The 492,440-nt window shown below is 34.2% G+C and overlaps 15 protein-coding genes, 1 long non-coding RNA gene and 1 other non-coding gene across 39 annotated transcripts; 12 read left to right on the top strand and 5 right to left on the bottom strand.

Annotated features, from left to right (window-relative positions):
• Positions 1-4,531: 4,531 nt before the first annotated feature.
• dnajc21 (DnaJ heat shock protein family (Hsp40) member C21) lies at positions 4,532-26,175 on the bottom strand. The gene is made up of 12 exons (XM_056447010.1): positions 25,806-26,175; positions 25,587-25,680; positions 20,081-20,204; positions 18,996-19,124; positions 16,626-16,930; positions 14,546-14,712; positions 12,631-12,724; positions 10,399-10,566; positions 9,799-9,847; positions 8,900-9,063; positions 8,737-8,821; positions 4,532-5,063 (listed from the first exon to the last, which is right to left on the bottom strand). Exons 1-12 carry the CDS (start codon positions 25,900-25,902, stop codon positions 4,905-4,907), a joined length of 1,635 nt encoding a protein of 544 aa, XP_056302985.1. The 5' UTR covers positions 25,903-26,175; the 3' UTR covers positions 4,532-4,904.
• Positions 26,176-28,389: 2,214 nt separating this feature from the next.
• On the top strand, positions 28,390-59,126 carry LOC130214903 (trichohyalin). The gene is made up of 12 exons (XM_056446757.1): positions 28,390-28,576; positions 39,557-39,612; positions 39,687-39,790; positions 39,870-39,944; positions 40,127-40,270; positions 40,415-40,492; positions 44,103-44,254; positions 44,336-44,390; positions 46,498-46,569; positions 46,667-46,775; positions 49,468-53,952; positions 57,181-59,126. The coding sequence occupies exons 1-12, from the start codon at positions 28,482-28,484 to the stop codon at positions 57,207-57,209; spliced, it is 5,454 nt and encodes a 1,817-aa protein (XP_056302732.1). The 5' UTR covers positions 28,390-28,481; the 3' UTR covers positions 57,210-59,126.
• On the bottom strand, positions 28,957-29,028 carry trnam-cau (transfer RNA methionine (anticodon CAU)). The gene has a single exon. It is a non-coding gene; the product is annotated as a tRNA-Met (tRNA).
• Positions 59,127-76,948: 17,822 nt separating the features above from the next.
• On the top strand, positions 76,949-85,677 carry arid6 (AT-rich interaction domain 6). The gene is made up of 6 exons (XM_056446119.1): positions 76,949-77,103; positions 81,010-81,160; positions 81,362-81,414; positions 82,812-82,909; positions 83,208-83,376; positions 83,462-85,677. Exons 2-6 carry the CDS (start codon positions 81,016-81,018, stop codon positions 84,812-84,814), a joined length of 1,818 nt encoding a protein of 605 aa, XP_056302094.1. The 5' UTR covers positions 76,949-77,103; positions 81,010-81,015; the 3' UTR covers positions 84,815-85,677.
• Positions 85,678-107,252: 21,575 nt separating this feature from the next.
• On the bottom strand, positions 107,253-164,475 carry rtknb (rhotekin b). The gene is made up of 12 exons (XM_056447065.1): positions 164,181-164,475; positions 148,147-148,346; positions 147,896-147,957; positions 147,772-147,825; positions 147,572-147,689; positions 145,078-145,302; positions 142,546-142,640; positions 142,343-142,449; positions 135,719-135,847; positions 135,324-135,486; positions 116,327-116,431; positions 107,253-107,374 (listed from the first exon to the last, which is right to left on the bottom strand). Exons 1-12 carry the CDS (start codon positions 164,289-164,291, stop codon positions 107,253-107,255), a joined length of 1,491 nt encoding a protein of 496 aa, XP_056303040.1. The 5' UTR covers positions 164,292-164,475.
• Positions 164,476-166,502: 2,027 nt separating this feature from the next.
• Positions 166,503-198,145, bottom strand: zgc:162472 (uncharacterized protein LOC553495 homolog). Of its 6 annotated transcripts, none has more exons than XM_056446416.1 (28): positions 198,066-198,145; positions 195,972-196,237; positions 193,871-194,528; positions 192,070-192,182; positions 191,870-191,932; positions 190,398-190,568; positions 187,806-187,939; positions 187,637-187,731; positions 186,504-186,558; positions 185,233-185,361; positions 184,710-184,883; positions 184,039-184,096; positions 182,730-182,901; positions 182,520-182,644; positions 180,929-181,304; positions 180,094-180,225; positions 179,874-179,910; positions 177,508-177,600; positions 176,783-177,407; positions 175,620-175,777; positions 173,662-173,771; positions 173,297-173,571; positions 172,936-173,083; positions 172,821-172,854; positions 169,240-169,326; positions 167,999-168,332; positions 167,341-167,527; positions 166,503-167,248 (listed from the first exon to the last, which is right to left on the bottom strand). In XM_056446416.1, the coding sequence occupies exons 2-28, from the start codon at positions 196,226-196,228 to the stop codon at positions 167,159-167,161; spliced, it is 4,890 nt and encodes a 1,629-aa protein (XP_056302391.1). In that variant the 5' UTR covers positions 196,229-196,237; positions 198,066-198,145; the 3' UTR covers positions 166,503-167,158. The 6 variants fall into 6 exon arrangements, with proteins under 6 accessions (XP_056302391.1, XP_056302395.1, XP_056302396.1 ...); XM_056446420.1 differs by having other exon boundaries at positions 166,503-167,245; XM_056446421.1 differs by having other exon boundaries at positions 184,039-184,093.
• A 56-nt stretch (positions 198,146-198,201) lies between these two features.
• On the top strand, positions 198,202-211,806 carry gtf3c5 (general transcription factor IIIC, polypeptide 5). The gene is made up of 11 exons (XM_056447009.1): positions 198,202-198,521; positions 199,809-200,007; positions 201,742-201,940; positions 202,063-202,261; positions 204,003-204,107; positions 206,819-206,933; positions 207,048-207,128; positions 208,564-208,646; positions 208,740-208,822; positions 211,340-211,482; positions 211,559-211,806. Exons 1-11 carry the CDS (start codon positions 198,294-198,296, stop codon positions 211,702-211,704), a joined length of 1,581 nt encoding a protein of 526 aa, XP_056302984.1. The 5' UTR covers positions 198,202-198,293; the 3' UTR covers positions 211,705-211,806.
• A 1,622-nt stretch (positions 211,807-213,428) lies between these two features.
• Positions 213,429-225,832, top strand: LOC130214223 (bile salt-activated lipase-like). Its single transcript, XM_056445802.1, has 11 exons — positions 213,429-213,538; positions 215,430-215,577; positions 215,678-215,797; positions 216,373-216,570; positions 218,663-218,793; positions 218,958-219,065; positions 219,230-219,344; positions 220,845-221,031; positions 222,992-223,195; positions 223,270-223,467; positions 225,556-225,832. The coding sequence occupies exons 1-11, from the start codon at positions 213,473-213,475 to the stop codon at positions 225,734-225,736; spliced, it is 1,656 nt and encodes a 551-aa protein (XP_056301777.1). The 5' UTR covers positions 213,429-213,472; the 3' UTR covers positions 225,737-225,832.
• Positions 225,833-233,538: 7,706 nt separating this feature from the next.
• On the top strand, positions 233,539-242,650 carry LOC130214222 (bile salt-activated lipase-like). The gene is made up of 11 exons (XM_056445800.1): positions 233,539-233,645; positions 235,321-235,468; positions 235,577-235,696; positions 235,941-236,138; positions 237,054-237,184; positions 237,640-237,747; positions 238,035-238,149; positions 239,514-239,700; positions 240,868-241,071; positions 241,159-241,356; positions 242,361-242,650. The coding sequence occupies exons 1-11, from the start codon at positions 233,577-233,579 to the stop codon at positions 242,539-242,541; spliced, it is 1,659 nt and encodes a 552-aa protein (XP_056301775.1). The 5' UTR covers positions 233,539-233,576; the 3' UTR covers positions 242,542-242,650.
• A 2,204-nt stretch (positions 242,651-244,854) lies between these two features.
• Positions 244,855-266,712, top strand: zgc:92275 (cholesterol 7-desaturase nvd). The gene is made up of 7 exons (XM_056445684.1): positions 244,855-245,465; positions 258,214-258,402; positions 258,634-258,812; positions 261,156-261,281; positions 262,730-262,849; positions 265,916-266,092; positions 266,355-266,712. Exons 1-7 carry the CDS (start codon positions 245,036-245,038, stop codon positions 266,514-266,516), a joined length of 1,383 nt encoding a protein of 460 aa, XP_056301659.1. The 5' UTR covers positions 244,855-245,035; the 3' UTR covers positions 266,517-266,712.
• A 22,972-nt stretch (positions 266,713-289,684) lies between these two features.
• On the top strand, positions 289,685-326,263 carry grin1a (glutamate receptor, ionotropic, N-methyl D-aspartate 1a). 7 transcript variants are annotated; one of them, XM_056445917.1, is made up of 23 exons: positions 289,685-290,310; positions 296,028-296,162; positions 299,419-299,595; positions 309,035-309,097; positions 309,869-309,966; positions 311,759-311,880; positions 312,918-313,092; positions 313,342-313,486; positions 313,741-313,827; positions 313,934-314,069; positions 314,873-315,000; positions 315,093-315,257; positions 315,401-315,519; positions 315,922-316,034; positions 316,119-316,267; positions 316,341-316,498; positions 316,952-317,113; positions 317,374-317,483; positions 317,813-317,958; positions 318,216-318,272; positions 320,310-320,336; positions 320,771-320,881; positions 324,401-326,263. In XM_056445917.1, exons 1-23 carry the CDS (start codon positions 290,062-290,064, stop codon positions 324,467-324,469), a joined length of 2,901 nt encoding a protein of 966 aa, XP_056301892.1. In that variant the 5' UTR covers positions 289,685-290,061; the 3' UTR covers positions 324,470-326,263. The 7 variants fall into 7 exon arrangements, with proteins under 7 accessions (XP_056301892.1, XP_056301894.1, XP_056301893.1 ...); XM_056445919.1 differs by lacking the exon at positions 309,035-309,097; XM_056445918.1 differs by lacking the exon at positions 318,216-318,272.
• A 232-nt stretch (positions 326,264-326,495) lies between these two features.
• Positions 326,496-328,937, top strand: LOC130214604 (uncharacterized). The gene is made up of 2 exons (XR_008835623.1): positions 326,496-326,681; positions 328,033-328,937. It is a non-coding gene; the product is annotated as an uncharacterized LOC130214604 (long non-coding RNA).
• A 3,021-nt stretch (positions 328,938-331,958) lies between these two features.
• Positions 331,959-341,480, top strand: entpd2b (ectonucleoside triphosphate diphosphohydrolase 2b). The gene is given in 11 exon segments (XM_056445685.1): positions 331,959-332,083; positions 334,369-334,486; positions 335,194-335,344; positions 336,543-336,702; positions 336,910-337,073; positions 337,075-337,135; positions 339,843-340,023; positions 340,026-340,111; positions 340,183-340,302; positions 340,904-341,038; positions 341,192-341,480. Coding segments are annotated over 11 exon segments (1,503 nt in total). The 5' UTR covers positions 331,959-331,966; the 3' UTR covers positions 341,402-341,480.
• Positions 341,481-343,017: 1,537 nt separating this feature from the next.
• Positions 343,018-352,445, top strand: zmat1 (zinc finger matrin-type 1). The gene is given in 8 exon segments (XM_056447101.1): positions 343,018-343,215; positions 344,680-344,786; positions 344,905-344,991; positions 346,727-346,859; positions 346,934-347,203; positions 347,369-347,459; positions 350,998-351,602; positions 351,605-352,445. Coding segments are annotated over 8 exon segments (1,749 nt in total). The 5' UTR covers positions 343,018-343,088; the 3' UTR covers positions 351,934-352,445.
• A 6,531-nt stretch (positions 352,446-358,976) lies between these two features.
• cd8b (cd8 beta) lies at positions 358,977-369,257 on the top strand. The gene is made up of 6 exons (XM_056446680.1): positions 358,977-359,069; positions 362,495-362,845; positions 365,648-365,731; positions 367,315-367,401; positions 368,425-368,458; positions 368,806-369,257. The coding sequence occupies exons 1-6, from the start codon at positions 359,024-359,026 to the stop codon at positions 368,822-368,824; spliced, it is 621 nt and encodes a 206-aa protein (XP_056302655.1). The 5' UTR covers positions 358,977-359,023; the 3' UTR covers positions 368,825-369,257.
• A 15,014-nt stretch (positions 369,258-384,271) lies between these two features.
• On the top strand, positions 384,272-387,119 carry cd8a (CD8a molecule). Its single transcript, XM_056446645.1, has 6 exons — positions 384,272-384,364; positions 384,795-385,106; positions 385,874-385,963; positions 386,084-386,209; positions 386,758-386,797; positions 386,897-387,119. Exons 1-6 carry the CDS (start codon positions 384,292-384,294, stop codon positions 386,946-386,948), a joined length of 693 nt encoding a protein of 230 aa, XP_056302620.1. The 5' UTR covers positions 384,272-384,291; the 3' UTR covers positions 386,949-387,119.
• A 3,572-nt stretch (positions 387,120-390,691) lies between these two features.
• On the bottom strand, positions 390,692-459,927 carry cast (calpastatin). Of its 12 annotated transcripts, none has more exons than XM_056446982.1 (31): positions 459,865-459,927; positions 456,957-457,013; positions 430,186-430,248; positions 421,030-421,128; positions 420,427-420,555; positions 420,034-420,138; positions 418,724-418,768; positions 418,543-418,635; positions 416,284-416,364; positions 413,027-413,071; positions 411,154-411,237; positions 409,604-409,681; positions 409,414-409,524; positions 408,136-408,243; positions 407,846-407,962; positions 405,745-405,843; positions 405,396-405,446; positions 405,115-405,171; positions 403,564-403,620; positions 403,319-403,405; positions 403,092-403,211; positions 401,823-401,924; positions 401,023-401,124; positions 400,838-400,942; positions 398,166-398,258; positions 398,030-398,071; positions 395,766-395,891; positions 395,609-395,692; positions 393,415-393,447; positions 393,003-393,108; positions 390,692-391,027 (listed from the first exon to the last, which is right to left on the bottom strand). In XM_056446982.1, exons 1-30 carry the CDS (start codon positions 459,910-459,912, stop codon positions 393,010-393,012), a joined length of 2,520 nt encoding a protein of 839 aa, XP_056302957.1. In that variant the 5' UTR covers positions 459,913-459,927; the 3' UTR covers positions 390,692-391,027; positions 393,003-393,009. The 12 variants fall into 12 exon arrangements, with proteins under 12 accessions (XP_056302957.1, XP_056302958.1, XP_056302956.1 ...); XM_056446983.1 differs by lacking the exon at positions 459,865-459,927 and adding an exon at positions 457,620-457,727; XM_056446981.1 differs by lacking the exons at positions 456,957-457,013; positions 459,865-459,927 and adding an exon at positions 451,775-451,943.
• Between the last annotated feature and the right edge of the window lie 32,513 nt (positions 459,928-492,440).

Genomic DNA, 492,440 nt, shown 5'->3' with positions numbered 1-492,440 from the left:
TTATTAACTTCACTTCATCCACTGTTCAGATTTTTGTGCTAGAAATGAATGCAAATCAGCACATATTTAATGAAAATGCATCTTTACATATACTTTCTGACAAAACGAGATGGCCAAAATAGTTTCTATAATGCAAACATCATGCAAAGAGAAATTTTCACTTCATTTTGAACCACTTCATCCAGCGTTCAAATTGTTGTGCAAATTAGCACATAATTACTGAAAATGCATCATTTAAATATTTAAACAACATCTTAAAACAAAAATGTCTCCTTTTTTTACGTAATAGATATCAATCAGTTATAGGGACAAACCTGTATATTAATAAATATTTGATTGTTTTTTCCCCATATTTACCTGCAGTGTCTTGCCTTAAGTAGAAATAGTGCTGGTAGTGTGAAAATTAAGAAGGGCGCTTTGAATACCTGTATGATGCCCTTATTTAATGGGGGGAAAAGTGTGAAATTAAGGGGTCATTTAGGGGTACACCGCGAATACTGTAAGTGCATCATTTGGGACACATTTCAGATCTTTCAGAAACTCAGTTTTACTCTCAAATCATTTAACACACTGACTTATTAAAACACATAGAAAGACTTGAATAACCACTTACCTTTGTGTAAGAAAGTATGTGTACCTAATACAGTAAATAACAGAAATGACTCAAAGGTTATCTTCTAATGTTACACTATGGTATGCTTGTTTGTTGTTTCATCGATATTTTCAGCTGTCAAATGTCCAATTGATTTTATACCTTCAAAATAGAACTTGATAAGATTCCTTAAAGGAAGGAAATGATTAATAAATAATGTTTTCTGGTTCAAAATAACTTCTGGGTATTTGTGCATTTCTCCACACAGGGAAATTGAAATAACTGAGAAATCTTTAAGGACAGAAACTGTTGTGAGTTCTGTTAAACCAATCTGTTCATATTAATCCAACGTATTATTAAAACAATCATGTTTAAATGGAGAATTTGTGCAAAATAAGCTTACCCATGATGCTATGCAGAAAAGTATCCAGTCATGGGTAAAGTCTAGAAGATATACATCTGCGGGTACATTAATACAGCATATTTTTTGTGACGCTGTACAACAACATTTTACATTACTGTGAGGGGTACGTTTAGGGCTACACATTAATAAAATACAATTTAATGGGTTATTTTAGAAATAATAGGAATAATTCTTGTTATAATTACTGTTTTTATATGACTGTGAGGGGTAAGTTAAGGGCTGGGGTTGAGGTACATGTTAATAACATACAATTAAAGGGTAATTTAATAAACAATATAAATCATTTCCATTAACTTCCAACCGCAGCTGTATCCCTTCCAACAACAACCGTAAGAGTTGCAGCAAACATAGCATGAGCTAAAAGAGAAATGTTTAGCTCCGCCAACTCCTATTAAGCACTGAGACAGTCCATATGATGGCGAAATATTTGTATGTACATTTGATGTCAGAATTATTAGCTCTCCTTTAAAATTTAAATTCTTTAATATATTTTTCCCCAAATTCTGTTTAACAAAGAGAAGATTTTTTTCCAACATATTTCTATACATAACAGTTTAAATAACTAATTTATGTTATCTTTGCCATGATATTTTACTAGATATTTTTTAAGATGCTAGTATTCAGCTTAAAGTGACATTTGAAGGCTTAACTAGGTTACAGAGCATGCGGAAAGTATTCATAACGCTTCATTTTTTCAAATTTTTTGTTTTTGCAAACTTATTAAAAATAAAAAACCAGAATAATCACATGTACAGAAGTATTCACAGCCTTCGCTCAATACTTTGTTGATGCACCTTCGGCAGCATTTACAACCTCAAGTCTTTTTGAATAGTTTTGCCCATTCCTCTTTGCAGTACCTCTCAAACTCTATCAGGTTGGATGGGAAGCGACGGTGTACAGCCATTTTCAGATCTCTCCAGAGATGTTCAATAAGATTTAGATCTGGGCTCTGGGTGGGCCACTCAAGAACATTCACCAAGTTGTTGTGAAGCCAGTCCATTGATCTTTTGGCGGTGTGCTTTGGGTCATAGTCCTGCTGGAAGATGAACCGTCACCCCAGTCTGAGGCCAAGAGCAGGTCAAGCAGGTTTTCATTCTGGATGTCTCTGTACATTGCAGCATTCAACTTTCCCTCTATCCTGATGAGTCTTCCAGTTCCTGCTGCTGAAAAACATCCCCACAGCATGTTGCTGCCACGACCATGCTTCACTGTAGCCTGTATTAGCCTGGTGATGAGCAGTGCCTGGTTTTCTCCAAACGTAACGCCTGGCATTCACTCCAAAGAGTTCAATTTTAGTCTCATCAGACCAGAAAATTTTTGTTTCTTATGGTCTGAGAGTCCTTCAGATGCCTTTTCGCAAATTCCAGGCGGGAATTGGCTTCCGTCTGGCCACTCTACCATACAGGCCTGATTGATGGATTGCTGCACAGATGGTTGTCCTTCTGTAAGGTTCTCCTCTCTCCACAGAAGAACGCTGGAGCTCAGACAGAGTGACCATTGGGTTTTTGATCACCTCCCAGAGTAAGGCCCTTCTCCCCCGATCACTAAGCTTAGATGGCCGGCCAACTCTAGGTAGAGTCCTGGTGCTTCCAAACATTTTCCACTTATGAATACATTCTGGATGCACTGTAGTTAAGTAAATTTGGCAAGTCAGGGTAATTAAGCAGGTTATCGTATAACAGTAGTTTGTTCTTTTGACCATTGAAATAAACAATATTGCTTAAGAGGGCTAATAATACTGACCTTAAAATGGTTTAAAAAAAATTTAAAACTGCTTTTATTCTAGCCAAAAAAAAACCAATAAGACTTTCTCCAGAAGAAAAAATATTATAGCAAATACTGTAAAAAAAAATGTCTTGCTCGGTTAAACGTCGTTAGGAAAATATTAATAAAAAATGTAATGAATAAAAATAATAATAATTAAAAAAAAAAAATAATAAAAAAAAAAAAAATAAAAAAAAAAATCACACGAGGGCTAATTAACTGTTTATGCGTGTAATTCAATAAACTTGAAAGACTTGTTTTTAAAAGATACAACCAACAACTTTAAGGCCGCGCTCACGCTATGCTTTCCGAACCGTGCCCAGGCACGTTTCTCGGTTCATTTGAGAAGTGTGAGTGCTCTGAATCGGGATCAGGCGCGGTTTAGTTGGCCAGCCCTGGCCCCATTGAAAGAGGTGTGCCAGAGCGCGGTTCACTTGGGCTTTGGTACGGTACGCTTGTAGTGTGAGTGCAAAGCGTGCCTAAGCCTGAAGACGTGACTTTTAAGGGACTGCTTCATATGGATTTACGGATTTAAGTGTGCTTCGGCTCAAGGCAACTGTACATAGTGTGAGTATGCCCTAAATCGACAGTTTTACATTTGATGCTTTGAATCGGATCGTGTCATTCGCAATGCCTCATGGGATTGTAGTGCTTTTATTCATTAATAAAAAGTTTGCCTTTTTATCAACATAATTATCCGTCTTCAAAAACCAAAGTTTGGTTGGTTGATTTATTTAGAACACTATCCACTTCTTAAGCCATGACGTCCAAGCAGCTACTCATTTGAATTGAGAAAATATTCGTTTATGACCACTTTTTAGTCATATCACACATTAAAGTTTTTTTATATTTTTATTTATTTATTTTTTTTATATATAATCATGCTTTGCTGCATCACAGACATCAACATTTTAAGAATTAATAAAAAAATGTATCACTTTCTGCCCATCTAATATTAGGCATGGATATATATATAAAACGTTGTGATTTTCGAAAGTACTACATCACTTGATAAACGTTTAACACCACCGTTTTTCGAGTCTCCCCATACAGTTTGATTGAGCGCTTGGACCCGGAAGCCACTTTATGTGACGTCACACTTACCAAAATAACGATTTATATTTGTTTAAAGGTCTATGGGAAAAATAATTCAAATACCATAAATATGAAAGTAAGTGTGCACTATTGAATTCTACTCTTTTTAGTCCTGAAATTAGTGATGATTTCTAAACACAGACTAAAACATCCATCTTTTTAAATATACTGTACACTAACAGCAGGGCTGCATCTAAACACATCCTATAAAAGTGCTTTGCTGGGATTAAATGCATCACTGACCCACTTAAAGTGACAATCGCAGCCTATAGGATTAAAACAAGCAAAGTCATAAATCTGTTGTCTCTTAAAACATCATGTGAATCTGTCAGGTTATTTTTGCCCTTCAGCGAATGCGACTGTATATTAAATAAGCATCTAATGTATTTCGAACTCCTTCTGAGATCCTTTCCAGGAAATCCCTTGGGTTTGTTTTGCATAACACTAAGCTTTTTCTTTTAATATATATACACCACAGTTGACTTGTTAAACAAACATATTTGTATGTTTAGTTTGAACGATCATAAACCAAATGATGTTATCACTAATAATAGCACTGCAGCAAAATCATGCCGATAATAGCGCACTTCTCGAAAAATCAGTCTCAAAACATTTACAACCAAGAAAACATTCTACGAAATATTTTCAGAAGCAGCTTCAAAACATCCAGTAGAGTTTTAATCCTCACTTTGCATTTGACAGGTTGAAATGGTGACTGTGTAAATGTGACATAACGCATGCCATCTTTTGCTTTACTCGACCACTTAAAAGCAAAAAAAAAACATATTAAGGGTTTACTCCAAAAATATCTCCAAAAGTCTCATTCGCACCAGATTACACGTCAATTACGATGGCTATAAATGGGCGTTTAGGGAAATATTTGAGTTACAAAAGAGAGACTTATTCTCTTAGGGGCAGAAACGCACAGAGGGGTCCTTAAAAGGGTTTTCTGATTGTTGCATTTCATCAAACAAGTGGTTTAAAAGCAGTTTGTTTGGGGAAATGTGGAGTCTTTAATTGTGTTTCTGGTTATCTGTTTTTCCTGGAGTCCTTCTTTTTCTTGCTGGTTTGGCCGGCGTTACTGAAGGAGAGTGCGGTGGCGTGACCTGTGCTTTTTAGGTGATCGAAAAGCTTGTTTCTGGTGGTGAATTCATACTGGCAGGTCACACAGCGCAGGTTCACTTCCTTCTGTGAGGAGCAGACAAAAATAAACAAATAAATTTGAATTGCAAATTTATGTAATTTTAAATGATGACAGACGTTATTTAAGAAAGTGACAATTGTCTTTAAAGTATGGTCACATGATTTTAGGAGAAAAAAAATGGAAATGTGATTTAAACGTGATTAAAAAAAACAATACAAGCCTGCTGTGCTGTGTTTGCTTTTAGGGAAGGGCAATTGGGCAAACATTTTGTGACTTCATTCAACATTTTTATATCCATTTCATTAGATTTTTATATATATAAAAACATTAAAATAATATAATAATACATTTTAGAATGAACAATTATGTTTAAAACGGCTATAAAATAATATATTAAATGTATTTGAGACATATAATCAGTAAAAATGTAATAAATATAAAGTAAATAACTAGTTAAAATATTACAGAATTAAATTATGAAATTAACAATCCAAAACAATTACAGTAAAATACTTTAGAAATGTAAAATGACAATATAATATTTATGAAATTTACCACACATTTGTAATTATATAGTAAAGCACCATAGTATTTCTTTTTCCTCAATGCAGGTTAATGGTTAGCGGTTTCCAACATGCTTCAAAATATCTTCTTTTGTGTTCAATAGAAGAAAGAAACTCAAAGTGGTTTTGAACAAGAAGTAAAATTACAATACAAAATTTATGAAATTTAGTGCATATTATGAAATTACATTTTAGAGATGCATTGATACCATTTTTTTGGAACCGATCCGATCTCGATACCAAAATTCTGAGTATCGACCAATACAGATCCGATCCCGATACTTTAGCAAAGCCTGATATTTTCCTGCAGGTTTGAAGCAGACTGAACTAAACTGAGTTTTACTTAATAATCCCTCGTTAAATCTCGCAGTGAGTGAGACTGAGAAAGTTCAAAAAAAGGTTCGCTTATATGCTTCAGTGCCAAAAAACAAACTGGTCTGTTAAATAAAATTACAGTGAAATATTCACAGTTTCAGTGTAGCCTGTATTAGGCTAAATAATTTTCTGATGATGACAATCCATATTGCCCTGTCAGTTTCACTTTTATTAATTTAATCAACTTTGACCACAATGAGCCAGGCTTTACAAACTATTCGCAGCACTTAAGTATTCACCTTGGATGAATAAACTCGGTTAGAAGGATGAGAGAACAGAAACTTCTTGTGAGAATGAATCTTACGCAGCAACGCACATCGCGTCTACGCAGCCAGATGCGTGAATGAAGTACTTGATGCATTACTGAGACATTGCACAGCCCTCCGATATCTGTGGACACTTTCAAAACTGAGCGGTACAAATGGAAGAAATCAGTGCGTCGAGGATCTGTCCAATAAGCTTTTTCTAATTTGTAATTTCAAGTAGGCCTACTTTGTGTGTGAAGAGCAGGTAATAACCCTTTCTACTTCAGTGTTGCGAATGTGATCTGCTGATATAACAAACACAGCGCGACATGATTTAGAAACAGCAATGAACTCTCTGTTGCAGGTCAAAATCAGGGTATATGCAGGAATCCTAAAGATAATTTCAATACCTTTTTAAGACTTTTTAAAGACCTTCTCAGAATATTTTAAGACCTCATTGTCACTTCAAGTTCTAATCAGTATAAAACCTTTAACTTAATAAACAGCTGTTAATAAACAGTCTTGGTTAAATAAATTAATGGAGCACAACCATGCAAGAGAACTCAGATAAGCTCAGAAAAAAACAAAGCTTGAAAGGATAAATTACGCCGTTGTTTTCAGTGACAGGGCTTCAGCCACTGTTTAAACTTGTCTTGCTCCAACATTTTCCCATTTTGCCATCTGTTTCTCTCTATGGTTTCGCTACACGTGGAGAGCATCACATCACCTTCCCTGCATTTGTCGCAAATTACGTGATACCACCCTGATGAAGGAGCTAGGTTGGATGAGCCCCGGCCCGAACCAATCGAGCACGCCATTGTTAATATTAGGAAGAAAATTAATATAATTACGCTTTTTGGAGTCAAACACTTTGGACAATGATTGAACAAAATGTAAGCTCCTGTAAAAAGCATGATTAAGACTTTTTAATAACTTTTAAGGGCCTTAATTTTCTCATAATTGATTTATCAACTTTTAATACTTTTTAAGACCCCGCAGACACCTTGAAAATGAACTTATTTAATGCTAAATGAAATGTATTTCTCCAACAAATAGTCAGGAACAAATAGTCTTGGAGAAAGTTTTTCGTGTTGTCATGAATGCGACACGCAGCTTGAATTGTGAATAAATGAAGAATGCACAGCGGAGGGAAGCGCTGAAGTGAACATGATTTTAACCACGCGAATATTCATACTTCACATTAAACAGTAGAATGGCTTCAGAACATTTGGGATATAGTAGGCATACATTAGGGCAGCACGATTAATCGTATTATTATCACGACAACAATATTTGTGGCCGACGATCAATTATTAAATATCGCCGCGATTTTACAGTATAAAGACAAAGCCTTATTTTAATGGGTGGAGTTTACAGATTGTACCGCATCACAAGCATGAGGTGATTGTGTCAAGATTGCAGGTTCGTTTTTATCAATCTGATGCATTTTTTTTATTCGTAAGAATATGTAACAAAGTTTCAAAATCAATTAACTCACTTTATAAAAAGACTAGCCTTTTTTATCCATTAAACAACGAAATAGATAACTAATGTCCTTTATTTCCAGTTAGACCATGCACTTTATTCTGTTTTACAGTTTTAATATGTATATATGCTTTTTAAATAACATTCATTTAACAAATATTTTAGCACATCGAAAGTAATTAAATCACCTGTCTTTTGATTAAAACCTTTTAGCAAAGGATCAGGAATTGATTGATTGCCATGTTTTCGAGGATACATTTGTGTCTGTGAATGCTGCTTTGAACAGAATAAAATTATTAAAAAAGCACATTAAAACTATACACATAAAATAAAACATTCACAAAGGTGTATCTTATGGAAAAACACCAATTTAAGAGCACTGCTATCGTTTTTAAAAGAATCAAGCAGATAAAAAAAAAATAATCTAATTTGCAGAAGAAAAATGACAGGAACTTTGCAAAAGGAAAAGATTAAACATATCGGGACTGTTGAAAGAACATTCTACTTTATATATTCTTTTGACTCCAATACAAAAGCCAAGATTATGAATGACGAAGTGTAAAGCCATCTCTCCTGCGTGCTTCAGCAGCGCAACCCGCTGTTTATGAATGAGGAGGCGGAGAGAATGCGCTGTTTAGTTTCGAATAATTATCATTATTAATCATGATTAACATTTTGAGCAAAATAATCGTATTTGTAATTTTTTCTGTTATCGTGCAGCCCTAGCATACATGACAACTTTCTAGTGCCTTCATGGCTTAAACACACAATATAGACTCGATTTGGATCAGTACCAGCTGGCCGATACCTGATCCAGCAAAAATATCCAGTATCGAACTGATATCTGATCCAAGAATTGGGATCCGTGCATCCCTATTATGTTTGCTGTAGGAAATCATTTTTATTATTATTATAATTGTTATTATTATAAGTCAAATAATATTTATGACAATTGTGATGATTATAAAATATTACAACATGACAATGATATAACAATGCCTATGACATCATGCGATGATGCACACACTCACTAACATTAGAGTACAAACCTCTGGTGCAGCTTCCACACCTCCATGTGCTTTGGTGCTCTTTTTAGAGTCTTTTCCACCTTTCTTCCCTTTCATCTTCGCAGAGCTATTAAAAAAAGTGTCATTAAGAGTTAATCCCAGTTCATAACAAAAAAACTTTACCCACAAAGACTATGAGAGACACCTTTTTTGGTTTGTGTTTTCCTGTCCGTCTGGCTTTACACTGTGATCTGGGTCCTCAGAGGGGACAGGGGCATCCTTAGTGTTGCCCGAATCAGGCGCAGGTGAAGGATGCTCTTCTGTGGACTGTGGGACTGGACTGACCGTTTCCGGCGCTTCTGGAGGAGTCTACAGAACAACAGCATGATAAATAACTGGATAAAAACCTAAATCTAGTCTTTTTGAATACTTAAAGGGACAGTTCACCCCAAAAAACCTCATTTACTCACCCTCAAGTGGTTACAAGTTTCCTACCTCTGCTGAAAATAAAAGATATTTTCAAGAATGTTGATAAAGTGGTAACCCTTGAAATCCACAGTAGGAAAAAAATCCACTATGGAAGTCAACGGTTGTGTGTGTGTGTGCATGTTTTTATATCATAGTGGGGACTTGAAATCGAATGCACACAGCCTCATGGGGACATTTGTACTTGTGAACACTTCTTTCTTCTGTTGACCACAAAATAAGTTATTTTGAAAAATGTTGGAAACCTGCAACCATTGACTACCATAGTATTTGTTTTTCCTCAATGTAACTCAAGGGTTACTGGTTTGCAACATTCTTCAAAGTATCTTCTTTTGCATTTAAAGGATGAAAAAAACTGGTTGAAAGTGGCTATGAACAAGTAAAAAGTGATTAAATAGTGACAGAATTTTCATTTTTGTATAAACTATCCCTTACTGTAGTCTTCTGGCCTACAGTATATGACATCTAGTAAATACCATTTTATTAAATCTAGTTTAAAAAGGGATTAAAAATCTGTTTGTAAATTTGAGATAGACTTTTGGTGATGTAAATGGTGATGAAATGATCACAATTTTCAGTTTTTGCGAACTGTCCCTTTAAACAGTTCGATGTACTTACATTTACAGGTTTCTGCTGACGCTTCTTTTTCTTCTGCCTTTTAGAGAGCCTAAAAGTCAAACAAACCAGTCAGAAGAAAACATTAAATACAGAATGCTTATGGCTGTTTCACACTTCAACTACTTTTTAAAAGGGACAGTTCACCCAAAAATGAAAATTCTGTCATCAATGACTTACTCTCCACTTATTCAAACATATTCCAATTTCTTCTATTTCAACAAAAAAGAAGATATTTTGAAGAATGTTGTAAACCGGTAGCCATTGATTTGTAGTTTGGAAATTTAATTGCTACTGGTTTACAACATTCTTTGAAACTTCTTAACCTGGCCCTCTGGATTTTGAACATCTTTGCATGTTTATGGAGGATGATGGCGCTCTCGGATTTCCCCTAAAATATCTTCATTTGTGTCCTGAAGATGAACAAAGGGGATTGAAACAACACGAGGGTGTGTAATTAATAAAGAATTTTCATTTTTGAGTGAACAGCCCCTTTAATGTTTCATCGTGGATGTTTAGAAATCAGGCATATGTTGTGAATAACTGATAAATGCAGCACAACCTAAATTACACCAAAAGAGCTCATGTATGGGTATGGATTACTTTTGTTTGGATGTGTCATTTTGTTCATCATCATCTTCGTCATCATCATCATCATCCTCTTCTCTCTCAGCACAGTTTTGACTCAGAGACTCATCTTCCTCCTCCAGCTGTTGTCTCAGCAGTGCCACCATCTCTCGGTGCTTCTTCGACTTCGCATGGTTTTTCATGCTGATATGAGAAAGAGAGTGTTGCGTTTATTGCCATATCAGCTTGTCTGGCTATGCCATGGCCAAAACAGATGCAATTTACACTTCAATTTAAAGGTTTATAACAATAAAGAGACATCAACAGTGTGACGACCCTGTGCTGGTGTTTTGGTGCTTGGTGGTTCCGCCTAACTATTTGCCTTGATTGACAGAATACCTAAAGCTGTTGCTTGTCTGCAACACTCCTTTAAAAAGATGCTGTTGGCATTGCTAGTTTGGGGGACTTGAGTTTGGATTGTTGTTTTGCTTTGCTTTTGAATTTGGTTTGTTCAACATTTATATTAACACCACAAACATTACAATTGCAAATACTCTGCATTACACACGGATGAGGCTGACTTTACTTCACCTTGAGCCAGGGGTCATATCAGCAGTAATAAATTATACATAAAATATGACAAAAATCTAAAAGTTTTAAGACTTACTTTTGATAACAATTCTACCATTTTTTAAGGAATACTATTTCCTTTAAAGTCTCTCCAGATAAAAATGTCTGTCTGATAACATTAAAATCAGGGAATTCCAAAAGTACGTTTAATAGTTTGGTTGCCATTGCAATATTGCCATTTTGGAGGAACTTCTCCTTTGAGATGATGTTCATGAGTGAGTCTTGTGTGTCCAATATGGCATCTCGAGTAAACTACCTCTTCAGCTCTTCAGTTAAAAAGTTAAGTTTTTAAGTCTTCAGTTTTCTTCCTACTAAGGGCTGGATTTTGAAGTTTGTTTTTGCATTGTGCTAGATATTAGTTTAGAATTTAGCTTTTTATTAGTGGCTTTAAGTCTGAAGGTAGGATATTTCAGGCCTTAATTTTTCCCGCAAGGGCAACTTTATGTGAAAGAGAATAAAAATAATACAGAAGCATATTTACTATTAAATAAAAATGTAAACAATGTTAGCAACTCAGATCAATAGTTATTACTAAAATATAAAAAAAATTATTAAATTATTAAAAAATTATTTATAATTCATTCTTTTCTTTTCGGCTTAGTCCCTTTTTTAATCTGGGGTTGCAAAAGGCGGAATGAACCGCCAACTTATCCAGCCTACGTTTTACGCAGTAGATGCCCTTCCAGCTGCAACCAATCACTGGGAAACATCCATATATACTCTCATTCACATACATACACTACGGACAATTTTAGATTTCCCAATTCACCTGTACAGCATGTCTTTAGACTTGTGGCGGAAACCGGAGCACCTGGAGGAAACCCATGTGAACGTGTGAAAATTTTCTATTTAATAAAAACAAATTACAAAAAAAATTCTATTTAACAAAAATGAGGTTTGTTTTAATTTACATTCATTAATGAATATGAACTAAATCACATCACAGTTTCTTCAATATGACGCTGGTTTAAGATGTTGTCTCGATGTTGGATTTTGGTCACTTTCTTGTTCATAGCCACTTTCAACCAGTTTCTTTCATCCTTTAAATGCAAACAACCTAAAATCAATCAAATATTAACCTCATTTGACGTCATTATTGGACATCAAAGTAACGTTGTTCTTAGAACCTGGCTAGATGTTAAATTTTGGTCACCTGACATCACAACCTAAATCTAACCTAATATTAACGTCTTATGACGTTGCATGGTGGGCGATAACTAAATGCACTACAGAATGTTCCGTTTACACACATCCACATATTACATGTAAAGGCATCAGTTTTTACAGCGTCATACTCGCTACTCTTGAGTACTTTAAAAAGGGCTTCTTTTTACTCATACTTTGAGTAATATTTACAACAGATACTTTTACTCCACGTGCACTACATTTCTTTGGCAAGTAATGGTACTTTTACTTGAGTATGATTTTTCAGTACTCTTTCCACCACTGATTGTAAAGTGTGACCATTTCAACTATACATTTACAACAACTATGAATCTGAACTCTACCATTATATAATACTATGACAACTCAATGTAAAAACAACAGAAGAGGCAATCTAAAAACTGAAATATAATCTTCCTCCAGCGTGTGGAGCGGTGGAGAGTGCAGTGTGTGTTGGTGATTGGTTTCACTCACGCTTTATCGGATTTGAAAGATTTGTCACAGGCCGGACAGTAGAGGTCATCATAATAGTCGTCCATTTCAGCAGCACCATCTGCTATCACAGCATCTGACAAATGTCAAGCACTGGTTAACATACAGTACACGCCATTTATTACTCAATGTTTTACAGTATGAATGAGGTGATTTTTCACCACTGTGACAAATTTGTAAAGCCCAGATGAATGCTCTGACTGGTCTAGGTTATTTATAAACTCAAGTCAACAAGTGTTTGACTTAGTCATATTTAAATATTACTTAAAATATTAAGAGACTTTTTGTTATATGTCTTTCTACATAAACGTTTTTTTTCTTTCGTTAGATGTTACAGGGCTGTTTTTAGTACGTATATGACTGTTCCAGATTTTCTTTTTTACTTAAAAGTATGCGAGAAATCAAAATTTACAATGTTTATTTTGTTATCTCACATTGTTATTCTTAAAGTGAACACATAATATGTGCAAGTAAATAGACTGATTTGTTTCAGTGTTTGGTGTGACGGTTGATCAGTTGACGTCAAATTAAGGGCTCCAATTGCAACCGCATATTAATATTCTTAACCACACCCTTTTACCGTTAGTTTGCTATAAGGGAATGATGCGCAAAAGAAAGCCCCGCCCCATACTTACTACTCCATTTCAGTTGGAAGCACATCAACATACTGAAGATACATTCATACAACATACATTCATCTTTTTAAAGGACTTATACTTTATATAAATAATTCAATAACTTGCATTATCCTAAAAAAAATATTATTTTATTTGAAAAAATATATATATACATTTTAAATTATTTTGTTTGTTTTGGTAATCTTCAATCAAAGTTTGATCATTTGCTTCTGTGTTTGGTGTGGCGGTCCATCTGTTGACATCAAATTAAGGGTTTCCATAGCAACGGCATATCAATATTCTTAACCACGCCCCTTTTACCGTTAGTTTGGTATGAAAGAATGATGTGCAAAAAGCCACCATTAAGTAATAAGCAACTTAATATTCGGTTTCGGTTAAAAGCAAATCAACATGCATTCATACAACATACATTCATCTTTTTAAAGGACTAAAAAAGATATTTTTGCTATTTTTATAAATTTTATTGAATATTTTTCCCTAACATTTAAATTTAGGATACTAATTTTTGAACCATTGCTGCAAGTTATTTTGTTGGTTTAGTTTCAGATTTGGCTTCAGTACTGACTAATGTATATGCACAAATATGACATAGTAAAGCTGCCTATAAAAATATTCATTTAAATGAGAGATTCGTGAGGGGTGTACTTATATATGCTGACCACTGTACATTCATCTTTTTAAAAGACTTATACGTTATATAAATATTACAATAACTTGCACTATCCTGAAAACATTTTATCTAAAAAAGAAAACGCCAATTTATATTTTAAATTCGTTTGTTTTGGTAATCTTCGATCGAAGTTTGACCATTTGCTTGATTTCCAAGATTTTTCCAACTTTTTCAACAATTTTTCATTTTTTTAAAAGACTTTTATGTTATATAAATAATTCAGCAACTTTTATTATCCCTAAAATGTAAATAAGAAAATCTGAAAAAAAAAAAACTAATTTATACTTTAAATTCTTATTTTTTCATTAGTAATCTTTAATCAAAGTCTGACAATTTGCTTCAGTGTTTGGTGTGGCGGCCCTTCTGTTGACATCAACTTTAGCTCTTCCATAGCAACAGCTTATCAATATTATAACCACGCGCCTCTTACCGTTAGTTTGCTATGAAGGAATGATCCGCAAAAGAAAGCCATACCCACTACTCAATATTCCATTTTTGTCAGAAGCCCATTAACATACTGAACTTCCGGTTTATGCGGACTCGAAGCAGAATGCATTACTGCATGTGTATTGATGAGATCAGAGCTCACCAACGCCATCCACGTTTGCCGTGTCCTGGCTCTCCAGCTCCTCCTCGTCTTCCTCGCTGTCGGAGGCGTCTCCAAACTCCTGTCCGTATTCAGCCTCCATCTGCTGCAGCTCCTTCTCCAGCTCAGACATCGCAGTCCAGCTCTGCTCCTGATAATTTTCAGCAAGCCTAACATAATGATCAATAAACAAAGCATACATACAATATAGATATTAAACTTTTATACATGGAAATGTTTCAGGTTATCTTGTTTAATTTCTGTGCATTCAATCAATCAATCAATCAATCAATCTATCTATCTATCTATCTATCTATCTATCTATCTATCTATCTATCTATCTATCTATCTATCTATCTATCTATCTATCTATCTATCTATCTATCTATCTATCTATCTATCTATCTATCTATCTATCTATCTATCTATCTATCTATCTATCTATCTATCTATCTATCTATCTATCTATCTATCTATCTATCTATCTATCCACAGTTAATTATAGATAAAAATCATGGAAATTCAGTTTATTATTATTAGATAGATGGATAGATGGATAGATAGATAGATAGATAGATAGATAGATAGATAGATAGATAGATAGATAGATAGATAGATAGATAGATAGATAGATAGATAGATAGATAGATAGATAGATAGATGAACAGAATTTTCATAATTACTGTGACCTTTTATGTAAAGCTGCTTTGACACAATCTACATTGTATAAGCGCTATACAAATAAAGGTGAATTGAATTGAATTGAATAATTAAACTTTTTCACCTTTATTTTTTTCATATTTAAGGACTTTTAAATAGTTTAAATAATTAAATAACTTTATCTTGCAAATTTAATATTGTAACTGCAAAAGAAAAGACTAATTTATATTTTAAATTCATTTTTTTAACAGTAGTTTGAGTTGTGTATATATGCATATGAAGAGTTTAGATGCAAAAACCTCTAAGTGCCGTCTAAAATTTATATGGAAAATTTGCATTTTTCTCAGCCTTATATGTTTATGAAGAGTTATTTCACTTTAAAAACCATAAAAAAGAACTTATTTTTGCCATAAAAAATACCATTTCTAAAGCCTAAACACAGGAGTCTAGTAAAAAAAAAAATATTTCATTTTCGTAGAAAATTTCTGACATTTATAGGTTTTTGCATCTGAACTCTATAACTATATAGACTATAATATTTACACTCAAAGTATGTGTGTGTAATTTAAGAAATGTATATTACCTATATATAATATTTATCCTTAAAATTCTAATGATTAGTTTAACTTGCAGGTTTATGCATGTATTATGGTTCCCACGATTTCATAAACAGTACATACAATGACTTTCAAGGACCTTTAAAAGCACCATTCATTCATTCATTCATTTTCTTTTCGGCTTAGTCCCTTTTATTAATCGGGGGTCGCCACAGCGGATGTATCTCATTTCATATTTTTCCTATGCTAGGTCTCGACTGACCTGTCTTCCCTTAAAATGTATGATGTTTGTGTATGGTCAAAAGGGTCCAATTTCGCTCCATGTAACAGTGTTGTGACAAATAACGGCTCATTGTCATCATAATCAAGATTTAAATTTGAGATGTTTAATTTGTCATTTTGATAATTGAGTCCAGTTGTTGAAATAAAACTATAAACAAATTTAATTTCAAATTCAATTCAAGCACCTCTGTTTGTTTTTAAGTACTCTCAAGCAGCGTGGGAACCCTGATGTTCACATTTAAGAATAACTAGATTTTAAAATGGTTATAGGCACTTATAAGAATTCATTTTAACTGGTTTAGCTTATATAAATAACCCAAAAATATGGATAGTTTTAAATATAAATATATATATATATGTATTTATATATATATATATGTATATATATATATATATATATATATATATATATGTATATATATATATATATATATATATGTATATATATATATGTATATATATATATATATATATATATATATATATATATATATATATATATATATATATATATATAAACAAACAAACAAACAAACAAACAATCTTATGCAACAAATGTGTCAAACCAATGTAATCTCACACACTTGGCCTGGCTTAGCTTCTGTTTTCTCCTCAGTTCTTCCACTTTCTTGGCCTTCTCTGCGTTCTGCTCCTCCACCAGCTTCTTATGGGCCTGCACACGCTTGTCTCGCTTGCGGACGAAGGCCACTAGTTGCCGCACCAGCTCGCTGTGCTCCTTCCTGGCCTTGTCTCGGGTTTTCTTGTTCTCTTTCTCCATAGCTCTCTTCTCCCAGCGGTTGGAGGCCTGTCGCGTGTCGTATTCCTCCTTCCATGCAAAGTTCTTCCGTGTACAGAAGCTCTGCCAGTAGCCATAAAATAAATGCACCACCTGAAGGACAAAAAAAAAAAAAAGAAATCATAAATTAAAAACACAAAACCAGAGATGGATAAATGCATGTAAAACCAGACTTTCAGCACAGACTTCTCAGATGATCACTCATTTAACAAAAAGACGAAGAGTTTTTAGGAGGATTGTACACTTGTGCTGAGTTTATCTGCTTCTTGCGGGCCTCCGCTGATGACAAACACTCCAAAACATCCATTAGGAAAAGAGCAGATACAAAACAACCCGGAAAGGGAAATGGTAAAAAGCCTTAAGGGCTAATTCAAGTGGGATGACACTCATTGTTCAGGCCCTGAAGAAAATGGTCTCTGCGTCTAAAAGAGATGCTGAACCCCTTGAACCAAATCTGAACCGATTGGGCAAGATTTTCCCCTTTACTTTTAACTAATGGCCTGAACCATTTTCAGATATAAAAGAGAATCCTCCTGTACTAGCTTATTACCACAAGTGTTTATAGATGGGAATGTTTTTGTGTTGCATTTATCCAACTTAATAATCCGCAGTCTCATTTGGCTGCAAGGTCTAAAATGCACTAGACCTTCTGGAGAACTTGGGTATGATTAAAGCACTCAAGAATTTCAGCATCTTAATGGTACAATCTATACATGTACTCTCCTACTGACTTCTGTAAATGACTCATAACAAATGACTCCCATCTGGCAAACATGTATATAACTCATCTCCAGATTTCTGATTCTTGTTCTTGGGACAAAATGGATTATGAAATGTCATTGAAAACCTGCTATGAGCTCAGCTATGCAAGCGCTTCTGGAGTAGAAACTATTGTATAATTAGGTTATAGATGTATAAACATGCTTTTTTTTGGAAAGATGATTATTGTTTTGTTTAAATTAATTGAGGGCAAAATTATTAGCCCTTGAATGTTTTTGGGAGGGGCTATATTATAGTTTTATGTCCTTTCAAATTATCCATATTATGATTTTGTCCACTGGGTCCTCCGGATTCCCCCACAGTTCAAACATATGCGGTATAGGAGAATTGGGTAAGCTAAATTGTCCGTAGGGTATGTGTGTGAATGAGTGTATGGGTGTTTCCCAGTGATGGGTTGCAGCTAGAAGGGCATCCGCTGCGTAAAACATGTGTTGGATAAGTTGGTGGTTCATTCCGCTGTGGCGGCCCCAGATTAATAAAGGGACTAAGCTGAAAAAAAAATGAATGAATGAACGAATGATTTTGTCCATTCGTTAGTCTTCCTTCATTTTGTTAGCAATGATTATTTTTCAATAATCTAATTGGATCCCAAAGGACGAAATCATGCACCAGCCTGATTTTTTTTTTTCATTTAAGAATCATTTCAATTGGATGCACATCACAATATGGGAAAATAGGACCATCTTAACTTCAGACTTTCATAACCCAATAAAGATTTTCATAAAAGCAAACCAAAAAGCTGAAGCTCTGCAGAATTTGCTACACTCTTTATCACTCATTTCATGCAATGATCCCAAACTTTGTTATCACAATGCATCTTCAATTTCTTACACATTTAAAATGACAAAAAAAGTAGTTTTCTGAGTGTGATCTGGCTTTTATGACCGAGGAATAAGTAAAAGTAGTGGTGTAACGAATCACAAATCTTACAGATCAGTTTAAACTACAGTTTTTGAGTCACGGATCGGACCATTTTCGGATCAGCAAAAGGGGAGGAGACCAATAAAATTTGCTTACCATTTATTACATAAAACAGTAGCCTACTGCAAGAAACTTGGTTTTAACAAAAATAAGAAAACCTGTAAATTTAATTAAAATATTTTAAAATCAGGAAATAAATCAGCTAAATAAAAAAAAAAGAAAAATTATCTTGTTGATAATACTAAATGTACACATTTAACATTCTTATAATCTTAGAATTCATATATAATCTTGTACAACAACAGATTATTTTTATTTTTTTGTCTCATTTTCAATTAATGACTGAACTCACTCAAAAAAAAACGTTGTTTCATTGCTAGATCTTTTTCCGTGACACATTTTGGATGGCTGTGATCAGTTACACCCTTAAGTAAAAGTAGTGTTAGTTTGTACGTACAGTGTCATAGTCACTCTCAGATTCACCAAATGAGGGAAACTCATCCTCCTCGTCTTCCTCATCTTTACTGTGCTCCTTCTCCTCCTTCACGATTGACTCAAACACATTCCTGTAGACCGCATAAAAGCCCTACACACACACACACACACACACACACACACACATACACAACAAAGAGTTTGCTCTATTAAAACACACGTCAGCTTCAGAGAAAAATAGTCTGAATCAGTTCAAACTTAAAGGAATAGTTCATCCAAAACTTTTAATTCTGCCATAATTTAATCATCCTTCATTTATTTAAATCAAACCTTTAGTTTTTCTGTTGAATACAAACTTATGAAGATTGTTGGAAAACAGTAGCCATTCTTACTATAAGAGTCAATGACTACTGGTTTGCAACATTCTTCAAAATATTTTCTTTTGAGTTTAACAGCACTAAAAATGTCAAAAAAATTTAGTAAATAATTGTGTTCAAGGCTTTAAATTGATAGTTGACCCAAAAATTTGTTCTGTCATCATTTACTCACCCTTTACATGTTTATGAGTATCTTTCATCTGTTAAATACAAAAGAAGATATTTTGAAGAATGCTGGAAACCTGTAACCATTGAGTTCCATAGTATTTGTTTTTCCTTCTAGGGAGATCAAAAGTTAGAGTTTTTTTTAGTTCAATTAAATTAATTCTCTGAAAAAAATATTCATGCAACAATTTACTTTTTTGTTTTTCCTTCCTTAGAGAAAGCAATGGTTACAGATTTATTTATTTTCTTTTGCACTAAACATAAGAAAGGAACTCATAAAGGTCTGAAAGCACTTAAGGGTGAGTAAATTTCTGGATAAACTATTCCTTTAAAGCAAGACTTGTGTTGCAGTTCAAGTGCATATTCGGCATGAACTTCTACTGCCCTCCAGTGGTACAGGATGGTGTCCACTTGGAAAAATAACTGATTAAGCTTTAATTTTGGACTTTTAAATGATTGACATGAATTTAAAAAAGCATATATTAAGAGAACAGCACTAGTGAGAAAGCAAGAAAATATCATCTTAATGTAGGGAACAATTAAGTGACTTAATGAATTAATTCACCTTCTCATCATCTCCATAACCGGAGTAACAGGTGACCGTGAAAAACTGCACAAGATCAATGCTGTCATCCTGATACTCTCCACTGACGCCCCCTTTCAGCAGTGCTTCTCGGTGGTTATCATACCTTAAAACGAACATAACAGGCATATTAACTTAATTAAATATCAATGATGCTATACTGAAGAATGCAACACACACACATACACAGTTGAAATCAGAATTATTAGCCCCCCTGAATTATCAGCCCCTTGTTTATTTTTCCCCTATATTCATTTCACTTGAGAGATTTTTTGTCAACACATTTCTAAACATAATAGTTTTAATAACTCATTTCTAATAACTGATTTATTTTATCTTTGCCATGATGACAGTAAATTATATTTTACTATATATTTATCAAGACACTTCTATACAGCTTAAAGTGACATTTAAATGCTAGGTTAATTAGGTTAACTAGGCAGATTAAGGTAATTAGGCAAGTTATTGTATAATGTTGGTTTGTTCTGTAGACTATCAAAAAAATATATAGCTTAAAGGGGATAATAATTTTGACCTTAAAATGGCTTTTAAAAAATTTAAAACTGCTTTTATTCTAGCTGAAATAAAACAAATAAGTCTTTCTCCAGAAGAAAAAATATTATCAGACATACTGTGAACATTTCCTTGCTTTGTTAAACATCATTTGGGAAATATTTAAAAAGAAAAATAAATTCAAACGGGGGCTAATATGTCTGATATATATATAACTTCCTGTTTTAATTTAGAGAGAGCAAGTGGCATATGCATTCTGGATGTCACGCATGGATTAATCTTGCTTTTGTCACACAGAGATTAATCTAACATTTTCCCACTGACAACTTTAAATCGACCTCTTAATTCTTAATTTTCACACTGCAATATTTACTGTAGATCTCATAATTCTGACATCATCTCTGAACTGACTTGAGTTTACATTTTAATTCTCAGAGGGAAAAAAATCCATGCAAAAATAGATTTTTTTTGTAAATTATTAGCATGAAATTATAATACATTTTATTATGTAATACATTTATTAATATAATTTAACTTAATATTGCATAAAAAATAATTATACAATAACTCATTTATAATAATGTTTGTAATTTGTATGGATATGATCATTTATTATGTTAAAAGCAATCGCAAATGTTTCTCAGTAACGTTTTTCAAAAATAGATCTTTATTTGTATAAAAATATTGCTTGAAATAAAAATATATTAGCATGTAATTATAATATAATTTCTAATGCAATATATTTATTAATATAATTTAACTTAATATGGCATAACAAATAATTCTAGAATAACTCATTTATAATAATGTTTGGAATTCGTATGGATATGATCATTTATTAAGTTAAAAATCGGAAGCAATTGCAAATGTTTCTCAGTAACATTTTTCAAAAATATATATTTGTATAAAAATATTGCTTGAAATAAAAATATATTAGCATGTAATTATATTATAATTTATAATGCAATATATTTATTAATATAATTTAACTTAATATGGCATAACAAATAATTCTATAATAATTTACGTATAATAATGACTGGAATTAAGATATGATCATTTACTATGTTAACTTGAGAGCAATCACCTAGGCTTCACAGTAATGTTTGTTTTTTTTTTGTATAAAAATATACTTACTATTAGGATCTCTGATTTGTTTACAATTTTCAACTCATTCATTATGCATGAAATGCTAACAAACAAATACAAAAAAGCTAGACTGTGTAGATAAGCAGAATTTGCAACAATAACATTCAACATGTTTCTTTGTCATTTCATGGCCACATGCTGTTATTTTTTCCACTGAACACAAAGGGGGAATTCTGAAGAAGTTCTTTTGTATATATATCGGTCATGCTCTAAAAATCACCACAAACATACACCATAGGGAAAATGGCAAAATGTACCTTTTCCTCTGCTTAACAGAAACAATAACAGCACAGCGGTTTGGAATGGTACGAGTTTGAGAAAGAGCTAGAATTGCTCCTTAGAACCAGCACCAAAATTACACCTGCAATTCTGCTGATTTCACAGGATCAGTTTAAGAGAAACTCAAATACTAAAAAGTGTCTTTTTTGTAACTTACAAAATACATAAAACATCAATACTAAAATTTTAAATAAAGAGGTAACACTTTACAATACGATTGCATTATTTAGTGCAAGTTAATGCATTTACTAACATGAACAAACAATGAACAATACATTTATTACAGTATTTGTTCATGTTAGTTAAAACTAGTTAATGAAAATAAAGTTGTTCATTGTTTCGTTCATGTTAACTGGTGGTGCATTAATTATTTTGAATGTTAATGCATTAGTAAATGTTAAACAATGATTAAAAAATGCTGTATAAGTATAGTTCATAATTAGTTCATGTTAGTAAATATATTAACTAATAAAACCTTGTTGTAAACTGGGACCCATAAACATTATATGAAATACAGAAAAAATATTTCACCAAGTTCTGTTTTAAGGATGATTCTCACAAACTGTACATCTGCAAGGTTTTTGGTAAATATTTTCAAAGAGGACAATTGGAAACTCCAAAAAGAACTAGGCACAACAAAACACAACAGAAAAAGTTTAGAAAATCCTTTTCCAATATTTCACTAAATACAGAGGCAGTCATTTTGATCGTATTTTAAATTTTTTCAATGTAATATCTTTGTTAAAATAAAGCCCATATAGCTATAGTTCCCTGACTTTTCCTAAATGTGTGAATATTTCATTCTAACTTTATTATTATAACTGTTATTTTATAAAAAATTACAAAAAAAACAAGAGTTCTGAGCATTTCTTCCTTTAATGACCGGTCAAATTGACCGCAGGCATTTCAGCATCCTCTACTTTTCATGTCTCTTTGAATAAGCATACCTCTGTTACCTAGCAACCTTCTGCTGGGTAAAATAAATCTATAAAAATATAAGCAAAAAAATATTACTTCAGACATGTCTTTCAAAACAACATTTTCACTGCGGTAGAAAAAAAACTCTCTCGACCAACTGACAACAATTATAGCAAGATTACAACAAAAGATTTTATTTTTAGGCTAATGACTTTATTAAATATAATCACAGACATTCGCAGCGTATCCAATATAATTTTCAAATGTAATCCATATGAGCAATTCCAGCGTTTTGGATGTGACATTTGAAAAATTCAAAACATAAATTCACAGACAGTATACGTTAACATTATATTTTCCAAAACAACTAACCACAGAGTTATGAGATCAGAAAAATATCAATCTGTAAACATATTTTAGATTTTAAATGAGGAAAATAAACATCCGTTATGGATGTGATGTAAAAAGTTAGCTAGTTTACAGTACACAACATATTTTGTAGAAATTCTGTGAATTAAACTGCATAAGCCAAAATAACTAATGTTAATCAAATGCATAAGAGTCGGTTCTCTATAGAACAAAATTGTTCTTCCGTATGGATGTGACAGATGTGAAATTGGCACTTGTGTGACTTTGGTAAAAAAATAAAAATACTAGCTTATGTTAAACGGTTTCGCTATTTTGGTGAAAACTTTTTTATGACAAGGTTGACATTTGCATAGAATTGCTCATATATAATCATCCATATATACAGCAAGAATAGAATGTTACCAAAAAAAATGTAGAAATGAAGAAAAATGGAGAAAGTATCGCATACAGGTTAATGATAGAAAAAGACAATCACAAAATAGAAGAGTTAAACACAATGAAATGAATAATTCACTGAAAACTGGACATTCCTTAATTAAGAATTAGTTTGATCTTAGATTGATCTAAATGTGTTTAGGTGTATTTTTATATTCTGGGTAAGGCATAAGACTAAAAATGTTCAACCAATTAAATATTGTCGGGCCGACATCTCCCATAATTCCGCTAAGTAGCATAAACTGTCTGTCAACAAATGTAGATTTGTCCATCTGCGCATCTCTGTTCACGCAGATGCCACGCGTTTATGTGCACATGAGATCACAGCAGTAAAATCAAAAGCAGAATCAAAACTTTTTAAAATCCTGAATCAATATTAGAGTTACTTTTGCACGCTGAAGGAAAGATGTCACCAGGGATGAAGGATTTCTTTTAGACAGGTAAAGTTACGTTTTAAAACTATTTTAGTTAGGCAAAGCTTGATTGTTATGAACGGGTTACCAATTTGCAAAAGCATAGAACTGTCATATATAAACACACACAAAACATTTAAAATGATACAGAGATCTTTTCTGCTGTATATACACAGAGGTAAAATTGGTTTTATATTCGTACATTCAGATTTTCTCCTTAACAATATAACTTCAGAAAAGTATTGTTTGCCAATTCTAAATAGGGAAATCATATTAGCAGCCAATGACCATCTAAGTACAACAATTTTCACAGTCAATTAAATAGTGCTAATGTTGTTTTGAAGTCAAACTTTCATGCAATTTCAGATCAAATATTCATAGTACCGTGGTTAACAATATAAGGACATACATATATGTATGTGAGTGTTTCCTCTAGGATTTTTTCAGCTGTGGCAGCAGACTCTGTTGGGCCTTTTACACAGATTTACCAACTACCTGTGGCATTATTACAATGACAAAAGCTGTGAGCGCAGTATTACAAGTTGAGATCGCATTTATCTAATATGCGCATGCAAATCTTTTGCTTGGCACCAATTTCCTCTGTTCGTCCACAAAACTTCTTGCGCGCCCTGAAATAAACGCTGCTTGAGTGAAGATTTTCATGTTTTTTTTACCTAAAACATAACAATTTAGGCCAAATCATTTAATTCCATTATAATCTTTCACAAACTGAGAAATGCCCAACACCCAATAAATCAAATACTAAGCCAATAGTTTTTTCAAAAACAATCATAATATACAGTATAAAATAAATGAACAAAAATAAACCAACCAAGAACTAAGTAAAGGGTTATATAAAACCACGGTGATTTGTTAAACAAATCAAACAATTCTTCAGCCTTCTCACCTTTCAGAATTTTTAAAACCTCTGTATAGGTGGCAAACTCACAATAACAATAAAACTCCCTTCATTTGAGGTGCTATTTTCAAAATTTTGCATTTACTAATAAAGACTTTAGATAAAATACATAAACAATCTTCATTCTAGTTGTCCAAATGTACTCCAAATTTCTATGTGCCCCCCCAAAATAGATGGAAACATAGAAATGTTTTTTTTTTGTTGTTGTTATATTTGAATACTGGGCTGAAATCACATGCAAGTATGACATCAAAACGCACTATTTATTTGACTGAGAACAATGTTGTTCTTTGATAATCATTGGCTGCAAATATGATTAACCTATTCAGAATTTGCAAACAATACATTTCTGAAATTATACTATTAAGGAGAAAGTCTGAATGTGCAAATATAAAACCAGCTTTACCCCAATGTCTAAATTTCAACATGTCCCTACAAATAGATGGAAAGATATAAATGTCTCGTTTTATCCAGCTATTGTTAGAGGTCTTACCAGGCTCTCTCCTGTGGATCACTCAGAACATCATATGCAGCCTGGATCAGCTTAAACTGCTCTGCAGCGTCCTCTGCGTTATCCAGGTTCTTATCTAGAATCAGAGTAAAAAAAAAAAAAAAGCATTATACATTACAAGAGTATATTGACAGATCATAGCTGAGAAACATAAACTACAACGTCTCATAATTACCGAACAGATAAGGTGCAATGAAATACCTGGGTGCCATTTCAAGGCTAATTTCCTATACGCCTTTTTCAGGTCGTCGTCGGAGGCGTCTCTTTTAACGCCCAGCACTTCATAGTGACACTTCATGCTGGTCTGGATTTGAGGAAGATCCTAAACAAACTATAAAAGCGACGTATTGGTAACCGCTGTCAATAACTGAAGCACACGCGAAATGTCATCAATAAGCCCACGTGGATCACAAAACAAAAACTATAACAACGCTAACCTAATAACTACTTCCATATAATACAAATAAAAGGATAACGAAGCCTTTGAGCGCGCTTAATCGACTATTTCTTGAACGGTTTACATATTCCGTGTCCACAGGAGAACAGCACGAAGCCGGTGTCGTGTGTGAATTAGAGGCGCATGGAAATGACGTCACAGACGAGGCTCGCTGCTATTGGCTGGAAGTTGATGCTTGGAAATATGTAGTTTTTAATGTATGAAGTTTGAAATAGTTCGCTAAATCGTAATACTTCGTTTATTTTCCAGGTTTTATTTGTGCATACATTGCCAAACACATAAAACATTAATTAAGCTTAATTGTTTTATGTTCAATCCACTTACATTTGTAAAAACGATTGATTCATGTTGGGACAAAATGATTGTGTGGAACCCAGCATTTCTGCACTGTAAAAAAAATGCTGGGTTCGACACAATCATTTTGTGTTGGCACAACATAATCGAATTAAGTTAACTTATTATTGTTTTTTTATTTAAGTGGATTGAACACAAAATAATTAAGTTACCCCAACAAAATCTCAAGAATTGTGTTGTTTTAATTCATTTTAAATAAGTAGTTTGAACAAGCAACAAAAATTTTGTTTTGAGTGTGTATAATTCTAGCTTAAATGTGTATTTAATAATTTATTTTAAACGCCATGGACCCCAAATATTTTTATTCATCTATTTATTTTTATTGAACATTGACAACGCATTCAATACAAAATTATAACAAACAACCTATTTTAAATTCTAGGGGGAGATCCAGATTATTTTACAGAAATACTTTCAAGAATGTACAAATTTAAGCTGCTTTACTTTGAGGGCAATACACTCTCAGAAATAAAGGTACACGCGCTGTCACTAAGATGGTACCTTTTCAAAAGGTACACATTTGTACCTAAAAGGTCAATATTAATACCTCAAGGGTACATATTAGCACTGTAAAAGTACAAAAATGTTCCTCTTAAATTTTTTTAGGTGTATATATACATACCAATATGTACCCTTTAAGTAGTGACAGTGACAGCTCGCGTACCTTTATTTTTAAAAAAGTGTATGGATTCATGGCAACGCAGTGGTTCAGTAGGTAGTGCTGTTGCTTCACAGCAAGAAGGTTGCTCGGTTCCTCGGCTGGGTCAGTTGGCGTTTCTGTGTGGAGTTTGTATGTTCTCTCTGCATTCGCATGGGTTTCCTCTGGGTGCTCCAGTTTCCCCCACAGTCCAAAGCATAAAACAAATGCTGAATAAGTTGGTGGTTCATTCCGCTGTGGTGACCCCAGATTAATAAAGGTACTAAGCCGAAAAAAAAAATGAATGAATGAATGATGTATGGATGCAATATAATGGACCCCCAGAAATGATCATCCTATTTATTAGTTTGAATATTATATAAATTATAATAGAATTATATAATATTTATAGATTAATTTACTTTTCATTTTTTATCTGATTTGTTTTATATTACAGTAATCAATTTTTGTTTTTAATTTAAATTGTTTAATTTGTATGTGTTTATTTTAGTATTATGTATTATTTATTTCTCAACTTATTTAAAGATTTGAGTAATTATATATTTTTTATCTTTTATATTTTAATTGTTTCCCAGTACTAGGTTGCAGCTGGGTAAGTGATAATGCGAGAGTGTATGCATGTTTCCCAATGATGTGTTGTGGTTGGAAGGGCATCTGCTGTGTAAAACATATGCTGGATAAGTTGGCGGTTCATTCCACAGTGGTGAACCCTGAAGAATGAAGGGACTAAGACAAAAAGAAAATGAATTAATGAATACATTTAAATTGTTTCCCAGTACTGCGCTGCAGCTGGATAAGTTATAATGTTTGTATGGATGTTTCCTAGTAATGGGTTGCGGCTGGAAGAGCATCTGCTGTGTAAAACATATGCTAGATAAGTTGGCGGTTCATTCTGCTGTGGTGACCCCAGATTAATGAAGGGACTAAGTCGAAAAGAAAATGAATGAATGAATGAATGAATGACATTATTCTCCAAATATTTTCCCCGACTCCATAGCACCTCCTTGTGGCACATCGAGGTCCCTGAGGTTTGACTGTTATAATGTTATAAAATAATTTAATAATTATAATTATAATATAATAAATGTTTATAATAAACGCTTACAATATCATAAATGTATTATTCATTCAAAACAGAATAATAATGAACTCAATATTGTTCCATTAATTTCAATTGAATGGGTGGGATTTGGTTAACCTTTGAAACAATGCCAACCGCTATATTTATTCCCTGCAGGAGTGGCTTAGGGTTTTTGTTTTTCTCTAAGCTTCCTAAGAGTTTGCATACAATTGACAAATGCTGGCTATTTTAATCTTTCAGCGGGACATATTGCGAGATCTTCTATATGGTGCTTAGCCATTCCTGCATTTTAAGATTGGATAAAATAGCCTTTTAATAACCAACATCATGACATCAATGAGGGAAGTTAATCTGGATACATACAGTTTGTCTTTACTTACGGCAAAAGAAGATATCCTGAATCCACGCTCGTCAACAAACTGGTATGATGACGATTACTGCTTATTTGCTTATTTCTGAAATCCATAGAAGAGCATAAAACTTGACAAAAATGTAAACATTGTAATACATGCAAATGTAACACATAGCTATTTATGTATTTTACAATAAATTTAGGAATGATTTATTTACCTTTTTTCTTATCGGAACTAACAATGATACAGTGCATTAAACTTAACACAAAACTTTTTAATTGACGTATAACTATATATAGTGCATGGGGATATTATAGAATTCTTAATAATAACAACGAATACATTTAAGTTAATTTAAAATAAAACTATACTGCATTGAAAATATTGTATATAACATTACATTTTTTCTATTACTGTTATTATTAAAAACACACGAAAATAAAAATGTTTAGCAGAGGATGGTTTCGATCCATCGACCTCTGGGTTATGGGCCCAGCACGCTTCCGCTGCGCCACTCTGCTAGTCGGACATGTCTTGGCACATATTTGATTCTTCAACACTACTTACGCCGCTCTTACGTTTTGATTATCCATAAACGCCGACAACTACATAAAACATAGCGCTCATGGTGAAATTCAGTGGAAAGAAAAATAAATTATGCTAAGCTATACAACAAAGATGGTTCTGTAATAGCTAACGTTAACGTTTACCGTAATGTGTGCCATATTCTGTGTTCGTCGATGAAGGTAAGTTAACGTTAACAGTTTTTGAGTCGCTAACTCATCATCTCGTATTTATTTTAAGGAATTACTGATCAAATTGTGCATATTTCTGTCCCCTCACGCCAACACGGGGAGAACATGCAAACTCCACACAGAAATGCCAACTGAAACCAGCGACCTTCTGGCTGTGAGACGACAGTGCTAACCACTGAGCCAATACTTTATTCATATCGTTTTACTAATGTTTAATTAGCTTACATGTAGGCTACAAGTTTACTTAAGTCAGATTTGGCGCTTAAAACAGAAGCCAAATCCTCTTCGATAGGAATTTACTTAAAATCTGCTTAGTTAGCTAAAATTATCAAGGAGAATATAACCATGAATGCCTAACTTTGAACATAGTAGTATTACTGTAGTATTAGTAGATAACTGCAAAAAAAAAAAAAAAAGAGTATATGGCAAACAAGATTTAAGTTCACTTAAAGAAAACTTCCAGTATAAAAACTACAGTACTAAGAATATAATTTACTTTCATAAATTAATTAACGGTGACACAATGGCTCAGTGGTTACCACTGTCACCTCACAGCAAAAAGGTCGCTGGTTAGTTTGCATGTGTTGGCGTGGGCTTCCTCCGGGTGCTCCGGTTTCCCCCACAGTCCAAAGACATGCTCTAAAGGTGAGTTGAATAAATAAAATTGGCCGTAGTGTATGAGTGTGTATGGGAGATTCCCAGTTCTGGGTTGCAGCTGAAATGGCATTCACTGTGTAAAACAAATGCTGGATAAGTTGGTATACTATGCTAAGTATACTATAACTGGTATACTATGCTAAGGAGTTCACTTGGAGTATAGTTGGAATATAAACAATAAAACATGTTGTACACTAGTTGCGTACTCAAAGTTTGTTACAGCATCACTTAAAGTGCACTTAAAATATTATTTTATCATCTTTAAAGGCCAGTTTAGTCCCAGCAATACTGAAATAGTACATTTATAATTATAAGTACTATTAGTAGCCTACACTGATATGTAGTAAACATTTTGTGGATTAAAACCATTCAAAGGTAGTCCAGAAAAATGTATTCATTCTTGTTTTAAAACAACTTTGATAAACTTTTTTTTTTCTCAAAGGAGCTTTTATTGAACACGTTGAAATATGAAATATGCAGTACAAAAAGCTTTTTACTTTTTCTTTTGGACAACAAACAAACAAAACCTGTCGCACACATATACATTTAGGTTCTATAAAAATAAATAAATAATATTAAAATAAAATACAAATAAATAATAATGTTAAGTAAAAAATATTTTACTTTTATATGTATAAAAGACAAGAAAACAAAAGCAAAGACAAGAAAATATTTTGAAAATACTAAAAAAAATTTAAAGAAAAAGTTCTACCCTTCTAAAATAACTGAAGAGTCCATCGTCTTTATAACTTTGATTAACTTTTTCGATCCACTTACAATTTGGACTACCTACAACAAAGTATGCTTAAAATATGTTTAACCTTTAGTAACCCGAAGTACCCGTATTTCTTTAAAGGATGGCCCTGTTTAATTCAATAAAACTCTTCATCCTATAATTTATTTAAAAGAATTAGGGCAATTTCCACATGAATGCGCAGTTTGTGACCCATGATAACTTACTTATGCATTGTGATTTGACGCAACCTAGCTAGTCCAGCATATCTTGGCTATGTTGTGGCATTTTGATCAGCTAAAATGATATTCCAGAATGTCTGTCTTATCTTAATGACCAAAACAACCCCCTCCCAGACCAATTTCCTCCCTAAATACCCCTTTCTTATCTTAATTAGCATGTTTATCAGTATGACAAACTCTCCTACAATCTGAGATAAGAACCTAAAGCAGGAGGATGTGTGTGTGTGTGGGGGTCAAGCATCTGTTGAATATTAAATTTTCGACACACTGTAAAAAATATCTGTTAATTAGTGGTTTCTGCATTTTGTGATTTACAAGTGTATTATTTACTGATGTGAATTGCATTATGGAAGATTAATCTCTGCTCTGTTGTCTTTTGATGTTGAAAATTCAACTCTACAGTTTAACAAAGTAACTTTTATTGACATTTTGGTAGTTTAAAATAATATAATGTACATATGAGAAATAATATAGAGCGTAATAAGTCTGTAAAATAACAGAAAATGTACTGGCTGTTTATTACAAGGTTTTTGTACCATAACATACAACACCAACCCAGACAATATATCACTTTTAACAATTAAAAATTTTAATAAAAGTCACTTTTTTTTGCATGTAAAGAATGCAGGTAGAGATTACACAAGAAAACTGGACAGATATATGCTCAGAAGCCCAAAGAGTCACAAACTCAAATGTATGGAGAGAATTGAAGTGGAAAATCATTACAAGATATTTCCGCACTCCACAAATTGTAGCAAAGATAAGAATAGGCTCATCTAACAGACGCTAGAGGGAATGTGGTGATCATTTAGGGCAATGGTCCCCAACCTTTTTTGCCTGAGACCACCTTTTCCCCCTGAAAATATTGTAAGGCCCCCATCTACATTTAATGATATTATCGCTCATATAAGTTTGCAGTAGGTATGACAAAAAATTCGAGTGGTTCGAGTGGTTCGAAAAACCTACACCCTTCTGACAAAGTCTAGAATTTGGCCCCCATATGAGCTCATTTGTCCCATTTTTGACAGTATCCTATTATAAATTGTGAAAATAACCAATAGAAGAAAGCTTTAAGAAGAATAACCAATAAAATAACCAATAAAAGAAGGCTTTTATTATTTTAATGGACAATTTCTGACTGAGGAAATGAGCTGGCCAGTTTGTTATTTGCTTATAGGCTACAGTTTGTAATTTAAAACAAGTTTTAACAGATTTCCATTTTTTTGTAGTTGTTTATTTGTTTTAAGATTTAATAAATTAGCATTTGAAAATAAGTATTTGCTCATATTTGTAAAATTCTAATCTCATTATGTTCTAAATGAAACTGTAATAACTTACAGTTTAAATGCATATTTGTAAATAAACATACATTTTTGTAAAAAAAATTGTATGATAAGCACTTTGCCAAAACTGAAGTATTTCTGTTGCATCAAAAAGTGGGGTAATAATAACTATCCGACAAGCTAATCCAGCACAAATTAGTGCTTAAAATGTGACTAAACGTGGTATTTGAACCTGGAATAACTGCAAATAGATCCACTTTTTGAGAAAAAAGAACCATGTCTTTTAAAATACTGGCTATGGGTCTAAATTCTAAGAATTACACATAACTTTAAACATAAAACATAGATTTAATAAATAGTTACATACACGGTACGTAAATGAGACATCTCCCAAAGCCCCCCTTTGAGGGGTCACTTTTTTTTTCAACTTTTCAAGGTTAAAAGTTGTTAGAAGTAAGAGCAAGGTCTTATAATACAATTCAAAAGCATAACTAAATAGGGAAAAAAAATAATAATGACAAAATGCAAAAAAACTGCAAATCTACAGATATTTTTTGAGTGTTTTTGAACACGCTGGAGGCCAAAAGGCAGTCACATCCATAGGGCAGAACAGCTCCTATTGTTTTGGCTACTGTTGTCTCAGGAAACGTTTTAAAAAGGGAGAAATGCCACTGCTGGAGGGACTTTTCAAAAGAATGTTGCTTCATTTGAGAGCTAAAAATAAGTCTGTATAGTGTTTACTGTGAAGCTTTATTCAGTGATAAGAGAAACCTTTTGGATTTTTTTCCTGACATTCAAAAAAGCAGATTTGATTTGACGTTAAGCTGTTTTTAAACCAAGGCCTCATTAAATTATTCAAACCATGCCCTAATTTGATCATGTGCACTTCAGATCTGTATTACATTATTTAGCTCATCGGATATTTGGATTTAATGTCAATAATGGATTCAAGCAAACGGAGATAGAAAGTGCCAGGTGCTAGACTAAATACGGAAGTCTGAAAAAGCAGGCCTCCGTCCGCATCTTCACGACCTTCCTGTCTCTTTCATTTCCTCCCTTTTTGAAAGAATACAAGTGCATCCAGGGTCTAAAATTAACAAGCAGCAAATGTGTTTGCAAGTGTATATAACAGAGTGGCTGGTAACTTTATTATTTCAGCAGAACAATGACTGAGACGTGATATCATTAATTACAATTATTAAATTTAAAAACCACATCGTGCTGTCTTTTTCAGAGTATCCTCTTAAGGCCCAATGTGTTTTTTTACATGCATTTTTTATTTCTCTTTGCTATTTGGGCTTATTAGAACCTATTTAGAACAATACGATGTACTTTTAGAGAAAAATGATGTCCATATATGTGGACTCTTGATCCAAATTTACATAAAACACTTTTTTCCTGAAATTTTTAATGTTTAAATGTTTTTTTGAACATGTTTTGACTATCAGAGAGTAAAAACTATTTTTTCCTATTTTAGACAGTTAAAAATGGTGTTTGGGACATTTCATATGCTGAAAAACAGTTGCAGGATGACACTGTATGCCTGTAACAAAATATAAAACATTCAAAGTATTTTAAATAGCAACTTAAGAGCTCAAATGTGCTGTCCATGTATGTGGACACTCAAGCCCTAGGAGGGTATAGTGTCTTGATTCACAGAAATAAAGTGCTTTCTGCAAGAGCTGTTAGTCTGAATTGCTTATGGGTCTCTGAACATGCAAAAGAAATCAATTTAAAAGGGACCTATTATGCAAATTAGAGTGTGTATGTAAAATTTCAGCTCAAAATACCACACAAATAATGTTTCATAACACTTTGAAACTGCTTCTTCTTAGACTTTGGTCAAAATTGTGGCATTTTGCGACTGTCTCTTTAAATTCAAATGAGATTGTGCTCTTTTCTAAAGTGGGCGGAGCTACAAACGCCTGTGCCTTAGCATAGTGGCAGATTCAAAACAGGACTAACGTTATCTCTGTTGAACATTGAAAACGTCAAGAAGTGTCTCAGAAGAAGGTAGTCGAGACTACAGTGTTCATTTGTGCATCCTGAAGGCTGATTTATACATCTGCGTAGAGTGATCGGCGTGACCCATAGCGCCTGCCTTGCACATAGTTTTGCATTTACAGTTCTGAGTGCTGTTTGTGTTGCTCTGCAATAACACTTCCGAAACGCTAGCTGGCAATAGGTTTTTATGATCCTCTGTGTTGAGTTTCTTCATGGTTGTTTTGTTTTTTCTGAATGCTACAAGTAGTTAAAACTCGCTCATTCAGAGGCGGGAACCGGCGGATGTGCAACAACTTTAATCATAAGATTAAACAAAAAATTTCCATCTGGAGCTCCTTAACGGGACACCACACTTGTAAACTCTCACTTCATCGGATTTGTGGCTCTCAGGACCGCCCGCGCTCATCACCAGTACCAAGCCGACCAATCACAGATTTTGCGCTATGCGTCATTGCGACATGTACTTACATTTTTTGAGAGGTGCGTGTCAGCGTCTGCGTCAGCCATGGCGAGGGATATGCGACCGCGTGTGCACTTGACGCAGATGCCTTAAAATTACATTTATAATGACAGTTAGGGCGTACTCACACTATGGACAGTTGCCTTGAACCGGGCCGAAGCACGATTGTCCCCCCTCCCATCTCCCCCGACGGCCCGCACTTACATTACATTCTGCCTGAGCACGCTCACTTCATCGATGTTCAGTAAGCGCTTTCGCTCAGCACCGTGGAGATTTCTTTAGTTATATTGTTTTAGTCGTTTGGGACGCAGTGACACACAGTCAAATATTTGAGCTCAAGTGAACCGCGCTCTGGCACACCTCTTCCAACCAGGCCAGGGCCGGCCAACTGAACTGTGCCTGAACCCGATTCAGAGCACACTTCTCAAACGATCCGGGAAACGGGCCTGGGCATGATTCGGATAGCATAGTGTGAGTACGCCCTTAGACGCAGACATTATCTTTGTCAGGTATGTCGTGAAAACTCTTAATGGCAATGGCTGCTTCTCAGTCAAGGCTGTTTTTTGCTAATGAGGGAGAGATTGTCGCTAATGGGCGGAGCTTTCCCCCTCTAAAGATATGTACGAAGAGAGAATGTCAATCAAAGTGTTCCTGCATACTGTTTTTATCAAGTTTGAATATAGAAAAATATACAGTAATTAATTACGTTTTACCATTAGAAACTGACTATATTCATACACTGTTGCCACACAACTGTGTTTTAACACCTTATAAAAATTATTATTATATAATAGGTCCCCTTTAAAATGAAATTAAAATTATTTCAGGTTAAAATATTAGTGTTGAAAAGACAGATGAATCTATCAGTTTATTTATGTATTTAAACTGCATTAAGTGAACTTTTACTGTTGAAAAGATTGAAAATGTTGCTTTTTTTGACATAAAAAATAGCTCAAAGTGATACATTGTCTGCATTGGTGCTGTAAATTACACTATAAAAGCCTGGTAATAAACTGACAGTACTTTTCTGTTATTTTATGGACTTATTTCTCTCTATATTATCTATTATTTCATAACTACTAAAAGAAATGTCAATAAATGTCACATTGTTAAAACGAATAACAAAATCCAGAAACTATTGATTAACATGTATTTTTTTACAGTTTACAAAGTAAAATAATAATAATAATAATAATAATAATAATAATAAAATAAACAGTTTAATATTTGTTAAAACGTCCAGCTTAAAAAAATATTTTTTACTGTCTTGCCTTATTGAAAAAATGCATCACTACTGTATAATAACACCATAACAGCACCCAAATCAGCTAAATTGTGTGTCTTACGCAAGTCAGATGTAAAATGCTTGACAGCGTCTAGTATATGTGGTCAAGAGTTTCAGCTCAAGTCATTTATAAACCGTTTCTTTGAACACAGCTCAGAGTATTCACCTAGATGCTGAAAAAATGTGTGGATTACCCGTCGATGTGATTATGCTTTCCAGAAGGGCTATGGTATATTTAACCTATGGCGATTTCCAAGAAAGTCTGTAAATAGCCACATTCATATATGTTTTGTCACATTTTTTAAACGTGGTGCACATTTTTGTGCTAGTTAAGCTTCCTGCTGTTATTTGTAGGCTGTATGTATTGTATGTTCTGACATTGTTGTGATGAGAATGTGGAGAAAACGAGCCTTTTGTTTTTTTGAGTGTGAGAAGATTATTGAAGACTCTGGGGATCTGAGAAGGGTCCTGCTGCTGTATACAGGCACAAATTCACAGGAAATGTTACTATTTGTGCCTGAAGTTTGTTTTTACTTTATTTTCCTGTTTAATTTACAGTACTGACTTTTCAGAACTTTCCCACCTCAGTTCTAATGGGACCATCAATCTTCAGACATAATGTACAGTGTATTGGCAGCATAAATGAGTACAGGTCTTATCTCTCTTTTAAATTTATACTTTCTGTAGGAAAATAAACTTTTGTATGTTAGATTGAATTAAAACTGGAACTGGTGACACGGTGGCACAGTGGTTAGTACAGTCACCTCACAGCAAGAAGGTCGCTGGTTCGAGCCTCGGCTGGGTCAGTTGGCATTTCTGTGTGGAGTTTGCATGTTCTCCCCATATTGGCGTGGGTTTCCTCCGGGTGCTCCGGTTTCCCTCACAGTCTAAAGGCTAAAGGCTATGGGTGAATTGAATAAGCTAAATTGGCTGTAGTGTATGTCTTTGAATGTAAGAGTGTTTGGGTGTTTCCCAGTACTGCGTTGCAGCTGGAAGAGCATTCGCTTTATAAAACATATGCTAGATGTGGCAACCCCTGATAAATAAAGGGACAAAGCCGAAGGAAATGAACTTAAGATAATAGTGCAAAATGTGTACATACCAATGAATATGCTAGGGGAAAAATCTGAAATAAACTGTTAAAAGATCAAAAAAAAAATCATAGAGAACCATTAAAAGAAAACAAGTAGATATTCTGTAAAAAAAAATAAAGAAATATGTATTATCTTTCTATTCCTAAAGATGTTAGGTGACCACACACTTATTTTGATGAACATAACAGTCAAACAATATTTATAAAAGCACCAAAATGTTTTGTCTACTCTACTTTGATTGAAAAATTGATAAAAATATTCATATTCAAAGGGGCTGTACTCATTTATGCTGTGCACTGTGAATATATAGACACATATTTAATCTTTAAAACATCAATATTGCACTACAGCACTTTAATTCCCACCACCACCCGTACATTTGAATGTTTCCTATCTTATTGGTATTAAAGTAAACATTTAGTAAAAATGAATCATATTGAAAGACTATATTTACAGATCTCGGTGTGACCAAAAAAATACAAATTAATTGTCATTTTAAATCTTTATACTTTGCCAATATCCTTTACTATATTTTATCCATTTATCACAAGGTCATCTCTTTGTCCTTCATTTGGACAAACTGCTGTTAAAGGATTTTTTTATAGGCTCACCATATTGAAAGTTTTGAAAACTGAAAAGGCTGCCAGCTAAAAAGGGTTTAAGATAAATTACAAAAATGTTATGCTTTTAAATAAAGTCATAATTATAAAGTTACCATTTATTAGAGTAAAAAATAGAGTAAATATAGCAATATTGTGGAATATATTTGAAAAAATCAGAATGTGCTTTTAATAACATTAATTTCTAAATGTCACGTTATCCCGGACGAGCCCCCATTAAATGATACAATTTAATAAGGTAAAAACGCAAAAAGCGTTATTATTGCTGGGTAAAATGAATGTGTATAAATGAACAAGGCGATAGTAAATTACATCCAATTTGTTTATTCCAAAAGGGTATACGCAGAAGGCCACCTAAATCGCTTCGGTATGCCATTACAAAATCAATTTGTAAGGTCTGTTTTCTTTAAAAATTAATGATCTTTACTGACTGATTGATATACGATATAAAGTGGGTCTCAAAATGGATAAGAAGCACTGCATTGAATTCCATTTTTTCAAGCCATGTTTTTAAAATATGAACATTTAATTTAATTCAAGTATTTTCAATGCAGTTTCTGTGCTAGCCTGCTGATTCTGATGGCACATGTGTGTAAATGGCTTTTCTTTTTTTACATATTATGTTATTGAATAAAGTCATATTTGTAAAGGTAACATTTATTAGCATTATTAGCATTTATTAACATTAAATGATACAATTCAATAAGGTGTCTAGGGAAAATGCAACATGTTATTGCTGGGTAAAATGAATGTGTATAAATGAACAAAGAGATGGTAAAATACTTTCAATCTGTTTAATCCAATAGGGTATACGCAGAAGGACTTTTAATTTCAGTATTCCAGTTAAAGCACTTCCAGTAAACTGGATGCTGTTACAAAATCTCTGCATTTAAGGTCTGTTTTCTTTAAAAATCAATGATCTTCACTGACTGATTGATATATGATATAAAGTGGGTCTCAGAATGTAAAAGAACCACTGCATTAAATTCTATTTTTCCACCCCATGTCTTTAAAATATGAACATTTAATTTAATCCAGTTTTTCAATGCAATTTCTGTGCTGTTGATCCTGATGAGCATGCGTGTAAATAGCTTTTCATCTCATTTTACACTTGAACAACTGAATGAATGATTAAGTCTGTTTAACTGATTGTATTTTAATTACATTACAACATCGATGCTGTAAAAGGAACCATATAAAATTGAAAGAAGTCACATTAACCATTCACCCGAAGTTTATCGGTAGGGGAACAAAACACTAGCTGTGCATATAGCCTATAATATTCCAGTAAATGATATGCAAGTGTGAGCTATTAACAATGTAGCAAATGAAGAAAACAACAATTACAAGTTAACTAAAGAGAGAAAAGGGAACCAGAGTTGCACCAAAGCAAAGAAATAAACAAAACCAAAAACCACATAATCTAGAACCCAGGAACAAGCTTGCTAACGAAAGGGCCTTAGGAACTCACATATACATATCAACACAACAAGACAAAAGGACCTTTAATGGAAAATAAAGTAAACAATAAAAATGACAAATTATTTGATAAAGATATGATATACAGGTGTATTTGTCTACATTGTGCATTAAGTGCATTTTTGACTGTTTTAACTTACCAATTAAATTAACATCTTTCTAAATTAAAATATTTGAAGTATAACTTATCACTGTAATGCCAAAGCTTAATTTTCTGAATTGTCATCATCACATGATCCTTCAGAAATCATTCTAATAACATACACACAACCAAACACTCAAACATCAGTACAAAACCATTCCTGTGAATGTTACTAAAAGAGAACTTGCATGCATTTAAAACACATTTGTCTTTGTTCCGAAATCGAGTTATCCATCCTAATGCAATAACACGAGCCTTTAATATTCTCTGTGACCATTTCTTTCTCTGTGAACAGGGCTTTATTCACCTATGATGGGATAATGAACAGACTCAGACTGGCTGATTCTGGAGGTAAGAGCACGCCGAATGTCTTTGAAATAACGTCTTATATTTGTGGCCCTGTTTTCATGCTGTGTGTTTAATAGTGGGCGGATTGAAAGAGTTGTCAACAAAACTCAACCCTAGACTGCCACTGTATGGGATGTGCAGGGTAGGCAAAGCTCAACCGCGCTTCGTCATGATATTATGGGTCAGTTCATCCACAGTTCACTGTTTAATGTAAAACACTCTTGATTATTCCTTTTCAAACAGTGTTTGTGGTTTCTCAGGTGGGAAAGGATGTGGAGGAGTATCGCAGAGCTGAGTGTCAAAGTCATATACCAGCCATCAGAGCCTTCTTTAAGGTAAAAAAGAAAGTTGGATTATTGGTAAATACTGGCGATAAAGAAGCATAGACTGAAGAAAAAAAAATCCCTTGTTCCTATACAGAAGTTTTATGGTAGTTTTATCGTATTAGATTTTATTTTTAAAATGAAAAGGTAACAATATAAAAACAAGTCAAACATCTGTGTTTTTGATGCCTCAGGAAGTGCACATCTTTCTTCCGGCCCACACTTTGGATGAAATCACAGAGGAGCGGATCTGTGCTCTGGCCTGTAAATCTGCAGGAGTGCCCCAGGGGTCGAGAGCGAGACCCGGACGCCGGACCGAAGACAGACACGCCACTGTGGTATGAGACTGTTACCAAAACAGGGCAGATTTTATTAATTCTAAATGATGAAGTTGATTGACTAGCATAGCCAATCAGGCAAATTAATGCTTTTAAAATCAGGAAAATGGCAAACAAATAAAAGCATCTCCACAACATTTCCAGGGCACCAATTACAAGCGGACAATCGCAGCTGCAGAGATTCAGAGGATCCAGAGAGATTCCTTCTGGGCACAAATGGAGGTATGAGTTTTGTTTTGTTTAATATTTGTTTAATGATTGTTATCAAGTATGTATGTTATGGTACATACTTAACAAACACTGTTGTCAATACATAACCATATAATAATAATTAAAACTAAACAAATTTTTAAGCTATTAAACTTTAAAACATAATTATTTAAAAAAATGAAAAACATAATTGATTTATAATTATTATACTTTTATCATTTATAAACAACTATTTATAGAAAAGTACACAAAGTAACATTTATTCAGTAATATATCAAAACACTGCCATATCATATACAATAAAATATCGAAAATAAAATATTATATTATAAAATAAAATAAAATAAAACAATGGCCTTGATATCCAATTAGTTTTATTATTATTTTATTATATTATTATATAAATAATAATAATAATAATAATAATAATAATAATCAATATTATTAGCCCCAATATTATTATGTTTTTGATTGGCTACTGTTGTCCAATTACTGCCTGATTACCCTTATTAACCTAGTTAAACCTTTAAAATGCACTTTAAGCTGAATACTAGTATCTTGCAAAATTACTAGAAAAATATGATGTACTTTATAATGTTATATTTAGAATATTTAAAGTATATTTTATTTATTTTAAAATTTAAATGAACCTTTATCTTTCTGATATAAAATTAAAAGCAACAAATTTACAAATAAAAAAATAAGTTCACAAACTATGTACAGCAGGAGTGTCCAAACTCAGTCCTGGAGGGCTGGTGTCCTGCAGATTTTAGCTCCAACTTGTCTCGACACACCAGCACAGATGTTGAAAGCCTATAAGAGCTTGATTAGCTAGCTCAGGTGTGTCTGATTGGGGTTGGAACTAACCTACAGGACTGAGTTTGGGCACCCCGATGTACAGTTTATTGGCCATTGTTGTGATTAGGTTTTAATAGTAATAATAATAATAAAAATAAAAAAACTGTAACATTTAAACTAATTGAATTCACAATCCATCAAACTAATCTTTTCACCATTTTTTAATATGAGCTGAATAATTGCGTTTTTTTGAGTCAGCGGCCGTTTCACTGGGAAATGTTATGTAAGCAGGCCCACTCTTAACAAGCTCACAGCGCTCATCATCTGCATTATCATCAACAGCTGTTTCGGTCAGACAGCAGGATCGCAGAGGAAGCTGTCGTATTTCTACTTTTTTCCCCAAATATTCTTAAAAATCTCACTCTTGAACACTCCTGCCTCTTCTCTGATCGCTGGCAGACTGGTGTCACTGAAATCTCTGTGATTGTGAACAAATGCAGGAAAATAATAAATGGTCCATTTAATGGTCCATCCTCTACTGCACGCAATATGATAGATCTATAAAAAAAATATTTGACTGTTTTTCTTTTCTTAAAATGGCTTAACTTGAAGTGCTGTAAAAAATTGGAAAAAAATCTTTTTTAAGGTACTTAATGATATAAAGACGTCCAACAGTGGATCTAAGCTAGAAATTTCAAATTTAGAATTTTCCTTATAATTAATAATTTTGTTGTTTGAAATTATTTAATTGGTGTTTCAGTATTATTAGCTTTAACACAGAACTTATAAAGACACCTTATACATACTTTCCAACAACTCATATTCCAACAGCTTTCATTTATTCCATTATTTTTTGCTGGATATTATTAAAAACAAACCTAATATTGTATTATCATGTATACAACACACAGTAAATATAAATATTTTCTCCAGTAAATAATATAACAAATACATACCAAGTCTAAAATATCCAGATGTATGAGAATAATGTACAGTAGCTACTAACTAACAATGTTTTTACTGTATATTATACTATACTACACCTGTCTTATCTGCCTCTGAGCTAACTTACTTGAACTGTCTGCATCACTGCTCTTATCAAATGTCCAGTCTACATCATTCTCATAGTCACTAAAACCCATCTCATCCTCATTTTCATCTGCAGGAAGAGCCAGTTCTGTCCTTTTCTGACTTCACTTACCATAGAACATGGTGGTGCTCGCTAATACACTGTTCCCTGTATTCATATCTATTCAAAAGTAGTATTGCCATTAAAACTAGATTGTATCCTTAATTAACATTAACACATGACTAGGCTAGGCAAGTTTATTTATATAGCACATTTCATACACAGCGGCAATTCAAAGTGCTTTACATAAACAGGAATAAAAGAAACAAGTATAAGAGAAATAAAAACAAATAATAAAAATGGCAAAAAAAAAACAAAAAACAGATACAATGTGTTATAAAAGAATGAAAAAGAAGAGAAAAACATAATAGTGTGATCTGTTGGACGTAGCACAGTGCTCATTCAGTAAAGGCACAGCTAAACAGATGTGTTTTTCTTGATTTGGATGTGCCTACTGTTAGAGCACATCTGATCATTTCTGGAAGCTGATTCCAGCAGCAGACTAATCAACATTATATTACTACTGAAGCTTTCATGTTGTTATTGTTACAACTTCAAAGTTCACAGCTGACCTTGCTAGCTAGCTAACCCATTGCAATATTGCATGTTCCACTAGTGCACAGTGTTGTCATTTGTCAACGCATACATTTGATTGGTTTACATAAAAATAATTTGATAAAAACTTTTTTGAGTTGTAAGTATGTCATCATAACTTACTGGAGGTGATGTTTGAGATTTTTTTGTGGATCTGACATACTTTGATCCTTTGTTTTTATTGACGTTTACATTTGCATTCAGCAACTACTAACAATAAACGCCAGTCTGTCAGAAATCACGCTACAGGAAAACACAACATGTCATTTGAACCAAAGCACATTGGCTAAACTAAGGTCTTCTCTTTCCCACAAAAATTTTTTATGTTGGTCTTAAAAAAAAAGTGGCAGGGAAATGAACATAAGTATCATGTTGCCATATGGTTACACCATGCAGTAGAGGGTTAAATGATTACATTTAAAACAGAGGAGAAGCAGATCGGTTTGATTGTACCAGGGAAATACAGAAGCACTTCTGGTGCTAAAACATTTGCCGTCGGCATGCAGAGGAATGATCTGCTCTCAATGCTGCAGGTGTGAGGGATGGCTGTGTGGCACTGTGCCGCCTTTGAGTGCTCTCAGGCGGGGGAGAGGCGGACGGCATCACCCGCAGCTCGTTGCGAAGAGAAACGTTAGGAATGGTACAGCACAGACACAAGACTCTCTAAAAAAGTCTAATAACACCTAAAAACACTCGCTAGTCACTTTTTTGAAAATTTGGCACTATGGAGGTCTGAAAAGTTGCTAAGTTGGCAACACTGGCTAGCAGTTTCTTTGATTAGTTCCATTATTCATGGGGACTCAGTTTTTAAAAGATTTAAAATCGTAACAGTTCTTGACAGATTTTACAACATATGATTGAAAATGTATAAAGGAGCTATATGATCAATATTGGCATTGGTTGGGGGCCCCTATTTCCCTGGGGCCCTGAGTGGCTGCTTACCTCGCTTATTGGTTAAGTCCGACCCTGCGCAAAGTCAAAATAAAATAGTTATTAATTAGTTATTAAAACTATTATGTTAAAATATTCTTTTTTTTCCGTTAAACAGCCCTTGGTAAATATTTGAAAAAGAAAGTAAGTTGTTTCTGACCATTTTTCCAGAGAGAAGAGGAGGAAAGGAAAAAGGAGGAACAGCGGAGGGCAGCAGAGGACAGAAGACAGAGAGAGAGAGAACGAATGATCCAGGAGAAGAGAGAAGCCACGGAGAGAGAGAGGAGGATGCAGCAACAAGAAGAGAAAATAAAGGAGCAGAGGTCAGTCAAACCTTTCCAAACATTTCTCACTAAATTACAGAAAAAAAAAAACTTGTAAACTTGTAAACTCTTTTTAAATAGGAGAATACAGGCCCAGCTGGAGGCAGAAGCTCACAAACAGGAGAAAATCAAATGGGTATGAGTGTGTTTCTGTATGTGTGTTTGCATGCATAAAGTCATGGAAAATACTAATTAAAGGGATAGTTCACCCAAAAATAATTGTTTACTCATTCTCAACTTCTCAAACCTGTTTGGGTTTCTTTCTTCTGTTGAACACAAAAGAAGAAATTTTGAAGAATGTTGGAAATTAGCAGCCATTGACTTCCATAGTATTTTTGTTGCTACTATGGATGTCAATGGCTGCTGTTTTGCAACATTTTTCAAAATATCTTCTTTTGTGTTCAACAATCACTAAAAGAAAGAAAGAAAGAAAGAAATTTTAGTTTTTTTTTTTACTATTATTATGTTTGTGTGAACTTTCCTTTTAAGAGAGATTATTCAGTAATGTCATGAACGTAATGGATAAATAAGGTATGCATGTAAAATATTAACATTTATCACAAATATCTTTTTGTTATATCTCTAAATAATAATAATAAAAACCTTACCTAAACTTTAATTGAAAAAAAATCTGAAAATAAAAACAATCCATATATTTGAATTCATAAGAACTATTATAGAAAACTACAAATGTTATTAATTCATTTTCCTTCAGCTTAATCTCTGATTTATCAGGGGTCACCACTGCGAAATGAAAAATCAACTATTCCAGCATATGTTTGCCCTTCCAGCTGCAACCCAGTACAGGGAAACACCCATACACTCTCACATTCACACACACATTCACTACGGCCAATTTAGTTTATTCAATTCACCTATAGCGCATGTCTGTAGTTGGAAACCGGAGCACCCGGAGGAAACCTACGCCAACACGGGGAGAACATGGAAACTCCACACAGAAATGCCAACTGGCCCAGCCAGGGACTCGAACCAGTGACCTTGTTGCTGTGAGGTGACAGTGCTAACCACTGAGCCACCATGCCGCCCTAAATGTTACTCAATAATATAAAAAACCATGCCATAACATATCTAATTTAACTTAATTGAATTTAGTTTCTCTTAATTTAATGGACATATAAGGTATGTGTATAAAATATGTATATTTGTTTTATTCTATAAAGATCTTATAGCATTTTGAGCAAATTTCAAATAAAATTATTGCCATTTAGAATAAAAAAAATTTCCCAGAAAATTCATAAGAACTATGAATATAAAACTACAAATGTTAATCAATTATATATATAAAAAAACACTGTCATAACATATCTATAAAATGTAATTTATTTATTTAGTTTCTCTGAATTTAATGGACATACAGTTGGTCAGAATTATTAGCCCCCCTAAATTAATAGCCCCCTGTTTATTTTTTTGTTTCTGTTTAATGGAGAGATTTTTTTCAACACATTTCTTAACATAATAGTTTTAATAACTGATCTCTAATAACTGATTTATTTTATCTTTGCCATGAGGACAGTCAATAATATTTTACTAGATGTTTTTCAAGACACTTCTATAGAGCTTGAAGGCTTAACTAGGTTAATTAGATTAACTAGGCAGGTTAGAGTAATTAGGCAAGTTATTGTATAACGATGGTTTGTTCTGTAGACTATAGAAAAAATATATAACCTAAAGGGACTAATAATTTTGTCCTTAAAATGGTGTTTAAAAAAATTAAAAACAGTTTTTATTCTAGCCGAAATAAAGCAAATAAGACTTTCTCCAGAAGTAAAAAATATTATCAGACACACTGTGAAAATTTTCTTGCTCTGTTAAACATCATTTAGGAAATATTTAAAAAAGAAAAAAAAATTCAAAGGGGGGCTAATAATTCTGACTTTAACTGTGTGTGTAAAATATTAACATTTGCTTCATTCTATAAAGGCTTGGTTCTACAAATTTCACATGAAATTATTGTCAGAAAATCATGTTTACTTTTGTTGTGGTTAAAAATCAGGGTTATTTCACCAAACGTTGGTGTTGTTTTGTCTAAAAACATGGTACTTTTTTAGATTTCATGTAACAAAAAAATGCACTAAATTATATTTTAATTAAAAATTTGGAAGAAATGTCTACAATACTTTATAGAAAAAAAATAAAAATGTCAAATGACCACAAAAGAACGTAAATCCAGAATCAAGTGATCATTTTTTAATAGCTGCATATTTATCTCTCTTACATAACAGGAGCACCAGAAAAGGGAGCGCGAAGATGAAGAAGTGAGATCTTCACGCTCTGAATCGGAAGAAAAAGCTGCGGTGAGTTCTGTCAATCAAACCTGAACCCTCCCCACCCCCAAGTATGAAGCCAGTGAACGTTATGATATAAATCTGTAATACTCTGTATGTCCAGCAGGAGGCAGCAGCTCTGGTGTCTCAGCGACCTGTAAACCCCAGAGAGTTTTTCAGACAACTGTCCTCCTCCAGCATCCAAACGGGCTCCCGTCCCAACTCGCCACGTCCAGGTACAGTGCAGCATCGACATAAAAATTAGCATTGACTGAAATATTAACTGCACATCTGAGAACTTCTCTTAGAAAAGCCAAGTTCATTTATAGACCATTTCAATGTGGTCATGTCATTGACCCATAACATTTCCTGCTTGCTATCAAACTATTTCTTAACTGTAACAAGAGGCAATTCAATCATATCTTAATTTAAAACAGCTGTCATCACTTTTTTTTTATCAATAAGTGGACCTTTTTGGATTCTCAGAAGCTATGGAAATTGAAAATGTAATGCAGGAAATACATTAGGACTGTTGCTATTGTTTACATCCCTCAAAATGGTCTATATTTGCATTTTCAAATTCAAAACAACAGATGAATAATGATTCATTAACGTGTTTGTTTCATATTTCATAATGTTATTTGTTACACAATGTTTTAATATTGTTACATTCATGTTCAAAATGTTTGGGGTCTATGATTTTTAGAAAAGCTTTATTCAGCAATGATGCATTAAACTGACAAAATTGCCTTTTACATTAAAACAAAATATTTATATTTCAAATATATGGTTTTTGAATGTTTTGTATCTGAAAAAAAATGATTTGTATGATACTGGAGTGAAAATTCAGCTTCAAATCAATGAAATAAAAAGCACCTGGAAGAAACCCACACCAATACGGGGAGAACATGCAAACTCCACACAGAAATTCTAACTGGTCCAGCCGGGACTCGAACCAGCAACCTTCTTGCTGTGAGGTGACAGTGCTAACTGCTGAGCCAACGCGTCGCCCTAATCTAGATTTATGCTGTACAAATGTTATTTATTTATTTATTTTCTTAATTTATTGACAAACTTAAACATGATTAGACATTGGAGGATAACCAGTTTCAAAGTATACCGCGGTTTGGAAAAGTCAGCGGTTTTAAAACCGCAAAAAATTCTGTTATACCGTTCGTAAGGTATACGTAAGTTTTTTTGTGTGTTTTTTACGTTTTGTAAAGAAATCTGTGTTTTTGAAACTAATCAAGATAGCAGATGTCATTTATTTATTTTAATTATTTAGCCTGACATGTTTACTGTTACAAAATATTCTAAATGTTTCCTAAAATAAAATATATTGTGTTCAATGGTGGAAAAAAGTAGTTTTTTACCCAGACATTTGAAAAGAACTTAATTTAGAGCAGTAAACACAATACCTTAATACCATGAAACTATATTTTTATCCAACGTTATCAGAAACTTACACCGGCCCATGCCTAAACGTGATTCTCAAACTTAAAAGTGTAACCAGCATATAAGCATATACTGAATGAAACGAATATCTGAACTGTACATAAAACGTCTTCATATCAGAATTGACAAAAGATTTTTATTTCAAATAAATTAGTTGAATCATGAATAAAATGGATCGTGTCACACTAAAGGCTGGAGTAATTATGCTTAAAATTTGGCTTCACATCGAAGGAATAAATTACATTTTAAAATATATCACAACAGAAAAACTGTTTATGTAATTTGTATTAACTTTTCAAAATTTAGCTTTAACAAATAAATGTATGGGGGCAACACGGTGGCGCAGTGGGTAGCATGATCACCTCACAGTAAGAAGGTCACTGGTTCGAGCCCCGGCTGGGTCAGTTGGCATTTCCGTGTGGAGTTTGCATGTTCTCCTCATGTTCACATGGGTTTCCTCTGGGTTCTCCAAAGACATGCACTATACTGTAGGTGAATTGAATAAACTAAATTGGTCGTAGTGTATGACTGTGAATATAGGAGTGTATGGGTGTTTCCCGGTGTTGGATTGCGGCTGGAAAGGGAATCCGCTGCTTAAAACATATGCTGGATAAGTGGGCAGTTCATTCTGCTGTGTTTCTATTTCATAATGCGTTAACCAATCAAATATTATTAAATATACCCAGTTTCTGGTTTCCCCCACAGTCCAAAGACATGCGCTATAGGTGAAATAGGTAAACAAAATTGGCCGTAGAGTATGAGTGTGTGTTTGAATGAGAATGTGTATGGGTGTTTCCCTGTACTGGGTTGCAGCTGGAAGGGCATCCGCTGCATAAAACAAATGCTGGAAAAGTTGGCGGTTTATTTCACTGTGGCAACCCCTGATAAATAGGGGACTAAGCGGAAGGAAAATGAAAAAATTAATGTATTTCATCGCCAAAAATAAAAATGCATTCATTATTTACTCAACCTCAAGTGGTTCCAAATATTTATGAGTGTCTCATTTCTGTTCAACACAAAAGAAGATATTTTGAAGAATGCTGAAAACCATTGACTTTAACAGTAGGAAAGAACAAAAGTCAATAGTTACAGGTTTCCAACATTTTTCAGAATATCTTCTTTTGTGCTCATCAGTAGAAAGAAACTCAAACCGGTTTGGAACACGTGACTGATGAGTAAATGATGACAGAATTGTCAGTTTTGGGTGAACTATCCCTTTAAGTACTACCAGCTATTTAAGCATATAATGTATGAAAATATATAGCAATAGATTTTCACATCGAACCATTAATTATTTATTTCTTCATATCAGATGTGACTTACAAAGACCAAAAAAATCGGCAAGACACAAAATGGGGTTTTCAGCAAGTCAACCTGCGTCACTTTACAGCCATCTGATGTGCATGCAGACAGATTTGTTGATTATAATGACAGTGATCTACTTGTTTTGCAACTGTTTTTGTTGTTGTGCAGACAGGAGTCCCTTTAAAAGACTTCATCGCAGTCAGACAGACAGTATCTTCAGCTTCAATGAACCACCATCGTCATCATCATCTCGAATATCTTCTCAATTTCCAACTCCAACTTCCCAAAGCCCAACTATATTCACTAAAACTACACTTCCTAATGGCACAATGGTATCTGCCAAAAGCAAAATCCAAATATCTTCCCCCAAGCTGATGGTGTCATTCGCTGTATCCACCATTGCACCACAACTCCAATCTCCACCAATACCTCCAACTAAACTTCAACTTAAAAGCCCAATCAGTGAAATACTAGATAGTCTGGTCTTTTACCCACCTCCACCAATTCCCGAGCAGCTCCATTTGAATGAACAACCAGAAACAGTGACTGAGTTTCCTCCACCTCCACCTGGTTTTGAAGATTCTCCAGAAGATCAGCTTGCAGAAACGTCTGTTCCTTCATCATGTGTTTTGGTTCCTGAGCCGCCATCAAGACCTCTTCCTGCGCTGCCGGTTGCTCCACGAATGCTGACTGATCTGGAAATTGAGAGAGATTTTACTGCTCGGGCTTCGGTTATCTCTACGGTTGAAGAGGAAGAGGAGAACGAGGAAAGAGATGTGAAGGATTGTGAGGAATATGAAGGGACGATTCAGGAAAAACAAGAAGCTATAAGTGAGAAAGGTGAAATGGGAGAAGAACAGGATGAGAAAATGATGGACGAATGTCAGAGTGATGATGAAAAAAATGGACATATTGTGGATGCAAGTGAAGGTGAAGGAGAACTGGTTTGGACAAATGTGGAAGACTTTGAAAATGGAAAAGAAGATGGGGAAATGTTGGGAGAACATCAAGAGAGTGAAGAAAAACTGGATGAAAATATTATTGAAGGACATGAGAGAGAAAGTGAGGAAGCTCTGGAGGAATTTAAAGACGGAAATGAACTAGATGGGGAAATTCTGGAGGAACAAGAGAGTGAAGGAAGTAAACTAAAGAAAAAAGTGGAAGAGTTTGAGAGTCAAAGAAAACAAGACGAGAAAATGTTGGAAGAAATTGAGAGTGAAGAAAAGCTGGATGGAAATATTATGGAAGGACATGAGAGGGAAATTGAGCAAACTCTAGAGGAACTTAAAGATGGAAATGAACTAGATGGTAAAAATATAGAGGAACAAGAGAGTGAAGGAAATAAAATTAAGAAAAATGTGGAGGAATTTGAGAGTCAAAGAGAAAAAGTTGAGGAAATAGAAGAATTTGAGAGTGAAGAAATTCTGGATCCAAATATTATGGAAGGACTTGAGAGTGAAACTGTGGAGGAATTTAAAGATGTAAAAAAACAAGATGGGAACATTTTGGGGGAGCAAGAGAGCCAAAGAAATAATGTAGAAGAAGTTGAGAGTAAAGAAAAACCAGATGAAATTATGGGAGAACAAGAGAGTGAAGGAAATAAAGGGAACATAAATAAGGAAGAATTTGAAAGTGGAAAAATTAAGGATGGGAAAATGTTGGAAGAAGTTGAGAGTGAAGAAAAACTGAAGGAACATATTATGGAAAGACTTGAGAGTGCATTTGTGGAGGAATTTATAGATGAAAAAAAACAAGATGGGAATTTTTTGGAGGAACAAGAGAGTGAAGAAAATAAAGTCCCGAAAAATGTGAAAGAATTTGAGAGTGAAATATGTCAAGATGAAAAAAAGTTGGAAGAGGTTGAGAGTGAAGGAAAACAGGATGGAATTATTATGAAAGGGCATGAGAGAGAAGAAGATGATGTTAGCAAAAATGTGGAACAATTTAAAGATAGAAATGAACAAGATGTTAAATGTTTCGGGGAACAAGAGAGTGAAGAAATACAACATGCCAAATGGATAAATGAAGAGCAAGAGAAAGAAATTACAAGGAAAAAGGAGGAAGATGGAAAAGGTTTAGGAAAATATACAGAAGAACAGACAGATGATAAAACTGTGGCTATATTTGAAAGCAAAAAAGAAGAAGATGAGAAAAGCATGGAAATATTGGGGATGGAACGAATAAATAATGAGAGAATTATGGAAGAATGTGTGAGAGATGATGGAAAAGAGCTAGAAAAATGTGAAGAAAAATGTGGCACTGTCAAGGAAGCAGATGGGAAAATTGTGGAAGAACTCGAGGCTGACAAAATGCAAGATAAACGGATCATGGAAGAGCAAAAGAGTGAAGAATTACAACATTGGAAATGTACAGAAGATTATGAGAGTGAAAAAATACAAATTTTAGAATATATGAGTGAAGATGAGAAGACTATGATAAAATCTGAGGAAGAAAATGAGCAAGATGGTAATATTGTAGAAAAATGTGAGGAAGAAAATGTGAATAAACTCAAGATTGAAAAGATACAACATGGAAGCAACAAGGAGGAAATTTACAGTCAAAAAGTGCAAGGTTCAGGAATTGGGCAGGAATTTGGCTGTGAGAAGGAACATGATGAAGAATCTGTGATGGAAAACATACAACATGTAAGAAATATGGAAGATCGTGAGCAAGGCAATGAAATGGTGTTGGAAAAATCTGAAGAAAATGAAAGAGAAAAGGAACAAGGTGGAAAAATTACAGAAAACTCTGAAAAACAAGATGGTAAAAGTTTAGAAAAGCATGAGAAACAACACGGTGGGGAAATGCTTGAACGTGGAAATGAAGAAAAACAAGATGGAAAAACAGTGCAAGCATTTGGCAATGAAAAAGACGACTACAGGACAAGCATGGAAGGATCTGAGACTGAAAAAATACAAGACGAATTCGGACAAGAAAATGAGCCAGATGGGAAAATTGAAGAAACAAGTCCAGAAGTAGAGGACTTAGAAAATGCACAGGATTTGAAAATGACAGATTGTATGAACGAAAAAATACAATATGGAGACTTTATAAAAGAACAAGTACAAGAAGAAGAGAAAATCAGGGAAGCATCCAAAACTGAAAAAATACAAGGTTTAAATATTATTACAGACGGTGGGGAAGGAAATATGGAAGAACACGAGAGTGAAAAAGATCAAGGTCAGAAAATGAAAGATGGGACAACTGCAGAGGAACTGGAGGGGAAAAAAGAGCGGGAACTGAACATGACAGATTGTTTGAACGAAAAAATACAATATGGAGACTTCATAAAAGAATATATAGATGAACAAGAAGATGAGAAAATCAGGGAAGCATCCGAGACTGAAAAAATACAGTGTGTGAATATTATTACAGACTGTGGGGAAGGAAATATGGAAGAAAACGAGAGTGAAAAAGATCAAGGTCAGAAAATAAAAGATGGGAAAACTGCAGAGGAACTGGAGGGAGAAAAAGAGCGGGAACTGAAAATGACAGATTGTATGAACGAAAAAATACAACATGGAGACTTCATAAAAGAAGAACAAGTACAAGAAGATGAGAAAATCAGGGAAGCATCCGAGACTGAAAAAATACAGTGTGTGAATATTATCACAGACTATGAGGAGCGAAATATGGAAGAACTGGAGAGGGAAAAAGAACTAGCTGAGAAAATGAAAGATGGGAAAACTGCAGAGGAACTGGAGGGAGAAAAAGAGTGGGAACTGAACATGACAGAAGACTGTGAGAGTGAAAACATACAATATGGAGATTATGAAGAGGAAAAAGCACAAGATGAGAAAACAATAGAAAAAATACAACATGGAAATACTTTGGAAGAATGCTTACGGAATTATGAGCATGATGGTGAAGATGGCAGAATAATGAAAGAACATGTGAAAATACAAAATGCAAATATTATGTCAAAACACTTGAGAGAAAATGATTGTAAAATTGATAAAAGATATGATCAGGATTGGAAACTAGTAGATGGAGAGGGTGAAAAAACACAATATGGCAACATCATCGAGAAACATGAAAACGAAGGAGATCAAGATGACATGATGAAAGCAGTGAACGTGTGTGTGCTCAGGAAAGAGGAATCCTTTACAGAGATTATAAAGAGACATGAGAAAGCAGATGCTGAGGAGATGAAATCATATAAACCAATTAAGAAAGACGAATGCAGTGCCGAAATGTTTTTCTCCCAGCATGCACCACCCTTCCCAGAATCTCATGTTATTAAGCCATGTCAACACATCGACACAAATATTCCTAAAAGCATTACTGCTTCACAGACGACCTCCACTGACACCTCACACCAAATAAACCTACCAAACATTCAGGCTGAGCCAGATCTTTCCAACCTGAGAGATCCAGATGACATGAAAGAGACTATGTGTGACTCCAAAAACAGTGCAGACACCATGCCACCAGGACAAGGACCTAACAAAGACATGTGTGTTATTGTTGAGGATGTACAGATAGCAGGAATGATTAATGACGTTAAAACTCTGGACAGCAGTAGTGAATTTGATGATGAGATCAATACTGAGAGCAAGGCATCTTCACCTGTATCTGAGAATCAAGAGCGGATTGGACAGTCAGATGAGGGGGAGGAGCTTGTAGCTGTCAGTCATTTCCTCGAAGAACCAGGTAATGATAATGGTGTCATTTATAACATGGACTGGATGAGAAATATACAGTTAAGGTCAGCATTATTAGCCCCTCTTTAAATTTTTTTCTATTTTTTAAATATTTCTCAAATGATGTTTAACAGAGCAAGGACATTTTCACAGCATGTCTGATAATATTTTTTCTTCTGGAGAAAGTCTTATTTGTTTTATTTTGGCTAGAATAAAAGCAGTTTTTTTTTATTTTTAAAACCCATGTTATATTTTTTTTCTGTAGTCTACAGAACAAACCATGGTTATACAATAACCTGCCTAGTTAACCTAATTAACCTAGTTAAGCCTTTAAATGTCACTTTAAGCTGTGTAGAAGTGTCTTGAAAAATATGTAGTAAAATATTATTTACTGTCATCATGGCAAAGATTAAATAAATCAGTTATTAGAAATGAGTTATTAAAACTATTATGTTTAGAAATGTGTTCTCTCCGTTAAACAGAAATTGAGGAAAAAAACAAACAGGGGGCTAATAAATCAGGGGGGCTAATAATTCTGACTTCAACTGTATATAAAAAAGGAATTACTAGAGGAAAAGGAATTTACTAGGAATGAGTAAATTGTTAATATTTCAAATTTTTAATTTTGTTTAGTTTTTTCCCAGTAAATGACAATTTATCAGGAGAACAAGTGTTTTCATCAGAGTTATTCCTTAAAGTAGGGTTATTCCAACAAAGACTGATTTCTTAACTCTTCTGACATAATAATAATAATAAGAAGAAGAAATGTATTTTTATATACTGTAGCACCTTTAAAACTTAATTCTCAGAACGCTTTACATTTTAAAGTTACAAAGGTAACAGAAAGTACAATTTTTCCAGGCACCCTGATGTCAAAACGACATCAAATTGACACTGACATTGACATCAAAAAACATGTTAAATCATTTGGTCAAAATATTGACGTACATTTGACATCCATTTGATGCCCTTTTGACATCAAACATGTCGATTTTTGACATTTTTTGACACCAATGTTAGATGTCAATTGGATGCTGTCTTTACACCAAGGTAGTCAGTTAATTAATTTGCATTTTTTATGTGTTTTTGGATGTTGATCTAACATTGGAATGAAAAAAAAAACATAAAAAATTGATTACAAAAAAACTGTAATTGATTTTTGGTGTGTTGTTTATTGCCAATTTGATGTTGTTTTGACATCAAGGTTGTCAATTTACATCAAATTGATGTGTCATTTTTTGACCTGTTTTTTAATGTTGATCTAACATTGGCGCCAAAAATAATGCCATAAATCAACTAAATGAAAGTCTTCAAAGCGATTTTTGACTTTTTTTAATGGCAATGTTGACCAAATGTGACCAAATGTCAATTTAATGTTGGTTTGACATCAAGGTAGTCAATTGACATCAAAAGCATTTTTGATGTGTTGTTTGATGTTGATGTGTTGTTTGATGTCGATCTAACATTGTCGTCAAAAAAATAGGATTTGTCCTGTAATCAATTTTTGACATGTTTTTTATGCCAATGTTAGATGTCCATTTGATATCGTTTTGACATCAATGTAGTCAATTCATCGATTTAGATTTTTGACATTTTTTTTTTATGTTGTTCTAACATTGGTGTCCAAAAACACATAAAAAATTGATTACAGGAATGGACATGGACATGTTTTTTATGTTAATAGATGTCAATTTTTAGTCAATAGGTAGTCAGTTAATATCAATAATGATATTAATATTGATTTGCATTTTTGGCGTGTTTTTTTTATGTCGATCTAACATTGTTGTCAAAAATCAATGGGGGTTAGGACGATTCTAAAGGCCCATGCCATTTTAGGGCTGTTTTAGAGTTACTATTAGGGGCAAAATCAAACCCCCCGCATTTGACGTGTTTTTTGATGCCAATGTTAGATGTTAATTTGATGTTGTTTTGACATCAAAGTAGTCGATTTACATCAAATTGATTTCCATTTGTATTCATGTTTTTTTGTTGTTAATCTAACATTGGCATCAAAAATCAATTACAGTAAATTCCTGTAATCAATTTTGAACTATTTTTTTCTGGTTTCAATATTTTTATTATTAGAAATTTTCGCAGACATTTACTTGAAAATACACTTTTGTTTTTAAACATAAACATAAGACTTGCATTCAAACAATTAGACATTTGAAAAAAATAAAAATAATAAAAAAACAACAACAACAAACAACAGTCATAAAAATAATAATTAAACAAACAAAAAAAATAAATAATGCATTCCCCCAACCAACCCCCCACCAGCGTATCCAACATTAAACGTAGGTACTAAAGGCATAGTAAACATATTAATCACAAGTTTGTAAAAAGGAAATAAAAGAGGACCACATTTTTTCAAATAACAAAACCTTGTCTATTAGGGTATATCAGATTTTTTCCAGATGTAATGTACCGGTTAACTCTGTCAGCCATAATTTAAGAGTTGGAACTTCTTTTTTCTTCCAAAACAAAAGAATAGTTTTTTTTTGGCAGAGATAAATCCATATGAAACAACTGTTGTTTTACCTGTGTAAGTCTCAAAAATTCTTTGGAGACAAATATAATTAATATAGGATATGGTTTAATGGGAATGTCTAATGTTACTGAAAAAACTTGAAATATTTTGTTTCAGAAACTTTGTAATTTGGGACACATAACATAGGAATGAGACAGGTTGGAATCTAAAAACTGACATTTGTCACACACAGGGGACACTTCTGGAAATATTTTATTCAATTTACACTTGGAATAATGAAGCCTATGAAGCACTTTAAACTGAACGAGACAATGTCTTGCATTAATGGAACATTTTTATGCCAATGTTTTTTATGTTGATCTAACATTGGCATTAAAAAACACACCAAAAATTGATTACAGTAAATTCCTGTAATCAATTTTTATCTTGTTTTTTATCCCAATGTTTTTTACGTAGATCTAACATTGGCATTAAAAAAATGCAGCGAACTTGATTACAGGAGTGTTCTGTAATTGTTTTTTGACATGTTTTTTAAAGGCAATGTTAGATGTCAGTTTTTAGTCAATTTATATCAAATTAATTTGCATCTTTTATGTGTTCTTTAAATGTTGATGCCTGATGGGTTACAACGAGGAAACAAAAATATTGTTTTTGAAGAAGTATTGATGGCCTTCGCTTTATATTCATAGTACAGAATCAAATCTCATACTTTATTATTTCTGAGTGACCTTTTTTTTAACTTCCCAGATACTGCAATGGACATAATAATTGTATAATTCATCATCTGAATCTGACCGATCGCACAAGCGATGTTGAAGGACAGGAGGCTTCATCACATGACACAGAAACACAGCAGATATCAAAATGCGATTGTGACCCTCACCAAGTGAACGAAGACACAAAACACGAATTTCAGCAGAACTACAAGGCCGTCACAGGTACACCCTGTGACATGTTGAATGATAAGACAGCTGATGAAAACTGAACTGTAGATGAGATTTGGAAATAATTGGTAGGTGTGACTGTAAACTTATCTCAGAACAGATCATTCCACCAAAGAATGTAATGGTTCTGGTTTTGATTGGCATTAATTATTCAAAACGCAAGGAGTGGAAGGGTAATTCAGGGCTAATCGCAGATTTGCTGTCCTTTTCACCCCAGGTAGGTTGCTTTTTTGTTTTTGAAAGTCCCCAATGGTGAAATTCTACAATGCGATATAAAACAGTGCTACATAATTACCCTAATTTAGAGATTTAGAGAAAAATCCAATTATGACAATTATATTAGTAAATCTCAAAAGTGCTTTTGCTTGAAGGAAATACTACAATGGCACTTTTCTGCCAAAACCAACTTAGTATAAATGGTCATAATTTACAATAACGCTCCATTAGTTAATGTTATTTAATGTACCCTATTTACTACTATTACCTAAGAATATCTGACAGCATTTATTAATCATAGTTGTTTGTTAACATTAGTTAATGCACTGAGAATGAACAACTTTATTTTCATTACCTAGCACTAACAAAGAAGAATAAATAAGATAGTAAGGTTTTACTTGGTATTTTATTTGCTAACATGAACAAATAATGAATAATGAATGTATTAGCATAATTATTCATCTTTGTTAAAGTTAGTTAATGAAAATAAAGTCATTTAGTTTGTTCAAATTAACTCACAGTGCAATAACTGTTGTTAACAGATGAGTTATGATTTTAATCATGTAATTTAATAACTAACTATTTAATTAACACTGTACTGTTCATTCTTCATGTTAGTAAATACATTGAATACTTCTTGTTAAGTGTGATCATAAATGCTGTAATAAATCTAGTAGTGGTGTAATGGATCACGGTTGACCTGTGATTCGTATGGACCACACAACCCACGGTTCGGAACACACAGAATTAATACAATTTTTTAACTTTTAGATTAATCCTAAATTTGTATTGATCGCAAGGAGATCGCCTCTCGCATCATTCAGATCACATGTATGAAAGCATTTAGTCTTTCCTGTAAAATATAATGATGACGGAAGAAGTTGTGGTAGGTTATTCGGGAAGTGCTGGGTTTCTTAGGTTATTAAAGGTGTTTTCTGTCACTACTTGTTTAGTCTGCATTAATGCATTCAGAATAAGCGGCCTTTTTAATCATTAAAAGATCAGGATCTTAACATCCACGCAACATAAATTATTAATGATGGTGATTTACATGTTTATTAATCCTTCGAATCGCTGCATTCAAATCTGAAAATGCAAAAATCAAGAAAGAGATTCAGTCTTTTGAGTTAGTTATAAACGGTTATAGTGAGTTATAAATTAGTTATTAAAAGTTACAAACAGTCAAATAACACAAAAGTACTGGGATAACAGTTTATAGTTTAGATAAATTCACTGACGTTTATGGCAAAGATTAAAATCACCATCATGTGCATTTAACCTGACGCTCAAAAATGAAAGTTGTAGGCAGCAATTACATTACTTAACCAATAGGTGGTGACAACCAGCCATCGAAAAAAATGCCACTGAATAATTCTTCAAAAATGATACATCTAGCAATGAAACATGAGGTTTTATGAGTGAATAACTGAATCATTTATTGAAAATGAAACTAAAAATAAATATGGGTTGTATAAATTAAAATGTTAGATTTATACATTTAGCATTATCAGCAACAGGGTTTTCACAATAAGAATATTTTACAATTTATTTTTATTCAGCTGATTATTTCTTCATTTTATTTTTTTATAAAATTACGGGTTCTCTGTTTTTGTAATAAATGGACAGCAAATTACGTTTGTCTCCTCCCTTTTTGGCTGATCCGACAAAATGGTCCGATCCGTGACTCAGAAACCATAATGTGATCCGAACCGTGAGATTTGTGATTTGACCACTAAACTCTAGTGTTCATTGTTCATGCTAGTTTGTACATTAACTAATTGAATCTTACAGCAAAATATCACCCTATAAACACTTTAACCTGAAACCCTTAAGCAGAAAAAAGTCTGTTGATGAGCCGTCAGTCAAACAGACAACAGACGTTTATAAGGTGAACAGGTGCAAATTCCTCAACTATAACAGCAGCACTTATCACTCTTCACACTGTGCATTCTTTTGGCAGAAATATTAGATAAACAGACCAGTTTTCTGTCACGTAGTGCTGTATAAAGAGCTAGAAAAAAGTGCCCTATAATGCTTTTTTCAGATAATATCTTTTATGTTGTGTGAAATGTAGATGTTTGTGAATGTAAAAAAGTCTTCAAAGCTTTAAAGACCAAAATGCATGATAAATGGGTTTATTGTCTTTATTGATTCTGAACTGCCTGAAACGAGTCATCAGTAACAAACTTAAATGTTTGTAGTCAATTAATTGATTTGCATTTTTTGACGAGTCAAAAACACGTCATAAAATCGATTACAAGTCCTGCAATTGTTTTCTGACATGGTTTTTGATGCCAATGTTAGATGTTAATTTGATGTTACTTTGACATCAAGGCAGTCAATTTACATCAAATTGATTTGTATTTTTGATGTCTACTTAACATTGGCATCAAAAAACATGTCAAAAGTGATTACAGGACTTTCCTGTGGTTGATTTTTGAGATGTCGATCTAACCTTGGCGTCGAAGTACATCAAAAAGCATGTCAAAATGCAAAAGACAATATTAGGTGTCAATTTTGATGTTGTAGGTAGTCAATTGACAACGTCAAATCAATTGGCATTTTTGATGTGTTTTTAACCTCTTGATCTAACATTGGAGTCAAAAAAACCATCATAAATCGATAACAGGAAAGTCCTGTAATTAACGTATCTGTCTTTTCTTCATTGGCTGCCTATGAACAGTGTCAACTTTTATCCTAAAATGCTGTAGCTGTCATTGAGTTGTGGAAGATTTTAACTCATATAGTTGACATAGAGGTGTAAATGCACTTTGCATGTACTTCCAAACTATAAGGACTCTGTAAAACTGACATCAGTATCCAGGTTTCCGTACCAATGTGAAGTGAATCCTTTTCAAATTTCGCAAAAAAAAGTGAATTAGCATTTCCCTCAACTTGTTAGAGTGGGTGACTGTATTGGTAACCTAGTAACCAGCAGAAATCAAGGCAAGCATAATTGAGCCTCACAGGTGTAACAATGCTGTTGACTCTGGGTTTAAAACAGAGTTTTTGATTAACTCTTGGCCGCATGCACCTGAAAGTGTGACACATGCAGCAAACTTAAATCTAAACTGGTTAGCTGGTTTTAGCTGGTCGACCAGCCTGGTTTTAGAGGAGTTTTGCCCATTTTCAGGCTGGTTTCAGCCATTTCCAGCCTGGTTTAAGCTGGACATAGCTGGCTTAGGCTGGGCTCCCATGCAGCTTGGCTAGGCTGGTCAAGCTGGTTTTAGCTGGTCATCTCCCAGCATGACCAGCTAAGACCAGGCTGGAATTGGCCAAAACCCCTCTAAAACCAGGCTGGTTGACCAGCTATAACCAGCTAACCAGCTTAGGCTGATTTAAGCAGTTTTTTCAGTAGGGAATAAATAATAATTATAATTCATATAATATGAATAGTGGTGACACTGTGGCACAGTGGGTAGCACGTTTAGCACAAGAAGGTTGCTGGTTTGAGTCTCGGCTGGGTCTTCAAAACAAAGATGCCTGTTATATGGAACTTAGAGTATTTATAGTTGCTTAGGATTTGTCTGATTGGTGAATCATAAATTGAATAATGCGGGACCAAAAGCAAAAGCACTGCGCACCAGAACAGCCCGACACAGAAACAGTTTCTTCCCTCAGGCAATCCATCTCATGAACACTTGATGATAATAATTGCGAAACCAACATCACTACTTGCTATACACTTTTATACACATATATACTTATTTAACAACACACTTTACATGCCAATTTGCACATAACAGCTGCACATATAACATTGTATATAGTAATAAACATGTACATACACTTGTCAATCTGTATATTTGCACTCACTACTTACTTCTATTTTTTTTAAAAATATATTTATAATCTGTTTTTTGTCCTGTCTCTGTAATCCTGTTGCACTGTAGAAGCTCTGTCACGAAAACAAATTCCTAGTATGTGTGAACATACCTGGCAATAAAGCTCTTTCTGATTCTGATTCTGAAAACCAAAAGCAATCAAAAGCACCTGATCCTCTCGAAATTAGTTTCTAAATAAACTTCACTTATTTGCATTAGCCCTTTTTCACACAAATCCAAAATTACCTCAAGTGAGCCTAAATACTTTTTTTGTGATTAACATATTTTTATTCAAAATTTGGTGTTTCCATCACTTAAATGAAAGGAATCCTTAAAATAGCATATTACAATCACTACTAAAAGGGAGTACACTGTAAAACAAATGCTGGGTTCCACAAAATTACTTCACAGTGTCCTAACATAAACTGATTAATTTAATAATTTTTAGAAATTTAAGTGAACTGAACATTAAGTTGTCACAAAGAATTGTGTTGTTTCAACTCATTTTAAATAAGTAATTTGAAGTCGTAAAAGCCATAAATCAAAATTTTTGTGTGTAGATTATTGTTGAGTGTAGTGTAGTTATTTATGACATTCTCATTCCAGTGAGCCTTTGAAAATATATTGGTATAGAGTAGTTGCAGGATGAGTCATTTGCATTTTCAGCATTATTTTTCCTGGAAGAGACAATGAATTCTGAAAGCAAATATTTGCTGAAAGTTTATTTGTCAGCAGTTAAAAGCAAAAGGCCCATGCACAGACCCATACAGGGGCAGGTGCTCAACGCAATCGCAAAGTGAAGGGGGCGAGGGGGTGCTGGGGGCGGTGGCGATTGAGCAAGAGGGGCACCTCAGTCAATGAGGGCAAAGGGGCAATGGCTCTAGCCACCAGGCCACCCCCTTGTGCATGGCCCTGGCAAGCAATGTAGATTGGTTAAAAGATAACACACTTAGTGAGAGATTAATTAAATAACTTTAATTCCATTGAGGTGTTGATGGAGCAATCTACTGACAATGAGCCAATGAAATGCACAGCAGCTAATTTTAAATATGTCCAACGCAGCTCATAAACTATTGCAAATTAGGTCCCACTGAAGTCTCGTTGCACAAAACAAATTGAACAAATTTGAGTTTTAGAGTACACTACCTGACAAAAGTCTTGTCGTCGATCCCAGTTGTAAGAGAAGCAAATAATAACTTGACTTCTAGTTGATCATTAGGAAAAGTGGCAGAAGGTCGCCACTTTCTGATGAATCATCTGTTGAACTGCATCCCAATCATCACAAATACTGCAGAAGACCTATTGGAACCTGCATGGATCCAAGATTCTCACAGAAATCAGACAAGTTTGGTGAAGGAAAAATGTTGGTTTGGGGTTACATTCAGTATAGTGGTGTGCGAGAGATCTGCAGAGTGGATGGCAACATCAACAGCCTGAGGTATCTGCCCATTACATTACAAACCACAGGAGAGGGCAAATTCTTCAGCAGGATAGCGCTCCATCTCATACTTCAGCCTTCACATCAAAGTTCCTGAAAGCAAAGAAGCTCAAGGTGCTCCAGAATTGTCCAGCCAAGTCACCAGACATGAAGATTATTGAGCATGTCTGGGGTAAGATGGAGGAGGCATTGCAGATGAATCCAAAGAATCTTGATAAACTCTTGGAGTCCTGCAAGAACACTTTCTTTGCCATTCCAGATGACTTTATTAATAAGTTATTTGAGTCATTGCAGAGATTTATGGATGCAGTCCTCCAAGCTCATGGGAGTCATACACAATGTTAATTCTTTTTTCAATGCACCATGACTTTATATTCTATACTGGACATTATTACTGTTAAGTGACGAGACTTTTGTCTAAGTCAGACCTTACTGTCATAATAATATTTTATTTTGGTAAAATAAGGCAATCTAGAGGCCTTTGCCTTTCATATAAGCCACTTCTGACACCAAATGATCAACTAGAAGTCAAGTTATTATTTGTTGTTCATAAAACTTGGATTGCCGACAAGACTTTCAGGTAGTGTAAGTTTCAGGTTGACAAAACCAAACAAATCCAATCTGGTTAGGATCAGAATAACAAGACTGTTGACTCTGAGTTTAACCCAAAGTTTTTGATTAACTCTAGACCGCATGCACCTAAAAGTGTGTGACACATGCAGCAAACAGCCAAGCATTAAATATTCAGTGCTTAAATTAATTGATATTTATATTATAATATATATTTATATTTTAATATACCAATAAAAATTGTAATGGGGTACAGTATATTCACAGACTTTAATTTCAGCCAGCCTCAACACTTTCAGTGTCTTTCCATTATAAAATTTAAGGTCACATTTAAGGTCTGATTTCATTAAATTCAGTGATCTTCACTGCCTGATAGATATACATTATGAAGTAGGTCTCAGACCGGACAAGAAGCACTGTGGAAAATTCCATTCCATATCTTTAAAGTATGACAGTTTATTTTACAGCGCTTACAGTCTTTTATCTTGTTTTACATTTGAACAAATAAATAAATACTTAAGTCTATGTAACTAAATGTATTGTAATTACATTACAACATTGATGCTGTAAAAAGAACCTTATGAAATTGAAAATAGTCACAATAATATTCACTGGAAATTTATCATTGGCTGAAAAACACTAGTTGTGCATATAGCCCGTTCATAAAATACAAATACATTTTCAGCAACAAGATTGCAAGGTCCATTTTGGGTTCGCAGTTTCTATCCCAGAAGAAAACCTGCTATAGACCAGGTTAGCCATGTAATGTCTATGGCAACAAAACCTGATCAAAACCAACCCACTTATTTGAACCCATAAAGTATTATGTGTTCAAACTAAACTTGAACTTGCCTGGATAAAATTCCTAACCAGCTTTACATGAGTAAATATGTATTTTTAGTCGGATTTTAATAATGCTTGCAAAAAAAATAAATAAAGAGTAATCTGACTACTGCAGATTTTAGATCGTGTAGCGTTATTCATTTAATTGCTCTCTTTCCATAAATGAACTAACTGGGAATTAACTGAAATAATGCAGCATAGTGATATACAGTGCAACTTTATTGTGGTCAAAACCTGCATGGAACTATTTTAGTTATGCATTCACCTTAGAATCAGCCAATCAGAATCAAGTATTAAACAGCCCTGTAGCATTATATGCTTTAGGGCAAACTAGATTTAGTTGCCAGACATACAAGTAATTTCTGCATATGTACATACTTTAAGTATTGACTAAGGCTATCAAACGTGTATATAATTATTGTCCTAAAAAAATAAAAGCAGTTCAGTAAACAGATGTTGAGCAATAGTCATGCATGTTGTCATAAAGCAACCTGCATTTAAATAGCACATTGTTGACTTTTCAGCAACAATTAGATAAACAAACTTAATCATAGTCAAAAGTTAACACACTGGTTTAGCTTACAAAATTCACAATTAATAAATCTGCATCAATTTTACGTCATTTTAAATACAAGTGACAACATGCCCAACATAAATGTACAAATTAGCTGACCTGGCATGATAAGACAAATAATATTATATATTAAATTAAATTCACATATTCATGGGCTTTACAATAAACATAAAATTAATTCAATTTAAAATATGTTTTAACTAAGCAGAATTATGCCACAACCTAAAATGCTATGTATGTATGTATGTATGTATGTATATATATATATATATATATATATATATATATATATATATATATATATATATATATATATATATGTATGTATGTATGTATGTATGTATGTATGTATGTATGTATATATATATATATATATATATATATATATATATATGTATATACAGTACATATACACACACACACACACACACAGTTGAAGTCAGATATTTTCACAGTATATCTGATAATATTGTTTCTTCTGAAGAAAGTCTTATTTGTTTTATTTCGACAAGAATAAAAGCAGTTTTAAATAATAAAAATAAATTTTAAGGTCAAAATTATTAGCCCTTATAAGCATTTTTTTAAATTGGGTAAAAAATAAATAGAGGGACTAATAATAATAATAATAATAATTCAGGGGGGCTAATAATAAAAAATATATATTTTTAAAAATGTTAAATTCAATTTAATTCATCATTATTTCTATAGCGCTTTTACAATGTAGATTGTGTCAAAGCACTTTAACATAGAAGATTATAGTAAACTGAAACAGTGTCAGTTCAGTTTTCAGTGTTGAAGTTCAGTTTAGTTCAGTTCATTGTGGTTTAATTTTCACTGCTGAGAGTTCAAACACTGAAGAGCAAATCCATTAATGCGTAGCTCCACGGGTCCCGAACCAAGCAAGCCAGTGGCAACAGCGGCGAGTTAAACAAAATACCAAAGTTATAACATAATTGATACTAAACTAGCACAGATCCGAACAAAACAAACAGAATAAATATGCTAAATTTAATTAAATTAAAAAGTCTAATATGTTCCTTTAAAAGATCTCACATTTGTAAACAGGTATATCTACAAGTTTTTAGTTTTGTTTTTTTCCAAAATGCCTCTCATAACAATGAGGATTATTCACAGTGTGTTTATCTGCGGTATTAGTGATGTGAGATGTTGGCATGTTTGAAGGACACACCTTTACCTGAGACCTGGAAAACATCCATCTGTGTTTAATGACAGACGAGATTCTTCCAACAGAGCGATACTGCTGCTAAATCTCCAAAGGTTCTGCAACCCAGAATTATCATTATATCACAATCAAGCTATAAAAAAACATGTCAAACAAAAATAACGACAACAAAATCAAGCACTATTAACTAACAACGAGCAATTTATTTGACAAAGTATTTATTAAGATTTGCTATCGTTATTAAATAAATAAACAATACATCTGCTCAGTGTTAGCTCTACTAAATACATTAATGAATGTATTATTACAATAAAATGTTGCATTTAGTTAAAATTAGCTTTAGCTAAAATTAATAAATGCTTAAATGCAATTGCCAAGTGAGGCTGTCACGGTGGCACAGTGGGTAGCACAATCACCTCGCAGCAAGAAGATCGCTGGTTTGAGCCCCGGCTGGGTCAGTTGGCATTTCTGTGTGGTTTACATGTTCTCCCCATGTTTGTGTGGGTTTCCTCTGGGTGCTCCAGTCCAAAGATATGCGGTATACAGGGTAGGTGAATTGGGTAGGCTAAATTGTCTGTAGTGTATGTGTGTGAATGAGAGTGTGTATATATATATAATTTATATATTTACAATTTTATCTTGCTGCAGAGCTTTTCTACTTGACTCAATTTAAAAATTGAGTCAAGTGCAATACTTGGGTTAAAAGTTAAATCAACTCAAAAAAGCCGTACAGGAAGTTACTAAACAATATTAAGTTGAGTCAACTTATTTTTTTACAGTGTAGAAAATCAAATGGCATTCATATTTCCTGTTATAATTATACTTTGTTGACATGAAGCAATACATAAGCCTTTTAAACATTCAGTAATATTAATGAAAATGTATTTATTCAGCAAGAATGCATTCAATTGTTCATTATTTACACCAGACCTGTATAAAAGTATAGTTTCAAAATGTAGTTCATTCAGCTAATGATGAAATTATGAGTGTTTTCAGCAATCAGCATTTTGACAGTTATTTTCAAGTGTGTATATGTATAGATCTTCAATGGGAGTGGGGACATTAACATATACAGTATGTTTGTTTTGAATAAAATAGCATGACATTTTTGTTTTGTTGTAGCTGAATAAGATGAAGTTATGGCAGTTTCTGCCATAAATCACAGATTTACAGTAACAAATACCCACAGTAATGCTTGCTTCTCACTATAGGTCTGAACTGGAAATGCAGCATTCCTCAAATGTCAGTAACTGCAAAGTCAATGTTACTTGCATAAAAGAAATGGTGTCAGTCCTTTAACTTAATTCAAGGAAATTAAATCATAATATTTTTACTTTTTAAAATTTTTTTTACCAGAAACTGCTTATATTAAGACAGATCTATTCAGTAACACTTTTACAGTAACAGGTTACACTTATTTTAATGAATAAAATGGCTTAATGAAATTGTTTTGTTTAAATGCACCAGAATATATTGAGACATGGATATTGAATGGACTTTCAAAAGGGGATATACACAGTATATGTGTGTGTGTATATCTATCTATCTATCTATATATATATATATATATATATATATATATATATATATATATATATATATATATATCTATCTATCTATCTATCTATCTATCTATCTATCTATCTATCTATCTATCTATCTATCTATCTATCTATCTATCTATCTATCTATCTATCTATCTATATATATATATATATATATATATCTATCTATCTATCTATCTATCTATCTATCTATCTATCTATCTATCTATCTATCTATCTATCTATCTATCTATCTATCTATATATATATATATATATATATATATATATATATATATATACACACACATACACACATACACACATACATATATATATATATACACTGCTTGCACTCACTTGACACTTGACATGCTTTCCATTAAAAATTTCCCTGCAGCAAATATTTCTCATAACAAAGCAACTAGATACAGTTGAAGGCGAAGATTGTGTGAAATTAATCAGTTTTGCTAAGTCATTGTGTCATCTTTCCAGGCAACTGATTCAATCACATTGATTAACAGACCATTACCAGAGCAGTAAGTCAGTGAAAATAACATAAGACCTAAATGATCTTTGATTTTAATAATCAAGTAGAGGAAAAATAAGAAAAGCTTTCCTGCAAGTAACGCTGCATCCAATGTAAACACAGCACTGGCATTCAAAGCCTCGTTGGTATGTGTGCTTTAAAAACCGAGATCCATGTTGCAATTCTGTTCATCTTATCATGCCAACGATGAGAGTCTGCATATTTCAGATGCTTCCGACACGTCATTTTCTCAGAACCACCGTGCAGTTATTTGAATCTTGTGGTCTTGCAAGATTTTAATAATATTATTTGATAATATTAAAGAAGCTTTTAAGTCCTGGTGAGGGACAACACGCATGACCTCATGAGTAGTCATTCAGTTATTCAAAGAAATCTTAAATTGTTTACAGTGAAGACTGACAAATAAATAATGTTGAGATTAGAAATGTTCAAATCCAGCAATTTCAGCATAAATGTCAGGCCCGTATCGATCCTGGTGAAGGTGGTGGTTCTTTTTTCTTAAAAATTTGACCTTTTAGCAGTTATTCACCTGATTTTCTATTTAATTATGAGGTTTAAATAGGTTGTATTTTAGTGATATTTTAAGCACGATTCTTTGCTGGATTTTGCTTCTTGGATGGTCGTCATAATCACACTTTTTGATGTACCAAAACCATTTCCTAAAGATTTACAGCAATTATTATTTACATCACATACATCAAATTTACATAATAAATCATTAGAAAACAAAAAATAGAAATCAGTTTTAAATTAAAAACTGTAGCCTATTGTCATTTAACTATGATTCAAGAGTTTTCACTTAGATATTGCTTGATGCTATTAGCAGGTTTGGCGTGCTGTCCCGATAGAGAATCCTGAGCTCGGAGATAATTGATCCCAGGGCTCCCACCTGGTCAATGAGCATGTGAGGGGGTACGAGATCAGGTTGTTCTCGAGAGCTCCCCTGGTAATGGAGTAAAGGTGGAGATAGGGTGGATGGGGGGATTTTTCAAAAAATGAAGATGAGGGGGTATCCGTTTGGCTTACTAAGGATTACAGATGATAGACCAGCTGCGATCAATCATATCACGTGCTCCTTTCGAAATTAGTTTGTGAAACTTTGGATTAACCAATGGGCCTTATGGGCACAGGCAGGGGCCCGTGCGCACTTGGGGCCCCTGCGAGAGGAGAAAAAAAAAGCCAATTTCGGAGTGTCTTTTTAGGGTAAGTGCAAATGGTTTCCGCGCATCAATGTCTGATTGACAGAGACAAGATAATTAAAGTACACGGCAACATCTTTTGACGCGATCGATCATTAACTGGGTTCGAATCCACCGTCTGCTGAACTCATGCTACTTTTTCTCTCCCCATTGCATATCAGATTGGAAATATATTTATTTTTGATCGGTAGGAAACATTATATAGAGTCACAATTGCTTCGTGGGTTTTTAATAATGTTTAGCCTATTTCATATGTGTATAATATTCTATAAACAGTTATTTTCCACCTGGTGTTAAATGTTAGCAACATCTTAATAGAATTGATTTGTATCTACAAAGTTAGTCCCCTTTTCCGAACTCTGTTCATCATCAATGAGGGTACAGAAGAAGACATTATGGTAACGTTAGACGAGTAAGCTAACCAGGAGGCTAACGGCAGCGCAGCGCAGACAGGATTAATCGTGTCAGAGACAGACAGAAAACGGAGAGGGAGGGGAAGAGAGACAGGAGAGAAGTGTGTGTATGTGTGTGATTTTGAATACTTTTATGTTTATAATCAAGCTGATCTATGCTGTTTGCCTGCTCGTCATCATGAGGAGAGTAGAGAAAATAGAGGAAGAGGAGGAGAGAGACAGGAAGTCATTAATAAGTGTGTATTATGAAAGACTCAGATTCATAGAACTGGATTGAAATGTGTTATATGCCATGCCAATAATATGCTTTATAAGTTTGTAGAAGTTAAAATTAAAAATTAAAATACTCTTTAAAAAATTATATATATATATATATATATATATATATATATATATATATATATATATATATATATATATATATATATATATATATATATATATATACACACTAGTTTTATTAGTATTTTTTCAATGCTTTAAAAAATAAGTTAAATCTTTGTAGACTATAAGACTATAAATATATGTACTATATATCATTTATTTAAATTATACAAATTATAGATTCATTCTATTAAAAAGTATTATATTGTTCTTATTATTTAATTCAACTATAGGGATGCGGCCAGGTAGGGGGCCTTACAAGACAATGTGCCCAGGTGCCCCTGAATTCTTAATCAGGGCCTGGGCATAGCAGTCAAAATACGACAAATGAGATCATGTATGAAACAAATTCTGGACCTTTGTCAGTCTGAACCATCTGAACCCCCCTGGCTACGGGCCTGAATGTACATAAAGTATCAGGGAATGCTAACTCAGTGGCCACTTTATTGAACTACCAATTAACGGAAATATAATCAGCCAATCACATGGCAGCATGCAGACAGTACTAGCACCTAATAAAGTGGCCACTAAATATACTGTAAATCATACATAGATATATTTTTTATACATGGTCATACACTGTATGAGTGTAATATTGGGGAAAGTTCCTTTTAAATCTAATCAATTGCATTACTTCTGTTCCTTATTTAAAAAGTAACTACGTGTGGTTACACTGTAAAAAATGTAATGGCAAAAAGTCAAGAAAACAAATATTTTTATGTTGCTTTAACAAGTTAATCACACTCATAACATTTTTGCTGCTTGTTCAAACTACTTAATTATAATGAGCTCCTTGCCACTGTCACCACTGGCTTGCTTGGTTGGGACTTGTGGAGCTGTGCATTGATGGATTTGCTCTTCAGTGTTTGGACGTTCAGCAGTGAAAAATAAACCACACTGAACTGAACTAAACTGAACTTCAACTCAAAAAACCAGACTAACACTGTTTCAATTTACTAGAACTGCTATGTTAAGCTGCTTTGACACAATCTACATTGTAAAAGCGCTATAGAAATAATGATGAATTAAAACAACACAATTATTCCTTTTTTGGCACAACTTAATTGTTTAATGTTTAATCAACTTAAATTGATAAAAACAATTAAGTTAACTTAATTGATTTATATTTGGACAACATAAAGGAACGGTGTGGAACCCTGCATTTATTACCCTGCAACTTTTACAAAGTTGAACTTAATTTTTTTAGCCAGTTTAATTGATGTAAGTTGAGATGACTAGAAAAGTTCATTTGATTTAACTAAAAATGTTAATGCCGCAATAATTTTTAAGGAAAGTAATTGTGTCAAGTTACTTTTGCATTTCTTTAGATTAGTCAGGGCTTGTTTGTTTTGAAATAATAATAATAATCAGTAATTACTATTATTGTTATTATCAATTTCAGCAGTGCATTTTTTTAAAGAAAAAATGCAAGAAAAAAGTGAGGGAAAAACTCAGCAATGAATATTCTGAGTTTGCATTCAACTGTTTTACTTCTTTTTAAGAGATACTGATTTTGTTTTGTGTGAGATGATTAAAGCATGTAAGTTTGCCACCCAGTGGTTTAACTAAGTATTGCATTCCTAGTTTAGAACACAGGCAGGCGCAGGTTGCCAGATTGACAACATAAACAGAAGGGTGCCTGACTATCAGGCCTAAATTCTGATTTAAGGCTGATTTAAATCATGTTCTAAACAAAAGCAAAAGCAGCAACAGAAGGAATATTTTCCATATTAAAAGGAGTTTTTGTTCTAACTGATAAAACTAACCCCTGAAATTTATATATTAGAAACGGCTTCTATTTCTGCACCTGAACAACAGAAAACTGACAATGTTCACCTCAGGTACACCTCATGTGCTTTATTCAGTGTTAAATGATAATAATATAAGTTTGAATGCCATTTTACATCACATTTATTGCCATACTACTGAAAGCAGCAGCAGATAGTTCACCTCAGATCTTGACAGTAAGCCATTTGAAATTGAACTTTAGAACTGTGACTCAGTGCAAACCAACACAGTGATTCACATTTAATAATCTTAAAGAGGTTTAATATGTATTAATTAGATTATAAACCTGACCATTTCGTTGGAATGCAGCAACTGCACTATTCTGTGCTTCTGAATGGCTCTATTTAAAATTTCTGTCGTTTTTTATCTGGAGCAAACAGCCAAATTGCTTATCACTGCAAATTTCATCACGTAGCGTGTTGTTAGGACACAGGGTTACAATGTAACCTGCTTACCTAATGCTTACATTTGTGATATTTATATTATTTTCTAATTAATAACCACCTCATGTGGAACTCTGAATCTGCGTCTCATTTCGGAGTCTGCTACTGTCCACCAGAGGTCGCATTTCAGTCACAGATGAATACTTTGAGAGCCTTCATGACTGAATGAATGAAATATGTGGTTTTCCAACAAGGCAACCCACGGTGCTGAAATATGGGTAAGCTGGCATTGGGTGTGTTAAAACAACCAAAACAAAGACAATGCAGAATATCTGACTTCTGCATTGTTTTTCAGATAAACAAGAATGTTCACTTAGCATGTTTCTTACATATCTGCAAGCATATTATGGGATTTTTAATGCTTTAGTAGAGTCAAAAACTTACATACAGCACCTTTAAATACACATTTAGGTTGAAAAAAACTGAAGAATTATGTCATTTCAACTCATTTTAAATGAGTAGCCTGAACAAAAGTAATTTTTTGAGTGCATTTAAGCTAGAACTACAGTAAATATAATGTTTACACATTGTACACCACACATCCTTATTTCTCCTGACAACATGAGAGCTGACAGTCTATTAGTATTGGCATTACTTAAATAAAGTAACTAAAAAAGTAATGTGTTACTTTTGTTACTTGGACAAAGTAATCTGATTACATAACTTGGGTTACGTGAAATGCGTCACCCCAACACTAAGTGTATTTTTCTTCTGTGCAGGTTTCACTAGAACAGATCACCCATAGAGCTGTGATAAATACACTGAGTGTCAAAGGATTGTGTCAAAACAATACAAAACACGCACACACTACATTCATGCATTGTCCTGCATTCAAACTACTTCATGCGGCCTTGGGGACAAAACAGACCACTGCAAGAATAATATCTATGTATACTCATTTATATAGAGTATATAAATAGTGAACAATGACTTGACAGTTGTGGAATGAACAAGAAAAATGTACAAGAATGTGTTTTGAAAAATTATGCTTCCAGGAAACGGGTTTATGATTTACTGTCATTCTGTCGTCTTACTTCTAGTTGCTCATCAGGATCTGCCAGACAAACTAAACTGCCAGGAAATGATGCTCGACAAATTTCTTTCCATGTCCTTATATTTTCTTCAATGTAAATATGTTATGCCGTATTCATTTGGAATGTAATCTTAGATCAGTTTATTAAACAAAATATTTTACGTTTCACTTATATTCTCTCTTTCTCTTTCCCTTTCTGGTAACACTTTAGAATAATGGTCCATTAGTTAATGTATTTACTAACCTTAACTAACTATCAATAATCTGGTAAAGCTTTTTTTAATCAAAGTTCAACATTAACTAATGTATTATTAAAATCCAAAGTTGTGCTTGTTAACGTTAGTTAATGAGCCATGAACTAACATGAACTAATGTTATTTAAATTAAGTAACATTAACTAATATTAAGAAAGATGAATAAATACTATAATAAATGTATTACTAATATTTAGTTCATGTTAGTAAATACATTAACATTAACTAATGGACCATTCTTTTAAAGAGTTATCAATTTTTTAAAAGAATTAATAAAGCTGCACTTTAAATGCGTGATTAAACATATTTCTATATATTAAAAGACTGTGTAATCAAATAAATTTCAATTATAACTATAAAGTTGTTCAAAGCAGGGTTATTATAGTAAATTAAACCTATTATAGTAAATTAAAGCTAAAAGAAATCATTTAAAATATTAGAATGTCTGTTTTTTGTTAGTTGAATAAGAAATATTTCTCAAATTAATTACATTTAATTTAATTTAACATTGAGCATAAAAATACAATAAAAATGTTTAATCAACAAATCAAAATATTGAACCAAATGTCACTGGCCAGTCAAGGATATTTTAGTAAACTAAAAATAAAACCATTAAAAATAACATAATAAAAAAAATTTATTTAGATTAACGTGCAAAAGAAAATAAGAAAATAAATCAAATTAAATTACAAGTCAAATAAAATAAAATAATTAAAATAAAAAATAAATTAATTAATAAATTAAATGATCCAAACTGTGGTATTTATGGAGAATGAAACCTGCAAAAACAATAAATAAATACGCAAATTTATAAATAGATTATTAAATAAATCCATAAATTCCTGCATACAAATAAACAACAACAAAAAATATATATGTATATATATGTATACACATATACATATATACATGTATACACATATACATATATACATATATATCTACAAACTTCTGCATAAATAAATATATAAATAATTAATTACATGAATGTTGGGAGAATAAGAAAATGCCAAACTGAGTTTCTTTTTTTCCTGCCTTTCGAACATTTATTCACTCTTAAATGTAGTTTCGGATTTACTTTTCCTTAGGTCAACATGCTAATGAGAGGGGGTCTGTCAATCACCAGAAGCCAGGCATAAAAATCCAATGCAAAATTTTTCTAACCATCAACCATTAAAGGCATAAAGGCCGCCTTCTTATGACTGATGAATAAAATAAAATAAAATAAAGAAACCACCATCAAAAAATTTATACCATTAAAAAAATAAAAAACTAATACCATCCAAACTGCGGTATTATAGAAAACTAAGACATATTTTTTCCCTGCTAATTGCAAAGGAAATAGTTTAACACTGGATTTAACTTAGATGCTTAAACTAATCTTTTGTCTAAATAACTTGTCTAACGTATAATAAAAAAAAATAATAATAAATAAAAAGAATAAATGACTCAAACTTTAACCAATGAAAAAATATAAAATATACACTAATTTAAGTTAATAATAATAAAAATATTCATATATATTTATATTCTTATTCATAAGCCTATAAAAGCTAAACACCAACAAACACGTCAACACCATCACACTTCAGAGTCTGTCAGGTGTCCACAAATCAGTGTGTAAACATGACGGATGGACTTAACATTTCTACAGCTACTCAACACTCACGACTTTACATAATTTCATTCCTGTTGTTGTTTGTATAGTGGCATATTTTGCACTCAGGTTATTATTGCGGAGGGAAATGGGAGAACTTGTTCTATTTGTGGTTCTTTTTTCCTCATTGTTAGTGAATGACTAAAGCAAAACCTGCAGGATTAGATCATTTTATGCCTGTATAAACCACAATCCGCCAAACAAAACTGGGAGAGGGAGAAACACATTTGTTGTTACTTTGAGACTGCAATGGGATTAAACAGAGATGGAAAAGTTTGATGCTTTGATGACAGTTTGTTTCTGCAATAAATAGCTCTGGACCCCATTGACTTTCATTGTTTCGTCAGGGGTGGACAATAAAAAGAGGTTTCAAGCATCATAACATTAATAATCTCAACAGATAATTATTGTTTAATTATCTTTTTTTTTCCTGCTGCAAAACAATGATTATTGTGCATTTTTCTTATGATTTACAGGAGACGCCCATTACAATGTCAATCAGTGCAGCAGTAGTTTGTATAACCGAATTTCAAGCATTTTATTTGTAATTTGGAATAAATATTATTAGAACTTTACGGAGAAAAAAAGGGCGATGCAGTGGCGCAGTAGGTAGTGCTGTCGCCTCACAGCAAGAAAGTCGCTGGTTTGAGCCTCAGCTGGGTCAGTTGGCGTTTCTGTGTGGAGTTTGCATGTTCTCCCTGTGTTTGCGTGGGTTTCCTTCGGGTGCTCTGGTTTCCCCCACAGTCCAAAGACATGCGATGCAGGTGAATTGGGTAAGCTAAATTGTCTGTAGTGTATGAGTGTGAATGAGTGTGTGTGTGGATGTTTCCCAGAGATGGGTTGCGGCTGGAAGGGCGTCCACTGCATAAAAACGTGCTGGATAAGTTGGCGGTTCATTCCGCTGTGGCGACCCCAGATTAATATGGGACTAAGTCGAAAAGAAAATGAATGAATGAATATTTGTTATATTTGTTTAAAAAATAAAAATAAATTATATTTTTTTAAAAATGCTCTACATGACGATGTTTATTTGTAATTTGGATGAAATATTATCCGAAAATTTACAGAGAAAAATAAATATTCATATTTTACACAAATACATAATAAATCCAGATAATGAACCGCAGAGAATCCATCTCTTAATATGCGAGGCAACATTTATTTATTTTGTTATTTAGTTTAACTTAAAAATAACATTTAATAAAGAATAAAATATAAATCACAAACATTACTTATGTAACAAAAAAAAAATAATAACAAAAATATGAATTGAAAAGTGACCCTAAAATAACACAAATGGTGAAATCAAAGTCAATTCACTCTACTAATACGCTGATTATAAACAGCGCTTCATTTCATCTCTATAACCTGCACATTATCATAAAGCGTGATGTCATTCAGACTTAATAATGTCAGGGTGGGGAAATCACTTCATGCGCTGTTAAAAGAGAAAAGAGAATTAACAAGGCGCATAATAGCCAGGTCTTCCTGGGAAGAACAAACGCTGATGACTAAATATTAATGTAATAATCTCAGGGTAATTATCAGTGATATTTATACTCTGAGGTTTTTGGCATCTGTCAAGAGAACAGGAAGAACCAGTCCAACGCCACATTCCTGACAGGAAGACGGTTGAATAGACATTGCAGTGCTCAGAGGGCCTGATTTCACTCCGCTGTAGAGACGGATTGAGGACGTCGCTTTAACTAACCGCTTCATCTTCACTTCTACACTTTGACTCTTTCTGGATTACATTCATCTCCATTGAGGAGCCAATAACACCAGCCAACACACAGAAATCAGTGAGGATACTGGTAAGATGATGATGATGATGCTAACTTGGTGGTCACTTGATTTATTTTATTTGACTTATTCTGTAAACTAATTTATTTATTCACTATACTAATATACTATACTGCAAACCTGTGTGATCTTCTGTGGAAAACATAAAAAACACACTGCGGTCAAAACAAAACTGGACTATACTGTAATTTTCCCAAAGTATTACATCCTGAGGATCCAAGTCTTGCTTTGCTTTATTGTATCAGACAAAAAAAGATGATATTTCATCTAGATTTTGTTTTTGCCCATACAATTAAAAGTACTTTAGGATTCTATTGACTTTCGCTATATATAGATGAGTTGTAAGTGGATTTGTGCAGTTTTCCAAAATATTACACCCTGAGGATTCAAATCTTGCTTTCTTTATTGTGTCAGACACAGATGATGATATTTTATTCAGATTTTTTTTGTTCATACAATTATAAGTAATTTTTAGGATTCTGTCGACTTTGGTTATATGGGCGAGTTGTAAAGTGGATTTGTGCGAGTTGTGTTGTTGTAAAACTGTACTGTTTTGTTAATGAACTAATTTGGCTGATCTCAGTTAGTCACTGACAGTCATCATAAGTGGTGGATTAGTAGTTATCAATGAGACAAACTAATTGCTTGATTGTTTGAGTCAAGTAATCACTTCCACAGCTTATCTATACAGTGCTGGTTGATGTTTATAAATCAGTGTTCATGAAGACACACAAAAAAAGTGCTTCCCAGTGAGCAAATCAACCACAAAATCACCATGTAAATCGATTTGATGTCAAAACCTTATTTTTAACTACCAAAATAATGACACAAGAAGTATTATAAGAGGCGTTTTATTCGCTGAAAGCTTCAATTCCACACTTGCGTTGGAAGTTTCATCTTTACAATGCATTTAAAGTAGTTTGGGGTCAGAAAGCGATGTCCTGTAATTGATTTTTGACACCAATGTTACTGTAGATGTCAGTTTGATGTTGGTTTGATTGACATCAAATCGATTAGCATTGTTGATGTATTTATTTACAGTAGGTGGCAATCATAGCACCTATATCTTTAAAGATATAAGCTCCACTACACTGTAAAATACAACAGTCAACTTTATCCAATGAAATGAGTGTAGTTAACTCAAAATTGACTGAAAGTTAATTCTACTCATTTGAAAGGAGTTTTGAACTCAGTGTTGAAGGTAATGAGTTAATTAAATACCTTATTACTTCAACTTAAATGAAGTAAGTTTCCAGTACTCATATAGATTAGTTTTTTTTAACTCAAATGGATTGTAGCAATCGGTTTTCTCAAATGGTTTGAGTTCCCTTAACTTATTGGGTTTTACAGTAGCTAATCAGTTGGTTTGAGTTCTCTTCATTTATTGTGTTTTACTGTGCTCAAATTGCTTCATTTACTCAAATGGTTTAAATTCACAGTACTCATTAGAATTAGTTTTTGAACTGAAATGGTTTGTTACAATCGGTATGATTAGGAGTTTGAGAACCACTAAGTGGTACTAAATACTATTTTATTTTCTATGTGTGCAATTTAAAGGCCTAAAATGCTTAGGGTTCATGATTTATAAGTGGATGCAGAAATAATAAGTCTTAAAAATTTAGGTCTTCACAACTATTTTGGGCTCTCATAATAACCTTTCGGTGAATACTGAACACAGTGAACACAGTGAACTTCTTTTTAAAAGAACACGTATAAAATCAAAGTTTTTTTCTTTATTTATTTATTTTTATTTATTATAGTTTGTTATTGTTCACAAAAAATGACATTCTATAAAAGTCTTTAAAAAGTCTTTAAATTATTAAAAGTTTTTTTTACTCTGATATACAAATAGTTCTTTTAAAAAGTGTTTTAAATGGTTATTTTTCAGGAATCAAGAATTGATCTTCATTTGCACTGCAGTTGCGAAAACCTTTTTTTCTTACCTCTATATTTAAACATTAGTTCACCCAAAAATGAAAAAATAATCATCATTTACTCACTGGTCACTTATTTCAGACCTGTATGAGTTAATTTTGTTGAACACATAAGAAGTTATTTTGAAAAATGTTGGAAAGCTGTAACCATTGACTTCCATAGAAAATATTTGCTTTTCCTACAATCGAAGTCAATAGTTACAGGTTTACAGCGTTCTTCAAAACACCGTCGTTTGTGTTTTGGAAAAAAGAAACTCATAAAGGTTCCCAGCAAGCATTTTTTGTTTTTTAAAAGATGACTAATAGATGTCTAATAGATGTCTGAACATAGTCGTCTTGGCTAAAACAAGGCAAAATTTGGGCTGTCAGTGAATATCTAATAGAAGTTTAAGAATAGGCCAAAACTAGACTAGTCATCAAATAAACAGAAATAAATGACTACACATATAAATCAGTCTAGTCTGTCTATTTGACAGCTAGTCTAGTTTTGGGCTATTCTTAGATGTCTATTAGATTTTCACTGACAGCCCAAGTTTAGCCTTAATTAAGCTGTCTACATGTAAATGTCTATTAGACGTCTATTAAACACAAAATTGTTTGCTGGAGTTTGGAATCACTTGAGACTGAATAAATTGAGTAAATTTTCATATTTTGGGTGAATTGTACTTTTAAAAATGAACTTGTTTGTGTGTGTGAATGTAAAATAACTTTTGGATGGAAAAGTTCCTTCATTAAATTATAAATACCTCTTTAGAAGCTCTTTTTTCAAACGTTTGTTGAGGTTTGGTAGTGCTTTTCAGACATACCTCAGGAAATCCAGCAACATGCACCTGTTAAAAACAAGAAATATGAGAGCAGGTGTCATGAGCCGTTAACAATAAGAGATTTAATATTGCCGTCAAGCCGCCTTTTCTACTCGTGTGCGGATAAGAATCGTGTGCGTCAGACACGTTTAGATTAATAACTTTTACCCGAAAGTCATGGTACACGGAGTGCTTCTGATAGTCAAGTCATGTGTTTCAGATGTTCTTGATTATTCGTGATTAAGATATTCCTCTTTACACAAACATGGACACACGCATCATTCAAATCACAGTAACAATATTAGATTGGCGATCGCATAAAAAGTGTAAGCTAATTAAGATGATAATAAAAGAAATGTCATGTTAATAAGATAAATTATAATAAATGGACATTTTATACACATATAAGGCATTCTAAAATAACCGAAACAAATATTACCCATTAAACTTTGTCTCTAATGAAATGAAATGCCACGATCTAATTAGTTGCGAAGGTAAATGTAAAATATGTCTACTTATGTTAAGTTTTTTTGTTAAACAGTTACTATTATTAATTTAATTATTAGTCAGTTGTATTACTTAATGATTTAATTGTATTGTATTACTTAATAATGGCTGTTTAAAATGTATTGGTTAAAATAAATGTATTAAGATTTAATATTTTTTAAATATAAAAATTATTTGCAAATAATTCCAGCGTGATCATCATTTAGATTTGATAATTTTATTATTATCATTATTATGGTACAGTAAATGGGTCAAAACGAAAAGGTTTTTCAGCATCAAAATAAATAAATCGTGCGAAACAACTTTTTTCCCTCTGTAAATTACAGTGTGTCCTGTTAATTTACTTTCCAGGCAAAAATAATGATTATCATATCATATCATATTTACCATTTACAAGAAACATCACTAAAATGTCATTGTTTTTTTTTTTTTGTTTGTTTGTTTTGGCCATTTTACCTTTACAAACCTTATTTGAAGCATTAATCATGCATTTAAAATCACTTTTGTTCATTGAATTTGATGCAGACACCGAAATGGGACGTCCCATCTATAACACTAATTAACAAAAACTAACTTTGTAGATATATTTGAAAAGTAGTCTATAATACTAATTATAAAATGTCACCTTTGATATAAAAAGTGGAGTGCTGAAATGCTGATACTGTATTTCCAGGTCAGCATGATGGAGAAGGACGTCCCGCAGGAGAGGAGCACGGATCTGGGGGATGAGATGTCGGAAGAGAGATTTCTCAAAGACCTCTACCTCTTTATGAAAGACAGAGGAACTCCTATTGAGAGAATACCTCATCTAGGCTTCAAGCAGAGTGAGTGAGAGACATAGGTGAAACTCCAGGGGAAAAAAGCCACTGTGCTGCAGAGTTTGCCTTAGAAAATGAGAGATAAGCCTCTAGTTAAGCTGAATTCTGCAAAATATTGGCTTTTTGGAAACAGGATTGAACACTCTTGATCTAAAAAGTAAACATATATCAGAGGATTAACATGTATACTTTATTTTTCCTTTACAGTCGATATGTTCCTAATGTACAAAACAGTGAAGGAGCTGGGAGGCTATCAGCAGGTAAAAAATGAAAATTACACAGAACACAATGTTAATTAAACTGAGTGTATTCAAAATGAATTTTCGTAAAGATTATTAAAAGGGCTAGTTCACCCAAAAATGAAAATTCATTCTTGTTTCAAATCTTTATCGGTTTCTTTATTCAGTCCCAGTTTATTTTAAGTGACCTTAAATAATATGTACTTACATCAAAATATAAATACAGAGAACTTAATTTGTTCAAAATGTATTTAAGAACACTTTTAGTGCTTTTGAGATGGAATACAGGTAGGGTTAGAGACAGGTTTGGTAGTGTATGTAGGTTTAAGGGTAGGTTAATAAATGTAATTATAGAAATTAATTACACGTGATTACATGCATGTATTTAACCTTTTAACTGCCGCACCACAAAAAAAAAAAAAATTGGATTGCATTTCTTAACTCCTAATGTCGCTAGTTAACACCCTCAATGCATTGTTTTCAACATATCCCATAATTTAAAAAAAATTCTAAGGTTGATATGTCGGTTTATGGTTAAAGTACCATAATTAATATGAAAAATCAGGAAATATGAAGAGCAAGACCAATTTATTAAAAAAAATAATCGAAATAAAACTAAATCATCTTTATTTTTTTTTAAGTATGCCATAAAATATTTCAGATTCTCATTTAATAAGTTTTCTTGTTGATGTTGTTGTTTTTTACAATAAAATCAAAATCAAGTGTATTAGTGCAACATGATTATGTTTGTTTGATTTTTTTTTGTAAACCAACAATGCTGTGTGTGTAAACCATTATTTAAAACAGTCATTCTTTAAATGACTTTAACAGTCATTATTTAAAACAGTCAAAATATGGTCAACAATTTGGTAGAGCAGGCAGTTAAAGAGTTAATGAAGCATACATGTAAAACATGTAATTTACACAATAATTACATTGTATTGAATTATTAATTTCAATGTGAGTACATATTAGTTAAGGCCACTTAATATAAATTGGGACGCTGTATTCTCTGGAACACAAAAATATTTTGAAAAAAGTTGGAATCTTGTAACTATTCACTTACATAGTTCATATTACTATGGAAGTCAGTGGATACAGGTTTCCAGCTTTCTTCAGTATATCTTCTTTAGTGTTCAACAGAAAGAAAAGTCAAACAGGTTTGGAACAAGCAGAGGATGAGTAAATGATGACAGAATTGTCAGTTTTGGGTGAATTATCACTTTAAAATCTATTCCAGCTAAAGCATAACACCATAAATGCATGTTTTTGTATTCTGTCAAGTGTCATCGTGATTAATAATAACCGAATTGCTGCTTAGGAAAAATCTTTTGTTGACTTTCATGTGCCAAACTAAACTAAACTAAACTAAACTAAACCAAGCCTAAATCTTAACCTGTTCTGCTTGTGATTTCCAGGTTACTACACAGCAGTTATGGAAAAAAGTTTACAACATACTTGGAGGAAACCCACGCAGCACCAGTGCAGCCACATGCACTCGCAGACACTATGAAAAGTATGTTTAATTCTAACTTTAAAGGGGTCATTGAGCTTGAGATATACATATATGAGGTTTCTGTACTAGTTTCCGCATGAGAGCACCCTCTAGCCTTAAAAGGAGAATTATTACTGATCACACTGTGCTTCCCTGACAAGATGTGCATGACAATCACAGCTTTGCTTAATCGCATTTGCAATGAATCACCCACCTGAAGTAAAATAAAAAAATAGACCCCAAAGAAAAAGGAAATTTATGTTACATACATATATTTCACGAATACATTTTAGTTACAAACCTCTCTTTGTCCAACCAGGCTTCTTCTACCTTATGAGTGTCACCAAACTGGATACAGGGATGATTTAGTCTTCAGGAGCCCTCGACCACAAAAGCGCTTCCATCCGGGCAGTTACCATGACTTTGAGCAGGAGTACCCCAGGAATGACAAACGGACAGATTTCCGACATCTCCCGGTATTCCCTCAGGTATGACATCTCACAGTGACATTCTAGGAATGAAAACTACCAGGCACCAAACTAATTAAATCTCTTGTCTGTTTTTTCTCTCAAGACCTCTCCGAGTATGTTCACGGAGCATCAGAGACCGATTTTTAGCATGCCTCCTCCATTCTTTCCACATGGAAGCACACCTCTGTCCAATTACATCGCTCTTCGGGAATCCACCCTGCCCCATTTGAGCCTCAACCCTTCTCAGGATCTTCCCAGAATGCCTGCTTCATATATGAGTATACCATCTGTGGATGTTCAGATTTGCAAACGGTCCATAAAAACGCTACGTGACCTAGCTAACGAGTACAGGTCAACAGCTGGTTTGGAGGAACCTCTCAACCTTAGCCAGACGAAAAACAGACTTGAAACATTGAGCGACACACCATCATCTTTCAGCCCTTGTTCCAAAAAGCCCAAGTTCCTCAATGAAGCTTCTTCTCTTTACCCTCAAAGGAGTTTGAGTACAGAAGAAGGTGCAGAGCAAGAAGAACCAGCTGACGGGACATCAACTGGAGAAGGGTCTGTAAGATCGGGACAGAGTCCACCGAAGCCTGATGTCATTGACCTCACCTCATCTTCCAATGCAAATCCAGTCCCAAGGAGACCAAGTCCTCCCTCGGTCAATCTCTTCAACCGTAGACCACACTACTCAGAAGCAGTCGCTATGAAATCCCGGGAACGAGACCTACATAAAGACTGGGTGAAGGAAGAGTCTTCTGGTGCACCTGCACCCAAGTTGGTGCACCGAAGCAATCCCCTTGGACTACCAATCCCGGAATCCAACAGCAACATGGAGATACAGATTCCTCTAAAGCTTCTTCATGAGCTCATAAGGAGAGGAATGATTTCCAACCCGGGATTGACAGCAAATGGGTCTGCGTTTCAAGACCCAACCAAAGCCGAAGCACAACACGAGCACAAGTTCCAAGTGCGATCACGTTCAGAGAGCTCTGAGAGTTCATCCACAGGTGAGGAGCCAGCCAATTTGAGTCTGAAGAGTTCTTTTAGAAACCCGACAGATCCCATCTCTCAGGATAATGCCATGAAGAAGCTCAGACTCTTTGGTGGCAATGGGGTTCCAGCAGATTCAAAGCCCCAGATGTTCAGTTCTTATCAAGTAAACCACTCGCTTAAGGTCACGTTAGAAAGGGATGCACCTAGACCCTCTCAACCCAAACTGGTGCAAGTTCCTGTGATAAAGAACCAAGAAAGCATGAATCCCAGACTCCACAGTTACAGTGAAGAATCTCCACTCTCTTTGACCATGAAGCTTGGAAGAAACCCAGAGAAGGCGATGGCAACATCTAACACTGAGGCGAAGGAAATACCATCTTCCCCACTTCTGCTACCAGACCACCTCAAATTCCTTCTGGCTAACCTGCCCTATAGACTGGAAAGAGGGCAGACGTTTTGAGATCGTACACATGTGATAATCGATCGATGTCATAATCTTGCCAAATAACTCAATCCAAATCAGCGAATAAGCTGAAAAGAGAAATGCTGAGGATACACATGATGGACGCATGTCAATGAATGGAACATTTGTTTGTAATGTACATATCCATCGAAAGGGTCAGCTCAGGGAAGAAGTGGAACTTTGCTTGTCAAGTCATCTTTATTTTTACAATGTAGATTGCATCAATGCAGCTTTACACAGATGAAGAAAAAAAGAATAAAATGCCTTAACACTATTGCAGATTGTGGAACATATTCAGCAAATCAGGCAGGCAGAAGTAGTGGCAGTATGCTGGTGTAGTTCTAGATAAAACAATTAAGAATATGAATGTCACTCTTGAAGGACACTACTAATGAAGTTCAGCTCCACTGACCCAAACCAAAGCCAGAGGCCACAGTGCCAAAGAACCAAAACTTCACCAATCTGTGTGGAAAACTAACTAGGCTCAGTCGTGGGACCACTTCTCCTATGGCTAAACAGAAAAGAGGCAGAGCTGCAGTTTAAAATACATTGGAGAGACAGTGATCAATGACCATACGTCATGTCGAAGGTCCAAGTAGGTCACCTGGCAGATGTTCAGACTAGCCGAAGTTTGTTTGCATATTTGTCTGTTGTGAGACTGTTCATAAGCTGTGGTACAATTTTGTTTACTCTGTAGCACGACTTGTAGCTTTATGAAGAAGCACTGATATTTTGGCAGCCGTTTTTTATTTTGTGATTTTTATTATTATTAAAATGTAAACAAAAAAGGATATATAAGTTTGATAGTTTGTATCATTTGTCCTATTTCTATGACAAAATGTTAAAATAAATGTTTTTTTTTATCATTTCAATTGTTCTTCTTTCACATTGCAAATATCACACCTGCTTTCTTACTGCCAGCTAGCTCTCTGCAACTCTCACATGGTCGCTCAATGAAGCCAAACAGGGCTGCGCCTGCTCAGTACCTGGGTGGGAGACCACATGGGAAAGCTAGGTTGCTGCCGGAAGTGGTGTTAGTGAGACCACCAGGGGGGCGCTCAATATGTGGTCTGTGTGGGTCCTAACGCCCCAGTATATTGATGGGGACTCTATATTGCTCAGTGAGTGCCGTCTTTCGGATGAGAAGTTAAACCCTCTGTGGTCGTTAAAAATCCCAGGATGTCCTTCAAAAAGAGTAGGGGCTTAACTCCGCCATCCTGGCCAAAATTTCCCACTGTCCATCATGGCCTCCTAACCATCCCCATATTATAATTGGCTTCATCACTCTGTTTCCTCTTCACCATTCTGCTGGTGTGTGGTCTAGTTATGTTTCTTTTTAACCAGATAAAAACCCATTGAGATCAAGATCTCATTTACAAGGGTGATCTGTCCATGAGGTCCGCAACCCACAACTTATGAAAAAAAAATTATTATTTTAATAATAAATACAAAATTAAGATAATATAAAAATGCAGTTTAGTGTTGAGCTATATCACATTACAGTATGTTAAACACACATACATTGAGAAATGGACTGTTGTTGATTGTTAAAAAGGGTAGAGCAAAAAGATTTGATTGGGATGAGCTCAGACATTTTTAGTTCAGACTGAAGAGTATTCCAGGATGAGGGGGCGGCATGACTTAAGGTTAGCTTCTCTTTTTCAGTTTGAACCCGGGGAACAGTCAAATGATAAGATTCACTTGAACATGGGGCATACTGACTTTTGACTTATGAAGAAGGGTATGAAGGCACCAGTCCCAGAAGAGCCTTGTAGACCAGAGTCATCCAGTGGGTGTACCTTACATTCAGAGAAGGCCACTCAGCTTTGGCATACAGTTCACAATGGCGAGTTAGTAGTTAATGGCGAGAAGCATTCATATATATAAAACATCACCATAGTCAAGCAATGGTAAAAAATGCCCACTGACGCAATATGGCTGCCGTTGCTTCATCCAGGTGGATGCTGCACACTGGTGGTGAATAAGACCCCCCCCACCCCATAAAAGTGTGTAAAGTGCTTTGAGTGTCCAGAAAAGCGCTATATAGATGTAAGGAATTATTATTATTCTTTGCTCTCTTTTGTACTGAATACAAAACTCCTAATTTACAGTACCTTAGAAAGTCTAAGGTCAGGTTTAGTATACAAGTTGTTTTACTGGTTGCACAGGAATCAACTGCAATATCTTAAGATCTACTCTTGCATATAACATCCCCTTCAAGACATTACACTTTGGCTTATATTTGGAGCACGAAATGCTGTGATTTATGCATTCATGCAAACACACACCCACAAACAGAAAATGGCGGGGATTTCCACTCATTAATTTTATTATATAACACAACTTAAGTACATAATTGTCATATAAAAAAGAAACAACAGAGTTAAATTTATTTTTCACTATAGTCTGTTTCAGGAAACAAATCTCCAAGACTTCATGGATACAATGGTGGAAAGTGTCCTACAACTTTTTGTTTACCAGATATGATGATTTTACAAATGCATAATTCATTTTACATAATAAAAGTCAATATTTGCTAATATAAAGAGCCGTCATTTCTCAATCACTTATTTTAATAGTTGAAAAATACATAAAAACTCTACATTTCATCTGTCATTAAGACACAATCACTGCGCAATTCGATATTCAAGAGACTGTTCTCATACAGTAAATGCAAATGAGGACATATTTGATCAATGCATTCCTATTCTCTTAACACAATTACACCAAGTCAAAAACCAGTAAGGCCGACCTTACCGGTTATCGATGACAACGTGTTATTAATCTTGGCAGATGCAAACTGTAAAGAGGTGAGATAGGGGTATTGATTTGAAATGTTTGTGGCTAATTGGTTTGACAAAATGGAAGTAAAATTTGTACACCTGATGAAGATCTTTTGCATTTGAACCCATTTGAAATAAAAAAACTTGACTGAAGTTTGTTTGCTCAGTTTTCCAGAATGGCCTTGGGTGATTAAATTGAAGAAAAAAAGAGCATTAGTCTGTCAAACTCTTGTCAAGCAGGATTTTTAACTGTCGCTTGTAGCAAGTCAAAATGTTCCAGTTCATTTTACAAGTGATTTTAATCCAGCTACACATATAATAGCAGTCTTGATTAAGCAGAGGATTAGGTTACACAGCTGTAGAATCAAATATATACAACCAGACCCAGACTGAGCATTAATACAAGAAACTTGTACTACATAAAAAGAGAGAAAGACCATTAAAATACTACTATATGTGCTGCACTGATGAGCTGATGCAATTTTTGAATATATCTCATATATGTTTTTCACTCTTTAACAATTGTGATTTGAGAAATGACTAAGTTAGAAGACATGTCTTTTACAATAGAATCATTCATCAAGAGAACGCTTTAGGATTGCTTGTTTCTGATTGGTCATTCTCGACATTCTTATTTTTGCATTATGACGTTTTTGTTTAGTCTTCAACAACTAAATTGAGAAACAAGGAAGAACAAACTTTTATAATAGACTCATATTTTCAGTAATTATACAGCGCTATGGAATGCTTGCTTCTGATTGGTCAATCTCAACATTCTTATTTTTGTTATGTTTATTTTTAGTCGTCAACAACTACAAATTGACAAATGACTAAGTTAGCAGACATGACTTTCATAATAAAATCATTCATAATAGAATCATTCAGCAACGGAGAACGCTTTGGAATGCTTGCTTCTGATTGGTCATTCTTAATTTTATTTTGGCATAATGATGTTTCGTTTAGTCTTCAGCAATTACAAATGGAGAAATTACTAAATAAAAAGAAAATTCTTTCATAACAGGAGCATATTTTGAATGGTTATACAGCGTTTTGGACTGCTTTCTTGGTCAATCTCTACATTCTTATTTTTGCATGATTTTTTTTAGTCTTCAACAATTACAAATTGAGAAATTACGAAATAAGGAAGAAAAATCTTTCATAATAGAATCCTATTTTGAAAGATTATACAGTGCACAGGAATGCTTTCTTCTGATTGGTCAATCTCAACATTATTATTTTTGCATGATGATTGAAATGACTAAATGACTAAAGAGAAAGAAAAATATGTAATAATAGAATCATTTTTTGAATGATTATGTAGCACTTTGGAATGCTTGCTTCTGATTGGTCAACCTCAACATACTTATTTTGCTAAATTATTTTTAGTCTTTAACAATTGCGAATTGAGAAATTACAAAAAAAGAAGAAGAAGAATCCTTCATAATATAATCATATTTTAAATAATTATATAGCACAATGGAATGTTGGCTTCTGATTGGTTAATCTCAACATTATTATTTTTGCATGATATTTTGCAATTTTTTTTGTCTTCAACAATTGCAAATGGAGACATTACTAAGTAAGATGAAACATATTTCATAATAGAATAATTCATCAACAGAACACTTTGGAATGCTTGTTTCTGATTGGTCAATCTCAACATTCTTATTTTTGAATAATTACTTTTTTTTTAGTCTTCAACAATTGCAAACTGAGAAATTATTAAATAAGGAAGAAAAATATTTTATAATAGAATCATATTTTGAATGATTATACAGCACTTTGGAATGCTTGCTTCTGATCAATCTCAATTTTTCCACGATGTTTTTTTTAGTCTTCAAAAATTGCAAATGGAGACATTACTAAGTTAGATGAAACATTTTTCATAAAATATTAATTCATAATCGCATCATTTATAACAGAATCATTCATCAACAGAACATTTTGGAATGCTGGCTTCTGATTGGTCAATCTCAACATTCTTATTTTTGCATAATGACATTTTTTAGTCTTCAAAAATTGTAAATTAAGAAATTACTAAATAAGGAAGAAAAATCTTTTATAATAGGATCATATTTTCAATGATTACATAGTGCTTTGGAATTCTCGCTTCTGATTGGTCAATCTCAACATTCTTATTTTTGCACAATGACGTTTAAGTCTTCAACAATTGTAAATTAAGAAATTACTAAACAAGGAAGAAAAATCTTTCACAATACAATCATTCATCAACAGAGAATGCTTTGGAATGCTTGTTTCTGATTGGTCAATCTCAACATTCTTATTTTTGCATGATGTTTTTTTTAGTCTTCAACAATTGAAAATTGAGAAATTACTAAATAAGGAAGAAAAATCTTTCATTATAGAATCCTATTTTGAATGATTATCCAGAGCTCTAGAATGCTTATTTCTGATTGGTCAATCGCAACATTCTTATTTTTTTGCAAAGTTATGTTTATTTTCAGTCTTCAACAATTATAATTTGAGAAATGACTAAGTTAGAAGACACATCTTTCATAATAGAATCATTCATCAACAGAGAACGCTTTGGAATGCTTGTTTCTGATTGGTCAATCTCAACATTCTTATTTTTGCATAATGTTTTTTAGTCTTCAAGCATTGCAAATGGAGAAATTATTGAACAAGGAAGAAAAATCTTTCATAGAATCATATTTTAAATGATTATACAGCCCTTTGGAGTGCTTGCTTCTAATTGGTCAATCTCAACATTCTTATTTTTGCATAATGTCATTTCTTTTTTAGTCTTCAACAATTGTGAATTGAAAAATGACCAAATAGGAAGAAAAATTTCTAATAATAGAATCATATTTTGAATGACTGTACAGCACGTTGGAATGCTTGCTTCTGATTGGTCAATCGCAACATTCTTATTATAGCATAATGATGCTATACAATAACTACCTAATGCCACTGGCAACAAATTTCCAAGCTAGTCTATTGTGTCTTCTAATGCTTAAACTTGACATCATTTCAAACTGAATATGAAAGTGTATTTATTCGTTTATTTGGCATCATAACAATTGGTTAATAACGTACATCACTCTAACATTAGGGTTAAGTCTGAAATAATAAACCACTGAGGTTATTTGGTTATGCACTTTGGAAAAATTTAAAAATACAAATAAAAAACAAACCAAGATAAAGCTGCACACCAAATCTTGCGATGGGGTGTGTTGAGCAGTGCGCAAAACAGGTTTTTTTCTTTAGCCTCTTTCCATCCTTCAGTAACTGCAACAAAGAAGCACAGGGAGAGGAGTGTGAACAAACAAATTAATTATATAGAAAAAAATCCTGTTTTGATTCTTTTGTGGTGTGGCAAACATTTATGCTGTGTATTCTGGGAAGTCAAAACTGGAAATGTGACTTTGTGAGATTGCGGAACTGCGGCCACAAATCATATTTAACAATCCATGCAATCTATGGCATCTCCATGTGTTCCTGCCTCCAAATGCTACAAATACATTAGCCGAGTAAATAACTTCAAATAAAACATGACATTTTTAAGTGTGTTTTGGTAAGAACATGAATCCCAAAAACAATTCAAAATGTAAGACAAAGTGAATGAATCACATACTGCATACACATTACGACACAATTTATTCAATGAATGCAATCGGCCTCAAGCCAGATTCCTCAGAGCTATTATCACGGTTCAGTTGAAGATAATATATGTTTGTTAACAAAAATATACACTAGACAATTATCAATTGGGTTGGCCGATGCTTTTTGACACTGCACTGCAAATATTTTGGGTGCAGTCCTGTTGTTACTGTACTATAAGTAGCTATGTTTCCATCCACCTATATTTATTTTGGAACATCACATAAGAAAAATTCCTAATGGAAACGCCAAGACGTGCATAGATTTTAAAAAGGCACATAAAAAGCATGTGCACAACTGAGTAAAATCAACTTTTTAAAAGTGCTGGACAAAATCTAAATCACGATTAATCGCATGCAAAATAAAAGTTTGTTTTGATGCAATTTAAATGTATTGTGTATATTTATTATGTATCTATAAATACACACATGCATGCATATATTTGATAAAATGGCTATTTATATTTAAATATAACATATCAATGTATATGATACAAATTATCTATAAATTTAAATATCTATGTTACAAAATAGTTTAGTATAATTTTGTTTCTTTATACATGTTTGCAGTGTTGGGCAAGCTACTTAAAAAATGCAGTGAGCTAAGCTATTAGCTACTCTACTTAAAATGTAAAGCAAAGATCAAAAACCACGGAAGAACAAGGCAAGGAAAACACTTAGAAATTTTACAGGGAAACAAGACTCAGCCCAGAGTGTGTGTGAATGAGGTATCTTTATAGCCCTAGTAATCAGTCAATCATGAGCTTCCAGCTGTGTTTGTATAACCAGGGGAATCAAAAACTGGTGTGTGCGGTGCATGATGGGAATTGTAATTCAATAAAGAGGTGGACGTGCAGTTCTCCAGTGATCTACAAATGCTTGATCACTGGTTATCGTGACAAATACACACACATATATTATGTCAAAACAAACTTTTATTTTGGATGCGAATAATCTCAATTAATCTTTGCCCAGCACTAATTTTTATCTGATAAGAACAAATATGTGCATAAACTACAATGGAAACACATTTATCGAAAAATTTCATTAAAGAGCATTAAACCTGTAGACCAGCCACAATTATATGTTGTTTTTGTCATTCTAAAATAAATTAGCTAAGGGTTTTTGTCTAGGGGTGTCACCCACAGCCCACGGTTCGGCATGCATGTGACTAGTGCATTAATAACTTGTAGATTAATCCTACATTTGTACTGACCACAGATAAATCGCCTCATACGTCATTAGATTAATCCTAAATTTGTACTGGTCACAGATAGATCGCCTCCTGCGTCATTCAAATGACATGAAAGCATTTTTGCTTCCTTGTAAAAACTAATGATAATAAGAGATTTTGGTGGCACCTAAACACTTTCTAAGCTTATTAAAGGTGTTTTCGATCACTACTTGTTTAGACTGCATCAATGCATTCAGTGTAGAGCTGCACAATTAATCATTAAAAGATCAGGATCTCAATTCAAACATCGCATGCCATTGCTTCTAGTTTGAGCATGATTTAAATCAGCCTTAAATCAGCCATTAGGCTTGATAGTCAGGTACACTCCTGTTGATGTTCTTAATCTGGCAACCTGCGCTTGCGTTAAGTCATCAGAGGAGGAGCCGAGTTAAAATGTGTTTTGAACCAGGAGTGCAATACCTAGTTCAACCACTGGGTGTCAATCTTACATAATGGACCTTTAAAATCACTTTTAAATGCAGCAAAAAAATCAGTCTAAGGCGTTTAAAAAACTGTGGAAAAAATTTAAAATCTTTATTGACATGGCTATTCCTTAAAACTGCACCAACGCGATTCGGCAAACTCTTGCCTTCATCAGGGTAACAGTGATTGTATTGGGATTATTGGGTCACTGTTTAATGCAATTTGAAACATGCATTGTTTAACCATAGGTGGCGACAACCAGCCATCAAAAATATGTTGCTGAATAATTCTTACAAAATAATCCAATTGGTAATGAAGCATGAAGTTTTTATAGGTGAGTTACTGAATCATTAATCGAAAATGAGACTATACAATAAATGTGATTTCAGAAATTTGAATTCAGCTGGATATTTCCAGATTTTTCTTTTTATTAAAATTACTGAGTTAATTCAGTTCTAAATTACGTTTGTTAAAAGCAAAAGTTTTTTGCAAAAGTTTTTCTACTTTTATAATGAATGCAAATCAAATTATTTTTGTTTTGCTGTTCTGAAAAATGGTCTGATCCGAAATGTGATCTGAACCGTGAGATTTGTGATCTGTTACACCACTTGTTTAGTATTTGTCCTCTGAGAAGCAAGCAATTTATTACATAAGAAAAAAGGCTTCTCCTAATGAAGCAAACTGCATTTTTCTTGTTGATATTTTTATCACCAGTTTAATAGGAAGTGATGATTTTGTTCTTTTTGACTCATTGGATGGAAATGCTGCTTTATTTGCAAACGTTTTGCAATAGTCCACTTCTTTGAAGTTTAATTAACATCTTTGGATGTAAACATACTGTAGCTAAACATTTCACTGGATCATTTTAGTCATGTAGTGTAAATTACCATGGAACAAAACCTAATTAAATCCAACCCACATTTTTTGAGCCTGAAAATCAGATTTAAACTCAAATTAAATAAATTACCTGGGTAAAAACACAAACCAGGTAACACTTTATTTTGATGGTCCATTTGAGTATTAGTAGACTATCTGCCTATTATCTGTTAATACTGCTCCTTCAACAGACATTTAACTGACTATAAGAAACAAGTCAACTTATACTAACCCTAACCCCAACCTAAAAGTCTACTTCTAATCTAATGACAATTAGTTGCAATGTAACTTAAACTTAACAAAAGGACCATCAAAATAAAGTGTGACCCAAACCAGTTTTGTGTACTTTTTATGTTATGAAAAGTTCACTTTTCATAAGCCAATCAATTTAATCAATCAAAAGTCCCAGTCTACATTCTTCTTGTTGAATATCCTGTTTCATATCCAATTACGGAAATGTAAAATGAATCGCATCTTTGAGTCCAGGTGATTTGAACCATTATGCAGGCCACATTACGAATTTGGTAAACACTTCAAGCAGATGTGCAACAATTGCAGGCCTAGTTACAGTTGCAGATTCACAAACCAAGTATTTTTGAATATTAAATATAAATATATAGTGTGCGGTATTCACTTCAGATGATACTGTAATTAAAAGCTTAATTCTGTAAACGCCTGAGAGTATAAATGTCTTTACTGAGTGATGAAGCTTATTAGAATGCAGTTTGAAGTGGTGAAAACTAAAAATATCCCTGTATGGGTTTCATTTTATAGTGACGTGGTATTAAACAAGGAAATTATTTAATGAATTTTTGATGTCATATTTATTTTTCCATAACAGGTCTAAACCAGCCAACACACTTGAAACATTGTTTTATTATTATTTAAAACATTTTTGTCAATATCTCACACCAGTAATTAAAATGAGTTGATTTTGAAATGAAAATGATGCTGTAATTGTAAATAAAATGAAAGATATTAACATTTTATATTGATTTTAGAAGTTATTGTCTAATAAATGTGAAAAATCGACTTGTTGCTGGCTACATGTTCTTCCATTTAAAGTTTAAAGTCTGTATGATTTTTAAACAATTGATAAAAGATTGATATTGACATTTTTGACAGAAGTATTATGCATCCCATGCTCCCTTATTTATACAACAAAAAATACAATAAAAATATATATTTTTTAATATAATTATTATTATTATATTACTATTGTAATATACTTTACAATTTCATTTATTCCTGTAATATAAGGCTGAATTTGCAGCATTTTATTTTGATGTTGCGTGTTATGTCATAACAGAAAACTTTCCAGCTTAATAATGTTGTGAAATTTTATACTATTGACCTCAGCTTACTTTGATAATTGACAACAAATGCACAAACTGAAATATTACTAAATTAAACAGAAAATCTATAGCAATATACTTTAAAATATCCCTTATTCCTGCGATTTAAAGCTGAATTTGCAGCATGTTAAATATCAAATCATCCTGCAGAGATCAGTATAATATGTAGCTATGGTGCTTAAGACTCTGGACTGCTTTGCTCATTCTGCCTCTGGGCTGCTTTGCTCATTATGGTTGCTTAGTCCTTTAATTGCTGCTTGCAGTTATATGGTTTATTATTATTATGTTACGTTATAATCTTATTTTAAAAGATAACGTTATGTCAAAAACTTTCCAGCTTAATAATCTTGTGAAATGTGATACTATTGACCTTATTGGCTTACTTTGATAATTGACAATCGTTTCATCATAACATTAGTAGGTTTTACATTTTCATAAATAACACGCTTTCACTGTTATTGCGTGTAATTTCACTAAGTTATTAATTTAGCTGCTTGTTCAAACTACTTATTTATAATGAGCTGAAACATCACAATTATTGAGGTTTTTTTTCTGACAACTCAATTGTTTTATGCTTGATCCACTTAAATTTGTAAAAACTAATAAGTCAACTTGATTCCTTCATGTTGCCGCAACTAAAAATCAATAGTGTGGAACTGAATTTTTTTGCTCAATAAAAAGATTCTTATTATCATTATGTTACATTATAATCTTATTTTGAATAATGACATTCCCTTTTCACACATACAGACCTTTCCGGAAAACTGCTGGTAATTTTCTGGAAAGGTCTGTATGTGTGAACAGGCCCTTTTTAAAAAAACAAAACAAAATACTGTAAATTCGTTCCGGCAATTTTTCGGAAAGAGAAATTGTAACATTACTGGTAATTTGCCCAAATGCTACGCTGTGTGAACGCAGAAGGAAGTTTGCCGGAAACGGAGACTACTTTAGCCAATCAGAACACTCAGACGTATTCACATCCGCACGGTTTATGAAAATAAATACTGAATATTTTTCCAGACACATTAAGGTGCTACATATTAGTCAGATAACGTTTCTATATTCTTTCTTAATGCCTACTCTGTAAATAATTATCGACAAAATGCTAACGATAAATTACTGGTTGCACGTGAAGCAGCCGGTGAGCGCCAGCACACACACATATTATGAACATCTCGCCATGTGAAAGTGCTCCTCCATATGTTTTCATATAAGTTATCCACAATATTTATCCATCATAATTTTTTAAGTAGTCAAGTGTGTAAACATTTAGCTGCGGTTCGGGTTCCTGCCTTTAAATGTCTCACAAAGCAGCTGCATAAATGATAAAGCTTTAAATAAAAGTGAAAACGCCGGACCCCTTCTATGTTTACAAATACAAGCGCAGCCATTTAAAGGTCATTTCTGGTTAATGATGTAGGTCTTTTGGAAAGGATGTGTGAACGGTCTTTTCCGGAAAAATTCCGAAACGTCGTTGCCTGTGTGAACAGCGCTTTTTTGAATTTACCGGTAAAGTCGTTCCGGTTATTTTCAAAATATTTACTGGTATCACTGTGATAAAGAGGCTAACGTTATGTCAAAAGATAAAAAAAGTTTGTGCAGCTTAATAATATTATGAAAATTGATTGATACTTAAATTGATACTATTGACCTCAGCTTACTTTGATAATTGACAAATTTTTTCAAAACATCATAAACATTGAACATTATTTCAATTACGTTTGCTGAATAAAATTATTTTAAAAGAGCAAGTAAAGCTCTCAAATAAATGCACAAACTGACAAATAAGTGCATTTCCGCATAGAACAAACTATTTCTGTTCAGTAATCAGTAAATCAGTTTAAAAAATAAATAAATAAAAAAACTCAGGCTTCCTCGTATGCAAATCCAGAATGACAGACACTCTATCAAGCGCAGGTGTTCAGGCTGAATCAAACACATGTGTAGACATGTGTAAAAAACTCACAGCCATACAACCACAGACACCCACACAATGCTCACAGTAATTAAGCTGGGAATGTGATCTGTCTGCACCAGCGCATTCAGACAATACAGCGGTGAACTTGACTGAGATTTCACATTCCCCAATTCCACTGCATCTTGCTCTGCCCTCAAGGGGGAATGGCTGGAAATAGCAGCACTAGAGTTAATGAGCACAAAGAATGAAGAAACTCGAAACTTTATTTGTGTGTCACATGGGGGAAACTACAGGAAACAAACTTTTGCATGATGAATCAGTTTTTCCCCATTTTTTTTCCCCAATTTAATGTTTTTTCTTCCGCTAATTCAGTATTTCGTAACATACGATGTGATGTTAATTTCATGTCAATTTTATTTGCTTTTTGTATTTATTTGGATTGTTATGGTTTAATGTGAATTTGTCTTTTTATTTGGTTTTGATACTTATTTTAATTGTTATGATTCAATGTAAATTTGTTTTTTGTTGCGGCTTTTGTTTCTAGTGTTATGGTTTAATGTAAATTGGGTGTTTGTTTTGGTATTTAGTGTTATGGTTTAATGTAAATTTGTCGTTTATTTGATGATATTTATTTTAATTGTTATGGTTTAATGTAAATTAGTTGTTTGTTGTGGTATTTGTTTCTAGTGTTATGGTTTAATGTAAATTGGGTGTTTGTTTTGGTATTTAGTGTTATAGTTTAATGTAAATTAGTCTTTTATTTGATGATATTTATTTTAATTGTTATGGTTTAATATAAATTGGGTGTTTGTTGTGGTATTTGTTTCTAGTGTTATGGTTTAATGTAAATTGGGTGTTTGTTGTGGTATTTGTTTCTAGTGTGATGGTTTAATGTAAATTGGGTGTTTGTTTTGGTATTTAGTGTTATAGTTTAATGTAAATTTGTCGTTTATTTGATTATATTTATTTTAATTGTTATGGTTTAATGTAAATTAGTTGTTTGTTGTGGTATTTGTTTCTAGTGTTATGGTTTAATGTAAATTGGGTGTTTGTTTTGGTATTTAGTGTTATAGTTTAATGTAAATTAGTCTTTTATTTGATGATATTTATTTTAATTGTTATGGTTTAATGTAAATTGGGTGTTTGTTGTGGTATTTGTTTCTAGTGTTATGGTTTAATGTAAATTGGTTGTTTGTTTTGGTATTTAGTGTAATAGTTTAATGTAAATTAGTCTTTTATTTGATATTTATTTTAATTGTTATGGTTTAATGAAAATTAGTTGTTTGTTGTGGTATTTGTTTCTAGTGTGATGGTTTAATGTAAATTGGGTGTTTGTTTTGGTATTTAGTGTTATGGTTTAATGTAAATTTGTCGTTTATTTGATGATATTTATTTTAATTGTTATGGTTTAATGTAAATTAGTTGTTTGTTGTGGTATTTGTTTCTAGTGTGATGGTTTAATGTAAATTAGTTGTTTGTTGTGGTATTTGTTTCTAGTGTGATGGTTTAATGTAAATTGGGTGTTTGTTTTGGTATTTAGTGTTATGGTTTAATGTAAATTGGGTGTTTGTTTTGGTATTTAGTGTTATGGTTTAATGTAAATTAGTCTTTTATTTGATGATATTTATTTTAATTGTTATGGTTTAATGTAAATTGGGTGTTTGTTGTGGTATTTGTTTCTAGTGTTATGGTTTAATGTAAATTGGGTGTTTGTTTTGGTATTTAGTGTTATAGTTTAATGTAAATTAGTCTTTTATTTGATGATATTTATTTTAATTGTTATGGTTTAATGAAAATTAGTTGTTTGTTGTGGTATTTGTTTCTAGTGTGATGGTTTAATGTAAATTGGGTGTTTGTTTTGGTATTTAGTGTTATGGTTTAATGTAAATTGGGTGTTTGTTTTGGTATTTAGTGTTATGGTTTAATGTAAATTTGTCGTTTATTTGATGATTTTTATTTTAATTGTTATGGTTTAATGTAAATTAGTTGTTTGTTGTGGTATTTGTTTCTAGTGTGATGGTTTAATGTAAATTGGGTGTTTGTTTTGGTATTTAGTGTTATGGTTTAATGTAAATTTGTCGTTTATTTGATGATATTTATTTTAACTGTTATGGTTTAATGTAAATTAGTTGTTTGTTGTGGTATTTGTTTCTAGTGTGATGGTTTAATGTAAATTAGCTGTTTGTTTTGGTTTTAGTGTAATGGTTACAAGTAAATTTGTTTTTGTTGTGGTATTTGCTTCTAGTGTTATGGTTTAATGTAAATTTGCTTTTAATTTTGTTTTTGTTTCTAGTATGATGGTTTAATGTTAACTTGTCTATTTATTTGATTTTGATATTTATTTTGTATAGTGTTATGGTTTAATGTAAATTTATTTTTTGTTTTTGTTTGTAGTGTTATGGTTTAGTGTCAGTTTGTCTTTCTATTTGCTTTTTGTATTTATTTTAATTGTTATGGTTTAATCTAATCTGGGTTTTTTTTTGTATTTGTTTGGGTTAATTGTAAAAAAAAATTTGTTTTTGTTTGTAGTCTAAGGGTTTAATAATAATAATGGTAATTCCTTACATTTATATAGCGCTTTTCTGAACACATCTGGATTTCCTTTACACGTTTTTGGGGGGAATCTCCTCATCCACCACCAGTGTGCAGAATCCACATGGATGATGCGACGACAGCCATATTGCACCAGACCGCACATCACACACCAGCTGACTGGTGGACAGAGGGAAATTTGGCCAGGATGTCGGGGTTAAACCTCTACTCTTTCTCAAAGAACATCCAGAGAGTCGGGACCTCGGTTTAACGCCTCACTAAGCTGTATAGGAGACTCAATATATGGAGGAATCAATATATGGAGGCCTTAGGACCCTTATGGAGCGCCTCCTGCTGGTCTCACTAACACCACTTCCAGGAGCAACCTAGCTTTCCCGTGTGGTCTCCCATCCAGGTACTGACCAGGCACAGCCCTGCTTAGCTTCAGTGGGTGACCATGTGAGTTGCAGAGAGCTAGCTGCCGTCTAATGTTTCACGTAAATTTTTTTATTTATTTGGTTTGGGTATTTATTTTGATTGTTAATGGGTAAATGCACATTTTTGTATGCTTTGGTATTTTTGTTTTTAGTGTGATGGTGCAATATTAACGCATTTTTATTTGGTTTTGGTGTTTGCTTTGATTGTTATGTTTGTCTATTTATTTGGTTATGATACTGGTTTTGGTTGATTAACGTAAATTTGTTTTTGTTCTATTATTTGGTTTTCTTATTGGTCTTTTAAATAGAGGAAAAATATACAATACTATGCTAATGGGCTAATATGTATGTATAAAAAAAAAAAAAAAAAAAAAAAAAAAAAAATATATATATATATATATATATATATATATATATATATATATACAGTATATATATATATATATATATATATATATATATATATACTGTATATATATATATATATATATATATATATATATATATATATATATATATATATATATATATATATACAGTATATATATATATATACAGTATATATATATATATATATATACAGTATATATATATATATATATATATATATATATATATATATATATATATATATATACAGTATATATATATATATATATATATATATATATATATATATATATATATATATATATACAGTATATATATATATATATATATATATATATATATATATATATATATATATATATATATATATATATATATATATATACACAGTATATATATATATATATATATATATATATATATATATATATATATATATATATATATATATATATATATATATACACACATATACTTTCAAAAGCGCTGATAGCTGTTAACTTGCATCTAATGACTCACCAAGTACTTGAATGTCCGGAGGGTAAATTGGCTAATTTTCAGTTTTGGGCGCACTATTCTTTTATTGAGAACATGAATTTGTAGATGTTGTTTGGGAAGTATTATTACCCTTTTGATTTATGTCAGCAGCATTGAGTGACATAAACACAGGTTCATGTAAAAACCTGACGATCATGTTATTCAGCGTGATTAGAGAACCAGTGTCACGGACTCAATCTGTCATGTTCAGTGTCACAAACTTGATTATATGATTGGTGACCTTGAAATTACATAAAAACGACAACGACAACTTTTTCAGATTCGTGCTCCAGTGTTCCAATGTTCAAAAATTTACTTCAAAATTTAAAGGTCCCATGAATTTTTTAGATGTTAGTATCAGTATTGTAAGTTTTTAAGATATCTATAAGCTAGTGTTCTCCAAAACAGTGCCAAAATTCACGTTTAGAAGATATAAAACTGATATAAACATGTAAAGCTTGCAGTCCACCTAAACGGATCAACGGTTTTATTCACATCACTTCACACTACAGTTTCTCATCAAATCATAACCAATCAAAAGCTCTAAAGTATCTGACATGCCCCGCCCCTTCAAGACACTTCTCATTTGCTTTTCATTTGATGCACTTGAGCTCAACCACTCTCACTGGCAGATCTGTGAAAAAACACAACACTATTGGCTGATTCTTTTTTAAATGGGAGGAGCTACTATATATCCCACCCACTCATCATGTTTCGGTTAAGATTATGCCAAACATCGAATAAAAAAAGGGACACTTAAAAGCACTTCTTGGGACCTTAAAAATATTATTTTAAATCCAAACAGAAGTTAAACACCACTGTATGTCTTGCCATAAAATGAGTAAATAAAATACATATACAAAAATAGGACGCTGCAAAATTAACAAAATAAACCACAAATTACCTTAAAAAGCAAAGCATTTGTTTGTAAAAATGATATAAACAAGTGATTAATTAATAACATGTATATTTTAAATATCTAACGTGGCCAAAAAACTTAAATAAAAGCAAATCACATATTTCTCAGAAGCAAACTGGGTGTAGTTTACTATGCGAGTGATTTTGCCTAATTATTATTTTATAAATTATATTAATTGAGCGCAAAAAAATGTATAATAATAATTTTCAAAGTAGCAGTTTACGTAAAGACTGTAAAAAAAGAAGGATGGCGTGACAGCCCCTTTTTCCATTGAACGCTTCGAATGCAAAACGCCTCAAGACAGGCACAAATTCTCGCAAAGAACTACTGAAATTGAAGCTTGGGAATGCGCAGAAGGGACTACCAGATGGAGTCAGAGACAGAGCCGCGGAATTAAACTTCCGACTAAACGTTTGTACATCAAATCAACCATGCCCCGAACTTCTCATATGACCGCCCGTAACAGACGCTCGCTAAATAAAGCACTTGAAAACATTTAAAAACACAAAATAATATATGATTTATTAAAAAACTGTGTGTTTGTAATGTATGTGTTTATTAAAAAATGGTGTGTTTGTGATGTAAGCTGTTTTTAATAACTTAACAATATATGTTGGACTTCAAAATAAATAATCTTTCATAAAGTTTAGCCTAAATTAGACTATGCTATGAGCACAAAAAATATTTCTCTTATAATGAGTTGTTGGCATTTCTTATCATCATAGGGGTAATGTGGCCAAGGAACTTAAATAATAGAATCAAACGACATATTTCTCTGAAGCAAACTGGGTGTAGTTCACTGGGTGAGTGATTTCAGATTTTGCATAATTATTTTATAATTATATTGATTGAACACAAAAATATGATAAATGTAGGTTTTAACGCATGCAGTCAGTGTTATGTCATTTATTAATGTCTTATAAACACCACTCCCATATTATAAACTGATTTTAAAATGATTAATAAGCAAATAAAAATAAAACTAACATTTTTAATAAAGTAAAATACAAATAAAAACATTAAATAAAATAATAACAAAAGAATAAAATAAAATGAATGTCAATGTTTTTAAATTAAATCTTTAAAAACAAACTGCATAATAAGCATCTGTTGTTTTCTTCTACTGAATACAAGCCTGTAATTACTCATAGTTTAGCGCTAAAACACAATCCATCAATCACACGCATGTTCTACTAGATTTAAAATATCATTTTAAATCCAAACAGAAGGTAAACGTCACGTTATGTCTCATAAAATGAATAAATAAAATGAACATACAAAAATAAGACACTGCAAAAATAACTGGGACTATATTTACTAACCAAAAACTGCCTTAAAAAGAAAGCAAAGCATTAGTTAAATCTGTGGCAAAGGATTAAAAAAAACAACAATATAAAGAAATATTAATTTAATAACATTTAGATTTTGTTATTTCTAACATGGACAAGGAAATAAAATAAAGGAAAGAAATCACATATTTCTTAGAAGAAAACTGGGTGTAGTTTCCTTTCAGATTTTGCATAATTATTTTATAATTATATTAATTGAACACCAAAAAATTATAATAATAATTTCCAAAGTAGCAGTTAACACACTCTGAGTCAGTGTTATGGCATTTATTAATGTCTTATAAACACCGCTCCCATATTATAAACTGATTTAAAAATGATTTAAAAAATAAATAAATAGAAATAAAAAATTTTTATTAAATAAAAGGACCAATAAAAGAATGAAATGAATATAAATGTGTTTAAATTAAATCTGTTTTTTTTATAACTGCATGTTAAACATCCGTGTTTTTTCTTCTGATGCTAAATACAGGCCTGTTATTACACATAATGTAGCAGTAAAACAATCCATCAATGTACTCTATAAGTCAGACTTGTTTGTTTACAACCATACATGAAGTATGAGGATCTACTCATAAAACATTTGTGTTTCATCACTCCAGTATACAGACAAGCCAGAATCAGTTTGCTGACAGATGTGTGCCAGTGTCTGACAGAGCCACCACACCTACAACACAACCGTCTCCATATTACTCTGAAAGTCCTCTGAAGTGCTTGAATACTTTACTTAGCTCAACGTGAAGCAATTTCAACTGAAACAAAAACACAGTGTGGAACATGTCAAGTAGCTCCTCCCCTTTTAAAAAAGCAGCCAATAGCGTTTTGTTTATATCACAGAGGTAAAGTACATATGACTCACGAAAGCCACAGTGTATAATAACAATGAACAGTCTGTCTGACATAGCATTCAGCATTCAAATCGCTGCCATTATATTTGGCTTATCAAGACTTGAGCATATTGATCTGCTTTGTGTTGTCGTGGTGTGTGTGAGTGTGTGTTTACATCGTGTGAGTTTGTGACTTTAAAGCAAAACCAGACTTCACATGCATCATAAAGGAATCATATTTAGACTTTAAGGGCTCTATTTTAACGATCTAGGCAAAAAGTCTAAAGCTCATGGTGCAATAGCATTAAGGTCACGTCCAAATCCACTTTGGCTATTTTAAGGACGGAAAAATATAACATGCGTCATGGCGCATGGTCTAACAGGGTTGTGCTTATTCTCTTAATGACTTATGGGTGTTTTTTGAGCATAACATGCATTAAACCAGATTCTCATCTCACATGTCCTTTAAAAGTCAGTTGGGTCGCGCCATGATGCATTCGCTATTTACATGGCAGATTTTGTAAGTGTAAAAACTGAATGCTACACTGTAGCAAGAAAACAGTTAAACAGACCATCTGCGCGAGGATAAAGAATGAGCCTCCTCCATTAGGCCTCTTTACTTACTCTTTACTTTACTCCTTTACTTCCATGAATAAGGAAACGGTGTTGTACACTCTCCACTGAAGACATTCATTAGCCTACATATTTAATTTAGTTTGTTAAGTACAAATATTTGTTTAAAAACGATTTATAAATTCAGTTCTAATTTCCAGCAAACAAATAACAACAGTTTATTTAAATACTTAGCTAATATATAGCTTAGATTTACATTAGAAAAATACTATTTTTAATTTATTTTTATTTATTTATGCATTGTTCTGTCATTTATTTTCAGTAAAAGTAAAATTATTAAAAGGAACTAAACCAATGTAACATTGACATGTGGCAATGAGAAACAATAAATTACGTTTACTGCTTGTTCAAATTACTTGATTAAAATTTGTTTAAACAACAAAATTCTGAATTGTTTTAAGGATAACTTAATTGTTTTTTGTTCAATCCACTTAAATTTGTAAAAATGATGAAGTTAACTTAAATGTTTTATGTTCATGAAGGAATTGTGTGGAACTGTGTTTTTTACAGTGTATTATAATATATTACGGCATGCAATTGCTTCAAACCATGGCATAAAGCTATTTTTAAAAATCAATAGACGTACACTGTGATAATCATTCATTCATTCATTTTCTTTTTGGCTTAGTCCCTTTAATAGTCAGGGGTCGCCACAGCAGAATGAACCGCCAACTTATCCAGCATATGTTTTACGCAGCGGATGCCCTTCCAGCCGCAACCCATCACTGGGAATCACCCATACACACACATACACTATGGACAATTTAGCCTACACAATTCACCTATACCACATGTCTTTAGACTTGTGGGGGAAACCAGAGCACGCGGAGGAAACCCATGCGAACACGGGGAGAGCATGCAAACTCCACACAGAAATGCAAACTGACCCAGCCGAGGCTCGAACCAGCAACCTTCTTGCTGGGAGGTGAAAGTGCTACCCACTATAGACAATGATAATTTTTGACATAATCCTGTGGACCTAACTGAAGCTTAAATCCAAACGTCTCAATGATTCTGCAAATAGGTATTTTTTAGGTTAACTTAATTGTTTTATGTTCAATCCACTTAAATTTGTTAAAAAAAAAACAATGAAGTTAACTTAATCGAATTATGCTGGCACAACATAAAGGAATTGTGTGGAACCCAGCATTTTTTACAGTGTATTATAATATATTACGGCATGCAATTGCTTCAAAACATGGTATAAAGCTATTTAAAACATCAATAAATGTACATTGTGATAATTGCAACTAATAATCACAATTATAATTTGGTAACACTTTATTTTGATGGTCCATCTAAGTGTTAATAGACTGTCTGCTTAATATCTGTTGATCATCTGTTGATGCTAAACAGACATTTAACTGACTATGAAACTTTGTAAGTACATGTCAACTTACACTAACCCCAACCTAACAGTCTACTTATAATCTAATGAGAATTAGTTGGCATGTAGATGCAATGTAACCTAAATTCAACAATCAGACCAAACTAAAGATTGACCTATGATTTAATGGAATAATCAACAATTATGATTTTTGTCATAATATTGTGGCCCTAACTGAAACTGAAATCCAAACTTCCCAATGATTCAGCAAACACTGCTTTGCCAAATCAACTGAGACTACAACCACTAATGTAAAGGTTCATCAAAATGCTTTAAAAGGGAGATAATGCATTTATAGCATCTACCATTGAAATGATTCGCCTTCCTGTGATTTATTTCTTTTTTAAATATTTCCCAAATGATGTTTAACAGAGCAAAGAATTTTTCACAGTATTTTCTGGAATATTTTTTCTTCTGGAGAAAGTCTTATTTGTTTTATTTCGGCCATAATAAAAGCAGTTTTTAATTTTTAAAATACAATTTTAAGATCAAAATTATTAGCCCACTTAAGCAATATTTTTTGCTTTGACTGTCTACAAAACAAACCACTAGTATACAATGCCTAGTTAACCTAGTTAAGCCTTTAAAATGCACTTTAAGCTGAATACTAGCATCTTAAAATATTGTCTTCTGTCATCATGGCAAATATAAAATAAATCAGTTATTAGAAATGAGTTATTAAAACTATTATGTTTATAAATTTGTTGAAAAAAAAACTCTTTTTGTAAAACAGAAATTGTGGAAAATATACAGGTGGGCTAATAATTCAGAAAGCCTCTGACTGTAACTGTATAGCAAAACATTTTCGCAAAGAAAATAATCAAACAAATAAAATGCATATACTATTTCATTTTGGTTATGTCTAACTACACAAAACAACTCAAACAAAAAGAACCAAACCCTCATATTTCACTTAAGACCAATATATGGATTCCAATATCCCACCATCAAGAAAATTGGGAGGGTTGACGAAGTTTCCTACACAAACATTTTGAATGTCAGTGATTTTGCATGCAGCAAGGCCACTTCAATGCACTACAATTAACTAGGATGCCTAAAAGTCATTCAGGTGTCACTGGAACATTGCGTACAATGCATGATCATCTGATCTGAGGGGATCTGGTGCAAGTACTAGAAGATGCTGTTTTACAACATGCATGCCTTCAGTGCATATAAGGGCACGAGACACGAGTTTGCGTGTGTGCGTGCTTATCTTCACCTGTCATTATAATAGGTGGACAGCAGACTCTGGATTTCGGAAGAAACTGGTCTGTTCAGGGGCAGCAGAGGGTTTCTGGACTGGGAGGATGACGATGATGATGATGATGATGGTGAAACTAGAAGCAAATAGAGAACATATTTTACAAACAGCGTAATTGGAGAGCTTGTAAATGTGTCAAGGTTTTTGTTGTTGTTGTTTTAGGAATTTTACAGCTGTAAGATAAAAGATGGTACGGCGGATACATTTTTACTTTAAAAAAACCTAATTAAATATGGTGACTGTGGGTCTGTTGTTTTAAACAAATGCACATTGGTTTCTATTTAAGAAATGAATACTTTTTTATACATACATTTTGACAGATTAAAATAAAAAGGGACAGAAAGTGAAAGTTTGTAGTAATTCACAGATTTTTTACAGATATTTGTGAAATAAGAATAGTCAAATAAATAAATACAAAGACATGCATTAAAATACACAAATTATAAAATATAAAAACTTCTCTTATATTTAAATGTTTTATACAAATTGAATAAATTATGCACATTTTAAATTATCATAATAATACATTTTATTTTAAAGGTCTGTTAGATGAAGCCATTATGAATATTTTAAAATGTATTACTGTAAAACACCATATATTAATTTTACATTTAAAAGATTCATTCGTTTTCCTTCGGCTTGGTCCCTTATTTATCAGGGATAACCACAGCAGAATGAACCACCAACTAGGCCTGTCACGATATCTATTTTTTGTTGCACGATATATTGCACCAAAATATAATTGCGATAAACAATGTTATTGTCATTTTAAGACCATTTTATACCACTCATTATGTAATGCCAGAATGACAATATATCATTATACACTTCCAAATGAAACATAATATTTAATTCTTAAGCAAATAGAGAACATATTTTACAAACCGCGTAGTTGGAGAGCTTGTAAATGTGTCAAGTTGTTTGTTGTTGTTGTTTTAGGAATTTTACAGCTGTTAGATAAAAGATGGTATGGCGGATACATTTTTACTTAAAAAAATATAATAAAATAAGGTGGATGTGGGTCTGTTGTTTTAAACAAATGCAGATCAGTTTCATAATAAGAAGTTAATTACATTAATACATACATTTAAACCGATTAACTAAAGTGATTAAAAATGTTTTCTTAAATTTGGAAGTTTGTAGTCATTTACACATTTTTACATTGTTTGCAAATAGAGGTTGCTCATTCTGCATAAGAATAGTCAAACGTAAATATGTTTATTCATTGTTAGAAAGTAAATAAATATTGTTTAATATTAAAAATAAATAAATAAATACAAAAGACATGAATTAAAATCCACAAATGACAAAATATTAAAACTTCTCTTATATTTAAATGTTTTATGCAAATTGTATAAATTATGCACATTTTAAATGACCATTATAATTAATTTTATTTTAAAAGGTCTGTTAGATGAAGCCATTATGAATATTTAAAAATGTATTACTGTAAAACATCATATATTAACTTTACATTTAAAATATTCAGTCATTTTCCTTCAGCTTACTCCCTTATTTATCAGCAGTCTCCACAGCAAAATGAACCACCAACTACTGTAGGCCTGTCACAATATCTATTTTTTGTTGCACGATATATATCACCAAAATAAACTGCGATAAACGATGTTATTGTCATTTTAAGACCATTTTATGCCACTCATTAAATAATGGCAGAATGACAATATATAATAGCATCATAATGCAAGAACACTCTTCTAATGAACACACTGTATATTATTCTTAAGCAAATAGAGAACATATTTCACAAACCGCGTAATTGGAGAGCTTGTGAATTTGTCGTCAAGGTTTTTTTGTTGCTGTTGTTCTAGGAATTCTACAGCTGTTAGATAAAAGATGGTATGGCAGATACATTTTTACTTGGAAAAAAAATAATATATGGTGGCTGTGGGTCTCTTGTTTTATAAACAAATGTCTGTTAGTTTCATTTTAATATTTTTCTTTTTTTAATACATACATTTGAACAGATTAACAAAAGTGACCAAAAATGTTTTCTTAAATTTGAAATTTCGTAGGTTGAAAATATTGTTTGCAAAAAAAAAATTGAATGATTATCACTTGTAAGAAAGTAAATAAATACGGTTTAATATTGTAAATAAATGTAATTACAAAAGACATGAATTTAAAAACTCAAATTACAAAATATAAAATATGTTTTGAGCAAAATATATAAATTACATTTTAAATTACCATTATATCATTTTAAATACCATTATAAATCACATTTTAAATTACCATTATAGTTCTAATTCATTTTAAATGTCTGTTAGATAAAGGCATTATGAACATTTAACTAAATATTACTGTAAAACACCATATATTCACATTACATTTCAAAGATAAACATTTAAAAATAAATTATACAACCATATTCACCTATTATATTCACCTATTATTATTTAAAAATGTAATTGAAAAACAAGTTGATTGCTGATAGAATTATACCATTATACCAATAGAATTGAAAGGCAGAAGGTGACACATTTGTTTTTAATTGAGCATCATTATTGCAATTTAATAAATATTTGGAAGCATCATTCCAAATATATTAAGAACATTTATTTTTATTAAAAACCTATAACAATCAGAAAAAAAAATGACCAATCATTTTTAGAGTTCTGTTTGTACAGAGATACATTATGATAATTCTGCACAAAAGGTCAAGCACATTTACAACTGAATATTGTTTCTTAATGTAAAACAAATAAATCTAAATATAAAAACATTAATTGAAAAATCAGAATATTTTAAACAACTTAAATCACCTAAAACCTGAATGAAAATGACTTCTAAAATACATCTATGAAGATGTGTTTTCAAAATATTGGCTTTAAAAAAACATTTCATAAATCACGCATATTTGCTTTGACAGCCCTCATTATCATGTCCATATCATTTAAATAGGGCTATTGTACATGTTGCATGTTTAACATACTGTGTCAATTAACGATACAGAGATTGACACCTAAAAAATGACTCTGTCACGCCATTCCAAACCTGTAAGACTTTCATTCGTCTGAGAGACAAACAAAGATTTTTTTTTTAGTTTTTGTTTTGCCAAGAATACCACTGGGGTCTGAGGAATTTATTCTGTTTAAAATATTATTCAAAGATATCCGGTTATTTGTTTCCCTGAAGGAAAGATACATCATACAATTGTGAAACAATTGTGTACTTTTTTTCATAAAGGTCAAGCAGTTTTGTTTTCAAGTGAGTTATGCAATATGAAGTAAAGAAACGACAGTCAGCAAACACATGATTCACTTTTTCATAATAGTTTCTCTTTTTGTTTGTTTGTTTTTTTGTTTTTAGGTCTGCAGGAAAATTACTTAGTAGTGAAATTTAATAGTAGTATTTTTTTTGTAATCTAATGTAAAGGGTATAAGAATGTTTTTTCTGTTAAACTTTATCAGTTTGTGTCTGTAGATTTCAATTACAATATATATATATATTTTAAAGACAGTTTTCTCAAAGTGAGTCGAATCACCCTATTTTAACAAGTACAAACAACAAACTTCACAGTTTTAGTCATTTCTGTATTCTTAAGGTTTTTACAGAAGGATTTGATCATACAGAATCTGTTTATTCACAACATTTTATTTGACAGAAACTGTTTAAATTGTGAAGTGACAAAAATACATTCCCAAAATCCAATTTTGAAAAACAAACAGACTACTGAAACAAGAATTTTGACCTTGACTTCCAATAATATTCAGATTATTGCACTAGAAATATATGGAAATGTAGTGCTTTATTTGCATATTTAAATTTATGGATGGATTTGTTTATGCATAGTTTGATTATTTGCCTGATTATATACAACATTTTATTATCCAAAAACTGTGAAATCTTTTTAATATTCTGACAATTTACAGTATTTTCAAAATCTAGGAGTGATAAAAAGATTCCCAAATATCTAATTTGAATAAATAAATAAATAAATTGATTATTTATTTATTTATTTATTTATTCAGATGAATTTGTTAATGCATAAACTGCATTGTTAATGCATAATATTTTAATCTACAAAAAACTGTGAAATATTATTATTTAGTTTTTGACTGTTTGAACTATTTTCTAAATTAATCAGAACAAATTAAAAAAAAAAAAAATAAAAGAAAAAAATAAAAAAAAATAAATAAATGAATAATTTTTTTTAAACTTCATCCAATTTTATTCAGATTATTGCACTACAAATGTATGCAAATGTAATGCTTCATTTGCATATTTAAATTTACGGATGGATTTGTTTATGCATAACTTGCCTGAATATTTACAAAATTTAATTATAGAAAAAAATATTTGAATTTTATTTATTTTCTGACAGTTCACAGTATTTTCTAAATTATAGAGTGATAAAAAAGACTCCCAAATGTCTCATTTGAATAAATATTATTATTATTATTATTATTATTAATAATAATAATAATAATAATAATAATAATAATAATAATAATAATAATAATTATGATGATAATAATAATAATAATAATAATGAAGAAGAGGAAGAAGAAGAATGTAATGCTTCATTTGCATATTTAAAGTTCAAAGTTAATCAGAGATCAATTTTGAAAAGAATTAAATAAATGAAACATGACTTTTTAAACTTCATCCAATAATATTAAGATTACTGTGCTAGAAATGTAAAGCTTCATGACAAAAAAAACCTGTCTGCTTATTGATGACATTTTACTGGGAAAACAGTGAAATGTTATTTATTTTCTTACCAATTAAACAATAATGTTTAACTTTGACTTCATCCAATTAATGTTCAGATGACTGTGCTAGAAATGTGATACTTCATTTGCATATTTATATTTACAAATGACAAAAACGACCTGCTTATTTATAACAGTTTCCAGTGAAAACAAAGAAATATTATTTATTTTCTTAGGAAAAACACAATAATTTTTAACTTGACTTCATCCAATTAATGTCCAGATTACTGTGGTAGAAATGTAATGCTACATTTGCATATTTAAATTTACAAATGGGTTTGTTCATACATAACCTGCCTACTTATTTATGACATTTAACAATGAAAACAGTGAAATGTTATTTATATTAGAACTTTACCTAACCCAATTAATGTTCACATTACTGTTCTGTATGCAAATGTAATGCTTCATTTGCATATTTAAATGTAAAACTTTTAAAAAGTACTCAACTGGAGAACTTGTTTTACCCTGTTCACCTGCACTGCCACAATCTACATTAGTCTGGGGTCTTTGTTTGGATCTGTGAAGAGCGGCAGTCTAAAGACAAGATTCCTCTTGGTTCAACGCCTCGATAAGCCTCATGAGAAATGAATAGCCTGACGGCACGTCTGCATCGACTCTTGCTTCACCTGTCTGTCAACTAACACAACTAACCTCACCTACAGGGTGGGGACGCTCAAATTAACACCACAACATGCCTGATACAGTCACAGGTGAAACAGGTGGATTTTTCTCTCAGTAGGCGTAGTAATGTACGATATGCTAGATTAAATCGAAATGTCAAGAAATATCTAGAATATAAACAAAAAATATCTTTTGTTTATTTAAAGACGCGTGCAAAAGGTAGCAGGGTTTAGGATGAAACAAGGTTAGAAGTTCAAAATCATTAAATGAAAGGTATTAAATGGGAAAGAATGCATTATGTTATTTCGCAAAGGTGACAATTAAATTTAATGACAATACATGACACTGTGTGTGCTATGCGGTGTTATTTTTATAGCATCCCTGAGAGAATGTTGTAGTTTATTTTAATAGTTTAGTTTACAAGGCATAAATCACTTTAGATTAGCTCACAAAACAAATCAAGTTGACTTAATAAAGGATTTATTAACATACAAAATAATTCTTACTATATTCCTGAATAATAAGATATTGAAATGGTGACGCAGTGGCGCAGTAGGTAGTGCTGTCACCTCACGGCAAGAAGGTCGCTGGTTCAAGCCTCGGCTGGGTTAGTTGGCGTTTTTCTGTGTGAAGTTTGCATGTTCTCCCTGCGTTTGCGTGGGTTTCCTCCGGGTGCTCCGGTTTCCCCCACAGTCCAAAGACATGTGGTACAGGTGAATTGGGTGAGCTAAATTGTCCATAGTGTATGTATATGTGTGAATGAGTGTGTATGGGTTTCCCAGTGATGGGTTGTGGCTGGAAGAGCATCTGCTGCGTAAAACTTATGTTGGATAAGTTGGTGGTTCTGCTGTGGCGACCCCAGGTTAATAAAGGGACTAAGCCGAAAAGAAAATGAATGAATGAATGAATGAATAAGATATTCATTCATTCATTCATTCATTCATTCATTCATTTTCCTTCGTCTTAAGGCCGGATTACACTGTGCAATTTTTTTATAATCCTGATTGTAGCTTGTCAGACTGCAGGAACATGGCTCTCATGTCACACTGTAAGATCTCAGCTGTCATAAAGTCAGACTGAACGCCCCAAACATGAAAGACGGCCCCCGGAGTTTGACGTCATCCACTCGTGACACTTTCTCTATCCCGCGTTCTGAAATGATTCCTCACAGCAAACTTAAACAATCTGTGGCGGTAATTTTGCACACAGCGAGTCTCAATAATAAAACCAGAAAGAAAAAAAACTGTTTTGACATTTCCCCGCCGTCATTTGAACTGGCACATGGATCACGTCATCAAATTCTGAGCTCTTATTGGTTCTTGGATTGACGCTCATCGCAGCTGTTGTCACACTGCAGGAAAGTGTCTGAAATCTTCTGAATCTCACAGCAAGAAGGTTGCTGGTTCGAGTCCCGACTAGGTCAGCTGGCATTTCTGTGTGAAGTTTGCATGTTCTCCTCGTGTTTACAGTCTAAAGACATGCGCTATAGGTGAATTCAATAAACTAAATTGGGCGTAGTGTATGAGTGTGAATGAGTGTGTATGGGTGTTTCCCAGTACTGGGTTGCTGCTGGAAGGACCAACTGTGTAAAACATATACTGGATGAGTTGGCGGTTCATTCCGCTGTGGCGACCTCTGATGAATAAAGGGTCTAAGCTGAAGGAAAATGAATGAATGAACTTTGTATTTTAAATATTATTTTACTAAATATAATATATATATTACTAAATACTACATATGAAATACATTATTTTATGCCAGCCAAGAATCATTTGAGGTATTTTTAGCAGGTTATAGTTTCAGTTCTAGTAGATTTGAATAATTAATAATCATCAGCCAGCAGTCTCACACATATCAGATACATGTTTATGTAAATTACAATCCATTATAATCGACTGCAAAGATGATCTAGATCAGGGGTGACCAACCCTGTTCCTGGAGATCTACCTTCCTGCAGATTTCAGTTGCAACCCATATCAAACACACCTGCCTGTAATTATCAAGTGCTGTTCAGCTCTAAATTAAAGGGTTCAGGTGTGTTTGTTCAAGGTTGGAGCTGAAATCTGTAGGAAGGTAGATCTCCAGGAACAGGGTTGAGCGTCCCTGATCTAGATATCCATAATCTATAAAATCTATAAAACACTAACTACATGAAATAATCTGCAGTTGCACCTAATAAATTAATGAGTTAAAGACAACTTTCACAAATCTTTATTCACTTCAACTCAACTAATCTAGTTAATTTGATCAATTCTTAAGCTCAATGGAAATATGCGTAAATACCGAATGCTGTAGAAAAAAAATGACATGAATGATGCTGGTGCAATGTAAACAGCACTGACTGCTAGAGATAAGAATCAGGTTTAGCACAAAAGGATATCATAACCAAATGGTAAATAGCATAAATAGATCATATCATCCTGGTTCAGTAGTTCACTTACTGTGTGTTGCAACATTGTAGCGTTTTTACTGCATGTCAACAAATAAACAAATAAATTTTTATATAATTTATTATTAGACTTACAATTATTAGACTTACAATCTACAATTATAGTATGTATAGTATGTATAACTTGATCCTTGAGGGCCGGTGTCCCTGCAGAGTTTTGCTCCAACACTAATCAAACACACCAGAACAAACTAATCAGTGTCTTCAAGATCACTACAAAGCTACAGACAGAAGCTGCGGTCACACTGCAATTTTCTTTACATAGATTTCCATTCATACGCACGCGAATGCGTCAGACCGGAAATGCAAGTTCATGCGTCAAGTTTAGCAGTTCACTGCTTTGCAAAGTTCAAGCTTGGTGAACTCTGACCTGCGAAATCGCATCACTTGACTGCGTAAGACCAATCGAGGATCAAAGCATGACCTCTCTGGACAGAAATTTAAAAGATGGAGCAATCTAAATGTCTAATCAACTTGTTTAATCTCTCCCCTTTTCGCAGCGCCTTATGACAGAATTTCGCAAGCTCAAACTGTAGTGTGACCGCAGCTAGAGTTTGATTATGGCTGGAGCAAAACTATGCAGGACAATAGCCCTCAAGGATCGAGTTTGCCCACCCCTGATGTATATAATTCCTGTTCTTTTAAGGAATTAAGGACTTTAAGCACTTACCAGTCATAAAAGGCCTCTAATATTTTACTTAACAGCTACAGTACTTTCAAAATTTTCAGATTAATACATTTTTGACCTTTTTGAGCAGTTGTGGTTAATTAAATCCATTCAAGTCAATTGAGTAGAAGTTGCTAATAATTAAATACCACACAATTTCTCTAATATTGATAAAAATGTATCGTTTGTTGTATCAATTTTTTTGTTAGTTTAAAAAGATCTTACAAGTTTGAAGGAATTCAACATTTTTTAGACAAATTTGTTAAATCACTGCCTCACACAGTGATTAGAATGCTCACTGGGTCGCAATCAGACATTATTTCAGACACTCACTGTTGCAATTTGAGCTGAAACTAGTCTAAAATACGTTAAATACTGATAATAGCTGGTATCCTGACATACCAACATGGGGAAGGTGCAGCGGTGATGTCCATCTCCAGACGTGGCTAAAATTCAAGTACTTTCAAGAAGCATGGGAAGCCAGTTTTAATGTAATAAAGGGTCATTCTCAAAAAAAAACAAAAAAACAAACAAAAAACATTATGCACTTACCCATTTCATGAAACAGAGAGCCTTGTTTTAACGTCACTGACACTGTTTTTCTTGCCGACGGTTCCTCAATCTTCATGAGTTCCTCACAGCACTGCTTCCACTGACCTACAGTCACAACAATTAAAGAACACATTATTCCACAACTCATTTTTCCACACATAATGTCATCTTCATTATTCAAAAATAATTTTTTTGTAGCTTTACACTGTAATAAAATGCTGTGTTCCACACAATCCCTTCATGTTGAGAAACTTATACTTACAGATATTTTTTACAGTGCATGCTAGTAAAATAGAAAGCAAAGTACTGAAAAATAAACTTTATATCAAACACAATTTTAGTGATCTATAATTAGACAACAGCAAGGATTGTAGAACATATAAAGATTACACAGAAAATAAATCACTAGTGTTTTACAAAAATCACTAGTTTCTCACAGAACATCACTAGTTTCTCACTGGACATCACTAGAATCTCACTGAAATCCCTAGTTTCTCAAAGAAATCACTAGTTTCTCACTGGACATCACTAGAATCTCACTGGACATCACTAGTATCTCACTGAAATCCCTAGTTTCTCAAAGAAATCACTAGTTTCTCACTGGACATCACTAGTACCTCGCTGAAATCACTAGTTTCTCAAAGAAATCACTAGTTTCTCACAGGACATCACTAGAATCTCACTGGACATCACTAGTTTCTCACTGGACATCACTAGTACCTCACTGAAATCACTAGTTTCTCAAAGAAATCACTAGTTTCTCACAGGACATCACTAGTTTCACTCTGGACATCACTAGTTTCTCACTGGACATCACTAGTACCTCACTGAAATCACTAGTTTCTCAAAGAAATCACTAGTTTCTCACAGGACATCACTAGTTTCACTCTGGACATCACTAGTTTCTCACTGGACATCACTAGTACCTCACTGAAATCACTAGTTTCTCAAAGAACTCACTAGTTTCTCACAGGACAATATAGTATCTCACTGAAATCCCTAGTTTCTCAAAGAAATCACTAGTTTCTCACTGGACATCAATAGAATCTCACTGGACATCACTAGTACAGTACCTCACTGAAATCACTAGTTTCTCAAAGAAATCACTAGTTTCTCACAGGACATCACTATTTTCTCACAGAAATCACTAGTTTCTCAAAGAAGTCACTTGTTTCTCACAGAAATCACAAGTTTCTTAAAGAAATCACTAGTTTTTCAGAGAACACCACTAGCTTTTCACTGGACATCACTAGTTTATCACAGGACATCACTAGTTTCTAACAGAAATCACTAGTTTCTAACAGAAATCACTAGTTTCTCACTGAAAACACTAGTTTCTCACTGGACATCACTAGTGTCTCACTGAAATCACTAGTTTCTCAAAGAACTTACTAGTTTCTCACAGGACATTACTAGTAACTCACTGAAATCACTAGTTTCTCAGAGAACATCACTAGTTTTTTCATTGGACATCACTAGTTTATCAAAGAAATCCCTAGTTTCTCACAGAAAATAACTAGTTTTTCATAGGTCATCACTAGTTTCTCACAGGAAATGACTAGTTTCTCACAAGAAATCATTAGTTTCTCACTGAACGTCACTGGTTTCTCACTGGACATCACTGGTTTCTCACAGAACATCACTAGTTTCCCACTAGACATCACTGGTTTCTAACTGGATTTCACTTGTTTTCCACTTCAGATCTTGACCCTGTTCATATCTACATCTCTTCATCTTCCAATGTCAGTAAAAACTGGAAACTGGGTCTAGAATTTAAACAGAGTTAACAGACAACTATGGATTAGACCACCAGTTCCAGATTAACACAAACAGTTCTAAGGATCTTAAAGTGTCTTTATTTTTAATGTTTTTATAGTATACTTCACTATGAAATATGCTTAAAACTGCTGTCAGGATTATTCTTGTTACAGTATATAGCAGTGACCTGGAAATTTTGCAAATGATAGGTTTCTCTCTAATTTTGGCTTAAGAACAGAAGTCGTTTTCTTAAATATAAGTTTCAAGATAACTGTGAAAAACAGAAATGACATTTTGAGGATGCAGACCATAAAAACATCAATCTTGCACGCCATGTAATAAATACCTAACCTTCAAAGACCTGCAATCTTCCTGAAGCATGCGTTCTTTCTGGAAACACAATACTAGCCGGTGTCTACATATTTGAGTAAGCTATGCATTGAATTTCAAGCTTTCAGGAAAACCACGACCTAAACTTCTAAGAACAGCCTTTCGGTTTAATTTACAGTGACTTTGCAGCAAACAAACAGCATGCTTTCCAACTTATGACACAAAAGCCACCAGACAAGGATTTAAAACAAATAAAAAGCACAGACTAATAATCTCCTGACTTCACTGGGGAGAAACCAAAGCTGACGGGACAGAAACCAGACGGATCAACTGTCTCAACTGTATACATCCGTGGCGATTGCACAACGTCATTGCAAGCTAAGATAAAGGTACTCTATGCCCAAACAAACATAAAATCATATATAGTTTTGTGACTAAGCGCAAAAGAATCTTTTCTCGGAGAAGAAGTCTTTTAAACATGGAGGCGAGGATGTTATGAAATAGATCTTTTGCATTCAATAAGGTGGTTATTCTTCGGCAGGTGTGAAAAAGTAGCCGTCAAATAAACCGTATAGGTGTGCAAATGATTACAAAAAGATAAAGCAAAAACTGGAAAATGTTAACCCTTGGGTGCTGTTGGGGATGTTTTCATCCACACTGGGGGATTTTGAGTCTAAATGTTGTCACAACTTTCTTTGTGATTCAGCAAATGGAATGATTTTTGATGACAAACCTTATTTGCATGCATATTTTCGAAAAATTCTTTGAAAGCTTTCAAAAACTACTCATTTGTTATGTTTGGGTCTGTTTTTGTCCCATTGACTTCCATTATAACAACATTTTTGTGAAGGCATGACACCATAGATAGTAATCATGCATTCTTGATTGTTGCTGGTTTTCCTTGTTGGGAAGAGGTCAGATTTGTAATTTTTACTGTTGCTCATCAGTTGCAGTGCAAAAAAAGCGTAGTTTCTAACTTTTATATGGAGTATAGTGTGTGTATGTGTGTGAGAGAGACCTTTGAGGGCATACATTGTCTGAGAACATCAAAATAAGCAAGCTCTCAGAACATAGTAAACATTGTACTGTAAGTGTATTTATGCGCACGCACGTACGCACGCATGCACACACACACTGTGTAATCTGCTGCTTTGCTTTATAGAACTCCATATAAAAGCCAGTAACTTTTTTGCACAGGCCTATCTAAAGGGATTTAATACCAACTGATGATCAACAGTAAAAATGACAAAATTTTATCTCTTGCCAACAGGGAAAACCACCAACACACAAAAATGCATGAATATTTGGTGTCATGGCTTTGCAATTAAAAAATTTGGTTATAATGGAAGTCAATGGGGCAAAAACAGCCCCAAACACTAAAATAAACACACAAGGGTTAACCTTAAAAATATTTTGTCTTGAAACCTAGTATTTTTTCTAAAATAATCAATATGTCTCTGTTTTTCAAATCAATTACTACACAATAATATAGACAAACTTTCATTGCTGAGAAACTAGATGAAATATGAAAGTAGATGTGTTCTGTATTTTTGGCTATGGGTAAAGAATTCCTCTAGTATTCATTTAGTTGATGTTAACAAACTCCTTCTTTGCTGTCAAACCTGAACAAAGGAAGTGTTGTGCTCTGTGGGACGATTTTTGCTCATACAATGTATGTATTGAGTTTTTGAAATACGGGTCAAACCGAGGTGACGCCAAAGGTCAGATATAACACATCAGATAAGTAGTGCAACCATTTGTAAAGAATGTCAAAATGACACCTTCAAAAAATCTGGTAAGTTACTTTAGATAGAGAATAAAATATATGTATAATATACAAAAATATTGCACATTTTCTTCTATTAAAATTACTTCATTACAATTTAATTCAAATTATTAGATATAATCAATTAGAATTTATCAGATCATTTGAATTGATCCTTTTTTCAGTTTTCTAACATTAAAATCTAAATTTTTTTTTAATTTGATGTACAAAATAACAATTTTTATTTATAAAATATACACCATTAAGAATACATAAAAAATGACAAAACATTAAACAAAATAACCAAAACACACATCAAAATACACTATATTATACACTACACTCTAAACACTGTAAAGATCTGGCTTTTAGGAAGCAAATCAATGTTCAATTAAGCTTTTAATCAAGATTATTATACATTATATAAGCAGAAATTAAGCTAAAATCTATTTTGTTGCACACAGAACCAATAACTGAAATAAAAAACTCTGATGTATAGGGAAAATAAATGTAAAACAATTAAAACTGCAATAGTATCTCAGTGATGTTAAATACAAAGCAAATAAAACCAGATTGAATATATTGACTACAATGAAACGGTTTTGTCTGACTTTGTTTTTGGTAAGATCAGTGAGGAGTCCATTACAGCAACCCACCCTACTGGTGATAAAAGAATAAACAAATTTCTCTAAGTCCTTACTGCAAACAAAGCATCTAATTCTTGCAATGTTTTTGAGATGATACATGCTGATTTAGTTACTGCTTTGACATGACTACTGAAACTCAGATCTGACTCCAGAATCACACCAAGATAAAAACAACTATGAAAACGATTGAAAGTATATGAAAAAAAGTGTTTGTATGTACAGTATACTTCGTATAGTAAGTTATATTAATAAATACATGTAAAATAACAGTACAAATAACATTTTACTGTCAATTTCTACCAACAACAGCATTTTTGGCCATTTTGTGCAATGTCATCTTACTATGGTTATATACAGAGGGTGACACTTCAAAAGGACCATGACCACCATGTGTGGCGCCGCCGTGACACTAAGGGATTATGAAAATGTTTTTAGGTGTAACAGTAGTTTGCGACTGTGCTGCCAAGGGGCACAAAGGGAAGAGATGCAAATGGACAGAAATATACAGTAGCTCTAAATACCCTGCTACTTGTAAATGAAGATGAAATAACGAAACAAAACATTATAATTCCTTGATTAATTAACAAAGCTTGTTAACAAGCTTTATTATCATTGTAAACTTGTTAAGTGCAATGAGGATTTATTTTGGGAAGTAAAATTAAAGAAATAATAGACAACTAAAATGAAAGGACAAACATACATGTTTACTTACACAAATAAATAAATAAATACAAACCAAACCAGTGTTTTAGTCTAAATATATAGAGATGTACTGTGTTTGTTGTTTTTAAAGTGATAGGACTAAGACAGTCAAAAAATAAGGGTTTTCATTTAGTTTTCATTTACATTTTCTTTGTTGATTATATTTTACTGTACAGTATATAATTCTTCAAACAGTGTTGAGGCACATTAAAAAGTGTAATATTTTGTGCCAAATATTTCATTGATGCATTTAACAACAGGTAACACAATTGTTTTACAATTATACAACATTTTATTTATAGTTCAATGTAACACTTTCTGGGGGGAAGTAGTTGTTTCCTTATTGAAAACTCCTTTTTCCGCATCCAAAGACAAAAGATGACTTCTTTTAACACCTCCACCCACATTATGTCTTTCTTTGTCTTTGGACCGGAATGTCAATAAATCAGAGATGCCAAAAAAAAAAAAAAAAGGGTCTGTCCACGCCTTAATGACTGCAAATACTTTTATATATTTCAAAGTGAAGCAATAATGAAATCATATTCAGTGGGCTAAATGCCATACGGAATCAAAGGGAAAGTTCAAAAGTAGGTGTACACTTAAACTGGTTTTCACTAAATACAACAGCAATTAATCTTACTGAATATTTGAATGGGGTTTTGTAAGTTTGAATATAAAATAAGTTAGTGAACAAAAATAAATAAATTTTCAAAGTTTTTGTTACATGGACTGAAACTTGATGGCCTTTGCACTTTGGAAATACACTTGTTTTTTGTGTTTACAAATGATTTTGATATATTCAATGCAACTTGAAGAAAGCAGTTGCAAAGTGAAAGTAAAATCATGTCATTTTTATTGCAATGATCAGATTACTTAATTAAAAATATTATACACTACATACATATTCAACTCTTTATTTTAATAGTGCTTTTTACAATGCAGATTGAGTCAAATCAGCTTAAGATAGATAAGGTTGAAGTTCAGCTGACATCACCTTTTCAAAAATTACATTACATTACATTACTTACTACATCAGGGGTGCCCAAAGTTTTTCGTATGACGGGCCAAAAATTAAATATCATTGATAGCTGTGGGCCAAAGATAAATATACCAAACTATTTTGGATTAAATTTGCCATGGGTAATTTCCTAATTAATTTCATTATATAAACAAAATAAATAGAAAACATGACTTTGAATTGTATTAACTAATGTAGTATAACTTTCTTAAATTATAACTTCTTATAACTTATTGCAATAAAAACATAAACAGTGACATTTATAACACAGTGAAGTTTAATGCGGAATACAGTGGTCAAGCAGAAACTGCCTTTGCCTTAATTCGCTCACCGAAGTCCATTGTATGTACATTTTAAACTAAATCTGATTAATTTACACCATTTAAATTGAAGCATTTAATTTCAGATATCTTGTTTATAGCTTAACAATAAAACAAACAAATACAATTTTACATTTAATTTGAAATGATAGTCAATACATAACCCATTCTCAGATGGGGTGTTGGGCCAAATCAAAACTTACCATGGGCCAACTTTGGCCCCCGTGTTCTAGTTTGGGCATCTCTGTACTACATTATATACTGTACATGTTCTATTAACTATACGCTTTATAGCTAGTGTCACACTCAAAACCATAACCATTTTTGCTTTAGATTTTTTTGTTACTGTAATTTTAATGCAATATCTTGCACCTTTTGTAAAGCTGCTTTGGAACAAGAACTATTGTAAAAAAAAATGCTATGAATTTGCAGCCATCTGCAATTTTTCAGCCAAGGATTGGGCCAAGAATTAAGGAAAGAGGTGACAAAAGCTTCTAAGCACTAAGAGGCAACCTTAATAAAGGTACAGCATTTAGATGTTAAATAATTCTCCATATAAATAGGTTTAGAGACAATATGATTTTTTCTATTAGCTTCTTGTCCTCAGAATCACACAAATGCATATTTCCATAAATTAGCAGTTTTCTGCATTTAATGATTTATATTTTTATTTTTTCCCTGTATATTTATGCTTTTGAATTGCATTATTGGATCTGGATCTTTCGTCCAATGACATTGAACCCTGAAATGTTACAAAAAATGACTTTTATTGACATTTGTAATAGTTTAACAGGATAAATTGTCTGGGTTAGTGTTGTGTATTCCAGTATAAAAATCCTGTAATAAACTGCCAGTACATTCTTTGTCATTTTACAGACTGATTTCTCTCTATATTAATTCAAACTACTTAAATGCCAATAAAAGTCATTGTTAAAATGTAGAGTTGAATTTTACACATCAAAATCAACAGAACAGAGATCAAAGTCCCATAATGCAATTCACAATCGTTAACAGTACCAATGCACCATATATGTGCACTACACAAGGTGCGCATGGCCCTGCAAGTTACGAAAAGACGCCTACAGATCACCAGAAACTGATTTAAGGACTGAAATTAAATTTAGCTGCTTTATTTTAGAGGTTTGGTGGTTCATTTTTGACCTGAAGGATAAAGGTGTATACAGAATTGTAGGACAGAATAAGGATTAAAGTATTTTTTTAAATGTGTAGCTTTTCTGCACAAATGGGCTATATATGCACACAGACCTTTATTTTTCAGCCAGACAGCCAAAGGGCTTCCAGGCTTCTTTCCATTCCAAAATTGTCACGTTTAAGATCTGATTTCTTTAAAAAACAGCAATCTTCACTGCCTGTTAGATATACAATATGAAGTGGGTCTCAGATCGGACAAGAAGCACTGCATTAAATTCCATTTCCCCCCGTCATGTCTTTAAAATATGGCAGTTTATTTTACTTCAGTATTTTCAAAGAAATTTCTGCGCTTGCCTGATGCTACTGATGGCTCTCTTTCATCTCGGTTTACGCTTGAACAACTAAATGAACGGTTTATGTAACTGAACGTTTTGTAATTACATTACAACATCGATGCTGTAAAAACAAACTTGTGAAATTGAAAATAGTCACATTAAGCTTTCACCGGAAGTTTATCATTGGCTTTAAAACTCTAGCTGTGCATAGAGCCCATACTGCTTCTGGTTGAAGTTGTTGAAGACTTTTATTTCAGTTTGATGATGAATTTCTGAAATGTCAATAAATCTTGAGTAAGGGGCGGGGTTTTGTTTTCGCGCTCCTCCTTTTACCTTTCACTTAGAGCAAACTAGTGGTTGGAGGGGCTGTGGCAAAGCATATTTCACCCAAATTGACATCATCAGTGAAAGACTGACATTCTAGAGTGGAAACGAACAGTGAGATTTTGATCAAAGTTTACCAAAAACAAGTTCATTTTTCAGAGGCTTAACCTTCATGGATTGATTGTTCACCTTAAGTCTGACAGTGCGCACTAGTAAAATAAAAATAGTACATTGGGATCTCATGTGGACTTCAATTTACTCACTTTAAAATAAAAGTTATACGATGATATTACCACATTTTGGGAATCTGTGGTGACCCCTGATAAAGAGACTAAGCTGAAAATAAAATGAATGAATGAATGAATGAATGAACACATTTAAAAAAAAAAACATGTTGAAATAATGTCAACTGATTTAAAAACCTCAAAGCTAACAATATCCCTGATATTAATAACCTGTCATTTTCCCTGGAGAAATGGAATTTACTTTTGGAATTAGACATTAAACTCTGTTGCAAAATCAATTTCGAAGAAGCTATTTAATTTACTAACAACCTTTATATAATACAACCTCACTGATATAGTAATGCCAAAGTAACACTCCCATTCCTGATGATTCATTGTTGTTTGTATTGCACCCTTTGTTGTATTTCAAGTGGCCTATATCTTCAGGAATGTAGGCAATGCCGCACCAAACAAGTGTGTCTTTGTTCTTTGTTTAGCCTATGATACTTCTTTACGAAAGATTTCTAATAAGCGAAGTTAGCAAAAATGTGCTTTCATATCACACTGACAAATAACGATTCATGAATAGTGAATAAACTGGTTTTCTATGGATCAAATGGGTTGTTTAGGTTTCTACCTGCAACAATTCAGCATTAAGGAATGGATCAGGGCTTTTTTGAGGGAATTTTTGAGATTTGAATACGAAGCCTTGCTAAATGATATACGACGGTTTTAAACATGAAGAGGGAAATGAAGCATAATTACTCACTCTATCATTATATATGATCATGTGATAATTTAAATGAAAAAATACAAGGAAAACAAATGCAATACATACACAGCCAAAAAAAATAATAAATGAAACACTATGAGCTGGAACATTCAGTTACATTGATATCACCTAGAGCAATAACAACAGAGGTTATAAATCAGCCATTGTTGAAATATTTTGAAAACAGTATGTGACCATTTTTAAAGAGAATGTCAAAATCCGCATAGATGACTGACAGCTGATTTTAGTAGCTACTAGGACACTAATATTTTCAACATTCAGTAACATTCCTTCAACGCTACTTTGACAAAGGGAAAATATCTTCACATTCTTCTGAAGCTTAACGATTGACAAGAAGATATCAGCAGAGCACATGCTGTACGTGACAAAATAGACTTCTAGATTTTCTTTCAGATCATGCTTATGAAGGACATCTTGCATCTATAATGCAAAAAAAAAAACAAAAAAAAAAAAACATACAAAATAAAACAACAAAACAATTCAAACTAATTGCTGTAGGGATAGTTCAGTCAATACTAAATTCTGAAATGATTTGTTCATTATACACTGCCTGACAAAAGTGTTGACGCCTATCAAAGTTTTAGCAACAACAAAAAAACTTCTAGTTGATCATTTGGTATCAGAAGTGGCTTATATTAAAGGCAAAGGCCTCTAGATTACACTTGTTTTACCAAAATAAAATATGATTATGCCTTGATTTTTAATTATTTAATTATGACAGTAAGGTCTGACTTTGCTTAGACAAAAGTCTTAACAGAAATAATGTACAGTATAAAATATAAAGTCATGGTGCAGTGAAAAAAAGAGTTAATATTATGCATGACTCCCATGAGCTTGGAGGACTGCATCCACACATCTCTGCAATGACTCAAATAACTTATTAATAAAGTCATCTGGAATAGCAAAGAAAGTGTTCATGCAGGACTCCCAGAGTTTATCAAGATTCTTTGGATTCATAGTCAATGCCTCCTCCTCCATATTACTCCAGACATGCTCAATAATGTTCATTGTCTGGTGACTGGGCTGGCCAGTCCTGGAGCACCTTGAGCTTCTTTGCTTTCAGGAACTTTGATGTGGAGGCTGAAGTATAAGGAGCACTATCCTGCTGAAGAGTTTGCCCTCTCCTGTGGTTTGTAATGTAATGGGCAGCACAAATGTCTTGATTCCCCAGGCTGTTGATGTTGACATCCACTCTGCAGATCTCTCGCATGCCCCCATAGTGAATGTAACCTCAAACCATGATTTTTCCTTCACCAAACTTGACTGATTTCTATGAGAATCTTAGGTCCATGCGGGTTCCAATAGGTCTTCTGCAGTATTTGTGATGATTGGGATGCAGTTCAACAGATGATTCATCAGAAAAATCGACCTTCTGCCACTTTTCCAAATGATCAACTAGAACTTGTTATTATTTATTAAGAATAAGTTATTATTAGAATTATAACTATTAGAATTAAGTTATTACTTGTTGCTTTTACAACTGAGATCGATGACTAGACTTTTGTCAGGCAGTGTGTTGCTGATGTTGTTACACTAATTCAATCTGAGTTATAAAAAGTGGATTCAATGATAATTCAAAGTTTACTATATTTGTTCAGCTCAAAACATCATGAACTATAGATGTATGGACACAAATTGAGTGAAGATTAGTAAAAAAATATCCAATCTTTTGTGTCACGGAGTTGAAACAAACCCCATAGTAATGACAACAACCTTAATTTGGTTTCCTCATATGCTATGTACATTCATTCGTTTATTTTCTTTTCAGCTTAGTCCATTTATTAATCAGGGGTCGCCACAGTGGAATAAACCTCCAACTTATCCTGCATATGTTTTATGCAGCAGTTACCCTTCCAGTTGCAACCCATCACAGGGAAACACCAATGCACTCTCATTCACACACCTCTCTCCATCGATGTGTGATTCACCAGAATTAGGAAAATATTTAATTATACAATTTCTACTACTACTGATAATAATAATACACTCCAAAAAATGTAAAAGCACATTAATTTACTTATAACAAACATAGCAGCATCGGCTCTTTCTCACAGTCTCTGAAATTGCTCATTAACCCACTTACATCGTCTCTCAAAACCCCTCCTCTCCGAAAGTCTGCTCTGATTGGTCAAATCATGGCATAGTATGTCACGGTTACGAATGGTCGAACACATCAATTTAAGCAAAACATTTAAAGAATTTTTTTTTACTGTAGAGAAAAGATTGGAATATGCAAATTTATAACAGCTTTAAGCAGGTTTGTGCAGTACAGGAATTATCAATGACTCATTTTAGGAAGTTCAGAATCACTTCAATTTTTTTAATATAATAACACAATTATGCACTTTTATCCCTGACATTTCACATTCACAATCCCAAATCTTGGTGTGATTCTGGAGTCAGATCTGAGTTTCAGTAGTCATGTCAAAGCAGTAACTAAATCAGCATGTATCATCTCAAAAAGATTGCAAGAATTATATGCTTTGTTTTCAAGTGAGGACTTGTGGATTACTGAAATGGACTCATCACTGACCTTCCCAAAAACATAATAAGACAGTTGCAGCTAATCCAGAACACTGCTGCCAGGATTCTGACCAGAACCAGGAATTCAGAGCACATCACACCTGCCCTCAGGTCTTTACACTGGCTCCCAGTTACACTCAAAATAGATTTTATAGTGTTATTACTTGTCTATAAACAACTATATGGCCTAGGAATTTAATACATTACAGATATGCTGACTGAATACAAACCTAACAGATCACTCAGATCATTAGGATCAAGTAAATTAGAAATTCCAAGTGTTCAGTCAAAGCAGGGTGAACCCTCAGTAACTACTGTTGGAATCAGGTTCCAGGAATGATCAGACGTGCGCCAACATTAGGTACATTCAAATCTTAAAAAAAGCACATCTGTTTTGCTGTGCCATTACAGAATGAGCAGTGTGCTACGTCCAACAAATCACACTATTGTCTTTCTTTTCTTTTTAATTTCTTTAAAACCTGTTTTAACACATTTTAATCTGTTTTAATAATTGTTATTCTTTGTTGTTTTTATTTTCTTATAGCTGTTTCTTGTTTATGTAAAGCACTTTGAATTCCCATTGCATATGAAATGTGCTAAATAAATAAACTTGCCTTGCCTACTAATAATAATACATCTATAAAATTCAAAAACACTTTAATTTCCTCATAACAAACATTGCAGCATCGGCTCTTTCTCACGGAGTCTGAAATTGCTCATTAACCCAGTTACATAGTCTCTCAAAAACCCTCCTTTCCGAAAGCCTGCTCTGCTCTGATTGGTCAAATCATTGTGTAGTCTGTTACGAATGGCTGACCAGGCCAATTTAAACAAAACCTTAAAAGAATTTTCCTTCACGACACAAACTCTTCCAGGCCTTCAAGACTGGCATTATGCAAATTTATAACAACTTTATGCAGGTTTGAGCAATATAGGAGTTATCAATGACTCATTCTAGGAAGCCCAGAATCACTTATATTTTTAATATAATTACCCATTTATCATGCATTTTTTTAGCAGTCACTTAATCAGATTACTATCATCTCAAAAAACATTGAACAATAATTAGATGCTTTGTTTCCATTGAGGAATTAGAGAAACTTGTTCATGCTTTTATCACCACCGGGGTGGATTACTGCAATGGACTCTTCATATAATGGACTGGCCTTCCCAAAAAGACAGTCAGACAGTTGAACTGGGAAATCAGAGCACATCACACCTGTCCTCAGGTCTTTACACTGGCTCCCAGGTACATTCAGAATAGATTTTGAAGCATTATTATGTGTCTATAAAGCACTAAATGGCCTAGCAACTCAATACATTACAGATATGCTCACTGAATACAAACCTAACAGGTCACTCAGATCATTAGGGAGTAAATTAAAAATTCCAAGAGTTTAGTCAGTATAAAAATAAACTTGCCTTGCCTACTAAAAATAATACATCTATAAAATTCAAAAACACTTTAATTTCCTCATAACAAACATTGCAACATCGGCTCTTTCTCACGGAGTCTGAAATTGCTCATTAACCCAGTTACATAGTCTCTCAAAAACCCTCCTTTCCGAAAGCCTGCTCTGCTCTGATTGGTCATATAATGGTGTAGTCTGTTATGAATGGCTGACCAGGCCAATTTAAACAAAAACTTAAAAGAATTTTCCTTCACAACACAAACTCTTCCGGACCTTCAAGACTGGCATTATGCAAATTTATAACAACTTTATGCAGGTTTGAGCAATACAGGAGTTATCAATGACTCATTCTAGGAAGCCCAGAATCACTTATATTTTTTATATAATAACCTATTTATCATGCATTTTTTAGCAGTCACTTAATCAGATTACTATCATCTCAAAAAAAACATTGAACAATATTTAGATGCTTTGTTTCCATTGAGGAATTAGAGAAACTTGTTCATGCTTTTATTACCACCGGGGTGGATTACTGTAACGGACTCCTCATGTAATGGACTGGCCTTCCCAAAAAGACAGTCAGACAGTTGAACTGGGAAATCAGAGCACATCACACCTGTCCTCAGGTCTTTACACTGGCTCCCAGGTACATTCAGAATAGATTTTGAAGCATTATTATGTGTCTATAAATCACTAAATGGCCTAGCAACTCAATACATTACAGATATGCTCACTGAATACAAACCAAACAGGTCACTCAGATCATTAGGAAGCAAATAAAAAATTCCAAGAGTTCAGTCAGTATAAAAATAAACTTGCCTTGCCTACTAATAATAATGCATCTATAAAATTCAAAAACACTTTAATTTCATCATAACAAACATTGCAACATCGGCTCTTTCTCACGGAGTCTGAAATAATTATTAAAGAATACACAGTCTCTCAAAAGACTCTCTCTCCCTCCTTTCCGAAAGCCTGCTCTGCTCTGATTGGTCAAATCATGGCATAGTCTGTTGCGAATGGTTGACCACATCAATTTAAGCAAAAGCTTTTACGGCACAAAAACCCACGTCATACAAACCACAATCATGTAGGCTTTATAGCTACAACTTCACTAAGTGGCCAAGCACACTGGCATTTTGCAAATTTATAACAACTTCATGCAGGTTTGTGCAGTATGACAGGAATTATCAATGACTCATTTTTAGGAAGATCAGAATCACTTAGATTAATATAATGACACATTAATCATGCACTTTGATCCCTGACACTTGCCAGCCATTTTACATCACCCAAAAAAGCAAAATAGAGTGACTTTAAATCTAATGAACTTTGCTATGAGTGCATGCCAGTAAACATTTAAGCAATCAACTTATTTTAACTGCAAATAATTCAAAGTTTTGTCTCTTTCTAGCCTACTTGAGCCCATAATTTACATTTTTTTTTTATACAAAAAAAACAAAAACTGAGATTCTCGCATTCTTCTCCTTCATCAGTTCAACAGCGATCAAGTTTGATAGGTTTGTTATGCCAGTAATGATAACACCGTCTTTCAAGCGTGCAGTTCCTCATACTCGGTGAGGGGGAAAAAGTGGTTATACACATGTGATTGTGCACGTTTGCATTCAGGCAATTATCTTGTTTACCATATCAACAGATCACAAAAGTACCTGTCCTATGTTTTAAATCTGTTATCACTTTCTGCCGAAAAAACGAACTAAAAAGAATGTTGGAAAAAAAATCTTACTGCATTTAACTGTTGCTGTTATAAAACTGAAGGTGTGTCATATTCAAAAGGCTTTTTGCATACCTTAGATATAATTTTTTCTGAGTCACTTTGGTACATTTTTCAGATCAGAATTGTAATTTTTTAAACTCCCCGTTCAATCTTCACATCGTGTTTCTTTTTTCTTTGAACAAGTTGCAAATACTTTAGTATGTCCATGCAAATGATTATGTACAACGCTCAGGCCCGTAGCCAGCCATCTGAAAGGGGTGGTTCTTTTTTTCTCAAAAAGCTGACCTTTTTGCAGTTATTCACCTCATTTTCTATTTAATTATGAGCTTTAGAGGGCACCTATGGTGAAAAATCTACTTTTCAAGCTGTTTAGACAGACATATATGTAGGTATAGTGTATAGACCTTCATATTGGGGTGAAATAAACACACCCAGTCCTTTTTTTCAATTTAACAACATAAAAACGGTGGGCCAATTGGAGCGGTTAAACACACGTTGTGTGGGACTCATCGATGCAACTGCACAACAAATACTCATTGGTAAAGTTCTTACTGTAGTATTTCTCACAAACGCTATGTGAGATCTGCTTCCTTTATGTCTGTCTGTTGTCTGACGCACTCGAGGGAGGAGATTAAGGCACGCAGAAAGGCACGTAGAAACAGTGGGCGGGGAGGACTAGCCTTAAAGACGCAGTACGACAAGACAGCCCCCTAGTGCAAAAATGTATAAAACAGAATCTTTTAAAAGGTATAATGAAAAATCTGATGGGTGTTTTGAGCTGAAACTTTACAGACACGTTCTGGAGACGCAAAACACTTATATTAAATCTGAAAAAAGGGCTAACCTAGGTGCCCTTTAATAATTGCAGTTTAATGACATTTTAAGCAACTATTCTCAGTTAGAATTTGTCAAATTGAGTAAACAAGTAAACAAACAAATAAACAATAATAATGTAGAGCTTCAAGATTTTTATAGATCTTTCTCTTGTAAAATTTTTATTGAAAATTCATGGATAAAAATAGCCTGATTAGTATTAAAATTAACTTTATTACGGGTTAATAACTTTGGTGTTTCACATTTTTTTTTTCACGAATAAGGTCAAAGATATAGAATAAAAGTTAATTGCAAAATGTTTTCTCTATTTAACAACAATACAGGAGATCAGTAGTGAAAGATGACTTTACTTTCATCAGATTGTATGTTTTCTTGCACAGATGTTGGACTTCTGAAAAATAATTGTTTGCATTGGCCAAAACTAATTAGCTAAAGTCACGACAGCCAACAGTGCATTCCGCTTTGTCTTAAATCCTTCTTCGATGGGTTATTTTAACAATTTATGATAGAATGGCAGTCAAAATAGCAAAAATGAGCACAAGTATGGGACAATTCTGGACTTACTCAATAAAAAAAGAATTGTTCAAAGAATTATAGAGGTTTACATTTACTGTAAAAAAGGCGGTACTAAATATATCAAATAGAAAATAAGAATATTTGATGAAAAAAAATTGCTAACCACACATCTAACTTAGATATGTTTATCACAAAAATTAAAGATGATATGAGATTTTTTTGTAGGCTCTATACTAAAAATAGGCACCTATTTTTCAAACCACCCGAACCTTGTCTGGCTACGGGCCTGACTCTTTGATATATCCTATGATCAATTGCTTAAGTCATGTTGACCAAAATGTATTATAATGGGTCTCTGTTGAATAATCTCAACCCTACAACATTTAGGCAGTCGTTCTTTACATGCAAAATGCTTGAATAAGTTATCATGTCAAGCATATTTCTCTGCATTTCCATTAGACTTTTTTACTTCTTAAATGGATCTTAAGATTGTCCTGTTCACATTTTCTGTCTTTTCCTCTCTGTAATGGCATTACTAAATTACAGTACAAACAGTAAAAGTATAAATGTGAATCAAGCTCCAATATACAGTAAGCTGTACCCTAATTGTCAAAAACTAGCCTTATTTTACATCAGAACTTCCCTCCAGAGTACACTGTCATATTGACAACATAAATAATCAATTTGACTGTCTTATCCCTGCACAATGGCACAAGGACTTGACATTCTGATGACTCTATTGACACAGATATTAATTTTTGAGAGATAGATAGCAGAAAAGACTGGTAAAAGAGACTTTTCTAATTGTATGAGTTATTTTGAGAATTGCAAATTTCAAGAACGATTCGAGAAATGTACCAAAGCGACTGATAAAAGCTATGAAGAACTTCAATAAGCAGTTATGCAAAAAGTAAATAAATCAAGTGTGAGCCTTCACCTTTCCAGATATCAATGCAGATTTCACAATAGAAAAAGCAAATAAGTCAAACTGGTCTCAAAACCTGTCGCCAAAGCGTCGCTCAATCAGACTGTGCAGCAACAAGCTGGATTCTTCTTGAACGTCACATGTAAAAATTCTTGCATGTGCAATGCTTAAAACGTTCACTACCTGCATCCAAAGACTGTGGCTTTCTAGCAGTTTGCTTTAAAATGAGCCAGTCCAAGACATGAGTTGAACATTTCTTGACTGGTACACCAAACTTCTAAAACTGTAAACCTTATATTCAAACTCTCTTAATTTAATTCACCATCAATACAAAATTTTCCATTTGGCAAATACATTAGCACGGGTTAAAATTAAAGGGATAGTTCCCCCAATACTGAAAACTGAGTTTATTTTGTTTCTATTGAAGTTCTATTGAAGTCAACGGTTACCGGTTTCTAGCATTCTCCAAAATATCTTCTTTAGTGTTGAACAGAATAAAGAAACTCCTAAAAGGTTTTGAACCACTTGAAGGAGAGTAAAATGGTGGGCAACTTTTCATTTTTGGGTGAACTATCCCTTTAAGTAGGCAACAATTAAAGGCTACAAAATTTGTTACATTTGTTAAATCATGATTAAAACTGAATAGACTATATCAAGTAGAAATTCATATTTCCTTCAAGATAGCGCAGACACCCACGCTGTTTAAGGCAAATCACAGATTTACAGTAAGTGTGGGCAACAGTTTTCATCCAACCAGGCATGACATTGCATTTCTGTTATTACAGTCGAAAAACAACTTGTGTCTTTAAGATTAAGGTTATCTATGACTGCCACTGCATCAAACAGAGTATATCAGAAAAAAAGTGCAATGCACAGTGAAAAACGTGTTAGATAAACACCTGGCATTTTGTTACGACAAGGAAATCATCAAAACGATTAAGGACCAGATTTTATTTAAGGATACTTTTTTTTTGAAAATACCACCGTTTGCACGGTGCCAAAAGAATGCGGAATATGTTTTTGACAGTGTATTAAGGTGTACAATTAAGACATCAAAACCAACACGAAAATTATTAAAATGAAATATACATGAATAAACATGAAATTCTACATTAAACACAAATATAGAGTGATATGATGACAGAACAATGGAAAGATAGAATGACAGGACAACAGAAGAATAGAATGACAGAAGAACAGAAAGACTGAAAGGTAGAATGATAGGATGACATATAGACAGACAGACAGACAGACAGAAAGACTACTACTAACTACTATAGCTGTGGATGGATGGATGGATGGATGGATGGATGGATGGATGGATGGATGGATGGATGGATGGATGGATGGATGGGTGATAACTACTATAGCTGTTAAAATGACAGACAGACAGACAGACAGATAGATAACTACTATAGCAGATAGATAGATAGATAGATAGATAGATAGATAGATAGATAGATAGATAGATAGATAGATAGATAGATAGATAGATAGATAGATAGATAGATAGATAGATAGATAGATAGATAGATAGATAGATAGATAGATAGAATATCCACTGTAAGGCGATCAGACAGACAGTCAGACAGACATTGATACTGAACTACTGTGATACTACAGGCGTGCTCTTCGCATTGATATCATGCTCATTATTGGAAATCTCTGGGGCTCGACTTACTCATGTCGTAAAAATGCTGCCAGAAGGCTTCCATCCAGTTATGCGTGTCTTCAGATGTGGCTGTGAGAATAGTGTATGTGGTTTCACCATCGCACTGGCTGGTTATGGAAATACTCTGAGCATGCAGAGCCGGGTCTCTCTCAGTGGCACGCACACGGGTTTCCTACCAGTCATAAATAACAACAATGCATTTAATGGTAAACAGTAAGTGGTTTGGTAAACAACTTACAAAACTATGCTTTTGAACACAAGCCTGAAAGACACGTGCAGCTTGTTTCACATGTTTTGTGCTGGAATACACATACAGTACTGTAGAACATAAACAAATCAGAGGCATCTGTTGGTGACTAGATGCAACTACAACTCCTGTGCTATTACAAATGCATAATCCTCACCTTATTAATGGGAATAGTAAACACAGGCGTCTCTAAAGAGTCTGTATCTTCTTGCTGCTGGTAACACTTTAAAAATGACCCACTCAGGACACCGTAGACATCTCTCCAGTCATCAGGATTGCTTTCTGACTTGGGTACAAAAAGCAGTTGAATGATGAATGAATGCAGTCTCTGATTTTAAGTGCATTTTGATGATCCTGGAACAACCTTCGAAATCAACCAATCACATTTAAGGGTTTACAGATTCTCTTAAATGGGACTTATTATGCGTAAATCACTTTTATAAGGTGTTTAAACACAACTGTGTGGCAACAGTGTGTGAATATTGCCAGCCTCTAACAGCAAAAATTCATTAATTCTATTTTTTAATAATCGCACTTCAAAAAAACAATCTGCAGAAACACTTTGATTGACATTCTCCCTTTGTACATGTTATCATAGGAGATAAGCCCCGCCCGTTAATGATGACCACTCCCTCATTAGCATAGACAGCCCTGTGTGGAAAAAAAGCCACTGTTGCCACTATGCACATAGGCGTTTGAAGCTCCGCCTTCTTTTGAAAAGAGGGAGTGGGAGCACAATCTCATTAGAACTAAAAGCGACAATTTGGATCAAAGCCTAAAGGGGGCAGATTTAAAGAGTTCATTCATTTATTCATTTTCTTTTCGGCTTAGTCCCTTTATTAATCCGGGGTCGCCACAGCGGAATGAACCGCCAACTTATCCAGCACAATTTACGCAGCGGATGCCCTTCCAGTCGCAACCCATCTCTGGGAAATATCCACACACACTCATTCACACACATACACTACGGACAATTTAGCCTACCCAATTCACCTGTACCACATGTCTTTGGACTGTGGGGGAAATCGGAGCACCCGGAGGACACCCTCGCGAACGCAGGGAGAACATGCAAACTCCACACAGAAATGCCAACTGACCTAGCCGAGGCTCGAACCAGGGACCTTCTTGCTGTGAGGCGACAGCACTATCTACTGCGCCACTCCGTCGTCTCAAATGCAGAACTAAATTGGATATTTATAAATTATACAATAAAACAAAAGGAGAACAAAAACAACCCTGAGGGGGGAAACATTAACAAAACAAATAAACAAATAATTTGGGCTGGCAGGGAAAAGCAGGGATGGACAGAGCTGGACAAGACAGAACAAGGTGACATACAACGACGAACTGGCACAGAATAGCAGACAATAGGAGACTATAAAGAGAAAGAATTAACAAACAAACAGGTGAACTGAATAAACATGACACAAAAAAAAACACAAGCAATGTGCTCACATAAAATGGGACTAGAACACACAGCCAATGAGAGCACTCATTAACCGCGTGTTCACATGAAACAAAACGCTACAACACGCAGCGCATGTAAACATAAACCACGTGCTAAACACAACACCAACACGAGTACATGATAAATAAAAACACTCAACGTGCACTCACAAATGCAACGTGCATGTTTCATCCCAGCGCCAACTGAAATTAAAACCAACTAGACTGAGACTCTGAGAATGATACAGCATGCTGTAGACAGAACAAACACAAACACCAGGACGAGAGCTCTGAGAAAACTGGAGCCGAGCACAACATACAAGACAGGACAGGACTAGTGTCTTGACTCTGCCACCAAAAAAAGAATTGACAAGACCGAAGTGGCAAAATCCTGACACTAGGGACATCAGAGACTTATTTTACACTTTTGTAAAAAGTGTCATAATAGGTCCCCTTTAAGTTTAAGCATGAAATCAGAGATGCTTCATCGCTGTTATTAATCATCATTTCCCTCTAATTTCAAAAATTAGGGATTAGAGCAGGGATTAAGGCTGAATTTAAATATCATTACAGGATCAACAAAAAACGATGACTCAGGATCATATATAACTCTACAAGATCAAAACATGAATGAATGAAGAAGGAATTGACCTATTGGTAAGCCCCTCCGCTCAAACACAGATGAGCCAATGGAAAGCTGAGATTCAGTTGCATGATGACTAGAACTCTGCTGTGTTTAAGTTTCACTGCAATGAAGTAACATTGAAAACTTTGGATTGACATCTTTTCTAAGGGCTGGGCGATTTGGCCTAAAATCAAAATCTCAATTAATTGAACATTTTGACTCAATGACAATTAATGAACGATTATGTTATTTATTTAGCGGTTATTTTGCCCTCATAGTTCACTGACAAGTTTTGTCCAGTAAATCTGCTCACATATTACAAGTGAGAGATTTCTGAATGAAGGGTGCATTACTTGATTTTAAAATAATTGAAGGAAACACACACTACCTACTATCTATGAATATTTATTGAACATCAACGTTGAATGACTGAAATTAAAACACACATTGCCTAAAACTTAATATATAAATTCTTTTGGAAACAAAAATATATATTTTTTTAAATATAAAAATAATTTTCAATGTTTTTTATATTAAAAGTAGAAAATAAGCAGCATCATTTCTAAATAAAATAACACTTGTATATCCTGGAAATAATTTTAATACAATGGAAAACATGCCAGCTTCCAATCATCATCAATGTAAAGCAAAGTAAGGCTCAAGAATAGGCCCATCGTCCTACTTAACCAGATATCAGATGTGGCTGCTAAGTGGCCGCAGAAATATAAATCTGCCTCAGCCTTTAACAGTGCGAGGTCACATGACTCCACATGCAGTAGGGAAAGTTATTGAAAAAAATAGTCCTGGAAAAATAAGGTCGATTATAGGTTCTGAATGTCGATTTCAATTAACCGCCCAGCCCTATTTTATGATACAAAATCATAGTGATGTGCCTGGAGTATTTATAACACTGATTCCAGGTATCCTGAGATAATCGGCAATTAAATGTATTTTATTCTCTTCTCTAAACTAAGACTAAGCAAAGCCTATAGAATACACAAGACATGTCACTCGCATAGTTTTAAATGGTGAAAAGTGTAAAATTCAAAATGACAAATGAAGCCCCGCCTTCTAGTACAGGAGCCAATCATTAATTGCTATAGACTGACGATTCTCCGGGGGAGGGGCTTGGACTAGACGTGAGTTTCTGCAGAGTTTGTCTGATTCAAACGTTTAGAAATAAAACTAAAGAGACAGTTGTTGTTTACTTTTATGGGTGATTCCAATTCTGAAATTTAATCCTAAGCTTTTTGGAGAATCTGATGTTTCCCCATTTAAACAGAATGCTCAAGCATACTGCCTGAGAGGCGTTTCAAATATGGCCGCAAAGTAAAATGACTTGCCTTAAAGGGATTTGGACTAAGTTTATTTCCAGAAGATTAACAAGGATTTGTTCTAAGGTACAGTAAGGCAAACAACAGTGCTTTTAACAATGCTAATGTCAACACAGCCTCTGCCTCAGGTAAATTATATATCACTAATGTTAGCTAGTTCATTCCAGTGTTAGCTAAAGTTAACTGTCACTAGAAAAAATGTAAATGCATTAAAAACAGTGTTGATTATGGATGTTTTCATCTGCATATGTGACGAAGGTAACAATCAATCCTTAAAGATGTTTAAAAGACATCAAACAGATGTCCAAACGTAGATGTCTTTTCTAAAACAAAGCTAAACTTGGCCTGTCAGTGAAAAATATAATAGATGTCTAACAATAGTACAAAAAATAGACTAGTTATCAGATCCCCAGTTTTAACAGACTTCACACGTGCAGTCATTTATTCCTCTGTATCTGATGACTAGTCTATTTTTGGACTATTTCTATAGATTTTAGCCACATTTAGCCTCGTTTATATTTTTATAAAGACATCTATATTTTTATGTCCATTAGACATCTTTTAAATACGCACAAAAAATGCTTGGGATGAGGCTTCTACAAAAAAAAAATAAAAAATATATATATATATATATATATATATATATATATATATATATATATATATATATATATATATATATATATATATATATATATATATATATATATATATATATATATATATATATATATATATATATATATATATATACACAGGCGATCAAAATTAGAGAACAATTTATAAATAATTGAACAATTCTGAAATAACGTCATCTTCACTGCTCAACAGTTGAAGGAGTTTTTGTCCCGTCTATACCATGCTACCAGAACACCTTTTCCACAAAAAAACTAAGGCATTTCAACAAAAAACATTATTTTGCAGAAAACACACTGATCAAAATTAGAGAACAACAATGACTGTTGCATGGAAAAAGATTACAGCAAATTTTTCTGAAGGTTACAACAATCAGCAATTAGTAGGAAGTGTACAGGCCTCTGCTCTGAATGACTTCAGCACATCTGCGGCCACAGAACAGCACTAGTCTCTCACACTGCTCTGGTGTGATTTTGGTCCACTCTTCTTCCAGTCTCCTCCACAGTTCAGTGACTGTAGTGGGTTTCTTGGCCATAACTTTGTCGCCAAGGATTTTCCAGAGGTTTTCTATTGGGTTGAGTTCAGGACTCTGGGCAGGCCATGTCATTATTTCAATGTTTTCAGTTTCAAGGAACTGCTTTACCCGTTTTGCTGTGTTACATGGAGCATTGTCCTGCATGAATACTGCGGGCTGATTGGGTGATGAACGCAGGGAAGGAACCATATGTTGTTGAAGAAGGTTCTGATAAACATTTGCATTCACTCTGCCATGTAGCTGTATAAGAGGCCCAACTCCTGCTGCAGAAAACATACCCCAAACCATGACACTTCCTCCTCCACTTTTTACTGACTTCTTTACACACTTTGGGTTCAGTCTTTCTCCAGTTTTTCGCCAAACATAATGTTTCCCATCGGACCCAAATAAATTAAACTTGCTTTCATCACTGAAGTGAACTTTGGACCAGTTCTCCTCTGTCCACACAACATGCTCCTCAGCAAAGCTTAGTCTAGCCTTTTGATTCTTCCTGCTAATGAGAGGTTTGGTCACTGCAGAGCGGGCTTTCAGTCCAAATGCTCTTAAACGTCGAGACACTGTATGACGAGATAGATCTTTACCCTGTTCAGCGCTGAACTGGTGAGCAATTCCAGCTGCAGTGTGGAAACGATTGGCCATTGAGATCCTCTGCAGTATCCTGTCCTCTCTTGTATTTGTCTTCCGTGGACGACCAGCCTTCTTGGGGGACTTGAATGAGTTTGTGATGATGTAAAGATTCAATATTCTTGAAATAACAGATTTGGAACGACCAGCTTGTCTTGCTATGGCTGATAGGGTCATCCCTTTGGCTTTCATCTGGACAACCTGCTGCCGGAGGCTTTCAGTCACTATAGAATGGTCCACCATCTTGCAGAGTCAGTGAAACTGAAAGTTAGGCTGCCAGTTAAACAGGGGTTGACAGATAAACGGGGAAATTAGCACCAGGTGCCAGATTAACACCAATAACTGGGAGGTATCTGAAAGTGTTCTCTAATTTTGATCAGTGTGTTTTCTGCAAAATAATGTTTTTTGTTGAAATGCCTTAGTTATTTTGTGGAAAAGGTGTTCTGGTAGCATGGTATAGACGGGACAAAAACTCCTTCAACTGTTGAGCAGTGAAGATGACGTTATTTCAGAATTGTTCAATTATTTATAAATTGTTCTCTAATTTTGATCGCCAGTGTATATATATACACAATGACTGCTGCTTGTTCAAACTACCTGTTAAAAATGACTTGAAACAACAGAATTCTTGTAATTTCTATAGCCAAATGACTTGTTTTATATTTAGTCCACCTAAATTTGTAAACCATTAAGTTAACTTAAGTGTGTTGTGTTGGGACAACATGAAGGAATTGTGTTGGTCCAACTACAGATAAGGGGATTTGTAGTTCCCAGCATGCTGTGCGTGGGATTAAATTAAGACGGGAAAAAGTTGACAATAAAAGTAATCTTAGGTGTTTAAAATTAATTGAAAGACTTGTTAAGAGTTTAATCTTCACTTCAGTTTAAAGATTTATAAGATTTTCATATAATGATTTGAGTTTTGAGACTACCACCTTGCAGAAGCCCTCTGCTTTGGGTGTTGGCAGCTTAATTAGCAAAAATGCAGTTTATTGCTAAGCACAGTGAGCAATACTGTAACTGTCCTACAATTAGTCCAATTTGGTCTCAATTAACTGTATACTCATAACGTCTGCTTAAAATGGCTCTTTTAGTTTATTTAAGATAACTTTAAATAAATCTAAGAGACTTTGAAATGTACGACACATAATAGACATACAAAATATTATCAGACCTTTGAGTTTAAGTTAAATACAATATAAATATAAAATCAAGTTGGACCAACTCAATTGTATTTAATTGTGTAATTTTTTTTTTGTTGGTGCTAAACAAATCTATTGAATGGAAATTTTTTGAGTGTATCTATTGCACTGTGAGCTGTTCAACTTCCAAACTAATCTTGTCATCCACATTTTTTGTTTAGCAATATTTTAGAAACTGCATCCCTCCATAGCCTCTTTGACGAATGCAACAACATGTATGAAACTTATCTTGGGACTTTTCACACTCACTGTCACTTTAAGACAGTAAGCAAAAAAACATTTTTTTAGAGTTACTAACATAACCAAGGGCTCAAGGCTTACCAATATGTCAACTGGAAAAATGGTATAAAAATGCCGCAATAAATCATGATTTACAAACCCGAATTCTGAGCTTTCCGCACATGACATTTTGAGTCATACAGAGAGGCTGAGCAACCAGACGACAGCACATATTACCATAGAGCGGCAACCAGAATGAAGACTCCTCTAAAATACAGAAGAAAAAGAGTTTTTTAATTATAGTTTGAAACACTGAATACTTTCTAAGACCATTAAGAAGTGCTAAATCTGTGGTTTTCTCACCAGTGTCTGCTATTGTCAGGTCATGTGTTCTAAAAGAGCTCTGCACGTGGCTCAGGCTCAGACTCGTGTGGGCCAGAAGGTGATATTTTGGACCCCTTAAGACAAGAGATGACATTAAAGATGTTTGACGTAATCTTAACTGTAACATGAAAAGAAGGTGGTACATATAGTAGCTCCTCCCCTTTATTTAAAAAGCAGCCAATAGTGTTTTGTTTTTATCACAGCTCCGCCAGTGAGCTGAAGTGCATGAAATGAAAAGCAAATAAGAAACATCTTGAAGGGGGCGGAGCATGTCACATACACTAGAGAGCCTTTGATTGGTCAAGATTTGATGAGAAACTGAAATAGGAGATGATGTGACATAAAATCGTTGATTCATTTAGGAGAAAGTGACAAACTGCATGTTTATATGTTTATATCAGGTTTATATATTCGAAATGTGAACTTTATCACTATTTTGGAGCGCACCAACTTATAGATATCCTTAAAAAGAACATAGTTATATCTAAAAAGTGTATTTTAATTTTACAGGACCTTTAAGGCTCTCTGCGTGCAGGTACATTGAAAAAAATTGGTGTTTTTAAGGAGTTTTAGAACTGTTTTCCGGACTTGAGATGATTTATTGTTATTACAATTAGCATAAAAAGCAGTAAAAGAAGTACAATTGTAATAAAGCACAAACTGATTATACTTTATTCTAAGAGTTTCTTTTTCTTCACTTGAAAATATTAATATATAACGAAAAAAAACGTGCTTTCTTTTTTCCTGATAACTAAACAACAACATAAATTTTTCATATTCTCAAACATATTTCAATATGAAAAATGACACAGACAGTATAGCAGTGCGATATTCTGCAAAAATACAGCACTCGTACAGCCTCTTCACCCTTATGTATTACTCCATTACTCCGCCGACATAGAGTGACAGCAGATCAATAAACTCAATACAGTTTGACAAACATTGCTGCTGCTGGGCAACATAATATACTTTTGAGGATTTTTTTTAGGCGAGAATGTACTTGTTTAGATCGCAATTATGCAGTTTATTTATAAGGATAGTGCCTATTTTAAAATATTTATAATCTTGGAGATACAGCGCATCGGCGTCCATCAGCTTGTCACACTAAACAGAGCAAAAACGGTTGACGTTTCCCCACAAGATGGTGACAGAGACTGCAAACTGAGCCCTTAGGGGAGAAAAATTCATAAATTTTGTGTAATTTCAAACTAAAGCTGATCAAATCATACAGAACAGGTAAGTGACATTTTAAGTCGGTTTTTGCTTTTGTATGTTGTAGTGCTGTATTTATGTAATCTGCTAGTGTTTGCTTTGTTTTTTTTTTGAGGGTGGGGGGTAATTATTGTGATCTCCCAATTGCAACAAAGAAATACTGTGAAATCTCTGTAGACTGATGCCATTCCATGTCGTTCAGCGTTATAATTCTAAAATGTGAGCAAAAATGACCTGTTTTGTCATCACTTCAGACATTACGCTAGAGAATCTTTCAAACACTAGCTCTAAAGTGACGTTGATGAAGTAGCAACAGTTTCTGCTGTTCTGACGTCAGCTGCAGGCGGAAAAACATAGTTCTTCATACAAAAGGGTTTTTAAGACTCTCCGTGTTTGATTTTCTCTTTTATGTAGATGACTATGCCATCTAATTGTTGTATAAACAAAATATCACACTCGTAGTAGTGTGATGTGGCTGTATTTCTTTCCTGGTGGGACACTAAGGTACTCGGCCTGCGACCTCGAGCCAATGCACGCCTCCCATCTGTGCCAATATACAGCCATATCGCACTGCTACTTGTATGATATTGCTCATATATTATATTATATTATATTATATTATATTATATTATATTATATTATATTATATTATATTATATTATATTATATTATATTATATTATATTATATATCAATTATAAAGCTTTTTATTTTATTCTTATTCTTATTTTTTAGTCAGACAACAGCTAACTAAATCAACCCCTAGATATGACTGAATGAATGACATTATTATGAGCTAAGTCTAAATTTCAAACAATTGTTTTTACAAAGATGTGCAATAAACACCATTTTACAAAAGTGTAAATATTTTACATTTAAAAATCAATGAACATGAAGCAAAAACTGCTTTATTCTCCTGACAATTAGCAAAATATACATGTTATAGATAAAAAAAAAAGACAAATAAAATATAATAGATAATTTTTTAATACGGAAACCCCCCTCAGTCAAATGATTCAACTCCAACCATTTAACTAGTTTCAATATTCACCCTAGGCTCTGCTTTTCTTGGCCCTGCTCTCAGACAGAGCGAGCGCTGTGAAAATAAACATCTGAAGGTGTGTCGGTCTGCACTGACACCGAATTCTCATGCGTTTGTCTCATGTTTGTCAACTGGTTTCGAGTGGTAGACAATGTTCAACACTTTTCCAGTATTGTGTATCTGTGTTTGCATAGATACGGTGTGCTGTATGAGACATGTATGTAATGACATGTATACAGTACATAGTTTTTTGCTTACCGCAGAGAGAGCGCAGGCGGCAGAACCGGAGATTCTCCTCCAGGTGAACTGCTGCCTCCTGCTGATCCAGATGTGCTGCTGGAAGCTGAAGAGAGCCTCTTAGTGGAGGAGCTTGAGCTTCCCAACCGGCTGAGCCTTCGAGAGGAGAAACCCACATTGAAGTCTTCCTCCACACAGCAGCTGTAGAGCTCCACCCGCAGGCTGAAGACTGGAGGTGCATCAGAGCTGAAACACCCAACAAATCACTGAAAACTGCTTTATTGTATTAAATATGAAGGTTAATAAAATGTCATTATTAGAATGTCTTTTAATTTAAAAATGAAATTAAAAACAATTACAATTAAATTCTGTCATTTACTTTTCATTCACTTTTTCTGTTGAACCCAAAAAAAGAAGATATTTTGAAAAATGTTAGATACCATTCACTTGTGTAGTGTTTGTTTTTCATATTATGGATGTCAATTGATACCAAAATTCTTTTATAATTTGTTCTTTTGTGTTTAAGAGAAAATAAGAAATTAAAAAGGCATTTGGAACCTCCCTGGGGGCGAGACAAATGGTTAATACATTTGTATTTCGGGGTGTTTTTTTATCCACTTTAATATGTGGATAAAATTCTAATATTATTCCAGAAGAGACCTTTTTAAAAATATATATTCATGAATTTATTTTTGAGTGTAATAATATTTTATATTAAAGTAATGAGAATGGAAAAGATAAATTTATTCCTATAAAAATAATTATTTAATCATATATATTCACACAAATCAAATATATTCAATATTTTAAATATGTAACTTCATTAAATTGTGAATAATTAAATGACTTGAAGACAAATTAATATATTCATATTTCTATCTAAAATTGGCATTTTTCAAGATGTTCTGTGTAGGTTCAGGAAATTTCCACTTATGACAATGAATAGGTTACTTTCATTGCCTTTTAAGTGAAATAACTGAACTACTGTAAGTAGACTAAGGAAAAATGGTGGGTTTTACCCCCTTAATCCTTCATGGCATAGATTCAACAAGGTACTGGAAACATTTCTCTGAGATTTTGGTCCATATTGACATGATAGCGTCACGCAGTTGCTGCAGATTTGTCGGCTGCACATCCATGATGCGAATCTCCCGTTCCACCCCACTAAAGGTGCTCTATTGGATTGAGGTCTGGTGACTGTGGAGGCCATTTGAGTACAGTGAACCCATTGTCATGTTCAAGAAACCAGTCTGAGATGATTCGCGCTTTATGACATGGAGCGTTATCCTGCTGGAAGTAGCAATCAGAAGATGGGTACACTGTGGTCAAAATGGGATGGACATGGTCAGCAACAATACTCAGGAAGATTGTGGCATTGACACAATGCTTAGTTGGTACTAATGGGCCCAAAGTGTGCAAAGTAAATATTACACAACCACCACCAGTCTGAACCATTGACACAAGGCAGGATGGATCCATGCTTTCATGTTGTTGACGGCAAATTCTGACCCTACCATCCGAATGTCACAGCAGAAATCGTGACTCATCTGACCAGGCAACGTTTTTCAATCTTCTATTGTCCAATTTTGATGAGCCTGTGCGAATAGTAGCCTCAGTTTCCTGTTCTTAGTTGACAGGAGTGGCACCCGGTGTGGTCTTTTGCTGCTGTAGCCCATCTGCCTCAAGGTTCAATGTGTTGTGCATTCAGAGATGCTCTTCTGAATACCTCGGTTGTCATGAGTGGTTATTTGAGTTACTGTGGCCTTTCTATCACTTCAAACCACTCTGGGCGTTCTCCTCTGACCTCTGGCATCAACACGGCATTTGTGCCCACAGAATTGCTGCTCACTGGATATTTTATCTTTTTTGAAACATTCTCTGTAAACCATAGAGATGGTTGTGCGTGAAAATACCAGTAGATCAGCTCTCTGAAATACTCAGACCAGCCCGTCTTGCACCAACAACCATTTTTGAAAATGTTCAAAGTCACTTAAATTACCTTTCTTCTCCATTCTGATGCTCAGTTTGAACTGCAGCAGATCATCCTAACCATGTCTACATGCATTAAGTTGCTGCCATGTGATTGGCCGATTAGAAATTTGCATTACTGAGGAGTTAGACAGATGTACCTAATAAAGTGACTGGTGAGTGTGTGTGTGTCTGTCTATGTTTATATTAGATTGAAGAAAATGTTTAAAAGAAAACTACTTTTTTTATCTTCTGTTTTGCAGTTCTTGGTAAGACAACATTTAAAAATATACACACACACGCACGCACGCACGCACGCACACTATATATATATATATATATATATATATATATAAATAATAATACTCTATGAATATAAATAATATCTGACATGATGAAGAATTAACTAAACTTAATTGAAATATTTGACTTCAGAAAAGAAAAAAGGGGGAAATCAGGATTGTTCATTGTTTTTTGCTTTTTTGTTTTCTCGTTTTCTCTTTTTTTTTTTGAGAAATAATAGGAAGTAAATTGAGGAGTTTCTCACAATATGACTGGTTCTTCAAAACAGACATCTGTGAGTGTCCGGTCCACTATTACAAGCTCTGTATCATAAATCTCAGTCCCGACCTGCAGCAGACAGAACACAGCACAACGGTGCAGCTCTGAACAGAGAAGGGGTTAGAAAAATCTGTGAATAAAACAACAACAAAATGACTTGAGGCCGTATGTTCTCAAACAACTCACCTCCTTTATTTTTGAAATATTCAGAGTCTTTCCACATGAGAGGAATCCGAATATCTGAGGATAATCAAAGTCAGATGTATTAAAATACAGAATCAGTAAGACCAAATCAGATGTTTTTCCTCACCTGAAATGGCCAATTTTGCAGTACAAGGTAATCGCTCATCAACACAGCCTCCATCAGATGACCTGAAAGCATTTAAAAACACAACAAGGCATCAGGTTTGGACATAATTAGGAAATATTCCACAACGAAACTTCTAATATACACATCATAATTATGTTATACTCTCCTTTATTATTCATATCTATAAGCTCAGTGAAAAACTTAATTATTTAATGCTGCTGTGGCAAGTGTGTTGGGGCTGTATGCAGTACCTGCGTCCGGCTCTCAGCATGGCCTGCTCCTCCTTCATGCGCTGCAGTCTCGTCATGAGGGCCAGAATGCGGCTGTTGGACGTCAGGAGAGTCTTGGAAGCTTCCAGAGCCTGATCTCTCTGAGAACATGCAGCCAACAGCTTACAGGCCCCTTCCCGGATCCGCACCTCCCTTTCGATCCGCTGTTGAACCTCACTGTCCTGCAGAGAGACAGAAAAACAGCAGTCCATATATTCAGGAACGATTCACAAAGTGTCACTTTATACTTTTATTAATTTTTGAATGTAGATCATTTTGAATCAGAAGATCATTTATGCCATCATTGGTTGATCGTTAAAAAATATTTGCATCTGATTTTTTTGACCAGCTTCTGGTGATTGAATGACACCTTTTCATTACTATGTTGAGATGAAAAAAAAAAAACTACCTTTGAAAATGAATAAACATTTTTGAACATGGACAGGGAGAGGCACCGTTCAGTGTAGCATTTCTTTATTCCCCCAACATTTGTGTAATTTATGTAATTATTTATCTGAACGCACTATTAATTATTGATATATTTATTTATGCAGGAATTTGTCGATTTTTAAATATAATTATTTGTGTATTTGTTTATTTATTTATCATTGTTTTATTTATTTATGCAGAAATTTGTGAATATATTTACTTTTTTGCATTTTTATTTATTTATTTTTTGTTTTTGCAGGTTTCATCCTTCATAGTCAATGGTCAACATTCTTCACAATATCTTCTTTTGTTTTCAACAGAAATAAAAGAAATTCATAAAAGTTAAACCGCTTGCGTGTGCGCAAATGGTGAGGATTTTTTATATTTAGGTGAACTAACTCTTAAATTTCACTAGGCAAAACTAAATGAAATCAAACAATTTTAACATTAAAACAAAGATACCGCAAGGGAACATCTAGATTTTAAATATTTAAATATTGCAAAGTACACATGGCAAATTTGCCAAACAAATGAGAAAACATTTTGTTTTATTAATTTCAAACAACATTAAAGTTTATCATTCATTTATTCATTTTCTTTTCGACTTAGTCCCTTATTTATCAGGGGTTGCCACAGTGGAATGAACCACCAATTTATCCAGCATATGTTTTACACAGCGAATACTGTTCCAGCCGCAACCCAACTCTAGGAAACTCCCACACACACTTGCATTTACATACATACATTACAGCCAATTTAGTTTATTCAATTCACCTATAGCGCATGTCTTTGGACTGTGGCGGAAACCGGAGCACTGGGAGGAAACCTATGCGAACATGGGGAGAACATGCAAACTCCACACAGAAATGACAACTGACCCAGTCGGGGTTCGAACCAGTGACATTCTTGCTGTGAGGCGATCGCTGAAAGTGTATTATATGATGCTATTTTTATTATGAATTTCATTAAAATATTATTATTTTTTGCCTTTAGCAAAACAAAACAACAGAACAATAACCAGATTACAACTAACAAATTTCTTAACATCACAGCATCATCACAGAACATAATGACAATCAAAAAGACAACTAATAATAATAATTAACAATAATAAAAGAATATATAAACTGACCAACGTTTATGGTGATCTAAGGTTTTGCAAAAAGGTACTTAAAATTATAGGACCTACATACTCAAGGAAAGAAGTTAAGATCTGATAAAAATAAGTATACATTTTTCCCCTTGACCAGTGGGTAAGATATTCCATTGACATAAGATCAAATATTACTTTATGCCATTCTCATACTGTCGGTAGTTTATTAAAAAAATATTATCACAATTTCAGGTAAAAACATTAAAAATAATCAACAGTAGGTTAAGACTGAAGGTGACGTGAATAGAAATACATTCAAACCATAATCGCAATCATCAGCACAAAATGAATTATCCTGAAAGGCCAAGCATGCAATATTTAATGACAATTTTTCTCATTTACTCACTCTCGACGGGGTTCTAAACTCGAATAAATTTCTTGCTTCCGTTGAACAGAAAATTAGATATTTTGAAGAATGTTAGCCATCCATAGTAGGAACAAAAAATACTATCCAAGCCAATGGCTGTTTTTTCCCAACATCCTTCAGTATATCATACCAATTGTGTTGAACAGAAGAAACTCAAACAACAAGTAGAAGATGGATACATTGTGACAGAATTGTCATTTTTGGTGAACTATCCCTTTAAATGTTAAATATACAATAAATTAGAATGCAATAAAATAAAAATTATGCCAATTGATGTTTAAGACTGACTTCTTGAACCAGAACATCTTTCATTGGGTTTCAGCTTGTTCTTGACCCTCATCGCATGATACTGCCATCAAAATCTCATAAGCCATGAAGGCCAGAAACACGTCTATTATGTTTGTATTTAAGTTCACTTGAGGTCAGTTATCTTTAGCATATTTAGATTTAGCTCCAGAAACTTTATTCAGTGTTGCGGTTTAGTCCTAGGTATGTTAAGCCGTTTGTATAGATTATCATAAGACCTCTTCTTACATTGGGTTAATTTTGTCACATGACCAGCTGACTTGAATTACCACACTTGTGGATTTGTGCAAAAACAAATGAAGGGTGCGTCTCAATCAGCTGCTTTATTCAGTAGTTAGGGCACTGAACAAGGAGTCTCAATCAGTGCACTGAAAATGTTTGCTCCCTCAAAGGTCCCACAATGCACTGTGAAAATCAAGGATCATCAATGCTCACTTTGTTCCCTTAACGGGACAGCTCACCCCAAAATGAAAATTCTCTCACCATTTACTCACACTCAACTGGTTCTAAAACATTCATGAATTTATTTATTTTGTTGAACACAAAAGAGTTACACTAAAGAAAAAAAACATTCTGCAGTGTAACTATGCTTTAAAGGAAGTTATAAAGTTCGGAACATGAATTATGCGAAGCAACTTTTGTTTTTAAAAGAAATGTTATTTATTTACACTCACCGGCCAATTTATTAGGTACACCTGTCCAACTGCTCGTTAATGCAAATTTCTAATCAGCTAATCACATGGCAGCAACTCAATGCATTTAGGCATGTAGACATGGTCAAGACGATCTGCCGCAGTTCAAACTGAGCATCAGAATGAGGAAGAAAGGTGATTTTAGTGACTTTGAACGTGGCATGGTTGTTGGTGCCCGATGGGCTGGTCTGAGTATTTCAGAAACTGATGATCTACTGGAATTTTCATGCACAATCATCTCTAGGGTTTACAGAGAATGGTGCTAAAAAGAGAAAATATCCAGTGAGTGGCAGTTCTGTGGGTGCAAATGCCTTGTTGATGCCAGTGGTCAGAGTAAAATGGCCAGACTGATTGGAGCTAACAGAAAGGCAACAGTAACTCAAATAACCACTCGCTACAACCGAGGTATGCAGAAGAGCATCTCTGAATGCACAACACATTGAACCTTGAGGCAGATGGACTACAGCAGCAAAAGACCACACTGGGTGCCACTCCTGTCAGCTAAAAACAGGAAACTGAATCTACAATTCACACAGGCTCAGCAAAATTGGACAAAAGAAGATTGGAAAAACGTTGCCAGGTCTCGATTTCTGCTGTGATGTTCAGACTACTGTAATTCCCTTCTGTTTAGCCTCCCTAATAAAACCCTTCATAAATTACATCTGGTACAAAACTGGTTGCAGCCCGTATTATCACACAAAAAAAACCTTTATCTGTCACATCACACCCATTCTACAACAGATTCACTGGCCCCCCATCTTTTTCAGAATTATAGATAAAATATTTCTCACTGTTAAATTATCACCACACCTTCTCATACACTCAGGTCTTCTTCCATTCACCTCACTGTTACCCCTGTCCACTTTGTCACCATGGGTAACAGAGCCTTCAGCCACTCTGCTCCTCAACTTTAGAATTCATTTCCTCCTGATCTCTGTAATTTAAACTCTTTTACAAAACCCATTTGAACAGCCTACGCTCTTTAACTCAACTGCACTTTAAAAAAAAAAATTTATTGTATTACATGGACTTTTATTGTGTTTTTATTTGAATTGACTGTTCTTGTTGTCCTGTACGGTGACCTTGAGTGCCAAGAAAGGCGCCTTTAAATAAAATGCATTATTATTATTATTATTATTATTATTATTATTATTATTATTATTATTATTAACAACGTGCCATGTCATAAAGCGCAAATCATCTCAGACTGGTTTCTTGAACATGACAATGAGTTCACTGTACACAAATGGCCTCCACAGTCACCAGACCTCAATCCAATAGAGCACCTTTGAGATGTGGTGGAATGGAGATTCGCATCATGAATGTGCAGCCGACAAATCTGCAGCAACTGCGTGATGCTATCATGTCAATATGGACCAAAATTTCTGAGGAATATTTCCAGTACCTTGTTGAATCTATACCACGAAGGATTAAGGCAGTTCTGAAGACAAAAGGGCTCCAAACCGGTAATAGTAAGGTGTACCTAAAAAAGTGGCCGGTGAGTGTAGACGGTATTACATACTATGGGACTTTTGAAAGACTGACGAGACATCCTACAGGAAACTCAGAGTCTAATAGAGCACATAACATATGAAGGTGTCTTTGTTGTTTCCCTGTTTTCTATAAAACTGAACTGAAGATATATAGTGTGTGACGCCATTAGCATTAGCACTTAAAATTACTTATTTCTCTGGGTTTGATCATTCTATGAGGCATAAATGTAAGTACAAAAGTCAGCAAAATATACACTATTCTAGCATTTTTAGTTATATTTGAATGAAAAATCATACATATTGTTCCTTTAACAGCTGTAATTTTATCTTTTGAGATTCATACCGATGTCTAACAAAACAGGCATTCAGATCAACCACAGCCTCCTGTCTGGTCACACACACAAACACACACTCTGCACATATGCAAAACCAGAGGAGCCACTGACAACATTCAGCCAGCAATAAACACAAAGAGCAGAACAAAACCCTCTGTTTGTTTTTCTATTTCTGAACACATTCTGTTTATGGCCGGTGTATAGTGAGCCGGTAGAAAACCTCTTAAATCTTTTCACATCCTCTCAACTGTGACGTAAAGAGCCCCAGTTACGTAAGAGCTGATAGAAGTTTTGAGCTTTAAGATCAACACAAATAACCGCACGTTGAGGTTAATAAATGAAGAATATTGAGGGCTTTGGCAATGAGATACGAGTTAGTGTGCATCAACTATAATGCATTTAATTCTCAATTTGCACTGACTTTGAGATGTAACTGATTAGACAAACATTAGATATTGTGGACAGTTTAAGGGCTTAATTGGCTGTAAACTGATAACATTTGTGTGTCGCTTTCACAAATGCAAGGTAAAAAGTTTGAAATAAGCTTATGTCAACATAATGACACTGAATTGCAGAGCATTTGCAAACCTACAGTGCATTCGAAAAGTATTCATAGCGCTTCACTTTTTCCACATTTTTGTTACAGCCTTATTCCAAAAATGGGTTAAATTCATTTATTTCCTCAAAATTCTGTACACAATACCCCATAATGGCAATGTGAAAAAAAGCAAATTTATTCAAAATAAAAAACCTGAAAAATCACATGTACAGAAGTATTCACAGCCTTGTGTGAAACTCTAAGTTCTTGCGATGTTTCAGCAGCTTAATTGGAGTTTACCTGCGGTAAATTCAGTTGATTGGACATGATTTGAAAAAGGCATACACCTGTCTATATAAGGTCCCAGGGTTGACAGTGCATGTCAAAGCACAAACCAAGCATGAACACAAAGGAATTGTCTGTAGACCTCCGAGACAGGATTGTCTCGAGGCACAAGGCTGGGGTAGGTTACAGAAAAATTTCTGTTGCTCTGAAAGTTCCAAGGAGCACAGTGGGAATCACCAGGACTCTGGACACTGACTGGCCACAGGACACTGGCCGGCCATCTAAGCTAAGTGATCGAGTAAGCCACTGAGACTGCAGCTCTGCACAAGACGTTTGGCCAGCGGAGAAATTAAAATGGTCGTGCCCAACTGAGCCTGGTTTCTCTCAAGGTTTTTTTTCTTCACTTCCGCCTTTAGTGAAGTTTTTTTTCCCTCTCCGCTGTCGCCACTGGCTTGCATGGTTCAGGATCTGTAGAGCCGCGCATCGTTGGATTTGCTCTTCAGTGTTTGGACTCTCAGTAGTGATTATTAAACCACACTGAACTGAGCTAAACTGAACTGAACTTAAACACTACAAACTGAACTACACTGTTCCTATTTACTGTGACCTTTTATGTGAAGCTGCTTTGACACAATCTACATTGTATAAGCGCTATACAAATAAAGGTGAATTGAATTGAATTGAATTGAATCGAGGGAAAAGGGCCTTAGTCAGGAAGGCGATGGTCACTCTGTCTGAGCTCCAGCGTTCTTCTGTGGAGAGAGGAGAATCTTACAGAAGGAAAACCATCTGTGCAGCAATCCACCAATCTGGCCTGTATGGTAGAGTGGCCAGACGGAAGCCACTTCCGCCTGGAATTTGCCAAAAGGCATCTGAAGGACTCTCAGACCATAAGAAACAAAATTCTCTGGTCTGATGAGACTAAAATTGAACTCTTTGGAGTGAATGCCAGGCGTTACGTTTGGAGAAAACCAGGCACCACTCATCACCAGGCTAATACCATCTCTACAGTGAAGCACGGTGGTGGCAGCATCATGCTGTGGGGATGTTTTTTAGCAGCAGGAACTGGAAGACTCATCAGGATAGAGGAAAGATAAATGCAGCAATGTACAGAGACATCCTGAATGAAAACCTGCTTCAAAGCACACCGCCAAAATATCAATGGAGTGGCTTTACAACAACTCAGTGAATGTTCTTGAGCAGTTCAACCAGATCTCAGACCAAAATCCTATTGAACATCGCTGGAACGATCTGAAAATGGCTGTACATCGTTGCCTCCCATCCAACCTGATAGAGCTTGAGAGGTACTGCAAAGAGGAATGGACAAAAATTCCCAACGACAGATGTGACAAGCTTGTGGCATCATATTCAAAAAGACTTGAGGCTGTAATTGCTGCTAAAGGTGCATCAACAAAGTATTGAGCAAAGGATGTGAGCGCTTATGTATTTTTTATTTTGAATAAATTTCAAAAACTCTTTTTTCACATTGTCATTATGGGGTATTTTGAGTAGAATTTTGAAGAAATAAATTAATTTAATCCATTTTGGAATAAGGCTGTAACATAATAAAATGTGGAAAAAATTAAGCGCTATGAATACTTTCCAGACGCACTGTAGAGGCTTTTTCAATTATCAGATTATTTCCTTTGTGCTGTTTTCTGTCATTTTGCTAAAGTGTTTCTTTACTTTTTGTGTTTTATAATGAAAGGTCTGTAATTTTATGCTGGTAAAAACAAACTGTGCATCACAGAACAAAAGCTGATTGTTTGAACAAATTAAGATGTCATATGTGATCAATATAGTTTAGCATTTTTCTTCTAATGCTATAGTTGAAGTAATTTTAACAACGTTGTGCTTATTTTGATCATTTACAGCTCTTCATGCATCAAATATGATGCAGTAGTTTATAGGGTTAAGATAATAATAACCTATATTTAACCGGGTAAGTCAATTGAGAACCAGTTCTCATTTACAATGACGACCTGGCCAAGAGGCAGCATAAAAAGCAGATACAGTACAAAGCAGCAGGGAAACAATACAATACCAATTTCAAAAATGCAGATACAAACATATAAAACTAAGGAAAAACTAAAAACAAGCACAGCGATCTTGTACTATTAACTAGAATGAATTGTTAAATGATGATGGTGGAATGAAAGTGTTGAGCTTTAAGGTCTGCTGCAGATGAGTCCAAGCATCAGCAGCAGAAAGATGAAAAGAGTAGCAACCAAATGAAGTGGAAACTTTAGGTATGCAAAGGTTAATGAAACTACTAGAGGGAAGATTTCTACATGTTTTATGGATGTTAAGAAGTGACTGTAAATATAGTGGAGTTTTCCCACTTGTGTGTGAATAAGAGTTTTGTAAATGAACAGAAACCAATAATTTTGTCTACGTGATTGAAGAGAAGGCCAATTCAATAAAGAATACAGTTGATAGTGATGAGTATTAAATGGCGCACCATTAACAAAACGAATTGCTGCATGGTACATAATATCTAGTTTATGAAGGAAAGTTTTTGAAGCTGATCTGTAAATTAAATCCCCATAATCCACATTTAGTAATACTGTTAATTGGACCAAATGCTGCTTTGAAGAGTGTGTAAAGGAAGATTTGCTTCTGTAAAGAAAACCAATCCGGGCTTTAACCTTTTTGAGCAATTCATTTATGTGAGTTTCAAATGACAGTTTACCATCTAACCAGATTTCAAGACATTTATACACTGAAAAAGTTCTGGCTGCCTTAAATTTTATGCTGAATCAAATTAACCTTATGAGTTCATTAAACTTATATTATGTTAAACTGACTTAAAACAGCTTGCATAACTTATAAAATTAAGTTAGAACATGATTAACTTGAATAAGTTACAATGACTTAAAAACCTATGCTGTCAGGACTAATTGATCATATAATTTTTACAGTGTATCAATCAACATAATCAACATGCCATTAAGATGTCAACATTCAAAGTAAAAAAGTAATGAAGGTCAGCGCCAATAGCCTAGTGGTTAAGTGCGTCAATATATAGCACGATGTTGCTTGGGCGACCCAAGTTCAATTCCTGGCTCGAGGTCCTTTGCTGACCCTTCCCCCTCTCTGCTCCCAATAATTTCCTCTCTGTAACCTCCACTATCCTATCCCAAATAAAGGTAAAAACCCCTAAAAATAATTATTTAAAAAAAAGAAGAATTTAAGATTCGTAAAAATTAAGAAAGTATATTTTTACAGAAACTAGGGCTGAGTGATTAAAAAAAAAATCTCATATCACGATATACTGCAAGTCATCTTATATCCTGATAATAGGCATGGGCCGGTATAAGATTCTGAAGGTATGATAACCTTGGATAGAAAATCAGGGTTTCACAGTGTTGTGATAACTGCTCCAAAATATAGTCTTTTTAAATGTCTGGGTAAAACAACTACTTTTTTCCCCATTGAACACAATATATTTTATTTTGAGAAACATTTAATATATTTTGGAGCAGTAAACATGTCAGGCTAAATAATGAAAATAAATCATTGACTTCTGCTGTCTTCATTTGTTTCAAAAACAATGATTTCCTTACTATTTAAAACAGCATCTTTGGATATCTTTTCTGCTGGAGATACTGTTAAAAACCTAAATAAAAAAGCTTACATATACCATAGGAACGGTATAGCAGAACATTTTGGCAGTTTTAAAACCTTGACTTCCAAACCGTGGTATACCTTGAAAACCGTTATTGTCCAATGCCTACCTGATAACAATATATATCACAATATAGTAACATTCTTGTAAAATCAATCAATTAATAGTTTGTACACAATGATATGTAAAGGACTATTTCTTTTTCTTTTAAGATATATTTCTCAATTTATTTAGAAATATAAATCAAATGTTTGATAAAGATCTAGAAATACAAAATAAATATTAATACAATAAAAGACACATTTCAAAAACTAAATATTACAGGTCCAATGTAAAACAAAGCAAAATAAAATTAAAAATAGAAATATTGTACTTTCAAATCACGAGATGTTTCTGTCTGCATCCCATTAATGGCGTGAAATATTGCACTCATATAAATCATGAAAAAGTATTACCGTAAATAATGTCTTTTTGTGACACCACAATATAAATGATAGGGCAAAAGATGAAACAGTAGATTTTTTTTGTCTATAAAAAAAATTATACACACATACACACCCCAAAATATCAGTGTTTTGGAAGTGGTTCTTATTTAAGTGGTCCTGTTTGGAATAGTTTTGTCATGATACTGATAAAAACTATACCCTTAAAAATATTAATATTCAATACGATTTTCAATACCATGGGGAGCAAATTAGCTAACATTAAAAATATGCATATGATGTACCCTGGAAAAAATAACTAAATCACATAATGCCTATACCAGGTACGTCAGCAGTCCTTAAAGAGCCCATATTATGCATTAAAAAGGGTCATATTTTTGGTTTTGGGGGTCTCCAACAACAGTCTGATTTGCATGCAAGGTCATAAAACACTTTCATGGTCTTATAATATGCATTTACCTAATTATCCCAATGACTCCCATATGATTCGTTTGTTCCCAAATCCTTCCTTAGCACGATGCTAATCTGGTCCGATGACCCAGCCTGTTGTGATTGGTTGACTGCGTTCAGCGTGAGATAGAGAGAAATACCCACCATGGCTATGAAGTAGCAGAGAGTATGTGAGAGCCCAATGCAGGAATGCAGTAAAGCAATGCAGTTAAACACCAGCATATACTCTTAACTCTAACCCAAATAATAACATTGTTATTAATACTGAATAAACGGCAAACGGCAGAGGATTGCGAGCTCACAAACGCATTTAAATCCATAAACAAAGCGGCGTCGCATTTTCAACGTGGATTTAGACACAATATGAGAATATAAAGAGTTACCAGATACAGTACTAGCGGTTACAAGTAACAAAACACAATGAAATATATAATTTGCAAGCTAGAGAAAACAAGGAGGCAACCATTTTAATAACAATAATAACACTAACTTTTCCTCACACTTCAGAGCACAGCATCTTCACGGCATGATTCAACCGGGATCTGCTTCAATGTCAGTCTTCCTCTTTTTCTTTCTAAAGTGTTTGTGGGCAGGGCAGGGGGTTTCAATTTTCCTGGGTCTGGCAAGGCTAAAGACTTGTTACGGCAGCAATTCCTTCGAATCACTATGAGTCGACTCTTTTACAGATGAATCAATAGTTTTTAACACGGTGCACTTTCAGATTTAAGCCTTAGCTGGATATTTCACTTCACTTACACACCACATTGAAGGTTATTATAAAAAACTCATAATATGGGCTCTTTAAGTCCAAGAGGCAATAAATTACAAAAAAAAATAATAATAAATTAGTGCAATCTCATCTTATTTTCTGATTCAAACAAAAGTGCTAAAATCTTAATATTATTAATTCTTTATCTCCCTGCTGATGAAAAGAGAGAGTCCGAGATTGCATCACTTTAAATATTTCAGTATCAATATTTATCAATATTTTTGACAGGGTGCACACTAGAGTATGTATCACAATAGATTTATAGTATGCATCACAATAGAGTTCACTTTAATTGAACCAGTCCTGTCAAACGTGAACCCTCCATAATGACTGATGTTATGTGTTTAGTGGCCATTTTGTGTATTCCACTATCATGAAATTGTCCAGAATCTTCCTCTGAAATTCTCTTGTACAGAGGACACTGTGGTGTGAGGATGAGTGCACAAAAGCACTCATTGAAGATTGATCTCGGCACACTTCCACTGAAGAGCAAAAATGTGTTCGATCTTAAACTATTTGTCCCTGACTAATGATGCTGCCCCTTGCTAAATTCCCATCGCTCATTGAAAGCATTGTTCAGTGACTTGAAACTCCCTCAGGGTCATGTCTGCGGCCGAGATCCATTTAAACAGCTTTTTGTCTGTTGTTAACATACATGAAAACAGCAAATGGGCTAATTTCATAACTCTAAACTCCTGGCCAGAGGAACAGCAGTAATAAAACTGTCAGTGCGTCATTGTTTAGTTGTAAAGTATATGGCCATGATGTTAGAAGAGTTTTATTGCTCAAAGTGCTCAGTTATTTTGGATAATTTGTGTTACCGTCTACAGTTGCTTTAGATAAATAAAAACAAACATGAATATTGCTATAAAGTACGGCTGCACGATATTTATTTTATTTTATATAGTTTATATCAATATCGCAATGTGTCAATCTGCAATAGTCATATTGCAGAATCTCAAGCTATTTCAAGTGAATTTGAAGTATTTGGACAAGAAATTATAAAGTTTGGTACTTTGTGCTAAAACAAACAAACAAACAAACAAACACATATATATATATACACATATATACATATATATACATATATATATATATATATATATATATATATATATATATATATATATATATATATATATATATATATATATATATATATATATATATATATATATATATACTCCCCTAAAAAATCATCTGAAGAAATGTAAAATTATGAATTCACTCAATTCATGAATCCAAATAGAGTCATCTTGTGAAATTTTATTCATATCGCAACATATATAGCAAAAAAAAAAAAGAAAAAAGAAAACTTTGCAATGGCAGTTTTTTCCAACCCTATATGCACAGGGACTTTCATTTTAAATAAGCCAGCTCAAGCTTCCAGTGAGCTGTCAGGCTATTATAAAATCGCCACTGTTAATATCTGGTTTCTTTAAAATCAATGATATTCACTGCGTCTTAGATTGGACAAGAAGCACTGCATTAAAATCCATTGATCTGTGCAATGTCTTATAAAAAATAAAAATAGAGCTTCTGCTCTCGCCTGCTGCTCCTGTCGGTGCTTGCCTTACGTTTAAACATTCTTTCATCTTGTTTTACATTTGAACAATTACATGAATGCTTAAGCCTATTTATCTGATTATATATATTAAGTAAACTACATTATCGATGCTGTACAAGGAACCTTATGAAATTGAAAATAGTCACTTTAACCTTTCACCGTAGCTTATTGGTGGGTTAAAAACACTTGCTGTGCATATAGCCCATTACATTGGAGGAAAAAAAACTGACAATGAAACTGCTTTAAAAGTAGAAAAAAAGCGTTGCTTGCATCTCAGAAGAATATAATCAGAAATATTTTAGATTGAAATGACATCCATCTGAAACTCTGTTAACAGATTGTTGAACTTCAGATGACAGATTGGTAAAAACTTGTAGTATGAAGTGTAAAAAAATGTGTAAAAATGTTGACATTCTTGGTCTAAACATGTCTAACAAGATCATTATGTAAACTATTGTTATACTGAAAGTCAAATTCAAATTTAACAATAGCCAAATCTGTGCTTAAAGTTCACCCATCAATGCAAATTCTCTCACCATTTACTCTCTCTTCACTTTAAGTTTCTTTCTTTAGTAACATCTATAGTAGGGGGCTGCACGGTGGCGCAGTGGGTAGCACGATCGCCTCACAGCAAGAAGGTCGCTGGTTCGAGCCTTGGCTGGGTCAGTTGGCATTTCTGAGTGGAGTTTATATGTTCATGTGGGTTTCCTCCGGGTGCTCCGGTTTCCCCTACAATTCCAAAGAGGTGAAATGAATAAATGGCCGTAAATAAAGTAACTTACCAGTAGTGTATGTGTGTGAATGAATGTGTATGGATGTTTTCCAGTGATGGGTTGCAGCTGGAAGGGTAATACATATCGGTTGCGTAAAACATATGCTGGATAAGTTGGCGGTTCATTCCGCTGTAGCGACCCCAGATAAATAAAGGGACTAAGCCGAAAAGAAAATGAATGAATGAATCTATAGTAGGAATGAAAATACCTGTAAAGTAAATGGTGACAGGTCACCGGCATTCTTCAGAATATCTCATAACTCATAAAAGGTTTAACCCCTTGAAGGTGAGTAAATGTTCATTTTGGATGAACTATCCCTTTAAATCCCATCAATGAGATGAAACAGAGCTCATATTCATGTTTTTCTTTTAGAATTCTTGAAGAAAATTCTTCTAGAGCATTTTTTAAGAAACATCTGAGGTAATTACAATATATATTTATAAACCATAACCAGTGGTGAAAAGAGTACTGAAAAATCATAAGTAAAAGTACCATTACTTGCCTAAAAATGTAGTTCAAGTAGAGTAAAAGTATGTGTCGTAAATATTACTCAAAGTATGAGTAAAAATCTTTTAAAAGACCTTTTAAAAGTACTCAAGAGTAGCGAGTATTACGCTGTAAAAAGCTGATGCATTTACATGTAATTTGTTGATGTGTGTAAACGTAATATTCTGTAGTACATTTAGTTATTATTGCCCAGCCAGGCTAATCTTACAAGAAACATAAGTATTTTAAGTTTTGTCGGTTTAGTGGCTAATTCGTAGGAATTCATAAGAGTTCAGTCGTATGAAATTATAGGATTTTAAAAAGGAGGCATGGCACCTAACCCCATCCCTAAACCCAACTGTCATTGGGTGATGAGCAAATTGTACTAAATTGTATGAATTAGCCACTACATCAAAAAGTTACAAATTGCTGTGAGATTGCGTTGGCCCAGCAGGTACGCAACATCTAGGGTACCCCCGGGATCCTCCAAATGAAATTCAAGGCTTTTTAAGACCTTTTTAATAACATTTCAAATGAAATTTAACGCCAACTTTGTACCAATTCCAACAGAAGAATAAGGGGAAAATGTCAAATCTGTATAAATTTTGAACTCTAGAAAATAATTATGTATAAGTGGGCTACTTAAATTAAATAAAACATTTTATTTCAATTATTAGTTATATTTAATCGTCGTCCACCCAGTAGCGAATACGAAGGTCCAACTGCTTACTTTTCGTCATCTTATTATCTTTTAATTAGCCTACATTAGTAACAATTTTGTGAGAACTTAGTCCTAGCAAAGGCAAAAATAAATGAATAAAATAAGACCTTTTTAATGAAATTCAGGACTTTGTATACCAAATTTAAGGCTATTAAGGCCTTAAATTGAGATTATCAAATTTAAAACTTTTTCAATGCTTTTAAGAAGTCGCGGGTGCTCTTAACATCATAAAATGCTATTATTATGTTAGATTTAGGTAATAATGTCAGGTGACCAAAATTCAATGTCTAGCCAGCGTCTATAGACAGATATTTTGATGTCCAATAACGACGTCAAATTACATTGATATTTGGTTGATTTTAGGTTGTGTTAGAAAGTGACCAACATTCATCGTCGTGCAAGCATCTTAAACCAACGTCATATTGAGTTATTCGGCAACTAAAATCCAACATCTGATAGATGTCATAGTGGTAACGTCCACACAACGTCAAGCTGTAACATCATTAGACGTTGATATTTGGTTGATTTTAGGTTGGACGTTGGACATTGAGGTCGGCCTTACATTGGGTTCTGACCTCAACCCAATTTTCATTTCCAAAAACAAAATGCAACATCCCCACGACATTAGGGTACAACATCAATCTGACATCATGACGCAATTTCAGTCATCATACAGTAAACATTCGTCATTTTCTCATCAGTGGCATGCATCTAAACAGCCTCTGGGTCAATGCATGTGACGATTTTGGACATCCTCTTGGATACTTTTAATGCTTCCAAACAGTTTGCTGCAATTATAAAATCCCCCATGTCTTGAGGTAGTTCATTATGATGCACATTACCTTCTGTGTGCGATTTGATTGGGCAGGAATCACAGGACTGATTTTTTCTAATCCCCATAGACAAGAAAAAATAAAGTAGTGACTGCAGATTGAAGGAAAGTAGCGGAGTAAAAAGAATACATCACTCAAAATGTACTCAAGGGAAAGTAAAAGTACACATTGTTAAAACTACTTAGTAAAATACAATTCCTGATAAAAACTACTCAATTACAGTAGTTTGAGTATTTGTAATTTGTTACTTTACACCACTGACCATAACTAGGATCTTACTCCATAAAGTCTCCTGGGATATGAATGAGACACATTTGAGCAATAAAATACATACATATTTAGTATTGCTGTGATGAAAAGGTTACCGGTTTCCAGTTCTTTAAAATATCTTCTTGTAAACGTTCAACAGAAGAAACTCATAAAGGTTTAACCACTTGAAGTCGAGTGAATGTTCACTTTGGGTGAACTATCCCTTTAAATCCCATCAATGAGATAAAACAGAGCTCATGTTCACGTTTTTCTCCCATTATATGTAAACAATGGTCTCATTGTTAGTTTTATTCTCCTAGAGCCTTTTTCGAGAAACTTCTGAGGCAATTACAATATATTTACAAACCATAACAAGGATCTAACTCCATGAAGTCTCTTGGGATATGAACGAGACACATTTGAGAAAAATAAATATATATATTTAGTAGTGCTGTGATGCGTTAGTGATGTTTGTGCGCCTGCGCGTAAAGCCGCTCACCTGTGCCGAATCCTCCAACACGCTGAGCCGGAATCGACCTCTCTTCACCTCCATCTCCATCGCGGATCCGCGGGCCACTGTGGCTCTGGAGCTTTGGTTTCTGCAGAACATTATTACTGTATGTGGAAAATCCAGCTCAAGCGACCAACCGAAGCGGTCGAGTGTTCACCAAGTTTAACTATTGCATTAAAACACAGGTAAATCCCGTTTTAAATGCCTTAAAATAAATGTCTTAAAGGCGTCATTTGTATAAAATCCTACTGGACATGTTGCAACAGCTGTGGATAAACGGGGAGTGTTTTCCCCAGTTTGTGGGATGGGTGGTGCTTGGAGTTTTGTAGACTCGTTTAAAACAGCGCCACCATTGTCGTGATTTAGACAATAATATAACTTTGAGATGCACCTACAGTCTTGTCCATCAGAGGGCGATTGCTAACTTGCGTTAAAATTTTAGGACATTTCTTTTGGCGTTTATACATATCTACACGCTAAATTAAATCGTAATTTAAATCTGTTAATTCCGAGTAATAACTCCTGACGTAGACAAATCGAACAAAGTCTATAAAATCACTTCAAATATCCTTACGTGGTAAATGCAAACTGGCACGATTGGTTCAACCTGATGTGCGTTGAGAAAAGTAACAGGTAACACGTGACAAATGGGGCACGGCAATAACTGTACATTAAATACATGAACGTCATATTTTGAGTATTAAAATGCATATACACACATATACATATGTATATGGTTTGGTTTAATTGATCAGTTTTACGACAGAATGATAATAAGCTTATTTTTGTTCATAAAATCTATTTTATCAGGGTTTTTTGCAGGAAAAAAAGGCTAGGGCCAAGGAAACGATAGCAAACTAAAAAGAACAGACGTCAGTATGTGGGACATTCTACCAGAAACGTACATTTCTGCCCCTGAAATATAAATATTGTGAATAAAACGTATTTCATCCCAAAAATTTCTAAAATGGACTGATGACCGGTTGATTTTGGTGAGATTTCTATTTTGTTCCTTATTAAAGAATTTTACAAATGTAGCTACAAACCCTGTCATTGTCCTTGTCCTCAGACCAATTGAACAACAGATTTAATAGTTTTGTTATGACAAAAACTGTTATTTAGAAGAAAAAAAAAATTAAGAAATAGCAAATTTAGGTTGTTATCATTAACATCAATTGATTAAAAACATGAAATTATAAATAAATTCTACAAATAAATACTATTTTACAATTGTCCCCATGTTTCTGTCAGTCCTGTCACATTTGCATTAAATGAAACAAAATGTGTGCATACACCTTAAGGCTATGGGGAACTGACATTTGATGGAGGAGAAACTGACAGTGATCAAGGATGCTTTCTATCATTGAATTGTATGATTATACGGTTGTTTTTGGACTTTTTTGAAGTGGCCAAGCTTAAAGGTCAGGCCCTGTCACATTTTTATAAGTAAAAATGTACATTTCAGGTAAAATGTTTCCCATTTCGGTTAATGAATGCATATTAAAAAAGCATATTCCAGCTAAATTTGAAAAAAGTTAAACCAAATACAGTGAAAATACCACATAATACCATAAAACACTATATTAAAATGTCTTATGACAATCAAGGGCACACACCCATCATGGCCTTCCAATCATCCCCATCCACCGAATTGGCTCGACCACTGTCTCTCCACTCCACCAATAGCTGGTGTGTGGTGAGGCACTGGTGCCTTTGTCCTGTGGCTGCCGTCGCATTTTCCAAGTGGATGCTGCACAGTGGTGGTGTGGAGAGACCCTCCTCGTGATTGTGAAGCGCTATGTGTGTATGACCATGATAAATGCGCTATATAAATACACATTACACTACATTTGATATGATTAGGCCACCAGTCCTACAATGACCGCTAAAAAAATATTTTGCCACTCAGTTTTCATTCATTCATTCATTTTCCCTCAGTTAGTTCCTTTATTCATTAGGGGTTGCCACAGCTGAATGAAGCGCCAACTTATCCAGCATATGTTTTACACAGCAGATGCTCTTCCAGCCATGACCCAGTACTGAGAAACACCCATACACTCTCTTAATCACACACATACACTACAGACAATTTAACTTACCCAATTCACCTATAGCGCATGTCTTTGGATTGTGGGGGAAACCGGAGCACCTGGAGGAAACCTACGACAACACAGGGAGAACATACAAACTCACACAGAAATGCCAACTGACCCATCCGAGGCTCGAACCAGCAACGAACCAGCCACCATGCCACCCCACTACTCTATTTTGAAACCCAATAATAAAATTGACATTTTTTTTAAACCAACATAACAGTCATTTTTATTAATATATTTACAAAACACATTGTAAAAACATTTGAATTCAAATACAATATGCACATCATAAAACTGAGCAAAGATCTGGCTTTGTGACTAAATGCTGAAAATGCTACAACAACTGTGTAAAACTGCTAAAATTCCAACATACACAGGCAGCATGGAGCTCAAAACACACAGACAGTGCTTTCTTTTAAATGGAGGTTTGATTTAAAACTGTTCTTTGAATAAAATAAATTAAAAACAGCAAGCTATTCCAAAAACAAATCATGCAAAAAAGGTTTCCTTAATAATAAAATGAAGTGAAAAGAGAAATTAAATAAAATGGGAATAAAATTCACAGCTTCAGGTTAAAATCAGACACTGTACTGCCATTTTACATAATGAGAAAAGCACCAATGTATCAAAAACATATCTACATTAATTATTATAATAGAAATTAACACTCACTTTTAAAACAATCTATATTCCTTACAAAAATAAAACAAGATGAAAGATACAACCTTTTAAATTGAGTTATGTTTTCACTGCATCATTTAGTTTTTCCAAGATAACACTGTACTTATTAACAAATGTACATATTTACATGTTTATTCAGCCAATTGCTATTTGCGTGTTGGGCCTGCTTCATCATTCCAACCGTTTGCTTCAATCCATGTCCTCTAGTTCATCAACTTCAGTAAAGATGTCGCTGAAAAAGTACTTTGACACACTGGTGGGCTCATCTTCTGAGCGCTGCTGATCAGAGGGAGGAATGAAATCCAATGTATATTTAGAAATACACAAAGCGGTTGTAAAAGCATGCAGTGAAATAGGAGACTGTGTGATACCTCAGTGGTGGAAGCAGGAGTTGGTAATGCTTGCTTTCTTCCAGGGTTTGTTGATGCAGCCGCTACCTGTTTTCTGTCAGGACGGGCAGTGTTGACCGCTGGTTTGGACCCTCGATGACGTGTTGGGGGTCCTTGTGTAATTTTGGGAGAAATGAAGGACAGGAAGCCTTTGGGTCTTCTACCAGGCCTGAAGACGACATAAAATTTTGCCCAAAAATATAAAGTTTTTTTTTTATATATATTTCAAACTCAGTTATTTTTCCTTCGGCTCAATCCCTTATTTATCAGGTGTTGCCACAGTGGAATGAACTGCCAACTATTCCAGCATATGTTTTGCGCAGCGGATGCCCTTCCAGCCACAACACAGTACTTTAAAACACCCATACACTCTCACATCCACACACACTACGGCCAATTTAGTCCAATTCACTTATAGTGCATGTATTTGGACTGTGGGGGAAACTGGAGGAAACCCACGCCAACACAGGGAGAACATGCAAACTTCACACAGAAATGCCAACTGGTCCAGCCGGGACTCAAACCAGCAACCTTTTTGCTGTGAGGCGACAGGGCTAACCACTGAGCTACCGCGCCACCCATATTTCAAACAGCTAATCAAATTAGGTACTATTACCATAATATATTTGGAGACACTTACCTTGTAAGTGGCCCACTTGTGGCTGCGGGCGTGATTTGAGTGGCAGCTTGTGGTTCTGATCCACTAGCCAACTCATCTGTCTCTTTTACTGGGAGATCCACGTGTCCCATAATGTCTTGAGAGGAATCTGCCTGGACAGACTCTCCAGAGGAAGGAATATTATCACTGGTTGCTGATGCAGAAATGACAGTGGGGTCAGTTTGCTCTGGTCTCGTCTCTGGTGTTGAAATTGGTAATGACGAGGTAGTTTCTTTTAAAGTAAGAGCTGTTGTGTCCTCTTTGGTGCCTTGAGTGTTTCTTCTCATAACAGGGATGGGTTTAACCTGCAGCTTTGCTGAACAAAGAAGAGAGAGTTCACCTGTGTGATATTTAACATCTACAATAATGTAATAATTGTTGTTGTATTGAAGTGCGAGCCACTTTAATGTCACTCAGTTTGCAAAAAAATTAAATTTAGATTTAAAAACTTAATTTAAGTAGTATCACACAAATAAGAGTGATTATCAGCTCATGAGCACAATCGGAAATGTGCTACTGATATTATTCAAAGAATCAGAGTTTGCTTCTATGTTAATCAGCAGTTTCAAATGAATGGTTTGCATCAATGGATCATTAATCATTAAGACTGTAATAATAAATAAATCCTAATTGACTAGTAAAATCTTTTATTTTACATTAACTATTACATTACAAAATAAATTTCTTTAAAATGTAATTTAACAAAAGATTGTAAATTAATATATTCAAATATTTTTAAATAAATGTTTTCTCTTGAACTTCTATTAATTAAAAAAAGAAACAGAAATGTGATGTGACATGGTTTCTAAAATATGATTATGCAGCACATCTGTTCTCGATGGTGGAAATGTTTCTTAACCATCAAAATTGGACATAAATGTCTGCAGAGATTTCTTTACCATGACAGAATTAAATTATGATTTCAAATATATATTTAATCTAAAAGTGAACTTTCATAATGTCTCTAAATAAAGATGTTTTTTCCTGGAGGGCATAAAAGACTTCTCTTAAGATGTGTCCACTGAAGCATTTTTTGGTCTTTTTTTGTAAGGCTTTAAGTGAGCTTTAGTGATCCACCAAGTGTGCATTTTAGATGAAGCACTGAGCACTCTGCACTTTTTTAAATACTTGGGGAAGTCCTCACAGCTAAGCGTTTTTAGAAGAAATGAAAAAAACCACCCATATTGACCCCAAACTGTTGAATAACAGAAATAATGTCATACCTCTCCTTGTTCTCTCGGGTGGTTGTCTTTTTTTTTCCAGATGTTGATCGGTCTCTTCTGCCACAAGGCTTTCTGAAACTTCCCCTACTAATATAAACAATAATAGGGTAAATAAAACAGCAACATGATATAGAATGACAATGTGTTTATACTTTGTTAGGGCTGAGCAATATGACAAAAAGCTCATATCCTGATAACATTATATATTATTTATAGTACCATTTCTGTAAATTCAATTAATGAGTAGTTTATATATACAGTTGAAGTCAGAATTATGAGTTTTATTTTTTAAATATTTCCCAAATGATGTTTAACAGTGCAAGAGAATTTTCACAGTATGTCTGATAATATTTTTTCTTCTGGAGCCCCTTTAAGCTATTTTTTTTCTCGATAGTCTACAGAACAAACCATTGTTATACAATGACTTTCCTAATTAACCCTACCTGCCTAGTTAAGCTAATTAACCTAGTTAAGTCTTTAAATGTCACTTTAAGCTGTATAGAAGTGTCTTGAAAAATATCTAGTCAAATATTATTTACTGTCATCATGACAAAGATAAAATAAATCAGTTATTAAAAATGAGTTATTAAAACTATTATGTTTAGAAATGTGTTGAAAAAATCTGCTCTCTGTTAAACAGAAATTGGGGAGAAAAATAAACGGGGCTTCAACTGTATATATACAGTATTTTGACCACATAAAGTATAAAGTACTATTACTTTTTTACATATTAAAATATATACTCAGAAATGTACTCATTCATACGTGATCATATTTCTCACTTTATTTAGAACGTCAAGGCAAATGTTTGTTTAAAAATGTAGAAACATTAAATAATAGTAAAATATAAAACACTTTTCAAAAATGAATAATTACAAGCCCAAAAATATTGCTAAATAAAATGCAAAATGTAAACATTGCACTTTCAAGATTTTAACTTTCTCACTATGCTGTGGTTGTAGCCATTTTTTGAAAGTGCATTTTATTTAGTTTAAACATTAATTTCTGTTTTTCAATTTAATTGTGAACGTCATAAAGGCGTGGAAAACGGAACGGCGGTAAGCCAGAAGAACGGAAGTGTGTCGGACACAATTTTTTGGCCACTTCATGTACTGTTTGGTGATAGATTATTGTCTTATAACACATTTACTTTGATATAAGTAATATCCTGATTTTGATGCACTTGTTTTTGGTATTTTAGCTTTTTAATAAACAAGAGAAATAAAATGGAGTGAAGTGCGTTCGAAAACGAAGCCCGCAACCACACTTCCGCAACCTCAAGCAAGCAAAAGGCCAGAACAGCTATTATTCATGTTTCTGTCAGCATTCACGTAATGGTGTGTAATATTGCGCTCCTCAGCCGAGGACAAAAAAGGAAGACGAGAGACGGCGGTTAGTTCTCTTGTGTCCAAGGGATATAATTTTCCCTGTAATTTAGTACACTTCATTCCAACTTGGTGAATAAACTACAAGTCAGTCAACAATTCGAACTGTAAAAATATTAAGTCCAGGTGAACAAAGCAGCCTAATATACTTTAACATACCACCCTGAAAAACAGGCTATAATACGTTGCTAATAAGAGTTTATCACTTTCCCTTTCCTTCAGCGTAGTCCTTGCTTTTTCTAAGGATTATTGGAGATATATCCAGCTGCAGACCCGCAAAACCACATGTTTCAGGCACACACAATCTAGCACACATGAACTAGGAAAACCATATATGGTAACTAACTCCTTAGGAGCATTATCACCACCTATTGAATTTCACAAATATACTTTCCCATTTCAGCCATTATATCATTATTATATCGTAATGACCATTTTAACATCTCTGCAGTTTCTGAACTCAAATTACGTAAATAAAAATAATTGGTTAAACACTTATGACTTTATTCATGTGTCACATTCACAAAGAAAACATAATAGACCGTCTAATTGTAGGATTAAGTGTAATAAACTAATTCAGGATTCAGGATCTTAATATTATCATACTTGGTTAAAATCGCTTTGTTGTAAAATATAAAAAGCAAACAATAATGTGTCACATTAAAATCAATTACAATAGTTAATCATTTAAACAATATATAATATAGTTTATATATTATTTTATCTTAACTGAACTGATTATCTGATTATAAACTATGTTTTACTAAACTGTAGCAACTGTTAGTAATATATATACATATTATTTTTAATTAATTATTAACAGTCAAAAAACTATAATTACAACAAATTACCAGTACTTTATGGTTTAAAAACAATATATTGCTTACTATAAATTACTACAGTATTTAATGTGGGAAATCATAAATAAAAAAGTTATTAGAAAATTAAGCAAATAAATACTATTAAATTGCTTGAGTAAAATATTAATATAGTGTATTAAATTTACAGTTACATTTATTACATGTAAAAAGATTTTTATTACATGTAAAGATGTATTCTTGCCTATACTAACTTACTATTATTTGCTTCAAGATAAATGAATCCATTAAATAAATGAAACCTGTCCAATTTAGATCGTTCACCAAGGCCAGCAAATGAGTATCTGCGATATTCGTCTCTGTCAGATAATAATGACTGATCATCTATGATGACTGATAGAAAAAAGTTCAGTCTATTATATTGAATAGCGATCGGAAACAGCACTCCCCATTCGCCCGTCTCGATCACAATATTTGTGAAATAGTAATTGTTTATTGTGTACAATATTTATTAACAATATATATAAAATTATATTGCTGATGATGTCCAAGACGGTAATAACATTAACATCCGTCGTAACCATATATGGTTTGCCTAGATGGTGTGTGCTGGATTGTGTGTGCCGGAAACATGTGTGGTTCTGCGGGCCTGCAGATGGATATTATTGGGTTTTAATTATAAAATATATTGTTATAAATTGGTATTATCATCTAAACAATTTCATGACAATATCAGTTATTACATTCCAGGTGCTAGGCTGAAGCACTGAATAAAAGACATCAGGACAGATGATTTGCAGGGGATAATAACAAAAGTGCGTCCTGGCTTTATTTATAATGTACATAGAGTGCACCTGGTCGTTACATGCAAATGTGAGGGCGGAAAAAGGGCACAGCCGCGCACGCATTCAAAGTGATTTCATAATCTTGCATATTGTCAGCGGCTTTGTCATACGCGCACATTAAAGGACTACACAATATCATTATACCTGAATGATGTCCGAAATTAAGCAGTTAATTCTTGTGCACAATGATGAAAAATGAAGGTGCAAACCATCAAATAGATCTTCAGCCTTGATGACGAGAGACGTCACCGAGACCCCCCTGCCCCACCCCCCCCCCCCCCACACTTCAGATTTACGCTAATTACAGGGGTCGCCCCATTGAGCAAAAAAAATACAGAAATGCGTTTTTATCACATCCCTGGCTCATATAAATTCTGAAAAACATTACTGCAAACGATGTATTTTGTAACAGCATGAAATAAATGATAAGCATAATATTAAACAGTAGACTTCTGATTTCGTCCATACAACATATATCGTCATATTGCACAGCCCTAATTTCACTTATATTTGATGTTTAAAAATGGTCTCACCACAATGTTCTGCTTGACTCTCACTTTTGGTACTCTACGACAAAAATGACCTCATTATTAATCACATATTAGCTTATTATAAAGCATCTATAGTGCTAAAGGATACATGTTTTACCTCCTGAGATGTCGAGGATGGTGTCTTGCGTTTCAATTGTCCTCTCCTGGATTTGTCTTCTTCTTCTCTTTCCCTCTCCTCTTCTTCGGACACAGGAACTAAAGCATCCATGAGCAGAATGTGAGACACCTCCTTGCTCTCTTTCACACTGGAATAAAGAGGAATAGGAGAAAAAATTAAAACTAAACACAAGAGGAAGGACATGAAGGCAATGTAGTTTAGACTGAAAAAGGCAACTTGAATCTGTATTCATTTTATCAACCGAAGAATTGAGCTTTCTTAAATCCTCCTGTTTATATTTTTATGATTATGTTGATTGTTCATTTTATGACATGAGATAATAGTTTAAAGCAAACGTTACCTTTGACCATGAGAATGCGACTCGGGCTCCGTTGTCGGTGGGAGGGGCTCTGCCCTAGGACATGCCCCCAGTTGTAAAGTGGGTGGGATTTCTGTGAGAGACAGTATAAACGCGGGTTCCTCAGGTGCATCTTTAGATTCACATCTTGAAGGTTTCACACTACTCTCTCCAAAAGCTTCATCAGGAGCAGTTCTGTTCTGTTCTTCATCTAACATGACCACAGTATTCGGTCTGGAGTCGTCTTCAGAAACAACTGGAGAGGTATCTTTGCCTGCCTATGGAAAAAAGACATACTAATCATAATCATGTTCCTGTTTTAATGAATCTGCTTCTTAAATAATTTTTAAAACGACAAATTATTTTACCTGTGTGGATTCAAGGCTCAATGTAACCTCTTGTTGTGCTGCTCTTTGAGAAACATCAGGTTCTGTGGTAATAACTGCACCCTCTTCTGGACTTTTAGAGAAAGTTATTCCTGCACGGAAACAACCACAAACATAGTTATTTGCATTTAAAATTGTTCCAGTTTGTTTGCTTCCATTTTAAAATGATTGTGTTTAGTATTTTTTCTTTTCAGGTGAATCTCGCAAATTTATAAATCAAAACATAAAATATCTTAAGAAATAAAAAGAAGTTTTTCACTTTATGAATGATAAATGAGACTTTCTGAAATAATTATATATAATAATGTTGGCTTGGTGGTCCATTTGAGTATTAGTAGACTGTCTGCTTATTATCTGTTGATATGCTCCTTCAACAGACATTTAACTGACTATAAGAAACTTTGCAAGTGCATGTCAACTTACACTAACCCCAACCTAACAGTCTACTTATAATCAGGGCTTGACATTAACTTTTTTGATCACCAGCGACTGTGGCTAGTAGTTTTCCAAGATTACTAGCCACTCGCCATTTTCACTAACCACAATTTTACTGTTGGGAAAATATATTTTATATGCATAAATATGACTTTGACACAGTAAAATTACTTGATTTAGATTTTGCGTTATCTCCACACGCCTCCTCGTTCATTTCACTTTTTATGTGTCGTGTATGAGCTTGCTCAATAATCATCAGCAAATGGGTCATGGTTTCATAGTATTACAAATAGTTTTTATTTCACATAATTTCAGAGCTCAAAATGAAGGATTTACCAAATTTATCTCTGACCACACCAAACATAAACAATTAATTATTTCTTAGCCACAAATTTTAAAATGTGTCAAAACAAGCAAAATATAGCTGTTTACTATACTTTTTATTTAACAAAACATACGCACAGTAATCTGTCCTGGCTAAAGGTCCCAGATCACCAGTTAACTACACATAAATGGGGAGTTAATCTCTTATTAAAGGAATGTTATTGTAAAAAATGATAATTAAACCATATTAACGCAAAGAAAGCAGGTAAAAAAAACATACCGTGTGATAATGAAAGGATGATCACACACATACGGTTAACATTAGACTCATAAATAATCTGTTCAAAGAATGATTAAAGCGAAAGGAACCGGTGCTGCTTACAAAAAGACAAATCTGGAACTCTTGAAAGCAGCAAGAATGTGGGTGCATGTTCATCACTTTTTGTCTAGTCTATTTGAAAGAGAACCGATCACACATCAGTTGTGTTTCTAGACATAGTTGCTTCACGCAAGGAAACGGGAGCGCGCAGGTGTTTTAAACAGTCGTGCGCATCACCTCAGCTGTTAGTGCGAGTGATTATCCTCTCATTCGGTATTTATCTTTCTACTGCTCAAGCGAACACAATTATTTTAGTCAGTCGTGTTGCTTCTCAATTCTAAGATCGCCTTTGCATTCATATTGGACCATCCTTACTGTCGAACCATGATTTTAAGAATTATTATCCGGGAAAATTATTTTCAACCAGCCAAAGTGGCTAGTGGGAGTGTCTGTCTTACCCGCCACCGCTGAAATCTACCCGCACTTGGCAGGTTAGCGGGTGTTAATGTCAAGCCCTGCTTATAATCTAATGAGAAAAAGTTGGCATGTAGATGCAATGTAACTTAAATTCAACAAACGGACCATCAAATAAAAGTGTGACCGAAGAATGTATAAAAGCTTGAATTTTGAAGGTTTTCAGTTTTTCTGCTAGCATAATTTTGCTAACGTGCCTATTATGCTTTCACAAGTAGTAAACTTAAAACATGAAAAAAAAATGCATATATGTATATGTATATATATATATATATATATATATATATATATATATATATATATATATATATATATATGAGATACTTGTTTCGAGTTATTTCATGCTTTAGATAACAGAGTGTGTGTGTGTGTGTCTGAATTGTCATACCTGTTGTGACTGACGTGTTGTGCCTGTTGTGAGTGTCGAGTTGTGTTTGTGTGTGTTTTTTTCTGGATGGCTGAGTCAGGTTTGGTTTAGGCTTGGGTCCCCTGTTCCTCCTGACAGGTTTAGGAGCCTCGTCTAGTGTGCTCTGAGACTCATTCTCACTGAAACACACAGCATACAGACAATGTTTACATGCACAATACTAACATTTCAGATGCATACATAAATATCAGTCTCACAAAATGGAATCTGAACCACTGCTATTGAAAGCATAATTGTGTGTTAATTGCATCTGAACACATTCAGATTCAATTCGACCCAAGTGATGCATACAATTTAGAGATGTGGCAAAAAATCATTCAAGAGTTTGATTCTGTGTTTTTCAAAATGCGTCTCAATTCTCTCTTGAATTGATTCTGAGCAGTTTTAATTGGCAGATGGTGCTCTAGGCTCGTTTTTAACACCAGATGGCCCTGTATGCTTTACAAACAGCCATACTCTGCTTGCACCCAATTTCTTACAAATACCACTTGACCCTAAATTAATTATTAATAAAGTTAGAAACTATTTAAGGCAATTTCATCAGTGAAAATAAGGACAAAAAATGTTTGTTACCTAAAACTTGACGCAAAGAGAATTTTGACAGTTTCTCTGTGTTAGTAATGTGACTGACAACTTCAACTGCACATGCTCAGATCAACTCATCTAATGAATGAACAGTGCATTATTGTTGATGAAAAAAGATGTGATTAAAATGCAGTCAAATAGATAAAAACTAACCAACATGAAAAACATTTTTTGTAATCCACTACATTTTGCTGTTTGTTAGTTAGATAAGCGATTCAAAGCACGCGCATTAAGTCACATTACTGATGCAGCAGACCTTCAAGCCATTTACACTGACAGGATTAACACTGATTGAGGCTAATTACAAGAGTTCTTAGTTTGCGGTGTTTAAGTTAATCTCATGAAATAATAGACAACTTGCAATGACTCTTCCTCTAAGCATTTGGGTGTATGGTTAAAAAAGCTAGCATAGAGCACTATCTGCTGTTAAAAAGCTCAGAATTAATTCAAGAGAAAATAGCCTTACATTTTAAAAATCTCAGAATCAATCCAGATATATATAAAACAAAACGAAAAGATTTCAAAAAGATTTTTAATACCTATTAATAAGCACTGGATGTGATTTTGCATCTTCATCTTTTATCTTTTCCTCTGTGATCTTGTCTTCATCATTTCTCTTCAATGAGACAACAGATCCACCATCCTCTTCAGTCAGTCTCTCAGGAGCATCTTCATTTCTACCAGATGCTGAATCGGGCTGCTGGACCTCAGGATGGATGTTTGAGGAGTCTGACAGTTCATCTGAAACTTCTTGCGTGGATAGAGTTTCATTTTTATCCTGTTCTGTTGAAGACAGACCCCCCTTTAAGTTCTCCACAGAATCTGCAGAAAGTTCTGAACTGAACTGCTGCTGAGGAGCTCGTCTGCTTTTCAGACCTATATTGGGTTTGGGTTTGGCGAAACGGCCTCTTGTTGGAGGAGGAACAAAAGTAGATGCCAGATCATGCGAGTCTTGCTGAACGGGATCAGGATGAGACTCTGAATTCTGTGATTTGATTGGTTCCTCTATTGAAATGGGAGGTTCTGGGATTTGAGTTTCACAGTTTGAAAGTTCAACATCACTTCTCATCTCTGAATGGCAGCTTATAGAAGGATCGGACATGATGGCTGTTTCTGTGATGACTTCCTCATGAGCGATTTCTTCATGCATAATGTCATGTCCACCTGAGAAAGATTATTTTTATTAATCAGTGTTCTAATTTGATAATAAGGAAAGGGATGATTTGGATTCAAGAAGTGGGGTTGAACTGTGATGTTTTCTTACTCAAGCAGGGGATTTCTGAGGTCTGGATCATCTGAGCAGAGTTGCCGATGGTCAGAAGAGTCTGAGCTGCTTCATTGTTGATCTCTTTACATACTGAAAGACGAATCAGAATTTTGATTTTGAGTAAAATATTTACTTTACATGCAGGAGTGGGTGCTAAAAATATTGTGAATAAAGTTTTAATAATAAGTGTTTTTTATCTTCAGAGAATAAATAAAATTTTAGAGTTTATTGTAGGATCATTACACATTTATAGATTTAGAACCACTTTATTATATAGAGTCTTTGATATATATTACACTATTACTTATTACAGTGCAGAAAAAACTGCTCCCACTTTATATTAACTACTATTTACTTACTTCAATATATAAACACAATGTACTTAATATGTTCATTATGTATTTAAGAACATGATATTAATTTCAGATACGGGTCGGGTTAGGAACAGGTTTGGTGGTATAGGTAGGTTTAAGAGTGGGTTAAAGTTTAGGAAATTGTCAACAGTGTAATTATAAATATAATTACAGATGTAATTACAAGCAGGTAATTAATAGAGCATAAATACAATGTAAAAACATGTATTTACACAATAAGTATGAATTATTTTTTTTAGTACATATTAGTTAAGGACACTTAAGATAAAGTGAGACCAAAAAAGTAAACCAAACCCTTATCCAACCGTAAAGTATGCACACAATCTTCATTTATTAGTCCCTTCAGGATTTTGCAGAGACATTTGTTTTATTGACCTTATTCTGCAAATTCTCACTCTGGATTAACTATAGCTGAGACACTTAGCAGCTGCGGGCTGTTCACATATTGCATCTTTTACGCATGCAAGTTCATTATTTCCAATGGAGGCATATAAGGAAGGCTCGCGTCTTTCAGGTGAACCCAGTTAAAAACATCTCACACTGTAGCGGCTTCCAGTGCAATGTAAACAAAAGATGCGTTAGACGAATTATTGCAAATTATTAAAATGATTATGTATGTATAAACACAGATGATAACAACAGTTAAATACTTAGCTAATATACAGCTTAGATTTACATTAGACAAATACTATTTTTTTATTTATTCTTATTATTATTTATTTATTTATTGTTCTGTCGTTTATTTTCAGAGTAAAATTATTACTTGTTTAAAATCAAAAACCTTTTTTTAGGTCCAAAGAGAGAAATGGACTATTGTTTGTTTTTTATTATTAATTAGTAAACAGTAATAATTAGTAGATGGGAGCATTGGACCACTACAAATTGCATACTTTTTTTCACTTTCGCTTTTGGTCCTAGATTTAGAAATTACAAGCTCGCTAATAAAAATTTAATGACATATGTTGCCAATGTGAAGTTTCCCACTTTATTTGCACTGACATAATTTTTGCAGTTAAGCCCGGTAAAATCTGGTACAGCATTTCTGCAGGTTACACCAAGTCAAATTTAAGACATTTTAAGACCTTTTTAAGAAAATTATGAATAAAATTTCAGACTTTGATTCCAGATTAGTTTCTAAGGGCCAGTGGAAAACATTTTTACTTGTTGAATTAAAATAAATTGAAATTATTTCTGAGCCATAAACTTTAAAAAAACAAGCAAACTCTGGTTGTATACATGCATTTTTTCAACATAACATATCTTTAAAATATAAAAAACACTGTCCAGGTCAGTGTTCTCCCCAGGTATCTAAAAATACATGGTATTTAAAAAACAAATATCATCGTAAGGAAGATAATTAAATCATATTGGTAAACAGAGATAATAAATGTAACTTTTGTTAATCGTTTTAATGAGATGGACTGTTCACAATTGGATGAATGTTTGCCAAATTTAAAATGATTTAAGCTACAACTTACAACACAAAATTTCAGTGAATTCAAAACTTTTAAAGCCTAAAATTTGAGTTTTAAATTTAAGACCTTAAGACTTTTTACGACCCCCCCCCCCCCAGACACCCAGTGGTATTCATATATCTACATGTAATACAATTGTTTGCATGCATAATAAGTATTACAGTTTAACCCACTGTTTCTCAACCATGTTGCTGGAGGACCACCAACGCTGCATGTTTTGGATGTCTCTTTTGTCTGCCACACCCATTACAGGTCTTTTAGTCTCTGTTAACAAGCTGATGATCGGAATCAGATGTGTTTGGTTATGGAGACATGGAAAATGTGCAGAACTGGTGGTCCTTCAAGAACGTGGTTGAGAAACACCGGTTTAACTTATTCATATAACATTTTATTGAATACCAGAAATGACTATATGACATTATATGATCGCTGGATATAAACATATTAGACACTCAAATTCATTCGTTTCTGAAGTTTCTGCAAGTTAAAAGAAAGCCTGAGAGTTTCTCCTCACCTTCCATGTGTTCTGGGTCAAGAAACTCAATGACATCCTACAAAACGAGACACAAATTAGTTCCATCTCATCAAATACAACTAGATTTATGTTCACTGCAGCTGACATCAAGTGCAAATAAAGAAATTAAAAAGAAATTAAGTGATAAGTCAGTGTTTATGGACAGTGAAGAGGTAGCGTCAGATGTGAAAAAGCCACAACCGATGATGGGGAGACTTACAACGAGAAGGTCCAACTGATGTTCATATGGGACAGCACCAGCAGGAAATACGGCCTGCTCACATGCAGACTCGGGGCACAAAGCATTGTGGGACGCGCTCAAGATATCAGGCACATTCACTGAAATGTCCAGCTGGGAGCCAATGGGAACGAGTAACAGAAAAAGGAAGGGCAATGAATGCTTGGACATGACATGCAGAAATGAATTTGGATGGAAAATTATGAAGCAAGACTGAACATCGCTTTGCTCAGAAACATGGATAGCAAATTTAGTACATGGATGTAGGCCACTCAGTACCATTTAAGCATACAGCGGGGAGATAAGTATTTAACACATTTTTCTAAGACAACATTTTTCTAAAGGTGCTGTTGACCAGATGTTGGTGACAACCAAAGAAATCCATATATGCAATGAAAACAAATCTAATTCGTTTACAAATTAAGCTATGCGAAATAAAATGAAATGATGCAGGGAAAAACATATGTATATATGTATATATATATATATATATATATATATATATATATATATATATATATATATATATATATATATATATATATATATATATATGTATATTTGAATTATATTTCAGCCAAACGGAAAAAAACCAAAGGAAATACTGTAAAAATTCTGTTGCTCTGTTAAACGTCACGTTGCTCTGTTAAACGTCACTTATACAAATACAATTTCAGAGGAGGGTTAACCATTTTTAACTGTATGAATAAGTGAATACATTGGGAGTCTTCACGGTAATAATATGTGATGAAGGAAACCCTGATGACTTCTTAATATGATGTAATAAATAAATAAATAAATAAACAAATAAACACACCTCTTCCATGGTTTCTACCACTTCTGAATGAAAATGTGCTTGAGGTCGTAGACTCATTGGCACAAATGCCTGGTTTTCCTCTTCAAGGTTTGAAGGAAAGTCCTCCTGGCTCAGGATGCAACCCTCTGCTTCCTCTCTCTCATCATCATCATCATCTTCAGCCCCAGAGGCCAGTAAAGTCACCAGTCTAGATTTCCCTCTCCTCTGCATGCCCTGTTTTAGTCTGGGGCCTGGTTTTATTTTAGCCCTACGGCCCGGTGCTTGAACACAAACTTTGGAAGAGGTAGGGTGATCAGAGAGCTCTTCCTCATCTTCCTCCTCCTCCTCTGCCGCTGCCTGTATCACATGCTGAGAGAGCTTGGGGATCCTTCCTGACCTAAATTAAAGATGGATACTAATTAGTATGACAAGTAAAACTGAAAACCAGACCACAGAATAACTGGTAATAAATAATAATGATAATCTATAATAAAATTAAATTAAAATTATAAAAATAAAAAAAATAAAAATACAAAATCAGCATTAGAAAAAAAAAATCAATTACAAAAAGTACAATTACAAAAAGCATCGGCACAGTATAGTTGTTACTGTTAGCTAATATTATCAAAAACTAATTTCAGAACCCAAATAAACCTGAAACATGTATTTTATCTCCCAAAACATGCTGCAACTTATATTCCAATGTGATTTACATGATGCAGAATGCACACAGGGACATGTGAGTATTCATGTAGTACCTTTCTCACACACTGAGAATTTTAATCTTACATTAAATAAATGTTTTCAGGCTTGACATGTTTAATTTCACTGCTAAATGTATAGTAATTGATGCAGAGTTTTATGTTTGTAAATGCTTCATTTTATTTAGGACTACTGTTTTTTTCATTCATTCATTAATTTCGGCTTAGTCCTTTTATTAATCAGGGGTCGCCACAGCGGAATGAACCGCCAACTTATCCAGTATATGTTTTACACAGTGGATGCCATTCCAGCTGTAACCCAGTACTGGGAAACATCCTTACACTCATTCACAAGCATACACTATGGCCAATTTAGTTTATTCAATCCACCTATAGCGCATGTCTTTGGACTGTGGGGGAAATGAGAGCACCTGGAGAAAACCCACGCCAACACGAGGAGACCATGCAAACTCCACACAGAAATGCCAACTTGCTGTGAGGCGATGGTGTTAATCACTGCGCCACTGTGACACCTAGGATATTTTTCCTTTTTCTAAATAAATTGATAAATGGGGGCTTATACTCCAATGCATACACCAAGAACGTACAGTATGTGTTTTGTTTTTCTCTCAACAATGTGGTTTCGACTCAGTGTGACTCAATTTCCGGAAAATAAGATAAATAAAAATCCTAATCAAATTCACTGGAAGAGCATCCACTGCGTAAAAAACATATGCTGGATAAGTTTGCGGTTCAGTCCGCTGTGGCGACACCAGATTAATAAAGAGATTAAGCCGTAAAGAAAATGAATGAATGAATACTAAACCAAAAACATTTCACATTATCAAACAATCCTATAGCACTATATAAACAAAGCAAAAACATGTATAACTGAAGATTCCTATGCTTACCTGGTTGGTTTATTGAATATCTGTTCTTGCACAGCACTCAGGTCCGGTTCTTCGTCTAAATCAATCAGATCAATGATAGCTAAAGGCTGTTTCTTCTCTTTCTCTTCTTTTGAGGCGGAAGGCACCTATAAAAATTGATTATAGTGGATTAAACAGAATCTTCTGTCCCTTGCTGCTGTAGATCTTGTATCAAACAGTTGAAAACATTACCTTGAGAGGATCTTCAGCTGAAGTTTTGTCTTCCTGGATGTTGTTTTTGGGCCGTCGATCGCCCCATCTGCGGCTGATGTTCGGGATCATTTTCTGAGGTCGACCCTTCAGCTGAGCAGGTTTAATTGAAGGACTCTTGTTTATGTTCTCTGATGAGTCTGAGTCCTTTAACCTGCCAGAAAATCTTTCATTTTGAGCCCACAAAAGGTCATGTAGTATAATAAACTGTCTATGCTGTGCAGAAATAAAACGTACGTTTAATGTTAATAAGATTTAATACTTTTCATGTATGCAAAATAATTAATTTGATAACTTGAGCGACAGTAAAGACTTTTAGATTGTTAATTAAATTAAACAACAATGTAAAATGTAATCAATTCAATTAAATACTGATCTTTTTAACTTTCTAATAATCAAATAATCCTGAAAAAAGCATAAAGCCATTTACATTGTTAGTTAAATTATATAACAATGTGAATTGTAATAAATTAAATGATTTTCCTTTTATCTTTATATTAATCAAATAATGATAAAAAAGTAGAATAACTTTTACAATGTTTATTAAATTAAATATCCATGTAAAATGTAATCAATTCAATTAAATGCTGATCTTTTTAGCTTTCTAATAAATCGAATAATCCTGAAAAAATATATAAAGTCTTTTACATTGTTAATAAATTTAAATTAAATAACAATGTAAAATGTAATCAATATAATTAAATGTTTTTCCTTTTCTATTAATCAAATAAACCTGAAAAAAGTATAAAGACTTTTACATTGTTAATCAAATTAAATTAAATAATTATGTAAAATGTAACCAATTAAATTAAATGCTGTTCATTTACACTTTCTATTAATCAAATAAACCTGAAAAAAGTATAAAGACTTTTACATTGTTAATCAAAATTAAATTAAATAATTATGTCAAATGTAACCAATTGAATTAAATGCTGTTCATTTACACTTTCTATTAATCAAATAACCTTGAAAAGGTATTCTTTTTTTTTTTTTTTTTTACTTAAAATACTAAAGCGGCACTTTTTAACTATTTGAACATTTATAATTTATATTAATTAAATGTTTCAGCAGCAAATCAGCATATTGAGAATGATAGAATGATGATTATGGTATTAATAATTTTACTGTATTTCTGAGCACAAAAAATATTATTTGGTGAAAACAAAAGACTTAACCCAAAACATCTGAATTATAGTTTTCATCACTTGTAATATGAAAACAATAATAAACGCACATGAGTGAGATATCTTTAAATTTCTAATGATATATATATATATATAAAATTTCTTACCTGTCATCCGGTGACTGAGTGTCTGAAGTAACATTTTCACAGTCCTCAGGGTTATCTACTGAATAATTGAAATTAGCAATCAATAATATAAAATACTTACAATTATATTACAAAATACAAACAGCATGCAAGATATAAAACAAAAATTGGTGATCTATTCAGCAAAAATCACAAGGGCTTTAAACAGTTGTTTGGCAACAGTCTGTGAATATAACCAGCTTGTAATGGTAAAAATATATTCATTTTATTTTTCTATAATTACACTTGATAAAAACAATCTGCAGAAACACTTAGATTGACATTCTCCCTTTGTACGTGTCATCAGAGGGGAAAAGTCCCACCCATTAATGACAATCTCTCCCACATTAGCATAGGACATAAGTCTTGTTTTTGTATCTGCCACTATGCTGACACACAGGCATTTGTAACTCCGCCCTCTTTTGAAAAGAGCACAATCTCGTTTGAATTTAAAGCGACAGTCACCAAAATAGCAACAATTAGGATCAAAGCCTAAAAGGGTCAGTTTCAAAGAGTTCTAAAACATTATTTGTGGAGTACTTTGAGCTAAAACTTCACATACACACTAAAGGGACATGACAGACTTATGTTACATCTTGTAAAAACAAGCATAATAGGTCCCCTTAAAATGAAAAAATACATTAAAAGCATACCCTCTCCATATGTCCTCTTTATACCCCTGTCTGTATTTTTCACAGCTCGTCCCCTGCGTCTCTTTGGAGTGACAACACCTCCGCCATCATTTGAAAGATCTTCATTCTCCTTTTCTCCTGCCACCACATCGCTATCTGAATCCTCTGAAGAGTCCATTTCCTTTCTTTTAACCACTGGATCAGAAAACAGTTTTATTATTATTTGATTATATATATATATATATATATATATATATATATATATATATATATATATATATATATATATATATATATATATATATATATTATTATTATTATTATTATTATTATTATTATTATTATTTATATACATTTTCCCTTTCTCCTATTGAATCAAGTTAATAATAATGTGTCTGTTGTACTTTTCTCTTTGAATGTGTCTCATAAGATGTCATTTTTGTTTATCTCTGAAAACAATAAAAGGTTGATCACAAAAAAAGCCGTTTAAGTGTTTGTAACAGCTTGTCAAAGAAACTCAACGAACAACAAGAAAAAAACTGACCTCTCGCTTTCCTTTGTGCTTTTGCCAACTTGAAAAGTGCTTTGCTTTTGTTCTTTTTCTCTTCCTCGTCGTTTTGGATCTGTTCCATTAACTTTTTGAAGAAATCTAGATCCAAACGTCGCTTCTCCTCTGAAAACACACTTAGATTTACTAAGTGAAAAGCATCTTAATGCTTGGCATGTGTGATAGATAATACTGTAATTGTTATTTTAACAATATGTGAGCTGAAATTGTGAAGTATGACAAAAACAAACAAAAAAGTGTCTTGAGAATCCAAAAACATTCAATATATTTATCCATTACAGGCCTAAACCAGCCAGTGCACCTAAACAAAAGCACACCTCCGCTCACAACAAAATATTGTTACTGCTTGTAATAGACTAATATAAATAATGAAAATAAATTAATGGATCGACATCACACACATCTATTTAGTTATGTACATTTTCTATTCCACTGCCCTTTTTAAAAACTTTTTCAAATATTTCTCTAGTAACGTTTAACAGAACAACTCATTTCTTTTAGTTTGGCTGGAATACATTTGTTTTAGGGTAAATATTAGCTCCCTTAACAACTTTTTTTATACAGAAAAACCCCTGTTGTCAATTCAGTCTTTAATATGCACTTTTTTTAGGGGTTTTTACCTTTATTGACAGGACAGGGGAGCAGAGATACAGGAAGGATCGGCAAAGGACCTCGAGCCGGGAATCGAACTCAGGTCACTGCGAGCACCTGGGTGCTATGTGTCGACACATTAACCACTAGGCTATTGGCGCCGACTTCAAATTGCACTTTTGAGGTATGACAAACTACTACCATAAACTAGGGCTGCTTGAAAATAGGACAAATTATAAACATAATTATTTTAGCCATAATTGTAAATCAAACCACACTAAACTTTACTTCAACACTGAAAACTTGACTGACACTGTTTCAATTAACTATAATCTTCTATGTGAAGCTGCTTTGACACAATCTACATTGTAAAACCACTATAGAAATAAAAATGAATTGAATTGAACTTAAAGTTAAATACTAGTATCTTGCAAAATAACTAGTAATATATTATGTACTGTCATTACGACTAAGACAAAAGAAATTAGGTATAGAAATTAGTTATTAAAACTGTTTTTAAAAATGTGTTGAACAGAGATCTCTCTGTTAAACAGCACTTGGGAAATATTGAAAAGTTCATCAAAATTTCACAGGAGAGCTAGTCATTTTATCTTCAACTGTATATTGGTTGCACATTGCTAAAAACATTGACTTACTGAAAGCTTTATCTATTCTCCATGCATTATTTTTCTCCTCTTTCTTGAACTTGTTCTGGGGAAATAAGAGAACAGAATAACATGGATTAAGACATCTGAAAATAAGCTTGTGTTGTATTTTATGCACAAATGATTTATTTACAGAGATTTAAGACAATAATCAGCAATGTTCACTTGTAACCAACATAAAGTAACCAGTGACAATGAGCAATTACAAAAAAGGTTGCAAGCAGCACAACCGTTTTTACATCAATATTAATAAGAAAACTTTCTAAGAGTTATTAATAAACAATTTATTAGTACCATACACTGGAGTAACAGCTGCTTAAAAAATAGCTTTCATTTTTTATAATATGCTAACATGTTTAAAATAAGTCTTATGCTGCGGTCACACTAGAGTTTGAGCATGCAAGATTCATCGTACGGCGCTGTGAAAAGGTGTGGGATTAAACAAGTTGATTAGACATTAAAAAAAGCGAGTGATTGATTGGTGATTGATATTGGTGATTTACATTTGTTTTGATCTTCCATTGGTCTCAAGCAGTCACGTGATGCGATTTCACAGGTCAAAGTTCACAAAGCTTGAACTTTGCAATGCAGCGAACAGCAAAAGTTGCCGCACGAGCTTGCATTTCCGGTCTGTCGTATTCGAGTGCATGTGAATGGAAGTCTATGGGGCGAAAAGTGCAAGTGTGACCACGGCTTCATGTTGCATGAGTAATTTCTTAGCAATACCCCAAAATATATTGGTTGGGTCAAAATTATTTACTTATATTTTATGCCAAAAATCATTAGGGTATAGAAAGAAGATCATATTTCATGAAGAAATGTGTCAATTTCCTACTGTAAATATATAAAACTCTAATTTTATTTAGTAATATGCATTTCTAAGAACTGAATTGGGACAACTTTAAAGTGATTTTCTCACTATTTCGATTTTTCTAATTAAACTTACTGGTTTTGTGGTCCATGGTCACAGATATGATTTTTTATTATTAAATGAACCTTGGTGAGCACTTACGGCTTTTCCTTAATCTCCACATTTTTTCAACAACAGTGTAGATGGCAAAAATCCTCTACTCTATCAAGCCATCCAGTGTTTAGAGCAGGAAACACAATGATACAATGATCACCTTGATCTCCAATCGAGCTCGGTGTGGAAAGAGTTGGCCGATCATGGAGAAATCAGTCCCAACCATGCTGATGGCCAGGAAAAACATCTCAGTTTCTGAAACACAGACAAAATAAATGAAACATACGACTCACTATGGATTAAGAGGTGTTTTGTGTTTGACTTCTGACCTCCGTTGGACCAGGGTTTGGTGTAGGTGCCTTTCCTAAAGCTGGAGTAGGTGGTGGTGGAGCCGCGTTCAAATATGGGATCTCTGTCTTCTGCTGGATTGGGCCCATTAGCTCTCAATACCTGCACTGTTAAACTACACAACAGAATTCAAGAAGAATTTTGTATTATAAGTTCTGAGCAAAATAACAAAAATCTCATATCGTGATATTACTCATCTCACACCCTGATAACAATATACATGTACAGCTGAAGTTAGAATTATTAGCCCTGCTGTATTATTAGCCCCGTGTTTATTTTTCTTTAATTTCTGTTTAACGGAAAGCTGATTTTTTAACACATTTCTAAATGTAGTAGTTTTAATAACTCATTTCTAATCACTGATTTCTTATATATTTGCCATTGTGACTACACAATATTTTACCAGATATTTTTAAGATACTAGTATTCAGCTTGAAGGAAAATTTAATGGCTTAAACAGCTTAATTAGGTAACAGTGCTTCCCACACATATGCTGCGTCCCAATTCGCATACTATCCGTCCTAAATAGTATTTGAAAGTTAAATTAGTATGTCCCAAACTGTAGTATGTTGAAAAGAGTATGCCAAAGTTTCCTGTATGTTTTACTATTTCTGGTAAAAACTCGAAGTGTAGAAGCGTCCATACTCTAACCGCTGATGTTGCCCACAATTTAGAACTACAAACGCGGGTGAAAAGTGTAAACAAACTACAAACATGATGGATGCGCGAGACCAAACGTCAAGTAGAGAGGCTTCGGTAAAGATGTTTGTATGACTGTTAATTAATATCTAGCCAACTGGAACATGTTTTAATCGCGTTATCTGTCTCATATTTCATCTGCAACAACAATAATAAACTTATATAAAGACGTGTTTGGACATTAACGTCTGAATGCAGAATTATCCAAACACCTGAGGAGATTTCTCTGCATGAAAGACTCGTGAATGGGAGATTAACCTGCTGCTGCTGCTTCTCCAATAAGGTAGGGAATTAAATATGAAAGAAATGTGGATGATGTGTGGATGATTGACATGGCTCGTAACTAAGCAACACAACGATCTGTTAACGAGGAAGTACCATGTCCCAAAAGCTTGCATACACTCAAAAGTATGTACTTGCATACTCTTGCATAGACTCAAAAGTATGTACTTGCATACTCTTGCATACACTCAAAAGTATGTACTTGCATACTCTTGCATACACTCAAAAGTGTGTTTTACTTTTACTTTTCAAAGTACATACTTTTAGGGTGTAGTATAAGTATGTGAATTGGGACGCAGCAATAGACTTTACTTGGGCGGGCCACCCAGGTATATTAACGGCCGTCCAAGTATATTTTATGTCATATTTTTTTTACTGTTGTTATCATCCTTTTACACTTTTTTGAATCTGCCAAATATAAACAAACATCTTGAGCGATTAAGCAGTGGAAAATCTTCTCTCCTTTACCCGTTTCATACTGCTCATTCTGTCTGTGCAAGAACTGTCAACACTCAAGTGCTCGGCAGACACACAAAGACGTTTTTGCATCCAGCCGGCATTTCTAAATGTACTAAAATGTCCAGGATTTGGTTTTGCTTTCGTTTTCTAAGCTGCCATTAATTTTATGCGCACAGCCGCGAGAGAGACATTCAATATTTAATTCTTTAATCTAAATGACTCCGAAAACCTTTACTAAATACTCGGAGTGTACGAAATGACATCTAAATTGGCTGCAGAATATTTGTACACCATCAGTAATGGGTTATTAACTCATTTGTCTTATTTAAATACATTTTATTCTTGTAATTAATATAATTTTAAGAGATATTATCTGTTTTTATTCCTTTGTCCTGTCATTTTATTTTTCATTTGCTGTACATTTTATTAATTTGATGTCGATATATCACATATTTTATACATCTAAAAGCTTTGGCAATACTGTACAAAATGGCATGCCAATAAAGCAACCTGAACTTGAATGAGAGAAAGAGAGAGGCAATTTTACTTGTCAGTGGGTGCACATGGCTACTGTATAGCATAAAAGAGAAACAGTGGATTTGTTTTTCTTATTTTAACGCATTGAAAAAAAAGTATAAAACAGATAATAATAAAAATGGTGTTAAAAATGGAACTATGTTTTGTTTGTTGCATACAATTTACTATTTATGTGCTGTGGGTAAAAGGTGTGTTTCAATCCAACCACCACCGCAAGTATACTTTTAACCTGTGGGAAGCACTGGGCAAGTAAGGGTAATTAGGAAAGTCATTGTATAACAGTGGTTTGTTCAGTAGGCAATCAAAAATAAATATTGTTTCAGAGGGCTGATAATACTGACCTTAAATGGTTTTTAAAAAATTAAATATTGCTTCTATTCTAGCCGAAATATTTAGTTTTCTCCAGAAAAAAAAAAATATTATAAGAAACACTGTGAAAAATGCTATGCTCTGTTAAACATCATTTGGGAAAGTTTTAAAAAAGTATCACATGAGGGCTAATAATGATGCCTTTAACTGTATATCCTCATATTGGACATCCATATTCTGCACTCCACTTCTGAGCATCAAATCAGGATAAACAAAGCACTACTGACCTCTCCTCGTCAATAATCAGAGATCCATCCTCCGCCACCTTCACTCTGGGCACCAGCAGAGGCTCTTTATCCTCCGCCTGAGCTTCTTCTGTTCTCTCTTCGTCTTCCTCGGGATCAGCATCTTCTGCCACCGGCTCCTCAACGGCTGGAGGATCTGGAGTATTAGAAGAACTGAAGAGAAACAAGAGGTTTAACACAGGACTTTCTTGTTGCTTTTTGTGATAGATGAAAACCTGTGCATTAAATAGAACTTCTCTTGATGATACATTAAGGTCTTATGCAGGAAATCAGCCTCTGGGAGAAACCGAGGATCATTTATAAATAATATTTAGTTTTTTGCAGAGCCTGATTTATTAGACCTCCTCAGCGTATCATCTGGAGCCAAGGGTATTAAATTCACCGGTGTTTTAAGGTTGCCTATATATGTTTTTTGAATCTTAAAGAAGCCTATTGGTTACTTTGGTTAATGGTTAACTTTAAAAAATGTAATTTTGTTGTGTATTTTGTTATTGCTAGTTAACAAGGAAATAATTTAACATTTCTCATTTTCATTTGGGTAAAAAAAAATATATATATTATATATTATATATTTATATTTATTTATTATTATTATTTTTTTTTTTTATTTACTCATTCATTGGTAACCTAGCTTCAGTTTTTTTTTATTTTGATGTGCTTGTTTTTAAGTAATAAAAGCAATTTTATTTTATTTTGAGGAGATAGTGGGAAAATATGAAAACTAAGACAGTTTGCAATTTTCTTATTCTGTATAATTTTGTACTGCGTATGGTATTGTTAAAACAAAACAAAAAAAGCATTAAAATTATTAAAAACTATAGACATTTAAATCAGTAAACAGCACACAAGATAATTAAACTTAATTAATCAACAATGAAAACCCCAGTGGTATTAAAAATAACTTTATATAAACATTCAGAGTCATCTAATACTGGTTGCTTTGCTTTATAAGACCTCAATGTATCATCAAGACCCACAGGTAATAATTTCTCATTACCCGCATCTGATTTTTTTTACTCAAAGTAGACATTCGCTTAAATTCTAATGAATCACCAAGTTAAAAAATCTTCTAATAAAATAAAACAATCAAATATTATCCCTTTAACTAAATTCAAAACCAATAATCTAAAAGAATTTTGTTCACAAAAATTTAAGCTGATAGAAAAAAATAAGCATTTAAAAACTTATAATACATAAATAAAAATTATGTGTTAAAACTATTCTGAAAAAACTAGTTAACCAGGAAATATTTCTCATTTGGTTTTTAAAACTTTAAACGAATACTACTAAAACCAATACAAAAAATTATTAAAAACTATAGACATTTCAATAAATAAATGGAACACAAGAAGACTACAAAAGTCGAATGAGGATAGAAAAGATCAAAATAAAATCAAACTATTAATCAACAACGGATGACATTAAAATAACTTTATATAAATATTCAAGCTTACATTGGTGTAGGAGAGTCATCTAATACTGTCTCAGATGCTTTCTGCTCCTCTTCTGTAAAAGACCTGTACAAAAACAAGACAGTGTCCAATATAATCCATAGGAAACTACCAAAAAAGTCAATAAAGTTGGACATCACCAATCCAATATTAATATCACAAGCACTTGTACAACAAACAGAGGAGTCAAGAAAGGCCCATACTTCATTGGGTTGGAGACGGGTAGGTAATAGATCAGGTCTCTCATGGTCATTTTGGTGTGATCTTTAGGTGCTTTGCGTTCTTTAAGTCCCATCTTGGGCTTCTTCTTGTCTTCCTAGATAAGGGTAGTAGAGGATAAGTTTAGCGAATTAAAATCATTCAGAAAGAAGCCGAGCACAAAACTTCATGTAAGTAGGCAACAAAGTACGATTGGAATTTTATGGGAGTTTAAATTTACATATATTAAAATAACCATTACAATTTAAAAGTTTGGGGTTTATTTTCTTAAATTAAATTACAAATAAATTAATACATTAATAAATCCCAATTTAAACACTCAAGCACTCCACAAAAACATTAAACATTAGTAAAAAACTGTTTTAAACATTAATAATAAATGTTATGCACTAAATCAGTAAATTAGGGTTTCTGAAAAAGCATGCAACAATGAAGACTGGAGTAAGCTAAAAATACAGAGGTGCATAAATAAATACACAATTAAATATATTAAAATTAAAAACAACTTTTAAATAGTGATAATATTTCACAGTTGTTTTTTAAATCAAACAAATGCAGCCTCACAGTCAAACTAAAAAAACTTATAGATGTTATATATTAATCCATATTATTAATAATTCTTTGGCAAATTTTAGTTAGCATTAATCATTTTAAAACTAGATGGCAGTGTTTGGACTAAAATGATGTAGGTTTTATAGTGAAAAATATAGAGCACACCTTAAATGCTGAGAACTATAAAAAAAAAACACTTGGAAATTCTCTGGAACTAATATTTATAGTTACATGACATGTTTCAGTAAAACTCCATTTTTATTTGTTTGTAAACTACTGATGACAGTTATAATATATTCATTATTAGGCATCACAATACCAATGTTTTAAAGAGTGGTTTTTATGCTCATTTTTCCCAATCTCATATTAATCTTGCACACCTACAGTTTATTACTGCATCTATATTTTCTCAAAACATTCTTCAGTTTTTGGAATACATATAAGAGAAAGACACAGCTTTGTGATTTTCTCTGGTAAAAGCCAAACACAGAGTCAAATGCTTGAGGTCTGTGATATTCAACCAAAAATACAGTTCTTTGAAGCCATTCTCCAGCAAGTCCCGTGCAGGCCTGTAGTGACCTCCTCATCTGGGAATTACTGCGTTAATGGACAAGCTCTTGTGCTTGCTATTATGTGCTCTACCATTAGAGGCGGCCATATAAGGAGTTCAAGCTTTAATGTTGTCAACCAGAATGATGTTTGAAAAAAAAAACTTTCCGAAACTAGCACCGAACCAGAAGTATAATTCTTTTGACAAAGAAATAAATCTAATTGTTTAGATGTTTTTTAACACTTACAGTAGTCTATGATCTGCAAGAGAATCCATATTTTATCACTTCAGTAGGGTTAAATGAATAGTTCACCCAAAAATGAATATTATCTCACCATTTACTCACAATCAAGTGGTTCTAAACCTTTATGAATTAGTTTTTTTCACAAAACAAGATATTCTGAAGAATGTTCAAGCAGCCATAGTAAACACCAAAAATACTATGGAAGTCAATGGCTATTTTTCCCCCCCAACATTCGTTAAAATATCTTCCTTTGGGTTCAACAGAAGAAGAAAAAAAAACTTAAAACTGCTTTGAAACAGTAAGTGTTGGGTGACTAAATAATGACATAATTTTAATCTTTGGGTGTACCATCCCTTTAAGAAAGCAATATTTGGTGAAAAACATCAAAGCAAGAGTTTTTAAAAAATAAAAATCAAGCTAAAGCAAAACTCATACACACCTTGTCTTTGACCATTTCTTTTTTCAAAAGCTCCCGAAGTTTCCGAGCCTGCGCTAATCGGATCATGTCTGCCGGGTCGTTCACAGCTGTCAAGGATTTGATGATCTTTGATGGTGACTTCAGTTTTTGAAGCTTCTCTTTCAACAGATCCGTTTGGCTTTGGTCCAGCGGCGCTCCAGGACCACTCTCCTGTTGAACAACTATCTCTTCCACAATAGGAGTCGGACGGCTTTCATTTTCATCCGAAACAGTATCAGGTGGAGAAATCGTCCCAACGCCTTCTTCCTGGACGGTCAATGGCACAACAACTTCTTGTAATGCCCCATGTTTTTGACTCTCTCCGTCATTCTGCAGTGATTCTGGAGAAATGGGTTGACTTTTGGCTGGTCTGCTTCCTCCTGAAGGTCTCCGTCTTGCAGGAACCCTGGGATTGTGGACAGGCGCAGGTATCTCTGCATTGGTGGTTGATTTTTCAGGCTCATTGGGTGTTACTGGTTTTACAGGACATTTTATTGGGGATTTCGGAGTCCTAGCGGAGGCGGAGGCTCGTGGTTTGGCCAGGTTGGGTAAAGCAGTGAAGCGTTTCCTCCTCGGTGGGCCTGATGTCAAAGAAGTGCTTGCTGAATCCTGGGTAGTTGAAATTTTAAATGACGCATCCCTATTGTGAAGCAAAGAATTAGTCATTAGATAGACAAAATGTCTTTTGTAAAGAATAATTTAAATTATAATTAAACAGAAGAAACTGTTTTTGTCTCATTTCTATAACAAATGTCCAAAAATTCTTCAAGCAAGAAGCATTTTCTAGACACGTAAAAAAATATTGATTTGTTTTTAGAAATAATAAGTCAAAATTAAGTGGGTTTTTTCTTAATATAGGCAAAATAATCTGCCAGTCGGAAAAGAAAAATAATCTTATTCCACAGGTAGATTATTTAGCTTGTTAGAGAAATAAGAAAAACAAAACAAAACAGAAACACATACACAGCTACAGATAGACAACCACTGCCTCCCCCATATGCCACGCCTTCGTATGCTTATCAGCCCCGGTGTGGGTAGGCAACCAGCTTTCTAGCTGCAGGACCAGATAGCTGTTACCTACATATCAGTCAAAAGTTTGGGGTCAGTAGGATTTTTAAATGTTTCAAAATAAACTTCTCCTGCTCACAGAGGCTGCATTTATTTCACCAGAAATACAGAACAAATTGTAAAATTGTGGAATGTTGTTGCACTATAAAATAACTGTTCAAAAGTAGTTCGTAATTTAATTTAATCATTTATTACTGTGATTTTAAAGATGAATTTTCAGCTTCATTACTCCAGTCTTCAGAGTCACATGACGCGTCTATTGCGAATTGCAATAATGATGCTAAAACGACATATTGTGCAGCCCTACATGAGACTGAGAAATAATGTATTTTATAAAATAATATAGCAGCCAAACAAAAATAAAAATTTAGGAAGCATGTCAAAATTAAAGCTTAGATTATGTTTAAGTAGCTTTTTTCTTATAATGTGACAAGCTATAACAGAAATAACTTTTATTATGACAGAAATTAAACAATTAACAAATCAATAAAATATGTAAGGGCTGCACTGTGACACAATGGGTCGCACGTTCGCCTCACAGCAAGAACGTCGCCGGTTCAAACTTCGGCTACGTTAGTTGGCGTTTCTGTGTGGAGTTTGCATGTTCTCCCCGTGTTTGCATGGGTTCCCTCCGGGTGCTCCAGTTACCCCCACAAGTCCAAAGACATGCGGTATAGGTGAATTGAATAAACTAAATTGTCCGTAGTGCATGTGTGTGACTGAGTGTGTATGGGTGTTTCCCAGTGATGGGCTGCAGCTGGAAGGGCATCCACTGTGTAAAACATGTGCTGGATAAGTTGGTGGTTCATTCCAGATTAATAAAGGGACTAAGCCAAAAATAAAATGAATGAATTATGTAAATGTTTAAAAGTATATTTTTGGAACCTAACAGAATTCACATTTTACACGCATTTAATTTTAATCCAATAAAATTTCATTTTTACATAAATTAATAAATAAATTTCACAAATCTATTAATTGCAATCTATTATTAGTCTGAAGGTGTGAGACTCACTCTCCACGTTTAGCGTCCTCCAACTGGTCACTAGGGCTGCTGCTCTGAGATGCTTCCTCGTTGGTTTGTTCTGGCGCTGCTATAGACGGGTCAGTATTCAGTTTTTCAGCTGTGACCTCTGAACCCTCAGATGGAGCAGAGTCAGCGGGACTCTGGGAAGCCTGAGCATTCTCCGCAGATGCTTCTCGAGAAGCTGTCGGCGCTCGGCCTGTGGGCTTCACGTTTGGCCGGACACTGATTCTGGACCTGCGCATCATCTTTCCCTGCTAAGAGAAATCTATAAATTACAAATGCAATTTTATATGTGTAGTAAACATTTGAAATGCAAGTAAAATGTCTCCTTTGATGCTTTAAATAATACTGGTGAAAATTAAATATCACAAAAAAAGTTAAATAATGCTCAAAATTCATTCAGTCCAGACTAGATTTCATCAATACAAGGTTTAAAAATAAACATAAATAAATAATGTAATAAAAAATAATAATAGAATAAATGAATATAATAAACAGAGATTACAAAATATCCATTTTCTTGGATGATGAGGTAAAGTTGGTTTTATATTGAGGTAAAGTTTATATTTGCATGTTCAGGCTTTCTCCTTAATAGTTTTACAGGCCTATAGCCGAAGGAGGGGTGGCACCCATCACTGACGAAGGTTCAGAATTTGTCCCATACATTAGCTCATTTGTCCTTTTTGACTGCTATTTTTAACATAATTTTTATTATAATTTGGCCTCATTTATAGGAGCCTCAGGAACTGTGAAAACATACTTTTTCATTTTTCAGAAACTTGGAACACAATTCAGGTCTGAAGGGGTTAATATCACTTCATAATATCATTTTATATCATTATAAAATCATTTTATATCAATATAACAATATAATTTTCAAAAGTATTGTTTGCCAATCTTAAATATAGAAATCATTTTAGCAGCCAATGACTATCAAAATACAACATTGTTCACGCACAGTCAATTAAATAGTGCTAATGTTGTTATGAAGTCATATTTCAGCAATATTTGAAGCACATAATTCTGTGCAAATGTCAACCTTGCCATGAAAAATAAATAAATTTTCACCAAAATATGGAAACCGTTTCAGGGTTTTTTGTGTAAGCTAGTATTTTACAGTACTTTAGAAATACTCAGAAATGCATCTGTCAATGTTTTCAAACTATTCTATTTGATTTACCAAAGTCAATTTCACATCTGTCGCATCCATAACGACACGTCTTCCTAATAAATGTGAAAATATTAAATTAAATAAAACCAACCATTTTTGTTTTCTAGAGAGCCAATTCTTATCCTTTTGAATATTATTGTTTTTTTTTTGGGTTGTGCAGTTTAAGACACAGAATTTCTACAATGTTGTTTACTGTAAACCCGCAGACTTTTTTGTCACATCCATAACTCATGTTTATTTTCATCATATAAGGTACAAAACATGTTTACAGATTGATATTTTTCTGATCCCATAACCCTGCTTCAATGTTAACATATAGTTTCTATGCGAATTTATGTTTTGAGCTTTTACTGCAAATGTCACATCTATAACTCTGGAATTGCTCACTTACAGGATGTTTTAGACTATATTTTAGAATATTCAAAGTAGCTTGGTAAGCAATATAGGACAGTCACAAGTTGTCACTGTCTAAAAATAAACGAATGTCCGAATATAAAACCAACTTTACCTCGACCACATTTGTAATATTATACACAGTAATACGACATTATTTTACAGTGAATAATGCATTAGTGTACTTGGTTCCTTAGACGTATTCTACTGTCAAGCCTATTTGACAGATGAGGTTAGTCAAAGTCTTTTCCCTGTTCGATTAAATGTAATAGCTCACACATTTACGTATACAACATCAACAAACTTAAAAAGTGACCAATACATACAATAATGTTTACAACATGTCTGTAATAACTACATTAAGTTAACTCATTGTAATGTTTTCTCTTCGTGTTGCCATTGAGTGCCCTGTCCAGCAATACCCATTAACCTCACACACCGCTCGTATTTTTACCCACACTTTGCGTTTTATAAGCTCACTATAAGTTTAAATACTTATAGCACAATCACGAACTTACTTTACGTTGAAGTTTATGGTGATTTTATAGTCAACTACTCAGCGGTCCACGTCCTCCATGCTTGATGTTTGTTACTGCGCATGCGCACTGCCATCCCGGAACTAAAGATGTCTCTAAGAACCTTAAGTTCCACCCGGATGATTTTAACAAGAGGACATGTTTGTCTACATGCTGTTTACTTGGACATTCAGTCACAGCAATACACAATTATAAAGATGTTTTTACCTTATGCATAAGCGTCAAACGAAAATGGATCCTGTGAATACAAGCGAGGCGGTCATGTCAGGCACAGAAGTGAGAAATAAAGGAGAAAGCAGAGATGAAGCTGTTGTGTTGGGAAATTCAGCAACATTAGCTCTTTCTGACACGAATCTAGTGTGTGTTGAATATCCAGCGGTGGTCAACAATGTGAACAGAATGCTGGACAGCATTGGAGGAGAACAAGGAGTGTCAAAAGTGAGTCTACTTTCAGTTAAACGAAGACCGAGACAATGCTTTGGCTGTCAAATGTGTCTGATTATGTTACTGTACAGTAATTAGTTGTTGTTAGAATTAGAATAAGCCGTTTAAACGATGGATAATTTGCTTTTATTATATAATATAAACATTATTATAGGTGAGTTTTCTCCATAATAATAATAATGTAAATTAATAATAATATAGTAATATGTTGATATATTTACAGTATGCACAATATCTTCATAGAACTTGATCTTTACTTCATATGATATATAATGATTTGTGGTATAAATGAAAAAATCTGTACGTACGTATCTGTACATATGTATGACCGTACCTTTGTGTATTATATGTATCTCATAATCTCATTTTTTACTTAAGAAACATTTTTATATTAATAAAAATTCCTTGCGTTTATATGGCACATTTCTGGACACTCAAAGCGTTACACGTTTTTGAGGGAATCTCCTCATCCACCACCAGTGTGCAGCATCCACCTGGATGATGCACACCACACACCAGCTGGAGAGGAGACTGATGTCAATTAATGGGAATGCCAATGACGTGGGAATGGTTAGGAGGCCATGATGGACAGAGGCCAGTGAGCAAATTTGGCCAGGATGCCGTGGTTAAACCCCTACTATTTTTCAAAGGACATCATTGGGATTTTTAATAACCACAGAGTCAGAGCCTCAGTTTCACGTCTCATCTGAAAGACAGTTAAAAACTGTTATGCTGTTTATGTTTTTTTTTTTGTTTGATTTATATAAAAGAACTGTATTTATTTGAAAGTTAAGTATTAAGTTATATATAGATATTATATATATTTTTATTAAACGTCTTTGATGTCACTTTAGAGGTATTTAGTACATCCAATGTTTTACTAAAACAAACTGACACAAATCTTTTGAACAGTACTGTAAATGCTTGTGTGCTGAATATGTGTGTGTTGTGAAGCTTTGCGCGGATACCCAATGGAAAAAAAAAAGCTTCAAGATGAAAATGGCATTTTAGACTCAATTCTTTCCTTTATAGTCAGCCTCCTTCAGCGTCACAAGAATTACAATACAAAACATAAAATAAAACAAAAAAATATGTAAAAGTATAGCATTTTAGGGGAAGAGCAGCGCACACACTTCTTTCTCCCTCTCCTCGCATACGCAGACTGACTCCTGCAGCGCACACGCATAATGCGGTGTATATACACATAGTAATGGACGTTACAGTGTGTGTAACCTGAGTGTTATAATGGATTGTATGTTAACCTGGGGTGTTTCTGGACAGACATATGCAGACTCTTCAAAAAGAATTGAGCTTCGCTTTCGGCCAGGGGATCCGTTCTGTCATCCTGCTTACGGCAATCGCTACTCCTCCACCAACCTGCTGCTCAGAGTTCGACGAAGGACCCGCAGAGGGAACAGTTCAGAGACCCAAATCAGCATGGAGATAGTAGGACTTATAGGAACCACCTATAAGTTTCAAGGTTTGAAGTGCACATTTATTTACTAGTATGTTTATTTTAATTAAATATTTTAACTTAATTAATTTTAATGTTAATTTTAATTTAAAAAGATATATTTTGAAATACATTTTAGACATTTCTACCAAAACCAAATCATTTATTGGGTGTTTATTTTAAATGATATGCAAGATTAATGGTTCAAAGGGGAGAAATTTAATTTAATTTAATTTAAAAACATCATTTTAACCATAGAAAGCATATTAAACTTTACTGTTTCAAATGTGAAAGCAAAATGTCAAAATATGGGTGAAATAATGCCCCATAGTCATTCAGGATAATGAAACTACATACTTATGATATGTAAAACGAATAAATTATAATAAATGCAATTATTTATTAAAAACATCTTACTGGCAAATAGGTAAAATCTAGTAGTTTGAAGGATTGTGGCAAAGATTTATGTGGTGCTTAAACAGTACTCGGTTTAATATGTCATTAAAGGAATCTTGTTCTAAATACGTCTGGAAAGATGTTTTGGTATATAAAATATCATTACACTGAGAGGCGTTTAACTTTACATCTGTATACCATGGTGAAAATGTAAGATAATCAATACATTTTATGCAAATACAAAAAAATAAACAGGATGCATAGTAATGTATGATCAAACTAAAGCTGTATTACACATCTATGTTTTGAGGAACTTTTTTTTCTTTTACCTGGATAGTTTGTACTGTTGCTTTTCCAGTTTTGATTTCATGCAGTCTTAAAGGGATAGTTCTCCAAGAATTGTTTTTAACGAACATTAAGGGGATAGTTTACCCAAAAATTTAAATGTACTCACTATTTACCCTCAAGTGGTTCCAAACCTTTATGAGGTATTTGAAGAAAGCTAAAAACCTGTAACCATTGACTTCCATAGTAGAAAAAAATAAATACCATGGATGTCAATGAATACAAGTATCCCAACATTTTTAAAAATATCTTCTTTTGTGTTCAACAGAAGAAAGTATCTTATAAAGGTTTGAAACGAGTGAAGCGAGATTAAATGAGAGCAGAATTTTCATATTTGAGTGAACCGTCCCTTTAAATATAATCACCCCAATGGGAAAGTTATTTTGAAGAGCACATAATTCATAACAATATTAGACCCTATTGACATTCATTGTTTGGACAACTCTACTAAACGCTGAGGGATTTTTCTAAATACCTGCTTTTGTGTCAAAGAAAGCAAATTAATCAAGGATGGACTTTAGTAATCAAATTATTTCCCTTAACCTGAATAAGAAAATAATATATTTAAGATGTAAACATGAGTTGCTTTTTCAATGTCTCTTTCATGATCTCGTTTTTTGCACGTAGATCGATAAATGACACTATCCAATGCTTCCTCTGGAGTTTCATGTAATTTCGGGTGTTTAATTAAATTTTTTTTACTTTAACTGCAGTTTGACAGTTTCGCTTTCATTCAGGAACATTTCATTCATGTCTTTGTGACATGGAAAGAAAAATGCTGGTTACGAATGGAAAGAAAAAAACCTCCTCACTTCAATAATGCAACTTAAATAGGAATACTGCACGTCTTAAGTCCATTTCTGTTTGGGTCAATTATGACTTTAGTTGGATTAAGGTCATCAAAAATTGCTGTTTACATGCTAGACTCTTAATCAGAGTATTGTCTTAATCATATTAAAATTGAAGTATTGGTGTCCATGCAAACGTCAATGATAGATTTTTTACCATTTCTCACTTTAGGAATGGCTGACTTCCAGTATCTGGCAACTCACAGCGATCCAGAAGGCAACCAGGTCTCCCTGTACGACAAGATCATTTTGCGCAAACCAGAGAAGAAGGAATTCTACGACAACCCTGTGCCTCTTTTCATTCCTCCCCCTATTTTCTCTCGTCTGGACATGCCTGTGGATTACTTCTATCGGCCTGATGTAATGCACAAGTAAGCTGGAAAACTACGTGAATTCTCAAATGAGTTCATAGGTTGTAATAGCAAATAATTGTACATGTGCTTTGATGCTTTTGATAGTTGATTACATCATTTGTTGTCTTCCCCATGAACAGCAAGGACACTGCGTTTCAATCCGCTCTCATGAAAGATCATATTATCGCCCCAAATCGGGCTCGCCGGCCAAACAATGCCATTTTTGTCAACTTTGATGACAAGACCATACCATCAGAACCTCTGGAGGCTGCAGTGGCCAGCTGGAAGAAGCTCTGTGTTCATCCTAACGATTTAAAGGCCGAGAAGCAAATCACACAGGTTTGTGAGATGGATTTACATGTTTTAATGTAATAGCAAATGATTATAGTTTATCAGTGCCTCTAGGATTTTGTATGGACATTTTTATTATCATATTTGCAGCCTAAAATTGCTGATTTTGTGATGGTTTTCTCAAAACGTATGCCTTTTTTGCCTCAATTCTAGTGTTTTGCTATGAAAAAAGAAAGAAGAAGTGTTAAATTGACCTTTTTTTGATCTTAGGAACCATCAAGACTTACTATATCCTTCAGGAACTTGTGTATTTATGATATCTATTAGGTAAAATTTGAAAGTGTGGTCAGTAATTTAACAGTAAGGGCATGTTAAATTGATCAGAGGTGTTAATATACACGTACCGGCCACTTTATTAGATACACCTTACTAGTGCCGGGTTGGAACCCCTTTCGCCTTCAGAACTGCCTTGATTCTTCGTGGCATCGATTTAACAAGGTACTGGAAATATTCATCAGAGATTTTGGTCCATATTGACATGATAGCATCATGCAGTTGCTGCAGATTTGTTGGCTGCACATCTATGATGCGAGCTTCCCGTTCCACCACATCCCAATGGTGCTCTATTGACTGAGGAGACCATTTGAGTACAATGAACTCATTGTCATGTTCAAGAGACCAATATGTGGTCATTTGTGCTTTATGATATGGTGCGTTATCCTGCTGGAAGTAGTGATCAGAAGATAGGTACACTGGTCGTAAAAGGATAGACATGGGCAGCAACAATACCCAGGTAGGCCGTGGTGTTGACACGATGCTCAGTTGGTACTAATGGGCCCAAAGTGTGCCAAGAAAATATCCCCCACACCATTACACCATCAGCAACAGCCTGAACTGTTGATACAAGGTAGGATGAATCCATGCTTTCATGTTGTTGATGCCAAATTCTGACCCTAGCATCTGAATGTTGCAGCAGAAATCGAGACTCATCAGACCAGGCAACGTTTTTCCAACCGTTTATCGTCCAATTTTGGTGAGCCTGTGCAAATAGTAGCCTCAGTTTCCTGTTCTTAGCTGACAAGAGTGGTACCCGGTGTGGTCTTCAGACCAGCTTGTCTGGCACCAACAACCATGCCACGATCAAAGCCACTTAAATCACCTTTCTTTCCCCATTCTGATGTTCAGTTTGAACTGCAAATCGTCTTGACCATGTCTACATGCCTAAATGCATTGAGTTGCTGCCTTTTGATTGGCTGATTAGAAATTTGCGTTAATGAGCAGTTGGACAGGTGTACCTAATAAAGTGGCCGGTGAGTGTATTTAGAACATGCTAAAAAAAAAAACTTCAGAATCATGATCTGTTGGATTATGTGACACTAACTGGATTAATAGCTAATAACAATTCAGCTTTGCCATCATAAAAATGAATTGCATTTTACCAGTTTTAAATTATACAACATTTACTTTAAATTGTGATATTTCAAAATAGCTCATATTGTATATTTTTATTAAAAAATAAACACAGTTTTGCTGAGCATATGACAACAACAACATAAAAATAGAACCTCGGACATGATAAAATGTGACCTAAATGGTGGTGTTTATACAGTATTTAGTTGCCGTTTCATTAGAGTGGGCGGTCAACAGGGTAAAGGGTTAAAACTAAAAATGCTCTTTTAAAAAAGCTGTGAAAGTTGTGGTTTAATGTTATGGGAAAAAGTCCTTATCTTATCCCACTACCACCTGTGCTTCATTTGGAAATAATCATTATTTGATTTCGCCTCCGCAGCTTTTCGAGAAAAGACCCATATGGTCTCGCAACGCCGTCAAGGCCAACATCAACATCCACCCTGAGAAAATGAAGCACCTCCTGCCATTTGTGGCATACTACGCGGTGAGTAGATTTAAAAAAAAAAAAAAGTAAACTATAGGCTCAGTAAACATGTCTGTGATAAACATATCTTGATTCTTTTCAGTGTGTTAAATTAGTCTCCTATCCCAGGTTCATGCAGAGAGCGTTAGGTAGTTGTTATGCAGCACTATCACTACGTCTCTATTTGTTTTTAGTGGGTTGTTATAGAAACATTGGTTCAACCTACAATGTAAGATTAAAACTGGAGTTCCTGTTTGTCTGTATGAATAATCAGTGGGCTTTTGTCAATGTGTAACCTGTATTGATTATTCTCTCTTAATTGTGATTTTAGCATTTGTTGTAATGCAATTGTTTTGTTATTGGTTTTTATTATAATTATTTAGGCGGAGGCTTTAAATAACAATAATTCATTCATTCGTTTTCCTTCGGATTAGTCGCTTATTTATCAGGGGTCGCCACAGCGGAATGAACCGCCAACTATTCTAGCATATGTTTTTTTTAATATTTTGGCTAAAAAAAGACCAAAACTCTTAAGTAAGAAAAGTGTTTAGTTTTGTTTAGTTTTTTTTTGGTTGTTGTTTTGCAGCACATATAACTAAATATCGGCATGGGCCGGTATAAGATTCTGACGGTATGATAACCGTGGATAAAAATATCATGATTTCACGGTATTGTGGTTACTGCTGTAAAATCTGCTCTTTTTAAATGTCTGGGTAAAAACAAAAAGTCTTTTCCCGTTTTTTTTTAACAATTACATTTTTAATATTTTGGAGCAGTAAACATGCCAGGCTAAATAATTCTATTGAATCATTAACTTCTGCTGTTTTCATTAGTTTCTAAAACAGATTTCTTTACCATTTAAACCAGCATCTTTGGATTTCCTTTCTGCTGGAGATACTGTTTTCCTAAAAACTAACAAAAAAAGTAATTAAAAAAATCTTACACATACCTTATGAATGGTATAGCAGAAAATGTTGTCAGTTTTAAAACCTTGACTTTTCTAAACTGCATTATACCTTGAAAATGGTTATCGTCCCATGCCTAACATATATATATATATATATATAATTGTTTAATTATTATTATTATTATTTTTTTTTTATTCATATTTGAATTGAATACAAGAAAGATATCAGGAATAAAACATCACTACAATTAAGAGAAAATACAATAACAAAAGCTAGGAAAAAGAGAGGGTGGTCTTTACAAATCCATGAAGTCATTAAATTTTAAGAAACTTATTAATAAGAAAAATAATAAGTCTAAGAAATTCAACAAGTGAAATTTCTGCCAGGAAAATATTCAAATATAGTTATTGTCTTTGAGAACTTATTTTTGTGCATCAAAAATGTACAATGTAATACAAACAAAACTTAACGATAGGATCGAGAGCATGATCACTACCAGAAAAATGCAGTAAAATATCTTTCATAGATGAGTTTAAAGAACACCTATGATGAAAATCGTCTTTTGTGAGCTGTTTGGACAGAACTGTGTGCAGGTATAGTGTGTCCACAGACATATTGGAGTGATATAAAGACAACAAGTCTCTCTTTTTTTTTCTGATGTTAAAATAGGATCCACCAAATTGATTTAAATCCGCATATTAATATGTCTCCGTAGTAACACGTAAAATCATATCCACAAGACAGGATGTGCGCAAAGAACAAAATCTGTTCAGCTTGCTGTGATCATCAATCATCATTAAATGTGATCAAGAATGAGTTTCACAAGTTTAAAATGTTTTTAAAACACTGCATGCTTGTAATGAATTACTTTGTCACCACAGCTGCATGTCAGTACAATTATAAAAGACTCTTCAATCCTAGTTTGTGGACGTTTAATCGGGTTTGTTATGTACATTAACATAACAGATATTCATACAGCAGTGGATATTAACGTGTATCCTGTCACATTTGTTGTGGAAAAACAGTGCAAAGTTAAACGCACGCGCTTTTATGTGTGTGTGTGTGTGTGTGTGTTTGCCTGAACTTTGTAACAACATTTTGTGACTCATCGTCGCAACTTCACTACAAATACATCAAATAATCATTGGGAAAGTTCTTACTGTTGTATTTCTAACAAACGATCTGCTTCCTTCATGTCTGTCACTGTGCTGTTTATCTGACGCAGCCAAGGCGGAGATTGAGGCACACTGACAAGAATGTGTAAACGCTGGGTGGGGACAACTAGCATTAAAGGCACAGGCCACAAAAACAGCTACAATGTGTTCAGAACAGAAAATTCCAATATTCTGAAAGCTATAATAAATAATCTGATGGATGTTTTGAGCTGAAACTTCACAGACAAATTCTGGAGACACAAAAGACTTCTTTTAAATCTTGAAAAAGGGGTAAAATAGGTGCCCTTTAAATCATACTTAAAAATGGAAGATGAATGAGAATTAAGGTTATTCCAAAGAGATTTGACACGAGTGCAGGAACTACATGTACTCAATCATGTAGTGTTTAGGTGGCACGGTGGCTCAGTGGTTAGCACTGTCTTCTCACAGCAAGAAGGTTGCTGATTCGAGTCCCGGCTGGACCATATGGCATTTCTGTGAATATATCAATGTGACCATATGGCATTTATTCAGAGACTAAGCTGAAGGAAAATGAATGAATGGATGTAGTATTTAGTTGTCCAGCATCATGTTCATCACAGAGAGCCGGGGGCCAGGGTTTCCTCATTAGAAATTGTGTCAAATTAAAATCCCTAATATTTGTGTGTAGTTAACAGGGCCATGGAGGAGTTTGTGGGTCAGGTTTGGATATGATCCTCGAAAGATACCAGGAGCTAAAATCTACCAGGTTTTAGACTTCAGAATCCGCTATGGAATGAAGCATGGTGAGCATCCCCATCGACCCAAACACATTCGAAACAACCCCAATTATCATACATTCTGTGACTCCAGATGCGAGTGTAATTGATGCTATATACATGTGTGATTTTTCTGTGTAGGATTTGGTGTCAATGACATGCCAGTGAAATCCAAGAGAAGTGCTTATCATTACAGCCGCCCAACTACTATCAACAGGGCAGGTATGACAACACCAATAGCACACAGTGTTCCCTGAATCATAGAATTTTTATTTAGTTTCTCACAACAACCATTCACCACCCCCTCAGTTCACTTTTAGAATCCAGTACCCTTTTGGCTCTAAATATTACAACATGTTAACATGCACAACATCATTCAAAGCTGGCTACATTTTTTTTATGTTTTTAAATTTGTAATAATAGTTCTGAGCAAAAATAGCGGCTTAAATTTAGTGGATAAGTCATTTAGTGCAAGTGTAAAGATGTGCATTACCTAAGATGTGTAAGATGTCGATCCCAGTTGTAAAACATCTAGTTGATCATTTGGAAAAGTTGCAGAAGGTTGATTTTTCCGATTAATCCTCTGTTGAACTGCATCCCAATCATCACAAATACTGTAGAAGACGTATTGGAACCCGCATGGACACAAGATTTTCACAGAAATCAGACATGTTTGGTAAAGGAAAAATCATGGTTTGGGGTTACATTCAGTATGGGGGTGTGTGAGAGATCTGCAGAGTAGATGGCAATATTACAGCCTGAGGTATCAAGACATTTGTGCTGCCCATTACATTACAAACCACAGGAGAGGCAAATTCTTCTGCAGGATAGCACTCCTTCTCATACTTCAGCCTCCACATCAAAGTTCCTGAAAGCAAAGAAGCTCAAGGTGCTCCAAGATTGGCCTTTATTTGAAGTTATTTGAGTCATTGCAGAGATGTATGGATGCAGTCCTCCAAGCTCATGGGAGTCATGCACAATATTAATTCTTTTTCCACTGCACCATGACTTTATATTCTATACTGTACATTATTTCTGTTAAATGACAAGACTTTTGTCTAAGCAAAGTCAGACCTTATTAAATAATAAAAAATCAATATTTTATTTTGGTAAAATAAGCGTAATCTGGAGGCCTTTGCCTTTCAAGCCACTTCTGATACCAAATGATCAACTAAAAGTAGTTTTTATTTGTTGTTCCTAAAACTTGCATAGGCAACAAGACATTTGTCAGGTAGTGTATACCATAAATTTGCCAGGCATATTTTTAACAAAAATCTTTTGATGACATATTAATGGCTATTTAAAGAACCACAGCACATCTAAAATATTAGTCAGTTAACATTTTTAAATCTTTATGTTACCACTATCCTTCAAACCACTACGTTTTATTGTCAGCAGGATTTTTTACTAATTTAAAATGTAATCGATTTGGTATGATCACTTACTAATTTATATATTTTAGTAAGCACATGTCAGAACACATTTGCTCCATTTGTACATGGACATCTGTCATGATGATGAAACATTTCTGAAATTGTTTGAAATCTTAATAGACACTGCTTGTTTTTAATATGCTCTTAAATGTATAGTCTAGTATATTAAACTGCTTTTTGTTTCTTTTAATGGTGGCGTATTGTTGTTTTGTGCAATTCTATAGTTCCTCTACCTGCTAGTGTGACAGACATCCCCCAGGAAAGCACTTCATCTTCAGGACCTGTCACTGCAAAGTACATGCTTAAGGTATTTTCAGATGTGTGATATTTTCCTTTAAGGGTTTGTTTTTCCTCGATCAGCCACTAATGTTTAAACCCGTTTTGTTTATACTCTTTAAAGGAATCCGTCTACATCTTTCGGGAAGGAATGCTGCCTCCATATCGACAGATGTTCTACCAGTTGTGTGATCTGGATGTAGAAAAGCAAGTACTTTGGGTTACTTTTTATTTTACAGTTTAAATAAAAATAAAAATATTAAATTGTAATATTTTAAATGACATACAGAATTATTAACCCCCCACCCCCCAAGTCAGAATTATTAGCCCCCCTGAATTATTAGCCCCTATTTATTTTTTCCCTAATTTCTGTTTAACGATAAGAATAGTTTTTTCAACACATTTCTAAACATAATAGTTTTAATAACTCATCTCTAATAACTGATTTATTTTATCTTTGCCATGATGACTGTAAATAATATTTGACTAGATATTTTTCAAGACACTTCTATACAGATTAAAGGGACATTTAAAGGCTTAACTAGGTAAATTAGGCAAGTTATTAGCCACTTTCACACAGTGATACTGGTAAATATCCAGAAAATTTCCGGAACGACCTTACCGGTAAATAAAAAAGAAAGCGCTGTTCACACAGACAAGGATGTTACAGAATTTTTCCAGAAAAGACCGTTCACACATCCATGCCAAAATACCAGTAAATTCTGACATCATTAACCATAAATTAGCTCTAAACGGCTGCGCTTGTATTTGTAATCATAGAAGGGGTCAGGCTTTTGTTGATGGTTTCACTTTTATTTAAAGCTTTAGGTGCTTTGCGAGATGTACATAATATGTGTGTGTGCTGGCCCTCACCAGAGCACTCCTGCACTTCACGTGCACATGCGTCAAGAAACCGAAGCAGAGCTTGAAGGTAAACAAACAACGGTTTATCATAAGCATCTTATCAATAATTTTTTACAGAGTTGGCATTCAGAAGGAAGATAGAAACGTTATTTGATTAATATCTAGCAGCTAAATGTGTCTGGAAAAATATTCAACGGCTTTTATTTTCATAAACAGTGCGGATCTAATGCGTCTGAATGGTCTGATAGGCTGGAGTAGACGTCTCACGTCGGCGCAATCTAAGCGTGAAGGCGCTCTTTCCGGCAATTTTCCTTCTGCGTTCACACAGAGCAGCATTCCGGCAAATTTACGGTAATGTTAGAACTTATCTTTCCGGAAAATTGCTGGAATGAATTTACCAGTATTTTCAAAAAGGACCTGTTCACACATACACCCTTACACAAAGGTCTGTATGTGTAAAAGAGGCTATTGTCTAAAGTGTCCAAAGAGGCTATTGTTTAACAATGGTTTGTTCTGTAGAAAATCTGAAAAAAAATATCACTTTAAAGGCTAATAATATTGACCTTAAAATGGTTTTAAAAGAATTAAAAACTGAATTATTCTAGACGAAATAAAACAAATAAGACTTTCTCCGGAAGAAAAATATATTTAAAAATAAATAAACAAATAAATAAATAAATAAACATAGGAAATACTGTGAAAAATTCCTTGCTCTGTTAAACATCATTTGTAAATTACAAATTCACTATTAAGCAAATAGTTTATAAGTAAAAAAAAATGTCCACAAGAGCAACAGCCAGTAAAATTGCTGTATTTTAGACTATATTTGCATATGTGACTCTATGGTACATTGCAAAGCATGTATTTTTCAGAAAGCCTTTTAACTTCATTGTCTTCCATAACTAAACCTAACAAAAAATAATTGTGCTTAACACACACTAAATGCATTCCCAAGTTTATTGATAAATACAGAAATATTAAGATTTGCATTAGAATATTTGAATGTTCATGCACAATTTACTTTCATTACTATAGTACGTGCATGCAACATGTAAAAGGATCTATAAAATAGGGTTTTCCTAAAATGTCTTAAAAAAATCAAAATTTTAGGCCTTAAAAGTCTTACATTTACTCAAATATTGTGTTGTTAAATCTTTTTTAAACAGGACTTAATTTTCCTTTGTTCATGTATTGCTAACCCAATCTGGCCAAAACCTATACAATCACCAACAATGCATCTCAATAAAACTTTAAACTGTTTATTTAAAAAGGTCATTAACTCTATTTATCATTATGGTTTCATTATTTTCCTTACAGTAACATTTGTTTAAAAGTGCTCCATGTATTTACTGCTGAACACTGACCTGGACAGATTGTTGTGCATAGATTTAGTTTATTATCATTTTTAATATTAAAAACAGTTGTTCTTTTATTTATTTTATTTTTAAAAAAGTTTGTGTTGGAAGAAAAGTGTATAGATACAAGTAGAGGTTGCTTGATTTTACACCATATTTAAAATACTTTGCTACGAAATATCTAAAATGTTTTAATTTTTATTATTAATTTATTATTGTATTATTAAACGCATTAAATTATAATAATTTTTTTGATAGGGCAAATAAAAATATTTTACATGTGGGCCAATTGAAAAATTCCTTCGCTTTTAGCCCTTTGAGTCTATAATTTTATTCATAATGGTCTTAAAAATGTCTTTAAAGTCTTACATTTAACTTAGTCAAACCTGCAGAAACCCTGCTGGAGATTGATGGCCGTTTCTTCATTCACTCATTCATTCATCCACTACGAGACTCATCCCACTCCTCCTTACCTTTACAGCTCTTCTCTTTTCCTTCTTTTCAGAATACAGAACATCATCCATAAGAATGATGGGAAAGAGGAAGTGTGTGATGAGAGAGATGGCTGGTGTGTTCCTCACACGGCCGATGAGCTCAGAAACATCATCTCAGGAATGATCCAGCAATACGTCAAAGCCAACCGCCCTGGTAAAAACACACACAAAAGCAGTGCATTGCTGATTATTAAATGGTATAAAAGCAAAATAACGCTTTGTCTTTGCAGGTCCATCCACCCAGAAGCCTGTAAAAAGAAGAGCCAAAGTTGACAGCGGAGAAGAGGATGATGAAGATGATGACGATGATGAAGATTTCAAGCCCTCTGATGGTAGCGACAATGAAATGGAAACTGAGATTGCAGATTACATGTAACTGCCCTTTAGTTTCATCTGTGGAACTAATACTTTTGATATGTAAATGGTAGTGCTGTCAAATGATTAATCGCATACAAAATAAAAGTTCATGTTTTTCAAATATATTTGTGCATACTGTGTATATTTTTGTGTATATAAATATATTCGTGAATATTTTTTTTTTGTCTGAATAACACAGTTGAGAACCGGGTTAGTAACTGTACTATGGAACGGAGCTGGGCAGCTGCTGCAATTGGATACTAAACCAAGTTGGCGACCCGGGAGTGTTACAGACTGTACCAAAATGCTGAGGACCAGGGGCGGGGTGAAATTACAGGAGCTTTCCAGGAGAAATAACAAAATGGGAGGGTGGCGGGAGTTGGGTCTGAAATATGGGAGACTCAGCTATGATTTATATATAATACAAGTTATACAGTTAAAGTCAGAATAATTAGCCCCCTTGTTTATTTTTTTCCTCAATTTCTGGTTAATGGAGAGATTTTTTTCAACACATTTCTAAACATAATACTTTTAATAACACATTTCTAACAACTGATTTATTTTATCTTTGCCATGAGGACAGTAAATAATATTTGACTAGATATTTTTCAAGACACTTCTATACAGCTTAAAGTGACATTTAAAGGCTTAATTAGGTTAACTAGGCAGGTAAGGGTAATCAGGCAAGTTACTGTATAATGATGGTTTGTCCAGGTTATATAGATTTATCCAGGAAGCTATTAATCATGTGACAGAACTAGTAAATTTCAAAGTAAAAAATTACCTTTTACTCTTTTACCATTTGGTTGTTAAATTCTTTTCATCAATGGACTGACTGTGGACAAATTTTTTGAAACAAAAGTACCTTGACACGCAGTTCACCAGCTTTATCAAAATGTCATATGATTACACACACATGCACAGTGGCATCCATTTATGCAATTATTTATCGCCTTTATTTTTTTTTTATTTCATGTTGTAACATAACGTGTTATGCTGCAGAAGTATCTATATCCTTTTCTTTGACGCTTTTGTCCAAAGCGACTTACAATTGAAGAGGCTGACCTCCCCGTCATTTTCCCCCTCTTTTTTCAGATGGCATGGCGGGTTACCATGGGCCAACTTTGGCCTGCCGGTCCTACTTTGGGCATCTCTAATACTTTATAGAGAATAAAGACTGCTCAGAACCTTAGACTGGGCTGAAAGTTCATCTACAACACCCCAAGTGCACAACCAAGACAATGCAGGAGTGAAGGACTCTATAAATGACCTTGAGTGGGCCAGCCAGAGCTCAGATTTAAACCTAATCATACATCAATGCATAATCCACCAATTATAATCTACAGACAATTCTCATCTCAACTGACAGAGCGTAAGAGGATCTAGAAAATGAATGTCAGAAACCCCTCCGAAAGTTTGTCATGATATAACACTTAAAAGCCAAAGGTCCTTGAACCAAGTTCTGAATACTTATACAGAAATCAATGAATTATAGTCATCAATTTGTCAGATTGTGAATTAATGATTCAGTGCTTTGGTTGATGAAATCTTTGTTGCATTACACTGCAAGTTGACACAATTGTTTTTTTTACCATTGATAAATATTCACTAATTTTTCCATGAGAGTTTGACTTAACAGCACACATGTTCTCCAGTTACTCCAGAGACTGTGTACTTTTGGAGTAAGATATGGCTTTGGCACACCTTGAAAGTGAGATATGATCTGACCTGTTTATAAAAGCGGACAGAAATCCTTTCAGTGCCACACTTGCAGCCACCGTCTGCTGATGATGATGATGCTGGGAGTTTTCATCTCTGCCGCCCTCTTCCTAGGGACTGCACATGGAGCTTCTGTAAGTCCTGATTTTTCCCAAGTATAAGTAACAATAATAATGTTTGTGCTATTAAAACATTAAAGTACAATAATATAGACAAACTGAATTAGTGTAAAATGTCAGTCACTTAAAAGTCATTCTCATGTCTGTAAAAATATTACGTTTTAAGGAAAAACTACTTATGATCCAGAACCAAAGCTGGCAAAATATTGAGGTTACAAAAAATTTCAACAGTTATTTTTGCAAATATTCCTTTTTTATATAAAATATTGTGTAATATTTTATAGTATGATGCTTAACAGTTATAGTAAAACAATATCTCACAGAGCAGACCTTTTCTTCCATATTAAGCATTTATGTCTTGCATTGCTAGATATAAGCGTGCAATTATAACTTGTAAAAACACATTTATAACTAAGATACAACCTCGAAATTCTGTCAGAATTATGAAATGTTAGAGTGATAGTTCACCCCAAAATTACAATTTACTCAAAATACCTTCAAGTGGTTCCAAACCTTTATGAGTTTCTTTCTTCTGTGGAACACAAACCAATGTTTTGAAGAAAACTGAAAACCTGTAACCATTTACTTCCATCGTAGAAATAAACAAACACTATAGAAGTCAATGGTTACAGGTTATTGTTTGTTTGTGTTCAACAGAAGAAAGAAACTCAAAGTTTTGAAACACACGAGGAGTCAATAAAAAGTGACAGAATTTTTATTTTCAGGTGAACTATCCCTTTTAATAGCAATTATTGTGAAAGCAGGCTTCCATATATTCTAACCCTGAAACTGCAGTGTTTTGTGTTTTACATAAAGTAAGTGACAAGACAAGTGTCTAAAATGCTACTCTATACATCTGACAATAACCAGGGGGCAGATTTAGTGATTTTGGGGCCCTAAGCAATTCCAGCCAAGGGGCCCCAAGTACTGAAATGCACCTTTTCTACTTTTATAGAATTTTTATTTATATTGCTGTTTTTTTTCGACATTTAAAATTACTGCAATCTCTACATTTTAAATGATTAGTTTTCTTAAAATGAATTTACAACTAAAAATAATGGTAACACTTTACAATAAGGATCATTAGTTAATGCATTTACTAACATGAACGAATCATGAACAACACTCATACAGAATTTATTAATCATAATTGAACATTTACTAATGCAATATTAACATCCAAGTCCATGCTTGTTAACATTAGTTAACGCACAGTGAGTTAACATGAACTAACAATGAACAACTGTATTTTCATTAAGTAACGTTAACTGACATGAACAAATACTGTAATAAATGTATTGTTCATTGTTTGTTCATGTTAGTAAATGCATTAACTAACATTAACTAATGAACCTTATTGTAAAGTGTGACCAAAATAATAAAAAATTCTTTTATCAATTTGACTGCTGGACTGCTCCATGATGGATATTTAATTTTGTAACATTATTATTACATAACATTACATTATTATTATTATTACATAACATTACATTATTATTATTACATAACATTACATTATTATAATAAAATGATATTTTCCCAGTACTGGGTTGCAGCTGGAAGGGCATCGGCTGTGTAAAACAAATGCTGGATAAGTTGGCAGTTCATTCCACTGTGACCTCTGATGAATAAAGGGACTAAGCCGAAGGAAAATACATAAATGAATGAACACAATTATGTTTGATTGTATAGTAAATAATATTTAATTACATTAAAATTGTATTTGTTTAACTCTCACCGTACAAAATATGGTAGAAAACAATGTTATATTTAGTTCATAGGTATAATTTATACTTCTAAATATTTTTGGGGGGCCCCCAGATTTCTTGGGGCCCTAAGCAGCCGCTTACCTCACTTATTGGCGAAATTCGCCCCTGATAATAACTGACCTGTAAATATATTGCAGTTGGGAGCTGTGCTCACTGAAGGAGGGATGGTGCAGGGAAAGAGTCATAGTGTTGGTCTTCTCCGCTACATGGACGTGTTTAAGGGTATCCCCTTTGCCGCTCCACCTGGCAGACTGCAGAAGCCGGTTCCTCACCCTGGCTGGGAAGGTGTGATTTTTTTGGGTGGGGCCTACAAGTTGTGCTTCTACTAGGGAATAAAATAAGTGAGTACTGATATAGTGTGCTCTTGCTAACTTTACCTGCACAGGTGTCCTGAAAGCCACTGACTATAGTAAGAGGTGTATTCAGCTCAATCTCCTTCAAACCGATACCGTGGGCAGTGAAGACTGTCTGTACCTGAACATCTGGGTCCCTCATGGGAAAACTGGTAAGGCAAAACTTTTATTCATTCACAAGACAAAGTAGAATTCAGAACTGCGTTATTAGCAACACCATAAAGTCAACAAAAAAAAAAAAATACAATCGAATTGCATACAATGAAATTCAATAGGGTTCTATTGTGTCATGGAATATGGACAGCATTACAAAACAGTCCAGACAAGGAAAATATTCCTTGTTGTAAATTGAGAATATAGCTCATGCCAATTCATCTATAGACATTTTAAGTCTTTTTTTTAAAGAAAAGCAAAAAGAAAACAAGCAAAGCATTCTACTTACCTTGAAATGTGACATTATTACACATACTGTGTGTACATTTAAAATGAAACTAAATGCATATTGCAAACACAATGCTGGAAGCATACAAATAAATAATTTGAATAATACTATACTAAACTTATCGATGTGTACAGCTCTGGTTTGTTTTAATCCAGCTCTTAGCCATTGATTTAAATAAAGTTATATCATGTACAGCTTCAAGGTAGGTTGGTAAAATATTCCAGTTTTATAATTCAAACGTATCCAAATGACTATGTTTACCCTCTCTGGACTGACACCCTCTAGTTTCCTACAATATGCCTGTTATGGTGTTCATCTATGGTGGTGGCTTCCTGCTTGGCGGTGGTCAGGGAGCAAACTTCTTGGACAACTACCTGTATGATGGAGAGGAGATTGCAGATAGAGGAAATGTCATCGTGGTGACGTTCAACTACCGTGTCGGATCCATGGGATTTCTCAGCACCGGAGATGCTGACGCACCTGGTAAGAAGCTAAATTAGAATTTTGATTTGGAGACATACAAAAATCTAAACGCAGCCCCCTCTAAGAGAACATAATAATGAGGGGACAAATGAGATGGAAGGGAAATTAGTTTTTCTGTGATTTATTTTTTCAATCCCCCTCAATAATTTTGGGTTCACTCACACAACTTTCTGTAAAGACAAATTCGAAGGTCTATTTGTTAACAAAAATAATGTAAACAAATGTAATGCTAAAGGGATAGTTCAGCCAAAAGTGAAAATTCTCTCATCATTTATTCACCCTTCACTTGTCACAAACCTGAACACAAAAGATGATTTTCTGAAAAAATAGCCATTGACTTCCATAGTGTTTTTGTTCCTACTTTGGATGTCAATGGCAGCTTTTGTCCAACATTCCTCAGAATATCTTGTTTTGTGTTTGACAGAAGAAAGAAATGTATAAAAGTTTAGACTATAGAATTTTCATTTTTGGGTTAACTGTCCCTTTAATAATAATAATTTCTTAAAAACACACAAGTGAGAAGCACAAAGTTACTTTTATATATACATTTTTTACCCACCACAGACCAAAAAATGCGGTCTTTCTATGGAATAAATAAAGAGACCATTTGGATATTTCTGCAAAGTTAATGAAGGGCAATTTAAAAGTTATTCAAGAAAACACCAAATCTTTCCAATGCAAGCTCATTTATTCGGTCTCATTTTGCCCCATCATTTACACAACATTTCTTTTAGGGATGAAAAATTTTTGCCAACAATTTTTTTCATATTTCAATTCAATTCACCTTTATTTCTATAGCGCTTTTACAATGTAGATTGTGTCAAAGCAGCTACACATAGAAGATTATAGTAAATTGAAACTGTGTCAGTCCAGTTTTCAGAGTTTAAGTTCAGTTCAGTTTAGCTCAGTTCAGTGTGGTTTATTATTCACTGCTGAGAGTCCAAACACTGAAGAGCAAATCCATCGATGCGTAGCTCTACATGTCCCGAACCATGCAAGCCAGTGGCGACAGCGGCGAGGAAAAAAAAAACTTCACCAATTGGCGAAAGTGAAGAATTAAAAAACCTCGAGAGAAGCCAGGCTAGGTTGGGCATGACCATTTCTCCTCTGGCCAAACGTCTTGTGCAGAGCTGCAGTCTAGGCGCCGGAGGCTGGAGAACGCTGGATGTCAGTGAGACTCGTCTGTCCCTGGAGCGTCACAGGAATCATGCTCTCCACTCCTCCATGACCACCACAGCAGCTGCTCAGGATATGGCCTGGTCCAGGATTATGGGAACCTTTGGATCATTTCGTCGTGGGTCTTGGATCGCATCAGTGGCACTGCATAAACTCTGGGGGCCTCGGGATGAGTATCCCCAGGTGAAAATAGAGAATAAAGAGAATAATTAGCGTAGCTGCTGTTCATGGTTTATATAAACGAGATGCAGAAACCTGCGTGGAGCACATTCATGCATCATACCATTATGTGATGCATTGAGTGTGTGCTTTACTAAAAAGATAGGTCTTTAATCTAGTTTTAAACTGCGAGAGTGTGTCTGAGCCTCGGACATTATCAGGAAGGCTATTCCAGAGTTTAGGAGCCATAAATGAGAAGGCTCCACCCCCTTTACTTGGCTTTGCTTTTCTACGTACTACCAGAAGCCCTGAGTTTTGAGATCTTAAAGAGCGAGTTGGATTGTAGTGAGACAGAAGGTTGGTTAGATAAACAGGAGCTAGATTATTTAAAGCTTTATAGGTAAGAAGCAATATTTTAAAATCAATAAGAAACTTAACAGGCAGCCAGTGTAAGAAGGATAAAATTGGGGTGATATGATCATATTTTCTAGACCCGGTAAGAACTCTGGCAGCTGCATTTTATACTAGCTGAAGTTGGTAATAGATGATGCTGGGCAGCCAGCAAACAGAGCATTACAGTAATCCAGCCTAGAAGTCATAAAAGCATGGAATATACTATATTTCTTCCAATGCACCTTGTTATTTCTGATATCATGTCCCTTTAGTATGGATTAGTGGACCATACTGTATATGTAAGCATGATTGATTGACATGATTGGGTATTTAAATGACAACCTGAGCATGTCCTGGTTTATAGGAAACTATGGTCTGTGGGATCAGCATGCTGCAATCGCCTGGGTTCACAGGAACATCAAGGCTTTCGGTGGAAATCCAGACAACATTACCATCTTTGGGGAGTCAGCCGGGTCTACCAGTGTCAGCCTCCAGGTTCTAAATTTTGTTTATTTTATTTTCTGTTTGCATGCTTATGTAATACATTTTAATGTGAGAGTTTTGCATAAGCCTTGCTATTTGATATGCTTACTCACTTAACTTACTTAACCAAAATCCATAAGAGCTTCTAAGATTTGTGTTCATATCATCCTGCGCAGATTCTTTCTCCTAAAAACAAAGGCCTGATCCGCAGAGCCATCTCTCAGAGTGGCGTTGCTCTCTGTCCCTGGGCCATCAACAGAAATCCAAGAAAATTTGCTGAGGAGGTGAGCTTCACCTTCACCAGTGTGCCTCTTTCAGACCTAAACACTAAGTACAGTGCATTTGATGAGCTTGTTGATTTATTTATGATTTCTAATTTCTTGTGTGTGTGTGTGTGTGTGTGTGCGTGTGTGTGTGTGTGTGTGTGTGTGTGTGTTTGCCATTTTAGATTGCCAAGAAAGTAGGATGTCCCACTGACAGCGGGATGGTGGCCTGTCTGAGAAGGACAGATCCAAAGGTTGTAACTCTTGCTGGGAAAGTGAGGCTTGCTACATCTGCTACTGGTAAACATTCAGTCTCTATTTGTCCATATTTAGACCTTTATAAGATTGTTTAATGCAATCGTTCAAGAACAGTTACAATTCTGTCATTATTTTACTTCCACATTTATGGGAGTTTTTATATATGCAAAATTCAGAAACTCGTGTATTAAAGGCTGAACAAGGTATTGCACCCCTGGTTCAAAACACATTTTCACTCAGGCCCTCCTCTGATGACTTCACGCAAGCACAGGTTGCCAGATTGACGACATCAACAAGAGCATGCCTGACTAATGAGCCTAAAGGCTGATTAAAATCATGTTCTAAATAAAAGCAACGGCACGCAATATAAGGAATATTGTACATATTAAAAGTAGTTTTTTCCTAACCAACACCTGAAATTTATATTTTAGAAATGGCCTCTATTTCTTGCAGCTGAAAAACAGAACTATGATAATGATCACCTCAGGTACACCTCATGTGCTTTATTCAGTGTTAAATGCTAATAATGCGAGTTTAAATGCCATTTCACATAAGATTTATTGTCATACTACATTTCGTTGAAGTGCAGTGAGTGCACTATTCTGTGCTTCTGAATGGCTTTATTTACATTTCTGTCGCGTTAAGTCTGGTGCAAACACTAAAACTGCTTATCACTGCAAATCTCATCACAGTAGCGTGTAGTTGGGACACAGGGTTACAATGTAACCTGCTCACCTAATGTTTACATTTGTAATATTTATACTATTGACTAAATAATAACCACCTCATGTGGAACTCTGAATCCACGTCTCATTTCAGAGTTTGCTATTGTCCACCGGAGGTTGCATTTCAAGCACTTTCAAGAGCTTTTCTGAATGACTGAATAAAATACTCTGTTTTCCACCAAGGCAACCCTGGGTGTTGAAATATAATTGGCTAAATTAGCATTGGGCGAGTTAATGGACCAAAACAAAGACAGATGTTCAAGCACAGAATGCACATTTTCAAAACAGAATAACTGACATTAGCATTGTTTTTCAGATAAACAAAGCATGTTTCTTGAATATCTGCAATCATATTACGGTATTTTTATGCTTTAGAAAAGTAAAAAACTTGCATAGAGCACCTTGCAGCACCGAAGCAAAATTAATGAAGGAATGAATGTATTAGTGAAACCAGTGGCCATTAAGTGAACTGCAGTCAGCAAATTATTGCTTGTGTTCATATAGAAGTAATGTTCATACTGAACCTGATTTAATACCCTATATACACTCACAGTGAACTTCTTTTATCTTCTTTGATTAGAAGTTTAAAAAGTTGAATTAATGAAAAATGAGAAAATAAACAAGACAAACGACAGAAGTTAGAAAAGCGTGTGATCGTACAGCTAAGAATAAAAATTTGAATGAAATATTTTTTACATTAATATTAATAATATATTCACTTTAATGTAACAGATATATTTATAATTTTATGATTACTTAATAACGCTGGCAAAAACAGTAAATACAATGCAAAATCAAGATATTCTATCTTTTTCAGAACCCATTGTGCACAATCTGTATCTGTCCCCCGTCATCGATGGTGAATTAATCCCTGATGAGCCTGAAACTCTTTTCAGGAACGCTGCTGACATCGACTACATCGCTGGAGTCAATGACATGGATGGACACCTCTTTGCCACCCTTGATATTCCCACGATCAACAATGCTCTCGCGACCACAACTGAGTAAGTCTTCAGGAATCATTTTAAAGAGCCCATATTATACATGAAATAGGGTCATATTTTTGTTGTAAGGGTCTCCAACAACAGTCTAATATGCATGCAAGGTCAAAAAACACTTTCATGGTCTTATAATCTGCATTTATTTTTACCTAATTATCCCAGCGACTCTCATATGAATCGTTCAGCGATTCATTTGTTCCCAAACCCCTCCTCAGCGCGAAGCTAATCTGCGCTGATTGGACCAATGACAGCCTGCTGTGATTGGTTGACAGTGACAGGCTTCAGCGCGAGGCAGAGTGAAATGCCCAGCTGCTAATCAACAATATAAAAGTAGTCACAGTGCATACACGCTTTATAGTGTAAGGCTTTTTTCACACACACACACACACACAACCCTCCTCAGAAGAACTGGGGAGATCGACGCGAGTCTCCTAGCCGTCACACACTCTACCTGCTCTTTTTCTCTCTCTCTATCTCTCTCACACACACACACACACACACACACCGCTCCTCAGAAGAACTAGGGAGAGCGACGCGAGTCTCCTGTCTCCTAGCCGTCACACACTCGACCTGCTCTTTTTCTCACACACACAAACACACACACATCACGCTCCTTCTCAGAACTAGGGAGATCGACACGAGTCTCCTGTCTCCTAGCTTACGATGGCCATAGCAACGACAAACGGCAGTGGAACGCGAGCTCACAAAAGCATTTAACGTTAAATCCGTAAACAAAGCGGCACGCGTCGCGTTTTCAACGTGGCTTACATGCGATATGAGAATATAAAGAGTAACCGCGTGTACTGTACCAGGTTAACAAGTAACAAAACACAATAAATACATAATTTGCAAGCTAGAGTAAACGAGGCAACAATTTTAATCGCACTTACTTACACTAGTGAATAAACCTCAACCACTGACTCTTCACAGTTTCATCTTTGGGTAGAGACTGTCAATATTATCCATCTGAGCACAGCGTGACTTCATTCGACCGGCGGCGTCTGTGTGTGTGTGTCTAGTGTTTTTCTGTGTTAGTGGGCGGGGCCGCAGGTTTCAAATCTCCCGGGTTTGTGCGCGTAACTACTGGCGAGGCTTGTGTTTCGTAGCCGCGTCATTGCGAAACACCTAATGACTCGTTATCAAGACGACTCGTTTGAAGCACTATGAGTCGACTCTTTTATAGATGAATCAATAGTTTTAAACACTGTACACTTACAGATTTAAGCCTTAGCTGGATATTTCACTTCACTTAGAGCTGTGTTACACACTACATGGAAGGGCATTTTTAAAAACCCATAATATGGGCTCTTCAAATACTTTATTTTAGTTTTTTTACCAATATGGTAATTTTTTGTATTTTTTAAAAGAGTTTAGAAGTTTTTGTAAGTTTAGAAGATTGAGGTTGGTAAGATTTTCTTTTTTTGAAGAAGAAAAAGCATTTGATTGATTAAACATACAGTAAAACAGTAATACTCTGAAATATTATTACAAAAGAAAATAAGTGTTTTATATAACTTATTCCTGTCTTAGCAAAGTCATTAATTCTTCAGAAATCATCATAATATGCTAATTTGGAGCTCGGGAAGCTTAATATTATCAAGCTTTTGTGGAAACCTTGAATTTTTAAGATTGTTTGACCAATAGAAAGTTCAAAAGAACTCATTTATTTGAGTTCTGTATTAATTTTTAGTATTATAAATGCCTAAAAAAGAATCTTATTGATTCCAAACATTTAAACTTTATTATGCATTTAAAAAAATCTTTTTGGATGGGAATATATACACAATTAAAATGACAAAGCTTCCATTATGGAAAAAACAGTGATGTACACTAAAGGAAATTGGCCTTTTAACAAAGAGATAAGCTCATATCTTCAGCACAGGAAACTACACTTGTCAAATAATGATATAATGATATGAACTAGAAACATGATTTTTTTAAAAATGTTATCGATTTATAACAGAGAGGAGGTCCAGGCTCTCGCTACTGCCCTGTCTAAAGACAGAGGCCAGGATGCTGGTATTGCAACTTTTCAGGAGTACACAGTCAACTGGGGTAGTAAACCTAACAAAGAGGAAATCAAGAAGACAGTTGTGGAAATGGAGACAGACTACATCTTCCTGGTGCCAACGCAAGCAGTCCTGTACCTCCATAGTGACAATGCCAAGTAAGCTGACTTTGTTATTTACTGACATCTCAGTGAATAGTAGAAACCTTAAAACAAGCATTTCTCCTCATTAGATCTGCCCGAACCTACTCGTACCTGTTCAGTGAGAGTTCTCGTATCCCTGTCTACCCTCTGTGGATGGGCGCTGACCACGCTGAAGAACTTCAGTATGTGTTTGGAAAGCCTTTCACCACTCCTTTGGGCTACTTCCCTCGCCATCGGGACGTCTCCAAATACATGATTGCCTACTGGACCAATTTTGCTCAAACAGGGTAAGTAAACATTAAAAATATTTAAAAATAAAACATGAAAGCATCTCATTTTGGAGTCCACATAAAATTTAATTAGCAAAAGTGATGTTATATACATATACACTGTACTTTCGCTAGTCACTACATTAGTCCCCTAATATAGAGAAGGAGTGAACTGGAAGGCATACTGTTTGTGCTTTCCTGGTTGATAAATCCCTCAGACAGATTTGATTTTCTTGGTCAGACGCTGTGATAGTTATTTAACACATATTGAGCTGTGTATTAGTGAAAGCCAAGCGCTTTTGATTTCTGTTATTTATCCAAATGTTACTTTAAATAAAAAATATTTGATTTTGAAACTTACATCAATACGATTCTGCTGTGGACGCCATCAGACACAGAAAATTATTAGGCACACGAACTCTAAAGAAGCCTTTTCACAGCAAACGACAAACCACAAGTCATTAATTTCCAATGGAGAGTAGTCCAGGAGCTGCGTGGGGTTATGATCATCTCCCTATGTGGAAAATTTGGATCCGATTTGAGCAACAAATCCGTTAAAATATTTGAACTTCTGCAACTAGACCATATGTGACCAACCGACAATCGTGTCCGGATGTCATATGCAGTGGAAAGGCGGCTGGAGTTGCACACTTGTTATTGTGGTAATGATTGAGTGCACCTCAGAATGTCCACTATAGTTCCAGACTCCACTACAAATGGCTGCTCTATCAAATAGTGCACAAGTTAAGGGTATAGGAGGCGACTTTGAATACTGCCATGGAATAAAATAAACACAAGTGTCTACCTTTGTGAAAATTAATGTCTAAATATTGCTAAAATAATATTCCGTTGCCATTCAGTCTAATATACACTCTTCTGCCACTTTATTAGCCTTATAAGTATAAGGTTGGACCCTCTTTTACCTTCAGAACTGCCTTAATCCATCGTGGCATCGATTCAATGAGGTATTGGAAAATTCCACAAAGATTTTGATTCATATTGACATGATAGCATCGACATCTGGCAACTGTGGACGCCATTTGAGTACAGTGAACTCATTGTCATGTTCAAGAAACCAGTCTGAGATGATTCACGATTTATGACATGAAGCGTTATCCTGCTGGATGTAGCAACAATACTTAGGTAGGCTGTGGTGTTGACACGATGTTCATTAAGTATTATTGGGCCTAAAGTGTGCCAAGAAAATATCCCCCACACCATTACAGCACCACCACCAGCCGTTGATGGATGGAACAAGGCAGGATGGATCCATGCTTTCATGTTGTTGATGCCAAATTCTGACCCTAGCATCCAAATATCACAGCAGAAATGGAGACTCATCAGACCAGGCAACGTTTTTCCAACCTTCTATTGTCCAATTTTGGTGACCTTGTGTGAATTGTAGCCTCAGATTCCTGCTCTTAGCTGACAGAAGTGGCACCCGGTGTGGTCTTCTGCTGCTGTAGTCCATCCACCTCAAGGTTCGATGTGTTGTGCATTCAGAGATGCTCTTCTGCATACCTTGGTTGTGATGAGTGGTTATTTGAGTTACTGTTGCCTTTGCCAGCTCAAACCAGTCTGGCCATTCTCCTCTAACTTCTGACATCAACAAGGCATTTGCATCCACAGAACTGCTGCTCACTGGATACTTTACCTTTTTCGGACCATTCTCTATAAACCCTAGAGATGGTTGTGCGTGAAAATCCCAGTAGATCAGCAGTTTCTGAAATACTCAGACCAGCCCGTCTGGCCTCAACAACCATGCCATGTTCAAAGTCACTTAAATCACCTTTCTTCCCCATTCTGATGCTCTGTTTGAACTGCAGCAGATCATCTTGACCATGAGTTGCTGCCCTGTGCTTGGCTGATTAGAAATTTACGTTAACAAGCAGTTGGGCAGATGTACCTAATAAAGTGGCCAGTGAGTTTATATTTCTGTAAAAATAAAACATATTATTCTGGCCGCTACTTATTAAAAATATACATGGCAAAAAGTGAATTGTATTATATTTTAAATTATTTAAAACTAAGCCCTGTGTACATCTCCGTTAAGAAATATCAAAATATCAATTCTTACTTCACTCTCCCATTCGCTCTCCTTCACAGGAATCCCAACACAGGCGAGTCCAAGGTTCCCATAACCTGGCCTGAGTTCTCCAACCCTGGCCATCAGTATCTGGAAATCAACAATAAGATGAACAAGAACAGTGTGAAGAAGATGTTGAGAACTCGCTTGGTTTACTACTGGACCACCGTCTTTGCCAGTTACCCTACTGTCAGGAACTGAGCACTGCCAGTCCAACTGTAAAATCATGCAGCCCAGAATTAATCAGCTAATATAGTGTGAAGATTCATACAATAAAATAAATGATGATCAAAACAAGTATTATTTTCTGTATATGTTATTAGGGACCCCAGTGACCATTAAAAGAATTTCTGTCCTTGTCCGCAACTCTTTGCTCATGTTCACAGTATTGAGTGTACATTATTCAGTGATGTAACATATCCACAAGAAAATTGTTTTTGTTCTAAAAAAAAAAAGATTTGGCAACACTTTGCAGTGATATAATGATAAGAAACATCTAAAAGCCATTCATTCCACACTGTTGAGAGGAGTATTTAGATGAATTTGCAAATATGTGCTGTGCTCTTTCCTATAATAAACACACATGTAAAGTGACCCAGCAGAAAACATTTGATCATTTAAATATGTTTGCAAAAGGTCTCCAATTCACCAGTGCCATGTCAACAGATGAGGTCATTAAAATTATACTATTAAGATGCATTTAATATCACATTAAATTATTTAGATGCATTGCATTATTTGAAAAAAAATATTGATTTGATTAAAAATGAAACAGTTTTATGTCTCTGTTGTCAGACCGACAATAACATATTTTGAACCATTGCATCATAATCAATTCTCAAAAGTACAGTATCTAAAACAGACACATTTCTAATTTTGTTTCAAAATGAATAACTAAAGTTGGGAATCAGTTGTATTTGTGAAAGAGAGGTTTAGTACACAAATAGATCACAGAAACATCACTTTTCAAATTAAACTGTAATAAATGGTTAACAATCCATTGAAATGGTTCTGTTAAATGAGATTTTGGTCATTAGAATTTATTTAGTTTATTTTTATCTAAATAAAAACTGTGAATATGCTCATGAAGAGTGGGAGATTTGTACATTCTAATTTCTTGCTAAAATTAGCAAAATTAACTATTTGGAAACCTTTGAAATGGAAAGTCAAAAATCTGCGTCTGTCAATCTGTTCTCTGATTGGCCTTAAAAACTGAGCTTTTTAAAACTATTTCACTATTTAAAGGTAATGATTTTGGAGAGGCTAGCAGTAGCAAGCTAACAGATCTAAAGCTAAAAACCAAAGATCCTGCCCTCCCTGGATAATCACAAAACAGGCTCAAGCAACAAGATGGGAGAGTCAGATAACCTCATAAACCAGTAACATAATAAATCAGCCTATAAAGTGGTAATGTTATGACAAAATATCATGTCTGCACAAATAAGGGCTGCACAAACAAGGCAAAGACATATGTTCACAGGTAGGTAGGACAGCCTATCGGAACTTTCGGATGGAACATTTTGATTTGACAAAGTTTTTGTTGAAATAAAAACACATAAATAAATGTAGACCATTTGCTATCGAAATGTGAAGAGACTTTCAACCTGCATAACAACAATATCACAAACCCTCCCTTTAAAACCTTAAAGGAAGATTTCACGCAATTCAAAGTTATTTTTAAGAACACTGTTGAAAATAGGCTCATTTTAAACATCCTGGAGTTAAACAGTTAAGTGTTGCCATTTTTAAATAATTTCAGGCAAATTCAAGTCTAGCCGGAACACTTTTAACTTAACTTAGCATAGATCATTGAATCGGATTAGACCATTAGCATCTCACTCAAAGAGTTTAAATAATTTTCTTGTGAAAAAAAGAAAAGTTGCTGTTTTCTACATCGATATGGCTAGGAAATATACTCTCATTCATTCATTTTCTTTTCGATTAGTCCCTTTATTATTCTTTGGTCACCACAGCGGAATGAACCACCAACTTATCCAGCGGATGCCCTTCCATCTGCAAACCATCACTGGGACACACCCAAAACATACTCTCATTCCAGCATAATATTCAAGAAACTACTTCAGCAGGAGCAATAATATTACACAGTGCAGAGATTGGCTGAATAGAGTAAAACTCAACTGTCTTTTGCCTATTTTCCAAAAAAGAGGAGTATTCCTTAAAGATTCCAAAACCGGCTTTGTGAGGCCAACATGAAGATTGTTTTCAAACTACTCTAGTTTGTTGTTTTTGTTATGTGACCATAGTTTTTTTTCCTGCTGTTAATCAATAGCCTGCTTGAGTGATAACACCTTGTGGACAAACCAAGTAGTGTAAAAACTATTAAAAGTGTGCATGCATGCTGTGTTTACATTGTGGCTGTCTCTACAGATGCAAAGCTTGTGCCACATACTGGAATATCGGTTGAGATACCTTTATCTCCAGTAATCGATTTTTGAAGACAGCATAGATGTATCCTTATTGATCTATATTCCACAATGTGGAATTTGATTAAGTGAGAGTTCAGCTAAAAAAATAAATATGGCTCGTGAATGATTTGAAGAATTGAGAAATTACTACGATATTATTGGCTATTGAGAAATTTTGCAGTAATTTGTTTAATTATCTTTAACAAAGCTCTCAGTTTTGTTGATCATTAAACCTTTAGCAACTTATGATTGCTTTTGTGTATAAAAAGATCAGTCTGCATTCATAAATTCTGTAAGGAGTGTGACTATAGCCACCCTGTAAAAATATCCATAAATTAGCAATTTTCCATATTTTATGATTCATGTTTTTATTTTTCCCTATTTATTTATGCTTTTGAATTGCATTATGGGTAGGCCCACACGGAATCTGCACGTGCAGAATTCCGCATATTTCTAGCTTATCATTGAGTCTATTTATTTACTTGTGGAAATGTGTGTACATTTATATTTATTGCGTTTTTAAATGAATTTGAGTAATATTATTGACTAATATGAAAATGTTCATTTGATTTATTTACGATATAGTTTGTAAAGTAATGTTTTCTGTCTTTTAGTAGACCTATTATATGAGAGACTTGCTTTGTTTACCAAATCAAGTGGATCTAATTGGATTTTTATTGTAAACATTAAATAAAAGTTAAAAAGGTATTACTTTTTATACAAAAACCTTGTAAACTTGTAAACCTAATAAACTGCCAGTACATTTTCTGTTTATGTACAGACTTATTTCTCTATATATTCTTTTACATTGTATTATTTTAAACTACTACTACAATGTCAATAAAAGTCACTTTGTTACTGTAGAGTTGAATTTTCAACATCAAAGATCAACAGAGCAGAGATCAACCAGTTTTAATGTATTTCTTTAGTTAGTTCTTTACTGCGTCAAGGTGGTAATTTTTACTTATACATTTGCAGGACAAGCATCTTCACACTATCACTCCTCATGAATAAACACGATGTTAGATGTGTATATTCAAATCCCAACATACAATCTTTAAGAGTTCACACTTAGCTGATAATTGATTATAAAGCTTGTTTGGCATGCTTTCCCGGGAGAGAGCCCTGAGCTCATAAGATTCTCGAGCCCGGGGCTCCCTCCCGTTGCAAGGCGAGAGGGGAGTTTAGCTCAGGTAGATCTCGAGAACACCCCTGTCATGGTGGCTGAAGAGGAGATAGTAGTTGCTCTTTAAAGAGATAAGTACTTGGTAGGAGCATGTCTATGGTGTTGATTTGGATTAGTCAATAAACTTAGGTTGCATGTCGCACAGAAACGTCAGCTGGTTTGGTAAAGACTCTAACCAGAGATGTTCTTGCTGTGAGGCAACAGTGCTAGAGGGCCACCCTTCTAGAAAGGAGGAGTCGGGTGGAAAGGGGGATTCTTCAAAATGAAGCTGTGATGCGCAACCTGGGGAATTTATAGTAGCTTAGGAATCATCTGATTGGTGTATTGTATATTGGATAATGCGGGTCCAACCGCAAGCAATCAAAAGCACGTGATCCTCTCAAAATTAATTTATGAATAAACTCCACATAGCATTTGCAAACAAAATATCAACTGCAGCAATTTCAGTAGTTGTTGTGCCTTTTGATGGGTTCATACTGTGCTACCACAATCAAATTTTAATATCAAAGTTTGATTTTTTTTTACTTTCTTGGACTTGTAGGTCATGATAACTTTCCATAATTATGCATGTAATATCAAACACATCTTCCAAAGTATTTCAAAGTATACTTATGGATTTGGAATTTGGTTTATAGTTGTTTCATACTATTATGTGTAATTTACAGTCTAATTTAAAATCTTTTCAGCTTAACCCTATTACTTATATCAAGTCCGTGTAGTGTGTAACCAACAAAATGAAGTGTTAATAAACTTTAGTTCATTAATTCATTTCGAGACTCATCCCACTCCTCCATACCTTTAAACAGCTTTTCTCTTTTCCTTCTTTTCAGAATACAGAACCTTATCCATAAGAATGATGGGAAAGAGGAAGTGTGTGATGAGAGAAATCTCAGAAATAATCCAACAATACCCTGGTAAAACACACAAAAATGGTGCATTACAAATTATGAAATATTATAAACACAAAATAATGCACATGGCATATAGCTCCTTCCACATAAAAGCCTGTAAACTAGAGCCACAGTTGACAATGATGATGAAGATTACAGATGGCAAATGTTATGTACAGTAACTGCATTTTAGTTTCATCTGTGACACTTGCAAATGATATGATCTGTAAATGTCAATGTAAAAAGCAACTGTGCGTACTTTCTATATAAAATAAATAAATAGTTTTGGCAGTGAACTGACTGTGAGCAAATACTTCAATACGCACTTTGACATTCTGTACTGTTCAACAGCAGTATCGAAATAAAGGCAGATAAGTGTTGCATACTTATGTAATACAGCACAGGTGTACATATATACACACTATCACACTGCCATTCAGAATGTTGGAGTCAGTACTTTTTCTCTTTTTAAAGGAATTAATACTTTTATTTATCAAGGAATTTGTAAAAAATGAGAGTAAATGTATTTATAATGTTTTTATTAATTTATTAATGTTTTTATGAATAATTTTATTTCTTTTTTATTTAATTAATTATAGAAAATTATTTTAAAAACTGAAAAAAGTATTAATATTAATCAGTCGAGCCCTTTTCAGCACTGAAAAATTTTAATAGACGTTTCCTGAGCAAATCAGTTAGAATGATTTCTGTCTGAAAATAGTATGACTGAAGACTGATGCTAAAGCAATGATGCTAAAATTCAATTTTGCATCAAAGAAATAAAATACATTTTGAAATAAATTACAATGTAAAGCAGTTATTTTGCATTGTAGTCATATTTTTTGCATTATTACTGTTTTCTACTGTATTTTTGATCAAATATAAATGCAACTTTCAAAAAAGAAATTAATACTTTAAGGAATTTGAGAAAAAATACAGTAAAGGTATTTATAAGGCTAAAAAATGAACTTTTTATAAATTATAGAAAATCTAAAAAAAACCTGAAAATAATTATTAGTTTAAACAAAAATATTAATTTTAATCAGTCAAACCCTTTTCAGCACTGAAACATAATAACAGATGTTCTTTTAGCAACAAATAAGTAAAATTTATTTCAGTCTGAAAAGTAATATCACTCTAAAGACTTGAGTAATGATGCTGAAAATTCATATTTGCACATAAATTACATTTTGAAATACAACCCCAAATCAGAAAAAGTTGGCTCAGTGTAGAAATTTACTTTGACTTTTAATTCATTGCAAATAACATGAACACAAATTATTTCATGTTTTGTCTGGTCAACTTGCATTCTAAAAAGTTAGAGCAGGAGGAATGTAAGGCTAGTTTGGTAGATAGAAAAGATAGAAAAGATCTAGTCCTTTAAACATGGTACAGGAAAATGTGAGTTTTGTGGACAAGAGGAGACAGTTGAATATTGTATATTAAACTGCATGAAGTATGAAGATGAAAGGATGACTATTAGTAAGGATTTAGTAGAGATACAAGTTACATTTAAATTAATATTCATATATTATGTTAATATTATTTATATTTAATATTTTATTAATTTTTTTAATTATATAACTATAAATCTGATTTCTGATTCTGATATATTCATATTAAATTAAGTAATAAAGAAATGCTATACCTTTTTATTGCAGTATTACTTAAAAATACACACTTGTGGGAGAGGAGAAAGGGGAAAAAAAGTGGTGGGGGTAATACATTCTGTTGTTTGTAAACCACCAATATATCTAGAAGAAGAAGAAGAAGAAGAAGAAAAAGAAAAAGAAGAAGGTCTAGTCCTTTAGGAGCAAAGATTGGCAAAGGATCACCAGTTTCCCAACAAATACATGAGAAAATTATTGAAATGTTTAAAAACTAAATGTTCTTCAAAGAAATATAGAAAGACTTTTGGATATTTCACCTTCAACAGTTCATAGCATAATTAAAAGATTCAAGGAATCTAGAGGAATTTCAGTGCCTAAAGGACAAGAGCGCAAGCCTAAGCTGAACAACGTGATCTCCGATCCCTCTGGTGGCACTGCATCAAGAATCGTCATGCATCTATAAGCAAATAACCACATGGGCTCAGGATTACTTTGGCAAACCTTTGTCAAGTACCACAATACATAGTTACATACACAAACGCCAGTTCAAACTGTACAATGCCAAAAGGAAGCCCTATGTTAACAGTGTCCAGAAGCGCCGTCGACTTCTCTAGGCTCAGGGGCATCTGGGATGGACCATCACGTAGTGGATGCCTTGTGTTATGCACTGTGGTCAGATGAATCAGTATTTCAGGTATTTTTTGGGAGAAATGGATGCCATGTGCTCCGGAACAAAAAGGAAAAGGATCATCCTTGTTATGACTGTTACCAGCAACGAGTCTAAAAGCTAGTGTCTGTCATGGTCAAGTGTCCTTTGTAAAGGTAACTTGCACTTCTATGTTGGCACCATTAATGCTGAAAAAGTACATAGAGATTTTGGAGCACAACATGCTGCCTTCTTTCACAGGGATGCCATGCATATTTCAACAAGACAATGCAAAACCACATTCTGCACACTTTACGAAGTCCTGGCTGCGGAGGAAGAGAATACAGGTACTTGAATGGCCTGTCTGCAGTCCTGACCTGTCTCCAATAGAGAATGTGTGGTGCATTTTGCAGCGCAAAATGTGACAACGGAGTCCTCATACTGTTGCCCACATTAAGACTGTTTGCAGGAAGAATGGGACAAAATAACACCTGAAACACTTCATCACTTGGTGTCTTCAGTCCCTAAACATCTTCTAAGTGTTGTGAAAAAACAATGGCAACATTACAAAGTGGTAAATGCTCTACTGTTCCAACTTTTTTGAAATGTGTTGAAAAATCATAAGGAACACATTAAATATTGTGTGTTGTATTGTCTGCAATGAAATATAAGTCAAAGTAAATTTAGAAATCACTACTTTCTATTTTTATTAGTGTTTTCCATACTGTCTCAACTGTTTTTGAGGTTGTATATTACAATGTAAAAGTTATTTTGAATTGTAATTACATTTTACATTACATTTTTTACAGAATGTTTGATCAAATAAATGCAAAACAATTAAAAGTCTCAGCTACCACAAATAATTGTATTTTATTTTAATTTAATTACTAGATGAAAATACTTTAATTTATACAGAAACCTTTTAAATATAAATCAGTAAGTGTGAAATGTTGGCATATGGTGAACTGATTTGATTTCTTTAAAAAGTGCTTTGGCTGGCGAAAGTCTGTGTGGCCTTATCCTGCAAGGTGTCACAAATGTTTTTATCTATCAATAACACTCCTCTGCAATGGAAAAAAGTGTGTCTGTGTCATTGAACTTAAACAACCTTTTTAATGAACCTTACCTAAAGTTACCATGAGAGTTTACCATAACGGCACACATGTTCTCCAGTTACTGTGTATTTTTGGGGTAAGACGCAGCCTTGAAAGTTAGATATGATCTGGCCTGTTTATAAAAGCAGACAGAAATCCCTTTAGCGCTACATTTGCAGCCACTGTCTGATGATGATGGCGATGCTGGGAGTTTTCATCTCTGCCGCCCTGTTTCTGGGCACAGCACATGGAGCTTCTGTAAGTCATTAAGATAATATATTTATTAAAGCCAAACAATTTTTAAAAAAACATTTGAATACTGTATGTTAGTGAAAATAAATTAACAGATTTATCGTCAATAATGTTAGTTTATGCTCATGTTATTTAAACAATCAGAATCATATTTATTAACTATAGGTATTACACTAACTGAATTAATGTAAAATCAGTTTGTATAATTCATCATGTATAATTAAAGAAACAACACCTATATTGATACATAAATTGAGGCAAATTAAATAGAAGACTTTTTAAAATTAGTTTTATTTTTTGTGACAATTGTTTATATATCAAATATAATTTTTGTTTAAACTTTTTTTATTATTAATATAATATTCTGTCATATTTTGTCATTATTATGCTTAACAGTATATTTATGTGTTATATTTATGTTATATATATAGTTTTGTATATTATGTATATAATTTATTTATAGTGTAATTACGAAGTTATTATGAAGCATTATTAAAACACTAATAATCCAGTCCATATATATATATATATATATATATATATATATATATATATATATATATATATATATATATATGTTAACTTTAAATACTGGGCCATTGGGGGGACTCATTGAGGGGATAGTTTTAATGATTTTGTACTCCCCTGTAAACAAAATGTGATTAAATACAGTGATTTTTGGGAGAGAACAAAAAAGCGCTGAAACATTTTCTCCAATCTGATATTTCAATATTATATATTCAATCTTATATTTCATATTCTTAGCAGAAAACACAGCACATAACATTTCAAATCTGCTTCATTGTATAGTAGTCTCTGCAATGATATATATTTAGGTTCAGAGTTATCTAAATCTAAATGAGGTGATTTTTAATAAGCAAATAATACAAATACAATAAATGTAAACATTAGCTGAGCAGCTCACAGCGTAAATCTCGATCGTCAAGCATGCTCACTTCTGTTGGTGTCCTCAATCTGGCAACCTGTGTGTGTCGAGTGGTTGAAGGAGTGGCCGGTTGAAAAAACCCTCTCCAGTATTTTGAATTGGACCACAATACCTCGTTAAACCCCTAGATCAAACATTGAATCTGTTGTTTTACTGAAAGTGTAATGGATATATGTGACCCTACACCACAAAACCAGTCATAAGTGTAATTTTTTATTTTTGTCCTTTTTTTTATTGAGATTTATACCAGGTGAATAAATGATCTTTTAGTTAATGTATGGTTTGTAAGGATAGGAGTTAAGTTAGATTAGGTTAGAGTTTGAATTATTTTAGTTTAATTGTTTAAGACGTGAAAGACAATGTTGAAGACGGGCTGTTTATCCTGGTTTGAGCTGCATTTCTATCAGTAATGTTAGCAATATTGTCTGAATTGATGGAGTTGTGAATGGTAAAAAGTACAGATAGGTTTTGATCCATTATGCCATTCCTTCTGTAAAGGACCTTAGTGGTAATAGTTTTCATTTTCAGGATGATAATGATTCGCTTATTGCAATGAAATCCTATTTGGAGAAAGAAAACAGCTGATGAAACACAGACAGTCATGAAATGGCTTCCACAGGGTCCAGACCTGAATATTATAGAGGCTGTATGACATTACCTAGACAGAAAAAGAAAGATAAGACACTCTAAATCTACTCTGTCAGTCTGACCTCAACTGACCTGTGAATGTTGCAGTTGGGAGCTGTGCTGACTGAAGGAGGGATGGTGCAGGGAAAGAGTCGTAGCGTTGGTCTCTTTCGTTACATGGACACATTTAAAGGAATCCCCTTCGCTGCTCCACCTGGCAGATTTGCGAAGCCAGTTGCTCACCCAGGCTGGGAAGGTACATTATATCTGTCTTTGTCTTGTGAATTTTGTCTGGGTCATTTTAAGCTTAACTTAAAAACAAGTGAGTGTATTGTACTTGGATGACTCTACTGTACCTTCACAGGTGTCCTGAAAACCACTGACTACAGAAAGAGGTGTCTACAGCTCAATCTTCTTGCTACTGATGTTATTGGCAGTGAAGACTGTCTTTATCTGAACATCTGGGTCCCTCAGGGTAGAACCGGTAAAGCAAACTTGTTCTAAATTACAAGACAATAAAACTGTTGAGCATATAGTGCATTTGGCTCATTTTTTACTAATATTTGAGTAAAAAACTCAAAATATTTTAAAATTTTGTTTAAATTTCTTTCTAAAATTTCCATTTTTGAAAGAGATATTTTTGACTGAATTTTTATTTTGTAAGCCCTTTGAGATTAAAATAAAAAAAAAATTTCCACCATGATGATAGTTCACCTTCTCCTCTGCAGTTTCCTCCAACTTGCCTGTTATGGTGTTCATCTATGGTGGTGCTTTCCTGCTTGGCGGTGGTCAGGGAGCAAACTTCTTGGACAACTACCTGTATGATGGAGAGGAGATTGCAGATAGAGGAAATGTCATTGTGGTCACGTTCAACTACCGTGTCGGAGCCATGGGATTCATGAGCACCGGAGATGATGGCATTCCTGGTAAAAAATATGCATAAAGTATTTGTGACCAGATCCAGCAAAATGAGTCACAGTGACCTAAATTTCAATTTGGTTAATTGAATTTACATTTTACCCTCATTTACAATGCTATGAATGGAAAAAGAGGAGACTCTACGAGTTAAAACAAAATTTTAAAGATATGCCCATTTGAATTATGATTGTCTGCCTTCTTTTTTTAATTGAAAACCTGAAATAAATCGTAAAAAAACTTTTTTTGACCGTTTTTTGCTGATATCCTTCAAAATCAATTGCATTAAATGGGATAAGCTATTTATTTTACAGCTTAGTATGCACATTAGCACATATTCAAATGCTTTTAAACCAGGCTAAAGCTCAAATTATATATTTAAGCATTTATTTGAATAAATATTTTAAAAGGCACTTAAATACGGTCACTCAATGATCTGGACTACAAAACTCTATGAGATTATTTTTGAATGTCTGTTCAGAGAAATAAGCAAATTTTGTTGTTTTTTCACATTATCAGCCTGTGTCTTAAAACAGAACGGTGCAACTTCCGACTCAATTTGCAAGATCCGTCACAATTAATTTGAATAAATATCCTGCAATTATCCTCACAATAAGTGAGAAATGTAGTCCTTTAGCAGACAGAGTAATAAGGGGGTGAGATGGGGAAAAAAAATTATATGCAATACTTAAATCCTAAAACATTCTGTCAGCTCAAACTAAAACCCGAAGGTTTTGCAAAGGTAAAATCTAGAAGGTAATAGTGACTTTTTATCCCACAAACCCATTTTTCTTCACATTTTAATGTCTATATTATACAAATTCAGTGTTTTTCAGAGTTTATATCTGATTTTAAACATTTTTTCTCACATTTCTGTGAAAAAAACATTAGAATACCAAATAAAAGTTATTTTTTCTGGCTTATAGGAAACTATGGTTTGTGGGATCAGCATGCTGCAATCTCCTGGGTTCACAGGAACATCAAGGCTTTCGGTGGAAATCCAGACAACATCACACTCTTTGGGGAGTCAGCAGGGGCAGCCAGCGTCAACTTCCAGGTTCTGCATTTAAAAAACAAAATCATGTTTCATTTATTTTCAGCTTGCATGCTTCTATATTAATGGGACAATTCACCCAAAACTCATTCTTTTAACTCATTCACTTGCCACAAACCGGTTTAAGTGTCTTGTGTGTTGAACAGAAAAGAGGATGTTTAGAAAAATGCTTAACAAAAACTGTAACTGTTTTCCATATATTTTTATTTCCTACTATGGAAGTAAATGGTTACAGGTCTTTTGTGTTCAACAGAAGAAATACACTCAAACAGGTTTGAAACAACTTGGGGGCGAGTAGATTTTAATTTTTGGGTGAACTTTCCCTTTAATATTATTTTATGCGAGTACTTGTGTAGCCTTATTTGGCTAAATAATGTTTTCCCATCAAATCAAATGACAACCAAAAAGCATAAGAGGTCCTCAGTTTCTAATATCAGTGTGTGTTTCATCCTGCACAGATGATTTCACCCAAAAACAAGGGCATGATCCGCAGAGCCATCTCTCAGAGTGGTGTTGCTCTCTGTCCCTGGGCCATCAGCAGAAATCCAAGACAATTTGCTGAGGAGGTGAGATTTACCTTAACTAATGTCCCTTATTCAGACTTAATAAATGATGTACAGTGCTGGCATTTCACATACAGAGATCAAATCCTATGGGGTTTGTTTACTCTCATTCTCTATTTTTTTTTTTTACTGTACAGTACACTTGCTAGTGTTTACATAGTAAAGTCACCTGTTCTGCTTCACATTCTGGCCTTGGTCAGTTAATAATTAATATACACCAAAGCCTTGTTTATTTCAATGATTATTAAAATTATTCTTTTAAAACAAAATTCTTTGCTGTGTGTTTTTAGATTGCAACCAAAGTAGGATGTCCCATTGATAGCGGGATGGCAGATTGTCTGAAAAGGGCAGATCCAAAGGATATAACTCTTGCTGGGAAATTGAAGTTAACATCATCTCCTGATGGTAAGAACATTCATTTTAGTCCCACAAGAAAAAAATAATCTGTGAAAAAAAAAAAAAAACACTTAAAGAAATCAAAATAAAAGTTTAGTTATTAGTATGTTAGTTTTAAATGTTAGTTTTAAGGATACGTTTAAGCTAGTGTGCTCCAAAACAGCGACAAAATTTGTATTAAGAAGATAAAAACTTAACCTTAAAGTCCATCACTTCACGGACTCCCTGACTGACCTCAAAACCAGGAGAAAAATTCCAACAAAAAGGAAAGGCTGTCCACCTCCTTACTGTTTCCTGAAGAAAAAGGAAAAGAAAGAAATCAAAGGTTAAACAGTGGTACTGTTCTTAGCCACAGCAAAGCTAAAATACCAGTCTTTAGCAGGTTAGACAATAATCTCAACAATTCAACAATTTAACCATTCAACAGTTCACAACAGCTCTAATTTAAACTGAGACCCAGTTAGTGCTCTCTCTAGGTGTCTCTCTAGCTCCTTACTCCACATTTAAGTGGTTAGCCTCTGTTTTTATCCCCTCTCACTCCTCCATGGTAAGTGAACACAGCTGGAGGAAGCAATCAACAACCTGCTAGAAACTCAGGAGGAGAGTCAATGCAAAAAAAAAGAACAGGGAAAAAGGCATTTCACACAATATAAACATCACAATAACTTTAAAGGATACGTCTCTAAATGTAACACTTCCACCTGAATAAATCAATGATTTATTTGATGTCAGCTCATACTTCTGACCAATCAAATGCTCTCTAGTATCTGACATGTCCCGCCTCCTTCAAGACGCTCATGCTATATTCGTTTGAGCTCAACTATGATAAAAACAAAATGCTATTGGCAGTTTTTTAAAGGGGGAGGGGCTATTCTATGTTCCACCTCATCTTCATCACATATCCAACAAAAATGCCCATTTGAAAGCACTTTAAGGGTTCTTTAAAAACACATCTGATCAAGGCAATGAGAATTAAAGTATTGACTTAAAGCTATCTGAAGTAAAATAAGTCTAGTAGTTGTTTTGAGTTGGCAACCATGATCCGGCAGTTGAGTTTTTGTTTAAGTTATATTAATTGTATATTCTTGTTTTGTATTCATTACATTGCCATTTTTGCACAGTATATTTATACACATGAGGTTTGCATTTAAATTGCATTGTACAATGACAAACAAGAGTTCTATCTAGCTATTTTATCTATATTTTATTTTTATTAATGTTCTTTTTTTTTTTTAATAAAAGCAGTAATACCCTAGTAATGCCATAAATAACAACCCTGCCTCAAAAACCACAGTGAATGCAATGTAAAATAAATGATAAAACTAAATAAGTTAAATGGCAATAAAAATGTCAAATGTGACAATCTTTTCCAGCACCCATTGTGCACAATCTGTATTTGTCCCCCGTCATCGATGGCGATTTCATCCCTGATGAGCCTGAAACTCTTTTCGGGAACGCTGCTGACATTGACTACATCGCTGGAGTCAATGACATGGACGCACACATCTTTGCCACCGTTGACATTCCCTCAATCAACAACGCTCTGACAACCACCCCTGTGTAAGTGTGTTACATCTGGATTCATTTTGTGAATTTTTAAAGACCTATTAAATTAAAAACAGGGTTTGATTGCTTCTATATGCCATTAAGTAGGCTTTTCGGGTAAAAATTATAAAAAGCTCTGCATATGACATGGGGAAAACGTATTTAGAGTAAATAGGTGAACCATGCCCACAAATTGTGCACTACATCATTTAAATTCATCTGTAGACATTTGACTAATTTCAGATAAACTGTTTATTAGTTACATATATTTGCTATTTTTAATTCTATCATTAAGGTTAATCACACACTATCTTGACTTTAGATATAACATTTAATTTGTTACCAAATGTCTTGCCTTATTTAGGTAAACTGTGCGTTATCTGATCTTAGGTAAACTGTGCACTTCTCACTGAGTTGTCACATTATTTAAGATAAATCTTGTACTACCACCTTCTAGTTAAACAATGCACACTTTTTACTAAATTGTTAACTCAGTTTTCATAAACCATATGCTATCATGATTACACATTGTTATATTATTTTAAGTAAATCATTATTTTAAGTTAACCTAGTTTTAGGATAGCTGTGTACATGCCCCTATGAAAAATACTATAATTTATATTAAATAGTGTAGTATAGTATATAAAAACTGTAGTGTTTTTGAACTATAATATAGTAAAGCACTTGAAGGGATTCCAAAGAAGCTATGATAACACCACAGTTATAGAAATATTAACAAATGACCTAATACTGTAGTTTTCTACAACTACATGGCATATTACATTACAATACACCACTGTTATTGTAGTAAAAACTAAAACATACACAATAGTTGTATGTCTATCAGTATGTATGTTAAACAACTACAATAGTTGTTACTGTTCTACAGGTCACTATACTACAGTATGCTGGAGCATTCATGGACAAAGAGTTGTGAATACTATAATATGTACAGCATAATAAACTTTACTGAAGTGTGGTTAAAAACACTGTAGTATTTACTATGAATTACTACAGTATTTACTTTTATATACAATAGTAGGGGGGGGGAGGTTCTAATATCTAATTATTTTTTTAAATAAAATGTATTAACAAAACGTGGCAAGCTGTCCTGTACAGAAGGTCAAGATGTTTTGAGGGTGCCTAATGACTTTTTTTAAAAATGCTATTGATTTATAACAGAGAGGAGGTCCAGGCTCTTGCTACTGCCCTGTCCAGAGACAGAGGACAGGATGCTGGAATTGCAACTTTTCAGGAGTACTCAGTCAACTGGGGAGATAAACCTAATAAAGAGAAAGTCAAGCAGACAGTCGTGGAATTGGAGACAGACTACATGTTCCTGGTGCCAACTCAAGCAGCCCTGTACCTCCATACTGACAATGCCAAGTAAGTTCACTTAAACTTCTTTTCGGTTTCATTTTAGAAGTCAGTAAATTAGAAGAAGCATTAAAAACAAGCATTTCTCCTCATTAGATCTGCCCGAACCTTCTCGTACCTGTTCACTGAGAGTTCTCGTATCCCTGTCTTCCCTCTGTGGATGGGCGCTGATCATGCTGACGAACTTCAGTATGTGTTTGGAAAGCCTTTCGCCACTCCTATTGGCTACTTCCCTCGCCATCGGGACGTCTCCAAATACATGATTGCCTACTGGAGCAACTTTGCTCAAACTGGGTAAGTAAACATTAAAATACTAACAATATTAATGTACTGTAATTCATCCTATTGCATTTTAGATCAAATCTAAAATAATTAGATGTAGTTGATATTAATTTATACTTATTTAATTTGTCCAATTATAGATTTGCATTTTTGATTGAAATGTTGCACATAAAAAATAGAAAGTGTAAAAATAAGTAAAACGTGTCTGTTTCACATGTTTTTTGAGTATGATATATCATACATTTGCTTTTTTTTTGCATATATTCTATGATAAATTGTAGTTTTCAGCTAAAGGCTTTAGTATAGGCCCAAACTTTCAACAAATAAATAATTTAGTAATATTTTAGCAGACTGCTTACACAATGCATATAGATATCATAATAAATGGCTAGTTTTATAATCAAAGCTCTGTCATTGGTATTGTGAGAGGTAAAACACAAAATGCGGTCCCACTTTATATTAAGTGTCCTTAACTACTATGTACTTGCATCATAAAATAAATACAATGTACTTATTGTGTTCATAATGGTTTTGAGAACACCTGTGGTGCTCTTGAGTTGGGGTAGGGTTATGAACAGGTTTGGAGGTATGGGTAGGTTTACGGGTGGTTTAAGGTGTAAGGGATGGTCAACAGTGTATTTACAAATGTAATTACACAATTTAATTACAGATGTAATTACATACAGGAATTTAATCAAGAATAAGTACACAGTAAATACACAATAAGTATTGTAATGAATTATTAATTTCGGTGTAAGTACATAGTAGTTAAGGACACTTAATATAAAGTGGGACTGAAAATGCAATGTAATATAATAATGATTGAGAAATGAAAAATAAACATTCTTCAAATACCTGATCTATCATATTTGGCTCATTTTTTTTAAAAAGTTAACAATCTACATTCGTCCAGCAAATGTTTCAGTTTTAGTTTATTTTTAGCCACCCATTGAGGCACAAAATGATAGTCAAAATATAAAATCTTACTTCACTGTCTCGTTCACTCTCCTTCTCAGGGATCCTAACAAAGGCGAGTCCAAGGTTCCCATAACCTGGCCTGAGTTCTCCAACCCTGGCCATCAGTATCTGGACATCAACAACAAGATGAACAAGAACAGTGTTAAGCAGATGTTGAGAACTCGCTTGGTTTACTACTGGACCACCGTCTTTGCCAGTTACCCTACTGTCAGGAACTGAGCACTGCCAGTCCAACTGTAAAATCATGCAGCCCGGAATGAATGAGTCTCATTAAGCATTTAATATGGTGCTAAGATTCATGCAATAAAATAAATCACGATAAAAACAAGTTTATTTTCTTTATTAAAGAGGCTATATGCAATGCAATGTATATCTGGATGCAGCCTTTATGATGCAAGCTATGATTGCACTCTCTCATGCACTGTCAAACACAATACACTCAATGGAGCTAGTAGCATCACTGTGAGGGTTAGGGGTAATATTATATCAAGTCTGCATCCAGACCCCTCTCGCTATAGACCATTTTGAGGGATGTAAACGATAACAATGGTCTCAACTTACTTTCCGTTTTATGTTTTTAATTTCTATAGCTTACGAGAATCAGAAAAGAACCACATATTGATAAATATGTTATGACTGAATTGCCTCTTGATACAGTTATGAAATAGTTTGATAACCAGCAGGAGATGTTCATGGGCCAATGACATGACCACATTGAAATGGTCTATAATCATAACAGCACATGTTGATGTTTGTGTGAGTCAAGTAAATGTATCTTAAGTGCTAAAATACTTTTGGCCTGCTGGTCAGAATTCTGATTTCACACTCACTGGCGTTTTAGTGCGGTCCTATGCAGGCTTCTCAAATCCTCTTTGTTGTTGTGTAATTTGTCATACATTTAGAGCCCCTAAAAACTGTATTTAAAATGAGCTCACAACCATTTACATGAAGTCCTTTCATTAAGTCACTCTTTGCTGTGTATTGGGTATTGAAATGGTCTGTATGTAGAATTCAGAAACTTTAACAATTAGCGACACCACTGGTCATTAAGAGTATTGCAGTTAGCAACTTATTGCTAAAATGACATTGTTATTGCTAAAGTGACAGTTTGATTATAAAGTATATTTAAGACTATAGGCTAAATTGATCTGGCTATGTGAGAGCAAATTCATTTATTCCCTTATTATTGTATGATATGTTCACATTATATTACAGAACAGCTCTTTCTGCATTATAATGAAAATTATAAGAATTTGTTTCATCATAGAACCAAATATATGCTCTCAGGAGAAAGAATAAACATTGCATTTACAATTTTCAAGAAAAAACACACCTTCACATACAAAATCAGCCTCTCATACACAATCTAGCAGGGAATTGCTCTCTTTTTTTTATATTTATTTACATTTTGACAAACGCTGTTAAATCATTACCTGCATATAAAAATCTATTAATATTAAAATACTAACAGAAACTAATTTTACTTTAAATGGCTAAACTTTGCAAACCTTTATATTTCTTTATATTCTATATAACTTTAAATTGTAAACAGTTGTTTATAGCATGCATATCTAGAACAACAATTCAATGACATATTACAAGATTGTATTTAAGAATCACAGTGCAGCCCAAAATAACACAATTTTAAGTCTTTATACTTATATATTACATTATTTCTATTTAATTAATTCAGGTCAGATTAAGAATCTAAAGAAAAGTTTTTTATTACATAAATTTATCCATTATGTCAGCCGATCATCATGTCACCCATATTTTGAAATTTATTTGGAGATAAAACATTAAATGTTTACTTACATTTAACAGGATTTCAGTGTATAATTTAAAGTGGAGGCAGCGCAGTCGCTTCACAGCAAGAAGGTCACTGGTTCAAGCCCCAGCTGGGTCAGTTGGCATTTCTGTCTGGAGTTTGCATGTTCTCCCCCCACAAGTCCAAAGACATGAAATATGAATTGGGTAAGCTAAACTGTCCGTAGTGTATGTGTGTGAATGAGTGTGTATGGGTGTTTCCCAGTGATGGGTTGCTGCTGGAAGGGCATCCGCTGCATAAAACATATGATGGATAAGTTAGCGGTTCATTCCGCTGTAATGACCCCTGATTGATAAAGGGACTAAGCCGAGAAGAAAATGAATGAATGAATGAATGAATGAATGAATGATACAAAAAATGGGAAACCTTTGGCCCGAAGTTTGGTTAATTATACATTGTTAATATAATTCTATATTTCTGAGAATACTCCACTGTTTGATCATGTTTATGGGTTCATTCTGTGAAAAAAAAAAATATATATATATTTATATTATTCTAAAAAATGAAAGCCTATTAAAAATGACATTTTCAGTATAGTATAGACTCCTCATGAGAATTGGAGGGTATTGAATTGCTTTTGAAACTGATATGCAAATAAAAATTCATCAGTGCACTTTGCTCATAAAATGCAAAGTACAGAGCAATACAGTATACAGTAGACGACAATCTCACCTGCATGTGGGCGTGGTCTCGCGGATGTCATTCATGCGCCGCGTCACGTATCCAGCGCTCTCGAACGTTATCCGGACATGCTGTATGTGTGACCCTAGGAAAAAAGCATGCATAAACAAACATTGCCGCTTTCTGTCTGCATAGAAACCAGAATGCAAAGGCGGGATTGTCGAAAACACTGACCGTCATAGCGTATGTGCCATCGCAGGTGTCATGGAGAATTCACGGGCATCGCTGATGTTCAAGTCGCTCGCGGTGGCAGCGATCGGTCTCTCTGCCACTTTCATCATGCTCGTCCGGGATCCGTCAGATACGCTCTTCGGAGGGGGGTACCCAGAATTGTGGAGGAGAACCGGACTGGCCGGAGCGCCCACGCGGGCAGCAGCCTGCATCTTCGCTGGGGTTTTCCTGCTTGCGATGGGATGGCTGTACAGATTATTATTTGCCCCTCTGGAGCTGCTCCGCGGGGTGGATGAAGTGGGATACATCGCGGAAGATGGGCGCTCCCGTGCCCAGGCTGCCAACGAAGTGCGGCGGCGACGGAAGACCGGAGAATTACCACCGGTGTATCCAAATGGCTGGTACCGGGTTTTAGACTCTCACATGCTGGAGAGAGGAGATGTGAAGAGTGTTACAGTACTGGGTAAGTAAGAAAACGTCAAAAATTGTAAATAAAACTGCGCAGTAATCACCGTCAATGCAAAATAATATATGTTTGCTGTAGTATGAGTTTTATGGTGTCGCTTATTAAACTAGTTATGGCTGTGTGTAAAAATAGCCCTTTAAACTAATTATAATAAATAATATTAATCAAAAATATTAATCAATAGGCTATAAAGAGTGTGACACTACTGGGTAAGTGGACAAAACGTCAAAAATTGTAAATAAAGCTTCGCAGGTGAGGTAAAATCCCCGTCAATTCAAGGCTATTTGTTTTGTTTGCTGTAGTATGAGAATTATGGTGTCACTTATTGATCAAATTGTTATAGCTTTATGTAAAAATACCTGTTTAAACTAAGTATAAAAACTATATTAATCAATATAAACGTGAGAAAGGACATCATAAAACATCACGGGACGCGTAAATGTTGGCCTGCGTACGCATGCGTCAAGAAGAATGCGTCCCTGCGGAGCGCAAAATGACAGAAAGCGTCTCAAAAGTTGAAGCATAAGAAACACTGTTTCTGTGTGAACACATCCTTGTATCCCTTCCTATATAAATGTTTTAAAAGCAAGAGTGCCTCCCTTAGACACTTAACAGTTAAAAAATAATAATAAAGAACAGACAGCCTGTGTTTGTCTAAATGAGACGTGCACATTTTCAGCCATGTGTCTTCGTTAGAGCGCTCAGCGCAGACTCAGATCTGAGACTAAAATAGCTCTCCATTGACAGTTTTGCTAGATGGGTTTTCAGGTCACTTCAAGAACAGAAGCTGTGATTTGCATTCTGTCATTCCGGCTTGAAATCAATAATGCAGCGGTTATGTCATATATGCGTGTATTATTATTACACAGAGAAAGATCGTCTAAAGATGAAGCATTGTTTCAATATTCTTTATTTCTTCTTTTTGTTCTTGCAGCTGAACATGGTTGCTATAGGTGCTATATCTCCAAGGTGCTAATATCTCCAAGTTTTCTTATTAAATAGGCACATAAAGTAATAAAAAAACTGTTTATCTAACATGTACTGTAATTTAATTAGTATAAATGTAAGAAATACTTCATTTGGGGGCAGGGTAACACTTTAGTTTAGGTCACAATTCACGGTATTAACAAACCATTAACTAACACTACTTGCTTAATAAACTACTAATTATCTGTTTATTAATAGTTAATAAGGTATAGTTGGGTGTAGGTTTTAGGTAGGATTAAGAATGCAGAATAAGATCATGCTTTATAACTACCGAAGAACAATTCACATCTTAGTAACAGGCAGGTAATAAGCCAGTATTTAATAGCATAAATTGTTATCTAAACTAAAGCGTTATACCTTTTTTTTTAATAATCTCATAATCAGAGACTAATAACATTTTGTTTAGACTGCAGGTCTACTTAAATTAACTAAGTTTAAATAAGTTTAAAGGGACCGTTCATCCAAAAAAATGCAAATTCAGTCATCATTTAATGATCCTCTACTTGTTTCAAACTTGTTTGAGTTTCTCTCTTCTGTTAAACCTAGAAAAGGATAAAGTGAAGAATCTTGCAAATCCAGTAGTATTCATGTTCTTCAACTATGGATGTCAATGGCTACCAGTTTCCAACATTTTTCAAAATATCTTATTTTGGGTACAATAGAAAAAAAAATGAAAATCAAAAAGGTTTGTAATAACCTGAGGATAAGTAAAGGGTGAGTAAATGGAATTTTTTTGCGTGAACTATTCTTTTAAAAGGTGACCAGCAGAGGACCTAAGATATGCCCCCAGAGTATACACAGGAATCAGAGGGTGAAATTCAATACATTTTAAGACATTTTTTAAGATTCTTTCCATACATTATAAGACCTTATAACCACTTTAAGTTTCAAGCGAAAACACTGGCGAGATTAACTTACAGTATATTTACTAAATATTAATGTAAGAAATTAATCCAAAACTAAAACATTCATATACTGAATAAAAATCTATTAAAACTAGCTAATTCAGCTGGTTGGCGCCAATAGAACTGCAGAAATAATGGTGTTGCCTGTTACTGCAGTAAACAAAGCAGCATGATGTCTAGCAGGATTTCATTGATTTCATAAACTACACAGCATCCTGATATTCACAGATTTAATTCAGTCAAACTTTAGCATACAACCATACATTGCATAATCAAAAAAGATCTATCAACTTTTAATACTTTTTAAGACCCAGCGGACACCCTGGCCCCAAAAATATGACCTTAATAATGTAATCAAAATGTAAAAATATCAGTTAATCGATTCCCTTGATTCTTTTGATGCTGACAATTTAACTGTGTAGTTCAACAGTGACTTTTATTGACATATTTAGTAGATTTAGTCTAGTTGTTTGAAATAATGTGATACATACCAAGCTGTAATTTGATGACAATAAACTACTAAATATATGAATAAAAGCAATAAAAGGTTGTATTATAGCATAATTTAGACCTTAAATATTTGCCTTTAATAATACTTGCTAAAATTTGACAAATAAAACAGACATTAAATTGGATGTTACTGGGACTAGCTTAAACACATTTGTTTGATTCTTCATTTAATTGTGCACTCTGCATGCATTAATATCTTTAATTTCAAATGCAAAATCATTCAAATTACAGAGGAACTTCTAAGTAATGTTTGTGATTCTGGATTAGGGCTGCACAATATTTCATTTCAGCATCGATATCGCAATGTGATCGTTTGCAATAGTCACATGGTGAGTATATGCAATGATGAGTCTGGATTATGATTGATCACTTTGCAAGTGTTTTTTGAGGCCTGTGACTGTATGAGGGTTCTAAAAGCATTTAGGTAGAAGAAATTGTATCATCGATTAATTTTATAGAATTACTGTATACCTGAATACAGTTTGACTCCTCCGAAAACAATAAGATGCTATTTATTTAATTTGCAATTTGTATGCACTCCCTTACAGAATCATGCCAATCAATCTAAAATTCTAAATTCTAAACAGTTATTCAACTCATCTAGTGAAATTGTATTCATATTGCAATATAAATCGCAGAATAAAAAAAAATATTGCAATGTTAGATTTTTCCAATATCGTGCAGCCCTATTCTGAGTAATTAAAATGCACAGTAGGCCCTCAATTATTTTAGACAGGGTTACAGAAAAAGCATCTCTGACAATGTCATTATTCTCTGTCACTGCTATTGTGCATCACTCTGATGTAACCTCACGGGTAATGACCTGGTTAAACTCCTGCGTATGTGCAGTTCTGTCATTGTCTTTTGTTTTTTTAGCTTGACTTTTTGTTATGTTTAAGTGTCTGTCGCTTAGGTAGTTGCTGTGGGATGTTCTATCATGTTGCAAAGACCTTTTGATTTTCTGTGAAAACCCAAACAAAACACCTTTGTAGTTTTGTCTTGGCATACAAAAGAAACACTGTTGTGCTTTTGAAACATAGAGACTGCTCAGCCTGTGATGCCCTTTTTTCTGCCCCTGATGACTTTGCCTAAAAGCTTGGCGAGTGTCACTGCCAGAAATCTAACAGATAGCAGATTTTGAGATATAAATCACATTAAAGACTACAATTTTGGCTAAAGTTCAGTTAAGTAAAGTTTATTTTAACTTTACCATGGGACACTGTGACTGATTTTCTTATAAATTTATTTAAAATCAATTTATTTTTAAATATGCACTTGAAGCTCACTTTAGGTCTCAATTATATATCTATAAAACCTGTAGATTTTGATAATATAATAGTAATGATTTCAAAGACTTCTTGTGTGTACTGTACACAAAAGAGTACACTTTAAACATGAAGGGCTCTATTTTAACAATCTAGGCACAAAGTCTAAAGTGCATGGCGCGAAAGCATTAAGGGCGTGTCTGAATCCACTTTTGCTATTTTAAGAACGGAAAAATACAGTTTGCGCCCTGGCGCACGGTCTAACAGGGTTGTGCTTATTCTCTTAATGACTTATGGGTGTGTTTTGAGCACAACATGCATTACGGTGTTGTACGCACTCCACGGAAGACATCCATTAGCCTACATATTTTATTTAGTTTGTTAAGCGCAAATATTTGTTTCAAAACTATTTCTAAATTCAGCTCTAATTTCCAGCAAACAATAAAATAAACAATAATAACCAAGTGTGGTAAAACAACTGAGTTACCTGTATATCCAAACACACGTCCTATTCTTATGCCCCAAATGGTGATGCATATGTCTCCAAAACCCAACACGTGGACAAATCTAAACTTGTTTTTATTAAAACAAATATAAATATGCATATAATAGATAACACTGCTAATAATAAAAACAAATTTGTCATGAATAAACTGAAACAGCCCCATGGAGGCAATGGTTTTTATATTTATGTAGTAAATAATATATATCTTTTAAATATTTTAATACTTAATATGTAAAGATTACTTTTCATATGTAAAGATATTTGTGTATTGTTGTACATTTACATTTAGTCATTTAGCAGACGCTTTTATCCAAAGCGACTTACAAATGAGGACAAGAAAGCAATTTACACAACTATAAGAGCAACAGTGAATGAGTGCTATAGACAAGTTTCAGGTGTGTAAAGTCTAAGAAGCAAAGCATTAGTAATTTAAGTTTTTTTTTTTTTTTTTTTTTTTTAGAGAGAGTACAGTTAGTGGTATAGCCAGAGAGGCAGTTACAGATTAGGAAGGAAAGTGGAGACTAAATAGTTGAGTTTTTAGTCGTTTCTTGAAGACAACAAGTGACTGCCATTCTGATGCAGTTAGGGAGTTCATTCCACCAACTGGGCAGATTGAATGCGAGAGTTCGGGAAGTGATTTCTTTTTGTACATCCTGTGTGTATTAAGCAATGTGTTAGTGGTTTGGACCTGCATAGGCGCATAACTAACACGCTCTGCTCTGGATTTTAGACCAGCTTTCAGTTGGTCAATGGCGCAGTCTATTTTAGTTCTACAAAATAGCAACTCCCCAACAATGCACCTAAGCACACCTCCTTTATAGACCGGAACACTCATGAGTCCACAAAGTGGCACAAATGGATTGGCTACTTAAACAACGTGATGCAAAACGTGAAAATTAGAGTTGTGATGGACTGAAAATATCAACAAATCGTGCCAAACACATCTTGCGCCGGGTGTATGATAGGGCCCTATGAATCTACTCACTTAAAAGTGTACTGCATTAATTCAACTACAGAACAATAATATATTTTCATTTATTTCTGAATAACATGCAATTATGTGTCTTACGTTATGTGTATCACATTCATCTCACATTCAAGTATAGTCAGCTGGATTTTTCCATAAGCATACATTTTAGAAGTGCGTTAAAGGATAACTTGCTCATTCATTTTAGCAACGTGCTGAAAAATGCCAACAGTGTGTTAAATTATGTCACAAATGTGCTAAAATATGCAAGATAAATGTATTTATGATGTATAAATATTACAGTACAGAACAATACAGTATTAGGATCTACATGTGCCAAAAACACTAAAGCTAAACTAATTTAATTGCATTTAATATTCATTTTAAGTATAATACATTTTAAATTCAACTGTAAATACCTTGCAATTGAGTATTTGGAAACACTACTTTAACTTCACAGTTCACACTTATAGCGGGGAAAATAAGTATTGAACACGTCACCATTTTACTCAGAAAACATATTTCTATAGGTGCCGTGGGTAGGCATGGGCCGGTATAAGACTCTGACGGTATGTTAACCATGGATAAAAATATCAGGGTTTCACAGTATTGTGATTACTGCTCTAAAATATATTCTTTTTAAATGTCTGGGTAAAAAACAACAACTTTTCTCCCCTTTGAACACAATATATTTTATTTTGAGAAATATTTAAAGTATTTTGGAACAGTAAACATGTCAGGCTAAAGAATTCAAATGAATCAATAACTTCTACTATCTTCATTAGTTTGAAAAACAAAGATTTCTTCACAATTTAAAATTGCATCTTTGGATATCTTTTCTGCTGGAGATACTGTTGTCCTAAATAATGTTAATAAAAAATCTTACACATACCTTAGGAACGGTATTACAGAAAATGTTGGCGGTTTTAAAACCTTGACCTTTCTAAACCGCAGTATACCTTGAAAACGGTTATCGTCCCATAGCCGTGGAATTAAATTTTTCCCCGGATGTTGATACCAACCAAAGAAATCCATAGAAGAAAACAAATCTAATTCGTTTACAAATTAAGCTATGCATAATAGATTGAAATGACACAGGGAAAAAGTATTAAACAAATGAAGAAAGGGAGGTGTAGAAAGGCAGTGAAAGCACAGACAGCAGCTGAAATCTCTCAATAGTTCTTCAGCAACCGTCTGCCCTTCCTCATTGTAAATGAATATTATCTGCTTCAGTCCAACATCTACATTATTAACCTTGAAAAACGCACACCTGAGCAATTCATGTAACGTCATTCTCCATATGAGAGGCCATATTGTTTGGGTTTTTACCAAAATCTGGTTCAATACCATGTCAACAGCTCCTTTAGATATTATCTAAATTAAATATTAATTTTAAAATATTAAAAATATTATTTGCCAGTAGATTGTTCCCATAATAATAAGTACTCTGTAAAGAAGTGCACTGTAGCATACTTCAGAAAAATGCTGAAGACTAAAAGGCAGCATCTCTGCAGAGAGACTGTTAAATTGGCTTTCTTTTAGTGATCTCAAAGGCCACAACATTTAATTGCATGCTGTTACCGCTAAAGAGTATTGATGCGGATTTCATAAAACCCTTAGTTAAATGGGCTATCGGCTAGAGATGTCTCCTAGGGATCGTGTCAGATAACAGATATGATAGCTGATCTTAGCTCAAACACTCTCTCTCTGCATAAGTATATAACTTGAAATGTACTGTATATGAGCTCTTCATTTGACTTCTATATCCTGTTGTTTATACTTAACAGCAACTACAGAACAGTATTACAGTATCACACAATTTAGTTATGGCTGCACAATATTGTAAAAATCTAATATTGCATTTTTTTGCAGTAAGTATAGTAATATGAAAACAGTTTCATAAGATGGTTTGAATAGCTCTATTTGACGGTTTTCTGGGGAGCCTAACAGTATTCAGGTACAGAAATTAAATATTCACAAAGCAAAAATGCTTTTCCTACTTTGACTTGTCTCGTTTCTAGTCCAAACATCTAAAGAATAGTTTATCACTACAGAATAAATTAAACAAAATGAAAAATGTTTCCTCAAGACAAGCAAAATGGTCTGCTAAAGGTGTAAGTAAAATAATCTCGTTTTCGATTTAAAATAGGGCTGCACGATTTAAAAAAAAAAAAAAGATCTATCTCTATTCAACCCTATTCACATGATCTTAATTCAGCTTTTCTATGATTCAGTCATATATATTTTCAAGGTCAGGAGAGAAGCTTAAAGGTGGTCGCAAAAGTCTTTACATTGTTTTATATTCATTGCTCCGCAACATGGACACCTCCAAATGGTATTGAAAGAGTCATATCAGTGTTTCCTCTAGGATTTTTTTCAGCTGTCGTGGCAGGCCTTTTACACAGATCTAGGCGTTTTTTCAAGGACAAATGTCGAGAGCGCAGTATTAAAAGTCGAGATCGCATTTGCGTAATATGAGCATGTGAATCTCTTTGCTTGGGTGCCGATTTCCTCTGTTCGTGCACAAAACTTCTTGCACGCCCTCAAATATAAGCTGCTCAAGTGCAGATTTTCTTGTGTGCTCTCAAATAAATGCTGCTGAAGTGCGATTTACTGCGTTTATGTAACAAGTATGTCTCCAACATATGGAAGTATGTCTCCCCGTCATGGAAGAATAAATGTAGAGGAAACCATCCACATACTGTTTCTAAAAGGTATAATTTACCCAAAAATGTCATTTCTGTCTTAATGTAATGATGTATTCGCAGCCACAAAAATCACACGTGAGCTGACGCACTGTTTGTTGACTACCTAGAGGACATGCGCGTGCCCACCAATGTAGTCTACTTTAGTGAACAGAAACTGCAGAAGCTGTGGATAACAGGTATAAAATTGTAAATAACATTCAGATTGTTGCACAGAGTGATCGTTAGGGAGCCGCACGAGAAGTATGATTTGCATGGTATTTTTTTTTATCAAAGTGACGGCAGCCATGACATGAGTGCACTCGGCAATGAAAGTGAAACCAAAAGCGCATACATCATTTAAATGATCATATCACATTTCATGTAAATGAGTCATGATTACGATAAGCATTTGACATGTTTTTTCTTTTATAGTGAACACAAAGTGTTGTGCATGAAAATAAATGTTTATTGGGTCAGTATAACTACTCGAGCCTATATAATGCTGAATACAAAAGTTGAATCTGATGATGACAAATGTCTCATTTTATCGGTGAAAAAAATATTGTTGTCAATGACAAACGACACACATATGTCTCCAACATAATAATTCAACTTTAGAATTATGATTAGTTAATGTGCATTAACAAACAAAACAAATTCAAGTCTGTTCAAGTACACCATTCCAAGTCAAAATTGAGCATTTTAACCAACAGTAGACCTACACATAGGCCTAATATTATTGTTGTTTTACCATATGTTTAATAAATAACAATAATAGCCTACTCATAATAAACATTATTTTACATTCACATAATCGTGAGAAAATTGTGATCTTGAAGACAAAACAAGACTTTTTTTTTTTTTTGCATAAATCCTAAATATTCTGTATAAATAATTAAATACAATAAATTATAGTCACACCTCCAAACATCCTAACTTTTTGTGACAAATGATAAAACTTTATTAGTCACAGGCCTTAAAAACACATGCAAATGATAAACTTCCACTCTAACATGGTTAAACTTAGCAGTGACTCTACAAATCAGATGTGTTCGGTAGCTCCTGGTCAATAATTCAGACTCAACATTGCAGATCTTGCAATGTGATTACTGCAGATGTGCACGTTGATATATCCATGCTGATATTATATATAGTGCAGCCCTATAGTCTGTGTGTGGTAGTTTTTTAGTCGCTCTGCATTGCAGGCAGGTTAAACCCCCCAGGTCAGCATAACAGAAAGAGATTTTTGCTACTGTAGCCATGAGGAGATCGAATGAGTGTGCAAATCAGGACTTTATAGCATTGCTGCACCTAATCCTGGTTATATAAAAATGGCAAGCAATATGGACAATCATTAACTGACACAATTTACTGTTTGCTTTTAATTAATGATTAACTTGACTGTCCAGCTCATGATACAGGAGACGTGAAGACAAAAATCCAGGGCAGATTTCCACATTCATAGCTTATTATTTCCACACTGCTCAAAGCTTATTATTTTATTATATCTCATTTCATGCTATACATATAGTAGTAAATTAGTTTATAGCAATCTAATTGGATTATATTTTATAAAAGGTGTATGGGAACAGCAAACCACTCCCTATGTTTGGGCATAAGAAGCAGGTTGGGCCTTTTCTGAAAGATACATCATTGAGAATAATAGTCTGTGGCAGTTAGAGTTAATTTGGGGGTAATTTTGAGTGTAAGTTTTTTTAAGTATCCTTTAAGTTTGATAAAGTGCCCCTCTTGTGCTATTTTAAAGCTTCAATTTAGTTTTAGAGATCTCCTACAATTGGTTCATCCAATTAAAAAAAATGTAGTCATATTATATTTTGCAGAATCAGCTCTTTTCTCAGTGTTTGAAATAGTTAAAGCAATAGTGCAAGAAACCAGTCTCTCTAAAGCAGTGATGCCCAAACTAGGGCCCGTGGGCCAAAATTGGCCAATGGTAAACTTTGATTTGGCCTACCATCCCATCTGAGAAGAGAGGGAGAATGATGGGGATGGAGATTGTCAATTCATATTATTCACATCCCTTTGTTTGTTTTATTGTTAAAAGCTAATTGAAATTAAATGTTTTAATTAAATGGCATAAATCAGGAGTGCCCAAACTTTTTCGGATGAAGGGCCAAAAACCAAATATCATTGATAGCTATGGGCTGAAGATAAATATATATCAAACTATTTTACATTAAAGTTGCCATGGGTAATTTCCTAATATTAGAAAATAAGTAGAAAACATTACTTTGAATTATATTATCTAATGCAGTATAACTTTTTAAATAACTTATTGCAATTAAAACATAAACAGTGACATTTATAACACAGTGAAGTTCAATGCGGCATGCACTAGTCAAGCCGAATCTGACTTTGCCTTGATTCCCTGCCTCTGCAAGTCTCTGCATTGTCCTCTATTCATTTTGTGACAGTATGTACATGTTAAACTAAATTACAGTGTTTAAATTGAAACATTTAATTTAAGTTAGCCTTTTTTGTAGCTTAACAATAAAACAAATAAGTAACAGGTTACATTCAATTTGAAATTGCAATCTCTATGCAATCCCCATCATTCTCACTCTGATCTCAGATGGGATGACAGGCCAAATCAAATCAGGCCAAATCAACTTTGGCCCGCGGGCACTAGTTTGGGCATCTCTGGCATAAATTAATCAGATTTTATTTAAATGTATATATTTTCACCCGACAGATTGTGAAAATCAAAGGCAGATTCTGCTTGACTAGTGTATTCAGCATTGAACTCCATTGTGTTATAAATGTGATTGTTTTTATTGCATTAAGTTAAATTTTAAAAAGTTATACTGCCTTAGTTAATACTATTCAAAGTAATGTTTTCTATTTAATTTGAAATATTAGGAAATAAATTAGGAAATTACCCATGGCGACTTTAACGAAATAGTTTGGTATGTTTGCCTTCGGCCCACGGCTCTCAAAGATATTTGATTTTTGGCCCTTCATAAGAAAAAAAAGTTTGGGCACCCCTGCCCTAAAGCCTTGTGCCCACCAGGACATTTATTGTTCGCAGTTAGCTCACATTTTTCAAGGTGTTTTTTGACATGTATGCCAAAGTGAATGTCACTGGTTATCACTCCCTGACATTAGATGGGGCTTAATGAAAAACAGAAATACCCCAGTACACAAGGTGGTGCTGCAGAACTTTTTTTGTTTGTTTCCTACTGAAGATTTGCACATTATTAGATTTCTTTTTTGGCTACTAATATATATTATACAGTATATATTTGTGGATCTCCCAACTGTAATACAGGACAAAGAGTTCTCAGATCTTCAGAGAGTTCAATTAAATGGTCATCTTATATAGTCATAAATGTCAACATTGGGATGTGAAAATAAGGCATACTACTTTGATGATGTTATCATCATTGATTATCATGGAAAGTAGGGCTGCACAATATATCATTTCAGCATGAATACTGTAATGCATGCATCCACAATAGTCACATCACAAGATATGCAATGTTGACTTGGGATTATTGTTGACCATAAACCACAGTTCAAAACACATGAGATTTGTGGAGTCACTGCAGAATTTAACCATGATAGAGTGAAAGTTTATCATATGCATGTATTTTAAAGGCCTGTGACTATGTGAGCATTTTAAGAGAGTTTAAAGCATTTAATTAGTGAACAAAGAAGTTTAATAAAGATTAATTTTATTAAATGTTTTATATGATGAAGAGAATGCAATGTTATTTTACATTTGATTATTATATAATTTCTGTAACCAAATACTGTTAGACTCTCCCCAGAAAACCATAAACCACTGTTAAATTTGCTTACATATTTGCTCAAATGTCTTTATTTATGACTTTGTTTGTTATATGTATATAATAAATTACATTAAAATATATTCATATTTCACTTCCCTAAAAAATCATCCCAATCAATCCAAATTAATGAAATCTTTTCTAAATAGAGCTATTTAAGTAATCTTCTGGTGAAATTGTATTTATATCGCAATATATATCGCAGAGAAAATAAATATCGCAATGTCAATATTTTCAATATTGTGCAGCCCTAATAGAAGAATAAAAATATGGGGGAAATATGGGAAAATAATTTAAATGGGTGATAGCAGGATAGAATGGTAAAATATGGGATAATCCTGAGAACTAAGGGAGGGTACACAGGTATGCACACTGTATGTAGTATACAAATAGTTGAAGTGTAAATAGGCATGTAAAACTTTATATCAACCACAGATTCAAATCATTCATTCATTCATTCATTTTCTTTTCTGCTTAGTCCCTTTATTAATCCGGGGTCGCCACAACGGAATGAACCGCCAACTTATCCAGCAAATGTTTTACGCAGCGGATGCCCTTCCAGCTGCAACCCATCTCTGGGAAACATTCATACACACTCATTCACACTCATACACTACGGAGAATTTAGCCTAGCCAATTCACCTGTACCTGACTGTGGGGAAAACGTAGCACCCGGAGGAAACCCACGCGAACGCAGGGAGAACATGCAAACTCCACACAGAATAGCCAAGTGACCCAGCCGAGACTCGAACCAGCGACCTTCTTGCTGTGAGGCGACAGCACTACCTACTGTGCCACTGCGTCGCCTGATTCAAATCATATCACAACATTTGTTTTGAGATATCAATAATTATCATATTATTGGCTTAGAAAATCAATATCTGATCTTATCATTATGAGACGTCCCATTGTAAGTAAGATTACACCGCAAGTAAAACTGGGATTAGAGATAACGCCATTTATCATACACTTTAATTTTTTTTTAACCTTCTACATTCACAGACAACTATATCAGACACTACACAAAAAAGGTGATGTTCAAAAGCATAATAGGGGCACGTAATAGACAACAGCAAAATGAAATGAATATATTTTACTTGTATTTTCCTCCAGGGCAGCAGGTGGCAGTGTTCCGTGGGCAGGATGGCAAAGCCTATGTGGTGGATGCCTACTGTCCTCACTTAGGTGCCAACCTGGCAGTGGGCGGTCGCGTCGTAGGTGGCTGCATTGAATGCCCCTTCCATGGGTGGCAGTTTCGTGGGATAGATGGGAGGTGTGTCAAGATTCCCTACGCAGACAAAGGTGAGGAAAACTGAAGATTTTTAAAATTTATTTATGTGATTCTTATTTATATTTATGAATTTTATGGAAAATTACAGTAAAAGGAACTAAACTAAAAGCAATTATATTTGTAAAATGTATAGATGGTATCAACTTAAGCACGTACAATGAAAAAAAAAAACCATGAGCAAAACTAAGATTGTATTTTAGTTTCTGTTGAACTCAACTAACACATACCTGACGTGTTTTTAGTGCCCGAGTTTGCGAAAGTGCGCTGTTGGCCCAGCTGTGAGATCAACGGGCTGGTTCTGGTGTGGTTTCACTGTGATGGGCTGGAGCCCAGCTGGAGGGTGCCAGAACAGAGCCAGATCACCCGCGGGGAATGGGTGTACCGTGGTCGCACCGAACACTTCATTAATGCACACATTGAGGTGAGACAGACATGTCATCCAGATTGTGTGAGAATGCCGTGTTTGTGTCTAGCCATCATTTTACGACAATGCACCGCAGGCAAAAACACTGTTTTTCATGGACCTGGCAACTTTGAGATTTTAGGCTTTTTGGCTTTTCAGAAAGTGTTTTTTAGTTCAGTGGTAGGGAATCTATGGCTCTTGAGCCACATGTTGCTCTTTGACCAAAAATATGTGGCTCTCCAGCTACCTTCCTTCAATATTACTTTACCGTTTAAAAAATTATGACCATCACTAAAAATCAGTTTCCTATCGAAATACAATTACAATCCCCTTTTTATTGTATTTTATACAACACAATGAATAAGAGTTAACAATAAAAGGACATTTCGATCAATGTGCGTTTGTGGTAGTGTGGATAAACTTGAATTGCAACACCAATAAAGGGCAAACAACTTACATTTCTATAGTAACTCAAACAACATTCATGAGTGGTGATGGTGAAAATAAGAATACTATAATTTATCCTTTTTTCATTCATGGACTTGCTTAACATATATATATGCTGCATTTATTTTTATTTTTTTGAGTTGTGCATGGACATAAATTAAGGTTTTGTTTAAACCTGTATTATTTATAGTAATATTATAAATAATAATAGAGTATTAGTAGTAATACTATAATATTTTTTAGTAATTTATAGTAATAAAGTAGTAAATGCAGATTTAAAGAGGCTTTGTGATATACAGTATATATATATATATATATATATATATATATATATATATATATATATATATAGATATATAGATATATCTATATATATCTATATAGATATATATATATATATAGATATATCTATATAGATATATAGATATATCTATATATATAGATATATCTATATCTATATCTATATATATATATATATATATATATATATATATATATATATATATATATATATATATCTATATATATATATCTATCTATATCTATATCTATATATATCTATATCTATATATATCTATATATATAGATATATATCTATATATATATATATATAGATATATATCTATATATATATATATACAGATATATATCTATATATCTATATATATATATATATATATATATATATATATATATATTTATATATATATATATATATATATATATATATATATATATATATATATACACATCCAAATGGCTCTTTAAAAAAATTCATTTGTTAAAAAAATCAGTAATGGCTCTTTGCTGAAAAAAGGTTGCCGACTCCTGTTTTATTTCTAGCTGTCTGCAATATTTTCTGATTTAATAAGTGATAAAAAGAGAGGGGTCTATTTAAAACCTTTGACTCATTTTTGCAAAAAAAAAAAAAGAAAAAAAAAGATTTTGCGCAAAAAAAATGCAAGAAATAGAAAAATTGCAAATTGCATAGAAAGTTGCAAATTAGTGCATATGTAATGAACTATGCAAACAACATTTTAGAAAACTTGTAATATACTATGGTATAATAATAATATAGTATAATAAAAGTACAATTAGTTATTGTAGCAGTGTTATTTTAGTATTATTCATATACTATGTACAGTGCTCAACATAAATGAGTACCCTCATGAGTACACCATTTTGGTGAATATTTTTATCCATTTCTCAGTGAATATAGGTCATATATTTTGGTGCATTTTTAAACAAAACATTAATTAAACTGATGTATTTATTAAAATAATATTTTAGTCAGTGAACATCTTTAGAAACAGAAAGATAATACATTTAAATGCGTGTGAAATAGTAGAAAAAAACTATTACAAACTACAAAATTTCAACGAAAATTTAATTATATTTAGTTTCTCCTGAATTTTGCTCTTTTTACAAATCTTTTTTCAATATTTTCAGCTAACATACACATTTGGCTGCACTAATTTAGTTATCATAAAGTGTTAGATTAGCTCCAGATTTGGCTTCAGTACTGACTAATCTACTGCATATGCACAAATATAATAATGTAAAGCTTCCTATAGACAATATTCATTGAAATGAGAGATTTGTCAGGGGTATATATTGAGCACTGTATAGTTAATATATTGAATAAAATGTCCATTTACTTTAATTTGAGCTCATATTTGAATTTTTCTATATTTAATTAAATTTTAAAATAGTGTTTTTTACTTTGTACAACTTTATTAGCTAAACAATTGTAATATTTTATGGTGGTCATAGTGAACACTCCCTTAAAACACAAGCTGAGGTGAGACCGTATATGTTATGCAGCTCATATGTGAGTGAAGTTTTCTCAGTGAATATCATGTTTGTACCTGGCAGTCATTTTTAATTCACACTTTTGGCTTCGTCTTTCCTCAGGAGATTCCAGAAAACGCTGCAGATATTGCACACTTGGCTCATCTGCACACTCCAGGTATCGTCAGTGGAGTCGATCTGCGCTACACAAACAGCAAGACCTGGGAGTTTATACGGCACGACTGGAAGGTTTGATTTCACACACACGCACGCACGCACGCACGCACGCACGCACACACAAGACAGCAGGGTTATTTTAGCATCAAGATTTTATTGTATTTATTTATTTCAGTGTTGTTTTAGCATTAAGATTAGTTTTTATTTTTACTTTCATTTTTGCCATATTCAGCACAATTTTTAAAAATTTGTTGTATAATTTAGTTGAAAATCAATCATAATAATTTGGTTAAAAACATTTTTTTATAATTTCTGTTTTACATTGTATATCACATTAGTTTTACAGACATTAAATTTTTAATGTTAATTTTGTAATTTTTAAAAAAAATTTTAGTTTATATTATATTGTTTATACTTTATATTATTCTTATTATAATTTGTTATTATTATGGTTTATCAGGTTTTATTTGAAGAGAAAATTGATTAAATGAGAAATGTTCCTGTATCAACAAACTGAAATAAAATAAAATATATATTATTTTATTGAATGATACATATTTTTTATTTTTCATTGAATAGAAATGGGCTTAGTTTTAATTAACAATAATTAGCCTGGTCAACAGGTTTCATGTCATGGAAAACTAGGATACATGATAGTATTAAATCAGATAATACACCATAAACCCATAAAAATATAGCAATATCTTGTGTATGTTCTGTTCTATTATTAAAAATATGCCACTTCCTTATATAAATCTCTATTTGTGTTCAGGACATACTTAATTAAATGAGCCATATATGTCACTTTTGTAGCATTTTATCTTTACAGTACAACAAACATCAAAGTTCTAATAATATCTGTACTCAGAAGGGGAGGCACGGTGGCTCAGTGGTAAGCACTGTCACCTCACAGCAAGAAGGTCACTGGTTCGAGTCCCGGCTGGGCCAGTTGGCGTTTCTTTGTGGAGTTTGTATGTTCTCCTCATGTTCGTGTGGGTTTCCTTTAGGTGCACCGGTTTCCCCCACAGTCCAAAGACCTGCGCTATAGGTGAATTAAATAAAACTAAATTGGCTGTAGTGTATGAGTGTGTGGGTGTTTCCCAGTATTGGGTTGTAGCTGGAAGGGCATCCACTGCATAAAACATATGCACAAGTTTGCATGTTCTCCCTGTGTTGGCATGGGTTTCCTCCGGGTGCTCCGGTTTCCCCCATAGTCCAAAGACATGCGCTATAGGTGATTAGGATGAACTAAATTGGCCGTAGTGAATGAGTGTGTGTTTGTGTGTGTGTGAATGTGAGAGTGTATGCTTGTTTCCCAGTAGTGGGTTGCAGCTGGAAAGGCATCCACTGCGTAAAACATATGCTGGAATATATGGTTCATTCTGCTGTGGTGACCTCTGATAAATAAGAAACTAAACCGAAGGAGAATAAATGAATAATCCTTATCCATCCATTTAATCTTAATGGGATGATTCACCCAAAAACCAACCTGTATGACTTGACTTGTTTGTATTTTGCAGGTGGAGTGGAAGCCGGAGCCGGAGCCGAACAAGCACTGCTCTCAGATGTTGGTGAAACACGCACTCACTGTTTTCGGCCGCCACTGGCCTCTTCTGGATCTGGATGTCCTGGCCCGACAGGTAATAACTAGGCCCACACGGAATCTGCGGGTGCAGAAATCCACAGATTTTTAGTCCATCATTGAGTCTATTCATTTACCTGTGTAAATGTGTGTAAACTTAAATTTATTCAGTTTTTAAATTAATTTCAGTAATATTATTAACAAATATTAAAATGTTCATATGATTTATGTACAATACAGTTTGTAAAGTAATATTTTCTGTATTTTAGATATATTAGTATTCTGTATTTCAGATATATATATATATATATATATATATATATAGAGGGAGAGAGAGAGAGAGAGAGAGAGAGAGAGAGAGAGAGAGAGAGAGAGAGAGAGAGAGAGATATTATATAAGAGACTTGCTTAGCAATTAAGTGGCTTTAATAGGATTTGCATTGTAAACATTAAATACAACTTAAAAAAGGTATTATTTTTCATTTCATATATTAAGTTTTTAGTAATGATACTTCCAACATCATTCCACATATATCCACAGGCTTTTAACAAAATTCTGCGCAGAAATAGCTAATAATGTCCGCAGATTCCGAAGGAAAATGGATGAATGTGTTCAGAAGATTCTGATTCTGTCTGGCCCTAGTAATAACCAAAGCGTCCCACTTGAGGGCAGGAGTGAGCCGTGCAGACTGGGAAAGTGCCTGGAGACTTGCTCTGATTAACAGAAGGGAAAGAAAGTCATGGTTGATCTAGCAGACAACAGTGTGTTGATCTCTTGTGTTCTGAGGGATGTTCACTGGATCTGAAGCAGGCAGACTAGTGCATACAGAGCATGCTTTTATGTTGATGAATACCCTGTGTGTGTGTGTGTGTGTGTGTGTGTGTGTGTGTGTGTGTGTGTGTGTGTGTGTGTGTGTGCGTGTGTGTGCGTGTGTGATGCTGTAATTTATGGCTGCGGGATGTATGAGATGTACAAATTACATGATTTTGTTGGACAGTGTAGTGTGGTTACAGTTAATGTAGTTTTTTCTTTTTGTATCACATATTATTGATTAAATTCAGACTCCACGCTGCAAAAATGATTGAGCTTTTAGGTCATTTCACAGATGTTTTTTTGTTTGTTTGTTTTGTTTCATTGAATTCACAAAAATGTGATTTACAAATGTACAAATATATATATATATATTAAGTATATTTCAAATGTGAATGTATAAATATAAAAAGTATTTGTTCATTTATATGTACCATTTGTCTAATCAATAATTTTGACCTTTTTTTTAATTAAAAACTGTTTTTATTCTAGCCAAAATAAAACAAATAAGACTTTCTCCAGAAGAAAAAATATTATCAGACATACTGTGACAATTTCCTTGCTCTGTTAAACATTATTTGGGAAATATTTAAAAAAGAAAAAAAATTCAAAGGGGCTAATAATTCTGACTTCAACTGTATATGAGTGTGTGCGTCTGTGTAAAAGTAAAATACTGTATAATATATCAAATATTGTTAAATACATAACATGTAACAAATGTAATAAATATAAAATATTAACTGAAATGCATTACATTAAGCCAATTGTAACAATACTATATACTAATAATAAACAATAATAAAATTATATATATATATATAACATGTTTTTATAACAATATTTAATTTCTTATATTTTATTTGCTATTTTTAATTGAATGCATTAAATAATATTGACTTACAAAATCGTACAGCACAGTAACCTTTTATTTGTTCATGTCTGTGCAGCAGCAAACGTTTCAGTGCCATCATTTTCCTTCATGGTCAGTTGTGCAACATTTTTCTTTTTGTGTTGTCTGAAAAGGAATGGTCTTGTTACCATCGTAACGGAGAATGATCCTGATGGTATGTGTGAACAACAGTTGTAATTCAAGGCTGTGGTGGATCTTCACTTCAAGTTAAGAAGTGTCTGAATGCTTAAGCTTGGAAAGTGCTGAAGATTTTGCCTGAAGTTTTTGCCTGTTAGGATTTATTTAAATGAATTATGTCTCTCAAATTTGGTCTGACTCAGGAGAAAGTTGCATGAATTAGTTTTGATTATATAAATGATATGTCATGTTTATATGATATGGTATGTCCAGGTATTATTAGCTAATGGTGATTATTATAATTTCAAAATATTATATTAAATATAATTTTAATTAAATATGACATTTTTTTGGCTTTTTGGCTTTTTTTGACATGGCTTTTTTTTTTTGTTATGTAGGAGGAGTAATAGTTTAAAATACATTTACAGTACTGTCACCCTACAACCTGTGGAAGCGTTTGCGGTTACATTTTTAAACCATATTATAGTCCAAACATAAAGCAATCATGACAAACTATATATCATTTGAAAGCTTTCTAGTTTCCATATCTTATTTGTGGTAGATATTAGAGAGCAATACTTATTTATTAATTTGCAACAAAGATACTCAGAGTCGTAACGCATTACTTTGCTACAGCAATCCACATGTAAATTTTATTTTGATGATTTCGGATGTATTTTAGAGACTAAACTCAAATCAAATACCACCAAACGTCCCGTACTACGAATTTGATGTCTACTTCATAAATATTGTAAAAAGTATGAACAAATATGGTTCATATTCCTCAAAACATATGGGGCGCCTATTTATGGCCACCAATCGAAACTAGAGGCCTTCCGGTGGTCATGTCTGGTACTGCAGCCAAACAAAATATTACTGAAAGCTAATTTTTAGATATCAACTTCAAATTTGCAATATACTTCGTTCAGATATTTAGCTTCAATTGTCTGTTAATCTTAGTCCAAAGCTGTTTTGAGGAATACATATTTTATGTAATTCAATAAAATTCACATCTACTGTTTTTTATTTTCATAAACATAAAGGTGCATATATAAACTTTTAAAATGTTTTTAGCTACAACCCGAGATGTGTCTCCTTTACAATAACACCAAGCCTAAATCTGTGCACCAAAGCAGTGAAAATTGATATTAAGTTAAACATGTCATTACAATGTTTATCTTCAAAAAGTGAGGGCGCCAGTTAGGGAGTTAATTAAAAGTAATTTACTGTTCTAATATTCTATTATAAATATAAAATGTATGTGACTGATATACATCATGTTTGCAGGTGGGTCCAGGTGTGGTTTTTCTACTCTTTGAACACAGTTTTCTGGGTCGGGGTGTGATCATGCACTGTGTTACCCCAGTGGAGCCGTTACTGCAGTGCGTTTCACACACCATCTTCTACCAGAGCAGCATCCCTCCGCTCGTACCCAAGTTCATCCTTCGGGCTGAGTGCATCCAGGTAACTCAGACTGAGAAGTGCAGATCTGAAACAGGAATTTTGCATTACTTTAGTGCATTATTGTCAACATTTATTTAAGTTATCAAGTTTCTTGTATTTAAAGTGAAATAACTGATGATGAAAATTCCAGATGGCAAGGTTTTTGCATCTGATCTCTAAAATGTTAGGCTTTTTTATTTAGTTACAATACTAGTATATACTAGTTTTATTTAGTTACAGTAGAAATTATGATTATTTTACCTGATGGGTTTGATTTTTATAGTTTGAACGAGACGTTATGATCTGGAACAACAAGACGTACATCTCCAAACCGATGCTTGTGAAGGAGGACTCAGCCATCCAGAAACACAGACGCTGGTTCAGTCAGTTCTACAGTGAGAACAGCCCTCGACTGCGATACCAGCATGACACTCTCGACTTCTGAACACGAACTCTGCTTCCAACACTATGGGTTGCTAAAAAAGGCAGATGCCAATATTTTTTTAACACAAGCTGATATTTTGTTGATATTTAATAAAAAAAAAAATCATTATGCAAAAAAGATTATGCAAAAATAAACAGTGCAGTTGTTTTAATACACAACGTGTGTAAAGCCAACAATAAAGCAAATGCTAAATATAGGTGAGGTTGTATTTGGATTGTTTGATTTTTAAATTTCATATATTATTTATATAAATATCTCAAATATAGAAACAAACAATGACCATGGGAGACCAAGCACAACCTGTTTGAGCAACCTGATGTTAAAAAATGTACATCAAAAACTAATCAAATATGTCAATCAAACAGACAAATCTCGATTTAGTTTTGATGGAAATTTAATGTCAAACATATTGGCCCACATAAAGATTAAACCAGTTTTAAAGTGGGATTAACTTCCCTGTTTTTTTATTAAGGAGTCTAGGAGAAGTTAAAAAAAAAAAGTAGGTTTTAAAACAGCTCAAAAAAAATATTTAATTCATGAAAAAAAAAAAAATCCAAAGTTATATGTTTCGTTCAGCTAGAATATTTATTGAAACTTGGAGATTTGAGGTAAATTTAAATTTTAGGGTCCGATGAGGGTGTGTGTGAATACCCGAGTAAGACAGGAGATTTAGCACCACTGTGACATATTTGGTGTTTCTAGGATTTTTTTTTTTTTGTCTAGCCAGATATTTTTAGGACAGAAAAAGATTCATAAGAAAATCAGAATCACAAAGAGCTCTATGTGTACAAGACCTGCCGTTTCTGCAAAGACAAAGGCAGTCCTGGGCTTGGCTTTTATGAAGCTTAGAGGACTCTCAGACTGTCCAATCTCAATAATAAAGAGCAGAAGAACAAATAAAACAAAACAAAAACAAATGGTGATTATGTGAACTGCAGCCAGAATTGTATTACTCATGCTCACAGTCATGCAAACTTGTATGATGATGAAAATTGAACATTTACCCTCAAGTGGTTCCAAACCTTTCTGAGATTTTTTTTTTTGTTGAACACAAAATAAGATATTTTGAAGAATGTCGCCATAGACATCCGTATGAGAAAAATCTTATGGAAGTCACTAGCTGGGTGTCCACTTCCCTGTGTTAATACGAATTTTGCAGTATCATGTGAGAAATGAGTTATGGAAATGGAAATTTGGTATAAAAATCACTTTTGTACTCTTGCTAGAAAAGCAATCAAGTTTGTACTCTTGCTTGATGAGATTTTGGAATAAAAAGGGTTTATGCGAATAATGGAATGGGATGTAGAAATGCAATTTTTGACGAATGAACTCTGACAGGCGTCACGGTGGCGCAGTGAGTAGCAACTTTTTTGCATTTAGATAATTATGCAAAAATTTGCTGCACTCTTCACTTTTAATAAAACAAACACACAAGAAAAAATATAAGTGGAAGGTCTCGAAAATGAGTTTCATTGCAAGCTGCTCACACATTATTAAAACACAATGCTTGCATTAGCCCGTTTAAATAAGCAGTGTAGCTTATTTTCCATCAGTAGGACCTTTTGTCCTTGTTGAAGTGCGTCAGACAATCATCTGTCAGTAAACAGCAGTATGTTTCTATTTGCCCTGCTGCTGAACGTCCTGATTGCAGAATTACACACTAGAGCTGCTCTCTGTTATTGAGATTGGACAGTCTGAGAGTTCTCTAAGCTTAGAAAAAGCCAAGCCCAGAACTGCCTTTGTCTTTGCAGAAACAGCAGGTCTTGTACACAAAGCTGTTCAGACAAGTCAACTTAAATGCAAAAGAACACAAAGTTCCAGTCGCTGTAAAAATGGTTGCTTCAAATTAATCAAATTAACTTTACAAGTCTCCCCAAGTTGCATCAAATTAATGGATTTAAATCAAGTTGAAATTTCATTAATTAATTAATTGATTTTCTTTATTTCTTTATTCCCTTTATTAATCTGGGGTCGCCACAGTGGAAAGTTGAAATTTCATAGCTTAAAAAATGGTTCAAAACTGATTAACTTACTAACATAAGTTCTAGTAACATAAAAGCCTAGGTTGAGATTATTACATTCGATCATTTAATTAATTAAATAAAATTGTTTAATTTAAGTGAATAAAATTATTTCATAAAATTGTTTACAGTGCACATGAAATCAAAATGTAAAAAGTATTTTGCTAGCTCACATTGTTATTCTTAATGTGAATAATTAATCTTTAAAAATTAATCTACTGTTAACTTCAGTTTCAATTTACTATAATCTTCTATGTGAATCTGCTTTGACACAATCTACATTGTAAAAGCACTATACAAAAAAAGGTGACTTGTATTGAATTGATAAAAAAATGTTTGTTTTGGTAAACTTATGGCGGTTCATTCCGCTGTGGCAACCCCTGATAAATAAGGGACTAAGCTGAAGAAAAATGAATGAATGGATAGTACTCTTAAATTTGCTTCCGCGTTTGAAGTGGTGGTTCTTCTCTGCTGACAGCAGTTTGACGGCTTCAGCCACAATATTCTTAATCACGCCCCTCTTACTGATAGTTTGCTTTGAGGAAATGATGAGTAAAAGAAAGCCCCGCCCCCTACTTAATATCCTTTTTCAGTTGAAAGTCTCAGCAACTTCCGACTTGGGCAGATTTGACTTAATTAAATTGTTTACAGTTTGTACTAATTTATTCATTCATTTTCCTTCAGCTTAGTCCCTTATTCATCAGGGTTTGCCACCGCGGAATTAACGCCAACTATTCCAGTATATGTTTCACACAGCAGATGCCCTCCCAGCCACAACCCAGTACTGGAAAACACCCATACACTTTCGCATTCACAAGCATTCATACTCTACGGCCAATTTTGTTTACCCGACTCACCTGTACTGCATGTCATTGGAATGTAGGGAAAACTAGAGCATCTGGAGCAAACCCACACGAACATGGGGAATACATGCAAACTGGCCCAGCCTAGACTCGAACCAGTGAACTTCTTGCTGTGAGGCAACAGTGCTAACCACTGAGCCAACATGCTGCTCTATACTAATTTAATATGATAAATTTATATTATATTAATTTAATACAAATCAAGCTATTATTATCTATATTTTGAGACTTATAAAAATCATTAATGTATCTGATTCTTTAAAATCTATATATTCGATTTACATACCTGGTATTTTATCAAGCTTTGATTTGCACACTATGTTAGTTTCTTGGCTAAAAGCCCATCTTCAGGTATCAGGTTTCAGCCTAATTAATTGTTTATTCTCTAAGCTCGTTGATGAAGGCGCCTGCCATTATCCAATAGACCAAAACACACTGTGCAAATGAGTGTCCACCAAAGAGCTGCCAAGTAGGTCGTGCAATTACTGGACATGTTGCTATCAATTACAGTCAATGGCAGTGATCTGCTCTAAAGAGCCACTGCAGCACTGCAGCTCTACTGCCTCATAACACTGAGTGGCAGGAATAATACTTTTGTCCCACATAGTCCATACATTTATATAATTGTGTTCCATTTGTTATTTATTTATAAATACATTTTTATTTTGCTTTTATTCTAAAAATAAAACAAATAAGACTTTCTCCAGAAGAAAAAATATTTTAGGAAATACTGTGAAAAAAATCATAAATTCCTTGCTCTGTTAAACATCATTTGGGAAAATTTGAAAAAGAAAAACTCACAGGAGGGCTAATAATTATGTCTTCAACTGTATATATATATATATATATATATATATATATATATATATATATATATATATATATATATATATATATATATATATATATATATATATATAAATAATTGTGTTCCTTTTGTGATTTATTTACATATACATTTTTGTTTTGCATAAATTGTCATTATTCCGTTACTCTGAAAATAAATAATAGTAAATATATATTAATAATTAATAATAATTGTATGTATACATGTGTATGTATATATATATATATATATATATATATATATATATATATATATATATACACATACATACACACACACACACACACTTTATATATTATTTTATATATTATTAATAAATGTTTTATTTTAATTCCCAAGATTTGAATACAATACGCTACAGTTCACTGTCTCATTATTCTTCAGAAATCATTAATAGAATATTTTATATACACTACCAGTCAAATTGAAATCACTACCGGTCATTTTTATAATAAGCTTATTCTGCTCACCAAGGCTGCATTTATTTAATCAAAAATACAGTACAAATTGTAAAATGTTATTGCACTATAAAATAATTGTTGAAAAGTAGTTTATTGTTTAATTTAATCATTTACTCCAGTATTTTTAAAGATCTCCAGTCTTCAGAATCACATGATTCTTTAGAAATCACTCTAATATAAATTGTTGTTGTTATTATTAATGGTAATAGCAATAAAAGCAATAATGACTAGAGTAATAACTTCATTTGAAACTGCATACAATAAAAAAGCAGTTGTATTATAAATTGTTAAAATATTTAACATTTTTTAAACATTTAATATATGTAAGAGAATTTAACTGAATAATTTTCTTTAAAAAAAACATGAAAAAAACTGACCCCAAACAGGTAGTTTATATGTAATTTACATTTTAGAGTAAGGCATACAATTTTAAAATACTTAAAAAAAAAAAATTCCAAATATTTTGAATGTGCTGTTTAACAGAGCAAGGACTCTTTTTTCACAGTAGTTCCTTTTATTCACCATTCTTTCTATTAATTTCTATTTTTTTCCATTCTGGAGAAAGTGTTTTACTTAATTTCCTTTAGCTTGACTGGAATAAAAGCCATTTTAAAGTTTTGACAATTATTACAATTACAATTATATAAGGTCAATATCATTGACACCATTAAGAAATGCAACTTTTTGATTGGCTTCAGTTTCCTCAGCGTGCTCCGATTTCAACCACAGTCAAGATATGCGCTATAGGTGAATTTAATAAGCTACGCTGTGTAAAACATATGCTGGAATAGTTGGTGGTTCATTCTGCTGTGGCGACCCCTGATAAATAAAAGGAACTAAGGGAAAGAAAGATGAATGAATGGCTACAGAACAAACCACTGTTGTCCAATAACTTGCCTAATTAACCTAGTTGAGCCTTTAATGTGCACTTTAAGCTGTATCTTGCAAAATAACTGGCAAAATATCATGTAAAAAAACATTTATTAGAAATGAGTTATTAAAACTATTTAAAAAAATTCACAGGAGGGCTAATAATTTTCCCCTCAATTTTATATATTATATTATTTGATATGATATAATATGATATGATATGATATATGATATTATATAATATTATATTATATTATATTATATTATATTATATTATATTATATTAATAAATGTGTCCACCAAAGAGCTGCCAAGTAGGTCATGCAATCACTGGACATGTTGCTATCAATTACAGTCAATGATGGTGATCTTCTTTATACAGCCACTGTGGCACTGCAGCTCTACCGTCTGCCTCGTTATAACAGTAAGTGGCATGAATGAATACGTCTCACCGTGCTGACAGGACGAGCGTCTGACATGCACCATATGTTCCCTCTCGTCCGGTTAATGCCCTCCTGATCATCATCTACTGAGACGGCACTGGGTGATGCCCTAAACATATGCTGGTATGCAGATGTTTGGCCGTGGTTAATTAAGCCGTGTGAAGAGCTCAGTGTCTTGTGTGTTTAGCGTGCGAGCGTACAGACTGTTCCTCCGCTGAGTTTTTCTCTGCCGCCTGGTGCAAAAACAAAAGGGGAGGAAAATTATGACAGACCTTGTGACAGCCTGAAGGCGCTCAGAGCTACGATTGTGTAATCAGACCTTTAGACGTATATTTGGGTTTGTGTTGGTGCAAATTAAGTCCTGTCTATCCCTTTATTAGGTTACTGTCAATACAGCATGTAATATACAGTTGAAGTCACAATTATTAGATTTTTTTTTAATATATATATTTCCCAAACGATGATTAACAGCAAGGAATTTTTCACAGTATTTCCTATAATATTTATTCTTCTGGAGAAAGTCTTATTTGTTTTATTTTGGCAGTTTGTAAATTTTTTAAAACCATCTTAAGGTCAATATTATTAGCCCCCTTAAGTAATATATTTCCTGACTGTCTACAGAACAAACCATTGTTAATGACTTGTCTAATTATCCTAACTTGCCTAATTATATATAATTGATTAACAGATTTTTTTATTCTGAAATGGTTTGATATTATTTCTATATTATTGTATTTTTACTGAAGGATCATGTGAGGCACAGGTGTCAAATAGAGTTCCTGGAGGGCTACAACTTAATTTTAGCTTTAACTTAATTAAACACACCTGTTCTAACTAATTGAGTCCTTCAGGCTTGTTTGAAACCTGCAGGTAAAGCTGCAGTCACACTTGACTTTTCTTCCCATAGACTTCCATTCATAAGCATGCGAATGCGTCAGACTGGAAACGCAGGGTCATGCGTTAAGTTTCGCAGTTCGCTGCGGTGCAAAGTTCAAGCTTGGTGAACTCTGACCTGCGAAATCGCATCACTTGACTGCGTGAGACCAATCGAGGATCAAAACAGGACCTCTCAGGACAGGAATTTAAAACATGGAGCAGTCGCTCACTTTTTTTAATGTCTAATCATCTTGTTTAATCCCGCCCCTTTTCGCAGCGCCGCACGACAGAATTTCGCACACACAAAGCCCAGTGTGACAACAGCTTAAGTTTGTTGAAGCAGGGTTGCAACTAAACTGTGCAGAACTGCAGTCCTCCAGGAACTGGATTTGACACCTGTAATTTAAGGAATACATTTAGTATTTTAAAAAAGGCAATCAGATATTTTATCTCGCAATAGTATTGCTCAATATTGCAGTTTTATTGTATTTTATACCAAATAATTGTATGAATTTAAATATCCTTGTAAAATCTTGAGAAAACAAGATTATTTTATGTTATTTAATAAATACTAAATTGTTATTTGGTTAAATTTCATTTTGTTTTTAGTTAAAGTTTTATTAATTGTTTTTGTCCATTTTAGTATAGTTTGAGTTTTATTTGTTTTGTTATGTTTCACTTTTATTTTAGTATTAATTATTAAGTTACTTATTTGTAGTTTTATTATTATTATTATTATTTAAAACTGAAGTTAAACTTAATGAAAATGACAAACAATTAGTTATTTTTGTTCCTTTCATATATTTCCCAAATGATGTTAAACAGAGCAAGGAAATTTTCACAGTGTTTTCTATAATATTTTGTTCTTCTAGAGAAAGTCTTATTTGTTTTATTTGGCCAACATAAAAACAGTTTTTAATTTTTTAAAAACCATTTTAAGGGTCAATATTATTAGCCCACTTAAGCTATATATTTTTTTTCGATTGTCTACAGAACAAACTATAGTTATACAATGACTTGTCTAATTACCCTAACTTGCCTAATTAAGCCTTTAAATGTCACTTTAAGCTGAATACTAGTATCTTGAAAAATATCTAGTCAAATACTATTTACTGTCATCATGGCGAAGATGAAAAAATCAGTTATTAGAAATGAGTTATTAAAACTAATATCTTTAGAAATGTGTTGAAAAAAACTTATTTTCGTTAAACAGAAATTGAAGAAAAAAATAAACATGGGGGGGGCTAATAATTCCAGAGGGTTAATAATTCTGACTTCAACTGTAAGTCATATATAATTATAAGTGATTGACTGATTTAACTATGAATTAACAGTGTTTTTTTATTCTAAAACTGTTATATATTACTTATGTATTTTTGTATTTTCTGAAGGATTATGTGACTAAAGAATACACTTACTATTTTAAAAAGGCAACCAGATATTTTATCTCAAATAGTATTGCACAATATAGCAGTTTTATTGTATATTATATCAAATAATTGTATGAATTTTCTAATTATCCTTGAGAAAAGATTATGTCATGTTAATAGCATTGAATAAATATGCCATTTTTATTTAGTTAAATTTCATTTTGTCTTTAGTTAAAGTTTTATTAATTGTTTTTGTCTGTTTTGTCCATTTTAGTAGTAGTTTGAGTTTTATTTGTTTTGTTATGTTTCACTTTTATTTTAGTATTAATTATTAAATTACTTATTTGTAGTTTGTTTAAATTATTTAAATTTGAAGTTAAACTAAATGAAGATGACAAACATTTACTTATTTTTGTTCCTGCTTTTTAAAATATAAGATATAAAATCTTTTTAAAAGTATCAAATAATTTAATAATTAATAAAAAATAAATAAATGAGAAAACTAAGAAAAATTGTATACACAAACTACTACAGACAAAACAATTAACTAAAATCTTAATGAAAGACATATATTAGTGCCGTCAAAGTTTGATTGCGATTGTCAAAATAAAGGTTTGTATACATAGAAACAAACTATACAAAACAATTTTGTTACATAGATATTTAAGTTTATATAAAATTTGTATCATATACACATATAATTTATATCTAAATATAAATTATCATTTTCTCAAATATATGCATCCATGTGTGTTTATTTACATATACATAATAAATACTGTACACACACTTAAATTATGTCAAAATAAAATCAATTTATAAAATCAAGAAGATCATTTCATGTGCATTATCTCACATGGTCAGGCTAATGGAGGATATGAAATGCATATGAAATGATGTTCTTGAATTCCTAATATAAATATGAATAAAATCACAGTTTGTTTTCTCTTTACAGTGGAGAAAGCTCTGGCAGCTGCATCACTTAAACTGATACAGCATTCAGGCCAGACAAATGCAAAATAGACATGATATGTGTTTCTAGAGAACTGATTATGCACATTATTTTCATAATCACATTAGCCACAGATGCAATATTCATAGGATGGTTTTCCACATTTGTAATCTCGTTATTTGTTTCTTTATAGACCACATGAGGACTTCTCAGGTGAATAAGCACTTTTTAACTTTATGCAGTGACGATGCTTTGAATCGCATGCACTTTGGAAGTGGGACAAGTTTTTAGAGCACCTCTGACGTGCTGCTGACCTTGAGTCTGCTGATCAAGCAATACAGAAACTCACAGAAAATCTGCATTAAAGGGATAGTTCACCCAAAAATGAAGATTTACTCACACTCGAGTGGTTCTAAACCTTCATTTCGTTCTTCTGTTGAACACAAAACAAGTTACTGTATTCTTGAGAATGTTGTAAAAGCAGCTATTGACATTAAAAACATGGAAAAAACAATAATTGAAGTCAATGGCTGCTGGTTTCCAACATTTTTCAGAATATCTTCTTTTGCCTTCAACTGAACAAAGAAACTCAAATAAGTTTGGAAAAAGTGGAGGATGAGTAAATCATGACAGAATTCTCCTCTGGAGGTGAACCTTCCCAGCAGACAAACAACATCATGAGACGTTAATATTAGGTGTCTAAGGACAGTGTTATTTTGATGTCCAATAAGGATGTGAAATGACACTGATATTTTGTTGATTTTAGGTTGTGTTTGAAAGCAACCAAAATCCAACGTCGAGCCAACATCTTAAACCAACGTCATATTGACGTCAAATACTGACATTTATTTCTTAGGTATGGCAACCCAAAATCCAATATCTGATAGATGCCATATTGGTGATGTCCAAACAACGTCAAGCTGTAACATCATTAAAATTTTTATTTTCATTTCCAAAAAAAAAGCAACAACCCAAGACGTTAGGGTACAACGTCAATCTGACATTATGTTGATGTCCTGTGCCTGCTGGGTTCAGTTTACACCTTCAGTCTTTACCTTTTTTTTTTTAGTAGCTTCGTAACATTAGGATTGAACCACTGAAAACACAAGGACTGTTTTGAGGATTATTTAGGTATACTTCTGAATGTATCTTGAATCAAAGTAAAATAAAAACATTTTCAGATATTTAAAAATATCTTATTTTGTGTTCTGCAGATGAATGATGTGCATAAAGCGTTAAGAGTGAGTGATTTACGTGTTAAGTCAATGCAAAGACACGACAGACATCCTGTGGAATGATTTGGGCAAAAGGAAGACTAGTCAGGATAGAGGGAAAGATGAATGCAGCAATTTACAGAGACATCCTAAATGAAAACCTGCTTCAGAGTGCTCTTGACCTCAGACTGGAGCGACGGTTCATCTTCCAGCAGGACAATGACCCAAAGCACACCGCCAAAATATCAATGGAGTGACTTCACAACAACTTGGTGAATGTCCTTTAGTGGCCCAGCAAGAGCCCAGACCTAAATCCTATTGAACATCTCTGGAAAGATCTGAAAATGGCTGTAATGGCCCATCCAACCTGATAGAGCTTAAGAGGTACTGCAAGAGGAATGGGCACAAATTCCCAAAGACAGGTGTGCCAAGCTTATGGCATCATATTCAAAAAGACTTGAGGCTGTAAATGCTGCCAAAGGTGCATCAACAAAGTATTGACGAAGGCTTTGAACACTTATGTACATGTAATTATACAGGTTTTTTATTTTTAATAAATTTGCAACAATTTAAAAAAAATCTTTTTTCATCCATTTTGGAATAATGCTGCAACATTAAAATTGTGGAAAAAGTGAAGCGCTATGAATACTTTCCGGATGTACTGTAAATCACCAAGTAACACGGATTCAGCTAAATAACTTTTAAATGTTCTACTGAAGAACAAAAGGAACCTACATCTTGGATGGGTAAGTAAATTAACAGTATTTATTTCATTTTTGGGTGAACTATCCCTTTAATAACAGAATTATCATTTTTGGGTGAACCAACGCTTCAAGATCACCTTCATCAGTCTTCTCACCTTCATGCGCTGACAGATGGTCCTCATGGGGATCCTGAAAAGAACCACAAAATGACTTCGTTACCTCAATATAACCTTCATGATAAAGCAAAAAAAAAAGACTTTCTTCAGAAATAAAAAAGCTTCTGAACACTCTAAAAGAGAGCAGGTGAATAAAGGCGGTGTGTGGTTTCATCATATTTCATCTTCTCTTTATCGAACATTTTAATGAACAGATTCCACAGGGAATTCCGAGAACAGAGCCAGAACCGATGCGGACAGATGGAGCGATCAGCATGACATATAGAGGAACGAGCCAGGAATCTGATAGCTCGAGACCGCCATGTGTGGACAGTATGGCGCGCCTGAGCTCCAAATCCATCGATTGGCCAATTTGCAATGAATCGTACAGCTCCGCGGGTATGGGATTCCTGAACTGTGTCTATAAAGGCTGCCAGCTCGGTTTGATCAGCATGCCGGAGCATCCCGTAGACTCCAATACCACCCATATCGTCAGAAAAGCCCTTTTGTACACTGGGAGACTTATACATGTATAATTCTCATTTGAGACGGTACGGTTGTTTTTGGACTTGCTCGCAGGCTTGTGCGAAGTGACGAATGAGATTTAGCAATGCTAGATAATCCGATTTAACGATGCTGTGCCTCTGTCTTGTTTTTCTTGGCTGTTCTTTCTGTTAGTCCTGTTGTTTGCTCTTGCAAACTTGCCGCAGGCCGAGAACTCCTATGGTGAACTAATTTATTAAACCTGACAACAGATGCCACTAAAAATGGTTTGAAAGTATTGTGAGCGGTGCAAAAGCCACTGCCAAAATGCCAAGGTGTTCCGGTACCAGAAATGAGTTTCTCATTTAATTAATGTCTCAGTTAATTAAATGATATTAATAAGCATAGTATGATATAAAATTAAGCACAAATATAATATAATATAATATAATATAATATAATATAATATAATATAATATAATATAATATAATATAATATAATATAATATAATATAATATATAATATACTGCTGAATAAAGCATTTGTTCATAAATAGGGGCAATTATTCGATATATATCTATTTAAATGTATAGCGAAATGATAATAGATTAATTTGCTATTTATTTATTAATCTATATAATGTATTATTAATCATTTTTTTTTATTTCGAATACAATATGCCACTGTTCACTGTCACATTATTCTCCAGAAATCAGTAATAAAATATTTCCTACATACATACTGTACATACATACATACATAAATAATATACAATTTTAGAGCAAGGTAAAAATAATGAAACAATCACGCATCACCTTGAAGCACAGGAAAATCTTCCCTGCCTCCCTGTCATAAATAATTAATCCACGTCAGCACACAGAACATGGTTTAAAAAAAATAATAAGTCTGAAAATTCACAAAAGGAGCATCTTCTAGCTCCTCAGAGATCTCTTTTGATATGGATTAAAATAGATCAGCTATATATTGTGCCTGGGCTTAAGAACAGACAGTTCTCTTCCTCCTTTTAAACAGCATATTTTTGGGTGCAACATTTGGCTGGACGAAAGTTCTCCAGTTGGTCTGCGTCCTAGTTTTCTGAAGATGAGATTGGACATCATTTATAACCACAGCAAGCCTCTGAGGCTGGTGCAATGCCACGCTACAGTACGTCTGTGCGCAGACTTCAAATTTTTATTATTTTATTCAATCTTTCCTGAAAGACTACAGGTTAGGTGGAGGCGATGGCTTGAACAAGTCATTATAATCGTGTTTTCCATCTTCTCACACTCTATATTTCTGTAGGAGACACATTTAGGATGCACATACAGTTTGCAGTGCTGGAACCAGTTCTCTATTTCTGGTGGGAAGAGAAGGACAGAGATGGAGGGATAAGCCATGAATTATAGATCGACATACCACATACATGAGAAACACATCATGTCTGTGCGGGCATCTAGGACAGTCCTGAACAGCAGAGAAATGTTTCTTCTTAACCCATTACCGGCCTGAAAACAAACACACACACACACACACACACACACACACACACACACACACACACACACACACACACACACACAAATGATAATAATTATTACAATTATTATCACTTTATTAGGTACACCTGTCCAACTGCTCGTTAATGCAAATTTCTAATTAGCTAATAACATGGCAGCAACTTAATGCATTTAGGCATGTAGACATGGTCAAGACGATCTGCTGCAGTTCAAACAGAGCATCAGAATGGTAAAGAAAGGTGATTTAAGTGACTTTGAATGTGGCATGGTTGTTGGTGCCAGACGGGTTGGTCTGAGTATTTCAGAAACTGTTGATCTACTGGGATTTTCACGCACAACTATCTCTAGGGTTTACAGAGAATGGTCAGAAAAATAGAAAATATCCAGTGAGCGGCAGTTCTGTAGGCGCAAATGCCTTGTTGATGCCAGAGGTCAGAGGAAAATGGCCAGACTGGTTCGAGCTGATAGAAAGGCAACAGTAACTCAAATAAGCACTTATTACAACTGAGGTATGCAGAAGAGCATCTCTGAACGTGAACCTTGAGGCAGATGGGCTACAGCAGCAGAAGATCACACTGGGTGCCATTCCTGTCAGCTAAGAACAGGAAGCTGAGGCTACAATTCGAACAGGCTCACCAAAATTGGACAATAGAAGATTGAAAAATTGTTGCTGGTCTGATGATTCTCGATTTCTGCTGTGACATTTGGATGGTAGGGTCAAAATTTTGCATCAACAGCATGAAAGCGTGGATCCATCCTGCCTTGTATTAACGGTTCAGACTGCTGGTGGTGGTGTAATGGTGTGGGGGATATTTTCTTTTCACACTTTAGGCACATTAATACCAATTAAGCATTGTGTCAATGACAGCCTTCCTGAGTATTGTTGCTGACCATGTCCATCCGTTTATGACCACAGTGTACCCATTTTCTGAGGGGTACTTCCAACAGGCTAACGCATCATGTCATAAAGCACAAATCATCTCAAACTGGTTTCTTGAACATGACAATGAGTTCACTGTACTCAAATGGCTTCAACAGCCACCAGGTCTCAATCCAGTAGAGCACCTTTCGGATGTGGTGGAAGGGGAGATTCGCATCTTGGTTGTGCAGCCAACAAATCTGCAGCAACTGTGTGATGCCATCATGTCAATATGGACCAAAACCTTTGAAGAATATTTCCAGTACTTTTTTGAATCTATGCCACGAAGGATTAAGGCAGTTCTGAGGGCAAAAGCGGGTCCAACCTGGTACTAGTAAGGTGTACCTAATAAAGTGGCCGGTGAGTGTATATACACTACATTTACATTAGTATACACATTTCTCTAACCACATCAACACAGAACATTATCTGGATGTATTTTATAACTTCTGTTGGTGAACAACACTATGCACATATTTAAAAAAAAAAAAAAACATATACAGTAAGATATATATATACAGCATATACAGCAATTTCATGCAAATGTCAAAGTTGTCATGAAAAAATTACGCTTTCGCCAAAATAGAAACCGTTTCTGCGTTTTTTGTGTAAGCAAGTATTTAACAGTACTTTAAAAATACACAAAAACGTCTCTGTTAATGTTTTCAAACTATTATATTTGATTTACCAAATGACACAAGTGCCAATTTCACATCTGTCACATCCATAACGCAGAGACGTCACATCCATAACGAAGCTTTTTCCTCATTAATGCAAGAATGTCAAATAAAATAAAATCAATCATGTTTGTTTTATAGTGAGCCAACTCTTACCCTTTTGATTAGCATTATTTCTTTGGGTTGTGCAGTTTAATTCACAGAATTTCTACAAAGTGTGTTGTATACTGTAAACTCGCAGACTTTTTTGGTCACCTCCATAATGCATGTTTATTTTCCTCATTTAAAATCTAAAACATGTTTACAGATTGATATTTTTCTGATCTCATAGCTCTGTGGTTAGTTCTTTTGGAAAATATAAACAGATGTTTCAATATAATATTAACATACTTTCTCTGTGAATTTATGTTTTGAGATTTTACTGCAAATGTCCCATCCATAACACTGGAATTGCTCATAAATAGATTAATAAATAGTTAGATGCTTTGTGATTGGTGTAACGAGAAGTCACTGGAAAACGGAGTTGATGATCCATGTGCAATTTATTAATGAGTAGTAAGGCAGGCAACGGTCAAATAGGTAGCAAACTGGAGCATAAAGGCAATCCAAAATACATAGTCAAAAACAGGCAAATGGTCAGGATAGTCGGCAAAAAATCAAAACGGTAAACAAGACAAGGACCAAAACACGGCAAGACAAAAAAAGGAAAATCACGTAGTAAAGTTAGATTCGTGTATGAGAAAGTGAGAGGTTTAAATAGTTTAGATAATCAATGATCATGAGTTTTAGCTCCTGATGTGTGTGTGTGTGTGTGTGTGTGTGTGTGTGTGTCCGTCTGTCTGTCTGTTTGTCTGTCCAAATGAACGTCAGCTATGGCAGGAGTGATGAGTGCAAAAAGTATTGGGAGTTGTAGTTCGGTAACAATTGGTCTGTAAGTGACATCTTATTATTTTAACTTTTAAATTTGGAAAATAATTAGTTTCAACATATGTACAATTTCAGATTTTTCTACCTATTACATAGTAATGTATTTCTTTAATGAATGTATTTTCTTTCATTTACACATTTATAAACTCTTTTACTAATAACGGATTTATTTTAAACATTTAGCAATTTTTTGTATTCATACTAATGTCATTTGTATTTATTTATTTTAATAAAACATTTGGATCATTTATTTTAATCTTAGAGAAAATAACCTTTTCATTAATTAACTTAGCTTATTATTATATCATGTTTTATTTATTAATTTAAGAATTCATCCATTTTGCATTTATTTGTTCATGTATTTTATTATTGTGCATTTCTATTGCATTTAATTAATTATTCATTTATAAAATTTATTAAATGCATTAATTTGATTAACTTAATTTAATTTATTATTTTATGTATTAATTTATTTAATTCAATTACTTTTAATTCAGTGCATTTCTATTTTATTGCATGTAATTTAATTAATTACTTCATCCAAATATCTTTATTTAATAAAATTCTAATTTAATTAAATATACTAATATAATTAAATAACTTTATTTAATTTCTTTTATTTATTTTCTATATTAATGTATTTGTTTAATTAATTAACTGAATTACACTGTTCCTATTTACTGTGACCTTTTATGTGAAGCTGCTTTGACACAATCTACATTGTATAAGCGCTATACAAATAAAGGTGAATTAAATTGAATTGAATTAATTAATTTATTTAATGTATTTATATATTTAATTTATTAATTTATGTATTCATTTATTTGATTAAATTCTATTTAATTCCGTTTAATTTAATTTCTTGCTTTTCCCAGTTTTAACCCCCTTTGATTTTCTAAACACTTCTAAATATATCCTACAACATTAAAACTGATTCAATTCCCTTAAGACACCAAATAATCAATATTTAAACACATTACATTTTCTGATGGAATGTTTTCAATTTGACAAAATCCCATCATCAAACCACATCTGAAACATTAATCTATAAATCTTTTCCTTTTATCTGTTCTACTTTTCCTAAACACACACACACACAGGCGCGCACACATTGGAGGTGTGTCATCTCTTAATTATTCTTTAGTAAATGGACTACCTCTCTCTGTCTCTGTCTCTCTATGTGTGTGTGTGTGTGTGTGTGTTATATAAGGGCTGCAGTGCAGACTGGCCCAGCTGTATTGATGTGCAGAGATGTGGGAGTCTGGGGGAGGGAACTGAACACGACCAAGAACCATGTCGCTTGGTCAGCCTTTTGTGTGGCTCTCAGCAAGCCAGAGACATCCGAGTATTACAACACTTCAGACGCTCACAGCGAGGCGGCACGCGGCTAAACTCACACACTTTCATCCCATTTCAAAAACCCAAACAGCTGCCTATAAATCAATTCTTGAAATAAATAAGCTTGGTTTAGATATCTATCGATTGCTCTTTGCTATAAAAGATATATAAAATGCATAAAAGTAAATAAAGAGCACTGCTATATAAAGATGTCCCCCCACGAGGCGCGTGATACATTATTTAAAGTCGACAGCATAACTAGATCAATTGTGACCTAATTTGCAAATCCCCTACTCATATCAGACTGTGACATTCACATGTAGAGGGATTATTTCCCACGGATAATGAAATATTAATGGGGTTTCGATTGCAGGTTCTCAAACATGCGGAAATTAAATCAAATGACAATGACAAAAAGCACACACGACCAAATGTGTGCGCGCACAAAAATGTGCATATTATTAAGCCAACAGCATTGGCGATTGAGATGTTCAAAGAAATTGAGCATGATCTTAACACTTGTGAATCCATTCTAAATAGTCAAAAATAATAGACAAAAATAATGTAAAAATCATTAAAGTAGCATATTTTGATATTTTTTCTCACATTCTCTCAGATAAATTTTGTTACCTTAGTACTAGATATACCTAAAATAAAATCTTAAGGATTTTCATGTATGTACACTAACCGGCCACTTTATTAGGTACACCTTACTAGTACAGGGTTGGACCCGCTTTTGCCTTCAGAACTGCCTTAATCCTCCGTGGCATAGATTTAACAAGGTACTGGAAAATTCCTCAGAGATTTTGGTCCATATTGACATGATAGCATCATGCAGTTGCTGCAGATTTGTTGGCTGCACATCCATGATGCTAATCTCCCAGTCCACCACATCCCAAACATGCTCTATTGGATTGAGTTCTGGTGGCTGTGGAGGCCATTTGAGAACAGTAAACTCATTGTCATGTTCAAGAAACCAGTCTGAAAAGATTCACGCTTTATATGACATGGTGCGTTATCCTGCTGGAAGTAGCAATCAGAAAATAAGTAAACTGTGGTCATATAGGGATAGACATGGTCAGCAACAATACTCGGGAAGGCTGTGGTGTTGACACGAAGCTCAATTGTTACTAATGGGCCCAAAGTGTGCCAAGAAAATATCCCCTACACCATTTCACCATCACCACCAACTTTGAACAGTTGATACAAGGCAGGATGGATCCATGCTTTCATATGGTTGATCACAAATTTTGACCCTACCATCTGAATGTTGCAGCAGAAATCGAAACTCAGACAAGGCAACATTTTTCCAATCTTTTATGTGTCCAATTTTGATGAGCCTGTGTGAACAGTAGCCTCAGTTTCCTGTTCCTAGCTGACAGGAGTGGCACCTGGTGTGGTATTCTGCTGCTGTAGCCCATCTGCCCCAAGGTTTGTCATGTTGTGCGTTCAGAGATGCTCTTTTGCATACCTCAGTTGTAACGAGTGGTTATTTTGAGTTACTGTTGCCTTTCTATCAGCTCCAACCAGTCTGGCCACCTCCTCCTGCAGCAGATTGCCTTGACTATGTCTACATGCCTAAATGCATTGCGTTGCTGCCATGTGATTGGCTGACTAGAAATTTGCGTTAACGAGCAGTTGGACAGGTGTACCTAATAAAGTGGCCGGTGAATGTACATTTCTAGTAGCAAATTTATGAAATATATTAATGGAAGATGATTTTTACTTAAAATTCTAATGTTTTTTGCATAAAAGAACACAACTATAATATTGACTTAAAAATGTATTTATGGCTATTGCTAAAAATATACCTGTGCAGCAAAAGACTGGTTTTATGGTCCAGGATCACATTTATTAAAGAAATTGAAGGTGAAATATATATATATATTTTAAAAATACCATTTTTTGCAAAAATATACATGTTGTTTGCATTAACACAGCCCAATTGAATCCCAAAAATGAGATGAAAAAAAATCCAAAATGTCCATAAGAATGCACAAGGGTTAAATCATGCTACTGTCAATTTGTCTCATTAACACTCTGCGTTGCCAGTGCGCACAAAATGCCTACATGTGAATACTTTGAAACTTCACACTTCAGGAGAGAGGCTTGTTTCCCTGGTAACCGTTTTTCCCCTTTTGTCCTTATGTGCCTACCAGTGCATAATGCTGCTCAGCACATGCACCTGCATTCAAAGCATGAGATGCTTTCTTCCTGCAAGCGAGCAGCGTTGGTTTTCAAAGCACTGATCTAGTTTTGAGCTCTAAGACATGCATCTCGGAGAAAATGCACAAATTAGGAGTTTTGCACAGATGTCATTTGAACACAGAGACTGCACTTACAGGCATGGATGCTCATGCAAGCGGGAAGAAGTCTCTCAGCCAAGCCACTTTATGTAATTACTTTTAAAATCTGGGTTTGAAACAAGGGACAAGTGATTGCATGATTGAAAATGTTGAAATATGAATGGAGTGCTTGCATAATTAATCACTGGTCCTCAAAATACAACTCGGAGCATTTGTGGTAACATTTAACTGCCTTGTGTTAGTCTTTATGGGTGGAAGGTAATGGTAGAAAAGGGTTAGATGAAAATAAAGGTTCCAAATAGAGTAAAAAGGGTATGCAGTGACAAGTATAAATGAGTGCACCCATTACAGATCTCGCTTCTACATCAATATTTTCTGGAACTAATTTAACAAAATTAAGGTAATGAAGAAATGTATAAAATTTTATAAGGACAAAAAAAAAACAGAACAGAAGCATGAAAAATATAGTGAAATTAGTTTAAAATTTTGTGGTTTGTCATTTTTTGTAACATTTAATCTGAATTTATTATTTTTATATTCCAAAATATGTGAAGTGACCAAACTCTTGTTTTAATGATTGTAACTGTCTAATAAAACTGTTTTGTAAAAATGCACCCAAACATATAGCCTATATTCACTTAAGAATGGATAAAAAATATTCATTTATAATAGAGGCGTACTCATTTATGCTGTGTACTGTACATATGTAAAATGTACACTCACAAGCCACTTTATTAGATACACCTGTCCAACTGCTTGTTAACGCAAATTTCTACTCAGCCAATCACATGGCAGCAACTCAATGCATTTAGGCATGTAGACATGGTCAAGACGATCTGCTGCAGTTCAAACTGAGCATCAGAATGGGGAAGAAAGGTGATTTAAGTGACTTTGAATGTGGCATGGTTGTTGGTGCTAGACGGGCTGATTTGAGTATTTCAGAAACAGTTGATCTACTGGCATTTTCATGCACAACCATCTCTAGGGTTAAAAGAGAATGTTTTGAAAAAGAGAAAATATCCAGTGAGTGGCAGTTCTGTGGGCGCAAATGCCTTGCTGATGTCAGAGGAGAATGGCCAGACTGGTTTGAGCTGATAGAAAGGCAACAGTAACTCAAATAAGCACTTGTTACAACTGAGGTATGCAGAAGAGCATCTTTGAACGCACAACACGTCCAGCCTTGAGGCAGATGGGCTACAGTAGCAGAAGACAACACCGGGTATCACTCCTCTCAGTTAAAAATAGGAAAACTGAGGCTACAATTCACACAGGCTCACCAAAATTGGACAACAGAAGATTGGAGAAATGTTGCCTGGTCTGATGAGTTTCGATTTCTGCTGCAGAATTCGAATGGTAGGGTCAGAGTTTGGCATCAACATGAAAGCATGGATTCATACTGCCTTGTATCAACGGATTAAGGCTGCTGGTGGGTGGTGTAATGGTGTGTGGAATATTTTTTAAAGCGCAAATTCTTGAACATGACAATGAGTTCACTGTACTCAAATGGCCTCCACAGTCACCAGAACTCAATCCATTAGAGCACCTTTGGGATGTGGTGGAACAGGGGATTCGCATCATGGTTGTGCAGCTGACAAATCTGCAGCAACTGTGTGATGCTATCATGTCAATATGGATCAAAATCTCTGAGGAATATTTCCAGTACCTTGTTGAATCTATGCTACGAAGGATTAAGGCAGTTCTGACGGCAAAAGGGGGTCTAACCAAGTACTTGTAATGTGTACCTAATAAAGTGGCTGGTAAGTGTATGCTTTTTGTATTAGCACAGCCTAAATCAATCACAATAAAAAAAAATAATTTAAAAAGACAAAAATGTTCATAAGGATGCGCAAGGGTTAAATCATGCTATCATGCTATTAAATCATGCAAGTCAGAATTTAACTACCTTCCACCCAAAAACACTGATCTAAGGCAATGATAGAAGATTTTAGATGAATATAAAGGTTCCCAACAGAGTATAAAAAAAAAAAAAAAAAATCACAAGGAGACAAGTGTTATAATATAGCCAATATGCATCTAAACACAGCAATATATATACCATAAGACCATTTCTGATGTTTAGTAATACATTCTATGTGGCCCTATGTAGAATAGGGAACTGTAGCCATCAACTTATTTCAACTTTAACAACAGAATTCAACATAGTTATTTTTGTTCTTTTGCTTAGAAGTCAAAAGATGTTGACAGTACCTTTGCAGCCATATACTCCTGAACATCCAGACACAGCCCACACTGGTAAAATTGACATATGTTAAGTCCTCTGAATGACAAATAAGCATCCTTGTGGTTTTCCTGGCAAGACCTGGGGAAAAAAGTTAATATTTTTGCACATCAAGATTCATTAATTCTAGGAATCATCAATGATACATCCTTTTTTTTTTTTTTTTTTTTTTTTCACATTTTGATCCCAAAATGTATGTTTACTTCTTGGATAAAACAAAAATGTAATCAGGTATTTTATTTATGGTCAGAACTGAAATAGTTGTTTATTTGCACTAATAGAAAGTTGAGAACAATAAAATAACATGGATACTTCAGTAATACATACACTACCTGACAAAAGTCGTCACCTATTCAAGTTTTAGCAACAACAAATAATAACTTGACTTCTAGTTGATCATTTGGCATCAGAAGTGGCTTATATGAAAGGCAAAGGCCTCTATATTATGATTATTTTAATAAAATAAAATATGATTTTAAAATTATTTAATTAGAACAGTAAGGTCTGACTTTGCTCAGACAAAAGTCTTGCACTTAACAGAAATAATGAACAGTATAGAATATAAACTCATGGTGCAGCGAGAAAAGAATTAATACCATGCATGACTCCCATGAGCTTGGAGGACTGCATCCACACATCTCTGCAATGACTCAAATAACTTCTTAATAAAGTCATCTGGAATGGCAAAGAAGTTCATCTTCATCTTTAATGCCTTCTCCTTCATCTTACCCCAGACATGTTTAATAATGTTCATGTCTGGTGACTGGGCTGGCCAATCCTGCAGCACCTTGACCTTCTTTGCTTTCAGGAACTTTGATGTGGAGGCTGAAGTATGAGGAGCGCTATCCTGCTGAAGAATTTGCCCTCTACTGTGGTTTGTAATGTAATGTGCAGCACGAATGTAACCCCAAATCCTGATATTCCTTCACCAAACTTGACTGATTTCTGTAAGAATCTTGGGTCCATGCAGGTTCCAATAGGTCTTCTGCAGTATTCATGATGATTGGGATGCAGTTCAACAAAGGATTCATTGGAAAAATCTGCCACTTTTCCAAATGATCAACTAGAAGTCAAATTATTTTTTGTTGCTCTTACAACTGGAATAAACGACAAGACTTGTGTCAGGTAGTGTAAAAGGATTTATGCTAATTTGTGTTTAAAGTAACAACAGTCTTAAATCATCAAATGTGAATAAACCAGTCAAAAAAGGGCTTCTGGCTTTTCACAAATGCGACATGTTTGTGACAGCAATATGAGATGCCATTTTTAGAGTGCCTTTATGAGAATTTTCACACGTGATTTCATTTTTCAGAGGGGGCAAACAACAACTCTACTCATTAAAATCATTCACGTGAATTGAACACTTCCATTAACAGTAAGCAACAGTGTAAAATACACAGAATACCCTTATTAGGCTTTTCAAACTCTCTCTATATATTTAATGGCTAACACTTTACAACACGAGACACGTAGTTAATGTTATTTTATGTATTTACTAACATGAACAAACCATGACCAATACATTTATGTATACATATTTGTTAATGTCATTTATTGAAAATACAGTTGTTCGTTGTTAGTTCATGTTAAGTCACAGTACATTAATATTAACATGCACAGCGTTGGACTTCAATAATGCATTAGTAAATGTTATACTATGATTAATAAATGCTGTACAAGCATTGTTCATTCTTAGCTTATGTTAGTAAATAGGCTACATTAACTACGTGTCTAGTGTTAACTAAGTGTTACCCGAAAATGCAATCGCTGGGGTTATAGGCACTTGAATAGACACGAAGCCATTAAAACCATATGATTTTGTCAGCCTGTTTGTTTCTAGATAAACACTCAGTTCGTCTTTAGTCTTAAAGAAAAAAACAATTCCAGCTCCTTTTCTTCAATTTTACGCTTGGGTTGTTTGCGACACCGATGCGTTTTAATTCCAGCCGAACGCCGACGCGAAAAAACTGGAGGAGGTGCGGGGGCGCGCGTAAAAGAGCGCGCACAGCTGTCAGCACCAAGGACAGCGCTCCGCCGCAGAACAACAGCCGACGGACGCGCAGAGAGGCGGACGATACGAGACGCATCACTGATTTCTGCTGCAAGGCTTCATCCACTATGCTACTTTCTTGCTCTGCCTGACTTGAGAAAGGGGGGAATTTGGATTTTCTCAGATGCCATCGCTTCAATGGAACCATGAACACATCGCCGCAGTGTGTGTGAATTTCGCACCTGGGATTGTTTTACACTTTCAATTGGCACACTGGACATTGCGTTCATTCTCCTCCGCAAGCGACTAGCTCCAGGGACTAAGAGAGGAGGACAGCGGGGGTCTCCGTGCGCTCTTCTGGCCCTCCACACGATGCGTCTGCTTCTGCTGGCCGCGTTATTCTCCTGCTCCTGCGTGCGGGGCGGCTGCGAGCCCAAGATTGTGAACATCGGGGCCGTCCTGAGCCAGAAGCGGTACGAGCAGGTGTTTAAAGATGCCGTCACCCAGGCGAACCAGGTGTACGGACGGGATAAATTCAAGTTGACAGCCATCTCTGTCACTCACAAAGCCAACGCGATTCAGATGGCGCTGTCTGTCTGCGAGGATCTCATTTCCAGTCAGGTGGGATTTTTTTAGTATCGGTGTTGCGCTTCCATGTGGCCAGATTCAGTCTTGAATTACGCGAGTTGAAAGTTGCTCGAGGGGTAAACATGTTCATGCAATATGCACCATTCAGAATTAATTAATTTATATGGCTTTTATGAGGCAGGGTGAAATTAGTCATTATTTAAATAGCTTTTGTAAAATTAAAAAACAGTTAGATATGTAAATGTGTGCATTAGAAAGATGCACGGGTGACAGTTCATAATTTCTAAGCACCTATTGCGCTTTTAGAAGGTTATAAATGCATGCAGGAACAATGTGTACCTTATTTGACCCTTAATTATGAATTTTGATGGCATAAATTATGCACTCAGTTGAATGAGAAATATTCAATAATTGTCATGCCACACACAAGATAACTAAATCAAATCTCTCCTCATAAATAATTGTTTTATTGTCTGATTGTTATTGTTATTAAACTTTAACACCATAACCAGACTCATATTGAGGGGTGTGCTATGCCATTTAGGAAAATAAAAGGCTAAAGAGTTATTAAATTAGCCATTTCTACATACTGAGAAGTATTTCATGCCATTTTAGAAATATAAAGCTGGAAAGGAAGATGATGGGATGGATGGATGGAAAGACATTAGATAGATAGGATGGATAGAACAGATGGAAAGAATGATGGATGGATGGATAGATTTGGCAAACTTTAAAGGTAATTTTTTCAATATTAAGTTTTTGGAAACTCTTAGATAAATGATTGGAAAGATGGATAGACAGATAGAAAGGATGGCTGTATGGATGGTAATATATATAAATTGATCATCACTCAATGTGAGTGATTTTGCCAGATGTAAAAAAAGAACGCATTAAGCAGAGCAGTAGCAATATCCCAGATGTTGTTAAACTTTAACACCATAACCATATTGAGGGGTGTGCCATGTCAATTTAGAAAATAAAACGCTAAATATTTATTAAATGAGCCATTTCTACATCTTGAGAGGTATTTAATGTAATTTTAGAAAAATAAAGCTGAAAATATGAGTTAAAGATCAATTCAATATATATTTTGATAGAAGTTTTATATCAGTTAATAAATATTTAATACTGAAAATTAAAATTGAGACATTTCTTCATATTACAGTATGTCATATTCTATCTTAAACATGTTGATTCAGATATACATGGAAAAAATGACTTATTGGATTTAATATTTTGGTTTTTAAGGTAAGTGGTTGCAAACAATTAATATGGGCTGGATTTAAACAACTAATTAAATTGAGTAATGTTGAACTTAATTTGTTTATTTAAATTCAGCCCATATAAATACCTTTAAAAATTGTAAATCTAATGAATCATTTCCCTTTTCAGTGTATTTGAACATATTTTTGAAAGAAAAAAAAAAACTAGCTGTTTACACATCTCAAAATACTCATAAAGTGTAGTCTTTGACTTGGGCGCACTTACTTGAGCAGTCGAACTTGTTGGGTTGGATGGTTTCAGTACTAAAGCTGCATAATTTGTTTAGATGTCTATACAGGACAGCCTGTCAGTAGATGATCCATGCAGGTCGATAGACTCGCAGTGGGGGAAAAGGTTAACATACTGTATCCGACCCTACAAAGCTTTGATGTGAGGAGTGAGTGAGATGACGACACTGGCCGAGGGCAGCAGCTGCAAAATAAACTAGGTGACGCATGAAAAATCAATGCTTTTCAATGCAAGCAGTTTCTATTTGCACAGTGTATTACTGTGCTCGGTGCAAATAAAGATGGGGGTGGACGGGTCAGAATGGCATCGGTATTTGCAACGATGTCTAGAGGGAGGATGCCTCAGCTAATGTTCACTATAAATACAAAAGTTCATTATGCAACTAGTGAAAATATCCAATAAAATTTTCATTTTCTGACCCATAAAAATTAACTTTGTTGGTTTAACCTATAAGAATCAGGTCAGTTCTCTCATTCTCCATAATATTTTGGAGATGTAAAACCACTTAATTTAGATGTTTAAAAGCACAATTATTAGAACAGCTCATAAATGGACAGACAAATAGAAAAATAAATAGATGGATGGATGTGTGATGGAAAGACTATAAATAGATATAGATTATAGAATATATGGAATAAAATGTGACTGATAAATATATATGACGGATAACATGGAAAAGAAGACGATGGATGGATGGATGGATGGATGAACAGAACGAGAGAAAGATGTGTATATATATATATATATATATATATATATATATATATATATATATATATATATATATAAACATATAGGAATATATAGGAAAGATAGATAACATATAGGAAAGAAAGATGGTAGATAGATAAATAGATAAAACAGATGGAAAGATAAGATATATAGACAGAAGGATGGTTGGAAGGAAGGAGAGATAGATAAATGAAAGGAAGGAAAGACAAATGGATGGATTGATGAATGGAAAGAAGAAAGGAGAGACAGATGGATTGTTGGATGGAAAGATGAAAGAAGAATGAATGAATGAATGGATGGACGAACAGACAGACGGCTGTATTGATGAGTAGATGGATGGATGGATGGATAGATAAATGGTTGTCATAGATTTTATATATATATATATATATATATATATATATATATATATATATATATATATATATATATATATATATACACATATATACATACACACACATACAGTTGAAGTCAGAATTATTAGCCCCCTTTGAATTTGTATTTGCCAAATGATGTTTAACAGAGCAAGGACATTTTCACAGTATGTCTGATCATATTTTTTCGTCGGTAGAAAGTCTTATTTGTTTTATTTCAGCTAGAATAAAAGCAGTTTATTTTTTTTAAAAACCATTTTAAGGTCAAAATTATTAGCCCCTTTAAGCTTAAATGTCTTCAGAAATATCTAGTAAAATATTATTTACTGTCATCATGGCAAAGATAAAATAAATCAGTTATTAGAAATGAGTTATTAAAACTATTATGTTTAGAAATGTGTTGGAAAAAAACTACTCTCTGTTAAACAAAAATTGGGGAAAAAATAAACGGGTGCTAATAATTCAGGAAGGCTAATAATTCTGACTTCTGACTATATATTATTTGGGCGGCGTGGTGGCGCAGTGGGTAACGCTGTTGCCTCACAGCAAGATAGACGATAAATAGATTCGAGGTTCAAGCCTCAGCTGGGTCAGTTGGCATTTCTGTGTGGAGTTTGCATGTTCTGCCCGTGTTCGTGTGGGTTTCCTCCTGGTGCTCCGGTTTCCCCCACAGTCCAAAGACATGTGCTATAGGTGACCTGGGTAAGATGAATTGTCCATAGTTATTGAGTGTGAATGGGAGTGTATGGGTGTTTCCCAGTACTGGGTTGCAGCTGGAAGGGCATCCGCTGCGTAAAACATATACTGGATAAGTTGGTGGTTCATTCCTTTGTGGCAACCCCAGATTAATAGACTAAGCCAAAAAGAAAATAAATGAATGAATGAATAATTATTTTTACTATTATATATTAGAGATTACAAATTTCATGAGGTTTTCCTGGTAAAATAAAGCTTTTAAAAATGAGATGAATGGATGAATGCACATAAATTTAGATCGATAGATGATTCAGACAGTGTTTTGTTTTTAAAAAAATATGCTGTACTGAAAAGGAGAAAAAACAACAATAAAGAAAAGGTTTGGCAACTCGAAGTGTTTCCAGAGAGACCCTCCGGCACTGACTCCATCTGCCACACAACACAGTCTCCTCTTCAGAGTGGGCAGAAACATCACTGAGCCAAAGGCATTACAGACTGAGTTTCGCATGGAAGAATCTAACATAACCATGCAATTAATTCAGCAATTATCCTGACATTCTGCTAACTAGCTGTGTAACCTTGGAGCCTCAGATTTGTTCGAGGTATGTACATAATTGAGTGCTGGACATCCACTGGCATGACCTGGGAGGATGGTGTCAATATTAGCGAGCGAATGAGCGAGATGGAGAGAACAGGACGGGAGGAGTGATTCATGTTCAGCCCAGTTTTTGTTCAGTGCAGTATCCAGCCTTGGGTTAGACTCCTACCTCAGCACTTTTGTAATGACATCACCGGCCCAGAGAGCACTTAAAGCGGAACCACTTAATGTGATTTTTGTGTGTGCGGGCTTTTAATGAAGCAACGCATCAGGCTAAATTACTCCCACGAGTGTGACAGTTCTTCAGTTGTGAAAAATCTCTTTCATTTACACGTCATCTAGACTTCTCTTTTTACATGTCTGTATATCGTAGCAAAACACTCACAAAAGCTATGATTGAGTGATGGTTATTTAAAGGGCGCTCATGCTAACATATGGTGATGTTATCATGAGAGATGATTAATTAAAGGGCAGATCATTTAAATATTTTCCATCTATTTATCCATCCATCCAATTATTTATCTTTCCAAAAAATTAATTCCTACAATTTTTTCCATCCATCCATCCATCCATCCATCCATCCATCAATCCCTCCGTCTGTCAATTCATTCTTCTATCATTCATTTTTCTATCCAACCATCCATCTGTCTCTTCTTCCCTCCATCAATCTATCGATCTGTCTTTTCTTCCTTCCATCATCCATCTGTCTCTCCTTCGTTCCGTTCATCCAACCATCCATGCATCCAATTTTTCTTTCTTCCATCTGTCCATCTAACCATCCATCTCTCTCTCCTTCCGTCCTTCCATCCATCCATCTATCCTTCCATACACCCTTTCTATCTGTCTATCCTTCCATCCATCCATCCATCCATCCATCCATCCATCCATCTCTCCAATCATTAAGCAATTGGGTTTCAAAAATTAGGGTTATAGATAGATAGATAGATAGATAGATAGATAGATAGATAGATAGATAGATAGATAGATATCACATAAACAGCTCTAGTAGTATTCTATCTATCTATCTATCTATCTATCTATCTATCTATCTATCTATCTATCTATCTATTCATCAATACAGCTGTCTGTCTGTCCTTCAATCAATCTATCCATCCATTCATTCTTCTATCATTCATAGCTCCATCCAACCATTCGTCTCTCCTTCCTTTCAAACTATCAATCTGTCTTTCCTTCCTTCCATTCATCTGTCTCTCCTTCCTTCCGTTCATCCAACCATCCATCCATCCACCTTTCCTTTCTTCCATCCATCTTTCCATCTAACCATCCATCTATTTCTCCTTCCATCCCTCCATCCATCCATCTATCCTTCTATACACACTTTCTACCTGTCTATTCATCTTTCCAATCATTAAGGAGAGGGGTTCCAAAAATTAGGGCTTTAGATAGATAGAGAAAAAGAGATAGATAGATAGATAGATAGATAGATAGATAGATAGATAGATAGATAGATAGATAGATAGATAGATAGATAGATATCACATAAACAGTTCTAGTAGTATTTTATCCATCCATCATTCCATCCATCCATTCAATCTATCCATATATCTATCTATCAATTCCTCCATCCTTTCATATATTTGTCCATTCATGCACTCAACTGTTCATCCATTCATCGCTCCATCCATGATCTATCTGTCCGTTCCTCCATCCGTCCATCAATTAACAACCACACACCCTTCATCATCATCAATCAATCTGTTTGACTGTGAAGTGATTTAGTCAGAGGATGAGCTCAAACGCATGAGTCATACCTGTCACTCCGCTGTGACCCAGCCCTGCTATTTAAAGCAGAGTATTGTGATTATTTTCCACAGGTGTACGCCATCCTGGTGAGCCATCCACCCCAGTCTAATGATCATCTGACACCTACTCCGGTCTCCTACACCGCTGGTTTCTACCGCATCCCCGTTGTGGGGCTCACCACCAGGATGTCCATTTACTCAGACAAGGTGAGCTGTAATGACAGAGAACTATAATTATTATATTTAGCTTAACGTGTCTGCTAAGATAAATTCTGACAAAGTACAGCTTGATTATTCTATGTACTAATTGTTAGGGTTTTAAGTGACTATTTCAGTGAAGAGAAATTACAAAATAAAATGTTGCTTTTTACTCATTCAAAATGTTTATTCAGTAATGAAAACAAGTGACTCAGCAAGTACTGAAATAGATATATTAATTTATAAAAATGTTGTATTTTTATAATGTACGGTAGTTTTATAAATATGAAACATTAAAATATTTAGATATTTAAAGTAGCCAATACTAAAAGCAGCCAAAACTGTTTATAACAAATTTTTAAAAAGCCTAAAACATTTTTACTATCCTAAAAATGTAATGTCTCACACCTTTCGTCTTTTTCTCTCTACCCATCTTCCAGTAGCTAAAATGATGAATTAAATAACAAAAAGTCATTTAAAAATGAAAAAGCCTGTGTATTTATTACACTTTTGTATTATTTGCACTAAAATAAAACACTGCAATCTTTTTTCTCCAAGTCTTTTTTCCTCTCTACCCTTCTTTCATTACTTTTTAAGTTGAATACATAAAAAAGTAAAAATGGCCTGTGAATAAAGAAACACTGCTCTTTTATCTATAATTAAAAGGCTGGCATACTTAAACTTGTCTCTAACCTTTCGTCTTTTTCTCTATCCCATTTCAGTACCCCAAAATATTAATTAAATAATAAAACATAAAATTCCCCAATAGTTTTTATTACACATTTTTATCATCTTACTTAAAAAAAAAAAAAAATGTCATTTTTAAACTCAGTGCCACAAATTTTAAAACATCTCCCACCTTTCTTCTTTTCCTCTATCCCATTCTTGCAGCATCTAAATGATACATTTGTATGCATATATACATTTGTTGTTTCTCTTAAAATCCTCATCTTCCTGCACTTAAAAAGTCAATTTTTTTAATCAAACATTTTTTTACTTAATTTAAAAAAAGACTGTATTTATTCTAATCTCCAACCTTTCTCTGTTCGCTCAACCCGTCATCCGACACCTAAAATGATTAATAAATTAATAAAACCTAAAAATGGCAATAATTGTTATTGTACAATTTTGTTGTTTTGCTAACAAAGACTTTCATTATTCTTTTCATTTATAAGTCTCACAATTTTAAAACATCTCCCACCTTCATTATATTCCTCCATCCCCTTTTTACACCATCTAAAATGTTTAATAATTAATAAAACCTAAAAGACAATAATTTTATTGCATTTTCTGTTGTTTTACTTAATTAACTGGCTGATACTTAAGCTTGTCTCTGACTTTTCTTCTTTTTCTCCTTCTAGTACCCAAAATGATTAATAAAACAATAAAACATAAAAATACACACCTTTCTTCTCTATCTCCTTCTTCTAGCCCCTAAAATGATTATTTTTTTTAAATCTATAAGTTATACTGTATATGAGTTATAAAACATCTCCCCACCTTTCTTTTTTCTCTATCCCATTCTTCCTGCACCTAAAAAGTCAACATTTTTAATTACACATTTTTATTATTTAACTAAAATAGAGCGTTTTTTTCTAATCTGCTACTTTTCTTCTGTTCGCTCAACCCTTTTTCCAACACCTAAAACTATTAATAAATTAATAAAACCTAAATGCCAACTATTTTTATTGTACAATTTTGTTGTTTTACGAACAAAAGACTTTTATTATTTAACTCATCCCACAATTTGAAAACATCTCCCATCTTTCTTCTTTTCCTCTATCCCCTTCTTCCAATACCTAAAATTATTAATAAATTAATGAAACAGCATTCATTTTTATTGCACAATTTTGTAGTTATAACTTAAAAAGACTGTACTATTTTTAACTCAGTCCCACACATTTTAAAACATCTCCCATCTTTTTTCTTGTCCTCTATCCCCTTCTTCCAGCACCTAAAATGATTAATGAATTAATAAATCTTTAAAAAAACAATAATATTTATTACACATTTTTGTTGTTTTAATTAAAAAGACTCTCATTATTTAACTATTAACTATTTTTAGTCAGCCCCACTAACTTTAAAACATATCCCACCTTTCTTCTTTTATTTGTATCCTCTTTTTCCAACACCTAAAATGAATAATTAATAAAACCTTAAATCGCCAACAATGTTTAGTGTACATTTTTGTTGTTTTACTTAAAAGACTCTCATTTTTTTAACTCATCCCACAATTTTAAAACATCTCCCACCTTTCTTCTTTTCCTCTATCCCCTTCTTCCAACACCTAAAATGATTATTGAATTAATAAATCCTAAAAAAGTAAATTTTTGTTGTTTCATTTAAAAAGAGCATTATTTTTTAACTATGTCCAACAATTTGAAAATATGTACCACGTTTATTCTTTTGCTCCATCTCATTCTTCCAACACCAAAAATGATTATTAAATTAATAAAACACCAATAATTTTTACTGCACAATTTTTTAGTTTTAACTTCAGACTGTAATTTTTTTTAACTCAGTCCCACAAATTTTTAAAACAACTCACCTTTCTTCTTTTTCTGTATCCCATTCTTCCTGCACCTGAAACGATTAATAAATTAATAAAACCTTAAAACGCCAACAATTTTCATTGTTAATTTGTGTTGTTTTACTTACAAAAGACTTTCATTTTTTTAACTAAGTCCCACAAAACATCTTCCACCTTTATTCTTAAATTCTCTATCCCCTTCTTCCAACACCTAAAATGAATAATAATTTAATAAAACCTAAAAAAGCCAATCATTTTATTGCACATTTGTATTTTCACTTAAGAATTGTATTTTTTTAACTAGTCCCACAATTTCAAAACATCTCCCATCTTTCTTCTTTTTTCTCTTTCCCCTTCTTCCTGCACCTAAAAAGTCCATGTTTTTAATTACACATTTTTAAAATTTAACTACATAAAAAAAGCAATTTTCTCCCATCTCCCACCTTTCTTCTTTCCTTCTATCCCCTTCTTCCAACACCTAAAATGATTCATAAATTAAATCTAAAAATAGAAAACCTGAAAACTCAACATTTTTAATTACACCTTCTTATTACTTAACTAAAATAAAAAGACTGCAAATTTATCTTAAGTAATAAAAAGGTGTAATTAAAAAATATAGCCTATTTGGGTGCAAGAAAAAGGGGATAGAGGAAAAAAAAAAAAGGTGGAACTAAAATAAAAAGACTGCAATTTTATCTAATCTTCTACCTTCTTTTCTCTCAACCTTTCTTTCAGAGCATTCACCTCTCGTTCCTGCGCACAGTGCCACCATATTCCCACCAGGCACATGTGTGGTTCGACATGATGCGGGAGTTTCGCTGGAATCATATCATCCTAATAGTCAGCGACGACCACGAAGGCAGAGCAGCGCAGAAACGACTAGAAACACTTCTGGAGGAGAGAGAAACCAAGGTAAGAAATTCCCGGTTCCATGTCTCTGTGCTTGTATGCAGGCGTGTGTGTGTGTGTGTGTGTGTGTATCAATCGCAAAGGTCTTCTATGTACGTAACTGTTTTACTTTTTTGTCATGTGATCACATCTATCATGCCATGTTGTAAATGTTTGCTAACATTCTAAAACCAAAGGCGTCAGCCATGTCCGATGTGGTCTGATTCGACCTAATGTGCGTTATTTGCTCATTTCATGTTGCTTTCGACCATAGTCAAAAACTCCTGTGTCTATCCACAACAGGAGCAAAATGAAAACCTTAACCTGGGACATTGCAAAGCATCAAGACTGTTTCAACACACTTACACAGCACATAATCTGGTATTATTTGTAGTTTTGAGCTATACAGTGCCTAAACATCTCTAATATTGCCACAATGGGTAAATATGAGCAGGGAAAGATTAATGATAAATCTTTTGTTCAAGATATTAACATAAATTATCAGTCAGAAAACAATAATTGCAACAAAAATGAATATGTTTGTTAAAATATACACGCCACAATTATTAGGACCCCAGGGTTTTTCTTGGATAGACAATAACAAGGTAGCCACCTCCATAAATTTTGTACCACCTTCCCCTTTTGACAAAAATCAGGCAGGTTGCCATGCCTCTCGACAGACCCCAAGTGTTGCTCAAGCACTGATTATGTATTTAATTGCAATTAATGTTAGGCTTTTTAAGTAAGATAATATTGGTAAGATTACAAGAACATTGCAAAATGTGCTTATTTCAAGAATCACAACATTTTTGAAGAAAATTCCCATTGACATTATATATTTTTGTTAGTACACTCCGGTGACTAGAAACAGGAAATTGTTCAATCATGAGTTTCTGGGTTATAAATATGATGAAACACAAAGGCCAAACACTGTCATCTAAAAATTAAAATAAACTAACCCTCATGTAGTTCCAAACCCTTCGGAGTTTCTTTATTCTGTTGAACACAAAATAAGATATTGTGAAAAAAGCTGAAAACCTGTAACCACTGACAAATGCCATGTGGAAATACAATGTACAAATTTAATGTAAGAAAAACCACCATGGAAGTCAATGGTTACAGTTTTTGAGTATTGTTCAAAATATCTTCTTTTGTGTTTAACAGAAGAAAGAAACTCTGGTTTCTAAAGGTTTTAAACAAGTAAAGGGTGAGTAAACAATGACAGAATTTTTGGGTGAACTATCCCTTTAAGCAGTGCTTAATTTGAGCCGGTGTTTTGCATTACGGCATTTATTTTAATTGATCCGGCATTAACTTGTGCATCGTGAATACCTGTGTGTGTGTGTGTGTGAGAGAATGTGAATGGATGCAAGGGAAGGCTGTGTGGATTGTGTGCGCGTGCACACACATGAAGTTAGTAACCATGCGCAAATAAAGCAAAAGTCACATTTAACTATTGGCCCTCAACAATATTTTCAACCAATCAGCTTTCTTACATTTACAGTCACTCTCATTTGTTGGTGATTGTTTCGTGCACAGTGAGCAGCGAAAATAAATAATGGCAAAGTGGCCTACTTAAACAATATATTTGTATTTTCAAAATGACAACGCGGCAGTCGAGCATATTTAAAAAAAATTTAAAACCACAAGTAAATCTGATAATGAGCCTGATCAAAAGAGATCTTGAGAAAATGGAACTGCATCCCTGGATCAGAATAGCAGGAGACAGAAGCAAATCGAGTCAAGTCTGAAGGGATGTGGGCTCTTCTTAAAGATTAGACAGAGTGAGTTATTTAATAATTTTTTTTTTACTTGGAAGTGAACTGAATGTCAGTGGTGTTACTAAATCGAATAGTGATGTTTCATAAGATTTATGTTTGTAGCTACATGTTTGTTTGTTTTTACCCATGATTGACCCATAATGTTATATGGCACAAAACAATTAAAGACCATTCAGAAATTTGATGCTGTTTTTTGCGCTATCACCATTTAATGATATGTCCCGGGAAAACTGAAATTGTGTGGTGGACGTCGATCACAGTAACTTTTATTTCCTGGTTTTGTTCCAGGAATAATTTTACAAATTAAGCACTGCCTTTAACACAATGCTTAAAGGCCAAAGAAAAGAGCTGTGATTTGCAACAAAAAGATGTTGAGCATGTAAAATGGCTATATTATTATATAAAATTCCAGTCAACCGGAAGTGTTATGAATCAGACTGGAAAAGGATTTGTGTCTATTTTCACCGAACATAATGTTAGGAGGATGATTTCAGTAGCCAAGAAAGCTCTAAGAATCACAGCTAAGAAATGCAGAAGTTAATTGTGTCTTTGAGTCAGAAATACTTCAAAAATTATACTTCACCTACAGTATATCACCACACATTTTTGAAAAAGGGTTTCATGAAAAGCCTCTTCTCTCATCCAAAACCACCTTAAAGTGTTAGTTCACACAAAAATGAAAATTCTGTCATTAATTACTCACCCTCGTGCCATTTCAAACCCCTTCGTTCACCTTTGCAACACAAAATCTAGATATTTTAGGTCAAATTTGAGTGCTCTCTCATCCTCCTTAGACTGCAAGGATTTGACTCATTCAGAAAGTTCAGAAAATACCAAAATACATCCTCAAAACGGGTCATATGACTCTTCAGTGGTTCAGTCGGAATGTTATCAAGTTACGAGAATAGTTGTGTGTGCACATAAAACAAAAATTGCTTCATTTAACAGTTTCTTCTCCTCAGTGTCAGTATATTGCTAGCATTCATCCCCGCAGATGCGCAACCTTTTGTTCAAAACAAAGCACAGGCGCATCTGAGGTAATACATCGATGAGCAAAAAAAACAGTTGGATAAAGTCATTATTTTTGTTTTATTTGCACACAGAATTATTATTGTAGCTTGATGATATTCTGATTAAACCACTGAAGGCATATAGATCTGGTCTGAGGATGATTTTTGGTATTTTCCTGGATGAGTTGGGACCGTTGCTGTCTATGGAGGATGAGGGAGCTCTCCGATTTCACTTAAAATATCATAATTTGTGTTCTGAAGATGGATGAATGTCTTAGGTGGTTGGTTAATTAAAAATATCAGTTTAATTTTTAACTTTAAGCTTCATCTGATCTATTGTTCATATTTTTAGCAGAAGATCAAAAGTTTAAACAACAAAGACAGCTTTCTTTGTTCATATTTACCAAGAGTCCCATTTTAGTGTAAAGCACTGTATATGTAATTCTTGCAATTAGGGAGTCTATTGTCAGTGTCTTGCGAAGTGGTTTAAAGCTGTGATTGTTTCCAATCTACAGTGGTGCATTATGGGAATTATGTTCTTGCTCGGTTTCCTTGGGGATGAAAACTAAATCACCATCCCACATCCCCCCTGCCTGGCACTGTGGTAATTATTGTTGCCCTCATTGCTGCGAGAGATTATTAACAGTGAAACTATTTAGGTAGAGTGCGAATTGAGCTACTTACCCACAGAGACTGTTTCGATGCTGGAAGACTGTTACACAACTGCTGTATTTTAATTTCTTGCTCTTTTTGTATTATTATCAGGGGTTTGATGCATGTTTTTCTCATCGTCATAGCTTAAAAGGTGTCCTACAGGACAAAAAAGAAAACACTAAGCAAAAGTGGTAAACATATCTGACTATATATTCAAATTCCATATACAATTAATTAATGGATCAAAGACAAACAGCAAAAATACGACTATCATACATTTTTATTATGATTTAAAGAATACACAATATTTAAGGATCAAAGTCCAGCTGTAAAATCATTTTAAATCTATATTTTGCCACTATCTTTCAAATCATTTGCCAGCAAGAAATCTTTACTTCAAAAAAAATTGGTATAATCACTTATTATTCAATATATTTGCATGTAAAATGTATTTAATATGCTTTCTGTGTATATGCAGACAGCAAAACAAGACTCGTATATAACCTCATTCTAAAGCAAGTGTAAATAGGCGATTTCTGCCATAGAGTTAAAACAAATACATACTTAGTGTACAAATACACTTTTATTTTATTAGAATTGGAGCTCATTCCCTTTTCAATGCAACTGTCATTACTCACTTTTGTTCTTATATGATTCTATGCTCATGGAAAGCATGATGTTAAATAAATAACATTTCCTCGGCTGCAAAATGTGATGAAAACCTAGGCAAGACAAGTCATTAATGAGAATGAGTCATAGTTATTCTGCATGAAATCATTCTTGTTTACAGCAGTGTGAAATTAAGTGTAATTACGCTTTTGTGAAATTAAAATAATATTTCTTTGAACATTGTGTTATACTAACAGCTTTAGTTTGTTGTGATCATGTGTGTTCTGGTTGAGAGTAGCCATGCAAACTGGAGTGAATCTTAACATTTTTATAAGACCATTAAAACGCCCACCCAGCATTCCCAGGAGAACATTATTTCAGATTTTTAAAGCAATACACACATTTGCACTTTATTACATCTACGCTTTTGAAAGTAAAAAACATCTTTATATGGCCTTTCATGCTTTGCAGCTGAAGTTTTAAATTGCCTCCCAAAACACAGAATGAGAGTTTCTTCAACCCAGCAGTCATTTTGTGTCCTTGTCTTCCAGGCTCTCTATTTTGTTATTTAAAGCGCGACTTCTTTTTATAATTCAGAACCTCAAGCTCCCTACCCTTTCAGAAGAAATTATCTGAAATAACGGTAAAACACTGAGGAAGAGGCACCTTTATCTATAATAGTAATGTGCACCCTTTAAAGCTAGATCAGGTACAAAGGTGTACCTTTGATCTCAGAAACAAGCTAAAAGTACACATTTTCCTCAGAGTATACTTTTATCTTACATCTGGCTTCTGTTTTTTAATTTATGTACAAAATTGTAGCTCCTGCTTATATGATATTTTCGGTAATTTTGTTCCCATTTGTCTTTAAATGACTAGCAAAGTTAATACTTTTTGAAAATGAAAGCAGTACTGAACATATACAGTTGAAGTCATAATTGTTAGCCCTCCTGAATAATTTTTTCTGGATAAATGACATTTCTAAAGATATTAGTTTTGATCATTAATTTCTAATAACTAATTTCTTTTATCTTTGCCATGATGACAGTATATATTATTCTACTAGATATTGTTCAAGATAGCAGTATTCAGCTTAAAGTGACATTTAAAGGCTTAACTAGGTTAATTAGGTTAACTTGTCCAGTTAGGGTAATTAGGTTTGTTCATAAGATTGCTTAAGGATTCTAAAAATATTGAGCTTAAAATGGTTTTAAAAATTAAAAACTGCTTTTATTCTCACCAAAATGAAACAAATAAGACGTTCACCAGAAGAAAACAAATATTATGGTAGTTATAGTGAAAAATTACTTGCTCTGTTAAACATCATTTGTGAAATATTTGAAAATGAAAACAAAATATCAAAGGAGGGCTAATAATTTTATATATTAAATGAAGCATATATGTGACCATAACATATGTGACCACAAAACCAGTAAAATCCATACATTGTATGGGTCAAAGATATTGCTTTTTATGTATCCCAAAAATTATTCGAATTTGAAGAAAAGATAATGTTCTATGAAGATATTTTGTTAAATATCCTAATAGATAAACATACATTTTAAATAGTAATGTGCCATGCTACGTACTTAATTTGGATAACTTTAAAGGTGGTTTTCTCAATGTTCAGACTAAATTTTTAGATTAAGATTTTAGATTTTTGGAACCCTTAGATTCTACATTTACAAATAGTTGTATGTATCTACCAAATATTGTCATATCCTAACAAATCATATCAATGGAAAGCTGATTTATATTTTCAGTTGATGTATAAATTAATTTCAGAAAATAATCTATATGTGCTTTATGGTCACATATACACAGTACTGTAAAACCCAACAGTCAACTTTATCAAATGAAATGAGTGTAGTAAACTCAGAATTTACTGAAAGTTAATTCCACTCATTTGAAAGGAGTTTTGAACTCAGTGTTGAAGGTAATGAGTTCATTAAATACCTCATTACTTCAACTTAAAGGCAGTAAGTTCACAGTACTCATATAGATTTTTTTTTACTCAAATGGTTTGTAGCAATCAGTTTCCTCAAATGGTTTGAGTTCTCTTCATTTATTGGGTTTTACTGTGGTCAAATTGCTTAGTGTACTCAAATGGATTAAGTTCACAGTACTCATTAGAATTAGTTCAAACTTAAATGGTTTGTTGCAATCGGTTTCCTCAAACAGTTTGAGTTACCTAAACTTTTTGGGTTTTAAAGTGGAGTAATATGTGCCCTGAACCACAAAACTAAAGTAAAATGCACGAGTATATATTTTGCAATAGCCAAAATACACTGTATTGGTCAAAATTACAGATTTTTCTTTTATGCCACAAATATAAGATTTTATCCAAGATCATCTTCCATCTAAACATTTTGAATGTTTCCATTAAGTTTTGAAACTTAATTTCTGTCCAGTAATAAGCATTGCTAAGAACATAATAAAAAATATAACCTAACAAATCTTTTCCTATGTAAACTAACATTACATCAATGGAAATTTGTTCAGGCTTCAGATGATGATTGATAAACCTCAATGAAAAAAAACTAATCCTTATGACTGGCTTTGTGGTAGATACTGTATATAAATAAGACCGGAGTGCTTACATTACAATTTATTTTTTGCTTGCTATTATATTCTAATACAGTTCGGAGACGAATTCTATTTTTATGCACTGTGTGCCAAGGATCATTTTCATATAGTCCTTCTACTATCAGTTTACAAGAGTGTTGGTTATAATGAGCTACTTCCAGAGCAGGCACAGCGGGGTACATGACTGCCGCTTGAGTTTGGTTAAAGAGGTGCTCAGGAAAGGCCAGTATGTATTCACCTTCCTAATTTCCTTTGAGGTGGTGCAATGAGCAAATGCCACGACACACATATAGGTCACGCATAATTTCAGAAGCACAAAATGAGAATCGCATGAGAGCGCGTCTTGCCTATTGCAGTATTAGGGCAGTGTTGTGTGTCTGAGTGAGGGAGGTTTATTTATAACACTGCAAAATGGCACCGTTTGAGCCAGGGTTTCCCCCGAGGCCCCTGCCCTCGAAAATACAGTGCAACTCAAGATGGTGCAACAGAAAATGGTTGTTTTTGTGCTCCCGCAAATCACACTCAGCAAAATCTGCATTATTATTGAGCGATTTGTTTACTTGGCAGCCAGTCGCAGTGGTCTGTCATCTTTATTGAATTTGAAGTCATGTAGCATTAATAATTCAGTAGGCGTTCACACACTGCTGCAGGTATACTGGTCTGGATTGACTGAAAAACACCATTTGGTTCCTTATAGGGTTAGTTTACCCCAAAATTTTAATTCGGTCATCATTTTTCAATCCTCATGTTGTTCTTAACTCATACTTTTGTTCATTTTCAGAGCAAAATTCAAGTTATCTGTTCCTCCATTGAAAGTTGATTGGCCCGACAATTTAAAATGTTCATAAAGAGATTAAAAAGTAAATCTGTATGACATGAACTGTTTAGTCCAAGTCTTCTGAACACCTTTTATTTAGGTTTTTAAGTCACGTAAACACTTGTCAGCAAACAATGTTTATGGTTTACAGTTGGAAGCTCAGTCATGCTTGCTTGACGAGTGAGAACCAATCAGGGGTGCGTTTTCCAAACAACGATGTAACTCGCAGCTGAACACAGTACAATGCATCATTTGGGAAAAGAACAATGTAGTGACGAGTGTTTCCCAAAACCCGTAGTTTCTCTGTCGCAGATCCATCGTTTGAACCACATTAGTTATAACGTAAAATGTCTATAATGATGCTCTAAATGGGGTGGAGTAACAACTTATTTAGAGAAGAACCCCATAATTTATTTGTGCAATTTAGGTTGCTTTACAGGCACACACATTTAAAAAAAAAAAAATCAATTTTACTTTTGGTAAAAACATGCACTCATTTTCCATGTTTCCTTTCCAAACATTATTGAGAACATTACATATTCTATTCTAAATCATAAAATCAATTATTATGATTAATATTATTATTATTATGCAGGATATTGTTTATTTATTTTTTGAAAAGTCTACTATTACAGTTTGACACATGCAAACCACTGCAGAAATGTTCTAAACAACAGGCCCATGTCATATACAGTACTTAATAAATAACCTACTATAAATGAAAAGCATTAACGTATGCTATGTTTTTTGTTTTCACAAGCTTTGGAGACGTAACAAATTCCGCTTTTAAATAATAGGTCACCTATAGCTTTCATCATGGCCCACGGCTGCGTTCAAAATGACATCAATGTTTTCAAAGTGCACAATTGGGTGCGCAATTGTAAACATGAAGATCTTGAACTGTAAAAATACTTTGAAAGCAAATTACACCTAAGAGTGAAGACTTTAATGCTTTTTAAAAAAATAATTCCAAGTTTAAATGTTCTAAATGAATAGGGCATATGGGGGATAATTGGGAATAGAACACAGCCAGGAGCTATGTTTCTAACTACAGCTCCAGAAGTGTAGTTGCAAGCGTACAAGTTTGCGACGCAGTTTGTGAATGCTTGTTGGAACGACAGATTTGGGAAATGCCAAATCAACAAACTATGTTTGTAATGACGGAACTTGCAAGCTTAGTTGGCTATCGATGGTTTTCGAAAACGCACCCCAGGTTAGTTTTTGTGTATGATGTGACATGAATTTCCACAAGAACCAATGAGGTTTGTAAGCATGTATGGTTGCACATGTGCTCATGTTTACTAGTCAATGTTTTCATGGGAATAAAAGCCAAAATTGAATACTTAAACCACTTAGTTCATGAATTTTTCACAAACAATTTGAAATACAATTGGGTTGAATTAACTTTCAATGGAGGGACAGAAATCGCTCTCCAACTTCATTAAACATCTTCAATTATGTTTGTAATATGAATCAATGTCTTACGGGTTCAGAATGACATGAGAGTGACAGGATGTTCCCAGATTAAAACTTTTTAATCAAATCTGAAATATTTATGTATCTCCTTCAAAAACCTGTTCACCCAAAACATCTATGAAGTTAATGTGAATTTAGTGGTTCATTCTTGGTATTAAAAGACACCATTGAGCTGATGAGCTCAAGAACCAGTGAGGTTTGCGATCAGGTCTCCTCAAAAGACTTGGATTAATCCATCTAATTTCTTTTTGATCTCTGCATGACTTTCAATGAAGGGACAAAATCTCAGATTTTATTTCTAATAAATTTTAAATTTGGGGATGAACTAAGCCTTTAAACATGTAACGTTAGCATTTTACTAGTCATATATGCTAGATAGTCTTTGATGTTTTTTGCAAGTCCCAGTGTTAGGGCTTCAAATTTGGAGCAGAAAAGTGAAAATTTGTTGGTTGCTTTACTGCCCATCATTTTCAGCTGTTTATAATATTCTTCTGTGTCTGCATATTTTCTCTGTGCACATTACTCATCAGAATAAAAAAAGGAACTATGAAAACCAAGACCAACTGTCCTATGACAACAAGAGAGGACCTAAGGTATATTTGCATGGTCAATGCACGCCGCCCTCCAAAATCTCTAAACGTAGCTACTAGAACCAGCCCAACCAATCACCGGCCAACCCAGAAATGCCCTTCTCTTGGTAGCACGTGTTTCTTTTTACGTTGAGACGTTACTTTTCCCTTTTTTTATGATTTAAGTGAAGAATGGATTTATTTTGAACGATTATTATTTCCGTTTAAAAAAAAAAAAAAAAGTTGAAAACGCTCCGCTTCTTTCATTACCATTTTTTCCTTTTTAATAAAGGATGATGCATGATTCAGATTTAAAAAAAAAAAAAAAAAAAAAAGCAAGCCCATTCCTTTGTGGAGATCCGAAAGTTTGGGACACTCTCTCAGATTCTACTTCCTATTGCAGCATCCCCTCGTTGCTCTTTTTTTCTCGACTCTTTTTTCTTTGGGGAAATGACGTCCTCTCACCTGTCACTCCCCTTTCCACCTATTTTTAATTTCCGGTTGCATCGGTCTCACTCCCCGAAACCGCTAACATGCACGTCCTTCTCTGAAGCCTTGATAACCCTCAGTTTGCATGCGACAATGCCGAATTTTTTTGATTTTCAAGCTTTTTTATTCTTTTATTTTTTCATTTTGAAGCAGTTTCCCTGGAACTCTATAATTTCCCCCCTTTTTTCAGTCCTACAAAAGAAAAAACAAACATCCAAACCAACCAAACCAAGTGCTAAATGAGGCAGCATGGTTCAGTTATGAAAGTTACTAGCATCTTTGACTGATTGTGTACCCCAATCTCAGGCCGAGAAAGTGCTTCAGTTCAACCAGGAGACTAACTTAACTGCCCTGCTCCTGGAGGCCAAAGAGCTGGAGGCCAGAGTGATCATTCTCTCTGCCAGGTAAGAGGTTTACTGCTAGGTTCTTCATATCAGCAGCCTGCCTAAATCTCTGCGGTTCACTCTTCACTCTGTAATTACCTGCAAAAGAGTAATGAATCGAGATGAGTCATGCGCATATTAATTATTCTTTTTACCCTGCTGAATAGACCAGCGTATATTGTGTTTTGGATTTGTGAGCTTCTAAAAGGAATACTCTAGATAATAAAAGCACTTATGGATTGAGTTTGACCGCACAATTTTTGTGCCAAGCATATTATAGTATACCAAAACTATTAAAATCGAATTATTTTTTATAAAAACACTGAAATAAAATAAAACTAATAATTAAACAAATCAAAACAGTCCATATTTTAATGTAAAAAATGGTTCTATTTGTAACAAATAAATAAAATGATTATTTAACATTTTATTAAACGTATTACTGTATTATTTCATTATATATATTTTATTAAACGTATTAATGCTAACTGTATCTACTGTATGAATGAAAACAAATTTTCAAACAAATAAAAACAGTCCAAATATTAAATGTAAAAATAAGGTTCTATTTGTAACAAATAAATAAACTTATTAATTAACAATTATTTAACATGTTATGATGCTTATAATCCATTAGCTAATATTAATGTAACTTGCCTAACATGAGCTAACTGTATCTACTGAAAAATAAAATATTGAAACAAATATTAATGTAAAAATAAGATTCTATTGGTAAAAATTAAAAAAAAAAATCAATAATTAACATTTATTAAACCTATTATGACGCTGATAATCCATTAGCTAATATTATTTAATGCAACTTGGCTAACATGAACTAACTATCTAAAACAAATATTGAAACAAAACAAAATGGTCCATATGTACAAATAGGATTCTATTTCTAACAAATAAATAAACTTAATTAACATTTATTAAACATATTATGATGCTAAGGCATGATCGGCTAACAGCAAGAAGGTCACTGATTCGAGCCTCAGCTGGGTCAGTTGGCGTTTCTGTATGGAGTTTGCATGTTCTCCCCATGTTCGTGTGAGTTTCCCCCGGGTGCCCCAGTTTCCCCCACAAGTCCAAAGACATGCGCTATAGATAAATTGGGTAAGATAAAATTGTTCCTAGTGTATGTGTGTGAATGAATGTGTATGGATGTTTCCCAGTGATGGGTTGCAGCTGGAAGGGCATCCGCTGTGTAAAACATTTGCTGGATAAGTTGGCGGTTCATTCCGCTGTGGCGACCCCAGATTAATAAAGGGACTAAGCCGAAAAGAAAATGAATGAATGATGATGCTAGTAATCCATTAGCTAATATTATTTAATGCAACTTGTCTAACATGAGCTAACTGTATTTACTGTATGAATGAACTGCTGTTTTTTCGTAAACTGATTAATAAACCCCCTTAATGTAACTACATAATCAGGTAATGCATAAGGTTTAATAAATTTAATCTTTTATAAAATCCGGAGCATTACATTTTAATTTATGCAAAACCTTGTCCCCATTTATTGAACTTACAATGCAAGTTCATCACTCCAAGATTTTTTTAGCTAAATTTATACGAACCTATGAAATAACCAACTTACCAATCAAGACTTTTAAAATGTAAAGGTTATTTTTAATAGTTTTGGTAGTACTAGTAATAAACCAGCTGGCCTTTTTTAAGCAGGACAGGCCTTAGACAGCTCTGAAATAAATGACACTAAAAAAAGTCTCAATGGGTTTACAAAACAATTTCATACATCAGTGCATCTTCTCATATTTCTGTCAGCGGTTGTAAACCTGTCTGTCTGCCTTTAGCGAGGAAGATGCAGCCGCCGTGTACAAAACAGCGCGCTTCCTCAACATGACAGGCTCAGGCTATGTTTGGCTGGTCGGGGAGCGTGAGATGTCCGGTAAAGCTTTGAGCGAGGCCCCTGATGGTACGTACGCCTACTTTAGTACAACTGAGACAGAAGCAGAGGAAGAAAAGAAGCCATTTGTCTCAGCTAACTTGAGTAGGGTGGTTTAATGATGAAGCCAATAGTGGATGGTTGCGTGTGTGTTTGGATGTGTGTTTGCGTGTGTGTGTGTACACGAATAAACCGTTTAAACATTTAAGCACTTTATGTGTTTAAAGGTTTTAAACGAGTCACTTTAGATTACACCGTAATGGTTGCATTCTCTGGTTCACTTACAAGATTAATTACAACAGTGAACTCAATGTTGACCTCTTGAGATTTAAATTAAGACATTAACATGAAGTTTTTGGTTGAAAATGTATGTGCGTTAATTCAAAGAGTGTGGTTTTGTTATATTATGTTTATTATATTAATAGTCTGGTTTTCGTGAATTTAAAAAGGGTGTTTTTCAACCCTGCCTTTGACGTGGTATTGGTAAGCTACAAATGGCCTTTTATGTCCTAGGCACTGCACAAAGTTGCACTTTTTGTTTTTCACACTATTGTCGTTGTTGTACCCAACACACTTGCTCACGTTTTATCCTTTTATGTGGAGTCTTCACTGTAAAACTTCTTTAAACCCTGCTCTAACAACAAAAGCTCAGCTGAAGTTGGATTTATGTATGAAGTATACCTGAATTCTGATATATTTCATCAATATGTGTGTGTGTTAGTTGGTGTTTCACCAATTGGAAAAGACTTACCACAGTTTGGGAATAGCTGGCGATTGTGTGCTCAGTTCAGTAAATCCAACCTCAGGGGTCAAAGCCTGCATTTTGGGCAAAATGCATCAAGCTGTATGCCTGTGAAGAACGAAAGCATTTGATTTCTATGCTGACTCTGATTGGCTAAAGCTATCAGTTGGGAAAAATTTGACAAAACATGATCTGACGTCTGATTTGAGAATCACTTACCCATGATGGCTCAAAGGGCGACCCTATGGGTTTTTTTGTGTTGGAAAGGGCTCCTAAATGCCAAGGGTGAACATCTGACTGCTTCATTTCTAACATCAACACCTAGGGCTGATTGGCCTCCAGCTAATCAACGGGAAGAATGAGTCGGCACACATCAGCGATGCTGTTGCTGTTGTAGCCCAATCCATCCAAGAGCTCTTCGAGAAAGAAAACATCACAGAGCCTCCAAGGGGTTGCGTTGGCAATACTAACATCTGGAAGACCGGTCCACTCTTTAAAAGGCCAGTACTAGCAAAGATCATGCATGCAGCTGACCAGTTGCATTTAATTTTGTATGATGTTATCATTTTACTCAGCAGCTTGCTTGAGGGGGCATCCGTCTCATTCTTTGATAGTTTTGACAACCACAGACAGATGTTCACAGTGATCTAAAAGCACTGTCACAACACATGATATTTCATCTATGCAATTTTTGATGCATCACATAGAAAAAAAGTTACTCACAGGTCAATACTGACTATGCTCCACAGAGTATTGATGTCTTCCAAGTACCCAGAGGGCCTAACAGGACGTGTTGAGTTCAATGACGACGGCGACAGAAAGTATGCTCATTACAGCATCCTCAACTACCAGAAGAGCAGACTGATTCAAGTTGGCATTTACAATGGAACACAAGTATGAGTCTTTTCTTTCGCGGTGTTTAATTTATAATTTCACGACATGGGTACTGAATTTTGCATTGCTTCCAGTGAGCCATACAAAAATACATTATATAGAAGAAATAAACTTTCAAGGCGACAAAGGTATTGTTACAATCGAAGCCAACAGTGTAATGGCACTTTTGGAACCTAGGCAAATGTTTTCAGAGTACTGAACAAAGATTTTAGCTATGCCTGTTAATTACCTCCAATAATTATCTGCTTCATCAGGTGGTGATGAACAAACAAAGGAAGATCATTTGGCCTGGAGGTGAAACAGAGAGACCGAGAGGATTCCAGATGTCTACTCGATTAAAGGTGCACTGTTCCTTATTGTTTATCTAAATAATTAGGGTCATGAATCAGTTTAACGAAATTACCCGAACGTCACAAAGCTGAACAAAACCCTTTCCATCTACTGTAGATAGTGACCATTCATCAGGAACCCTTTGTGTATGTGAAGCCAACTACGCTGGAAGGGACCTGCAAGGAAGAGTACACACCCAATGGAGTCTTAATTAAAAAGGTGATCTGCACTGGACCGAATGAGACCATCCCAGGTAACACATCAGGGACGTTTATATTGTCACTGTGCTTTTCTACATCCGCCGTCTGGAGATACATACATACATATATATGCAGCAGGTATTTATATATGTATGAATGTAGCAAGTGACCAGCGTGACTCTGGCTGTGGGCATGTGTGTTGGGTGAAAGTCAATTTTGTGTGTATGTGTGTTGTAAGTGTGTGACTATTTCTGCTTGATTCCATACGTGGATGCATGTGCTGGATGTTTGCAAACTATGTTTGTGTGCGTGTCGCTTGGGCTTCCATCGTAGCATTCTGCTTTGCGTAAAGTGACAGCTGTGGGTGTGCCTTGTGTTGCCGCCTATATAAGCTACAGGTAAAGTGTGAAAGTAAATATGGAAGGATTGTACTTCTTTTAGATGCTAATGCTCCAATCTGGCTGTTGATAACAAGAATTCATAACAGACAAGAAAATGCATCCATTCTGACCACAAGAGTTGTGGCTACAGTACAGTACTTCAATTCGGCAAGTACCATAAATGAATTGAAAATGAATTCCCAAAGCTTTTTAATATTTTATTCAGTTATCATTTGCAAAATAAATAAATAAATAAAGACTAGAGCAAAAGCTAAATTAATTAAAATGGAACTAATGAGACCTCAGTGGTGTCTAGCACTGCCATCTAAAAGAGAAACATACAATCTGTAAACGAGTGAATGATTTTAGTATAGGGTTGAGTGGAGAGAGAGTGATGGGCTTTCCAACTATAGAGTGTTCCACTTGTAATTTTGTCAAGATGGAATGAAATTTCACTTTTTCTGGTTTGGTTACAGGACGCCCAATTGTACCCCAATGTTGCTACGGATTTTGCATTGACCTTCTGATCAAGTTGGCTTTAACTATGAACTTTACCTATGAAGTACACCTGGTGGCAGATGGAAAATTTGGGACGCAGGAAAGAGTAGGTATAATTTTACAGTGTGTGAAGTATAAGCAACATGATTACCATATGAAAAATTCCTAATTACTTTGTATTTTCATTTTGTGATATAGGTAAATAACAGTAACAAGAAGGAATGGAATGGCATGATGGGTGAGCTCCTGGGTGGCCTTGCTGACATGATCGTTGCTCCCTTAACGATCAATAATGAACGAGCCCAGTACATAGAATTTTCCAAGCCTTTTAAATACCAGGGACTCACTATCCTTGTGAAAAAGGTATGATTTCACCACTCAAACTACCACATTCTATCATCACAGCACTGCCAAAAAGATCAGCATTGCTAGTATCTATCAAAGCAGGTGCTGAGGTAATGAATTTAGCTAAATATATACAAGTGACCATGCCATGTGTGTTTCAGGAAATTCCTCGTAGTACACTGGACTCATTCATGCAGCCTTTCCAAAGCACCTTGTGGCTACTGGTGGGTCTGTCGGTACATGTGGTGGCGGTGATGCTTTACCTATTAGACCGGTTCAGGTACAACTTGACGTTGGGTTGAGAGTGATGCTAGCTTTTCTATGTGTGTTCATGGGGTGCCATGTTTGCACATTGTTTGTTCTGTCTATTTAGATTTGTTTCACTCATTGGGATCATACAGTACCTTTCAGGATGTCTCCACAGTACATGAGAGTGTTAAACATGTTACATTGTCAGTGAGCCTGTCCTATTTTCTCTTACTTTTTGTCTTGTCATCCCTGTCTCTTCACTTTGCTTCTATGGCTGTTATCAATTTCTCAGTGCTGTTAGCAATCTAGATGCTATGCTATGTGACTAGAGGAATAGGTTTTTCATTGGGATGCTAAAGCATTTGTTTTAGGACTACTTACTGTAGTGGATGTTTTTTTGATTATTTGCACTTTTTTCATCTGGTTTTCTCAGCCCATTTGGAAGGTTTAAAGTAAACAGCGAAGAAGAAGAAGAAGATGCCCTCACCTTATCTTCAGCTATGTGGTTTTCTTGGGGTGTCTTGTTGAACTCTGGAATTGGAGAAGGTGTTGACAAACTTTGTTTCTGTTGATGTTCAAATTAAATCAGTTGACATTTGACATATGTTTGACTACTTGCATGTTGTCCAGGTGCCCCACGTAGTTTTTCAGCAAGAATATTGGGAATGGTGTGGGCTGGCTTCGCTATGATTATAGTAGCATCCTATACTGCCAACCTGGCTGCCTTCCTAGTGTTGGACCGGCCTGAGGAGCGCATCACCGGCATCAACGACCCAAGGGTATGCTTCCCTTTGCACCTGAACCACCAAAGAAAAGGTTTTCAAGATTTATAAAATGAGTTTGCTTTTTCAGCTGAGGAACCCATCAGACAAATTCATCTATGCCACAGTGAAGCAGAGTTCGGTGGATATTTACTTCCGGCGACAAGTTGAGCTGAGCACCATGTACCGCCACATGGAGAAGCACAACTACGAGAGCGCCGCTGAAGCCATCCAGGCCGTTCGGGACAAGTGAGTCCCTGATGGGTAGACACTGGCAGGTCTGACCTTATGGTCTGTCAATCAGTCACTTGATCACAAGGGTCCTGGGCCCGCAGGTCTCAGGTAAATTAATCAGTGTCAGCACTTACTGCACTAACCTGTGACCCTGGCCCATAGCCCAGCACAGGAGAGGCCCAGCTATGTGCCACACACAACAAATATTAACAATAAGCTAAAGAACACCTTTTTCAGGTTTTCAACAAAAACGTCTTTGAGGGAATCCAATGGGGGACAAAGCTCCACTCGTCCGGCATTGGATTTCATTTGCCTATGAGGTGGCAGTCTAGATTTCTGGTAACACAAGTTGCACAAGTGGGGTGGGTTGGTTTGTGGGTGGATGCCACGAGTGTGTTGTTTCTCACTGTACTGTTGCACCGTAACCCCCCACCCTTCCCGTCCTCCTCCCTTCCCCCTGCCCCACAGCAAGCTGCATGCTTTCATCTGGGACTCTGCGGTGCTGGAGTTTGAAGCCTCGCAGAAGTGCGACCTGGTGACCACGGGAGAGCTGTTTTTCCGTTCGGGCTTTGGCATAGGCATGCGCAAGGACAGCCCCTGGAAACAGAATGTGTCCCTGGCTATTCTCAGGTCTGTCCCAGCCGAAGCAGCATTTTGTACGCTTTCGTATAGTTTCATGTTGTATAAAATCTCACCATTTGGATACTTATTCATCTATCTCTGTGTACTTCCCCTCTCCCATCCCTGCTCTGTTGTCTGTGCTGGAACATATATGTGTTTGTGTGTATGTCCTTGTGGTTGTGGTAACTTTGTGGGATTTATCGGTACTTTCCAACAAAAACAACTTATTAACTTTTTAACTTTTTTCCTGCTCTCCACTACCCTTGCAGTTCCCATGAGAATGGCTTTATGGAGGACCTAGATAAAACCTGGGTGAGATACCAGGAGTGTGACTCAAGGAGCAATGCCCCAGCCACACTCACCTTTGAGAATATGGCAGGTATGGTCCATTTCAGGTACAGAGTAACCTAAAAGAGATTGGACAAAAAAGGTACAGTAGGTAAGGTATCGGGACCTTATTTTGTCCAATGCTTTTAGTTGTTTTTAGTTTAATGCTCACCTGTGTTGGTCTCCATAATTTAAACAAACTCATTAATCTTTAACATCCATCCATTTTGCATGGTTTTCAGCAGGTCTTAAATATATGGGCAATACATGTAGGATTCCATCACACAGAGGCTCCACCCTTTCCAGCTCCTCAATGGGTTGATTCAAATAACATTGTAGTGTACTTCATCTGATGGTCTTATTCATCCCTCTCTTTCACAGGGGTCTTCATGCTAGTTGCTGGAGGCATTGCAGCAGGAATCTTCCTTATCTTCATCGAGATTGCATATAAGCGCCATAAAGACGCCCGCAGGAAGCAGATGCAGCTAGCCTTTGCGGCCGTCAATGTCTGGAGGAAGAACCTACAGGTAAGGTAGTTCTCTTCTACAACACAACAGGTGACAAAAAATGGTGAAGATTAGGGAATGACCTCGAAAATTCTTTTACATAAAAGCGACTTGTTTTTCATACCTTTGCTAAAAAATGGTCCTTGGTTGTGGTGCCCATGGGTGAACGATCTTATTTTCATTGCCTGTTCCTAGGCTTCTTATTGGGCTCAAAAAAGCAGCCTCATTCAGGCTTGTTTTGGTTCAAACAGCCTCCTGTTTCTTGTCTGTCCCAACAGGACAATAAGGAAAGCTCAGGGAGTCAAGCTGTGGGTGCGGCTGGGACTCCATCTTTAGTATGTAAAACAAGCTGATTCATCTTATTGCCAAGTCATCTTTGCTACGCCAATCAATAGATTCAAAATAGCTAAGATGCTAAGATATTCATCAAAATATGAAACTGCTTTCATGGCATGCTTCAAACCACTTAGCATATTAAGTTTAGTTGAAGTATCAATCCGTGAGGATGATGTAAGCTGCTGAATTAATGAAAGTATAATTTTTTTTTAATCAGTTCATGTTGATTAAAATACTGCTAGCATATGTCAAGCTATACTAAATATAACAGGTCGATGAATATATAAACAGGACAGAGCACTAATTAACATTGGCGTCATTAGCATAAAATAGAAGTCCCAGCCTTAAACTTTAAAGAGTCTTTGTTAATACCACTTAAAACAGTAATATGATGTAAAACACTAGAAGCAAATACTTCAAGAAAGCACAAATCCATTCAAAATTTATTCTAAAAACTCTTGCTCAACTCTGTGTCCTCTACTGGGAAGTCCACGGAGGTCTACGCAGTAGGACTGTGATATTTGGTAAAAAGTGGACCAGTGGGGTGGGGGTTGGATAAAATGAGGCAAAGAAAGCCTCAAGCTGCCTCTTTATTCAAAATGACAAAAGGTCAGAACTGCTGCAATAGTATAAACAGCAGTGGCAGTGTAAGGTAAGATCACAGTTGCCTGTCTTTGTGAGCAGGTTAACCTACTGTCAATGTCTGTCATCTGTCTCACACGTATAATTGTCACTTTATGTATATGCATGTAGGCTCTTATGCCGAAAGGTCAAGCAAGCATAAACTATGGAGAACAAATACACTTTAAATTTGGTGTCTAGAAGGTATGATAGATAAAAGTGAACATTGGATTTAAATACAAAGCTATCGCTCTGCATATCAATGTTTTTGTCAGCTTTTCCTTTCTGCATAGGAATTTACACAAGTTTGATGGTAATATCTTTTTGAGCTTGCGTGTAATATTATAAATGTTTTGCGTGTGTACTTCTATATGAATGTTCATATTGAAATACCCCATTTGCACTTGTGTGTACTGCACCTTCATATAGGGAACTGCGTGTAACCCACACATTGCACTTCTGAATAACCTGCCCAATTTGTAGTTTTGTTCATTGGACTGTTCTGTTATCCTCTTAAAAGCAGAGATGTCAAAAACATGCTGCCCGTATTACAGTGGTTAATGGTTGCTTCTTGGAGCAGAGTTTATTCAGACGTGCACTGCCTTCAGGAAAATGAGAAAACAAAGGAGAAACATTAAAAAAGGATGATGCAGAACTAAATGAAGTGTGAATGTGCTCTCGAGAGATACTATGTGGAGGCTTGCAGCCAATTTTGTTTCTCACCATGCCGATGGTCTACGTGGGTCCAGCATGCTAATACACAGACAGTCAATACACATCACAGAAAAATGGAATTTTTTACCTTTGTGAAATGCATATAAATAATACAGGAAATGTTTGATTAGCAAAGTTCTTTATAAACAGCAAAGATGTTGTGGTAAGTCCCAAAATGGTAGATTTATAATTGGTAGCAGGGGTCAAATGATACTGAGAAACTTTTAAAGGACCAAAACAAATGTAAAGATGATCTCAAAGTCTTCCATCAGCCAACTGTATGCTTGTCCACATTTTGTTTACTTTATCCACACCCTTGCTCTTACTGCCCTCTGCATGATTCTACATGAAATTCACACCACACTTAACCCAAGTTACAAAACCCTGATGTGTGGTGTCAATTTCCGTTATACCCTACAAAAAGTATAACGCTCAAAAGGGGTACATGCAAGTATTCATGTATTGAGCAGTAGTATTTCATATCCTGTGCTCTTTTGGCATTTTATTGGTTGCTCTACTACCCTATAAGAGAGTGTTGTTTTGTTTTGTGATTTTACAGATTGCTTGGCTTTGATGTCATTATTTCCTCAGCAAGCTCATTTTGCTGCCTTCTGCTTTTGCTTATAGATCTTAAAGTCATATGATCTTTAAAGCAAGTGGTTAAATATTCATTTATTTTTCTTTTTTCCTCCCCAATGCAGCCCTCTTCCTCTGTAGAGACTCAGGATGTAAGAATACCTTAATTCGACCTTTTCCTACACAAACACACCCAGTCTTGCTATACCTTCGTACCATTTGTAGAGGCCAGAGAGTAGCCGTGTGGGGCACCTTTGGTGAACAGTGGGAGGGAAGGGAGCAAAATAATCCCGAGCTTCTTCTGTGCCTAAAACCACAAAGTGTTAAGATCAAGCACTTGTGAAATAGAAAAAATCAGATGCCAAGGAAGATAATTTGAAAATTTGAAAGTGCTGCCACTTTAGGCAACTGAATCTGTTGCACTCTGCCAATTCCTAGTCAATTTTAGTCAAACTTTCAATCACATTTATAGACCGTTGGGTTTAAGATTAGCCTACAGTATCAACGGGGAACGAGGGGATGTGGTTTTGGCAGTTGAAAACCAGCCTGAGAACATGAATAATTGTTCTACGTATATTTATTTTAGGATAGGAAAAGTGGTAGAGCAGACAGCGACCCAAAAAAGAAACCTTCTTTTAGGTCCATCAGTACCACCCTGGCCTCCAGCATCAAGAGACGTAGGTCCTCCAAAGACACGGTAAGGAGGTTAAGGAATGGCATCTCTTTTTACTCGGCCGGTCTCTTCCTCTTTCTGCGTCTGTCATTCTCTCGTCCTATTCTTCCGCTCTTTTTTTCTGTATCTACTTTCTTCTGTCTTAAATGACATGTCATGTCTGAAACCAAGAGAGCCGCATTTCTCTCTGGTTACTCCTCCATTCCTGGCATCGCGGCCACGGCCACGTGTCTGTCAGTCAGTCAGTCATCGAGTCACCATCCAGAACCCATCTTTAAGTTAGGACTTAAGAGCATAGCCATCCTTAAGAGTTAAGATGAAAGGTTTTAGCATCCAGTGATTTCAGAATCAGAGAAAAGGTTGTAACCAAAAGAGCTGTTCCAAGAGGAGGGGGCGCTGCACAATGCCTGATGTTTCTGGGCTGCTTCTCTCCCTATTGTAACCCTCTGGATGTGGAGTGTGTGTGTGTGTGTTAGTGCAGGTGGACGTGTATGCGTGTCTGCCTTTTTTTGTTGTTGTGCATATTTGTGTATTTCTGGTCTTCAAACCTGCCTGATGTGAACAGACAAATATTGCAATGTTTCGTTTCCCCGACGGCATGCTTTGGTGTTGTGGTGTTTGATCAGAGCAACCGATACCATGCGGACTAACTCTTTTCTTTTTGACAGCAGAAGTTCCCTTTCAGAATTTGGAACCATCAATTAACAATGACTTTTTTGTTCAATTCTTTAGATTGAGGTCCTATCAAAGTTCATTTCAAGGAACGCGAAATGAAAATTCCGTCATTTACTCACCCTCATGTATGATTTTTTTGCTGCTGTGGAATGCAAAAGGGGATGTTTAGCGGAATGTCCAGGCTGCTTTCACCATTCAATAACATCCTATTCTTTAAAAGGAAAAAAAACAACATAACAGTGTCATAAAAGTATTCCTTTATGTGCTATATTCCACAACTTGTGATATAAATAAGCTATAATGTAGAAAAGGAGAATTAAATTTTACATCTATGAAAGTTTTCTATGAATAACGACATAAAATTCAGTCTGATAATCAAAATTGTGTGGCTTTAGAAGATTTGGAATATAGCACTAACAACAAAATTATTATTATTATATATTTAGTCACATCATAAGAATAATATTTGTTTTATAATCATAAATAATTGTTTAATAATCAGATAAATTGACTGTGCTGCAATGGTAAAATTTCTAAATGTGTGTCCATTTACTATACATGGGTATTTATACTAAATTTTTAAAAATTCATTAATATTGATGGTGATTAATGAACATTAATATAATTTCTTATGGGACCATATTTAAATAGGGTCTAAATCTATAAATATATATGTTTGTTTATTTTTAACCCTATCCTCTGCATTGTTTACTGTATAACTATACATTTTGCTAATTGTTTGTTTAGGATTGTAACATTTTTCCCCTTTTAAATGAGTAAGAGAATGGGAAAAGTGGGGTGGGCTGGTGAATGGTGAGCAATCCAGGTGAAAAAGAAAACCAAGTAACCATCCACAGTGTTTAATCATCTTTTTACTTTATGATATCAGTGTCGCCTCTCTTTCTATATAAGTGGATGTATATGGATATATAACTGTCGACGTCCCCTACATGATGTACATGCTACACAGCCTCTCTCTTCCTCTGCAAGCATGCAATATATCTGTCGTAGAAGTAGAGACTGTGTTTTGGATGCCTAAGTAGAAGTAGTTGCATTTTCTTTGTGGTAGTGATGATACACACACCTTTTATCTCTTTTGCTGATTCACTGTCTCTCACCAGGGGGCACTGTGGGCTTGATTTGGAAGTGCCAACAGCAAGCCTTCTAAGTGAACATAACAAGAACTCTCTCATGCTCTCTCAGGCGTGCTAAGGGCATTCTTGATGCAACACAATGAAGACAAAAAAAAAAAGCCTCCCGGTGTCATCAGACGTATTGCTGAATACATCTATTCTGCAATATGACGATGATGATTTTGACAATGAGAACTTTTGCCCTCAGCTTTGGCTTTTAGAGTTGTTGCATCTTACTTTGAAGCTTATTTACTGGCAATGCCATAGCAATTTAAAAAACAGTAAGCTATAAAAGAGGACACATGCTATAATTAGTACAGTCGTTATTAAATGCATAATTAAAATGCATAAGCATTATTATTTCGAGATTAAACATTGAAACATTGCATGTGTCCTTGGTTTTTGCAGAAATATTTTGCTATTCTTCACATTTTGAGCAATCTGAATCTCTTTGCTGCTGCTTTTCCATCAATATATCCATTTTGCTTTTAGAAAATGTATTTAAAAACAAGTGTATACATGTCAGAATGACTTTACATTTAGTCAGTCTTGATTGAGAGGGAAAAAAATCCTATGCGTGTCACTTACAGCTTAACCAAAAAAGCTCTCTGTGCCTCAATCTCACAGTTTGCCACAGCAAGGAAAAGAAAACCTAATAACAAAAAACACTTTGCTTAAATTACACTTTCCTTGCAGTTGCAACATCGCAAGCCTCACTGAGAGACATTTTATAGCTTACGAAAGTAAAAACTGAAAGCAAGAAATGTTTTGTTGTGGTAAATTGCCTTCTGACTGGGCACCTGCATGTCAGTGAGTGTTTTGCCAATCCAGCACTGCAGATGCCCATGTGAGAAAACAGCTTGTTGCCCTTCTAACACGTCTAAGCTTGGGATGAGGAAACAGGAACTGCAACTAAATGATACTTAAATACATAAAGCTATAAATAACATCCCAAAAAAAGTATTTAGGCATTTGAGTCGAATTTAAAAATGTACTCGTGTCATTGCATTAGACACTTCATTTTTAGGTTTTAAATGATAAATAAAATTGCAAAAACAAAGCATCTGGATGTCGAATGTGGTGAACAACATCAGTGTTTACTCTGCTGGAGTGCCAGTGTGAACGTGAGGGGGAACTGATACCACACATCCACTAGAAGCCACACTGTGCCAAGTGGGTAAAAAGCAAATACAAAAATAGCTCGGAAAAGGTCATTGGTTAGCATCACTGAATGCAGACGCCACTTGGTTTAATGTTTCATTATGTAATGCAATGACATTCATATATTTTTAAATGTGTGTCGCAAGCGTCCAAATACATTGTGACTTTTAACCCAATTGATGCTGATATAAATAACATAACACATAGGTTATTAGGTGACCTAAATACCACCTCACAGCAGAGAACCTGCTTCCTCTTCTTCGAATATTATTCTAAACACCTCCTAAGGCAGCAAGATAGCTTAAAGAAGACTAGTTTGGAAATGTTATAAACCTCCTTGGATATAATATTTAAATCTTGTGTTCACATCAATTGGCCTAAAGCCGAAATTCAGAGGAATGCATTACGGTGACGTGTGAAGCATTCAATGATTGACTCCTTGTTTGGGATGCACGCTACGTGCTGCCTTGGGGGTGTAGAAGATGATTGCGTTCATGGCTTTGGGGAAGAAATGTAGCAGTCGCACTAATGCTCTCTATCCTGTGTGTTTTCTACCTTCTTTCTCTTTTTGCAGCAATACCCACCCACAGACATTACGGGCCAGCTCAACTTGTCGGACCCGTCTGTCAGCACGGTGGTGTGAGGGAGATAAAGAAGGAGAGTTTAACATAGAGACATGTTCATTCTTTAGAGAACAACAAGAGGAGAGATGTAGTACCACTTCTCTAGGTTTTGCACAATGGATCCATCATGGACGAGAACTACTGAGCCATTTCACATTTACCAATGGGACCTGATGGAAATTGATTGTGGACTGCAGAGGATGGCATGACACTGCAATGCACTGGAGCGCTGCGAACACACAGACCATATATACACAAACACAGCTTGATGCTAAACTTAGTATACACCATCACATCATTCCATCCATCAGAACATCTTCTGTATAAATTCTTTACGATTATTGTAGAAATATTTCTTACGAGTATTAGTGACTATTCCTATGTTCATTTAGTGGTTTAAGTATTGTACAGTATAATTTAGAATTAACTAACTAATATTCAAAGCCGATTCTACGGCTGATATTTAACTAGATGTAGTATGATTAATTATATTTATTTACAAACATATTTAGACATATTTTACTTCCTTTCTGTTTTTAATTCTTTGTCTATATAATCTATAAAGCAAAATGTCCGCCAATTAAGCACATTATCTGTGCTGTTTTAAATTGTCTTTTATATACTACCATCCCTCTGCATGTAACATGCATGTAAACTTGTCCCTCAAGGATTATGGAGAACAAAAATATATTGTATACCCCTATACACATCACAGAAAAGAAAATTAGAAACGAGATGTGGCTTATTGCACATCGAACTCTCCTTCAAACTCCAGTTCTTCCTCTTTAAGCTTCTCAACTTCAGTCTGAAGGGTGCATCAAGGGGCTGAGTTTTTTCATCCAACTAGCACTTGGTGTCTCGTGCAAAATTATTTCTGTGTGCCATCATCATAGATGACCTCAGAGATCTTTTGCATGAGAAACAAAAACCCAAGTGTGCCCCTTTGTTTTCAATGATGGTGCTGCCCTTTTTGGATACACCCATTGGTTAGATGACAAAACTGGCCCGTTCCCTAGTTCTGGGGTTGAGAACCATCAACAAATCAGTACAAATAAGGACTGCTTACTGTAAATGTCCACTTTAAGCTATTTATGTGACCAATGGAAACTCCCCTATAAGAGAGATCACCTACCTAGCACTTTAATGTGAATCGTTCAGAAGCTATATGCGTATGGAAATTATGCAATTTGCCAAATGTTGATTGTAATACTCGTACTTGATATGAAAATGCACATTTGAGAATGCGAAATGTGTTATATATGTAACTGTCGGCTGTTCGATTTTAGCAAAACACTCCTTTTGTAGTTTTCATATATCAAGGTGTTTAGACAAATTTGTTTCTGATATTCCAGAGTGAAACTGTCAAATTCTTCTAGATATTCTCTGTTTACGACTATCCACTTTAGGTTTTAGCCTTTTCAAACTGACAGGTGTATGTAAGGTATGTTTTCTCATTGCTTGGGTCAATGAATGTGGTTTGTACTCCAGAAGAACAATGTATTATATCCGATTTTAGGGCATGTGAACGTTGAATTGAGTTTTTTGCTGCCTGGACAACTAGATTGCCGTATGATTTTAAGAAATTGTTGATAAAAAGGGAGTGTTTTTATGAGAAACTTTCACAATGTAAATGACACAATCAGATAAACGCATATCCTGAGCAAAAGTCATATTTAAACAAGTGCAACGTGTATGTTTCTGTTCATTTTAGATATTTCCTTAAACGAACACAATGTTTGCATTTTGACAAAAATATCTAGAATTAACATTTCTGTGTGCCAATAAATTTGTGCCATGTCAGTTGCAGACTACAACTATCTGTGTTTATTTTCATTTTGTGTGAGCATTATACTAGTATCAGGTATAGTCAACATTTAAAGTGGATCAGAAAAGGTTTTAAAAACAATAAAGGGTGTTTTTCCACTTTAATGAAAGGTAATGATCCACTTCAATTGTTGACTATACATAGGCTACACATGTATACACACATCACTTTGTCTACCCACTATCCATTTCAGAGTAAGTTTAATATTAGCAACAGAGAGAGGTGGACAAGCATAGATTAATCAGGTGTCTACGTTATGGGGGCAGTGGTCAAAAAGTGACTTGTTTACCTCGCAATATGATTTTGAAAGTATGAGGAAAACGCCTGACAGCCTATTTAAGAGGCGGTCTCATTGGACAGAGAGTGCAGACTGTTCTTCTGCAAAACACTGACGTCTGTGACTGCAGGTGAGTTTACTTCAGTCTCTGCTGCGCATAAACGATAACTCAATATGTCGAACTGTTTTTAAACTGCTAAACTATTTGATACCAGCAGCATAACAGATATTCAGTATACTTGGTAGCGTCATCTTACCAGTTCTTACGCGCTGTTTATTTCACTTAACGAACGCAGGTGCAGCGATATCCTCTTCCAAAAGGGGTTTTCACTCTATATTCTCCAGCGAAAATAAACATATAATTGAGCTATTTGCAGGCGAAATACATTAACATACTTTTTTTATAGCGATGCTACGTTTTACAATAATATTAGTAGTTTGCGCCGAAACATGCTGCCATAGTAACGCGTCTGTCATAAATTTACCAACGCTGTCGCCACTGTCGCAAAACAAGTTAACTAAAACTAATTATTTTTAAAGCGCTGTACACGTTGTTTGAGCGAAATTGCATGTTAACTTATGACTCTACGACATTAAATGTTAAATCAGAGTGCTTTGGTCTGTTTGCAGAAAAAAAAAATCAGAAAACATGACAATATGAAAACATGCGTAACGTTTCGTTATACAGCGTAAAATAACAATAGATGTCTGTTAATTAGCCCATGAAATAATGCAGTTTGGTTAGCTAGGAACGTTTGTTTTACGTAAATAACACGTAGAACATATTCCCCGAACGTTTTTTGTTTGTCTTTTACAATGTATTTATACAATTTAAAAGTTGGCTATGTATAAAAATAAAAGTTAGTGTGCATCATATATATCCCATTTCAGTGTGCAATGTGGTCATGTCACTGGTCCATGAACATTTCCTGCTTGTTATCAAACTATTTCAAAATTGTAACAAGAGTCAATTCAATCATTACTTAATGTTAAATCAGCTATCATAACATTATCAATATGTGGCTCTTTTTGGACTCTCGGAAGCTATAGAAAAGGAAAAAAAAAGGAAATAATGCTGGAACCATTGTTTTTGTTTACATCCCTCAAATTGGTCTGTACATACATACATACATACATATGTATACATACATACATAGGTCTGTACTGCACATACATGCATACATACATACATACATACATACATACATACATAGTTTGATTTTCCGCTTGGTAATAAAACCATTAGTGTTCCATTTTGGGAAGACACTACATTCATATACTATGCTGTTAAGTGTGTAAGTGCATAAGTGTATAGTGTGCTATTTGGGATGCAGCTACATACCTAGCCTACATACACACACAAACACACTGCAGTGTCCACATTTAGATAGCTGTACACATTTTTAATGTAGAAATAGTTTGTTGTTGTTACTTGTAGGCTGTTTAACATGGCCATATCACAACTATGTTTCTTTTTGCAGGCACTGACTGGCAGGTGCTAGTGACAGTTGTTCTGTGCACAAGCAGCTCTTCTGTGACCATGGGGGAGAGAGAAGCGTGCTTATTTTCACCTGTTGCTCCCGCCGGGACCTGGATCAAACATTTGTTGTCCACTCACTTTACACCTAAACGCTCGCTGGAGGAAGGAGCACAAAGTGACCACTGGTCATCTCACCCATTTTGCACCAGAAAAAGACTTGTGGTGGCCCTTCTGCTCCTTTTGGCCTTGGTTGTCATGACGCTGCTTCTGCTGCTGAATTATTATTGTATTATGGTCTGGCACCTGTGTCAACAGGAGGAGCCTTATCCCCCAATATTTGGCACGACACCAAATCTGGAACAGCAGGACTGAGATGCTACATGCTTGATTGTTTGTGTTCTAGTATTCAGTGCTTCCATCTGGGATGCATTTATGCTGCTGTGTTTTTGGTTTGATGAACTGAAATAACACTGAACGTGTTCAGTACATATTTGTGATTTACTAAGGAAATTATTTACACTGTCAAGTTACTCAGTTCCTGAGATTTTAGTTTTGTATTTATTTACTGATTTATTTACTGTAGGTTTGCCATCACGTAGACAATTATGTCTATTTAAGTGTTCTGTATTTGTCCTATTTAACATTGTTAATCTTTATCTAGTGGTGCTAGTTAAATTTAGTTAAACACTGCTCATAAAACAGTTCTTGTTAAAGCTTTGAGAATCTTTAAACCTCTTTTCAGAAATGTTTTCAATATCATCTGCAGGTTTATACAAACATAAACAGATCCATGCTTTTTACAGATCACACTGTATTGTAAATACAAAAAAATGTACAGCTTGATGACTTCACTTTAACCTTTGGCATACTTTTGACTACTTAATAAACAACTTCACCTTTGGCACACTTCTGACGCCTTGTACACATTGTTTTAGTTTGTTTTGGTCATAAAATATGCATTACTGCTCATGCGCAGTCATTCAAAATGCAGATGAGCTCACACATTTCTTTTCCCAAAAATCCTCCCTTTTCAACACCGAACAGGAAATCACACACAGAAAAGTGCTTTGTAGATACAAAGTAGGCCTGCTAATGCAAAGTGCCTCTGCTCTTGGCAGGAATGATCCTATTCAGAGCGAGCAGTCTGTGTCAGCTGATCAGCAGAGGACATGAAATAAAAAGAGACCTGTTAAATAAAACCAGTCTCGATCACATTATAGCCCTTTGCACACGAATGACTCAAGATCCCAGGTTTTAATCAGTTGCACCAGGGGACACACCTGCAGAATCTGCATTTTAAACAAATGATGGAAGAACATTCAGGAATGTTTAGAACACTCCCCCCACACCCTTCTTTAAACAAAATATATAATTACTGCAGGACATGTTGTGCTCTTTACTATGCTAAACAGTTTTTTTAGCTTCATTTAAAGTACTTGTAAAGTGGTTCAAAAATAATGGGTCAGAAAACAAAAAATATATAGTTTTAGGGTATTTTAAAACTATATATTATAAGTAACTGTCTTTATTAAGGTATAATACTGAATAATATTCAGCAAATCCATGTGATTTCTAATTGACAATGTCATCTGTACGCCAATCCATTTTTTGTTTCTTTTTAAAAGAATTTAGTGGGGGGGGGCGACACGGTGGCAACATGGAGTTTCAGCTGAGACAGTTGCCATTTCTGTGTGGAGTATGCATGTTCTCCCCATGTCCATGATTTGGTTTGCATTATAGGTGAATTAGATGAGCTAAATTGTCTGTAGTGTATGAGTGAGTGTGTGTGTGTGTGTGTGTGTGCGTGCGTGCGTGCGTTTGTTTCCTAGTACTGGGTTGCCGCTGGAACGGCATCCGCTGCCTAAAACATATGCTGGAATAGTTAGTTGGTGGTTTATTCCACTGTGGTGACCTCTAAAATAGAGACTAAGGGAAAAGGGAAAAGGAAATAAACTTTTTTGGCATATCATTGTTTTGAATACACACCCAAAAATTAATTTATGATAAAGTAAATCTATGACTACTTCACTGAACATATTCCCATATTCCTGCATGACAAGATACCTAATCAATAATAACCATCGAAACTCTACATATCAAAAATGCATACCACACCCCTCTCCCACTAAACAAAGTCACTCATGCTAGCAGATAAGCAGATGAGTGTGTGCGATAAGATATGGAAATGACAGTCATGTGAGCAATTTCAGTCTCTGTTATTAATTGTGCACCATCAGTTTAGACATTTTATCATTGCTATACTGTGTACAGTTGTCACGATACCATTAATTAATCTTATGATACTATACCAGCTGAAATTTCAAAATACCAAGTAGTATTGCGATACTGCAATTTATAACTCAAATTATACAGAAAATGGTCAGAAATACTATATTCTATGTTTTAATAGGCCAACCTAATTCATAATCCCTTTAATGCCAAAAAGTATTATTTGCACCCCAATTCACCTAAGATGTATTCATTCTTTTTGTACATTAAAAAATACATTACAATAAAGATACAAATTATACCAACTGAAATTTGTTACAAAAGTGCATATTTCCAACAAAATTAGGCTATATGAAGTAGTCAAAAAATTTTCAATGTTTCCTATTTTAGGCTTTTCATCTTTTTTTTTTTTTTTCAGTCTTATTAGGTAACAATCCAAAGTAATTCACTTTGTAAGTCGTTCTTTTAAAAAGATTGTTGTAGCTACTAAATCATTAACAGGAACAGAAATAATTCAATTCAGATGTGCGTTCGAACTGAATAGGCTACCATAAAAGGTGCGAATTCTACAGTTTTGCAACCTTAAAGGGCTCCACAGACTATTCATATAAAATGGTTTACTGTTGCACAAACGTGTGAGTATTCTAGTGACTTTTCCACATGCAACATTATCTATTGTAGATAAACCATTAATGACGAAACTACCGTTTACAAACTACAGTGGCACCACCAGTATTTTGAAGCCATAATATCGCGATACTACCATAGTACCAGTAAACCGTGCAACCCTAATACTGTGAATATTTTTCCGGTGATGGGATGGAATTTAATAACTAAAAAAGTACCAAAAAATACGCATGTCTGGCTTAAATATCTGTATTGTTTGGTAACGGTTTAATAAAAGCAATCGAAGGATACTTAATTCATGTCACGGCCAAACAACATCTTGTGTGTGACATCAGCCAAACTGTAAAATTTCATAGTACAGCATAGTCTCTATTCAGTATTTAATTATATTATATCATTCATTTACTAATTTTCCTTCGACTTAGTCCCTTTATTCATCAGGGGTCACCACAGCTGAATGAACCACCAACTTATCCAGCATATTTTTTACACAGTGGATGCCCTTCCAGCTGCAACCCAGTACTGGGAAACATCTATACACACACATACACTATGGCCAATTTAGTTTATTCAATTCACCTATAGCGCATGTCCTTGGACTGTAGTGGGAAACCGAAGCACCTAAAGGAAACCCATGCAAACAATGGAAGAACATGCAAACTCTACACAGAAATGCCAACTGACCCAGCCAGGACTCGAACCAGCAACCCTCTTGCTATGAGGCGACAGCACTACCCACTCCGCAACCGCACCGCCCATATTATATTTTATTATAATATATTTTATTTTATTTTCAGTTAATATTTCCAGGTATTTCCCATTATTTAACATTATTTATAACAATAAAATATTTGCAACATTAAAAATATAAATCTGTACATGCATTTCAAGGGATTTTTGTTACAATCAGTCGAACTATAAAAAATAAATTGCTCTTTGATGATATGCTGCAGCTACCGTTTTCTATTAGTGGGGTTTTTTTGTACAAGAGAGGTTAATGAATGAAAAAGCGGAGTGGGCGGAAGTTTTCCTTTCTCCTGCGCCATCCGAATTAGAGCAGGCAGACCCCAACTCTACTGATGGATAAACTGTTTGTTAAGTTTGTTGCCTCCGGATCGCTCCTTCTATTCGGAATTGTGTCTATTTTGCTCCTGACTGTATCTGTACATGAAATAAGAGAGCCTGCTCAGTACATGGTAAGTATTACTTTCTTTTTTTCTTTTTGATATGCTCACATTTTAGTCAGTGTATCTTGATTAGTGGAAGGCATAATTGGGCTGTTTTGGTAGAGGAATTGAAATCCTGGAAACAATGTATGATCACAAAATATTTTATAGTAGGCTTAACATTCTGCACGGGTATTTTAATAAACGTAATTTATAATGGTATTTACTGTAACATGTACTGCATATACTTTCATATATATTTTCACATTCACTCATCCCTTAAACTCTTCATATATTTCGCATTTCGAGGTCAATAAACAACAACAGAACTAATAAAAGAATTTGGCAAATTTAGCAAATACAATTTATATTTTGGATAAAAATATATTGGGGAAATTAGCTTTTACAAAATAAAACACAAATAAAGTCCTTTTGTTCCATTTGTGAGCCTTGGTACAAGCTGATCATGAATATGCATGTTTTATTGCAAGGTATTTTAATCCAGTTTAGGGTGCCAACCTAATTTACCTACACATCTTTTGGCAAACATTTTCACTCTGCCTTTATACATGTTTAATATATATTTCTTTAATATTTCAGCAGTAAAATAGAGGTTTTCTTTAAAAATTATTATTTAAAAAGTTATATATAAAAAAAAATTATATTACAAATCAATAAATGAATGAAGGCCACATCTTGAACCACAAGTAAAAATGACCTTTTGTTTTTGCATTATATCCACTAAACTCAAAAAATATTGTTCAAACTACTTCTTCAATTCCAGAGAATTATTTATTTAAATTTTTTTTTTTTTTTTGGTGGGGGGACAACATACTGTAATCACTTTATGTTCAATCCACTTGGATGGGAGATCACATGGGAAAGCTAGGTTGCTGCCGGAAGTGCCATTAGTGAGACCAGCAGGGGGCTCTCAACCTGCGGTCTGTGTGGGTTCTAATGCCCCAGTATTTTGATACTACTCAGTGAGCGCCGTCTTTAGGATGAGACATTAATCTGAGGTCTTGACTCTATGTGGTCATAAATCCCAAGATGTCCTTCAAAAAAAAAAAAAAAAAAGTAGGGGTTTAACCCGCCCTCCTTGCCAAATTTGCCCTCTCTGTCCATCATGGCCTTCTAATCATCCCCATATCATAATTGACTTAATCACGGTCTCCTCGCTACCAACCAGCTGGTGTGTGGTGTGCGGTTTGGTGCAATATGGCTGCCATCGCATCACCCAGGTGGATGATGCTGATGCACACTGATGGTGAATGAGGAGATTCCCCCATAAATGTGTAAAAAGTGTTTTGAGTGTCCAGAAAAGCACTATATAAATGTAAGGAATTGTTATTATTACTTAAATTTGTCATAAGAAATTAACTTAACTTCATGGGCTATGGGCTATGCACGGCAAGTGTATTTACAGCCAATGATAAACTTCTGGTGAAAGCTTAAAATGACTATCTTCAGTTTCATAAGGTTCTTTTTACAGCATTGATGTTGTAATGAAATTAAAACACATTCAGTTAAACAGACTTCAGCATTCATTTAGTTGTGAGATGAAAGACCGTCAGGATCAGCAGGTAAACACATTGGGGTAAAATAAACGGTCATATTTTAAAGATTTGACAGGGGGGAATGGAATTTATTGCAATGCTTCTTGCCTGGTCTGAGACCCACTTTATATTGTATCAGGTAGTGAACATCACTGATTTTTTTAAAGAAAACATGGCAATTTTATAATGGAAAGACAGTTCACCAGAAGAAGTAAGACTGGCTGGCTGAAATTAAATAATCCATCTGCATATACCCCATTGGTTTTCGTTGGGACAACATGAATGAATTGTGTGGAGTCCTGAATTTTTTCAGTGTATATTTGTAGCCATAGAGATGTGAGCCTTCAAAAGGTAAACATGAAGCCATTTTGTTCCTACCATGAAGCCAGAACAAATGTAGGTGCAGACTACTTTGTTATATCAGATTCTTCTGGGAATTTAATCTCCATGAGTGTCATCGAGCAACAGGTACATGCAAACCTCAGGGAGCTGTGGGCAAATAACTGCGCGACACCACACGGAAACACAGCATGTACAGGATCAAAGAAGTTATTGTTCTAGAAATATGTTCATTATCCAAAAAAATGTGATAACACACAGAGGTTTCTGCCAATAAATCCCAGTCAGAACTTTTATGTTTGTTATAATGGGTGTTTTATGATTTTAGCTTTGTTAGAGATATAAAAAAAAAAAAGCATATTATAAAAAAACAAACTGAACATGGAGTTTCACATCTTTTTGTTTTGTCTCTCTTTGCAGTATGGGATTGTGCTGGACGCTGGGTCATCACACACAGCCTTGTACGTCTACAAATGGCCTGCAGACAAGTTAAATGGCACAGGGGTGGTCACCCAACACAGCGAGTGTCATGTAAAAGGTCAGTGGATTTGCTGAATAGCATGAATATTCATGCAGACTAGTGGTAGAGATTTTACAGTAACACTTCACAATTCTGGACAACGTACATGTTTGTTGATGTAACTACTAACAACACATTTCAGTATTTATTCATGTTTGTTAACATAGCTAATGAAAGTACAGTTGTTCATTGTTAGTTCTTGTGTTAAACACAAATAATAATTTGCAAATAATAATGTGCAAGTATTTAACTATGATTAATGAATGCTGTACAAGTATTGTTCATTATTAGATCATGGTGGTAAATACATTAACTAACTTTCAATGCATATCCCGTATTGTAACATGTTACAGTTTTTTCATATAATTAAACAAAATCACAAAATGCAAAATCAAAAAAATACACTAATTTGCATATAAATACTTACTAAAATGTAAAGTTGTTTTTAAAAGGCAGCACTTAAAAAGAAAAGGTATTTTCTTGTATGTGTTTTTAAAGCTAGCTGGACATTTTTGTTTAGCAATTCTTGTTATACAAGTCTCTTCACATTCTATCAGCAAGCAATAATTAAAGGTGTCTAAATATAACTAAATAAATAGTATCATAAACGTGTTTTGTGGACTGCAAATGTTCATCCAATCTTTTGATTTGGTCAGAAAAAAGCATTTGCTTTAAGCATTAATTAAATAAATATGATTATTATTGTTATGTGTTATGTATGATAGGAGGAGGAATATCTGGTTATGCAGGTCAGCGAGGAGCAGCAGGACGCAGCCTGGAGGTGTGCTTGAAGCAGGCCGTGCTGGACATTCCCCCACATAGACATCACCTCACCCCAGTGTACCTCGGAGCTACTGCTGGCATGAGACTTCTGAAGTGAGTGTGTGTGTTCCAATTGTGATATTTGAATGGTTTAAACTACACATTGGGGCAACGCGGTGGCCCAGTAGGTAGTTCTGTGGCTTCACAGTAAGAATGTTACAGGTTCGAACCTCGGCTGGGTCAGTTGGCATTTCTGTGTGGAGTTTGCATGTTCTCCCTGCGTTTGCGTGGGTTTCCTCTGGGTGCTCCAGTTTCCCCCACAAGTCCAAAGACATGTGGTACAGGTGAATTGGGTAAGCTAAATTGTCCGTAGTGTATGTGTGTAAATGAGTGTACAGTATGGGTGTAGGTTGCGGCTGAAAGGGCATTCGCTGCGTAAAACACATATGCTGGATAAGTTCATTCCCCAGACTAATAAAGGGACTAAGCCGAAAAGAAAATGAATGAATGAATAAATAAAACTACACAGCGACCATCATATTGATTTGTGGTAGCCAAAAAATGAATGCTGAAATATTATTCATTTACAGAGAGATTAATATACAGATAAACAAAACCATCTAAAAGCAAAGGTGTCAAAGCCAGCTCCTGGAGGGCCGCAGCTCTGCATATTTTAGTTGCAACCCTAATTAAACACACCTGATCAAACTAATTGAGTCATTCAGGCTTGTTTGAAAGTGTGTTGATTTAGGGTTGGAATTAAGCTGTGCAGTGCTGCAGCCCTCCAGGAACTGGCTTTGACATCTGTAATCTAAAGCGAACATAAAAAAAAGCATTAATTTACATATTATTATTCATTTAGAATATATATATTTTAGGAGTTTTTCACCTTTAATGGGAAAGAACAGTGGAGATTATTGACAGGAAAGTATGAGGAGCAAAGAGAGAGGAAAATGATCAGCAAAGGACTTCGAGACAGGAATCGAACTCTGGTCACTGTAAAGACTGCAGTGTTATGTGTCAATGCACTAACCACTAGGCTATTGGGCCGACTGCATAATATTCTTTAAGATATTTCAGTCCAGTTTTAGATGCAAAGCTTAATTAAGATTTAAAGGGTAAACCTGATTTATTTGCGATATATTTCCGGGCATGTAAAACTCTCACCTTGCATAATTGTTTATTATTGCTTTTAAAATAGTTTGCTAAAATTGCAAATTTTGAAAAATATTTTATTTGGAGTCTCATTTCTGCCAGGATGCCATTTGCCAATGCCCATTGTTTACATTTCTTTGCCTTTTACTTTTTTCAGACTTAGCAATCCTGACAAAGCATCTCAGGTTCTTCAAGAGGTCAACGAAACAATCAAGTCCTTTCCCTTTAGTTTTCGAGGAGCAGTCATTTTAAGTGGTCAAGATGAAGGGGTTTATGGTTGGGTCACTGTGAACTACCTCCTTGAAAACTTTATAAAGGTAGGCTACTTTCAGAATATGTCTGTCTTTTCTTGTAAGTGAAACTGAACAAAGTTATTTATCCTTAAGCATTGTCATTTGTTTTTATCAAAATATTAGGCCAGTGTTTTGATTTGTATTCTCATCAACTGCTAAGTTAAATTTCACAACTCACTGGGCCATCTAGTGGCCATATTCTGTTTCTGTTTGTTCATGTCCACACTGTAGTATGGCTATGTGGGCCGTTGGCTTAACTCCGGGAGAAAAACAGTTGGAGCGCTGGATTTAGGTGGAGCATCCACACAGATCACCTTCGAGACCCCAGAGAGAGTGGAGAGCGAGTTGAACCATATGACCTTACGCCTATATGGACATGAGTATTCCCTCTACACGCAGTTACCTATGTTATGGTAAAGAAGAGGCTCTACGTATGATCCTGGCCTTCTTGATTACAGTATGATATGATCCATCACAAATCAAATGATACCAAAATGTATATACACTCACCAGCCACTTTATTAGGTACACTTAGCTACTATGTCTTTTGCATTCAGAACTGCCCTAATTCTTCTTGATAGACTCTGGACGATTTTGGAAACATTTCTTAGATAGTTTGTTTAATATTAGCATAATAGCATCACTCCGTACATCCATGATGCAAATCTTCACCACATCGCAAAGGTGCTCTGTTGCATTGAGATGTTCAAGAATCCAGTATGAGATTGTTTAAGTGTTTTATTTAGCTGAAATTAGACATCATAAGGTGTGCACAATAGTCAAAGAGATGGACATTTTTAAAGTATGCGTGAAATCAAAATTGACCATGTTTATTTTACTAGTGCACGTTGTTATTTTTTTTTTAGGAGCATAATTAATCTGCGCAAGTTAATCAGCTGAAAAAAAAAGTATGTTTTGGTAATCAATATCTAAACATTCTGCATTTGGATTGGTGGTCCTTCTCTGATGACATTAGTTTGACGTCTTCAGCTACAAAATTATTAACCTTACCCCTCTTATTGTTAGTTTGCTACAAGAGAATGATGTGCAAAAAGCCCTGCCCCTACTCAATATTCTGTTTCAGTTAGAAGTACATCAACATAGTGAAATAAAAGTCTGAGCAACTTTTATTTGACGTGGGCTTTAACAACGCTTCATTGGAACTAGCAGACCCTAAGGCCCAATCCCAATTTTACCCCTTAGACCAGGGGTGTCCAAACTCGGTCCTGGAGGGCCGGTGTCCTGCAGATTTTAGCTCCAACTTGCCTCAACACACCTGCACGGATGTTTCTAGAAAGCCTAGTAAGTGCTTGATTAGCTAGCCCAGGTGTGTCTGATTGGGGTTGGAACTAAACTTTGCAGGACACCGGCCCTCCAGGACCGAGCTTGGACATGCCTGCCTTAGACCTTCCCCTCGTTTTGCGAGTGCATGCCAAGGGGTAGGGTTGTCCCAATTCTCTTTAGCTTGAAGGCGTATGGCTAAAGAGAAGGGGTGAATAGCCCTTCGAACAAAGATTTTTCAGGACCACACTCAAAACCAAGGAGCAAGAAAATTTCCCAGAATACACCTGCCACAACAGCAGGATCTCTGCACCCGGAAGTAAGGAGATGCACAAATGAGTATTTTTGTCATTATTATGATTTTTTTTTTACGATAAACAAACATGTTTTAATATATTCATAACCGCGTTCATGTTTTACCGTCATGCTTTAAAAAAAAAACAAAAAAAAAAAAACAAAAAAAAAAAAAACACCTGTACTCCTGTACAGCAGTTCCACAACATTCTGACATTCGAATACCCTGTCAGAAAAGTCTGGTGGCTGAGAATGAGCTTCTTACAGTGTCTGGTATAATGTTAATGTTGTGTTTGTGTGTTTGCATAGATAAATGTGGCCACTATGTAAATACACAGTACAGTTATGATATTATTGCCACTTTAGATCGTTACGGTAACATAATATATGCCTTCAGTGATTTCCTGAAGATAAATACCAAAAAAATAGCACAACTGTAATAACTACAGCAGTCACGATCATCTGATCTCACATGAAGCAAGAGATCGCGATGACATATGATGACGTGCGCAGGTGCTGTAGTGCTGTCCCAATTCTCAGGGGTCAATTTTGAAGCCCTTCCCCTATACACTCAGCCAAGGGGAAGGGGTAGGGGTACAAAAATAGAATTGGGATTGGGCCTAAGTGTGTCAAAAACTGGTTACACTTTCACCGTCACACTGAAATGTTGATCCATGCTTTCATATATCTGACCCTACCATCTGAACGTCGCAGAAAAAAAATCTAAAAGTATCATGCAGCCCTTTTCTAATCTACTAATGTTCCATTTTGCAGAGACTGCAAAATTTCAGATTTCAGTTCTTAGCTGACAGTGGGATGGATCACCTGTGTCTCTTCTTGTACTGCAGTTCATCTGCTTCAAAATGTGATTTGATGTGCATTCTGCAATGCACTTCTGCAGACTTTGGTTGTGATGAGTGGTGATTTAAGCTACCATTTCCTTTCTATCAGCTTAAACCAATCTGCTTATTCTTGTCAGACCTCTGGCATCAACAAGGCATTTATGCATAACAGAACTGGACATTTAGTCTTTTTCAAACCTTGTTCTGTGAACCCTAAAAACCAGCATTTCTGTAATACTTCTATTAGCTTGTTTGGCACCAACAACCATGCCATGTTCCATCTTTTCTTCTTCTTGCTCAGTTTGATCATACCTACATGCCTAATGCATTGAGTTGCTGGCATGTGGATGGCTTAATGGAAATTTATTAAATGGCATTGTTAAAGGGATAGTCTCCAAAAAATAAAAAATTCTGCCATTTACTCACCCTTCACAATCTATTTGTGTTCGAGTTTTTTTTTTCTATTGAACACAAAAGATGCCCATTGACTTCCATTGTAATGTTTTTTAAACTATGGAAGTCAATGGGTCCCAGCAAATAATATTCTTTAAAATTCCCTCTTTAGTTCAACAAAAGAAACTCGAAGATTTAAAATGACACGAAGGAGAATAAATTATTCAGATATTTTTTTTTTTGTGAACCATCTCTTTAAAAAAAGTGGCTGATGGGTCTTTATAGACTTTTTAAATGTATACATTTTATTTATTATTGGCAAACAACATTTAAGTCTAAAATGTTTCATTTCAGTCACAGGATTATACTGGTAAAATGGACCATCCCTGCTACCCATCTGACTTCATTAATTCCTTCAGACTGAAGGAAGTGTTTGACTCGCCTTGCACAGTGTCATGGAGACCCAAACCTTACAACCCTCATTCTCACATCACAGTGCAAGGCACCGGTGACTACCAAAGCTGCCTTGGCAACACTTCAAAATATTTTCTTTCAAATCCTGCTCTTTTTCTCAGTGTGCCTTTAATGGAGTTTTCCAACCAAACATCAGTGGAGGCTTCATGGTGAGGGGCATACAAATGGCCTTAATGGACTTTAACAGAACACAATTTAACACGATTTCTCTTTCCTTCAGGCCTTCTCTGCATATTTCTTCACTCACAGCTTTCTCCAGCAAAGCACAGGGATGAAGATCAGCACATCTGCACAGCTAGAGGAGGCTACACAAGCTGTGTGTAATATGACCCTAGCAGAGGTTTAATTCATTAATTAATACACTTTCTTATTTATGTTGATTTTATGACATTGGCTTTTGTAATACATCATCTAAAGTCCTGTAAGTTTATACATTCGGTCACACTTTATTTTAACGTATAATTTATGCTATTAATTGGCAACATGGTGACTCAGTGGTTAGCACTGTCATATGTTGGATAAGTTGGCGGTTCATCCCGCTGTAGCAAACCCCATATTAATAATGGGACTAAGCTGGGTTAAGGCTGGAAGGGCATCCACTGTGTAAAACAAATGTCGGAATATATGCCGGTTTATTTCACTGTGACGCCCTCTGAAACTGAGACTAACCCGAAGGAAAATTAATGAATGAATTCATGCTATTATCAAACCATTAAACTTTTACCCCAATAAACTACAAAATTGCTGCTTATTAATATTACATTAGTAATTGGTAGGTATTGGTAGGATTGTGGATGTAGAATAAGATGGTGCAGAATGTGCATTTTAAGTACTGATAAACAGCCTATTCCTTAATAATAAACCTAAGCCACTAGTTAATAGTGAGAATTGGTCCCTATATTAAAGTGTTACTATAAATTTATGTCTTCTGTTTATTACAGATGACCATGAAAGCTCCTGACTTGAAAAAATACTTGAAGGATTATTGTGCAGTTGCGGTGTATATACAAGTACTAATGCTTAGGGGTTATAACTTTGATGAGAATTCTTTCCGAAATATAGCTTTTCAGAAAAAGGTATGTTTTTTCAATATCATCCTCACCACAAAATCCCTTTAACTGCTATGTCATTTTTCCAGTTAAAAAGATAAAATGTAAAACATGTCAATTGTGTTAATTTGCAGAGTGGAAATTAACAAAAACACACTTTCAATCTCTACCATGTGACAGGCAGGTGAGGCGTCTGTTGGCTGGGCTCTGGGTTATATACTCAGTGTGAGCAGTCTTCTTCCAGAAGAATCTGCGGCGATCCGGAAGGGTTTGTGTCCTGCTGCATGGACTGGTTTGATGTTTCTCATATCCATCCTCCTCACTGCCACCTTCTGTTACATGATTCTCCTAGTGATCCAGAGGAGAAAAAGTAAAGGAGACGTCTCATAACACAGTTTCCTAACACATGTCTTATAACATTCCCTATTCAACTTAAGCAATATCTTTTTTTCTTTACATGAATAATCCATTTACATCTCTTATAATATTCTAATTTAACAAATACATTTGTTTTCTGTTTTTGACAAATGGTTATAAACATATGAAATGAAATTTGTGAGAAGAAATGATTAAGTGCTCCAATATCTTAATATGATAATCCTTTGATATGGTTATTCCATGTGATACCATCACAGTATTGTTTTGTGCTAACTTTGTAGTTCATTTTGACAAATTACAGCAAATGTCTTTGTCATCTTGTGTGATACACATATAAACCTTATTCAATGAATTATGCAGGTTTTTTATGAGGATCTCTGATTCACTGTAGTTTTGTGTTTTTTTATTTATTTGCTAGTTTAAATGTGTTCTGTTAATGTAAAATGCATGGCGGATCACCCATTTCTCAGACTGATGGAAAAATATACTGTTACTAATTCACCAACTGAAATGAATTAAAAATCAGGATTACCTATAAACTTATGAACAAAACCAAACATGTGGCATTTTTTTCTTTCTTGTACTTCATTTATTCATCCAATTTCTTTTTGGCTTAGTCTCTTTATTAATCTGGGGTCGCCACAGTGGAATGAACCACCAACTTATCCAGCATGTTTTACGCAACGGATGCCCTTCCAGATGCGACCCATCACCTTGGGAAAGTACTTCATTTAGAAATATTTTATTTGCTGTAAAGGTAGACTAAGGTTTAGCTGCTACTTATGATTCTGACACTGATAGAATCACATTTTACTCCATTGCATTGCTTCATGAGCCAGCAGTTATCTTTGTTAGAAATATGGAGTAAAGCACTAAAACAAATGTGAACTGAACCTTTTCTGTTTTAACTTAGTTTTAATTCTTTTTAATTATATATATTTTTATATATTATATATCACTTTTAATAATTCAGTATTTACATTTGAATGTTTTGATGCTTAGAATCAGTTGTAACGTGCCAAAATATTAGTTTTAGAGTAGTGTTTATCACTAGAGTTTAACATTTGTATTGAAAAAAACAGTGGTCAGATATTAAATATTTAGCGACAACAACCTTACCTCGCTTTTCTCACCGTTTGAAACAAACACGAGCGTAGTCGGTCGTGTACTTTTATACTCTGTACAGCTCCGCCTACTTTGATCCGATTGGTCATCTCATACATGTTGATAATGAGTTATGCTAGAGACTGTCACATGCAGACATAGACTGAGGCAGAACAGCCTACATATCTGAAACGTTGTTATACAGAGCAGCATATCGGTTATTTTGTATTTTATGTGTGTGCCCTAAAAATCTATAGCCCTTACTGCCCTGCTTTGTTAGTAATCATCTTCATTTGTACGTTGTATGCTTTTTTATTTATTGTTTTAATATTTGCGGACTCATTTCATAATACATGGTGAATCATGATCCATTTGGTAAGAAAATATGCTACTTATTTGTTTATTTATTTATGATAATTGCATAACACTACCAGGTGGTGGCAGTAAGCGAGTGCTCAATTCAGTGGGTGGCACGTAAAGAAATGTGACCCTTCTGCGCATGCGCATTTCCCACTATCATATCAGCCATTAATATGTAGAGCTCAGTGGCACATAGACTAATCTGCTTCAATTTGTATTTATATCCAGGTTAAAAATGTCCGAGCTCGAAGCTAGTGTATCGTGTTCTCCGCAGTGTGCGGAAACAGACCATATCAAAAATACAGACGATATAAATCCAGAAATAGTACAAAACACTAACACCAATATTTCTCAGGTTGAAGGTGAGTCTTTCAGTTGAAACCCTTCAAAACTTCAAAATGCAGTCATATGGAGTTTGTTTGCATCGAGTGTTTGTGTCTGAGTTGTTTGAGATGGATTCATGGGTGGTAATAAAGCTTAGCGAGCCAACAAGCTAAGCTAGGCTAAATATTGTTACCCATCGTTCAGCTTAAACAACCACCACAAAAAAATCCCATTTGAAAAGAAACTCTTTCGTTTTTAAGTAGATTTTCATCGCGTATTGAATGAAAAGAACACGATAAGGCACAAAACAAGGGTTTAATGGATCATACAACCGTGTAAATTTATTAACTCGACGCTTAAACTAGTCAGGTAACGTTGGCTAATGTATTTCCAGCCTCGTGATATACTTCGTCGTCATTAATTTGGAAAGTACATCTCCTTTTGTCATTTTATTGCGTTTTAAGTAGTTTATTTGTAATTATTTTTCTATAACTACTCTTATATTAATCATTGGGTTGATATATTTGCTAGTAGTACAAACATACATATAAATTCTAATTTAGTGTTTTTGTTTCACAAAAAATGTGCAATATTTGTGACTGTTGTTTGAAGTGACAGTACAATGACACGTTCATGAACAGCCATACTGAGTGAATTTGATCAGTTTTATGTTTTTGTATATCGTTATATTATGTAAATATATAAAGTTTGACCGATATTTCAATAACCTGACACTATTTTATTTATGAATATCTAATTGTGAACTCTGATTTTATAATCCCCCTCCAAAAAAAGCATGCACAATATCAGAACCATATCATTTTAAATTTTGTATTTTTTTTTTCAAATATCACTTTTAATAATTTGGTATTTACGTTTGAATGTTTTGATGCTTAGAATCAGTTGTAACATGCCAAAATATTAGTTTTAATTTTGTTTTTAATTATATATTTCAAGTTATGTATATCAGTTATATGGCATGGCATTAACAAATAAGTGGATCATTAATTTTATGAAAGATTTTTTAATTGTATTTTAATTCTGACTACCACTAATCGTGCACATCAAAAACCTTACACACTATTATTAGTATGATTTGCCTATACTTTGGCTGTTATGTATTATACACAAGTATAACGAATTTCTTACCAAACTACTTGAAACTACTTTAGTATTGCATTTATTTAGTACTACAATTTATGCACACAAAAAAACAAATCTTTCTGCTTATTCTTAAATTTTTTAATGCACAATTTGGGCAATTATACTTATTTTTCTAATTCATACTGTACAGTAGCTTTCATTTCTCATTATCATCATAACAGTATCATAAATGTCATGCTTCATGAAAATCTGATTTATAAAAAAGTGCTAATGAGATCCCATCCACACAAACCACATCAGTCATTCTACAAATATCCATAATTATGTTAAGACTCTTTCAGGCATAGCTATTTAAATTTGTGTATTTCTTTCACTTTTGCTATTTGATTGTCCTTTAGGGACTCAGATTGATGATGATCTTCTTAAGGGCCTGTTGACAGATAACTTCTGTCATGTGTGTGAAGCATCCCTGATCCACGATTCTCAGAGAGTTTCCCATTACGAGGTTTGTGAATTCGCTTCATGAGTGTTTCAAGATTTTTTTTCATGCAGGCAACAGTCTCAAAAATAATTCCTCAAAAAGGCTACAGTCATATTTAAAACGCTTGTTTCTGTCTATACAGGGGAAAAAGCATGCACAGAGAGTCAGGATGTACCTGAACAAGAAAGATAAAATGAATAAACAGAGACAAGAAAGTGAAGGCCTTTTGGTATGTAATAAATGAATCCTAAATGTACGTTTGAAGCCAAAATGATTAGCCCTCCTGTGAAATTATTGTGTGATTAAATGATATTTAATCGAGAAATTAAATTTTGACAGTATTTTTAGTTTGTTTTCTTCTGGATTTTTTGATTGGGTACAGTCTAGGTAACCTAATTAATCTAGTTAAGCCTTTAAAAATTGAACTTTAGGCTGATTACTAGTATCTTGCAAAATAGCTAGAAAAACATTTTAAACTGTCTTCAAGGCAGAGACAAAAGAAATTAGTTTTATCCTTTAACTCTCCTTTATTCCTCATGCTCTTATTGTTGTATAGATAACTTATAGATATTTTATGTTTTTATTTGAATTTTGTCTGCATATTATTCTTGTATATTAGTTTTTTGTCTGTGTATTATATAATTATATTATATCAAATAGTGGTGTAACGGATCACAAATCTCATGGTTTAGATCACATTACGGTTTTTGAGTCATTCATCGAACCATTTTTCGGATCAGCTAGAAAGGGGAAGAGACAAATGAAATTTGCTTGACACTTTTGGTTTTAACAAACAGAACTTGAACCTGTAATTTTAATGAAAATAAAATGGAGAAATAATCAGATGAATAAAAAAAATAATAAAATATTCTGTACTGTATAAAAATTAATTACTACTACTGTTGCAGATGATGCGAAATATATAAATCTAACATTATAATTTGTGATTATTTTTAGTCTCATTTTCAATAAATGATTCAGTTATTCACTCATAAATCTTCATGTTTCATTGCTAGATGTACCATTTTTGAAGAATTATTCAGTAGCATATTTTTTGATGGCTGGTTGTCACCACCTATTGGTTAAAGAATGCAATTGCTGCCTACAACTTTCATTTTTGAGCGTCGTTAAATACACTTGATGGTGATTTTAATCTTTACCATAAACATCAGTGGTTTTATTTAAACTATACACTGTTATCCCAGTACTTCTGTTTGACTGTTTGTAACTTTATAACTAACTCAAAACACTAAAGACTGAATCTTTTGATATTTGCGTTTTCAGATTTGAATGCAGCGATTTGAAGGATTAATAAACATATACAAATCACCATCATTTATAGTTTATGTTGCGTGGGTGTTGAGATCCCGATCTTTTAATGATTATTCGTGCAGTTACACTGAATGCATTGATTCAGGCTAAACAAGTAGTGAAAGAAAACACCTTTAATAACCTAAAAAAAACACCACATCCCGAATAACCTACCACAACTTCTTCTATTTTACAGGACAGCCTAAATGTTTTCATACATGTGATCTGAATGACGCGAGACAAGATCTCTCTGTGATCGTTACAAATTTAGGATTAATCTACCAGTAAAAAAAAGTGTTAATTTGTGGCCTACGTTTATTCCGAACTGTGGGTTGTGATCTGTACAAATCACGGATCAAGCGTGATCCGTTACACCCCAATATCAAATAGTGCCTTGGAGTGTGTGTGTGTGTTTGATGCATTTTTCTAAGGATATTTAGAAACATCCTGTCTTGTCAAATCTTAAATAAACTAAATTAGTCATTAAAACCATCATGTTAAAAAAACTCCCCTTCATTAAACAATACTTGGTAAATATTTTAAAATATTTTTGAAAAATGTTATATTAATATTATATTCAGAGAGCTAATCATTTTTTATTTCAATTGTATTTGCTACATGTATTTATTGTTTACATATGTTTTTTTTTTCAGATAGGTCTGTCGGCAGAAAAATTCTGTGAGATGTGCAGTATGGTGTTCAGTTCCCCCACTGTGGCAAAGTCACACTATGAGGGCAAAGTTCATGCCAAGAACATGAGAAGAAACAATGTTCCGCCACCTAGAGGTAAGACAGTTCACACTAGAATCTGGTTAAGGACTCTTCACCATTCTTTCATTAACAATCGTTAATATTTTCAGTACTTTCAGCACCTGTCACAGAACCCACAGCTCCTATTGCCATCCCATCTGAGGTTCCTGTGCAGAATCAGGTTACTCAGGAGCAAAAGGACATTTCTGGTTTGGCCGATCAAGGAGTCGACCTTAGTGACCCTAACAAGTACTGTCCACTGTGTAGTGCATCCTTTAACAACCCTTTGGTTGCTCAGCAGCACTACAGTGGCCGAAAGCATCAAAGAAACCAGGCCCGACAGGAGATGCTGGACCAGATGGGGGAGAAGTCAGAACAAGGTAAATGAAGATGCAAAACTACACTGATTTATTTAATTAATTATTATTCATTATATTAAATATTATTCTATGAATTATAGAAAATGTACTGCAGTATTTATTTTTTTATTTAATATTTTAATGTCATTTTTGTACTGCTTTGTTTTTCTGTTTTTTTTTATACAGCGAGCTCTCTGACTTGCCCAATTTGCTGTCTGACACTCAGCTCAATAGAGATGTACCAATCACACATGCAGGGAAACAAACACCTCATTAAGTGAGTGACATCACTGTCTGGTTTTTCATTTAATGGCTTTTTTCATTATTTACATTTTTATTGTAGTGACAACATCTTTACCTGTATAACTGATTTTATGGATGCTTTGGGGGCGGGAGGAAGAGGTTAAATGTTTAAAAAATGTGTAATTTTATGTGCTTTTTTTGCATGGGCTAAGACAGACAAAACCATATTTGATGGCTTTTTGGTTACTGGCGCTAGGATCATTTTTTTGTAATATCTAGGATCTGATTTATTTATGAAATGATCCACTAAGTTGCTGATGTGGCAATAAATAAACAAACATGAATCTCTTTAGATTATAGATAAATATTGTCCGGTAACAAATTTTGCATAAGAATGAGCTTTTTTAAATATTATAAAGTACGAATTAAATTAAGTAAATCTTATTCGTTAAGTCATGAAGTGTCTGGATTTGTTTGGTTTTGTTTGGGGTTTTTTTGGTCAAAATGTAATTGAACCATTTTTGAGTATAGTTCCCAGCAATATTGACCTAGAAAGTCATTTTTCATTTTCCTTATATATAACTATGCTAAGCAAGAAGGTCGCTGGTTCAAGCCTCGGCTGGGTCAGTTGGCATTTCTGTGTGGAGTTTGCATGTTCTCCCTGCGTTCGCATGGGTGTCCTCCGGGTGCTCTGGTTTCCCCCACAGTCCAAAGACATGCGGTGCAGGTGAATTGGGCGGGCTAAACTGTCCGTAGTGTATGAGTGTGAGTGAGTGTGTATGAATGTTTCACAGAGATGGGTTGCAGCTGGAAGGGCATCCGCTGCGTAAAACATGTGCTGGATAAGTTGGTGGTTCATTCCGCTGTGTTATTAAAATGAGCCTTTTTCAAAAATAAAAGGTGGAGTGTTCCTTTAAAGTTAGGCAAAATTATATCTAAGCTAAAACCATTTTAAAATTGGTCAAAGCTCAACAGCAGCTTGTTTTTCTGATGATTGTAGACCTTTTTCTTAGAAAGCTAAATTACCCATTATGCTTTGTGTGTATGCGCAAAGAGGATGCTAAAAACTTCCGGTCGGCAGCTGATGCGTGTAAAGAGTCCCATTCGGACAGCTTTGAAATGATAGTTTTAATCTATTTTACTAGCTTTTAACGGTTTTAAACTAAAACTGTTGTCGATCAGCGCTACCTCCTGGACTGATAATTCAAAAAATGCTATGTAATGGGATGGAAAACAACTGCTGTGAGGCATTTTTCCCATTCTTCTGCCATTTAAATGGATCTTCGTCATCGCTAAAGTCAACATTTTCTCTTTCAAATATATAACCAACCCAAACAAATGTAATTCACCAAAATGTTTGACACACACACACACATGTAGCCTGTGCTGTCCCACTAACATATTAACTAAAAGTGTCACAAAGTGAAAATAAAGTGGCATTTTGAAAAGACAGAAAAACACATATCATGGTAAATACTATACAACACAAACCAAGTAAATGAAACATAACTGCTCTCAATTAGAATCAACACGCAAATCAGCCAGCATATCAGTCACATATTTATATTGGTCATTTTTGGAAATTGCATGGCTTACATACCTGCTAGTTTCATGCTAGTAATATGGTTTGCGCTGTATAATGCAGTGAGGTATTTTTGTGTGTGTGTGTGTGTGTGTGTGTGTGTGTGTGTGTTTGCATTGAAGAGCCGCAGAGTACGTTATAACGGGTCAGGAACACTGATGCTATATTTCAGCATCTGATCAGACGGCAGACACTGAATTCGGAGGGCATTTTTTTCTCACACTTGAATGCATCTGACAGAAGCATAACAGCTTTATCACACGTCTTTCTTTCAAAAAGTTTTGCATCACAAAAACACTCCGTAAGCCACTGAAAACAGTATTGACAACCAGTTGAGAAACACTGCTCTGGCTGATGACAATTCTTAACGGAAGTTCTAAGCACCCTACCGGAAGGCGCTGGTCTATATGGCGCCCTCCATGCAGCAATGAAGTAAAAAGCCTACAGGACAAGGAAATTCAACCTTTTCAGTGAAAGTCAGGGAAAGGTTAAGGAATTTGATATTTGGTTTATAGTGGAAAACCCTGTTAGGCCATATTAAAGAGCCCATATTATGGGTTTTTGAAAATGCCCTTCCATGTAGTGTGTAACACAGCTCTAAGTGAAGTGAAATATCCAGCTAAGGCTTAAATCTGTAAGTGTACAGTGTTTAAAACTATTGATTCATCTATAAAAGAGTCGACTCATAGTGCTTCAAACGAGTCGTCTTCATAACGAGTCATTAGGTGTTTCGCGATGACGCAGCCACGAAACACAAGCCTCGCCAGTAGTTACGCGCGCAAACCAGGCCCACTAACACAGAAAAAACACTAGACACACACACACACACAGACGCCGCCGGTCGAATGAAGTCACGCTGTGCTCAGATGGATAATATTGACAGTCTCTACCCAAAGATGAGTTGTTAACCTGGTACAGTACACGCGGTTACTCTTTATATTCTCTTATCACATGTAAGCCACGTTAAAAACGCGACGCGTGCCGCTTTGTTTACGGATTTAACGTTAAAGGCTTTTGTGAGCTCGCGTTCCACTGCCGTTTGTCGTTGCTATGGCGATCGATCATAAGCTAGGAGACTCGTGTCACTTTCCCTAGTTCTTCTGAGGAGCATTGTGTGTGTGTGTGTGTGTGTGTGTGTGTGTGTGTGTGTGAGAGAGAGAGAGAGAGAGAGAGAGAGAGAGAGACTCGCGTCGCTTTCCCTAGTTCTTCTGAGGAGCGTTGTGTGTGTGTGTGTGTGTGTGTGTGTGAGAGAGAGAGAGAGAGAGAGAGAGAGACTCGCGTCGCTTTCCCTAGTTCTTCTGAGGAGCGTTGTGTGTGTGTGTGTGTGTGAGAGAGAGAGAGAGAGACTCGCGTCGCTTTCCCTAGTTTTTCTGAGGAGCGTTTTGTGTGTGTGTGTGTGTGTGTGTGTGTGTGAGAGAGAGAGAGAGAGAGAGACTCGCGTCGCTTTCCCTAGTTCTTCTGAGGAGCGTTGTGTGTGTGTGTGTGTGAGAGAGGGAGAGGGAGAGAGAGAGACTCGCGTCGATCTCCCCAGTTCTTCTGAGGAGGGTTGTGTGTGTGTGTGAAAAAAGCCTTACACTATGAAGCGTGTGTGCACTGTGACTACTTTTATATAGTTAATTAGCAGCTGGGCATTTCACTCTGTCTCGCGCTGAAGCCTGTCACTGTCGACCAATCGCAGCAGGCTGTCATCGGTCCAATCAGCGCAGATTAGCTTCGCGCTGAGGAGGGGGTTGGGAACAAATGAATCGCTGAACGATTCATATAGGAGTCGTTGGGATAATTAGGTAAAAATAAATGCAGATTATAAGACCATAAAAGTGTTTTATGACCTTGCATGCATATTAGACTGTTGTTGGAGACCCCTACAACCTAAATATGACCCTATTTCATGTATAATATGGGCTCTTTAATATATCACAAGTTTACATGCAATTTTTTTTAAATCAACCACTTAAATAAGTGAAATTCACTCTTTTGTCTTTCCCCTTAGAGAGAAGAAAGTTATTGACCTGTGCAAGTCCCAGAAGAAAGTGTACAACTCCTTCCAGGACGAGCTGGCTGACTACATTCAGGTGCAGAAAGCCCGTGGACTGGATCCCAAAGCAGGACAGGGCCCCGCAGGTCATGCAAGCAAGGCTGAGGAGGATGAGAGTCCAACAGAAGACCCACAGACAGCAGAAGAAAACCCTCATCCTCCTCCTAGTCACATAATACCACGGTTTCCACCCCCAGCTTTCCCTCGACCCCACTGGCGTCCACCATTTCAATCCGAGATCAGTCTGTTTGGCTTTGGGATGAGAGGCCCTGTCCCGAGCTATCCTCCAGGATACATGCTCCCCCATTCTCATCCTCCTCTCATAACAGCTCAGCAGTATAAAAGAGGAAGAAGCCCGGAGTCTTTTAGCTCCTCTTCTTTCTCCGACGACTCATCATATACCAGCAGCAGTAGCGAAAGCAGCAGCAGTTACGACAGCAGAGAGCGAAGGAGACGCAAGAGGAAGACGAGGAAACAAGGGAAGAGCAGGAGAGAGCAGGAGGAAGGAGGAGATAACGAAAGGAAAAAGAGGCGGAAGGAAGACAGGAGGACAGGAAGTGTTGAAAAGAAGATGATGGACATAAGAAATGCAAGGAGGGAAGACGGAGAAGCTCTAGCGAAGACGAGGAAAGCAGAATTAAACGGAGATCGAGGAAGAGGCACACGGATGAACAGCATGAAAAGAGACGGAAAGAGGAGGAAGTAATGGAGAAACAACAGGTGGAAGTGCAAAGCAAAGAAGAAAGGATCGAGGAACATGTTGAGGAGTCCAAAGATGCCAAGCAGAAACACAAAAAAGAGAAGAAGAAGGGAAAGGAGAAGATCAGTCAGGAAGACAACAGGACAGAGGAGGAAAGGCTTTGGGATGAAACCATTCTTGGTGTTTTTTAGACACTACTCGAGTTCTCGATTATGGTCTGACAGTATTGTTGTAATATAACTACACGGGACCTCTGAAAAAGTGCTGAAATTTCATCACGCATCTCACTATTTATGCTTTCTGGAGAATTCTCAAAGCCTTTTCTTTTATATTAAATCACATCTGCTCACAGTTTCTTTTTAAAGGACTTAAAATAGATTTTTTTTATTATTTAAACCCCTAAATTAATTTAAAATCCAAACTTTCTTTTTTTTTCTATGGAGTGCAAACATAGATATTTTGAAGAATGTTCATGCTGTTCCAAAATCAACTAATGTGATAGTATATGAAAAATAATAGTGAAAATAATAGAGATAATAATACTAAAATAATAGAGATATTATGGGAGGTACATATCAAAATTCAAGGTATTCACCGAAAGCCTGTATATGTCAGTTTTTTCTTGACACATGAAACTCATAATGCTACAGTATTTATTTAAAAAAAACACCTCAATGTCATATGACTTCAAAGTACTTTTTATTGCACATATGAACTACAAGGTACTTTTAAGATGCTTGTCATCATTTCACATTGTGGAAAAGAGCAGCCTGAACATTGCACTAAATATCTCCTTTTTCTTTCTTCCATAGAAAGTCAGCCATGTGAATTCGTAATGGTACGAGGGTCAGTAAATATAAACAGTTTCATTCTAGGAGGAGCGACTCCTTTAAGTGCTCAGGACTACAATGTATATATGATGTGTGTCTGTAGAGCTGCTGGAGAAACCAGTAGTAACTTTATACTTTGTGGTTTGATGCAAAAAACACTACATTAGCCATCCGCTCATGTACATGTAGATGTATCCTGCAACTGGCTTTCATGCTTTGTTCAAATAAACTGTTTGTGCCATCATAGATTTAGTATTTATTTATTTTCTTAAAAGCTCTAATGCATGAACGTTTCTGTATCATGGCTTTCTTAAAGAGACAGTTCAGTATAAATGCATCTCCAACCTTTTTTTATCATAATTTATTCATATAACAAAATATGTTTACGCTTGTTCGACACACAGACTGTAGTGTACTTTTTTTAATCCAGTACTAAAAGAAATGATCATAAAATGCGCATGAATTAGGGAAACATAACACAAAAGTCTGATAATGTTCAGAAATGATCTAATACTTAATATTTCCTACTCGTTTAGTGGTGCATATTGTGTAATGTGCGTTGTATATGGATACCATGACTAGCTAAAAGTGATAGTTCACTCAAAACTGAAAATCTGTCATTTACTTGTCCTTGTTTGTGCTTCATTTATCTGTTGAACACAACAGAAGATATTTGAAAGAACACTGGAAACCTGTAACCATTGACTTCCATAGTATTTGTTTTTTCCTATACATGGTTTTTCCTAGCTTTCCTCAAAATATCTTCTGTTGTGTTAAACAGAATTAAAAAAACAAAACAAACCTCAAATGTTTGGAACCACTTAAGAGCAAATAAAGAGTCATTTTTCATTTTTGAAGCTTCTCTTTAATGGAAGCATTTCCACTTTTAGCCTCAAGGTGGAGCTGATTGACAACTACATATGATTCGATCTGCTAGAAACATCTTTCAGGCCTCATTTTTGTTCAAGAAGTAAATCAATAATGCACAACAAGGTTAAAATGAAGAGTTGTTCAATTAGAAATCAGATCAGCATCCTGAATCATTATCATTTTGCCTGTTTCAGAAGAGCTTCAATTATAGACGTCAATTCTTTCATTGTGTTTGTTAAACTGTGATATCAAATCAGCCTCATTTGATGCGGCATATGCAGGAATAGTTTAGTTTGCAGGTCTAACAGGTGCAGGAGTTAAACGAGGACACAAATGCTACTCTGTTGACCTCTTTCTTGCATAGAGCTTCATTTCCTTTTTTTCAGACAGTTAACACACAAAAAAATGCTGCTCAATTAAAACACCCTCAACTCATGTTTTTTTGTTTTGTTTTGTTCTTTGGGGAAAAAAAGAGAACTGTGGGATTGTGGGAAGCTGAATGTGGATGTGTTTCAAAGGAAACGATACTTGAAAATATATTAGCTCGGGGTTTTTCCATCACACCTCAAATGGGATTCGACATGTATTATATTAACAAACACGTGATTTATCTTTAGAGCATTCTGCGTTCCTCCGATTATTCGCATGATGATGTTGTTTTTATTTATAAATAAGTTGGTATTTATATTCAAAATGTGGAATTTTATATCAGTAAAAGTGCATATTTCACTTAACGTTGGGTCGACTATTGACAAACCCAACTGTTGGGTTAAAAATCATAAATAAAGTGTATTAAAATTAACATTATCCCAACAATAATTGTCCATATTTGACTTAACGTTGGTTTGACTATTGACAAACCCAACTGTTGGGTTAAAAATGGTAAATAAATGTATTAAAAATAAAACTATCCCAACAATGGGCTGTCCATACTTGATTTAACGTTGGTTCGACTATTGACAAACCCAACCATTGGGTTAAAAATGGTAAATAAATGTATTGAAATTAAAATTCTCAACAATGAGTTGTCCATATTTGACTTAACGTTGGTTTGGCTATAGACAAACCCAATCGTTGGGTTAAAAATGGTAATTAAAAAGTATTAAAATTAAAATTATCCCAACAATGGCTTGTCCATATTTGACTTAACATTGAGTTTGGCAACCCAGCATTTGTTTTGTGCGTGTTTTAATTCGATGCAGATTAATAAAGAAAGCTTTATTTATCTTTATTTTAATGTAATAGTTATACTTTATTTTACAGTATGTATGACCTCAATAATAACATGCTTATCTTACAATTAAATAATTATTTTTCATGAACATGGCAGAAATTTTATATTTACATTATAACAGTTTAGCATCTTTCATTTTACTCATAAACGTTGTTATAAATTTATTTCTATAAATTCTTACAGTTTTACCTTTAGTTTCTTAAGTAAATAGTCAAATTAACTAAAAAAGGTTAGGTTTTATACGCTTATGCTAATTTTATTTATTGAAAGTAATCAATCATGACACTCGTGACACATTTTGATCACGTTTTGATGCACCCAGGTCACATTTTTAAAATCACAAATGAGAGTAAAAGTCACTGTAATGAATTTAATAATATAATTTCACAATGCTTTTCTGTCTTTTTTAATATTTAATTAATAAATAAATATTAATAATATATCTAAAATACTACTGGTCAAAATAGTATGTTTCCAAAGTAAGTATTTCCTGCTTACCTTCTAAAAATGCTGGGTTGTTGTACCCCTTTTGCATTAAATATGAACAAATTCAACTATTTGATTAAAAGGTGTAATTGAAAATGAATTAAAAAAAATTTACCCAACGTTGGGTTTGTTCATATTTGGCCCAACATTGGATTACAACAACCCAGAGTCTACCAAAGGGTGAATTAATTTAATCAATGACACAGTAAAAACAGGATAATGCTTTTTTTGAAGAGTCATGTCACACTTATTTTAATTGTACTAATATTTCAAAAATATTTCTGTTTTAACAGGATTTTTAATCAAATAAATGTATTAATTGCATACTATAAAATGAAGTTTTGACCGTTAAATGACATGACGGCAAGTAAATGTTCAGTTTTGCGTCAACTCTCCTTTTGAATTGCATGCATGATAAATTCTACAGTATAATTCAGCCACACTTGATCTTCAAGTACGCTTGTATCAAACTTGTTGGATCTAACACCTGTATTTCTCACGTAGTGTTTGTACATCAAAACTATATGAACTTTTTTCCTAAGCAACCACAGAGTTGAAAGCCCTCCGTCGACACTCATCGCTCTCTCTCTCTCTCCTCTCAAGCCCCCCAGAGATCTCCTGTTTTCAAAGAATCGTGTGGTTCGGCTCCCTGTGTGTCGACCTCCGAGGCGCGTGTGTTTTTCCCACATCCTCCCCTCTTCACGACCCTTTCAGCAGCCCATGAGCCCCTGCAGACCTCCAGAGAGAGACGAGGCCCAACGAACAAACTCAAGACTCCTACACAGCAGCTTCAGCTTCCCGAGGCCCACACACTCGGGTTTCATTAGAACGTGCAGTGGAAAACAAGCTTGCTTATTTCGCCTAAATATTGGGTATTGAAAAAATGCGTTGTGATGCAAAAACTGTGAATTTTTTGTGCAGTTTTGTTCTTTTGGTCATTCGTCCTGTAGAAACTGCAATCTATAAAATATGGGTTGTCAACTTAATGTTGGGTCAAATATTGACAACCCCAACCATTGAGTTAAAAATAGTTATTTAAATTGAATTGAAAAACTTGTTCAAACAATGGGTTGACATGCTTGACTTAACATTGGGTCAAACTATTGACAAGCGCAATTGTTGGGTTAAAAATGATCATTAAAATGTATTAAAATTATCCCAACAATGGGTTGTCCATATTTGACTTAACGTTGGGTTGACTATTGACAAACCCAATCGTTGGGTTAAAAATGATAAATAAAATGTAATAAAATTAAAATGATTCTAACAATGGGTTGTCCATATTTGACTTAATGTTGGGTTGACTATTGACAAACCCAACTGTTGGGTTAAAAATGATAATTAAAATGTATTATAATTAATCCAACAATGAGTAGTCCATATTTGACTGAACGTTGGGTCAACTATTGACAAACCCAACTGTTGGGTTAAAATGGTATATAAAATGTAATAAAATTAAAATGATCCTAGCAATGGGTCATCCATATTTGACTTAACGTTGGGTCAACTATTGAAAAACCCACGCTTTGGGTTAAAAATGGTAATTAAAATGTTTTAAAATTACAACGGGTTGTCCATACGGGTTGTCCATACTTGTCCAAACGTTGGGTCGACTATTGACAAATCCAATCATTGTGTTAAAAATGGTAATTAAAATGTATTCAAATTAATCCAACAATGAGTAGTCAATATTTGACTTAACGTTGGGTCGACTACTGACAAACCCAAGCATTGGGTTAAATGGTAATTAAAATGTATTCAAATCAAAATGATCCCAATAATGGGTTGTCCATATTTGACTTAAGGTTGGGTCAACTATTGACAAACCCAACCGTTGGGTTAAAATGGTAATTAATATGTGTTAAAATTAGCCCAACAATAGGTTGTCCATACTTGACTTAACGTTGGGTTGACTATTGACAAATCCAATTGTTGGGTTAAAAATTGTAATTAAAATTTATTAAAATTAAAATTATCCCAACAATGGGTTTTTAATATTTGACTTAACGTTGGGTTGACTATTGACAAACCTAACCGTTGGGTTAAAAATGTTAACTAAAATGCATTAAAATTTTAATTTTCCCAACAATGGGTTGTCCACACTTGACTTAACGATGGATCGATGATTGACAAACCCAACAGTTGGGGTAAAATGGTCATTAAAATTTATTAAAATTATTCCAACAATGGTTTGTCCATTTGACTTAACGTTGGGTTGATTATTGACAAACCCAATTTATTTTCAATATTAAACTTTAGTTTCTTAAGTAAATATTCAAACTGATTAAAAAAGGTTATGTTTATCATGCTTATTCTAATTGTATTAATTATTTTTAAATATGTTTTATAAATAAATATTTTAATGTAGAGATTTAGACAGCAGCATCAAAGTGTAATAAAATACAGGAAATTATTGCGTATAATCTGTATAATTGTACAAAATAAAAATAAAAAATATATACAACTAAATACAGATTTTTATTTTATTTTTTACAAATAATTAACTATAAATATAACTACACAAGATTACACACAGTAGCAGATCCCGTTGTGTATTAAGATACGTTTCCCAATATTTCAAACACAATTCAGCCATCTGTCAGCCAAATCTGTATTTTAATCATTCAGTATGACTCTTGAATAAATCTTAGTGTCGTACACGTTTTACTAGGCATCACAAACCAAAAATATGTTTAAAATATCTGTTATCTATCACCATCAGAAATAAGAGTGCGTAGCATACTTTAGCAACACTTAAAGATTAAAACGTATTGTTAACACTTTATTTAAGGTGCACATATGCTGTGTATTACAGTGTAATTGCAGTTATTAATGCATAATTACTTGTACCTAAACCTAAACACATATTATAAACCTAGAATAAGTACATGTAATCAATTAATATTATTTAGTAATCAGAAAAATGACACACAAGCAACTACACCTTAAAAAAAACTGTAACCAAAGTATTTTGTTCCACACGTTTTTAGCAATAGCGTGATTACTGAGTAAATAATGATGTGATTTGTTAGCTTGTTCATTATCCCTGCACTTGCAGTATGTTGAGTATAATTGTGATTTTTTTCACCGTATCTGATATTTATCAGAAGAGTTTTCATACGTGTGTGTTTCAGATTTGGTGCTGTGCCAGCTGTGGTGCTCTGCGGACAGAAGCAGGTGTTCCTTAGGTCACGCACCTGCGTTTGGGTAAAAGATCATCTTAGGAAATACGTTTAAGCTTTGCATTAAATTTATAATTAAAATAAAACACTTCAGGGACTCCCAAAGTATTGAATGACCAGTAGGTTTTTAATCCTTTAGTAAAATTGTGACATTTTTGCTCAGATATATTTTTTTTAATTATCCTCGGGTGTTTGGAGATATTATGAGTGCCCATGTATTTACATGATGTTTGATTACAACTAAGTCTTTTTAAAGTCCATAACCTTCATATGTTGTCATGTTTTTCGTATTATTCAAACATGGTGATGTCCTTTAAATGTGTTAAAATCACATCATACTTCCAGATTCAATCACTTTTCATGTTCACATTATTAAGCACTTTAACAGAATTCTCCTTTTCAACGTTTTTCCATATTCAAAAGCTGCTATTTACGTGATAACGAAACTAAAAACATGTATTTTTCCGAAAAAGACTCCTGAAAAACTCCTTTTTCACTGATGTTTTGTGTGTTTGTGTGTTTCCTCTGACTCATTCTCTGATAGGCTGTCAGTAATTGGTTCATTGGCTCCACACACACACACATACACACACACCGGCCCTCTTTTCAGTGTGACACATGAAGAACAGAAAGAAAACAACAGACACACAGTTGACAGCTCACACACAGACGCCCAAAGATGACCCTGTATTGTGTGTGCTCTTGTTTGTTCATATTGATGGCAGGTAAGAACTTTATTTGGCATTATATCATTATATATTGCTTTCAATGAGACCTGAAACTGAACGGCTACAGTGATATGAGCTCAGCATAACAAAGACTCAAATGTAAATCAATAACTGGCACTATATTATATAGCTTCTATTTAAATCCTGTCTTTTATTGGTGTGGTATTCTCTATACTGCATTCTGAATTAATATATGTATATATAGTTTATAAATGTATTGCGATGGACTGAGTGTGCGCTGTAGGCCTAAAGGTGTTTTCCATTCTAAGACAAATTCGAGATTTATTGCATTTAAAAACACAGGATATGGAAACTTCACATTTAATAACACTTAAATGTAAATCAAAAGTTAATATTTAATACATTAAGAGCAAGTATTAATGTTTGTTTTTCTCATACTTTGATTTGGTGATATATTGTGATATAAGGTTTTTGGAGTTCGGACTGATTGATTGTTAGCTACACTCTTAAAAATAAAGGTTGTTTATTGGTTCTATGAGGAACGTTTAACATCTGTGGAACATTTGGATTTCCCAAAAGGGTTTTTTTAATAGTGGGAAAAGGTTATTTACGCAAAGACAATGAAAGATTTGTTGTAACATTGCTCAACTGTGGCATCTTTGCAAAAAAAACACTTTATTTTTATTTTATATTGGAATCTTTATTTTTAAGGGTGTACTACAATATTTACGTATCTGATCATATAGAAAAGCATGTTACGAGTTAGAAAATAATATGTTTATGTGGAGTAACAGATTTATTTGCATCTAACAGATTTAATAAATCTAAAAAAATGTATTGTTGTCAAACAAAAAACATATTTTATGTCTGGTTAGTTCTTCTGCTTGGTTTCGATAACGATCCTCCCTTTCAGACTAATAATCGGATTACAATGGTAGTCAAATTCACTCTCATGTTTTCTACTTTGAATACAAACTACTTTGTATTCCACACCGAAATGCAAACTGTGTACTTGCATTGTGATATATACATTTTTTTTCTTCCCATGTAAATCTATACTAATATGCATAAGCGGAACGAAAAATAAATGAATTAAAACTCGCAAAAATCTATGGCTGTATTGTTATCATGTTATTGGTTTATTATATAATTCTACTAACCCTAAATGATGCGGTGCGTATAGCTTTTAATTACTAAAACAACCATGTTCAGAATAAATTTATTCCATCGTCATATTCCAGGATGACAATGCCGAGATTCATTGACCTCAAACTGTGAAAGAATTCTTCGTTTTCACACAAGAGCAGGTGACCCGAATCCCATTGAAAGTCTTTGGGACGTGCTGGGGTAGACTTTACTGCTGGGCTAGAGTGGTTCTCCAAAGAGTCAGATATAGGAGGCTCTCTTATTGTATATACGAGATCACCAACACACACAAAAAAAGGAATGTAATTGTAACAAACTGTGACACTGCATAAGGATGTCGAAAACAATGGCATAATAAATGCACACCACAATCAAAGGTAAAGGACGATGAACAAAATAGACTTTGGACAGATTTGATTTTGCCATTTTTTCCCCCATGCAGGCGCTGTAAGAACTATAATGCCTAATTAATATTCTCACATAAGCCTACAGAACTTCAAAATGTCAAGGCAAAAATTTGTGACATTTTTTCAAGGCACTGATGTTAAAGGAAAGACGAATAGCCAAACTTGTGTAATCGGATTACGACTGAAAGAAAGATTCACTTTCTCAACCTCTTTTGGAATTTAATTCATTCATTCATTTTCTTTTCAGCTCAGTCCCTTTGTTAATCTGGGATCGCCATAGCGGAATGAACCGTCAACTTATCCAGCACGTTTTTATGCAGCGGATGCCCTTCCAGCCGCAACCCATCTCTGGGAAACATCCACACACTCTCATACACTATGGACAATTTAATCTACCCAATTCACCTGTACCGCATGTCTTTGGACTGTGGGGGAAACCGGAGCACCCAGAGGAAACCCACTCGAACGCAGGGAGAACATGCAAACTCCACACAGAAACGCCAACTGACCCAGCCGAGGCTCGAACCAGCGACCTTCTTGCTGTGATGCGACAGCACTACCTACTGCGCCACTGCGTTGCCTCTTTTGGAATTTGAAGCCCAATTTTTATTTTTTATTTTTATTTATTTAAACTATTTGACTTGTGATAAGGGGCGACGTGGTAGGTAGTGCTGTCGCCTCACAGCAAGAAGGTTGCTGGTTCGAGCCTCGGCTGGGTCAGTTGGCGTTTCTGTGTGGAGTTTGCGTGGGTTTCCTCCGGGTGCTCCGGTTTCCCCCACAGTCCAAAAACATGCAGTACAGGTGAATTGGGTAGGCTAAATTGTCCGTAGTGTATGAGTGTAAATGAGTGTGTATGGATGTTTCCCAGAGATGGGTTGCAGCTGGACGAGCATCTGTTGCGTAAAACATGTGCTGGATAAGTTGGCGGTTCATTCCGCTGTGGCGACCCCAGATTAATAAAGGGACTAAGCTGAAAAGAAAATGAATGAATGAATGATGACGTGTGATAAGAACATGTCAAAGTGTCAGGACAAAAAATGTGTGCCATTTCCCCCAGGCACTGATAAGAGAGGAAAGGTGTTTTGCAAGAGGACACAGACAGCATAGATAATCTACAATAGTGTTCTGTCTCTTCAGGTTTCCATTCTTACAAAACAAAAGGAAATCTTTGACTTCTGCATTTTCAGTCCTTTATGGTCTATTGTTGTCAGCTACAGTAGTTCTGTTACTGCTGTTTTTCTTATCACAGCTTGGAATTCTATTTAAAACATACGTTCCTGCGTAGAAAAAAGTAGTGTGAGAGATATTTCTGTTTATATTCTCAGAAATAAAAGTTACTGACATTTAAGGTTTCAAGAAGAACCTTTTACATCACTTTCTATTGCACAAATGTTCAATGACATGACTGTTAAACCCCTAAATGTTCATTTCGAAGAGTTTATACAATCAAAAAAAATTTTTGGTGTTTGCTCAAACTACTTATTTAAAATAAGCTGAAACAACACAATTCTTGAGATTTTTTTTGGGATAACTTAATTGTTTTATGTTCTATCCACTTAAATTTGTAAAATACTAATAAGTTAACTTAAGTCCTTCATGTTGTCCCAACACAAACCGATGTACGTAATCTGATACATCTATACACTGTAAAAAATCTAAAGTCACAACAACGTATGTTTTAATGCTACTTGAACTTATTTTATTAAGTTAGTCAGGTTTAAACTACTTTTTAGCTTAAACATTAACCAGCCAGTTAAATTGGAATTACTTGTAAAGTTAATTTGATTCAGCTTAAAAATGTAATGGAGCAACAAATGTTTTACTGTGTGTACACACCAATTTAATGAATATCTGAAATATTGGTAGACAAAGCTGGACTAATGATTTTTTTCCTTGTTTCTCCTAAAGCATCCATGCTGCCTTCCTTCCAAGCGACGTCAGCTATTCGGTATCCAAAAATCAATGGCTCAGAAAGTCTAAACTGTGATTGTCCAGATCATGCCTGCCAGGAGGTTTTTTGGTACCGATACCTTCAAACGACAAACACTCTTCAGTTCCTAATGTATGTCAACAGTGCCGGCAGAGAGAAGATTGGAGAAAACCTTAACCCGTCTCTCTTCAAGGGCACAGTGTCTAATGGACCGAAGGTGTCCTACAACCTGCGCATCACAGATTTACAGCAAAATGACACTGGCTTCTATTCCTGCATGTTTAAAGCCAAACAGATAATGCCCAGTGGATATCACATAAAGCCTGGAGGTATGCTCTAGTGCCTTACTACCATGCTTTCTTCTTGAGTTACAGCACCTGTTTTTCTCAGGCAGTCTCTCATCAAAGTACTAACCTGCCCGACCCCACTTAGCTTTCTTAATCAGAAGGTATAGGACAGGGTTGTATGGCATAAGATCTTTAATGTATACAATTTTGACGTTCAGGTAGACCTAAATACCATGGTATTACACTATAAAAAGCGATTAGTTACTTACTGCTTTAAATGCGATTAGTTGACTTAAAAAATTAAACCTGCTGCTTTTAATGTGATTGGTTGACTTTATTTTTAAAAAGTGATTAAACCTGCTGCTTTTAATGCGATTGGTTAACTTTACTTTAAAAAAAAAAGAGTAAACCCATTGCTTTTGATGCGATTAGTTGACATAAAATGGAGTAAACCTGTTGCTTTTAATGCGATTGGTTGACTTTACTTTGCAAAAGTGAGTGAAGCCATTGCTTTTAATGCAATTAGTTGACTTAAAAAGTAATTAAACCTGCTGCCCTTTATGCGATTGGTTGACTTTACTTTTAAAAAAGTGAGTAAATCTGCATCTTTTAATGCGATTGGTTGACTTCAAAATGATTAAACCTGCTGCTTTTAATGCGATTGGTTGACTTAACTTCAAAAAAGTGAGTAATCTTGCCACTTTTAATGTGATTTGTTGACCTAAAAAGTGAGTAAATCAGCTGCATTTAATGCAATTGGTTGACTTTACTTTGAAAAAGTGAGTAAAACCATAGCTTTTAATGCAATTAGTTGACTTAAAAATTATTAAACCTGCTGCTTTTAATGCGATTGGTTGGCTTTTAGAAAATGAGTAAATGCTGCTTTTAATGCAATTAGTTGACTTAAAAAGTAATTAAACCTGCTGCCCTTTATGCGATTGGTTGACTTTACTTTTAAAAAAGTGAGTAAATCTGCATCTTTTAATGTGATTGGTTGACTTAAAAATGATTAAACCTGCTGCTTTTAATGCGATTGGTTGACTTAAAAATGATTAAACCTGCTGCTTTTAATGCGATTGGTTGACTTAAAAATGATTAAACCTGCTGCTTTTAATGCGATTGGTTGACTTAAAAATGATTAAACCTGCTGCTTTTAATGCGATTGGTTGACTTAACTTCAAAAAAGTGAGTAAGCTTGCCACTTTTAATGTGATTTGTAGACCTAAAAAGTGAGTAAATCATCTGCTTTTAATGCAGTTGGTTGACTTTACTTAGAAAATGTGAGTAAAACCATAGCTTTTAATGCAATTAATTGACTTAAAAAGGGATTAAACCTGCTGCTTTTAATGCAATTGGTTGACTTTACTTTGAAAAAGTGAGTAAAACCATAGCTTTTAATGCAATTAGTTGACTTAAAAATGATTAAACCTGCTGCTTTTAATGCGATTAGCTGACTTAAAAAGTGAGTAAAACCATAGTTTTTAATGCAATTAGTTGACTTAAAAAGTGATTAAACCTGCTGGTTTTAATGTGATTAGCTGACTTTACTGAAAAAATTGAGTAAATTATTTTAATAAAATTATTATAAAAAAGCATTATTAAAATTACGTCTGCTTCAACAGGTTAACAAATTTTTTTAGGTAAAGTAATTAATCGCTTTTAAGTGTAATCCTGTTGCCAAAAAAGCAACAAGTTGACTTAAAAATAGCGAGTAAATCCATTGTAACTTAGAATGGTTAAGTTGACTTAATTTTTACAATTATGCACCTAATTCATTTGCTTTATATTGTTTAAGCAACAAGTTGTCACTTTTTTAAGAAACTAATTTCATTTTACAGCAGACTTGCTTTGTCCCCTTTTTTCATTAATGAAAAATGTTATTTTTCCACATGAATCACACTAAAGAAACTGATTATATCCTTGTATGAAATTTTTAAGATCTTTAATGGTATTGCTGAATGGAAATGTTTAGGCTGAAGAGACCAAAGCAGTGAAACCGAGACACTGAATGCTGGTTTAAAGAGTCATACTAGTAAAATGACACTAGGATTGAGGTTTCCATCCCTGACAGCATCTTTACCTGTAAGGTGGATGTTTTATAATAACATCTTTTTTAGGGTGCTTTGAGAATATGTCTAGATCATGTAACTTAATATAAATGACTGATGAGTGTAAAATGGAAAAGCTGCTAGTTATTTTTAGTTTTATTACTGAATTGGCTGTTTCACTGTCTCTCCTCTCCACCAATAGCAGGTGTTTGGTGAGCACACTAGAGCCGTTGTCCTGTGGCTGCCGTCGTATCATCCAAGTGGATGCTGCACACTGGTGGTGGTGTGGAGAGAAAAATACACATAAAACAAAATATACAAAATAATCATTTAGCACTCTACATTTTCACTGTTTTTACAGACTCAAAGTGTTTATGGATTCAATGAATTATTCAAATATGGCCTGAGAATCTTTTAATTTGTTTAGTCTAAGCAATCTTAAACTGCCTATAGGATCTTTAGTCTGAAAAATGTACGTTAGTTGACTTGGTTGTAAGGTTTTGGACATTTTGGTGCAAATTTCTTACTTTTTCCAGAAATCTAAAAGCACAGAACTCTGGAGCGCAGGGAAAGAATTTTGTTTATTACTTTTTAATTTGGACTGAACCGTTAATTGTATGAGTCTTATGCATGTAACAGAGTCATTTTTTATTTGAAAACTTAAATCAGGAATTATTGTAAATGTAAATTCTTCATATGACAAATCATGTTTCCTTTCAGAGTTTGAACCGAAGTGTTAACCTGTGGAATCAGCATCCACAGTTCTGTCCTAACGCTCACTTTTCTTTGTGCTCAGAGAATCCTCCAACCCTTCACCCGCCAACAGTTAAGACGGAGAAACCCAATAAACCATCCTGTAAACGTTGCAAACCCACTAAAGGTATGGATTGAGACGTGCTTTTAGATGTTACTGACTTCTTGTTCATTTAACCTGTGCAACACATACAGTTGAAGTCAGAAGTATTAGCCCTGCTGAATTATTAGCCCCCCTGTTTATTTTTTCCTCAATTTCTGTTTAACGGAGAGAAGATTTTTTCAGCACATTTCTAAACATAATACTTTTAATAACTCATTTCTAATAACTGATTTATTTAATCTTTGCCATGATGACAGTAAATAATATTTGACTAGATATTTTTCAGGACACTTCTATACAGCTTAAAGTGACATTTAAAGGCTTAACTAGGTTAATACGGTTAACTAGGTAGGTTAGGGTAATTAGGCAAGTTATTGTATGATGATGGTTTGTTCAGTAGATAGTCGGTAAAAAAGATTTTGCTAAAAGGGGCTAATAATTTTGACCTTAAAATGGTTCATAAAAAATTAAACACTGCTTTTATTCTAGCCGAGATAAAACAAATCAAACTTTCTCCAGAAGAATAAATATTATCAGACATACTGTGAAAATTTCCTTGCTCTGTTCAACATCATTCAGGAAATATAAAGAAATAAATAAAATTCAAAGGAGGCTATTAGTTCTGACTTCAACTATACACAATCTGTATATGATTTTCATGACTTTCTGGTTTGCTGTAGACCTAAATCCCATGGTATGACTGCCTTGTACCATTTGAATTTGATTAGTTAAATTAGTTTTTGCACAATGATTACACACACACACACACACATGCACACGCATGCACACGCACACAATCACACACACACAAATAAATAAAATTATAATTCTGTATATGATAGGTATAAAAGATCCTTATATGAAATTTATACGAACAAGAAATCTGAGAATTGCAAGTATTATCAGTTGGAATTAATGGAATTTAATTAAATTATTTTAATTGCTCAAAATGGTGCAGATTACTAACTAAACAATATACTTTTTTTAAAATAAATTAATTTTACTTGCCTAAACATTCACTGAAAATAAGTGTTTAATCTTTCAAGCTGCGGTTGTTTGTCTATATGTGTGTGTTGTGAATAGCAAAATTCAACCCCAAAACTGATGTTAGAAACTGGTAAAAGTGTATGTATGTATGTATATATATATATAGATGAGCAATTTCGTGCAAATGTCAACCTAGCCATGAAAAAATTACGTTTTCACAAAAATACGGAAACAGTTTCTGGGTTTTTTGGCTCAAAAATGCATCTGTCAATGTTTTCAAATTATTATAACTAACTAACTTTAAGCATATATATATATGCTTCATATATCATTTTTGGCATATTAAAGTAAATAGAAAAGTCCAAATTGACCTGAACAAGAAGTGTGTAACTTTTTATAATGGTTGCCTCCTAAAAAATAGAAGAATAATAATAAAATAAGACAAAAACTGACAAAAAGGAATGTGTATTTTGAGGGTCTTAAAACACATCTTTAAGCTTTCATTCCTAATTAAGAACTATGAAATTTTAGATTTTATATGGGAATTTTTTATCTAGGTCAAAATGGACATGACTGTATTTTGAGTGTTAATGTTTCGTTTAATTTTATTTGTGTTTCAGGTTGTGAAAGTTCAGTGCTTTGGCCAGGCATCGGTGCTCTTCTGCTTTTGGCCATAGCCCTTGCGGGCACGCTTTACTACTTCAGTCGTGAGTACACACACTAACGGAGCTTGCACATGTCTTTGTAGTATGGTGCATTAAAGAAAGAGCTTATGGACTTCAGTTTTACCATGCAAGATGTTTAGTCTTTTGAAATGTTCAGATCTTTTGTATGCAGAAGATACTTCCACAGTGCTAATAGTTCAGTAATGAATTAAAGGTTACAGACAATAACAAATTTTGGTTAAATCGACTCTAGATTAAATATTCTAGAAACATTAATTTGATGAGTACACACAATAAAACATTTGTTGATGCATTATATTTTTTTTAAGTTGAATCAAATTAACTTTACAAGTAATTTCAACTAAACTGGCTGGGTAACATTTTGTACAATCTAAAAAATAGTTTAAACAAAAGTTTAAATCTGACTAATTCAATTCAATTCAATTCAATTCACCTTTATTTGTATAGTGCTTTCACAATGTAGGTTGTGTCAAAGCAGCTTCACATAAAGGGTCATAGTAAATTGGAACAGTGTAGTTCAGTTTTTAGTGTTTAAGTTCAGTTCAACTAATTAAAATAGATTAACTAATTAAAATAAGTTCACATAACAGTAAAACATATGCTGTTGTGACTTTCAAGTAAAAATTCTTCTGATTTAAAGTTTAAAGTGTGTTTGCAAAATGTAGTTTTTGTTCTGCTATTTTAAGATGAAGTTTCACATTCAAATAAATCTTTTATTAAAAGGTGGCATTTTGTTTATATTAATTTGAAGACAGCACTATAACAATGGTTTAACATCAGAAGTTACAAAATCAATATGAAAATGTCTGAAAAGATTTGTTATTCTCTCCATCTGTTATTTTCTGTAAAAGTCACAATGTTTTTTATGAAATCTGAAAGAAATGTTATCAGAAATTTATAAATTAAAACACAGATTAACATTTTACTCAAGCCCAAACCTAATAAATTCAGTAAATCCAGGGAAACTGAGAATTTTCTTGAAAAGCAAGTGCTTGTCAAAAGTCTATCTCATTAATATTTCATTTTTATTTATTGAAACAACAGGTCTACCTAAGAAGTGCAGACATCGATTCACAAAGTAAGTAAAGGAAAACATTTTATCTATCTCCTACATACTGAGATTTCAGTGCTTTCTTTTTTTTAAAACAAACCATTTAGCTCATTCATGTTAGTTTTTGTAGTCATAAACATTCACTTAATAATTAGGCCTTTAATGCATGAAAATGGGGAAACAGAAAGCTTATGGATATTAGTTATATTTAGTCTTTTTTAGATATATTGACTTATTAGACCTTAACCAAACTTTGATAAATGTACAAACAAAAACATTTTAGACTATTTTTGCCAGTATCATATGCTTTAAGAGGTTTAAAAAAAACTTTATGAGCATTAAAAATGAAAATGTACTGTTGTTTTTTTCCACAGGACGAATCCATTCCGATGAACAAGAAGAGGCTTTTCATTTCCAAACAAAATGTATCTACAATTTTATAAAATACAATTAATTACCTTTAAAAAAATTATAAATACAGTGCTTGTCTTTTATACTGCATTTATTATATAACACCTGACCTACAAGCTTGCTATTTTTGTTCGTTTTTAGGTGGTGGTCTTTTTTCCCTCAAAGTGGGCCTGTAGATATCAAGTATATTGTGTTTTAAAATGTATAAAGTGCATGTGTGAATTACAAAAACAGCCTAAATTTGCTCTTAGTTCTGTTATTACAGTATTCAACCTCAGTATGAGTTCAATTGATTGTCCCACTGAAAAACTAAACTGAACTCACCTTAAACCTGGACTAAACCTAGCTGTTCGTCTTAAGAGTCTTTATAATTTTTTTTTATTTTACTTTTACCATCAGTAACAAAATGTACAGTTTTCCCAATGTTCTTTTTTTCTGTGCTGACATGTTTATTATTCTGCTTCAGATGTTGTTTACAATTGTGTTTTAATTAAACTCTTGTATTTGAGCGTTGTTTATGTGCTTTAGGTGTCTCCCTGTCTTTGTGTGAGGGTGTGTTGGTTTGGGTGTTATCAAGTTTCCCTCTGAGGGTGTGTGTTGCCTTTATGAACTATACTGAATTATATTGTCTGATCACAGACAAAAAGGGTGGTTTGATATTTGCTATGTTTTAGTTCAGTCCAACAGATCATCAATATACACATGGTGGTAGTCAGTGTTGGGGAAAGTTACTTTTGAAAAGTAAAGCTTTACAATATTGAGTTTCTCCCCCAACAAAGTAACTAGTTGCCTTTTTATAGTAAGTAAAATTTGTATTCCATGCAAATGTCAACCTTGCTATGAAAAAAAATTAAGTTTCACCAAAATATCGAAACCGTTTCTGCGTTTTTTGTGTAAGCAAGTATTTTACAGTACTTTAAAAATGCTCAAAAATGTCTCTTATTTTAAATGCTTTTAAAATTTTTAAATGTCTATTATATTTGATTTACTAAAATTACACACGTGTTCACATCTGTCACATCCATAACGGAGCTTTTTTCCTCAAAAAAGCAAAAAAATTTGAAATAAAGCAAATCAATCGTTTTTGTTCTATAGTAAGCCAACTCTTATACTTATAATGAGCATTGTTTCTTTTGGGTTGTGTAGTTTAATTCACAGAATTTAAAGTATGTTGTATACTTTAAACTTGCATACTTTTTTTCGTCACAACGCATGTTTATTGTCCTCATTTAAAATGTAAAAAATGTTTACAGATTTATATTTTTCTGCTCCCATAACTCTGTGGTTGTTTGTTTTGGAAAATATAAACAGACGTTTCAACATAATGTTAACATTTACTTTCTGAATTTATGTTTTAAGATTTTACTGCAAATGTCACATTCATAATGCTGGAATTGCTCTTATATTACTTTTGTGAGACTTTTCCTTAGCTTTGTTGAGGCTTAATTTTGTCTTATTAGTTAAGTAAAATCAATGTCCATTGAGACAATCCCCTTTTCCTTTTCGTCAATGCAAAATAATGAACGTATTCTCTATGTTTTGTCTATGTTCATTTTAATTCAGCAATTTATTTTTTAAAAGCTAATCAACTAAAATAAAAAGTAACTCACATTACATTTTAAAAAGCCACTAAAATATTATCACTTATTTTTAAAGTAATTTGTTACTTTACTCGTTACTTAAGTATTATGTAACACATTACTTTTAATACATTACCTCAACACTAATTCCTTATTGAAATCTGATAATATGGACATTACAATAGTGGAAAAAAAGTGAATAAGTTCAGTGAAAATGACATACTAATTTCACATAAATGTTCAATTATATTCGGGATCCGAACAAAAACAAAATTAAGATTGAAACCTAAAATTGATGAGAAGATCGGATAGTTTTATAAATAAAATACCTATTGAATCCCTAACATAGTTCACAAACACAAAAGAGCAGGCTTTTTTAAACAAGACAAATTATAGACGGTCACATTAAAGATTGACGTTACTTCATTGTTTATCTGGGTCTCCTGGCTATGCGGTTTAAGGTAGCTCAACTCACCTGTGATCAGTTCTCAGGTGGTTCACTGGTTGTTTTTGCCACGTCACAAGTCGCACATCCATAAACTAAAGTTATGCGGCTGTGTTTCTCCAATAACAGAAAATATTAGTTCTTCATCATCATCAGTCTGGAGTCCTCGCGTTTCGAGTCTTCGTTCAGCGAGTGACTTCACCGTTGATTGACAGTTGATGCTGAGGCTGTCCATACAAACGTAACAGTTATCTATTTCAATCCTCTCAGAAAAAAGGATGATATCTATTGTAGGCCTATACTGCCCAACCTTTCTGGATACCAACTTCGTTTAAAGTCCCATACGAGCACAGTTTTCACCATGTTTCACGTTAAAAGGCCAATTTTACTCTTCTTCCAACACTACACACAAACGGATTTGTTTGTCAGACTGCGACGGGGCACAGAATATCGGCGTTATGATTGGCCGGATCACCTGTCAATCAAACTGTTGGCGAAGAGGCCCATTTTGAAAACTTTTATTTCATTGTTTTAATTTTTTTAAATAAGTGGGAAAATACACATATGTTATGATTAAAAAAATCTTATGAATTAGCCACTCATTCACCTAAGTATATCAGTACACAATATTAATGAATTGCTGTGAGATAGGAAAAACAGAAATGGTGATTGTGACTTGTCATCTCTTATTTCTGCCTATTTTTTCCTCACAATGGGCTATATGCACAGCTAGTGTTTTTCAGCCAATGATTAACTTCCGGTGAAAGGCTTATGACTATTTTCAAGCCTTTAAAATGTGAAAAACAGTTTTACGGAAATTCTGGCTCGCCTGCTGCTAATGATGGCGCCTGCGGTTAATTGGTCTTTTGTCTATTTTTACGCTTTACCAACCAAATGAATGCTAAAAATCTGTTTAACTGAATATATTTTAATTACATTACAACATCGATGCTGTATTCTGTCTTTGCTTTGGTCTAATACTAACTTTATATCGTATCCCAGCCGGGCAGTGAAGATCGCTGTTTTTTTTTTTTTTATTTAAAGAAATCAGACCTTAAACGCAGCGATTTTGTATGAGATGACAATAAACCAGAAGCCCTGGGGCTGGCTGACTGAAATTACAAGTACAAGTCTGTGTGCATGTACCCCATTCTGACATTTTTAGTTAGCAAAACTTCTTTCATGTCTTCCTTACAATACTTCCTTCCTATTTAACTATTTATTTTGTCCCACTGTTTTTAAGTTTGGGCCACACAGCGGCTCAGGGGTTAGCACTGTCCCCTCACAACAAGAAGGTTCGAGTACTGACTGGGTCAGTTGCCTTTTCTGTGTGGAGTTTGCATGTTCTCCCTGTGTTGGCGTGGGTTTCTTCCGGTTTCCCCCACAAGTCTAAAAAGCCCAAAGACATGCGCTATAGGTGAATTGGATAAACTAAATTGGTCATAGTGTATGTGTGTGATTGAATGTGTAAGGGTGTCTCCCAGTGCTATAACTCTGACTTTTTTTCTTTCAACAAAGTTTATATGTTGAAAACAATAAACTTTTTCAAAAACTTTTTCGCACAACTGCAGGAAATCTATAGGAATTTTGCCAACCTTAATTCTTGAAATTCTGAATATTTTTTCTTCTGAATTTTGAGATTACATCTTGATATTTATCTCAGAATTGGTTATTTGCAAATATTTTGTGTTTTTCTTACAATTTAATTTAATTTCCTCATAACTGCGAGCTATAAACACAAGAAAAAGTATCAAAATGGTGAATTAAACAAAAAAATATATAAAAAAATATTTCTGTGGCAGAGATAAATATCCATATTTGTTGAAAAAGCAAGATAACTAGAAAGGTCACAATTCTAAAATAAAAACCAACAACTTTTAAATATATTTTTTAATTTAATTCTATTATGGGAACCATATAATATATACAGAGATATCACACATCCACAAAAAATGCCAGAATAAAACAAAAACTAGACAAACACAAATATTGAATCTATAATACATGACAGTCTAAAACAATTAATAATACTACAAAAGGCCTGTGCCAAATAAACAAAATGTGGCTATGAAAGAAACTGTGTGCCATTGACTTTGAATGTGCAGCTGTTCTTCCTGATACTTTGAGGCAAATGAATAAACCCCTTCCTGTGCAAGAAGACAGAAGATTATCTGTTTCGCATCGCTCCTTCAGCTTTGAGCTCCTCGGCGCAACACTGAAACAAAACCACCACAGAGAAACCACAGACCTTGCCGCACGGAGAGCGTCACAGGCACACAAGACCTCCGTTACACTCTACGGTTACAGCATTTTACCATTACTTTAGCACATCTCTTATGAGCTTTCACTAATTCACAATGGAGAAGAAATCATCATATGTGTTAGAAAAGAAGCATTGTGATGAAACACTTTTACTCCTTTATTGATGGGAAGAAAATGAGATAAATGTTCGATTAAACATGTTAGAGCATTTTTATTTTGTCAGTGCTAGTGCAATTCTAATGCATACATCCCACATTTATTTCAACAAAGCTCATCAAACTTGAAGGCACAAAACTACATTTGACAAATATTAGAGGTACTATACAAATATTAGATATGGCACTGTAGTGTACAGTTCTTTCGATCTATCAATGCTAATGCAATACAAAATAAAAACAAAAAATATGTCTAAAATGCCTCACACATACTGCTGTTTTAACAGTTTTGTGGCTACAAATTCAACTGTTTTTGGTAGAACACAGCAAATGTTACCAGAAAGCATGATTGTAATAAACATACTTTTGTATTTCTTTATTGATTGTCGAAAATGAAAGGATATGCATAAATGTTAAAGCATTTTCTGTTGTTGTTGTTGTTGTTGTTATATTGCAATCAGAAATCCTTTATTTCATATGCATGCACCTAGTGTTATTTATTTAAGTGAGATGCACTACACCACATTTGAGAAATAGGTTTACATACATATATGCGTGTCTACATTCACAATATATTTGAGTATAATGTGTTACCTTGAGTGTACCGTTACTTCAATCTATCTGTATTAAAACACAAAATGTGGCACAGTATCCACAACAAATATTAAAAAAAATTGTTTTATGTGTTAAACCTGCTGTGAAAGTATTTTCATCTATTCACAGATGCAAAAATATATCCTGAATAAGATATCCAGGGGAATAAAAGGAATGTTGTTATTCTTTGTAGCATCTTTTTGATTTTCTTTGTGATCTTTCTTGTCTGTACCGGTGAGAAAACTCATGACAGACTGTAACATAAAAACACAATCATAAATGATAAAATTACAGTTAAGGAAGCCTACTATGACATAGTTAATATGTTCAGTTAACGATTCAGAAATGCAATAAACACATCTACAAATATGAATATATCATTTAATTGATTGCATTTAATATTAAAATTTTAATATGACGTATGATGTAATACTATACATATCATATCATATATTAATCCTTAATATTTCTGAACTCATACATTTGAGATTAAGATTTATTTTAGGCATCAAAACACAAAAATGGCATTTAAATTGAGCTTTAAATTGAGTATTTTTGAGAATGAGTCTTGTTTAGTCATTTGTTTTACTGAGCAAAAGGAAAATTACTAGCATTCATTTTTATATGATTTACAGAAAACACACAAAAATCTCATCAAGGGTAAGAACTGTTTATCTACTGTAAGTAAGCAATCTTATTTACGTGAAAATAAATAACTAGCAGGTTCATTCCGCTGTGGTGTCCCCTTAAAACTATATTTTAGTATTACAGTTAATCCTCAAAACGAACTAATTGTCATTACTTAATTTTTTACGTCCTCTATCCTATCCGTTTTGTGAATTTTGGTAGACCTCATCTTTTAACCTACACATACACACACACCCACGCACGCACGCACGCACACACATCCATACACGCACACACACACACGCACGCACACACACACATTTGTGCTCAAGGGCGTAGCGGCCATTTTAAAAGTGGGGAGGACGGCTGTATGAGATCATATGTTCATATAATTATTAATCACCTGTTTCTAAATGCTCTCTCTTCAAAAGTGAGGGGGACGGATCCCCCTAACCCCCCACCCCCCGGTTGCTACGCCCCTGTTTGTGCTTATACATTAGATAAGTAAGTACCCAAGCCAAATCTAAACAGGAAAAATCTATTCCTAAAGATGTTCAGTGACCAAACTCTTATTTTAATGAATATAACTGTTAATAAAAATGCTTTGTTTAAATGCACCAAAATATTGGCTATATCCACTGACAAATGGATAAAATTGAGGGGTAGTCATTGTCACAGATGCATTAACAAACTTGTATTTTTGTATAAACAGAATCATCAACCTGTGCAGCAATACTAAAAAATATAGTCAAACAACTGTATTTACAGTTTAAAATGTAGGGAAACAAAAGAACGGTAATGAATTTTTCGTAAATTATATGAAAATTTCAGCCCCTTTAGACATATTTATAGAAGACGTAAGGAAAAATTTATTTCCCATTACGTCTATGCATATACAGTTGAAGTCAGAATTATTAGCACCCATTTATTTTTTTCCTCATTTTCTGTTTAAAAAGGAGAAGATTTTTTTCAGCACATTTCTAAACATGATAGTTTTAATAACTCATTTTCTAATAACTGATGTCTTTTATCTTTGCCATGATGACAGTAAATAATATTTTACTAGATATTTTTAATTAGGTTAACTACACAGGTTAGGGTAATTAGGCAAGTTATTGTATAACAGTGGTTTGTTCTGTAGAATAAATTCTGAAAAAATATATAGCTTAAAGGGGCTAATAATTTAGACCTTAAAATGCTTTTAATCTTGTCAAAATAAAACAAATAAGACTTCTTCCAAAAGGAAAAATCACTGTCGCCACTGGCTTGCATGGTTTGGGATCTGTAGAGCTGCGATGGATTTGCTCTTCAGTGTTTGGACTCTCTGTAGTGATGATTAAACCACACTGAACTGAGCTAAACTGACCTGAACTTAAACACTGAAAACTGGACTGACACTGTTTCAGTATACTATGATCTTCTATGTGTAGCTGACACAATCTACATTGTAAAAGCGCTATACAAATAAAGATGAATTGAATTGAATTGAAAAATATGATCAGACATACAGTGAAAATTTCCTAGCTCTGTTAAACATCATTTGGGAAATATTTCAAAAGAAAAACTAATTAAAAGGGTGCTAATAATTCTGACTTCAACTGTAAATACATATAAAATTACGCTGAAGTTTCAGGTTATCTAAAACATAAAAGAAAAACGAATCATAAAAACATTTCTGAAAAATAAACTTGTAGAAAAGCAACATTCAGACAAACAAACATTCTGTTTATTTCATTACTGAACACATGTATGACTGTATTTTATATATATCTGCAGCCTCTGGGTTTAGATTAGATCAAAGGAACATTTGCAGGAAAGGTTATTAAATGACTATTATTATTTGAGCATACCGATGTCAGAGATGTCAGTAAAGTCTCAGACGAGCTCAATATTTCTCACAGAAATAAAGCAACAAGAGGTATCACTGACATACCTGTTTTGTAGCGACTGATATTTACACTTTAGCTACTGATTTGAACATTTAAGCCATCAATATTGACCCTTTACACTGTAAATCTATTACTTACTAGTTTTCATGTTTTCCCTTTTATTTACAGTTGTGTGCATTATGGGATGTTGATCTCTGCTCTGTCGACTTTTGATGTTAAAAAAACTCTACAGTTTATTGACTTTTATTGTGACTTTTATTGACATATTTGTATTTTAGTTTAAAACAATATCATGTATAAGAAGTAATACATATAGAGAGAAATAAGTCTGTAAAATAGCAGAAAATGTTCAGGCAGTTATTTACAAGGTTTTTGTCCCATAATATACAACACCAACCCAGAAAATATATCACTTTAAACTATTAGAAATGTTAATAAAAGTCAATTTTTCCAATTTTTGAAAGTTAAAAGTTACTGAAAGAAAGACCAAGCTCCCATAATGCAATTCAAAAGCATAAATAAACAAGGAAAAATAAAATAAAATAAAAACCTTAATCACAAAATACAGAAAACAGCTAATTTATGGATATTTTTAATAGTGTAAATACAAATTTGTAAATGATATCACCACAGTGACAGCTTTTGTGAGTGTATAAAGGCATGAATGATCAAAACTACTTACATCAGTTTGAGATGTTAATAATCTGATCTCCAGTCTGATTGATGCAGGCTTTGAATGGTGCAGCGACTGAAAGGCTGTTTTGACTGGAGTGGGCTGTATGTATTCTAGCTTCATATAATATTCCTCTGTTGTGGTGTGCTGGAGGATGATGAGCTGGTCTTCTTCCTCTAAGGATTCCCCATGCAGGTAACCCCAGACGTCCCCCTCACCTGGTCTGTGTTTTGTTTAAGATCGGGTTCTTTCGGTGAGTCAGACAGGGATCCCCAGGTAAGAAATCAGTGGATGATGAGAAATTAGCCAAACTGAGAAAGTGACTCAAAACTGTTTGGGGGGCCTCATGGAAACTGAAGGTGGACCATCTCTCCATTTGACTGGAGGTCTTCCTGAACACCCACACCTGCAAGATATAAAAAAACACAGAGTCTCCCTGTTATATGTGTGATGTTCGCCCACTGGATCACTTACTGTATAGACTGCCTGTGCTTTTATTATTGTTTTCATATCATTATTATTATTTTAAAAAGTATTTGTATGCTTTTATTAGTGCAGCATCTTGTACAACCAACTGGCTTCTGGAGTTCATCATTAGGTCAGAATACGTTCAAGCGTGTGACCCTGGACTACCAAACAGTCATATATGTTTGAAAATGAGATTTATACATCCCCTGAAAGCTGAATAAATAAGTTTTGGACATTATTCGTCTGTTAACTTTTTGGAAATCTGCAATCTGAGGCTTCACAAAAGGGGGAAAAAATCACCTTTTAAGATGTCTAAATTGTGAGAGAAATGGTTTTGTGTGTCCATTAGGTTTTTTTTATTTTGTTTGGATGGGCTTGTCAATAGTTTGTACATTAAAATTCTGGTTGCCTTAAATTTTTAAACTGAATCAAATTAGACTTATTGAAGTTATATTATGTTAAACTGACTTAAAACAGCTTGCGTAACTTATAAAATTAAGTTAGAACATGATTAACTTAGTTAAATAAGTTACAATGACCTAAAAACATAGCCTGTCAGGACTAGTTGATCGTATAATTTTTAAAGTGTAGGGAATGTTTTTCTGTTTGTTGTTTTTATTGTTTCGTTTTTCCTTTCGTTTTTTAAAGTTCATTTTTCTCAAATGGCATGTCCATAATGTATTTTTCCAGAGACTTTGTGACTATTTAGACACCAATATTATTACTTATAGATGGTACGATGTTTTCCTTTTTTCCTCTTATTTCTTTATCTCCATCTATCTGTTGATTTATTTATTTTTTAAGAATTATTATAATTTCTTTATTATTATTTTGCGCTTAAAATTATGTATTTATTTATTTGGTAAATTATTAGTTAACAATTTTGCTATTATTGTTTATGATTTGCTTTTGTTTGGACTTTCTTTGTGAAACTTGCCTCTGATTATATCTCTGAAAGCACATTGTGCGTTCATCTTGATAACTTTAAATGAACATGTCAAAAGAGCTATGAGATATCTGACATTGAAAAAAAAGACTCAATAACTGAATTTAAATTCAAATAATCTTTTAAAAAAATCTGTCTAAATTAAATGCTTATAGCAATGCACATTACTAATCAAAAAGTTTATTTTTTACATTTTTTCTTGTCAGAATCTTCATGGACCATGATTTTTGGCAAAGAAACATCCATAACTGTCACCCATGCCAATTTATTTTTGGCTCATACAATACTTTTTTTTTTTTTTTTTTTTGGCTATGCCCAAAATGTACCTTTTGTAAATGTATCTTTTATTTATTTATTTATTTATTTATTTATTGTAATGCAATATAATACAAGGGGGTTAATCATCAAAAAATAACTTTTTTGAAAATTTGCATAAATAAAACATGTTCCAATATGTTCAAAAAAGGTACAAACATTACAAACCATATTAAATCTATGAAATGAACCCATGTTACATAAGGCTGGTTTTGTGGTTCAGGGTCACATTTGAAAATGAATAGGTTACATATGAGTACAACAAATCAAATATGTGACTATATGAACGCAAGAAAAGTTAAATGTATTTCATTCTTTATTGAATCACTTAGCCTACATATTACATAATATAAAACTAATAATTTTAAAACATATCTTTTATTATAATATACACAATTGAGACTTGTAATGAAAGCGCAAATGTGTCAAAGAACTTAAATGATTAGAACTTAATCAGTGCTACAGTTTGTCAACTCGTCTGTTCATATGTCATCTGTGTGTGTGTGTGTGTGTGTGTGTGTGTGTGTGTGTGTGTGTGTGTGTGTGTGTGTGTGTGTGTGTGCTAATACTAAATTAAATATACAAAGATAATTCATAGTTTTGTTGCAGTTAGCTAAAAATGTCGTGTTTATATATATATATATATATATATATATATATATATATATATATATATATATATATATATATATATAAATATATGTGTGTGTGGGGGGGGGGGGGGGGGAGGTTCAGACAGGTTTGTCAGCAGATTTGTTCTTTTTTTGTTGCTATTGTGAGAAACTCATATTTCCATATCCATCTTCATGACCTATGCGAATGTTACGTTAATTTCCAGGCGACGTCAGTGCACATGACGTCAGAGAACGCGTTGCGACATCAGGAGGAAAGGGGGCGCTGTTGCTGGAGATGTTTCTTCGATCTCACCCTTCACATGATCTGAAGACCTGATCAACACACACAAAAACAGCGCTGGTCTGACCTGAAGAGAAGTAGAGAGCTTTCAAGACATCTTTCCACTCTTCTTATGAAACTATATAGATGTTTGTATATCGTCAGGTGAAGCTGCAAACATGTTTGAGTTCTTAAAGATATCACAAACAAGCTTAAAGGGATAGCTCGCCCAAAAGTGAACATTCTGTCATCATTTACTCACCCTTTTCTTGTTTCTAACCTTTGTGAGTTTCTTTCTTCTGTTAAACACAAAAGAGGATATTCTGAAGAATGTTGGAAACCTGTAACCATTGACTTCCACTATTTATTTTTCCTACAATGGAAGTAGGTGGTTACAGGCTTTCAGGTTCCTTCAAAATATCTTCTCTTGTGTTCAACAGAAGCAAGAAACTCATCCAGGTTGGAATCACTTGAGCAAGAGTGAATAATGAGTACATGTTCATTTTTGAGTGAATTATCCTGTTAACGTTTCACAGATTAACTTTAAAAATCACAACAACTAGGTTTATACTGCAAGTAGGTTTTCTCTAAGTGAACTTCATATTTAATGTATAACTTTGCACTTCATGTAGGATATTACTAGCCAATGTTCCTTTTATATGGAGGAAATCTATTGACCACTTAATTAGAAAAGTAAACATAACAAAAGCTAAGTGCACTAACAATACTCGATCATTATTTACAAGTTTATCTCAGACTCAGGCAAAGCATGAAGTTTAGGCCTAATAACAGGATGTCCACAGAGTCTTATAAAGTCTTAAAATGTCTTAAATCTCAAAAACTACATTTTAGGTCTTAAAAAGTCTTAAATCTACTGAAATATTGTGTTGTAGGTCTTAAATCTTTTTTTTTAACAGGTCTTAATTTTCCTTTCTTTAGGTTTTTCATGTAACAGTCACCAACAATTAATCTCAATAAAACATTAAATTTTTATTTAAAGAGATTTTTTTTAGCTATATTCATCATAATTATTTAATTGATTTCCTTACAATAACGTTTGTGTATTTATGTATTTAATGTATTTACTGCTGAGGACACAGACTATTGACCTATATTTGTTATTTTAATATTAAATAATAATTATTATTTTAATAGGGCATGTAAAAAATCTTTTCATCATCATTAGAAAAAAAATATCCTTAGCATTCTCCCCTGTACAAGTCTAAAATTTCATTCATAGTGGTCTTAAAAATGTCCTAAATTTAACTTGGTAAAACCTGCAGAAACCCTGAATAAACATTTCTGTCAGTATTTAATCAAGTAGCTATAGGCAGACAATTGAATGCCTGCCTACATTCTTGTTTTTAGTTTAAAAGAAGCATAACTTATTCTAAAAGGGAGAAGGGATAATAGCATTGTAAATTATGTATTGGTGTATCTGTTCCCTGACAAAAAAAAAAAAAATTCTGTTTGTGATTTTTACTGGTTTTATTCAACTTGCATTAAACGAAGTAGTATTTTTAGTTAAACCAGCTGCTCTCATGTCATGTGACCACATAAAAAAGGTTTCTGCTTATGTGCTCTTCAGTTTATATGTATATATAATCTGAGATTGATTACTGCCCTATGTGACATTTATATCCATACTGAAAGCACCAGTAGATGGTTTACCTCAATTAATTTATCTTAAAAATAAAATAACTAGCAATAGCATAGCCTAACATTATATGCATTTACGATAGTATTATCTTGATTTTAAGTTTAACCAATTAATTAAATTAATTCATGGCTTATAAAAACACTACCTTAGAGTATATGTTTTTTTTATCCTTGGAAGAATAAATATTTTAACTGATATTAAATTACATTTTTTATTTTCAAGTCAAAACTACTAGCATAAATTCAGAATATTTACTATCGTACTGGATTGGTACTTTAATATAGGCCGACTTGTAATACTACTTCAGTCAGTCAGTCAGTCTTTATTCATTTCCTGAAGGCAATTTGGTTGCAGCATACAAGCATGTCACACAATACACAAAACACATTGTACAACACAAATCTACAATGAATTTAAAAACTTTACAGGGGATAAATAAAAGTTTGAATGGATTTGTTTTACTAATAGGAGTTCTGTATCGAATACCAGAAGGGAGAAGATAAAAGATGAGAATCAGCTGACAGCAGAGGGGTAGTAGGGGATATGTCCCCCTCGCTTTTAGAGACAGACCGTTTAAAATGGGGTGATTAATAATTACATGAATTGCATGAACCTCCCTCTTTAAAATGTCTGTACACCCCTGTCTGACAGAATACTCTGAGCTTTACATAAAACTCAGGTATAGTCATCTGTTTTCTCCTTGTTATTTTTCTCCTAGGTTCACAAATTTCTCCAAACAACTCTATTTATTCTATTTAACTTCTATTTATTTTTCACACTTAGAGAATTGAACCAACAAAGCAAAGTAAAAGATAACAGTGACTGAATGTATGAACTGTAAAACATGCAAATGAGTGATTTATCTATATTAAATTATCTTAATTCCTGCAAGCTGTACAATCTTTGCTGCCCCTTAAACAAAATATTAGTATTAACAGAAAAGGACAATTTATTATCTAAAACAGTACCCAAATACTTGTACTGAACAACACTCTCAACACACACTCCATTAATACTTGTTTGCTTACTCTTAATCAGCCTCCTCTTAGAACTAAAATTAATAGTCATCTCTTTAGTCTTAAGAACATTCAACTGTAAGAAAGCCTCTACAGAACTGTGCATGGTGTGTTCCTCACTTAACAAACGAACAATTACAGGATTACTTGTGATTAAATTAGCCAGCTTTTTATGATAAAATAATATAAAAGTATGTAACAGTAGAAAATTACAGAGTAAATTAGTTTGCATTTTCCTTTTTAGCACTTTTATTTAGCAATACTTTAATTAAATAACACATATTTTAGATTATGTCAATATTTTAGATTGATGTCCGTAAACTTTGAGTGAGAGCTACTTTCCTTTATCTTATTTTTAGTTTAAAAGCAGTAGGTGTACACACATACACACACGCACACACACACACACACGCACACACACACACACACTCACACAAAATCTTTTTATAAGGCATATAATTGCATAGAAGCACTAGAAGCAAACGCATTTCCTGACTTAAGGACGTTTGCAAGTGAACGAGACAAGACAGAAAAAGGGTGAAAGTGAGCGTGAGAATATTTGCATTGTTTTGTTGTGCATAAATAGATTTTCAAACGTAAACGAATGCATCTCGTGGACGCCAAAACATTCCGTGCACATCTATAAGGCATTTGTACAGACTAACGTCACCTTTTCAAAGCTGCGTGAACGTGTTTTGAGGGCCGCTCGCGCACGCTCAGTCCCAGTCAGTGCGCGTCACCTGCGGTCTGATGATGAAAGACTTTAGGCTCGTGCTTTGCAGACCCCCTTCATGTGCACGAGAGCGCGCGCTGCACCACTGCACTCACTGGCGCTGTATCAAAACAACCACCACCTGCTTTATACTGCAGCTCTTTTTAATCGTGCACATTCAGACAAATGTTTTTGCATTTCACATATTCTGACAGGATTCCGACTCATTGTCTACCTTGTGGGATATAAGGAGTTATTTGTAGCCAATCGCCACTCTGAAGTGACTTAAGCCTAATTCAAACCGGAAGAACGAATTTGTCTTTAAATAACGCAAAAATAACTATAAATACAATACTTTTTCACTTTATAGTCAAATGGGTGTCCTATTTATCTGTCACCATGTCAAAAATATGTCTGGGAGTTTTGTGACCCTTTAAGTTTGACCTATAATGTAGCCTATTTTTCATAATAACCCTCCAAATTGTTTCGATTGCTCATTGTTTTTAATTATATCTATCTATCTATCTATCTATCTATCTATCTATCTATCTATCTATCTATCTATCTATCTATCTATCTATCTGTCTGTCTGTCTGTCTGTCTGTCTGTCTGTCTGTCTGTCTGTCCACACTGTTAACAATTTCCCATAGAATCTACAGTAACTTACTGTAAATCAATTACAGCAAAAATACTGTATTTACATTTACACCATCATTTATATTGCTATATATCTATTTACAGAATTGTGTGTATACATTTACTGTAAAATATGCAGTAACTTCCACAATGCCAGTTTAAAAATACAGTAACATACTGTTCATATTTGCAGTTCAATACTGTGTAATTTACAAAAAAATTGTTAGCAGTGTATCTATCTATCTATGTCGTTTAGAGAGTAAAGCTTATTTTATGCAATATTTTAATATTTAAAATTTTTAATATTATTTATGTCCGACATACAATTTTCTAAAAATATTTTTCTGGTTGTGGTTTTGAATCTCATTTCAATATTTCATTAATTATTATATATTTTTAAAATATATAATATTTTTAAAATATATTTTTTATTCAAGTTGAAGTTCTTACATTCAATTTCTTGAGTAGAATTTCTCAGAGCCTGTACAGTGACAGTAAAGTATTGGGAGGGGCAGACGAGAAGATTTTTTTTGCATCCTTTCAGTAGGTTTGTTCCTGTTGTTGAAGAAGATCTTGAATGCTTGTGCTGGTAACTGAAGAAATGTATCAAACATCCATTGGATTTTGTGTAATTTTATCCCTCTTCTACGGTGAGTTGAACATTTTGTCTTATATTTTATTGTAGTTACTTTAATTTTAAACCTTTTATAAAAGGTTAAAAGTGTATAGGAGCGAAATATCGAGCACGATCATTTTTATGGGTGCCACATTTTGCTTCGATAAATGTAATATTTGCACATTTTAATAAACAACAGATTTATGATCTTTAATTGTAGGGTTTATTACTGGAAGGTACTAATTTTTGAATTATTATTATTATCATTTTTTTTAAAGCATAAACTTCTCAACATTGAAACCGTAAACTCTGGTTATATAAGTGTTATTTTTAAAAGTATTCAACAAGTTAACAGTAAAAACAAGTGAATTCCCTCCACTCTATTGACTTCTAAACACAAATGACTTCTGTTTTGTATAGTACTGGTTCCTTCATGAATTAAAACTTTTATTTTCTGTTTTCAGGATACTCAGCAGAGATCTATCAAGAGAATAGCATCGCAGAAGTTAATTGTAACCCTAAAACATCGGGCACCATGACATTCATGTTTCACATAAGCAGTACAGGTGCAAACTGCATATTAATCGCCAAGCAGACGGATGTAAAGTATAAAGCGGATCCTGAAAAATATAGTGGGCGCATAGACAGCAACGGTAATTTAAATGTCAAAATTAAGTCTTTTGCAAAAAGGACAGACAGCGGAGTGTACACCTGCGCAACCATGAACAACAATAAACTCTTCTTCGGAGAGGTGACTACAATTCAAGGAGTACCAGGTGGGCTTTTTATTATTCATTTTTATACATTGTTAAACCAGAAATACTGATCATGTCTGCATTTGTCAGCTTAATTGATATTAGCACTGCTAAATATGTTTGTCTTGTTTTAGAGAAGCAAAAACGATTCATATTATATTTTTGCTACCTCACTTCATTTTCAAATTCATTTATTACCCTTAATCAAAAGAAAAGTTGAGAGAGTGAGATTTTTACATCATACACACACAGTAAAAAATGCTGGGTTCCACATAATCATTCACGTTGTCCCAACACAAATTGATTAAGTTAACTTATTGTACATTTTACAATTAAGTTGTTTAAAGAAAACCTCAAGAATTGTGTTGATTTAGCTCATTTTATTTAAGCAGTTTGAACAAGCAGCAAAAATAATTTTGATAGTAATTTTTCTATTTATGTGTTGTTTTTTAAGTAAAGTCATAGCAATGCATGTTACGAACCAAAAATTAAGTTTATATATTTACAGTACACAAAATATCCTCATAGAACTTGATCTTTGCTTAATATTCTAATGATTTTTGGCATAAAAGAAAAAATAATAATATTAGTCCATACAATGTATATTCTTGGCTATTAATTAAATAATAATATAAATATAATATAAATAATACTGAGCAACGTAAGACACAAGTGCTCCAGGGTCAGGTTTAATTTATGATCTTAAATTTAAAAGTTTTTTTTTTCTTTTGCATAACTAGTTCACAATAGGATAAAAAAATTGCTTATTAAAAATTTTTGTTTTTCAGATCCAGTAACACAAGGTCCAAAAATAATTCAATCAACACTGAAGCCTGTTGTTGAGACTACAACGAAAACGCAGTGTCCATGCGAAAATGGTTTGTCGCCCTGCTTAGAAAAAATAATATGTACACTTTTATTGTTAGAGTTGTATTTGAGAGCCAATTCTGATTGACTAGATATATTTACATAATATTAAGGCCTTGAATATTGATTAGGAGGTGTCAATTTTTTAACAGCACCAAAGCCCATGTTTAACTGTGAGACTTGGATATTTACATCTCTGGCCGGAGGTTGTGCACTTTTCCTCATTCTGCTGATCGCAACGATTGTGTACTGTAACCGTAAGTCTTATGCACATTTTTAATCTTGCCAATACACTGTACAAAATGTTGGGTTCCACACAGTTCCTCCATGTTGTCCCAACACAAATAGATTATGTTAACTTAATCGTTTTTCCAAATTTAAGTGGATTGAGCATAAAACAATTAAGTTTAAAAAACAGTTTTGTTGTTTCAACAGATTTTACCAGCAGCAAAGTAATTTTTTGAGCTTAGATAGATATAAATAATAATTACTAATTATTAATTATTAATAACTAATTTGAGCACAGAGAAACAAATACGTTACATTGCAAAACAGACATACATGAACATATTACTCTCTATTTTAAAGATTTTAATGATGATTATCGAATTCTAATCATATGAAGAACGAACCGATTGTGGAAGGTCACTCGTTCAAATTTAGCTTCACAGATTTGCATTAATGCTGCATTTCATATTGCTTTATTTATTATAATCATGCATTTCCACACATAAATATTAAATAATAATAAAATAATAATCATCATCTTCATTATGTTAATAATAATATTTTTTGTTTCTTCCAGGTTTAAGAACAAGACGATGTCCCCACCATTACAAAAGGCAGTAAGTCTTGCGTATCTTTGTTTCACACTGCAGCAATAAATACATTACAGCTTCTGTTGAACAATCTAAATATATTTAATTACTTTATTCATTTTTTAGACCTCGAGGCCCACCTGCAGGCCTTGCGAAAATGCCCAACAGCCACTTCTAGCTCCAGGAAAGATGACCAAAGTTCAGTATTGGTTATAGATATCCTTGATTTAGTTTTCTTCTCAACAAGTACAATTTATCAGTCAATTTTTCAGTAAAGTTTCCTCTTTTTTATGATTATTCAGTCTGTACAGTCTTCAGTTTTTAATCAGACAAAATGTAAAAAAAACAAAAGCATTGTGCTCTAGCAGATCTTTTTAATTATGTCTTTGTATTTTTTTTTTTTTTACAGAAGAATGTTTTCTTTTATAGATGTTGATCGTTTTAATATGTTCCCAGTGAAATGTTTTATGTTTTGCTTCTTATTTGGGGATTAAAGTGACTAAAAGGGATTTTGGTGTAGCTTTAAATGTTTAGCCTCATGATATGTATTTTAATCTGTTTGAAAGAGAAATCTGCCATCTGCTGGCTGATACAATGTAAAGAGCCTCGGTTTATTGTTATAATTTACATGCTAAGCTTCTTTGCTTTACAGTTTCTGTTAACTTTAATGATTCTGCATTGATCTGTATAGAAATAAACAATACAAAAGCCTGTGGAATGACAATCCAACTATCAATCCATCTAAATGATAAATAAATCAGGTTTAAGGATGTAAATATTTTTCTTTCACAACACTGTCATTTGTATTTGCAAATATTAGCAAATAAACTAAATCATGTTTGTGTGTTTTTTCTCCTCCACAATGAATAATGTGTCTGAATACTCTGTGAGGAGCATCATGATATCTTCAGCATTTTCCCCTGGAAGACACTGTTGAGTTTAATGGTTGTATTTTCAGATAAGCGCCAAGATGTTAAGTAAAACGTTGCGGTTGCCCTTCAACATTCGCAACTGAGTTAAAATGAAAGCGAAAGATCGAGTTTTCCACCACTTCTAATGTAACACTGTCAACTTAATGCTTCTGAAAGGCACACTTGAAACCTCGCGTTAAACATTTCACATTTAACTTCTGAAATCAAGTGAAGTAAAAGTGCAACAGGAAGTCGCAAGGCCTAATTACCTAGGTTTTAGCAACGAGGAAATTAAAAACTGGAATAAAATAAAACATAATTATAAATATAATAAATATAACAGAAAACATTGCTATATGTCCATCTGTTTTTGTCCTTTGTAGAGAAAATAGTTTAATTTACCAGTCAGTTTACAGGTGGAAGAACCCTGGGACACAAAATTAGATTTTCAGGTAGGCTTGGTGAGTCAAACCATTTACAGAGCACCACCATGTGCAAGAATGTGTTATTACCATCTTGACCGTCAGTGAATTTATTATTACCATACGATAATACATTAATATTACTAATATGTTACTAGTACTACAAGCACAGTGATAACTTACCTTTCACGCTGCTGTTGTTGACTGTTTGGCGCCATCTTGAGACTGGTTAACGATTACTCCTACTATCTGTGAGCTGCATTTCATCAGCTGTTTTTGTTTCTGCTGGATTTACGTTTAATTAAAGAGGAAACAAGATTACAGCTCAAATTAATCTTTTGTGTTTAATTGTTTAGTTTTTGTAGCAGGTAGCCGTGGTCAGACTTCTGATGCCAGCTGCAAACGCCTATGACATAACGTTGCATAGGCCTTAAAGGTGTCACATACCGGATGCGCCACGACAAGGCACGCACATGACAGTTTAAAGTATCGTACACCTGACGCACACATTCGCATAGTATTCAAAATGAAATTAATCAGATGGCGCTCTCAGGCGCTGCAGAAATATGAACAGTATCCTGAGCCGTGGCTGCGCGGCACCGGTGTGTGTACCCTGATAGAAACTTAAGTGGGGGTGGGGGTTAATAGTATCTCTGGGCCCCTAACAGTATCTCTGGGGGCCCCAAAATCATGGATGGGAGTGAAGCGTGTATATCACGCGATCATGACAAAATGGCATGCTTTGTAGTCTACGTCCGAGCTCCATTCATACTACTCGCATACATACTGTATAGAATGCATTTTTCTATCAGTCGAGTAGTAAATTAAAATTCAAATGCACTACCAGAGTAGTAGGTGATTTTGGACACAGCCAATATATTTTATTTTGAGAAACATTTAAAATACTTTGGAACAATAAACATGTCAGGCTAAATAATTCAAATGAATCACTGACTTCTGCTATCTTCATTAGCTTCAAAAACACAAGATTTCTTTACAATTTAAACCGGCATCTTTGGATATCTTTTCTGCTGGAGATACTGTTATCCTAAAAATAAAACTAAAAAGCATGTATCATAGGAATGGTAAAACAGAATTTTGGGGGTTTTAAAACCTTGACCGCGGTATGCCTTGAAAACGGTTATCTTCCTATGCCTAGGTTAGAGTATGATCAGAAGTGCAACATGCAAGCATCATATTGCTTGTAGAAAACACAAACTAATGCGGGAGAAATGAGTGACCAAAATCATTATTATCATTATTATTATTTTGGTGCATCCATGTGTTCTTGGAGCTTCACATGATTACAGATGAACCACTTTACTGTACATCAACCATCTCTATTGCTGTCTATGAAGGATGAGGGAGCTCCTGGATTTCATCTTAAATATCTTAATTTGTGTTTCGATGAATGATCAAAAGTCTAAAGATTGGAACAACATGAAGGTGAGTTATTAATAACAGAACTTTCATTTTTGGGTAAACTAATCCTTTAAGAACCACTGGATGGAGGGGCTTAACAAGCAGAGAGGTGAGGTTTAGCCACACTATTAGTGTTCTATTCATCAGGTCTAATCATGGGTTGAATTGGACATTTTAAGATGCTTAACACTGATTATTCACTGTAAACAACACACACAGAAAAAATAGATATCCAAACCGCTTTCAGCAATACATCTTTATTTGCATAAAGATTTAAAGAACATAACTTTCCGAAACAAAAAGGTCTTATATTTTTCATTAGTTCAAATTTGTTTTGTTTTTTAAAGAGTAAAAATCCCTTCTTGAAAATACCGTCCTGTTACAATTAATAGCACACAACATCTCTGAACGCTCCAGGAAAACCTGTCTGCATTTGTTAAACATTAAAGAACAGCAAATCCTTTGGAAGAAACTGCTGGGTTCAAAGGTCATCCTTTGGTTTCTATCATCAGCTCTGGATGTAATATGAACACTTTAAAGCATCAAAAGTCCTGATGTTAAGAAAAATGGCAATGTTATGGCTACCCTTTCACCAACACAACCGATTTTAAAAAGAAAAAGCTAAAGATTCAGTTTTCCCCACCACTTCTAACGCAACACCTGTTTACCTATACTGAGAAATACATTTAAAACCTATTTTTAAGCTAAAACGATCTCCAAACTCATGTGGAATTCAAATAAAAAGTTTTCCAAATGATGCTCTAACACTTTTATGATGACAACAGGCACAATTAGTGTTTGCTAAATTATTACTTTTTTTTTTCGAAAGCATTCTTGTAAGTGCACTTCAGGAAACGAAAAACAAAAGAAACACCTCCCAAGCAAACCTTTTTTTTTTGACTAGTGTCATTAACCAGACATACAACAGCATAATAATCACGCTCATCCATTGCCATTTCTGTACTGACTGTAAACGATGAATTCATAACCTATACACCATCTCTGTACACCAGCGTCTCGATAGATCTTAGATGCTAGAGATGATTAAAGATGATTTAAAAAAAAAATAATAATAAAATTATATATATATATATATATATATATATATATATATATATATATATATATATATATATATATATATATATATATATATATATATATATATATATATGGCATAGTATTTTTTACCATTGAAAAAAATTATATCACAACGCCACACCAAAGTAATGACCAGAAATAGAACCATACATGCACTCGATGTAAACACTATTCTGTATATACATGTTCTATCAGCCATGAAGAGAATAAAGATCGTGATAATTTCTGCTTTGCTTTAGGAGAAAAAGAGGAGGGGGCTCTAAAAATGTGTGTAAGTGTCTCTGTGCAGTTCTATATATATATAATTGTTTTGTTTCATTCCATGTCCATCATAAAATATTTTTCTTGTCCGAGCAGCTCCCTTTAATGGTTTCTTGTGTTAGGGATGACACATCATAATCCTGAAAGAAGTAAAATAAAATAAAAACGTAATAAATACATCATACAGATGAAGTTAAGACTTAACAAATATATATTACGTTGTCATTTGTATTCATTTATTCATTTAGACATTAAAACCTCTTGGTATTTAGCATAGGAATCTTAGCATAGGAAGCTCACCAAGACTGCATTTAATTTATTTGATAAAAATGCTTAAAGTTTATTTTTAAAAAAATATATTATTACAATTTAACAATTCTCAGCATCATTACTAATAACAATTATTATATTATACACTCACCGGCCACTTCATGTGGCACTAATGCTCGTTTATGCTTGCTAATCAGCCAATCACATGGCAGCAACTCCATTCAAACCAAGCATCAGTTTGGGTAAGAAAGGTGACTTAAGTGACTTTGAACGCGGCATAGTTGTTGGTGCCAGACGGGCTGGTTTGAGTTTCAGAAACTGCTGATCTACTGGGATATTCACTTACAACCATCTCTAGGGTGTACAGAGAATGGTCTGAAAAAGAGAAAATATCCAGTGAGTGGCAGTTCTGTGGGTGCAAATGCCTTGTTGATGCCAGAGGTCAGAGGAGAATGGCCAGACTTGTTCGAGCTGATAGAAAGGCTACAGTAACTCAAATAACCACTCGTTACAACTGAGGTATGCAAAAGAGCATCCTTGAACCTTGAGGCGGATGGGCTACAGCAGCAGAAAACACACCGGTGGCACTCCTGTCAGCTAAGAACAGGAAACAGGCAACAATTCACACAGGCTACAATTGACCAAAATTGGACAAGATTGGAAAAATGCTGCCTGGTCTGATGAGTCTCGATTTCTGCTGCGACATTCAGATGGTAGATTTTGGTCAGAATTTGGCATCAACACCATGAAAGCATGTATCCATCCTGCCTTGTATTAACAGTTCAGGCTGCTGCTGGTGGTGTAATGGTGTGGGGGATATTTCCTTGGCACACCTTGGGTCCATTAGTACCGATTGAGCTTTGTGTCAACACTACAGCCTACCCGAGTGATGTTGCTGACCATGTTCATCCCTTTATAAACATAGTATACCCATCTTCTGATTGCTACTTCCAGCAGAATAACGAGCCATGTCATAAAGCACAAATCAGACTTGTTTCTTGAACATGACAATGAGTTCACTGTACTCAAATGGCCTCCACAGTCACCAGGTCTCAATCCAATAGAGCACCTTTGAGATGTGGTGGAATGGGAGATTCACATCATGGAGTTGGTGAATCTATGCCACGAATGATTAAGGCAGTTCTGAAGGCAAAAGGGGGTCCAACCCGATACTAGTAAGGTGTAACTATTAAAGTGGCCGGTGAGTGTATTATATTATATTATATTATATTATATTATATTATATTATATTATATTATATTATATTATATTATATTATATTTAGAATTTTGGGGATTTGTTTTAATAATTTTTAAGTCTTTTAGATTACAGAGGCTACATTTATTTCATTAAAATGCTTTAAAAGTAGTTACTGTATATTGTGAAGTATTGTGAACTTTAAATTTTCTATTTTAATATATATATATTTCAGAAATTTCAAATCGCCATTTAAACATTAAAAAAGACTTCACTGTGACTTCTGATCAATTTAATGCATCCCTTGCACAAACAAACAAAAAAAAAACACATTAAAAGTTTAGTTCACTCAATTTTTTTTTATCTATTCCAAACCTTTATGACTTCTTACTTCTGTTGAACACAAAAGGAGATATTCTGAAGAAAGCAGAAATCCTGCAGCATTGACTTCTATAGCAGGATAAATAAATAGTGCGGAAGTCAATAGTTGCTTTCTTCAAAATGTCTCCTTTTGTGTCCAACAGAAGGTTTGCAACAATTAAGGGGGGATTAAATTGACTGAAGAATTTTCAGCTTCGGGTGAACTATTCCTTTAAACCCAAACTTCAAAATTAAATCTAAAGCAAAGGAAAATTGAAAGATACAGACGTGCAGTTTATCTTTTTCCAGCATTTGTGGAAGCTGAAGGCACCACATCTGAGCTCGGTTTACTGGACAGCAGATCTGTGGCTGAAGAATCTTCTACTGCCTGTTTCTGGGACACAAAATCTGACGTTTCAGTTTGGTGAAATGAGAGACTGCTTTGTTGTGTAGCACCACCCTGTGTTCATAATCAGGACACCTGGATGATGTATGGTTCATAAATGCAAAGCCTGTGTATCAAAGCAGCCGCAGTGCTCAAACAACACAGCCTTGCCACATATTTCAATGAATTTGCAAGTATACAGCCATGAGATGTGTTTCAGCTGATGAAATGTTGGTTTTTTGAGTTTGTGTTTCTCCATGCTGCCGTTCATGAGTGAAAGCCAAATTCATGCATTTGATTTCCAAACACACCTACCTTTGGTTTAGACTTTGGTTTCGCCCCCTTTCCCTGTAATCAGATAGAGACCCCTGATATAAACTGGTTTCAACCAGAATGAAGGGTCTAGGGGGATAAACCTGCTGCTGCTCAAACACTTCTGTCCTACTTTTTCATTTGAAGTTTTCATTTACAGTTCTTTTAAGGGTTTGTGTATTTAAAGGTGAGGTACTGCAGGCTGAAATACTGCGTTTCATGCATCAGACAGTTTTGGTCTATTTGGTTTTACTTGTTTGTCTAATGTAAACATGAGAACATTCAAAATATTTCATTAATTTGTGTCTGTTTATTGAAATTATGGAAACAATTTAGGTTAAGTGTCAATTTTCACTATAAAATAGTGGCTTATTACCTGCCTATTAAGAGTTTGGCTGTTATTTTAAAATATATATTCTGCATGATCTTATTCAATGTCCCTAATCCAAGCCAGTACCTAAACCCAACTACTACAACTAATAATAAGCAGCAAATTAGGAGTTTGAGTCAAAAATGATAGATTAAGACAGTGGTTACCAAAGTGGGGGTCGGGACCCCCGGGAAGTTGCAGGACAATGAGCGGGGGGTTACTTGGTGATTTCCAAAAATCAAATTCATTTTATTAAACTAGTAGAATTAACCTACAGAAGAAAAACAATAATAGTTGCATAAAAAAGTAAATAAAAAGCCATAAGCCTTTTAATTTGAGAGACCCCTGGGGTGATTACATTATATTAAAGACACAGCGATAGCATCAGATGCAGCAGATTGACTTCATGGCACCAGGTTAAACTTTCTGACACCTTTACGGCACTCACATATGTTAAAAATTAAATTCAGGCCACAACTAAACATGGAGAATGGTCTCCGAGTGGCATTCTCCAAAATCAAAGAACGAATAGAGCCCAAGGTTTATATATTTATAACCACCTCAGAGGATATTGGGGGTCGCGAGTCACTGGCATTTTTATTTTGGGGGTCACGAATTGAAAAGTTTGGAAACCCCTGGCTTAAGGGATAGATTACCCAAAAGTGAAAGTTCTGTCATCATTTATTCATCATCTACTTGTCACAAACCTGTTTGAGTTTCTTTCTTCTGTTAAAGACAAAAAAAAAGATATTTAGAAAAATGTTGAAAACCTGTAACCACTGACTTCCATTGCATTTGTTTTTCCTACAATGGAAGTCAATGGTTACAGGTTTCTAACATTCTACCAAATACCTTCTTCTGTGTTTAACAGAAAAACAATCATCTCAATAAGATTTGAAACTACTTGATGGTGAGTAAATATGGAGAACAATTTCATTTTTGGGTGAACTATCCCTTTAATGGTTTATTAACAATGGGAATTGTACCTTAAAATAAAGTGACTATTTCTTGATCACCTGGACCAATATAATGCGGATTCTGATGCTTAAAATGCTCACTACCCCTATTGACTGTCTCTTTGTATTTTCATTGAAACCATTTATATGCCCTAATTGTTTTTTTTAATAATAACTTTTTTTTTCTTTAATTATTTTTTTAATTAATTATCTATTTTACTTTATTTTAATTTTTATAATCATATATCTTTGCATTATAATGCTTATTCCTTGTATTTTTTATTGTTGTGTTCTTTGGTAATTATTGGAAAATAATAAAAACACTTATTAATAATAAAGTTTATAAAAAAAATAATAAAGTGTGACTGCAATTAAAATATATATGTTTAAAGGCTACGTACTGTACAACAAACTTCACAATTTTATTCAGATCTGTACTCTGAAGGTTTTTAACAAAGGTATATGTTCATGCATTTCTATATTTTAATAGAAAAACCTTGCAGTGCACAGTAAAATAATCCTGAGTTCACAGTATTTTCTATATTAAAAAAAAAACATGACTTCATTCCAGTGTTCAGATTTCCATGCTACAAATGTATGCAAAGTAAGCACATATTTAATGAAATAATGGCTCAATAAGTATGTAGAAAAGGGTAGAAACATTAACTAATAATCATCACTAATATTCTGCAGTTGATTGATTGATTGCAAACATTTTAGAACATTTGTAATGTAAGAAAGGTTTGCAATTCCTAATGAAATCAGTCAACCAACTGGGGAATGATGGCGATGATTATTAGTTTATTTTTCTACCCTATTCATTTAAAGTGTCTTGCATCCATTTCTTAGTGATGCTTCATCTCTCCATTACCTTTGCTTTGCTGTCTTTGGCTTTGGGGTCAGTCAGGTTGGAAAGCACGTTGTCTGCCAGTTTGTCCAAAACCTGACCGGTTGCCTGTAAACAGACGAAGATGCTGTTATTTGTGTGAAAAGTTTAGAGGGAGGTTTTTGCAGGTTTGTTTGGGCACCTTAAAGGTTGGTGGTGTTGGTGCAGGGGTGAAGCTTTTGGCATCAGATACAGTTGGCTTTACAGTCGGTACATCTGAAAAATCACTAGACAACAAGTCCAGAGCTGCTGAAGCATCCATTGATGGCTGAGAGACAGAGAGATAGAGTCAAAAATGTGCCATGACTACTGAAAAATCAAGGACACTTGTGTAAAAGACATTGTAGATGTCCTTTATAGGTTATAGGAACTGTAATGTAGTGTTTTTAATTAACACACACTACAAAATTGTCTGGCTTAAGGATTTGTAGCTGTTTGTTTCAGTAAAATATAATTGTTTTATGACTGAAGAAACAAAAAAAATTCAAAAGTTTATATTAAAAGACCTATAAAATGTCATTTAGTGTAACAAGTGTTTTATATAGCAAAATAAATACATATTTGAAGAGATAATTGTAACGCCACGCCAGCAGAGGGAGCCCTCACCCGACTACTGACTCAGCTCCGCTCCCTTTGCAGTCACTTCCTGTTTGTGCTGTATTTCAGCAAGAGCTCAGGCCATGCTTCCTTGTGAAGTATTGCCAGTCTACCTGCCATTTCAAGAGACTTTCATGACTGCCTGCCTGCCTGCCTGCCTGTGTATGACCCTGCCTGCCTTGATCAAGTACGTTATCTGTCTTTGCCCTCTTGCTCTGTTTTGGAATAATTATTGTTGCACTGATCCTCTGCCTGAATCACTACTACATCTCCTGGAATTGCCCCTGTGTTTGTCACGGGTTAGGACTGCTTACATGTTGCAGACTCTGCTTGTTTACCAGTTGCTGTCTCTGTCTAATCCCATTAATAAACTTCTGCATATGGATTCTAATACTGTCTCAGACTCACCGTTACAATAATAACTAATTAAGAATCACATTGGACCCACAAAATGCTAATTTATAATCATTTTGAATATTTACACTTTGCCATTTTTCTGTTAAACTACTAGGCTTTACCCATTTGTCATGTTAATAATCTCTAAATATACAAATTTTATATGCTGGCTTGGTGACACACATTGGACAATCCATTAATGTACATGCTGAAAAAGAGTACTTGCCCTAATATAGACCATTGTGAAACACCAGTTGAAGCGATCATTCAGTCAGATTTATGATTACCATTTTAATAAATACAGTTTAGAATAAGCGTGTTGTTTCATATTCAGCAAAAGCTATACACTTTAACAAAATAACACTTAATATTTTTTCCTTTTGTTACACTTCATCAATTTATGTCTGTAGATTTTAGTTATAATACATATTTTTAAAAGCTGTTCTCTCAGTTAATTTTTCTTCCTGCACTGAATCATAAATTGCCACTATAATAATACTTGCATATATTTTATTTATATACATAACTATTCTGAAGGTTTTTACAGAGTTTTAGATCATTAATGCAGTGTTTCCCAAACCTGTTCCTGGAGGCACACCAACAGTACATATTTTGGATGTCTCCCTTTTCTGACCCATTAACTTCAGGTGTTGGAGTCTCTTCTGATGTTATGATAAATTGATTCAGGTGTGTTTGATTAGGGAGAGGTTGAAAATGTGTACCGTTGGTGTGCCTTCAGGAACAGGGTTGGGAAACACTGCATTAATGTACATGCTGTAAAGTTCTGGCCCCAATAACGTCCCCTGAGGAACACCAGTTGAAAGGCTCATTCAGTCAAATTTATGACTATCGTAAACATTTTTAATAAATACAAGATAGAATAAGGGTGTTGTTTCATTTTCAACAAGTTATTTAAATATTAAAATGCACTTAAGTTTTTCATTTGTTGCACTTGTCAACTTATATCTTATATATTTCAGGTTTAATACTTTTTTTTTTTTTTAAATGAGCTTTCTTTCCCTTTTCTGAATCATAAATTGCCACTATAACAACACTTGCATATATTTTTACGTATATACATTGCTTTTATGAAGGTTTTTAAATCATTAAATGTTCATTGGCCCCAATATTAACCATTGTGGAACACCAGCTAAAAGCCTCATTGAGTTAGATTTATAACTATCAATTTTTAAGAAACATATTTATTAAATACATGTCAAAAAATTGAATTAAAATGTAATAATTTATATCCATTATGCCGAATGACAATGGAGCATTATTTCCCTAATCATTTATTTTAAAACAAAGTTATTTAAAACATTAAAAACACACATTTAGCTTGGATTTATTCTCATCTTTCTACATCCTGTCCTATTCAACATCTTGTTTACACTCAATAATTCACTTAAGTACCTGTTTTGGTTTGACATCTTTCTTCTTTGCTTCTTCAAATGCCTGCGGAGAAGACCAAAGAATGAGTGGGACATTTCTTTCAATTTAATCATGTATAAATGAAATCCAGTGTAAAGGAATCATGAAGTGAAGTCACCTTGCGCTCCTCTGCAGTGAACCGATGATCTGGTGGAAGAGAGTCGTCTCTCTCACCCGGTTTACTTATTCTCTCTTCTATGACTGTCTTCTCCTTTAGTGGGAAGAGAGATGGTTAGAACTTTTCAACCTTTTCATATTTACACTAAATTATTCATCCCATGACTAGGTCACTAAGTCTATCAACATACAGAAAAAAGTAATTGTGTTAACAAGCGACTGATTTCAGCTGCAGGTTTAGTGGATTGAAGGGGTGGGACCTTCAGAATGTTGAACACACCTGACTGGTCACACAATCGGAAGTGCAGAGTGATCAGAATCATTCATCTAAATTAATGTAAGTTTTTAAGGGAAATTATCAACACATTTTCTTTAATTTTTTTGTATACTATTTAAGGTATGTAATCGTACCAGTAACGTTCATAATAAAAGCAATAAAAATGTTTTTAATTTAATAGGGACTTCAAATAATGGTGCAAATACCATAAAAATGACAACTGCAAACTACAAACTTTACTTGTCAATTAAACCACTTTGCATGATTCATTTAGATCAGGCATGGGCAAACTCGATCCTCGAGGGCCGGTGTCCCTGCAGAGTTTTGCTCCAACACTAATCAAACACACCTGAACACCCTAATTAGTGTCTTCAAGATCACTAGAAAGCTACCAGCAGGTGTGTTTTAATAAGGGTTGGTGCAAAACTATGCAGGGACACCGGCCCTCCATGATCGAGTTTGCCCATCCCTTATTTAGATCCTCTCATAAATTTAACGTCTTATTATTACCCATTGCAAATACAATAACGTCAGGCCAAAAAAAATGTTTCCTTTTCATCACTTAAGTTTTAATATGTGTCTTTAGTATGTCATAACTCAATTTTTTTAATATAGCTGGAAAATATAATGTGCCAAATAGGTCCTGATGTACAGAAAGGCATGGTTAGTTATCAGTATTGGATTATATACAGTTTGCAGGGCATTAAACTCCTATGATCAGTGTCCCTCAGTCTCGCTCCAAATCAAAAGGTGATTGAGTTTCAGTGTTGCGGCCCCAAGGCTCTGGAACCGTCTCCCTCTGAACATCAGGATTTCTCCATCACTTGATGCTTTTAAATCTAATTTAAAGACCTATATTTACTCCCTAGCCTTTGAGTGATGCATGCTTGTTATTTTATATCTGTATTTCAGTTTATATATATATATATAATTTTTATTGTTGTAAAGGACTTTGTGGTGATGCAGTGGCGCAGTGGATAGCACGTTCGCCTCAAAGCAAGAAGGTCGCTGGTTCAAGCCTCAGCTAGGTCAGGTTATGTGTGGAGTTTGCATGTTCTCCCTGTGTTGGCGTGGGTTTCCTCCGGGTACTCCGGTTTCCCCAACAAGTCCAAAGACATGCGCTATAGGTGAATTAGGTATGCTAAAAAATTGATGGTAGTGAATGTGTGTATGGGTGTTTCCCAGTGATAGGTTGCAGCTGGAAGGGCATCCGATACGTAAAACATATGCTGGATAAATTGGTGGTTTATTCCACTGTGGTGACCCCAGATTAATAAAGGGACTAAGCCGAAAAGAAAATGAATGAATGAATAAAGGACTTTGGATCAACTACAGTTGTGTAAAATTGTGATCTATAAAAAAAGCTTGCCTTGCCTGCCTAGTAGTTAGTGTGACTTTCAAAGTGGAATACTGAATGGACATTTACGACAGACTATTTATAATATTTACGAGAAAATTATTTATGACATCATGCGGATATGCAGCAAAATGCTCCTCTCTCTATTACTTTTCCTTTCTAATTGAGAGTTTTGGATCCTGAATGGCTTTTCTGATGTAAACCATTAACAAGATGTTTTTTTTATTATTGTTCTGCAGTTGAAACATTCAGGGATTATTTGGGAGGCAATACATTTTAAGAACGTACTGTTATTTTCAACATGCCTTCTTATGTTTATACTTATGACACATAATTATGACATCCTGCTTTCACTAACTATAACTGTAAAATGGGATTGGATTGTAATTTTGTTATACAGAACATACTATGACATCACTGGCTACCATTAATTAGGCAATATTTATGTTACAGAAGATTACTACACTGTAAAATCCAAAAAGTTAAGGCAACTCGAAACATTTGAGGAAGCTGATTGCTATAAACCATTTAAGTTCAAAAACTAATCCTAATGAGTACTGTAAACTTGATCTATTTGAGTAAACGAAGCAGTTTGAGCACAGTAAAACCCAATAAATATAGAGAACTCAACCCAACTGAGTACTGTAAAACTCAATAAGTTAAGGAAACTCAAACAGTTTAAAAAAAAGTCAATCGCCACAAACCATCTGAGTTAAAAACTAATCTATATGAGTACTGTGAACTTACTCCATTTAGGTTAAAGTAATGAGGTATTTAATTAACTCATTACCTTCAACACTGAGTTCAAAACTCTTCAAATGAGTAGAATTAACTTTCAATCAATTTTGAGTTAACTACACTTATTTCATTTGATGAAGTTGACTGTTGGGTTTTACAGTGTACTAAAACTCAGCAACTAAGAATTTTAGGAAAAGATTAAATGGTGGAATTTTTTTCATAATAACACACAAAAATAAAACTGAAATACAGGACTGTCTCATAAAAATACAGGTGAAGTGGTTCACTGAATCGGTGTTACCTTAACAACAGTTTTAGGTGGGACAGGGGTGGGTTCAGGGGCTGCTTTAATGTCTGCCAGAGTGCCTGAAAGGGCATCCAGAGCTGACGAGGTTCCTTCTGACAACTTTGACAAACAGCAGAAGTGGAAGTCAGTATTGAGGTAAAGTGTGAGTGTGTATAAATGTCAATAGAGTAAACATTCACCAGTCTGTCAGAGCGTGGGGGGCCAGAGACAGCAGAATGAACTGTAGACGCAGAAGAAGCGACAAAATCACCAGCAAGAGCATCTAAAGCTGAATCTGAAGACTAAAGAAGAGAGTGAGAAAGAGACAAGACAGAGGTTGAATATAAACATTACATTAACAAACAGTGTTTGTAAAAAAATGATAGTTTAAATTAGCAAGTATGCATTAAGGCAACGGTGTCAAACTAAGTTCCGGGAGGGCCACAGACATGCAGAGTTTAGATCCAACCATGTTTCAACACGCTTGCATGTGTGTTTCAAACAAGCCTGAAGCAATCAATTAGTCGGATCAGGTGTGTTAAATTAGGGTTGAAGCTAAACTGTGCAGAGCTGCGGCCCTCCAGGATTTGAGTTTGACACCTTTGCATTAAGGTAATCAAGTAACAGTTGTTAGAATTAGAATTAACATTATTCAGGATTCATTAACAAGCAAAGAATCACAACAAAGCTTTTCATGAAAATAATAAGCAGCACAACCATTTTCAACACTGATAATAACAATCAGAAATGAGTCTCAAAGAGCATATGTGCATTTTCGAAGGATTTTACATGATGTATAATTGTGATGTATCATAGGAATAAATCACATTTTAGAATACACCTTCACAACAAAAATATTTAACTTATTTTACTTGAAATATTTCACAATTTTTTTTGCTGCAGTTGTAATTAAATAAGTGCAACCTTACAGAGCAGATCACAATTTTTGCATCTCACTGCTGTTTAGGAGAAACAATTAAGACATTAAATGTGAACTCGCCTTGGCAGGGGATTTAGAGGCAGGGCAAACAGCAGATGGTGCGGAAGGAGTTGTAAAATCACCAGACAGGATATCCAGAGCTTCAGTAGCATCTAAGGAAGGCTGGGGATACAAGAAACGTCAACCAATGAAATCACAGGATCCAGCAGCAAATGACCAATTATTACATGACACTGATATATAAATATGTGTGTTTATTAAAATAAAATGTGCATAATAGTATCTAAAAAGTATTGGTCATGTCTGTTTAATATCTATCTATCTATCTATCTATCTATCTATCTATCTATCTATCTATCTATCTATCTATCTATCTATCTATCTATCTATCTATCTATCTATCTATCTATCTATCTATCTATCTATCTATCTATCTATCTATATACACACACACACACTTTTTACATACTATTATACACATTTTGCAATACTGCATTAAAAGAACCAATGCCTGTATTAGCATATAATATTGTGCATTAAAAATGGCAAAGATCATCCTTATAGAATAAAAAGATATGCAAGTCAAGCTTGACAGAAAAATCTGATAAATTCCTTAACCAGTAACACAAAAATGGCATGTTATCGTGTGTTCATTTACGCAAGGCATTTTGAAGAAACATTTTGTTAAGTAGGAAAAAAGCTACAACGGTTTCCCTGGTTAAAGCAAATTCCACTGTCATTACTGGAAATTTACAGAGAAATGGTGATGCTAGCTGCTAGATGCTAGCTGCTAGATGCTAGCAAGCAGACACAGGAAAAGTTTCTTTCCTCAGGCTGTCTACCTTATGAACAGTTAAATATTCCCCTACTGTGCAATAAATATGTGCAATACTTTCTCATACGCACTTGTACACAGCACCTTATATCAATGTACAATGCAATACCTTCTACATTTGCACTTGTACACAGCACCTTATATCAATGTACAATGCAATACCTGCTACATTCGCACTTGTACACAGCACCTTATATCAATGTACAATGCAATACCTTCTACATTCGCACTTGTACACAGCACCTTATAACCTGTATATTTATAACAATCTGTACATACAACTCAATATCCAGGTTTTTTGACTAACCGCATCTGTTTAATGTTTATCTTTTTTATTTTTCATATTTATTTTGTGTTGGTCACTTGTCACTTTATGTACACTGGAAGCTTCTGTAGCCAAAACAAATTCATTGTGTGTGTGAAGCACACTTGGCAATAAAACTGATTCTGATTCACAAACACAGTTAAAGCTAACAACTGTTAGAGCATATTACATCTTTCTGAGGAGGAGGAGGATATTTCATGAGATTTTCCTCTTTGAATCTGTATTGTGGTGGGAGTGTGTCATCTCTTTCTCCAACACGAACGCCTTTCTTTGACGTCACATCCATCTCCTGCTCGAAAGACATTGAGATATTAAAAAAAGCACTCAGAAATGGAGTACTGACATCTTTATGAAAACGATAAATCAAAGAACAGTTATATTGGACATCATTATTACATGTACGATGTCCTTAGGTTTCAGGTCAGGTTGTTTTTTTGGTGGTTCTGGGGCAGAAAGAGTGTCGCCCAAAGCACTAAAAGGATCCTGCGAGTATGAGGAAAGGAGAGAGCAATTTCAAGTGGAATCCAAGGAGTATTAAATATAGGGTTCAATAGACAAAAAAAGCTATATATATAAGCTACAGATATGGTTAATATGATTCATTTATTGATATGATAATATATTTTTATCTGGAACAATACCTCATCTGGGGTTTGTGGTGGGCCTGGAGGGATGGTTTTAGGAGCAGCCGAAGAAACCTAGAAGATTATAACAGAAATACACAAATATTTATCATTTCTGAATGAAAACTAATCTGGAAATATATACAGGAAATATTGGACAAAGTGCAAAAAAAATAAGCCATTATTCAAACATAGTAGTGAATGTAATAGACAAACCAAAATAAAATTGTAAACTTATAGATACCCCAATAAAACATTGCTTTTTACTGGATATTATAGAATTAGCTGATTATTGTTGCACAAATATCAAAAGGACTTGTTGATAAATCAGTGCTTCCCGCAGGTTTGAAATATACTTGCGGTGGTAGTCGGATTTAAACATCTTTTACCCACAGCACATAAATGGTCAACTACATACGACAAAAACAAAAAAAAATATGTGATTTTTAACTATATTTTTATATTTATTATAACACTGTTGTACACCTTTTCTTTTCAATTGGTTAAAGTTATTAAAAAAAGGCTGCTGAAATAAGAAATCCACTATTTCTCTTACTTTTATGCTGTTTAGGAGCCATGTGCACCCACAGACAGGTAAAGGATGCTCTCTCTGTCTCTAAAGTTGCTTTATTGGCATGACATTTACAGTATTGCCAAAGCAATTTTAGATATGTATATAGTATGCAATATATTAACATCATTAAATTAATGAAATATACAGCAAATGAGAAATAAATATCAGAAAAATGAAGAAATATTGACTTTATTGCTAAAAATGATAATAATTACTAGAATAAAAGGTTTACATTTATTAAATAAGGCAAATTAGTTGATTAGCCATTTCTAATGGTGTACAAATATTTTGCAGCCATTATAGATGTAATTTTGTTCTCACCGAGTATATTAAAGTTAGACTGAGTTGTTTATTAAATGATTAATTTGACTAATTTTTTTAAGTTTCTCTCGCGGCTCTGCGTGTGCATTCAGCTGAGAAAAGGAAATGCAAAAACACATACAAATAACGGCAACTTTGGAAACCGAAAGTAAAACCGGAATCCTGGACATTTTAGGAAATTTAGAAACTACAGTCGAACACATTTTGGTGGTAAAGGCGTATCTCTGTGGGTGTGCAGAGCACATGAGATTGTCTGTGTGAGTGACAGATCGCGCACACACAGAACCAGCAGTAGGAAACGTGCACTGGTTAATCGATTGCGAATGTTTGACTTTCTTGGACTGATGCAAAAAAAGTGTAAAAGAATGATAATAATAGTATTATTCATGTGTCACCACCAAATATACTTGGGCAGTCGTTAATATACCTCGGTGGCTCGCCCAAGTAAAGTCTATGTGAGGGAAGCACTGTAAATTATATATGAAACTCTTTGAAGTGATCAAATAAGTACAAGTTTATCACTGTTTACATTGATCATTTAATTTTGTATTTAATTAAATTAGACTTATTTGTATTTCACTACTCAAATAAAAGTTCTCAAAAAAAAAAAAACTCCAATGCATTACAGATGAAAAATATACTTTGTCCACCACTGTTTAAACACTTGTTGGTACCTTAGGAGCAGAATGTGCCGGAGCCACGAAATCACTTGACAGAGCATCAACTCTAGGCTAAAAGGAGATTAGAAAGACAGAAGGCAAGTGAAGTACTTTAATCTGTGCAGGAAACATTAAGGCTACCAAAAGATTTTTAAACCAGCTGGAAATGTCAGGCACTTTTTTAGAAATATGTTGTTGTTGTTTTTTTTTTGCAGAATTACACCTGAATAATTTACAGTAAGCCAATCGTTATAATATACAATCGTTAAAGTAAAAATCCTCAATTACTGTCCTACCTTGGGAACATCTTTGGTCTTCTCAGGAACTGCAGCAGGCTTCTTTGTGTCCTGATTAAAAAAATTTAAGTATACGCACACGTAAACAGTGTGTTTTTGCCTCCTCCAAATATAGGGGTGTTTACATTTTTTTTCATTTCCTGATTTAACAAATTAACAGGTAACCTTTCTAACTGTGTATATACTGTGTATATATATATATATATATATATATATATATATATATATATATATATATATATATATATATATATATATATATATATATATATATATATACACAGTATATTTATCTGATGATTAAATCATCAGATAAATATATATATATATTAGTTTGAAAAAGTACTACCTGTGCAGAAGGAACAGGGGCTTTAACAACAGGTGCAGGTGTAGGGGTCGTGAAATCTCCTGAAAGTATGTCCATCGCATCATCTGTGTTCAGTGAAGGCTGAAAGAGACATCAGCCAATCAGAACACAGTGGGACTGGATAATCAGAGCACAGCATACAGTGACAGTGGCTAATCAGAACACAGCATCCAATGATAGTGGCCAATCAGAACACACCATTAACACGATTACTGATCTCTAAAGAAAAATGACAGCATTTATGAACTAATTTCGAAAGGATCACATGCTTATGATTGCTTGCGGCTGGTCCCACATTATTCAATTTATGATTCACCAATCAGACGATTGCTAAGCCACTATAAATACCCTAAAGTTCCATATCACAGCCATCTTCGTTTTAAAGAATCCCCCCTTCCACCCCTACTCCTCTTCCTTTCCTAGATGGGTGGCACGGTGGCCCAGTGGCACTGTTGCCTCACAACAAGAAGATCACTGGTTCTAGTCCTTACCAAGCCAGAAGACGTTTTTGTGCGTAGTCAACTCAAGTTAATTGACTAATTCAAATAGGCACCATAGACATGCTCCTAGTAAGTAGTTATCTCTTAAGAGCAATCACTATCTGTCATTAGCTACAGCAGAGGAGTTCTTGAGATCTTCCTGAGCTCAAACTCCCCTCTCGCCCTGCAAACGGGAGGAGGCCCCGGGCTCGAGGATCTTATGAGCTCAGGGCTCTCTCCCGGGACAGCATGCTAAACAAGATTTATAATCAATCATCAGATAAGTGTGAACTCTTAAAATGGAAAGGATACTTAACGAACAATAACACGTTTAATTAACCGCCATGTTAGTACGTAAAATGTAAAATCTGATTAAGGTTTTTGACTTGATCTATGATGTTGTTGGTTGTTTTTATTATGTATTGTATTTTTAATGTCTAGTTTTTTTATGTAGTGTTTTAAGTTGTGAGAAAAGCAACTCATAAATAAAATGTATTGTTGTTGTTATTATTATTATCTGACTGGCCACACTATTTAGCACTGCCTTTTTATGCTTAGGAAGTAATAAGAACAATATATGTTTTTAATTAAATATAAATTAAATCACCATTAAATGTAATGCTTTTAAGTGAAGTTCGTTTATAAACTAATTTCGAGAGGATCACGTGCTTATGATTTATCACAGCCAGTCTTGTATTAGCTAATCATGATTTTCCAATCATATGAGTCCTAAGCTACTATAAATAACCATTAGTCCACTATCTTCGTTTGGAAGAAACCCCCCTTCCTCCCCATTCTCCTCATTTACCACAGATCGGGCGGCACGGCGGCCCAGTGGTTAGCACTGTTAGCCCTACAGCAAGAACACCGCCGGCACTGGTCCCGCCAGGCCGGTGGGCGTTTCTGTGAGGAGTTTGTATATTCTCCCAGTGTCCGCGTGGGTTTTCCCCGGGTTCTCCGGTTTCCTCCCTCCATCCAAAGATATACAGTATGCATAACAGACTTAACAATCAAGCTCTCGTCTATATCCTTTTTCTCACTTGTTCCCTTAGCTACTGCAGCCGGGGAGTTCTGAGATCCACCGAGCTCAAGCTCCCCTCTCGCTCTGCGAGAGGGAGCCATCGGCTCGAGGATCGCTTGAGCTCTGAGCTCTCTCCCGGGACAACATGCTAAACAAGCTTTTGACAGATCATCAGCTAAGTGTGAACTCTTGAAACAAATATTGAAGAATTTCACTGTTCAAGAACTGAACTATACAAAATATTTATTCAAAAATAAATGAACTATTTGTGCTTCTTGAAAAAGATGCCTTCAGTTACAGTTTTCCCCTGAATATACCAAGCAGACAGTGATTTTTAGCATTAGATGTTTTATCTACATTTGACCTCTTCAAAAAATTCCCAAGTTTTTTCCAAACCAAATTTGAGACATGATTCAGGATATATTCGCGGTTATTTTCTCATTTCATCATGCTTAGTGGAATGCAACATCTTTAAAACTCAATATCTCAAAACTGCTCAAAATGTAGATTGAATAATACATATGACTCCAAGGTGGAGAAATATGAATTAACACACTCATTTGAATTTTATTGAGTGTCTGACCTCTTTCGCTGGTGGAGGATGTTTCTTGAGATCTTCCTCTTTGAATCGGTATTGTGGTGGAAGTGTGTCATCTCTTTCTCCAACACGAACCCCTTTTTTTGACGTCACATCCTTCTCCTGCTCGAAAGACATTTAGATATTAAAAAAAGCACTCCAAAATGGAGCACTGAGCTCTGTTTCTTATCCAGTGCAAAACCATGCATATGATTAGAAAAATGTATAGGAAACTATCAGTTTTTCAAACAATATAATACGTTTTTTAAGAAGTAGAAGAAAAAACACATCCTTACCTCAACTATTTGCCCAGGTTTGAGTTCTGGTAATTTTTTGGGTGGTTCAGGAGCCCCGAGTGTGTCGCTCAAAGCATCGAGAGCATCCAGCGATATGGAGCTGTCCGACTGGAAGAAAACGTAGGTAAATAAATAACTGAGTGAAAAGAAACCAAATGCAGTTACATTAAAACTTTAATTAGGAAAAACAGGAAAAAGCATTGTTTTTCATGCACCGGCCAATTTTAAGATTTTGCATGGTATTTTTTTTCATCAGCTTAATGTAAAAAACTAAATCCAGAATTCACTTTTAAGTGTTTTATTTGTTGCTTTCTACCAAGTTGTGTCTGTATATTTCAATTACACTACATATTTTTAAAAGCGGTGTCTTAAATTTAAGACAAACTTAAATCTCCACTTCAGCACTACTTGCAAACAACAACCTTCGGCTTTATTCAAATCGGTATTCTGCAGGTTTTTACAGAGGGATATGTTCAAACATACAGTAGCTTGTCTGATTATATACACAACATTTTATTCTACAATAAAAAGAGTACTTATATAATAGCTGTCCATAATCATTCGCAAAATCCCCGTAAAAAACACTTTGACTCTAATATGTAAAAATAAATATTAAACAAAAGATTTTAACCCTGACTTTTTGATTTTTGTGCTAGAAATGTATGCAAATCAGGGCTTATTTCAATAAACATAATGGCTTATATTTAAACATAACATTCATAAAGATGTTACTAAAATGTTATTCTTAAAGGTCTCGTGAAGTGCCTTGAAATGTGCATTTTTTTATTCGATGTTTGACATAAATCTCAACTGAAACGTGAAGATAGGGTGGGACAGAGTAGCCCCTCCTCTTAAAACAACCAATAACTTTTTGTTTCATCACAGCTCTGCTAGTGAGAGTGGTTGAGCTCAAACCCATCCAATGAAAAGCAAATGAAAAGCATCTTGAAGGGGGTGGGGCATGTCAGATACTAGAGAGCATTTGATTGGTCAGAAGATTTGACGAGAAACTGAAGCATGAGGTGACATTAAATAATTGGTAGATTGATTTGTTTAGGCGGAAGTGACAAACTGTTTTAACATTTTAATGTTTATATCTACTAAATGAAAAGTTTATCACTGTTATGGAGCAAACTAGCTTATAGATTTGCTTAAAACTAACATTTTGATACTAACATTAACTTTTTTTATTTTCATTTCACAGGACCTTTAAATGTAATCACTGACTTTAGCCCATTCATCTGCAGTGTCTTGTCTTGAGCTAGGTTTCTGACTTACCTCTGTCTTTGGTTTGGCTGGTTGTGCATGAGTCTCCATTTTGGCTTTCTTGTCTGCCGGTGGAGCGGGTGATTTGGTTACAGCAGCAGCTTGATATGTCCCCGGTTGTTTCTGCTCAAGGAAGGAGAGACATGTTTAGTTTTGATGTTAATGCAAATGTTTTTGTCGATGTCTTTTAAAATGTTTTTACCTGCTGAGATGGTGGAGGGGGAGAAAAGTTAGTGGTGCCCGCCGATTTAACATCCACTGCTCCTATCGTTTCAGTTTTCTGAGAAACAGTGAACAAATGTTAAACAAAGAAACAAAAAACATTTGCATTTAGTCAAGACTGTGAACATACAGAGGAATGGGCTGTTGCCATAGATCATTTATAAGATTATCTAATTATTAAAATGACTTATTTTAATTTCTAAAATAAAAAAAATATATATATAATATATATGAGCAATATCACACTCATAACAGCACTGGTGTGAGGTGATATAATAATATGCATGTGTATAACAAAGAAAATCAAAGACAGAGAGTCTAAAAACCCTTTTGTATGAGGAACTACTTTCTTCCGCCATTCATTCACATCTGCAGCTGATGTCAGAACCGCAGAAACAGCCTCGTGCCAAAGCACGCCTCCCACCAGTGCCAATATACAGCCACATCGCATCGAGTGTGAAATTGCTCATATATATATATATGCACAATTAATATTACACAAATGATGCTAAAATAAAATTGCAAATATAGATAACGCTTTTGATATTACTTTTCAACCTATATTAAAATGCAATAAAGCAAACTAATAATAAAAATATGTAGTATAAAGTATTCAAATGATGGCACTTTATTAATATAATATAATAGCTAAAAAATTATATTTGTCTATTAAAAGAAATATTAAAATGAGCTAAAAATAAAACACTTACCATTAACCGAATGTTTAGTAAACAGACAATATTACTAGCAAATTAAATATTAATAATAATAATAATAATAAGTAAAAAAAAATGTAAAAAAAATTTAATAATTATTTTACCACCACCACCAACAATAATAATATTAACAACAACAATATTACAATAATAATAATAATAATAACAATAATATATAAACAAACTAGGAGTATGTAGAAACAATAAAAATCTATAATTAATTAAAAAAATTCATAGAAATAGAGGTATTTATTTCATCGTCTTTGTACCATCATAAGTACGGTGTATATGTGGCATAAAAATGCCTAACCCCCCTACTTCAAGGGACAGTTCACTCAAAAATCAACACATCCCCACCATTTCCTCTCACTCAAGAGGTTCACAAAAGAAGATATTCTGAAAAATGTTGGGGGGAAAAAGCAGCCACTAGACATCCATAGCAAAAAAAAAAAAAATACAATGGAAGTTGTTCTGTGTTTAGTTTTATCTGTTGTCCAGGGTGTGCAGTCTTTAAATAAGGAGACGGACTAGGAATACCAAACAAAATTCAGTTTTAATCCACAATGTGCTGCCATATTACAGGTTAACCATCACTATCAATCTCCTCTCCTAGTGGTAACTTAGTGTCGCAAATTTTCAGTGCTTACAGTATGTGAATGTTACATAAGTAAATGGCTATTCTCCCCTAAAATCGTTCAGTATATCTTCCTTTGTGTTCAATAAACTGAAACAGTTCTGGGGGATATGTAAATTACAGAAATGTCATTTTTTTCTCTTTAAGAAAACAGTTAAGAAGCTCAGAATGAACACTCACCACGTCTGTCTTCTTAGGAGCAGCTTGAGCTGGAGACACAAACGTAGAGGAGAGGGATTCCAGTGCATCATTTGTGCTTATGGGCTTTGGGAAAACACCAAACAATCACACATTAATACAAGACTATATAATTGAAGGCCATCTAATGATGTAATTCTAGAAATGGCCGTTAGAGAGCGCTACAGACTCAAGCTTAGCTCAGTGTCTAATACGAAACAGCACAAGCCGTGCAAGGAAAAGTACAGACACACCCGCTGCATACCGAGAGATATCAACATTAACAACACACTTATAACTTAAATAACAAACACCAGATGAATAATCAAAGTTCGCTATGACCAGTCAGGCCAAAACAATCGGAAATACTGCAGAAAATGATGAGGCAGTGCTGATAATACTCAGAACTAAATATTGGGTGTACACAGATTTACACACAGAAGTAGTAAAATACAGCACAGGTTATGTGTGTGTGTGTGTGTGTGTGTGTGTGTGTGTGTGTGTGTGTGCGCGTGTGCGTGTGCGTGTGTGTGTGCTGATTACGCAACAATTCGTTGTCAATGTGAATGACTGATGCATTTGTGTTTGCTTCTGTTTGCTAGCCAACACCCTTAATGCAAGCTAAATATTTGGCGTTGAAATGGAAATGATAAAAAGAGAGAAGCTGTCAGTGAGACAGGAAATATAATGGAAATATACATGGATGATGAATATTAGTGATATGAGCCATAACAGCAAGATATGAATACAATTATTGTAAAATATGGGCCTCCTTTACTGTTTTTAAGCAGTAATTATGACTAGCCATAAGCTAAAGTTATTTAACTAATTTGAAAAGTATAGGAAAATGCATGTTATACGAGTTATAGTTTGAGTAAAATATATTTGTTTTATTCTGTAAACCACTGATGACTTCTGAATCTAAAATGTAAATGTTGTCAAAAATGTGCCATGTTCACACTAGTGTTTTAAGAAATAAATATTGTGGAATAACCAAGATTTCCTAATTGACGTGTATTATTGCCAGTTCATATTCATCTGCAGTGTATAGTGCATAGAAAAATACATTAAAAAGCATAACACTTATAATGTAACACTAATTTTGATTTATTTGGTCTTTTAAATGTGTGCCAAAGTATGTACCAAGCAGACAGAAAGAAATAAAATTATACTTATTTATATATAAAGTATCGTTACTTGCCTAAAATGTAGTGCAAGTAGAGTAAAAGTATCTGCTGTAAATAGCACTCAAAGTAGGAGTAAAATGTAGGCCTTTCAAAAGTACTCAAGAGTAGTGAGTAGATCATCATACAGTCGACATCTGCCATCTTCTCATCAGTGACACGCAGTCTTAACAGTCTCTGGGTCATTGCGTGTAAAGTATCTTCTTGGAGACTTAATACTTCTAACTGTTTGCTGCATGTCTTAAGTATGATGTGATTTACTTTCTATGTGCGATTTGATTGGACAGGAATCACAGGACTGATTTTTCTAATCCCATAGACAGGAAATAATAAAGTAGTGACTGCAGTTTGAAGGAAAATAGTGAAGCAAAAGTACCGATGATGCACTAAAAATGTACTGGGATGTAAAAGTACACAATTTTAAAAACTACTTAGTAAATTACAATTCCTGAGAAAAAATGACTTGCAGTAATTTGAGTATTTGTAATCTGTTACTTTACACCACTGATACACGGTAATAAGACCAAATTAATTAAAATTAAACAAAGTGTTATGATTTTTTTATGTTTTTTTCAATGCACAATAATATGAAAACTATACACAGCAGATGATTATAAACTGGAAGAATGGGAGTCACATGATTAGGAAAAAAGAGCTAAAAACAATAACACAAGCCTCCACAGATCTCTTACCTTGGGAACTTCTTTAGGCTTCTCAGGAACTCCATGCTTCTTTTCCTGAACAGACAAGTTAACAGTGGTTATACTCAAAGCTTAATAAAATACAGTACTGACTAAAAACCTGCTCTTCTGAAAACAATCACTCAGGAATAATAAGAATAATGTTAAAAATCTTAGGGTGTGTTCACATTTGTGATTTGATTACTGGATCTGGACCAAAAATAAAATGCTGCATTTAGTCGCTTAATGTTCACATTAGCCTGGTTTCCATCTTAACATGAAGCAAATATTTTCAAAGTTCACATAAAATAAAGAAAAAAATCCAAAATGTGAATTAAGGCTGATTTATACTTCTGCGTCCAGCGCACACGTATGGTCCGGCGCAGCCTTCGCGCAGTCGCATAGCCCTCACTGTGGCTGACACTAATGCTGACACGTCGAACTACACGTGTAACTACAAAAAATTTAACTACACGTCGCAACGATGCATATCGCAAGCTCTGTGATTGGTCGGCTCGGTACTGTACACTGAAAAAAAATTCAAAGATGATTCCTTGGATTTACTCAATTTTTTTACGTTAAGTGATTGTAAACAATTTATTTGGGCTGAATTTAAACAAACTAATTAAGTTGAACATTATTAAATTTTATTTGTTTTGTTTAAATTCAACACAAATAAATTGTTTGCAACAGTTTTGCATGCAACACTTTTTTCAGCGTAAGCCGCGAGCCTGATAGAGCGATTTGCTTACAAGTGTCGAGTCCTGTAGAGGAGCTCCAGATGGAAACTTTTGTTTTGTGTTTACCTTATGATTAAAGTTGATGCACATCTGCCAGTTCCCGCCTCTGATTGAGCGAGTTTTAGCTACTTGTAGCATTCAGAAAAAACAAAACACCCACAAAGAAATTTGACACAGAAAAACATAAAAGCCTGCTGCCAGCTAGCGTTCGGAAGTGTTATTGCAGAGCAACACAAACAGCATGCAGAAGTATAAATAAATTGCTACGTGCAGGGCAGGCGCCGTGGGTCACATCGACCACTCAACGCAAAAGTATAAACCAGCCTTTAGATGCTTTTCCATAAAGCTGTTAGAGTGGCTCACTGTTGTATTGGTAACCTAGCAACCAACAGTAAACAAGGCAAGCATAATGGAGTGTCTCCATATTTGTCTCCATCTCACAACATTAGCATTAACTCTTTTTCACACAAGTCTAAAACCACCTCAAGTGAGTGTAAAACCTTTTTTTGTGAATTAAGGAGTTTTTTCTTCTAAATTTAGCATTTCCATCACTCGTTTCTCTTGCTATACTTCAAAACGTGCTGTTTAGAGACTGTCCTAAAGGATACAAAGAAGCAAACAAAAACACAAACAGATTTTATGATTTTCATTCAAAATAATGCTGTGTGTTGGGCTAAAGGTGTTTAGTGTATGTATGTGTACATAATATTTGTATTAAAGAAATGTTTCGACTCATTCATTCATTCATTTATTTTCCTTCGACTTAGTCCCTTATTTATCAGGGGTCGCCACAGTGGAATGAACCGCCAGCATATCCAGCATATGTTTTACACAGCGAATGCCATTCCAGCTGCAACCCAGTACTGGGAAACACCCATACATTCTCAAATTCAGACACATACACTACAGCCAATTTAGTTTATTCAATTCATCTATAGCGCATGTCTTTGGGCTGTGGGGAAACCCAACACGGGGAGAACATGCAAACTCCACACAGAAATGCTAACTGACCCAGCCAGGACTTGAACCAGTGACCTTGTTGTGAGGTGGCAGTGCTAACCACTAAGCCACCATGCAGCCATGTTTCGACTCCTTTACACATTTTAAAACCTTCCCCAATTAAAAAAAGGACCCGTTTTTGACATCGATATTGATCTGTGATGGGCAACATCATGACAATGACGAGAAAAACCAGTTGTGCTTGTGCATTCTGTCCTATTGTGATGCCATGTACTGTTTTTTGTTTATTTAGATGTCAGTTGTCTGTGTAGCATTTCATATTTCAGTCAAATTACACTAGAATTAATTCAAGTTTCTTCATCTGCATATTGTCGCAGTGTTCACATTGTATTAGAAGAAATGAAAGAACAAAACAAACTGCACCAGAGTTTGTTTTATTTAAACCAAACCTGTCAAGTGTGAACACCCCCTCAATGACTTTCACACACTAATGATATTCAATAAAAATCTAGTTTTTAATATTATTTGAGGTATTTTAGACCAGTGTTTCTCAACCACGTTCCTGGAGGACCATCAGCTCTGCATGTTTTCCATGTCTCCTTAACCAAACACACCTGATTCAGATCATCAGATCATTAGCAGAGACCTGTAAGGAGTGTGGCAGACAAAGGAGACATCCAAACCATGCACGGTTGGTGGTCCTCCAGGAACGTGGTTGAGAAATACTGTTGTAGACAACAACAAAAACAAAACAGGAATGTTGGGAAAGAGTAGAAATTAATTTTAAAGGACATTTCATCCCAAAATATAACACTGTTCTGTGTGAGTTTCTTTTATAACACAAAAGTAGTTATTCTGAAGAAAGCTGAAAACCTGTAACCATTGACTTCTATTGTAGGAAAAAAAAATAGATAAAAATCGATGGTTACCGGTTTTCAGCTTTCTTCAAAATATCCTCATTAGGGCTCTTTAGACATTAGTTTTTAGAGGATCATTCATTCATTCATTCATTTTCCTTCGGCTTAGTCCCTTATTTATCAGGGGTTGCCACTGTGGAATGAACCGCCTTTTAGAGGATCATTCATTCATTTATTCATTTTCTTTTCGGCTTAGTCACTTTATTAATCAGGGGTCGCCACAGCAGAATGAACCACCAACTTATCCAGCATATGTTTTTACGCAGCGGATGCCCTTCTAGCCACAACCCAGTCTTGGGAAACATCCATACACTCTCACATTCACACTCATACACTACAGAAACAAAAAGATTTAGCTTATTTTAGAGGATCAGTTCACCCAAAAATATAATACTATATGTTAACAGTGCACATATCCTTACTGTGACTATATTTATTGCTGTTATGTGCCTTTATGTCCATTTTAAATATTAAAGCATCAGTCACTTAATTCTAGCTGCAAGAAAAAAATGTGTATTTATCAATAATCCTCTTTTTGTTTTTCATGCATTCATGCAACTAAACTCTGTTTTTGGTTGACCTCTTCCTTTAACTACTTGCTGGATGAAAGAAAAAAGGCAAAGGTTGAGAATATGTATGATCTCCAACTGACCAGGTCTTCTTTTCTGTATCCGGGCGGCAGCGTGTCATCTCGCTCACCACACAAAACGCCCTTCTCTGATGTCAATTTGGGCTGAGACATGCATTGCAATCCATTAGAAAACACACATAGCAAAAAACAATCAGAATGCACATGCTAAAACTATTTCTCAAAAGTCGGCATGAAAAGGAAATCATGATAATATTTATATAGTGATGTATATTTGAGTGAAAAGGCTTCTTGGACAAGAAAAAAGGGTAACACTTTAGGTCACAATTCACGGTATTAACAAACCATTAACCAACACTACTAGCTTAATTAACTTCTAATTATCTGTGTATTAATAGTTAATAAGGTAAATGTTGGGTTAAGGTTTTGGATAGGATTAGGAATGCAGAATAAGATCATACTTTATAACTACTAATGAACAGTTAATATCATAATAACAGGCAGGTAATAAGCCAGTAGTTAATAACATGAATTGTGACAGTGTTACTGAAAAAAGTACTGTAGGGAGGAACTTAATTTTGAGCATTGGGAATTGATTGGACGGTTTGAGAAATGATTCTGGTTAGCGCTGTACATGATGATATATCACATGGATATATAATTCCTGATATCCATTGTTCATTTCATATTGTCGCAAAATACATTGCTTACTATAATACATTATTTTCTTATGTGAATGAATGCAATCTTACCACCACAAAAAAAGTGAATAATAGCATGGTGAGATGGTCACAAGCTTGATAGAACATTGTTTACATAAAACATTTTACCAAAACAAACAGTCTTTTCAGTGGATTAACTTGCATGGATTAATTGTTCACTTTAAAGGGATATTTCACCCCAAAATTAAAAATGTACTTACCCACAAGTAGTTTAAAACATTTATTAGTTTCTTTATTATATTAAACACAAAAGAGGTCATTTAGAGGAAAGCTAAAAACCTGTAACCATTGACTTCCTTAGTAGGAAAAACAAATACTATGGAAGTGGATGGTTATCGGTTTTCAGCTATCTTTAGAATATCCCATTGGTGATCAACAGAAGAAATAAACTCAAACAGGTTAGGATCAAGTGAAAGGGGAGTAAATGATGACAAAATTGTAATTTTTGGGTGAACTAGCCCTGACGTTTGCAGTTTGTTCAAACTACTAAAATGAGATAAAACGCAATTCTTAATTTTCTTTGCGACAACTAAATTGTTTTATGTTCAATGAACTTAAATTTGTAAAAACTAATAAGCTAACTTAACTGGCAAAACTGGCAAAAATTAGCAATGTCTTTTTGATAATTAAATACAGACTTTAATATTTATTTTTATGAATAATCAAACATTTGCCAGAATTTCTAAATAAAGTGTGAAAAATAGTCAGATATGAGTGAGTACGCTTTGGGTTTACACTCGAAAATGTAATAATAAATGGTCTTTTCCATGTGGTCAATACATATAAACTATTAATTAATTAAATTTGCAGAAAAACTATTATATTGTGATGTATTTCATTATCACAATATGAGATTACTTGAGGGGGACCTATTATGACCCTTTTTACAAGATGTAAAATAAGTCTTTGCTGTCTCTAGATTGTGTATGTGAAGTTTCAGCTCAACATACCAGAATATATAATGTTAAATATTTATTTTCTAATTGTGCCATTTTGGTGACTGTCGCTTTAAATTCAAATGATTGTGCTCTTTTCAAAAGAGGGCAGAGCTACAAATGCCTGTGTGTCAGCATAGTGACAGATTCAAACCAAGACTAATGTCCTATGCTAATGAGGGAGAGATCGTCATTAATGGGCGGGCCTTCCCCCTCTGATAACATGTACAAAGGGAGAATGTCAATCAAAGTGATTCTGAAGACTGTTTTTTTAGGTTTGATTTAAAAAAAATAAATGTAATATTTTTTTTACCATTAAAGCTGACTATATTCACAGACTGTTTCCACACGACCGTGTTTGAACTCCTTCTAAAAGTGATTTTTGCATAATAGATTCCCTTTAAATCATGATGTGAGATTTTTTAGCCCTATTTTTGGTGGATCACATGTGATTAACCGGTTCAGCTCTATCAGTAAACTCAGGGAAAATTCCTTAAGTTTCCTCAATAGATGAGAAGCTATTTGGATTACTGCTTACCCTGGCATTTTATATTTATTTAGGCAAAATTGCAGTCTGTATAAAATAAGAATTGTCCATTTTGATTTCATGCCGACTTTTAAGTTTTGAATACATATTTAATTAAATATCTACACCCTTGTTTTACCTCTTTGATCTCAGGTCCAGTGTAGTGGACTTTGGGAGCCAAAGGTTGTGATGATGGTAATGTGCCAGACAGGGCATCAAATGGATCGTCAACCTACACATACATAAAAGAAAACTCTGTGAATACACAAATCTGATAACCACACACCAGAAACCACAAAGAGAAAAGCTGGTAAACTCACATCTGTACTGACTTTTGCTGCTGAAGGACCCACTTCAACCTGCACCTGCAGCAACAACAAAAGGACTTTTATTATGTACACATGCAGACACACGTGGACTGGCTAGCATACTGAAACATTCCCAGACAGCACACATTTTTTCTTCAAGTCAAATGTTTTAAATAAATTGACAAGACATGAATGTAAGCTGTTGTATTAAATCTGAATTTTTTAAAAATGATTTATGTCTTTTAGATGTTTATGGATATAGTTGGCCTGAGCGGATGACCATAATGTGACAGCTCTGGTGTGATATACAGTGCCTACAAGACTACAAGTTGCCACAAAAATTAAAAATGCTAAAAAAGCTAAATGAATAAATAATAAATGTTACAAGTTAAAAATACACTTTTCCTTACACTGATATCCATAAACATTTTGAAGAAAACGAAAAGGAAAAGTAAAATACAACTGAATAAATAATAAAATTGAAACAACCAGTACTAATTTACTAAAAGATACACTTTCCCTTACACTTATTCATACACATTTTGAATAGAAAAATAAATGAATAAAATCCATGAAAATATCCAAAGGAAAAACACACAATAAATATATTTTTAAATTCAGTGTTAATAACTTTTTTAAAGTCTTACAGATGCCTATTCGCAGTTTAAAATTTTAGGTTCTTTTTCTGTCAGTTAGAAGAACACTATATGATGATACAAAAATGTTAAACATTCAAATCCTGAAAACCCCTAATTTTTTTAATCGATGTTTCAATAAAAACATGAGCACCGATAACAATCAATGTACTGTTATACTCTGAAATGCATTAACATAACTTTACGCATGGAGCTGAACTTTGTTAATTCAATTCAATTCAATTCAATTCAATTCACCTTTATTTGTATGGCACTTATACAATGTAGATTGTGTCAAAGCAGCTTCACATAAAAGGTCATAGTAAATAGGAACAGTGTAGTTCAGTTTGTAGTGTTTAAGTTAAGTTCAGTTTAGCTCAGTTCAGTGTGGTTTAATAATCACTACTGAGAGTCCAAATACTGAAGAGCAAATCCAACGATGCGCAGCTCTACAGATAATAGCTGTTCAATCATTAAGCTGTTCAATCAATAGCTGTTCAATCATTAAGAAACTATGAAAGCCCTTTTAAAAGACATTAAAATCCCATTATAAAAGCTTGAGTGCATCTTCAAGCACAACTCTCACTTTTGCACATTCACTTTATGACAATATAGGGTTAAAACATTAATGCTAACAGAACTTTTATCCACTCCCATCCTGACGATCCTTTGTTACTCTATTAATACCTTTTGAGCACTTGTCTGTTTTTGGGCACCAACTGGGCCTGAGGGCTTCCCAGCAGCCGGATCCACCTTGGCAGGTCCCGGTTTGGATGAAGAAGTGGTAGTGCTCTATCAAAAGCCACATATTTGAGCATTAACACCAACTTTCATTGAAGTTCACAAGCGAAATTGAGCAGCCAAAAGCAGAACCAGTGAGCGAAGAGAATCGGAAGTCCTGATGAACGTCATGAAGATGCTAGTCAAAGAGTGAGAATGCTAAAGAGGGACTATCCATCCAAAGATAATTCATGGAGAAAACGGAATTGCATTGCAGAAAGTCATCATAAAATGTCGATGAAGTCTCATTTGCAGCAGAATAAGGAGAAAGTAAAAAATCCATTGGTGACATTAGTGTACCTGAGGCGTATCTTTCACAGGATCTGCTGGTTTTACTCCTGCTCCACCTGTTGTACCAGCAACTCCAGTCCCAGAGCTCACAGCTGGGACTTTAGCAGAAGATGCAGGTGCTGATTTAGAGTCTGTGGCCTGCGATCAGTATGCATGAGTGAGACCGAAATACAGCGCATACTCGAGAAACACTTTAAACATAAAGATAAAGTGAGAAATAGTACCAAATGAAGATGGTATGCGGATGGTTTGGTTTCAAGTTTAGTTTCAAAATGGCAGAAGAATGAGTTCGCATTTCCTGAGGCAGCACCGAAATGTCATGAATGTGGTCAGAGTTTGAGAGAGACCCAAATAACAGACACCCAGAAAACTCCGGAAAACAGAGACGTTTGTTCTTACAGATGTTTTCCAGATGTTACGAAAAACAAAAGACAACCCCCAAAGTGTTGTGTTTTGTTAGTGTTCACCAAAAAATGTTAACCAAGAATGAAAGCAGGATTGGTTAAGATAGACAGGCGAAAAAGTAGGGTGGTGTGGCTGTGATGAAAACCAGCGTGAGGAAGATGTAAAGAAGCCCATACGCGATAAATCCTGTAGACGGATGGTGTCTACCTGAGGTTTGACTTGAGAAGATCCTTTCTGGGTGGTTGCAGGATCTCCAGCGCCAGGTTTGAGAGTCGCAGCTGCTGTAGACGATTGCGTAGCTCCTTTCTACAATGCAGACGTGAACATGTCATATTCTAAACACATTATTTTGGGCCTGAGACTGCTTTTTAATGATAGAGACAGTAGAGATGGGAAAGTATCGGTAAGAGAGAAAAGCCAAGATATTAGGACTGAGTACATAGTAAAGTTGGTAGATCATTTTTGATGTTGGTCTAGCCTGTTAGTTTGAAATGGTCAAAGTAAAGTTAAACCGATGACAAAATGCACTGCTAGCATGTTTCAAATGTGTTTTAATACATCAGTAGGCATGACAACCCATTGCTCGAATGTTTTAGCTAATAACAAAAAACTATTCCAGCACTTTAACAGGCTACTAACATATTTTAGCATGTAGCTAGCATGATTATACCCACTGTTAACCTGTAACACACCATTAGAATGTTTCTAGGATTATTATCAGAACTAAAAGGTAACAGTTGATTGCTAGCTTGTTTCTAACATGAAGAGTTAACACTGCGAACATGTTTAGCATGTCGCTAACATAATTTTGCTCACTACTAACATTAATCACATTGATAGCATGTTTCAAATGTGTTTTAATACATCAGTAGGCATGACAACACATTGCTAGAATGTTTTAGCTAATAACAAAAAACTTTTTTCAGCACTTTAACAGGCTGCTAACATATTTTAGCATGTAGCTAGCATGATTATGCCCACTGTTAACATGTAACACACCACTAGAATGTTTCTAGGTTTATTTAACAGAACTAAACGGTACCAGTTGATTGCTAGCTTGTTTCTAACATGAAGAGGTAACACTGCTAACATGTTTAGCATATTGCTAACATACTTTTGCTCACTACTAACATTAATCACATTGATAGCACGTTTCAAATGTGTTTTAATACATCAATAGGCATGACAACACATTGCTAGAATGTTTTAGCTAATAACAAAAAACTAGTCCAGCACTTTAACAGGCTGCTAACATATTTTAGCATGTAGCTAGTATGATTATGCCCACTGTTAACATGTAACACACCACTAGAATGTTTCTAGGATTATTTAACAGAACTAAAACGTAACAGTTGATTGCTAGCTTGTTTCTAACATGAAGAGTTGGACACTGCTAACATGTTTAGCATGTCGCCAACATAATTTTGCTCACTATTAACATTAAATCACATTGATAGCATGTTTCAAATGTGTTTTAATACATCAGTAGGCATGAAAACACAATGCTGGATTTTTTTGCCAATAACAAAAATGTTTCTAGCACTTTAACACACCGCTAACATATTTTAGCATGTTGCTAGCATGATTTTGCCCACTGTTAACATGTAAAACACTGACAGAATGTTTCTAAGATTATTTAACACAACTAGAATGTAACAGTTATTGCTAGCTTGTTTCTAACATAAGAAGTTAACACTGCTAATGTTTAGCATGTCGCTAACATGATTTTGCACCCTGGTAACATTAATCACATTGATTGTATGTTTCAAATGTGTTTAAATACATCAGTAGGCATGACATTGCTAGAATGTTTTAGCCAATAAAAAAAAATTCTAGCACTTTAACACACTGCTAACATATTTTAGCAGGTTGCTAGCATGACTTTGGGATTATTTAACCCAACTAGAATGTAACAGTTATTGCTAGCTTGTTTCTAACATAAGAAGTTAACACTGCTAATGTTTAGCATGTCGCTAACATGATTTTGCACACTGGTAACATTAATCACATTGATAGCATGTTTCAAATGTGTTTTAATACATCAGTAGGCATGACAACACATTGCTAGAATGTTTTAGCCAATAACAAAAATGTTTCTAGCACTTTAACACACCACTAACATATTTTAGTGTGTTGCTAGCATGATTATGCCCACTGATAACATGTAACACGCTGATAGACTGTTTTGGGGATTATTACACACATCTAGAACGTAACAGTTGATTGCTAGCTTGTTTCTAACATGAAAAATGAACACTGCAAATATTTTTAACATGTCGCTGACATGATTTTGCATCGGCAACATTAATCACATTGATAGCACATATAACATACTCAGTGCTAGCATGGCTTTCACATACATACCATGATTAACAATGGAAGTGTGATTAAACACACTGATATAATGCTTCAATAAATTAGCATGTTTTGAACATGAATTAACACACTGCTAAATGTATTTCATTTTATATCTAGCATGATAATAAAATAGAAATGGTTTAGCACATTGCTAACATTTTTAGCATGTTTGCATGATGTTTCCCTCTGTTAACAGGTTTTACTACACTGATGGGATGTTTAGCAAACACACAACAACATTAAAGTTGATTCCTTGTTTCTAACATGAGTTAACGTTGCCAACGTTTTAACATCTTGCTAACATGATGTGCACACTGCCCATGTTTTATTTTTAAAGCTAGAATCATTCTAACAAAGTTTAACAATGCTAATGTTCATCATGTCGCTAATCATCATGTCGCTAGCATGATTTGCTCACTGTTAGCATGTTTTAACACACTGATAGGAATTTTCTAGCATTATTAAATCACAAAACTAGAACATAACAGTCAATTGCTAGCTTCTTTATAATGCAAGAATGTTAATATGTTTTAACATACTAACATGATGTGCACATTGCTTATGTTTATTATATAGCTAGCAGGATTCAAACATGACTAACACTGCACATATGTTTAGCATGTCGCTAGCATGCTTTTGCACACTCTGAACATTATTTAACAGTGTTAGCATGACTTTTCACCAACATAGCCTGATTTAACACTGCTAGCATGGTACTGCCATTGAAATAACTTACTGCTGACATGTTTTAGATACATTTCTAAAACTAGAACATTACTAGCATGCATTAACATACTGCAAACAAGCCTTAATGTTTTGCAGTCATATTCCTAATATGATTCAGCACATTGACTCAAGACCGACAGATAGACAGAAAGATTTAGTGAGATCTGAAACTGCTTCCGGCATCATCTTAATGGTAACAAGATGGCATGAACTAACTTTCAATGAGGGGGTTTTGGGAGAGAACATGCATTGAACAATTAAACACAGCAGTTGCAAGCAAATGAAAAGCAAACTCCAGCTCCAGTAACAGATTCAGGAAAGTGAGTCATAGGGCTCTCGTGGGAGACACCATGTCCTGCCACAACCAAATATCCCATGCTGAAACATGATCGTCCACAGGCAACAGAAAAACCCTCAGAAACATGTCTGATAACAACCAAATAGTCTCAAAAAGCTGCTAACAAAGTTTTCTAAGAGTCTGTATGAGTGAAGGAGAAGTACATAAAGGCGTCTTTGTATTCGTATCTCGTCTTTTCTGTGGTTATTTTGGTCCTCCAGTAGCTTTTATTGATGGTGCTTGTTAAACCAAGTGCATAGCAACCTACAAGCACCCACCCACAAATATTGTGAAAGCGACTTTTATACAAGCAAGCAACCTTCAGTTTTTACTTTAAAAAAACATGTTAAGTTTGTAAACTGAGTTTTTCTACCGACTTTTTTCCGTTTTCACGTTTCTCCCACCTTTAGGCCAATCATTTTGAAGCAATAAGGGGGAAGTAATATATTATATATACACATACATACACACATACACTCACCGGCCACTTTATTAGGTACTAGTACTGTGTTGGACCCCCTTTTGCCTTCAGAACTGCCTTAATCCTTTGTGGCATAGATTCAAGTGTAGTGATAATTGGATATATCACAAATATCAGAGATGAAAAGTAATGAAGTAAAAATACTTTGTTACTGTACTTAAGTAGATTTTTCTGCTATCGGTACTTCACTATTTATTTTTTCTGACAACTTTTTACTTGTACTCCTAACATTTTTACACAAATATCTGTACTTTCTACTCCTTACATTTTTAAATCAGGCTTGTTACTTTCGTTTTCATGTGTTTGGTGGTGCGATCTATATTATTTATTGTCATTGCACAATTTGAACACCTTTTTATTAATTAATTTTTTTTTTAATCAAAGGAAAAAAACTGAAATATGTTTTGGAGAACATTAAGTGTTAAGTTTAAGACAGTTATTAGGCCTTTTTATAAAAAGGCAGCCTACAGAATTACTTTTTAGAGTATATGAACCAGTATGGCAGTTTTTATTTTTACAGCCTTATTGTTAAGTTTTGTGTCCAGGTGATGATATACAGTATAGGGCAACTTTTTGAGCAGTGTTGTTAGACAATATTTCAACGTTTACATTTTAAACATGAGTATCTGTACATCTACTTGAGTAAAGGATATGTGTACTTTTGCCATCTGTAACAAATATTAACATCAATATTTTGGTATTGATATTAATATTGATATTTTAGCCTCTTGTAGGGCACAAAATAATGCAGTAATAACAGATAAATAACTCCTTTTAAACAGTTCACCCGACAGCTTTGACTGTCAAAATAATTAGCAATAAAATATTTTAACAAAGTAAAGCAGGGTTTCTGCAGGTTTCATCGAGAAATTTAAGACCTTTTAAGACACTTAAGACCACTATGAATGAGATTTTAGACTTATACGGGGTTAAACACTAAGGATTTTTGTAATGGCCTGGTTGGACCAATGGAATTGGAAAAAAACAAATGTAGTTATTTCTTTATCACATATTTTAATGTGTCAAAACAAGAAAACTCAAGTTGACTTTTTTCAACAATGTTTCATTCTTTTTTTAATTACATGTTTTACATTGTTAAAAATATATTTAAAATGAAGAAAACTACACAAATAAATCAAAAATATATATATTTGTTATTTATTTGTTATTTAGGTGCAAATGAATTGAGTATGACTGCTATTCAACCTAATGCGAATCGGTTACAAAGCCTAAAGTTTCATGCCTATAAATATTATGTCCACTCACTTTCTTCTGTAAATAGTTTTCGTGTAAAAAGAAGATTATGAAAAGGAATATATTGCTGTTATTATCACGACAAATTGGTTTATTGTTTTTAGTTTTCTTTTCCTGATTAGGGAATTTAATTCAACAAATCTGCTGTAAAATGTCTAAAAAACGTATAAATTATTTAGACAGATTGCTGGTGATTAGGTGTCAGCCTGATTGGGTCACTTTACTTTGACAACTTTTAAAATTAAGTCCGGTTTAAAATGATTTAAGACCTACAACACAATAATTCTGTAAATGTAAGACTTTTTAAGAGTTTTTAAGACCCCGTGGACACGCTGTAAAGGTGTTTATTATCTGGCCAAATCTGAAGGATAATGAGATCGTCTGACTTGTAGAGCCTTTTACTGTATTATCAACACAAGGAAGACACAACTGTAATAAATGTGTATTTATTAACAAAAGAATAAACCAGGGTAACTAAAATTACTAAATGTAAAATAAATGAAGTGCATAGGCGAGTCATGAAGGTGATTAAGTTAAGGATTGTGATTATTAACTCTGTTATCTTTTCTAAAGACTAGCTAGAGCCTGATAAGGTAAACCTTATTCTAAAATAAAGAACGGAGGAATTTTTTTGTTATTAATGAATATCAGTTATAAACATCTAATTAATTTGAATATCTTATACAAACACACTATGCCAAGGTCTATCTTAGAGGGTTGGAAAGTGATATATTTATGCTTCTGCCGTTGATGCAGTGATTGGAAGAAGCTGGATCGTTTTGCAGGTCTTGAGCCATGGAACGAGCAGACTTGGCTCTGTTGAGCTTTGAGAAGAAATCTGAAGATTCTGGAACACACAGAACTGGAGATTTCTGGAGATAATAGTTCTTTAACCTTGAAGGTAGACTAGCTGTAGCTGATACGTCAGCTTGTATTTTGTTTATTGTTTTGTATTTCATTATTTGAATATGTATTGGTTTGTTTATGTTATAAAATTCCTTGTTTCTGGTTGGCTTGAGTCGGTGGTCACATGATCTTTCATGATTTGATTTAACCGGTGAGAGTTTGTATACATGGAAGTGAGATCTCAACACAGGCACCTGTGAAATGCTCCTGCTTATTCTACAGCTGGTTATCAGGCCAACACGGTAAACTACACATTATTGTTTATTATTTGTTTGTGTAAAACATTCGCTTTTTTTTTTTTTTTTTTTTTTAAGTTTTCACAGTGTTCAATATACTAAACATCTGGACATCAATATTTGGGAAGCGTGGACTGTTTTTATAACCGGCGGGTAGCTACAGTAGAGTTCCTGGAAATCTGGGACACGCAGATTTCTGGAGGTAGTAGTCCTGAAGCGGTGGTTAAAGATGCCTTCGGAAAGCCACTGTGAATCCAAGGACCAAATCTTTGCTGGAACACGCAGCAAAGTTCTGAAGTCTTTGAGCAATTCAGTTAGCCTTGTGTTGCACCACCACACACAATGTATCACCACCAGATGTGTTAAGCTCTTCCTTCTTTTACCAACACACTTTCTGATACCACCTCTCTTCCTTCTTAATACCACTTGTGTATAACACCACTTCTCTTCCTGATACCACCACACTTCTTCCTCTTCTTTGAGAAAATGTTTTAATCCTTTCTCTAGAAGATGGGATTAAAAAGAAGCATTGTGATTGGATGATCCTGTGAGTTGGTCACTGGAAGGTGTCATCCATAGTGTGACTGTAGTTTACAGTTAAACTGTTATTATATTTCAATATTTCCCTATCCATAATCCACTTTCCAAACCACATAAAATTTTCCCAATGTATTGTTTCCAATATAGAGAGTCTAAACATAATTATGTAATCTTGATCTTTACCTAAGCTTTCATATAAAAGCATTAATGAGCAAAGTTTTATACACTGGAGTATTTCAAGCAGTGCATATTAAACATATACATGATCATTTGAATCTACAGGTATATGAAGTGAAATATTCCATTTGTGTCTCTTTTGTGAGATGGAAGATTGTGATCCATGTGTACTCGCACTATGTACAGTTGCCTTGAACCAGGCCGAAGCACACTTGCCCCCCTCCTGTCTCCACCGACGGCCGCACTCACATTGCATTCACGCATGCTTATGTCATCGATGATGCGCTGTTCAGTAAGTGATCTCGCTCAGCACAGTGCAATTTCATTATATTGTTTTAGTTGTTTGGGATGCAGTGACATGCAGCCAAATATTTACAGATTACAGATCAGCCACTTTTGACTCCCATAAACAGTCATAAAGTCCTCGTGCTGCAGGTATTAGGAGGTTAGCTAAAGGTGCAGTTGTTGTACAGTGAGAGGTTTGTGTCTTTAATAATCTACGACAGTTTGCGTTCATTGAACAGTAAGAATGATTAATAAACACATATGAAACAGTCCCTTAAAAGTCACCTCTCGTCCTCAGTTTCAGGCTCAAAGGACGGATGGTCACAGTCTCAATTGCCACTTTTCTGATAAGCTTAACAAAAGAGCCAGAGTTAAGTGCTAACTCTGCAGAATTTGTTCATATTGGAAATTAATTTCCACAAGTTAACGCTGATCACTACACATGGTGCTGGAAATATTCCTCAGAGATTTTGGTCCATATTGACATGATGGCATCACGCAGTTGCTGCAGATTTGTCTGTTGCACATTCATAATGTGAATTTCACACCACATCCCAAAGGTGCTCTATTGGATTGAGTTCTGGTGACTGTGGAGGCCATTTGAGAACAGTTAACTCATTGCTCACTAGATATTTTCTCTTTCTGACCATTCTCTGTAAACCCTAGAGATGGATAAAAATCCCAGTAGATCAGCAGTTTCTGAAATACTCAGACCAGCCCGTCTAACACCAACAACCATGCCACGTTCAAAGTCACTTATATCACCATTCATTCCCATTCTGATGTTCGGTTTGAATTGCAGCACATCGTCTTGACCATGTCTACATGCCTAACAACTTTGAGTTGCTGCCAAGTGATTGGCTGATTATAAATTTAGAAAAGTTGGAAAAGTTGGACAGGTGTACCTAATAAAGTGGCCGGTGAGGGTATATATAAAAATAAACATACAGTACATTTGACATTTAAAGTAATAATTTGTATATAATTTTTTTTTAACATGGTCACTTATTTGTTTATATATTTTAATAAATTTAGGTCAGAATATGCATTCATCATGAATGATTATGTAACATTATTTTACCCATATTTTGATTTCATGCATTATTAAAAACATTAAAATATTTGTCTTGCATTCAATGGGATTTTATATATTATATCATATTATATTATATTATATTATATTATATTATATTATATTATATTATATTATATTATTTTATATTATATTATATATTTTATATTATATTATATTATTTTATATTATATTATATTATATTATATTATTTTATATTATATTATATTATATTATATTATATTATATTATATTATATTATATTATATTATATTATATATTTTATATTATATTATATTATTTTATATTATATTATATTATATTATTTATATTATTTATATTATTTTATATTATATTATATTATTTTATATTATATTATATATTTTATATTATATTATATTATATTATTTTATATTATATTATATATTTTATTTTTTTAAATAATTTAAATGTTACAAAAACTTGTAAATTATAATCATTTTTTTTCTTTCATCTCACATCATCTAAGATTATTTAATAACATTCTCTGGTATTTTTGCTTTATATAGGAACCACCATGCTTTCTTCCATACTATCAATTGCAAATTCTTTCTAAATGCAATTCTATTATGAAGATATTACAATTTTTTAATTCCTATTCCAATTACCAATTCAAAATACACAGTGTGCACATGATCACAGCTATTAATATAATCCTAAAGCAATACAATATAGCTTTCAACATTTATTTTTTAAAGAAACAGCATTAAACACTTGATCTGAATGGATTAAATACTCTTTTCAGTTCTCCATTCACCAAGACCACACACTACTGTCTCCCTTGCAGAACATTAGACAACAGAAGACTCAAAAAAGAAGGAAAAGCAGAATGAAAACCAACATCTAGCAGAGGCAGTATGGGAGATTAATGAAAATAACCCATTTTGTGGAAAACGAGTCCTTCCATCACACAGATTATTGAGATGAAATTAATAAATGAGAGCTCCTTTACCTCATATTGTGCAGGTTTCACTGTGGAGACCTGAGATGTTGTGGTGGGTGTGACCTGCTGAGACTGTGGAAAATAGAAACAGACAGAGAAAGAGGAGTTGAGTGTATAAGAAGCTGAAATGCACTTATGAAAAACATACAGTAACTGCTTATATCAATGTATAAATCACATTAGTGCATTATGGATGCCATTATTTGCCCTGTCCTTCTCACTTCATTAAAACAAGTCAGAATCACATGCAAATCATGAGAAAATGAAGACATTCTTTCAAACATTCTTACATACACAGCAATGGAAAAATAAGGAGACCACTAAAAATGTGTTCTGGCAAACGATTAACACATCCAAAATACAAGTTTGTTTTGACATAAGATATGTGTGTGTGTGTGTTTTATATACATGTATTACACAAAAACTAAACTTTTTTGCATAAATATTTACTTTTTTTATTTAATTAGTATCATATATATATGTGTGTTTTATATCTAAATATAAATAAACATTTTCTCAAATATATGCATGCAAAAGTGTGTGTTAAATACACAGTACACGCACATATCATGTCAAAACACACTTTTATTTTGAATGTAATAAATCGCTATTCATTTTTGCCCAGCACTATTATAAATATATATTTTTTGTTTTACTCTTAAACGATCTGTGGTATTTTTTCCTACCATGTTTTATTTTAAATGGTTTAAAAATAATAAAATATATTTTTTGTTTGCATAAAATGACAAAAAAAAAAAGATGATTTCAGATGTCTTTATATACATTTTAAAACAATACGATACGAATGTTTTAACTTCAGAATATAACTGGTCAATATTCAGTGAAATAACACTGAATTTCAAACGCAACAAATAAAAAAGGAGCTCTTTATGACAATATTTTTATTCTGAAACTTCAATTAACATCAGAAATATCAGGCCCTTAAAGAATACAACAAACAAACATTTTACTCAAATCCATGCCTAAGAAATCAAGTAAACTAGAGAACATTACAAGTCATAATGTACCAAATGCAAAATGTTTTTTAATCAGATGCAGAATTATAATAGATTCAAATCAATACTTCAGTTAACTCTAAAGCAATATCTGACTTGCTGTAAGGTACTGTAAGTAGCATTCCAGTAACTCTACTGATTCACACTCTGCATCTTAAACAAGTGCTTTTATACTATAAGACCACCATAACAACCACTACCAGTCATTCATGGTATGTGGTCCTCGACAACACTAGTTGTGAGCACAAAACCTTTAAACATATATCTACCATATACTCAGTGCTCAAGGGTAAAATAGTGACAGCTCGTGGCTTGTTTTTCTATAGGCCTTTACATTTGTCAAAGAGTAGAAGAGAAAAAAAGGCTTGAACATCCAACAAGTAGATTTACTGCTTCTGTTTCTAAGTGTTCTAACAAGCTTAGCAGGTTTTAGGTTATGTACTAATGGAGGGCGGATTGTTGATCATGATATAATAAGATCAAGGGACGCGGATACAGTCAACCGTCAGTGTTATTCATCTGATAAAAACTCTAAAAATCTAAAAAATCTGAGGGTTTTGTAATAATCAGCACAGACATCACCTTGACAATTAGTGCGTGAGAGATTTTGTCAATCACTTCAATAAATTTATAATGTTGCACTGAATAGTCCCGCTCTCAGTGTAACCTGATTGGTCAAAAAAATCCCATTCCACAATAAATCTATATTTGACATCAAATATTATCTGATAGTGTCACATTGTCCTACATGAGCTACTTGACTTGAGGAAAACATGGTTGTCATGATGGGTCAAAGGAACTTAGAAGAATCTTTAAAGAAGGATCACTTCTTCTTTTTTAAAGTTTTAAAATGTGTAGTGATCAGCGTTAACTTGTGGAAATTAAAGTTTTAAAGCATTTTTGACTCGCATCCTACACGATTGTACACTGTAAAAAATGCTTGGTTGCACACAATTCCTTTATATTGTCCCAACACAAAGTTAACTTAAGTCAACTTGTTTTTACAAATTTGGCATGAAATTTGTGGATTGAACATAAAACAATTAAGTTTTTAAGAATCTTTTGGGGTGCAACGCAGTGGCGCAGTAGGTAGTGCTGTCGCCTCACAGCAAGAAGGTCGCCGGTTCGAGCCTCGGCTGGGTCGGTTGGCGTTTCTGTGTGGAGTTTTCCCTGCGTTCGCGTGGGTTTCCTCCGGGTGCTCCGGTTTCCCCTACAGTCCAAAGACATGTGGTACAGGTGAATTGGGTAGGCTAAATTGTCCATAGTGTATGAGTGTGGGTGAGTGTGTATGGATGTATCTCAGAGATGGGTTGCAGCTATAAGTGCATCCACTGCGTAAAACATGTGCTGGATAAGTTGGTGGTTCATTCCGCTGTGGCGACCCCGGATTAATAAAGGGAAAAAAGTCGAAAAGAAAATGAATGAATGAGGATCTTTTGAGTGTACTTGATTTACAAAAACAAATTAATGTGATATATTAATAATATTCAATAAATGTAATTATCAATAAATGTATTATTATTATTATTATATTTGTTGTTTATTGATTAGATACTATGATAGTGCTGTGATGAACTATGATGAGTCTGTATAATGCTCAATTTTAAATAAAGAAATAAAAAAATTATAAAATAATAGGATGCAATAATTAGCTACACATGTATTTTTATTATTGTTGTTGTTGTTGTTGTTGTTGTTGTTATTATTATTATTATTATTATTATTATTATTATTATTATCAATGTTATTATTATTGTTATTAGTGTTATTATTATTGTTGTTGTTGTTGTTGTTATTATCATCATCATTATTATTATTATTGTTCTTAGTGTTATTATTATTGTTGTTGTTGTTGTTGTTGTTATTATTACTATTATTAATTGTTGTTGTGAGTTTTTTTACTAGACACTGACAAACAAGAAAGGACATAAAATGACAAAGAAAATAAAGAAGAAGAAACAGATCTGTAAAATTAAGTAAAGCTGCACACAAACTCTTGTAAACCACAAAAGCCTCACAGTTCAACATATCAGAGCATACGATTTAACCATTAGGCCATGGCTTCCACCAAAACTTTAGTTAAAGAAAAAGCTTACAGGACTGTCAAAATTCAGGGACTTTCATAGCCAAAGATGTCAATGTGCTGATATTCGACCACCAAAGTATTCCAGAACCCTTCATATAAGATATGCCAGAGAGGCCATTAAAGTCCATCAACAGTTCTTCATTCCCAGAGTCACTAAATAAAGCTACATGAGCAACAACATGACACTGCACTGACTCTGAGCAGATGGAATAATAACCCCCAAAGCCATTCAACAACACAACGCAACAGAAAAAAACAACTCATAAAAAAGATGGTTTGGAATTGGTGCCCTATTAATGAAAAGTGTTTTTAATATATGTCCATGTGCTGTGTATATTTTTATGCATGTATGCACACATTATGCATATGTACAATGCTCAGCATATGTGAGTACACCCCTCACAAATCTTTTCAATGAATATTTTTAATAGGAAGCTATGCAATATTATAATTGTGCATATACATTAGATTAGTCAGTACTGAAGCCAAATCTGGAGCTAATGATAAACCTTACGATAACGGTCCAAAAACTGGTACACCCAAATTTATATGTTATCGAAAAATATTAAATACAAATTTAAAAAAAGAGGAAAAATCAAGAGAAGCAAAACAATTAAACAATTGAGTTGAATTTAATTGTATTACCTTTAAATTTCTAAATTTGTTTGGTGATTTAAATATTATTTTAATAAATATATCTGTTTAATAAATATGTTTTGTTTAAATGCACCAAAATATGTTGTCTATATGAACACTATATATACCTAAAAATATTTACATAAAAGTATATATATATATAATGTATGTGTGTGTGTGTGTGTGTTATAAATATTTTATATACATAAACATGTATGCGTGTATTTATACAGTATTTACATAACATTTAGGTTAACTGTACTTAAACATTTAAGTAAATTTAATGAAGAGACCACATTTGGTCAACTCATTTAATTGAGTTGTCTATTTCCCATTACTCAAACGAACTGAGGGAACCACTTTCCTCAAATCATTTGGGTAGTCACAACTTATTAGGGTTTACAGTGTGGTGAATCGTTTAAACAAATTAAAATGTTAAGTTCAGAGAACTTAAAATATTAATTAAAAGATTTTTGCTATCCAATTAGTAAGTTAAACACACCTGTTTAAGTTTTGATGCCAAAACTTGGTATTTTAAGTAATGTCAAGTTATATTAACTTAATATCTTCAGTAATGACAACAGTGGGGATTACAGTGCATAATAAATATACAAAGTGCACAGCATTAATATGTAAACGCAATTATTTTGCATGCGAATAGTCATGATTACTCATTTAACAGAACTATTTTGAATGAATATAGGTGTACACTCAAAAAAGCTGAGTTGAAAAGAGCTGAAACACGGTTCTTTAGGGTTTTTAGGGACAACTTAATTGTTTTATGTTCAATCAACTTAAAATTGTAAAAACCATTCAGTTAACTTAATCAATTTGCATTTAGACGAGACGAGGGCTTGTGCGGAACCCAGCATTTCGTTACAGTAGAGCTAAACATTGCGTGCAAGAAACCACAGCTACATGCCTCTTAATTAGGTAAACAATACATGTTCAGCAATAAAAAAAAAAGCAACAATGCATTATGGGTAATCTCATGAGTAAACACAGGGCAGCTACCATTTATAAGGACATTGTGTACAATACCCCCAAAATGAATTCAACGCTGAATCAGTGCAATTAAAAACAGTAGTAAACATTCCACAGATCCTCATCACATATCACATTACAAATAAGAGCATCTTCAACTGAAATGATCTACTGTAATTAAATCACTCTAGGCAGGGTGACATTCACTGATGTCATTGATACAAACAATACCAACATCCCAAATAAAACCTAAATGCAGACATATGACTAAATGATGAGCTCACATCGTCATTACAGTGTCACGATAATGGTCAAAATTCCTTATATCATAGACGGACGCTTCACACCATAACGTCTAGCACAAGTCTGACAACTCCTCCAATGCTAGCAGAGATGGCAAAGAAAACAATAAAGCAGGTCCTCTCCAACCTGTTTAATCCTCCGAGCCACTGCCCTTCATCTAATTCAACCCTAGTAAAAAGCATATTTGGTGGAGTCGTCTGTTGAGTTTATAGACACACCCTTTGAGCATAACATAATTGTAAATATGTTCATATAAACTGCACAATCCTTACAACAAAACTTCTTAAAAAAAAAAAAAAGACATTTTATAGTTCTGCTTGGATAATTAGCCCATTGTTTGATTCCATTCTGTAACAAAAATCATGAGTAATGCTCATCTCCACCCATATTACCGCAAAAGGTACACTCATATACGCTCTGTGGTTACTCAAAGTTAATCTTCTGAATGAAGCTCGTTTGGGTAATCATCTTCTATGATGACAACTTTTTGATTATTATGACAACTGAAATGCAGTGATGATATTACAAGTTTAAAGGATGGGCAGTTTTTTTTTTTCACATATTTAGCATGATTGTATTTCAAGAATAACTAGTAAAGCAACCCATTCTGGGACTAAAGAAGTGATTTAAGCCATTATGCAAGACGTTTGATTTCTGACGATTGATTTTATTGGATTAAATTCCATGATATTATGATGTGGTAACATCCTGGATGTGGGAGATGTCTTCAAGTTGCTGCTTGCTAGGATCCAAGCATGCATTTGAAGTATGTACTTAAAGGCCAGCAGCTATAGGCCGTACAGTATATGCTAAATCTGAATCATATTTTGAGTAAGAATTTAGTAAAATTCAATGCAAATCGTTTGCTCAACCTGTATGTCAATGCCGTACCTGCATAAAAGTGAGCCCGCAGCCAAAGATTCAAGTTTTAAAGCATTTACAGATACATTTGCTTGAGTAAAGCTAGCAAGTCCTTGCTAAATTCCATCTATTTGTCACTTTGGACTAGAATCTGTAACCAATCAGAGAGGGTGTAGCATGCTTGATGCAGTATGATATTAATTACTCACATATGCTTACAAAACAATAGCTCTTGCCATGAATGTAAGGTTACAAAATATGAAAATGGCATACTGAGGTCACAAACATCTCAAAAATGTGAGCATGCTGACAAACAGCTCTTGTTCTGATGAGCTCAAACTGCGTCGTATAAAATTAAAACCCCAGAAAAGCAGTAAACAAAAACGACTAACCAACTTATCAGCCAAACCAAGCTGTACTGTATATACAAAGTACGTTCAGAGATCTAGCAAAGAAATAAACCGAGGCCTTTTCAATCTCTCAGACGACAATGAAACCAGCACAGCTACTTTCGTGCCAAACGCATGGTAATAGTTTCCAAGAACTGCACAGTTGGCACGATCATCTGCTATAGTCAGGTACACTGGCAGGAAACCACAGTCAGAAATGAAAGAGCTCTAGATACGTACCATCTGTAACAACACCAAGAGCGTCCTGTTTCACTTTCAGCTGTAATCCAATCTAAAAGAGAGAGTCTGAAATATTCAAGTCTGAAAGATTCAAAATATATCCCCCATGCACATATACACGCATATACTAACAGGAACACGCCCAACAGTGAAGCAAGAAGCCTCAAACTCCTCCCAGTCCAACAGCTGAAACCCCGCCTCTGACTAACAAAGCATTGTGATTTGCTGAGGGTGAAAGTGCCACTCCTCTACACAGCGAGCCAGGAAAAATAAACACAAGTCTGTTTCCATACAACTAAGGAAGTTGGAGTTGGGGTGGTGGCTATGGGTCTCAAAGATAGGCCGACTCTGCTTTGGTTTTAAAGGGAGTCTGGGTCAGTTAGGACTGATAAGCAGTTGTGCATGTCTCTGTAGAGGCCTTAAAGTAAAACACACAGCGCACGAGTGAAAATGTTCAGTGCATGTCTGTGAGGCAGGGTGTGTCCTGTACACTCACTCCTCAGGAATCTGAACTGCACAACCTACCATCAAGCCCAGAGAAAAGAGAGAAACAGCATCACATGCTCGTCAATCCACCACACCCAGAGCATGGAAAAAGAACAGAGAGAGAGAGATAGAGAGAAAGACAAAAATGAGTTAATGCACTAGAGAAAGGACGGAAAACAAGAGGGTGAATCATGAGGCCTGCTTTAAACGGAAGCTCAGGCTTGGTGCAGAATTGGTGCTTATGTAAGAGACGCATGGTGTAGTTACGCTGTCACTCCTTGCATTGACACACTGCATTCATGGACACTCCTACTGGTGAAACAAAAGGCCAATTTGGTTTGTTTGTTCAGACAGGATGCCATTTTGACTACCAAACCCAAACAGAGTGAACTAAGACAAGTTTGATGGTTGAAGAGCGCCCTCTGGTGCACAAACAGAGTGATGTCAAACATCCACAGATGATCCTTAAAGGCAGGGGTGCCAAAACCTTTCTGTATGAAGGGCCAAAAACCAAATATCATTGAGAGCTGTGGGCCGAAACTTTAAAAATAAATCGAAAACATCACTTTAAATCATTAACTAATGCTGTATAATTTTAAATGATAACTTTTATAAGATAAGATTTATAACACAGTGGAGTTCATTGCTGAATACACTAGCCAAGCAGAATCTGCCTTTCCCTTCATTTGCTCACTGATGTCTCTGCATTGTTCTCTAACTCCCGGGTGACAGTATGTACATTTAAAAAAAATTCTGATTTGTTTACAACATTTCATTGAAACATTTCATATTTCAGTTTTTTTTTTTTGCAGCTTAACAATAAAGTAAACAAACAAACAAACAAACAAACAAAAGGTTACATTAAATTGGACATTACAGTCTCTGAACCATCCTCCCTCTCTTAATTCTCCTTCTTTTCTCAGATGGAATGGTGGGCTAAATCAAAGGATACCATGGGCCAACTTTGTAAGTGCATCTCTGCTTAAAGGATTAGACCACCAACAAATGAACATTCTGTTATTAATTAGTAATAACCCTCATGTCATTCCAATCCTGAGACCTTCGTTCATCTTCAGAACACAAATCAAAATATTTTACATTAAATCTAGGCAGAAAATTCCAGAAATGAAATCAAAAACATTGTTAAAACCTTATATGTGACCTCAGTGCTTCAACTGTTATCGTACAGAGCTCCAAGAACACGTTTGTGTGAGCTAAAAACTTATTTAAACGACTAGGCCTGTCACAATCAATCTATCGAATTATCGCACAACACTCAGACATGACCTCAATAATTTTTGGTAATGCTATGTATATCTCCCATACATAAAAAACAATTCTAGCATCATTTTAGCAGATTACACAACATCTCTATCTCTATTGGAGGTGTCAGTGTCAGTAGGGTTACAAAATACTATAGTATTTACTATAAATGACTTTAGTATATTTTCATGCGTGTGTCTGACAACTGATCATATGCTACCAGATCTGGTAGCATATATCACAGCCTCTGTTACGTTTTACCTTGCACTTTTTTGTTAACATTTATTATTATTTATTTTGGATATGCATTTTCACACTGATTCCAATGCCTAATTGTTAAATTGTTAAAGTGACTGTAAATAAAATTAAGAATAACATATGATGTGTTCTTTGAAAGAGTGTATTTGCATGGTGATTTTGTATTGTCATTCTAGCATTATATAATGGCACAAAAAGGTCTTAAAATGACAATTATTTCATTTATCGCAACATATTTTGGTGGAATATATCATATACAAAAAATAGATATCATAAAGTCACATGGAATGTTTTGATGATTATTTTGGTTACTTTTTTGGATGCCTCTGGACTGCTGCTGTCTATAAGGGATGAGCGAGCTCTTGGATTTACTCTAAAATACCTTTCATTTGTGTTCCAAAGATATGCAATAGTCTCAGGGGCTTGGAACGACATGAGGGTGGGTAATTCATTTCAGCATTTCATTTTTGGGTGAACTAATCGCAATCTTCGTCTCATTTGACAATAATTGGTGGCTGTATGATTACTTAACATGACAAATGTGGCTCAGAACATAAGACTTCTTCAATCTGTGCAGAAAAATACGACAAAAAGATTGATGTGATTTGAGCAATCAGACTTCAAAACAATAAAATGAGGGGACTAATACATGTGCACAATTACCTACACGCCCAAAAGGTTAAATTCCATACACTTACTGTGTGATACACTTACTTGATGAGCTGAATATAGCTTGTTTTGATGGTCACGAGTGCTCAAAATGTGATGTGTTCTAATTAGTTTGATTGTTAAAATACGTTTCTGAAAAACGTCTCTGTTAGGATCATCAAAACAGTGTTTATTTAATCAATAATACAATAAAAACAGTAATATTGTGAAATATTCAATTTCAAAAATAACTTTTTTCAATTATGTTAGATTTTTTTTATTCTGTAACTTATTTATAATGTAACAATTTAGAAATAGTTTATTACATCCATTTAAGTCACATTTCTTATTTCTTTCAAAATTGTGTATATATGTTTTTTTAATATTCTTTCATTATAGTTTTTGCAGACATAGAAAAACAAGGATCAGACAAACCCATCATGAAACAATTATCTGTGCAAAATGTCAAATAAAGCATAAAACAAGGGAAAATGGTGACATACAAGACATATATGACCTATACAAAAAGAAACAGCAATGGATGTAAAGAGAGAAAGAAAAAGAAAAACTTACAAATCTTCAGAAATTAAACAACACTATTAGTCTTTATGGTGTTTTTAAAAAGAAAAAAAGAATTAATCCCACATTTTATCAAATTTCGCAGAGTTCCCAGAAGGGGTATATCTAATTATTTGCAAATGTGAAGAAGAGGTGATTCCAAGAAGCCGGTCCGAAAAAAGAGGCCTAACATTTTTCTTCCAAAAACAAAGGATAACTTTTTTAGCTATGATCATGCCATACTGAACAGGTAATCGTACATTTCAGTTGAGAGTCTCCAGAAAATCTGACCAAAACTTGCTTTCATTAGGTCAAGGAGGACAACCAGTCGTAAACCTTAGCAAAGAACTGAAATATTTCTAACCAAAAAAAAAAAATCTGAATTTGAACACTGGACCAAAAAAGATTATTATACCAATGCCGAAAACAGTTGTGTTGCTTATTTATCAAGATACAATTTGTTCAAGATTCATTCATAAACTGATGGCCAAAAGCATTTAAAATAGAGATCTGTGAAATTGTAAATTTGTTAACTGCCAGTTTTCATTCATTTAATGCATCATTGCTGAATAAAGTAGGTATATAAATGCATATACTAATAAATTAATTTACTAATAAACAAATCTTAGTGACCCAAATTTTTGGACATGAGCATTTACATAAATTACCCAGTCATGCCACTAAAAAACCTGATATAATAAATTGTTTTACACTTTATGTATACAATAACAGTATGCAATAATACACTCTTAGAAATAAAGGTAGTGGATCTATCCTTTGCTCTTTCAATAGGTACATATTTATACGTAAGAGGTCCTTAATGGTACATCAAATCTACATATTATTACCCAAAAAGCGCCTAAAATGAATCTGAGGTACTATTATGGACCCTTTAGGTAGATACAAATGCGTAACTTTTGGAAAGGTACTGCCCTATTGACAGATCCAGTACCTTTATTTCTGAGAGTCTAATAGTAAACACAATGATACATTCAGCAAAGTTTAAATGCTTGTACAATCTCACAAAAAGCTTTCTTCCAAGTGTCAAATCTCACACACCAGTCACAGCGGAGTGCACATTTTTAGGTAAACACTGCACTTTATGCAAAGCATAAACTAAATGGTACACCCTAAATCTGTATTTGTTGTCATGTGGCAGCAGGAATGCAGCTGCATTCCACAGAGCCACTTATGAGGCGAACAACCTTTGAATGAAACCAAAAAAGGAAAACAGGAAAGAGCGACAAACTGAACGCAACAGATATCCTTCCCTGACAGAACAACTAAGCAACCAAGTCAGATTATTTTACCATCCATCTGTGAAAAAGTCAACAGGAGCTGCCATTTCCACCCATTTAACTATGATGTGTATTTCTGTGATACACAGCCAAGGTTTGAAAGTTGGTAAAAAAAAACAAGAATTCGACTTTGTGTTAGTTAGCTAACAACTACTTCAAGATAGAATAGCCTTCATCTTAGCCAGTGTTTTCATTTCTGTCATTCAACTGAGCTGTTGTATGGTAATTATGCTACTGCTTTGATAGCGTTTGATAAGATTTTGTACAGATTACAGATCATGATTATCATTGTCTTTCTGAATGTGCTCTCATCAGCAATTAAACTATCTGCGTACCACTTGTTTGATTGCTGTCAGTTGAAGTCAATGAAGTGTTGCCAGATAATGCTACAACAAAAGTAATCCACTGAAAATACAGTTTATTGGGACATTCCCACAGAATGCATTTTCCAATGCATTGCACTAATCTTCCATTGTTTGTCAATGAAAACACATACTTGAAGGATTAGCATGACCAATATGCTAACATTTTGTCAGCACTACCAAGCTGACAAATCACAGAGCTTACGCTATGCGTCATTGCGACGTGTAGTTAAATTTTTTGAGAGGTGCGCGTCAGCGACGGCCGCGGCGAGGGCTATGAGTCCACGCGTAGGCCGTGCCGTAGCATACACGTGCGCTTGACGCAGAAGTATAAATCAGCATTAACGGTGTTGCCTTGGTTACTGCAGTAAGCAAAAGTAGTGTGACATCAAATCTAGCTGGATTTGAGCGATTTAATAAACTACGCAGCATCCTAATATTCGCAGGTTAAATTCAGGTAAACTTTAACATGCTGATGCAAAATGTAATAGATTGTACAATAGCATTTAAGACTTTTAAATGCTTTTAAGGGCCTAAAATTTTTCTAAATTGACTTATCAACTTTATATACTTTTTAAGACCCTGCAGACATCTTGTTTAACATGCAGTGTCACTCATCAATGTCAGTTCCAAAGTAGTGGACCAATCAGAAGAACTCATATGTGGCACAAGTAAGCATTGCAAGCTTCTGTTTACAATAGCAAGTTGGCATGAAAACTGTTTTATTTGAAGACAACTTGGTGGAACAGGCACTTAAAATAAAAACAAAAATCCTAAATGCTGCTTCTCGTGTTTTTAAACGCAAAGATGCTTTCTGTGTGAACGACTTCTAAATGTTTTATTTTGCAAATCGATAACACCAATCTTCATATTCATCTTTATTATCTTCATGATAGCACATTATTGACGCCCTATTAACTTTATTAAGGTCATCACGTGAAGTTTTTAAACAAGTCCAACAATGCAATGCTTATAATAACCAGATCTGGCAACACAGAATAGTGGATATTAGCAGTTAGAATGGTCGCGCCCACACCATTACAATGCTCAACATAAGAGTACACCCTATTTTGGAAATGACTGTTTGTATCCATTTCTCAGTGAATATAGGTAACATATTTTGGTGCATTTGATGGAAACAGATTCATTAAATGGAAAATAATATTTTAGTTACCAAACATCTTTAGAAATAGAAAGATAATACATTTAAATTCATGCAATATATATATATATATATATATATATATATATATATATATATATATATATATATATATATATATATATATATATATATATATATATATATATATATATATATATAAACTATTACAAACTACAAAACTTCAACAAAATTGTATACATTTTTGTTTCTCTAGAATTATGCTCTTTAAAAATATTTAAATAACAATAATTAATAATAATAATAATAATAATAATAATAATAATATTGAAAACATTAATTTGGGTGTACTATTTTGGGGCCGTTATTAAATAATGATTAATATTATTATTATTAAAGCTATTTAGTTTAGCACATTTGGATTCAGTACTACTCTAATGTATATCCACAAATATAATATTGTATAGCTTCCTATAGAAAATCTTAACTTAAATGAGAGAGTTGTGAGGGGTGTACTTATATATGCTGAGCACTGCATGTACTTATTGCTAGTCAGGTACATGTATTTATTCACTGACATGTTTTTAAATAGTTAATGAATTATTGAAGTCTGGGCCTCCTACAGTAGCTGATTACAGGCCTATGTATTAGCAAGTGTTTTTAGAGCATTTAGATATGTATAAACATGAAGCAGTCTTCAGCAGGGCAGAGAGTAACTAAACATGAGAGTCACATGGATAACTGAATCTGTTAATAAATGAGTCTGTCATCAGCAATGAGCCTCACCCACATGCAGAGGTCGAGAGGTGATGGTGACGAAACACAAGAATGAATCTCAGAAGGCCACAGATTCACTCTCAGAGACTCTAGATATGCAATTCAAGTTCCGCAGAACCTGATAATCTGAATAGAAAACATTAGAAAACAAACTAGGCTCTGTCCATGCTCTAAAACAAGGACCTATTTGTTTCTGATATAACTGGAAAAAGCTTTTTGTTAGCCTTTTCATTCATTTCAATGGAAATTACCACACTATTTCCATGACAATTGGTAAGATTTCATTTATGATGCGACACTGATGAAGAAATAACCACACAGCATGTTGAAAATAAAAGGAAATAAAATAATATAAAACTAAAATAAAAAATATATAAATATAAATAATAATAATAATACAATAAAAAATAAAATAAAAAATAAATAAAATCAAATAAAAATAATATTAAAATAATGATAATCACAACAATAATAATAATAATAAATACAAATAAATAAATGATAACAATAAAATAAAATTAAATATGTGCGACTGAGTTTATTCCCCAATTTTGTGAAATAAAAAAAAAAAAAAAATGTTATGACACACAGCATGTCGAAATTAAATAAAATCTAAATTAAAAAAATTAAATTAAAAATTAAAAATTAAATTGAATAAATTTATAAATAAAATTAAAATAAAACATTAAATAAAATTAAATGAAAGAAAAATAATCAAATAAATACAAATAAATTAATAAAATACTAATAAAATAAATTAATAAAATAATAAATAAATAAATAAATAAATATTCAAATTAAAATATAATACAATTAAATAAAAATAAATAATGAAATTGAATAACATTAACAAATTATGCAGAGAACTGTCTGATAAAGAGTTTTTATTTTCCAGCTTGTGAAATAAATAACAACTACAAGCTTTTCAGAACCTAACAATCTTACCAATCACGCTCTGTACACAATCTAAAACAAGACTCTATTTGTTTAAGTCTTTCTTGAATTCTAATACTGCTGATAAAAGCCATCCGATAGCATCTCAATTAAAATTGAAACACAACTTCCATGATAGCAGTGCCTTTTAGAGCCAGAAACAGCAACTATAGATTTTATCATAGAAAGCTCAGATTTCTCTCTTGTGACAACATTTTTTTGATGGGTGGAGCATATTTTGGGGGCTTTCCTCTCTTTAAGTCCATAAAAACAGCCATTGTGTCTTCATTAGACACTTTTTGGTCCATTTTACTGAGAAAAGAAAGCCAGTATATTTTAGACAAGTTAAAAAGTTAAATTTATCATATTTAAGAAAAAAAACAGTAGTTAATTAAAATTCAAATGGTCATTATCTGGTAGACCAAAAAAACATTCACGTTTTGATTTTGCAGGGTCTTTAAAATTAAACTAGAGCATTTCCTTTTCCTCGTGGCTTTCTAGTTATGTTATAAATGGCCATAAATGTTGGAAATTATCACTGGCCGATGAGACACAGCCCTAAATGTACATAAAAAGAGTTTATTCTTATAGCACTTTCTACAATGAAAGCCCAACATGCCATACAGATGCATGAATTCACACGCAATAAACATGAGATCACTACTGACTCACAGCTCTGATACATTTTAAATATTTCAGGTGTGATGATGAAGAAATACCCCTCAGACAAAATAAGATTGAGTCAGCATATTATGATGCAAACGCAGCTTCTGAAACATATAATAAAATTTAATTAAATAATAAGCGTGAAACCAATGAATAAATATTTTACAGCTTGTGAAAAAGGAAAGAAAATAAAGAAAAAAAGAAAAGAAAAGAAATAATATAAAAATCAAATCAAATAAATCCTATAAAAATAAACCAAAACAATAAAATTAAATAAATAATATAAAAAAATAATAAAATAACAAATAAACAAAGAAACAAACAAATAAATAAACAAAATAATTTAAAAATCATGAAATATAATAATAATAATAATAATAATAATAATAATAATAATAATAATAATAATAATAAATAAACCAAAATAATAAAATAAAATAATATAAAAATTAAATATCTAAAAAATAAATAAACAAAAATAAATTAATTAAAAAAACTAAATAATAAAAAATGAAATAAAATAAAATAATAATAAACCAAAACAATAAAATAAAATAAATAATATAGAAAATAAAATAAATAAACTAATGAATAAATAAATAAACAAAATAATAATAAAACAAAATCCTAACAAATAATATAATAATAATAATAATAATAATAATAATAATAATAATAATAATAATAAAAAACAAATAAATAAACAAAATAATAATAAAACAATAACAACAATAATAATAATAAAAAAATCAAAATAATAAAATAAATATATATTTAAAAAATTTATTAAATAAAAAAAATTATAAAAATTGTTAGAAATAAAAAATGAAATGAAATAAAATAATAAAACCAAAATAAATAACATGAAAATAAAATAATTAAATAGTAAATACATAAATAAACAAACAAACCAAAAGGAAATAAAATAAATGAATAAATAAATATAAAGTATTTGCACTTTCAGGCAATTTGGTAAACATTCCCCCAAAAAGCAGTTAATCAGTACATATACATAACCATAGTACAAAACTCTATGAAGTATGTGTATAACTGACTTTGACTCTGGCTGAAGGTACATTACTCCTGACACCCTGTGCTGCAACATAGTCTATATTTAGTAGTTTGTTCTCCACATGGTTTGTTGACTAAGTTTCTGTCCAAGAGTCAGCGGGCATCAGAAGTCAGTTTGCTGTCTGTCCCTCATTCAAGCAAAACACCTCAAAAAACAAGCCTTCATGAATAACGACTGTTTGAGAGCAAAATCTTGTGCTCCGTTCCAAAACACAGTGAGCCTTGCGCTTTACAACCTCCATATTAATCAGCATGCTACTTTAAAAGCAACAGATTACAGAAATGACATCCTCACATAATGTGCACAGAGTTCTGTATACACTCTCAGAAATAAAGGTACGCGAGCTGTCACTGGGGTGATGCCTTTTCAAAACATACAAATTTGTACCTAAAAGGTTCATATTAATACCTCAAGGGTATATATTAGTACCTAAAAAGTACAAAAGTGTTCCTCTTAAAATTATTAGGTACTAATATATACTTTTGAGGTACCAATATGGACCCTTTAAATACAAATGTGGACTTTTTGAAAAGGTACCAGCCCAGTGACAGCTCGTGTACCTTTAACAAAATACACAATTATATTATATAATTATATTAAAAATTCACTTATAGGTCAAATATGAGCAAATAAAAATGAGTTGGAATTAAACTATGAATCATAAATCTAAACTGAGACTTTATAAGCGGTGAGAATATCCTCAAATGATGCAAATAACAATGCATCAGAATATTATAAGGCTGCATGCTGTTTAATCTACTTAAAAATGTTGCCTAGGGAGGACATTGATATGAAACTGCTTTAATGAAAAGTGAAAAAGAAAGCTTCTGTTGCACAACTGTGATTGGATCATGATGCATGACATCATCCTTACACAACAATTAGGCAATAGACACAGTAATGTTTTTGATTCAGTTCACGTTCACAATGTGTGAAAATCACAACCAAAGGTCATTCAAAGGCAGATGTTAAATCTCTACACAATTCAACAGCAAACACACTCTTTCCAAGGCAATCTGGGGCGCAAAAAACCCAATCCCTGCTTTAAATATCAAATATTAGCTGTAGAATCCACAATTGCAGACATTACCTGCATCAGACATGTGCAAATACACAGAAATAGAAATGCTATTGGGAGTACAGGACGATGAAACACACATTCCTAGCGGTTCAGGTCAATAGTGTGTCACTAAGTGAGGACACAGACCATTACTGATCAATACATTCTACACTGTAACAATACAGTCAACCCCCTTGACAACAGAATTAATGCAGAATTAATGCTGTCTAACTGCGTTAATAGCCTGAAGGTTGGCTTTAATTTGAGATTTTCTATTTACCCTAACCAATAATTGCAGATTAAGGCTAGGCAATTCAGCCCAAAACAATTATCGCAATATCATTTTTAATGCGAGTCGATGTCATGATGAATGTGAAATCTCTTCTTAATCCTGAGCGAAAATAGAAACCAAACTGTTAATCGTTAAACTCTTTTATTTTAACGTCAATAGTGAGCTACGTTATTATTTATAATGATAAATATTGATGAAACTTTGAGGACACAATACAGATGTCATTTTATGATCAGTAACACAATAAATAATTTTATTAATAATAAAGGGGACCTATTATGGCCCTTTTTACAAGATGTAAAATAAGTCTCTGATGTCCCTAGAGTGTCTATAGGGCTGCGTGATTTGGCCTAAAATCAAAATCTTGATTAATTGATAATTTTACGATTAATGAACGATTGTTTTATTGTTATATATATTTTTTGCCTTCATAGTTCACTGACAAGTTTTGTAGAGTAAATATGCTCACCATGACCTGAGATCATGTAGCTGCAAAGTGACCACAGAAGGATAAATCAGCCTCAGACTTTAAAGGCTGATTTATATTTCCACGTCGAGTGATCGCCGTGACCCACGACGCTTGCCTTGCGCGTAGCCGTGCATTGGTATACTTCAGCGTGCTGTTTCTGTTGCTCTGTAATAACACTTCCAAAACACTAGCTGGCAGCGTTTATGTTCCTGTGTCGAGTTTCTTCATGGGGGTTTGTTTTTTCTGAATGCTACCTTAATGTACAAGAAGCTAAAACTCGCTCCACGGGACTCCACACTTGTGGACTTAACACTTGCTCCAACCGGCTCTCTGCTGTCCCATGTCTCTCCGCGCCGGCCACACGTGTCAACACTACCAAACCAACCAATCACAGAGGAACTCTTGCCATTTAAACCTGATTTACTTCTAAACTGAAAAACTCAGACATTGCAAACTTAAGGAAGTGTTATTGCACTAAATACCTTGGAGATTGATCATTACCGTGATGCATGAAAAGAAAAACACATCTTGTAATTAGGAAAAAAGAACCACTATAATAATATACTTTCTGCCCTTAAAAATTAAGCTAACTGCGAGACACGGTCCCGAAATCAGGTGATATTTGGCAGCTCTATCAAGAGTTGCATGCTGAATGTACTGTTATCGCCTGGAAAGCAAATGTTGTCAGGGCTTTGAGAAAATCGCGTTGTTACTTTCATCCCTGCTCTCCCCTTTACTCTTATTATACAAATACTCTAAATAAATCCCATTACTCCATTTTTATTAATTCTATAATACAATCATATGTTTATCTCCCAGCCCTGCAGCAAAACCATGGTCCAGTTACTGCAGTTACATCATCAAACCAACAGTAAATACCCTTCTAACTGGATTGTTTTGTTCATGGGTGTTTATAACGTTCATAATAACTTCCCTTTTGAATTTTACCAGAGTTATATATAACTGGTCTCACTGGGACTTCAAATTTGAAATGCACATTCCCAGCACTGAAAGTGAGCAAGTATCTTCCTTCAGGCGTTTAGCGTCTGTAGCTGATGCTGAACCAGGCTGGCATGCTGCACTGTGGGAATGTGCGGCACTTGGATAACAGCCTGTTGGCCAACATCAGCCGCATATCAGAGAGCTCTGCTCATGCTCAAAATCACGCAGCCACACATGACCATCTGTGTCAGGTTGCAGGAAGCAAACTGCTGAATTTAGTGTCACGACTGACTAACATAGTGCGAAAGCTAATATAATTAAATAGGAGATGCAAAAGTGAAGTGACCGAAGGTGAAGGTATATCAAGAGCCAATCATAATAATACAATTTGCTAGTAACCTGTATGTATCCACTGATAATAAAAGTTCTTTTAAATAAATATTATTTTTTTATTTAAATTTGGTTCTTTATTGGCATCCATTAATTATTGGTATCTATGAGGAACACTGAAGAAAATGATTCAGTGTATTTACTCAAGTTAAGTGGTTGCAAACAATTTATTTGAGCTGAATTTGAACAAATTAAGATAAACATTACTAAATGTCATTTGTTTGTTTAAATTCAGCCCATATAAATTGTTGCAACCATGTTGCAAAAATATTTAATATCCATGAAACCTTTTAATTCCAGGTTCTTTATTATAAGAAAAGGTTATTTTTTATTCAAATATTATTTACAATGTGAAATGGGATTTTTGGAGAACTGTACTAAAAAGGTATGAGGCACCAAAAATAGTTCTTATGTGGAATCACTGCAAAAACTCCCTTTCGGAACCTTTACTTTTAAGAGTTTAGATGACAATAAATAATAAAATAAACTTGTATTCAGGCTTGTTTTTATATATAAACGTTGATTAACAAACAAATGCTTACATTCTTAATGATAAAATTTATTGACAGCATCAATGATTTCATGAAGAAACTTTAAAACATCCATGGAGCCCTTGGTAAGTTCTTCAAAGTTAAAAAAGTTCTTTAGATTATTAAAATATCCTTCAACACTATGAAAACTACTCAAAAACAAGGTTCAATGATGAACCGTTAATCCACAGAACCTTTTAATTCCATGAAACGGTAGAATAGGGGTGTGACGGATCACACCTCACAGTTGGGAATGCACGTGACCCGCAGATTAACAACTTTTTTTGAATATGTAGGTTAATCCAACATTTATAACAATTGCAGAGAGATCACCTCCCTCGTCATCCAAATCACGTGTATGAAAGCATTTTGGCTTCCCTGTAAAATATAATGATGATGGAAAAAGTTGTGGTGGGACGTAAATGCTTTCTTAGGTTATTAATTAAATGTGTTTTCTGTCACTCTTTGTTTAGCCTGCATTAATGCATTCAGTGTAACGCTGCACAATTAAACATTAAAAGATCGTGATCTCAATTTAAACTCATGTAACATAAATAATAAATGATAATGATTTGCATATGTTTGTTAATTCTTTGAAGTGGTGCATTCAAATCTGCGTTTGATCGAGAGAAAATCAGTTTTTACACTTTTCAGTTAAATAACACAGAAGTACTGGGAGAACAGTTTATAGTTCAGATATAAACGTTGATGTTTATGGTAAAGATTAAAATCTCTGTTTAATGGAACTTGACGCTGGTGAATGTTGTAGCAATTACATTGTATAACCAATAGGAGGCGACAAACCACCATCAAAATTATGTCACTGAATAGATTTTCAAAATTGATACACCTATAATGACACATGTTTTATGTATGAATTATTGAATCATTAATTAAAAATAAATATGTTGTACAAGATAACATAAACAGTAGCAAAGATCATTTTTCGTGTTAAATATTTTCTTTTTTTTAGCTGATTCTTTCTTGATTTTTTTTTAATTAAAATTACAGGTTCTAAGTTATGCTTGTTAAAACCAGTGTTTTAAAAAATTTTGCAGTAATATTTTTGTATAAATGGAAAGCAATTGACATTTGCCTCCTCCCTAGTCTGTGAGTCAAAAACCGTAGTGTGATCCGAACCATAAGATTTGTGATCCGTTACACCACTATGGTAGAAAATGGTTCTTTTTTATTAAAATGTTCATCACATTGTGAAAAGGGGATTTTTAGAGAATTCTTTAATAAAAGGTATAAGGCACCAGAAATAGTTCATCTTGGCATCACTGTAAAAATCTCCCTTTTTAGGAGTTTAGTTGTCAATAACTGTGCAGATTCATAATTACATATAAAATTTGATTAACAGACAATGCAAACATTCTTAAAAACAAAGGTTCTTGATTGCGTCAATGGTTCCTTGAAGAACATTTACCATCCATGGGACCATCCCATTAAACAAAAAGTTCTTCAAAATGAAAAAGTGTTTATTAAAGTATTATTAAAATTAGATCATTAAAATATACTTCACATTATAAGGAACCTAAAAATCCTTCCTCTATCTATTGCATCCCTCTTGCAAAACAAAACAAAAAAACTCTCTTTTGAAACCTTTAGAAATATAGATGCTAATAAACCTGTAATAATAATGTATAATCTTTAATAATCAAATGAATCACAGTGCACCAAAACACACCCAGAAGTGTTATCAACATCTGCGCATTGCAACATACAGATCAGTCAAATATTGCATTTCTACACTTTCTCCGACACATTTCCCAAACATTCCAGCCGTCCTCCTCCTCCCTCTGCTGGAGCAAAGCCAAGACCTTCTGACCAGCGCACTTATGTGACCAGACAAAAACTCAGGCAAAGTTTAAAAGCCCACAATCAAGTCCTCACACTGTCAAGTCAGTCGCACTCTACAAAGCAAACCCATGCATACACTGTACTTTCTGAGACCTCAATAGGATAATATCCAGTAAGCGAGACCTGTTGCTCTACTGCGATGTCCTGCAGGGCCGGTTGATCGCGTGTGCCGCGGATCCAGCTGAAGATCTGGCCCATGTTTACTGCTGCTGAGTGTGCGACGCCGTCTCTGTGGCTCTGCTCCGTCTGCTGTCTGAGCTACAGCATGTTCCAGGCACAGGGAGCGGGGGGAGGGGCTGGGGGAGTGACCGGGGGAGTAGTAAAGGCGGAGAGGAGTGGCTAGGGCACTTACTAGAGGCGGAGTCCAACAAAGAGGACTAAATAGGGAAGCATGTGGAATTTATACCATATGACTGAGATCTCTAAGACATGCTTAAGGCAAGACACCAAAGGTGAATAGGGGATTTTAAAAATGTTTTTAATTGCGATTCAATAGATGAGAGTTTAAGAGTATTTAAAAGTTTTCTGAAATGAAAATATTCAAATATGCTAATTAAAATACATTTAGTGAATATATTGAAATATGCAATTAACAAAACACTCATTTGGATGCATTTCAGGATCTATCCATCTATCTATCAAATGTGCAGTCTAGAAAAATCCTAAGGCACAGTGTATTTTAAATATATATATATATATATATATATATATATATATATATATATATATATATATATATATATATATATATATATATATATATATATATATATATAACAGTTTTTCTCAGTCGCTTTGGTGCATTTCTCACAACACTGTTTACATTTGCACAGTTAATGCATTTCTCAAAACAATTAGTACAAACTGCAAAACCTTGTTCATAACCTGCAAAAGCGTGTCACTTGCCTTCAAATGTCAGTTTAAGCTGTATAGAAGTGTCTTGAAAAAGATCTAGTCATATAAGATGTACTGTCATCAAGGCAAAGAGAAAATAAATTAGTTTTTAGAAATTAGTTATTAAAAATTTTGAAATATTTAGAAATGTGTTGAAAAAAATCTGCTCTCCTTTAAACAGAAATTGTGGGAAAAATAAACGGGTGATAATAATTCAAGAGGACTAATAATTCTGACTTCAACTGTATGTGTGTGTGTGTGTGTGTATATATATATATACATACATACATACATACACACACACATATACATATATACATATACACACACACACATACACATATATATATATATATATATATATATATATATATATATATATATATATATATATATATATATATATATATATATATATATATATATATATATATATGTATGTATACATGTATGTATATGTATATGTCTGTGTATATATATAAATAAATCTACAGCTGAAAATAAGTAAATAAAAAATAAATAAATAATAATTAAATTTTTCAAGCGTGTATATTTAATATTTTCTTTCCACTAATCTCAAACACTTTGTTTAATAATAATTCAAGAAATAAATCCAAAACTCTAACTGACCAGTGTGCGGTGAAACAATATTTCAACTTGTACTGTCTTGCCTTGAAGCAGGGAAAGTCAGGGCGTATGTTTGCACATTCACACGATATAAACCAAAGGTAAAGGTTTATGGTTATTTTATGGTGCACTCGAAAGACGTGCAAATCGACACTAAAATTTCTGAACCAACAAAAGAAACAAAGTGCTGACTTACGACATGCAATGTAGTTAGCAGGGACTACATGTGGTGGCAGAAAGCAATTGTAAAAATGCAAGGGCCAGACATCATGTGCTTTAGTGACTCTCCTGTCAACTAAAACTCGCATACAAGCCAAACAAATCCCTAAAAATACCCCTAATGCGAAAGTGTAGCCAGCAAGAAGTCACACTGCATGAGAAGAAAGCCTTTATACTGAACATATAGATAATAATATTATTAAATATATCATTATAATACTATTTTAAATGTGCAGAGCTAAAAATCAGAGAGCTGCACTTGTGAAACACTGAGATGTCTCAACACGGTGTGCTGGTTTACACCCCAAAGGCTGAGAACAAAGCATGCCTGATCAGTGAGATACAGGCCTGGGTGTGAGCATGTATAATTTTTAACTGACATCTGTTCAATCAGATGTGGACATGCAGAAATGCGTGTTAGACAACTAAAGCCAGCCAATCTACACACTTCAAGAGCAATGTTGTTGAGCCAAGACTCATTTGAAATATATGTTCCTCTGTCTATTTTTTTGTGAAACATAGCATACGTTGCTTTAGGTACATTTCGTTGCACGTTTCAGATTTTAAACATCCACCAGAGGGTGCTGTCTACACTTTTGCAAAACGTAAAATACATTATGTTTTATGTTTCAGATCCACATTCTTCTTTCACATGTCAAATAAAAGGCATGGCTTATCGTACAGATCACCTAGACCAGGTGATTTGTAATAATCAGTGTACAATTGGCTTGAAATTGGAATTGCTAATAAATTTCACAGCTACAAAGAAACAGCAAGTAACAGACTGAAATAAACATACAATTTTGGAGTAGAAAACCTGTAATGCCTTGTAAAGTAATGTATGAACAATTTCCTGTATTTTGTGAGTCTTTGGTGTTCATTTGTTTACAATTATAATACAATTTTAATGCAATTACTAGTTGAATTTATTTACAATTTATATTTTTCTAATTGGATTTTAATATAAAAATATAATCACACTCCTTTAAGCATAAACTAAACAAATCTGCCTATTGAAATCCCAATTTAATAAAGATTTGGTTCTTAATATTTAGGTAATAAGCCAATTTGTAATATACATTATGCAATACAGAACAGCCTTGTGTATCACATTACTAACATTAGGATATATAAAACCTGTCAACTTTCACCACCTGACTGGAAAAGCTGACTAACATTGGTTTCATCACGATGTTGATTGAGAAAGAAGCCTTAAAGGAACCTGATATTACACACTGACATTTCCAGAGTACTATCTAGAAAAACAAAAACACTGACATACAGTAAAGAAAGCAATCAGAGTCAAACAGATGGCAAGATATACTTAAGTAAAACCTAAATTATAAAGTCAGTCGGTTTTTTTTAACCTGAAAACCTCTAATATTATATTATAAATAAATATTATAGAAATAAATATTTATTGACGCAAGTACGTAGTAATTAAAGCTACTTAATATAAAAGTGGGCCAAATACCAGCATATAATTACAGCTTTAATAATATTTGTAATTACATTTCGAATTACACTGTTGACTATTATTTACATCTTAACGCACCCTTAAACCTATTCCTACCACGAAAGCTGACCCTAAACCTACCGTATCCCACCTCAAGAGCACCAGAAGTGTTCTGCAATACATTATGAGCACATGAAGTACATTGTATTTATATTTTGATGGTACATAGTTAACGTCACCTAATATAAAGTGGGACTAAACAGCAGTGAACATGTATGATCATAAATGTTTAAAATGAGAAGAAAGCTAAACTAAAGCATATAATAACAAATAACTTAATACATAAAGGAAAAGGTGTCTCGACCTTTTGCAGAAAAGACATCCTGCGTTTGTGCACACTCACACATTCACACACACATTATTAGAAATATTTTACGAAAACAAAAGCTTGGACACACCCACATACTTTCCTGTGAAACTTCAGAAGCACTTAGACTCAAGCTTTGTGCATATTAACCAACATTAACACCTGAAGGCAGAAGACGACTAATTATCATTGATGATTTAAGCCATTTAAAAATTATAATAAATAAAAATCTCTGAACTGTACATAGTGGATTATCTGGCATGCAGGAAGACAGTCACTTGCAGACACACCTGCCTCACAAAGCAAGTTAAACCAGCTGTGTTATCTTGAAAAACTCTTGCTTTCAAGTTTTCAAAGTTCCCCTTTCAAAACATTTATGCTAGCTAACATTATGCATCATTGTGTTGACGTTGGCAGACATTAGCATTGCCAGGTCTCTGTCACTGTAACTATATATATATATATGGTGTGTGTGTGTGTGTGTATATATATAGTAACAAAATGTCCCTGAGAACATGTCATGACAGTCATTCAAATGCAGCAGCCTTGCAGTGGGACTTACTAGTACTGTCTTACACTTACTTACTAGTAAACAAGTGCATTCATACTATAGTAGGTGAAGAAAATAAATACAATAAATACACTGCAGAATCAGAAAGGAATTTTAAGTATGGCTATTCAAAGTTAATTGAGAATTGTGCTATTAAGGAATGCTGTTTTACATTTTTCGGGCGGTGGATATGCAAACAGGACTGAGCTGAGGTGATAAAACAGTTACGGCTTTGAGAAACTACAGTTTATATCTCTTACAATATGGTAATGCAGTTAAACTGCATGGCTTTGACTGGCATGGATTTTCATAGTCCACTAGATGGTGTCAATGCTCTATGAAGAAGGTAAAGAATGAAAAAATATATTCATTCATTTATTCAATCATTCATTCATTTTCCTTTGGCTTAGTCTCTTTATTCATCAGGGGTATAGCACGCTATAGCACGTCTTTGGACTGTGGGGGAATCTAGAGCACACAGAGGAAACCCAAAGCAACACGGGGAGAAAAAGCAAACGCCACACAAAAATGCCAACTGACCTAGCCAAGACTCCTTGCTGTGAGGCAAATGTGCAAACCACTTAGCCATCATGAAAAATATATTCCTGGTGTAATTAATTATGCAGGTTTCCTAAAGAGGGTCATTACAAAAATAAATTTCATAATCATTTTTCCCTAGTTATTTAAGGCTAACTGATGCTTTATATTATTTAATAACTTTAATTTTGTAAAGTTACACTCACAATGAGCAGTTTCAACTCAGTTATTTCCATTTTAAACAGGAATCAACTTTCCATACCTAGACAGCATTAGAAATCGTATTTTTTTTTAATTTAATTTGGATTTTCAAGAATAACGGGAGCTTATGTCTGAAATCTAAATAAAATTATTCAAAACAAACCAGTCATTTTCCCCTAGTTATTTAAGGCTAACTGATGCTTTATATTATTTAATAACTTTAATTTTGTAGTTACACTTACAATGAGCAATTTTAACTCAGTTATTTCCATTTAAAAACAGAAATTAACTTTCCATACCTAGACAGCATTAGAAATTGTATTTTATAAAAATTAATTCAGATTTTCAAGAATAATGAGAGCTTATGTCTGAAATCTGAATGAATTTATTCAAAACAAACCATTTGGAAATAAAAATCACTCACCATGAACCTTGAAGTCTGAGGAGTATATTCTAGTTTTTGAAATAAAGTGTCTCCATTCTAGAAAGACAAAGAGAGAGAAGTAATTTAACAACCTGAAGAAATTTACAATAAGGGTCTGACATGTCACTACTACACCCAGAATTATGACTAAACACTACAGTAAATGAATACTATATTGTGTCTGCTCTAAACCATAACTGAACATCATTGAGCAAATACTCTATTTCATTTAACTACTTTATTTAACTTGAATTATAGACTGTATAAACTGTTTAGAATGTATATATAAGTATATATATTTAGGGTGACTTATTTTGCATAGTTTCTATGATCCAATTCTGTTTTTTTTCAGCCTGCATTCTTTAAATTCTCTTAGATTTTTTTTCTCTACAATTGCAAACCAACCCAACTATGCATAGCACACCTTTATACTCCAAACAAACGCAATAAAACCTCATTAATTACACTAAATCAGACAACGCCCAACATCTAATATTGTTTCATTTTACTCTTATTATTTTATCACAAAGAAAGTACAAGGATCAAACTAATCATGAAGTGTTTACATTTGTCAAGACCCCGGTTTATCCACTCCTCCTCCTTTATATCGAAAGTTAACAAAGTTTATTGTGCAGCTCTAAAACATGTGGATGATCTACTTACAGTGATCGCCCAATACGCTGCGTACGCCATGGTGCGGTAAGGTTAACGTTAGGAAGTTTGCTAAAGTCCCCCTCGACTCGAGCTCGTCAGCTTCTTTCATTCAACTGAGGTATGCTGCTGTCTTTTTTTCTCAGTTAAAGCCACTCCCGCGAGTGCACATGGGTACCAGGACAGCACCGATAATTACAGCAAATAAATGACCGGGCGGTTTATCTTGAAAGTGTGCTCTTTTGCATTTCATAGCAGTGTGAAAGCGAAGCTCAATTTGCATTGCGCATTTAAAAAAATATGCAGAGGCGCAATTACAGTAAGGACTTACAACACAGGCATTCTTTAGTAGTGATTGCGCAACTATGTGACTATTTAGGTGTGTTTCTCTGTTTCTAAGCAGGTGTACTACTTTAATTGAAACGCAAATATAAGGCTTTTGAAGAGGCATAGCCTATAGGAGATTTATGTGAGAGGCTTCAAAAAGCGTCTGTCCCTTCGCATTGTTATAGTAGGTTACAAAACATTACTTCAGCTGGCCTATTTCATAATTAATGTTAACAAAACGAACAATAGCCTAATTTACTCAAAATACCAAGCCACTGTAGACGTTGTGCACATAATACCTACATTTTGATATCAATATGGATGTAACGCTCTTCCTTGGTGGTTGGTCGGAGGCACACCAAGTAAACTAGCTTTTAAAAACACGATAAAAAAAGTGTTTGACAGAAACCGGAAATGATTGGGAAATTGGTTGAGCAATTAAAGGTGCAGTAGGTGATCTGCCAAAATGCTAACAGGTTAGCATAATATCTTTGAGCATAGCACTTCACTGCCTTTCAAAGCCACGCCTCCTGATATCACAAATGCGCACCTTAAAGCTGACACTAGACAACCCACTACATTAGAACATGTCATTCAACAGTTAAAAATCTTTATAGTACATGAAAATACTACAATTCAGAACAAAAAAACTATTATATCTAGCACGTTTTCAGTTGTATAGCAAGCAAAACTTGTCATAATGTGCAATATTTCATGCATGCAAGGATCGCTGGTCTCACTCTCACGCGCTTTGTCCTAAAGTGACTACTATATGCTTAGTGCTTGGCCGGCGTCGTGCAGGAATTACACTTATTACTGAGCCATGCTTGCATGCGAATATTCAGAGTAGCATGGTAAACAATATAGGAAGCGCATCACAGGTTGTAACTAGGCTTGGGCGGTAAAACGGTAATATGGTATACCGCGGGATCTAAAAATAGCAACGGTATCAGTTTCAAAACCGTTATACCGTCATAGAAACAATGCATTTAAAACAGGAGACAAGCGTTAAATAATAAATATTATATATTTAATGCCTAAAAATGCCTATGCGTGATTGTCATCACAGGACATTGTGGAGGAGAGAGGTGAGGTAAGATGGCGAGTCGCGCACCAAGTGATCTGGTGTCGAAAAAGAACCCAGCAGTTTGGCAGTATTTCCGGTTTCGACCGAACGAGAAGGGAGACGTGGTAAATACGAACTAGAGGTCTGCATTCCCGCTTCTGTACCACGGGAGCCGTGGGACCCCACCAGATTTCTTGCGGTGCTGGGAAAATTTTCCGAATAAAGCGCGGGAGCGGTAGGTAACTCTGGTGTAATTTGAACGGGAGCGGGCGGTCTAACATGTCATGACACGCGCATATCCGCTATGGATATATGAATTTTTACTATGGATATATAAATACAAGAATGTTCGGTAGGCAAGTCAAATTAATTCAATAACTGCTTCAAGTGATTCATATGTGATTAGAAGTAATTAAACGAACAACTCAAATGAAAACAGAACAACTTTGATTCACAAAAGAGAACCGGTTCCTAAAAGAACCAGTAGCTCAAGAATCATTTCACACTTGTGGCATTGTAAGTTTTGAATCACCAAAAAGAGACTGCTAAAAAGAGTCATTCATTTCGAAACTGGACTACTGCGTTTTTTCATTTATTTAAAGTTTTTACAGATGAATAGTTGTACAGGAAAGCACAATGAGTCAAAGAACAATAGTTAGTTGCTGTGAACTGTTTAAGGAATCTGTTTAGAATAAGAAAAATTACTTACCTTAAGTTCAAATTCAAAATAACAATAATAATTTATTCAACATGCATGAATCAGGATGCTATTAGAACGTTTTAAAAAGTAACCTTATGCACAACTGCACGTTAACTTATTTCAACAGCTATCATACAGAATAAACTGCATGAAGAAAAACATACCTCCTTTTTGTTTTTCTTACGACCATGACATCTCTTTTTGTGCGGCATGTCTGAAGAATAAGATCACTGACTTTAAAAACAGCACGCAGCTTTAGCTTCGTTTTCACCAGAAGTGGGCATGTGGCACGGTGTTTGCTCCTCCTGCAGAGTGTAAAAGAGTCAGTCTGTGCCAGAGGCTTTAAGGAGGTTTAAATCAAAGTCTGTTTGCAATTTGCAGAATGTCCCTATAAAATTACTTCAGCTTTGAGGCTATGTTGTGTACCTGTAGTGCATGCATGTTACTTCTCAAACAGCATTTGTTTTCTTGGATCTTTTGTGTTTCTTGAACTACTATATCTGGATGTTTTTTATTAATTTTATTTCTGGATTTGAATGTGTTGCATACAGTATGTTGTTTCTGCTGAAGCAAACAGTGCCACACCTCCTCAAACGCTTCCTTTCTCCCTCCCTGTCTTAAAGCAACAGTCCATTCTATTATCGTCATTTACTCAAAGCTCAGGATGACTCACTTCTGTTTCTTCAACAAAACACAAAGGAGAAATTCTGAGGAATTCTGCATACGCAATGCAATTAAAATTAGGGCACTTATGCAGATTTGCATGAAGCATGAAACTGTTTTCTCAATTTTTTGAAAATGGATACAGCTTAAAATGCATTATTGTCAGTGTGATCACAACCAAAACATTGTGAGTTTGTCCAATTTTCAACCACTTCCAGAGTGTAGAATCTGAAATTTGTAATAACCCTTGTGTAAATCAAATCAAATCAATTCCATATTCTAATCAGTTTCATTTTTTCTATTATTTGTTTTGCACTGATAATTTCAGTTATGGTTATATAATTATTTATGAATCTTAGTTATTCATTTAGGGGCGTCACAGTGGGTAGCACGATCTCCTCACAGTGACAAGGTTGCTGGTTCGAGCCCCAGCTGGATCAGTTGTCATTTCTGTGTGGAGTTTGCATGTTCTCCCTGTGTTCACGCCGGTTTCCTCCGGGTGCTCCGGTTTCCCTCACAGTCCAAAGACATGCGCTATAGGTGAATTGGGTAAGCTAAATTGTTCGTAGTGTATGTGTGTGAATGAGTGTGTATGGGTGTTTCCCAGTGATGGGTTGCAGCTGGAAGGGCATCCGCTGTGTATAACATATGCTGGATAAGTTGGTGGTTCATTCCGCTGTGGTGACCCCAGATTAATAGAGACTAACCGCAAAGAAAATGAATGAATGAATGAGTTATTCATATAGTTATCCATTTATCTGATTAATCTAATTCATTTATGTTTATCATTTATAATATTAATCATTTATTGATTTGATTTCTTTATGTTATATATTTTTACTTGTTCTGCTTTTAGTGCTTTTTCCATTGTTTAGTCTTATTTTGATGATGTTTCATGAAATGTTTCTCTCCACTGATATGAGATATGAGCGTATGTCTTTAATTCAAGGTCTTGTGGCCTGATGTATAATAACATTTGTTATGTTTGTGCTGCTCAGACAAAGAAACCCTGCTCTTTTATTATTATCACTTCTGCTCTTCTCTGGCTTCCTTCCACAGTCGACTCCTATATTGATAGTAGACTGTTCTTTCAGTTGAATACTGGTTAACAGGTTTGGGTATTGGAAACTCTGTTGACTTCTTGTCCAATTACCTGGAGAAACTGACATTTTCTGACAAGATATGGCATCCGGGGCTGGATTTTATTTATCTGGTGTGGAGATTGTGATCTAACAAGAGTTAGTCGAAGGCCCTGTTTCAGGACCTGTTCTGTGTGTTTTGGTTGATTAGTCAACAGGTTTAGGGAGAAACATTCACTTTTACATCTAGTGTTCATTAATTCATTACCCCCCTGATTAACGCTTGCATTCAGCCCTTTTAATAGCGAGAAATAGTTTGCTCTGATCTGTATCTAAAATAATATTAATAATTAAAATAACACATAAAATCATGATACATTTGACCAGCCCTATTGCGGTTCATACCATTATAGGGGTTATCACACCAATCAATCAATCTGAGAATCATTCAACAGTCTGAAACCAGCAGATCTAAAGAACCGATCTAAAGAACAGTGTAAGTGTCTACACCTGGTACCATGCAGTTTTATCAGTCTGATCACAACCAAAACATTGTGAGTTTGTCCACTTTCAACCACTTCCAGAGGTAGTCGAAGGCCCTGTTTACAAGGACATGGTTTTTTTTATTTTTGGTTGATTAGTTGACAGGTTGAGGGAGAAACATTCACTTTTACATTGTGTTCATTAATTCATTACCCCCCTTATTAACGCTTGCCTTCAGTCCTTTAAATAATGAGAAATAGTTTGCTCTGATCTGTATCTAAAATAATAATATAAATAATTACAATAACAGATAAGATCAATTTACATTTGACCACCCCTATTACGGTTCATACCATTATAGGGGTTCTTAGATAATCGCACCAATCAATCAATGTGAGAATCATTCAACAGTCTGAAACCAGTAGATCTAGAGAACCGATTTAGAGAACAGCGTAAGGGTCTACCATGTAGTTTTATCAGTCTGATCACAACCAAAACATTGTGAGTTTGTCCACTTTCAACCACATCTAGAAATAGCCGAAGGCCCTGTTTACATTCTGTCTACATTACATTTTATATTCTGGTGTTTTAATCCATAACATTTGTACATACAGTCTACATTACATTTTGCATTCTTGTGTTTTAATCTGCTACATTTGTCCTCTCTTGACAACTTCTCAATGGGTCTATGGACAGGTGAACTGTATTTATGCCCATTTTTGATCTTTTCATTTAATATTGTGTATCAAACTTGCACAGTTTACATATCAATGCAATGGAAAGTTGTTTTGTTGTTGTTAGTTTCTGCTTTGGGGTTGTGTTAGATTAAATTGAGTTTTTTTGCCTCTGGAAATGGTTGAACATTGAAAAACTCCTTTAAAACACCATTTCCACCTATTTACCATTGTCCATTTCTGAGCACATTAGGAGAAGTGGATATTAAAGGGATAATTCTCCCCAAAATGAAAGATTTTGCCATTTTTGCTCATGCTTCACTTGTTCAAAACCTACTTGAGTTTCTTTCTTCTGTTGAACAGAAAATAATATATTTTGAAAAATGCTGGTAGCTGGCTCTCATAGTACTTATGGAAGTCAATGACTGCCAGCAACCAGCATTTTTCAAAATATCTTCCTTTGTGTTCAACAGAATATGGAAACTCATAAAGCATGTAAACCACATGAGGGAGAAAACCTTTGGTATTAAATCCATTTAATGTCAAGTGACAACAGTACAAAAAGCAGATTTGGTCAGATTGCTTTTGTAGTGTAAATGCTCATGTTTAAATGCATTTCAACTTCCAAAAAGAAAATCAAGGTGTAAACTGGACCCACTGTATATAAGGAACAATTTCGTTTGTAAGAACAGGTTTTCTGTGCTTATCTGTCTGAATTGTTCTGATTATTGCTTTTCTTAGGCACACACAGAAATATCCCCTACTGCATGAAAGAGGCTCTGTGTTTTCCACCAGGAGCAGCAGATATTGCAGGAAATGCTCTTGAAAGATCTCCTGCCAGCATTCTTGAGCTCAAGTTGAAGAGTATACACCCAGAGAAAACTGCTGCTGACTCACACAGGTGGGATGTTTTTCTCTTGTTTTTCACTCTTCAGTTCACTTCCTATGACAAAATGTATGATTAAGCCCAAAGTTTATTTAGTATAAAAGTATAAAAGCAGTTATATGCATTTTTGTTGTTTGACATTTTAAACGCTTGCCTAAAGCAGGATGAATTCTAATGGTTTGTAAATGTTTTTTAAACATTATTCTATTCTATTCGTTTCGTTTCGTTTCGTTTCGTTTCATTTCGTTTAGAACAAAAATGGTCTATCTGTCACAGCTGTCTGCCAGTAAACATTGTGGTGACACTTATTAAGACTCAAAATAACAGGAATCAATATCACTTCTATATTTTTATTAATAATTTATGTAAATAAACGTTAAATAAAAATTATTGACGTAAATAAAAATTCTTTTTCACAGTTACATTTTTGTAGTTCCATCATTTACATCAAAGCTACTGCTGTCAGATTACAGTGAAGAGTATTTTTACTTCAATGACCATGGTTATGAATTTTATTCAGAGTTTTGTATTCTGTTTTATTTTATTGACTGCCGTTTTATCAAAAGTGTAATAATAACTATAACTAAAAGATTATTCATTCATTCATTTTCTTTTCGGCTTAGTCCCTTTATTAATCTGGGGTCGCCACAGCGTAATGAACCGCCAACTTATCCAGCTTTTGTTTTATGCAGCAAATGCCCTTCCGGCTGCAACCCATCACTGGGAAACACATACACACTTATTCACACACACATACTCTACGGACAATTTAGCCTACCCAATTCACCTGTACCGCATGTCTTTGGACTGTGGGGGAAACTGGAGCACCCGGAGGAAACCCACGTGAACGTAGGGGAAACATGCAAACTCCACACAGAAACGCCAATTGACCCAGCCAAGGCTCGAACCAGCGACCTACTTGCTGCGAGGCGACAGCACTACCTACTGTGCTACTGCGTCGCCCATAACTAAAAGATGGTTGCAAGAATTTGTCACTAGATAACTTTGTTTCAGTAATGCCAAAATAGAAATTAAGATTAAAATAAATGATAAAAACATTAGATAAAAATAAATATTGACGCACATTAATTGTATAAAGGAAACAGAAAAAATAAATAATAGTTTGATTAAATATATTCGTTTCACGCAATAAAATGGGCTTGCATGAATGAATACAAGCTATACAGATGCCTTTTAAATTTTAGAGTGGGGTCTATCACACTAGGAAGACCAAATTAATTAGGAATACATGCCATCTATAATATTTCATTCAATACACTTCATTGAGCATATATTAAACACAAACTGTAGACATCACTTTTTTTGGAAGGACACAATATACTGTATAACTGCATGTTAACTATGTTTATTATCGTCCAACCTACGCAGCTTCTTAGCTTTTCTTGGTCTGTAATGTAGTAATAACATGCACCTTTTTGTAAAGCTGCTTTTGAAGGATAATTACTGTGAAAAACGCCACACAAATAAACTTGAAATAAATTGAATGTTAATTCCAAATGTATGCCACAAAATGAACACTTTACCATGCAATTCCAGCAGGTGGCACACTTTCCATGCGGTTTAGTTTTTTAAAATATATATTTTGCGTTATTGTCTTAAGGAAATTCGTTTTCAATTAAATTTTTATACTTTCATTAATTGAATAAAAAATGTAATAATAATAATAAATACTAATGCAAAAACATATAAATAAAAATGTCTAAATTCATACAGCCTTTTTATATTTATACCTAATTCAGACACTACTGTTTAAGAAAATATTATTATAAATAATAACTAAATAAGATATATTTTTTTCTTTCTGTAGAGATCATTTCTACAAAGAGACCATTAAACCATCTGTCTCTCGATTTAGCGTTGTTTGCATGAGGCAGGCTGTGTCGTCATAAAGTAATGGCCACTTCTGCCACCTTTTTTATTTACATCCTCCCTGTATTGGTTTTCATTTCCCAGCAGTCTATAATGTAATCAGCCAGGAAGGCAGCGTTAGTGACTCATTCCTCACATAAAACCCTCAAGTGAAGCCCATCCGCAATACTGAGATCTGCATTAAAGTAAGCGTCCATGAAGCCCTCGTGTTTGCAGGAAACCTCTGAGCGCTCGATAATTACAGACGCCGTGTGACACCGATAACATTTAGACACACAAAAGGCAATAACGACCAACGCTTTGCCATTTGGATGAGTGTTTGTCTTTATCTGTGTGTGTGGATGAAGGTTCTCCACCTCTGATAAGACAGAAGGGACACAATGGTTTATAAAAAGCTTCAATTCATTCAGTTCTCAAGGCACCACTGTAGCATCTATTGACCTCTAGTTCATGAAATCAGCTGTTTGTTGTGTGTCCACGCCTGTGGCTGGTTTTATTGATTTACTAAAAACCAATTAAATGGACATGTATATAATCTTGTTGGGCATTTCTTTATCAGACACATTTATATGACTTAAAGGCAAACCTCAAACTTTTATGAGTTTCAAATTTCTGTTCAACACAAAGGAAGATACTTTGAAGAATGTTGGCTACTGAGATTCTTAGTAGGAAAAACTAATACTATGGAAGTTTATGGTTTGCAGAAAAACTCTAACTTCAAATTTTAGGGGCGAATCTATCACTTTAAATGTCTTCTCAATTAATAAATTACTTTTTATTAGACAAAAACAATTGAAGTCCCTGTGAAATAATATTGACCGCTCATATTTTTATAGAAAACTTGCAGTATATATTGCAAATAATTAATCTGTGCACATACAGTATGTTCAAATTTATCCACATATATTTATCCAGCTTTAAATTTTTTCAAATTAATTTCTTCCACCACTGGAACACATAAACGTGCATATGTGTGTCATTTATGTATGATATTTCTATTTTAAAACATATATTTTTAAATGTGATACTATAATAACTCTATAATTGTAACAAGTTGGTTTGACAACAGAGGTGAGGAACCAAATGCAGCTTTAATTTGGAATGGTCATACCAGCCGATTCGAATGTTATCACTCGATTGTATAGGCGATATTAGTGGTTATCAGCTGATAGATATGGGCCAGTAGGGCCCATCTGCATTGTTATCGTCCATCCACATGGTTAATCAGCTGTAGATCACATATGGCTGTGGCCAGAAGTTAACGAGAATTATTTATATTATTTATTAAATGTCCCATTAGATTGATTTTATTAACGTCTACCTCTACCCCAACCATCACAGTAATGTCAAAACAGATCTGTAGTCTATAAGTGTAGCTGATTCACCATGTGGATGGATGATGACAGCCTTCTGAGCCTACCAGTAGGCGCAGAAGCCCCCTACTGGTCCATATCTATTAGCTGATAACCACTTATAACGCCCATTCAGTCAAATAATAACATTCAAAGTGGTTGGTAATTGGTCATACAGGCAAGGTCAAAACAGGAACAGACAGGAGCATGAAGGTAATCTAGTCATAAGTCAAAATCACGAAAGGCAAAAACAAGGAAATGCTTCATAGTGCTCACTTATGCTGCAGTCACATTAGAGTTTGAGCATGCAGAATTCTGTAGTACGGCGCTGCGAAAAGGGATGGGATTAAACCATATGATTAAACATTTTAAAAGCGAGCGATTGCTCCATATTTAACATTTTTGCACAGAGAGGTCATGTTTTGATCTTCTGTTGGTCTCACGCAGTCACGTGATGCGATTTTGAGGTCAGAGTTCACCAAACTTGAACTTTGCAATGCAGCAATCTGAAACTTGTCGCATGAGCTTGCATTTCTTATCTGTTGCATTCGTGTGCATATGAATGGAAGTCTATGGGACGAAAGGTCCAGTGTGACCGCGTCCTTACAGTTTGCAAGACTTAGCCAAGCGTATGTCAAAGTGAGTTACATAGTCCTAGTCATTAGTCCTTACAAGCATCAGCTGTGTGTAATCAGGGAGAGAACTGGAACTGGTGTGTGTGTGGTTGATGATGGGATCTGTAGTTCATACCTGCGGAACATGTGTAGTAGAATGAATGAATAATAGTGTTTCCTGGCAATCTGCACAGGTTAGATCGCTGGTAATCATAACAACAACAATAATAATAATAATAATAATATGAATTTGTTGATGTATCTGTTTTCGAGTATCTGCTGTATTTTAAAGGGACAGCAGAAACAAAGGTTGTCAAATTAAAGGGATATTTCACCACAAATGAAAACTGGCTCAATATTTACTCTCCAAAAGCTGAAAACCTGTAACCCATGACTTCCATTGTAGCAAAAACAAATACTATGGAAGTCAATGGTACAGGTTTTCAGCATTCTTCAAAATGTCTTCTTTTTTTTAACAGAGGAAAGAAAATAATAATGGTTTGCAACAAGTAAAAGGTGAGTGAATAATGACAGAATTTTCATTTCTGGTTGAACTGTCCCTTTAAGTTACAGTTACAGAAAAGAAACCATTCACTCATGGGACTTTACCATTTGTTTTTCTCCATTTGATGGAGTCTGTCACTTAAATATAATGTCAAAAGAAATACTTACAAGTTAAAAGTCAGATTAAAGGTATCCAATGTGTTATTTTTATAAAAGGCAGATTGACTTTCAGATAAATTCCAGCAAAGCTACAACAATAGCTCAAATGTGTACAAATATATATTAAAGTTTATGTAGACATTTTTCCCACTTTGTCTCCATCCCGCTCATCATGGGAAAAGTGTCATTTTATTCTCTCCTTGTTTTGAAAGGTCATGAATGACGTTGAGAGACGAGACGGGCTCACGGATGTCCCTGTTTTCGGCTGTGGGAGCAATTAGCCTTTGGGTTAACGGAGCTGTGTGATGGTGTGAGCTATAGAGATATCTCAGATGTTCAGGTGACATTCTGTCAGCACAGCAGATAAGAGGAACTATAGTCCAAAGCATGATTTCTTTCTGAGAGGAAATGAGAATTTTTTGGTGCACCCTTAAAAGTTAAGGTGAAACGTTTTTTTTTTTTCATCAGTGATGTCAGAGAAGAACCATTTTTGGTTCTTTTGTTCTTTAAAAGAATGTGGCATTCTCTTGTGAGCCTCTCTTCAATTCAATGACAGCAACGCTTATAATGTTTAGTATATGTTCAGTTTTACTTGTGTTTATTAGTGTTTTTTAATATTCATTCATTCATTTTCCTTTGTCTTAGTTCCTTTATTCATCAGGTGTCACCACAGCGAAATGAACCATCAACTAATCCAACTTTACACAGCAGATGCCATTCCAGCTGCAACCCAGTACTGAGAAACATCCATATACTCTCATTCACACACATACACTTACGGATAATTTAATTTGTGGGAAACCTGAGCACCCGGAGGAAACCCACACAAACACAGGGAGAACATGCAAACTCCACACAGAAATGGAAATTGACTCAGCTGGGACTCAAACCAGCAACCTTCTTGCTGTGAGGCGATTGTGCTACCCACTGAGCCACCATGTCGCCCACTATACCTATTGAGTATATGTTGCAAAAATTTGCCACAGGCTAATTTTACTTCAGCAATTGCGAAATAAAAAATAAAATTAAAATAAATTATCAAAACATTATATCACAATATCACTCAAATAAATGATTTTCGCTGCTTGATCAAACTACTTGTTTAAATTAGCTGAAATAACACAATTCTTGAGATTTTTTGGGGGGCAACTTAATTGTTTTATGTTCAATCCACTTAAATTTGTTAACTTAAATGATTTGTGGGAATGAATAACATGATAACATGAATGAATTGTGTTGAACCTTGCATTTATTAACACACATTAATTAGTGTAAAGGAAACATAGATAAACATTTGATTAAATATATTTAAATAATTATAAAAGTACAAAAATATAATTACATCAAATAAATTCTGCAAAGTTTGATTAAAATAAGTAGAAATCAATGCATGACTAAATACAAAAATGTATTATAATAAATCAGTAAATAAATAAAGATTTTACAAATATTATTTTATTATTTTAGCTTTTTTTTTCATCAGTGATGTCATAAAAGAACCATTTTTGGTTCTTTTGTTTTTTAAAAGAATGTGGCATTCTCCTGGTTCTCCTGTGAGCCTCTCTTCAATTCAATGACAGCATCATAATCTTATAATGTTCATATGTTCAGTTTTGCTTGTGATTATTAGAGTTTTTTGACACAAAAATCTTAAATATAATAACTATATCTATTATCTGAAAAGTATACTGTAAAAAATGGCAAAAAACGGTAGAAAACTGTAAAAATGCTACAGTTAAAATCCGTAACCTGGATAACAGTATATGTTTCCTTAATATATACAGCGAATAACCGTAAATCGACTTTCCCACAATCCCCTGCATGGCACATCACTTTTTATGCTGTTTGTTGACATTACTATGGATCTTTTTAGTTGTTTCCCCATCAGTTATGTACATTAGAGATTAATCTTTCATCTAATGTTGATAAACAATGTTTATTTCATGACTTTAATTATATGCGTGTTAGCATACTGGTGTTTAGTAGCTGTGTGAATGACACTGAGCCCATTATATACACTGACACACTTTTCTGCTTGTGAGAAAAGTTTGAGATGAGCAATGAATCATTATTTAACTCTCTCATCATCACCACCTGCCTATGGCTGTGCTAACATGTCTAACTGTGTAACAAATGATGTGTAGATGTTGGTAATTCAAAATACAGACATATTACCTCTATAAATTAATGAAATACGGTAGTTTACTGGTAACCACAGCTTTTTTTTTCATCGTAAATTTTACGGATTTATTTTTTTACAGTGTAGGTTGCAAACATTTGTCACAGATTAATTTTGCTTTAGCAATGCCGAAATAAAAAATAGGATTAAAATAAATGATCAAAACATTATATCACAATGTATACAAATAAATTATTTTTGCTGCTTGTTCAAACTACCGATTTAAAATGAGCTGAACACAATATTAACACAATTAACACAATATTATTAAGTTATCACAATTCTTGAGATTTTTTGAGACAGTTTAATGGTTTTATGTTCAATCTACTTAAATTTGTTAAGCTCACTTAATTGATTTGTGTTGGGACAACATGAATGAATTATGTGGAACCCTGCTTTTTTGTGTGTATAAACACATTTATTAGTATAAAGAAAACAGAAAAAATCAAATAAACATTTGATTAAATATATTACAATAATTATAAAAATACATAAATAGAATTCAATAAACTTTTTATGAAAATTGGATAAAAATAAATAAAAGTAGATCCAAGATTAAATACAAAAAATGAATAATAATAAATAAATAATTAATAAATATTTTCCAAACAGTATTTTTTCATGTGAAGGATGCTGACAATGGAGTGCAGAACCACGTGCAGTTTATTACAAGAATGGTCAGGCAGGCAAAGGTTGATCACGGGAGCAAACAGGTCATTCAAAATCATGGACACAAACAGGCGAATGGTCGATAAAGACAACAAGGATTCAAAACGAGAGAACAAGGCAAAGGGTCAGAACACAGCTAGGCTAGACAATGGAAACGCGTTATGTTCACAAACAGTATAACAAAACTCAGCACTGATGTGTGTGTCTGTGCTGTATAAATAGTCCTAGTATTCAGTCCTTGAGCAGCTACCAGCTGTGTGTAATAAACAGAACATCGGAACAGGTGTGGGTATGAAGTGCATGACGGAATTTGTAGTTTGTTAAGTGACATCACTTTCCCAGTGATGGGTTGCAGCTGGAATGGCATAGGCTGCCAAAAACATATGCTGGATAAGTTGGTGGTTCATTCCCCTGTGGTGGCCCCTGATTAATAAAGGGACTAAGCCAAAAAGAAAATGAATGAATGAATTACACTAAAATTATTAAATTTGCTGTTTGTTCAAACTACGTATTTAAAATGAGCTCAAACAACACAATTCTTGACTTTTTTGGGACAACTTAAATGTTTCATGTTCAATCCACCGAAATTTGAAAACCAATAACTTAACTAAGAACTTAATTCCTGCATGTTGTCCCAACACAAATCACTTCTCAATGGCTCTGTTAGTTTCCTCATACTCTTTCTATGCACACAGACATCTTTTTAATTGGCTCCTTTAGTCATTATCTTCTATGGAAAAGAGCAGATCTACCTTTGAGAGCTCCCGACTATCTGTAGAAACTCCCAGTATACTAAACACAAACCTAATTACCAGCACAGACCTTGCCAGACTTTTAAAGATATGTCAACAATGGGGGAATATCATAAAATGCTGAATGTTTACGCTATTTATGGCAATACACTAGTACACTTCTGTACAGACCATAAAGTGTCTATATAGGTGACACTCAATGTTTCTCCTTTATGCTTTATGCAGAATTGATATCAGTGTCATGCAATAAATGTGCTGGTCACTGTTGCTTGTTGTTTTATGATCAGATGAATTTCCCGCAGTATTGGTGTCACTGATATGACACCGAGCTCTGACAGCAAGATGGAGGAAAAGAGATAGCGATGGAGAGAAAGGTTTCCATGACAACTCCACATCCTTGACAAACGACACAGTTTGAGGACAAGAGCAGGCGATAAGGGAAAAATCTGTGCGCATGCATGTGAAGGAGAAAAGAAATCCAAGATTAGAGTACCTGATCTGAGTCAGAGCAGCACTGACTCACACGACTGCAAGTTTATGAGCCGTTTCATATGGTCGGTGGTTACATCAGTGTTTCAGCCTTACAAAATAATCGTTATTGAGGACAATGTGAGTGATCCTGGCTGAGTGAAATGCACCATTGTGATTTTGTAATAGTGGGCACAGGATTTTAGGTATAATGAGATATTTTAAAAATTGTGCAATATTTTAAAAAGGCTTTGACATTTTTTGATATTTTTATTTTAATTATTGCTCAATTTTATATGTTGATTATTATTGTTATTTGAGTTAGTCTATACACTACCTGACAAAAGTCTTGTCGTCCATCCCAGTTTTAACTTCTAGTTGATCATTTGGAAAAGTGGCAGAAGGTAGATTTTTCAGATGAATCATCTACTGAACTGCATCCCAATCATCACCAATACAGCAGAAGATCTATTGGAACCCACATGGACCCAAGAATCTCAGAGAAATCAATCAAGTTTGATGAAGGAAAAATCATGGTTTTGGTTTCATTCAGTATGGGGGTGTGGATGGATGGCAACATCAACAGCCTGAGGTATCTAGACATTTGTGATGCCCATTACATTACAAACCACAGGAGAGGGCAAATTCTTCAGCAGGATAGCGCTTCTTATACTTCAGCCTCCACATCAAAGCTCCTTAAAGCAAAGAAGGTCAAGGTGCTCCAGGATTGGCCAGCCCAGTCACCAGACATGAACATTATAGCATGTCTGGGGTAAGATGAAGGAGGAGGCATTGAAGATTAATCCAAAGAATCCTGCAAGAACGCTTTCTTTGCCATTCCAGATGACTTCATCAATAAGTTATTTGGGTCATTGCAGAGATGTACTGTATGAATGCAGTCCTCCAAGCTCATGGGAGTCATACACAATATTAATTCTTTTCCCACTGCACCATGACTTTATATTATATACTCTACATTATTTCTGTTAAGTTACTTTTTTCTAAGCAAAGTCAGACCTTACTGTCCTAATGAAATTAAAAATCAAGGCATGATCATATTTTATTTTGGTAAAATAAGCGTAATCTAGAGGCCTTTGCCTTTCATATAAACCACTTCTGACACCAAATGATCAACTAGAAGTCGTTATCATTTGTTGTTCCTAAAACTTGGATAGGCAACAAGGCTTTTGTCAGGTAGTGTAGTTATTATACATCTAGGTAATTTTTTTGTTATTTTAATATGTCATGTAATAACTGAATAATACATTTGCAACAGCAGCTAGATGACCTTAAACTTTGAGTAAAGTTTGATGAAAAACTTTGTTGTTGGTTGAAATGAATTTCTTTACTGCGTGTTGCATTTAAAATTAGTAATTTAGTAGACGCTTTTGTCCAGAGCGACTTACAATTGAGGAGGCGTTCAGTGCTTCAACAAGAAGAAGCAATACACACAAGAAGAGCTAATTATACAAAGGAACTGTTAATGCTCAAATAGAATTGGTTCTCAAACTTTCTTTGTTCCCACCCCCCACCCCCTTTGTGCCTTACATATTAATAAATAATTTTTATTTTACTAAACTTTATGAAAAAAAGCATAAAACACCTCCCTCTCTTGAAATATCAATAAAGAAAGAATATTGTAAAACATATCATAATAATTTTTTTTTACATAATAAAAAAACATTTCTGATCTCAACTGGCAAAGTTATTCCCAGTAAAATATTACCTTCCAGTGAAAAAACTCCAACAACAGAGAACGCATACTTATATGGTGTCATGGCTTTGCAATCAAAAAATGTCATTGTAAAGGAGATTTAATGGGGCAAAAGCAGCCCCCATCATAACGAAAGGGTAGTCAATTTGAGTGTATTGTTGAATTTTTTAAAAATGTAAAAACATTTTTTCAAAATATGTGTCAAAGATTTGTCACCAAAAATAATTTCATTTGCTGAAACGCAGAGAATGTTGTGGCCAAATTATGACTCAAGATCATCCCAGAGTGGATGAATTAATTAATTATTTTTTAAATAAAAGGATCTAAACCATGGCTTAATAAAGGCTTTTTACAATCTTCAACATTGAGTCACTGGGATACAAAATGTGTTTTATGTAAACAGATGTACTGCTTTGGCAGTAGCTGAGTGGTAAAACTATAAACGCTTCACCTTCTTTTGGTAAAAGGGGCGGAGAGCATGCAGCAGCTCATTTGCATTTAAAGATACACCAATAAAAACAGCACATTTTTGCTTCCACTCTCAAATGGACATCTGCAGTATGGCATAATAAATAATCCATGAAGTATTTTGAGCTAAAACTTCACAGACACATTCTGAGATTTCATTTAGCATAACTGACCAATAAAGAATTCTTTAGTTATTTACAATTAAGGGATTTTTTAACTCCTATGGAGGAACTTGTTTTCTCTGATAAACCGTTACATAAAACAATTTCTAGAACATATGATGCTTTGATGATAAGACAACCTTTGACTGACCCAGATAAGTCTAAAACTAGATGGGAACAGGATTTGGGGATAACACTAGAAAATGACCTGTGGGGTCAGCTATGTAGAGATGGGGTTACCTCAACTTTGAATTCCAGATTTAGACTAATCCAGTTTAATTTCTTACACCGGCTTTATTATACTCCATCCAGATTACACGAATTTAAAAAACAGTATTTCTCCCCTCTGCTTCAGATGTGATATAGAAGAAGGTACATTTTTGCATTCTACATGACTGTGCCCTAAAGTGAAAGTGTTGTGGGTACAAGTATGCAATATCATATCACAGATTCATGGAATTGATTTTCCATTGGATCCAGAGATATGTTTATTGGGCAATTATACAAATTGTAACCTCCTGCATAAGCATGCTATTAAACTTACTGAAATGTTGCTGACAATAGCTAAAAAAAATGCATTGCTTTAAAATGGAAAACAGACATTGATGTACCAATTGGACTGTGGATCTCAGAAGTTTGCAACTGTATATCATTGGAGAAGATCACATACTCTTTGAGAGGAAAGGGTGAATTATTTAAAAAGATTTGGAATATATTTTTGGAATATATTAAAATAATACCACATGATTTGATTTGAAATAGTTTTTTTCCACTGGTGTATACTGTATCTCCTCACTTTTTATTTATTTTTATTTTACTTATTTATTTTATAAACTGTGTATGTTTTACTTTAGTTTGTTTGCTGCTTAGTTTTGATGTTCTGTATTGTTAACTTTTGAAAACGCAAAATTAAAATATATAATTAAAATAAGTAGCATAACAGGTACTTTTAAATTATGATTGACATAAACCCTTTCTTACTGATAGGTCAGATGCATGGAGAACAAAATCCATTGCTCTTTTATTCCAGATGCCAATTAATATTACACTTACTTACATCCGCAGCAGAATAAACACTCTTACACAGTGTTTGAACTGCCATCACGTCCTCCATGACGTCTTCTGGCCTGATTCAGAGTGTCCACTACTCCATCAGACCTTTCATTTCCTGCTGTCTTAAACCACCCCCCTCCACAGGCCATGGTTTTAGCCCACTCTGCTTATTGTTCATACACCATTACATGTTACCACGTCTCTTAATGACAACTCCCAGCTGTTATGGTGACAGCTCAGATGCGATGGCGGTAATCAGATGTGAAAGATTATCCCAATTGGCTGATCCGGTTTTTCCACATTTGACGTGTTTGTGTGCATTTAAGTGTTTATGCGTGTACATGTTTGATCAGTGAAGCCTTTTTAACTATGCAGAGCATTAAAAAAATTGCATTTTGCATCACTGAGTAATGATGGCTTCTTATTTCTTTTTCCTACTATGGAAGTCAATGTTACATATGTTCAGCTTTTTTCAAAATATCTTCTTTTCTGTTCAACAGAAGAAAGAAACTCATATAGGTTTGGAACTACTTGAGGATGGTTAAATACATTTTTTTGGGTGAACTATCCCTGAGTCTTTGCTTAAAGCACCAAAGTTGATACAATTAAGACAGGTGGTAGTTTTTATAAGGGTCTTTTTTCTGTTCAACTGTCCAACCCATTTTTAAAGAGCTCTTGTTTAGGTTCTAATTTTGTTTTAGATGCACCCATCCATAGTCAAACATTTTGAAATTCTCATAATCCACAATGCTGCTGCAGCTTTTTCATGTCTATAACAGTTAGTTTCAAGAGTCCATTCTCTCTGCAAGAATACTCTGCTCTGATTGGTCAGACGTCTCAGGCTGTTGTGATTGGTTGGAAACAAATCACTCATTTCCATATCTAAATTTCAGTTCAGGAAGCTTCTTTAGCACAGTGCAGAGCCATAGCGAGAGAGTTTCGACAACGGAAGTACAAAATGTTTAGTTGTCACGTGTTCAATGTTCAATTGTCATTCATTTATTCATTTTCGTTTCGGCTTAGTCCCTTTAATAATCTGGGTTTGCCACAGTAGAATGAACTGCTAACTTATGTTTTACAAAGCGGATGCCCTTCCAGCTGGGCAACATTCATACACACTCATTCACACACATAAACTGTGGCCAATTTACAGTAGCTTACCCAATTCACCTATGTTACATGTTTTTGGACTTGTGGGGGAAACCGGAGCACCTGGAGGAAACCCACGCGAACACTGGGAGAACATGCAAACTCCACACAGAAATGCCAACTGACCCAGCCGGGGCTCGAACCAGCAACCTTCTTGATGTGAGGCGATTTTGCTACCCACTGCGCCACCGTGCTGCTTCCAATTGTCATTCATGTAGACTGAAAGTGCTTTGCAGATCATTCAAATAATACTAAATAATGTTAAAACATAGAGAATTTTATTTTTAGAAGCTTCGTACCTTTCAAAAGTGCAAAACCAGCCATCTTCAGCAGTAACTCAGCTGTAAGTGCTAACTTCCGGGAACTAGTGAGAGGCGCCATGAGCCACTAATGCTGTTGAAAAAAACAACCCAGGCTCATTCTGATTATGTACCCCATTTACATTTCTGGAGAGAGCAAATACGTCTGAGGTGTTACGTTTTTTTGCAGTTTTTGTTTTCCTTCTTTGTTGATGTCAGTTTGATGGCTTCAACCACAATATTCTTAACCACGCCTCTCTGACAGTTAGTTGGCTACAAAGGAATGATGTACAAAAGAAAGCTCCGCCCCCTACTCAATATTCTGTTTCAGTAAGTACATTAACATACTGAGAACTTTCAGGTCCATGTGGACTATAAACATTTAGAGGCTTCAGCAAAAACTACAGGGTGTGACACTATTTGCAAGCAATCAATGAGGACCACATAGACCTCACTTTGCCATTATGTTAAAACCTATGTTACTTTGTGTAGGAATTACTAATGACCGATTTTTACAATTCAAAATCATTCAAAATCTTTCTTTTGGAAGAAAACAACAGTATTTATTGCGCACTTTGATTCTTGAGACAGCATGAAGGATAAACAGGGCACATTAATAATATAAAACATGCACTGTGACTAAATCTAGCTGCTTTTCCTGGTTCAAAGTCTAACTTGTTCTGTGCTTAATGCAAACAGGTGTTGCTAGGTGGACATGGATGACTGCAGCTGCTACAGCAAATGGACTGTTTGCTCAACAGCCCATCTGATAGGCCGAAGAACGGACCAGCTGATTTATTTACATGCAATGTCTGGCCATCTTCTAGCATTCCCATTCATCTCAATGACAGTTTCTTGGCTGCAGAATGACATTACAAGAACACTCAATCTCGAGCCCCAATAGTTAAAAAAAGGAATATAAATTAAAATGTGTTTATTCATATGGTTATTAATTAAGGTTGTGGTTGTAAATCAAACCCGTGGCCTACAGTATGCTTTGGTAGCAAACTGAAAAACGAAACCCCAAAACCATTTAACAATCACTAAAATGGCCGGGTAAGTGTTTTATTATAAGGATTTTTTTTTCTATTGTTGTGAAATATACTTTACTACTACATACTTTACTACTATTTTATTTTCTGTTACAGACTTATTATTCATGAAAGGCCTATAACACAAACTTTTAAAGCAACCAAAGGTGAATAATATACTTACATTTCACAACAGACTTATTTGCCAAAACCAAAAGGTTTAAGGCACAAGTAATTGTTAATACAACAAATAAAAGTTGTTACTGCTAGTTTTAGATTATGGCATTTTGAAATAATATCTATAAATCCAACCCAACATAAAACAACCTACGCTTTGAAAATTGACCAAGATTTAACTTGTTAACGTATAAATAATAATGTGTAAATAATGTTATTTGGGCACATTCTTTACTATTATGGGTGTCATGGTAGGGCAGTGGGTAGCACGATCACCTTATAGCAAGAATATTGTTGGGTCGAGCCTTGGCTGGGTCAGTTGGCATTTCTGTGTGGAGTTTGCATGTTCGCATGGGTTTCCTCCAGGTGCTCCGGTTTCCCTCACAATTCCAAAGACATGCGCTATAGGTGAATTGAATAAGATAAATTTTTCTTTGTGTATGTGAGTGAATAAGTGTGTATGGATGTTTCCCAGTGATGGGTTGCAGCAGAAAGGGCATCTGCTGTGTAAAACATATGCTGGATAAGTTGGCGATTCATTCCGCTGTGGTGACCCCTGAATAATAAAGGGACTAAGCGGAAAAGAAAATGAATGAATGAATTACTATTATGTATAACCACAGTGTTATTAAAATATCAATAAACAATGGTTGGTGTACCAATATCATGGTTGATTGGTGGATAATATAGGCTATTTTATTAACAACAATAACCATGTTTCCTTTTTCTCTTTTTTTGTATAGAAAAAGGGTTGGTTATTTTTATTAACCCCTTCAGACTCGGATTACAATGCCAGCCCGTGTTTTTGTAGTTCCTGAGCATTTCATCTCATTTAAAGCCTACAGTCCATAAGAGTGGACGACTGTCATCCAATCAAATGGCTGTAAGGCTCTGCATGTTTCTTATTCGAAAAACAAATCCACTACACTGAAAAGCAGACTGACATCACTTCACTCCAGACACAGACATAAGCCACATTTACAATGTTTTTATTCAGATTTATTGATACGTTTGCCAATATTTCATATGTAAAAAATGAGGGATTGCATTTACTAATTAAAGTTTTGTAACACTGCAAGTTTTAAATCAGGATTTTTTCTGTCCATTAGAATGTACAATGGGTTCAAAATCCTTTACTGAAAGTAAATCTCCAGTAATGCTGATTGAACTTTTGTATATTATTGCTGAAACAGTTTCATGTGGAGAATATACAGATCTTGAAGTTCTTGAACGTACAGCAGATGGAATGTGGACATTATTTGGAGTGATGAGGAAGATGAAGTTCATTATTAACAAGGTGCATTTTAAACAACAATATATATATAACAATATATATATATATATATATATATATATATATATATATATATATATATATATATATATATATATATATATATATATATATATATATATATATATATATATATATATATATATGAGCCTCAAGAACTGTAAAAACATGCTTTTACATTTAGTCACACTTTATTTTGATGGTCCGTTTGTTGAATTTAAGTAACATTGTATCTACATGCCAACTATTTCTTATTAGAGTATAAGTAGAGTAATAGGTTAGGGTTAGTCTAAGTTGACATGTACTTGCAATTTGCTAAGTTTCTTATATTCAGTTAAATGTCTGTTGAAGCAGCAGTATCAGCAGATATTAAGCAGACAGATGGACCATCAACATAAAATGTTAGCTTACATTTTTCCGAAAGTTGGAACATAATTCGGGTCTGAAGGGGTTAAGAGGAAATGCAACCGAAACTTCAACAAGTATACATTAGATGCCCATAAACGCCGAGCCAATAAAAAGATCCGATTTCACTTTAAATAAATGTCCTCATAGTTTCGGGGTAGTTTGTATCATGCTAATGAATGCACATATGATCAGCTGATTCTAATACATTAGCCTAATACATTTTGGCGGAGTTTGGGTGGGATTTTAATGATACCACGACACCTGATCACAATGCTACTGTGCAGACTCTGGCGCCAAACACTAACAGCGGACATTTTTTTTATTTTATTTACTTTATTTAGACTTGTCAGCGTCAATTTTCTACAAGGGAGTGAATATGCGTCGTCTATTTGTTTATTTTATTTTATAATTTATTTTTCAAGTAGGCTAACTAGCCTATGGTTGGACACTAAAGCTTCCTGTCACTTCAATTCACACGGAAGTGCCTCAGGTAAACAGTTGAAGATTAAGCTCTGTCTAATGTTCCTATAAATGTACATTTTTATGGAAGATTATGTAAACTCTCTGTAAAAGACAACTAAAAGCAATGTGCACTGAGATACCGAGAGCAGTCCATTCAGAGAAAACGAGCACTAGAGTGGCACGAACAGCATCATAAACCTCATAAAGCAAATGAACCCGTGAATCGCGCACTGAACAAAAGGCGATGACATCAAAAGAGAGCAGAAGAGTCCGTCTCAATATAGCCCTTAAACAGATTTCAGGCTTTCTTTAATAACAGCACTTGGTTTGGCACAACACTCGTCTCATGTTCATAGTCAGAGCTTCGACAGATATAGCTCTGTCTGTCTGGGCCATTTGACACTGACAAAAAATTGATTATTCATGAGGCCTCTGACCTCCTCCTCATCTTCTTGGTATTCATACACACGCAGGGCAGTGGACCGTGGACGTGATTCTTTTCAGTGGACATAATCGAAATGGATATATATATAGGCTATGCGTCAGTTCTAACGTCTCTTTTCATAAATAACTTAGTATGGATTAATTGTTTCAATTTACAGAATACGTAATTATAGTCTACTATATAAATTATAGACCTACAGTCATTTCCATATACACTACACATTATCTATCTATCTATCTATCTATCTATCTATCTATCTATCTATCTATCTATCTATCTATCTATCTATCTATCTATCTATCTATCTATCTATCAATCATCTGTCTGTCTGTCTGTCTGTCGGTCTATCTATCTATCTATCTATCTATCTATCTATCTATCTATCTATCTATCTATCTATCTATCTATCTATCTATCTATCTATCTATCTATCTATCAATCATCTGTCTGTCTGTCTGTCGGTCTATCTATCTATCTATCTATCTATCTATCTATCTATCTATCTATCTATCTATCTATCTATCTATCTATCTATCTATCTATATATCTATCTATCTATCTATCTATCTATCTATCTATCTGTCTGTACATATAGCTGTCTATCTGTCTGTCTATCTATGTATCTATCTATCTATCTATCTATCTATCTATCTATCTATCTATCTATCTATCTATCTATCTATCTATCTATCTATCTATCTATCTATCTATCTATCTGTCTGTCTGTCTGTCTGTCTGTCTGTCTGTCTGTCTGTCTGTCTGTCTGTCTGTCTGTCTGTCTGTCTGTCTGTACAGCTGTCTATCTATCTATCTATCTATCTATCTATCTATCTATCTATCTATCTATCTATCTATCTATCTATCTATCTATCTATCTATCTATCTATCTATCTATCTATCTATCTATCTATCTATCTGTGTGTCTGTCTGTCTGCATGTCTGTCTGTACAGCTGTCTATCTATCTATCTATCTATCTATCTATCTATCTATCTATCTATCTATCTATCTATCTATCTATCTATCTATCTATCTATCTATCTATCTATCTATCTATCTATCTATCTATCTATCTATCTATCTATCTATCTGTACATATAGCTATCTATCTATCTATCTATCTATCTATCTATCTATCTATCTATCTATCTATCTATCTATCTATCTATCTATCTATCTATCTATCTATCTATCTATCTATCTATCTATCTATCTATCTATCTATCTATCTATCTATCTATCTATCTATCTATCTATCTATCTATCTATCTATCTATCTATCTATCTATCTGTACATATAGCTATCTATCTATCTATCTATCTATCTATCTATCTATCTATCTATCTATCTATCTATCTATCTATCTATCTATCTATCTATCTATCTATCTATCTATCTATCTATCTATCTATCTATCTATCTATCTATCTATCTATCCATCCATCCATCCATCCATCCATCCATCCATCCATCCATCCATCCATCCATCCATCCATCCATCCATCCATCCATCCATCCATCCATCCATCCATCCATCCATCCATCCATCCATCCATTTATCCATCCGTCCATCAATCCATCCATCCATCCATCCATCCATCCATCCATCTATCTATCTCTGGGAAATATTTAAAAGGGCACATTGAAAATCCAAAAAAACAAAAAAGTGAAATGTAAATGCATTATTTCTAACCACATTCTTAACTATTGAGGTCGTGGTGTAATTATTGTATGACCACATCATGGGTTACATCACTGAGTTATTTCCATGATGTCACTGAGTTATTCCTCATTTACTTTTACTGCATTAATATTTAGAGAACATTAGTTTTCCATTTATTACTGTTTGTCACCATGACTAATTCCTGAATTTGTCAATATTTAACGTCATTTTATATTACCAATTTACTTGAAACAGTCTAAATGCTATTTTAAGTTATGATATTATAAATGTGTGTATGTGTAAGTGTACAATATACTTATATATTGTCTGTTACTTGTATATTTTATTGTCAGCAAATAATACTAATTCATGTGTTGTGTATGAAACTAGTGATATACTGAATCACGTTTTAATGGCTTTCTTCTGTATATCATGTTTGAAAAAAGCCAGTTTGGTTGAGCGTTATTTGTTTGGTCATTACAGTTTTTCTGAGCCGCCTTGGTGCATTTCTCACAACATTATTTACATTCTCACGACAGTTAATGCATTTCTCTAAACAATTAGTCAGTTGTGCACATCATAGTAGCAGTTTCTCATTCCTTCCAACTAATTGCAAATGCTTCTGGACATGCATCATTCGCTTTCATACAACTCTCTGCTGTTTTATAACATTATCATTTGCGTATGTCATGTCAGTCAAAATTAACTAAACTTGTGAATGCTGAACAGTCACTCCATATAAAACTAATATTCCTCATTTCATTACTTGAGTCATTACACACAAAAATGTTGAACTAGTTGTCAAAATCTGTCAAGCAAATTTTATTAAAAAAATTTAATATTTTTTTTCTCATGAAAATGTCTTCTGAATTTAACAATTTCATGAATGATTTACAGACCTATGTATGTTGTAGGTTTCATTCCAATATATCCTGCAATATTGTTTACAGTTGTGCACAGCTCTACCCAAAGGGGATTTTATGTTTGTTGTAAATAAAGGTGTATTTATTATTTTGCACAATGCTGTGAATAAATTAGAATTGCGAAGAGTATATGCAGTAAAAATGTGAAACACAAATATTCAGTGTCTTGTACTCAGATACCTAAATGCAGTGATGTCTAACTCTACTGTAGTTTTCAAATGGCTGTCCAAATAGTATATAGTGCTGTCTTGAGCATTTTCAGGAAGTGTCTCCAAAATCTGACTTTTTTGCATCGGAAAAATGTACAGCGTAAACTGTCACAACAAAAACATGACAAAAACCTTGTGACTAGCATGTTCATAAACAATGGTGTCAGGACTTTTCATCTTGATGACACTGACACTTTCATTGACATCAATACTTGCTTTTGAGGAATGAGCTATCCATTTTGAGCAAGTGACATGCTTTTGCAGGTTATCAACAAGGTTTTGCAGTTTGTACTAATTGTTTTAAGAAATGCATTAACTGTTGTGCAGATGTAAACAGTGTTGTGAGAAATGCACCAAAGCCACTGAGAAAAACTGTAATGACTCAAGCATCTAATGGGAGATGAATGAATATGTTTTTCAGATAAGATACTTGCTTTTTGATGTAAATACATTTTAGTTTTCATTAATAATACTTACATTTCTGAGTCCACAAGCGAGTAATACTAATACAAAAATATTTAGTGGAATTTTTACATATGGGACCTCACTCAAAAACAGTACCAAACACATGGTGTGTCATGTGGTTTCTGCTAAAATTGTTTAAAGTATCTTAAGTAATGATATTATGAATGTGTGTATGTGTGAGTATACAATATACTTATATATTTTCTGTTACTTATATATTTTCTGTTAAAATATTGTATTTTATATACAATATATATTTTATGTTAGAGTATTTTAATGTCAGCAAATTATTCTTATTCTCAATATGCCTGACAAGAGTTTTGAAACCGATACACTAAATCACATTTTAATGGGTGTCTTCTGTATAACATGTTAAAAATGTGATGATATTTATTTGGCTCCAAAAAATGTTTATTCTATATGTGTACAAGTTCAAGTTAACTTATTTATAGAGCACATTTTAAAATAGACCGTAGTGCTGTACATAAGACAAAGTGAAATAAAAAGAAATAAGACGAGAAATGACTGAAGAAATGTAAAAATGTTGCAGTAGAAAGGACTATTAAAATAATATTAAAAAGCCAATCTAAAAGGTACGTTTTAAGGAGTACAAAACATACATCCAGTTTGTGTGTGTGTGTTGATGCATATCATGGCATTTAATACAGATGTAGCTCGACCATCTTTTGCATATGCAGCTCGTGCAGTGGAGCTGTCCACTGATGCGGTGCTGAAACGTCCTCGTGACGCAAACAGTTACGCCAACTATCTATTTCCAAACCTCCCGTGCCTTCTTATTTATCCAGTAGTCTAACTTCAAACACAGGCTACATCTGCTAGTCCTATTAGGATGTTGAAATAGAATCAGACAAAAACCTAATTGTTTTTAATCACATCCTAACCCGTGTAGACAACACATCCAGAATATGAAATATTAGACATTTCTATGATGTATGAGAGCAGAATTGTGCGTGTAATCATTCTAAACAAAAGCTCTCCCTTTTTTTGCTCGATATCTCAGTGCATTAATGGTCGTCGGCTATTTATAGAGAAACATTCCCCTCCTCTTTCATGCGCAATTCACCCCGCCCGACTCCCCCGGGACCCGAGCGTCGTCCTACCCCAGGTACAAATTGACGTCAGAGCAGTCGTAATTTGACGTGTAAACATCCCTTCCCCATTGCACGACTCTCTCATTGGTGGCTGTTCAATTACACGCTCACTCTGCATCAGAATTAACAGGAGAACCCAGCGAGGGCTTTCGGAGCTGAACTGATATTTTTTTCGCCCCCTGTGTTTACATACATTTTCTGTATTTATTTATTAACTTATTTCTTATTTAGCCGTTTTGTATTCGTCGCGATCATCCAGGTCATTTTTTAAAAAGTGGTTGTAATTGATTTGAAATGGAAGAAAGATGTCGTCCAATGTTGCTGTGCAGTGTTCTTGCTCTGGTGTGCGCGCTCGTGTCTTCAGCCGTGGACAGGCAGTATCTCAACGAATGGGCGGTGGAGATTCCTGGAGGAGTCCAAAATGCACGATCCATCGCCGACGAGTTCGGATACCAATTAGTCCGACAGGTACTGGGTTTTTTGTTCCACAGATTCCACATCTGGCTTTGCTTTGCATCAGTGTTGCATGCAATTGCAAATTCGTGTGGTCGTGTTACGCGTTTATTTATAACAACAAGCGTTTATCTATCTATCAATCATCTGTCTGTCTGTCTGTCTGTCGGTCTATCTATCTATCTATCTATCTATCTATCTATCTATCTATCTATCTATCTATCTATCTATCTATCTATCTATCTATCTATCTATCAATCATCTGTCTGTCTGTCTGTCGGTCTATCTATCTATCTATCTATCTATCTATCTATCTATCTATCTATCTATCTATCTATCTATCTATCTATCTATCTATCTATCTATATATCTATCTATCTATCTATCTATCTATCTATCTATCTATCTATCTGTCTGTACATATAGCTGTCTATCTGTCTGTCTATCTATGTATCTATCTATCTATCTATCTATCTATCTATCTATCTATCTATCTATCTATCTATCTATCTATCTATCTATCTGTCTGTCTGTCTGTCTGTCTGTCTGTCTGTCTGTCTGTCTGTCTGTCTGTCTGTCTGTACAGCTGTCTATCTATCTATCTATCTATCTATCTATCTATCTATCTATCTATCTATCTATCTATCTATCTATCTATCTATCTATCTATCTATCTATCTATCTATCTATCTATCTATCTATCTATCTATCTATCTATCTATCTGTGTGTCTGTCTGTCTGCATGTCTGTCTGTACAGCTGTCTATCTATCTATCTATCTATCTATCTATCTATCTATCTATCTATCTATCTATCTATCTATCTATCTATCTATCTATCTATCTATCTATCTATCTATCTATCTATCTATCTATCTATCTATCTATCTATCTGTACATATAGCTATCTATCTATCTATCTATCTATCTATCTATCTATCTATCTATCTATCTATCTATCTATCTATCTATCTATCTATCTATCTATCCATCCATCCATCCATCCATCCATCCATCCATCCATCCATCCATCCATCCATCCATCCATCCATCCATCCATCCATCCATCCATCCATCCATTTATCCATCCGTCCATCAATCCATCCATCCATCCATCCATCCATCCATCCATCTATCTATCTCTGGGAAATATTTAAAAGGGCACATTGAAAATCCAAAAAAACAAAAAAGTGAAATGTAAATGCATTATTTCTAACCACATTCTTAACTATTGAGGTCGTGGTGTAATTATTGTATGACCACATCATGGGTTACATCACTGAGTTATTTCCATGATGTCACTGAGTTATTCCTCATTTACTTTTACTGCATTAATATTTAGAGAACATTAGTTTTCCATTTATTACTGTTTGTCACCATGACTAATTCCTGAATTTGTCAATATTTAACGTCATTTTATATTACCAATTTACTTGAAACAGTCTAAATGCTATTTTAAGTTATGATATTATAAATGTGTGTATGTGTAAGTGTACAATATACTTATATATTGTCTGTTACTTGTATATTTTATTGTCAGCAAATAATACTAATTCATGTGTTGTGTATGAAACTAGTGATATACTGAATCACGTTTTAATGGCTTTCTTCTGTATATCATGTTTGAAAAAAGCCAGTTTGGTTGAGCGTTATTTGTTTGGTCATTACAGTTTTTCTGAGCCGCCTTGGTGCATTTCTCACAACATTATTTACATTCTCACGACAGTTAATGCATTTCTCTAAACAATTAGTCAGTTGTGCACATCATAGTAGCAGTTTCTCATTCCTTCCAACTAATTGCAAATGCTTCTGGACATGCATCATTCGCTTTCATACAACTCTCTGCTGTTTTATAACATTATCATTTGCGTATGTCATGTCAGTCAAAATTAACTAAACTTGTGAATGCTGAACAGTCACTCCATATAAAACTAATATTCCTCATTTCATTACTTGAGTCATTACACACAAAAATGTTGAACTAGTTGTCAAAATCTGTCAAGCAAATTTTATTAAAAAAATTTAATATTTTTTTTCTCATGAAAATGTCTTCTGAATTTAACAATTTCATGAATGATTTACAGACCTATGTATGTTGTAGGTTTCATTCCAATATATCCTGCAATATTGTTTACAGTTGTGCACAGCTCTACCCAAAGGGGATTTTATGTTTGTTGTAAATAAAGGTGTATTTATTATTTTGCACAATGCTGTGAATAAATTAGAATTGCGAAGAGTATATGCAGTAAAAATGTGAAACACAAATATTCAGTGTCTTGTACTCAGATACCTAAATGCAGTGATGTCTAACTCTACTGTAGTTTTCAAATGGCTGTCCAAATAGTATATAGTGCTGTCTTGAGCATTTTCAGGAAGTGTCTCCAAAATCTGACTTTTTTGCATCGGAAAAATGTACAGCGTAAACTGTCACAACAAAAACATGACAAAAACCTTGTGACTAGCATGTTCATAAACAATGGTGTCAGGACTTTTCATCTTGATGACACTGACACTTTCATTGACATCAATACTTGCTTTTGAGGAATGAGCTATCCATTTTGAGCAAGTGACATGCTTTTGCAGGTTATCAACAAGGTTTTGCAGTTTGTACTAATTGTTTTAAGAAATGCATTAACTGTTGTGCAGATGTAAACAGTGTTGTGAGAAATGCACCAAAGCCACTGAGAAAAACTGTAATGACTCAAGCATCTAATGGGAGATGAATGAATATGTTTTTCAGATAAGATACTTGCTTTTTGATGTAAATACATTTTAGTTTTCATTAATAATACTTACATTTCTGAGTCCACAAGCGAGTAATACTAATACAAAAATATTTAGTGGAATTTTTACATATGGGACCTCACTCAAAAACAGTACCAAACACATGGTGTGTCATGTGGTTTCTGCTAAAATTGTTTAAAGTATCTTAAGTAATGATATTATGAATGTGTGTATGTGTGAGTATACAATATACTTATATATTTTCTGTTACTTATATATTTTCTGTTAAAATATTGTATTTTATATACAATATATATTTTATGTTAGAGTATTTTAATGTCAGCAAATTATTCTTATTCTCAATATGCCTGACAAGAGTTTTGAAACCGATACACTAAATCACATTTTAATGGGTGTCTTCTGTATAACATGTTAAAAATGTGATGATATTTATTTGGCTCCAAAAAATGTTTATTCTATATGTGTACAAGTTCAAGTTAACTTATTTATAGAGCACATTTTAAAATAGACCGTAGTGCTGTACATAAGACAAAGTGAAATAAAAAGAAATAAGACGAGAAATGACTGAAGAAATGTAAAAATGTTGCAGTAGAAAGGACTATTAAAATAATATTAAAAAGCCAATCTAAAAGGTACGTTTTAAGGAGTACAAAACATACATCCAGTTTGTGTGTGTGTGTTGATGCATATCATGGCATTTAATACAGATGTAGCTCGACCATCTTTTGCATATGCAGCTCGTGCAGTGGAGCTGTCCACTGATGCGGTGCTGAAACGTCCTCGTGACGCAAACAGTTACGCCAACTATCTATTTCCAAACCTCCCGTGCCTTCTTATTTATCCAGTAGTCTAACTTCAAACACAGGCTACATCTGCTAGTCCTATTAGGATGTTGAAATAGAATCAGACAAAAACCTAATTGTTTTTAATCACATCCTAACCCGTGTAGACAACACATCCAGAATATGAAATATTAGACATTTCTATGATGTATGAGAGCAGAATTGTGCGTGTAATCATTCTAAACAAAAGCTCTCCCTTTTTTTGCTCGATATCTCAGTGCATTAATGGTCGTCGGCTATTTATAGAGAAACATTCCCCTCCTCTTTCATGCGCAATTCACCCCGCCCGACTCCCCCGGGACCCGAGCGTCGTCCTACCCCAGGTACAAATTGACGTCAGAGCAGTCGTAATTTGACGTGTAAACATCCCTTCCCCATTGCACGACTCTCTCATTGGTGGCTGTTCAATTACACGCTCACTCTGCATCAGAATTAACAGGAGAACCCAGCGAGGGCTTTCGGAGCTGAACTGATATTTTTTTCGCCCCCTGTGTTTACATACATTTTCTGTATTTATTTATTAACTTATTTCTTATTTAGCCGTTTTGTATTCGTCGCGATCATCCAGGTCATTTTTTAAAAAGTGGTTGTAATTGATTTGAAATGGAAGAAAGATGTCGTCCAATGTTGCTGTGCAGTGTTCTTGCTCTGGTGTGCGCGCTCGTGTCTTCAGCCGTGGACAGGCAGTATCTCAACGAATGGGCGGTGGAGATTCCTGGAGGAGTCCAAAATGCACGATCCATCGCCGACGAGTTCGGATACCAATTAGTCCGACAGGTACTGGGTTTTTTGTTCCACAGATTCCACATCTGGCTTTGCTTTGCATCAGTGTTGCATGCAATTGCAAATTCGTGTGGTCGTGTTACGCGTTTATTTATAACAACAAGCGTTTATCTATCTATCAATCATCTGTCTGTCTGTCTGTCTGTCGGTCTATCTATCTATCTATCTATCTATCTATCTATCTATCTATCTATCTATCTATCTATCTATCTATCTATCTATCTATCAATCATCTGTCTGTCTGTCTGTCGGTCTATCTATCTATCTATCTATCTATCTATCTATCTATCTATCTATCTATCTATCTATCTATCTATCTATCTATCTATCTATCTATCTATCTATCTATATATCTATCTATCTATCTATCTATCTATCTATCTATCTATCTGTCTGTACATATAGCTGTCTATCTGTCTGTCTATCTATGTATCTATCTATCTATCTATCTATCTATCTATCTATCTATCTATCTATCTATCTATCTATCTATCTATCTATCTATCTATCTGTCTGTCTGTCTGTCTGTCTGTCTGTCTGTCTGTCTGTCTGTCTGTCTGTACAGCTGTCTATCTATCTATCTATCTATCTATCTATCTATCTATCTATCTATCTATCTATCTATCTATCTATCTATCTATCTATCTATCTATCTATCTATCTATCTATCTATCTATCTATCTATCTATCTATCTATCTGTGTGTCTGTCTGTCTGCATGTCTGTCTGTACAGCTGTCTATCTATCTATCTATCTATCTATCTATCTATCTATCTATCTATCTATCTATCTATCTATCTATCTATCTATCTATCTATCTATCTATCTATCTATCTATCTATCTGTACATATAGCTATCTATCTATCTATCTATCTATCTATCTATCTATCTATCTATCTATCTATCTATCTATCTATCTATCTATCTATCTATCTATCCATCCATCCATCCATCCATCCATCCATCCATCCATCCATCCATCCATCCATCCATCCATCCATCCATCCATCCATCCATTTATCCATCCGTCCATCAATCCATCCATCCATCCATCCATCCATCCATCCATCTATCTATCTCTGGGAAATATTTAAAAGGGCACATTGAAAATCCAAAAAAACAAAAAGTGAAATGTAAATGCATTATTTCTAACCACATTCTTAACTATTGAGGTCGTGGTGTAATTATTGTATGACCACATCATGGGTTACATCACTGAGTTATTTCCATGATGTCACTGAGTTATTCCTCATTTACTTTTACTGCATTAATATTTAGAGAACATTAGTTTTCCATTTATTACTGTTTGTCACCATGACTAATTCCTGAATTTGTCAATATTTAACGTCATTTTATATTACCAATTTACTTGAAACAGTCTAAATGCTATTTTAAGTTATGATATTATAAATGTGTGTATGTGTAAGTGTACAATATACTTATATATTGTCTGTTACTTGTATATTTTATTGTCAGCAAATAATACTAATTCATGTGTTGTGTATGAAACTAGTGATATACTGAATCACGTTTTAATGGCTTTCTTCTGTATATCATGTTTGAAAAAAGCCAGTTTGGTTGAGCGTTATTTGTTTGGTCATTACAGTTTTTCTGAGCCGCCTTGGTGCATTTCTCACAACATTATTTACATTCTCACGACAGTTAATGCATTTCTCTAAACAATTAGTCAGTTGTGCACATCATAGTAGCAGTTTCTCATTCCTTCCAACTAATTGCAAATGCTTCTGGACATGCATCATTCGCTTTCATACAACTCTCTGCTGTTTTATAACATTATCATTTGCGTATGTCATGTCAGTCAAAATTAACTAAACTTGTGAATGCTGAACAGTCACTCCATATAAAACTAATATTCCTCATTTCATTACTTGAGTCATTACACACAAAAATGTTGAACTAGTTGTCAAAATCTGTCAAGCAAATTTTATTAAAAAAATTTAATATTTTTTTTCTCATGAAAATGTCTTCTGAATTTAACAATTTCATGAATGATTTACAGACCTATGTATGTTGTAGGTTTCATTCCAATATATCCTGCAATATTGTTTACAGTTGTGCACAGCTCTACCCAAAGGGGATTTTATGTTTGTTGTAAATAAAGGTGTATTTATTATTTTGCACAATGCTGTGAATAAATTAGAATTGCGAAGAGTATATGCAGTAAAAATGTGAAACACAAATATTCAGTGTCTTGTACTCAGATACCTAAATGCAGTGATGTCTAACTCTACTGTAGTTTTCAAATGGCTGTCCAAATAGTATATAGTGCTGTCTTGAGCATTTTCAGGAAGTGTCTCCAAAATCTGACTTTTTTGCATCGGAAAAATGTACAGCGTAAACTGTCACAACAAAAACATGACAAAAACCTTGTGACTAGCATGTTCATAAACAATGGTGTCAGGACTTTTCATCTTGATGACACTGACACTTTCATTGACATCAATACTTGCTTTTGAGGAATGAGCTATCCATTTTGAGCAAGTGACATGCTTTT

Source organism: Danio aesculapii, chromosome 21 (genome assembly GCF_903798145.1).
Source record: "Danio aesculapii chromosome 21, fDanAes4.1, whole genome shotgun sequence".
NCBI classification, from domain to species: domain Eukaryota; kingdom Metazoa; phylum Chordata; class Actinopteri; order Cypriniformes; family Danionidae; genus Danio; species Danio aesculapii.
Note: the sequence above shows the minus strand (reverse complement) of the source record. Positions and strands in the feature narration are given on the sequence as shown.

What these genes read in the sequence shown, in the direction of transcription:
- dnajc21 (XM_056447010.1), bottom strand. Translation starts at nt 25,902, where the DNA reads ATGAAGTGTCACTATGAAGTGCTGGGCGTTAAAAGAGACGCCTCCGAC. An exon ending in CTGAGAGTGACTATGACACT is followed by an intron (nt 16,931 to 18,995) that starts GTACGTACAAAC and finishes TTTGTCCTTCAG; the next exon opens with GTGGTGCATTTATTTTATGG. An exon ending in GGCAAACGTGGATGGCGTTG is followed by an intron (nt 12,725 to 14,545) that starts GTGAGCTCTGAT and finishes GACATTTGTCAG; the next exon opens with ATGCTGTGATAGCAGATGGT.
- LOC130214903 (XM_056446757.1), top strand. Translation starts at nt 28,482, where the DNA reads ATGACATCAATGAGGGAAGTTAATCTGGATACATACAGTTTGTCTTTA. An exon ending in GCTTCGTCATGATATTATGG is followed by an intron (nt 39,791 to 39,869) that starts GTCAGTTCATCC and finishes GTGGTTTCTCAG; the next exon opens with GTGGGAAAGGATGTGGAGGA. An exon ending in CCATCAGAGCCTTCTTTAAG is followed by an intron (nt 39,945 to 40,126) that starts GTAAAAAAGAAA and finishes TTGATGCCTCAG; the next exon opens with GAAGTGCACATCTTTCTTCC.
- arid6 (XM_056446119.1), top strand. Translation starts at nt 81,016, where the DNA reads ATGATGGAGAAGGACGTCCCGCAGGAGAGGAGCACGGATCTGGGGGAT. An exon ending in AGCTGGGAGGCTATCAGCAG is followed by an intron (nt 81,415 to 82,811) that starts GTAAAAAATGAA and finishes TGTGATTTCCAG; the next exon opens with GTTACTACACAGCAGTTATG. An exon ending in ATCTCCCGGTATTCCCTCAG is followed by an intron (nt 83,377 to 83,461) that starts GTATGACATCTC and finishes TTTTCTCTCAAG; the next exon opens with ACCTCTCCGAGTATGTTCAC.
- rtknb (XM_056447065.1), bottom strand. Translation starts at nt 164,291, where the DNA reads ATGTTCTGCAGAAACCAAAGCTCCAGAGCCACAGTGGCCCGCGGATCC. An exon ending in ATGCTGAGAGCCGGACGCAG is followed by an intron (nt 147,958 to 148,146) that starts GTACTGCATACA and finishes AAATGCTTTCAG; the next exon opens with GTCATCTGATGGAGGCTGTG. An exon ending in CTCTCTGTTTCATGAAATGG is followed by an intron (nt 107,375 to 116,326) that starts GTAAGTGCATAA and finishes ATTTGCTTCTAG; the next exon opens with TTTCACCATCATCATCATCA.
- zgc:162472 (XM_056446416.1), bottom strand. Translation starts at nt 196,228, where the DNA reads ATGATGCGCAGGTCCAGAATCAGTGTCCGGCCAAACGTGAAGCCCACA. An exon ending in GAGCTCGATTGGAGATCAAG is followed by an intron (nt 186,559 to 187,636) that starts GTGATCATTGTA and finishes TTATTTCCCCAG; the next exon opens with AACAAGTTCAAGAAAGAGGA. An exon ending in ATCAGTTGGACCTTCTCGTT is followed by an intron (nt 179,911 to 180,093) that starts GTAAGTCTCCCC and finishes CTCGTTTTGTAG; the next exon opens with GATGTCATTGAGTTTCTTGA.
- gtf3c5 (XM_056447009.1), top strand. Translation starts at nt 198,294, where the DNA reads ATGCATAAGCGTCAAACGAAAATGGATCCTGTGAATACAAGCGAGGCG. An exon ending in CCGAGAAGCAAATCACACAG is followed by an intron (nt 202,262 to 204,002) that starts GTTTGTGAGATG and finishes TCGCCTCCGCAG; the next exon opens with CTTTTCGAGAAAAGACCCAT. An exon ending in AACTACTATCAACAGGGCAG is followed by an intron (nt 207,129 to 208,563) that starts GTATGACAACAC and finishes GCAATTCTATAG; the next exon opens with TTCCTCTACCTGCTAGTGTG.
- LOC130214223 (XM_056445802.1), top strand. Translation starts at nt 213,473, where the DNA reads ATGATGATGATGCTGGGAGTTTTCATCTCTGCCGCCCTCTTCCTAGGG. An exon ending in GGACTGCACATGGAGCTTCT is followed by an intron (nt 213,539 to 215,429) that starts GTAAGTCCTGAT and finishes AATATATTGCAG; the next exon opens with TTGGGAGCTGTGCTCACTGA. An exon ending in GCTCTCGCGACCACAACTGA is followed by an intron (nt 221,032 to 222,991) that starts GTAAGTCTTCAG and finishes GATTTATAACAG; the next exon opens with AGAGGAGGTCCAGGCTCTCG.
- LOC130214222 (XM_056445800.1), top strand. Translation starts at nt 233,577, where the DNA reads ATGATGATGGCGATGCTGGGAGTTTTCATCTCTGCCGCCCTGTTTCTG. An exon ending in GCACAGCACATGGAGCTTCT is followed by an intron (nt 233,646 to 235,320) that starts GTAAGTCATTAA and finishes TGAATGTTGCAG; the next exon opens with TTGGGAGCTGTGCTGACTGA. An exon ending in GTTAACATCATCTCCTGATG is followed by an intron (nt 238,150 to 239,513) that starts GTAAGAACATTC and finishes AATCTTTTCCAG; the next exon opens with CACCCATTGTGCACAATCTG.
- zgc:92275 (XM_056445684.1), top strand. Translation starts at nt 245,036, where the DNA reads ATGGAGAATTCACGGGCATCGCTGATGTTCAAGTCGCTCGCGGTGGCA. An exon ending in GATTCCCTACGCAGACAAAG is followed by an intron (nt 258,403 to 258,633) that starts GTGAGGAAAACT and finishes ACGTGTTTTTAG; the next exon opens with TGCCCGAGTTTGCGAAAGTG. An exon ending in TCATTAATGCACACATTGAG is followed by an intron (nt 258,813 to 261,155) that starts GTGAGACAGACA and finishes GTCTTTCCTCAG; the next exon opens with GAGATTCCAGAAAACGCTGC.
- grin1a (XM_056445917.1), top strand. Translation starts at nt 290,062, where the DNA reads ATGCGTCTGCTTCTGCTGGCCGCGTTATTCTCCTGCTCCTGCGTGCGG. An exon ending in CCGGCATCAACGACCCAAGG is followed by an intron (nt 316,268 to 316,340) that starts GTATGCTTCCCT and finishes TTGCTTTTTCAG; the next exon opens with CTGAGGAACCCATCAGACAA. An exon ending in CCTCTGTAGAGACTCAGGAT is followed by an intron (nt 320,337 to 320,770) that starts GTAAGAATACCT and finishes TATTTATTTTAG; the next exon opens with GATAGGAAAAGTGGTAGAGC.
- cd8b (XM_056446680.1), top strand. Translation starts at nt 359,024, where the DNA reads ATGACCCTGTATTGTGTGTGCTCTTGTTTGTTCATATTGATGGCAG. An exon ending in ATATCACATAAAGCCTGGAG is followed by an intron (nt 362,846 to 365,647) that starts GTATGCTCTAGT and finishes CTTTGTGCTCAG; the next exon opens with AGAATCCTCCAACCCTTCAC. An exon ending in ACGTTGCAAACCCACTAAAG is followed by an intron (nt 365,732 to 367,314) that starts GTATGGATTGAG and finishes TTTGTGTTTCAG; the next exon opens with GTTGTGAAAGTTCAGTGCTT.
- cd8a (XM_056446645.1), top strand. Translation starts at nt 384,292, where the DNA reads ATGCTTGTGCTGGTAACTGAAGAAATGTATCAAACATCCATTGGATTT. An exon ending in AATTTTATCCCTCTTCTACG is followed by an intron (nt 384,365 to 384,794) that starts GTGAGTTGAACA and finishes TTCTGTTTTCAG; the next exon opens with GATACTCAGCAGAGATCTAT. An exon ending in TACAATTCAAGGAGTACCAG is followed by an intron (nt 385,107 to 385,873) that starts GTGGGCTTTTTA and finishes TTTGTTTTTCAG; the next exon opens with ATCCAGTAACACAAGGTCCA.
- cast (XM_056446982.1), bottom strand. Translation starts at nt 459,912, where the DNA reads ATGCCGCACAAAAAGAGATGTCATGGTCGTAAGAAAAACAAAAAGGAG. An exon ending in CTCCTCCTCCTCAGAAAGAT is followed by an intron (nt 401,925 to 403,091) that starts GTAATATGCTCT and finishes TTGTATCCCCAG; the next exon opens with CCTTCCTTAGATGCTACTGA. An exon ending in CAACACCACCAACCTTTAAG is followed by an intron (nt 395,693 to 395,765) that starts GTGCCCAAACAA and finishes GTCTGTTTACAG; the next exon opens with GCAACCGGTCAGGTTTTGGA.